The following is a 545,875-nucleotide window of genomic DNA, read 5'->3' as shown; positions in this document are numbered from 1 at the left end:
CTGGTTCTGTTCAATATCTTCATCACTTATTTAGATAATGGCACAGAGAGTACACTTATAAAGTTTGCGGACGATACCAACCTGGGAGGGGTTGCAAGTGCTCTGAAAGATAGGATTAAAATTTAAAATAATCTGGACAAACTGGAGAAATGGTCTGAAGTAAATAGGATGAAATTCAATAAGGACAAGTGCAAAGTACTCCGCTTAGGAAGGAACAATCAGTTGCACACATACAAAATGGAAAATGACTGCCTAGGAAAGAATACTGCAGAAAGGGATCTGGGGGTCATAGTGAACCATAAGCTAAATAAGAGTCAACAGTGTAACACTGTTGCAAAAAACCCAAACATCATTCTGGGATGTATTAGCAGGAGTATTATAAGCAAGACGCGAGAAGTAATTCTTCTACTCTACTCCATGCTGATTAAGCCTCAACTGGAATATTGTAGCCAGTTGTGGGTGCCACATTTCAGGAAAGATGTGGATAAATTGGAGAAAGTCTAAAGAAGAGCAACAAAAGTGATTAAAGGTCTAGAAAACATTACCTATGAGGGAAGATTGAAAAAACTGGGTTTGTTTAGTTTGGAAAAGAGAAGACTGAGAGGGGACATGATAACAGTTTTCAAGTACATGAAAGGTTGTTACAAGGAGGAGGGAGAAAAATGTTCTTTTTAACCTCTGAGGATAGGACGAGAAGCAATGGGCTTAAATTGCAGCAAGGGCGGTTTAGGTTGGACAGTAGGAAAAAATTCCTAACTCTCAGGGTGGCTAAGCACAGGAATAAATTGCCTAGGGAGGTTGTCGAATCTCCTTTATTGGAGATTTTTAAGAGCAGGTTGGACAAACACCTGTCAGGGATGGTCTAGATAATACTTAGTTCTGCCCTGAGTGCAGGGGACTGGACTAGATGACCTCTCAAGGTCCCTTCCAGTCCTATGATTATATGGAATTTCCTATTAAATTCTTTTGTAACTGTACTGTATAAGTAACTATTGTATAACTAATAATTTCAGTAATATGTTAAAATATAGGACTCTTAAACCCTTAGGAGTAGTCCTATTCACTTCAGTTATGAGAAAAGTTCTGTATGTGATTAACTGTTTGCAGGTGTAGGGCCTAAAAGGGAAGTTAAAGGGGAAATATTTTGGGTTTTTGTTTTTAATTGTTAGCACACACCAACTAAGAAACAACCTTCTCCCATTAAATCCTGTATGTCCTACATCTGGCAAGATGTGTGTGTGTGTGTGTGTGTGTGTGCGTGTGCATATGATACACAATTATTAGACAACACCACTTGCTTAAAATATTGGGCTGAGGGAGATTGAAAATATATCACATCAGCTTTCTCGGAAACGACTGAAAGTAAGCAGTATTGAAGCTAACAGATGTGGAAAAGGTTATGTAATATCACTTTGACTAGGACAAGCCTCTTTGAAAGAGAAATTGTTCAAATATCTGGATTTCAGAAAGATAGAATGAGGCAGGTGCTTTTTAAATGAAAAGTATATACTAGAAAGGAAAGAAAAACAACCAAGAAATCTCAGCAAGTGACTGTTCTAGTAAAACAGAAAAATTTAATTCGATCAATGCAAAATTGAAAAACAGGTTGGTAAACTTTTACACAGCAGCAATGACCCAAGGATTATTTTCACCTTGCTGCCTTGAGTTGATGCTTTTATTAAGTTTTCAAACTGTAATTCTGGAGGCAAATCAAATGCAAGTATTTTCAAACATATTTTAAGGCATTATAGACGTTGCAGCAACAATGAAAAAGCCAGATCTTTTGCTTCCTGTAAAAGGGACTAGATTTCTTATGTACTCTGAAGAATTTCATTCCTGATTTGAGCCCAGAAGATCTTGCTGTTACATCAGTGGTAAACTCTATTTTGTTTTGAGATATGTCCAGCCTGCTAGGGTTGCCAGGTGTCCGGTTTTCGACCAGAACACTGGTAGAAAAGAGACCCTGGCGGCTCCAGTCAGCAATCCTGACTGGGCCATTAAAAGTCCAGTTGCGGCATAGGCTTCGACTTCTGCTGGCGCCGGAGGGTGCTCGACCCCCCTCTGTCCCCAGCCTCGCCCCGACTCTGCCCCTGCCCCACCCGAATTCCAACCCCTTCCCCAAAGTCCCCGCCCCAACTCCAGCCCCTCCCTGCCCCTATTCCAACCCCTTCCCCAAATCCCTGCCCCGGCTCTGCCTCTTCCCTGCCTCCTCCCCTGAGTGTGCCCTGGAGCACCCACAGAGTCAGTGCCTATGAGTTGCGGTGCAGTGGGGCTGGCAGGCTCCCCTGCCCAGCTCTGCGCAGCTCCCGGAAATGGCGACATGTCCAGCTCCTAGAGGGAAGGGAGGTCACGGGGGCTCCGCGCACTGCCCTGAGTGCAAGCTCTGCAGCTCCCATTGGCCAGGAACTGCGGCCAATGGGAGCTGCAGGAGCAGCACCTGTGGGTTGGGGCAGCACGCGGAGCCTCCCTGGCTGCGTCTCCGCCTAGAAGCCAGACATGCTGCCACTTCCAGGAGCCACCTGAGGTGCCACCCCTTCCCGCACCCAAATTTCCTCCTGGAGCCCCCACCCCCTCCTGCCCCCCAACCCCTTGCCCCAGCCCAGCCCCTCCCACAACCTGAACCCTTCATTTCTGGCCCCACCCTGGAGCCCACACCTCCAGCCCAGAACCCATACCCCACCTACACCCCAACCCACTGCCCCAGTCCAGAGCCCACTCCCACATTCCAAACCCCTCAGCCCCAGCCTAGAGCCCTCTCCTGCACCCCAACCCCTTCATCCCTGGACCCACCCCAGAGCCTGCACCCCCAGCTGGAGCCCTCACCCCTTCCTGCACCCCAACCCCCCTGCCCCAGCCCAGTGAAAATGAGCTAGTGAGTGAGGATGGGGAAAAGCGAGTGATGGAGGGATGGAGTTAGCAGGGGGCAGGGCCTCAGAGAAGGGCTGGGGCAGGGCCTCAGGGAAGGGGCGTGGCAAGGGTGTTCAGTTTTCTGCAATTAGAAAGTTGGCAACCCTACAGCCTGCATGGACGCACTGGACATGAGGTTCATGTGAAACCCTTGGTGCTCAAATCCACTATGTACATCCAGTTAATCTAGAGACTCCCCAAAATGGGAACGTTTTCTAGAGGAACTGAGTTAGATGCTGTCTGACAAGGTGATGAAGTTCAAGACTTTTACAGCTGCAAGAGATTTTAGCATCTCACCACAGGTACCTGGGTCAAGAATTAGAGAGCTGTCTCTAGCCCACAAGAGACAGAGCACTTTGTACTAAAGTGGTTATTGGCAAGAGTACTTTGTACTAAAAGTGGTTATTGGCAAATTGGATTCTGGGTGACTTTCTGTTTGATTGCTTTGAAATATAAAATCTAAGATGTTGAAATCTAAGAGCTTGAAGATACTGAAAGGGGAAGGGAAATACTGTGCTCTGTTTCTGTGGATCATTTTGAACCAGAAATCTGCAATAGGATAAAGACCTGCTTTTTTCTATAGGAGTAAAAAATGGAGGCACAGAGTGCTCCTGTGGCGTTAAGGGGCAGAAACAACAAGAAAGGCTGCTACACAATCCTTTGCAAGACTCGGGGACTTGTTCCATTGTTCCCAACAGCAACAGGAAGAAAACATTTTCCCTCAACAAATTCTCATAAACATAGGTGGTGGGTATAATAGGCCTGGGGAGGCTAAGCCTTCCCTGTGGTGCAGCCACCTACCCACCGCCTTTCAGAGAGCAGACGCCTGGGCTGTGGTGACCCCACCTGCATTCCCATCCCTGCTCTCCCCCTTCCCCCCCAGGCTCCTACTGCCTGCCTCTGGCTGAATCCCTCCTCTCCTCCACCCTCTCTGCTGTGAGGCCCCCCCACTGCATCCCTTCTCTCCTCCACCCCCCTTCCCCTGCGAGGCCCCCACCACCCACTGCATCCTTTCTCTCCACCTCCTCCCCCACAAGGCCCCACCATTCACCGTGTCCCTCCTCTTGGTAAGCAGCAGGCAGGAATTAGGGGTACCTGGAGGCAGCAAATGCTCCCCCACAAGTTTTTGTACTTGTTCAAATCGGGCGGGGAGAGCGTTCGGCTCGGAGGAGGGGCAGAGAGTGCGAATGGCAAGGGCCGTGGGGGAAGGGGTGTGTGGAGGAAAGGTGCGACTCGACCAGCGGTAAGGGCCTCCCGGAGGAGGGGTGGAGGAGAGGAGGGACTCGACCAGCAGTGGGCGGCGGGCCTAGGGGAGGGAGTGGAGCAGGGTTGGAGCATGGGAGGGTTCTCAAGTGAGGAGGCCGAGAGGGGGTGGGGCCTCATGGCAGAGCCATGACCTGGGTGATGGGGGAGCTTCCAGTGCATGGGCCAGCCTACTCAAATGTGGGAGGCACATGCTGCCCATGCTCACAGAGCTTTACTGGGAAGGAATAGGGCACTGCCACAGGAAGGAAGTGAAGAGCATAGCCTTTTAAAATGATTTCTAGAACTCAGCGGTCCAAAGTAATGACACATTCTGCTGGACAGAAAAATATTCATTGATTTTTAAGACAAGAAGGGATCATTCTGATCATCCAGTCTGACCTCTGTATAACATAAGCCACAGAACCTCACCCAGGAATTTCTGCATCAAGCCCATAACATCTGTTTAAACTGTAGCATACCATTTGGAAAGCTCTCCAATCTTAATTTAAAGATTGCAAATGTTGGCAAACCCACCACATTCCTAGGACGCTTGCACCAATGTTTAATTACCATCACTATTAAATTTCCACTTTTGTGGCTCAGCCTTCCAGCCAGGTCACAGAGTGAATTTTGGTCAATTAGCCTGTAAGCTGCTTAACCCTTTCTGGCCATGCATCACACTTTGTATAAGTTTTGTTGCAATTATTTAACAGTGGTAGCAACAATGATTTGCATGGTCATATTTTAATCAGATAACATCACAGGGGTGCAGGTGCAGCAAAGCTGTGGGGCCTCCAGCAGGGGGTCACGAAGACTTGGTACACCCCATCACACCCATCTTGGCACTTTAGACCATGATCAAGTCACCTAAAACCTTCTCTTGGATAAATTAGATAGATTGTGTTTCTTAAGTTTCTCAATATAAGGCATTTTTCCGACACCTTGAATCATTTTTGTAGCTCTTTGCTAAACTCTTTCCAATTTGTCAACATCCTTTATGAAGTGTGGACACCAGTACTGGACTCAGTATTCCAATAATGGCCTCATAATGCCATATACATAAGCATCTTCCCTGTCCTATTTGATGTTCGTCTACTTATACAGTCTAGGATTGCATCTGCCATCTTACCTACAGCATGACACTATAAGCTCATGTTCAGTCGGGTATCTGCCATGATCCACAAGTCCTTTTTACTGTCACTTCATTCAGGATACAGTCTCCCATCTTATGTGACCTACATATTTTATTCTTAGATAATAGATGTATGTATGTCCTTGCATTTGGCTGTATTAAAATGCAGTTTTCAAGTGTGCCTACCTTTCCCATCCCCATCATCATTTACCAATTCACCAATTTTTTTGTTATCTGAAAATTGTACATATTTTTTTCCAGATCATTGATAAAAATATTGAATAGCATTGGATGAAGAACAAATCTCTATAGGACCCCACTGGAAACACTCCCATTGGATGATGATTCCCATTTATAATTTCTTTTTGCAATGTATCAAAAGATGGTTTCCAAAACAGGATTCTACTGTTTCTGGGACCACAACAGAACTGCTGTTTAACTTCAGAGCTTGATGACAAAGCTAATAGGATTCAAAGATACTAGACACTGACAGCTTTTGTAATAGTGAGCGCTGACTGAATTGCTTTCTGCTGAGAATGAACCCCAGACTGATAGCTAGACTAGGATTGTTGATAAATTGGCTAGGTGTTTATGTGGTTCCCTCTCATCACCAGAGTCTTCGAGGATTATAAATTTGATTCCCCATGATACTTCACTGCTTCTCACCATATTATTATATGAGGGAAGAATTATCACAATTTTACAGATGGAGAATGGAGGCACAAAGTAGTCCTTGGCTGTTAAGAGACAAACAAAGAAGAAGTCTTCCATTAAAACTGGGGATGATAGTGGGCTGCCTCTTGCGCCCTTAACTAAATCAGTTACACTTGCTCCAGCCCTAAGGGGCTCAGCAGAAACCATTTGAATTATGTCTTTCACCACACAAGTCACCAAACATGTCATTTTCTTCTGACATTTTGTTGCTACTTCGGAGTTTAAAGAAATGTGCTTGTTGCTATTTATCAAGAAGGATTCACTCAACTGTAAATAAAAAAAAAAACAGTTTTCAATATAGGGCATTTGTCCAGGGATGGTTTTCTACTTTAAGAATACCATACTTGATTTCTCTGTGAAACTATGAACTCTACCAAAACCTGCGTACATGTCAGTATGCATTTTCCTTATACCTCTGTTTTATTTATTTATTTGTATCAAGGCACACTGCAGGCTTTGAATCACTCTGAAAAGATCAAAGACAAAATTGTGTAACATCCATGTAACTTATTTATGAATCAAGTCATGATATTGAATAAAGCTTGATCAAAATATTATTATCATTCAAAAGGGAACTGCTGACTGGAAAGCTGCTATACACCAGTATAATTCAGATGCCAATATGCAAAAACTGTTCATATTTTTTACGATGTCAGCTTTCACCAAGACTTTTATAACAAACAAACCCACAGCTTCCGTGAGCTGGGATTTTTGAGATTCAAACAAGGAATAAATGTCAAACATTACAGAGTCCATGTGTGTGCGTCCATGTGTGTGCGTGTCCATGTATGTACGTCACACGGTCATGTAGGACTACAAATGACCCATTGTGACAATGGGTCCAGACACTCCAACAGGAGAACTGGGAATTTGAACCCCAAAGAGTAAGCAGTTGAATCAACTGATTGTATATAATGTTGTTGCGGTATAAAAATATGTCAAGTAATATCTTTTATGAAAGCTGGTAATGTTAAACTGAATGGTCATTATGAGATATGTATACAGACTGAGATTATGAATTTATTATTTGTGTATATAGAAAACTGGGCTTATAATCTGTGGGGCAGCTTTGCCTTCACCTCAGAGTGGAGCAGTGGGCATTCAGGGAGGGAGGGGCTCTGTCCCCAACCAGTGGAGACTAGCTTCATGCACCTAGCATTGTATAACCCAGGAAAAGACAAATGATGGGCCATTAGAGTTAATGGGAAGACACTAGGACATCCTGGCTAGAATTTCCACACCGTGAATAACCATGAATCACCATGGCAGGAAGAGGGTAGGGGGAAAAGAAGAAGAAAAAAGCCCTTTTAAAAAGAAAGTTTGAAACTGAGGTCACCATCCAGAATTTGAGGGCATGTCTACACTACAAGCGTAAGTTGACCTCTGTTAGGTCAATTTACAGCCACCACAGTAATTACTTCAGGTTTTTCATGTTCACACTATCCTCCTTCTGTCAGTGGTGTACCCATGTCTATACCCCTCTCACCAGAAGCACTTCCACTGACTTAAGAGGGACAGTGTGGGGAACTGAGAGCCAGGGCTCCCAGCTCTCCGCAGCTCTGCACCAGGAAAATGACTGCCACCTGGGCTCTCGGCTCGCCACTGGGAGTATGGCAGCTGCCCGGCCTCTCAGCTCCATACTCCCTGCCAGGAACATGGCTTCCCCGCAGGCTCTCGGCTCCCCACCAGGAGTATGGCAGCTGCCCAGGCTAGGGTTGCCAGGTGTCTGGTTTTCAACCAGAACATCCAGTCAAAAAGTGACCCTGGCGGCTCTGGTCAGCACTGCTGACTGGGCCGTTAAAAGTCCGGCTGGCAAGCTCCCTCCCTGGCTCTGCGTGGCTCCCCAGAAGCGGCGTCATGTCTCTCGGCTCCTAGGAATGGGGAGGCCAGGGGGACTCCATGTGCTGTCCACATGCCGGGAACCGCAGCCAATGGGAGCTGCAGGGGCAGTGCCTGAAGATGAAGGCAGTGCGCAGAACCCCCTGGCTGCCCCACTGCCTAGGAGCCGAAGACCTTGTTGCTACTTCTGGGGAGCCACCCGAGGTAAGTGCTGCCTGGAGCCCATACCTCTCACCCCCCTCCTGCCCCCCAACCCTCTGCCCCAGCCCTGAGCCCCCCCCACACCTAAACTCCATCCCAGAGTCTTCCCCCAGCACCCCGCACCCCCTTCTGCATCCCAACCCCCTGCCCCAGATCGGAACCCCCCCTGCACTCCAAACCCCTCGAGCCCAGGCCGGATCTCCCTCCCACACCCTGAACCCCTCATTTCTGGCCCCGCCCCAGAGCCCACACCCTGAGCCTGGAGCCTGTACCCTTCTCACTCCCCTCTCAGCCCAGAGTCCCCTCACACACTCCGAACCCCTCAGCCCCACCCCCTAGACTGGAGCCCCCTCCTCCACCCCAAATGTCTCATCCCTAGCCCCACCCCAGAGCCCAGAACATCAGCCAGAGCCCTCACCCCCTCCCCCTCCCATGCCCCAACCCCCTGCATCAACCCAGAGCCCCCTCTCACAACCCGGAGCTCCCTCCCACACCTTGATCCCTTCATTTCTGGCCCCACCCCAGAGCCCACACCCCCAGCCGGAGCCCTCACCTCCTCCTCCACCCTGACTCCCTGCCCCAGCCCAGTGAAAATTAGTGAATGAGTGAGGGTGGGGGAGAGCGAGCAACAGAGGGAGGGGGGATGGAGTGAGAAGGGACAGGGCCTTGGAGAAGGGGTGGGGCGGGGCAGGACCTCTGGGCAGGGGGTGGAGCAAGAATGTTCAGTTTTGTGTCATTAGAAAGTTGGCAACCCTACCCCAGGCTCTCAGCTCTACGCTCCATGCCAGGAACATGGCTGCTGCCAGCGCTCTCCACTCCCTACTCCTCACTGGGTCTCATGTAGCTGGGGAGTCTTTCCTCTCTCTTATGCACACAGTGCATGAGATGGTGCTGCCAAGAGTTCATAGAATCATAGAATATCAAGGTTGGAAGGGACCTCAGGAGGTCATCTAGTCCAACCCTCTCAGCTCCACTCTCCCCATTGGGAACACAGCTGACTCCCCTGGCTCTCAGCTCCACGTTCCCCAGAGGGAAAACTGGAGCTGTGAAATTGACAAGAATGACAGCTAAATGCCAATGTAAGTAATGTTTAGTGTCTACATGGACACTGTGTCACCCTAACTTCACCAACATCAGCCCTACACCTCTCGTGGAGGTGGAGTTATGATGTCGGTGTAGTAGGGAACTTACATGGGCAGGAGCAATGGGCAGCTGGGCTCCTGGTGGGGAGCTGTATGCTGAGCTGATAGCCTGGGCTATCACACTGCCCCTCTTAAGTCGGTGGAAGCGCTTTTGGTGAGGACATGTAAAACCAACAGAAGGACAGTAGTGTGGACACGAACCATTGCAGTAAAGTCAACCTAACATAGGTCAACTTAAGTTTGTAGTGTAGACATTCCCTAAATGGTCAAGGGGAGCTAATGAACAGGGGGCTGCAAACAGAGGTGTTTGAGAGGGAGTTTGCAGGAGGGAGAAAGAATAAAATCAGCATGGTTCAGAAAGGCCATGTTGCCACTGGCAATACCAATATTGCTCCCGTCTCCTCCACCTACACCTGTGTCCAGACAGAAAACTTGACCATGGATGCCCAGGTCCTAGTGTAGATTTGCAGACTGTAGCCTGCACTTTCCTGTCATAAAAAGCAAGGCTGGAGGGACCATCTAGCGTGAGAGGTGCCTACTGGAAGAATATCTCAGGAGGCAAGTGGGAGACCTACAGGAGGAGCTGACTAGACTAGGGATTTGGGGAGCATCCGTATACAGGAGAAATTCACTGAAAACATTCATATGGAGACTTGCAAGGGCTGAGGAAGCAATACAGGTCAGAGGACTGCAGTAGCACTACAAGGGGAACAGGAAACTTCTCCTTTACAGGAAGGAACCTGGCTGCTGGTTACTTCTGGCAGCAGGCAGTGTTCCATCCTTGCTCAGTCTTCAAGTACATAAAAGGTTATTATAAAGAGGAAGGTGATAGATTGTTTTCCTTGGCCACTGAGGACAGGACAAGAAGTAATGGGCTTAAATTGCAACAAGGGAGGTTTAGGTTGGACATTAGAAAAAACTTCCTGTCAGGGTAGTTAAGCACTGGAACAAATTACGGTTGTGGGATCTCCACCATTGGAGGTTTTTAAGAACATTGAGTGAGAGACAGTCCCCTTGGGTGCTCCAATCTATCTTGCCACTTAGTCAAGCTTGCCTTTGTGATAGACAGTCCCTTACACCAAAAATCACAACAATATTCAGGTTACTCCCAGTTCCAAAGGACCGGTCACTAACCCCAGGTCAATTGTACCTTAGATCTCTCACCAAAGACAATGCTTGTAACCAATCCAATAAAAAGCTAACAAAAGATTTATTAATTAGGAAAAAGAAATGAAAGCTATTTACAAGGTTAAAGCAGGTAAACATACACACACAAATGAGACAGTCTTAAGTTTCAAAAAATTATTGAAGCTGATGTAATGTGCAAACTCTATATGTCCTTTAGGCCAAACCAATCTAAGCATTTTTGGGATCCCTTGCTTATGCTTAGAAATATTGCCCTCTACAAATTCCAACCAGCACAGTGATCCAGTTCCTTCTGGTCAGGCATTTTTATTCCCTTCCCCCAGAGTTCAAACTGATGGAACAAGTGTTGGTGCCTGTCTCCTCTTAATGGGTGTGGGGTGGAGGGCATTCAACAAAGTCTTTGTCTTTTGATATTTCACTATGGCTTATTTGGTTTAAGTGTGCCTTCTGGTGTGCAGGACCAGCACTTTACACTAATTACTGCTTCTTTCCTGTTTGATGAGTTACACAATTATAGGGGTTTACAATGCAAACATTCAATAAAACTTTATGCCATGGGCTACAGATGATATGAAATCAAAACATACAGCATCCTACAAGCATTTCATCAAGTCTAAACACTAAACACACATTCTTATTAACTTAACATCTGTTTTAACAAGGCTAACAGATAGGTGAACCAGACTGGTTTCCAGCTATGCATTTGTCAGTGGTCAATGAGGTTAGGGACCTACACAAGACCTGGCACTTGGTCTGCCAGCGTCACAGCGAAGACATTGCAGAAGAGAAGGAAGAGGTATGTGAAAGTGCTGTTTGCAGAGGAACAGGCCAGGGCGAAGTACAATGGATCAGTTATTTGTGATAAGACAGATATCAGAGAAGTACATAGAACATAACCAAACCTGTTACAACAACTGTATAGATTTCAAACAGGCTTTTGATAGCTTGTGGCACAAAAAGTTATGGAAAGTTATCAGAACGTATGGCATCCCTGAAAAATTGATCAAGTTTATAGAAAACATCTACAGCAAGTTGATGAGTATGGCAAGAATGGACAAGAAGCTGATGGAGTGGTTCAGGAGGACCATAGGAGTAAGACAAATATTCATGCTATCACCAGACTTGTTCAGGTTGGTACTGGAAGCAATAATGGTGATAGCATGAGAGATGAAATGGCAGGAGTCATGGTATGCGGTAGGACAGTGCATAGCCTTAGATTTGCAGATGATACTGACCTCACAGCATTGACCAAGGAGGATTTACAGAGAATAACTAACAAGGTAGACTGGAAAAGCAGAAATTCAGGCTGAAGATCAGTATGGAGAACACAAAAATTATGGCACTTAGAAGACAAGAGAAAGACATAAAGATCAAACTTGAAGACAAAGAATAAGACAACTAGAACAAATGGAAAAATGTGTGTACTTTGGAAGCCTACCATTGAAGAATTGGAATTTTGAAGGTGACATAAAAAGAAGAATCAGACCATCCGCTACTGCATTTGGAAAACTCTACAAGCTCTGGAAGGCTAAAGAAATTTCAATGAAACTAAAAATTGTCATATATAAGACAACTGACATGCCAATACTACTACAGATGTTGAAATGTTGGTGTATGAAGAAAGCCTTTGAACAAAAGATGTTGACTGCAGAAATGAACTGGCTAAGAGAAGCAGTGAGAGTTTCAAGACTGCAGAAAATAAAAAATTAAGAAATAAGCAAATGGCTTGGGCAAAAAATAATACTATTACAGAAGATTCAAGAAAGATGATTGTGGTCGTTAGGATATGTGTCACAAATGGACTCAAAAAGGACACCATACATGGCAATACATTCCACAGAGCATAGAACTAGGAATAGAGGATGACTGAGGATGTGTTGGATAGACACAGGTTTCAGAGTGGTAGCCGTGTTACTCTGTATCAGCAAAAACAACGAGGAGTCCTTGTGTTGGATAGACACAGCGAAGAATGCCATAGAACAATAAGGTTTAAAGATGAACAAAGCCATGAAGCTGGTACAAGATAGAAAGTGGTGGAAACATTTCATTTGGTCCCACCACTGCTGTTGAGTTCCTAGTCTTGTAAGCTAGAAGTTCCAACTCTCTCTAGCGAAACATAAGATACAGTCTGAGCTGAAGGGTGGTATGAAATGTAAATATGTGTTCTGTCATGTTTTGGCACTATATAATGTGTTTGCTTGTGTGAGTATAACTTTAGGCTGCTGCTACATCTAAGAAAATGTTTTTCAGCCAGAGAGACTCTTAGGCAGAACAGACTTTACTGGCTATGTGCTCAGTGTGTAAGATAAGTGCATCACAGCTGCCTATAAACATTTACTTCCAGAGCTAACTGCTTCTACTTCCAGAACTTGTATCATTCTTTGTAATAGTACCATCTGGTAACGCCCATTAATGTTGGGACCCTGCATCTGGGCTTGGTAGTGGTGAGTCACCCAGGCAAGAATCAGCCGTCTCATATGAAGTCTGAGTTATGAAGGATAGATTTTAGGGGCAAATTAAGAACATGTTAGGGTAGATTAAATCTTGACAGCATCTCAATGAGTTCTGGATGTATGACCAAAAGGTGTGATATTCAACATGATTCTGTAACTGAAAAATAAAAAAGAGAAAAGATCTCATCTGCAGGACAGCTCAAATGCTAGCACTGCAGCAGCCATCACCTGGAAAAGGTTAATAAAGTCAGAACTGTCAAATAAAAGTACCAAAGCTGTAGCATTTATTCCGGTAGATTTGAGGAGACCAGTCTCTGTCATCCTCACAGAAGCAAACTTTGGTATGCTTCAGTCTGGAAGATGATCTAGGTGATACAGTACTAGACAGTACTGAGAGATGCTGAGTACCTGTAACTCCTGCTGAAGTCCATGAAAGTTGTAAGGGCTCAGCGCATCAAAAGATCAACCCCACAGTGGGAAGTATTAGCATGCAAAAATGAGCTGTGTCTTTGTACATCAGATAGTTATGCAAAGCTAATGTTTATTTCAGTTTGCTAAAACAGACACTTTGCTTTATCATGCCTTGAGGCCAAAAGGGCATGGAACATATTAGGACCATTTTTGCAGAATCTTTAGTTTTTCAGATTCAATCAGAGTAAAAATCCATTTTCTGCTTATGAATAAATCTAGCATATCTATCTAAGCAAAAAGTTAAGAATCTGTAGCTTAATAAACACACAGTCATAATGTTTTACTACCTCACAATTTGTAAAAATCAAAAATCGTCCTCCTATAAAAATGTTACTTTAAATCATATTTTCCTCATGAATTATTTTATATTTGAGGAGGCACATTCTTGAGACACTTGGTAAACTAAGTTGACAGTTTGATATGACTACATATTGCACTGATAAGCTTAATACTAACAAAGTCATAGACAAATATCTTGTCCATAAAGAAACTTGACCACATTGTCAATCGTTGGATTTTTTAACCTTATAAATTTCCTTTTCATGCATCTCATTACATTTTATTTATACAGCACCTTTTATCTCCAGCATTCTCTCATAGTCTCACAACAGCAACCAATGAAAATATGAAAAAATCCCATGCAGTCGAATGTTTATCCACTTCCTTTGGGTGTCAAGATCATTAGTAACAAGTAACAATGAATATATGTTTTCCAATCCAATTTTATGATTATTATTAGCAACATGCCCCAATAACCAGGATAAGAAATGTGTTTGGTATAAAACTGATGTGAAATTTTATTTTCTCCCACTCCATTCCAGGGCCCTCAATGCAAGATCTCAGTCCTTTGATGTTACAGCCATTATGAAACACTACTGGAGATGTGGCCCACCAATACATGGTCAGCTAAGTCTTGGTTTTGTACTATAGGGTGTAATTTTACTAAGTATTTTCGTAACAAATATATGTAACACAATAAAATGAAATGTTGCTCTAGTTTGCTAAGTAGTCTGGCTCCATGCTCCAGCAGGATTACATAGTTTGAGGGGGAAAAGAAACAAGTTAAATTATACTGAATTACTGTTTTATCCTGTGCAGTTTGAGATTGTTTAAGGACAATTACTACAGCCATGACTTTTCCAAAAAATGATTGATTTCTGGTGCCCAATTGGAGATACCTTAAAGGAGCCTGATTTTCAGAAGATAATGAGCATCAAAGATGTTAGGTATCCACAAACTGAATCACCCCAAATCAATCACTTTTTAAAATCTTATCCTACAAAGGCAAAAAATTAAATAATTATTATTTATTATTTTGTGGAATTTCAGACCATAACCCAACAACTCTTTAGTATTGGAAAGGTACCTTTTAAAATATTTTACATATCAACAGAGCCACATCTGTGCTTCTTCATTTTTAAAGATGGCTGCTTTGTGTGTTCTTCGGAGGTGAAAACTGCTATGCTGAGTTGTTCCAGCCTTCTAATAATGCTTGAGATTCTGCTGTTGAGAAGCAAGGAGAGGCAGATGCCTGTTTATTAATATATTGCCAGTCATTGGTTTTTCTATTGATCCTGTTTCATTTGTACTGTATTTGAAGGTTAGATAAAAACAAGCACACACACAAAAAAGACATTACAGTTTGTTAAGAAATCAGTACATTAAATATCATGTTTGCAGATTTAATGTAGCCATGCTGGTCCCAGAATATGAGAGAGAGAGGACGTGGCTGAGGAAATATCTTTTATTGGAGCAACTTCTGTTGATGAAAGAGACAAGCTTTTGAGCTCCACTGAGCTCTTCTTCAGATATTGCCTCACCCACCTTGTCTCTATTAGTAAACACCATGATCATAGAGGTATTTTATTTTAATGTTAGCATATTTGAAACCCCAGCATAAAGAGTTAGACTGATTGTGGCGACACAGCAGTGGACAGGTGAATCCTCTTCTTCCTCCCACCCCTCAGTTATGTGGCACAAGAGTGACACAAAAGAGCAGCCTCTGAGCACAGGGACTGCTCGTTCCTACCCTGTCTGCCTAGGAGCAGCATGACGAAAAGGGGGTGGGCAAGGGCAAGCCAAGGCCCCACTTCTCTCCGCACCACCAGCTCATGGAACTGGGCTGGTAAATCAACGTGGGCTTGTGCAGAGGGCACCACACACATGCCATGCTCAAGGAGCAGTACTGGAGAGAGTGTGCCTCCGAAGGCAGTGCTTTTCACCACCACTGCATGCAAGGCTGGGGCTTGAAAGCCACAATCTAGCCCATGGCACAGACAAGATAACCAGTCTAATCAAAATAAAGCCTGGATGTTTTCCCCTAGTACAGACAGCAGGACTGATCCCACACTCTGTATTCAAACTTACTGATTACAGGTGAACACATGGTGCAACAAAGCCTCATAAGGATTAAAAAATAGCTGCAACATGCTCACAATGCAGAAGAAGGTAGATAAAGCCTATATTCCACATGCTGTGGCCACTCAGGGTAGATTTACATTGCAATTAGACTCTACCTGCGGCTGGCCCAGGCCAGCTGACTTGGGCTCACAGGGTTCGGGCTAAGGGGCTGTTTAATTGTGGTGTAGATGTTCAGTTCAACTGTGGTGAAGCCTGGGCTCTGTGAGGTGGGAGGGTCCCAGAGCTTGGGCTACAACCAGTCTAATTGCAATGTAGACATACCCTCAGAGTACACAGTGGTATAGCTCAAGCACTGGCAGTAAGAAGTATAAGCCAGAGGCAGGCCCAAAAGAAGTCAGTTTCTGAGATACTTTAAATTCAGAAGTGGATACATTTCAAAAACACCTGGACTAAGGAAATAATTGAGACTGGTCAAAAATAACTAGGGATTCTGGCTATTCAACTGGTGTAAGGGACAAATTCGGTACTAGTGACCAATCACCCTCTACATAGAGCTATTACCCATATATTCTGGGGTTTGTGTTAATAATATCATTCCGGGGAATCCTATAACTTCTCATACAATGTTGCCACACATATGTTATCAGGACAATACTGACCAGCACATAGTGAGTTTTCAAATGGTAACCTTACAAGGCATACCTGGTACACAGATGATTGCAATCATGTGTAGGGTGTGAATACAGAGGTGTATTCTGTCACAACCACTGAACGACATTTTCACCATAATTTCCACAGTATGCATCCGATGAAGTGAGCTGTAGCTCACGAAAGCTTATGCTCAAATAAATTGGTTAGTCTCTAAGGTGCCACAAATACTCCTCTTCTTTTTGCGAATACAGACTAACACGGCTGTTACTCTGAAAGAAAATCATATTGTACTAGTAAATATATTTGCAAATCAATTTTTAATAAAATAATATTATCCTTGAGTTATATTCATGTAGGGAGAACATCAAATAATTTCTCCATTTATGTGTGGTATTTTCTCATTATGCCATTTTCACTCAGATTGTTGGCAGCCCAGACTGCAACCCTTGGAGTACAAAAAATTGTATGTAGTTCCTGTTAACATGTCTAGGTGTGACAGCAGATAACATGACGTAGCATTTAGTGGTGGCCAAAGCATTAACCATACTCAGCTCTAGATCAACTGTCTTGTTGAAAGATAGTTCACAACTAAGCTAAATACAATACAAGGAACATATGATTCAGCCAGAATTCCTCCAGAGATTCTGAGGCAGTTTATAGGAGTTCTCCTTCCCTTCTACAGGATGAAACATGAGTTCCCCCTTGCGCGGGGCCAGCTCTACTGGTTGGTTTCACAAGGCAGTATCCTCACCACCCCCTATGGGAAGTCTAGTGCTTGCAGTGGTACTAGACTGATATGGATACCCACCCCAAATGGGGCTACTACTCATTTCTGCCCAAGGGAAGAGAAAGCACCTCTTCCCCACTCCCCAAGATCCTACACTCTGGCCCTGATCCAGCAAAGCACTTAAAGCAAAGCCACATTGAAATGAGTGGGAATACTCACATGCTTTATATTAAGCACATGATTAAGTGCTTTACTGAATCAGGAATTGAATGCTCTGCACCTTGAAGGACTGAGCGTCTACAGAGAAACAGCCACAACCTTACTCCTTATCATCATCCTGCATGGAATATTTATCATCCTGTGCTGGATCCACACCATTTTACAGAGCATTGCCAAACAACTGTGCCATTCCAAATGTGTGATGGGGTGGATCAGCCCTACACTGTTACGGAGGGGGTTAATCCTTCCCTCCTAGCAGAAGAAGCCCCACCGCTGAGGCTCTGCTGGGTATGTTCCACCTGGAAGTCAAGTATAAAAGCCTGCAGAGCCCCGCAGTCAGGGTGGACTGCTGAGGAGGAAGGATGTTTGGCTGAGGTGCTAGCCCAGGAGCTGTTACAATGCTTACTAATGAGAGCTGAAGAGCAAGAAACCTGGACCAGGGGCCTGCTGCTATCAGAACCCCAGGGAGTGTCTGGTGCTGAGGAGCCTGGAGACCCTGCTACCATATGAACCACTGCTGCAGGAGACTGGTAGGAAGTGACCCAGGGAGGGTGAAGGAATAGTACCTCTCACCCTTATGAGGTCAGTGTGTTTCAGTAGGATTCCCTGCTGACCCTGTGGCAGACCACTCTGCTGCTGGCAGGGCCCTGGGTCAGGGCCTGGTAGAGATGGGTGGGCCTGGATGCCCCCCCCACTGGGGGCTGTCATGCCCTTGTGACAGCTCCTAGCCACTAGGCCACCTGTTTTGCCTCCAAAGGTGGCTATATTGACTCTGGCCACTAGGCTGCACTGTCCCACTAGAGGAGGATAAGTAGGTGGACTCTGGCCATTGGGCTGCCCTGCCCTAGGGGTACCTTGAATGGACTCTGGCCGCTAGGCTGCATTACTCTACTCAGGAAGAGGCAGTAGACAAACCCTGGCCATTGGGCCACTGTGCTGACTACCAGGGGGAGGGCTTAGAAAACAGATGTAGGTGGGGTTACTTCCCACACCCCTGACTTAAGAGGCTGATGAGGCACAAAGCCTGCCACTCAATGCCATTACATGTGTTTGATCTAATTAAACTAGGTGAGATCCTCAAAACCATCTTTTTTTAATGGAATGTACTCTATTAGCTGCTAAATCCCATGTAAAGAAAACGAGCCCAAAGCACATGTGGCATGAGAAACCATAGCATCTATGCCTTCTGTCACATCAATTTGACTGCAGCTAATGTCAAAGACTCTTAGAGTGTAATGATTCCTTCTGACAGAAATTGATAAGCTTCAATAATCTCTTGCTGATGGAAAAGGAGTACTTGTGGCACCTTAGAGACTAACCAATTTATTTGAGCATAAGCTTTTGTGAGCTACAGCTCACTTCATCGGATGCATACTGTGGAAAGTGTAGAAGATCTTTTTATATACACACAAAGCATGAGAAAAATACCACCTCCCACCCCACTCTCCTGCTGCTAATAGCTTATCTAAAAATGATCACTCCTTACAATGTGTATGATAATGACGGTGGGCCATTTCCAGCACAAATCCAGGGTTTAACAAGAATGTCTGGGGGGGGGGTAGGAAAAAACAAGGGGAAATAGGTTACCTTGCATAATGACTTAGCCACTCCCAGAGTCTATTCAAGCCTAAGTTAACTGTATCAAATTTGCAAATGAATTCCAATTCAACAGTTTCTCGCTGGAGTCTGGATTTGAAGTTATTTTGTTGTAATACCACTGACTTCCTGAGGAAACTACAATCCATTGGTTATCTTCCTGATAACACCATCCTGGCCACTATGGATGTAGAAGCCCTCTACACCAACATTCCACACAAAGATGGACTACAAGCCGTCAAGAACACTATCCCCGATAATGTCACGGCTAACCTGGTGGCTGAACTTTGTGACTTTGTCCTTACCCATAACTATTTTACATTTAGGGACAATGTATACCTTCAGATCAGCGGCACTGCTATGGGTACCCGCATGGCCCCACAGTATGCCAACATTTTTATGGCTGACTTAGAACAACGCTTCCTCAACTCTCATCCCCTAATGCCCCTACTCTACTTGCGCTATATTGATGACATCTTCATCATCTGGACCCATGGAAAAGAAGCCCTTGAGGAATTCCACCATGATTTCAACAATTTCCATCCCACCATCAACCTCAGCCTGGTCCAGTCCACACAAGAGATCCACTTCCTGGACACTACGGTGCTAATAAACGATGGTCACATAAACACCACCCTATACCAGAAACCTACTGACCGCTATTCCTACCTACATGCCTCCAGCTTTCACCCTGACCACACCACATGATCCATCGTCTACAGCCAAGCTCTGCGATACAACCACATTTGCTCCAACCCCTCAGACAGAGACAAACACCTACAAGATCTCTATCAAGCATTCTTACAACTACAATACCCACCTGCAGAAGTGAAGAAACAGATGGATAGAGCCAGAAGTCCCCTACTACAGGACAGGCCTAACAAAGAAAATAACAGAACGCCACTAGCCGTCCCCTTCAGCCCCCAACTAAAACCCCTCCAATGCATTATTAAGGATCTACAACCCATCCTGAAGGATGACCCAACACTCTCTCAAATCCTGGGAGACAGGCCAGTCCTTGCCTACAGACAGCCCCCTAACCTAAAGCGAATACTCGCCAGCTACCACATACCACACAGCAGAACCACTAACCCAGGAACCTATCCTTGCAACAAAGCCCGTTGCCAACTGTGCTCACATATCTATTCAGGGGACACCATCACAGGGTCTAATAACATCAGCCACACTATCAGAGGCTCGTTCATCTGCACATCCACCAATGTGATATATGCCATCATGTGCCAGCAATGCCCCTCTGCCATGTACATTGGTCAAACTAGACAGTCTCTACGTAAAAGAATAAATGGACACAAATAGGAATGTTATCAGGAGGGCCAAATCGCACCTGGAGCTGCAGCTAGCCAGAGATGTCAAGAGTAACAAGAAGGGTTTCTTCAGGTATGTTGGCAACAAGAAGAAAGCCAAGGAATGTGTGGGCCCCTTACTGAATGAGGGAGGCAAACTAGTGACAGAGGATGTGGAAAAAGCTAATGTACTCAATGCTTTTTTTGCCTCTGTTTTCACTAACAAGGTCAGCTCCCAGACTGCTACGCTGGGCATCACAAAATGGGGAAGAGATGGCCAGCCCTCTGTGGAGATAGAGGTGGTTAGGGACTTTTTAGAAAAGCTGGACGTGCACAAGTCCATGGGGCCGGACGAGTTGCATCCGAGAGTGCTGAAGGAACTGGCGGCTGTGATTGCAGAGCCATTGGCCATTATCTTTGAAAACTCGTGGCGAACCGGGGAAGTCCCGGATGACTGGAAAAAGGCTAATGTAGTGCCAATCTTTAAAAAAGGGAAGAAGGAGGATCCTGGGAACTACAGGCCAGTCAGCCTCACTTCAGTCCCTGGAAAAATCATGGAGCAGGTCCTCAAAGAATCAATCCTGAAGCACTTGCATGAGAGGAAAGTGATCAGGAACAGCCAGCATGGATTCACCAAGGGAAGGTCATGCCTGACTAATCTAATCGCCTTCTATGATGAGATTACTGGTTCTGTGGATGAAGGGAAAGCAGTGGATGTATTGTTTCTTGACTTTAGCAAAGCTTTTGACACTGTCTCCCACAGTATTCTTGTCAGCAAGTTAAGGAAGTATGGGCTGGATGAATGCACTACAAGGTGGGTAGAAAGCTGGCTAGATTGTCGGGCTCAACGGGTAGTGATCAATGGCTCCATGTCTAGTTGGCAGCCGGTATCAAGTGGTGTGCCCCAAGGGTCGGTCCTGGGGCCGGTTTTGTTCAATATCTTCATAAATGATCTGGAGGATGGTGTGGATTGCACTCTCAGCAAATTTGCGGATGATACTAAACTGGGAGGAGTGGTAGATACGCTGGAGGGGAGGGATAGGATACAGAAGGACCTAGACAAATTGGAGGATTGGGCCAAAAGAAATCTGATGAGGTTCAATAAGGATAAGTGCAGGGTCCTGCACTTAGGACGGAAGAACCCAATGCACAGCTACAGACTAGGGACCGAATGGCTAGGCAACAGTTCTGCGGAAAAGGACCTAGGGGTGACAGTGGACGAGAAGCTGGATATGAGTCAGCAGTGTGCCCTTGTTGCCAAGAAGGCCAATGGCATTTTGGGATGTATAAGTAGGGGCATAGCGAGCAGATCGAGGGACGTGATCGTTCCCCTCTATTCGACATTGGTGAGGCCTCATCTGGAGTACTGTGTCCAGTTTTGGGCCCCACACTTCAAGAAGGATGTGGATAAATTGGAGAGAGTCCAGCGAAGGGCAACAAAAATGATTAGGGGACTGGAACACATGACTTATGAGGAGAGGCTGAGGGAGCTGGGATTGTTTAGCCTGCAGAAGAGAAGAATGAGGGGGGATTTGATAGCTGTTTTCAACTACCTGAAAGGGGGTTCCAAAGAGGATGGCTCTAGACTGTTCTCAATGGTATCAGATGACAGAACGAGGAGTAATGGTCTCAAGTTACAGTGGGGGAGGTTTAGATTGGATATTAGGAAAAACTTTTTCACTATGAGGGTGGTGAAACACTGGAATGCGTTACCTAGGGAGGTGGTAGAATCTCCTTCCTTAGAGGTTTTTAAGGTCAGGCTTGACAAAGCCCTGGCTGGGATGATTTAACTGGGAATTGGTCCTGCTTTGAGCAGGGGGTTGGACTAGATGACCTTCTGGGGTCCCTTCCAACCCTTATATTCTATGATTCTATGATTCTATGTCAAGAATTATAACATTCATAAACCAGTCAGAGAACACTTCAATCTCTCTGGTCACGTGATTACAGACATGAAAGTTGCGATATTACAACAAAAAAACTTCAAATCCAGACTCCAGCGAGAAACTGTTGAATTGGAGTTCATTTGCAAATTGGATACAATTAACTTAAGCTTGACCAGAGACTGGGAGTGGCTAAGTCATTATGCAAGGTAACCTATTTCCCCTTGTTTATTCCTACCCCCCCCCAGACGTTCTTGTTAAACCCTGGATTTGTGCTGGAAATGGCCCACCTTCATTATCATGCACATTGTAAGGAGAGTGATCACTTTAGATAAGCTATTAGCAGCAGGAGAGTGGGGTGGGAGGAGGTATTTTTTTCATGCTTTGTGTGTATAAAAAGATCTTCTACACTTTCCACAGTATGCATCTGAAGTGAGCTGTAGCTCACGAAAGCTTATGCTCAAATAAATTGGTTAGTCTCTAAGGTGCCACAAGTACTCCTCTTCTTCTTTTTGCAAATACAGACTAACACAGCTGTTACTCTGAAATCGTGCCGATGGGTGAGTTAACACCAAAGGTAGCCTTAAATCTGGGAAGTGGCCAGCTTTCCTTACATATGTGGGTTTGTACTAGAGTGTAAATATTTTATTTTAGGATTTGTACTTTCCTTTTGATACATAGAGGCAATGATTTACTTGGGATACTTAGCTGAATGCTGTTCTACTTCATAAGATTCAATACTTGTATTAGCCTTTAATGCTCAATTAAATAAACAAATATTCTGGTAGTTTACAGGGAAAATACACTATAGCAAATAAATTAAACATCTAAGAATGTCATTAGCATCTCCTCTTGCTCCACTTACTCGGTACCTTGCATTGCATTCCCCATTAGTTTGTTTGTTTAGGCTGTAAGCTCCTCAGGGCAGACACTTAGGGCCTGATTCTGCTTTCATGTATGATGCCATAAAACAGAAATAACTGCCCTGACAAAGGTGGTGTTTCACTAGTGCAAAATCAGAGTAAATAAAATCAGAATCAAAGCCCTTAGGTTTTTTGTCTGTAAAAATACTTGCACATTCTGGGTGTTGAGAAAAGTAATATACCCAAATATGTACCTGTATTTAGATATATCCACATTTAGACTGTGCATGTCCAAGAAACTAGAGTGATTAATAATGCAAAGCATTATTGTTTGTTCACTAGCACTATGTCAGAACTCTTGTAATTTCTCCAGCATCTTTGGAATTTCTCTGTGACATACACAATGAAAATTTTTAAAGTATTTTCACAAATTGTGTGGTCATGGAAACTGTGATGGAATGTGTATTTGCTTTGTTCTACAGTTCATGTTGAATATGCAAAATATACAGTTGCAAACAAAACTAAAATGAACTGAATAGAACCATGCAACTATTAGTCAAAACTGATCATTCCCACTTACAGACTAATGTTTATTACATTCCAAGTCTCTCATACAGCATGTAGGTATGTTTTCCACATGTATAGTGAAACTGATCAGTATCTCCTTTTTATCCTGTCCTTTAAGATGACTCAATTAAAATAAGTAAATTTAAAACCAATAAAAGGATATACTTGTTCAAACAGTACAGTCAGCTGGTCAAAATTCACTGGCACAGAAGATCATAGGATTAAATACATTTTACTGTATCACCTTATGACATTTAGCAGCACTTACAGTTCCACTATACCTGATAAGATTCCTGGTAATCAAATCTCATTTTTCAGGGTGGAAGAGGATTATTTTAGAGATCAGGAATCAACTTGCTGCCCATACAGCATTTGGCTGGGTGCATCATGGGACATAGGGGAGAGTCACTTTCTTCTGGAGTGTCTGGTATAGATTACTGCAAGAGGCAGGATACATGATTTGATGGACCAGATCTAGTATATGAAATTGTGTTCATAGAATATCAGGGTTGGAAGGGACCTCAGGAGGTCATTTTAGTCTAACCCCCTGCTCAAAGCAGGACCAATCCACAACTAAAGCATCCCAGCCAGGGCTTTGTCAAGCCTGACCTTAAACCTCTAAGAAAGGCGATTCCACCACTTCCCTGGGTAATGCGTTCCAGTGCTTCACCACCTTCCTAGTGAAAAAAGTTTTTCCTAATATCCAACCTAAACCTACCCCGCTTCAACTTGAGACCATTACTCCTTGTTCTGTCATCTGATACCACTGAGAACAGTCCAGATCCCCTTTAGGTTATTTCTATGTGATCAGTTTACAGCATTAGGAAGTAAACAGTCATAGCAATTAGTAGCCAAGTCATGGTCTTTCATAAAACTATGCTGAATATTCAAGATAGGTCAGTGTTACTGTCCTATCTGAAGGATTAAAAAAATGGTAATTTACCCGTCTATAGCATCTTCTTTCCAAGGAATTCAAAGTACAGTGAACTGATCCTCCCCACACTCCTGTGGCATAATTAGTGATCTTTATTTTACAGATCTAGATACTGAGGCATAAAGACGTTATGTGACTTGCACAAGTCACAAATCTGGTCTCCAAAAGAGTCTGGAATAGATCCCAGATTTCCTAGCTGTCAGCCTCTGACTTACCCACAAGTACATCTTTTCCTTATCAATAAAGGGGTTAACAGTGAAATATTCAAAATGCACACTGGGCTGAAAGATCAAAACTAAAATAATGGCAAGACACAACCTGCTCTCACCCCACCCCAGCTGTAGAATCCCTATGGCAACCCACTCAAAGTAAAACCATCCGCACCCACACATCCCATTGTAACTCAGCGGGTGCCCCAAAAAAACAATTGAATATGCCAGCAGGTGTTTTTGCCTGTCACCACTCGGATCAGGTACATCTCTGTCATTTTTCACAGATCACATGTTTTTGGATCATCACTATAATAAACACTGTGTGACTACTTTCATGTTCATTCTCACATGAATCTTTGCAAAAAAATAACCATCAGCAGTATCTAATTCACCAGCCTTTGCAACATCCACCAAACAGCAATAAATGGATGTACTTAATAGGTCTTCTGCATTGCATGGGGGAGCAAAAAGCATAAACACAGTGCAGATCAAGAACAAAACAATAATGGAGATATTGCATTGCTTATTTTGCTAGACCTTTAGTTCCCCTAATACTCAGCTCTGTTTTAATTTGGAAATGGCCTCCTGTTGTAGGTTTTCTTCTCTGTAACATCATGTTGAGACCAGTCTCTTCTCTTTACCCCCAGACTCAGCATCAAACATCCCCTGCATCAAACCCATTTGAATAGCTGGAGATCTCTGAATACTTTTTTGTGTTGTTTTTAAAGCCTTCATAAAAAGTGGAAAGAGCTGCAGAAATTTCAAATGCTGCTTAAGCAATTCCAATGCCCCTCTAATAGTAGAGTGTCTTGAAATCTATGGGAGGATTTATTAACCTTAGCTTACCACCCTTAATCATATTTTTGGGTGCTCCACCTTTCTGTTTAGTTGTATAATGTCTGTAAATGAGGTTTGTTTGAACCTAGAGAATTAGTCTGGAATCTGCCTGTATCTTTTTCTAATTCTGATACTATTTCTTCTTCTTTAACAGATTGTGAACAGCATCTCATGTTTGCTCCATTCTGTTGAGAAATAAACATAGCAACTCCAATAAGGAGTTTCTAGATTTAATTTTAGAATCAAGAGAATCTCCAAATTTTCCCATATCGGCATTAACTCCAGCCATACATCTTTCAGCTTTTTTTCTGTACTGCAAGTATTTATCAGAATTGAGGGAGGGTCAACTACTTTTCATGTGCTTCTGCTGAGAGCCCTACAGGTGTCAATACTTTTCTCAGCAGGGATTTGCAGATGGCTGATAATCCTGACTGAGTCCTAAGACTCTAAAAGAAAATGTTCATGTTGCCTTTCTGCATCACAGTGTCAGTCAGGAATGTAGCGTGATCTGGTAGATGGGGTATTGGCTAAGCAGTCAGGAGGAGACCTGGGATCTCCTCTTAGCTCAGCTGTGTTTCTTTGGAAAAGACTGTGCCTTAGTTTCCCTATCTGTATAATGGGGATAATGATACTTACTTCATGAGGTGCTCTGAGGCTTAGTGTTGGGAAAGGGCTATGGAGGTTATATAAGCACTAAATAGTAGTCTTGTTTCATGGTATTTTGTCCATTCCCCAGATGTTTTGGAACATGCATATTAAGTTTTGTTTGTGTCTGTTACATATGATACCATTATTCCAACTACAACACAGATACCACCAACACATCTGCAATTCTCTGTTATGCCTTTTGCCAGAAAGGGAGACAATAGATGAAATGATCAATTTTGCACACTGCAACTCCAAACCATATAGTTGGAAAATCTCTCCAGCTGATTCCTTCCACAGCTATAAAACTCCCTCTTTTGGGCAGGAACAGTCTTTCTTTCTGTTTAGTGTTCGTACAACATATGGCACAATGGGGCCTTGATCCATGACTGGGGTTTCTGGAAACTGCTTCTATGCATAAAATAGATCAATTTTAATATAATTTATATTTAATGATAAATACATAGAAACAGTAGGATTTTTTGTTCAATACAGTTTAAGAACTATAAATACATATGTCCCTCAATTCTCCCAATGGGATATCATCAATAAAAATACAGATATGCAGGCTAATATCCCAGCCTAAGAACAGCTGTACCTCCTTGGGAAGCAGAGCATAGAGATTCTGCCTTAGCCCTGCTGCGCCATTGACCAGGAACTGCCAGAGCCTGCATCCCGCACTCCCTCCTACACACCTACCCCAGCCCAGAGCCCACACCTGCACCAAACTCCCACCCGGAGCTGCATTCCCCTCCCACACCCCAATCCCCTGCTCCAGCCCTGAGCCCACTCCCACACTCCAAACCCCCAGGGGCCCCACAAAATCTAATAGCCTTGGGCCCACAGGAGAGTTAATCCAGGGGCTGAGGTGCACTAACTTCTGCCCCTGGAGGAGGACCCTGGGGAGCTGCCAGGACTAACATCTGACAAGTACCCCAAGGAGCTGCTGGGACTGCTGTCGGATGAGTACCCTGAGGAGATGGAGGACCCCTGCACTATGGAGCCCAATCCCCAGATTGTGGTAGGAAGTAACTCAAGGAAACCAGACTTTAGTCTGGTTTTGCTGCAATAGTGCAAGTCTGTGTTTTGGTAGGATTCCCTCCAACAGTGACAGACACTTTCTCCACTGTTAGGGCCCTGGGCTGGGACCCAGTGGAGTAGGGTGGGCTTGAGTCACCCTACCCCCTGCTGCCAACCCCACCCTTGGGGTGGCAGCCCACCCACCTTAGTATGAACGAACTGTGTTTGTCTGCTGACTGCCCAACCAGGGAAGTGGGCTATCAACTGTTGCTGCTCTGCCCCATCCAGAGAGAGCCTATTGCTCTGGCCCACTCAGAGGGCTGAACCTGACTATGTTGGCTGTCTGCCCTAGCCACGAGGCTGGGTTAAAAACTGCTCCTGGCTCTGCCCTGCCCAGAGCACCAGACTGCATGGGCTGTCTGTCCTAGCCGGGAGGCTAAGCTAAAGACAGATCCGTTGCTAGGCTTTATCCAAGGGGCCATAGAGTGGTGACTGGCTCATTGACTTGAGCCATAGTGGCGGCTCTCTGAGCCTGAGGGCTGACCATTAACCCACTATATTTACATTTGTGAAACCGAGACAGGCTAAATAGCTTGTCCAAGGTCACACAGGAAGTCTATGGCAGAACAGAGAATTGAACCAGGATCTGCCACCTCCTAAGCAAGGACCCTAACCACTGGACCATCATTCCCCTACAACAGATTACTAGAGAAATCTAGAATGTTTCCACGGTAGCTAGAACATGGAGTTGAATGACCTTTTCAGCATAATAAATAAGTCAATAGCCAGTAGTGAATCAGCTTGGGCAACTTCAGAGAATTGGAATTGGTGAATAACTGCACGAGAGCAGGAGATTTTTGCTAAGTTCATAGTAGTTAGGAAGTGCCATGTAACAATTTTGAGGCATATTCAAAAATACAGAACAGTTGTTAAGCTTATACAGGATGATCAGCTATTTATCTCTCTCCCATAAATTATGGAGATATATTTGCCCCAGTTAGCTACAAAGTCTTTTATTCTGTGAAAATTTGTTAGAGCTCCCTGTATAATCAGCCAGAGAAGGAACCAAATTCCCATTGAGTAAAAATATCTAAGGGAAGCGACTTTCTAATAAGTATTTCTAATAGCTGGCTGGGCAGCAAAACAAGGTACCTGTATTTGTAGATACAAGCTCTGTGTGTACTGAAGTTTCCTTAAAATTTCCTTTTGTTGCATCACTGCTTGGGTGACTCCAGGTCATCAGTTCCTGACACTTTGAGTGAAGATTAGCTTCAACTAAAGTTACTTTCTAATATTTTGTTTCCTTAAAAAAAAAAAGGGGGGGGGGGGATTTAATAGAGAAATGGCTCCGTTTCTGCTCAGTCACTAAGCTATCTTATATAGAAGGTGGGAGAACAATTTCTCAAACTAGTATACAATTTTCTATTAGCTTTAGTATATTTAATATTTTCTGGGTTAGGGGAAGGAATTATCTATTTTGTTGCTATGCACAAAAATATCTGTTTGAAATTGGAACAAAACTCTGCCTTGGCACTAAAGTTATTCAGTGACTTTAGTAGCATTTTGGCCTTTCCCTTTTTTATAAGTTCTTTTGAAATATTAAGCAGTTGTTGGTTATTCTCAGTAGCAAATCTTGGACACATGAGAATCTATTCCAGAATTTTCATAATGACAAAGTGACTGAGGAAAAACAAAGGGAAAATGGAGAAAGGTGTGTAGAGCTTGAGGTGTGAGAGGGAAAAACTCATGGTATTTTGAAATGGCAATGGGTGAACCAAATGTAATGATCCTGGGCTCCCCTGACAGAGTGAGCTCACATTAGATTTACAGAAAACAATAAATTAACACTTTACTCAAAATGGCCACCTGGGCATTAAAGGCTGTACTGAGTAACCTAAAACAATAGCCCTTCACTGCTCCAAGTAAAATATTGTCAGTAAAGTCCCTGGCCTGGCTAGGTTTCTTCAAGGGACAGCCTGTCTCCTTTCCCTCTCACAACTTTATCCAGAACTGGCCTTTTGGGTGGGGGGAAGCCAGCTTTTTTTATCTTGCCTGATTGGCCTCTGCATGCTCCTGGCCCTTCTAGCCACTGGAGTGTCCCATCTTTATAACAGGCACAAACTAAATTTCCTGTCCATTGCAACCTTGTTGAGCAACAAGAGAAACTGCAACATGGCAAAATAGTCAAATATACCATTACATGTGTTATGTGAGTAGCAAGACTTTAAAGTTGACATGGAATTTTACAGGAAGAGATTTTAAAATGGGACTATTATATTGAAATAACCAACTGCCTGAAAGAATACGAGCTGCTGCATTCTGCAGATAACACGGTCGGTAAGTGCAAACAAAGAATTGCAATAATCCAGCCTTTAAAAGGCAAAGTATTTGTCATCAATTCTAAATCCCTCTCCACCAGCAAGCATCTCAGCCTGCTCATATTTCAGAGATGGCACAAAGATGGTGTCTCAAGTCTGTGACCAGGTTATCTATTGATCAGTCCCATGACAATAAAACAGCCAAGCTCTTAAGGCTCTAAGATGGATGTCAGAGTGCAATATCAGGTGTGATCACCAGGATGGAAGCCTCACTCTGCAAATGCTTCCCAACCTTTCTCTGCTAGAGCCCTTCTCCCCTACTTGTGATTGATATTTTGGAGGATGGGCTCACTCTGTCTCTTTTCACTATGTCCCAGCACAGCTGCTACAGTCTCCTTCTCCCTGCCTATTTTTTCTTTCCTATTCTTTTCTGCCTCTGTTCTTGTTTCCTTTTCTGTTAGTTTGGGGCGGGGGGCTGCTTGTTATTTGGCTCTCACTCATCAGTAGGGTGCATGCTGCTTTGGGCTGATGGCAGCCATTGATGACTTCATGAATGTTGCTAAGGCAGAGAAGTTAAATAGATATGAGCACCATCAGCACAGAAATGAAAACCAATTACAATTCCTAGCAATGGCCCCTAATTGCAGCTTATAAATGCAAAGAAGGAGTGGTCCAAGCAAAAATTCTTATACATGCCACATTGAAAAAACCCTGTATATAACAGCAATTGTCCCACAGGAACCATCACCAGCCTTGGTGATGAATATAATTTGAAATAGATAATACAGCTACTGCCTGCAATCATACTAAAAAGACAAGCCTAAACAGTAGCATCAAATGCTGCTACCAGGCTCAAAGAACTTAAGAATCTGAGTCACCACTGCCTTACTCCAGTTCTACAACAGTGCACAATGGGAATAAGGCCACAGGGACTCAGGCCTGGGAACTCAAAGAAAGCTTGAATCAGCTGCGATCTTGGAAAAAGGGCAACAAAAATGATATGGGGTATGGAACAGATTAATAAGAGTGGGGCTTTTCAGCTTGGGAAAAGACCCAACTAAGGGGGTGGAATATGATAGAGGTCAGTAAAATCATTATTGGTGTGGAAAAAGTAAATAAGGAAGTGTTATCTACCCTTAGTTTCTGTGTTATGAGGGGTCACCAAATGAAATTAATAGGCAACAGGTTTAAAACCAACAAAAGGTAGTATTCACACAATGAACAGTCAACGTGTGGAACTCTTTCACAAGGATATTGTGAAGGCCAAGACTATAACGGGGTTAAAAGAATTCCTGGAGGATAGGTCCATCAATGGCTATTAGCCAGGGTGGGCAGGGATGGTGTTCCTTGCCTCTGTTTGCCAGAAGTTGGTAATAGGCGATAGGGGATGGATCATTGGGTGATTACCTGTTCTGTTCATTCCCTCCGAAGCACCTAGCTTTGGCCACTGTCAGAAGACAGGATACTGGGCTAGGTGGACCTTTGGTCTGACCCGGTATGGCCATTCTTATGTTCTAACCTGCAAGCCATCATACATCTTAAGAAATAAAGTCTGTGCCACCTTGTGCTCTGATCAACATTTTCAAATACATCACATGACCAAACAGCCCCCACCCCTTCCAAAAAACCCAGGCTGAAAAAACACTGAAGGGAAGCCCTGGGGGAATGAGAGAGGTGGTGGCTGGAGAGTGAGCCTGCCCAGCACTCACCCCACAGCAGTGGCTCCTGTCCTACAGAGCTCTCTTGTCTTTCCACTCTGAGCATTGTGACCCGGCACACAGTATCACAGCAGCAAACCTGAGAGGTGTTATGACCCCCTGCACCAGGTCACAATGCTAATCAATCAAATTTGGCCTGACTGCCCCTCCATCATGTTAGAGGAGTGGCCAGGCCAAACCTGACTGGCGCTACAACCTTGTTGTAGTGGTGCGGGGGAGGGGATGTTAGGAGCCTGACTATGAAATTTATAAAGGGTTGTTGGTAGTTCCTTCCCCTGGGTATAGTATTCTGAAAATAGATTGCCTTAGCACTAACATGAGTATACTAGTGCTCAATCATATGCAATTTCCATGCAGAAAAGACATGCACTCTCATTAAGCCCCATTAACTTTGAGGTATCTTCCTTTCACATTCAATATTCTTAATATCAGAGCGTACCATGGGGGAGAGAGCAAGGAATCTAGTCCAGTACATGCCAGGGGCTGTTTCCTCTAAAATCATACGGCTATATCTGTCAGGAATTCTTGAAACAACTTCAACAGATCCTGAATTTTTAATAAGATTCATGAGTTCAGAGACAGAAATCCGTGTGCTCAAACAGTTGGTATCCCAACATATCTAGGATGTCAGGTTACAGAGACTGCTGTAAAATGAAACAAAAAAGACAACTACATTTTAGAAAGAGAGATCAAAAAATGAGTGACTACATTTTAGACAACTACGTTTTAGAGTGACTGCTGAAAAGTAGAAAAAGGCAGGTCAGCAGAAATGGGCCAGAAAGAGCAAGAAGTAACCAATGCTAGAGCCTGCTTCTTCATTCCACCCCATGCTCTGGCAGCATAAAGGGGACAGAAATGCCCACAGAGAATACCCGAGCTGTGAAGTAGCTTCCCAACTGGAACTAATGAATGTCCCTACAACAACCTCTTGGTCCCAGCATAGAGGGCATACCTGCGGCAGTGGAGAACATAGCTGAGTGCACAGCACTTTGGCTATTCTCAGCTGCCGCCGAACCTGAGTGGGTATTGGAATTGACTAAAAGTTACAGCATACAGCTTCAAAACCACTGTCAGCTGATGAGTTACATGCAGGAAAACATGGACATAACCCACATTAAAGAAAATACATGCTATATAGATTCTGCACTATATGCTTACACACATAGAGACTTGTCAAGAGGAGGCCATCTACACTGTGCAAATACACTGACAGTCCAGGCCTTCCTGCACATCTCACTTGTCTGCACACAAATTAGTCCTCACATTTTTCCTACAAACTGTTCACATTCACCACAGTAATGACACAGTACCTGTGGCATCAGCAACACATAGGAAACAGAGGCATCAGGAGTGTCACAGTCAGCTGGACAAAGTAAAAATTAGGTGATGTGGTATATGGAATCTGTGACACACTCTATATGATTTTATAAAAATATGCTAATGAGTATGAATATAATGTAACTGGAATATGCTTTATGCAAAAGGTCTCTTGTAACGTAGCATTACAAAGCTTATAATCTACTGAGTGTGGTCATCCTGTTTGTATAAATGTATCACTCTTGTATCTGAAACTAGAAATATAAAATATAACTCTGAGGGCCTATTGTAATTATGCAAAGCGTGGGCCATTAATGGTGGTTTGGAATCTTGATGGCTCCCATTAACCAGGACAATTGGCTGTAGATGGTTCTGTTTCACTTGTAAGTCTTCCTGTATAGGTGTGTGCTGGCAAGTGGTTAATGAAGTCTTACAGTGACATGTGATCATATAACCTGAACTGGAATCCATCTTTATCCTGGTGCTTTCCATTGAGGAGGTGGTGGTGGGAACCCAGAGAGGGACAAAGGATTCCTGCCTTATGCAAAAGATATATGTGAGTGGAACAGAACAAAGAGAGGCAGCCCTCATGAGAGATCCCCTAGCTACCACCTGAGCTGAAACAAGGCTGTACCAGGGGAAAGGATTGTGCCCAGACTAGAAAGGTGTCTGGTCTGTGAAAGAAACTTATTGAAACATCTCTAAGGGTGAGATCTTATCTGTATTCAGTTTTTATTACTGTACTAGACTTAGATTTGCACATTTTATTTTATTTTGCTTGGTAATTCACTTTGTTCTGTCTGTTACTACTTGGAACCATTTAAATCCTACTTTCTGTATTTAATAAAATCACTTTTTACTTAGCCCAGAGTATGTATTAATACTAGGGGGAGCAAACAGCTGTGCATTTCTCTTTATCAGTGTTACAGAAGGCGAACAATTTATGAGTTTACCCTGTATAAGCTTTATACAGGGTAAAACGGATTTATTAAGGGTTTGGACCCCATTGGGAGTTGGACATCTGAGTGTTAAAGGCAGGAACACTTCCTAATCTGCTTTCAGTTAAGCCTGCAGCTGTTAGGGGATGTGGTTCAGACCTTGGTTTGGGTTTGCAGCAGGCTAGCAGGTCTGGCTCAAACCAGGCAGGGCACTGAAGTCCTAAGCTGATAGGGCAGGAAAGCAGGAGCAGAAGTAGTCTTGGCACATCAGGTGGCAGCTTCCAGGGGGTTTCTGTGATCCAACCCATCACAGACTCCATTAGCAGTGCTAAGACATATGAGAGTTACTATTTTGTTTTTGGAGGTATCAGAGGTAGCTCTGTTTATGCAAATAGTACTACATGTTTTGTATGTTAATATTCTAAGCAAATGGTACATCGCTCCCACATGCCTACAAAAATCAAGGGAGTCTATTAAAACAACAAATTCTCAATAGGGAGCAGAGAATTCTAAACTTTGGGCTGGCACTCCAGTTTGCGTATAATGACACAGAACTCGTCTTTCTACCACCTCCAACCTCTCTACCAAGGCATGATTCGCTGTTTCAAGGCCACATACATGAGGCTTATGTTCTCACAGGTACGTAGCGCTATGGATGCTGATCCCAATCTTAATGTGATGGAGTGATGAAAGTCCTTCAACACTGCCAATTGCATCACTTATATTAAACAGGCAATAGATGCAATCAAGCCTGAAACGGTCAATGCATGTTGGTGAAACCTATAGAAAGAATGTGTTAATGATTTTAAGGGTTTCCCGACCATTGACAAAGAAATGAAACACATTGTTCAGGTGGCCAGGCAAGTAGGTGGTGATGTCTTCGTCGATATCTTTGAGGAAGAAATTGAAGAATTAATTGAGAGCCATAGAGAAACACTGACTAATGAAGAGTTAGAGGAACAGATAAAATCGTCTTCGGAAGATGAAGATGATGATGATGATGAACAGGAAGAGCCAGCAAGTTGGAATCTTCATAAATTTGCAGAAGTGTTCCAAGCAGCGAAACACTTGAATGATTTAATTTCTGAATATGATCCCTCTATGGAACGAAGCTTCAAAATCACATGTCATATTATGGATGATTTGAGACTGTATCAAAAAATGTTTGAGCAGCTCAAGAGACAACAGCGACAGTGGCCGATCACCAAGTTTTTCAAGGAAAAACAACCAGCAGCAGATGAACCCACGCAATCAACTTCTTGAGCTGAACCAGAGCCAACCACTTTGTCTATGACTCACTCTCTGTCACCCAAGCTCTCCATCTCCTGGATCGACATCAAGCCCTGAGAACCACCTGTAATTACCCCTTGTGATTAAAAATACAGTACTGTAAAATTATATTTTGCATATGTACTCTTTATTATATACTGTACTGTATACATTTATACATATTACTGTAGAGGGTTGTATACACAAAACCATGTACAGCATACTATACTTTATGGGTGATTTAAAGGATTTTCAGGGTAATTTTGATTATACGCGATTTTCGCCTTACGCGCTGACTTTAGAACCTAACCCCTGCATAAGATGTGACTCCACTGTAGAGGGAAACAAAATTTACATATGTACTGGAGAGAGAGAGTATCAAGAGGGGAAAAAAAACAAAGGAAATATAGTTTGTGAAAAGGGAATTGATTGAAAAGCTATTTTAGAAGAAAACAGACCCTGAAACAATAAATGAGAAGCACAACCACAAAGGATCTAAAGTATATGAACAGAGAGAATGACTGTTTGAATATCTATTGAAGGAATATAGTTCAAAGGTGTCTAATGGACAAGTGAGGGCCACTAAGTGAAGAAACCCTTCTTGAAAAAAGAGATACAACCATTAATCATAATTAATTAGCCTCTTACAGTTGGTATGGTTACTTCCACCTTTTCATATTCTCTGTATGTATATATTGTGACAGGGTTGGGCCAGGTAGCTATAGGAGAGTAGTGTGTGTTGTTTTTTTTTGAAGCAAAAGATGTTTTTATTGCATAACACACTTACACATTGCATATGCTGCTGTTTTTACTTTGTAACACAGCAACCACTCACAATTGTTTTCTCATTAGCTTCAGGGGAGGGAAGTGTTCAAGCTTGCCTGGGCCCAGAACTGGGGGCATCCTCGACTCTCGTGGTCTTCCACCACCTCGAGTTACCTGGCCCCACACCCGAGTGTCACCAACAATTCCCTCCTCTGAAAGCATCCAACAAGAGGGGCAGGCTGTGGGGTGGACAATCCGGGGGGGGGGAGGCACGTGCACCCACGTGTGAAAGGACCCCTCTAGGGTGGTGGTGTCCGCAGCAGCAATGGCTGGGGCTGGGGTCCCTTACTCTCTCCCCTAATCAAAAGGGTCAGACAAAGGGAACCAGACGGGGACACCGAGCAGAGAACCTCGGACAGCGCCCACCACTCCTCAAAAGCATCAAGGGAGTTGGTGGACGCCGCCCAGAGGAACTCCGCCTGGATATGTGAACGGACCGAGGATCGGAAAATGGCCCCACAGTCACAGGAAACTCCATCAGCCAACCTCCTCCCTCTGGTTTTATAGATGGTTGTTTTAGCCAGGGCCAGGAGGAGGTTAACTAGGAGATCCCACGACTTTGTGAGACCACGGATGGGGAGTGCATAAATAAAAAGGTGAGGCGAAAAATGCAACCAAAAACGTAATAGGAGATTTGTGAGGAGCTGGAACAGGGGCTGCAGCCTGGCGCACTCCAAATATATGTGCGCCAGGGTTTCCCTCACACCACAAAAGGGACAAGTATCTGGGATGGGGGTGAACCGTGCCAAGTACGTGCCTGTGCTCACAGCTCCATGAAGGAGACACCAACTGATGTCCCCGACAGGCCTTGGAACCAAGGTGGAATATAGGCTGGCCCACCAGGGCTGCTCACCCTCCAAAAGTGGCAGAAGGTCTTGCCACTTTGTGTTGGGACGGGACGCTAGGGTGAGGACATGAAGGGTGTGGAGTGCAAGCGTGTATAGATGTTTCCTTGGCGCAGTTTGGAAGCGTACCAGCTGCAGTTCATGCAGCCAGCTCGCAGTGAAGGGGTGAGGGGGTCGACTGGATATGCGCGGCAAGGGTCCAATTAAAAAATCCGGCGGGCCTGGGGTAGAGGGTGGGCGGGGCATGCTCTCGAGCAGGACCCGGTCGAGGTAAGCTCAAGCAGTGGGCGGCAAAGCGGCCTTCACCTCCTGAAGTACGCGCCGGGGGGTACGAGGTCTGGAGAGCCCCATGCGCCGGGCGAGCGTCAGGGGATACAGCCAGTCTCCCCGGTCGTAGTCCAGGAGATCTCCGACTCTCATGACTTCTGCCAGGATCCAGCTCTGGCGCACCGAGCGGGACTCCGCCACCTGCCCACAGAGCTGGGGGTTGTGTAGCAGGGGCTCCGCGAGATCTACCCCCTCAGTGGCCGCCCCGGACCTGGTCGTTAAAAACAGTTTCCAATTCCGGAGGAGGTCCTGGTAGAAGACCGGCAGCCCGGAGAGGTCTCGCAGAAGACCTCCCGGACGGAGATAAAAGAGCTGCCGGTCATATCGGAGCCCTCGGATGCAGTGCAGGATGGTATGCGCCAGTGTGCTCCACGTCGAACTGCCTGCACCATAGAGGAGCCTCCGTAGGGCCTGGAGGCGGAAAACACGGACTTGAGTGTGTAGACACTTCAGGCCCTGTCCTCCTTCCTTCAGGGGTAGATGAAGAACCCCTACAGGGACCCAGTGCATCCCTGACCAAAAGAACCCCAGAATTGATGTCCGGAGGTTGGTCAGGAAACCCGGGGCCGGGACCAGGGTGTTGAGATGGTACCAGAGCATGGACAGGACTAGTTGATTAAGCACCAGCGCTCTCCCTCGGAGGGAGAGACATCAGAGTTGTTCTGGTCCATTTCCAGAGCCGCTCTATCACCCCGCCCTCTAAATTTTCCCAGTTCTCCGGCGGAGAGGGATGCGTGGCAGAAAGGTAAATGCTGAGGTAGAGCAGTGGACCTGCGCTCCAGGGGATGGTCTGAAGCGCGGGTGGGAGGAAGCTTGCCTGCCGCCAGTCTCCTACCACCAAGCCAGAGCTCTTGACCCAGTTGACCCGGGCGGAGGAGGCTGCCGAATAGATGGCGTGGGTGGAGGCTTGCCAGGCCAAGTCACCAGGGTCCTGGATCATGAGGAGCACGTCATCAGCGTACGCCGACGGGACCAGCCGCAGCTCCGGCTCCCACAGCACCACCCCTGTCAACCTCCTGCGGAGGAGACAGAAGAAGGGCTTGATCGCCAGAGCGTACAGCTGGCCCGAGAGGGGGCACCCCTGCCGTCCTCCTCGTCCAAAGCTGACCGGTTTGGTCAGGGTCCAGTTGAGCTTAACCAGACACTCTGCGGAAGTCTACAGCACCCAGAGAAAACCCACAAACTGGGGTCCGAAGCCAAACACCTGCAGAGTGCTCAGGAGGTACCCGTGGTCCACCCTATCGAATGCCTTCTCCTGATCTAGGGACAGGAGGGTGAACGACAGACTGTCTCTATGCCCGAGTTCCAGAAGGTCCCGAACCAGAAATAGGTTATCAAAGATACTGTGGTCCGGGACGGTGTAGGTCTGGTCTGGGTGGATCACATCCACCAGCACAGACCCTAGCTGCAGCGAGATTGCTTTCGCTACAATTTTGTAGTCCGTGCTGAGGAACGAGACGGGACGCCAATTTCATAAATCACAGAGGTCCCCCTTCTTCGGCAATAAGGCGAGCACAGCTTGCCTGCACGAGAGAGGGAGGACCCCGCTCTGCAGAGACTCGGCCCAGATGGTGACTAAGTCTGGGCCAAGGACGTCCCAAAACACACGGTAGAACTCCACGGTCAGCCCGTCTATGCCTGGAGACTTACTGGTGGGTGTTAAGGTTCCTCCCCCACTCTGAACTCTAGGGTACAGATGTGGGGACCTGCATGAAAAACCTCCTAAGCTTATCTTTACCAGCTTAGGTCAAAACTTCCCCAAGGTACAAAATATTCCACCCTTTGTCCTTGGATTGGCCGCTACCACCACCAAACTAATACTGGTTACTGGGGAAGAGCTGTTTGGACGCATCTTTCCCCCCAAAATACTTCCCAAAACCTTGCACCCCACTTCCTGGACAAGGTTTGGTAAAAAGCCTCACCAATTTGCCTAGGTGACTACAGACCCAGACCCTTGGATCTAATGAACAATCCTCCCAACACTTGCACCCCCCCCTTTCCTGGGAAATGTTGGATAAAAAGCCTCACCAATTTGCATAGGTGACCACAGACCCAAACCCTTGGATCTGAGAACAATGAAAAAGCATTCAGTTTTCTTACAAGAAGACTTTTTTAATAAAAATAGAAGTAAATAGAAATAAAGAAATGCCCCCTGTAAAATCAGGATGGTAGATATCTTACAGGGTAATCAGATTCAAAAACATAGAGAACCCCTCTAGGCAAAACCTTAAGTTACAAAAAAGATACACAGACAGAAATAGTTATTCTATTCAGCACAATGCTTTTCTCAGCCATTTAAAGAAATCATAATCTAACACATACCTAGCTAGATTACTTACTAAAAGTTCTAAGACTCCATTCCTGGTCTATCCCCGACAAAGACCAGCATATAGACAGACACACAGACCCTTTGTTTCTCTCCCTCCTCCCAGCTTTTGAAAGTATCTTGTCTCCTCATTGGTCATTTTGGTCAGGTGCCAGCGAGGTTACCTTTAGCTTCTTAACCCTTTACAGGTGAGAGGAGCTTTCCCCTGGCCAGGAGGGATTTCCAAGGGGTTTACCCTTCCCTTTATATTTATGTCACGCCCCCCAAATCTCAGCTAGGGTGAAACACTGGCTGGGATTTCTTCCTGGAGCTCTAGGAAAAACAGAGTTAATAAGACACATGCATCTCTAAATATACTACCAAGTACATAAAGACTAACAATATTTTCCACATCTCAAGGATGATTTTAACCAGTTGATTCTGGGAAACTTTCACGGGAGAGTGCATCAGCCACTTTGTTAGAAGCTCCTGAGATGTGTTGGATGTCGAAATCAAAATCTTGGCACGCTAAACTCCACCGAAGAAGTTTTTTGTTAGTTTCCTTGATGGTGTGAAGCCACTTCAGTGCAGCATGGTCGGTTTGCAGGTGGAAACGCCGTCCCCAAACATATGGGCGTAGCTTTTCCAGAGCGTAGACAATGGCGTAACATTCTTTTTCAGTGACTGACCAGTTGCTTTCCCTCTCAGACAGTTTTTTGCTGAGGAAACACTACAGGGTGGAATTCTTGATCAGGTCCTTTCTGCATTAAAACTGCTCCCACACCACACTCGGACGCATCTGTGGTTACTAGGAACGGTTTGTCAAAGTCTGGGGCCCTTAGTACAGGGTCAGACATGAGTGTCGCTTTAAGCTTGTTAAAGGCCTTCTGACACTTTTCGGTCCACTGAACAGCATTTGGCTGTTTCTTTTTGGTTAGGTCTGTCAGTGGGGCGGTGATTTGGCTGTAGTGTGGTACAAATCGTCTGTAATAACCTGCCAAGCCTAAGAAGGATTGAACCTGTTTCTTTGACTTTTGGACAGGCCACTTTTGGATAGCATCCACTTTGGCCTGTAGGGGGCTGATAGTTCCTTGACCCACCTGGTGTCCAAGGTAAGTCACTCTGTTTAGGCCTATTTGACACTTCTTAGCCTTAACAATTAGTCCTGCCTCCCTTATGCACTCAAGGACTTTTTGTAGATGTTCCAGGTGGTCTGCCCAGGAATCCGAAAATATGGCCACATCGTCAAGGTAGGCGACTGCATATTCTCCTAATCCCGCTAGGAGACCATCTACAAGTCTTTGGAAAGTGGCGGGTCCATTTCACAGCCCAAAAGGGAGTACATTAAATTCATACAGCCTGAAATGTGTGGTGAAGGCTGACCTTTCCTTGGCAGATTCATCTAGCGGTACCTGCCAGTACCCCTTGGTTAAGTCCAAAGTAGAGATGAACTGGGCCTGTCCCAGTTTCTCTAATAGTTCATCTGTGCGTGGCATTGGATAGTTGTCTGGGCGAGTTACAGCATTTAGCTTACGGTAGTCCACGCAAAAACGTATTTCCCCATCTGGTTTGGGAACTAGAACCACTGGAGATGCCCATGCACTTTCAGAGGGGCGGATTACACCCATCTGTAACAATATCCTGGATCTCCCGATTTATAGCAGTTTTAGTTTGAGGAGACACCCGGTAAGGTTGGACCCTAATTGGGTGAGCATTACCTGTGTCAATGGAGTGATATGCCCGTTCAGTCAGTCCTGGGGTGGCTGAGAACGTTGGGGCGTAGCTAGTGCACAGCTCCTGGATCTGCTGTCGCTGCATACGCCCAAGGGTCATGAAGAGGTTCACCTCTTCCACACCACCACCACATTTCCCTTCGTAGTAGACACCTTCGGGCCACTCAGCGTCGTCTCCTCCCTGGGCTGTAAACTGACAAACCTTTAATTCTCTGGAATAAAAGGGCTTTAGAGAATTAATATGGTACACCTTAGGCTTTCGGTTGGAGGTGGGGAATGCTATGAGATAATTAACAGCTCCCAGGCGCTCCTGGACCGTGAATGGCCCTTCCCACGATGCTTCCATTTTATGGGCCTGGAGCGCCTTTAAGACCATGACCTGGTCCCCTACTTTGAAGGAACGCTCTCTGGCATGTTTATCATACCAGGCTTCTTGCTCTTTTTGAGCATCCTGTAAGTTTTCTCTAGCAAGGGCTAAAGAGGTTCGGAGGGTGTTTTGTAGGTTGGTTACAAAGTCCAGAATGTTAGTTCCTGGAGAAGGTGTAAATCCCTCCCATTGCTGCTTCACCAACTGCAATGGCCCCTTAACCTCACAGCCATATACAAGTTCAAATGGGGAAAACCCTAAACTGGGGTGTGGTACAGCTCTGTAGGCAAAGAGCAACTGCTGCAACACTAGGTCCCAATCATTGGAGTGCTCATTTACAAATTTACGTATCATGGCCCCCAAAGTTCCATTAAACTTCTCCACCATGCCATTTGTTTGGTGGTGGTAAGGAGTGGCAACCAAGTGATTTACCCCATGAGCTTCCCAAAGGTTTTCCATAGTTCCTGCCAGGAAATTAGTCCCTGCATCTGTGAGGATGTCGGAGGGCCAACCTACCCTGGCAAAAATGTCTGCTAGTGCCTGGCACACGCTTTTAGCCCTGGTGTTGCTTAGAGCTACTGCTTCCGGCCATCGGGTGGCAAAATCCATGAAAGTCAGTATGTACTGCTTTCCTCTGGCTGTCTTTTTCGGAAAAGGACCCAGAATATCCACAGCTACTCGCTGAAATGGAACTTCAATGATGGGGAGTGGCTGGAGAGGGGCTTTGACCTGGTCTTGGGGTTTTCCCACTCTTTGGCACACCTCACAAGACTGGACATAGGTAGAAACATCCTTGCCCATTCCCTCCCAGTGGAATGACCCCCCCAAACAGCCTTTGGTCCTGTTCACCCCAGCATGGCCACTAGGGTGATCGTGGGCTAAGCTCAAGAGCTTGGCCCGGTATTTAGTTGGAACTACCAACTGTCTCTGAGGATGCCAGTCTTCCTGGTGTCCACCAGAAAGAGTTTCCTTGTATAAAAGTTCTCTTTCTACAACAAACCTGGATCGATTAGAAGAGCTGAGAGGCGGTGGGTTGCTCCGTGCTGCCGTCCAAGCTCTCTGGAGGCTTTCATCTGCTTCCTGTTCGGTCTGGAACTGTTCCCTTGATGCTGGAGACATCAGTTCCTCATTGGATTGTGGACCTAGGCTTGGTCCCTCTGGAAGCAATATAGGGGATGGAGCTGTTTCTGTTGACTGTGAACCGCTCTCCGCTGGTGCACTATGTTGGGATTCAGGCTCCAGCTGAGCCTCTTGTGTCGGGTTATCGGCTGCTGCCAGTTCAGGTTCGGTGGGGCCCTCTGGTGTTGAGGTTGCAAGTACTGGATTCAGTGCTGACAATGGGTCTGGTGTTGGTTGTTCGGCTGATTCCGGTTCTGGGACTGGATCCACTACTGCTGTTGCAGACATTGGCCTGGGGTCCGGGTCCATCACCTCTGACCGGGTCCTGATAGAAGTTTCCGGAACAGAGCTAGGCCTCACGGCTTGTTTAGCCTGGCTGCGGGTGACCGTTCCCACCCTCTTGGCCTGCTTCACATGCTTGGCCAAGTCTTCCCCCAACAGCATGGGGATGGGATAATCGTCATAGACTGCAAAAGTCCACATTCCTGACCAGCCCTTGTACTGGACAGGCAACTTGGCTGTAGGCAAATCGAAAGAGTTGGACTTGAAGGGTTGAATCGTCACTTGGATCTCTGGGTTGATTAAATTGGGGTCCACTAAGGAAGCATGGATAGCTGACACTTGTGCTCCGGTGTCCCTCCACGCGGTGACCTTCTTCCCGCCCACACTAGGCACTCGTGAGAATCTAAGGTGCCAAGGAAGGCAGATGCCTGCTGATAGAATTGCAGCCGCTCCGGGCCCGATGTCGGGGCATAGACGTTAACGAGGTTAACCACAAGCCCCTCTATACGGACCCGGAGATGCAGCAGGCAACCCTGCACGGCCTCTGCGACCCCTAGCACCTCGGGCCATAGGTCGGGGGAGAATAGGGTCGCCACTCTAGCCTGCCGAATCATGGAATGGCTAAAGTAAACCCTGTCCCCCCCCTCCAGCCGCCAATTATCTTCGGCGGTCATATCCGTATGGTTCTGGGTTTGGGGAGGCGAGCAGCTGGATGGTGGCGCCTCCCGATCAGGCTCGAGGGTTAAGGGGGTGGGGAGGGAGCTCTCAGTGATACCGGGCGCGGGCTCCATGGTGGATTTAGCGGCTACAGCATCAGGAGGTGGATTATCTTCTGTTGGGCCCCCGCCCGGGAAGGAAATCAATTGCTTCGCACCAACGGGGGGTGCCCCTGGCGGCTCGTGTCCCGGTTGCGTGGTGCCGGCTGTCACCTGAGCAGGCTCGGTGGTAGTCAGCGGAGTGTCATCAGCAGCCGGGTCAATGGAGGAGTCTAGGAGCTCCTCAGAGGTGGGAGCAGAAGCAGCAGTTAGGGGGAGGGAGCATGGGGAAAAGGGGTGGAGTGAGGTCGCCCAAATCAAGGTTTGCTGGCAAAAGGTCGTCCTCCCCCTGGGCGACTGGGGTCAGATCTAGGGCCTCGATCTTCTCGGACATGGAAGAGAGGACACTTTCTGTCGCCCCGGGGTTCTCCCTGCTGGCACCCGCCATGACGGTTGCCTCTGGGTTCACGGGGGCTTCGGGCAGTGTCAGGACAGAAAGGGCTTCCTTGAGGGTCTCGGAGGGGAGGGTCTCCCGTGGAGGGGAGACACTACCTTCTGGTGCTACCACATCTTTCCCGGCTGACACCAGTGGATGGGACGCACTCGTGGGCAAAGCGGAAGGTTTGGCATCGGTGCCGCCCTTCCTGGTCTTCCGGGGGGCCTCTGCCTCGGGTAGATGAGGTGGAGCTCGAGCCTTCCGCTTGCCTCGCTTCCCCGGGACTATGGCCTAGCCCTCCATGGCATCATCTGGGGGCTGGTTATCGGGGGTAAAGGCAATGGCTCAGGGGTTTGTGGGGGGATGGTGGATCAGCATAAGGGAGGGAGAATTCTCCCTGGGGCAGGCTCTCTCCCATGCCTGGTGGTATCTCTGCCACACCCTCCTCCATAGGCCCCGCCAGATTGTCAGCAGCGAGGGCGGGGCTCTCCCGCTCGTCTGGGCGTTGTAGGGGAGGTGTCCCTTCGGCATGAGCAGGAGAAGTGGTGGTCCAAATAGGAGGGGGGGCGGGTTCAGGTATCGGGCGGCCAGGGGTGTCGGCAGTGACAGGGCCGCTGTCCTGCCGGGTCTCGGGGATCCCAGGTGCCCCTCCTTGCCGAGCTAAGGGGCAGTCCCTCCGAATATGCCCTGATGCCCGGCAGAGGTAGCACCAGGCTTCCCCCATGAAGAAATACACCCGGTAACGGGCCCCCTGGTGGGGGACTAGGAAGGACCCCTTGAGCGCCTCTCCGTCACGCGCCACCGACGGCAGTAGAAGCTGCACTTGCAGCCCAACGGGAGAGGGCTGATGACAGAAACAGGTTTCCCCAGGGTGGAAAGGATGGGTAACAGGGCAGCATTGGGGAGGAAAGGAGGGACAGAGGTCAGGACCAGGTGGACGCCCAGGTCCTCTAGCAGCTCTAGGGGGACAAACACCCCCCCGCACTGCCAGGCCCCTCTCCACTGCTTCCTGGGCGGCAGCCTCTGATGCTAAGAAGAAGATGACCTTCCTGTACATTTTGGAGGCCGCCACAATGGCCGAGGGCCCCACCACCCTCGCCAACGCCCGCACGTAGGTCTCCACATGGGGTGAGGCAGGCACCAGGAGGCATCGGACTCCATGCTTCCTTGTCATGGTGGGAAAGGGGCCCCGGCCACTATTGATGGTGGCGGAGGCAGTGGCCAGGAGAGATGACGAGGCAGCAGGCGGGGGGGGCTGCCGCCGCCCGGGCATACATCCTGGGGGCTGAGGGAGGGACATCCGCAGAGCTGGTGGAGGGGGCAGCGGTGGAGGATGCCGTGGTCGGTGGCAAGGCCGCAGCAGTGGGAGTGGCCCCTGCCACGAAGGGCCTGGTGGTTTTAGCGGGGCCCTTCCCCTTCTTCTTGCCCTGGCCTTTCCCGCCGGCTGGGGGGGCTTCCCTAGAGTCTGGGGAGGCGATGGGCATGGCAGCGGTGGAGGTCACCCCGGTGCCCTCCATTGCCGATGCCCCAGTGGGGGCAGTGGCAGGTGATTGACAGGAGTTGGGGTCACGTAGAAAGGAACAAGCTGTGGGGTGGACAATTTGGGGTGGGGCACATGAACCACCGTACGCTTGTCCAGAGAGTCCTGTTTGGTTGGCTGGCGTTTCTGGCCCACGCGGTGGAATCAGGGCGAGCAGCTAAGTCCAGAGGCAGATGTTAGACAGCCAGCAAAGATGGTGGAGGAGGCAGTTGTGAAGATGGTTGTATGGGGGTTGGGAGGACACAGATGGATCGGGGGGCAGCTCTGTGCCACATCCCCTGTGTCCTTACAAACACAGTTAAGACACAGGCAAGGCCTCCCCCCACATGAGAGCACAGTTCGAAAGTTACTCCGTCTTAGGCCCCCTCCACGGCGATTTGTAGATTCCCCGGGCGGTGTTCCTCTGGTAGGCGGCTTTTTCTCTGTCTGTTCCGGGTCGCAGCTGCAAACATTCCAGGGATGCTGGAGCGGATGATAAGAAATTCTCTCAGCTGGAGATGGGTCAGCAGACAAACAGCAAGTGGCTGGGTCTGGGTCCTTCCACTCCCCCCCTCCGGGGAGGGGTCAGCAGGCCCCCCCTCTCGGGGGAGGGAGGTTTCAGCTAGAGCGGCAGCAGCGTCCAAGGGTGGGTGGGTGGGCGGGCGGGGCTAGCAGCCGGCCAGCACTCTAGCAACAGCAGAGAAAGAAAAAAAAAACCACAAAAAGAAAAGAAAGGGGGAGAGCGTCTGGCCCAGTCAGGGGGGCGGAAGCCGAAAGCAGGGGCAAAAAGCAAGAAAAGCCCAGGCCAGAGGGTAGCAGTAGGAGAGCAGGCTAAGTAGGTCCCTTTTCCCTGGGTAAGGGAACAGGGAAGGTTTTGTTTGTTTTTTTTTGGAAACAGAAAAGAAGTTTATTTGTAACACTTAAAAGAATTACCAAAGGAAACAAAACAAACTATGCAACAAAACAACGCAAACAGAAGGTATAACACACCAGCTTTCAGGAGGGAGAAGTGTTCAGGCTAGCCTGGGCCCAGAGCGGGGGGGCTTCCTTGACACTCGTGGTCTTCCACCCCCTCGAGTTACCTAGGGCCGCGCCCAGTGTCACCGATTATCCCTCTCCTGAGAGTGCCCGGCAAGATGGGCATGGCTGCGGGGTGGGCGGTTTAGGGGTGGGGCGGGGTAGACACCCATGTATTATAGGACCCCTCCTAGATGACAGTAATGATGGTATCCACAGTGGCAACGGCTGGGGCTGGCGTCTCTCGCTCTTCCCCTCAATTAAAGGGTCAGACGGAGGGAGCCGGACAGGGTCACCAAGCAGAGAACCCCGGACAGCGCCCACCGCTCCTCGAAGGCGTCAAGGGAGTCGGTGGACGCCGCCCAGAGGAACTCCGCCCGGATACGTGAATGTACGGAGGATTGGAAAAAGGCCCTACAATCGCAGGACGCTTCATGGGCCAACCTCCCCTCTCTGGTTTTGTAAATGGCTGTTTTAGCCAAGGCTAGGAGGAGGTTAACCAGGAGGACTCGCGATTTTATGGGGCCACGGAGGGGGAGTGTATAGATAAAAAGGTGAGGGGAGAAATGAAGCCAAAAGCGCAATAGAATATTTGTGAGGAGCCGGAAAAGGGGCTGCAATCTGGCACACTCTAAATATATGTGTGCCAGGGTTTCCCTCACATTACAAAAAGGGCAAGTATCTGGGATGGGGTGAACCATGTCAGAAACACGCCCGTGCTCACAGCTCCGTGAAGGAGCCGCCAACTGATGTCCCCGACGGGCCTCGGGACCAAGGTGGAATACAGGCTGGCCCACCGAGGTTGTTCACCCTCCAAAGGTGGCAGGAGGTACCGCCACTTTGTATCGGGGCGGGACACCAGGGTGTGGGCGTGAAGGGTGTGAAGCGTGAGTGTGTATAAATATTTCCGTGGTGCAATTTGAAAACTGACCGGCTGCAGTTCATGCAGCCGGCTTGCAGTGAAAGGGTGAGGGGTTTGTTGGGATCTACGGGGTAGGGGCCCAATGGAAAGGTCCGGGGGGCCTGGGGGAGAGGATGGGCAGGGTGCGCCCTCGCGCAAGGCTCGGTTGACATAAGCCCGAGCAGCGGGGGTCAAGGCGGCCTTCACCTCCTGAAGTACACGCCGGGAGGTACGGGGGCTGGAGAGCCCCATGCGCCGAGCGAGCATCAGGGGATCCAGCCAGTCTCTCCGGGCATAGTCCAGGAGGTCTCCGACCCTCATGACTTCCGCCAGGACCAACCTCTAGCGCACCGAGCGGGACTCTGCCACCTGCACACGGAGCTGGGGGTTGTGTAGCAGGGGCTCCGTGAGGAGATCTGCTCCCACGGTGGCCGCCACGGACCTGGTCCTTAGAAACAGTTTCCAGGTCCGGAGGAGGTCCTGGTAGAAGACTGGCAGCCCGGAGAGGTCTCGTGGAAAACCCCTCGGACAAAGATAAAAGAGCTGCCGGTCGTATCGGAGCCCTTGGAAGCGGTGCAGGAAGGCGTGCGCCAGTATGCTCCACTCTGAACTATTTGCACTATAAAAGAGCCTGGAGGCGGAAAACGCGGACCTGAGTGTACAGACACTTCAGGCCCTGCCCTCCTTCCTTCAGGGGTAGATGAAGAACTCCAACAGGGGCCCAGTGCATTCCTGACCAGAAGAACTCTAGAATCAATCTCCGGAGGTGGGTCAGGAAACCCGGGGCCGGGGCCAGGGTGTTGAGCCGGTACCAGAGCGTGGACAGGACTAGTTGGTTAAGCACCAGTGCTCTCCCTCGGAGGGAGAGACATCAGAGTAGCCTCGTCCATTTCTGGATCCGCTCTATCACCCCGCCCTCTAAATTTTGCCAGTTCTCCGGCGGGGAAGGGTGAGTGGCGGAAAGGTAAACGCCGAGATAGAGCTGTGGACCCGCACTCCACCGGATGGTCTGAAGCGCGGGTGGGAGGGAGCTTACCTGCCGCCAGTCCCTCACCGCCAAGCCAGAGCTCTTGACCCAGTTGACTCGGGCGGAGGAGGCTGCCAAATAGATGGCCTGGCATGCCTCCACTCGCGCCAAGTCGCCCGGGTCCTGGACCACGAGGAGTACGTCATCGGCGTACGCTGACAGGACCAGCCGCAGCTCCGGCTCCCGCAGCACCAACCCTGTCATCCTCCTGCGGAGGAGACAGAGGAAAGGCTCGATCGCCAGAGCGTACAACTGGCCCGAGAGGGGGCACCCCTACCGCACTCCTCGCCCGAAGCTGACCAGTTCAGTCAGGGTCCAGTTGAGCCTAACCAAACACTCCGCGGAGGCATACAGCACCTGGAGAAAACTCACAAACTGAGGTCCGAATCCAAACGCCTGCAGAGTGCTCAAGAGGTACCCATGGTCTACTCTATCGAACGCCTTCTCCTGATCAAGAGACAGGAGGGCGAACGACAGGCCATCTCTCCACCCGAGTTCCAAAAGGTCTCGGACTAGAAATAGGTTGTCAAAAATGCTGCGGCCCGGGACAGTATAGGTCTGGTCTGGGTGGATCACGTCCGCCATCACGGACCCTAGCCGCAGTGAGATTGATTTCGCTACTATTTTGTAATCCGTGCTAAGGAGTGAGACGGGACGCCAGTTTCGTAAATCGCGGAGGTCCCCCTTCTTCGGCAGCAAGGCGAGCACCGCTCGCCTGCACGAGAGAGGAAGGACCCCGCTCTGCAAGGACTCAGCCCAGACGGTGACTAGGTCTGGGCCGAGGATGTCCCAGAACGCACGGTAAAACTCCACGGTCAGCCCGTCCATGCCCAGAGATTTATTGGTGGGCATGCGACGGAGGGCTTCAGAGAACTCAGCCAGGGTGAGAGGCAGCTCTAGTTGGTCTCGGTCACCCACGCTGACCATGGGGAGTTCCTCCCAGAGCACCCCGCAAGCACCAGGATCGGTCGGATCCGGGGAGAAAAGGCTTGTGTAGAAGTCACGGGCCCTCCCACACATCTCCTCCGGATCCGTGAGGGGGGTGCCGTCTTCCGCAAGAAGGCAGGTGACGTGTTTCTTGGCCCCCCTCGTTTTCTCCAGGGCATAGAAGAAGCAGGAGCTGCGGTCCATCTCCCGAAGGAGGCAGATGCGGGACCAAACAAAGGCACCTCGGGCCCAGTGGTCCTCGAGGGCCCGGAGCTCCTCCCGCTTCTCCCAGCACGCTCCGCAGAGGGACGGGTCCTCGCGGTTGGCGGCCAGGCGCCTCTCCATCTCTAAGACCTCCCCTTCCAACTGCTCTATCGCCGCATTTCGCCGTCGGCTGGTGCCCCAAGTGTAGTCATGGCAGAAGAGCTTGGCGTGCACCTTCCCGAGATTCCACCAGCACCGCACCGAGGGAAAGGCATGCCACTGCTCTCGCCAGGCCAGCCAAAACTCCCGGAAGGACATCACGAAGCTCTCATCCTCCAACAGGCTGTTGTTAAAGTGCCAGTAGGCTGGCCCTGGCCTCTCTGCATGGAGGGAGACCGTTATGGTGACTAAATGATGGTCGGAGAATGGGGTCGGCCGAATGGCGGAGGAGTGGGCCTGTGAAAGATGGAAACAGGATAAGTAAATAAGGTCCAACCGAGAGTGGTGTGACCGATGGGCCTCCACCCGGACAAAGGTGAACGTGGAAGTGTCATCTGGGTGATGGTCACGCCAGACATCCACTAGGGAGTGATGTTCAACTATCCCTCGGAGAATATTCGCGGCGGCCGGGCTCGACTCGGCCCCTGAGTGGTCCTGTTCCTCGAGGGTGGTGTTAAAGTCCCCTCCCAGGACCAGGCACTCGTGAGAATCTAGGGTGCCGAGAAAGTCGGACACCTGCTGATAGAATTATGGCCGCCGTGAGCTCATTTGTGGGGCATATATGTTAACAAGATTGACCACGAGCCCCTCCATACGGACTCGAAGGTGCAGCAGGTGGCCCGGCACGGCCTCAGTGACCCCTAGCACCTCGGGCCGTAGGTTGGGGGAGAACAGGGTCGCCACTCCAGGTTGCCAAGTCGTGAAGTGGCTGAAGTATGCCCCGTCCCCCCACTCCAGCCGCTACCTGTTCTCGGCGGTCGGGTCCGTATGGGTCTCCTGCACGAAAACTACAGAGTACCCCCCTTCCCGAAGGTAAGAGAGCACCTGGGACCTGCGGAGAGCCATCCTACAGCCCCTGGTATTCAGGGTTGCAATGATAAGAGGCGTCATGCGGAGGGCTGGGGGGGGTGGGGGTTTCTTGTTGGCAGGGGTGTTCAGGGCCCCCGGCGGGTTGCGCAGCAACCCGTGACCCATCCCGTGGATGAGTATATCGTGTCGGAAGCTGCGGGCTCGCTCGTAGGCCACAGCACCGTGCCTTCCTTGCCCCCTGCCCTCCTGTATAAGGGCCCTTGTGGCCTGGAGGATTTGGTCGAAGTCCCCCCATAGCTGAAGAGCCAGCTGTACCCTATTGCGGGCGCCACGGGTGTGTTCTAGGAACTTCCGTAGTGCATGCCGCAGCTCATGGGGGGGTGGGGTTACGATTTCCGGGGTATTCCCGGGTGGGGCTCTTAATACAGCCTCGGGGTCCGCTAACGCGGGTAGACAGGGTGCGGACCACCGACGGGGCGTTTGACAGGCTGGGGTTATTAAGTTCATTTCACCTTGGGGTGGAGGGGGATGGCAGGGAAAAAATTGCAACTCCTAATGGGTCGCGACTAGAAAGTGCAAAGATTGCTCCCTGGGGGGAATCTGCGAAAGGCGGAAAGGAAATAACCCCAGGGGCGGCATTAGCATTGCAGGAGGGGAGGACTTGGGCAGGGACAGGGGTGGGGGCAGGGGCAGGGGTAAGGCTCTGGGGTTCAGGGGGCAAACAGCTAAAGGAAAGTGCCTCCTGAGCAGAGTCAAGGGGTAAGGGAGGCGGCTCCCAATAATGCTAGGCACTGGCTCCATGGTGGTCTTAGCAGCCATGGCATCAGGTGGTGGACCACCTTCTGCAGGGTGCTCGCCCGGGAAGGCAATTAGGGGGAGGGAGCATGGAGAAAGGGGGGCTGGGATAAGGTTGCCCAGCTCGAGGCCAGCCGGCAGTAGATCATCCTCTCCCTGGGTGACCGGGATCAAATCTAGGGCCTCAATCTCCGCATACACAGAGGAGAGGCCAGCTCCTGCTACCCCGGGGGCCTCTCCTCTAGGGCCCGCCTCAATGGTCGCCTCGGGGTCCGCAGGGGGTTCGGGTGGTATCCAGGCAGAAGGGGCATCCTCAGGAGTCTCGGAGGGGAGGGTCTCCCGTGGAGGGGGGATTCTGCCCTCCAATGCCAGTCCATCTTCCCCTCCCGACACCAGCAGATGGATCTCACTCGTGGCCGTAGCGGGAGGCTCAATATCAGTGCCTCCTTTCCTGGTCTTCCGGGGGGCTTCCGCGTCGGCTGGATGCAGCGGCGCTCGAGCCTTCCGCTTGCCTCGCTTCCCCTGGACTAGGGTCTAGCCCTCCATAACGTCATCTGGGGGTTGGGTAGCAGGGGTTGTGTCGGGGGAGCGGAGGCAATGGTTCAGGGGTTCGGAGGGGTAGTGGTGAGGCAGCATGGGGGGCGGGGGGTTCTCCTTGGGGCGGGCCCTCTCCTGTACCCGGTAATATCCTTGCCACACCCTCCTCCATAGGCTCTGCTGGATTGGTAATAGCAAGGGTGGAACTCCCTTGCTCGCCCAGGCGTTGTAGGGAAGGTATCTCTTGGGCCTGGAAGAGAGCAGCGATGGGTCGAGTAGGAGGGGGGTTGATTTCAGGTGCCGGGCAGCCAGGGGCGTCGGCAGCGACAGGGCCGATGTCCTGCCGGGTCTCGGGGGTTTCGGGTGCCCCTCCCCCCCAGGCCAAAGGGCAGTCTCTGCGGACATGCCCCGCTGAGTGGCAGAGGTAGCACCGGACCTCTCCGGTGGAGTAAAAGACCCGATAGCAGGCTCCCTGGTAGGGGACTAGGAAAGACCCCTCGAGTGCCTCTCCGTCACGCGCCCCCGCCGGCGGTAGAAGCTGCACTTGCCGGCAGAACGAAAGGACGTGACCGAGGGTGGGGTCCTTGCAGCCCAACGGGAGAGGGCTGATGACAGAGACAAGTTTCCCCAGAGTGGAGAGAGCGGGTAACAGGGAGGAACGGAGGTGGGACGAGGCGAACGCCCAGGTCTTCTAGCGGCTCCAGGGGGACAAACACCCCCCCCCCCCACCGCCAGGCCCCTCTCCACCGCCTCCTGGGCAGCAGCCTCCGAAGCTAAGAAAAAAATGACCTTCCCATACATCTTGGAGGCCGCCACAATAGCTGTGGGTCCTACCACCTTCGCCAACGCCTGCACGTATGTCTCCACGTGGGGTGAGGCGGGCACCAGGAGGCAACGGACACCATGCTTCCTGGTCAAGGCGGGGAAAGGGCCCCGGCCGCTGGTGATGGTAGCTGAGGCGGGGGGGCGAGATGACGAGGCGGCAGGCAGGGGGGAGCCCGTCACCGCCCGGGCATACATCCTCGGGGCCAAGGGAGGGACAATCGCAGAGCTGGTGGAGGGAAACACAGGGAGGGGCGCCACGGTTGATGACGAGGCCACAGCGGTGGGGGCAGCCCCTGCCATGGAGGGCTTAGTGGTTTTAGCGGGGCCCTTTCCTTTCTTCCCGCTCTGGCCCTTCCGGCCAGCTGGGGGGGGTTTCCTAGAATCTGGGGGGGCAGTGGGTGCAGCAGCAGCAATCACCCCGGTGCCTCCTGCTGCCGGTGCCCCAGCGGGGGGGTGGGGGGGTGGCAAGTATCTTAACAATAGTGGTGGGGGGGACCTTGGGGGTCAGGCAGGGGGGGAGGTGGGGGAGGGACAACTGATTTTGTTAAAGGGGCCTCGCCCCTCTCATTCCCCGCTATTGTGAGCGGGGGGAGACGGGGAGACACCAGAAGGAGGAAGAGGGAGGGGGAAGTAGAGTAACCGCTCCTCCCTCCTGGGCTGCAGGCGGGGGAGGGGAAATGCCGAAGGGGTTGGACTGGGGGGGGGGAAATCGGGGTCCGGTAATAGGGGCAAGCTGTGGGATAAGCAATCCGGGGGGGGGGGGGTGCAGACCCACGCACGTTTGTCCAAAGAGTCTCGGTTGGTTGGCTGTTATGCCCGGTCCGAAAGGCAAAGTTCAAAGCGAACAGCTGGATCCGAAGGTAGATGGCAGGTTGCCAGCAGGGATGGATGGCAGGGGGGCCGTGACAGTTGTAGTAATGGTGGGGGGGGCACCAATGGATCGGGGGGCAGCTCCTTGCCACACCCCCTGTGCCGCCACAAACACAAGTAAACCACAGTCAAACTCCCCCCCACGAGAGTATAATTCAGAAAGTTACTCAGTCTTACGGCCCCCTTCACGATGATTTGTAGCTTCCCTGGGTTATTTCTCCTGTCTTCTGAAATCTTCTTCTCCAGCTGTGTTGGCTGTGTTCCAAGGCTTCCGGCATGCTGAGAATGTTGTAGAGATAAGAGGTAAAATCCCAGCTGCCAGCAAAACGGCTGGGTCTGGGGGTTTCCACTCTCCCCTCCGGATAGCAAAATTGGCAGTCTTCCCCCCCCTCCTCTGGGGGGCTCAGCTGAGGCAAATAGCTGTGCCCGAAAGCAGGCGTGGGGGGGGGGGTGGGTGCTGGCAGCAAGCTGGAGGCTGACCAGCACTTAAACGGCAAGAAGAAAAAAATAACAAAAAATCAAACTAAAACAAAAAGCGTCTGGCCCGGTCGGGGGGGAAAACTAAGGGAGGCTCAAAAAGTAAGAAAAATCCAGGCCAGGGGGCTTTAGAAAAGAATAGAAAGCAGATAGCTGAGGAGCAAGCAAGGGACGGTTCCGTTTCCCAACAGGGAAGATTTTTTTTTTTTTTTTTTTATTGAAACAGAAAAGAAATTTATTTGTAACAGTTACAGAGAGTACAAAAGGATAAAGAAGAACTTAGCAACAAAACAACGCAATCAGAAGGTATAACACAACAGCTTTCAGGAGGGAGAGGTGTTCAGGTTAGCCCAGGCCCAGAGCGGGGGGGCTTCCTCGCCACTCGTGGTCTTCCACCCTCCTGAGTTACCTGGTGGCCTAGAGCGGGGGGGCTTCCTCGACACTCGTGGTCTTCCACCCTCTCGAGTTACCTAGTGCCACGCCCAGGGTCACCGACCCTCCCTCTCCTGAGAGTGCCCGACAAGATGGGCACGGCTGCGGGGTGGGTGGTTGGGAGGGAGGGGGGTACACCCATGTATTATAGGACCCCTCCTAGAAGACAGTAATGATGGTATTCACAGCAACTAACGGCTGTGACTGGAGGCTCTCGCTCTTTCCCTCAATCAGAGGGTCAGACGGAGGGAACCGGACGGGGTCACCGAGCAGAGAACCCCGGACAGCGCCCACCGCTCCTCAAAGGTGTCAAGGGAGTCGGTGGACGCTGCCCAGAGGAACTCCGCCCGGATACGTGAATGTACTGAGAGTCGGAAAACGGCCTCACAATCGCAGGACGCCTCATGAGCCAACCTCCGCTCTCTGGTCTTATAAATGGCTGTTTTAGCCAAAGCTAGGAGGAGGTTAACCAGGAGATCCCGCGACTTGGTGGGGCCACGGATGGGGAGTGTATAAATAAAGAGGTGGGGGGAGAAATGAAGCCAAAAGCGCAAAAGAATATTTGTGAGGAGCCGAAAAAGAGGCTGCAATCTGGCACACTCTAAATAGACGTGCGCCAGGGTTTCCCTCACGTTGCAAAAAGGGCAAGTCTCCGGAAGGGAGGTAAAACGTGTCAAAAACACGCCCGTGCTCACAGCCCCGTGAAGGAGCCGCCAACTGATGTCCCCGACGGGCCTCGGGACCAAGGTGGAGTACAGGCTGGCCCACCGAGGTTGCTCACCCTCCAAAGGTGGTAAGAGATCTCGCCACTTTGTATCGGGGCGGGACACCAGGGTGCGGGCATGAAGGGTATGAAGCGTGAGTGTATATAAATATTGCCGTGATGCAACTTGAAAACCGACCGGTTGCAGTTCATGCAGCCGGCTTGCAGTGAAAGGATGAGGGGTGTGTTGGGATCGGCAGGGTAGGGGCCCGATGGAAAGGTCCGGCGGGCCTGGGGTAAGGGATGGGCGGGGCGCGCCCTCGCGCAAGGCTCGGCTAACATAAGCCCGAGCGGCGGGGGTCAGAGCGGCCTCCACCTCCTGAAGCACGCGCCGGGGGGTGCGAAGGCTGGAGAGCCCCATGCGTCGAGCGAGCGTCAGGGGATCCAGCCAGTCCCCCCGGTCGTAGTCCAGGAGGTCCCCGACCCTCGTAACTCCCGCCAGGACCAACCTCTGGCGCACCGTGCGGGACTCCGCCGCCTGCACACAAAGTTGAGGGTTGTGTAGCAGGGGCTCCGTGAGGAGATCTGCCCCCACGATGGCCGCCACGGACCTGGTCGTTGAAAACAGTTTCCAGGCCCGGAGGAGGTCCTGGTAGAAATCCGGCAGCCCGGAGAGGTCTCGCGGAAAACCTCTCGGACAAAGATAAAAGAGCTGTCGGTCATATCGGAGCCCATGGAAGCGGCGTAAAAAGGCATGCGCCAATATGCTCCACGTCGAACTACCTGCACTATAAAGGAGCCTCTGCAGGGCCTGGAGGCGGAAAACGCGGACCTGAGTGTACAGACACTTCAGGCCCTGCCCTCCTTCCTTCAGGGGCAAGTGGAGAACTCCAACAGGGGCCCAGTGCAATCCTGACCAAAAGAACTCCAGAATCAATCTCCGGAGGTGGGACAGGAAACCCGGGGCCGGGGCTAGGGTGTTGAGCCGGTACCAGAGCGTGGACAGGACTAGTTGGTTAAGCACCAGTGCTCTCCCCCGAAGGGAGAGACATCGGAGTAGCCTCGTCCATTTCCTGATCCGCTCAATCACGCCGCCTTCCAAATTTTGCCAGTTCTCCGGCGGAGAAGGGTGCGTGGCAGAAAGGTAAACGCCGAGATAGAGCAGAGGGCCGGCGCTCCACCGGATGGTCTGAAGCGCGGGTGGGAGGGAGCTTACCTGCCGCCAGCCCCCCACCGCCAAGCCAGAGCTCTTGACCCAGTTGACTCGGGCGGAGGAGGCTGCCGAAAAGATGGTTTGGCATGCCTCCACTCGCGCCAAGTCGCCCGGGTCCTGGACCACGAGGAGGACGTCATCGGCGTACGCCGACAGGACCAGCCGCAGCTCCGGCTCCCGCAGCACCAACCCCGTCAACCTCCTGCGGAGGAGACAGAGGAAGGGCTCGATCGCCAGAGCGTACAGCTGGCCTGAGAGGGGGCACCCCTGCCGCACCCCTCGCCCGAAGCTGACCGGTTCGGTCAGGGTCCAGTTGAGCCTAACCAGACACTCCGCGGAGGCGTACAGCACCTGGAGAAAACTCACAAACTGAGGTCCGAATCCAAAAGCTCGCAGGGTGCTCAGGAGGTACCCATGATCCACCCTATCGAACGCCTTCTCCTGATCGAGAGACAGGAGGGCGAACGACAGACCGTCTCTCCGCCCGAGTTCCAAAAGGTCTCGGACTAAAAAGAGGTTGTCAAAAATGCTGCGACCCGGGACAGTATAGGTCTGGTCTGGGTGAATCACGTCCGCCATCACGGACCCTAGCCGCAGCGAGATTGCTTTCGCTACGATTTTGTAATCCGTGCTGAGGAGTGAGAGGGGACGCCAGTTTCGTAAGTCGCGGAGGTCCCCCTTCTTCGGCAGCAAGGCGAGCACCGCTCGTCTGCACGAGAGAGGGAGGACCCCGCCCTGCAAGGACTCAGCCCAGACAGTGACTAGGTCTGGGCCAAGGATGTCCCAGAACGCGCGGTAAAACTCCACGGTCAGCCCGTCCATGCCCGGAGATTTATTGGTGGGCATGCGACGGAGGGCTTCCGAGAACTCGGCCAGGGTGAGAGGCAGCTCTAGCCGGTCTCGGTCGCCCACGCTGACCGTGGGGAGTTCCCCCCAGAGCACCCCGCAAGCGCCAGGATCGGTCGGATCCGGGGAGAAAAGGTTTGCGTAGAAGTCACGGGCCCTCCCACACATCTCCTCCGGATCCGTGAGGGGGGTGCCGTCTTCCGCTAGAAGGCAGGTGACGTGTTTTTTGGCCCCCCTCGTTTTCTCCAGGGCGTAGAAGAAGCGGGAGCCGCGATCCATCTCCCGAAGGAGGCGGATGCGGGACCGGACAAAGGCACCTCGGGCCCGGTGGTCCTCGAGGGCTCGAAGTTCCTCCCGCTTCTCCCGGCACGCTCCGCAGAGGGACGGGTCCCCGGGGCTGGCGGCCAGGCGCCTCTCCAGCTCTAAGACCTCCCGTTCCAACTGCTCTATCGCCGCATTTCTCCGTCGGCTGGTGCCCCGAGTGTAGTTGCGGCAGAAGAGCTTGGCGCGTACCTTCCCTAAATCCCACCAGCGCCGCACCGAAGGAAAGGCACGCCACTGCTCCCGCCAGGCCAGCCAAAACTCCCGGAAGGACATCACAAAGCTCTCGTCCTCCAACAGGCTGTTATTAAAATGCCAGTAAGCCGGCCCCGGTCCCTCTGCACGGAGGGAGACCGTGACGGCAACTAAATGATGGTCGGAAAAAGGGGCCGGCCGAATGGTGGAGGAGTGGGCCTGTGAGAGATGGAGACGGGATAGGTAAATACGGTCTAACCGAGAGCGGTGTGACCGACGGGCCTCCACCCGAACAAAGGTGAAGGTGGAAGTATCATCTGGGTGATGGTCACGCCAGACGTCCACTAGGGAGTGATAGTCGACTATGTCTCGGAGAATGGTCGCGGCGGCCGGGCTCGGCTCGGCCCCCGAGCGGTCCCGTTCCTCGAGGGTGGTGTTAAAGTCCCCTCCCAGGATCAGGCACTCGTGTGAATCTAGGGTGTCGAGAAATTCGGACACCTGCTGGTAGAATTGTGGCCGCTGTGAACTCACTTGCGGGGCATAGATATTAGCAAGATTGACCACGAGCCCCTCCAGACGAACTCGGAGGTGCAACAAGTGGCCCGGCACGGCCTCAGTGACTCCTAGCACCTCGGGCCGCAGGGTGGGGGAGAACAGGGTCGCCACTCCAGCTTGCCAAGCCGTGCAGTGGCTGAAGTATACCCCGTCCCCCCACTCCAGCCGCCACCTGTCCTCGGCGGTTGGGTCCGTGTGGGTCTCCTGCAGGAAAACCACAGAGTACCCCCCCTCCCGAAGGTAGGAGAGCACCTGGGACCTGCGGAGAGCCATCCTACAGCCCCTGGTGTTCAGGGTTACAATAGTGAGAGGTGTCATGCGGAGGGCTGGGGGAATGGGGAGTTCTCATTGGTGGGGGTACTCAAGGCCCCCGGCGGGTCGCGTAGCAACCCGAGTCCCATCCCGTGAGTAAGTAAATCTTTCCGGAAGCTGCGGGCCCGCTCGTAGGCCGCGGCACCGCCCTTCCCTTGCCGTCTACCCTCCCTCATAAGGGCTCTCGCGGCTCGGAGGAGTCGATCAAAGTCCCCCCATTGCTGGAGAGCCAGCTGTGCCCTATCGCGGGCACCACGGCATTGTTTTAAGAACTCCCGTAGTGCGTGCTGCAGCTCATGGGGGGGTAGGGTTACAATTCCCAGAGCAGTCCCTGGTGGGGCTTTTGATACAGCCTCGTGGTCCGCTAAGGCGGGTAGGCAGGGTGCGGACCGCCGACGGGGTGTCTGACAGGCTGGGGTTATTAACTCCATCTCATGCCTTGGGGTGGACGGGGATGGCAGGGGGAAAGGTGCAACTCCTGGGGAGTCGCAACTAGAAAACGTAAAGACTGCTCCCTGGGGGGAATCTGCAAAAGGCGGAAAAGAAATAACCCCAGGGGCGGCGGTAGCCTTGCAGGAGGAGGGAAACGGAACCGGAATAGGGGTGGGGGCAGGGGCAGAGGTAAGGCCCTGGGCTTCAGGAGGCGAGCAACAAAAAGAAGGTGCCTCCCGAGCAGGGTCGGGGGTTAAGGGGCAAGGGAGGGGGCTCCGAGGAATACTAGGTACTGGCTCCGGGGTGGTCGTGGCAGCCATGGCCTCAGGTGGTAAACCACTTTCCGTGGGGTGCTCACCCGGAAAGGCGGTCAGGGGGAAGGAACATGGGGAGAGGGGGCCTGGGGTGAGATTGCCCAAATCGAGGCCGGCCGTCAAAAAATCATCCCCTCCCTGGGTGACCGGGGTCAAATCAAGGGCTTCAATCTCTGCGTACACAGAGGAGAGGCCAACTCCCACCACCCCAGGGGCCTCTCCGCTAGGGCCCGCCTCGACGGTCACGTCGGGGTTCGCTGGGAGTTCAGGTGGTATCCGGTTAGAAGGGGCTTCCTCCGGGGCTTCGGAGGGGAGGGTCCCCCGCGGAGGGGGGATTCCACCCTCCAATGCTGGTCTATCTTCACCTCCCGACACCAGCGAATGGATCTCACTCGTGGCCGAGGCGGGAGGCTCAAGGTCGGTACCTCCCTTCCTGGTCTTCCGGGGGGCTTCCGCGTCAGATGAATGCAGCGGAGCTCGAGCCCTCCGCTTGCCTCGCTTCCCCTGGACTACAGTCCAGCCCTCCATGGCGTCGTCCGGGGGTTGAGTAGCAGGGGATGGAGCGGGGCGCGGAGGCAGAGGTTCAGGGGTTTGGGGGGGTAGCGGTAAGGCAGCATTAGGGGCGGGGGGTTCTCCGTGGGGCGAGCCCTCTCCTGCACCCGGCAAAAGCTTTGCCACACCCCCCTCCATGGACTCTGCCGAGGTGGTTACGGCAAGAGTGGGACTCCCGTGGTCGCCCGGGCGTTGTTGGAGGGGCGCCTCTTGGGCCCGGACGGGGGCAGCGGTGGATCGGGTGGGAGGGGGGGTGGTGTCGGGTGCCGGGTGGCCGGGGGTGTCGGCAACAACAGGGCCGATATCCCGCCGGGTCTCGGGGGTCTCAGGTGCCCCTCTCCCCCGGGCCAAAGGGCAGTCCCTGCGGACATGCCCTGCCGAGCGGCAGAGGTAGCACCGGGCCTCTCCGGTGGAATAAAAGACCCTATAGCGGGCTCCCTGGTAGGGAACTTGGAAGGACCCCTCGAGCGCCTCTCCGTCACGCACCCCCGCCGGCAGTGAAATCTGCACTTGCCGGCGGAACGAAAGGACGTGACGGAGGGCGGGGTCCTTACAGCCTAACGGGAGAGGGCTAATAACAGAGACAAGCTTCCCCAGGGCGGAAAGAGCAGGTAACAGGGCAACATTAGGCAAAAAGGGAGGAACGGAGGTGAGGACGAAGCGAACGCCCAGATCTTCTAGCGGTTCTAGGGGGAGAAACACCCCCCCCACCACTAGGCCCTTCTCCACCGCCTCCTGGGCGGCAGTCTCCGAGGCCAGAAAAAAAAACGGCCTTCCCATACATCTTGGAGGCCGCCACAATGGCCATGGGTCCTACCACTTTCGCCAACGCCTGCACGTATGCCTCCACGTGGGGCGAGGCGGGCACTAGGAGGCAACGGACACCGTGCTTCCTGGTCAGGGCGGGAAAAGGGCCTCGATTGCTAGTGATGGCAGCGGAGGCAGTGGGTGGGCGAGATGAGGAGGCGGCAGGTGAGGGGGGGCCTGTCGCCACCCGGGCATACGTCCTGGGGGCCGGGGGAGGGATGGTCGCAGAGCTGGTGGAGGGAACAGCTGGGAGGGGTGCCGCGATCGATGACGAGGCCACTGTGGTGGGGGCGGCCTCTGCCACGGAGGGTCCAGCGGCATTAGCGGGGCCCTTCCCTTTTGGCCCGCTTCGATTTTTCCGTCTAACCGGGGGGGGGTTCCTAAAATCTAATGGGGCAGAAACCAGAGCAGCAGTAGTAAGCGCCCCGGTGCCTCCTACTGCCGATGCCCCAGCGGGGGCGGTGGCAGGGGTTCTAACAATGGAGGCGGTGGGGAAATCTTGAGGGGTGGGCAGGAGGGTAGATGGGGAGGGGGCAACCAATTTCGGTGGGGGGGCCTTGCGTCCCTCCTTCTCTGCCATTGTAAGCAGGGAGAGACAGGGAGACACTGGGAGGGGGAGGGGGGGCAAAAATCGGGGTCCGGTAGTAGGGGTAGGCTATGGGGTAAACAATCCGGGGGGGGGGGTGGAGGGAGGACAACCCACCACAAGTGTCCAAAGAGTCTCGCTTGGCTGGTTATTATGCCGGTCCAAAAGGCAAAGTCCAAAGCAAACAGCTGGATCCGAAGGCAGATGGCAGATTGCCAGCAGGGACGAAGCAGCGGGGGCCGTGATAGTCGTAGTAGTGGTGGGGGGGTTGGGGGCACCGATGGATCTGGGGGTAGCTCCCTGCTACACCCTGTGCCGCCACAGACGCAGCTGAAATGCAGTCAACTCCCCCCCCCCCGAGGGTAGAATTCAAAAGAAATCCCTCAGTCTTACGGCCTCTCTCCACGGTGATTTATAGCTGCCCGGGCGAAATTCTCCGGCCTCTGGCGTCTGCTACAGCTGTTGGCTCTGTCCCAAGGCTCTCGGAAAAAGTCCAGGCAAAAAACAAAACAGCTGGGTCTGGGGGGGTCCACTCCCCTCTCCGGACAGCAGGTCGGCAGTCCTCCCCCCCTCCTCCGGGGGTTTCAAATTAGCAAAGAGCAAAGTCCAAAAGCAGGCATCGGAGGGGGGGGTGCTGGCAACCGGCCAGCACACTGACGCAGCTCAGAAAAACGGGAAAAAACGAAACCAAAAAAACAAAGCGTCCGGCCCAAACGCGGGGGGGGAAACTAAGCAAAAGGAAAAGTGTGAAAAATCCGGGCCGGGGGGCTTTAGGAAAGAAAGGAAAGCAGATAGCTCAGGAGCGAGTGAAGAACGATTCCGTCTCCTTAACAGGGAAGGTTCCAGAACAATCAGGAACCTTCTGGAGACCATTAAGACAGGCTGATTAGAACACCTGCAGCCAATCAAGAAGCTGCTAGAATCAATTAAGGCAGGCTAATCAGGGCACCTGGGTTTTAAAAAGGAGCTCACTTCAGTTTGTGGTGTGCGTGTGAGGAGCTGGGAGCAAGAGGCACTAGGAGCTGAGAGTGAGAAAGCAGACTGTTGAAGGACATCCGATGAAGTGAGCTGTAGCTCACAAAAGCTCATGCTCAAATAAATTGGTTAGTTTCTAAGGTGCCACAAGTACTCCTTTTCTTTTTGTTGAAGGACTGAGGGGTACAAGCATTACCAGACACCAGGAGGAAGGTCCTATGGTGAGGATAAAGACGGTGTTGGGAGGAGGCCATGGGGAAGTAGCCCAGGGAGTTGTAACTGTCGCACAGCTGTTCCAGGAGGCACTCTAGACAGCTGCATTCCACAGGGCCCTGGGCTGGAACCCGGAGTAGAGGGGGGGCCCGGGTTCCCCCCAGATCTTCCCAACTCCTGGTCAGACACAGGAGGAGTCAACCTGGACTGTGGGTTCAGAAAAACGCCCAAGCTGAGGGCTGCTGTGAAGCTCCAAGGCGAGCAATCTGCCAAGAAGCACAAGACCCACCAAGGTAGAGCAGGAACTTTGTCACTATATACATACATACATAATCTTCTTACTATATGTTCCATTCTATGCATCCAATGAAGTGGGCTGTAGCCCACAAAAGCTTATGCTCAAATAAATTAGGTGCCACAAGTACTCCTGTTCTTTTTGAGGATACAGACTAACACAGCTGCTACTCTGAAACCAAGGAGAGGAAATGTTAATTCTTTTCTGAAGTAGCACAGTATACTCTTGAGGAATTTTGTTGTTGTTGTTAATAGTGATGCATTTTGGTATTAACGGCACAAAGTAAGAAAGAGCAGAGTGTGCAAGCTTGCAAAGGTCAATGTGCTGGTAACTTACAGTATATTATTATAAGGAGTAAATACTTGGTAATAGTCTATTTTTATGCTTCTGCTACAACTTTGGGTTTTCCCTTATTAAGCTGTAAAAATTCAAAATTACACCTTTTGTCTTGGTTTGCTGCTGCCTCTTCTCACAGTTAGCCTAGCTTAACCTAGCCTGGATCTGCACACATGCATATAGTGATAACTTTCAAATCCACTCATTTTCAAGTCATGTAGCAAGCCCATGGGTCATCATGACCCACCACACTCTGTTAATGCCACCAGCTTTTGAACACCATGAAGTATTTGCAATATCCTGCCAACAATTACACAGCACCTGGTTTTTAGACTAAAGCACTAAAAGTGAAAATTATAAAAATCCAGAGTAATAGATGAACATGTTTTGTGCATTGGAAACTGTCTGCACCCTTCCAGCTATGAAAATGCTTTCAGTTCATAAACATCTACTGACATCCACTAGGGGGCTATAATGGTCACTGTTTAGAAATTGTGCTAGTCTGTAAAAATCCTTCTTCACTTTCTGTTCTTGACAGGCAGCGATTGGAAACTTAATCAGTTTCCCCCTGTATAGGAGCAGTTCTTTCATAATATTAGGTAGACCTGGGAAGACAATTAAGGATTGTGCAATGAATCAGCGAAACAGGCAGCTGCTACTCCCAGGAACCACCTCCTCACTGATCTATGACATTTTGAGTTGGCCATGTATGCACATCTTCTTCCCCTGGCCAGTAGCAAGCCAGGAGCAGCAGGGAAGGTGATGCAGAGGAAACTGCCAGTGAACTGTGTGTAGAGCATGCTTCAGCAGGAATTGGGGAAATGCATATGGAACAGGACATGACTGTCAGACATTGCAGCCAAGTTCAGGTCTGTGTGGAAGCTGCAGAGGGACCTCCCATAAGAGACACCACTAGCTGATCCTAGCCTAGAAACCTGCAAGTTCCTATTTGCTTGTAATAGTCTGGAGTTGGCACGCTAGTTGAAGAGGCCTAACCATTGGTTGGACTGCCCCCAGGGGCCCAAACAAGAACTCCTACTGTTTCACTTTGAAGTTGCAGTTCAACCTGACCAGCCTGGAGCCTCAGAGGGTCAAGTCATTTTCTGACTTGACCCCAACCCTTTCCCCCCCGAATCTGAGCCAGTACCACTGCCACCACCTCCTGCACATGGGCTTGGCTCTCCTCCTCCTGACCATGGGGTTGGTGTGGTGGAGGCTGCATGCAGCAGCAGCAGCTGTGTGCCCTGCTCGTGCCCTCTGCCACCCCCTGCTGCCCTGTGTGTGTACTGCAGAGTGAGAGGCACTGTGACTCAGTGGCACACACACTCCACACCACACACAGCGCAGCAAGGTGACAGTGGGCAGCAGGAATGGGGTGCACAGCTGCCACCATGCTGACCCCATGGGCAGGAGGAGCAGAGCAAGCCTGACCCTGCCTGAACCCAAAAGGATCTGGTTGTTTCCCCACTGAGACCCAACACTTGTAGTTGGGTCCCATCAGGTTTGAGTCAGGTCGCAGGATGCTAAGCCACACTTCCTTTCACCCACTAAAACGATGTTGTGGCAATACTTGATAAAGCAGCTACTACTTTCTGATTGCATAATAACCCCAAGGGCCTGATCATCCTGCCAGAACTTCTACGCTTGAAAATAAATGTTCGTTGTTACTGATTTGCTGAGTGCCAACAGCGTGCTCCGCACTGAACAGATGAAAGCTGACATGGTCCCCACTCTTTTAGTCTAATTTAGACTAGAAGTATTTTGGAAAAACAGTTGGAAAAAACTTTTGCAAAAGTGTGTTTCAAGGAAGGAGCAATTCGGAGGAAGTCAGTTTAGTGCACAAGAGTTTTCTATTGCTTATTGTCCTTCATTCATTTGATAAAGAGGGACTAATCTTTTTCCGATGGAACAGAAATTAATTCAGATACCTTTTGTTTGAATTGCTTTGCATTGTCATCAGCAGGAACATGCACATCGCTGGAAACACTGTTAGCATGTTTTTTTGTAGGCCTTATAAAAACGATGCTGTCTCTAAGAATCTCCTGGCAAGGTAGATTTTCCTTTTTAAATAAATAGAGGTTTATAATCTACAACTATTCCTAATTAGAAAACTTTCAGATAAAATATTAGGCCTTTGTAGACCTATCTCAACAGTGACCTGGTAAAGGGTGCCAAAAAACTAGAATTGTCATTACTGACAGCAAACAACCAAATTGGAAAACAGATGTTTTTTCCTTTTAAGATCATTTGTATCAGGTAGCTAACCTGACTTGTTTTTCTCTCAGTAAAAACACTAAGCATTTCTCTGACAGCTATGAAAGGAAGAAAGAAAAGGATTGTTATATTTTTTTCTATTTTTTGATACTTTGCAGGGGGGCTCAGATACCATGGTGATATGGGTCCTATAAATAGACAGACAGATTACTGCATTGGCAGTTGCATGCAGTGCGTGCAACTCCAAAAAATGAAACACTTACATGACTGAAATTAGTTCCCCCCAACTATCAGGCATCTTTTATTTACATACCCTGTGGGTAATGTCATTGGCCTGTGTGGGTCACTATTCGCTCTTCTACCCTACTGCCAGCGTTCTTTTAATACTAAAATGGCTTCCATGGCCACATTTGATTTCAAAAGCTTCCCTATTTACTATATAATTTGCCAGATTTCACACTTAAATTTAAGGTCCTGAGCTATCTGATGTAATGAAGAGGTATGTGGCTTTCAGTTGTTCCTCCGGATAGACAGGTACAGAAATCCGCAGATTCTTGTGCTAGGTTTATGAAATTGTCTTTTCTTCCCAATATCAAGCATAACATCCATTCGTTTACGGATTCCTCTTCCTGACATCTTTCATTTCATTATCTTCTCTTTGCCAGAGTGCATAGGCATAGAACCTCTGTGTGTGAGTGTACACATTAATGGTTCCAGTTTAATCATTTCAGTAACAAAACTCCATAGGAAAACCTTTCCCAAATCCATGTGGTCCTCTTCCTACTCTGCTGGGTAGCTTTGACAAGATGGCAGCATTTCTGTTACACTTGCCTTCTTTATGTCTGATCTAAACATTCCAACTCAACAAGGTCTTCACCCAACTTCCTTATAAGCGGGTTACAATCAGTATATCCTTTGATTGTATGTGAAAATAATCTTGAAATTTCTCTATTATGTCCCACTTAAGTATTAAGAGTTCTAATATTAAAGCATTATAAATGCTGTGGATGCAGTTTTACTATGATATCACTCCTGGTACAATAGTTATTATTGTATGCAGTACTAAGGCATGTCATGGTATATAAGTACTATTTCATACATTTAAAAAGTAAAGCTGTCTTCTTCCCCATACTTTGAAGCCACTATATGAGTAGTTGGAGGATGGTGGAATGGAATGAAGAGGGGAAACTATTAGAGAAATAGATAGGAGAAGGAAAACTATGGAGCAAAAGACCTGAAAGGGCAAGCTGCCAATTTTGGAGAGGAATACATACATGATGAAAGAAGCGATAAGGAAAGAACAGAGGTCCTTGAAGAGAAAAAGACAGGGAATATCCATGGCAGCAGTGGCACTGGAATACTTTTTAGAGTGGGGTGCTGCACCCCCCGCCGTCCCCTAGAGCTGGGGCCAGGAGCAGGGCCATTGGTCCAGGAAGGTGGGGATGTGGCCAGGACAAGGGGTCCGAGGCTGGGGCCACAGCTGGGGGCATATGTTGAGCCCAGCCCCAGGCGCAAGGCAGGCAGCTGGGAGCCCCGCGTAAAACCTGGGGGTGCTGCAGCACCCACCACATTCCTAGTTCCCGCACCTATGCATGGCAGCAGTTGGAGGAAAAGAGTTTGGGGGAGTAAGAGAGAATTTAGGGACCCCTGACACATTTTCCTTTGTGTGGCAGTGACAGAAATGTCCCAAAAAGGAGAGAGGTCAATCAGAGGTTTACAGGAGGTGCTGTAAGAGATGAAATCTGGAGAAAAGCATTCAGGACAAGAAATACAAATTAAAAGAGAAAGGGATACAGATACAAAATTGAAGGGAGATCACTGAGACTCACAGGGATAATCTATGACAGAAATGAGACAAGAATGGTGAAATGATGGAAAAAATCAAGAGCAATATAAAAGTTTTTAGAAACAGTACAGAAAAAAAAGAATAGATAAAAAAGGGAGACAAAAATAGGAGACACAGGCCTGTTTATGTTACTGTAAATCATAAATCATTCAATTAAATAGGGTTTTAAAGAGTGCTGTTCTTGCACCTTGAAAAAAGCAGCATCAGATATTCTGGACATCAGGGTCTTACTAGCATTTCTGCACATTGCTCCTGAACAACGTCATCTATGCTATGGTTTGTGCGCAGTCCCAGTCCGCAGTCCCATCTGGTTCTTGATGCTCCATATCTTCTCTGTGACCCTCTATAGTTCCCACTCACTCACAGTAGTCTGGCAGATTGACATTATCTCACTGCTTCGCTCTGGATGTCTATAGAAAGGTAAGTTGGCAGCCTGGTCTGAAGGTGAGGGAAGCATTTTAGGACATGTATCTGAGTCATGTAATAGCATGTGCTGGTTATTGAAATGACCACATTTGCAGACAGTTTAGCTAATCCAATTGTATTCCTGACGTCAACAATGTAATCCATCTGGAGTCACACTCCAAATATCAACTGTGGCAGTCTGGACTATAGTGAATCCTCAGGGAAGAATAACTGTGCCTTTTAAATTCTGTGTTAGAGCTTGGGTGCCTCCTAGTTCAAAATAAACACATGAATTTTAACTGATTATGTCTCACTAAATTAATAATCCAAACCCCTTAACAAAAATACACTCATTGTGTACAGACAGGAATGTGCACTCAAAATAAAAATCAAGGTCAGCAGCAGTGCAAGTGGTTTCATAAACTGTGCTAAAATGACCAGCCAAACCTCTCCTATTCTATATTGGGTACTAGCACCACAGCATTGCCGCTAGTTAACACAAATATTGGTGACTCAGAGTTGGGAAAAGCGGCTCTCCTCAGCTGCAGCATGTGGTCAGTGAGCCTGACAGGCTCTTCTGTGAGGCCTGTGGATCCAGCACAGAGATGGTTTGTGGTCATTTGCCTGAGAGAGGTGGAGAAGTTTTTCGTTTGTTGGTCACAGCATTCTCCTAAGTACTAAGCTGCACCTCTGCTTCCCTGATGTGAATGATGGGATGAAATCGCCAAAGACACGTGGCAAGACATTTAGGATAAACCAGGGATACAAATGCCAGAGCTCACCTGAACAGCTCAGCCCAATGAGTAAGTGTTTTGGCTCTATGGTGTCCTCTGCCAGAGGAGCAGCTGCTATCTGCTGATGGGAGAATCACAACCAGAGCAAGAACTTCGTTTGCATAAACACATCCACATTTATTCAAGAACGCTCCTTATTTACACACTTGCGCTTTCTCCAGAGCAGCAAGGGAATAATGACTAATGTGCCCATCTCTATGTGGTCGCAGTCAGTTGCATCACGGAAATGGAGAGGAGCAAGTCTTACTACTGACTTGTGAGCAAAACACTCGAGCAAGACAAGCAAATGGGCACAGTAGCTAACTCTTAGCAACTGCTTCATCATACCTAACTCACCCTTACCCAGCAAAGTAATGGTGAAAGTCCTCCTCTTGCATCACTCATGTGATTTACCACAATCCCTAATCCATTCCAGCCTGGGTATTAGCTCCTCCACAGCACTGAGACTGCTTTCCTCAGAATGGTCAGTGATCTCCTCCACTCTACTACCAGGCCTTCCTCACACTGTGTATTTTTCTTGGCCTAAGAGAAGCGTTATACACTGTTTACCATAACACACAGCTATTACTCTGAAAACTACCCTCCTGTCTCTAGTTCCCTCCTCACCTGCTTTTACTTCTGTCTCCCTAACCATATTTTCTTAATCTCTGAGGGTGATTGTTTTCCGTATATTAGCGGCTTGATTCTCTACTCCACTGAGCTCACAAAGTGGCCTTAGCGGACCAGATAATCCAGCCATAAACTTATAGGGTGACCAAATGCTCCGTTTCCAGACCCCCTTTTTTCTCTCTACCTCCTCCCACTTGAGCAAATCATATAACAACTTCATCACTACTTCCATGCTGATACTAACCGGCTCTAGCTTTCTGTATCTAAACACCACGGGCTTGTCTACACTTCCATCTCATCTAATTCCTTAAGGTAACTGTAGGAGGAAGAGGGCCTGAAACGTAAGCCCTTGTATCAAAGCCCCGATATGAGGCCTGAGCTAAAGTAGTGGTCAAAACTTTGCTGATATAAAGCAAAATCAGGCTGTAAGCTAGAGGAAGGCCCTGCTCACAGAATCTGGCAAGAACAGGGCTGATATTGCAAAAACACACATTCCTAAGTAGCATTAGGTACAAGAATATACACGCAAACACATTCTAGAAGGATGGTACCAGAACACCCTGATACCAGCACATTCCCCAGAGATAACTGGAACACAATGATGCATCTTAAAGATAAGATCAGGATGACGGATGATGGATAGGGATGTTTTGATCCAACCAACAGGTACAAGGTGATGGGTGGTGATTAGCTACGTCAGAGGGGGCAGTAACTAACAACATCAGAAGGTGGCACCCAACTACGTCAGAGGGGTGGTATGTAACTTGCTTGTATTCGGGTATAAAGATGTATCTCAGAGGAAGTATCTTTGGCCAGCCTGTGGGGCAGTGGAAAGTTCCGCCACCGACTGAGTTGTGTCCATTGTCACAAATATACACGTGCTAGTGTAACTGTAGACATTGATCCAGGAAGCTAGGACCGTGCTTTGTCGGCAATAAACCTGGCTGGGTGCCTGCATACCTTAAATAATCTTGTGATTATTGGGCAGTTCGCTCAAGGTCTGCTATGCCAGCTGTCTGCGCAAAGGTGGAACAGAACATAGGAAAAACACACACACACACTCAGCCAAACATCAATCAACACTGGTGACCCTGACTACTGATCTGGTAAGTAAGCGAGCTGTCCTTTGTAGGAATTGTGATCTAACAAGACAAAAAAAAACCACAAGCCATCCCGTTATAAATATTTGTGGTCAAAGAATGGGGACACAAATAAAAAAAAGTGGCCTTAGCAAAATTAAAAGATGAAACTGGGTCCACTGCATTGCAACCATCACCATATAATAAAAGCCAGGTTCTGGTAAAACCTAAACTGGGACCTAGACTCGTGCCTGTCAGAATGGGACAAGTAAGTGCACAGAAGGAAAAAGTAGCAAACAATACTTTCACTAAATTGGTACATCAGATGAAGGAAAAAATAGAAGCTGCGACTCAATAGCAGGAAAGTAAATAAAAAAAAACTTCACAGTAAAAAACTAAAATTAAGCATGTTAACACTTAAAATTCACACATTAACATATGGAGTTGCCCCAAAACAGCTAGCTGCAGCATGTAAGGGCACTCCTGCAATCCATTTGCACACAAAAGCAACATACATTTGGGAAACAAATTCAGGTTTTACAAAAGCAGGTAACTACCCCCACTCACCTCTCAGAGCCAGGATAAAATACCGGGGTGTGGACTCCCAACGGCTTTAACCCACAGAACCACACTGCGCACTCATAGCTAAAAATATGACTTTTTTTCTCAAATATTTTTTACAGACTAGTTAAGTTTTCTTTTATATCCTTTCTCAGTTTGCTAAACTTGCTGCTGCTGCCTGTACTTTAAAATACCTTGATAAATACCACTGTATTTTCCACTGAATGCATCCGATGAAGTGAGCTGTAGCTCACGAAAGCTTATGCTCAAATTAATTTGTTAGTCTCTAAGGTGCCACAAGTACTCCTTTCCTTTTTGCGGATACAGACTTACACGGCTGCTACTCTGAAACTTGATAAAGTTAATCTCTCTTGACTCAGGTCTCCCTATCTTCCTAGGTTGTTCTTCCCACACCTACACCCTACCCCGCCCCCACTTCTGCTCTCTCTCTTTGTTTTAAAAGTTAAGTTATAGTTTTTACAAAAACTTCCAAAAGATAACGCAATTAAACAGAACAAAAACAAAAACAGTGTAAAAACTTTAAATAAATTCAGTAAATTAATTATTTTAAACACACACATGCAGCCAAACATCTATCAACAGTAACATCTGACATTATACATTGCTGCAATTGTTGGACCTTGTGAGGTTTTCTATGACTGATGCTTCACAGAAAATTAATTGAACCTGTATTAAATTTACTGCTTTCTAACCACAGGGAAGAATCATAATTCATTTGTTCAAGGAACTGGGTATGGAGAAGAATGCCATCATCAGGCTAGGACAATTCAAGCACAAAACAAATTGTACCTTGCCAGAAGGCAGACAGATCAAAATGAATTAGCTTTTTCAAACACTTTTTAAACCATACAAAGGTTTACGTTAGAAAGAAAATTTTATATATTTTTTCCTTTAACCAGTCATGCTATCAAAAGCAGTCACCTCACAAAAACGTCATTGCCTAATAAATCAAAAATAAAATTTTGGAATGAACCAATGAATCTGCACTTATTTTTCCAGAGATAGTTTTATTTAATAATATGGTATGCATATGCATGAACTTTCTTGATATGATCTTTATTATTGTTTCACCTATCTTGAAATGGGAATTACACATGCTTTGATAAATTGATTGAAATGTCAGCAACTTTCACTACAGCTCCACTAATAAGTGATTTTACAATCTCCACTTAAAAGTTAGTTTTGAAACTTCCCAGAGCAATTACTCCGGAGTGAATCACCAGAGAGAGCTTGGAGTTCTTACGGAAAAAGTGCTTTAAGGGCACTATTTCCCCTCTGTCTCTTGAAGAAGGTCACCTGTAGCACACAAGTCTGTGCTGTGTCAGAACTCTAGTCCTCTGCATTTTGCATATTGATATCAAGAAACACGGAATTTAAAATGCAGACCTCAAAGCCTGATAAAGAAACATTTCTAGGGACATTTCTGTGCAAGTGCATGTAAAGATTTTTAACAATAAAAATGACACAAAATTTTAGTCTGAATTTTAAAGCATTATACTCCTTGAAGAATACATTATTTAAAGTGGATTTTTTCCCACTCCTTTAATCTAATCTAATGCTTCGGGTAGGCATGGCTTTATTATTGATCTCCATTCTTACATTGGGAATAAGAGGAGCATTGCTTGTAGTTTAAATCTAACACAGCAGATGGCAGCAGTAAAAGTAATTATGAAGTATGGATTACCTGCCATTTACTTCCAATATAATCAAGGTCTTGTGTACTCTGTGGGACACTGAAGCTAAATCATGCACCAAGGCCTTCATGTTTCTATGGCAGAGAGATACTAAGGCATATTGAGGTTTCTATGGCAGCTTCAGATGAATTCAAAAAATAGAGGTTTTGACTGAATTAACCATGGAAAGGAAAAAGAAAAGGAGTACTTGTGGCACCTTGGAGACTAACCAATTTATTTGAGCATGAGCTTTCGTGAACTACAGCTCACTTCATCGGATGCAGCTGTAGCTCACGCTCAAATAAATTGGTTAGTCTCTAAGGTGCCACAAGTACTCCTTTTCTTTTTGCGAATACAGACTAACACGGCTGTTACTCTGAAACATGGAAAGGAAGAATCCTGTCATCACAGAATTTCTCATATTATTTATGTGGCTATTAAATTTAATAGAAATTTCAGTTCTAGAATATTTTCAGTTTACTCCAGTCCCAAATTTTCAGCATGCTGCAGAATTTTGTATTTACTATACATCATTCTGGAAGTTGTCAGGGGAAAGTTCATTAGGGGACAACCTGAAAGGGGTGGAGAGCAGTCAAGGTTTCTGGATCCACTTTCATTTGAGGATTTTGGTCCTGGAGAGGTAATACACCTTCTCTTTCCATCACTTTTCTGGGCAGGGGTAGAGAGGACCTGAAATTTGAAAGCAGTCTTGGATGCCTTCTACCTAGCTTCACTGTGCCTCCAATATCTGCCATCATTGCTGGATATGGAGGACAGGCAGTTCAACTGTAAAATGGTTAGGTATCAACTTTGAAATGGTCATCATTATGATTCACAGTAAGCATTCCACATGGGATGAATGGGATTCATCACTAGTTCATGGCCCCTCTTACAGTGATTATTTCAGCTGCTATCTGTCTGCAGACTTAGGAAGAGAACACTATATGCATTTATGTTTAGTTCACACACTGGAGATTTTTTTCATAACTATGAGAACTAGAATTTTTATAAAAATGATTGTTTCTATTTTGGAGCAGAATTCTGCTCCAGGGAGGGAATCCTGCAGCCACATCTGTGAGTGGAAAAAATAAGACTTTGAATACAGTAGATGCTACTGAATAAAATTATTCAGTTTTCCTCTTGTAATTAATAGTTTTCCTAATACTAAATAAATTCAGGTAAATAGTAAGAGAACCTTCATTACAGGAAGAGATTTTGGTTAATATATTCCCTGAATAAAAAGATAACCCAAAAGTTAAGATTTCTAATTACTTTAAAATTTATTTGTGGGCAACTGCATCATAATCTCAAAAAGTCAAGTTGCTATCCATATTTTTATTTCTAACTTTTAAAGCACACAACTCCTGTTAAAATTAATGTGAATTGTGCAAAACTATGGAGAGAATAGAACCATCATAATCAGAGGTTAGAACTTAACTATTTAAATTATCCATTATTAAATGACCAGGTAGTAGAACAAAGAAGAATTTAAATTGTGTGCATTATTTCATCATTATTTTTCTTCTGTAGTGTGGAGATCACATTCTGAGAGAGAAAGGGAAAAATTTAGTCCTATAAAATCCCAGACATAAGTGGGTGCTATTCCCACTAACTTCGAAAGGAACTGGGTTTGCTTTCATTTAGTCTATAATATAAAATGAAATATGATTAGACAAAACAAAATATGAGTCTCAAAGGATTAAATCACACAGTTATGAAATCTACAAAGGAGGGAAAACCTGACCGTGAAATCTGAGAAATTCAGAACTCTGCCATCACAAGATTTCACTGATTATTTTAAGTGTGTTGAAAACGATTTGTTCCTGTATGCAAGTTGTTTCTGTACCTAAGCATTCCTAATCTCCAGAGATAAGACAGCTGAAAATAGCACAAGTGAGGATGTGAAGATAATTTTAAAAGATGCTGCATAAATGGAAAGGATTTGCTTTTCAACAGCCTCCAGGTTTTCCATTTTCTATTTACATTTGGGGGTAATATTCTATTTATTAAATATATCTTCAGTTAAAACCAAAAAGAAAATGAAGAGAGCAAACAACAAATTTAAAAAATAATTAAATGGGAAAACATACTTTGCATTACAGTCTGAATTGGAGAAGGCAAATGATAAAAAGAAGAAACCTTGGAACCTCATTTACATATATGTATTACACATATGCAGATCTTTAGGAAAATTAGTACTTCTGTATCCATTTACCTTTGACTCTATTTAGAAAGTAATCCTATTTAGAAAGTACCAGAGTCCAAAAATGAATGTTATAAGAAACATGTCAGGGGTGGGTACCAGTAGTTTTGCCCAATGGTTAGATCCAGTCAGAAGGGGCCAGGAACCAGAGCTGGGGGCTAGGGGTTGGAGCTGAAGTTGAAAACAAGAGCCAAGGGTTGAAGCCAGAGTCAGGAGCCAGGAAAGGAACACAGGGCTGGAGCAGAACAGAAACAAGGCAGGGGCAGGACAAGAGTAGGACATGAGAAGGCAGAGGCAAGAGCGATTGCAACTGTGGGCAGAAGCACTAAGCAGCTGCTGGTCACCAGCTGCTGCTGCTTCTGAGCTTAAAAGAAGGCCTGCTGGTTCCTTTCAGCCAATCAGGTGTGCCAGCCATTAGGCAATCCTACCACAACCCCACTGAATTCATTCAAACTGGAGGCCAGCCTATCTAGTCCTCAGGTTCCGCCTGAATGTGCTCAATCCTGACAGTACCCCCACTCCACCCGCCCTCAGGGTAGCCTTTTAGGGGTCCTCAGCCCAGGCTTCTCTGGATGAGCTTGGTGGAAGTCCCAGGGTGGATCTGGTGCATGCCCATTCCCTGCTGGATCCCTTGACCTGTCATCAGAACCATGGCCCTCCCAACCCACTAGATAGTAATGCTTACCTCACACTTGCTTGAAGTTCAGAATCTGTTGGACTAGGTATTCCTCTTGTCCCTGGACCTTTATGGATGACAGAGGTGGGTTGGACTGACTGGGGATTGGGTTTTCTACATTAGGAAGGAAACATGGAATACTGGGTCTTCATTGACTCTGATAGCCGCAATTTGAATGTCACAAGGTTGATTTGCTCAAGGATCTTGAACAGACCTATACATTGGTGGTCTGACTTGGCTGACAGCCAGGTTAACCTGAGGTTTCTGGTTGACAGCTAGACCTTGTCCCCCACAGTAAGGTGGGTACCGCCTGGCAGTCCTGACTGAGATAGTGCTTATAGGCCTCTTTAGGGCTTCTACGTGTTCCATGAGCTCCTGCTGAAGGTGGTGCAGGTGAGTTACTAGATACGCTGCTGCAGGGAACGGGGAAACTGTGGATACCGCTGGTTGGAAATGTGGATGGAAACCATAGTTGACATAGAACAGGCTTTGTTGGCTGGAAGCATGGATCAAATTATTATAGGTGAATTCTGTTAAGGTAGTAGAGAGACCCAGTCATCCTACTGATAATTCAGAAAGCAATGGAAGTACTGCTCTAGAATCTGATTTGCCCATTTCATCTGTCTATTAGTCTGTGAATGGTATGCTAATGAGTTAAGGAGCTCTGTACCTAGTAGCTTAAAAACTTGCACCAGAAGCAGGCAACAAATTGTGGGTCTTGATCTCACACAATGCCAGTTGGAAGTCCATGGAGCCTGGACCCATGTTCTAAAAAGAGATGGGCTGTCTCCAAGGTGGTAGAGGCAGTGCGGGAGGGAATAAAATGAATAAAATGTCCAAAAATAGACCACTACCAACACTATGGTGCAATCATTGGAACAAGTCCAGAAACTTGATGGACCAGGGCTGGGACAAGGTGAGCAGACTCTTGGTTCAGGAGCAAAGATCAAAAAAGCTAACATGTTTCTTGATGAAAGAGTGCATACCCATCCACCAACAATTCCATGAAACCAAGCTTCTTGCTGTTTTAGTCTGGACAAAAGTCACAGCATGTCATGGCAAAATTTCAGAACTTTGAGTTGAGATGGGTCATTGGGGATATAAATGCATTCCCCATGGTGGAAGATCCCAGTCTTCAATTGGAAATCTGAACTGGGCTGTGTATCTGCATTGTCCAAGGGATCGCTGATCTGGGTAGTGAATGGGTCATGAGGCAGCAGATACCAAATAATGGAGATTAGGCTCTTGTCCACTGTTCCATTGAGAAAATTGGCTAGTTTAAGGACTGTTGAACAAGGTCCTGTGTGGGATACAATGTAGTCATCCTTGCAGGACAAAGGGCATCTACTTTTCCTTTTCTAGTACCTGAGCAGTAAACCATGACAAACTAAGATTGGGCAAATGGTGACCAGCAGATCTGATGCTGATTTAAGTTTTGGACTGTGCAGATATTTCCCCTTATGGTCAGTAAGGACCTGAACTGGGAACCGGGCTCCTTCCAGGAGGTGGCACCACTCTTCAAAGACTTCTTTGATCACCAGTAACTCTTTATCCAATGTTCTTTTTTCAGGGGTTAACTTTAGAGAATAAGACACACATTGGTGTAGTTGATTATGTGGAGCTGTTTATTGCGACAGTATGGCTCTGATTTCAAAATCTGATGCATTGGCCTCTACAATGTATGGCTTGGTGAGGTCTGGGTGGATGAGAATGGGAGCCACTGTGAACACACTCTTTAATTAGTCAATGGTGGATTGAGCCTCAGGAGACCAGACTAATTGGACTTCCATTTGGAGAAGTGCTGTCATTGGGATTGCCAGGTGGGAAAACCCCTTGATCAAAAACCTGAAATTTCCATATCAGGTATGGAAGGCAGTCTTCCACTCATCCACTTCCCAAATATGGACCAGATTATGAGCTCTGTGGAGGTCCAGTTTGGTAAAGATCTTAACAGAGCAAAATCTCTTTAAGAGCTCACTGATGAGTGATGAATAGTATGACTCCAGATGGTTTCCTTATGCAAGGCTTGATAGTTTACATACAGAGCCATCTTTTTTTTGCCACAAAGGAAATGGGGGTTTCTGCTGGGGACAGGGATGGGCAGATGAACCATTTGTCTGAGATGTTCTCAGAGCACCCGCAGCTCAGGATCTGAGAGGGAAGAGATATGTCCAAAAGAAACCTTGGTTCATGGCTGGAGGTTGATGGGGGAATCATAGTGATGGTCTGGCAGCAGGATATTGGTCTTCTTCTTATCAGACATATGTGCCAAATCCCTGTACTTTGCCGGTACAACCAGGACTACTGCAGGAGTTGCAGGTACTGGGCTAATCCCTCTACCAGGATCCCTGGGTTTCCTCAGGTTTAAACGATGGATAGCCTCTGGCACGGAACGGAGTTTGGGGAGACAAGACTATTGGCAAAACATTGAGCAAAAACTGACCATGCCCATGTCCCAATTGAATATACAGATTGTGTGCTGTGAGCCAGGAGATGACAAGAATAACTGGGAAATGAGGGGAGTGAACCAGATTGAATTTAGCCTGAGCCCCATGAGCCTGAGTCAGCTGGTATAGGTGAGCCACAGATGTCTAATTGCAGTGTAGACATACCCTCTCTCTATATTGTGGACAACCTGGGCATTTTGCTTTGTCTTGCCCATGGAAGACCAAGCCTTGAGGAACCTGCCTCTAGTCTGACAGTTCACCTTTCAGCAAGGCCGATTGTAATCTCCTCTTTAACCAGTTCCCTACCCACCTTTCAATTCTCATATTAATCCCTCATATTAATTCTCCAATTTAACTAATTATTTTCCATATGGAACTGTATCAAATATTTTACTGAAATCGAAGTAGATTAGATTTACTGCCTTTCTTTTGTCTAGAAAATTGGTTATCAGGTTGGTCTGGCAGAATCTACTTTGTATTTTGTCCCAATTACCATTTCCTCTATGTCCTTAACTACTCCGCTCTTTCAAAATCTGTCCTAAAACCTTGCATACAACTGAAGTCAACCTAACAGGCCTGTCATTTCCCAGATTACATTTTTTCCCTTTCTTCAATATAGGTATTATGTTTGCAATTCTGCAGTCCTAGGGTATGACCCCCAAGTTTATGGATTCATTAAAAATTCTTACTATTGGTCTTGTAATTTCATGTGCCAGTTTCTTTAACATTCTTGGGTGGAGATTATCTGGGCCCCCCCAATTTGGTCCCATGAAGCTTGGAGTTTGGCTTCCACTTCACATGTGGGATTTTCTACTTCCATATCCTTGTCCCCATTAGCCACCCTGCCACTTCCCCCAAGCTCCTCATTACCCTTATAAAACTGAGTCAAAGTATTCATTTAAGCATTGGGCCATACCCAGATTATCTTTAATCTCTGCCTATCCTCAGTGCTTAGCCATTCTATTTCTTTTTTTCTTGTTTTCTTTTTATTTATATGACTAAAGAATCTTATACTACAAGTTTTGATTTCTTTTGCAAGATCCAATTTTCCTTGGCTTTTGGCAGTTCTCACTTTTTCCCTGTACTTTCTGACCTCTAAGAGGTGGCTTTCCTTGCTGATCCATCCCTTCTTCCATTCCTTGTAGGCTTTCCGTTTTCTCTTAATAACCTGTTTTGAGATGCTTGTTCATCTAGTTTGGTCTCCAACCCTACTCTATGAATTTTTCCCCTTTTCTTGGGATGCAGACTTCTGCTAGTTTATGGAACTTTGACTTAAAGTAATTCCAAGCCTCCTCCACATTCAGATCCTTGAGTTCTTCAGTCCAATCCACTTCCCTAACTAATTCCCTTAATATTTTTCAAGTTTGCCCTTTTGAAATCAAAGACCCTATTTGCAGACCTATTTTTGTTTATCCTTCCATTTAATTTATACTGAATTAACTCACGATCACTCGAACCAAGGTTGTCCTTTACAACCAGTTCTTCTATACTTACCAATACTAAATCTAAAGTGGCATCACCTCTTGTTGGTTCAATGACTATATGTTGAAGAAATCTGTCAGCTGTCACATCCAGGAATATCATCTAGTTATCTATTTGCAAAAGCAGGTAAATAAATGGAGAAGTTGAGCTGCTGAGTTTAATATCCTAATGTCATTCAATTAGTAAATGGCAAATCAGAAATAGGCCTTCAGGGCTTCTGATTCCCAGTCCTGTGCTCTAAATATATGAGTTAGATCCTTTAGGATTAATGGTGCAACATCAGTTAGTAGTAGGTGTAGTTATTATAGGGACTTTGGGGTGTATGGCCATTCAGTGGTATTTTGGGCAGAAAAAGATCAGTGCTATATTATTAATAAACAACTGAGTATTCATCAAAAAGGTCAAGATGTGTTGGGAACAGAAAAGAGACATACAGTATGATGAACACCATCTCGTTTGGCTTATCAGCTGCTTGGGTGTAGGGAGCCAGGCACGATTATCTATTTAGGATACATTTCTCTAACAGCCCAGACTGCTAATTACATGTTAATTAGATTTGGTGGTGTTATAATTCATGTCCAAAACCTGGATAATGTGGTCACATATTTTGTGTGACTCTTTTGGAGGAGACCATACATAAAATGAACACAGCTGTCCAGTTTATGCTTTTTGCCCAGTTGATTGGTGGATATCAGAGTCACGCCAGAGTAAATGTGATGCTGGATCTGGGCACTGAAAGATGAAGGTCTTTCTGACTTACATATAGACCCATGAAATTTGACTTCACCTGACATGCCAGTTGTTTAAAAATGGATCTTAATTCTATCTACTTACATTTTAACACTATCCCTCAATATTCCTTCCTTTGAAATAAGTTTAAAAATATCCCTTGAACCGATTTGTACTCTTTCTTTCAATCACCGTCTCTAGTAATTTATTCCATATATTATCCTTTGGGAGAATGAGTTTCCTATTTCACTCCTAATTTTTTTCATTTTTAGACTATTTTAACACCTTACTAGTGTAGAAAGATTATCTATATTGACTGTACTGATCTATTTCAGACCTTTGAAAACTTCTATTCTATCTCCTTGAAATCTCCTCTTTCCCAATAAGAATAAACCCAGCTCCCTTGCCTTCACTTTATAACTTGTATCTAGCAGACTTGGTGTAATCATTGTTGCCCTCTACTGTACCCTCTTCAAGGTAATAACATTTCTGTGAATGATGATTGATATTTCACACAGTATTTTAAATAGTGTCTGACACATGTTTTTCACAGGAACAGCATCTTTTTTTTGTAGTCTATCCTTCTGCTAATACAGCCTTGTATCTTGTTTACCTTTTTTGCTGCAGCTGTAGGGTGGGTTGATAGTTTCAATTATTTGTTTCACAAGAGCTCACATATCCTTTACCTGATTACAGTGCTGTCTGATTGTTCCATTTAGCATTTATTTCTTGGGCTGTTTCCTTGATCCTGGACTAATTATTTTACATAATTCTACACTGAATTGCCTTTGCCATCTGCTGATCTAATCAACTTAATGATCCGTATCCTCTGGAATAGGATTGTATTATTCCTCATTATTCACTCTGCCTCCAACTTTAGCATCCTTTGCTAACATGGAGAATCTGGCCCCAGTTCTTGGCTGCAGTCAAGAAGCAGACAGCACAACTTAGGCAGGAGGTGTTAAGAGAGCCACCTTCACCTACTTCCATCTTAGGCATAGTGTGTACCAATCTGATCCCCTGGCATAAGTCAAAGCAGCCTTTAGGCTGCTCTAAAGTACACCAGCTGTCATTGGTCCCAAGGGGCCATTATAGTAGCCAGAATCACTGTGGTTCAGTGAAGTCCTGGGAATCTCCCCTTTCCCTGGCTATGCCCCCTGTGCAAACCGATGGGGGGGGGGGAGATAAGACAGGAGCCTCTATGATGGCTATACACCACTGAAGGATCCCCTACATTGGATGATCTTCCTGTGGCTGGCTAGACTGACTTTAGGGTCACTTTGCACCACCAGCAAAGTGCAAGGCAATTTCAAGGCAGCCAGACTGGAACCATTGTTTTAAAATAACTGGTATAATAATTTTGATATTCTATTCTGTTACATTCTATTAATCAGAGGCCCTAAAACAGACCCCTGGGCTACTTCAGTTGTAATGACTGTAAAGCGCTATAAGTGCTAAGTGATATCTTATCAATATTTTCTCCAGTTTTAAAAATATACATCTCTACAATAAACTGAAACAGTAATAAATGGCAACAATTGTTATTTAAGATTTTTTGTAGGGTCATAACTGTTGATGCTGTTTGAAGAATCTTTATGACTTTTTCTGATGACTTTCAGATCCCTGGTTGAGAGTTTGCAAATCTAGCAAATAGAAAAAGTATCATTATCCTTGCAAACTGAACATTGCTCAGCTATGGGAATCAGAGAGACAATAAATATACAACCCCACAGCAGTATTTTTAAAGGGTAAAGTTTCACATTAATCAAATTGTACTTTTTTGTTGTGTTATCTTGCTACAAGTCTTAAGATATGTTTGTCAGAAATGAAAGTGGGTTCCTGCAGATCTGAAACGATGGATACAGATGCTGGGTTCTGTTGCAGTACTGCATATTAAATATGTATTTGATGCATGGGGAAATGCATATGCTGAAGACTTTTTAATTTCCTGTAGGGTTAGTTTGGTGAGGACACCTCAGCTGGTTAAGTCTGGGGGCAGTCTGCTGGCTCATTTCCCCTTTGTGGGGCTCAGTATTTCCCCACTGCCTCCCCCCACCAAAAATTTTCCTCACTCCAGAAAAAGACTCTAGCAGTGGAGAAAGGCTCTGGCAGGAGGGTGCAGGGGGAAAAGGCTCCAGCAGTTCCCCATAGCTGGAGCCTTTCCCCACTGCAGTGAAAGATTCGAACAGTCGGGAAAGACTCTGGCAGAGGGGAAATGCTCCAACAGCTCCCCTTGCTGGATCTCTTCCCTGCCATAGGGAAAGGCTCCAGCAATTGGGAGACTCTAGCAGGAGGGAGGCAGCAGTGGATAGCAGTGTGGATGGGGAGGCACCACTTGGGCAAGTAGAGAGCATGTATGTGTAAGCAGAGTCAGGATGAGCTCTACCCTGACATCTGGTGGCAAGTTTTGGCGGGTTGTGGAAAAGAACTTCAGGGGCTGATCTCATTTGCCTAGGCACACCCACCCCGCCTAGATGGTCACTTTGGCTGCTGTAGGAGCCCCAGTTTCTCTGTTATTGGGGCAGGAAGAATAAACTGTTATTATCCTGATTATGTGAATCAAGGACAGTGGAACTGTACTTGGCCTTTTGTTATGATGGAGGGACTCACCATCAACCAAGCAGCACTTGCTAGGCAAGGGTCATGGGTTCCAAAACCCAATGAATTGAGAGAGGCTGAGGACAGGTATTAATACATGGTAGTGTGGGCCTGCAGGTGAGGGCCCTAAATGATAATTGCACTCCCTCCACTGTAGAATATCAGAGCTAGTTTTGATTCCATTAGGAGTCTAGTTACGGGCTGCTGAGATGAATTCACTTTGGGTCAATGGTGCACCAGCACTGAGGCTCCCCTACTACAAGCTGAAATCATTGAGTTCTGTGTTAATTAGTAGTGGGGGGGCTGAAGATATATTGCAGAGCAGCTCACAGGATGGCAAGTGGAGTGGCTGGCAGAGCAGAGCAATTTATGGGACAGCTGGTGGAGCAGAGTGGAGTGAAGCCCCATGGAGAGGTGGGGCAGTCAGCTTCAGACCATGTAAGGTGCCCCTTAACCCCCCCCTCATTTTCACCCCAGCTGGGAGGTAAAATTCTGTAGATAAACTTTTGAACTCTGGGGCTGTACTGACCAGGGACAGAGACTTTTGGGTTGTTGGACTTGTCAAGGTTCCTTCCCCACTCTGAACTCTAGGGTACAGATGCGGAGACCTGCATGAAAGCCTCCTAAACTTATTTTTACCAGCTTAGGTTAAAACTTCCCCAAGATACAAACTATTTTACCTTTTGCCCTTGGACTTTATCGCTGCCACCACCATATGTCTAACTGGTATATTACTAGGAAAGAGCCCATTTGGAAATGTCTTTCCCCCCACAAAATCCTCCCTTACCTTTACACCCCCTTTCCTGGGGAAGGCTTGATAAAAATCCTCACCAATGTGCATAGGTGAACACAGACCCAAACCTTTGGATCTTAAGAACAATGAAAAAGCATTCAGATTCTTAAAAGAAGAATTTTAATAGAAGAAAAAGTAAAGAATCACCTCTGTGAAATCAGGATGGTAAATACCTTACAGGGTAATCAGATTCAAAACAGAGAATCCCTCTAGGCAAAACCTTAAGTTACAAAAAGACACAAAAACAGGAATCTACATTCCATTCAGCACAGCTTATTTTCTCAGCCATTTAAAGGAATCAGAATCTAAACACATCTCTAGCTAGATTACTTACTAAGTTCTAAGACTCTATTCCTGTTTTGTCCCTGGCAAAGGCATCACACAGACAGAGGGAGAGAGGCTTTGTTTCTCCCTCCCCTCAGCTTTTGAAAGTATCTTGTCTCCTCATTGGTCATTTTGGTCAGGTGCCAGGGAGGTTATCCTAATTTCTTAACCCTTTACAGGTGAAAGGGTTTTTCCTCTGGCCAGGAAGGATCTTAAAGGTGTTTACCCTTCCCTTTATATTTATAACAGGACTTTTGGGACTTTGGGTGAGTTTTGGGTTGCTGGACTCAAGAACCAAAGGGAAAGGACATGGCCCAATTTGCTTGGGGTGGGGTTTTGCTCATGGGTTGTGTTATGAATCCTGTTGGTGGTGTTTCCCCAACATAATGCCACATTGTTTCTTTCTGTTATTAAAAGGCTTTTGCTACACTCAGATTCTGTGCTTACGAGAGGGGAAGTATTGCCTCTTAGAGGCGCCCTGGGGGTGGGGGGGGAAAAGGGAAAGAGATTAGTCCCAGGTCACTGGGTGGGGACTCGAGCCGGTTTTGCATTGTGTTATTGGAATGGAACCCATAGATACTGAACCCGGCCCTTGTCGCTGACAACTCTGACAGGCAGAAGGGTTACATATGGTTTGTACTCACATACATACCTACATCCTTGAGGTGTGTCTTTCTTCTACTTCCCTAAGCCATGCCGCACTGGCTATATTGCTATTTATACCCATGCTAGAGGGGCTATGTATGCTACACCAGTGGTTCTCAATCAGGGATCTGGGGCCCACCAAAATAAACCAGAGAGCAGGGCCAGCATTACATTTGCTGGGACCCAGGGCAGAAAGCTGAAGCCAAAGCCCCATTGCCCGGGGCTAAAGCTGAAGTCCGAGCAGCTTAGTGTCATGGGGCCCCAGGCAAGTGCCCTGCTTGCTACCACCTAACACCAGCCCTGGCTTTTAATCTACTGGATATGTTGAAAAACAGTTTTGTTGTGGCACAGGGGGGGAGTGGAGTTTTTTTATAGCATGTTGGGGGGGGGAGAAGGTTAGAAAGAAAAAGGTTGAGAACCCCTGTGCTTCATGCTGCTGAAAGGAGAGTGTAGTGTAGACATACCCATAATGGATTTTTTTTTTATTTTGGCCATTCCCCCTTATCCATCCAAAGTCATCCATTGCTGTAGCATTGTTCTGTAAGAGAGCAAAACTGATTTAAACAGTTTCTTATATACCTTAAGAGGCTATTTAGGTCCCTATTCATCCCTGCATTGATGCAGAGTCCAGCGCAAGGAGTAACAGGGGCTTGTATCCCCCTCCCCCATCTTGGATCTACTAGGGGCCATTTCAGGCCTCGGCACAGGTTACGACACTAGTCTAACACACACCCAGCTGCCCATGGCCCCCACAACCCTGTGATAGCCAGTGGAAAGCTGGGGCTGTTATGCTAATTTAGACCTTGCCATGTCCAAGTCTTTGCATTTAAGAGGGTAAAAGGTGACAAAGGCCATCTTAAAACTTAATAAAATAAACAAAATTTGGAAGCAATCAAAATGGTAGAAACTGGATAATGTTTAAACAAAATTATGATTAAGGGTTTCAAAGTTTCTGGGGATGTCACAAAACAATTTTAGCAACAGGTCAACATGTTAGGGTAAAAAGAAGTGCCCATGAATGGAATTACTGTGTGTTTCTTTTAACTGGTCAATTTCAATTCAATCAGTTTGCCCCTCCTTGATGGACACTGATTTTCTGTGGGTCAGTAGGCAACTTCCTTAAGCTTCCAAGAAAGAATAGGGGAAGAAGAAGAAGAAGGATGTCTCTCCATTCTGGGTACTACAACATATTGTTCCCCCAAAATTGCTATCAAATCCTTCGGCTTCCATCTTCCTGAACCTGGATGATAATGTAAGCAGACACTGAGAGGGAACCTGACCTGATGACATCACCTCAATTGGTTCAACTAAATTCTAAGCAACACCTTCAAGGTGAACCTAAGTTTCTTGCTGTCACCCCCATCCCTCTGGTGTTAATTTCCTCCAACTTATGTCTTCTCTCTCTCTCTCTCCTATCTTTAAATCTGGGAGCGTAATGTAGTAAAGTTATTCCATGGGCACGTTAGTGATAGAAAGGAAGAGATGTGTCATTTGATTCATAAAAATCTATTTAATCATAATTTCAATGGTGTCACCCTCTATGGCATGGTGGTAGGGACTCACTACTTGCACCCCCCAGATCCAGGTCCTTCAGTTGGTGGAAATTTTAATACCCATTTTCTATGATGCTATGTTATCATTCAAAAGCTCTTTCTCCCATGAACACATGATACCAAACGTGACAGACCTAGAACAATTATGTAGATATATAGTCAAGAAAGTGTTTAAAAATCAACCTTTTAACATTAAACATGAACATAGGGCTTCATTGCTTACATAAAAAAAAGACACGGCTCTTTGGTAATCCTAAGGAAGTTAGCCTTAACATAGGACTGAAAATATTTTCTCATCATAGTCAGCATCAGTGTCATTTCTATCAAGGGCACCTCTGCTAGACACGCTGATCCTCATCCATGCTGCACTTGCACATCTCTGTACAAGGTAGGCTGCTGGCCAACCATTTGCAGTGTGGTGAACATCTGGTCTTTGCACATAAGCATTTGATTAGCTGAAGGAGTGATTTAGGAGTGCATGGTATTTCACACAACCAATTTAATCAGTCAATTTTCCAAGACCCATCTATGCTCTGACAGGGGAGGGTAGTTTTAGATGCACTCGATCATTCTGGAGCCATTCCATTGCTTGATAATTTGCTCTCTTGACAACAGGCATAAATGCACCCCTTGTCAGTGGAAGTTTTTCTTCCTTTGTGTGCTTCTTGGAAAAAAACATCCACAAATGGAGCTCTGCAAGTGTCATAGTGTTGGTCTTCAAATGGTAAATTCTGCATAAACTGGAATGCTGACCTGGCAACATGGGATGAGGAGCATCATGGGATATTATTAGCTATTGAACAGGGTTGGAAGGACCCACGTCTAGCCTCACGACACGTTTTGATTTAGTTCTGTGTATGTATTTGTACATGCATTTCATCTGCATAAGGAATGTTAACTGAACCAAGTGATCAGTGGGGTTAGCAGGGATACATACGTGGGTCATTTGCTCTGGCACCTTGTGTAATGACAACTTAAAGGACTATACCTTTCTCCTAAAATGGTACGGTATGTAGTGGATGCCTGGATCATTTGAGAGTACATCTTCAGTCTCTTCATCTGAAGTCATACTCAATGATTTTTTGCTTCTGGAGTTCATCCCACTTTTGTGCAATAACCAAGTGAGATCAAGGTTAGTGAACATAGAAAGCTGTACTGTAGTCAATTTAACTGCTGTTTCATTGAAAACTGGGCTTCCTAATTTTTGGACTCTGGTAGAAAAGTAAATGAATCAGGAAGCTCCTTCAAGAATGGTTCTTTGCTGCTCTGGACAGCACTTGAGGCTGGGACTGGTCCCTGATAATATGCTCCTGATAGCAGACCATAACAGTAGAATGAAGGGTACCTTTCCCATCTGCTGTATCTTCAAGGAAATCTAACTTAGCAACAGCACAATATAAACTTACCCTTGACTAGGTCTGGGCAACGTACAATGCTTCATTCAGTTCCATGTGGCAAAGAACCTTATTTGCATCTGCAGTCTCCAGGCAAAGTATTTTGTTATAGTCAGTGGAGGAGCCAATGCTGTGTGTAAGGGACATGAGGAATTTACTATGCGTTTTGGAATGAATTGTTAAACCAAGTGCCATTTGTAGTGATAGATTTTGCATATGCTGCACCAGATTTTTCATGAAACAAAGAGTGCAGTGGCATGGCCCCCCTGCCACAATGACAGGGGGACCCCCAAAATGCAGGACAAATCTCATCTGACAACCTGCCCCTGAGATCTGGCTGGTGGCACAGAAGGGCTCAGGCAGGCAGGCTTCCTGCATTCTGTGGCCCCATGCTGCTCCCGGAAGCAGCTGGCTACTGGCACATCTTTACATGCCCCTGGCAGGCAGGAGGCGGCTCTGTGCGCTGCCCCCAATCCAGGTAGTGCACAGAGACCCACTGCCCCCTCCCCCTAAGGGGCACGCCAAGATGTGCCAGCAGCAGGGCTAAGGCGGCTCCTGCCCATGCTGCCTCCATCCCTCCTCGCCATGCCGCTCCCGAAAGCGGCCAGCATGTCCCTGCGGCCCCTGGGGTGTGTGTGTCTCTCCGTGCATTGCCCCTGCCCCAAGTACCAACTCCGTAGCTCCCAATGGGAGCTGCAGGGGCGGCACCTGCAATCAGCAGCACGCAGACACGCTGGTCCCTCCATGCTTAGGAGCTGCTGCCAGAGGGCCGTGCCGGTAGCTTTGGGAGCCACGCTGCCCAAGGTAAACACCACCTCCTGACTCCTCCCACATCCCAACCCCCTGCCCCAGCCCAGAGCCTGCACCCAAATTCCCTCCCAGAGCCCAACCCCCAAACCCCTACCCCAATCAAGGTACCTCACTTTATTTTCATTTACTTCCTAGATGAGGAAAAGTTCTTTTTCTTGGCTGGGTCCTGAGTGGGAGCCCTGAAAATGAAGCTGCGTACAGCGCCCCACTAACTCTAAATCCACCATTGTGCTGCACAGTTGTGTATGCGCTGGATGCCTGCCTTTCACTTAAGCACTTGCACATGAGGCTCTGGGATAGAGTGGCAGCTTTGTGCGCTACTCGCTTACTGTCATACTCGGTTGTGCTAAAGTCACTGCGGCCACTGGTACACCACTTAAAGTAGTGGTCGTATAGGTCACACGATATTTTCCTCAGACATGGATCCCTGAAACTCACTAACTACAGGACAATGTTTTTCCATTAAAATTTAGCAGATGCAGAGTCTTCGTACTATTTGCCAGACAACAGCCTAATTCTAGTGAAACTTTGCCAGGTGCTAAAGTGGCTAATAAGGTTGCTTGCTATGTGCTGTGCCTATGACTTTTCAGTAGTTAAACTGCAAGTGAGAGACAGAAAATGAAACTGCATCTTATCTTTTCTGTCCTTTCATTTTGTTTTAAAAAGAACAGGACTGGACTCCAACAGCCCCAAAACTACCATCTAAAGCTGACTGTTTCTTTTCACTCCAATGAGGGAATTTAACACTATCTTTAATACCATTGTAGAAGGGTGTCAAGCAAAGAATTTTTTCTTTGCAAGACTGTTACCTGGGGTTCTTTCAATGAAAGCTCTTGGTAACTTTTACTTTGTGTGAGGTAGCGTCAGGAAATAAATCAGGGGAGACAGCTCTGACCGACAGATGGCTGGCACAAATAGGACAACACAAGAGTGCTTTCACTTAAAGCTAAACTTTAGTCTTAAGCACTTACACACATCCGCAACAGGTTAGTAAAACACCCCCAACCCTTGATAATTACCAAAGCTGAGTGTGGCTCTCAAGTGGCACAGCGGCAGGCTTCTAGTGGCCAAATCATCCGTCTGTCGGTGGGGACTGCAAGGTGTATCCAGAGGGAGAGTCCAAAAAGAGTCCAACTACCTCAAGCTTTTCCCCCTTATTTGTACATTAGGCATGTCCCTTAAAACTTGTTACAAGTAGTTTCAGTGGTCCAGCAAAAGATTCCTTCTGATTATTGATTAACCAGGTGTGGGTTTTTCCAGAGTTTTCAGCCTTGAGGCCCCCCAGTAGACATTCCTGGGGTACATCCTGCTCTTCTAAGATGCATGTATCAGCTACTACAACAATTCTTGTCAGGAAGGACGCGGGGCCAAGCTGCCCTCTCTGTAGCACCCAAAGACCGCCTTCCCCTCCTGCCTTGGTTAAGCTAAGCCTGCTGACTTGGCTGCTTTTAGCAATAAGCCATAGTGGTTCCAGGTACTTTACTGGTTTGCCAAAGTCTCCCTGTACATATACAGCTAAACAGAAAATTAATTGTTCAGTGTCTAGCACAATGGCATCCTAGTAGATGAGGGATTGTAAGTGCTACAGTTAAATAATTAATTTCCAGATGTTTTAATCCTGTCTAATAAAGAGTTAAAATGAATTTTAAGGTGGCTGTATGCACTGGGAGTACGCAAACCTCAGACTGCACTTTCATCGCTTGTGAAACCAAAAAGGAACTATTGTGATCTAGTCTGACCTCCTAGACAGCACAGGCCATAGGCCTTCTGTCAAGGTTCCTTCCCCAGTGTGAACTCTAGGGTACAGATGTGGGGAACTGCATGAAAACCTCCTAAGCTTACTTTTACCAGTTTAGGTTAAAACTTCCCCAAGGTACAAATTATTTTACCCTTTGCCCTTGGACTTCCACTGCCACCACCAAACATTTATCCGGGTTTATTTTATTAGGAAAGCATTGTTTGGAAACATCTTTCCCCCCAAAATCCTCCCAACCCTTGCACCCTACTTCCTGGGGAAGATTTGATAAAAATCCTCACCAATTTGCATAGGTGACCACAGACCCAAACCCTTGGATCTTAAGAACAATGAAAAAAAGCATTCAGTTCTTGAAAAGAAGAATTTTAATAGAAGTAACAGTAAAAAAGTAGTAACAATAAAAAGAATCACCTCTGTTAAATCAGGATGGTAAATACCTTACAAGGTAATTAGATTCAAAACATAGAAAATCCCTCTAGGCAAAACCTTAAGTTACAAAAAGACACACAGACAGGAATATCCATTCTATTCAGCACAGCTTAATTTCAGCCATTTAAAGAAATCATAATCTAACACATATCTAGCTAGATTACTTACTAAGTTCTAAGACGCCATTCCTGTTCTGTCCCTGGCAAAAGCATCACACAGACTTTGTTTTTCCCTCCCCCCAGCTTTTGAAAGTATCTTGTCTCCTCATTGGTCATTTTGGTCAGGTGCCAGCGAGGTTATCCTAGCTTCTTAACCCTTTACAGGTGAGAGGATTTTTCCTCTGGCCAGGAGGGATTTTAAAGGGGTTTACCCTTCCCTTTATATTTATGACACCTTCCATGAATGAATTTCTATTGTAACTAGAACATATCTTATCTTACCTTGATTTTAAAATTGCAAATGATAGAGAATCCACCACAACCCTTGTAAGTTGTTCCAATGATTAATTATCCTCACTGTTAAAATTTTGAGGTTTATTTCACACCTGAGTATGTCTAGCTTCCACTTCCAGCCAGTAGCTTATTATACCTTTGCCTGCTAGGCTGAAGAACTCTATCAAATTTCTGTACCCCCTGTAGGTACTTTTAAACTGTGATTAAGTCACCCCTTAGCTTGCTCTTGGTTTAATTAAACAGATTGAGCTCCTTGAGTCAACCACTACAAAGTAGGTTTTCCAGTCCTTTAATTATTCTTATGGCTCTTCTCTGAACCCTCTCCAATTTATCAACATCTTTCTTGAGTTGTTGACACCAGAATTGGACACAGTATTCCAGCAGCGGCTACACCAATAGCAAAGGTAGAGGTAATATAATCTTCCAGCTACTACTTGATAATCCCATTTATACATCCAAGGATTGCATTTGCCCTTTTGGCCACAGCATAGCATTGGAAGCACACGTTCAGCTGATTATCCACCATGTCTCTCGTCTTTTTCAGAGTCTCTGTTTTCCCAAATATAGTTCCCCAGCCTGTAAGTACGACCTGCATTCTCTGTTCCTAGATGTATGACCTTATTTGCCCATACTGAAATGGATATTGTTTGCTTGCTCCCCAGTTACATATCGATCTGGATTGTTCTGGAACAGTGCCCTGTCTTCTTTAGTATTTAACACTCCTCTAATCTTTATGTAACCTGCACAATTTATCAGTAATTGTTTTATGTTTTCTTCTAAGTCATTGATAAAGACATTAAATAGCATAGGGAACCCACACTAGAAACACATCCATTCACACCATTTACAATTACATTTTGACACTTATCAGGTAGTCAGTTATTAATCTATTTGATGTGTGCCATACTGATTTTATATGATAGTTTCTTAATCAAAACATTGTGCAGTACCATGTCAAACACCTTACAGAAGTCTAAGTATATTACATCAACACTATTATGTTTATCAGCCAAACTTGTAATTTCATTAAGAAAAAGATAAATATCAAGTTAGTGTGACAAGATCAATTTTCCATAATCCCATGTTGATTGGGATTAATTATATTACTCTCCTTCAATTCTTTATTAATTGAGTCCTCTTTCAGGAATTCATCATTGTCTGGGATTAGAGTCAGAGTGACAGGCCTAGAATTTACCTAAACCATCCGGTTTACCCTTTTTACATATTGGCATGACATTAGCTTTCTTCCAGTCATCTGGAACTTCACCAGCATTCCAAGATTTATTAAAAATCAACATTAATGATCCAGAGATCTCACACACCCACTCTTTTAAGACTCTTGGATACAAATTATCCAGACCCTCTGATTTAAAATGTCTAAGTTTAGTAGCTGCTGTTTAACATCTCCCTTATTTACTATTGGAATGGAAAAAAAATATCATCATCATCTGAATACATTATGTGGCTCTTTCCCAAACATATAACAGAAATATTTACTAAACATTTCTGCCTTTTCTGTATAATTATTGACACTTAATTGTTTAATGTTATAACAAGGATTTTAGAATGCCTTAACCCTTTGGGGCCTGAGGCCTATCCTACCTCCATTTATCAGTAGAACAGGTGGTTGAAGAGAGTACAGATGTGGTGGTCCTAACTGTAGCAAAGTTACCGTTCAGCTCCCCAGCTCAGCCTGCCCCTTCCCCAGCACTGCTGTCCACGGTACCCCTTATTCCTTCAGGCAGCTAGGTCCAACTCTTTCCAAACCTAGAGAGAGACTAACCCAGTCCCTGGCTCACAGCCCTTTTATAGGGCCCAGCCTGGCCCTGATTGGCTGCCTCCCAGCCTTTTCTTATTGGCTTGCAGCCCCAGTGCTCTCCAAGGGCTGGCTTTTAACCCTTTCTGAGCCCTCTGTTCCCAGCTTCCCTCCTGTGACAGCTTATTCTCTGGCAGAATGGATGCAGGGCAACTGTATACACTGGGCCCATAACGACAGGTTTCAGAGTAGCAGCCGTGTTAGTCTGTATCCGCAAAAAGAAAAGGAGACTGGGAGTGGATGTGTCATTACACAAAGTAAAACTATTTCCCCATGTTTATTCCCCCATCCCCCCCGCCACTGTTCCTCACATGTTCTTGTCAACTGCTGGAAATAGCCCACCTTGATTGTCACTACAAAAGGGTTTTTTTTTCCTCTCCTGCTGGTAATAGCTCACCTTACCTGATCACTCTCGTTATAGTGTGTATGGTAACACCCATTGTTTCATGTTCTCTGTGTATATAAAATCTCCCCACTATATTTTCCACTGCATACATCTGATGAAGTGAGCTGTAGCTCATGAATGCTTATGTTCAAATAAATTTGATAGTCTCTAAGGTGCCACAAGTACTCCTTTTCTTTTTACTGGGCCCATAGTGTCCAGTGAGAGTGTTACACAGAATTTTATTGTTGTTTCTCCTTACTTCTGAGTTTTACTGTTAAAGGGTCATTACTGTAATCCCATTTGAGAATAAGACTCTTGTATTCTTTACAGACGGGAATTATACTTACTGCTTTCCAGACGGGAATTATACTTACTGCTTTCCAGACCTCTTCAGTCTCACAAATCTAGTGAGCTTTTTCAAATGGCCATTAAAGGCTAACTCATTTCCCCAAACCAAGTGTTACCTGGACCTAGTTCTTTGTCTACTTTAAGTGCATCTAACCATTTTCTAACCATTCCTGTTGTTAGATGTATAATACCTAGAGCAGCTCCTTGTCTGTTGTCCCTGAAAAATTGATCCCTGGAAGCGATTTCTGGAACACTGATTTATAGTACTATTTCGTTTATTGCAGAAATGTAACTGGTATTATTAGCCCTACAAATCATCACATACTTACAAATGTAGTGGTGTTTCATTCCATCATTTTCCACCTCTACCAATGAATGCTGCTCATTTTTTTAAATGAAGGGCTTTTATTTAATTTTATCCCAATACACAGGATTACACTTTGTGTTAGTAATAAATTGGACTCCAGTAGGTGGTACTATTTTCCACCTTCCAAGAAATTCTTGGTATTTTTGTTGGCTTTGTGGGAGGGAGACATCTGCTAGTATTTAATCTGTTTGTCTTTTATATTACTGTGTTGTGACTACAATAGATACAGCTCCAGATCCTCAGAGGGTATGGAACCATGTTGACACCAGCTGAGAATCTGGCCAATACTGTCTGATTTTCACATTTCTTTGTCACATTCACAATGGGAAATCTAAAAAATACTTCGGTGTTTGTCGGGATAGAGAGACCACCTGTTGAGAGCAAAGGTGAGACACTGCATCCCATATTCCTCATAATGATATTATGAGATATTATGACATAGTTATGACGTATTCTATGCAAGATAAGTCATATGGGATGTCATTGGAAATATGCTTATGTCATTTGCTTAATATGATTATCCTACTTGTATGCATGTATCACTTTTGTATCTGAAGTTATGAATATTGACTATGTAGCTGTATTTCACATGTAGTTACACCTGGGTAACACCCACTAGACAAGATGTTTTCATTCTATATAGCTGTGTGAGGATGGGCCTATTCAGGACAATGAGCCATTAGGAAAACAATAGGCCTTAGGAGAAACTTATCTCCCACCTGGGGAGCCTTCCTGTGAACGCTCCAAACAGCCAATGAGTGATGGCTCTACAAGGACATGTGATGAGACACATGTCTCTAGATTCCATATTGGGATGTCAGTAATTTTCCACAGCGGTCTGGGAACTAAGCTTTGAAACAAAGGGTTCCCGCCATATGCAAAAGCTATATAAGGCAGGGAGTGACATCATTTGGGGTTCTTCACTGACTCCCCACCCAAGAAGGCTCCTGGAAACACCTGAGGAACAAAGACTGAACTGGGGGAAGTGCTGGACCCAGGCTAAAGGGATTTTTAGCCTGTGAATGCAGTACCTGGGGATTCCAAGTGCAGCTTGCCCCTTAAGAATCTGCAGCCTGCTTGTATCATCACTTAGGGTGAGAATCTGCTATTCATATCCAATCTATTTCATATATTAAGCTTAGTTTGCATTTTTTGTTTATTTGCTAGGTAATCTGCTTTGATATGTTTGCTATCCCTTATAATCACTTAAAATCTATCTTTTGTAGTTAATAAATTTGCTTATTCTTTATCTAAACCAGTGTGTGGGAATCATAACTCAGGGACAAAAGACTATTGTATATTCCTCTCCACGTAGAGGGAGGGGGCGAATTTTATGAGCTTGCGCAGTTCAGTTCCCTGTGCAGCGCAAGATGGTATAATTTTGGGTTTACACTCCAGAGGGGGTGCATGCCTGAGGAGCTGGGAGGTGCCCTAGCTGGAGGCTTCCCAGGCAGGGACTGGTCAGAGAGTCTGCCTGCATGTAACTGCAGCTGGGTGTGTCCCTACCTGTATGGTAGTGAAAGTGCAGGCTAGAGAGAGGGCTTTGCAGCTTAGCTCAGAGCAGTATAGTGTAAAAGGGAGCCCAGGCTGGTGAGTCAGGGAGTCTCAGTGGTACCCCAGTTCCAGGTAGCACCCCGGAGGGAACCCATCACAAAAGGATAGCTTAATCTCTATGCCAATTTGATCCTTGTCCTCTCTGCTGAGGCTGGCCAGATGATACCAATAAGTGACTCCTTTCAAGTTTTTTTTTTCTTTTTCCCTGTAAACATTTGGAACAGAGCTCTGACCAGTGAAAAGATATCAAATAAATTTTGGAATCTAGAGACAGGGGGTTGATATTAAACAGAAACCTAGGAGTTAAAAATAACTATATCCCATTACTAATCATCAGAACCACCCATTCCCTGCTAATCTTTAGACATTTTAAAACCACACTAAAGCACTCCAGAGCAAACATTACCCTTATGATCCTGAAAATACCCAACTTTAAATCTGATCTGGCAAATGAATTAAATGTATATTATTACACTACAACTCTTCCTTACATGTCTTAGTAATTAAGATCTTTCAAGTTCTTTTGCTAGAATAGTTACATGAAGTAAATATTTATACAGTACATAAAATACTATTAGGTTAGGTTACACAGACAGCCAGCAAAAAAAAGTCTTCAAAAGATGCTGAAAGTTGGAGAAAGAAAGAACCATATCTAGATTGCGATGACATTTCTCAGGACATGCTCAGCATTACTCAAGGCCATTGATAAAATGTATGGTTCATTTGACTGGCAGGAGTCCAAATAGCAAAATCAGAATTTGCAGACATCTTGGTTCTCAACATAATGTGGAACCTGCACGACATTTTAAAGTTCATTTTATCAGAGAACTAACGACTGGCGTAATTCCTCTGAGTTTAGAGGAAATGATTCAACAATGAATTTGGTACACTTATTAGAAAAATATAAATCAGATTATAATTACCAACTTAGAAAAAATCTCTTTCCTTTTGTTTTAGGAAGTGGGAACTTATGAAATAAATGAATGCATGTGCATTCCTTTTAGTCCCAAATACACAGACACAACAAGCCTTCTATTTATACACAAAAAGAGCAATTCCATATTTCTGATAAAAATAGTAAATATCTCGGTTTCTAAAATTTGTGTTTTCTCTAATGTTGAAAGGTGTAGGCAAGCACAAGCCTGAACTCTACACCCTTCTCTGCATTAGCTGCAGGAATTGTATCCTGATCTCTTTCCCAATGCAAAATATTAACCTTTGCCAAGCACATTATACAGTAATTAAAAAGAGGTCTAGATCCTTTATCAATCAAGATTTCAAAGACATTATAACAGACAGATGCTACTTCAAGCTCAGATGAAAGCTTCACATTATCATGATCTCAATTTATGCACTATATGGTTCTATAACCACATCTAAACTCAGGGAAGATTTAAAAATTGTGGCTTTGTTTGAAAAAGGAGAACTAGTTCCCTGCTTGCAATTAGTAGGTGAAAATCCAGCAGAAGAATTTCACTGATACATGCCTCTTTGAAAAGGAATCTTACATGTGTACTTGACAGGCTGAAAGTGAACCAAGCAGTCTCCAGAGAAAATGAATGAATAGTGGTTGTAGATGAAAAATGATCTTTATATCTCTAGGGAATGAATAATTCCAAAATACAATTTAGGAATAGGATGACCAATAGGTTACAGCAGCCAGGACTACAGATTTTTTTAAACTTGGGCTGTCTGACCTTTTAATTTAAACCACAAATAAGGAAAAGATGGAGAGTGCCCTTCAACTCCGGAAAGCAACATAAACAAACTATAGTGAATGCAGCTCAGTAGGTTTGTATTAAGTCCTTGTAAGTGAATACATTTCTGATGATTGTGATTATAAATGATGCCTCTAAATGCTAGCATTACAGCCAAAGCTAATTCACTCATGATACATTCATTTAATTATCAGATCTTCTTATGATTTGACTTACTGGTGAGAACCCTCAGCTTCCTGCCCCTCAGAGTCTCAACGCTGATTGGCTGAGCTAGGAACTAAAGCTGGCCCCTTTCTACTCCATCATTTTACCTGACAACTTAGAGAGTTTAACAGGCTGCAGCTCTCCTTTTCCTATAGCAACAGAGAGCTCCTGTCCCCAAGAGCACCTCCTTGCAACTGAGTTTTGATGACCTTTGATCAGGGCCAGATGTTTGATAGATAATCAACTGCCCATATGGTCTCTTTCCTTTTAAATTAGCTTCCCATATGTAACCTTTCTGCCATTTGGAGTGGGCAGCAAGAAGGGCCAGGTTCATTATCTAGGGATTCCTTTTTAACAATATAACACAGAACCAGCTCAAGCCTCCACCCAGTAACCTAACCTAAAATTGCACATAACTCTCTGGGCACCTTTAAGAGGTGATACTTTCCCTCTCACAAGCACAGAGTCTGAGTGTAGTAAGTTACTTTTATTTAAAAAGTAATTTAGCAATAATTTCAGAAAACAGCATAAGAAGGATTCATAAACACAAAAGCATGAGCAAAAACCCACCCCAGAGTACACTGGGCAATGTCTTTTGCTTCAGATTCTTGAATCCAACACCAAAGTTCTTGTAGTATGCCTCCCACCTTAACACCCCATTCACAGTTGTTGTACCTGGTCAGTCTGGCTGCTTGCTTCTCCCCCTGGCTGCTCCTACCAGTCAGCTTCTGCTGCTACCTGCCTTTTTGCTGTGACCTCTGCAGGTCAGTCTCCTGAGGTTCCACCCAACTCTTAGTGCTTGTCAGCTCTTAGCAGGCTGGGCAGAAATGCTGTCCCACCACAAGTGATTTCAGCTCTTAGTGAGCACTTAACAAAGCAAAAGACTCCTAATGGGGCCTATTTAGCTCTATCTTTGAACAGAGAAGAGGAACAGGTTAAACCAAACTAGGGACCCTTAGTCAGAATCCACACTTCCTGGCAGAGACAACTGTCTCTACCCCTTCTTACTTTCACAGAGGTCTGGCATTCAAGCCACTGGCTTAGCAAGTTCCTTTCACCTCAGGGTGACCCCCTCAATTGGGACAGGTTAAGCACAGTTCTGCTCCCTTTTACTCATACAATAAAGATAACAATATTGATAACATTTCACTACCCTTGCATTCAGTACTAAAGTGATTTGTAACCCAACACCAGCCAAAGTTGATCACTTTGAGCAACACAGCTTCTGTCAGCTGGATACCTACACAGAGTAGGTGTGTTCATGTAAATACAGTTTGCTCCTGAAGTCTCTCCCCCTCCCAAACTAGCTGCCAGGGGAGCGCTCATTCAGAACTTGCTTACACATATGTAGCCTGGGCCCAGACCCCCTTAAAGGGACCAGCAACTACATGACACCTCTGCACTGACATTCATTAGTCTACATGGAATATGGGAGCTATTTATCTAGATTCTTCAGTTATTATCACCATAGTTTCTGAAGGCAAAGTATCAGAGTGTCATTTTTCCTATGGGGAGGCAATCTCTCTTCCCTCTTAACAAGAGCCCGACTTTATTGTTTTAATTCAGTATAAAGGAGCATGAGTATGGGGGAGCGTAGGGCTTGTTTACACTAGAAGGTTGTACTGCTTGAGCTCTACTAGTATAGTTAAACCGGTATAATCCCCCTAATATGGACACAGTCATAACAGTATAAAGGTGCTCTTTACCAGTATAACTAGTCCATTACAGGGAGGGGAATAAGCCATCTCAGTGTAGAGCCCTTTTATAAAGATATAACTGTGTCCACACTAGAAGATATTATGGGACAACTATTTTGGTGAAAAGAAAGAAATGCATCCCTAACCAAAATAGTTATATCAGTACAAAAAGTTGTGTGCAGACCAGGCCTTTAAACACTAGCAGACACCAGAATGAAGGTTGCTTGCACAACCATTCCATTGTGCATATGTGTTATGATACAGATTCCCAAGTGTGGCCTTGGGGTTAATTCCCCTCCCCTCCCTGCAAACTACCAAGGAAAGTGGTGGTTTCTCCATCTCTTGATGTCTTCTAATGAAGACTAGATGCCTTTCTGGAGTGTGCTTTGGTCCAAAACTATCTACTGTGCTATACAGGAGGCTTGTGATATGCAGGGGGGTCAGATTAGATGATCTAATGGTCTCTTCTGGCCCTAGAGTCTAGAAATCTCTGAAAAACTGAGTGTGACACACTAAGCAGCCTCTGATGTTTTCATATATAGCCTGCTTGATGCCCAAAACTAACAATGAGTGAGTGGCATGATACAGGGGGAGCAGCTCAAACATCAAAAGGGGCTGGCCAGGGGCAGGACATTAGCCCTGCAGGGCAGGGTGGGTGTGGCAGTGACATCACAAGAGCCTGTTGCAGGATTTCAGTTTATTGGTCAAAGGAGGTCGGGAAGCGGTGACTTCACAGCGGGACCCTGACAACGGCCAGGCAGGAAAAGGCTGCAGGGCAGGAGCACTCTGAGACCCCCAGGGCATGCTGCGGCAAGTCTCTTCTCAAGGTCTCTTCTTGAGGACTGAAAGAGAATTCAGGTTCCCATACATGAGGGTGAGGTGGAACCTTTTTGGATTTTTCCCATTTCCCAGAACTAATTTTGCTGGAAAACTGACATCCCTGTTGGGAAGGTAAGAGCCTCAGCGAGGTTTGGTACCTATTCAGCCTGATCCATCTGGTACCAGCCAAATTCTAGGCACGGAAATCACTAGGTTAATGTGGCAGAATTTTTTCCTGACCTAGGCCTTTGTCCCTTAAAATCACTGGGGACATTGGCCTTTATCTTTTATGGTTTCTCTTTTCCCTGCTTCCCTTCCCTCCCTCTCCAGCCCTCACTGTGGGAGACCCTCAGACAGAGGTGGGAATGGAAAAGTGCTCTGACAGTGATCCTCACTGGTGACCTGAACCATCCTTTGGCTCATCTGGAGGGGACCCTCAGTTTCCTGCCCCTCAGGGTCTCAATGCTGATTGGCTGAGCTGGGGATCTAGTGACAGGAAGGAGACTCAGGACTTTATTGTTCTCTTTTAAGACCAAGCAAATAAGCCATAACCAATCATATGCTTGACGAATTTTCTGCTTCTCTCCATTAATTTTCTCTGAGCAGTTCATGATTCTCTCTAATGTTCTAGTACTTCTCAAATACTTGCTGAATAATTACTGTGAACAGTTGTTGGTTTGTAGCTCTTTTGAAATCACTTTATTCTGATCATACAGTGTATGAAATTCAAGATTGATGGTTAGTTTGAAAGTCAGGACTCCTGGGTCCTATTCACAACCGTGCCACTGACTGGCTGTGTGATGTAAGACAAGTCCCTTCACCTTTCTCAGCCTTAGTTTCTCCTTCTGTCAATTAGGGATAACAATCCTCTCATACCTACCTCATGGTGGATGGAGATTGGGGAGCCATGAAGATCCATTTGAGAGTGTCACTAGTCGCAGTGTATAATATGAGGTGTCCTATCATGTTGCATCATGGCAGATTATGATGTAATGCAGTAGAACCACATTTATCCAACCCTTATTGTCCGGCTCTCCACGTTAACCAAACAATCAGCACACAGAGGTCCAGAGGCAGTCAATTTTTCCTGTGACCACAAGGTGGCGCTGCAGCCTCGCACCTTCCTATTCGGATTATCCAAATTATTGATTATCTGATTTGGCCCAAGTCCCAATTAAATTTGATAAATGGGGTTCAGTGGTATAATAGTTGAAGTAGTCTATTTTATTTGTATTTTATTAATTTTAAATAATTAAGAGGAGCAACTACTTAGCCCAGACTGAAGCAACTTGTCTAGTTTTCCAGATCGAAGTATCTCCTCTGTGTGTATAATGAGATAATTTAATGGTATATGTAGGGCCCCACCAACTTCACGGTCAATTTTGGTCAATTTCACAGTCCTAGGATTTTAAAAATCGTCAATTTTATGATTTCAGCAATTTAAATCTGAAATTTCATGGGGTTGTAATTGTAGGGGTCCTGACCCAAAAAGGAGTTGTGGGAGGGGCGCAAGGTTATTGTGGGGGGCGGGTTGTGATACTGCTACACTTACTTCTGTGCTGCTGCTCGCGGGTGCTGCCTTCAGAGCTGGGCGCCTAGCCAACAGCAGCTGCTCTCTGGTTGCCCAGCTCTGAAGGCAGCGCAGAAATAAGGGTGGCAATACTGTGACCCCCCCATAACCTTGTGACCCCCCTGCAACTGCCTTTTGGGTCAGTGAAAAGGTTCCCCAAATTGAGAAACATTGGTATCCCCTGTGAAATCTGTATAATACAGGGTAAAAGCACACAAAAGACCAGATTTCATGGTCCATGACGCGTTTTTCATGCCCGTGAATTTGGCAGGGCCCTAAGTATATGACAAACAGGAGGAGATGTTTTTGTTCTGCAAAAAAATATTTTTGCTAAGAATTTTCAACCAAATCGACTTATGATTTCAAAAAACAAACTTGTTTAATCTTAATAGGATTTTCCAACAGAAAATTGTTTCAATGAAAATTTCCCACCATCTCAATTCCTGAGGTCTATCCCTGCCTCTGGGGGATTTGTTGTCTGTTGTTTAGCGCAAGAGTGAGAACTGTTAGTTTTTCTCTCTGGCTCTACCATTGCATTGCTGTGTGACCTGGGGTAGGTCTGCTGTGTGACCTGGGTTCCCCTACTGCCCCCTTCTCTGTATCTCAGGATTCTAATCTGTTCAATGGGAAGGGGACACTGCTGTAACTCCTGGCAGTAGTGAGTCTGGGTGAGATAATGGGCATTAAAACACTTTGTGGATGAGAAAGGGTTGTTTGAAGGTGTTGAGCACCAAGGCATTCTAAAAATTGCTAAAATGTCTAGTCTAGGAAACAAGAAATGGCCGGAGACAAATTTTAACCATCGGTTTCTGACTCAGCTTTTTTATACTTAACAAACCAGGTGCTGTACACCAGTTCTCTTCTGAGATCTTAGAAAAATAATATCTTCACATCCATTAACAAGATAGTACCTATGTTTAAAAAAGGGAACAAAGAGGACCTGGGGACTTACATACTAGTCAGTCTCACTTCGATACCTGGAAAGATACTGGAACAAATTATTAAACAATCAGCTTGTAAGCACCTATGGTTATAAGGGCCAGTATGCATGGATTTGTCAAGAACAAATCATTCCAACTCCATTTTCTTCTTTGTCAGGGTTACTGGCCTGGTGGATGCGGGGAAGCAATAGACATGATATATCTTGGTGTTAATAAGGCTTTTGACACAGTCCCACATGACAGTCTCATAAGCAAACTGGGGAAATGTGGCTTGGATAAAATTACTATAATGTGGGTACAGAACTGGTTGAAAGACCATACTCAAAGAATAGTTACCAATGTTTGGCTGTCAAAGTGAGAGAGCTTATCTAGTGGGTTTCTGCAGGGATTAATCTGGGTCCAGCACTATTTGATATTTTCATTAATAATTTGGATAATGGAGTGGAGAGTATGCTTACAAAATTTGCAGATGACACCAAGCACTTTGGAGCATAGGATTAGAATTCAAAACGCCCTTGCCAAATTGCAGAATTGCTCTGAAGTCAACAAAATGAAATTCAATAAAGACAAGTGCAAAGTACTTCACTTAGGAAGGAAAAGGCAAATACATGACTACAAAATGAAGAGCCTGATGTCATCCTGCCATGAATCCTTGCCAATTGCTTGTATTGGAATGTGAATGAGAGAGGCAAGGATACTGTTTGCAGTTTGACAGGTTCTTGTTCTCTTGCAGCAGGAGGACATCATGGCCAAAGTAATGCACCAGTTCCACACCATCAGTTTCTTTTGCCAGCTGCCTGAGGTAGTGCAGGGGCTGTGCCTCTTGGGATGCCTGTGATGGGATGTATGAGGGGTTAGATAGAAGCCCTGGGCCACTGAGATCCCACCCCACTGAAACTGTAGAACCTGCTCCAGATGGAGGAGGAATGTGGTGAAGCAGAGAAACCACCCACCAGCACAGAAGGGGATAAGGAGAGCCTTTGGGCCCAGTCAGCCCTGCATCATTATACTGCAGCTAATGCCAGGTGTGTATGGGAGAGAAAAGGAGAGAACCTGACTCAGTTTGGGGCTGACTGGTGAAGAGACAGGAGCTAGCTGCCTCCCCACCTGAGGGAAGGATCAGTAGCCTGCCAGGCAAGGCAGCCACCAGGAACCCAGCACTGTCTTCTGGATCAAAGGAGATGGAGAAAGAGTCCTAGGAGCACCTGGCCTTAGAAGAACCTGGGTGACAGACGTGCACCAAATGTAGACTTCCCCTTGGGAGATCTCCTACTCTGGGGCTAACTTACACAGGACCCTGGGCTGGAACCTGGTGGAGCAGGAGGTCCTGGGTTCTCCTACTGCCCCCTGCCTTAAACACTGAGGCACCTTGACCACAGAAGCAGGAGGCAGGAAACCAGATACCGGAAGCCAGGCCCATCGAGGCCCAGGCAGATACCCAGCTACCTGAAGACGCCCAAGGGAGGACAGAGATGCTGAAAGCTGCACAGGCCGAGAAACCGGAGACCCCAGAAACACCCAGACCGCCACATCGGGAGACAGGGTAGGAGGTAGCACAGGAGTACTATACATAGCTTTTGGTTCTATAACAGTAGTGAAGTCAGCATGTTTCAGTAGGATCCCCGCTGACACAGTAACGAGAGTACGTATCACTGACAGGGGCCTGGGCTGGGACCTAGTGGATTAGGGAGGGCCTGGGTCCCCCAGTCCCAGCCGTCACCCTTCTGGGTGGTGGCCCATCTTCCTACAGCCGTTAAACTGTACTATACTGACTCTGGCGATTAGGCCACACAACTCCAACCGAGAGGGCAGCTATAATGACTCTGGCCATTGGACTACGTGGTCCTAAGGGAGAGGCTCCCTATATTGACTCTGGCCATTAGCACACAGTCCTGAGGCAGAGGGCAGCCATATTGACTCTGGCAATTAGGTAACATAGCCCTGAGGGAAAGGGCCCCTATATTGACTCTGGCCATTGTGCCAGGTGGCCCTGAGGTTAAGGGCAATCAGCTGGACTTAGCCGTGGGGCTGCAATGCCCTTGCCCTGCCCAAGAGGGGAAAGGAGTGTATTCGCATAGCAACTTCCTCTTAAAACTTCAGGGGTTAAACGTAAATCCTGCAGCAAGACTCTGACTCCAACCTGAAAGGTGATCTGGGTAGATAAACCCCTTTTCCTTCCCTTGGAGAGGATAGAAATGTTTTAAACCCTGAATCAATGGTGTGCCACTCACAGGCAACATGTGGGTTGAGGACCCTTTCTTTTGTGGGGATGTTGGACTGTATGCATTGTATTGGACTCTGTTAATTCAGAAGGGGGCTAACTTCAATTGGTGAAATGGCCCCATGGGTCAAGTCTACCAAAAGGTGGACTACCACAGCCCTGGAGGGATTGCTAGCAAGGAAGGGCAGCGACAGGGGAGAGTTGATACCCCACCAGTGACGTGACTATTAGGTGGCACCACAGCCAGCTGTTTCAACAAATGACCACCCAGGACCAACAACAGGAGACACAACAGCAGCAGCAGCTAATCAGGAGTTGGCAGTGCAGCAATAAGGACAGCAACAACATGTCATCCAACAAATAGTGACCCTTTTACAACTTCAGGTGTCTAATGTAAATCCTTCAGCAAGACCTTCAAACACCACTCCAGCTCGAACATTCTGATAAAACTCACAAAGAAGAGGACTGAAGATGACGCAGAATACATCCTCATCACCTTTGACCAGGTTGCCATGGCAACACAATGGTCACCTGAGCACTAGACTATTCTATCGGACGGGTCCTAACCAGGGTAGGGTGAGTGGGGCAGCAGCTCCTGGCACAGATCTGGGGAGGGGGCAGAAAAATGGAGCAGAAAAATGATGAAAAAATGAGAGAGGCTTGAGCCCTGCAGCGGGATGGAGATCCCGATGGTCCAGCAGGACCCACTGCCATAATAGCAGGAGTGGGATAAAAATTCAACAAATAATGGGGGAGCGGGTGAGAGTGGGAGTGGGTATTGTGGGGCAGGATGGGAGCAGGATTAAAAAAACACTTCTCCTGTGAGGCAAACAACATGAACATCCCAGCCAGCAGCTGCCGGTCTCTGGCCGCCCAGCTCTAAAGGTAGTGTCACCACCAGCAGCAGCACAAAAGTAAGGGTGGCAATACCATACCATACCATGCAACCTTCTGTGCTGGTACTTGAGGTGGCATTGCCTTCAGAGCTGGACACCTGGCCAGTGGCCTACACTCTCTGGCCACCCAGCTCTGAAGCAGGGCCGCCACCAGCAGCAGCTCAGAAGTAAGGGCAGCAATACCATACCATGCCACCTTTACTTCTGTGCTGCTGCTGGCAGCAGCCCTGCCTTCAGTGCTGTGTAGCCAGGCAGTGGCCACCGAAGGCAGCGCCCTGCCAGCAGCAGCATGGAAGTAAGGGCGGCAATATCATACCCTGCCACCTTACTTCCTCACTGCTGCTGCTGGCAGCAGTTCTGCCTTCACAGCTGATCAGCCATCCATTGGTCACAGCTTCCAGCCATCCAGCTGTGGATGGATGAAAACCCAAGAGTGCTTTTGCTGGAAGAAAGACCCACTGAGGGCCTGATCTTGCATGGTGGCCCAGATCCTTTAGCAATGTTGATGGCTCTGACTCCAACCTGAAAGGTGATCTGGGTAGCAGACGCCTGTAAAGGTTGTACTGGTGCAGTTCACACAGATCCTCCTGGTTGTGGGACAGGAGTGGTTGTTGTGACCTAGACCCAAGATATTGGCTAATATGATGAGCCTGGTGGAGAATTATAAGGCAGCTGCTAAATCTTTGAGGCCTGAAGCCGCCTATCTCAGGGGACTGCTTCCTGCAGATCTATGGGCCAGATGAGGAGGGCAGCCTATGAAAAACCATATAACTTGCCCAAATCCACAGACAACCACAGGTGGCAAGTTCCTGGCAATCTGGCCTCGCGTGGACTATAAGGCCATGGAAAAGCCTGATCCCAAATGAGGGCCCTCTGTGGGCATCCATCTTCCCTTAGATGATCAGGGGGCTGAAGGCAGTATCTCAGTGGGAAGCTCCTTTGTTTGTGGATAGCCTAGTTATTTCCACTGTGACTGCCCCTTCACGGACTGCAATTATTGGCAGCTGTGGACGGCAGACACCAGGGCTCGGAAAAGAGGCCTGGCTAAGAGGTTAGTCCCAGTGCAGGTTATTTGGATAGATGTACCAGGACTGCAGCCATACATTAGTTAGGAAACAGTGAGCAGGATTTGTAGACATCCTTGGAGACACCATCTATCTCCAGTGCACACATGGTGATGTATGCCTGTATCCCAGTGTGTGGAGGAGTCCCATTGTATTTGTGCCAAAGCTTGATGGATCAACTCATTTTTCCATCAATTTCCAGAAAATAAATACACTATCAGAATTAAACATATATGCTATGTCTAGACTGGATAAGTTGCTGGAGAGATTAGGGGCCACCACTTTGTCAGGTCAAGAGTGGTATTGGCAGATTCCTTTGACATCCCCACTCACAAGAAAAGACCTTATTCTCCACCTCATTCAGTCAATATCAATACAAGACCATACTATTTTGGCATTCATGTATCCACCACCACCTTACAATACCTGATGGGCTGGATACTCCAGTCTCATGGACAACATGCCACAGTCTACATCAATGGTATTGTCATTTACAGCTATAGTGGAAATGACCATTGAGGTCATCCAATTAATCCCCTTTCAAGGGCAGTAACTAGTCTGCAAGAGACAACTGGTTGTTATGGACATGATATGAAAATATAGGACTGTGGGCCAATCTCATCGGCTTCCTAAAGACCTCTTGGACCAGGAGCGCATGTGGAGAAATAAACAGTAGAAATAAATGTTTAAAACCTATCTTAAGACACTGTTTTTATTAAATATCTGAAACAAAGGGGGAATGGAAATGCATAGTATATTGCTATATTTTTAACCAGAACTAGCTATTAATATAATAGTTTCCAAAGTTTTCAACGTGTTGTCAGCCAGTCTCTTATGAATGATAGCTACTGTTAGAGCATAACATATGATATGTTTTCAATAAACTATTCTAGGGATGGTTTTTGTGCATCTTGGACGCAAGAGGAGAAATAATGTCAAAAGTCAAATGACTACAGACACCCAAATGTATGAAATAATCCCCCCTGGAAATATGGACCTCAATTTTCCAAATGAACTTTGAATATGTCAGGTTTTGGCTTCCCGATATATGACACCAGAAGATGATCTGAGTTTCAGTGTGCATGAACCCGCTTCCCATGCTCAGCTCTTTCTGAAAATCAGGCCCCATTAAAGGTGTCTAAAGAAATGAGATAAGTATGCTTGTTGAAACTGGTACCTCTGACCCTGGGAATTTTTGTAAGGTTCACAAGTAGCTGACATCCTTACTCAACAATTCTAACCAAACAGGTTGGACAATCACAAATATTCCTCAACATACTCCTGTAAAAATGGCATCTTTCTGACAATTCTAATTGAAGGGTTGGTGCTCCTCAATAAATAGGACATTTAATACCTCCTCCCCTCACCCCTGCCCACTGATCCATGTGTTTACATAAAAGATATAATGATAATATCAACTAGACCACAGTGATCCATATGCCTCAGCCCCAACCAGGACTGGTACAGTAGCAACAGTCAGAGACAAGAGATGCCTAGAGGCTGTTTTAAAATGGTTTGGACCTCCTAAAGTGCTTCTGCCAGACATAGTATCAATTGTATTTAAAAGAAGCTTGAAAGATTCATTGATCCTGCTCAGTGATATATTATCATGACAGTATAAGAGTGTAGGAAAATTCTCAGCTCTTTTATGAGCAGCAGAAGATTGTGAAAAATAGTTGGAGGGGTGGTATCAAATTTTTAGGAAGAGTTTTTAGTCTTCCTCACACTTCAGGTATGTCTGTACCTTATTTCTCTGGGATGAGACCATTTTTACTATGGTGCAAATCCAGAGGTTTAGGAGGAAATGGTAAGATCATAACCTTCTACTATCTTTAATAGTGGGCTTTGCAGTAGCCAGTTGATTTTTGCTATTTATAATAATAGATCTGTAGTTAAATTTTGCATTCTTCCCATCTGCGTAGTTGACCACACTAGGCCCACAGCTTGTGCAGATCCTCAAAACCATGCATTTACATAGCATCCCTCTGGAGAGCTGCACCTGAGCTCAGAACCTACTCCTGGCAGCAGCTCCACATAACTGGGCTTGATGAAGGACGATTCAATGAAGGCTGAAAGGAATCTTCTCCCAAAGGCTCTGGAGTGGTAGTGATACAGTACTTACCTCTTCTGCACCAGGGTAAAGCGGCCAGTATATCTGCATAGCGGTGGATCCATCATTCCTACCAATGCACCTCTCACTACTCATCTCTGCCCTGACAACCAAAGTGTGCTGTACAGGTATGCAGAGGGTGCTCTTGCACAGGCTCAAACACCCTGCTCTCTGAGCAGCAGAACCACACTAAGTTCTTCCTTATCTCCCGCTGTGGAGGAGGGGATAAGATCCAGACATTGGTACATGTTAAAGAACAGTAACAAAAGGGAAATATTGTGGTGCTTGGGTACTACATTCTTTTACTATCCCTTTTGCTTTTAATTTTGAAAACAAATTAAATCAAACATGTCTAAAGCCTGTGATGTAGTTGAAGATGAAGGGCCAGAGTGTGGTTCCTTTACACTGGTGTAGGTCTATGGAGGCTCCACTGATTTCAATGAAAGGTTTCTGGGTTTGTATTGCTGTGAAAGAGATCTGAGTGTTTAGTATGATGATTAAAATGTAACCTGTTTTTTTTCCAAATCAGAAATAAAGTCTTAATTTAATACACACACACACACGAGAGAGAACGGGGTACCTGTTTTTTTTCTAATGCCTGTATAATTAAAGAAACAGCTCAAGTAATTTGTTGAAATGTACCCTCCCCAAGAAAAATCACCTTTGGGCAGAGAGATTTAACAAGAGAAATTATAACTCCAAAAGCTAATTTTAAAAGACAACTATGAAGGAGTGAAAACAGGGAGTTGGAATATAACGGTACTTTCAACCTATGTTTATGTTGGCTTTCCCTCTCACGCTGACTCATATAATAGGATATTCCAGTTCTTAGGATCTGAAGGAATTAAGCACAGTCTCACATATTTTTAAAATGCAGTGTTTATTTCCTGTTTACCTAGCTACGGCAGATACTTTTCCCTCTTATGCAATCTTGAAAATAAGCTTTTATTTGGAGTGGATAAGGGTGTGTTATAAAAAGACGTATAGCAATTTAATAGCTGAAGGTTCAATAACCTACAAGATGAAAAATTAAAGTATCATGTCATTCAGGAAACAAAGACATACTTTGAACTCAACAAAGGAGAAGATATATCCCCTTCGTTCCTCTGGGAGGCATTTTAACCTGTGCTAGAGGGCCAAATAATATCACACTCTGCCCATAAAAGAACAAGGAAGAGGCAGTTAACAAAAGATTTAGAGTTAAAGGTAATATCGCTCTCGAGACCTTTTCACATGAACCCAACAAAAAACTTTTGCTCAGCTAAATTCTTCTTGGGATGCACCGAATTGCCTACCACAAACCAACTCAGCAGAACTATGCACTCTTAAAGAACAAATTCGGTGTAGGTGCGAATAAGCCTAGTAAACAACTTATCCTTTGTCTGGCTCTTCCTTTTTTTGTCTTGTCTATTTAAGCCCCAGTCCTGCAACTGACCGCACCAGGGCAGACTGCTGCTCCATAGAAGTCAGTATTATTGGGCTTTGCCTGAGTGCAGCAGTCTGTCTGCATGCTATTAATGGCAGAACAGGGCCTAGAATGTGTTAAGTTCTTCCAGGTAGGGACTCTCTCTTACTATGTGTGACTGTGGTGCCCTGATCTTGGCTGGGGCCTCTTGGTGATACTGCAATACAAACAGTAGATAAATAATAAACAAATGGCTAGGGCTGTCATGCGATTAATTGCACTGTTAAACCATAATAGAATACCATTTATTTAAATAGTTTTGGATATTTTCTACACTTTCAAATATATTGATTTCAATTACAACACAGAATACAAAGTGTACAGTGCTCACTTTATATTTATTTTTATTACAAATATTTGCACTATAAAAAGTAATAGTATTTTTCAATTCACCTAATACAAGTACTGTAGTGCAATCTCTATCATGAAAGTTGATCTTACAAATGTAGAATTATGTACAAAAAATAACTGCATTCAAAAATAAATAAATGTAAAACTTTAGACCCTAGAAGTCCACTCAGTCCTACTTCTTGTTCAACCAATCGCTCAGACAAACAAGTTTGTTTAAATTTGCAGGAGATAATGCTGCCCGCTTCTTGTCTACAATATCACCTGAAAGTGAGAACAGGCATTCACATGGCATTGTTGTAGTTGGCATTGCAAGATATTTATGTGCCAGATGCACTAAAGATTCCCTTCATGCTTCAACCATCATTCCAGAGGACATGCAGCCATGCTGATAACGGGTTCTGCTCAATAACCATACAAAGCAGTGCGGACCGACACATGTTCATTTTCATCATCTGAGTGAGATGCCACCAACAGAAGGTTGATTTTCTTTTTTGGTGGTTCGGGTTCTGTAGTTTCTGCATCAGAGTGTTGCTCTTTTAAAACTTCTGAATGCATGCTCTACCCCTCATCCCTCTCAGATTTTGGAAGGCACTTCAGATTCTTAAACCTTGGGTCAAGTGCTGTCGCTATCTTTAGAAATCTCACATTGGTACCTTCTTTGCATTTTGTCAAATCTGCAGTGACAGTGTTCTTAAAATGAACAACGTGCCTGGTCATCATCCAAGACTACGATAACATGAAATATATGGCAGAATGCAGGTAAAACAGAACAGGAGACATAGAATTCTCCCCCAAGGAGTTCAGCCACAAATTTAATTAATGCATTATTTTTTTTACGCGCATCAGCAGCAGCACCTCTGGAATGGTGGCTGAAGTATCAAGGGACATACTAATGTTTGGCATATCTGGTATGTAAATACCTTGCAATGCCTGCTACAAAAGTGCCATGCAAACACCTGTTCTCACTTTCAGGTGACATTGTAAATAAGAAGTGGGCAGCATTATCTCTCATAAATGTAAACAAACTTGTTTGTCTTAGCGATTGGCTGAACAAGAAGTAGGACTGAGTGGACTTGTAGGCTCTAAAGTTTTACGTTGTTTTGTTTTTGAGTGCAGCTATGTAACAAAAAAATCTATATTTTCAAGTTGCACTTTCACCATAAAGAGATTGTACTACACTACTTGTATGAGGTGAATTGAAAAATACTATTTCTTTTGTTTGCCATTTTTACAGTGCAAATATTTGTAATAAAAAATAACTCTATAAAGTGAGTGCACTCTACTTTCTAAACTAGGTTGTAACTGAAATTAATATATCTGAAAATATAGAAAAACATCCAAAATATTTACTAAATTTCAATTGGTATTCTATTGTTTAACAGTGTGATTAAAACTGCAATTAATCAAGATTAATTTTTTTAACGGTGATTAATTTTTTGAGTTAATTGCATGAGTTAACTGTGATTAATCGACAGCCCTACAAATGACTAATTATTATGAGGCTAGAGGCTACCAACACAAATCCTTGAGGTAAAACAATTTGCAGAGAAATAAATGACAGCAGTGAAACCCTTGAGGAAGTAGAATCTCTAGTTGTCCATGTCATTACAGGAATGGATATACATGGTTAGATAAAGCTAATAGGGTGTGGTGACTTCTGGAAGATAAAAGAGGCCTGGTTCTGATCTCAACACCAGTTTTACATTAGCACTGTTTAACCGGAGTTACCACTATTTCCCACCTATATAAGTGAGATCAGAATCAGACCTAAGAAGCAAGCTATTTCTTTTTTATGGTACCTAGTCCCAACTTAATCTCGACTGCTTTCCTAATCTAGACAATAGGCCTTTGAGGACCTGTGTGTGCTTCCAGTTTTATTAAAGTGCCCCCTCACTCTGCCTTTTCTGCAGAACTAGTGGAATGATCCTCACAAAAGCGCTCCCCACACTAACCGACACATGAGAGAGCGCAGGTAGCAATAAGTAAATGAGTAGGTTCCTATGGAATTGTTCAAGCTGCTGCTTAACACTAGCTCCTACAACAGTCTGGTTTCCCCACCTTTGCTGGATGCTGTTTCACAGGATGGCACCCTCCTTTAGTTATCGGTTACCATAGAGACAGAACAGCATGCACTACAGGGAGTTTTGTGTAGCCAGAGCTAGGGAGATGGGAACAGGGACTTCATCAAGGGTAGAGCTGGGCACCTGGTGAGAGGCAGTCTGGGCAGTGGTGAGGAGACTGTCTATTTGCAGAAATCATTTTGGTGAGCAGGGAGAGGAGTAGGAGGGTGCTTGGAAACAGGAAAAGATTTGGGGCAGAAAGGGGAGAGTATGGAGGTTTCAGAGACAGGAAGGACTGGAAAAGATTTCAAGATACTACTAGGGAAGAGGTAGAGTGCACTGGCTGTAGTTAGAAACGTAATGAAAGCGCACGTTCCCTAGCTTCGCTTTATTACTTTCCTTCTGTACACCAGAACAGACTCGGGCTAAACCTATGATGAGCAATACAGAAATAGGGAAGAGAGAACAGAAGTGCAGGATGAAGTGAAAAGTGTCAGCCAGGTCAACGTTGCCAAAGAGACAGAACCAGTAGTTGCCTAGAGCAACAAGTCATTCAGTAACTGTTTGTGGATGACTGCACATTGATAGGTGCAGACATCTGACAGTTTTCCTAAGGCAATAGTCAATTCAGGTTATCAATTCTGGAGGGCAATCTGCTATTGCCAGTGAAACGCATCAGTCTGATATATAAGGAAAGGCCTAGAACATTGCAAAGACATTGTATGAGAATCAGCATTTCTACCGCTCAAGAAAATCCAGAGGCACCAATAAACATCTTTAAACATCTGGATCACCTGGATCGATCAGTCTTCAGCTGTCGTTAAGACTGCGCCGATCACAACACGTCCGCTATTCTTCTCGCATTCTCACCTTTCTTCTCCATGTTCATCTGAAACGTTTAACAATGCCATCTTCCCATCGTCTTGGAGGCCGGCCGGGTGGTCTTTTCTGTTCTTGTGGGTACCACTCAGCTATGATTGCGGTCCACCTATTGTTCGTGAGCCGTGCTGTGTGTCCCGCCCATCGCATCTTATTATGTCTGCTTTCCACGACAATATCTTTCACACTGCTGCGTTCTCTGATCATTTCATTTGGGATGTTATCCATCTCCATCTCCCTTTCTGAGCCTCACAGCGCTCCCATCCTTCCAGTTGACTTCCAACTCCTTCTTTTGTCGGGTTTCGCAGACACCGAGGATGTCGCATTTTATCCTTTTCTTCTCCTCCATCCGATGGTTTAACATTTCCTCCCTCGCCAGCAACCTACAATTGTAAGTACACACAGTGAGGGTTGTCTTTTTCCATGTCAGCCTAGCACCTGACATTTTTAGCAACCTCTCGTCACTCGATTTCTGTTCCGCCACCGAAGAACGGTTTGATGATACACAGGGAACTGAGGCCCATTTACTCGTGTTGTTTTAGCCGTTGACTTCAAGCCATCCCACTGGCTGGGCAGGCAGGCATGCGCACCTCCTCATGCTTAGCTAGCCTTCAACCTCTAAGGAGAAGGAAAAGCGCCCTTTCCTCTGAGAGAGCAATCCCCCTCCCTGGATTGGGTAGTCCGACACCTTTGTAGCATGGTTAGACCTGCCAGGGCATATGTCCAGCTACCATAGCTGTCAGATGGCCAAGGTCAGCACTGTGCCATGATGAGGGGATAGCTCAGTGTTTTGAGCATTGGCCTGCTATAAACCCAAGGTTATGAGTTCAATCCTTGAGGGGGCCATTTAGGGATCTGGGGCAAAAATTGGGGATTGGCCCTGCTTTGAGCAGGGGGTTGGACTACATGACCTCCTGAGGTCCCTTCCAATCCTGATACTCTATGAGGCGCTGAGGTTGGATTTTGCAGCATCTTTAATACAATCAAACAAAACAATTTCTTTACAACATCTCATAAGGGAAGAAGGTGCATAACCTGTTTATTCATTAGAACATATCTCTGATAGCTACATGCAGTACAATTTGCACAGGATTTGTATGTGTTTGTGATGAGACTCTAAAACAAATAAACAATCTTTCACAGCCACACAGAATAGCAGCAAAATGAGTTAGGTTTTGACCAGTGATACTCAGACTGAGGCTCTCAAGCCGCAAGTGGCTCTTTACGTGTCTCCTGTGGCTCTTTACAGAGCAGGATATTAAAAATCTGTGTGAATGAATATATGGTACTATAGTAAATGAAACAATGAATTCACACTACTGTGGCTCTTTGGGGAATGCTGCTCACTAATTTGGCTCCTGAACCACTGAGGTCTGAGTATCACTTGTCTAGACCCACGGAAAGAAGATAGGGATAGGTATACTGCCATGGCTATTTATTTGCTGTTAACGGTAACATAACATTTATAATTACACAGAATTTATTGCAAAAGGGTCAACAAAATTTCAGTGAAACAGTCTTCCATCAGAAAATGCAATTGCACTGAAATCAAAATTTTCTGTGGGAATGAGTTGATTTCAAAAAAATTTGACAGAAAACTTTCAAAACTGAAATGGAGTATTTAGTTGAGTTTCACATTTTGTTATTTCAACTTTTATATAAATACAATTTATATCTATTTGTATTACATTTAATATTTTATAATATTTCAACTTTATCAAAACTGTTTCATAAGGTCATGTAGAGGTTTCCAAATAAAAATATTTTGGAATTTCCATTCCGCAAATATTTCAAGATCTCAACTTTTCATTCCAGTTCAGGACAAAAACAAATTTAGAAGAGTAAGAATTTCCCGAGGGACAGAAATTCTCTTTTTCACAGCCAGCTCCTAGGTAAAAGCCAAATCCTACATCCCAAAGAATGGTTGCAGAAATGGTGCACAGCACTTCCACTATGCAGGTGATCCAGTCACACAAGGGCCATACAGGATTTCACAACCCTGCTTGTTATGCAGCTATACTTTGCAATGGCTCCATGCCAAAAATCCTTGGAATTTTGGGTGCTATGTTGGTGGGGAGCAAAATGTTATTGCAGCAGCTCTGCAAGTGATCAATGGGCTGGGAGGAAGGGATGAATTCTCTCCCTTAACTCCAGGTTTACACAGGCTATGCGGAAGGACCTGGATTTGATTATAACTTTTTCTCAAACTTGTACAAACAGTATTCAGAATACTGAGACACATTCAAAGTACTGAGTTCTTCAAACCACTAATTTCAATTTTTAATAAATCTTGGAAAATTGGAGATCTTCCAGAAAACTAGAAGAAAACTACGTGAAGAGAGTAAATGGGTAATTATAGCCAGATAGTCTAACATTGATCCCAGATAAAATAACAGAATGGCTAATACAGGACTTAGTCAATAAAAGAATAAAGTATGTAAATATAATTAATGGCAATCAACATAGTTTTATGGACAACAGGTCTCAAACAAATTCAGTGTTGTTCTCGGAGATCACAAGTTTGGTTGATAAAGGGAATTGTGATATAATATACTTAAATTTCTGTGAAGCATTTGACTTATTGCATGATATTCTGATTAAAAAGTTAGCACTATGCAAATCAATATTGAAATAGTATATGAATTAAAATCTTTCTGTATTTCATATGTAGTTCTTAAAGAGACTGATCAATGAGTATGTATGTATGTATAGCTGGGATTATGTTTTCCAATGTACATTACTTTGCATTGATCAACACTGAATTTCATCTGCTATTTTTTAAAAATGTCACCCAGTCCCTCAGTTTTGTGAGATCTGTTTGTAACAGCCTGCCATGGACTTAACTATCTCGAGTAATTTTCTATCATCTGCAAACTTTGTTAGCTCACTGTTTACCCCTTTTTGCAGATCATTTTTTACTGATTTGAGGTCTGCAAAACAAACCATATAATGAGAGACTTAGGGAGTGCAATCTATTTAGCTTATTGAAGAGAATGTGAAGAGGTGACTTGATCACAGTCTATAAATACCTATGTGGGAAGATATCTGATTTTCACAGTTCTTTAACTGAGCAAAAAACAGCATGACAAAATCCAATATCTGGAAGCTGAAACTAGACAAATTCAAACTGGGAATGAGGCAACAAATTAACAGTGAGGGTAATTAATCATTGGAATTGTCTTCATCACCAGAAGTCTTTAAATCATTTAAATTCAAGATGATGTCACAATCTTTGCCCTGACCCCTCTTCTGAACGGGCACCAAGCTGTTGTAAACAGATCCATTTCCTGTGTCCATGTGCTTCTAAGTATCCCTGGGCCTGGCCAGGGACTGGCCACTGTTCCAAACTCTGGGTTTCTCATGCAGTTTCCCAGGTACAGACCCCTAACTGATACCCTTCTTCTGTAGTGGAACACACAGTTTGGCCACCTCGATACCACAACCAGAGCCACAGTCCTGCCCGAGCCCCTAGTGCTCAGAGATATTTCCCTCCAAAGTCCAATTGGCTGTGGGAGCTCTGGTTTCCTTATTGCGTCCTTCATAGAAAACATGGTAGCAAAGCAAGGGACATAGACTTAGCCCTAGTCTACGCTTAAAATTTAGGTTGACATAGTTTGGCACTCAGCGATGTGAAAAAGTCACATCTTTGAGTTCCACAGCTATGCCAACATAACCATAGGCACCAACTTTCCCCGGCACAGGATTTTCTTCACCACAATACTTTTATTCTTTACCAGCACTAGGGTTACAGATCTATGGAAAACAACAAACTCCTGAACAAAATCACCCCCTCAGTCTGATCTCACCCCATCTGGGAATCCTGGTTCTGGTCCAAGTCCTTAAGCCAGGTAGCCCTTCTGGCCTTCTTGGCCTGGCCATCTTGCTTCTGGCAGTGGAATGGCTTCCCTTGATTGGAGAAGCACTCCTTTGAAAACTGACTCCGTCCCCTGTCTTCCCATGTGCTGCAAACTGTGGGGAGGTCCACTCTCCCACCCACTGGCTTTTGTGTAGAGAGGCATTAAAAGTTAATGGCCCTGCTGGCAGACAGTCTGCTCTTACTAGCTCTCTCCCAAGGGTTCATACCTTTCTGACCTCACAGTAAAAGAGAATGAAGGTGAGCTTCCTCCCACCTTCTGTCCAAATCTCCAGCCCTGGGCCCCAAGAAAAGAAAGTGCACGGTCCCATTCTCCAAGACCCCTTTCTACCTCCTTGCCTAAGGCCTCTTCCTCCATGGTAAACTGGTGCAGGTGTGACATCACACACCTTGGGTGGATCATCAGCTATGGGAATTGAACGTGGCACCTCTGGATCTTAAAATACAAGCCTCTATTGTGTAAGCAGAATCAGGATGAGCTCCACCCTGACATCTAGTGGTGAGGTGTGGCATGTTGTGGAAAAGAACTTCAGGGGCCGATCTCATTTGCATAGGCACACCCATCCCACCTAGAATGAGGCCATAGCTGCCCAAATGGTCACTTTGGCTGCTGTGGGATCCCCAGTGTCTCTGTTATTGGGGCAGGAAGAATGAATTGTTATTACCCTGATTATGGGAATCAAAGACAGTGGAACTGTACTTGGCCTTTTGTGATGATGGAGGGACTCGCCATCAACTAAGTAGCACTCGCTAGGCAAGGGACATGGGTTCCAAAACTCTGAATTGAACGAGGCTGGGGATAGGTATTAATACTTGGTGGTATGGGCCCCCCTGGTGAGGGCCTTACGTTCTAATTGCACTTCCTCCTCTTGCAACTGTGGAATATCAGAGCTAATTTTGATTCCATTAGGAGTCTAATTACAGGCTGCTGAGCTGAATTCACTTTGGGCTAATGGTGCACCAGCACTGAGGCTCCCCTACTACAAGCTGAAATCACAAAAGAGCTAAACTTACTAAGAGCTGAAATCACTGAGTGTTGTGTTAAGTAGTGGGGGAGCCTGAAGATATATGGTGGAGCAGTTTGCGGGACGGCTAGCAGAGCAGAGCATTGCAGTTTGCGGGACGGTGAGCAGAGCGGCTGATGGACCAGAGCAGTTTGTCGGATGCCTAGAGCAGCTCATGGGGCGGCTGGCAGAGCCATGGAGAGGTGGGGCTATCAGCTTTGGACCATGTAAGGTGCCCCTTAACCCCCCTACCCCCGTCTCCAACCCTCCAGATTGGGAGGTAAAACTCTGCAGATAAACTTTTGAACTCTGGGGCTGCCCTGACCAGGGACAGAGACTTTGGGGTCATTGGACTTTGGGTGATTTTGGGTTGCTGGACTCAAGAACCAAAGGGAAAGGACATGCCCCAGTTTGCTTGGGGTGGGTTTTTTGCTCATGGGATGTGTTATGAATTCTGTTGGTGGTGTTTCCCCAACATAATGCCACATTGTTTCTCTCTGTTATTAAAAGGCTTTTTGCTACACTCAGACTATGTGCTTGCGAGAGGGGAAGTATTGCCTCTTGGAGGCGCCCAGCAGGGGTGGTATATATTTGTCCCATGTCACTGGGTGGGGGCTTGAGCCGGTTTTGCATTGTGTTATTGGAATGGAACCCCTAGATACTGAACCCGGCCCTTGTTGCTGCCAACTCTGACAGGCAGAAGGATTACAATTGCATAGGCTGAAAGACCATATGCTCTGTTAGCCACGGCTGTGGCAGGCTCATCAACATCTAGATATGGCCCAGACACCATCAGAGGGTAACAGAATGCAACACAGTTGGTGTGGGTTACACAGGGGCTCACAAGCAGTCCTTTCCCAAACAACGTACCCCTCCCCCAGGATCCTTACTAGGCTCTTTCTACAGTACCCTCGCAGCTGGATGCCCCAGTGCAGGTGTCAGGGTTTCCTCCCCACTCTGAACTCTAGGGTACAGATGTGGGGACCCGCATGAAAGACCCCCTAAGCTTATTTCTACCAGCTTAGGTTAAAACTTCCCCAAGGCACAAATTCTTTGCCCTTGTACGCTGCCACCACCAAGTGATTTAACAAAGAATCAGGAAAAGGACCACTTGAAGTTCCTATTCCCACAAAATATCCCCCCAAGCCCTTATACCCCCTTTCCTGGGGAGGCTTGAGAATAATATCCTAACCAATTGGTTACAAAGTGATCACAGACCCAAACCCCTAGGTCTTAGGATAATAGAGAAATCAGTCAGGTTCTTAAAAGAAGGATTTTATTTTTTAAAAAAGGTAAAAATCACCTCTGTAAAATCAGGATGGAAAATAACTTTACAGGGTAACAAAAGATTCAAAAACACAGCAGAATTTCCTCTAGGCTTAGTTTCAAAGTTACAAAAAACAGGAATAAACCTCCCTCCAGTAAAGGAAAAATTCACAAGCAGAACAAAAGATAATCTAACACACCTTGCCTGGCTTTTACTTACAATTTTTGTAATATGAGAGACTTTTAGGACGGTTTATAGGAGAAGGAGTTTTCTGACCTAATGCTTCTCTGCTTCCCAAGAGAATACACAAAAACAAAGCCTCCCCCAAGATTTGAAAGTATCTTCTTTCCCCATTGGTCCTTTTGGTCAGGTGCCAACCAGGTTATTTGAACTTCTTAACCCCTTACAGGTAAGGAGGAATTCTAGACTACCCTTAGCTATATGGTTATGACAGCAGATCTTACCCAGACCCAGTTACTGAAGAATTAAAGCTGCTGCTGCTGGAAGAGAGATTATTTATATCTCTAACCTCTTCTCCAGCACGCCTTGCTATAGCCCATAATTCCCAGTGTTCCTCTGAGAAATACAAGACCAGAATGCCTTGTTACTTGAACAGGGTTGTGCCAAGGTGTAAGCAGTCCTTAAAGGATGCAGTACACCCCGTCCTAAGACCAAAACGGCAATGTCTTTTTGCCACCATATTGCATTGCAAACTCATGTCTAATTTACCATTTAGTATCAATGACTAGTGCACTTCTAACATTACTCCTTCCCAAGTTTTTCTCTCTGAGCATTCTGAGCTCTCACCACCCAAAATTAATTAATTTATTTAAAGTGTGGCTAATGTTGCCAATTTCCGACAATGACATTTTTGTTACTTTTTTGCTCAGAGCTATTAGAATGTTGGTTCTACTCAGACCTCAGCAGCAGCACCATTAAATTAAAAATATAGTTTAGATTCACCCTTGAGTTGAGGATTATTTGAGCAGCACACTAAAGGTATACATTTATTCTAGTGGCATCCTAAAGCTAAAAACTGATCTTAGTGGCAGCTTTAAACTATAAGTATAGCAGAGTTCTTAAGATAAAGGCTTAGGACCCAGTTCAGCAAGCTACTTAAGGACATCCCTAACTTTAAGCACATGAGAAGCTTCATTGACTTCAATAAGATTATTGGCCTGCTTAAAGTTAGGCATATGCCTATGCTGAGTCAGGGAATGACTTGGGCAGCACCATTAAAATTGAAGCTATTTTAGTAGTTCAGGAACAATCTTAACTTTTAAAATGTTCTGACTTCAGACTAATTCCTTTTATCATCCTTAATCTTTCATTAACACTAGTTTTTAAATTTTGTATATTATATATATTACACACAAATAATTCCATTAAAAGAACATTAAGATTGCAAAATCAAGCTCTCAGGAGTCAGGAAATTCTTGTGTGTATATTTTTATGATAAAGTTTTCAATTATGTAATCACTTACAATTTTTTTTCCACATGGTCACTACCTCATTCAGTGCATAGGATGGAAGGTGCTGAGTTAGTGAGCAACTATTCAATATTATGTTTTCATGTCAATGATAAAGTGGTCCTATACTTACATACTACATACCATTCAAAATCTGTTCTGCATGCAGAGTTATTAATTTTCTCATGAGCTTTTCTATGGGCTCATCATTATAGTTAGGCTTGGAAAGATTAGATTTTTATTGGCAAATGTTGATAAACGTCAATTTCACCATACATACACAAAACGATGAAAAAATACTTCCATCGATAATAATCAAAATGTACAGATAGGCAGAGTAAGAAAAGTGCTATTTGAGAACTTATTAAAGTTCGATTTAAGGATATTTACTTTGTATATTTTGACATATGACATTGACAATTTGTGTTTTAATGGTTATAAAGCTTTAACTTTTTGAATCACAAATCTACTGTCATTAAATAATTAATGTTTAACCCCCTGATTGTCTAAGTCCTCCTGATAATTTCCCATAACTGTAAAAATTTAAATGGATAAAATTTAAAAAATGCTTAAAATTGATTGATATTATCTGTCAAATTATAAAAAAATAAAAATTGAATTCTTCCAAGCTCAATTATAGTACCTGAGTGCTTCACAAACATTAATCAATTTATTCACACAATGCTCCCCTAAGGTGTGTGGGTGGTGGTATTATCACCATTTTACAGATGGAGAACTAAAGCCTGGAAAGATTAGGGTCAAAAGTGCCCACTAATCTTGGGTGCCTGATATGAGACACCTAGCACTTGATTATTCAGAGTACTTAGCATTATAGCACTGTATATATTCAAGCACAGCTCCTGTTGGCTTTCAGTTGCACCGGTGAGAGCTCAGCACTTCTGCAAATCAGACCCTGGGGTCTCAAGGTGGGCAGTGAGAAAATGAGAAAATGCTTTATGTGACAGCCACCAATTTGGCTGACACCAAGGATTGAACCAGGGACCTCCAGAGTTAAACGTAGGGGTCTTACTACAGTTTGAGCCAAGCTCTCAGGATGAAAGCTGTAATAGACTCACTTTCTCTATTGCTCAAGCACAGAGAGGGGGACACAACCTACACTGACCAACAGATTACAGTAGCACAGAGAGAAACTGAGTCCTTGTATTTAACCACTGCAAGAGAAGTTTCTCCTCAACTCAAGAACTATAGGTCTGTGTTTTGGGGGTTAATGGAGCAGGGTTTTAAGCTGTACCTTTGCAGGTCTGTGTGACTTATATAGTAATTGTAGTATTTGTTTGTAGCAACAGGGTCCTTAAAGAATTCCAGCCAACTCGTTTATTTCTGCAAAGCACGAAGAAAACTTGTCAAGCTGTTTTTGAGTCACAGGTCATTAAATATAGTCCTGAATACAGAACCAGTCAATTTCATCTACAGTTAAAGTTAATGGCCACACATCAGGCCATATCTGAACACCAAGGGAACCCTCCACATTTGGTTTCTCCTCCTTTTGCATGGAAAGAGCAATCAGTCACAACTGAGACACAGTTCTCCTCCCCCTCCTAGGATCCTGAAGAGGACTCTCTATAAGGTTGGAGGGAGGGGGCAGGGAATGGATGAGCTGGGAACAGAGAATGAGTGGCTCTGTGAGGGTTAACCACCTGTCCAGGTTCTCCCAAGATTGTCCCTTTTCGAGGTAGCTGTCCTGGGAAATCTGTAAGAATGCTTAGCACACACTACCAGCTGTCCAGTTTTATGGCCTCAGGATCATCCACTATGTCCCTTTTTTTGTGTACCTCAGAGGTGGCAACCCTAGTTCTGTGTTGGGTAGAATCAGAGCTGGAGGACACACACAGTTCCCAAGAGATTTCCCAAGAAAGATGGGTACAACCTGATGGGGTACTATCTTTCCCCCGGTGCCCACTACATGGTGAAGAACTCCCCTCTAATTGGGGCTATACTGCCAGGTAGCAAGGGGAAGCCACCAAAGTAGAGTGACTTAAATCAACTGAATTTTTAAAAATATATATAAATGAGGTTTTGTAATATTATATGAAAATAATCAACATCAACAGAAAATCATAGAAATGTAGGACTGGAAGAAAGCATGTGAGGTTCTCTAGTCCATCCCCACATACTGAAGCAGGACCAAGTACACAGACCATCCCTGACAGGTGTTTGTCTAACCCAGGGATTGGCAGCATTTGGCACGCAGTCCGCCAGCGTAAGCTCCCTGGTGGGCCGGGCCGGTTTGTTTACCTGCCACGACTGCAAGTTCGGCCGATCGCAGCTCCCACTGGCTGTGGTTCGCTTCTGCGGGCCAATGGGGGCTGTGGAAAGCCGCGGCCAGCACATCCCTTGTCCCGTGCTGCTTCCCGCAGCCCCCACTGGCCTGGAGCAGTGAACTGCGGCCAGTGGGAGCTGCAATTGGCTGAACCTGCAAACGCGGCAGGTAAACAAACCAGCCCGGCCTGCCAGGGGACTTACTCTGGCGGGCCATGTGCCGAACGTTGCTGATCCCTGGTCTAACCTTTTCTTAAAAATCTCCAAAGACAGGGATTCCACAACTTCCCTGGAAACCTATTCCAGCACTTAACTATCCTTATAGTTGAAAAGGTTTTCCTAACATCTGACCTAAATCTCCCTTGCTGAAGATTCAACCATTACTTCTTATCCTATTTTCACCTGTTATAGCAGCCCTTAACATATTTAAGAGTGTTATCGGGTCCCCTTGCAGTCTTTGTTTCTCAAGACTAAACATGCCCAGGTTTTTTAATCTTTCCTTGTAGGTCAGGCTTGTAAACCTTTTGTCATTTTGTTGCGCTCCTGTGGACTCCCTCCAATTTGTCCACATCTTTCTTAAAGTGTGGCTCACAGAACTAGACACAATACCCCAGTTGAGGCCTCACCAGTGCTGAGTAGACCTGGACCATTACCTCACATGTCTTAAATACAAAACACCTATTAATACACCTCAGAATGATATTAGCCTTTCTTGCAACCGCATCACATTTTTAACTCGTACTCAGTTTGTAATCCACTATGACCCCCTAGATCCTTTCCTGTAGTACTACTGCCTAGCCAGTTATTTCCCATTTTATAGTTGTGCATTTGATTTTTCCTTCCTAAGTGTAATACTTTGCACTTGCTTTTACTGAATTTCATCTTGTTGATTTCAGACCAATTCTCCAGTTTGTCAAGGGTGTTTTAAATTCTGATCGGTCCTCCAAAGTGCTAGCAACTCCTCCCAGCTTGCTGTCATCTGCAAATTTTATAAGCATACTCTCCACTCCATTATCCAACTCATTAATGAAACTATTGAATAGTACCAGGCCCAGGACATACCCCTGTGGGACCACACAAGATACACCCCCTTACTCTGATGGCAAATCATTGATGAGTATCACTTTGAGTATGATCTTCCAACCAGTTTTGCAGCCACCCTATAGTAGTTTCATCTAGACCACATTTCCCTACTTTGCTTATGAGAATGTTCACATTGGACTTTGTCAAAAGCCCTACTAAATCAAGATATATCACGTTTACTGCTTCCCCGCCCCCCCCCACCCCCTCCACTAGGCTAGTAACCATATAAAAGAATGAAATTAGGTTCATCGGACATGATTTGTTCTAGACAAATCCATGCTGGCTATTCTTTATAACCCTATTATTTTCTAGGTACTTAGCCCAAACACCTAGCCCACCCAAGCCTCCAGGCTTAAGAGTCCAAGCCACAACATCCACACTGCTATTTTAGCATGCCAGCCTGAGCCCGACTAGCGTGAGTCTCTCTACCCTTGCTGGGAGGCTCATTCTCAGCTGCAGTGTACATATACATTAAGTGTCAAAGTTCTTGATAGAAAAAAAATCTCTATAAAATCTGAAATTCAACAATTAGGAAACTAATTAGAGAAACAAATACCAACATCCACTTTAGCAATTTAAGGCTATAAAATGGGAAGAACTAACAACATGCAAATAAAAAAAATCTGATATAAATTTTAAAAATCAATTTACATTAAAAAGTCATGAGTTAAATAAAACAATTTTTAAAAACTAAAAACAAAACACAAAAACCAGTTGTGATTTGTATCCATGCTAGCAGCAACTATGGGAGGGCACAGGGCTTTTTCATGGATTGTTTAGTCTGCGGAAGAGAAGAATGAGGGGGGATTTGATAGCTGCTTTCAACTACCTGAAGGGGATTCCAAAGAGGATGGATCTAGACTGTTCTTAGTGGTAGCAGATGACAGAACAAGGTGTAATGGTCTCAAGTTGCAGTGGGGGAGATTTAGGTTGGATATTAGGAAAAACTTTTTCACTAGGGGGGTGGTCAAACACTGGAATGGGTTACCTAGGGAGGTGGTGGAATCTCCTTCCTTAAATATTTTTAAGGTCAGGCTTGACAAAGCCCTGGCTGGGATGATTTAGTTGGGGATTGGTCCTGCTTTGAGCAGGGGGTTGGACTAGATGACCTCCTGAGGTCCCTTCCAACCCTGATATTCTATGATTCTATGAGGAAAGCTTGGCCCTGGGCAGAGAGGCCTGTGCAAGAACCTGTCCAAGCTGGGGAGAGACTGCAAAGGCCCTGTGATCGGGTGCCTGCCTCACATTGGGCTCCAAGGGGTTAATAGAGCCCTAAAGGCTGTGCAGGAGGCAGCCCACCAGAGAAGGGCTGAAGGGAGCAGCCAATCAGGGCCAGGCAGGCCTACATAAAAAGGGAGCTGCAGGACAGAGGAGTGCAGCTCTCTTTTGGGAGCCCAGGGAGGAAGAAGTGTGTCTCTGGAGGGCTGAGAGAACTACCAGCATCCTAGACAGAGCAGTGCTGCTAGCAGGGACTGCGGGAGTGAGAGACAGCTTCTGGCTGGCTGCTGGGATTTGCAGGCTGAGGCCCTGAGACAAGGGCAAATAGGTTGCTGGGGCCACAAGGAAGTGGCCAGACAATTTGCTGTAGTAGCTGAACAGCAGACTTCAGGTCCCCTGGAAGGGGGGAGCACAGTGTGGCATGGCTGGAGGGATGTGTTGCTGAAGAGGATGCTGCAGTTCTTGGAGAGATGTGGGTCCTAGAGCAGGAGTGATGGTGGTGAGGCACCACCTGGAAAGAGTACAATAACATGCAGAGCTAATTCCCAGGACAGCCAGCAGGAGGTGCCGGGGTGAGTGAACCCTGTTACAGGCCCCAGGCAGGAAAGCCTGGGAGGAGGAAGAGAAACCTTGGGTTGTGTAGACTTTGAGGGGATTCTGAGTTCTAATTACTGTTTGTTTTGTATTAATAAACCCACTCTACAAGGAGGGGTACTTTTTCCATCAAGAAAAAGCTTGGTGATGTTTATTTGAGCTGTCCAAGGAGAGAAACTGAGGGAAGCTGCCTGCAGTGTGGCCCTAGGCCATAAGGGGGCAAACCAGAGGCAGCTGGCCTGGTTACAGATCCATATTGGGATATTACTGACACGAAACAGTAATGTCAACAGCACTTTACACAGGCATTGAAGATAGTGATTCTAGTCATCTCTCAGGTGTTCTTCACACTCATGTCACAGAAACAGAGCAAGATGCTGTTTCCCATCTCCCAGAATGGAAATCTCACCAATACAGCCCTGCCATGGGGGCAAGTTGGCTAAAAATTCTGCAGAAATTATAATAAAAAAGCAGAATGTAAAAGTTAATGCTTTTTGATCGACAGCAATAACTCATCAGTGAAGAGCCCCTGGTTGCCATGGCAACAGGAATACTGCACACAGGGACTGCTGTCTTTCTCACTCTTATTATTCTCTGCAATAGTTTGTTGGCTCTGGGGTTTAAAGGGAAACACTCTGCTCACTTTGTGTAAACAGCCTATTCTAATATTTACATCTTGGCTCTAATAAGACAAATTAAAATTTGGGGTTAGAAAAAAATTCTGATTTGGACTGGTAAGTGTTTTAAAATTCCAGCAATGCTGGTGCCCCACTGAGCTGTTGCGAAGCCCAAAATGTGCTCAGAGAAATAGATTGAGCTCCTTGAATCTAACTCCATAATGTGTTTTCAAATCCCTTAATTATTCTTGTGGCTCTTTTCTGAACCCTCCCCAGTTTATCAACATTTTTCTTGAATTGTTGGCACGGGAAATTGAATTGTTGGCACGGGGAATTGTTGGCACAGCATTCCAGCAGTGGTCACACCAGTACCAAATATAAAGGTAAAATAACATCTCTACTCCTACTTGAGATTCCCCTGTTTATTCTTCCCAGGACTGCATTAGCCCTTACGCCATAGAGGCTATGTCTACACAGGGATAACAAACCCTGGCACAAGTCAGCTGACTCAGGATCATAGAGCTCAGGTTCCAGGGCTGAAAAATCACTATCTTGAGCTCTGGGACTCTCAGAGAGTGAAGCCAGCTGACCTGGGCCAGCCGCGGCTGTTCCGCAGGTCTTTTATCCCTGTGTAGACATGACCAGAGTCACTTGGGGACCTCATGTTCAGCTGATTAACGACCAGGACCCCCCAATCTTTTTCAGAGTCACTGCTTCCCAGTTCCCCATCCTGTAAATAGGAGCTACATTCTTTGTTCCTAGATATAAACATTTACATTTATCCATGTTAAAACACTATTTGCTCGGTCCAGCTAACCAAGTGATCCAAATTGCTCTGTATCAGTGACCTATCCCCTTAATTATTTACTACCCCTAATTTGTGTCACCTGCAAACTTTATCAGTGATTTTATTTTCTACTAGGTCACAAATAAAAATTAACTAAATACCATAAAGCCAAGAACCAATCCCTGCAGGATTCCATTAGAATCACACCCATTTGATTCCCCGTTTACAATTACGTTTCGAGACCTACCAGTTAGCCATCTTTTAATCCATTTAATGTGTGCCAGTTAATTTTATCTTTCTAGTTTATTTAATCAAAATGTCATGCAGTGCCTAGACAAATGCCTCACTGAAGTGAAAGTATATTGCACCAACACTATTACCTTTATCAACCAAACTTCAGAGGGGTAGCCGCGTTAGTCTGTATCCACAAAAACAGCGAGGAGTCTGGTGGCACCTTAAAGACTAACAGATTTATTTGGGCATAAGCTTTTGTGGAGTGTCCATGCATCTGAAGAAGTGGGTTTTTTTTACCCACAAAAGCTTATGCTCAAATAAATGTTAGCCTTTAAGGTGTCACTGGACTCCTTGTTGTTTCAACCAAATTTGTAATCTCATCCAAAAAAAGATATCAAGCTAGTCTGACAGGTTCTATTTTCCATAAACCCATGTTGATTGGCTTTAATTAAATTACCCTCCTTTAAAACTTTATTAATCAAGTACTGTATCAGCCACTCCATTATTTAGCCCAAGACTGGTGTCAAACAGGCATCTAATTACCTGAGTCATCCCATTAACACTTTTAAAATATTGGCACAATATTAGCTTTCTTCCAGTCTTCTGGAACTTCCCCAGTGTTCCAAGATTTATTGAAAATCAACATGAACAGTCCAGCGAGCTTTTCAGCCAGCTGTTTTAAAACTTTTGGATGCACATTATCTGGACTTGCTGACTTAAAAATTTCTGACTTTAGTAGCTTTTGTTTAACATCCTCTCGAGATTCTAGTAGAATGGAAAGAGTGTTATCATATGATATGACTATATCTGGTGTCTTTTTCACAAATTTGGAACAAAATATTTATTGAACACTTCTTTCTTTTCTGTATTATTGATAATTCCACCATTTCCATTCCTTATTGATTTTTCTATAGTTCCTAGTTTCTGATTTATATTCATTACTATCACCTTCCCCTTTCTTCCATTTGTTTAATATATTTATATATTTTTATAGCTGCCTTCACTTCCCCTCTAAACCAGGTTGCCTTCCTCCTCAATTATTGGATGACCCAAAAACCATAAAGTATTCTTAAACAATTCCCAATTTACATTTTTCTGATTAAATTCTTCCTCCCAACCCCTCAATCAACCACAAAGGATTTTAAAGTATAATTAAAACACAACTTCAATAAAATCCATTTTTTTAACAAGAGAACTTTTCTCTCTTCCCTCTTCTCTCCCCCCGCAACCTCTCCCCCCCAAATGCTTTAAAAAAACCCAAGAGCACCAAATTAATGGTTAGCAAGCACAGGGACCTTTCCTCTCTCACACCATGTACTCACTTCCCTGAGGATTGCCACAGATGTCTACCTCCAATACTCCTGATTCCTGAAAGTAACCAACAGAATTAGTTAATGGATATAGATACACACACACCCTGCTTATATCTCCATGGTGCTCCAGCTCCCATTCATCACCCTCACGGCAAGGTTAGGTAACATGGTGGTAAAAGTACTTGTGTGTGGCCTGCACACCATTGTTAGCACTGGCAGAGCTGCACCATTGCTGAAAACCGTGTAGGATGTACCTCAGGTGACACTCTCGTGACCTTCATGATGATTCCCTGAATGGAGTTCCTTCATGAGTTCAGGGACCTCACATCATCGGCAGAGCAACCTTTCAACCAGGAGGTGGGAATCTGACCTTTAAATTAATCTCTTCAGAGTTCAGAAACAACTACTAACTAACTATAGGACCTACTAAGATGTTGAGAGCTTGAGTGAAACAGATATGCTACACTTTGAAAACTAAACTTACTGATAATGGAGATGTGACATTAAAAGCTTTCAGCTAAGTAGTGCCAGATCTTAAGCATATTTCCAAACTGTTGGTTTTGAGGTACAGTGTTTCTCCAGTTACAATGGACAGAATGTACTGAATATTAAGGCTACAGGCTACTGTTTAATAACTGAGTCCCTAACTCTATTTCTGAGTTCTTTCTGACATCAGGATGCGGGCACGACTGCTGGAACTTTGCCAGTGAAGCTTTTTATTTACTTTGTCTTGCCCTATCACTAGTAGACCCTAGAACAATAAGTCATCTTTTCCTAAAATCCTCTGGTTGCTCAGCTGTACCTCAGGTTTCCTGCACAACTGCCTGTTATGTTGCTGGAGGAGGGAAAGTTCCCGCTTCATATATAACTGTCAGAATGTAACTTTAAGCATCTAGGCCATTGTGAACTATATTTATCTTTCACAAGATAACCTCTTTAATACATCTCAGTAAGAGCTGACTAACATCCAGTATTTGGCGGGAAAATTTAGAGAACCTAGAAAATAAACAAGAGGAATTAGAAGTAAAAGATGTAATTTTAGGATTACAATCTGGAGAAATTCAGGAGAAATATTTGTTCTTTTATTGTCCATTATATTCTCTTGTTATCCATTCCCATTAAGGTGAAAAGCACCATTAAGAAATCTCAGTACCACAAAGTCACTCCTGCTTGTCAGCCTCAAATATGCCTACAGGAGGCAGGAAACATTATTGTCCTTATATTTGTATTGCAGTAGTGGCTGAGGAGCCCCAGCCATATTTAACTCTCATCTGGTACAAAGTGAAGTTTGTATTCCTCAAAAGAACCAGAAGCTCAGCTCTATTGGTATGAAGTGTAATAGATCTCCAAACTGACCCCTTATATTGTCCTGCCTGCTGGCACTAGAGTTACATTTGGACATTTTCCAATTTATGATGATTTAGTACTTTGAAAAATAAAAACAAAACAGAAGTTAAACAAAAATAACATTTTGTACAACCCATTTCATACATCTGACTCTTAGTGAAAGCCATGAGATGTCTGAAGCTAGCAAGTACGACTAAGTAGCCTAGCCTTGAGGTTGTGGTTTTTTTTAGTACCTAAGACTCTCTGGCTCACAAATTCAAATTCTCATGTGTCAATGCTTCTATGATAAATAAAATGTGTAATTCACTGTGTATGTGGGTCTTTCATTGAAACCTTGAAAACCAGGGTCTTATTTGCTTCTTTTCTCTTGTGCCTTCTCTTCTCTTGTATGCCTTCTTTTCTCTTGTCCCCCACCCCCATGATCCCTATTTTCAAAAGGCTCCTGGATTAAGAGAGCTGAAAATTAGACCTGACAAGAGTATGTTCTGGGAGTTTGGGGGATCTTGAAAAAGAACTGAGTGCCAAGCAGCTTTGCTACTGCTGCCTCTGCACATGTAGGCACCCTCTCTGCCGTCCCCTTATCTGGTCCAAGCAGCCGAAGGCATCACTCATCTATTCGCTATCAAATTCCTGCTGGACCTTTCTGTCTTCCCCAGTCCCTGCAGACATGACATGTCACTGACCTGGTATCAGCTCTGCCCAGTTCCTCCACCACCCTACTTCATTCCCCTAGCCTCTGAGGCTAATAGCAATTGAGCCATCATGCTGCTGGTCTTGCCTCAGTCCAGTTCCCTCTCAGCCTCTCCTCTGCTGAGGATCATTTAGCTCAGTGGTGGGCAACCTGCAGCCCGCAGGCTGCATGGGGTCAGGGTAATTCGCCGGTGGGTTCTGAGACAGTTTGTTTACAATGACTGTCCGCAGGCACCGCAGCTCCTAGGGGCCACGGTTCACCATTCCCAGCCAATGGGAGCTGCAGGAAGCATCGCGGGCCGCAAGGATGTGCTGGCCACTGCTTTCCGTGGCTCCCAGTGGCCAGGAACAGTGAACTGCGGCCACTGGGAGCTGCAGGTGGATGTGCCTGCAGACGGTCAATGTAAACAAACTGTCTCGCAGCCTGGCAGCAGACAACCCTGACAGGCCACAGGTTGCCCACCACTGGTACTTAGCTGGTACTGGCTCTGCTGGAATACACTCTAAGGCTGAACATGTCATATTTCATTAAATATAACTTTTAGTAACATTGAAGCTTTTAAACAATTACAATATCCAGAGATCTGGCTGGCCATCCCTTAGTCCCATTCCCCCGCCTCCCCCCCAAAACACCGCCCCCAAATAGGATAAACTCACTAGAAGATATGATGTTTTTATAGGTCAATGCTTCTGCTAGCTTCTACTGAGCCTCTGAACTACTGGACTTAGTCTCAAACTGGTCAGAAAATTTCAACAAAAAAACAGAAACCATTTTTCACAGAGATTTCCCCCCATTTTCTGAGTATTTCTAATTTTATTTTAGTGTGGTTCTCTGGCTGCATAAGCCATTGCTATCAGTGAGAACATAATCTCCCAATAATTGGAAGAAATCACTTGGACTGCAGTGGTATAGCATAGCCCCTTTCCTATCAGAGCACCTGCCCCCCTACTGATTCCTTTGCACTGCGGCTCTGTGCAGTCTCAGGGAAGGGCAGTCTTCAAAGAGCTTTATACATGTACTTTCAAATAACTCAGGCTGAAAAGCGCAGGTCTCAGGCCGTGCCTTTAACTGTAATAGTGAACAAATCATCATTACCATATGCTAATTGTCTAATATATGCTAATTGCTCCAAAATGTTCAGTGCAACAAACTACACCAGGCCAAAGTCATGTGAACAGAGCTGCCTGTCTCCAGTGATCCTGTTTCCTGCCTCCACTCTCTCATCCATCACAGCACAAGCAGATAGAGCATTGCTGCTGTCTTGGGACACCTCCTTATAACCATGTCTAGCTGCTTTTCCCACAATATTCCCAGAGCCCCCAGCTACTGCCTCTTTTGCACAGGAATAGCAGGCTCAGCAGCCAATGTAGGGCTAATGGGGACCACCTCTGCCTTTACTTTTTGGCATGCATCTGCATGAACCATAACTAACTTACTCAGCTATGTGGGCCTGTCCAATTCTGAATATAGACTGTGCTCTGTGACAGACTGACAACAATATTTTGTATGAACTTTATTGAATTAAGTTAAACCTTAATGAATTGGTTTTAATATCTTTAGGATCCATTCTATTAAAAATGCAACTGTGTATGTGGTATTGTCAGCATGTCCCTTCTCTAAGAAACTGGCTAATGCACTCTCTTGCAAAGTATTAGGAACTTCAAAGGGGCTTTTGGAACAATACCTGTGAAATGGATTTCCTAGGAAGTACCAGAAGTAAAAGGAATGCAAATGGTCCATTTGAAATTCACCCTTTTGAAGCTACACCCTGGACAGGAAAACACATTGTTTACTAATTATCTGCTCCTCGAAAGTCCAGGACTAAGGTCCCAGCACTGTATAAAGCATGGACTAAACATGGTATGAATGTGCTTGTTCTGAACTGAAGGTGTGATGAACTTGTGATCACAAAGGAAATCTCTGGGTGGGCTGATGAAGGACTGCTCCTGCCAGAGCCCACATTAGGCTTATCAGATATCTCCCAAACTCTATGAGCATGCATGTATGTTCTTCTATTGTTTTAAATGTTTTCTCTGCAGTGCTTTTACTGTCTGGTAACTTATAACTGTTGACAATCACTCTGTTATCAGTCTCTGAAGAAAAAGCAAGCAGTTTTGCTATCTCCGCTGGGAATAATACAATATAGGTAGGGAACTGCGCAGCCTGGAAATATGCCAGTCAGAAGGGACTGAGATGCAGGCTTCCATCCCTAGACAGGCAATGGCTAGGGAACTGGACCACTGAGGGAAGATATAGATGCAGCTGCCTTAAACCGTTACACACATCTATTCTTTAGATCACTTCCATAACCAAGCCCTTTTGGGTGCACCCATCCTCAAGCATTCACTTGCTGTATGTGTGCAAAACCACCCTACAATGAAAACCCTATTTGTGCCTCCCTCATGCCTGCCTCCAGAATTTGTGTGTTCAGGTGGCTTGATACACATGGAAGCTGTTACCATTTTTACCCTAAATATTCCATAGCAGTGGAGAATCCCACTTAAAGTCAGATCTTGGAGTCTGGCCACCACTGCTGCAAGTGGCAGGTAGCTCAACCTTATGCCAACAGCTACTGCCCCTGCCTAGGGACTGGTGTCCAATCTTCTGCTCACCTCCCTTGTGCTGTAGACAGCTACTGGATTGTGGGGGACAAAGGACAGTCAGTGCTGTTCGCAGTGTTGTAGCCCTGTTGGTCCCAGGATTTGGGAGTGATAAGGTGGGTGAGGTGATATCTTTCATTGGCCCAACTCCTGTTGGTGAGAGACTCCATGTGCCAGCATGAGTGAGGGAAGTTAGGCAGGTGCCTGAGGCTCTCCCAGCGGTGGCTATGCCAGCCCCCAGAGATGCCTGCGAGAGGCCAGTGGTCTTTACAACACCAGTGACAAGCTTCTAAGCCTGGCGCTCTGTGGGGGAGCCCTTGTGTTTGCAAGGCCAGGTGCACAAGGAGAAGGGGTAGAAACCTCAGCTGAAAACCCAGGAAGCCCACACTGCGGCTGAGTTAGGGGAGCCTGGAGGCTTTGCCCCCATGGACGCCGCGCGTGCCGGGTGGCCCTGCCTGCAGATACTCCCGCTCCCAACTTCTGCGAGCCCCCGGGCCGCAGCCGTTCTGTCCGCGGCCTCACGGCGGCCGGGTCCCAGGCCCCACCCCTTTGCGCGGGGGCAGAGCGCGGCTGCCCCCTGCCCCCCACGCCCAGGGCAGTTGCCCACCTGAGCGCGCGCCTCCCCCTCAGGCCTGGCAGCGGCGGGACGCGGTTGCGCAGCAGCAGCCGCCGCCGCCGGCGAAGCAGCAGCAGCAGCGCGCCTCGCCGCGCCGGGGGCTTTGCACTCGCCGCCGCAGCGCCGGCGACGGCAGCAGGGCGGCCTCTCGCCCGGGCTAGCGCCTGCCGGCTGGGGATGCTCGCCCCCTAGGCGGCGGCGGGGGATGCCGCGAAGCGTGTGACGCTGGGCGGAGGGTCTGGCTGTCGCAGCGCCGGGGCGGGCAGTGCACCGCGCGGGGCTCTCTCGGGGAGGATGCCCGGAGCGGCGGCGGCGGCAGCCTCGGCAGCGGCGGGGATGCTGCCGGCTCAGGAGGCGGCCAAGCTCTACCACACCAACTACGTGCGGAACTCGCGGGCCATCGGGGTGCTCTGGGCCATCTTCACCATCTGCTTTGCCATCGTCAACGTGGTGTGCTTCATCCAGCCCTACTGGATCGGCGACGGCGTGGACACCCCGCAGGCGGGCTACTTCGGGCTCTTCCACTACTGCATCGGCAACGGCTTCTCCCGGGAGCTCACCTGCCGGGGCAGCTTCACGGACTTCTCCAGCCTGCCCGCGCGAGCCTTCAAAGCCGCCTCCTTCTTCATCGGGCTCTCCATGACGCTCATCATCGCCTGCATCGTCTGCTTCACCCTCTTCTTCTTCTGCAACACGGCCACCGTCTACAAGATCTGCGCCTGGATGCAGCTCACCTCGGGTGAGTCAGGGGCTCAGCCAGCACTGCGGGCGCGGGGAAGAAACTTATGCCTGCTGCGGGCACCCGGCTCTCACGGGTTAATGGTGCGGGGGGGGGGGGTTGTCATGCAGCTCCCATTCACCAGCATCTGCCGCCAAGGGTTAATCAACAGTCTCCTAGCGGGGGGAGGGGGGGGTTGGAGAAACATACATGCACTGGCAATCGTTTAGACTGGGTTACTATCCTGCATGCAGTGAAGGGGCAGGGAAAACGCAAATCCCTGACGAAGATGAACACTGATTGTCCAGGGGTAATATCCTCCCCGCAGAGAGGGGACTGGGGTGGGTGAGTGGGTATGTGTAGGGGTGTCAAGTCAAAACTTCCGTGCAGTAACTGTGCCCGGAGTTAAAGTCACCCCGTGGAAGGAGAGAAGTAGGGAGATCATGCTAATACATGAAAAAGCTTAACTGCATTAACAATTTAGATTACCTATCTGTATCCGACCTTGTCTACACTGTGATTGCCTGTAATGTACTGAAGCGTATGCTAGAGTAACATATGACCGCTGTCTCGTCCCCTCGCATCCTCATAAAAACAGATGTGTGCCTTAGAAAGCCGCCCCAGTGAGCAGAAATTGTTAAATAAAACAGAGAGGAAACTAGAAACTAAACCATGTACCTCCAAGCCAGAACATCCATTTGGACAGGGCTGGCATATTAAGAAGTGTAGTGAAACCACCAGCAAAAATCTGTCCTCTAGTAGACCAAAGGTCATAACAAAATGGTAGGGGAAACCTGGGGATGCTATAAAGAGGCCACATAGAACACAAAAGATTGACTGCTGGAGGTTATTTGCAGTAGTATTGTAACCTGTTGAAGGTTAGACCTTAGTGCGAATTTCCATGTAGTTACCAGGAAACCTTCCTCCTTTCAGTGACATCACAGGATGAAGTCTTGTTATTCTTGCCAGGCTGGAGGGCAGCTGAGGTCGTTGGATTCTGTGTGTGTGTGTGTTTAACAAGATTTATTTCCTTCCCCGCCCCCCCCCCCCCCCATCCCCATCCCCATCCCCATGGCAGAAAGATAGAAATCCCATTGTAGTTATTATTTTCAATGTAAAGGTATGCAAACTTCATCTGAAATTCCTCATCACAGGCATGTAGTGCCTTCCTCAGGAAAGTGCACGGGGAAGAAGGAGAAACACGGAGAGAGAAACCCTGAGCATCCCTAGTATTCCCTCCCTCGGTTTCTAAGCAAGCTATAGTTTGGGTTAGGAGAGAGGAGCAGGATGGGGAAGGGTATAACAAAGCTTTGAAGAGCCTGTGGAAAATCTTAGGTTTTGGCAGCAGGAAGTAGAGGAGAGAGGAATGAGATCCAGAGTTAAGAAGGAAATAAAAGCAATTTTCACAAGAAAAAAAATTCTGTAACAATTTTGCAAATTGGATACAATTAATTTAGGCTTGAATAGAGACTGGGAGTGGCTAAGTTATTATGCAAGGTAACCTATTTCCCCTTGTTTTTTCTAACCCTCCCCCCCCCAAGACGTTCTTGTTAAACCCTGGATTTGTGCTGGAAATGGCCCACCTTGATTATCATACACATTGTAAGGAGAGTGGTCACTTTAGATAAGCTATTACCAGCAGGAGAGTGGGTTTGTGTGTGTGTTGGGGGTGGGGGGTGAGAAAACCTGGATTTGTGCTGCAAATGGCCCAACTTGATTATCATACACATTGTAAGGAGAGTGATCACTTTAGATAAGCTATTGCCAGCAGGAGAGTGGGGTGGGGGAGGTATTTTTTCATGCTTTGTGTGTATAAAAGATCTTCTACACTTTCCACAGTATGCATCCAATGAAGTGAGCTGTAGCTCACGAAAGCTTATGCTCAAATAAATTGGTTAGTCTCTAAGGTGCCACAAGTCCTCCTTTTCTTTTTGGGGAGGACCTGAGCATGATGTCTAAGCACAAATCTCACCTGCCCTCCTGCGGAAACCACTGAAGTTGAGATTTTTGCTTTGCAGAAATAAGCTGTTTGGAAGCACAGGGAAATGTCTCCAAAATTGGTATTACAGTTACTTCTCCAGTCTCCTTAGTACAGCTAAATTCATTTAATTTTCACAGCTCTGATTCTTCCAAGTTGTTTGTTCACTATTATTTAATTTGTCATTTACAGTTACTGCGTGGTAGGAATTTCTTGTCTGTTCAGAATGGGTTTTCAAGTTCTTCATGTTTCTTATGTACTGTTTGTTTATATATTCTAGGTATACTTGCTGGTTGTTTTGTTTATAGTGTTTAAGTTTCTGCACAGAACAATGGCTTCCTTTATCACTTTGGGACTGATCCTGAAGTCAGTTAAAGTCAATGATGATAGCTTTGCCACTGACTTCAATGAGAATAGGAATTGGCCTATTATATTTGCACTGGGAATCTTGTGTGATATTAGCCACTTCTTTTTCTCTCCCATAAAATACCTTCAAATATGCTGTTAGTTTTATGGATCCTCCTTGACGCAGGGGGTTGCAAGCTGCATTTCTTTGCACCACTAAGGTCCCCGGTGCTCTACTGGGGATTTGCTGTCTACCAAGACAGGTGGAGCTTTGACCTGTGGCCAGGGCTCCACAGAAATCTACCTGGTAGATGGTGCTGTGAATATGCACTGAACTGGTGAATCCCCAACCTGCTTTGGTCATGCACCTTACACGGCAAGTGCAGTTAACTTTCCAGATCACTGGTATAATTTCCAACACCAGAGACCAGAGGGCCCGATTTACACAAACAGAAGCCACTGTAAGCCAGGAATGATTTTTGGCTCTGTGACTTTATTCCTGTGCAGTTGAGAAAAAATGCTTAGAAATCACAGCACAAATTTGGCTGTTTGAAAAAAGAGTTGGTTGGATTCGAACCATGCTGCACACACACAAGGATTGCACTGATGACTTGTGTTTCATTTTTCAAGCAAATCTGAAGTGCAAGATTTTCAAAGCTCCAAAGTTGGCCTAACCACTCCCATGGAAGTCAACAATGGGAGTTTAACCATCATCTTCAATGGGAGCATAATTTAGCCAGTGCTGAGTTCAATTGAAAATCATATCTGATCTTTTTCATTCCAAAATGAAAATCCCATGGAAATGAACTTATAATTATAACGCTGGTTGGTTGTCTTTCATTGTCAGCTCTTTGTGAAAGCCTTTGGGGGAGAAGGACTAGAAAGATACAGGATACTGAAAGGGTCGGACACTGCTGCTTTGCTTAAATATTATATCTTAATTTCGCTATTATCTGATCATTCAATTTAAAATCAGGCTTCAAAAATCTGCCTCAAGGATAAAGAAATGTGACTGAAAATCCACAATTGTAGATCCTTGCAGGTTGCATGCTTTTAAGATTTTATAGCAGAAGGCGGCATGTAATTGCTGTGGAATAGTGAAAAGAAAAGGAGCACTTGTGGCACCTTAGAGACTAACCAATTTATTTGAGCATAAGCTTTCGTGAGCTACAGCTCACTTCTTCGGATGCATACTGCGGAAACTGCAGAAGACATTATATACACAGAGACCATGAAACAATACCTCCTCCCACCTCACTCTCCTGCTGGTAATAGCTTTTACCAGCAGGTGAGTGGGGTGGGAGGAGGTATTGTTTCATGGTCTCTGTGTATATAATGTCTTCTGCAGTTTCCACAGTATGCATCCGATGAAGTGAGCTGTAGCTCACGAAAGCTTATGCTCAAATAAATTGGTTAGTCTCTAAGGTGCCACAAGTACTCCTTTTCTTTTTGCAAATACAGACTAACACGGCTGTTACTCTGAAACCTGTGGAATAGTGGTATAAGTAGAAAAGAAAATCAGCATTACTCCGTTTCAGTTCTGCACTTCCACAAGTTCTGTCACTTTCTGTTTTTGTTGTTGTTTCATTATTTTAAGAGTGTAGGTCATTCAGCATAATAAGTATACAATGTGGTTCTCATAAATAAATGTTATAATAATAAATAAAATGTTAGCTAAATAGACATATGTCTATTTAGTTCAAGAACCAAGCACCTTTGAAGTAGTAAAATATGCATATTTCTACTGAAGTGTGTTGCATATTTTATTTTGATACATCCTAAAATAGAAGAACACAATGTAGTGCTTTTATTAAATTTGGCAATAGTAGAGGTGCTGCATTTACATATGAAGGATCAAACACGAAGGTTGATGTCTTTTGATGATACCACATTCAGTTCTCATTCAGCCTAGGGGATTTCACTTGAGTTAGGGTGGCAGGAATGGGCTAGGATTTTGGTTTTAAAAAACCTTCAGGACATAGTTTATAATAACTCATGTAGGAGAGACTTACAGATGATATGGCCCTTATTTGGAAACAGAATTTTTATTTGAATAAAAGATAAGTGATATCTGAAACACATACACTTTAATCTCTCTTTCTGGGTATGTAATGCTTGATTAGCCAGAAGAATGTGAGAAAAATTACACTTCAGGCTCTCAATTGTGTAGCTGTAGAAGGCATATATTAAATTCCGTAATGATTTTTGTCATGTTCACACTCTTTTTGTCATTACACGTGTACGGATATCAATAGGCAATTTCATATACTGAGAGCCAACTATAAGGGCCCAATTTTCAGTCCATGACGTCCACTCTTGCACCTGCAAAACTGTATATTCAAATATTTATACATGCACTTTGAACAATTTGAACACCTGCATGCACACAAATGTTGGACTCTACACCGATTTTCTGTGTTAGAATCTGTATAGACCTAGACCAGAAGCAGGCACAGGTATGTGCATGTACAACTTTTCCCCTTCACATGTGGAAACTGGTTATTTTGCTCCTTATTATTTATCAAGCATCCAAAGCGTTCTAGGTACCTCACAGATCAAGTCATGTCTCAGTCTTCTTTTTCACAAACTAAAGAAACTGAGCTCATTAAGTCTCTCACTGTAAGGCATTTGTGGTTGCTTTTTATGTTTGTTTTGGTTTTCTTGGGTCACTGTAAGATTGTAAGTTCCAGGTAAGGAAAAAGTAGACAAACACAAGGAAAGTGCAGAAACATCTATTAAACCACGCTGGTATGGAATGCATAGCAATATACAGGCTTTTAAATAGAATCATAGTTCTGTGCACTGATTAAGATGGCAAGAGGGGTGGCGTCAAAATTAAAGGGCCTGATTCTCCACTGTCTTGCACCTTGTGTTGTCATTTACACTTGGGTTAAGTCTGCAGGACCAGATAAAATTCTTGCATGAAAACTAAAAGAGCTGGCTATGGAGGTCTCCAAGTTATTGACAGGGATAGTTAACAAATCTTATAATACTGGGTAAATGCCAGAAGATTGGAAAAAAGCCAGTGTTCTGCCAATATTTTAAAAGGATAGACTGGAAGACCCAGGTAATTGTAGGCGAGTTCTCCTGACGCTGATTCTTGGCAAGATTACAGAAAGGTTGATCTAGGATGCAATCAGTAAAGATTTAATGATGGAAATATAACTAATGCCAATCAACATGGTTTTATGAAAATAGGTCTTGTCAAACAAAAGTGATATAGTTGATGAGATCACAGATTTGGTTGATAAATATGGCTGTATTGACATACTATAAAATGCATGGACTTTTCTAAGGAATTTGACCAAGTCTTCCATGATATTCTGATTTAAAATAATAGCGCTATACAAAATAAATACAACCCATATTAAATGGATTAAAAACTGCCTAGCTGATAGATCTCAAAAAATAATTGTAAATGGGGAATAATCATTCAGCGGAGATGTTTTTAGTGGTATTCCACAGGGATCTGTTCTCATCCCACTGCTATTCAATATCTTTATCAGTGACCTGGGGAAAAAATATAAAATCATTGCTGGTAACGTTTGCAGATGACACAAAAAATTGGTGAATGATAAATATAGTAAGTGTAAGCGGAGTCAGGATGAGCACCACCCTGACATCTGGTGGTGAGGTGTGGCAAGTTGTGGAAAAGAACTTCAGGGGCTGATCTCATTTGCATAGGCACACCCATCCCACCTAGAATGAGGCCATAGCTGCCCAAGTGGTCACTTTGGCTGCTGTGGGATCCCCAGTGTCTCTGTTATTGGGGCAGGAAGAATAAATTGTTATTACCCTGATTATGGGAATCAAGGACAGTGGAACTGTACTTGGCCTTTTGTGATGATGGAGGGACTCGCCATCAACTAAGTAGCACTCGCTAGGCAAGGGACATGGGTTCCAAAACTCTGTGAATTGAGATAGGCTGGGGACAGGTATTAATACTTGGTGGTATGGGCCCCCTGGTGAGGGCCTTACATGCTAATTGCACGTCCTCCTCTCTCCGCTGTGGAATATCAGAGCTAATTTTGATTCTATTAGGAGTCTGGTTTCAGGCTGCTGAGCTGAATTCACTTTGGGCTAATGGTGCACCGGCGCTGAGGCTCCCCTACTACAAGCTGAAATCACAAAAGAGCTAAACTTACTAAGAGCTGAAATCACTGAGTGTTGTGGGGGAGCCTGAAGATATATGGTGGAGCAGTTTGCGGGACGGCGAGCGGCTGGTGGAGCAGAGCAGTTCGCGGGACGGCGAGCAGAGCAGTTTGCGGGACGGCGAGTGGAGTGGCTGGTGGAGCAGAGCAGTTTGTTGGATGCCTAGAGCAGCTCATGGGGTGGCTGGCAGAGTAGAGCCCCATGAAGAGGTGGGGCCATCAGCTCTGGACCACGTAAGGTGCCCCTTAAACACGCCCCCCCAAATCTCCACCCAGGTTGGGAGGTAAAACTCTGCAGATAAACTTTTGAACTCTGGGGCTGCCCTGACCAGGGACAGAGACTTTTGGGTTGTTGGACTTTTGGGACTTTGGGTGATTTTGGGTTGCTGGACTCAAGAACCAAAGGGAAAGGACATGCCCCAATTTGCTTGGGGTGGGTTTTTTGCTCATGGGTTGTGTTATGAATCCTGTTGGTGGTGTTTCCCCAACATAATGCCACATTGTTTCTCTCTGTTATTAAAAGACGTTTTTGCTACACTCAGACTATGTGTTTGCAAGAGGGGAAGTATTGCCTCTTGGAGGCGCCCAGTGGGGATGGTATATATTTGTCCCAGGTCACTGGGTGGGCGCTCGAGCCGGTTTTGCATTGTGTTATTGGAATGGAATCCCTAGATACTGAAGCCGGCCCTTGTTGCTGCCAACTCTGACAGGCAGAAGGGTTACATAAGGAAAGGTCAGTTTTACAGAGTGATATAAATCATATGGTAAACTGGGCATGCTTGAACAACATGTGTTTTAATACAGTCAAATGCAAGTTCCTACCTCTAGGAATAAAGAATGAAGGATGGGATTTATAGATGGGAGATTGTATTATGGAAAGCAGTGATTCAGAAGGGGAATTAGGATCATGGTGGATAACAAACTGAACATGCCCTCAGTGTGATGCTGTAGGTAAGAGAGTTGATGTGATCCTTTTGATGTATGAACCAGCAAGTATCAAGTAAAAGTAAGGAGGTGATATTACCACTCTGTACAGCATAAGTGAGACCACTGCTGACATAATGTGTCCAGTTCTAGTATCTGTGCTTTGAAAAGGATATTGACAAATTAGAAATGATTCATAAAAGGGCTACAAGAATGATCTGAGGTCTGGAATAGACTTCCAATGAGAGCCTAAGAAGCTGAATCTGTTTAGTGTTTCCAAGAGACGGTTAAGAGGTGACTTGATTGCAGTCTACAAGTATTGACATGGGGAAGAGATTTCTGGTAGTAGAGGGCTTTTTAATCTCGCAAAGACATAACAAGAACCAGTGGATGGAAGCTGAAGGTAGAAAAATGTGGACTAGAAATAAAGTGCACATTTTTAACAGTGAGGGTAATAAACCATTAGAGCACCTTACCTAGGGGGTTGGTGGATTCTCTGTTGTCTGAAGTCTTTTTAAAACAAGATTGGATGTTTCTTTCTAAAACATATGCTGTAGCTTATCCAGAGGTTATGGGGTTGATGCAGGAAACGCTTGGTGAAATTCTATGGCCTTTGCTATGCAGGAGGCCAGACTAGATGATGATAATGATTCCTTTTGGACTTAAAATCTATAACTAAATAGCTGTATAATGGTACAAAGGAGAATTCTTCACTCACACCTTTTTTAGCATTTTGCACTCACTTTTCACCCCCTCTGTATAAATGCAGTGAGTACACAAGACCTGAGACGGTAGAAAGTCAGACCCAGAACATCCATAAGGATTTACATAGTTTCAACAGCGATACCAACTCTAGTTAAATTAAATACTTCCTCACCAGATTGAGCTGACTGAGCTTTTCAGTTCCTGTTGGGAAAAGTGGGCTGTGGATCTGTTAAGAAACAATTCTGATAAAAGGCAGAGAGGGCTCTGACTGCAGCCAAACCAATGCAGACTCAGTGTATTGGGGGGCAGGATACCAAATCCCTGCACAAAGAAGAGTGAGGTTGTGCATTGCGTGGGGTCCTTGCATATAGGGAAAATTAGGAGCTCGCCCATAAGAGAAGTGAGGGCGGGGCTGCTACAGCCACCGATTATCTTCAGTTGAGGGGACAGTGCAAGAACTGAAGGGGCTACTGGAAATTTGAGGCTGCTTTAGTGGCCAATTTCTCTACGTAAAAGAATAAATGGGCACAAATCAGATGTCAAGAATTATAACATTCATAAACCAGTCGGAGAACACTTCAATCTCTCTGGTCACTCGATTTCTGATCTAAAAGTGACTATTCTTCAACAAAAAAACTTCGAAAACGGACTCCAACGAGAGACTGCTGAATTGGAATTAATTTGCAAATTGGATACAATTAACTTAGGCTTGAATAGAGACTGGAAGTGGTTGAGTCATTATACAAAGTAAAACTATTTCCCCTTGTTTATTCCTCCCCCCCCCACCCCACTGTTCCTCAGTTAACTCCTAGAAATGTGCTGGAAATGGCCCACCTTGATTATCACTTCAAAAGGTTTTCTCTCCCCCCACCCCACTCTCCTGCTGGTAATAGCTCATCTTAAGTGATCACTCTCCTACAATGTATATGGTAAACATCCATTTTTGCATGGTCTATGTGTATATAAATCTCCTCACTGTATTTTCCACTTTATGCATCCGATGAAGTGAGCTGTAGCTCACGAAAGCTTATGCTCAAATAAATTGGTTAGTCTTTAAGGTGCCACAAGTACTCCTTTCCAGGGGGGTTGTGATCCATCAGCTGGGAATCATTGAGAGAGTGGATCAGTGGGGCAAAATACGATAGTGCATGAAGTTGTCCAATCAACATGAGGAAGAATTCCATTTACTTGGAAAAAAAATCCGTATATGAGAGGCAAAAAGAAACCCGAGAGAAGGCATGAAGAAAGGAGAGCATCAAGCATGGAACATTGGCAAACCAGGTACTTGTGCATGAGTGGTAGGGTTTCAAAAGCACTCAGCATTGGCCTATCTCCCAAATCTGTGGGAGGTGTACTATTGACTTTGTTGGGAGCAGAGTTAGGCCATTGCCAAGTATTTTTGAAAATCCCACACAGAAGATTTAATGAAGAAAGTTTCTATATAAGAAAATGAAACAAGGATGAGGAGCAGCATGGTACAACTAGATACAGTAGAGTATATTTTATGAAATAAGGTCAGGTGAGTTTCAAGCATGGAGACATCTATACCTTTTTAGAAGTGTAATGTACTGTGGTATAAACAGCCTAACTTTGATCCTACAAAGATAAAAACACCAGACATATCAGGACCAAAAATTTGTAGCATGATCAGACAGTCTGGACTCAGTATTTGAAAACCAACAGGATCCAGCTTTGAAGAATGACAAGGTCACAGTAGTGAAACATCACAAAGAAATAAAACTAAAAACATGTGTTCGCTCAGAAATGGTGAACTGGAAAAAGAAAGACATGAAGAAATCTAAAGGTGGAAAAGTCTGCAGAATTTGATAACATCAGTTACAAGTGGCATTGTTAAAAAAATGCAGTGGCAGCATGACAGAGCGGATAGCTAGAATATGCATCATTGTGTGGAACAGTGTGCAAATCCCAATTACTAGGAAAGAAAATTATAGCTGGAATCCTTAAGAAGGAGACTATAATGTACTCCAAGATCTGTCTATTCTAAGAAAGATATTATCCATCTTCATGGCTGGCAGATTGAGAGACGCAGAAGACTTGAAGCAAGTTGCCCTTAGAATGAGAAGGTCATATAAAACATAGGAAAGGGATGCTTGATTTTCTCTATGAGAAGCCAGATGTAAATTTCTGAATTTCATTTAGTATAAAAAGTAGCCAATAGCCTCTGTCGAGAGTCTCTTTGACACTAGCATATCATGTGCTATTTCAGAAAAGATAATTCAATCCAATAACTGAGACTATATCAGAAAGAAAGGGCTGAAGGATATATGGTTTATGATAAATTATGATAAATAATTGATGAGATGTCATATTTCATCCTCCTCCTTTTTCTGGTTATGTTTTAGATGCTATAAATATGTGTGAGTAAGATAGACATAGACCTTACAAGGTCAAATTAAAATGTGCTGAGTTATGATATTTAGAAAATACCACTAGTGAAACCTTGTTTTTGTTGGCATAGGGCCAAAATCTATTTGCCTTATTTGCAGGAATAGCCTATTGAATGAGACAAGTAGTCTCATGTAAGTAACGTGAGCAGAATTTGGCTCATAAGAGTGTGCCCTCAGTCTGCATTTGGAAGTGATCTTAATTTCAGTTCAATAATACTTTCTTGACATGAGGAGTTATTAATGTTTCAAAAAATATAACCAAAATATGAACAGATCCCTCAGGGTCAGGGATATGGGGTGGGGAGGAGATGTGCCAGCAGATGCATATTATTATTATTCCTCCCAACAACAACATCCATATGGGAAATATGCAAAAAGTTATTGCATCCTAATATCCCTCTGCATCATGGAACATCCTCCTGGTTCTTTACCTCCTGAAAGTGAGTAGGCAAGAGAAGCCCTGGCAACAGTTATATTGGAAGGGCTCAGATAATAGTATGATGGCACAAGGTCTCTGCATGCATGACCATGTGCATCTGGTAGATTCCTGGAGACCAGTAGGTTCCCAGGCAGTATTCCCTGCTCATTCTGTGGCTATGCATATACTGAGAAAGAGTACTTCTCAGCCTGCCAAGGACCAGAGCTGGGACGCAGTGTGGCAAAGACCCAAAATGAGGGGCACAAAAAATTAACTGTGCAGGAAACTTAAAATCATATGGTATTCATTCCTTTAGTTTAAATGACTCTCTAATCTCAATATAATGAGTCACTTTGTGATTTGATTTTCAATTATATAAGTAAGGGGAGGCCAAACTTTTGTGGACTATAGGTAGCTTTGGGACTAAAATGAGCAATGTCCCTAAAAATAAGGTGCACTTGAGACCTGTGTTAGGAGGTTTGGGTCTGTGTGCAGAACGTATCCACCAATTTTGTAGAAAGTTGTTACGCTTTTTGGCATACAGAGATAAGAAAATATGGGCCATGGTTGTCAAAAACAGAAATGAATCTTACTAACTGATTAGGACAATGTGTTTCAGGATAAGATTTCCCCCAGGAATTCATCTACTTAAACTCAGCTACTAAATCTTAGAGTATTATGTTCCCCAACATGGCAGTGGATCTTCACTAGGAAAGCTTAAAGTGTAGCTTCCCAAAGAGTTAATTTAAGATTCTTAGATTAATTCCCTGAGAGAGAAATTATGGTCTCTGTCTTTCAGCAAAAGAAGAATTTATCATTCTTACTGCTTTTTCTCCTCGAAAGAAAGTTAATTACTACTTGGCTCCTTTTTCTTAATATTTCTCTTTCAGATTACTCGGTAAAATTATATCACCAATTAGTAAAAGAATGACACTTAACTGCAAGTATAAGCATGATACCACAATAATATCATTTCTCAAATTAGATATCTAAGGTTTGCTGCAGATATTTCTTTCCCTGTACGGGGTGGAGGGTTCAGATTGCAAGAGAAAACTAAACAAGTCTTTTCATTGACAATCTGTTGATTCATGTTGGATGGGCTTGCTTGGCAATTCCTTGTTAGTTTTGAATAAACTGTGGCCAGGGAACCTGTAACTTGGGCAACTTTAAAGAAGGATTGGATGCCTGTAGTCTTGTGAACAACCAGATTTATCAGCAGATTGCATCTTTAGCAAACAGACTTCTTTCTGGTTAAAGCCATCTTTTATTACTTTTCTAGGAAGTGGCATCCATCAGCATAGCAGTGCTACAGTAGAGAGCATCCTTCACATAGGACCAGATTTTCACAAGCGCTCAGCTCCCAATTTAGGTGTCTAAATGGGAACTGAACTCTTTACAAAATAGCCATTAGTGACTATCTTTGCTTTAAAATGTCATGCCTTGCCTTCTTGAATTCCTCTTCCTTGTATCAAATTCAAAGCCCTATTGGCTTGCCAGCCATGCATGTTTGAATTTAAGATGTGTGAGATGGTTTGCATCTTTTTGAAGAAAATGGTGCTCCTTTTTGACCTGAGCAGCTAGTCAGAATTTGGGACTCAGGGATGTTCCAGTTGGAAGTAGAAATTGATGGAGTCTTTGTTTATTTATCTATTTTCTTTAATGCAGTTTTGTTTGTTTACAAGGAACACAGGAGGAACCAGGAACAAAAGGAGCATTTTTTAGCTTACAGCCCCAAGCCTCTTTAGCCAACAGACCCCAAAGCTCTTTCTCTATAGCTTTTTCCAGGATCACACTGTGCTTACAGGTTGCTGCTTGGTGCATATACATACGCTTCCCCATTTCCCCCCACCCACTACTCAGCAAACCCTCTTGGTTGTAAACCTGCCCGGGAGATTGCACTATCTTTTGTCTTGGGGGGTGGGAGGGCTTTTTGTTAACTCAACCTGACAGCAAAGTTAATTGAAGGGTGCGTTCAGACCCAATCTCAAAGAAGTTTGTGGTCCAAGCAGTCGCCAGTACCTCTCAGCAGAACAGAAATATACATCAGCTCGCACACCACCTCGCACATCACCAGTTGTCAGGCAGATGGCCTGGTGGTTGCATCAGCTTTAATTTCAGAATCCATTTGTGAGGAATTGCAAGTCTAGATGAATGCTCTTCTCTATTCTATTTCATTTACTGTGCTCATCACCACACTATGCTTACTTTCTCCACTTAAAAATAAACAAAGTGACCAACATCTGTCAGTCAGGCAAGTGGGCTTTCTTTCTGCCCCCTTCCTCCCCACCTTAATTTCCATTTCTGTCTTGCACTCTGACCAAAAAAGAGCCATTATTCTCCTTCGCCCCCAGGGAGACAATCTAATGGGATCACAGGACACAACTGCTGCATTAAGATCCATTATAGCAGCTTTTTGTACCCACAATATGCATGTAAACTGGGATGTTTATAAGAGAGATTAATCTTTATAAGAGAGAAATCTACTGTTTGATTGTATAGGACTAAAGGGAATAATAACATTAATCTCTAAACCTGTTTTAAAAAATCAGGGCTTTAAAAAAAGATTGTTTACAAACTTCAAATTCTACAAAATATTTGGTGTAGTATTGCTAAGCATGTTACTTTGGGAAGGTACCCCTTGTCATCGACATAGCATAATTATTTTGTGATGTCAAGCTGCTATGGAAACTATTTTACAAAGATCAGGGTAAAGATGCAACTAAAATCCTTCTAACTTGTTGACATTCAATTTACCACTGGCCTCTATTTTGTGTGTAAGTAGGTTTGTATTGCACATATCTAATGCAGAAGGTGTGAGCCTGACCCTGCGCTCCTCACTCAGGCAAAATAGAAGGCTTGCATGAGGAAGGACTGCAGCAGCAAGTTCTATGTCTATATTTTTTATTATTTCTTTCCCCCTCCTTATCTCTGAAATATCTTATTCCCTGGGTGTTTGTGTGAGAGAAGAGGGATCTTTTGTCAGCAAGGGAATTTAATGGATCAAAGAACCATGTGTAATATGTGTTAGCATGAAAAAAAGTACTTACTGAATTACAAATTAAGTATATTCTAGACTCCTAAAAAGTCTTTACAATCTAGTGCATACAACGAACATATGTGAACCTGGACAATGAATATTTAAAACCCTCAGAGGTAGCTCTGGTGATCTAGGTATCTGGGGGAATTCCTGGCCGCATTGAAGTAAATGCCAATATTCCCATTGATTTCAGTGGTTCTAGGATGTCACCCCTGGTATATAAAATAGTCAAATTCAACCGTATAACAAGGAATTGGCTGTTGTGATTGCAGAGTCATTGGCCATTATCTTTGAAAACTCGTGGTGATCAGGGGAGGTCCCGGATGATTGGAAAAAGGCAAATATAGTGCCCATCTTTTAAAAAGGGAAGAAGGAGAACCCGGGGAACTACAGACCGGTCAGCCTCACCTCAGTCCCTGGAAAAATCCTGGAGCAGGTCCTCAAGTAAATCATTTTGAAGCACTTGGAGGAGAGGAAGGTGATCAGGAACAGTCAACATGGATTCACCAAGGGCAAGTCATGCCTGACCAACCTGGTTGACTTCTATGATGAGATAACTGGCTCTGTGGATATGGGAAAAGCAGTGGACGTGATATAGCTTGACTTTAGCAAAGCTTTTGATACGGTCTCCCACGGTATTCTTGCCAGCAAGTTAAAAAAGTATGGATCGGATGAATGGACAATAAGGTGGATAGAAAGCTGGCTAGATTGTTGGGTTCAACAAGTAGTGATCAATGGCTCGGTGTCTAGTTGGCCGCCAATATCAAGTGGAGTGCCAAAGGGGTCGGTCCTGGGGCCGGTTTTGTTCGACATCTTTATTAATGATCTGGATGATGGGATGGATTGCACCCTCAGCAAGTTCGCAGATGACACTAAGCTGGGGGAGAGGTAGATGTGCTGTAGGGTAGGGATAGGGTCCAGAGTGACCTAGACATATTGGAGGATTGGGCCAAAATAAATCTGATGAGGTTCAACAAGGACAAGTGCAGAGTCCTGCACTTAGGAAGGAAGAATCCCATGCACCTCTACAGGCTGGGGACTGATTGGCTAAGCAGCAGTTCTGCAGAAAAGGACCTGGGCATTACAGTGGATGAGAAGCTGGATATGAATCAGCAGTGTGCCCTTGTTGCCAAGAAAGCTAACAGCATGTTGGGCTGCATTAGTAGGAGCATTGTCAGCAGATCGAGGGAAGTGATTATTCCCCTCTATTTGGCACTAGTGAGGCCACATCTGGAGTATTGCGTCCAGTTTTGGGCCCCCCACTACAGAAAGGATGTGGACAAATTAAAGAGAGCCCAGCAGAGGGCAACGAAAATGATCAGGGGGCTGGGGCACATGACTTACGACGAGAGGCTGAGGGAAGGAATTGGGCTTGTTCAGTCTGCAGAAGAGAAGAGTGAGGGGGGATTTGATAGCAGCCTTCAACTACCTGAATGGAGCATTCCAAAGAGGATGGAGCTAGGCTGTTCTCAGTGGTGGCAGATGACAGAACAAGGAGCAATGGTCTCAAGTTGCAGTGGGGGAGGTCTAGATTGGATATTAGGAAACACTGTTTCACTAGGAGGGTGGTGAAGCACTGGAATGGGTTACCTAGGGAGGTGGTAGAATCTCCTTCCTTAGAGGTTTTTAAGGTCAGGCTTGACAAAGTCCTGGCTGGGATGATTTAGTTGGTGTTGGTCCTCCTGAGGTCACTTCCAACCCTAATCTATGATTCTATGATTTCAGTGAGTTTTAACTACCGTAACTCCTCACTTAAAGACATCCTGGTTAACGTTGTTTCATTATTACATTGCTGATCAGTTAGGAAACATGCTCATTTAAAGTTGTGCAATGCTCCCTTATAACGTCGTTTGACAGCCTCCTGCTTTGTCCACTGCTTGCAGGAAGAGCAGCCCATTGCAGCTAGCTGGTGGGGGCTTGGAACTAGGGTGAACCGGCAGCCCCCCATCAGCTCCCCGTTCCCCTAAGTTCCCTGTGCAGCAGCCACCTAGCAGGCTATCAATTGCTGGCAGTTCAGCTGTCCCCACTGTGCTGCTCCTGCCCCCTGCCTTGGGGCTGCTCTCCAGAACCTCCTGGGGGGAAAGAAGGGGGTGTCACAGGGTTCCCTGGAGGCTTTCTCCCTCTTGAGCCTGTGCCCTCTGTTTAGGCTGGTATAATAAAGAATCTTCCACGCCTTCTTTTGCTGGATCACCCAAGTGTCTTTATTTACAGTGTTCATGCAGTTCCCAGATCCCCCAACAGCTAGTGCCCCACAGACCGTGCCCAGGGTCTCCTTGCTTTGGAGGCTTCCTTCTTTGGTAAGGAGATAGCAATACCACCCTCCTGTCTCCTCCCAGGCTAGCCTCCTAATTGAGGTTTGCCCAGGGCTTTTATAGCTCTCTTATGCCTCAGCCCAGCTGTCAGTACTTAGCTCAGCATGTTCTCTGAGCCAGCCCTCATTAGGGCTTGCAGCTGGGCTCCCTGCTGAATACCTCAGTCTCTACTCCTGGCCAGAGAGCAGGCTGTAGCCAGCATTTTGGCAGGGCCTTAAAGGGGTTTACTTCTGCCCTGCCACAGGGGGCTAATGTCAGGGTGTCCCCCTCCCCCCTGCTCCTGCACCCCGCTTACTCCATCTTCCACAGAGCAGGGTGGACACACGACAGGGCTCAGGACAGCGGGAGCTTCCTGGCAGCAGCTGCCATCACAGCTTGCTGATTAACTTAAAAAGGCAGTGTACTTAAATGGGGTCAGGTACTTAAAGGAGCAATGTGTATCTCTCTCTCACACACAGGTGTGTCTCTGTCTCTGTTTGCCATGCTGTTTCCCCTCCCTCCATTCGTGCTGCCTTGTAGAGCGTGAGGCTACATTAACAACGAGTTAACCCTTGAGGGCTCAGCTGAATTCTACTTCATCATTTAGCAGTAAGACATTCCCTGGGAAATATCCCATCCTCTGACTTCACCCCTCAACCAAGCTTCACAATCATCATTGCTGTGTACCGGTATTAAATTGTTTGTTTAAAACTTATACTCTGTGTGTGTGTGTGTATGTATATATAAAATAAAAAATAGTCTTTTGTCTGGTGAAAAAAATTTCCCTGAAACTTAACTGTCCCTATTTACATTAATTCTTATGGGGAAATTTGGATTCGCTTAACATCGTTTTGCTTAAAGTTGCATTTTTCAGGAACATAACTACAATGTTAAGCGAGGAGTTACTGTATATGGGAAGTTTGAAGAGTCGATGACAGGGCAGAGTTAAGAGTTGTGCCCTAATTTAAATTTATCAGTTTCCTGGATTTATAATGTTTAATTTGGGGGTAATTACACCATCCCTGTAATGTATTTTATTCTTAATTACTAATATGTACTTCCAAATTTAGCTCCCTCTTAACATAGTTTTTGTCTGGGATTAAAATAAAGACATAGCCTTATAAAGTCATGTCTCTGAAAAGTTATAAAAAAGCACTGATGTTTGTACTATACAATATCGTAGCCACTATTAATTCCCATATTGTATTTCATTCTATCCACAACTCACTACACAATTCAAATGTACTAACCTACTGTATAACCAGAGGAATTAAAGCATCACTCTATGGTTAATACAGTATGATGAGAGAAAATTCATCTTTATGATACAAATGTAAGGCTATCATTGCACAGTCAATTTTATACACAGTGCACTCTCTTTAAAGAAGGATGCAAGTTAATTTGGTAAATAAGACATTGCCAGTGTATAGCCAAATTAGGATATAATGACATAGAATATGGTGGGAGTTAATAGATACCGTAGCACTGTAGATTACAATAAAAGTATAGTGTCAGTAAAATGATTTGATTAGTCTGCAGCCAGTACGCCAGATCGTTACATGCTGTAAAATGCATAGCCAGGTATTGTATAACAAGATCTACGGCAGGAACTGCACTCTGCAGCAAATTACAGAGGGAGCCCAGACTGTAAAATTGAGTACAATATCACTCTTTAGATGGTACAATGTATTATGAGTCTGTAGCTAGAATAGTATGGTGTGAGTCAGTTCCCAGAAAAATGGAAATCAGGAGCCAGTTGTCCTTTGTGGCTCTGTCTACATTAAAAGTAGTGTGTGATTCCCCTGCTCATGTACACGTACTCTCATTGAGCTAGTGTGAGTGTAAATAGCAATGTTGCTGTGGTAGCATGGATAGCAGCAGCAAAGGCATGGCTGACCCCTGCCTTGTACACACCTACACGGTTTTCAGCCAGGTTTGTACTTGGCGTGGCTCAGCCATGCCTCCGCTGGTACTACAGGTGCTACACTTCTAGTTACACTCGCGCTAGCTCGATGACCGGTAATGTGAGCCTGAGTATGTGAGCAGGAGACTCACATCCTTGCTTGTAGCGTAGACATAGTCTGAGTGATTAAAGTCCAGAGAAAGGGAAGTGTGGTATGTGCACATCTACTGTGGTACTCTGATAAACTGCCTAATTATAGTGACTAAGCAAATGGCCTATTGATACTTTACTAATCTCTTGTCCACTTATCTTATTAAAAAGCCCCAACCCGCTGGAGACTCCAAACTGTGCACTTGTGTGGGACTACATGAATCCTAACATTTCCACACCCTCATCTTCTGCCTTTCCATCCCCTTCCATTCTGTTCTGCTCACCCCCGGTTGAATGCTCTCCCTGTCTAGACTCTAAGCTCTTTGGGGCAGGAATTATCATTTATTGTATGTATGGACTGAGCCCAACACAGTGGGTCCTTGATCCTGATTGTGACCTCCAGTCTCTACTGCAGTACAAATTATAGTAGTAATAGTAAGCTATTTTTATGTTAGTGGTGTCTGAATGGTCCGTTGTGCACACAGTAGCTGATCAACAATGGCAGTAAATGTGTGTGCAATAGTAGGCCTACTGTATGACTTGTGGGCACGTGTGATTGGATGTATAAACCCCACACCAGTGCTGAAAGGGTTAAAGAGCTGCTGTGGGCAAGGCTGGCTTTGCCCCTCCAGCCCTGTCAGTCATGTCAGAGGTGGAATAAAAGCTTAAAAGCAGGACGTTCCAGACAGTTGAGCAACTCTGGGAGAGAGCAGATGGTGGCTCTACAGCCCCCAGGAGAGACTCCTGGAAGCATTCAGGGGAATTGCTTTCAGGAAGGCCATTCACCAATCCCCCTGTGGCTACAAGGAGACAACTGATTCTGGTGTACCAGCCAGGTAGGATAGGTTTGTCAAGTCCCAAGGCGAGCCGTTAGGCTGTTGGTACCATTACCCTCTACCCTGTAATGGAGACCGTGGTGGATCAGGTGGTCTACTGGTTAGCATCTTTAGCACCAGCTTCCTGTGGGTAGGGTTTGCAGTCCAGTTTCTCTCTCAATTAGGGGTGCAGTGAGGTGGGCAGGAGACTTATGGCCTTCCTGTAGTAGGAGCACTTGGTAGGGGAGCCTGGGCGCCCCCACTCCACCAGGTTCTGACCTAGGGCCCCCGAAGGGTCAACAGTATCTGGTTCCCAAAGGTGCCTTCTGAGTTCCACTCCATGGGTCACTTCCTACCATCTGCCTTTCTCCAGCAGCCTCCAGTCCAATATGAAGGCAAAAAGAAAAAGCAACCAAACTGTCAACCCCACTGGGCTCAACATGCAATCTTCCTCCCTTGGGAAGGCTTCTCCAGTACCCTTGTCCAGAGCCTTCAGGGAAGGTTTGTCCTCCTCCCTGGCCTTCCCCATTCTGAGCTGGGTTGCTCCCTTTTCAACCCTTTTGCCAGTTGGCGCATGCTCTGAGGGTTGGGGCTGTCTGAGCCCAGTACTGTCCTTTAACCCCTTCAGGCCCAGCGTGGGGTCTGTACACCCCATCACATACCCTTTCGGAGCTAGGGTATCTGGGACCATAGTAAAGGGACAAGGAGAGTGGGAGCCAGGCCCAGGAGCCCTATCCCTTCAAACACAGTCAGGCTATTTGACTCAATTTTGTGTTTTACAGACTCCTGCTTAGATAGTTGGGCACTCTAAGGATTTTTAAATGTCCAGACAGTAGTAGGTACCCGTCAGCAGCCCAATCACTGACAACAAGTCACGTTGCCTTTCTCTGCCTCAGTTTTCTTGTCTGTAAAGTGAGAATAATGATACTTACCTCCTATGAAAAGTGTCATAGGAGAGTCATGATATTTTTAAATTATAATTATTTTTATTATTAATTACTTACTTTTATTAATTGAATGCAAAGTTTTGTGTGCAAACTTCTGGCCTACTTTGTAGAATGTGGCCACTTAAGCTTATAAAAACTCAGAGATCACCAGGCAACATTTGACAAGTTAACACACCGCATATGAATAGAAAATGCATGAAATATGTCAAATACCATTGTGTGGTATGTGTGGGGAAATACTGAATTTTCCATGGCAGGCAGTTTTGCTTAAAAATAAGGAGCCGCTGAATGTTTTGTGCATTCTTCAAGAATACAGTTGATTGTTTATCAGAAGTTATGTTGACTTCCAACTAGAACAATGCAGAAATATTGATTCAGTATATTTTTGTTACATATTAAATGCTCTAAAATTGTTTGCTATGCTGCAAGATACACAATGGCGTAGAAAAAGAAGAGAAATTGGCCCATTCTGTTAAAAGGCTGCTCCTGTTGCTCTATCCATAGTAATCAATGTAACAAATGAAAAAACTCTAATTTCCGTGAATGGGAAGTATAAGCGGGGTCTGAATGAGCTCTCCCCTGACATCTAGTGATGGGCCAGGGGAAGACACTTCAGGAGCAGACTGTGTTTGCATAGACACCCCTACTCTGCCTAGGAGCGAAGCAGATGGAGCTGCTTTGCCAAAATGATCAATTTTGGCTGGTTTTGGGTTGCAAATCACCCTAGAATTTGAATGAAGGGGGTAAAAAGGGCAGCAGAACAGGGCTTAGCATGCCCTGATTGAGAGTGGCACCCTAAACTGAACCTCTCTTGCTAAGCAAGGGTAGAGATGCCAAATCCCAGCAAAAATGAGTGGGTGGGAATAGGTGTGTCAGAGTTCCCTCCCCACTCTGAGGTACAGATGTGGGGACCCGCATGAAAGACCCCCCGTAAGCTTATTTCTACCAGCTTAGGTTAAAAACTTCTCCAAGACACACATCCTTCCTTATCCTTGGATGGTACTGCTGCCACCACCAAGTGAACTACACAGAGATTCAGGAAAAGGATCACTTGGAGTTCCTGTTTCCTCAAAATATCCCCCAAACCCCTTCACCCCCTTTCCTGGGGAGGGTTGAGAATCATATACCAACCAAATAGGTAAACATGGTGAGCACAGACCAGACCCTTAGGTTTTTAGGACACTAAACACCAATCAGGTTCTTAAAAGCAGAACTTTATTATAAAGAAAAAAGTAAAAGAAGCACCTCTGTAAATCAGGATGGAAGGTAATTTTACAGGGTAATAAGATTTAAAACACAGAGGATTTCCCTCTAGGCAAAACTTTAAAGTTACAAAAAACAAGAATAAACCTCACTCTTAGCATAAGGAAAATTCACAAGCTAAAACAAAAGATAATTTAATGCATTTCCTTGCTATTACTTACAATTTTTGTAATTTTAGATCTATTATTTCAGTAGAAGCTGGATGACTTGCTTGGTCTCTCTCTTTGTCTCGAGAGGGAACACACAGAGAGGACAAACCAAACCTCCCCCCACCCCCCAATTTGAAAGTATCTTCTTTCCCCATTGGTCCTTTTGGTCAGGTGCCAACTAGGTTATTTGAGCTTCTTAACCTCTTACAGGTAAAGGAGGGCTTTTATGCTACCCTTATCTGTATGGTTATGACAAGGTGTTATTAATTGGTGGTGTGGACTGTGCTTAAAACAGTCCTGGGAACCATGTAATCTGCTTCTCTGCAGTGTTTAATGATAGAGCTGATTAGACTCAATTGAGAGTCGTTGTGTGTAGTTTGGGTTGCTTAGAGAGCTGATATTGCTGCTGAGCAGATCTAGGGGCTAAGCCTTAGACCTTGTGTGGGATAGTTAAAGACAATGCCAAGACTTCACTGGCTGTGAGGTTCTGCACTAGCTGCTGAAATCTATAAGAGCTGGGTTAGGTGGCAGAATGTGGTGATGCAGGAGCAGCAAGCATTGGTGGCCAATGGTAGCAGAAAGCAGCAGCAATCAGCAGTGGCATTGCTCAGTGCCTGCTGGGTTCCCCCTTGTGGGGGAGGTGAACCTCTGTGAATGCACCTCTGAACTCCAGGTCTTAGCTAATCAAGGACAGCCAACTGTGAATGGAGTGCAGCAGAGGGAGAAGGGAGTGGTGTGTTAAGAGATGTTCGTTGGTCAGACTTTCATACTGCAAGGTGAGAAACTGAGGCAAAGCACACTGCCCAAGGCACTATGGGTGGGTGTTTGCCTGTGGTCACATGGTTTAGAATTGTGGTTGTGGTGTTTTTCCAAATTAATGTTGGGTCCCTTTTTTATCTTAAATTTTATTTTGTTGTACACACAGAGAAGTATTGCCTCTTTGAGGTGCCCAGGGGTGGTGTTTAGTTTTTCCAGATTACTGAGTGGGGGCTCAAGCTGGTTCTATTTTGTGGTGGTAAGAGAAACCCCTAGACATTGAATCTGACCCGTGTTGCTGCCAGCTCTATCTGGCAGAAGGGTTACAGAAGGACAAACAAAATCAAACATATTTATGATGGTACGGCATTATGTGCAACCAGCTGTAGGATGACAAGCAATGGCATACATATACCGACATATTGGATTGTTATTCAAGACAATATATTCTGTATGTTTATCTTTGCATTAATGAGGGACTCGGTTCTGTTTTGACATCTGTCACATTGCAGTCATGACGTTGCAGTTACAAATTTGAGAACAAAATTCATGGGCATTATTTCAACCTCGTACTCTGTGTACAGAGTACAATGTGTGTGATACTACAAATTCAGTCCAGCCAGCCTTTTCCCACTGATAATAGGACTTGAATGACCTGGTAACATTCTAATGTTTCACGTTCACAAAACAGATCACATAACTTGAAACACATCAATTCAGAGGCCCTGATCGTCAGTGGGGCTGGCTCCAGGGGAGAGTGAAGAGTGATTGACAGACACCTGTGGTTTAGTCTCCCATGTTCTTGGTCACTAGGGCACTATGAGGAGTGTTGTACTTCCTTTTTTGACTGTCTTTCTTATAAAAAAAGCTACCAGAATGGTAGCTTATCCAGGTATATAACACATGACACATTTACTCACGGTAGCCGTGAACATCAGCACAGTAATCCTCCTCTGCGTCTACACTGCTGAGGGATTATTCAAACACTGTTTTTCATCATCCCCTTCGTATCATTGCATTGTAGATTTTCTGTCAGTGAGAATTGCTGCAGAGAGCAGAGGTTCAGTTGAAACCTGGGGAGTAAATGAGGCTATTCAAGCACATTTTGGAGCTGTTCAGTTGCAGACACCAGCTTAAAGGCCCAAGAAGATTCAGCTTGTGACTTTCTTCTGCTTTCCCCTACTGCCCAAATGGCTCTGTGTGCCAGCTGAGGGGGTGGGTGGGGACAGTGGTCAGCCCCCAGGGAAAGTGATGATGATGATGATAATGTGTCATAACTGGGCCAGGGCAGTAAGAATGTTTGCAGACTGAGTTAGAGGAATAGCAAAGGGTGGTTTTCTGCAAATAGGTGGAGAGAGGGAACCTGCTGTGTGCCCTCTATGATCAGTTGTGGACCTTCTCCCTTAGCTGGGCAGGCCAGATCTTTGAGATTTTCAGTACACTCAGGTATGCTATGAGCTAAGCCAGAGTGAAGAGCTTTTCTCTTTGTTGACGACTGGCCCTAGTTAATCAAATATCTTCCTCACTTTTTGATGTGTATTTGCTCTTTCTGAGAACAGTCTGGTACACATGAGCTAATTCTCCTCTTCAGGGGTAACATAGATGCCCATGAGGAAGTATAGGTAGTTTAGCACTAAGGGAATTTGAAAGTAAACATCATTTTAAAGTCTACTACAGTTGTGGCTGTTGGCTGCCAGAGGGGACCTCAAGGGATTCCACCTTAAACCTTTGACAGCAACTGTGCACTCACTTGAGATGCAGTGCTATATGTCAGATCCTGGGTATTCTGGGATCAGGGAGCAGCCTGGAATGAGTTCCTGTGAATTGTCATGGATTTTGTATTTACAGATAGCACCTTATCCTAACCAGGGCTATGCTCAGGGTTTGGTTTTGTTTGTATTTTTGCTAGAAAGGTTGATATGAGACTGTGACTAAAGGGGTCAGAAAGAAACTCCTGTGAAATAGCCCTCCTTTACAGTACTGAAAGTACCTAAATATCTTGCTCTTACAGTGACACGCATCTGATGGAAATTTCCTAACCTTCCCTCTAAGAAAACGAGAGACAGGAAGTGATGGAGTTTTTGCCCTTAACTGACTTGTTGAAATTATGGCCTGAGGGTGCTGATCTGGGGAAGGACTGGCCACTATTCTTGAGCTGTGATTGCCATGCTTCATAGGGGGATTGTGGATGGAAACTTCAACCACAAGTATCTTGAAGAATCCACTCTGGTGCTCTTTTGCCAGCAGGCTGAGCCAGGAAGGACAGTTTTATAGTCTGACGAATTGCTGAGAGGAGCCATCCAGACTGCTCTTTATGAGCTGAGAGTCTTTGAAGGGGACTTCCTTGACCTTTATTTTGTCAATACAGCTTCTACTCCATGGCCAGAGCTAGAGAGCCCTTCTGGCAAGAAGCAAAGTATCCAGAGTGTTGGCAGCCAATTTTATGGCATATTGAGTGATGTCATTAAGGGAACTGATAGCAATCCATCATGTAAAGAACAGCTTCAGCTGTTCCAACATATGGGAAGAGATTTAATTCCTTACCTTCTCAGATGTCAGCTATCTGTTCAGTGGCGGTCTGGGAGAGTTCGGAGGCACGGAGTGATCCTTCCTGATTATTTTGCTGCCAGCTCAGTTTTTCTCCTGGGAGCGTCCTTCCAATTTATGGCCCAGAATGTCTGATAGAGAAGCATTTATATTCAGGGGAATAGTTGAGAACTTGGTGCAGGGTGCATTACTACATTTAATTTAGACCTGGAGATCCAGGCTTACAAGCAGAGGGTGTACCCTTTAGTGTGAGTCACTGGAGTAACTTTGGTGTCTGGGATGGATCAGGCAATGTATTCTAATGTACTGACAAATGAGAGGAAAGGAAGGGAGCTTTCTTTCTGGAATTCCACAAATAACCAGCATAAGTACAAGTACTCTTCCTGATTAAACTTAGTCCGGATTTCCAGCCTTTTAGCAACATGCTAATCAGGTAATTTCAGTCTTCGGAAGATATTTGGTCTGATGACTTGCACTCTCTTGTCAGCCTTTGTTTCATCTGAAGATGAATTAATTTCACCCTCTGTAGTCTCCCTGTGAGTGTGCGAGAAAGGGGATAGATCTATGGCAAGGGGCCTCAAAGAGAACAGATCACTAGAAGCAGAGAGAGGAGAGGCAGCTCTTTTGCCTGCTGGAAAACAGCTCAGCTTTTTTTGTGAAGTTCAAGGCTGGTTGTTCTCTGCACTCCAGGTCACAGAAAAGAATTACTGAGTAGGAAATTCTTTAAAATTGTGGCCTGGAACTGCTGTGTCTTTTTGCAGTACTGGCTTCTCTTTTACTGTAAGAAGCAAGAAATCTGTCTCAAAGGTGCTGCAAGCAAGGCCCAGAGTCCGCTGGCTAGGGAAGAGCTCTGCCCTTCCTCTCTCCCTGCAGATGGGAGAGAGACGTGAGGTGGTCGTAGGCCGATGATGTGAGCTGATAGCTCCAGTTATTCCCAGAATGGGAGACTGACATAGGCTCTTCCTTCCTCCTGTGGGAACAGTGGTCAGGCCCTGCAATATTCTAGTGTGATATGCTGGCCAGTGTCAGAATAGCCTAGAGTGACTCAGTTTGAGCCCTGCCAATGTTCAGAGAAGTTCCCCCCACTATCAATTAATTCATAGAGTTTAAGGCCAGGAAGGACTATTAGATCATCTAGTCTGACCTCCTGTATAACAGAGGTCATAGAACTTCATCCAGTTACTCCTGTATTGAGTCCAAATATGGTAGTAATTGTTCAATTATTTTGCAAGGCACTGCAGTTAGATGTAGTGGCTGCTGTTTGTCAGAATCAGTCTTTCCCTTTCCCTTGGAATTTTACTAAGTTTGGTTCCCTCCAGACTTTCCCTGGTTCCCTCTTCTTTGAAAAATAATTGTGTGTGGTTCCATAAGTGCTGTGGGTATAATTTTTATAGGTGAGAGGATGCTTTACCCTGTAAATAATGGTTTAATAATGCTTAGCATTCAGACAAAGTTTTTCACTCATAGATCTCAAAATGCATTACAAAGGAAGATAGGTATTGTTATAATTATTTCAGTGGTTTTACACTCTGGAAACTGAGAAACAAAATGGTTTGGTAACTGTCCACTGTCACATTGTGTGCTGATACCAGAGCCAGCAATAGAATCAAGGTACCCTGTCTCTCACTCTGTTGTCCTATGCAGTGGGCCTAACCAACCTGGTGTAGCCTCAAAGATCAGTCCTGCAAAGTGATGAGCATCTCCACAAGGTGCTGAGCAAAGGAAGTTGAGGAATAACTGTTCAGTTTGTAATGACTCATGCTGCCATATGGCAATGCCCATTTCTGAATAGCTCTTTGAGCTTCCTGTGATGGACTCCTAGGAAAATGATTGGGATGTTACTCTCAATATAAGTAGCCAGAGGAAAGAGTAGAGCCTGCTGAATGCAAGTACACTAAACAGATATAATATAAAATGAGGAGGAATTGATAGCTATATGAACTAAAATGCGACAGTTGATGAAAATTTGAATTCTAAAACCAACCCAGTATTGATAACCCCAAGCATTCAAACATAATGAGTAAGGATCCCCCAAAACATAAGGTTGGCTTAAAAATAATAAGATTTTAAAAATACTAATACATTTCTTAGAATATTAGGGTTGGAAGAAACCTCAGGAGGTCATCTAGTCCAATCCCCTGCTCAAAGCAGGACCAACACCAACTAAATCATCCCAGCCAGAGCTTTGTAAAGCTGGGCCTTAAAACCCTCTCAGGATGGAGATTCCACTACCTCCCTAGGTAACCCATTCATTTGTTTTTTAATTTTCCTTTTTGGTGTTTGAGCCTTTAAGATTCACACTGTGAAACTTTCCTCCACAACCATAAAAGTTAGAAATGTACTTTAAGAAAGAAAAAAAAAAAGCTGAAATTATCACATAGCCATGGGACTCCAGGAGCTGGAACTTAAAAAAAAAATCTATCAAATATCATTAGACTCTTGATAAAAATTTCAAGAGTGAGCGTCAGTGTGGGCAACCTGAAAGCCATTTCCCAGTCCACAAAGGAGGACGGTGTCCTTTTGGTTAGGGCCAGTAAGCAAAATTTAACCTATACTTTGATGCTGAAGACCCTCAGCCAAAATCTGTGATATTTTTGTTACTCAAACAAGAGCACTCTTACACTTTATCCAAGCTGTTGACAATTTACAAACAGCTCCAGAAACTCTAGGTAGCCAGGCTGAGCTCTAACAGTGATATATTTCCATTTTTTTTTAAAGTAGGAAACAAATAGCTTGATTTGGGAGAAGTATTGGAAACCTAGGGAAAATGACATGGCTTACCAAGAAAAAACAGGCTCTTATTAAGAAAAATTGGAGTCTTGTAAAGGACAGATGTGTGGAAGGAAGGATAAATATAGCTTCAAGAAAATGATGTTAAAACTCAGCAATAGCACAAAGGGGGGTTGTGGCAAAGTGGAAAAAACCTGCTTGGAGAGGGAAATCTGGCTACATAATGGTTGTCTATATTACCTGAGGTTAGAAGCTAAAGCCAACTCTCGTCAGTTTTTAAAATAAATCATAACTGTATAAGTTCAAATAAGCTACAAGACTTAATTCTTTATCATAAGTGTTCTCTAAAATGGAATATAAAGTTAAATAAGATCTTTTATATCCAAATATCATTTTCCAGGGGTATGTTTGTATATTTTTTAACTTTCCCTGATTGAGAGAAATCTCGTCAGTATTTTATTAAAGAACAAGTAGTGTCTTGAAGAAGAATAACTGATAAGTAGGGCCCTACTAAATTCAAGGTCCATTTTGGTCAATTTCATGGTCATAGGATTTTAAAAATTGTAAATTTCATGACTTCAGATATTTAAATCTGAAATTTCATGATGGTGTAATTGTAGGGGTCCTTACCCAAAAGAGGGGCGGGGGGGCAAGGTTATTGTAGGGGGGTCACGGTATCGCCACCCTTACTTCTGCACTGCTGCTGATTGTGGTGCAGCCTTCAAAGTTGGGTGGCTGGAGAGCGGCAGCTGCTGGCCTGGAGTCCAGCTCTGAAGGCAGCACTGCTGCCCCAGCAGCTCAGAAGTAAGGATGGCATGGTATGATATTGCCACCCTGACTTCTGCCCTGCTGCCTGTGGGGCACTGCCCTCAGAGCTGGTTGATGTACCTCTTGGAAGACCCCTGCGTTCTCCCAGGGGTAGGTGTACTACTGATTGAGAACCACTGGTATAGGGTAAAAGTACCCCAAAGACCAGATTTCATAGTCTGTGATATGTTTTTCATGGCCGAGAATTTGGTAGGGCCCTACTGATAAGTGACTTTTTCCTCTCTGTACTCGGCAAAGTTGGACTTTGTTATGCTGTCTGGATGAAATATTCACCATAGTACTGACCCTTTGCTTGTACAATTTGTCCAGTATTTGCTTGGAGATGTTTAGAAGTAGTGCAGCAGAAGATCCCTTGCAACAGCCAGCGTTTGCTGTGGATTACTCTTCGTTCTGGTATATCTTGGAGGTGATTCATTGGATGAAGTGATGAAATGGCTATATATCTTTAAGTCTAGCAATCATTTATGAGTGTGGTGGAACTGAGTTTCCTGCACTAAGTAGGAAAGGCTCCTGCCATTTATATTTAAGGAGAAATAAACTGGAAGGCATGAACCAGCTCTAAGCGGGGCACATTTTGAAGTTTAGAGTTAAGGCGTCAGGGCGTTAAGGTGTTGCTAATTTTTTGCTTCTGTTCAGTTACTGAGAACAGAGTTCCTGGGGTGAGAGAGGAGCTCCTCCATCCTTTTCTCGGGTAACATTGAGGGCTTGCTGGTAGGGGAAGAATCGTATTGTGGCAACAGTACATAGAATCAAGAGCTCTCACTTCTAGCCCTAGCTCTGCCATGCATTTCTTGTGTGACTTGGGACAAATAATGTTAAACTTTGGATACTTATATTTTTCCATCAGCAAAACAGAGGTGGTGATGATGATTTGTACTATGGTAGCACATAGAGGTCCCAACTGAGACCAGGGCCACACTGTACTGGACACCATACAAACATGCAGTGAGACACAGTTCCTGCCCTGAAGAGCTTACAGTCTAAATAGACAAGACAGACAAGAGTGGGAAGGAAACAGTGACACAGTTAATGGAAGTGACTTGACCAAGGTCACACAGCAGAATTGAAAATAGAACCTAGCTCTCTTGTCTTGCATTCCAGCCATTGGACCATGACGCCTCATGAGGGCACTGGGAGCATTAATTCATTCATTCCTGTAAGGTGTTTTGAGATGCTTGAATGCTGGTCCAAGAGGTGGGTATAGCTAAACCACTTGGTAATAGCAAGTATAATATAATTAAATTTAATATCCTGGTTTGTGGGGGACACCAAAGAAGCCCACCACAGTGGCATTTTATTTCAGAAAGGTACAGTCTCAAAAGTGAAATGCCTGCAAGCTGCATGGAAACTTTTAAAAAAACACCATAATGAAGGCTCAAATTATCCCCCAAATTAAAATCATGGTAAGAGGACCAAAAAAGTGCCTCCATGGCTAAACAACAAAGTAAAAGAAATGGTTAGAGGCAAAAAGGCACCCTTTGAAAATTGGAAGCTAACTCCTATTGAGGAAAATCAAAAGGAACATAAACTCTGGCAAGTCAAGTATAAAAGTATTAGGCAAACCAAGAAAGAATTTGAAGAGCAATGAGTCAAAGACTCAAAAATCAACAGCAAAAAAATGTTAAGTACATCAGAAGCAGGAAGCCTGCCACACAATCAGTGGGGCCACTGGACGCTTGAGGTACTAAAGGAATACTCAAGGAAGACAAGGCCATTGTGGAGAAACTAAATGAATTCTTTGCATCAGTCTGCACTGCAAAGAATGTGAGGGAGATTCCCACACCTGAGCCATTCTTTTCAGGTGACAAATCTGAGGAACTGTCTCATATTGAGGTGTCATTAGAGGTGGTTTGGGAAGAAATTGATAAATTAAACAGTAATAAATCACCAAGACCAGATGGCATTCATCCAAGAGTTCTGAAGGAATTCAAATATGAAATTGTAGAACTACTCACTGTGGTATGTAGCCTATCATTTAAATCAACTTCTGTACCAGATGACTGGAGGATAGCTAATGTAATGCCAATTTTTTAAAAAGGCTTCAGAGGCGATCCTGGCAATTACGGGCCGGTAAGCCTAACTTCAGTAGCAGGCAAATTGGTTGAAACTACAGTGAAAACAGAATCATTAGACATATAGATGAACACCATTTGTTGGGGGAAGAGTCAACATGGCTTCTGTAAAGGGAAATCATGCTTCACCAATCTATTAGACTTCTTTGAGTGGGTCAGCAAACAAGGACAAGGGTGATCAAGTGGATATAGTGTACTTAGACTTTCAAAAAGCCATTGACAAGGTCCCTCATCAAAGGCTCGTGAGCTAAGTAATACTCCTGAGGGAATTCTGCGCCAAAAAACTTAAAATTATGTGCACAATATTTTAAAATTCTGCAAATTTTATTTGTCAATAAATGTGGTTCCAGCATGGCAGTGGGGAGCACAGGCCACTGGCTGCATTAAGGTGGGAGATCACCCTGAAGCCCCCACATCCTCTGGTACAGAGACTTGGCAGTGAGGCTGCACCTGACCTTGACACAGTGCAAGGGCTGGGCCTGCCCTAGCAATGCCCTGGGACCCTTTCTCCCTGCGCCAGGTGCACCAGGTGTGGGCAGGCTGGCTCAGCCCAGCAGGATCCAAGTGTGGAGGGGCTTAGTGTGGGGGGATCCAGGTGTGAGGTGAGAGGTTTCTGTGTGGGACAATCTGGGTGAGGGTGGCTCAGTGGGAGATCTGGATGTACAGAGGCTTGTTGGGATGTTCCGGGTGCAGGCGCAATGGGATTCTGCAGGGGATCCAGTTGAAGGTGGTTGGGTCTTGGGGGGGCTGGGTGTGGGGAGATGGGACTCGGCGGGGGAAACACAGGAAATATGCAGGGGGCGGGGGAAGCTTTTCTGGGGGTGTGTAGTCCCACAGAATTCCCCAGAAATAAAAGTAAGCCATCATAGAATAAGAGGGAAGGGCCTTTCATGGATTAGTAACAGGTTAAAAGACAGGAAACAAAGGGTAGAAATAAATGGTCAGTTTTCCCAGTGGAGGGAGGCAAATAGCAGAGTCCCCCAAGGATCTGTACTGAGACCAGTGCTGTTCAACATATTCATAAATGATCTGGAAAAAGGGATAAACAGTGAGGTTGCAAAATTTGCAGATGATACAAAATTACTCAAAATAGTTAAGTCCTAAGTAGACTTTAAAGAGTTACAAAGGATCTCACAAAACTGGGTGACTGGGCGACGTTTAAAAAAATGGCAGAGGAAATTCAGTGTTGATAAAGGCAGAGTAATGTACATTGGAAAACATAATCCCAACTATACATATAAAATGATGGGATCTAACTTAGCTATTACTACTCAAGAAAGAGATCTTGGAGTCATTGTGGATAGTTCTCTGAAAACATCCTCTCCGTGTGCAGCAGCAGTCAAAAAAGCTAACAGCATGTTAGGAATCATTAGGAAAGGGACAGATAATAAGACAGAAAATATCATAATGCCTCTATATAAATCCATGGTACACCCACATCTTGAATGGTGCATGCAGATCTGGTCACCCCATCTCAAAAAATATATATTGGAATTGGAAAAGGTAGAGAGGGGAGCAACAAAAATGATTGGGGTATGGAACAGCATCTGTATGAGGAGAGATTAATAAGGCTGGGACTTTTCAGCTTGGAAAAGAGACGACTAATGGGGGATATGATAGAGGTCTATAAAATCGAGACTGGTATGGAGAAAGTGAGTAAGGAAATGCTGTTTACTCCTTCTCGTAATACAAGAACTAGGGGTTACCCAATGAAATTAATAGACAACAGGTTTGTTTTAAACAAAAGGAAGTACTTTTTCACACAACGCACAGTCAGTCTGTGGAACTCTTTGCCGGGGGGTGTTGTGAAGACCCAAACTATAACAGGTTTCAGAAAAGAATTAGATAAATTCCTGAAGGATAGGTCCATCAATGGATATTAGCCAGGATGGGCAGGGATGCAACACCATGCTCTGAAGTGTCCCTAGCCTCTGTTTGCCAGAAGCTGGGAGTGGACAACAGGGGATGGATCACTTGATGATTGCCTGTTGTGTTCATTCCCTCTGAAGCACCTGGCATTGGCCACTGTTGGAAGACAGGATGGATGGACTATTAGTCTGACCCAGTATGGCCATTCTTATGTTCTTATAAAAATGCAAAGTGTCATTGTTATTACTATTATAACTATTTTTAAAATTTGTCATGCTTGCTTTAAATCTGTATTTCTGCTACTCCCACTGAAAATCAATCTACAGTCTATACTGGTCAAGTTGAGTTCAGAAATCCTGTGCAATAGCATTCATGTCTCCAGCATGTAGGATTTCCAATGCACAAAGGATTTCTTGAGATTTAAAAGAAAAGCAAACCCAATGTAAAAATGACACGAAGACTGTGGCACAAAGCAAAAACCTAAGGAAATTCTGATTTTAGTTTTTTTTTCACTGCACCCTTGATTTGTCATTGTACCCTTGACAGGTATAGGTATTATGATTATGCCTCTCAGACATCTCAGACCTACTGTCCAAATCTTAGGCATATGTTAGGGATGGAGTGAAAGCCTGATTTAGAACTGTGTTAGTATGTGTCTCTGGTGCACCTTGGTACAGCTCAGCTCTTGGACCAGTTAATCCATGGATCATGAGCATGACACCATGTGCATACTAAATAACGCTGAAGCTCACTAAAAACTCTTGTGATGAATACTGTGCATGTATAACAACAGCTTTTCTAATGTTAACTCAATTTTTCATTTTTTTTACTATAAAAATAACAAAGGTCCTAGTGCCCTTATGGACTAATGGCTATGAAATGCCTTTTGTGAAAAGGAGCATTTTAAGAATTTGGTTTAGAATCATGTCCTTAACCACATTTATTCTATTCATCTGACATAAATATAGCTAAAATAATTTAAGTGGGAAGAAAAAAATTCTTGCTTGTGGGGTTTTGGCTCTAGCTGGAAGGCAGTGTGATCTTAGTGTAGGAGACAGGATTTCCTAGATTCTAATCACAGTTTTGACACTGACTTTGTGTGGCCTTGGGCAAGTCACCCAACATCTCTGCCTTGGTTTCCCCATCTGTAAAACATGGCTGTGAATTACCTCTTCCCAGGAATGTGGAGCTCCATTAGTTAATATTTTCAGAGTGCTTTGTAAATCAAGACATAATACTGTGCATGTCTGTAGAGCCTTTGATCTGAGAATCTCAAAATGTTTTGCAAACGTTCACGAGCTAAGCCTCCAAACACGCCCAGGAAGAAGGGCAGTAGTGTTCCTATTTAATGGATGAGGAGACTGAGGCTCAGAGAAATTAAGACCAACATTTTAAATTTCCAGGACTAAATTAGGAATTTTAATAAGTAACCTGATTTACAGAGGTGTTGAGTACCTGAAGTCCACATTGAAATCTGTAGGTTCCCAGAAAATCAGGCCAGTTATTTAGGGTGGCTAAATATGTATCTAGATGGGTGACTAAAATTATACAAGTTTAAAAATGTTGATCAGGGTTCCACAGGGAAGATGTGGGACACCCAGGAATAGAACCCAAGTCCTCTGACTCTCACTTCCGTGTCTTAACAACAAGATCACTCTTCTAGGAATGTCAGTTGTTATTAACTATCTTTCACAACAGAGTTATAAATCTCTCAGAAGAAAGGCTTTTGCTGGAAATCTAGACATCAGCCTAACTAGAGCAGTACAAATGGCTCCAATATAAAAACATAGCACAGCTTAACCTAGTATCCAGTGAACTGCTTTTGGTGAGGTGTTATTTAGCACTGAATGACCTTTTCCATCACTTTCTTTCTATGAATTATAAATAGAAATGAATCCAAGATTATCTAAAGTCACAATATTCTGGTGCTGCTGACGTAAAAATATATAATGCAATGTGTGTCATTCAGAAATCTTTAAGTTACAAATCCTGCCCCCTTCCCTATGCAGAGGACAGGGGGCCTAAAAGTAGTAGAGCCAGAGAGGTTCTGCTTCATGAGGGTGGAGGCAGGGTTTTGGGAGCTGTGTAAATCCCCTGCATGCTGTGAAGGACAGCTCTGCAGATGCTCCTCACCCTCAAGCATTATAGGTATGAGGTAAGGCAGAAGAGGATTAGGAGCTGTGCCAGTGGATTTGTGACTACCTAAATCCATGGCTGTACTCCTCCCATGGAGGAAGAGTGCAGTACCCATGGGGCCATTGCCGCTGCAAAGCTGTAGTAGTAGCCAGGAAGTGGCTCTTCTACTGCACCACAGCCTGGGTGAGCAGCTTCCCGTCCCCAGCCCATTTAGTTGCATTGTGTGCTTTCAGTAGAATTTGGCCTTATTAAAGGGCAGCTTTTCTTTCCCCCTCAGACGCCTTATTCTTAGATTTTTAATCTGTATCCCACTGTCATAGCAGCCATTTCTCATGCACTGGAATTTTAAAACTTCTCGTACCATACCTATGGTATCTTAGGTTTTATTTCAATCGCTAAGTCGGATGTTAGATTGGGGGTGGGGGGGTGAGATTCATATAAAAGACCTTCCGTAGGTCAGCGGGGAGGACTGTGGGGACACTGGAAAATAAAAGGGGGAGGAAGGAGTAGAGCTGATGCCCCAGTGCCACCAAGCAGTAATGATGCCTCAATGGCATCAAGCAGCAATAAAAAGCCGATAGGGCAAAGAGGGACAGAGTTTCAGAGCCATCCTGTAAGGAAGGAGCTGAGAGACAGGAACAATGTGGTGATTTGAAATTTCTATAAGTTAGCTGGAACTGGAAGAGAGAGAAGCTGTTTAAGCAGTAGTGTTACAAGTGTAAGCTGCCTCTGTAGCTTGCCAGCCTATATTTATTAAGTTTAACTGCCGTAAACATTAGACATGAAGCCAAACTCTGCCCTCCCTCTCGAGTAACACCACTGAATGCACCAGTGGGTGGTAGGATTGTGAAGACAGAATGAGGCTGCTAGGTGTGAGATGCCAGTCTATTAAGTCTGTGACATCACAACTACTTGAGTTCCTTCTTCCACACTAGAGTAGAAAACGTGATGCTTTTTGGGGTTCCCTAAGGTGTCTGGGGAGAATCACTGTCACCTGCACGAGCTCCACTCTTTCCTGCTGTAGGCTAGCAATTTACATACCCCACTTCATTGCATTTGAGTGCCTAGTCTAGGGGTGGGCAAACTTTTTGGCCTGAGGGCCGCATTGGGTTTCTGAAATTGTATGGAAGGCCGGTCAGGGGAGGTTCTGCCTCCCCAAACAGCCAAGCATGGCCCGGCCCCCGACCCTTATCTGACACCCCCCTGCTTCTCGTCCCCTGATCGCCCCCAGATCCCCCTCCCCAATTACCCTCCGCCACCCCATCCAACCCCCCCTCCTTCCTGACTGCCCCCCCGGGACCCCTGCCCCCATTCAACCCCCCTCTTCCCTGCCCTCTGACCACCCCGACCCCATCCACAGCCTGGCCCCTGACCACCCCCCTGCATTGTGTTTAAGGAGCACGTGCACCGCGATCCTTTCTGCCAATCCTCAGATGAGCAATAAGTAGACAGAAGGACTTCCTTCACATTCTCTACTCCTTGTGCAATCTGACAGAGATAGAATCTGGACTTTATGATACTGCCCTACTTTATAACTCACATATATTGACAAAATGTGAGGCCACAGATTTCCTGCCAGTTGTTATCCTTGATAATAAATATCCCCTCCAACCACACCTATAGTTGTTGCCAACCACCTCACACTGGAACCCCTATGGGATATCATCAAACAATTACAACCACATCCTGAAAGAAGTTTTTCCTGAGCCCCCCCTTCTGGCCTTCAAACAACCCCCCAGCCTCTCCAAACTCATCATCAGAAGCAAGCTCCCCACAGACCAGGACACACCAACTCAAAGTGGCCCCAGACCCTGCTAGAACAATAAATGTAAAACCTGCAGACATATCTCTACTGCTACAATGATCAATGCTCCCCACAACACACCTTTCAAGATCCATGGGTCCTACACATGCCTATCACATGTGGTGTACCTCATCCCCAATAACAATGTGAAACCAGACCATCACTGTGCTTTTGAGTGAACTCTCACAGAAAAATAATAAAAGACAGAAACACCACATCACCTGTGGGTGAACATTTTTCACAAAACGATCACTCCATAGCTTCCTCTCAGCCCTCATCCACCTGCACAACACCTTCAAGAACTGAGTCTGGGAGCTAAAATTCATAATTTAGCTAGATAATAAAAAACAGGGACTGAATAGAGACACTGGATTTATGGTTTATTACAACAATCAATAACTCACTTAACCACCCCCATCTAGCTTTCTCCCCTCTTCCCCCCCATGACTGGTGAGATGTTAACGGGCTACTTCATCTTGAATGACCCCTTGAAATATGTGTTAACTGCTTATGCTACATAGTCTGTTCCACCTTGTATTTAGCTGTGACACTCTGAGTACCTTTCCCAGATCTGAAGAAGAGCTCTGTGTAAGCTAGAATACCTTCCCTTCCTTCCTTTCCCCACCCTGTGCCTATGTTCATATAGATGCTTAGCTGAACTATAAATAACAATGTGTACATGTTTAATCTATTCCTGGGCCCATTCAAAAGGTAAGTATGAGACTTAATCATCTGTTTTATGAATGGAGGTGGTAGCTCTGATTCAGTGCAAGTCATAGATATACCTTATCATTGACCAAACAGTTGGGTTGCACTCAGTTAGCCTGGCACGGTTTGACCTGAGTTTGTGATGTAAAACAATGCTGTGATTGATTATTATTTGTATTTTGGCTGTGCCTACAATGTGGTAGGTGTTGTATAAACGTAGGAAGATGCACTCCCTGCCCTGAAGAGTTTACAAGGTAAGATGACAAGTAAAAGAATGAAAGATGAGGAAGTGTGATAAAATGTAGAATCAAAGGTGGTTTTCTTTTTTCTTTTTAATATTATACCTACTATTCCCAACTGCCCCTTTACTCGGTCATTATTAGGGGACTAATTTCTTGTTGGTATCACAGTAGAAGTGAGTCTTTAGAGGGATTTGAACAAGGAAACAGTAACCTTACAGACTAGTTCAGGGAGGGTGCCCCATGTGCCAGGATGGTAGCATCAAGTGTCTGAACTATTTTAACCTGTTTTAATAACTTATGACATTGGATCTCTCAAGAATTTTTACTTGCCTTGGAAAAGGCTAAAAGTAGCATTCATAATTCTATTGTGAAAATGAATCATGGGTTAGCATTTTCCTTTTGACCACTGCTTTACCCTTTATTGTCTAGATCTAATAATTCACCATCTAGTTGAATCAAAGTGCTGCACTAATTGTATGATATGAATTTTGCAAAGCTCCTTCTCTTCCCCAACGGTCTTCACCTGTGGAAGCCTATAGAGACCAATTCTCTTGCTTCTCTTATTCAGTATCTGTTGGTGGCTAATGGTAAAGACCATGAGATACTGTGGGATCTGATACCATTGGTATGCAGGTGGTATCCAACTCCATGTATCCTGCACAAATGCAAGAAATAGGATTCTTGAATGAAGCAAGGACCTGGATGAAGAGAGGGACTGACTGACTGTGAACTCATCATCCCGGCGCTCTGAATGCTAGTCATATTCTGGGTCCATTTCAAGGTCCTTGTCCTTATGCTTAAGTCTCTGACTGGGTTTGGGCTTCGCTGTCACAGTGACTGCCTCTCCTTCCAATACCCACTACATCTGCTATGATCATCAAGCACACGCAGGCTCATGGAGCCCAGGCTTACATTTGTGACAGCTGGAGCCAGGCATGGTATCAATGGAAGGCCCATGATTATGATACTCTCTTTCGCAGCTCAGTCGCTGGGAAATGTCACCACCACCTTTAGGGTGTGTTGCACAATGCACCTGTTTAAGCTGGCATTCCACAAATGCCTGTGTAGACCGACACTCAAGGTAGCTGAAAACAAACACCAATAGGTGATCACTACTGTAAGGCACCGTGATCCAGAGGAGAGGACACTGGTGTGGGACCCTATTCTTGGCTCTGCCATTGACCTACTGTTGACCAGGGGCAAGTAACATAACCTCTGCGTGCTCTGTTTTCCCTCTAAATCTTTGTCTGTCTTGTCTGTTTAGACTGCAGGCTCTCTTGGGCAGGGATTGCCTCATTCTGTGTGTTTGTACATCTAACACAGTGGGACCCTGATCTGAGTTGGGGCCTCTAAGCACTTGTGTAAAACAAAGAAGAAGAGTAAAGAGAGTAAGTAATCATTTTAAGGGGACGGGGAAAGAGTGTCTCTTTGCAGAGATAACTGATACATATTGTGTAGAAGTGCTAATAATATGGTGATGAGAGATTGTAACCGTGCCTCAGTGGGTCACAGGTGGAGGATGCCAAATTCAGAATGAACTGCTGAGAAATAGGGCAAACACAACCCAAAACTGGTGGTTATTCTTTCATAAGATATACCAAACCAGCAACAAAAGTAAACTCCTGTTTCACCACACTAGCTAACAAGAAGTCATAAAAGCAGTTTCCCTGGGCATTCCACTTCTTATATCACCACCAAAAACACTGGATTCAGAAATGAGTGGTTCTTTACAACCAGTCTCATCAAATAAACAGTTATTCTGATCCCAAAGGACCAGCCACACACCCAGATCAATATATAACTTAAATCTTACCCAAAAATCACGCTGATGCCAATCCTTTAGTATCTTAAAAACTAAATCTTTATTCATAAAAAGAAAGAAAGGTAAGAGTTAAAATTGGGTAACAGAATCAAATACATACAGTAATTGCAAAGTTCTTGGTTAAGGCTTGTAGCAGTGATGGAATAAACTGCTGTCTTAATAAGTCTCTGCTTGCTTCCAAATCATTGGAAGGACCTCAGTCCCTTGGTTAGAATGCTCCCATTAGTATAAGTCCACAGTCCAGAGATTTGAGAAGCACAGAGGCAAAATTGAGAGGTTTCCAGGGCCATTTATATCCTCTGCCGTGTGGAGGGAAACCCATTGTTTTAAACAAAAACCTCAGCACAGGTAGTGGAGAATCACAGGTGACCAGATAGTGTTTGGAGTCATATGGGCAAGTCACATGTTCATGCCCAATTTCGCTGAGTCATTGCAGGAAGCCATTATCTATATTCCAGACAGCACATTTATAGGACAGTCCACTCAGTGTAGATGGGCATCTCCCATGGTCTATTGTGAGTTAAGTGTCCTTTTGATGGGTCACTCAATTTGAATAGCCCCTCCAAGATGTGCTGGCTAACTACTTCGTGGGCGTTACCCAAGGAGCAAACATTTGAAATCCAGGTATAGAGCCAATATTCATAACTTCAAATACAAAAATGATACATGCATACAGATAGCATAATCATAACCAGCAAATCATAACCTTTTCATAGATACCTTACATGCCACATTTTGTACAAGATTTGTTGCAAATATATAATAGTGGTTGCAACAATGATCTATATAGTCACATTTTAATCAGATAACATCACAGGGATATAGAAAAGCAAATAATAGAAATGCATAATAATGTTATTATAAATGCTAAAGCTCTGCACTGTACTGTGTCCATTATTGTCCTTCTCCTTCCTTCTACTTATTTTTCTTCTGTTTATTTGTATAAATGATTTTAAGGAGCAAAATTTAACAAGCTACAAAGAATGAAGTTCAGCAAAGAACCAGTATGTGCCTTACAGCTGACATGAGCTGCAGAAGGCATGTATCAACAGCCTAGTAACTTCGTTCTTCTCTGAAAAGATCATGCTACTTACAGACTTGCATCAGCATCAAGGTTAAATAATAATTGACTTCCAAATGGGACAATGAAGCTTCCAGTACTCACTGTCAGTCCTTGGAGCTTATTTTTCTCCTACACTGTGCCTAGAGACTATATCTGAAGTAGGTAAGATTACTAGAATCAGGGTGAGATATGAGAGAGGCTACAATCTATGGCTGAAATAACATAGATTGCTTTTACCTGGATTTCTCTCTGTTGTTTACAGGGGGAAGGGAGCAAAGGACTGTAGTGCCAAAGGATTGCTGACTGCATGAGTACTTATCCTGTGCCGGGATTTAGGGAGAAGTGTGTAGTTGTGGTAGGCAGGTCAGGCTATGCTTAGTTAGGGAGCTAGAAGCCAGAGAGAACTACAGGATTTATTTACAGTAAGATGAATATAATCTCCAACACTCCTTCATGTTCATTACAGCAGATTTCTGTCTCTTCTCTACCATAAGAGAAATTTTATGTATTTTACAATTTAACATTGACTAAGAAGGTTCCTCTTGTATTCGAGTTTCTTTGTGTGCAGGACCTGCATGTAATCAGTTTATTTTATTAGCAATTCAGGTGTGACCAGTGGATTTTTTCTATATTATACTGGTCGATATGCTGCCAGTTTTGTGGCAAATAAACATTTTTACAAACAGTAGGGAGTTTGGAAAGTGCATGTGGTGGATGTTTATTACTCATCTAGATTCATCTTTCCCACCTGTAAATGGTTGTGAGTGGGAGACCTGGAAATGAAAGCAGAACTGTTCAGCAAGATAAATAAGTGAGAGGTGACAGTGAAACTCATGGTTTTAAAAGTAAAGTGCAGCATCAGAAAATCCAGCAAACAGTACTTGGAACAGAATGTCTGGGAATGAGGCAGATGAAAGCGAAGCAGCTATGGTGACAAATACATTGAAATAAGTAAAGAAGCAGCAACAGAAGTTGAGACATACAGGTGAGGGGAAAAAAACATTTAGGATTCGGGAAGGTATGGGGAGAGAGATGGGGAAAAACCCTATTGCCTAGAAACCCGGGGCACGAAGTAGTGCTGTTGGGCAAGTAAGTATGACAGAGTTCATGCTTGTAGTGCAAGAACAGCAAGGGGTTCTGGGAAACACACTTGTTTACATTTTTAAAAACATGAAAAATATCTGTAACACTACGAACTAGATTCTTCAGTATTTTAGGTAATAAAGTTTCCCATATTAGTTTGAACCAACCGAGGATAATGCTAAAGGCCCTGGACCAAGTAAGCATTAAAAACATGTGGCACAGAAGAATGTGCTAGGCATATGAGAAACTTAGACATAAGTGGCATTTCCAGAGTTCATGGAAAGCTAAATATCCTTGGGTTTCATGTCTGTATTAGAATTGATGCCCTACGTGTACATGATCACTCTGCTGCTCATGTAAAATGCATGGAAGCAGAAATGGTGTCTCTATCCCAAGAAGTTCATATTGTTGTTTTACTCCATAAAATACACCATGAAGGCATCATAAATTTGTCACCTTGTTTAACTCCATTTACAGTCAAATATAATTTCAGTTTTAGAGTGTTTGAAATACTCTACAATTTGCAGGCCAAAAGACCATTTAATCTTGAATTAAACTGTATTAATAATCCTGGAATGAAACACTTTTATAGAGGAAATTGCAGCATCTCTTACAACAGTGTCCCCAAAATACCGACAGAAGGCTAGGTCTATTGCTGGCCTTACGGGTTGATACTGACAACAAAGAGACTGCTTTCCCATGCTCCACAATTATCTCTGCTGACATAGTAGACTTAGAGTCTGGAACAGCTGGCCATGTTAAACAAAAAGTTAAAATACTTTTAGGAGTTGTGGGTATCAAGGCAGGAGAGCTCAAATCAAAATTGTTTGAGCAGTGGACACAGGCAGCTCAAATAGTATGCAGGCCAAGTTTAGATGAGATACTCTCCATGTTGTGAACTGTGTCAAACACTACCTTCAGTGTGCTACTCTGGATCCCCAAATAATTACCTATGTCATAAAAAGTTGAAATTGATATTTTCAAATTATATTTATGTTCCAAAAGACTATTGCAACTTCAAGTTTTTGCTGATGTCTTTGGAGGCAGCTGTAGCTGTTTCAGACGTGGCCACCCTGTACACTGGGTTGCTAGTGAAGCCAAATCACTGATCAAAAATGATCATTTGGTTGTCACCCATTTGGAACATATGGTTGAAACTGACTAGGTGCTGATATAGCTTAAGTTAGGGAACATTCTTTAGGAGATCAAGACAGTCAAATTTGTGAACGTGTATTTCCTGGTGGACTTAATCACCAGTGTGAATGAAGTTTCTTTTCAAGAAGAGCATCTCTTGTTGTTCAAGGCTTTACAAAACCTGGACAAGTGCTATGCGTGAACTCACAGCATTGAAAGACAATCCTGGCCCTTATATCTGAAAACTTATCCTTAGGGATGGCAAATTCAGAAGAGTAAAGATTTCTGGGCAGAAATGGGAGTAGTACTGTCCTCATTGTCCTATAGCATTGCAATGTCAGAACGTGGGTTTTCCAACAACAACAAAAAAAAAAAAAGCCCACACAGATACATGCAGCAAAGCACATCCCAAGTTTTAATAAAGGTCCATGTGAATTGCAAGGTATAGATGTTTTCCACAGCTAGAGGGCTATTCTCTACTTTCTTGAAGGGAAGCCAGAAACAACACCCATTCGTGGATATAGTGAAGATGTGGCAGCAACACCAGACAGCACTAGTGGAGGACTAGATTGGAGCAGTTCTGTAAAATTGAACATAGGTTTCCAACCAGATGGATGTAAACCTTACTGTTTAGGAATTTGAATTTTTCCTTAAATTTGAACTAAATTATTGCGTAGTATCAGTTCTGACACTCACACTCACATTGGTGATGGGAATTTGATTTTACATTAAAATAAGGACAAAGCTAAACACTTAAGACTATGTGAGAGACAGACATACTAAAAGAAAGAGAATAAATATTATATTCCGTGGCTTAGTCGTCCAAATCAGAACAAGCAAGATGCAGAGAAATTCCTTTACAATCAAATCAGCAACAATATCTTCTTTGAATTTAAGTAAGAGAATCCTAGCGCAGCCTGAAAATTTAGTACAATCACATTTGCTTGTTTGACAACCAGATGTGAAGCTTTAGCTGCCTTTTGACAGGTGATCAAAACATTCTTTCCCAGAGCCTGATGGGGGGAGTGTTCTACATTAAAACATATAGTGAATAGAAAAGAGTACCTAAAGGGTGGATGAAGAAGAGAGGTAAAGGTGTCTAGAGACAGTGTGATAGGCTTTATAGATAGATGTTTTTTTCTGGAAGCAAAAACAAGGTAGTGACTTGTCTGGTATTTCAAAGATGATGAACGTAAACAAATGGGTGCATAGATTTGTTCTAAATGCAAAGGAAAAGTCAGTTGTACATCAGGAAATAAATGAAAAGGTTCATAGGAGATTGCACAGTAAATGACGAAGTGAGAAGAGGAAGCTTTTTGCAGATGAGTTTAATGTGTTGTGTTCTTTCCATCTGGAAACTTCAGAGGCTGAAAGAACAAAACTATAAATGAGTGCTTTGGGGTTAGTCACTGGTACAAGCTATGGACTTGATTCTCTTCTCACTGATGCTGGTGTAATACTGGAGTAACTCCTCAGAAGTGAAAAGAGCTATACTAATGTAAAATGTCTGGTAAAAGTCTGTCTACACTAGCAACTGCACATGTGTTCATGCGTGTGGTGTGCCATAACTCTCTTGTCCACACCTAAACCCCAGAAGCACGTATCTGAAGGTGAGTACAGGGCGAGTAAGCTAGCATGCCTGAGGGGTGTAAGTACATGCCTCATCTGTGGCATGGCCCTGTTCCTTGCAGTGTGGACAGGGGTAAAGTGTGTGTACAGGCCTCGAGTTTCAGTAGTACTCTGTCCCCCTTCCCACAATACACTGAACCCTTTTTTACCTGACTCTTTAAGGTCTATGTCTCCCTGTTTTCACTGTAGTAGCATGCTGCACTGACCACATCAGAACAGCTTTCCACTGCACTCTTTACAGATCAGTATAGGTGGCAATGGATCCAACTCCGCGAGCAGCCACCTGGCCTGCTGACCATACCTGGGTGCTGATCAATGTATAGTTGGAGGACATCATCCTCCACGCCTTCACCTGGAGTGGCAGGAACATTCACCTGTACTGGAACATTTCATAGAGGCTGGGTCAGGCGGGCATCCAGTGGACTCTGGCCCAGTTCCAGAAATGCATCAAGCACTTGAAGCTCCTGTACTGGAAAGTCAAAAACTCAAAGTGTTGCTCAAAGAGGACTTGTCCCTTCCACACAGCGCTCAACTCGGTGCTGTCAAGGGCTCCCAGTACAGCGCCTGAAGAGGCTCACAATCCCTTCCTCAACCCCACTGACCTCATTGTCTGATGAGATGCTGATGAGGGCCAGGGTGAGGAGGCAGAGGGGACCATGGACTATGCCCGTGAAGACCCAGGGAACAAGGATCATGTGATTCTGCACCTCTTCCCGACAGAGCCAGCCCATCCCCTAACGAACCCCAGGAAGATTCTGAGCCATGGCAGAAACCAGAACCTGAGGCCAGTAAGGCCATGTCTACGCTACCCGCAGGATGGGCGGGTAGCGATCGATTCCCGATCTCTCTGCCGTCGAGTCCGGAACTCCACCACGGCGAGAGGCAGAAGCGGAGTCGACGGGGGAGCGGCGGCCATCGATCCCGTGCCGCGAGGACGTGAAGTAAGTGATTCTAAGTCGATCTAAGATACGTCCACTTCAGTTACGCTATTCTCATAGCTGAAGTTGCATATCTTAGATCGATCCCCTCCCAGTGTAGACCAGGCCTAAGTTACAATTAACCCCCCACCCTCCCCACTAATATCCTCTCTTGCTTTCTTGTTAAATTCTTGGTTTTAATATCCAGGGCATTTGAAGTACTGTGCACTGATTTTTACTCCCGAGATAATATGCTGTGCATTATGTCAAGTCTCCGTGCGTTTGAACTGCAGTGCGGAAGCCCCAGCATTGTCACACCTCATCCCCTTATCGCACTCATCCAACTCTTCCCCTTCTATCCAGCCCCCACTCCACTCCATCCCAAAATGATCCCCAATCAAGACAGTTATAAATCAATGATTTAATTGATTTCTGATAAACCGCTATTGTGCATTTGGCTAAAGCTATTTCTTAAAAACAGATTATTAAGGAAAAATCATTGTGCCCCTGTGTCTGTGCATTTATTGGCCAGTTGTCTGGCAGCGGTGGTCCTGGGGCCACGCAGACCGGGGGAAGGGAGAGGACAGATTGGAAAAATCTTTTGGGTCTGGGAAAGTTGTAGGAAACTTATAGTTGGTTGTCTAAAGTTAGTAACAGCTGTCTTTGTTCCTTGGAGGGTTACACAGTTTCAGTGCTTTTTCCACCCACTGGATCTTACCATCCCTTTACAACTGAGTTGCACGGAACAGGGGTAGGTGTATGGTGGTAAGGTCTGGGAAGAGGAAGGGAACAGAGCACCGTTATAGAAACCATTAGTTGTCTGAGGAAATATTAGTCACAGCAGTCCTTTCCTCTTCAAAGACAAAAAATTTAACATTCCTTTGGATGGTGTTCATGGTTGCATTCACTTAACTTTTTGAAATTTGTTGTTGAACTTTTTTAAAAAAATTTTAATTTAGAATCATAGGGTATTTGTTGTATCTAAATGTTCCAAGTCTGGGGGGAGCAGCCACAAACAAATTCCCAGAGACAAAAGGCTAGTTAATGCATCTGCAAGATGTCAGCAAAATCAAATGACTGGTTAAGTGGCCATTCTTTGGCAGGAAAGAGGATGTGAGCAAAAACCTACATCTTGACAAAGAAACAGCTAGGGGTCTCCATCCACATAGACTTTGTCTCTGGAATCTCAGCTGGCGATGATTCTCAAAGAAAAGAAAGGACTGTAAAAGGAGAGAGGAGATTCGCTAAATTTTTGCTCCTTTCTCTCAACCCACGGCTTCCATAACACCTGAATAACAAAGAAAACAGCTTTGGACTGGGGAGGGATCCTGACTGAAAGATTCAGCCAATAAGACTGCTAAAACATGTGGTGAGAGAGACCTTTGCTTTGAATTCCTTCTAGCTTGTTAAGTTAAGCATTAGTTGTAATTTACTTTTATTGTAAGCAGTTGTGACTTTTATGCTTCATTACTTGTAATCACTTAAAATCTCTGTCTCTGTAGTTAATAGACATGTTTTATTGTTTTATCTAGTCCAGTGTGTTTGGATTGAAATGTTTGGGAACTTCATTTGGGATAACAGGGTTTGTGCATATGGTTTTCTATTGAATAAATGAAGGACTTTATATGAGCTTGTATTGGTCAGGAGAGAGCTGGGCAGTACAAGGGGCACGTTCCTGGAGGAAAGTCTGGGACTGGGAATTTGTTGCTGTTTCTCTGCAAAGTAATTCAAGGATGGCTGGTGCTAGCACTCTTACAGTGTAACTGTGAGTAGTTTTCATGCCGGCAGCTGTGCGTGAGCAGACCAGGAGTGGTTGCTGTCACAGCAAAGCAGTGTAAAAGGCACCCCAGGTTGGCAAACTGAGGAGACACAGCTGTTCATTGGTCCAGATTTTACTCTGGATAATATCACAGTGTCCTCTCCCTACAATAGTATATAGCTAGCAATGGTCATTTTTGCATTCTCCCAAGGATGCCTATGAGAGCATGTGGATCTTGCTGCTTTCTTAAAAGTTTCCACTCCAGAGCTGAGAGCAAAATGATCCTTATAAAATCTCCCCTACCCTGTTTCAATTCTTTCTCCTTCTGTCACTCCAAGAGTTGCCCCTTGAGTACTAAGGGGAGGAAGAATAATCTTGCATTTAAGACACAGGATTTGGAATCAGGAGATCATATCCATTTTCAGCTTGATCACAAATGGGGACAAGTCTGTGACCTTGGGCAAGTCATTCTGTGCCTCAATGGCCCCATCTTTAAATAGGGATATTAATACTTCCCCACCTTGCAAGGCTGCTCTGAGGCTTGGCTCATTGTTTGTGAAGTATTTAGAGATTCTCAGATAGAAAGTACAAAGTATTTATAACTGATTATGACCCACCCACATTGTTACCCTAACCAGTACTGTAATAGGGCCAAGTAGAAGGAGAAAGGAGCACTAGCAGTAAGAGCACAAAGGGTGATGTGAACCCCCTTCATTTCCTCCCCCTATTCACCATGATTATCCTGCATTAGCCTGCCCTGCCAGAACCTCACTGGTCTGTGATCGTGTAACCTGCAAGCCGGGAAACGTGCTTGTAGTCCAGGTTTTTGAGTCTACTGGAGTGTGGATTGGTGAGGTTTTATTGTATGCACAGTGTGTTGACTTCATATTTCAGTGAACATCAAGATTTATTGCACCTCAAGTTAAATATTGACCTTAAGTACGCCTCAGTAAATATTTACCTCTGGGTCAATATATCTTGATATTCATCTCAGCAGAAGTAAATATCTTTATTTTTTTGTAAATGGAGGATCATTGAAAGGAATACAAAAAAGCCAAGTAAGAGTCAGCTGATAACAGCATGAAGTTGCTAACTCTGAAAGAAACGATTGTGAGTGTGGAGAGGCAAAGTATGAAAACCAAAGGATAATTTTAGTCCTTTAAAAATATAAATAAAAATATGTGATAGGCTCATTCTTTGTAGAGAAAGCACACAGAACACAACTGCAGACCCTGGAGCATGTGTGTTTGAAAACACAGGGGATAACTCAGATACAATATGTAATCAAATTAGAAAATGGATATAGATTCTATTTGGAAATAGAGTTGAAAAAATAATACATTGAGTAGCTCAGGAGGGAAGTGTGGCTGGGGGAAAGCCTTCATGATACATATATAGAATGATTTGCAGGGGGCACAAAAATTAATTCGACAATGGAATCTGTGGACCAGTTCCATCCTATAAAGCATCAGAAATGTACATTCACATGTTCTGTGGTACTCCTTCTCGTATATGCGGACAGTGCTTTACTTCTAATAATGGAACAGCCACTTCTACATTGGAAAGAGTCATGAGGAGCCACAAAAGCATTAAACATGTTTAGATTGCAGTACAACACCTATTTTATGAACTAATCGGGGACTGAGAAGTTAATAAAATAAAAAAGTTAATAAAATTGCACATCTCATAATAAGTTAACTAATAAATGTATACAGTGTACCTGATTTTTCTTTGAGAACTGCATCTCTTCTTTGCCACCAAATCTGTCTTGTTTTCAAACCTGCACACATCCTTGAATGTTAGCTGAAGGATTAAAGTCACGTTCAACTGCGGAAAGATGGTTCATATAACCAATCATTCATAAGATTGACGTTCATAAAGTTGGGGTCCTACTGTATAAATACATGCTGTTTTCCTCCCTCGTGTGGCAGCTGCTGCATCATCAGGATATTGCACAATGTCTGTCTTAGATCCAAAAGCGAGAGCCACTTACCAGACTGTAAAAGATATGCAACTCAAGAATTACTGAGTAATGAAAAGTGATGTATGCAGTTTGACTACCACCACAGATGTCAAATTGCAGTTGATTTTAAGTAGTTCCAGTTCTCTTACATAGGCTTTGTGTAGATATGTGAGGTTAATTAATAGCTCTCTGAAGGGGGAATATAGCAAATTAAAACAAGCAAACAAAAACAAAAAGAGAGGGTAGTCGTATACCCAGACGGTCTATATCCCTGAAAAGAAAGAAATGAGGCAGATTTTGCCCACTTTACTGATGTTGTCTAAGACATATCCATAGGGTGCTTTTCATATTTGCTGCACTTTACTCTCATTTTTGACTTTTTTTCCCTCTCTCCATTGATAAACACTTAGTTTGATGAAGTTACACACTCCATCTCCCTCTCTCATATCTGAGTTCTTATCAGAAAATTGCAGGAAATAAGGCAATTTTTTATTTGAAGAACTCTATCTTCTTCCTAATTCTAGGACAGAATGGAGACTAACACTACTTACAAAAGTTGTATGCCTTGGTGGTGTAGCCCTGTTGGTCCCAGGATATTAGAGAGACAAGGTGGGTGAGCTCTTTTGTATAAGCTCAAAAGCTTGTGTCTCAAGAACTCCGTGTAAGGTTGAAAGCTTGTCTCCCTCACCAACCGAATTTGGTCCAATAAAAGATATTAACTCACCGACCTAGTCTCTGTTGTATTTACAAAAGTCAGCTACATCCTAAAAGAAAGGTTAATATTTTGTTTGAATAGCTGATGTTCATACTCCAGTATATCTGTTACAGTTGTAGATTTGCGTAAGGGTAGAAAGTTGACATTGACAATATTATCTGATCAGGTCGTATCCCTGTGTGGGCTATTGTGCAAGCCATAGAGGAGGAAAAATAAGGGAAACGTTGGATTTTAAGCAGTATTATGCTATTCCAGAACCTCAAGGTGATTATATAAAACTGAATGATACAGTGGATATTGGTGATATTACCTTATGGGAAGGAACCAGAGATGTAATTGAAGAAAACTGCTTGATATAATTAGTAATTTTTTAAAAAAATGGAAATAATTACTTTAAGAAAAGACATGAAAAGATTGAAAATACTTCATAAAAGTACAGGAAATCAAAAGCAATAGAGTACTTAAAAACATAAGATGAGAACTTAATATGCTACTAAGCAAAAAGGCAAGGTCACACATAAAATTAGCTAAAAGAACCTTTTATGAAAAGGGCAACAAAGCTGGCAAAATTCTGGCATATCTCCTTAGAAGGAAAGCCCTCAAGAAAGCAATTTGCCAAATAAAAACTGAGAGGGAATGATCAGAGATCCTAGATCTATTAAAATCTGCCTTTCAGGAGCCTCCAGCTTTCACCCTGACCACAACACGATCCATTGTCTACCAGCCAAGCTCTGCTATACAACCGCATTTGCTCCAACCCCTCAGATAGACAAAGACAAACACCTACAAGATCTCTATCAAGCATTCTTACAACTACAATACCCACCTGCGGAAGTGAAGAAACAGATTGATAGAGGCAGAAGAGTTCCCAGAAGTCACCTACTACAGGACAGGCCTAACAAAGAAAATAACAGAACGCCACTAGCCGTCACCTTCAGTCCCCAACTAAAACCCCTCCAGCGCATTATTAAGGATCTACAACCTATCCTGAAGGATGACCCAACACTCTCACAAATCTTGGGAGACAGGCCAGTCCTTGCCTACAGACAGCCCCCCAACCTGAAGCAAATACTCACCAGCAACCACATACCACACAACAGAACCACTAACCCAGGAACCTATCCTTGCAACAAAGCCCGTTGCCAACTGTGCCCACATATCTATTCAGGGGACACCATCACAGGGCCTAATCACATCAGCCACACTATCAGAGGCTCGTTCACCTGCACATCCACCAATGTGATATATGCCATCATGTGCCAGCAATGCCCCCCTGCCATGTACATTGGTCAAACTGGACAGTCTCTACGTAAAAGAATAAATGGACACAAATCAGATGTCAAGAATTCTAACATTCATAAACCAGTCGGAGAACACTTCAATCTCTCTGGTCAAGCGATTACAGACATGAAAGTTGCGATATTACAACAAAAAAACTTCAAAACCAGACTAGCGAGAGACTGTTGAATTGGAATTCATTTGCAAATTGGATACAATTAACGTAGGCTTGAATAGAGACTGGGAGTGGCTAAGTCATTATGCAAGGTAACCTATTTCCCCTTGTTTTTTCCTACCCTCCCCCCCTCCCACCAAGACGTTCTTGTTAAACCCTGGATTTGTGCTGGAAATGGCCCACCTTGATTATCATACACAATGTAAGGAGAGTGATCACTTTAGATAAGCCATTACCAGCAGGAGAGTGGGGTGGGGGGAGAGAAAACCTTTTGTAGTGGTAAACACCCATTTTTTCATGCTTTGTGTGTATAAAAGATCTTCTATACGTTCCACAGTATGCATCCGATGAAGTGAGCAGTAGCTCATGAAAGCTTATGCTCAAATAAATTGGTTTAGTCTCTAAAGTGCCACAAGTACTCCTTTTCTTTTTGCGAATACAGACTAACATGGCTGTTACTCTGAAACCTGTACCAATTTTTGTACATCACAATATGAATATTCTATAGCTCAGATATAACAATATTATTTTAAAAATAAAAATGGCAGTTCTGTCAGAAAACAATGTAATTAGATTAGAGGAGCCAGTATCTTAAATGGAGATTGAAAAGGCTATAGACAGGTTAAAATTTGCGAAAAGCCAGGACCAGATTTCTATCCAGCCAAAATCTGTGAAAGTTTTAGGCAAGAACTTTTATATAAAATGTCTTTGCTGAAATTCTAAAAAAGAAATTCACGCAGAAAAGATGCAGCAAGCTACTATTGCATTGATTCACAGGGAAGGTAAACTCAGAAATGACTGGTTTCAGAGTAACAGCCGTGTTAGTCTGTCTTTGCAAAAAGAAAAGGAGTACTTGTGGCACCTTAGAGATTAACCAATTTATTTGAGCATGAGCTTTCGTGAGCTACAGCTCACTTCATCGGATGCATACCGTGGAAACTGCAGTAGACATTATATACACACAGAGACCATGAAACAATACCCCCTCCCACCCCACTGTCCTGCTGGTAATAGCTTATCTAAAGTGATCATGAAGTTGGGCCATTTCCAGCACAAATCCAGGTTTTCTCACCCTCTGCCCCCCCCCCCCCCCCCCCCAAACTCACTCTCATGCTGGTAATAGCCCATCCAAAGTGACCACTCTCTTCACAATGTGTATGATAATCAAGGTGGGTCATTTCCAGCACAAATCCAGGTTCTAGGACAGTGGGGTGGGAGGGGGTATTGTTTCATGGTCTCTGTGTGTATATAATGTCTACTGCAGTTTCCACGGTATGCATCCGATGAAGTGAGCTGTAGCTCATGAAAGCTCATGCTCAAATAAATTGGTTAATCTCTAAGGTGCCACAAGTACTCCTTTTTTTTTTTTCAGAAATGACTCTGGTTCTTAACAATCAAGCTGTTTTAAATGTATGCTAATAAGAATGACAGTAATATGAGACTATAATCAAAACATTGATATTTTAAAGACCAAACAGGCTTTATTATAGGGAGGCACTTGTCAGATCATCTATAACATACATTGAATTGTATTCATTCAGCCTGGTTGAAGAAACAAGAACTTGCTTTGTTATCTCTTGATGCAGAGAAGGCTTTTGATTGAGTTGAGTGGCCAATGTTAACAGACTGTCTTTCAACTCCTATTGATTTGGTGTCAATTTTAGAAAACACTGAGTGTCTTGTGTTTAACCCAAGAGTTAGTATTCTGGTAATTGGCTCTTTTATTAAAGATTTATACCACTGAAGAGATATGAACTAGGGATGATCTTTGTCAATACTTATTTGTTCTAGCAGTAAAGCTGCTAGCTGGAAAAATTAGAGCTCGTGACAACGAAAGGACCCAAAACTGAAACATAACACACAGCCTTTTATTCAGATGATATATTAATGTATGTTATGTAAGTCATACCTTCAGTATTTTCAGTTCTTCAGGAGAATGTTAGTGTTAGCCAGCCGACAGGCTGTACAGTAAAATATTTTTTAAATATTTTAAATATTTTTTTTTAAAACTGCCTATACTGACATCATATCACTTTACATGGGCCTTTACAAAAATAAATTATTTAGATATATATGAAACTGATAAAACACACTATTTGTAAAGCAAGCTGCCCTTCTCTTCTGCAGTAATTCCAGGAGGAGATGCTAGGGTCTAATTTTATATATATTAAAATTCTATAATAATTAAATAATTAAAATATAAATAATATTTATTTATTTTAGGTAAGATGAGGTCCTCTACAGAAAATCCGGCTGCCTCATATTTTTTACCTTTTCTGTATCCTCCCAATAAAAATATCCAAGATTTTCTTTGGAGAATTAGAAAACAGTTACTAGATCTTTATGAAACACCCTGGAGTTAAAAACTAAAATTCTAGTTACCCTCATAACTAGGAGCATTGTGCTCCTAACTTTAAGTAACATTATTGGGCAGCTAACTTGAGAATGCCTGCAGCTGTGAATAATGGAAAATAGAATTCTTACTGGATTCAGGTAGAAAAAGAAATAGTCTAATTTAAGGCCCTGATTCAGCAAGTAAATACTTAAGCACATGCCTAACTTTAAGCACAGTGAACTTGTTAAATCATGGTCTAAACCCTACTGTCACTTGGAACGCTTCCATGAAAAATTGAGCGGCTTGAATGTTCAAAGGTTCCCTCTGCTTTTCCCCAGACCACCTTCAATTGATATGATTCTCAGAGTTTTCCTAGCATGCCTAGAAATGCTAAGAAGCTAACTGCTGGCTCCGAGTTCTTCACTGCTGTACTCTCTGTTCAGTCTCCATCAGGGTTTTTCACTGCATTTTATTTTACCCCCCTGCTCAGTCTGTCATGTCTCTTAAAGAGGTAATAGCAGTTTTGTTCCCAGTGCCTCCTTTGCCCTTTATAGCCACGAGAGCTGGTTGAAGACTGCATAAAAATTTGTCAAATAGTTTATCTGATGAAAAATGGCAAACTTTGGGGAGTAATGTGTGCCATATTATTTGGCTAGCGCTATCTCCATTCCAGATCAGCCGCAGCCTAAAACTGAAAGATCTTCTTAAATCTGATTCTTTCTGCAATTTTGTACTTTATTCTAGTATGGTAATTATCATCCCATGTAGAGACATTTTGTCTGTATAATGTAGTAATACTTGCTAAATACATCCACGGTTGACACCATCATGATTATATCCAATTCTGGAAGAGTATGTGTACTCTTTTTCCATTCTGTCTCTAAAGGCCCAATCCTGTAAGATACTGAATAATGTCAGCTCCTATTGACTTCAATGGAAGTTGAGGGGTGCTGAGCACTTTGCAGGTTTAAATCGTATTGGAACACTATTTTATAACAACCACTCACATCATGGTGTGCAGACACATGAATGTAAGTGAATATATCATGCTATTGCTTGATGTTTATTATTGCTTTACTGTTGTTCGTTATTTGTATAAAAGTTGTACATTGAGACTCCAAACAAAGGTTGGCTGGGCAACCTTCATTCTGGCATTTCCTAAATTTTGAGTTCTTGACTTTGCCACCTTAATAAATGTCTTTTAATGTAGTTTTTATATGTAATATCTATAGTAAAGGGTAAATAACATTAAAATATCTGAAAAGACAGCACCAGAAACAAGGATTTAACAAAAATAAAAATCTTTATTTAAAATAAATAAGAATTTGAGGCCTAAAACAACTTGACAACAACCCTTTAACTAACCCAGACTCTTCCCACAGCAGTGTTGGCATTGATGGTGCTGGTGCGCAAAGACATTTCGGCATCATAGTCTTATACATGTTAAAGTTGTTATTAAACAAAAATAGCCAAGTCAATTTCAGCTCTTTACAAACTGCACTATAATAATTAGTGTTTGATAAAGGGAAAAGGACAAAAATCAATAGAGAAGAAAAATATTTATACTCTTTTAGGAGGAATGGAAATGTAAAAAAAAATTATCCTAGAAAAGTGTAGTTAAAAGGTTCCTTTCAAGAAAATGAAGTAGAAACAAAGTAAACAGGCATCAATTGTTCAGAAACTCAATGTGGTAAAAGTGAAAATCTTTAGGAATAAATAAGGTGGATAAAATCTACATTCATTCTAAGGGGTAAAACAAATCTTTACTCAGAGCAGCAGTCAAGTTTGATAAGCAAATACATCAGTAATATCACAAATAAAACTACCATAGGCATGTGACCTTGCTGTTATGGCACAGGCATAACTCCCATTGTTTTCACTGGGAATTTTGTCTGCATAGGGACTGCTGGATTTAAGGATCTCCAGGATAGGTAATATAGGGCCATATTTTACAAGCACAAAAATAAAAATTAGTGATAAGGTATTCTTTATAATTTTGTTCATTTTCCAGGGAATTGTTTTTTCCTCTGCACTGGTCAGTTTTGCACAAATCCTGGTTCTGTTAAAATCAATGGGAGTTTTTTACTAAACTTTATGAATAGCTAAAAATTAGAAAAAAATGAGAGCATATTGGGCAACATTTGTTCCATACCAAATGTAATGCATATGGTACAGGGAGTAAATTCCAAAGAAAATCCATTCAAGCAAGGAGCATCAAAGAATTCAAGTGAAACCTTGAATGAGTTATTAAACAACAAATGGTCTGGGGATGAAAGTAGAAAAACAGATATGAAAGGGAAAAGATCAGATGTGATGAGCTTTATTCTGTAGCTGTTTTGCCTTGCCTGTAATTTGGGTTGGAATTCATTTTGCATAGCGCATACTATTCATAGGTTTTCTCACCACCATTTCCTCTGAGTCAGGCTCCTATTGATTTAAATAGGAGCAAGAAACAAGGGTATTATAAAATAAGGGCCCGATCCTGGGAGGCATAGCTGCTACTAAAGTGAACCGTAGTTCTGGGGGCTGAGCACTTCTTAGGATCAGGCTGTGAGAGACTAAAATCCCTAAAAGTTACTATGCACCTTTTGGACTTTCCATCATTTGTATGCTGTTAAAATATCAATACTCTAAATGCCTCCAGCTTTCACCCTGATCACACCACACGATCCATCGTCTACAGCCAAGCTCTGCGATACAACCGCATTTGCTCCAACCCCTCAGACAGAGACAAACACCTACAAGATCTCTGTCAGGCTTTCTTACAACTACAATACCCACCTGCAGAAGTAAAGAAACAGATTGATAGAGCCAGAAGAGTTCCCAGAAGTTACCTACTACAGGACAGGCCTAACAAAGAAAATAACAGAACGCCACTAGCGGTCACCTTCAGCCCCCAACTAAAACCCCTCCAACGCATTATTAAGGATCTACAACCTATCCTAAAGGATGACCCAACACTCTCACAAGTCTTGGGAGACAGGCCAGTCCTTACCTACAGACAGCCCCGCAACCTGAAGCAAATACTCACCAACAACCACATACCACACAACAGAACCACTAACCCAGGAACTTATCCTTGCAACAAAGCCCGTTGCCAATTGTGCCCACATATCTATTCAGGGGACACCATCACAGGGCCTAATAACATCAGCCACACTATCAGAGGCTCGTTCACCTGCACATCCACCAATGTGATATATGCCATCATGTGCCAGCAATGCCCCTCTGCCATGTACATTGGTCAAACTGGACAGTCTCTACGTAAAAGAATAAATGGACACAAATCAGATGTCAAGAATTCTAACATTCATAAACCAGTCGGAGAACACTTCAATCTCTCTGGTCACGCAATCACAGACATGAAGGTCGCTATCTTAAAACAAAAAAACTTCAAATCCAGACTCCAGCGAGAAACTGCTGAATTGGAATTCATTTGCAAATTGGATACTATTAATTTAGGCTTAAATAGAGACTGGGAGTGGCTAAGTCATTATGCAAGGTAGCCTGTTTCCTCTTGTTTTTTCCTACTCCCCCCCCCCCCCCCCAGATGTTCTGGTTTAACTTGGATTTAAACTTGGAGAGTGGTCAGTTTAGATGAGCTATTACCAGCAGGAGAGTGAGTTTGTGTGTGTATGGGGGTGGGGGGGATGTGAGAAAACCTGGATCTATGTAGGAAATAGCCCGACTTGATTATGTAAAGAGTTGTCACTTTGGATGGACTAGCACCAGCAGGAGAGTGAATTTGTGTGGGGGGGTGGAGGGTGAGAAAACCTGGATTTGTGCTGGAAATGGCCCACCTGTTGATCACTTTAGATAAGCTATTACCAGCAGGACAGTGGGGTGGGAGGAGGTATTGTTTCATATTCTCTGTGTGTATATAAAGTCTGCTGCAGTTTCCATGGTATGCATCTGATGAAGTGAGCTGTAGCTCACGAAAGCTCATGCTCAAATAAATTGGTTAGTCTCTAAGGTGCCACAAGTACTCCTTTTCTTTTTGCGAATACAGACTAACACGGCTGTTCCTCTGAAACCTAAATGAAGATAGTGACATTTTTCTCCAGTTAAGCATTTTGTTTTTAACCATTAATTGAGGAGGCAGAACTGTAACTCATCTGTTTTGCTGATCAGTTTCTCCAGATTATGTAGTAGAGTGATTTTTCCCCCCCAGTTCACTGATTTCTTTAGTGATTTAATATTTGGAAGGAATTATTCAGCTTCTTAGAGGTAATTTAAAGTATGGCTTCATTGTAAATATAAACACTCACAAATAAGGTTTGCTCAGTTTGAGTGCACAGCCAGGGTGCTGGTTATTATAAATTGTTGTAGCCTGAAGTTGTAAACATAAGACGGAAGACATTGCAACATTATTTTGGATTATATGAGAAAAGGTCCTGTTCCTAATGAATAAGTGTCCCTATTGCAAAACCTAGCACCATATTTGGGATTAATCCACCTCATTGACAAAAGAAGACATGAGATAATGGTCATGGGTATTGAACTACCCTCTTACCCCAGAAAGTGGTCCCTGTAAATATATTTATATATAATTATATCCTAGAATCATAGAATATCAGGGTTGGAAGGGACCTCAGGAGGTCATCTAGTCCAACCACCTGCTCAAAGCAGGACCAATCCCCAATTTTTGCCCCAGATCCCTAAATGGCCTCCTCAAGGATTGAACTCACAACCCTGGGTTTAGCAGGCTCAAACCACTGAGCTATCCCTCCCCCCAAATATAATCTTTCTTTATTATATATTAATCAAGCCCCTTATCAGCCATACCATTATTTTGCCTTGGCTGGTAGGCCTGTAATTACTCAGATCATCCAGTTGACCCTTTTAAAATATTGGCATAACATTTGCTTTCTTCCATTTCTTGGAACTTCCCAGTGTTCCAAGACTTATTGAAAGTCAACATGAATAGTCCAGAGAGCTCCTCAATCTGCTCTTTTAAACTCTTGGATACAAATTTATCTAGGCCTAATGATTTAAAAATGTATAACTTTAGTAGCTACTGTTCAGCATCCTCCCTGAATTTCCCAGGTGTCTGGAATGAATTAGGGGCTCTGAATCTGGGAATCCGAATCACCAGATAAGAATTTTCATTCAGGCAGGTAGTGTCCTCGTGCTTTGGTAACTGTTTCAGCTAGGAATGATGACAGGAACTGCAAGAATAAAAATTGTATCAGAAACAACATGCAGTATAAAAAAAATCACTGTCTTTGCTAAATTTCTTTTTACTAGTTTTTACTACCACAGTGTTGGTTATACCAGTGTATATCAACATAATATAAACAGTAACAATAAGCAAGATTAGAAAGATGTCCTATTATTAAAGCCTACATAGTGCAAATATTAGGTAATTTTTTTTTAGATTAGTCATGTATGTGTGGAAGAAAATTATTACATAGTTTACTCTGGGAAATAATCCAGACAAAGGGACAAGAAAACTTTGTGAATGACAAAAGATAAAGAAGTAGAAGATATAGTATTGTCATTTAGAGGGAGAAACTTAAAGGAACACATGAAGAAATATGGTAGAGTTCTCTTTTGATGTACAAGTAAGAATAATTAGGAGACATAAGCTAGCATTAGGAGCACGTTACAGATGTGCAGAAGGATACAATATGTAGTAAAACAATTTTCTGATTGTGGATGATTTCAACAGCAGTTTATTTTTGGAAATATATGAGCTTTGGTAGATGAGGAAATAAATAGCATTTATAAATTATTACTTTCTGAAGGTTTCTCTATTTATCTGTGGTCAATATTTTTTCTTATTCAGTGATTAAAAGTATAAGCAAATTAGAAATATTACCGAAGATTTCTGTCGGAGAAATGCTCCCAAAATAGACATGACTATTTATTAGATGTCACCACTGTATCAAAGTCTTACTCCAAATTAGAAGCTTTTTTTGCTTCAGAATCTCAGACTGAAATCAAAACATGCAGTTTTAGTTGTGTTTTCTCATAATTAATATATATAGTTTCACAAACAATATCATCAAAGACATACATAATCTCTCTTCCTTTCCCATGCCACTAAATACTGTATGTCCTAATTAGCAATTCAATGTTAGCTGGAAATGCAAAATATCTTGCAAGTGTATCAGACAGAAAATGTCAAAGCTGTGTAAAATTCTACATAATGTTCCTAGGATTAAAATCATCATTCTCAAGACTGACCTATTTTGATAGTGGTTTCCTCTGAAAGTTACACTGTTTATTAGTCAGTCTTCAATCCAGCAAAGCATTTACATGTGTGCATAACTTTGATTAGTCTCAATGGGACTAGTTTGCTTAAAGCTAAGCTTTTGCCCAAATGTGTTGCTGGATCGGGGCCTTAGACCCCACTATTCAGGAGGCTGCTCTCCCCCCCCCCCCCCCCCCCCACGCACAGATCTGCATGCAGAGGCAATCCTCTGTGAGGATTTCCCCTTTTTACTGCAGAAGTCACCTCTATGGGACCATTCCGCTCCATACACTTTGTAGCCTGCTGGGGACAGTGGTGCTAGAGGGAAACTAGATAAGCAGGGAGCAGAGCCAGAGGGATGGACATTATTCCCACTCCCACCTCACAGAAATTAGGTGGAAAACATAATACAATGCCAGGCCCCATCTGGCCCTGTTTGTCATTTCTGGGTATTGGTGGCAGCCATGGGGCAGCCCCGGTAGTGTGAGTTCAGTGTCTGAGGGTGGTGCACTGTGGGGCTAGAGCCAGTATGGGGTCACTGGACTTACATAGAGGTTGGCCAGGGTCTCCTGTGAATTGTGTGGGGTCTGTCAGCTTCATTGAAGCCACACTATGGAGCTAGCCAGGTGGGTGGGGCTCCATGAAAAGGTAACACAGACCCAGTGTCCTTTTCTGCCTAAGGTCCATGAGGCAAGAGACTCAAAGATGTGCCTCTCCCTGGGCTTGTGTTGGCTTGCACACACCACCGCAGCCTGCACAGACTCTTCCAACCTCCCTCTGCACAGGCTCCCAGTGCAGATCACTCTCTGCTGGGTCTAGAGTAGGGGAAGGTGGTGTTATAGAGCAATACTGGGAGTGGGTCAGTCGTGTGGAAGGGTGCCCCTCTGTGTACAGATCAAGAGGAGTGGTCCGGCCCAGAAGAGTATAGCGTTGTTGAGGAGATGGTAGCCCCATTTTAAAATCCTACTTTCAGCGGCTTGCAGTTTACACATTTGAGGATTAAGCTATTTCTCAGCCTAAGTCCGGGTGGGCAGATTCTGGCCATTAATTAAGGGATGTATTTTGATTTGTATGAGAAAGGACCTATGCAGTGCTCGGGGCACTTCTACAAAAAATTGTGCGAGCATTAAAACCAATGTTTCACATTTTTTTAAAAGTGCCCATTTTTATGTTCTGTCTTTGTTTTAAAATATCAGACTTGCACCCTGATCCTGCACTTGATTTCATGCAAGCAGACTGTTGTGCTTACCCTGAAAAAAACCGTGCCATGTCTCGTGATTGGTGTTGTGTGAATAAAAAAAATCATCTGAAACCAGAGAAGAAAACTCTTGATGACATATTTTAAAAAAACCCTGTAATCTTTGCTCTAAGGCAGTCGGTAACTCTTGTGGTAGATGATCTTTTTGCCATCTCCTGGCTTTATCTGTCTGAGTCATTTAAATTTCTAAAGCAACTATTACTTACCCGTGCCATCTGAGGAATTCCCTTTCCTCTGGAGAAGGATTTCCCTTGGTGATGCTAATTTACAATGCAAGATTGTCATGCTTTCCTTATACTGAACACTGAAGAGCATATGTCTTTAAACATAGTTCAATTGGAATTTTTTCACTCCTATAAAGTAAATAAGCTTTAATTGTTGATGATTTGTTGGGCTTTCTTATACTTTTTACATAATATTAATTATTTTATTTGATAAATAAAATACGATTCATGGACAGACTTGTACACAGATGGTATATCATAGCAGCTTTCATGCCAGCATTATATTCTGTTCCCCACACTGGCTAAATAGTCATACTGAAAACCATAAGAGGAAGTAAAATTTTACAACTACCTGTCTGATAATGGAATATTATAATATTTGCTGCCCATTTTTAATGAGACATATTGATCTAGTTATAATTATTTTTTGTTATTTGTGTTTCAACTATTTGCATATAACATCGGATTCATTTATTATTAATCTATTTATATTACAGTGGAGCCCAATATGTGCTAAACTGGTTATAGATAGATGTGAAGACACAGCTTTTTTTCTTCAGTGAATTTAGTATTCAGGCAATTTACTAAACTGAGGATGGGACTTAATATCTGTTGAAGTCATTGTGTAACCCTGTTCTATCGCTCCCTCTTTCTTTCCCCTTGTTATTTTTCTCCATTCATCCTCTGAATAAATATTTCCCTTTCCTATATTCATTGTACTCTTCCGATGTGTTTGTGTGTTTTTTCCCTCTAAGGGGGTCGGAACAGGTGCCCCTAGAGTGGAAGAGATTTTCCCTGATACGTTCCTGTGCGCGCCTTTTCTTGGTCAGAGCCGTCTGTAGAGCAGACTATCTTGGCCGGGAGGGCACTAAAATTACAGATAAATAGTGAGTGTAGGGCCTGGAGTTAAATAAGTATTTGCAGGATTGATCCCTTAGGGCCAGATTCTGACATCCTTGCATTGTGTGATACCTTACTCAGTGAGTTGTTCCACTGAAAGCAATTACTCAGCAACTTAGTAATTACGTATCACTGTGTTGCACTGTTGCTTATACTGTAGAAACAGTCAGGATTGCAGCCCCATTGTGTTAAGTACTGTATACGCATACAAACTGATGAACCGTTACCCACATTGATTTCAGTGGGATTACTCATGTGAGTAACCGCTTACCAATGTGAATAAGGGCTTCACAGTGTGGCTGATTGAAGACGCCGTCCCTGCCTTGAGGAGTTTCTGATCTAAGGGCCAGACTGCACCACCCTTACTCCTGTTAAGCAGCACATTACTCAGTGAGTGGTTTCATTGCACTGTAAAAAAGATAAACAAAAGAAATAGTATTTTTCAATTCACCTCGTACAAGTACTGTAGAGCAATCTCTTTATTGTGAAAGTGCAACTTACAAATGTAGAATTATTTTTTTTACATAACTGCACTCAAAAACAAAACAATGTATAACTTTAGAGCCTACAAGTCCACTCAGTCCTACTTCTTGTTCAGCCAATTGCTAAGACAAACAAGTTTGTTTACATTTATGGGAGATAATGCTGCCCGCTTCTTATTTACAATGTCATCTGAAAGTGAGAACAGATGTTCGCATGGCACTGTTGTTGCAAGGTATTTACGTGCCAGATATGCTAAACACTTGTATACCCCTTCATGCTTTGACTTGTAGATTGCACTTGTCTTTTGTTTATCTTTTACAGAGCAAATATTTGTAGTGAAAAATAATAATATAAAGTGCGCTCTCTACACTTCATATTCTGTGTTGTAATTGAAAGCACTATGTTTGAAAATGTAGAAAAACATCCAAAATATTTATAATAAATTTAAATTGAGCTGTTATTGTTTAACAGTGTGATTAAATGGCGATTAATTAGTTATTTTTTTAATCGTTTGACAGCCCTAATATAAAGTGACACACCATCGATTTCTCCTATTAAAAAGAATTCTTCTCAAAACCCCAAAATAAAAGTTACAATTCAGCAGCTCTTCAATCCCATTCAAAGATCACTGTTAGCAAGTAACCCACTCGAGAGTCATTAACCACTGTGTCCTATTTCCTTTAACCCCTGTTCCAGGGCCCCACTTTCCAGGCCTCCTATCTGAGAGTTTCTCTCTCATGAGTTTTCTTCTATAATCCCAAGTCAGGTCTCCTGCAAGAGGGCTCCCCGCATTGTATCAATCCACCAGGCCTCCTTGCCTGTCAGTCCTATCCATGTTCAGTGGAACTTCCCTTCAGGACCAACCCCATGTCCCTGGGAACTTCCCACAGCAGCCCTCTGCTCTGGTGTTTTGCCAGAAGGCTCCCTGCAGTGTTACATGCCCCAGATCTCCTTGCCTGCAAGTCCTACTCCTGTTCCTCCGGACCTCCTTCCAGAGTCAACCCCTTGCTTATGAACCCAGCTTACACTAACCATGCTGGTTCTTCTCCTTTTCCTAGGGGCCACTGCACAAGCCACCCTGCAACTTGGCAAGGTTCCCCAGCTCTAGCCAGTCCTCCAACAGTTTTCCTCACAACTTATCACTTGCAGCTCACGGTTACTATTCTTCTTGTGGTTTCCTGCAGCTCCTTCTCTTAGGTAGGGTCTACACTTAAAAGTTAGGTTGACATAGCTATGGTGCTTAGGGGTGTGGAAAATCCTGCAGTCTGGCACTGTCCCTTCTGAAGATGTGGATAGGTCAATGGAAGAATGTTTCTGTTGACCTAGCTATTGTCGCTTGGGGAGGTGGAGTTTCTACGGCGACGGGGAAAAACCCCTCCCATCACTGTAGGAAATGTCTACACTACGGTGCTGCAGCGCCACAGCGGTGCCACTGTAGTACCTGTAGTGTGGATATGGACTTAGGCAATTCTCTGCTGTCCCTTCTGTGTCTTCTTTGGTCTCAGGTGGCTCTCATCTGCCCTTCCGACTCTTTCAGGCAGCTCTCGCTTCCCTTTTCCTGTCTTCCTTCACAGACCTCCTCCTCATGCCCTCCTTGAAACCTAATGGGGGTCAGATGGCCAGTCACAGCTGCACTGGCCTCTTCCCTCTTAAAGGGCCAGTGTCTCACTGTGACAGCGTCATTGTTGATCTGGCTGGATTGAAACGGCCAACCTTTCACTGAAAGGGTATGACATTGTGTTTGAACATGAGGCTTGGAATGAGTTAGACCACTTACAATCCTGTCCAACAAACTTGATCTCCGTTGTATCTCTTTATTGAAATTAATTTTGTAGTCCTAGAATACTGTGTAAAGGAAGCTGCTTCGGAGCAGAGACCTGGTTGTAATTAAGGTGTGACACGCAGGAATTTCAGTAAGAGACCAATTTCTTTTTATGGTGGTTGGGGAGGGGGTCTTCACCCTGTACGTGATGTGACTCAGGTTTACAAAAAGATTGTACCAATTTTAGGGATCGATATCCACTGCCTCTAGTAGTCTCTATTGACTGATGCTTAGTTTCATGACATAAGAAGTATAGTTGCATAGACAGGTTCTGCATTGGGCTGCTTGATCCTGTGTCTGATCAGGCTTGCAATGTCATGAAGAAAGGGTTCCACATCTTCTCCATAGTCGGGTGATGCTGTGCGGCTGGGATGGAAACAGAAAACTCATGTGGGGACAATGTTTTATTTCAAGTCCTAAGCCCTGGTTGGATGGATCTTGGCAAAGAGTGGATTTTCATGTGTTGTATCCCATTCACATTAAAAAGCAGGAGGATATGGCTCCTTATCTTTGAAATTATTTGTCTAGTTATCAAAATTTATGTATTTTATGGAGTCCTCTTTTATCAGAAATTTCCTCTGCTTAATTCTCTATCTAGTTTCTATCATCAAATCTTCTCACCAGCCACATCATAATGGCCATGAAATCCTATATGGGGTCTGCTATAACCATAGTTTTAATCTGTTGTAGAGAATTGCAGGGCATATGTTATGTTTGATATTGGGATTCACTTTATTTCAATGAAATAAAATCAAACAATTTTATGTTATTTCTTTTAATTGCCTGTGAAGTTGGTTTGTCTAATTCTATAATATACTCTATAGAGCCAAATCCTGCTCCTCTTACCCAAGTGAGTGTTGCCAGTGAGATTACTCATTGATTAAGGTGGCACAATTTGGCCCTAAATATTGCTAAGAACTGCTGTTTTTGGCATTCTGGAATAACTTGTACCTGTGGGCTCACTTTTATTTATCTTATTTCAGTCTTAACACCTCCAAACATCATCTGTGTTGATCAGCATAAAAGATATCAGTCTCTCCCTTCCAACCTATGTGTTACAGCATTAGTTTTCCTTGGGTAGTAAATGATTTAATACTTGGGAATTTCCAATTGATGTCAGACTGGAAACAGAATCTGTCCAACAAGGCATATCCTCCAGACTGTGATGCCTGTCCCTCCCCCACAGCAGCTGCTTGCACAAATAGCCTCATTGAAGTCACTGGGACTACTCATGTGAGTCACTGCTCGCTAGAGTGAGTATGGGGTTGACAATCTAGCCTAACTATCTGTTTTAAGAAAAACCACAATTCTATTGATGAGATATATAAAAATAAAACATTAGTACAAATGTAGCAGGTGTTTACTTGCTCCCACAGAACTCCCATTGACTTCACTGGGGACAGGATTGGGCCCCTTGCTCCCAGAGCTGGATGTATTTCTGTTGACATTCTGCATCATGATTGTGCACAGGAAAGGAAAACAGGAAGCTGTGCTGGCATTGGCTTTATTAGAAGTATGGATCAATATTTCTCAGATGGAGAGGAACAACAGTGGTAGGGAAAATACATTTGATTTTCAAGCTTCTTCGAAGAACAGAAAAATCGAATTAGAAACTAGAAAAGAAATTGGCAGCAGCCCGTTACCAAAGTCCCGTGTAGAACGACAGTGAATATTGACGTGTTAATTCTTCTGGGAAAGCAGGATTGCATGGATATGGAGCATTATGGCTGGCCCTCTGGAGGCACACAAGCTCCTTCTCCAGAGCCCTGCCTTGTGCAATGGAATCTCACTGGCCCTACTGTCAGGGAGACTTCCACACTCAAGGATGAGAGGGTTGGATTTAGCTTCGAGGCATAATCTAGCCCATAACAATTGTGTGTCATGGTTTTTCACTTGCATTTGACATTTGAAGCTGTACCTGTCATCAGGTTTCAGTTTGTTCTAATTAGATTTTCTTCTCTCTTTTCCCTTTATTTTCTCTCTCATTGGCCATAAATTACGGGATGTCAACTAAAATACTTCCCAGATTTGTCTGCTCCATTAAGTGTTCATTTACTCAGTGATCCCCTTGGCTTGAAGAAGGATTTTTTTTTTGTCCTGCTGATGGTTCTGCCAAGAGGTTTCGTTCAGTTTCTCAATGAATTTCTGTCTGATCTTGTATTTCCACCTGATTTTGAGTTAAAGTTGTTTGTTTGTTTGTATATTTAAACTTTGTTCTTTGGCTGATCCTGAGTTTCTGCATGGGGGTGAAATCCTGTTAGCCTTACTCAGATGTGTAATTCACTGAAGTTCATTTTGGATTGATTGCATGAGTAAAGTGAGCAAGATTTAGCTCTCAGCTTGTCCCATCAATATATGTTGTAACTTCTAAAAATAACATGGAGTTAACAGAGAAATGGGTCTTAACTTCAAAGCTGAATGTTAAAATGCTATGTTTGGTTCAGAAAAATAATTGTTATTTAAATGACTTTACTGTGGAGCCATTAAGTAAATTGACAGAGTTTCTTTCAAGTTTATGGAAATTTGAAAAAAGGTCAGACTCACTCTTCCTAGTGTAAAATACCAGAGAGGCCAAAATCTGCTTCCTCCCAGGCAGAGAAGTGAATTTTAGTTACACCCATGAGTCCATTCTTCCCTTGTGTAACTCCATTGACTTTAGAGCCTTCATGGTAGATTGAAAAGACTGAAATTTTCACAGGGATTAGAACATTTTTTCCAGGTTCTTGTAACGTTGCAGTCTCAAAAGCCAGGGAAGGAAACATATAACTCATTTATTTTTCACCCCAGAGGCCAATGGAGCACTGAATCTTTGCAGAGAACTGCCTTACTGTCTGCTGCTCTGCCCAGCTCTCAAACAGCACCCAGGTCACCTAAGTCCCATCCCATAAACTGTTCTGGTCTGGTCTGCACAACCTTCCTGCTAGCTATTCTGAGAAGCAGATCGGGTTTGGGAAGCAGCAGGGACGGAAGTATAGAATCCAGCTTTTGGCAGATCGGCCACATGGGGCAGCGTTCATGATAATGCCCTGAGCCCCATCATGGTTGCTGCTAACTTCCTCTCCAGCCCCCATTACTTTGTCTCATATGAGCCATTGATTCCTTAGGAGGCACAAACCCAGAACAGTGTCAGGAAAGTGATGGGGCCTCTGCTGGCTCTAGACCTGGAGAGACTGGAGCTGCTGAGTCACTTGGGCCATGGGCTCTGCCTGTTACTCAACGAGTGCATTTGTGGTTTTGCTATTGAAAGCAGGCAGCTTGAAGGTAGGGGAGGAGGTGTTTATAAGGTCTTTTATGTTGTATAAAGAAGGCTTGTGAGGGGGGCTTTGTTATTGGTATTACGGTAGCACCTAGAGGCCCCACCTGAGATCAGGATGACATTGTGCTGGGTGCAGCACAAAAAAACAAATATATTGATCTAAATGAATAACAAATTTCAAACAATTACTTCTATAAAGCAACTCAAATATTCTTATTTTAAAATTACATGACTAATGCAATAGAAACCAGAGCCAGCTGATCACTACAGCCTGTAGCAAACATGGACCCTGCGATCCAGGTTTCCAATATGTAGGGTGACCCCTTTAACCTCCGCAGCCACATCCCAAATCTTTACACCACAATGATATCAACTGCACAAAAGTGGGGAATTCTAAATATTCAGAATGTTTTGGTTCAACATTTTCTAAACAAAGTATTTTGACTTTTTGTTTGAAATATACTTTGTTGTGAAATTTAGAAAAATTTAACTAAAACGAAGAAAGATTAACAATACCCCCAAATTAAACATTTTGTCCTAGGTCAAACAATTTTTTTCATTCAATCCAAAATTATTTGGAGGGTGGGGGAGGAAGAGAGGGTTCGTTTTGTCAAGAAAAAAAAAAGTCCAAAAATTGTCATTTCTGGTTGACCCAAAACAATTTTTAAAAAAATTTTTTGGTTTGGTGGCCAAACCAAAAGATCAATTATTTGCGCTCTTGTAGTCACTTTTATTCCAGACTGGAAAGCAGTCATACTTGCATCCCTTTTGTATTAAGTTGCACCCAAACTAGTGCAGCTGCATTAAAGGTCTTTCAATGTTTTTATTATATACATCTCCTTTCAAATCCTTTACAACTCAGTCATAGAAATGTGTCCAGGTTTAAAATTGCCGTACAACACTCTCAGTGCAGGTCTAATTTTTTACTAATTTTCAAATAATTTGGATATTTTTCAGTACTATGACGACAAGACAGTAGACGCTAATGGGTTCAGACATTTTTTGCACTACTACTCAAAATCAGTGTTTGCTCAAATGAAATCCTGAAGGGTGCTATAATCCCTAATAAGAAACAAGTCCTCTCAGAGCTGTGAAAAATAAAACAGCTGCTGTAACTCATCACTATTTCAAGCACGTCTGTCTCTCTTTCTCTATCTCTCTTACACACACACACACCCCTTAGTTAGACCCATGCAACTCCCTCTGAGGTCAATGCAGCTGCACAGATGTAAGAAAAGGCAGAATCAAGTGCAGGGATGGTTTTCCTAATGGTTTAATATACACATCATGGGCTAGACTCTGCTTAGTTTTGTGGGTCACATAGGGCCAGGGAAAGGAAGCACCCAAGAAGACTTCCTCCCTTCACGCCTGAAGAGAAGGTTACTCACCTTGTGCAGTAACTGAAGTTCTTCGAGATGTATGTCCCTGTGGGTGCGCCACTTCAGGTACTGGTGCATCCCTGCACCGCTGATCGGAGATTTTCGGTAGCAGTGCCTGGTAGGGACGCACGTGCGCAGTAGCTGTCTCGTGGTACCATTGGCACTTCATCTAACACCCACGTGGCCAAACCCCCTCAGTTCCTTCTCTACCGTAGAGTCCTTTTTAAACAGGGAAAGTCCTTTCTGCGAACTCCTCCCCTCTACTTCGATGGTTTGGTGCCTGAGGGGGATGAGTGTACAGAGCAGAAGACTCCTTCCTCCAGGTTATGTTCCTCATTGGGGAAAATTGAGGAGAAGACAGTGAGTCCTGCCTTCTCAATGCTGTTGGCACTGGGGAACTGTCGGTGCCAACTACAGGAGACTCTGCAGTGGAATATACAGCCATGTCTGATGGTTGAATTAAGGAACGTGATACCATGCTTTTATGTGCACTTGCCTGGGCGGTCAGTCCGGTCAGTGCAGCTCTTTTTGAGTTGCCTTGGTCGGTGCCGGTGTTGCTGTTTTAGCTTGTTCAGGCAACTGCTCCATAGAAACCAGCACTGGTGGAGGTGGCATCGTGGTCGGTGATGCTGTCAGCACCGTGTCCTTCCTGGGAGTATTTGGTGTCATGGAGAAGGAGGCTGACTTGTGCCTGCTACTCAAGTCTTTGTCCCTGCCAGTGATGGTCCCAGTACGGACAGTGCTGGAGGTACCCAGAGCATCAAATGTGCTTATCCTGCTGGCCATCGGCACCAAGGGTAGCGATCTCGCCAGAGACCGTTTTCTCTTTAGTGGTTCTCCATGTGTGGGAGATGTTTCCCTCTTCCTCGATTTTCTGGAAGAAAGGGTACTTGCTCTGTTCAGGGAGGAGGCACCCAGAGAGTTTCTCATTGGGGTTTTCCCAGAGTCAGACAGTGGAGTTAGGGATTTTTCCATAAGGATCATTTTAAGTCTGAGATCCCTATTCCTCCTTGCTTTGGTTTTGAGGTTGCTGCAATGGGCGCATTTTTGAAGAATGTGTGCCTCCCCTGAGCAACGGAAGCACTGCAAGTGCCATCAGAGACAGGCAAGCATCCTTGCACAAAGTGCATCTTTTAAACCCAGGCAAGCTGGCATTTTTGTTGTCAACTTTTGTACAACTAAATAGAGAAATGGAGGGGAATCTCCGAGTTTTGTTTTTTTTAAACAGGGAAAGTCCAGTTGCTTAAACGGAAACTTAAGACTAGTGATGAACTATCTAACTAGCAGAACTAAAACTAACTATTTTAAAATCTATTCTACGTTTTTTCTGATACTGCCATTGGAGTTCCTTCTGCAGCTGTGGACGGATGAAAAGGAACTGAGGGCCACGCAAGCGCTAGATGAAGCACCAATGGTACCGCAAGACAGCTACTGTGCATGCGCGTCCCAACCAGGCACTGATACCGAAAATCTGCGATCGGCAGCACAGGGACGCACCAACACCTGAAGTGGAGCACCCACAGAGACAGTACTCGAAGAACCACCAGGTTCTCTGCACACAAGAACCAGGGGAATTCTAGTGCCAACTGTGGCACTAGAAATACCACAGGTTCAGGGATGAGTAGGACCATGGCCCTCTCCACCAGAAAGTGGAAGAGGCCTGGTGTAAAGACCATATGCTGTACCCTGTTATAGCAGATGTTGCTATTGCGTATGCTCTCTCCAAAGGTCCAATTGGCATGATGCATCTGATTTCTCCAATCAATTCAGGCTCTGGCTTGAAGCCACAATCTAGCCCCATAATAACAATGAATTAGCTCCATACTGAGGATTGACATGAGATCTCGGTCTATTAGGTAAATAATACACATTTTTGTGCCCAAATAAGTATTTACTTGATGAACTGTAACAGCTCTGAAGGAGCATTTTGTGCTATCGGCTAAATAGTGCATGTTTACAAAATGAGGTAATTATAGAGTCATCATATCAACTATTTTGTGAACTTGCCAGAGATCTAGATGGAAGTGCTGCAAGATTAAATACTGGAGTTTGGCCACATGATACTGCTTATCACTGACTCTGGCTCTGTGACTATGTGTGCATAACCATTTACTGGAATACTGGAAGAAGGGTAGATTGATAATTATTTCTTCTTAATTATGATTTGATTGTTTTCTACTTTAGGATGATGAAAACAAAACACACACTCCTACCAGTTGATTTGGTACTTCTAAATGATATGGAATTAAAAGCAAAAGGATGAATTCTTTCACTCAATATGCACGCATAGCTCCCATTAAGGATAACGGTTCTTTTGTAGTGGCAAGCATGTGTTTTGAATGTTTAATTTCTAACACAAATTTCCATTCAATTAGCTCTATTGGCAGCAAGACTTATGGGCTATGATGGAGGAAGTGAAACAGAGGTTAAAAATAATACTAGTTGTGAATGCAGTGTTTTCCATCACTGCAGTATCTATACCTGGACCTTATAAATAGAAGTGTTTGGTTAGTAGTAGAGCTAGCACTTCCCTCTCACAGACTTTTGTCCTTCATTAATTTAAGTCAAGATGGCTCAAGTGTAATTCCTATCAACACAGTTAACAAAAATAAAAGTAATCACCAGCTAAGGCAATATTAACATCCTTGCCAATCCCAAATCACTTGCCTAACAGCTATCTGTAAACAACATAACACCCAAACTTATTCCCTTAGGTCTGGTTCCCTACTGTCTTGCTTCTCTGTTGTTATTTCCGCTTGTGCCAAGCAGGTGACAAACACCACCATTCTGACTTGCAAGGTGGCAAGGAATCAGGACACAAACCTCTACAACTAACTCCTGTCCATTTCTATGTACAACTGCACTCATCCAATTCCTGGAAAACTGATTCAGTCTGACAGCTGTAATGCCAGACTGAGTAAAATGAAGGTATCTTACACAGTTACTGTAAAATTGTATAGAGTGTTATTTCTACCTAAAAAAAGTGGAGGACAGAATTACTTTGCCTGCAAACCTCTCCCCCTCCCCACCATTTCCATGACCACTATGGTAGCAGGGGGCACTGGAGGGAGAAGTTTATAGGTAAACTTGGCTAAGAAGTGAAGCTTGGTTCTCTGCTATGGAGGGTTAGTCTCCATTCAGTAAACTTCAGAAGGGAGACCCAGTCACATTAACCTCACTAGGTCTGTTTGGATTTGGACTCCTGCTGCCATAGCTTAAATAAACCTTAAAACATCTGAGGGGTGGGGCATGGATGAGAGGTATAGCGGAAGTTAGGAAGATAGGCCGCAAGTGTTGCAGATGGGCAAAGTAGGATGCAGACAGTACAGGAGAACTAGTAAACCAAGGAGATATACACTTGTTCCTCCATTAAGCCCAACCTGGTCACACCCTCCACACAATGTCCAACCATCAAGTCAGTGGTTGGCTTCTACATTGGACTGACCTTAGTCATGTCTGCATTATTTTCTTTGGCATCCTATCATCTGTTTGCCTTCTACAGCATCCCACGCTGTAATCTTCTCAATTGTAGCCAATCCCACACCCTGGAAATCACATCCTACTGTCCTCCTAACTTCTTCATTTGTCTTAAAATCATTCTTACACATGCCATCTTTCGAAGAACTCACCTCTACTGCCTCCAGCCTTCTCTTTCATTTATTGCAGCTGCTTCCAGACCACACATCTCTGAATCACACGTGAACTCTGTTCTCTGGACGACATAATCTCCGTTGAGTTCTCCTAACATTATCAACAGCTTGGCCACTTTGCATTTGCACATGGTTACTCATCTCAGACATGTGGGTCAATTCATCTTCTCCATTCACATTCATCATGCACATCCTACCTTAGGCATTATCTGCACTGGGGCTGTTAGCCACAACGGTAGCTACACCTAATTAGTTGCACTGTTGCAAACAACACAAAGCCTTAGCGATATGGTTGCCTTAATAGAGCAGAGCTACAGGCCAGTACAAAAGGGCTACCGCACACTGTCTGGAAATCGGCACTGAGGTTCCATGGCCATCAGAATGAGCTGATATTAAAAAAAGATCTCCTTCAATCCAAACTTCCTGCGAGAAAAAATTGTACATGTCCCTGCCACTTTGGATAAACATTTAGATATCCATGTCCTCCCCTAAGTTTTAGTCATTAAATTGGTTTCCTATTTACTGAATGGATTTAGTTTACTTGGAGTTATTTTCTGTGTAATTAAACCAGACTGATCATATTCTCCATGCAAAAAATGTAGCGGTCAGCAGCACTTTAATCTAGAAAAGAATCGCAGGCACCGACTGACTCCTGACTTCCCACTTGTACATCATTCCAACCAGCATTCACAGATCTGAAGTGGAGAATCCAACCCCTTCTCTTGGGAGACTATTCCACAGATCAATAGGTCTTACCATCAGGAAGGTCATCTTCATATTCAACCTAGCTTCCCCCATGCTGTGCCCTCCTGATGCATCTCTGACCCCTGCCCCAGTGGAAACACCTCCAGAGGGGAGAGGATAATCCAGCCTCCATGGCCCAAAGCAGTCCGTGACTCTTTTGACAAGGCTGCCAACTAGTGTCATGCTTCATCTGAGGAACTGGACTGATGAGCAACTCATTTTACATAGGCCTCTGTCATACAGAATGACTTTCTGCCACTACCGACACCAGGGCTGGATTCAAACGGGCAACCAAGAGATTTAAAAAATTAGTTACAACTTTTGCTTATACTGATATAGGAAGTTAGGCAGCCAGAGCAGCCTCAGCAGGAAAAACATCAAGGCTGATGGGAATTATGTACTATTTATTTTCTGAGGCTTTGTCTGTGCTCAGCAATAGCTCCCATTGTGCTGTTTTTTTGTGATAACTTTTAATCCACTGGAAATATCAAGATTGACTTAAAGGCAGCACATAAATCAAATGTATTTTGAAACAAGCATGCAATTTAATTTTTTTTCTAGTTTGCTATTGGGCTAGTTGCTCAATTTACTTTAGTCCAATATGCATTATTATTTAGGATGGTACCCAGTAAATTAGTGATGTGACAATTAATTGAAAATGTTAAAATTGACAAAATTTTGGCAATGTACAGCTATCTTCCCAGGGATGGGATTGAGTTGTACTGCTTTCAATTTAAAAAGGTGTATATTTAGGACAGCTTTTTGTGTAACCATAGTGTATAATCTAGATTTGTTCTCATTCTCAATAGTAAGAATCTATGGGCATATTACTTATAAGTCTGTAAAAATTTTACAGAACTGGGCCAAGTTCAATACTGGTTTTACGCTAGTGATATCAGTGGAGTTATCTCCTGGCTGAATTTGACCCTCTGGTTGTGTGTTTAAAATATTTAAGCATGATGTAGTAAGCCCCCTCTTTTTGTGTAATAATGAATTCAAAAAATGAACTAAATGGGTGTATGAATAACAATTTCATTCTTTAAAAGTAATTTGACCTGAACTGGAATAGATACCATTAAATATTCTGTCAGAAACTAGTTGGTCTCCACTGTTTGTTAGTTTGCTGTTATGTTTAGAATGCTGTGCACCAAATTCTGCTCTCAGTTACACTCAGGCAATCCCCTAGAAGTCAGGGGTATACGTTCGCATAAATTCGATGAGCATTTGACTCAGTGAATTGAATACATTAAGCAGTGGAACTGAAAGCAGGAATAAGACATCTGTCTTCCTCTGTGTGTCTAGTTATCTCTGTTCTCATAATGGTGCTCATCCTTGTAGTATTGGGGGTGATCCTGCTCTCATTGAAATCATTGGCGAAACTCCCATTTATCTTCAATAGGCGTATGGTTGAATTCTATAGCCTATCTTACAGCTCCAGGCCCCACTCCATGTGTGCATGTGGAGGTGAAATGGGACCCTCTGCAGGCATAGACCATACATAATTCTTGATAGTGGGGAAGGAGCACAATTTAAAGGTTCAGGGGGACACACAACCACCTCACATTGGTTTTCAAACTGTGGGGCACACCCCCCGCCAGAGGGTGCGGAGGAATTTTTATATGGGTTGAGCAGTGACGTTAAGCAGCTCAGGCTAGCCCCGTGCGGCAAGGGTCAGTCGGGCCAGCTCCGCGTGGTGGGGCTCAGAGTGGGAGCGCCACCTCCACCCCTGGACTCACCTCAGTGGGGCACCCAGCCTGTCTGGGTTGGGCACAGTGCAACCAAAAAATCTGGAGGAGGCACCCTGCATGCTTCCCCGACTCATCACCTCTGTCTGCAGGGGCCCATGGGGTTCCAGGTCTAAGGACTTGGAGGGGCTGGGGAAGAGCCTGGATGTGGGCAAAGGAAGAGAGAAAAGCATCTGAGATGACACCAGCACTCTAGTCAGTTAACTAGCAATATCCTGTTTTAAATGAAACATAATCTCGATCCCCTAACCAGTCTGAGACTTCATCTATGCTGCTGTGTGCACCCACAGTCTTGCTCACTTGTTTGTGGGTGTGAGCTAGGCCAGCCTGCCCCGAGCGTCCATATTGCAGGGCCAGACACATGTCAAACCCTGTTTACCCACATCCACACTGGTGCTCCTCATACACGTGCTTGGTACTGTGATTTGGGGATGGGGGGAGTATCCCAGGGGTTTTTTCACTACACCACTACTGGAGCTGCTTTAGGAACTGTTTTTTGTTGAACAGTGGGAGAACTTACCTATCTTTTCTTGACCCCTGTGCAGAAGTCAACGTAGCCCACCATCACATTTAGCTGAGGTTCTTCCACCTTGGCAGTTCTGTCCATTCAAAATGAGGCGCAAACCATGGATCCACTGGATGAGCTGCTCTCAGACATGGATACATTAGATGACCTGCTCCTACTTGTGGGTGAATTGCTTATGCAGTGGAGTAGGTGTTCAGCAAGAGGCTGGATGGCATTTCAGAAGTATGGGCAGCAACCCTACTCTGAGAACAAGGATAGTTCATTCATGGCAGACTGGACAGACATGAATGCTGCTATGGCCTTGAAAGCGTCCATGCTCGTGCACTGTTCCAACTTTAAGAAGGACACAGTGCAATGAACTATCCCTCTCACCTTCCCAGTGATGCATTTAGTGAAAGGTCACAAGCTTTAGTTCATGAGCTTTCTTCCCCATGCAGTCTGGTTTGCTCACAATGGCTTGAATGTGCCCTCTAAACTCTGTGAATGAAGGAGGAACCTGAAGCAAAAGGTTAAATTTGATGAATGTCTAAGCCAGCAGGAAATGTAAAGTTTTGTGACAGCATGATCCAGCTGTGGTGCAGCATGAGTTCATTCCGAATGTGATTCTTTTTGGGAGAAAAAGAGCCATAGTAAGCCGTAAGTTCTCTTGAGAGTTAGGCCAGAGAGAGGAGGAGAAAGGAGAGCGGAGGTGTGGGAATGAATTTTGAGAGGTTTGCAGGGAGGTCAGAAAGTATCTGAAAGAGCAGGGGAAAGAAAAAGGAGAACCCAGAAACAAAGAATAAAGGTTGAGATGCTTTTCCTTCCTGTCCACACAAAATGATTCTGAGATGGGAGAGCGCGGACACTAATTTATTATGACAAATGATGCGTTGCTGTTTTGTTTTCCCAGAGAACTAATCAGATACAGCTTAAGGCCCAGAATTCTGCAGACTTCCTTTCTAGGTGGGTTTATCATCCCATCACATGTTGTTCAGATAGGGTCATATGACCTTGTGGAAGAACAGCCTCACTCTGTGGCTGTAGTCACAGACCATGTTCTCTTTCACACAAGAGGATTGTCAGCACCTGTATAAAGTACCCACTGGGCCAAGTGAAATAGGCAAACTTTCCAACATTCAGTGTTGCGCTTGGATCTTTCTGTGAGGAAAGGATTTTAATGTTCAAAATTCTCCCACATGCTTTGTAACAGCCACTGCCCTTCAGATTTCACCTTCGTCTCTGAGCATATAAAAAAAAAGAAGTGATGATAATTAAATGCATGTGAGCTTGAGTTATAAATATTGCTGGGGGAGAAAGGATGATATGTATTTTGAGCTCTGAGCTTGCTGATTTGGAGGGGAGTATCCAAGTGTAACTTTATCGCCCTCATGGCCAAGATGGAGTCTGCTTTGCAGGCAGCTTTGGCCAAGACAAGGTGCAAGAATGCAGCAGGGAAAGTCCCTTCCGCCCTGTTCCAACCCCCTTAAAGTGAACCCACACACGCTCCAGAAAAGTACAATGAATATAGGAAAGGGAAATGTTTATTTACAGAGGGGTGAAAGGAGAAAAACAATAGGGGGAAATAAAGGGGGAAAACAGGGTAAAACATTAAAAACAGGGTTGCATTCAACTTAAGGCCATGCTCTCTAAACCCCAAAGGGGTTACACAAGGAATGTTATACATGGGCACATTCCCCCTATTTTCCTTCATTCTCCACCTCCCCTGCATGGGTGCTGTCATACAGCTGGCTACCAGACATATTTCCTCCTCTTTCTGCCTGCAGATCATAATCTCCTGGCCTCCAGCAGCCTCTGGAGTTTGAGGGCCTCCAGCAGGTTTAGGATTCTGACGTCTGTGCTGCCCCCTTAGATGCAGAAAGAGAAATGTTCCCTTACTCCATATAGGAAGTCAGATATTACCTGTCTGTTCTCTGGGCATGCTTTGATGTCTTGGCCTGGATGACGTAACCAGAGAAGAGCTCACCCAAGCCCTTACCCTGATGACAAACTGGAGGAAGGGGTTGGCAATTACAAATATGTTACTTGTAAATGTCCTTAAAATACCAAACACATTTAATTGACATTTTACTGTAAGTGCTAATTAAATCTGAGCAATGTAGTTGTGGGAATGGGTCAATCTGAGACCTGTGGTATATTGCACCATGTGGTGTGTATGTGGATTAGAAATCCTTTGAAAACAGTAGGCCAAACCCTGCTCTTGCTTATACTGATGTACCTCAATGCAGACTTCAATGTTGATTGTATGGGAGGTGCTGGTTTATTGGCAGTTGAGTTTTTCTTTTTTCTTTGCATGGTAGCTTACTGCAGGGTTAATTCTGATGAAGAGTATTTTAGGTTCTGTCAAAGGCACTATCATATTAGTTAGGCACCCTTTTGTACATTTTAGTCTAAATCTAAATAATTCCACCAAGGAATTGAGAACAGAATGTGGATGGATATTGCACATGCACTGTAGCTGCATTTCAGAATTCTATACTTCAGGGTGTTGCACTATTTTATAAATCTATTACCAGTTACATTCTTTTAAATCACAGCTGACTTTAAAGTAGAAAATGATGTCCCAAAGGGCCAGACTCTTATCTCAAAAAGAAAAGGAGTACTTGTGGCACCTTAGAGACTAACCAATTTATTTGAGCATAAGCTTTCGTGAGCTACAGCTCACTTCATCGGATGAAAGCATAAGCTCACGAAAGCTTATGCTCAAATAAATTGGTTAGTCTAAGGTGCCCCAAGTACTCCTTTTCTTTTTGCAAATACAGACTAACACGGCTGTTACTCTGAACTCTTATCTCAGTTACTCCCGTGTAAATTTAGAGTAACTTTGCAAAAGTCCACAGTTAGCACTAATTTCATGCAGTCTCTATGCTCTGTAGGCCTGACTCCACTGACACCAGTTTTTCTGTGGAGTAAATCCACTGACTTCACTAAAGTTACTCCTGATGTGTATTGGTGCAAGTAAAAACAGAATCCAAATTTCTGAGCACAGTGCTGAGAATTGTGAGTGGGCCCTATGCGGAGAGTGTACCATCACACAGCCAGGCCTAATGTGGCCCAGTGGTAGAGGAATCTTATTGTTAAGGCACTGGACTGGGACTCAGGAGCTCTGCCTTCAATTCCTAGCTTTGCTACAAGCTTCTTGTGTCACCATGGTCCAGTCACTTAATCTCTCAGTTTCTCACTTGTTTAATGGGGATACTAACACTTATCTTATTTGGAGCCTATATACTATAATAACAAAACAAAAAGCCCACCACATCCACAATAGTTTTCTCTATTTCATCTAACTCCCTTCTTTGTAGAGCTTGATTTTATGGTAATAGGTTCAGTATGGGTTGATATTATATTGTACATTTGGATTACCTCAATGAATACGTAGTAGTCTTTATGAAATAAAGAAGTTAGTACTTTAATGTTTAACAAATGTTTTTAGCCTGATGTACTGCCATAGTCCCTTTTAAATTAGCTAACATATTATACATTAAATATTGAAGTGATCTAGTCTGAGCAAGAGAATATGTGAATGTTACACAACAGCTGAATGCTAGATACATTTTAGAGGCCCAATGAAGGAGGAGAGATGCTACATCTTTGGGAGCTCAGCCTGACTTCCAATCAAATAGCTGATCTGAAATGCCGAACACAAGCTGCATTTCATTTAACAATGCTGCTAGCTAGTCCTTGATTGAACGCTTTGAACCTGATCAGAATATAATTTGTTTTGGTATTACAAGAATCACTTATATTAGCATTTCCAGGAGATCAATAACAGATTTTAATGCATACTAATAAAAGAGCTCTTAAGTCCAAATACGCCTTAATTTTCACAAGAGAAGCACCGTTCTTGCTAATAAAATATCTTTGTTGAATGGGAAGCAGTGAAATGGAGTAGTGTTTTCACACAAATGGCTCAGAATTATGCTAACAAATTCTGCAAAATAAAACCACACTAATCATTTTCACAGCTGTGGGAACATTTAAATGGCGCATCCTAGGGAAAATGCTTGTTTGTGGGAAAATCTTCACATCTTGCTGAATTTTCTTGTTGCTGCTGTTTGGTGTTTACTGCAACGTGCTTTTCTCTTAATGACAATAAAAATCTCCTAATGAATTTGATATCACAGAAGTTTGTTGCCTGCCCACATACATTATCTTTTTCTGTGAATTTATAACAGATACTAATCCTACATAAGAGATCATCGTAAATTGGGTATCATATTGATTGATTATGTGTACCAAACACAGCATCTGTCTCTATAGAAATTTTGATCAGCAGACATATCATTGCTACATAAATGCTATTCACGGCAGTTTAAGAATGGGAAGAACCTTTTATCCAGATATTCCCACCCCTCTTCAAACACATACCGTGGGCATGGTGCTTAGCATACTGGGGCCCTGATCCTGGTGGGGGCCCATGGATGCTATTGTAATATAATACTTTTTAAATTGATATGCTCATATTAAAAGGTCCATATTTATTACTGGGTTACAGTTTGGTTTTTCACAGTTTATTCTTAATTTCCTCCACCATTTTGTTTATCATAGGAGTAGGTTCAATCGACTGAAATTCTGTGCATCTTATCATAGAATCATAGAATATCAGGGTTGGAAGGGACCTCAGGAGCTCATCTAGTCCAACCCCCTGCTCAAAGCAAGACCGATCCCCGACTAAATCATCCCAGCCAGGGCTGTGTCAAGCCTAACCTTAAAAACTTCTAGGGAAGGAGATTCCACCACCTCCCTAGGTAACGCATTCCAGTGTTTCACCACCCTCCTCGTGAAAAAGTTTTTCCTAATATCCAACCTAAATCTCCCTCACTGCAACTTGAGACCATTACTCCTTGTTCTGTCATCTGCTACCACTGAGAACAGTCTAGAGCCATCCTCTTTGGAACCCCCTTTCAGGTAGTTGAAAGCAGCTATCAAATCCCCCCTCATTCTTCTCTTCTGAAGACTAAACATCCCCAGTTCCCTCAGCCTCTCCTCATAAGTCATGTGTTCCAGTACCCTAATCATTTTTGTTGCCCTCCACTGGACTCTTTCCAATTTTTCCACATCCATCTTCCACACCTCAGGAGCCAAAACATACCCTGAAAACTTGATATTGGTGGGATTGTGCAGCATTGCAATGCCTCCACAATGTGGAAGCTGGAAGGAGATCTTACTGATCCCATCCTGTCATTCCCCACACTTCTATCCTTGCACAATAATGGCTGCTTCCTCTCCATAACAACCAGCCACACATTTGAGGGCCCATGACTTGTGATTAATTCTCCTCAAGTCACATAAAGTAGCACAAGAATTTTAAAACAAGGATTCATGTGACCTCTCTAAACTTTACTGATTATCATGTGTTCCAGAGAATCGTTGTTCTGACTAGCCTCTGTGCGAGGTTCCTTTTTGTGACAGTAATTGCAATACTCATTCAAAGTGTCTGGGATGGTTTTGCTATCAAAACCCTAAGTCTGACCAGACTAACTATGAAAAAAGATTTGTGCCTTTCCCATTTATCACACAAAATATAGGTTTTTAATGTCTTTCTCTTTTTCAAATCACTCAGAACAGTCTGAGTGCTCTGGGTTCCATTTAGAATGTGACAAGTAATAGGCTTGCTGTGTGAATGTAAATATTGAACTTTCATAATGGGGCTCTGACTTCTATAGCTTAGACTTTCTTATGTACAGGAAACATTAAAACTTTTTACTTATATAGTGCCTTGCAGCTATGTAAGCCAAATCCATATATTACAAATATATATACAATATTGCCAACCTCAAGTGATAAAAAATTATGAGTCAGAGCCTTCAAAATCATGAGATTGGCCCAAAAATTATGAGATTTTTTTTCTATATTGTGGTGTTGTGCGTTGGCCCTGTCTTTTGATTTTTGAGCTCCCCCTGCCCATCACCCGTGTGTGCATATGACAATTAGTGTTGCTCACTCTCCTAAATTTATTGGGTAAAGTGATTTTGGCCCTTGCTGCAGGAGCTCTCACCTGCACACCTCTCCATCCCCCGCCCAACAATTAATCCTCTCCCTCATTCCCCACATCAGTTTTGTCCCCGTCAGTTCAACCCCCACCATCATCAGTTCAGCCCTCCCCCAGCCTCACCTCTTCTCCTGGGGTTCTTCACCCCCCCTCATCTCACTGGCCAGGGGGCCTGCAGTAAGGTCCTCTCCCCCCTTCTCAGGTTGGGGTTGGGCAGCTCCAGAAGCTCTTTATACTCTTCTGTCCCTTCCCAGGCTGGTGTTGCAGGGGGGAGGAGTAGCAGTGCTGTCCTGTCCCCACTATTCACAGGAGCGGGAAGAGGAGGTGGGATGGAGGTGCACTGAACTGCTGGGCTCTTTACACCTTCCGCCCCTACCCTTCCTGTGAGAATAGCCAGCGGAGGGGAGAGACTGGGCCAGCTGCTTGAAGGGCTGAACTTCACAAGGGGGCTGGAGCTTCTCAAGTCATCATGAGATGAGCTCCAGCCCCACCTGGAATCCCACCACTGTTGGAAAAACCACAAGAGTGGGCAATACCGTGTATAAGTAAGATTCACAACATAGGCACTCATTAGCCATGTAATTCATGCAGCCTGAAGCCGTAGAGGTAGGGAGCTCGCTCTTCAGACCTGTTGGTGGACAGGGAGAAGAGCTACCCAGAGCTGATTCAGAACTCTGGATGCACAGAGGCTTCATGGGGATAGGTGCTCTCTGCTGCCATCTGTTGGTGAGCAAGGGGAAGCTACTAAATGGGCCAGGCCTCATTTGCATTTCAGTTATGTGGCAGCTGGTGACATTTTGGTCAAAGGACTGTTACATTTTAAATTTGGGGTGAATAAAACACTGTTATCCCTGTCAGGAAATGAAAGGACAAGAGAATAGCACCAAATATATCCTTGTGAGTGGTCACTTTGATCAAAATGTAGTCTGGCACAGTGGGTAGCAGAGAGTGGTGAAAGTCCCAGATCTAGAGAGAAAGAGACTCCTGTTTTTTGGTGAGGGTGCCTCAGTGGTATGGACTCTGTTCAGAGGCCTAGAAGCCACAGATCTCTCTGAAGAGGCAGCACTGGAGGGCATGGAGGATACAGCAGTGGCTTTGAGGAAGCTTTTATTGACGCTGCAGAGGGCAGCAACGTAGTTGAGGAGCTCTGGTGAGGGCCCTCTACCCAGCAGTTGAAGTTGTAATCACTTCAGCTGGGCCAGGTGGTAGAGCCCCTGGAGCAGACCAGGCAGCACTTCCCTTAGGGGCTGCAGATGGACCTGCCCAAACTGTGGACTCTGCCAACTCCAGACTGCAAGCAGTGAGTGGGGATGCAGTGGAGGAGAGGCATGAGGAAAATGGCTATTGCAGGAACACATTCCCTTGTTGGACATTCACGCTGTGTGAGGAGGACTGAGTATGAGCCTATTCCAGGACATCCAGAGGCAGCGCGAGGGAGAAGGGACATGTCACTTTATAGAACTATAAAGCTATTGTTTATTTATTATTGCTGTCTCTCCCAGGTTTATTCTGTCTCCTTTTTTTCCCCCCTAAGAACGTTCTCATTATTTTATACTGGTTGTTACTCAGAGATTGCAAGGGGCCAAATATTGCCTTTGAGGTTTCCCTGGGGAGGGTTTCCTAGATTTCTGAGTGGGGGCTCTCAAGCCAGTAAAGCTCAAGCTTTCAGAAGAAACCCCAGAATATTTGAACCTCGTCCTTTTTCCTGCCAGTAACACTGGCAGAAGGGTTACAATGCCCACTTATTATAGGGAAGATGAGGCACAAAGTGATCGTGATTTTTTTCCAAGATCCCACAGCAAGTCAAGGGTAGGGAAAGAACTGGATCTGGATCTAAGTTCTGTGCCCTCACAACTGGACAATCCCGCCTTCCCTATTTGCATAACACTAATAGAAACAGTGTTAGTATTGTTTTCAGATGGATTCAGTCTGTTTTTCAGTCATTTGTTCAGTTTACATGCAAGGCTTGACTGGGATCTGAAATTCTCTTTGCAGATGAAGGCCCCAAAACAAACAAAGGAGCGCTGTGCAGTCATTCTGCACAGAGGGCAATATTAGTGTAAGCTCCTTATCACTAAAAAAAGAAAAGGTGGCTGGAAATAGTTCCTGCAGAGTTAGTTCCTCAGTGCTGTCTGCCATTTGCAGCCTCTCTCACCTGCACCTGTCCTGAGTCGACACACTGGGTGTAATCCACTCAGCTATGGGGAGGGATTTTCCTCTCTAATTCTAATGTTCCCATTAGAATTTCACAACACTGCAATTGAAAAATACACACACACACATTTTATCTTCATAGGGATAAGGACAGCATCACTGACATGCTGTTGCCATTACTGAGACTGACAGTGCAATTCACAATACATATTCCAACTAGTCCCTGTGAGCGCAGGACCAGCGCAGAGCTGGTGCTGTGTCAGCTCTTCTCCTGAGCAGCCTCTGCTGTCAAAGCTCCTTGGAAGAATCCTGCACCTCTGCCTTCCATGGGGGTTAATCTGTGTTCCAAGTACAGCTGCCCCCATGAATGCAGGGACTTTCAAGTTGTAACTGTTATGTTATATGGAAGTTGAATGCATGACTTTAACTCTTCTCCGTCACACACAGCAACAGGAAATACCAATAAGTATTTGTGACCTGGCTGACTCATAGACATATGCACATTTCACTACTGTAAATCAGTGGTTCTCAAGCAGAGGTGTGTGTACCCCTGGGGGTATGCAGAAGTCTTCCAGAGAGTACATCCACTCATCTAGATATTTGCGTTGTTTTACAACAGGCTACATAAAAAGCACTAGCGAAGTCAGTACAAACTACAATTTCATACAGACAATGACTTGTTGATACCACTCTATCTACTATACACTGAAATGTATGTAGAATATTTATATTCCAGTTGATTTATTTTATAATTATATGGTAAAATTGAGAAAGTAACCAATTTTTCAGTAATAGTGTGCTTTGACCCTTTTCTATTTTTATGTCTGATTTTTTAAGCAAGTAGTTTTTAAGTGAGGTGAAACTTGGGGGTACACAAGGCAAATCAGACTCCCGAAAGGGTACAGTAGTCTGGAAAAAGAAAAGGAGTACTTGTGGCACCTTAGAGACTAACCAATTTATTTGAGCATAAGCTTTCGTGAGCTACAGCTCACTTCTGGTTAGTCTCTAAGGTGCCACAAGTACTCCTTTTCTTTTTGCGAACACAGACTAACACGGCTGTTACTCTGAAAGTAGTCTGGAAAGGTTGAGAGCCACTGTTGTAGAGCATTGTTTATCTCTGGTCTGGAGTAGCTGAAATGTGGTCTGCTTTTTGTAACTAACTACATAAGATAAGCAGATGTAGGGAGAGGTTTCCCTTGAACTCTGGCATTTGTTAGTGTTTGATCCAACTGCCACTGAAATCCATGGGAGTCTTTACCCCAGTGGTTCTCAATCTGTGGCCCATTGGTCGCTTGTGGCCCAATGAGCACACATTTGCGGCCCATGTGATATCCTCTGGGCCGTACAGGTAATGTATATATTGTGTGGATTCGGCCCACATAAAGAGCTGCAAATGTGGCCAGTGGTAAATAGGTTGAAAACCACTGTTTTACCCTGAAGAAGAGCTCTATGTAGTTTGAAAGTTTGTCTCTTTCACCAACATAAGTTGGTCCAATAAAAGATATTACATCACCCACCTCAATGTCAGTTTACTGATGAGTCTTAAACAGCAGAGCCCTGTGTGGGACTGTTTTTTTAATCCTGCTTCCGTCCTGCCCTCCAATACCCAGTCCCAGTCCCACATTGTTTCTTGCATTTTTATCCCGCTATCATTCGCAAAAACCTTAGATCCTGTAAATCCTGCATGAGAGACAGATTCCCCCATGCTGCTACAGAACAAAAAACAAACCAAAAATAGTTGGTTAATATATATTATATGTAAACAGAATTCAGACACAATTTTTACCACTAAAAGAATAAAACAAATCTTACTTAAACCATGTGAAAAAAATACTTTAACTCCTGTTACAATATACATCAAATCTCTTTCTATCCCTCACTTAAATTTAAGTATTAAAACCTTCATTTAAAAAAAAGAAAAACGTGCATTACGTTGCTGAAATTCTATTTCTGACCAACTGATGAGAGATTTAGTGTTTTCCCGCAAATTACCACAGTCTGATATATTTTTTTTTGCCTACCTAATCCCACCCACAACAAAGTACATTTTACCTGCTCCCAGTATTATGGCTGTGGGTCCTCTGGGATCCCAGTCCTGCATCAGGGCTATAGTAGGCAGTATATCATAGGTTCTTTACACAGCCTCCTTCAACTCTTTGTCCATATACCTCTATAATTTCGTTTAAAACCAGTGAAATTCAATTAAACAAACTACATTAATGCAACATAATAGCTAAAATTTTGCACACACGGAAAGCTGTAAAATAAAAGTTGACAGATGTCACAGCTAGTCATCACCAGGTATTGAAGGGTGTGTGCGGTTCAGAAAAGACAAATATAGGTAAAGGTGGTGGGTTAACATTGTATGTTAATGAGGAGGTAGACTGTAAAGAAATTTGAAGTGATGCAATGGATAAAATGGAGTCTATTTGCATCAGCATCACTTTGGGGAAGAAAGTTACCAGAGACTCCCTTTGGATAGTTCTTAGGGTGTGTTACAGACCCCCAGAATCTGACTTGGATATGGATAGAGACCTCTTTTAATATTTTTAATGAAATAAATACTACTGGGAATTGTGTGATTATGAGAGACTTTAACTTCCCAGATATAGATTGGAGGACAAGTGCTACTAATAATGCTAGGGCCCAGAAAACAAGGAAAGAAGAAGTGGGACCACTAAGGACTGTGGGATTGAGGATGGGGTGGAGATTAAAGGTAATCTAGGCATGGCCCAACACCTAAATCAATACTTTGGCTCAGTTTTTAATAAGGGTATTGAGGATATTTGCAGGTGTGGCAGGGTGGCTAATGGAAATGAGGATATGGAAATAGAAATTACCATGTCCGAGGTGGAAATCAAACTCAAACAGTTTAAGGGGACTAAATCAGGGGGCCTGGATAATCTCCATCCAAGACTATTAAAAGAACTGGCACATGAAATTGCAAGACCAGTAGCAAGGATTTTTAATGAATCTCTAAACTCAGGGGTTGTACCCTATGACTGGAGAATTGCTAATATAGTACCTATTTTTAAGAAAGGGGAGAAAAGTGATCCAGAAAACTACAGGCCTGTTAGTTTGACTTCAATTGTATGCAAGATTTTAGAAGAAATTTTGAAAAGAGAAAGTCGTTAAGGACATAAATGTAGTTGTAAATGGTAGTTGGGATAAAATACAACATGGTTTTACAAAAGGGAAATCATGCTAGAGACTAACCTGATCTCTTTCTTTGAGCAGATAACTGATTTTTTCAGACAAAGGAAATGCAGTAGATCTAATCTATGTGGATTTCAGTAAGGCATTTGATACAGTTCCAAATGGGAAGTTATTAGTTAAATTGGAGAAGATGGGGATTAATGAGAGAATTGAAAGTTGGATAAGGAACTGGTTAAAGAGGAGACTACAATGGGTCATGCTGAAAGATGAACTCTTAGGCTGGAAGGAAGTTATTAGTGGAGTTACTCAGGGATCAGTCTTAGGACCAATCTTATTTAACATTTTTATTAATGACCTTACCACAAAAAGTGATCACAGAATGATTATGAGCTGTAAATGTAATGTGGCCATGAAAAAGGCTAATGCAGTCCTGCAATGCATCAGGTGAGGTATTTCCACTAGAGATAGGAAGTGTTATTGCCATTATACAAGGCATCTGGAGTACTATGTGCAGTTCTAGTCTCCCACATTTAAGAAAGATTAATTCAAACTGGAACAGGTGCAGAGGAGGGCTACTAGGATGATCAGAGGAATGGAAAACCTACCTTATGAGATAAGATTCAAAGAGCTTGGCTTGTTTAGCCTAACCAAAGGAAGGCTGAGAGGAGGCATGATTGCTCTCTATAGAGCATGAGGGAGAGCTGTTGTTTAAGCACCAATGTTGACACAAGAACAAATGGATGTACATTGGCCATTAATTGTTTAATTTCAAGCCTAAATTTATCAGAAGAGTGAAGTTCTGGAACAGTCTTACAAGGGGAGCAGTGGGGGCAAAAAACCTAACAGGCTTCAAGACTGTGCTTGATAAGTTTATGGAGGGGATGGTAGGAGGAAACTGCCTACATTGGCATGTAGCCTATCTGTGACTGCTATTAGCAAATATCCCCAATGGACTGTGATGGGACACTATACAGGGAGGGCTCTAAATTACTATAGAGAATTCTTTCCCAGGTGTCTGGCTGGTGGGTCTTGCCGAAATGCTCAGGGTCCAACTGACCACCATGTTTAGGATTGGGGCTGGGGTCAGCCCCGTATGCAGGTGGCACTAGGTGTGGGGGAGTCAGCCCCAGACCTGGAAGGCATGGGGAGGGTGAATCCTGCAAGGTGAGCGCAGCTCGGGCGAGCCCCAGGCCATCCTGTTTTTACTTTAAGAAATATGGATACCCGGGTGGGGTGGGGGCGGTGTCAAGATCTCTTCTCTGCTGGAGCCGGGATGAGAACCATGTCTTTCTCTAGCCTGTTCTCTTCCCACCCTCCGGTGGTGGCTTGCGTTACTGCGCCTGACCAGACAGGTTCTTCACAGCAGCTAATGCTACCTTCCCGCCCAGAGGGTCTGCGATTAATGCATGTTAAAAAATTTAATGCGTTAATTGTGCTGTGCATTAATCACACGCATTAACGGCAATTAATTGACAGCCCTAAATATTACCAATGTTCAGGAGGACCAAATTACAATTGCTATGTAAACCATAACTTTGAATTTCTTGACTTTCATACATGTAAAATCTTTCCCATGTCTAATGTGAAGTTTTTCCTTATGTTCTGGTCAACAGTTCAGTTTCTTTCTTTGCTTATGTATTTCTTATTAATTGGAGCTTCTCCTTGCCTTATGGTTTCCCTCACTGTCATTTGGCCATGTTGGAATCTAGAATTATAAAGTTTTTCCGTCTTGTTCTTTATCTGCAAGAACAAACTTACTAATGCAAAAAGCAATTTAGATGCCATCCAAAAGTTTGTATTAACATTCTATTTGCTGATGACTTCAAATCTAGAAAGGTTATATAAAGCTGAAACTACATTAGCATTTGTATGGAGTACTAACCATTTGCTAATGATTTAAGAGTTACAGTTTACTGTCCCTGAATGCTTCATCTTGTTTAATAGCTTTTAAATTAGTAGAATAAATGCTGCTAATAAAAAAAATCATTAAAATTGCATACAGTATTGGCTTATTACATGGTGGAGATTTTGCAAAAATATACTTTATGATTTAACCTAACAGTGGTATTTGGAGTTGATTTAGGATTCAAAGGATACACTTGGTTTGCACATAGTACTATCTCGGGAATATAAATAATTCTAAATAAAATGTAGCTAAATACAAACCATATTAGCTCAGAAGGATTAAGTTATATCTCATTGTTTTTCCGACCTACCAGACATGTAAAATAGGTTTCAAATTCAGCATTATTATTAATAACAATACTGGCATACCAGGGAAGATGGGGATCCAATACCCTAGTGGAAGGAATGGCTCTTTGTGGATCCTGCTGAGTTTTACTAGATTCTCCCTTTTATCTCAGATCAGGTTTGCCAAAAGAGGAAGAGATGCCTGTCGCTAGGAGAGAATAAGTCATGGACTTTGGGGTACATTTTCCACTCTCCTGCAGGTTTGTCCTCAGAAAAGCAGCATGTAGCAACATTTTAGTTTATCTGTAATTCATGCATTTATGTTAAATTTTAAAAGTTGTTTACTTCTTTGTTTGCCTTCATAGGGGCTTCTGAAGTGCTTTTCATTATAACGAACCAGAGTCTTAGGGTATGTCTACACTACGAAATTAGGTCGAATTTATAGAAGTCGGTTTTTTAGAAATCGGTTTTATATATTCGAGTGTGTGTGTCCCCACAGAAAATGCTCTAAGTGCATTAAGTGCATTAACTCGGCAGAGCGCTTCCACAGTACCGAGGCAAGCGTCGACTTCCGGAGCGTTGCACTGTGGGTAGCTATCCCACAGTTCCCGCAGTCTCCGCTGCCCATTGGAATTCTGGGTTGAGATCCCAATGCCTGATGGGGCTAAAACATTGTCGCGGGTGGTTCTGGGTACGTGTCGTCAGGCCCCCGTTCCCTCCCTCCCTCCGTGAAAGCAAGGGCAGACAATCATTTCGCGCCTTTTTTCCTGAGTTACCTGTGCAGACGCCATACCACAGCAAGCATGGAGCCAGCTCAGGTAACCGTCACCCTATGTCTCCTGGGTGCTGGCAGACGCGGTACGGCTTTGCTGCATAGTAGCAGCAACCCATTGCCTTCTGGCAGCAGACGGTGCAATACGACTGGTAGTCGTCCTCGTCGTGTCCGAGGTGCTCCTGGCCACGTCGGCTGGGAGCGCCTGGGCAGACATGGGCGCAGGGACTAAATTTGGAGTGACTTGACCAGGTCATTCTCTTTAGTCCTGCAGTCAGTCCTATTGAACCGTCTTATGGTGAGCGGGCAGGCGATACGGACTGCTAGCAGTCGTACTGTACCATCTTCTGCCAGGCAGGCAAGAGATGAGGATTGCTAGCAGTCGTATTGTACCATCTTATGCCAGGCAGGCAAGAGATGAAGATGGCTAGCAGTCGTACTGTACCATCTTCTGCCGAGCAGCCATGAGATGTGGATGGCATGCAGTCCTTCTGCACCGTCTGCTGCCAGCCAAAGATGTAAAAGATAGATGGAGTGGGTCAGAACAAGAAATAGACCAGATTTGTTTTGTACTCATTTGCCTCCTCCCCTGTCTAGATCACACTGCAGTCACTCACAGAGAAGGTGCAGCGAGGTAAATCTAGCCATGTATCAATCAGAGGCCAGGCTAACCTCCTTGTTCCAATAACAACGATAACTTAGGTGCACCATTTCTTATTGGAACCCTCCATGCAGTCCTGCCTGAAATACTCCTTGATGTACAGGCACACCCTTTGTTGATTTTAGCTCCCTGAAGCCAACCCTGTAAGCCGTGTCGTCAGTCGCCCCTCCCTCCGTCAGAGCAACGGCAGACAATCGTTCCGCGCCTTTTTTCTGTGCGGACGCCATACCAAGGCAAGCATGGAGGCCGCTCAGCTCACTTTGGCAATTAGGAGCACATTAACCACCACACGCATTATCCAGCAGTATATGCAGCACCAGAACATGGCAACGCGATACCGGGCGAGGAGGCGACGTCAGCGCGGTCACGTGAGTGATCAGGACATGGACACAGATTTCTCTGAAAGCATGGCCCCTGACAATGCATGCATCATGGTGCTAATGGGGCAGGTTCATGCTGTGGAACGCCGATTCTGGGCTCGGGAAACAAGCACAGACTGGTGGGACCGCATAGTGTTGCAGGTCTGGGACGATTCCCAGTGGCTGCGAAACTTTCGCATGCGTAAGGGCACTTTCATGGAACTTTGTGACTTGCTTTCCCCTGCCCTGAAGCGCATGAATACCAAGATGAGAGCAGCCCTCACAGTTGAGAAGCGAGTGGCGATAGCCCTGTGGAAGCTTGCAACGCCAGACAGCTACCGGTCCGTTGGGAATCAATTTGGAGTGGGCAAATCTACTGTGGGGGCTGCTGTGATGCAAGTAGCCCACGCAATCAAAGATCTGCTGATATCAAGGGTAGTGACCCTGGGAAATGTGCAGGTCATAGTGGATGGCTTTGCTGCAATGGGATTCCCTAACTGTGGTGGGGCTATAGACGGAACCCATATCCCTATCTTGGCACCGGAGCACCAAGCCGCCGAGTACATAAACCGCAAGGGGTACTTTTCGATAGTGCTGCAAGCTCTGGTGGATCACAAGGGACGTTTCACCAACATCAACGTGGGATGGCCGGGAAAGGTGCATGATGCTCGCATCTTCAGGAACTCTGGTCTGTTTCAAAAGCTGCAGGAAGGGACTTTATTCCCAGACCAGAAAATAACTGTTGGGGATGTTGAAATGCCTATATGTATCCTTGGGGACCCAGCCTACCCCTTAATGCCATGGCTCATGAAGCCGTACACAGGCAGCCTGGACAGTAGTCAGGAGCTGTTCAACTACAGGCTGAGCAAGTGCAGAATGGTGGTAGAATGTGCATTTGGACGTTTAAAGGCGCGCTGGCGCAGTTTACTGACTCACTTAGACCTCAGCGAAACCAATATTTCCACTGTTATTACTGCTTGCTGTGTGCTCCACAATATCTGTGAGAGTAAGGGGGAGACGTTTATGGCGGGGTGGGAGGTTGAGGCAAATCGCCTAGCTGCTGGTTACGCGCAGCCAGACACCAGGGCGGTTAGAAGAGCACAGGAGGGCGCGGTACGCATCAGAGAAGCTTTGAAAACCAGTTTCATGACTGGCCAGGCTACGGTGTGAAAGTTCTGTTTGTTTCTCCTTGATGAACCCCCCCGCCCCTTGGTTCACTCTACCTCCCTGTAAGCTAACCACCCTCCCCTCCTCCCTTTAATCATTGCTTGCAGAGGCAATAAAGTCATTGCTGCTTCACAGTCATGCATTCGTTATTCATTCATCACACAAATAGGGGGATGACTACCAAGGTATCCCAGGAGGGGTGGTGGAGGAGGGAAGGAAAATGCCACACAGCACTTTAAGCACAGCACTTTAAAAGTTTACAACTTTAAAATTTATTGAATGACAGCCTTCTTTTTTTTGGGCAATCCTCTGTGGTGGAGTGGCTGGTTGGCCGGAGGCCCCCCCACCGCGTTCTTGGGCGTCTGGGTGTGGAGACTATGGAACTTGGGGAGGAGGGCGGTTGGTTACAGAGGGGCAGCAGTGGCAGTCTGTGCTCCAGCTGCCTTTGCTGCAGCTCAACCATACACTGGAGCATACTGGTTTGGTCCTGCAGCAGCCTCAGCATTGAATCCTGCCTCCTCTCATCACGCTGCCGCCACATTTGAGCTTCAGCCCTGTCTTCAGCCCGCCACTTACTCTCTTCAGCCCTCCACCTCTCCTCCCGGTCATTTTGTGCTTTCCTGCACTCTGACATTATTTGCCTCCACGCATTCGTCTGTGCTCTGTCAGTGTGGGAGGACAGCATGAGCTCGGAGAACATTTCATCGCGAGTGCGTTTTTTTTTCTTTCTAAGCTTCACTAGCCTCTGGGAAGGAGAAGATCCTGTGATCATTGAAACACATGCAGCTGGTGGAGAAAAAAAAAGGGACAGCGGTATTTAAAAAGACACATTTTATAAAACAGTCGCTACACTCTTTCAGGGTAAACCTTGCTGTTAACATTACATACATAGCACATGTGCTTTCGTTACAAGGTCGCATTTTGCCTCCTCCCACCGCGTGACTACCCCCTCAACCTTCTCCCCTCCCTGTGGCTAACAGCGGGGAACATTTCTGTTGAGCCACAGGCAAACAGCCCAGCAGGAATGGGCTCCTCTGAATGTCCCCTGAAGAAAAGCACTCTATTTCAACCAGGTAACCATGAATTATATCTCACTCTCCTGAGGATAACACAGAGAGATAAAGAACAGATTTTGGTTGAATGCCAGCAAACATACACTGCAATGCTTTGTTCTACAGTGATTCCCGAGTACGTGTTACTGGCCTGGAGTGGTAAAGTGTCCTACCATGAAGGACGAAATAAGGCTGCCCTCCCCAGAAACCTTTTGCAAAGGCTTTAGGACTACATCTAGGAGAACCGCAAATGCCAGGGCAAAGTAATCCTTTCACATGCTTGCTTTTAAACCATGTATAGCATTTTAAAAGGTACACTCACCAGAGGTCCCTTCTCCGCCTGCTGGGTCCAGGAGGCAGCCTTGGGTGGGTTCGGGGGGTACTGGCTCCAGGTCCAGGGTGAGAAACAGTTCCTGGCTGTCGGGAAAACCGGTTTCTCCACTTGCTTGCTGTGAGCTATCTACAACCTCCTCATCATCATCTTCTTCTTCATCCCCAAAACCTACTTCCGTATTGCCTCCATCTCCATTGAAGGAGTCAAACAACACAGCTGGGGTAGTGGTGGCTGAACCCCCTAAAATGGCATGCAGTTCATCATAGAAGCGGCATGTTTGGGGCTCTGACCCAGAGCGGCTGTTCGCCTCTCTGGTTTTCTGGTAGGCTTGCCTCAGCTCCTTCAGTTTCATGCGGCACTGCTTCGGGTCCCTGTTATGGCCTCTGTCCTTCATGCCCTGGGAGATTTTCAGAAAGGTTTTGGCATTTCGAAAACTGGAACGGAGTTCTGATAGCACGGATTCCTCTCCCCAAACAGCGATCAGATCCCGTACCTCCCGTTCAGTCCATGCTGGAGCTCTTTTGCGATTCTGGGACTCCATCATGGTCACCTGTGCTGATGAGCTCTGCATGGTCACCTGCAGCTTGCCACGCTGGCCAAACAGGAAATGAGATTCAAAAGTTCGCGGTTCTTTTCCTGTCTACCTGGCCAGTGCATCTGAGTTGAGAGCGCTGTCCAGAGCGGTCAGAATGGAGCACTCTGGGATAGCTCCCGGAGGCCAATACCATCGAATTGTGTCCACAGTACCCCAAATTCGAGCCGGCAACGTCGATTTAAGCACTAATCCACTTGTCAGGGGTGGAGTAAGGAAATCGATTTTAAGAGCCCTTTAAGTCGAAATAAAGGGCTTCATTGTGTGGACGGGTGCAGGTTTAAATCGATTTAACGCTGCTAAATTCGACCTAAAGTCCTAGTGTAGACCAGGGCTGAGGATCTCTTGAGCTTAGGATCTCAGAAATTGAACAATTTAAAAACTTTTATTTTATTACCAACCCCTTCACCAAAAAACCCTACTTGCAATGTTTGTCAGCTGATTAGCAATTATACACATTATATAATGTTAAACACCTATCTAATTATATCACTATTTATTACGCAAAATCTTTTCTAAGATAGGACTTGTAATCCTCTGAGGATATAGCAAGGAAAGTGTGAGGAATCAAACTGCTGTTTCACACAATTATTATGTGTTATTCTATTCCCCTACATCTTTCCCCACCCCTTCCTCCATCATTTGCTAACCAAGCAGCTGGACAAGTGATCTGAAGCTTCTAGAACTTTCCTTATCACAATTTACTCTTGACGTTCCACTTTACATCTCAGATGAGTACCGTAGGGTCAAATCACCCCTCAGATATTATTTAAACTTTCCAGCTACCTTTGAAAAGTCACATACAAAGAAGGTGTTGCTGAAATGTTATCTCTTGGCATTGTGATTTTAAACTGCCAAATGTAAAAAGAAAAATAATTTTGTGCATTTTTCATATTACTAGACAATAGTCTATTGTATTGTATTTGATTTGCATTCTTGCTGTGGAAACATTGAAAATTAATTATACAGCAATACTGGTGCACAAAGAAGAAAGCATAAGGTTAATGATAACCTTTCATTATATTGTTCAAGAGATGCTTTTTAGGTTTGGAATGAACTTGGCTGTTCATGGGAAGTTCCTGGATTGATAGTTATTTAGATTGGATTTTTGGTACTGCAGAAATGCAGTCTTTCTCACGCTACCTTGACAATATTCTTTAACAACAGTGTGGCGCAGGGTCTGAAACCCACATTGAAATCCACTAGTTCAGTGATAACTAACTTGGACTGTGACATTCTGACACCATGCACTACACAGTATTGGTGTACTTCCTATTGTCCTGACACTTCTGACCTCCAGGGGATGAATCAGTGCTACGTGCATTTTAGCTTGTTCTGAAATTTGTGAAGTTCAGGCACCATTTATTAATTTCCCCCCAAACTCAAGGATCTGTGCCAAATGCTTCTATGAATTTATATGATCATGGGTTATTTTATTCCTCTGTCCTTCTGTAATCTTGCTGGCATTGCAATGGAGGCTGTTTTCTGCCTAGTTATTTTTCAGGGCTAGTGGTTAAATTCCATCTGGTCTCAGTATTATCATTTATAGAAGATGCACAGAGTGAGGTGTTAGGGGGACAGAGTTAAAGTGGTTCCAGACATGTGACTTTCCATGATTTTGAATATTGGGCTTTTATTTTAAATTTAATGTTAGCTTAGATTTTCCTGGCAGTCTAATAATTGAATATTTAAAGCTATGGTGTTCCATTACATGTTCTCCCTTTAACTTCCTGATGCTTTCTCTGTCTTAATTTTAAATTACTGGTGTCTTTTTCGAGGAATGTTCTATAAATTTTGCTGCTACATGTTACAATCCCCCCCACCCATGTATGACTGTTTCTGATAGACATTTTTATGGCATTGTAAATGTCCATTCATGCTCTTGCAGACTACGGTAGAGGCTATTTTTAAAATTTTTATTTCTGTGTAACCAGAGAACTCTTTAACTCTCAGCATCTGCTAAGATTTAAAGTCTAACATTTTCAGTGTATGTTGGTTTATCAGTTTGCCAGTTACAAATATTCCAGCTAAAACATTCTAACCAGCTATGTCAGAATATCGCACCCAAACCATGCTTCTATCTCCAGCCCTTCTCTAATATACTCCAACCTCCCTAAATGCTTGTAAGGAAAAAATGGCCTTTGAAGCATCCCCAGAAGAATAATGAATCTGAACTCTAGCAGAACTAGGGGGAGAGCCTATTCCAGAGAATGCTTCTGCCAGCAGTTCCCTCTTTTTTATATCAAGAAAGCTCCCACACCACAGCTACTTGTATCTGGGGAAAAATGGTGATTAGGGTGCTAACTTGGGAAACCTGGGCTCAATTCCCTGCTCTGCCACACATTTCCTATATAACCCTGGACAAGTCACTCAGGCTCTTGCTACCTCTGAGTTCCCCATCTGTAAATGGGTATAATAGTACTTCCCTACTCACAGAGATATTGTGAGGCTAAATACATTAAACATTGTGAGGTGCTACAGTAATGGGGTAGATAGGCAGGTAGGTACATAGGTAGATAGATCTGCAAACTTTTTTGTGAACAAAAATCCCGTTGTACAGCTGTGGAAAGCAAACAAAAGGGGTAACAAAGACCATCAACAGAATTCATCATTTGACTTGAAACACTTCGGGAATACTTTTTTGCAGTATTCTCCTAGCTTTGGTAGGGACATATATATGGTCCAAGGTATAAAGCAGCAATCAACAGGTTAATAAAAAATACCATGGCCAAGTTCTTTACTCATTTGCCATGGTAGAGTAAGACATAACTCTGAGACATTCCCCCATTTGCACTTCATATTCGTAGTAGGTCAGTATTCTTATTTTGGTTTAACATGCACATTTATTTTTGTGCTGTTTCTTTTAGTGGCGCATACAAAGATTCTGTAGGATGGTAACCATAGTAACAGCAGAACAAGGGAGATCAGCTTTCACCCCCAAAATGCATATCATAGGGTTTATGTTTGCTTGTTCTTGGATCTGATGGTTCTTGAATATTAGGAAGGGGTAAGGTGAGCTTGTTTATTTCACAATGATTAAAAGAGAAATGCATAGATTGGAATCACAGTACAAGAGAAATGTTTGTAATAGGGAATATTCTAACATGTCTAGGAGAAGCCAGGTATAGACAGGTATAAAGCAAATAGAAAATTATATTATGATTTCCTATTTAAAAAGAGTAACAATGAGAGAATTTTCTAGCCTGAGGTTTTCTCATTGGCATTAGACATTTTGTCAGGTTAATGAATGCCATCAAATGATTTCAAGGGTCTATTGAAAGAGATACAGGCAATGGAACCCTAAACCAAATAAGCACATAACAAATAAGACTGCACACTTGTACCATAATAAATGCCATAGTGACAAGCACTAATGTACTGTGCAGGGAACATGGCATTTTCAAATAGGGCATCTAATCTTGGGTGCCCAACTTTAGACATCTAAATAGCAAGCAGCCACAGTTCTTTTTGGCTTCACTGGGAAGTTTGTGTGCTCAGCACCTCAGAAAATCAGGACTAAAATTGTGTCCCAAAATAGAGGCAGCCTGCTTTTTTCACATTTAAAATGGAATTGTTGTTTGTTGTTGTTTATTTACTATTTACCAGATATAAAGTAATCTGGCTAGCTAAAAATGATTCCAGTTTTTTCTTGGACCTGCATGAGATAATATTTATAGCAAAAAAGACTTTTGGACCATTGGAAAAGTCTGGATGGTGATTTGGCTTTAACGATTCTTCCAGCAAATTGACCTATTCTGTGGTTGTAATGATACCAACATTCCTCTTGTGAGCCTCATCAGTGCAGTTACACTTGCTACAGGTCATAATTTGACATGAAATATATTGTATTCCTGCAGAAATTGTAACAACTAGGCTTGGTGCTTTTTTTCCTCTTTCCCCCTACATAAGGAGATCTGTTCCTTTCTGTGGGCTAGTTGTAATGATGCTGCCTCTGGCGGGACACAACTGAGAGTATCAATTCAGGACAAATTGCTTAGAGCAGGGCAGTCACAGCCCAAAGCTGGGTATCCTTTATTACTAAGGCACACCAAACCGGCCAAACAGAGAAGACTTCGGTTTTACCCCACTGGCTAACGACAAGTCATACAAGCAATTCCCTCAGATAATCCAGTTCCCTTGTGTCGTCATCAGCACCGCTCCTTATGGGGGTGACTGGTTATGAAAACCAATACCCCAGTAAAAGAAAAAAGGTTCTCCCGATCCCAAAGGACCAAGCCCCAGACCCAGGTCAATATACCAGCCAGATCTTACCCACAAATCACGCTGTTGCCAATCCTTTAGAATCTAAAATCTAAAGGTTTATTTATAAAAAGAAAGAAATATAGATGAGAGTTAAAATTGGTTAAATGAAATCAATTACGTATAGTAATGGCAAAGTTCTTGGTTCAGGCTTGTAGCAGTGATGGAATAAACTGCAGGTTCAAATCAAGTCTCTGGAGTACATCCACAGCTGAGGATGGGTCATTCAGTCCTTTGTTTAGAGCTTCAGTGTAGCAAAGTTCCTCCAGACATAAGAAGCAGGATAGAAGACAAAATGGAGGGGTTTTCAGAGTCTTCTATATTTTTTCTCTTGTGAGAAAGGGCGAAAGGGTGAAAACCCTTTTGTTCTCCTGTGCAAAATCATGGCAACAAGATATCAGTGTTTTTGGATAGGGCACTTAATCTGCAAATTCCTTTCTCAAGAAGCTGACCAAATGCTTCACTAATGCTGCTTAGAATTAAACACATTAAGATACAAATACATAACCAATATTCATAACTTCAGCTACAAAAATAATACACACATACACATAGCATAATCATAACCAGCAAATCATAATCTTTTTATAGACACCTCACACAACAACCTTTGTACAATATTTGCTGCAGATATATAACAGTGGTTGCAATAATGATCTATACAGTCACAGTTTATGTCAATAACGTCACACTAGTCTACCAAAGAAAACAGTGGAAGCTTCAGTGCTAGATTCATTTAAAATTAGACTGTGGGAAATAGCTGAGCAGGGACTGATCCTGAATTAGCCAGAGGGATGGAAGGAATGACAACAGCCTTTTCCATTGCTAATTTCCATGCCTGTGCCATCTTGATGACATTCAGATGAATCACTACATTTACAGTTGAATAAAAACTGAAGCCTTCGATGTACAGTATGTGGAACTTGCTATAGTACACTAGGGGCATATATAAGAAAATAAAATATTCTCATGTTGTTTGAATGAGGTAACATTGGAAAACATAATCCCAATTATACATATAAAATGGTGCGGTCTAAATTAGCTGTTACCACTCAAGAAAGTGATCCTTGAGTCATTGTGGATAGTTCTCTGAAAACATCCACTCAGTGTGCAGCGGCAGTCAAAAAAGCGAACAATGTTGGGAATCATTAGGAAAGGGATAGATAATAAGACAGAAAATACAATATTTCCTCTATATAAATACATGGTACGTCCACATCTTGAATATTGAAGGCAGATGTGGTCGCCTCATCTCACATGGGTCTGCGGGGGGCTTTAATGGGGGGAGAGGGAGGGCGCTGGACATACGGGTCTGTGTGTAGGAGTGTCTTTGGGCAGGGGACCACTGGGTATAGGGAGTTGCGGGGGGGAGATGCTGGGCAGGGGGTTGGTGTGGTGTGGGTCTGCTCCGGAGGGGAAGGGGCAGGCTGGCAGCTTAGGGCTGGGTGGGCCAGTGTGTGTTTGGCTCAATGGTTCTCAACCTGTGGCCCACAGTGGTAAATAGGTTGAGAGCCACTGCTCTGTATAAATTCAAGGTGCCCCCACACCTTGAATACTGCATGCAGATCTGGTCACCCCATCTCAAAAATATATATATTGGAATTGGAAAAGGTACAGAAAAGGGCAACAAAAATTATTAGTGGTATGGAACAGCTTCAGTATGAGGAGAGATTAATAAGTCTGGGACTTTTCAGCTTGGAAAACAGACGACTAAAAGGGGTTATGATAGAGGTCTATAAAATCATGACTAGTGTGGAGAAAGTAAATAATGAATTGTTATTTACTCCTTCTCATAACACAAGAACTAGGGGTCACCAAATGAAATTAATAGGCAGCAAGTTTAAAACAAACAAAAGTGTTTCTTCACACAACACACAGTCAACCTGTGGAACTGTTTGTCAGCAGATATTGTAAGGCCAAGACTATAATAGGGTTAAAAAAAAGAACTAGATAAGTTCATGGAGGATAGGTCCATCAATGGCTGTTAGCCAGGATGGGCAAGGATGGTGTCCCTAGCCTGTTTGCCAGAAGCTGGGAATGGGCAACAGGGGATGGATGGATCATTTGATGATTATCTGTTCTGTTTATTCCCTCTGAAGCACCTGGCATTGACCACTGTTGGAAGACAGGATACTGGGCTGGATGGACCTTTGGTCTGCCTCAGTATGGCCGTTCTTATATAACAACAACATGGTGGTATGTAAAATACAAAAGCAGGCCCTTTCTCTGAGATTTTGTAATATAGGATTGCCAGCCCCAAGGATTCAAAAATTATGAGTCGGGCCCAAACAGTCATGAGACTTGCTTTAGAATAATGAGACTGGCTTTAAAATAGTAAATTTTAAATAGTTAAATTAAAAATAATAAAATTACCTTCTGGTTTTTGAGCCTTAATATTCAAGTTTTTGAGCTTTTTGCCATAACTATAAAGGCCAGAAACTTAATTTAAAAAAATGATATTTAAGTTTCTCATTTAATCATATGACTCCAGGAGATAGGGCTTTAAGAAAAACACCAATTACGGTGAGACTTGCGGTAAAATAAAAAATGGGTAACATTGCTTTTATAATAACTTAATCTTTAATAGCCTTCTTGACTATACATTTGCATTTTTATAGGAACCTTCTTCCAGCATAGCTTTCAGGAGACTGGCTTTTTAGATCTAGCACCATCACGCAACTGGAGGCCTGAAGTGGCTATATTCTAACTGGCTGCTGTTTGGTGCCTCTCTTTCTATTTCTTCCCACTGGCGAGTTTTTGTTCTTAACTCCTGTTATGCTTTTGCTTATTTGTCGTCAAGCCCTCTCCCAGGCTCCAGCATACATACAGGTAGGGATGCACCCACCTCCAGTACATACAGAGTTGTGATCAGATCTATATGGGGAGGCTACATCTAAGGCATACCTCCCTCTGGAGTGTAAACCCCAAATTATACGATCTTGTGCTGCACAGAGATCTGTACAGCTTAAGATCATGAAATTCACCCCCTCCCTCAATGTGGAGGAGTATATGCAACAGCCTTTGCCCTGAGTTATGATTCCCACACATTGGTTTTAGACAAAGCACAAATAAGTTTATTAACTACAAAAGATAGATTTTAAGTGATTATCAGGGATAGCAACCAGATCAAAGCAGATTACGTAGCAAATAAACAAAACACGCAAACTAATCTTAATATACTAAAGAGATTGGATATGAGTAGCAAATTCTCACCCTGAATGATGATTCAAAAAGGCTGTAGAGATTCTTAGAGGGCCAGCTGTGCTTTCAGCTTAAAAACTCCAGGTGTTCCTATCACAGTCTAAAAATCCCTTTAGCCTGGTCCAGCACTTCCCCCCAGTTCAGTCTTTGTTCCTCAAGTGTTTCCAGGAGTCTCTTTGGGTGGGGAGTCAGTGAAGAACCACAATGATGTCACTTTCCTGCTTTAAATAGCTTTTGCATAGGGCGGGAACCCTTTGTCTCAAAGCACTGGTATTCCAAGATGGAGTCCAGTACCAGGTGACCTGGTTACATGTCCCTGTAGTGCCACAGCAGACATGTGGAGGCTGTTTCTAGCATCCTCAGGAAGACCCCCTGGTGGGAGATAAACTTCTTCTAAGGCCTATTGTTTTCTCCTAATGGCTCATCAACCTGAATGGGCCCTTGCCAGCCAGCCATCAAGACTGACGGTCTTTTGCCTAGTGGGCGTTCCTGAGGTGTAAACACATTTGTAATACAAATATATTCCTAACTTCAGATACAAAATATTCCTAACTTCACATACAAAAATGATACATGCATACAAATAGGATACTCATATTCAGTAAACCATAACCTTTCCAATGATATGTCACATGACCTATCTTTCATAGAATACATCAGAATTATGCCATAATCATATCATATATCATCATAATATTATTGTGAAGAATATGGGGTGCAGTGTCACAAGTACATTCTTATGACGACACTTACATGCGTATTGTATCTTGTAGACGGAAATATTTGTTTCCACTAGTTCAAAATAGTTTTTTAAAGCAGTCACAGATGGGTATGTGTTTACAACGGTGGTGTTAAGGAGCACATTTGGAGCAAATAATGTATAAAGACGGTCAAAGGTCAAGCTGTATCTTTCTCTGCCACCCCCCTCCCTGCCATCGCCTTCCATATGGACAAGACAGGCCTATACAAACAGTGACTCAGTGTTTGGTTCTTTGGGGTGAAAGGGGTGACATTATGAGGAATTCACAAACTCCCATAGGCAACAGAGCACCACTTTGGGCTGGCACTTCCTGCATCAGCTGGAAAGAATGTTGGGAAGGGACAGAAGAAAGGTAAGTGGAAAGGCACCACTGGCCAAAACTCCCAGATAGAGGACATTCAGCAAGCAGCATCCCAGTGGCTGTGTGACAGCTCTATATGATGGATCCTATCTTTGTCTTGAGCTCCTGCATAGCTTCCCCATGCAAAGCCATGTGTTTGCTCAGGCTTTGCTCACTGCCTCAAGAATTTGACCTAAAGGCATTGAGAGAGTGCTCTTTTATCCAGAGTTAGGACCACAGGAGAGGGAGACTGTCATAGCTTACACCAAAATAGTAAAACAATAATAATTAATAATGGAATGGTTGTTTATTATTTAATGAAAAGATTTCAGTGACAGCAGAAGTCTGAGCTATTTGGTTTGGGAGAAAAATTAAATCTCTTTAGGGAACATGCAACATACAGTGCAAGGTAGAATTGCTAAATGTATATTTAAGGGAGAAAAGCAAGAGGGGATGAATGAATGATTTAATAGAAGAAAGAAATCATGCTTTAAAAGATTCATGAATAAATGCAGTCACTGTCACAATTAGTAAACTATGTCAATGTGAAAAAAGTTCTTCTTGCCAATTAAATGTATTGAAAGTGAAATCTGTAAAAGGACCTGTCTCTTGTACAAAATGCAAAGATGATTAATTGGTATTTTTAACAGAATTAAAGGATTTACTTTTTTCACTGGAAGAGTTTGCTTCCCAGCCTCCTCCTTTTACTTTTATAATGCTCTTAAAGAGCGTGAAAATATTCTTTCATCAAGAAAGGGTATATTTCCCGCCCTTTGCATAGCTCAGAAATATCAGAAATGTTTTAAGTTCAGACTTTCCAAAAATATTCACCTTAAGGCTGAGACCAAACATAGAAAGTTTAGCTTGAAAAAGATGTTTTCCCCATGAATGTTAAAAACAATGAAAAGGGTTGTATGAAGATTAATGGGTAAATGCCATACACTGTTATGCTGACTGCCAGCTAGTTTCCAAGGAAACTCATAGAATGCAGATTCTATGAGTTACTTTTTGAGGGGAAGAGGAATGTCAGTTAAACTAGTCTGGGAAGTGAATCCTGTAAATATTGGAGAGGAAGTAAAGCCCAAGGCTCTTTTGGTGAGAGGACTTCATTTATAGGTTCAGGTGCCCCTCCTAATAGGAGATTAATAGGTTGGGCTACAGATTTGACTGGTGGGTCACCAACGGGTAGATTCTCCAATTTTAAAAGCCAGATTTGGGGATTGAGGACCCTAGTTAAAGAATGTAGGTTATTGTTTATGATACCACAGAAAAGGAGGACTTGTGGCAACTTAGAGACTAACCAATTTATTTGAGCATAAGCTTTCATGAGCTACAGCTCACTTCATCGGATGCAACAGAACTTTGGCTAACTGCTCCTATACGTATCCCTGTAAGTACCCATGGGATTCTGGTGGGTTTGCACTTAGGGTGGCTAGCCCATGCTGCCACTGCTACTCCCCATGCTACTGCAGCTGTATTACTATTTTTAGCATGCTCGCTCAGATAGGAGCTAGTGCATACACAAGCTGGGAATCAGACCTATAGGTCCTAGTGTATACATAGCCTGCATGGTGGGTCTCTCAATAATTTATTTTTTGTTCTGGCTGTGTTCAGTTCCCTCTTACTATCCATCTATATTTGGACATAGTCCATTATCAGAATTAGCCTTTGTAAAAAATAATGTTATCTCTTCTGTTTTCTTCTCCTGTGTACAAACTTTTATTTAAAGCAGAAATAATAAGAAACCACAGAGGGTTGGAAAGTCTGTGTCCACATTCAGAGCACTCTCCTAAATACTCTTCTCCAGATCCCCAACTGGTGTAAATCAGCATAGCTCCACTGAAGTCAATGGAGCTCAGCCAATTTATATCAGCTGAGGTTCTGGCCCCTTATCTGAAGTTGAGTCTGCATAGATTATCTATATCCCCTGATAAACTGCAACACATAAAATGACCAGGGTTAAATTCCTGGCAGTAAAACCTAAATTTACACCCTGCATGACCCCATTCATTTTGGTACTGCGTGAAAGTCAGGGAAGAAGTTGGACCAGCACTTGCAGCACAGTGAAGACACCAGGATAAGTCAACCTAAACGATGTTGACTCCAGCTACGTTATTCACATATATGAATAACATAGCTGGAATAGCGTAATTTAGGTTGACTTACCACAGTAAGATTTTTGAGGGGACAACAGAACAATGGGGTGAACAGTCAGTTGGTTCATTGAGACCATGTGCTCCAAATCAATTGTGTTTACCTCTTAGTATTGGGGTCGCTATTGCCAGGTGCAGCTGGAAGCCTGCAGCCAGTTTGCACTTGTATTGGTTACATTTAGTTCTTACTGTAGGTACACATTAAGGATGAGACAAAACACATAATGAGTCACTGTATCGTTCTCTAGCTACATATACTTTATTATAGTAACATTAACATGAAAACTCCTTGCTTTTGTAGGCTTTTAAATCTCACACTTCATGTTACTTTTATAGACTTGGTGTTTGTGTTTTGGTTTGTTTGGGTTTTTGGGATTTTCTAGTAGTGGTGTAATTTGTACTGACATTGTTTTACTTGGTTTTGACATTGTATTATTGTCTCCACAGATTTGCAACAACAGCTGCATGAGATTGTAAGATCACACTAAGTGGCATTCAAGTAAATAGGGAGTTATAGTTGTTAGAGACACATGAAATGTAACCAACGTGCACAGTATGTAGCTAATTTCCATGCCTAAATATATCAGCTATTTTCCAAACCTCCATTTTTAAACCTAAATCTATTTTGTTTCTTCAAAATACCTAACAGGGTTAGTCCACATAACTCCCTGGAAAATTTTACTTTAATGTCTTGTTTTGTGTCCAGTGCTTGGCGCACACAAATCAGTAGAGCCCTGCAAATCCGCGGATACCCGCTTTATATCCATGGACCATTTTCGCAGATGGTGGATTAGATGCAGATATAAAGTCTGTATCTGCGCAGGGCTCTAAATATAGGTTCTGGAAGGCAGGGAGGCAGCTGGCTGCAGCTCATAACCTATGAGGCTGCTTCCTCACCTTCCAGAGCCTGTTTCTTCCTCCCCCCATATACAGAGAAAGGGGAGGTGATAGATCAAGACAGGCAGCAAAATCCGCCATGCTTCTATTGCTGCAGTTTAAGCAGCCAAGCAATTCAGGAAACCTCTCCTGACTTCCTTGCTGTATCAGATCAGTTGAAGAGGGAGGCACCTACTTCTGCAAAGTCAGGAAGCCAAACTGACTGACTTTGCAGAAGCAGCTGCCTCCCTCTCCAACTGACTTGATACAGCACAAATGAATCACTGGCTGGGCAACTGGAGAGCACCTTCACCCCTCTCCTGTGCTCCTAACCCCTGCACCCCCATCCTGCGCCCATGTGGGGAAACCGACCTGGAGTCATGGAGCTCCTGTCTGCTCCTCGCTCCCCACCAGAGTCCCCCTAGGAAGATGACCTGCCAAGCTGAGAGGTGCCCCGGTAAAAGTTAAGCACTGTGGCCCTGCAATAGTATTCCCCTTGCATGCTGCCACAAGGAGAACAGTGGCTGGTGCAAAGAAACTGGAATTGCTGAGCTCTAAGTGTGATGACTTATAAATCACAAGCTAAATAGGCAGCAGACTTTCTTATTTTATAGATCAATTTGTGATTTTGAGCTTTAATGACTTGAGACATTTATTTTATTATTTTAATGTAAAAGGCTATTTGTTCTGATGCCTGTTGTATAATAAGATTGTTTAAAATAACAATAACAATAATAATAATAGTGTGCACATTTATTAAGCCATATAGCTTTGTTATACAATACACAGCACGCACACAGACACTCCTCTTGAGAGGCACTGTGAGTTAGCATGCTGCTGCGGGTGTGGTGCGGATGTGGATACAGATAAAAGGCAGTGTGTGGATTGGGGGTCAGATACAAGCTGATTCTTGTGGATGCAGATCGGATGTGGATCCACATTTTTGTATCCACTCAGGGCTCTAAAGATAAGGAGCAGCATTCACTTTAGCTGGCTTTTTGTCTGGTATTTGCATCAGGTTGCCAGAGGACCATGCTGTGTTGAGTGGCTGCTCCCTAGCACCCCCTCTCCAGCCACCACCTAACTTGCCGATTCCCAGCTGCAGGGTAAGGGAGAACACATTGTGGTGCTGCTGTTTTCCTTCCTTTCATTGGATTCATGGTCTTTCCACCCAATTTTCCTCTCTTCTGCCCCTTTCCATACCAAGCAGTGGAGAGGAGAATTTGGCTGTTATCCTGGAGAGTGCAGATTGTTCAGACTACTCCGCCACTAATGTGTATAGTTTGTTGGCAAGTAGACCAATTGATAGGCAATTTTCATGGGGTCTCCCAGATACTAACGAGAATTATATATTGCAGTATGTCTTCTTCACACACTAGCTTTATTCTTGGAATTGATGGAGTTCGGCCAAATATACTAATAAAACATAACAGATCAAATTGTGTTTCTTACATTAAAAAGATGCGCCTGTTAAGAGAACCAGAGACAGATTTAGAACAGAGCAACCTCAACTGTTAAATCAACTGTCAACTTTCAGAAGGCTAAAGCGTCTTTTTTTTTTGTAATGTGCAAAACCACCACTAAAAATCCCCATAAAGCTGTCCCTCTGACCTGTGTGCCATGCTGTACTCACCTCATCCCTCTTCTTCCTCCTCTTTCCTATTAAAACTGGGATTTTGGCCTACGGAGCTCACATCACGGGCCATTTTCCTTCCTACCGTCCATCCGAAACTGTCTGTCTGAAATATTGCAGGCTGTGCAAAAACTGACTGAGACATCGATTTGAGGCAAACAAGACAGCTGATTGAGACAATTAACGTTGATTAATTGTCAATTGATTATCACTCAGTGAGCCATTTTAGATGGAGAATATATGGTGAAGGGATAAGTCGACTCAACATAAAGGACAATTTCACATTGATAAAAGGCAGACTGGAGAATGTTGAGAGAGAAAACAGACGGATCAGAGATCAGTCAGATGGGAAACAAAAGGTGAAAAGACAACAGAACAAGGGAATAAGACCAGAAATGAAGAAATAATTAAAGAAAATGAAAAGAAAAAAGACAAAATGATTACAAAGCTAGCCTGAAAAACACAAAGAAAAAGACAAGTTCTAACAGAATACTGAGGGGAAGAGAGAAACTACAAGTAGTACCATGAACCCAGATGAAACAGTGGTAAACCAAGGCTTTAGTCAAAGATCCACCCTTTGGACACCCTTTAGCTGATCTAACCCAGATCAATTGCCTCCATGCAGAGATTTGCATTAGTTTAACTAAATCATTTAAAAAACACACCATTAGTTAAACTGTTTAAATATAGGCAAGGCCCAAGAGACAGTAAAGCAACGGTAGTTGTCTTTAAACCAACACTTGTGTTTTACGACATGATACTGAACCAGTTCATGCTATTCAGAAGTGCAATGGGCCTGGGAGTTCATAGCATTAAGGCAGCTCCCCCAACACATGTGAATTTTAATATTTTAATTTGAAATATCTTTAAATCTTCACTTTGTTTATATGTGGTTAAATTCCCACTTGGTGTAATAAATAATATAGAATAAGAGAGCTTCTTAGGAAAACTCTAGAAGAGCTGAGTTCAGAGACAGAATTTTTTTTCTTAAATTCTCCAGTCCCTAATGGGAAATTATAGTAGTAATAACTTTGGCTATGTTAAGCATTATCTACATCAAAGAAATTTAGTTTAATACTAAAATAAACATTTGGTAAAATGGTTACCTTGAATAATAAAATCTAAACCACAATGGAGGAAATAATGCTAATCTTTGTTTTGCAAATATTCCCCAGGGTCCTTTTCAGAAATGAAGCTGAATGCTCTTCAGCAAATACCAGGCCTCCTTTTATTTTTTCCTTCTCTTGGCTTTTGTAATGGCAATCTACTTTTCCTTTCTAGCGAGGTGCTTATACCAGCAGTATTAGTTTATATTCTATTCTATCCTCATAGACTCAGGCTCATAGACTTTAAGGCCAGAAGGGACCATCATGATTATCTCGTCTGATCTCCTGGATTTACTGGGCTAAATTCAGCCCAGCCCACTGAAGTCTGTTAAGTTGTAGGGGTGTAAGTTGAAAACAGTTTTTTGCCAATTTTGTTTGAAAAATTCAGTAGAATTTTCTAGGAAGGAAAAGCATTGCCTGTCTACCCAGCAACTCACTGATTAATTGAAAAATACCAAGGGTCACAGTCTGTCTAGCTCTTATATGGGTGCAACCTAGCATCATCCCTACTCTCCAGGGGCATATAACGAGCTCCACAGAGGTCAGGGAAGAGACTTTTCAGCAGGCCAGTAACCAGAAGCAATACTGTAGAACATTGTGTGAGAATACATGTGCTGTTAAAAAATGAGTATTGAATATTGTAATCCGGAAAAGGAGGCATCATATTTTTGGTATTGCAATTAGTATTAGAATCATAGAATCACAGAATATCAGCATTGGAAGGGACCTCAGGAGGTCATCTAGTCCAACCCCCTGCTCAAAGCAGGACCAATCCCCAACTAAATCATCCCAGCCACGGCTTTGTCAAGCCGGCCCTTAAAAACTTCTAAGGAAGGAGATTCCACCACCTCCGTAGGTAACACATTCCAGTGTTTCACCACCCTCCTCGTGAAAAAGTTTCTCTTAATATCCAACCTAAACCTCCCCCACTGCAACTTGAGACCATTACTTCTCGTTCTGTCATCTGCTACCACTGAGAACAGTCGAGATCCATCCTCTTTGGAACCCCCTTTCTGGTAGTTAAAAGCAGCTATCAAATCCCCCCTCATTCTTCTCTTCCGCAGACTAAACAATCCCAGTTCTCTCAGCCTCCCCTCATAAGTCATGTGTTCCAGTCCCCTAATCATTTTTGTTGCCCTCCGCTGGACGTTTTCCAATTTTTCCACATCCTTCTTGTAGTGTGGGGCCCAAAACTGGACACAGTACTCCAGATGAGGCCTCACCAATGTCGAATAGAGGGGAACAATCATGTTCCTCGATCTGCTGGCAAATGCCCCTACTTATATATCCCAAAATGCCATTGGCCTTCTTGGCAACAAGGGCACACTGTTGACTCATATCCAGCTTGTCATCCGCTGTAATCCCCAGGTCCTTTTCTGCAGAACTGCTGCCGAGCCATTCGGTCCCTAGTCTGTAGCGGTGCATGGGATTCTTCCGTCCTAAGTGCAGGACTCTGCACTTGTCCTTGTTGAACATCATCAGATTTCTTTTGGCCCAATCCTCCAATTTGTCTAGGTCCCTCTGTATCCTATCCCTACCCTCCAGCATATCTACCTCTCCTCCCAGTTTAGTGTCATCTACAAACTTGCTGAGGGTGCAATCCACACCATCCTCCAGATCATTAATGAAGATATTGAACAAAACCGGCCCGAGGACCGACCCTTGGGGCACTCCACTTGATACCAGCTGCCAACTAGACATGGAGCCATTGATCACTACCCGTTGAACCCGACAATCTAGCCAGCTTTCTATGCACCTTATAGTCCATTCATCCAGCCCACACTTCTTTAACTTGCTGGCAAGAACACTGTGGGAGACCGTGTCAAAAGCTTTGCTAAAGTCAAGGAACAACACGTCCACTGCCTCATCCACAGAGCCAATTATCTCGTCATAGAAGGCAATTAGATTAGCCAGGCATGACTTGCCCTTGGTGAATCCATGCTGACTGTTCCTGATCACTTTCCGCTCCTCTAAGTGCTTCAGAATTGATTCCTTAAGGACCTGATCCATGATTTTTCCAGGGACTGAGGTAAGGCTGACTGGCCTGTAGTTCGCAGGATCCTCCTTCTTCCCTTTTTTAAAGATGGGCACTACATTAGCCTTTTTCCAGTCATCCGGGACCTCCCCCGATCGCCATGAGTTTTCAAAGATAATGGCCAATGGCTCTGCAATCACATCCGCCAACTCCTTTAGCACTCTCGGGTGCAGCACATCTGGCCCCATGGACTTGTGTTCGTCTAGCTTTTCTAAATAGTCCCGAACCACTTCTTTCTCTACAGAGGGCTGGTCACCTCCTCTCCATGCTGTACTGCCCAGTGCAGTAGTCTGGGAGCTGACCTTGTTAGTGAAGACAGAGGCAAAAAAAGCACTGAGTACATTAGCTTTTTCCACATCCTCTGTCACTAGGTTGCCTCCCTCATTCACTAAGGGGCCCACACTTTCCTTGACTTTCTTCTTGTTGCTAACATACCTGAAGAAACCCTTCTTGTTACTCTTAACATCTCTTGCTACTGCAACTCCAGGTGTGATATGGCCTTCCTGATTTCACTCCTGCATGCCCGAGCAATATTTTTATACTCATCCCTGGTCATTTGTCCAATCTTCCACTTCTTGTAAGCTTCTTTTTTGTGTTTAAGATCAGCAAGGATTTCACTGTTAAGCCAAGCTGGTCGCCTGCCATATTTACTATTCTTTCTACACATCAGGATGGTTTGTCCCTGTAACCTCAATAAGGATTCTTTAAAATACAGCCAGCGCTCCTGGACTCCTTTCCCCTTCATGTTGTTCTCCCAGGGGATCTTGCCTATCAGTTCCCTGAGGTTGTCAAAGTCTGCTTTTCTGAAGTCTAGGGTCCGTATTCTGCTGCTCTCCTTTATTCCTTGTGTCAGGATCCTGAACTCAACCATCTCATGGTCACTGCCTTCCAGGTTCCCATCCACTTTTGCTATTCTGATGGGCTAGACTTTCTTTCTTGATCATAAAGTCATAAATCAAAGTTTATGCATGATTCCCTTTTGGGATATTGATCTGCATCCATACAGACAGCCTAGCAAAGCCTTTTTAAAATTAATACAGCTCTCAAGAGTGACTGAGCAAAGGATTAGTGTAGAAGACTGTTAATCAAATTAAGTGTTTCCTAAAATTCTGTAATACATTTTCTCCACAGAGGAAACATTGGTAAGAAATGGTTATTACAATACAAATTATTTATTATGTTATATTTCATAATTCCAAATTGAAATATGTTCTCTTCAGTGAAATGTGATATTTGAATATTATAGCATGAAACTTTAAGGCAGACTCTCAGGGGAGAAAAGAGGATTAATGGTAGGACAGGAAGGTCTGATAAAAGCTCAGATCCCTCTCATTTCAGTCAATCAAAAGTCCCATGGAGAAACTCATGGTCATCTCTCTATTTTAGTATCTTATAAAGATGCCCATCACCATAATATCTCAGTGGATTAACTTCAGTGGGAGTTTTGTGTGAGTTAGGCAAGGAGGATTTGGTCCAAATCACAGAATCAGGAATGTTAACATGAAGGGATATAGGTCCTGATCTTGCAGCCTTTATTCACTTGAATAAGGACTTCTTCTGTGAGTGAGGATTGCAAGCCTAAGCCCTTAGTCTTTTCTGTGATTGCAAATTCCCTGCCCTTTGCCTGGCCTCAGTAGCTTGGGTGAGCAGCTGCGCAGAGATACATAATGTGGGATCCTCCTGCCAGGCTGCAGAGCAGCTGCAAAACCGCTCCACAAAGGCTACGTCAGCTGTACCTGCCTCAGGGGTGAGTGGGAAATGGTAGGGTCCTTGCAGTGGCAAATCGTCTAGCCCTAGCCAACTCATGCCTCACCCTATCCCCCATGCTACTCTGGGGGAAATTGTGCAGAATGGACTTAAATACAGTAAGGGAGCGTGCACATCTAGTACGTTCCCTATCCCCATTTGTGGAGGGTAACCCTATCAAAAGGGTTTTTCCGTAGCCACAGAGGCCAGGACCCTTGATGCATGCGATCAGGAGAGGAAATTTATGCACCTAGAACACTATTGTTGCTTTCTTATTAATAATTATTGTATTTATTATCCGTAGTAATGGGTGAGGTGTGGCTTAGCTGTATAAGTCCTTACACGTTGCAGGCAAAGACTAGGCCCCTTCCCTGCATGCACAAGATAAATAATCTCTTAAATCACGAAGTACATGTATTTACAAATATTTTTAAACCAGGATTGAGAATTAAAAAGGGCAAATGGCTATTTCCCAAGTAGATTGTATAATATAAGCACATATTATTGTGCATTTAGAAATCCTTTCTTTACTACGGACAATTACAGATCATCCTAATAGTGCTTTGTAATGCACAGAGGTGATTCATATGGAGAACATAACAGTTCTTAAAAAAAGAAGAAAAGAAACAGTTCAACATCTTCAGTGTCTATACACAAATGAAAGGAGTATGGAGAATAAACAGGAAGAACTGGAAGCAGTACACAAGCTAAATTATGACTTAATTGGCTTCACAGAGACTTGTTTGGCTAAATATCATGAATGGAAAATTGGTATAGAGGAGTATAGCTTTTTCAGGGAGTACAGGCAGGAAAAAAGGGAGGAGGGTTGCATTACACATCAAGAATATATACATTTGTTTTGAGGTCCAGAGGGAGGTGAGAGGCAGGAGGTTGAAAGTCCCTATGTAAAGATAGGTTTCAGAGGAACAGCCGTGTTAGTCTGTATTCGCAAAAAGAAAAGGAGTACTTGTGGCACCTTAGAGACTAACCAATTTATTTGAGCATGAGATTTTGTGAGCTACAGCTCACTTGCTCACGAAAGCTCATGCTCAAATAAATTGGTTAGTCTCTAAGGTGCCACAAGTACTCCTTTTCTTTTTATGTAAAGATAGGTTTCAGAGTAACAGCCGTGTTAGTCTGTATTCGCAAAAAGAAAAGGAGTACTTGTGGCACCTTAGAGACTAACCAATTTATTTATTACCAGCAGGAGAGCGAGTTTGTGTGTGTGTGTGGGGGGGGCAGAGGGTGAGAAAACCTGGATTTGTGCTGGAAATGGCCCAACTTGATGATCACTTTAGATAAGCTATTACCAGCAGGACAGTGGCGTGGGAGGAGGTATTGTTTCATGGTCTCTGTGTGTATATAATGTCTTCTGCAGTTTCCACGGTATGCATCCGATGAAGTGAGCTGTAGCTCACGAAAGCTCATGCTCAAATAAATTGGTTAGTCTCTAAGGTGCCACAAGTACTCCTTTTCTTTTTATGTAAAGATAAAAGGGCAAAGAATAGGGGTGAGGAAGGAAGAGAAGGTGGATAAGATATCTCTAGAACACATAACAGAAATATCCAAAACACAAGACCCGGTAGTAATGGGAGACTTTAACTACCCCGACATCTGTTAGAAAAGTAATATGGCAAAACACAAAATTTCCAATAAATTCTTGGAACTTATTGAGGATAACTTTTTGTTTCAGAAAGTGGAGGAAGTAAGCAAGGGCACAGCCATTTTAGACTTGTATCTGACCAACAGAGAGGAATTGGTTGCTAATCTGAAGGTAAAAGGCAATTTAGGTGAAAGTTGTCATAAAATAATAAATTTAATGATTCTAAGGAAAGAAAGAGTGAAATCAGCAGAAAAAAAGGATAATGGCCTTCAAAAAAGCAGACTTTAAGAGACTCAGAAAATTGGTAGATGAGGTCCCATAGGAAGAAAATCTAAGCTGGCAGTTTCTCATAAAGACAATATTAAAGGTACAACTTTGAACTATCCCAATGAGAAGGAAAGATAAAACAAATAGTAAGAGGCTAATATTGCTCCAACAGGAGCTCCTTAATGACCTAAAAATAAAAAATGACTCCTACAAAAAGTGGAAGCGTGGAGAAATTGCTAAGGAAGAGTACAAAAGAATAGCACAAATATGTAAGAACAAAATCAGAAAGGCTAAGACACAAAATGAGTTACACCTGGCAAGGGCCATAAAGGCGATAAGAACATGTTATTTAAATACATTAGGAGCAAGAGAAAGATGAAAAGTGTAGATCCACTACTTAGTGGGTTAGTAGACTTAATAACTGATGACATCAAGAAGACTGCTTAATGCCTCTTTTGCTTCAGTCTTCATTAAAAAGTTTAATGCTGGCCAGATACGCAACACAATTAATGTTAACAACAATGGGGAAGCAATGTAATCCAAAATAGGGGGGAAAACAAATTAAAGAATATTTAGATAAGTTAGATGTATTCTAGTCAGCAGGACCTGATGAAATTCACCATAGGGTACTTAAGGAACTTGCTGAAGCAATCTCAGAACCATTAGCAGTTATCTTTCAGAATTTCTGATGGGCAGGTGAGGTCCAAGAAGACTGGAGAAGGGAAACTTATTACCTGTCTTTTAAAAGGGAAACAAAGAGGACCTGGGGAATTATAAGCCAGTCAAACCTGGAAAGATACCTGGGGCAAATTATTGAACAATCGGTTTGTAAGCACCTGGAGGATAACTTGTTTATAAGGAATAGCTAGCATGGGTCTGTCAAGAACAAATTATGCCAAATCAGTTTAATTTCCTTCTTTGGCAGGATTAGTGGTTTAGTGGACAGGAGGAAAGCAGTAGATGTGAAATATCTTGATTTCAGTAAGCCTTTTGTTACTGTCCTACATTACATTCTCATAAACAAACTAAGGAAATGTGGTCTAGATAAAATTACTATAATGTGGATGCAAAATTGTATGACAGACCATACTCAAAGAATAGTTATGAATGGTTCACTGTCAAACTGGGAGGCCATATCTAGTGGGATCCTGCAGGGATCGGTTCTGGTTCAGCACTATTCAATTTTTGATTAATTAGTTGGATAAGGGAGTGAGAGTATGCTTATAAAATTTGCTGATGACATCAAGCTGGGATGGATTCTAACCACTTTGGAGGATTGGACTATAGTTCAAAATGACCTGGACAAATTATATAATTGGTCTCAAATCAACACAATGAAATTCAGTAAAGGCAAATGCAAAGTACTTCTCTTTGGAGGGAAAAAAATCAAATGCACAACTATGAAATGGGGAATAACTGGCTAGGTGTAGTACAGATTAAAAGGATCTGGGGGTTAGAATTAATCAAAAATTGAATATGAGTCAACAACATTGATTCTGATAACTGAAAGAGTCTTCAAATATTTTAAGGGCTGTTATAAAGAGGACTGTGATCAATTGTTCTCCATGTCCACTGAAGGTCGGATAAGAATTAATGGGCTTAATCTGCAGCAAGGAAAATTTAGGTTAGAAATTAGGAGAAACTTTCTAACTATAAGAATAGTTAAGCTCTGGAATATTCTTCCAATGGAGGTTGTGGAATCCCCATCATTGGAGGTTTTTAAGACCAGGGTGGACAAACACCTGTCAGAGAAGGTCCAGGTTTACTTGGTCCCGCCTCAGCACAGGGGGCTGGACGTGATGGCCTCTCTAAATCCCTTCAAGCCCAACATTTCTATAATTCTAGGAACAAGGAACTAATTCAGATTAGAGAAACTATTAGAAAACTGTGCAGAACTTTTATATTAGGCTTTTTAATGGACTTTTATATATTTCAAAGACGGTTAATGCATATGTTGATACCTATATCTATATATAAAAGATTGTGTATATGTAAAATATAATAGACATGTACGTGGAGCTATGTGATAGATTTGCAGTGCCAGGCTGTACATTCCTTTTATCATGTGCCTTTCCCCACCTCATCTGCATTTTGCCCACTTATCTACATCCCCCAAGACTTAAATTAACATTCATAATCTTCATCTTCAAACTGCTGCCATTTTTATAAAATCAACCACCAGAAAAGTGTTCCTTATTTTCTTCCAAATCTATGCTGACCTGAGATCTCAGATGAACAATATAGCTTCTCGGAACAACGACAAGTGTAAGATCAATATAATGAGTTCCTGCAAATCCTAGGAGCTTTCTATAAATTGAAAGGTGAGATTTGTTTCTAATCCTGAGATACAAGACTTTAAAACCATGACATTTTCAAAGTACAGAAAAGTTGTTTTAGAGAATTTGTAGAGATGCTTCAAATTAGTTAAATAAGAATTTAAGAATGGCCATATTGGATCAGACCAATGGTCCATGTAGTCCAATATCCTGTCTTCTTACAGTTGCCAGTATCAGATGCTTCAGAGGAAATGAACAGAACAGGGCAATTATTGAGTTATCCGTCCGCTGTCATTCAGTCCCATCGTCTGGCAGTCAGAGATTTTAGGACACCTTGAAGCACAGGGTTGCGTCCCTGACCAACTTGGCTAATAGCCATTGGATGGACCTATCCTCCATGAACTTATCCAATTCTTTTTTTAACCCAGTTATATGTATGGCCTTCAAAATATCTATGGGCAATGAGCACCATAGGTTGTGCGTTGTGTGAAGAAGTACTTCCTTATGTTTGTTTTAAACCTGCCTTCTGTTAATGTTGTTGGGTGACCCCTGTTTCCTGTGTTATGTGAAGGGGAAAATAACACTTTCCTATTCACTTTCTCCACACAGTTCATGTTCTTACAGACAGCAATTGTTGTCTCTATTCTAAGCTGAACAATCCCAGTCTTTTTAATCTCTCCGCATAGGGAAGCTGTTTCATACCCATAATCATTTTTGTTGCCCTTCTCTGTACCTTTTCCAATTCTATCTTTTTTGAGATGGGATGACCAAAACTGTACGGAGTATTCAAGATGTGGGCATACCATGGATTTATATAGTGGCATTATGATTTTTTCTGTTTTATTATCTATATTTTCCCTAATGGTTCCTGACATTCTGTTAAGTTTTTTTGACTGTTGCTGCACATTGAGCAGATGTTTTCAGATGTATTTATTTCCCGTAACTCTTGTATATTTGAATTCATGGTAACTAAGGCACCTTGTCTTACAAACAGAAGGATAAAAAACCTGTCCCTATATATACATATCTGTCAAAATATCTTTGCACTTAGGTGAAATATGCAAAATAAGACCCTGATCCTGCAAGTTATTTGACATGGGCAGATATGTGAAGCTCCATTGACTTCGTATTGCTAAAATGTTTCAAGCTATACATTGACAGCTCATATGGTGCACAGGATGATTTTAATTTATGAAGCTGACACTGTCAACCTCATGGATCTTCAGGGCAGCTTTCTGTGGTTTCAAGGATCTGCCCAGACAAGGACAACTTGCAGGGTCAAGACGTAAATGATGGTGTGTTATAAAGTACTGATTGACACATTGGGATAACACATTCATAGCTTCACTGCTCATGAATAACCCAGTCATTCCTATCTGTGTACCATCCCATCATGTATCCTATGTGTAAACTTTTAAATGATACTGTTGCATTATATTGTAATATTCTTTTTCCTAAAGTCCTCACCATTGGTTTATGTGTTATAAGCATTCTGAATCATTCATATAATCATATTTTTTCACAGCATATATTGAAAGCTAGTGTGGTTCCCATGCATTGTTCCAAAGTTCTCAGATCTGGAAGAATCATCTTTTTTCCATGTTTTTGAGAAAGTTTTGCTTTTTCGTATAAAGTACATGTTGATGGGGGACAGGTGTGCTCTAGTGGGTCAAGCAAATTACTAGAGGCCAGTGTCTGATAATCTTAGTCACAGAGTAGTCTCTTTCTTCTCATGCAGTCCCATTGATTTCAGTGGGGCCAGCCAAGGGATATAGTACTATTCAACATGGGGTGTTAGAACAGTGCCTGGGTGGTTATAAAGTCCCATTTGTTATTCCAGGTACCTATTTCCATAATCTCCTAGTACTTTGTTATCTTGACCTTTGCCTACATTTTTTCAAATGTTTTTGGAAGGCAGTGTTAAGTCTGAATGGGTGGTATCAGATGAGCTGGATGACAGTGAGTGATGAAGGATTATATGGCAGCATGGAACTTGCTGGACCCTATAACGGTTTGTAACCAAGACTAATGAAGCATGTTTTTATTTCTCCCTCAGTGGCTAGACCACATATAGAGATTTATGAGTCTGTTATTGCATCTGAGATAAGGAACCATTGGCTTTAATGGTCACTTAGCTCAAGCTATAGTGGCTCATGCATTCAGATCCAGAGGTCCCAAGTTCAATTTTCATATGGGGCCCAATAATAATACCTAGTGCTTTACAAAGGAAAGTCTCATTATCCCAAGGTCATCCACCATACCAGTGACAGAGCCAGGAGTAGAACCCAGGTCTCCTGAGTCCAATGCACCAATGCAATATTCCCTAGGCAATGGTGCCCCCCTACCCCTTGCTTAAAATGATACCCCTGGTTGAGTGATCTATGAGGACTGGCCACAGGCCCGTTGGATCTAAAAGCATTTGTTTTGAAGCTGGACTCCATTGAAACACACTTTCAGCCTTGTCTCTTGTTTAACAACCGGGGCTGGGGGGTGGGGTGGGGTTGGTTGGTTTATAATTTATAATTAATGCATATAATTATTCCCTATGGTTGATGGAGCTAATAAGGTTCATCAAGTCTGGTGTGTTGGTTAATTAGATAAAGTCTATAAACTTTGAACATGAAAAGCTTTGAACATGAAAGTACTGTTTCAGTACTAAACAGTATTATTAATAGTATCTTGTTTTTTAGATTCTTATAGGAGTATTGGATTGCACTTGACTTGTGTGCATGCAAGGAGATCGTGTGCATTGGCCAAATGTGTGATTCAACCCAATGATTTCAATGGAAGTTGTGGATGTGCAATGAATGTGTGAATAGGCTCTTAATAAGTGTGGCTGGACATGTCACAAAAAGTTACATCCATTCTCTTACTCTTTTCTCTCCTAATTTACAAACGCCAGGCCCAATTTGATCACCCCTACTTCCAGATATTGAAAGAATACTTAATACCGCACATTACATTACAAGAGAAAATTCAGAAACACAAAATAAATCCATGCATTAAGGAAAACGCTCATTTTCAAGTAATCTCTTCAGTTTACATAGAGTTCATAATACACAGGCAGTTTACATAATTTAACAATTACATACCTCTGAATCTATAACTGACAAGCCTTACTTAGTCAGACTGATAAATTACAGGCTACATTAAGTAATGGGAATGATTTCAGAGTATTCAGTGGGAATGCAGCTGAACCACTACAATGTGTCTCTTTATTTTTAAAGGGTTTATTTTAAGACCTTGGTTGCTATCATAAACACTCTGTTCAAGTTTAACCATGCAAGTAGGTCCATTTTAAAACAGTCATTTATTTGTCCATCAATAAACAATAATTTATGATACCCAATATTGGTTTACCCTTACTCTCCAACTTTTTGGCAGTGACATAATGGTGTTTAGTTGCTTTTGCTGAAAGACTATGTAATTATCATCTGTATTATTATGTGAGACAAAAATACTCCCTGTGTTTAAGAAAATAATGGTTTGAAAGTTGGAGTGGGACCTGGAATTTATTTTGGTTTGAAAGTCTCTATCAGTGTTAGATCAGAGACATCTGTTCTCCCTTCCCATGAAAAAAAAACTGCAGGAAGAAAACTTATCAGACTTTTTTCCTGGGGAGAGTCTCGTGCAGGGGTAGCTCCCGGAAACGGCGGCATGGCCCCCCCTCTGGCTCCTATGCGCTCCAATGTCCCCACTCAATCAAAAATTATTGCAAGGACAAGAGACACCTTCTGATATGAGTAAGAATCCTGGCTTCAAGTTTCAGTACAAATTGCATTGTCTGCCGGGATCTGCCAAGAATACCACTAAATATATGATTACATCAAGCAAGTCCTAAAGTGTCCAAACCATTAATTATCATTAAGGCTGCAAGTTTGTCACAGAGGTGACAAAAGGCACAGATTCCATGACTTTCTGTGACCTCCATGACTTCTGCAGCATCTGGTGCACCTGGCTTACAGGCAGCTCAGACAGCCCCTGTGCCAGGTGCACTGGCCACTGCTGGAGCAGTCTCAGGCCCCCACGCCCTCCACACAGCAGCAGAGTTTGGGTGTGGGAGGGAGCAGGGGGTTGGGGCACTGGACGGGGTGAGGTGGGCTCTGGGCGGCACTTATCTGGGGGACTCCCCGGAAGCGGCTACATCCCCCTCACTCAGCTGCTAGGTGGAGGTGTGGCCAGGCAGCTCCCATTGGCCGGGAACCTGCCAACCCCCACCTCCACCAGCACCATGCGCCACCTCCCGCACCTCCCCTGCACCAGCAGGGATCCTGGGCCACACACCGCTGCCCGTGCTGTCCCTGCACCAGCGGGGGTCCCAGGTCATTCATCACCGCTCACGTTGCCAAGCACCTGAGCCACCCTCCCTCAGCACCCATGGGGCCCCTTAGCAGCCCCCTCCACCCCCAGTTTTATTCACTGGTATTTTTAGTAAAAGTCATGGACAGGTAGGTCACAGGCCGTGAATTTTTGTTTACTGCCTGTGACCTGTCTGTGACTTGCATGTTAAATCCGTCCTCCAGAGATCAATGCATAATCTGTTGTTTGCTAAAACTACTTTTTCAGGCGCTTGAGTGGATTTTCAAAGGAGCTTTGATGGGGGGAGGGTTGGGTTACTACAAGACTCCTGGTAATTCTGGAAGAAAAACCTCATTCAACATTTGGAAAAGGTTCCTCCCATATTTTTGTGTGACAATGTTAGGCCTCACAAATTAAAGCTGACCAGTTTTCTTAACTTGTGAAGAAAGTTAACACAGTGAAGTCATGCAGGGAATAACTCTGTAAATCCTATAAACATTGAGGATAAAAAAAGATGCAAAGTTAATTATGCATTAGTGCATACATATTATTCTGAATGGTGTGTATATAACTTTGGAAAGTAGGTGGGAAATATTGAATTAATCCATTATTTTGTTTATAAAGCATTCAGAGGTGTATTAGGAAGGGACGTGTCGGAACACAGGTCACTGCCTAAATAACTTGCATTCTCAGTGTTGCAAACTCTCATGATTTGAATGTAAGTCTTGTCATATTAGTGTTTATTTTGAAGCCCCAGCTCCTGGAGTCATGTTATTATGCGGAGAATCTCAGCTTTCACTTTTAAGAAAATAAGGTTTTGTCACTTATAATTGCAGAGTAAAGCTTGAAAATGTAAAGCTTAAAGGCATGATATCTAAGAGGCAAATAAGAAGATCCCAAAAGTATTTTTAAATCACATGATGTTTAAGCTAACCTCATGTTTTGGGGGTAGGGGTGAGGGGGAAGGGCAGTCTGATTAATTTTGAACTTTTGGATTTGGAAATACTGCAATCTAGATAGGAGCTTGATGCTACATATTCACATGAATAGCCCTTATTCAGTTGACTAATCCCACTGAAGTTAATAGGCTCAATCCAGTACTAGCAAAATCAGTGGCAGCTGCCCCTGACTTCAGGGGGAATCAAGCCACACTGATTGAAGACCACTTGTGTTACTAAAACTTTGCATGATCAAGCCCATGCTTTGCAAATACATAATAACTTTTTTCCAAGGATCCCAAAGTACTTTACAAACAATGTTAAGTGAAAATCCACTTGACATTGACTTTTGCTGAGTTTAAATTGCTTTGGTGATGCGACGTTTCACATAGAATTTTCCACAGGGGTGAATACCATTGATGTTGGGAAGGAAAGTGTTTGCAGTATCTGGATTGCCATGGAAATTTCAAGGCAGATTTTCATGACGAATTTAGAATTAGTTTCAAACTGGGATTGGTGATCATATGCTGGGAATTGCATAGACAAAGCCATGCATTTCCTTTTGTTTCCCAACTGACTGAAAGTGCACAGGAATGTCAGCAATGCCATTTTGCATGCTCTTCCAGAAAAAAAAAACCAATGTAGTGGCTTCCTTGGGTGCGAACCCTGGAGTTTCCCTAGTAACTGCTCACAGGGATTTATACATCATGTCTCTCCTCAATCTATCTGGCAGCTAGTGGCACAATTTAGAGTAATTCTGTGCATTTCCCTTCTGCACTATTGGTGGGGGATGGATTCTTACCTCCCCAAGACCCTCCTGGATTGGCTCGTCCTGACCTGCAACCTTTCCCCATCCCTGCCACAGAACACCAGAGGAGGGAACAGGCCTGTCATCCCCTGGAGCTGGTGAAATAATTCAATGAAGTTTGTGTAACCCACTCATGGTGATTCTCTGTCCCTCTCTAGTGGTAGCTGAGCCACAGATAGAGGTTGCTGAACATGCTATATCAGCCTGGGCTAATTGACTTTAATGTTTTAGCTCAGGTAGTAGAGGCTCATGCGTTTAGATCCACAGGTTTCAAGTTTGATCCCCATTGCCAACAACACCCAAGGGATAGTGTTACAGGTTGGTAACAGAGGATAGTTTCAATCCATCGGCCTCTGGAGCTGTGGACCCAGCACAATTCCATGTGGTTTATGTTCATAATCCAACTTATTGAATGAATTATTTGCCCAGCTCTGGCATCCACCACAGATGCTGACTGCCTCTGGTCCTCCATACCAATTAGACAGCACCAGATAGAGGTAATGGGAAGGTGTCAGGAAAGGGTCAGTCACAGGCACGGAAACTGGAACAGGACAGAAGGTCACAGGCACTTCCAGTTCCCCCAAAAGTTCAGATACTTTGGATTCAAACTTTGAGGTGCTTTTTCTGAATTGAACTCCAAATCTTTTAAGGTTTCTCCATCACTAGCTTTGTGTAATTTAAATGTTAAGTGGGTTTGTTGCATGCCGTCACAGTTCAGAACAACTGCACCTGTATTCCCCCTCTGTCATCCACCAGGCGTGCCCTCTTCTAGGCTTCTGGCTCCCAGACATCAACTCTCTTGGGCAGAGAAACACATCTCTCTCTCTCCTGAGTGAGGTTTTTCCAGGCTGCACTGTTCCCTGCCTACACTGTGATATTCCCAGCAAGACAAATTGCCTAAAAGGCCAACATCTGCACTTTGCTTTCTCTCCAGAGGCTATGTCCAGTGTAATGGCCCCAGTTACAAGTTACCATATAGCTCTTTCTAAGCAAGCACATTTATTCTTAAGGTGAGAGCATTACAGAGAAAACATTTAAAACAATAGAAGAACCTACATTCATGCTAAAATGCTTACCAGAGAAATCGCAGTTCCAGCCTCGGGCTCTGATAGGTGTCAGTCCTTCAAAACTCACTACTGGGTTTTCCCTGTGGTTATGAGTTCATAATTGTCTGAGATTTAGAAACAGAACAACCATGAATAGTTCAGTCTCTCCTTTATACAGCTTGGGCCCTTGGACCCATGTAACAGGTGATCAGCAGACAGCCCACTCCTCAGGGCATAGCTTGGGTTTTTGCATAACTGGAGGTGGGCAATTTGCATTCACCTCCTCCTAGATATTCCCCAGGAAAACCACTTAACACTTTTTGTTCCAAAATCCATTCTTAATGTCTGGCACATTGTTCACTAGAGGTCTTTGAACCCCTAGGTCTCACATCTCCTCTCTCAAGAGGTTATACACAGTCCTGGCCCGCTATAATAAATAAACCATTCACAATCCTTATGGTATTATCCTTAATGGTATTATCAGATTCCTTAACAAGTTACTGCCAGTTTTTAGTGGTGGCTTACTTTGGAAATGGTATAGAATGCATACAGAAAGTCCAATTTATGCATAAATACTATTTTGTTCAAGGCAAGGGTGTTGCTGTGGCTAAAGTGGAGAAGTGGGAGGGTGCAAATCTGGATTCTCTTCCTGGTTCTGACACAATATTCTTGGGCAACCTTGACCAAGTCGCGTCAAGTTTTTCAGAAGTGGGGGAGTGCCTCCATTTTTGGGTATCCAACTTGGGACACCCTTGGACCTGAATTTTTTCAGAAGTGCCAAGTATCAGTTTCTCCCATTAACTTCAACAGTGGTTATGGAAGGGCAACGCCTAGGGCCAAAAGCAAGGCACAGGTCATCCAAATCAGTGGCCACTTTTGAAAGTGTGGGCCATAAGTAATATTTTGAAAGATGTGGAAGATTTGAGTAATGGAATGCTGTGGCCAAGTAGATTCTCCATCCAGCTCAGGAGAGGGTTGTGGATAATGGGCTGGGACCATCTGATAAAAGTCCAACTCCAAAACTCTGCCTTATATGGATTCAAGGACCAGGCTGGAAAAAAGTTACAGGTCTGGAGATCAAGGCATGTGGGGTAACTCCTGCAACTGATCCCAGCTGCTCTATTTTCCTATTTAGTCGGACGTGTCTGTGGTCTTTTAAGAGTCCCAGCCCTGGTATTGGGCCGTACCCCCAGGGCTTCCTCCCTGGAGCCAATGGTTTTGCCCTCTCTGGTCTGTTTTGGCCCCAGCAGGGAGCCTCTGGGCCTAGTCCACCCCGTCACACTTCACCTTAAATTTTATTTGTTCTTTCATCTTGTTAACAACTATGTTATTTAGTGAGCTGGTTGAAACCTGGGGTTTCTGTTTCAGAGGAAATTTTCAGGTTTCAGAGTAGCAGCCCTGTTAGTCTGTATCTGCAATAAGAAAAGGAGTACTTGTGGCACCTTAGAGACTAACAATGCTCAAATAAATTTGTTAGTCTCTAAGGTGCCACAAGTACTCCTTTTCTTTTTACAGGAAATTTTGACATTTTGAAAGTTACTTTCATTCCAGCTAGGAAGGAAATCACATTTTTAAAATTTCCCACAAACTGGAAATTCTGAAAAAAAAATCCGTTTTGAAAACTTATTTTCAGAAAAAAAAATTGTTCCAAAATGAAATGTTTTAATTTTTTCCATTTTTAAATTTTTACACTATTTCATCACATACATTATAATAATATAATAGCCAAAATATTCTGCTTTAATTTTTATATTTTTTAAAAAGTCATTAAGGGCAGTTGCTCCTTAGTACTAATTGAAACATTTTATTTTCTAGCTCAAACTGTATTTTCTGTTTGTGTTGTAAAGAGACAGTTTGGTACTTTGATGTAGAAAATAAGCACTCAGTGTACTAAGCGTAAGAGCAGCTGTTTTCAATACCCTAGAAAAAATTATTCCAGAATAACACAAGTATAATGAAAACAACTCTACTACTCTACTTATTTTTACACCGTGCTTATCTAGATTTTTTTAGCTCAAAATGTCAGACTGTTTTATTACAATACAAAAGGAGACACTTTGATTTAGCAAATATGTTTCAATCAGTTCTAAGTAGCAGCTGCCCTTAATGATTTTTAAATAAAATCAATTAATAGAACATTTAACTATTATATTACATCATAATGACCTGTCATCATGTACTACTACTACTGGCATGACATGAAATGTAAAATTAAAATTACAAAAAATTTCAAAACAAAAATTGTTTCAAAACAAAACTTCTAAACTTTACAGAAGTGAAATTGTGGTGGCAAATTTAATCAAAATTGATATGATGCAATGAAAAATTTGTTTAATCAAAAACAGACTTTTCCCACGGAAAACTGTTTTGATTAAAAAGAAAAGGAGTACTTGTGGCACCTTAGAGACTAACCAATTTATTTGAGCATGAGCTTTCGTGAGCCACAGACTAACACGGCTGTTCCTCTGAAACCTGTTTTGATTAAAATGTTCTGAGCAATTGTAATTGTTTACATGTGCTATGGTAGTGCCTCCAGGCCCAATCATAGATCAGGGCCCCACTGTGCTACATGCTGTACAAACACAGAACAAAAAGACAGTCCCAGGCCCGCGGAGCTTACAATCTAAAGTATAAGACAAGACACAACAGATGGATACAGGAAGCAGATGGCTAGCACAAGACAATGAGACAAAATTGATGCAAATAATGCAGTGCTGCTATAATATCGCAAACTGAGTTAGTGCTTGAAATTAGTGCTTCATTAATTACCAGAATATTCATTTTATAGCAGGTTACGCTAGGGTCAGAGTGGGTTGAAGGTGAGGGGGTGGTATATCTGTTGGAATTTACAATAGGGATGAGGGTTAAGAAAAGGTTTTCTTGTGAACAGGGCCAGCCCTTTGGGTGAGCAACATGGGCAACTGTCCAGGTCACTGTGGTCAGGGGGTGCCATGGTCAACCCGGGCACACACACAGCCAGTCCAACGTCTCTTTTCCCCCCAAGTGCTGTACCTGGAGCTGGGACTCCTACCATGTGCCTGGCTCCAGCTGCTAGTCCCTGCCAGGCTATGGAGGGATGGGACTTTTCCTCTTCACCAGCATGGGCCATTTCTGGGGCTGGGTCAGACCCACCTCTGGGAACTTTCCCTAGCTGCAGGAAGTTCTGCACTCCTCTGTCCCCCCCCCCGCCCAAACACACACTTCCTGCCCCCATCGCTCCCCAGCTGCAGGGGAGAAGTCCCTGTACAGGGAAGTGCCCCCACCGCCCCATTCACCCAGGGCACCATTTGCCCTGTACTGCATTCAATCTCCTCATTCTCAACTCTTATTTTTTGCAAGGATAACATGATGTTTATGTAGTTGTTATGAAAAATTCTGTTTTAAGAAATGAATTGTATAGATTTTTATATGTGTGTGTTCATTCTTCACTGAAAGTACATGATAAAAATATATTGACAAGAAAATTGGGTTGGAGAGGTCTTGGGCCAAATCTTTAACACCCCATGCAACTCAACTGCAATCAGCTAAATTTCATAAAGTAGAAGCAAGAATGGAATTTGGTCCTTTAGGGTTTTTGTATATATATTTATTACTCATTCCAAGTGATATGTGTTCATACCCTATTGTGTGAAAGTTTTGAGGCACCTATCCCTTCCCTGAATCCCATCTTGCTCTTCTTTAAGTTGGGTTTTGGTGGGTAGGTTTTGGGTGATTCCTAAATCTATGACTAATTATACACCAGAAGTTGACTTTTCAGAAAAACTTATCTGTTATTGTTTTTAATTTCTCAGGTGTAATTTATAATATGCATTTTTTAAAGTAAAACCAGGCAATGAATTACAGATGTCAGCCATGTCTAAGCAACTGTCCAAGAATCAGGATCCTTTAGAGCTGTTCTTAGTCCGCTTACAAATAACATACAGCAATGTGCTAAATACTACTGAGCTTTACGGTCAGAAGGAACCATTGTGATCATCTAGTCTGACCTCCTGCAAATTGCAGGCCACAGAACCTCGCCCACCCACAACTGTAATAGACCCAGTGGTGAGCTGGAGCCAGTTCGCATGAACCAGTTGTTAAATTTCGAAGCCGTTTTAGAACCGGTTGTTAACCTGCTTCCCTGCAGGGGGCGCTGAGGCTTTGATGGGCTCTGGCCGGGAAAGGGTGTAATTCCTCCTCCGGCCGCCGGGGGAGCTGTGCTGCGGGAGCCATGTGGGCTGCCGCCTGGCCCTGGGCACGAGCCCTGTTCCTGCTGCTGCTGCTCCCCTGGCCCTGGGGCTCCCGCTGCTGCCTGGTGGGTCCCCGGCTGCTCTGCTGGGCCTGGGCTGCGTCCTGCTGCTCTCCCCGTGAGCACCCACCACCCTGCCCACAGCCAGCCCCTGTCTCCAGCCACTCCCGCACCCCCTGCCTGCACCAGCTCCTGACCGCAGCCAGTCCCTGTCTCCAGCCACCCCTGCACCCCCTGCCTGCACCAGCCCCTGCCACACCCCCTGCCCACAGCCAGCCCCTGTCTCCAGCCACCCCCACACCCCCTGCCCACACCAGCCCCTGCCACACCCCCTGCCCACAGCCAGCCCCTGTCTCCAGCCACCCTTGCCCACACCAGCCCCTGCCCGCAGCCTGCCCCTGTCTCCAGCCACCCCCGCACCCTCTGCCCACAGCCAGCCCCTGTCTCCAGCCACCCCTGCACCCCCTGCCTGCACCAGCCCCTGCCACACCCCCTGCCCACAGCCAGCCCCTGTCTCCAGCCACCCTTGCCCACACCAGCCCCTGCCCGCAGCCTGCCCCTGTCTCCAGCCACCCCCGCACCCTCTGCCCACAGCCAGCCCCTGTCTCCAGCCACCCCCGCACCCCCTGCCTGCACCAGCCCCTGACCGCAGCCAGTCCCTGTCTCCAGCCACCCCTGCACCCCCTGCCTGCACCAGCCCCTGCCACACCCCCTGCCCGCAGCCAGCCCCTGTCTCCAGCCACCCGTGCACCCCCTGCCTGCACCAGCCCCTGCCACACCCCCTGCCCACAGCCAGCTCCTGTCTCCAGCCACCCCTGCCCGCACCAACCCCTGCCCGCAGCCTGCCCCTGTCTCCAGCCACCCCCGCACCCCCTACCTGCACCAGCCCCTGTCTCCAGCCACCCCCACATCCCCTGCTCGCACCAGCCCCTGCCTGCAGCCAGCCCCTGTCTCCAGCCACCCCTGCAGCCCCTGCCTGCACCAGCCCCTGTCTCCAGCCACCCCCGCACCCCCTGTCTGCACCAGCCCCTGCCCGCAGCCTGCCCCTATCTCCAGCCACCCCCGCACCCCCTGCTTGCAGCCAGCCCCCGCTGCACCCCCTGCCCTGCCCACACCAGCCCCTGCCGCACGCACCCCCTGTCCTGTCTCCAGCCAGCCCCACAACCCCTGCCTTGCCTGCAGCCAGCCCCTACCTCCAGTCAGCCCCTGACCTGCCTCCAGCCAGCCCCACACCTTCCTGTCTCCAGCCAGCTCCGCACCCCCTGCCCTGCCCGCAGCCAGTCCTGCACCCCCTGCCTCCAGCTAGCTCTGCCCTACGCCCCTGTCTGCAGCTGGCCCAAGTCCACTGGTGCCCTGCAGTTCCCAGGGCAGTAACCCTGCACACCTGCTTCAATGAGGGGGGCAGGGAGCAGCTGGGACCACACATGTGCACACCCTAGGGTGACCAGACAGCAAATGTGAAAAATCAGGGCAGGGGGTGGGGGATAATAGGAGCCTATATAAGAAAAAGACCCCAAAATTGGGACTGTCCCTATAAAATCAGGACATCCGGTCACCCTAGCACACCCCCAGGGAGCAGCGGGGACCCACACATGTGCACACCCTAGGGTGACCAGACAGCAAGTGTGAAAAATCAGGGCAGGGGGTGGGGGATAATAGGAGCCTATATAAGAAAAAGACCCCAAAATTGGGACTGTCCCTATAAAATCAGGACATCCGGTCACCCTAGCACACCCCCAGGGAGCAGCGGGGACCCACACATGTGCACACCCTAGGGTGACCAGACAGCAAGTGTGAAAAATCAGGGCAGGGGGTGGGGGATAATAGGAGCCTATATAAGAAAAAGACCCCAAAATTGGGACTGTCCCTATAAAATCAGGACATCTGGTCACCCTAGCACACCCCCAGGGAGCAGCGGGGACCCACACATGTGAAACGGAGCTCATTTCTAGTTCAGGCCCACCTTTTTGAAAAAGAACTTAACACACACTCGTATTTTCCCAGACAGGTCAGGCTTTTTGGTTCTTAAATCGCCGTCCGGGAGGAATTTTTAAATTGTAAAAATTCCTCCTGTGAAAATATGGATGTATGGTAATCCTGTTGGTACAAAAAATACATACTGGGGCACATCCCTTACATCAGAACTTTTTATAGGGAACCGGTTGTTAAGATTTTGGCAGCTCATCACTGAATTAGACCCCTAACCTCTGGCTGAGTTACTGAAATCCTCAAATCATGGTTTAAAGACTTCAAGTTACAGAACATTCACCATGACTGAAAAAGTTAAATATTTGTGAAGGGAGTCAAAAATTGAAATTGTCTAGAAAACGGAATAACATAGCTAAGATCTAAAGATATATGCTGGTCTAGTGAAAAGCAGACTTGAAAGCAACAATTTCTTATTAATGGAAAACAGTTTGCTATAATCCAATAATAAGTTTTTAGCTTCCAGTATATTTTAGAAATGTACAGATAAGTTTCATAGCTTCAGAGAAGTTGCATAAGCCAGGATGGTGATGAGTATATTAAAATGTCTTAAATAATGTGAAAAGCTTTAGGCTGTCCAGAGACTCATAAATGTGTAGAAAGAAATTAAATCTCTAAGGAGAATTATTAAAATATCTCTCCTTCCTTGGAGGATTTGTTTGGCTCTTGAGCCGTGTTCCACTGCAGTATGTACATTCAGAAAGGCTGAAAGCAAAACAGCTTGGCTGGAGAACAGTTCTTTTTGGGTAGCCCCCAATTCTGAGAGGTACTGAACTCTCCACTGTTGAAGTCAGTAGGAGTTAAGGGAGCAAAACACTTTGAAGGAGGTGTCTAACTTCCAGAATAAGATTTTTAGGCTGTTGTGAGAGATATGGCAATTTCATGCAATATCTTGGACAAACCTTATTGAATTCAGTTGAACCTCATTGAATTAAGGTTCTATATTTTAGGAGTTCATTGTATTAAAAATGCAAATGTGTATGTATTGTTGTGGGAGTGTATGGAATGTCTCTAGGGAGGAGACATGGCTAATGTAAAGACTGGGAAGTGTTGCGAGCTTCAGAGGTAGGGTTACCATATTTCACGATCCTAAAAAGAGGACACTGTAGGGGGAAGTGGGAGCCGGAGGGAGGATACAGTTGGGGGAGTTGGAGGGGGGTACCTGTAGCAGGGGTACTTACTGGAGGGTGGGGAGTGTTGCTTCCTGTCATGGTGGCACGTTGGCTCCAGGGTTGCGAGCTAGGGCCTGGCAGAGTGGAATCTGGGAACTGTGACTGCAGGGGAATGGAGCAATGAGCTGCCAATGCAGGGGAGGGACCAATCGCGGCTCTTTCTGTGTTGCAGCGTCTGCTCTGAAAAAATCCCTGACGTTTCCTGTTGTTTGAAAAATCTGCCCGGACAGAGGACAGAGCCTCAAAAAAGAGGCAATGTCTGGGAAAATCCAGGCATTTGGTAACCCTATTCAGAGGACATTTTGAAACAATATGCTAAACAAAGTTATGATTGAAAGGTAACTTTTCACCTCTGGAATCCAGCCTTTTGAAGTTGTGTCCTGAGGAGAAACGCATTGTCTACTGATCACCTGTTAAATGAGAACAAGATAAGAAGTCCCAAACTGGATTAAAGAGTGACTCACAGATTCATAGGGATGCTTTGTTCAGAGGTAACAGCTGTTATGAACTTGTGACTACAGAAAAACCTAATTATGCTGTTTATAACCTCTGAGGAGAAGGCAAAACAGGCCAGGCTGATGCAGTCTGTCTTGCTGGGGAATTCACGGTGTAGGCAACTGTGCAGCGTAGAAGTACCCTGGTCAAGAGAGAGAGATGCAAGTCTTTGCCCAAGAGAGGTGACAGCTGGGGAGCCAGAAGCCTGAAACCACAGAGGAGGAGTACAGGTGCAGTCACCCTGAACTGTGACAGGTGTGTCTAAATTAGTGAACTGAACTGTTTGGTAATTGAGCTGATGGGATAGTGGTGATATAAGAACAGTGTGTCCACACTAGACATACTGTTTGGGTCGAAGTTTTTTCCCCGCTTCCACTCGTGTTTTATTAAGCCATTGCAGTTTCACTGTCCTCTGGGTTACCTATCCTGCAGTTCTTGGCACAGCTTCCTTAAGCAGTGGCTTCTTCTGTGAGATTTCAAAGAGCTGTCAGGGAGCACAGGGAGTTGTGGGGAAAGTAGTTAGACTCCCATAATCCCCTTGGAAACTCCCATAAACTCTGAGAGCCAACACTTTTTCCTAAGCCTACTCTCAAGATGGTGACCAAAATGAACATTCAGCTCTTCTTACTCAGCAAGAAAGTTCTTTCATGGAACTTTTGAAAAGCAGTTTTGAGGCATCTGTGATGGCTGCAGTGAATGGCTAGGCAGTGCCCGTGAAGAGCCGGAGCCAGGAGTGGGTAGAGTTTATGCTACAGTGGTGGTGCACCCCCCACTCCTGGACAAGCCAGCTCCATGGGGTACTTGAGGATGTTTTCTGGGAGAATTTGCTCCAAACATGACAGGCAGTGTTTCTACCATAGCCCTCCCTCCCAGGTTATGTTAGGGGAGGACAGCTCTCAGTTTTTGCAAGGGCCACTCCATAGGAGCATTGCCAGTTGTGGGAACAATGGGAATGCACAAATTCAGTGTATCCTTGGACACAGGGGGATATTATCACTTAAGAAGTGGGTAGGGTGCCCTGCTCATGTCTTCTGCCTGGCTAGCACCATCCACTTTTTGGTCCATGCTGTCTTTCTATGAGCCCCCAAGAGAGCAGAGGTTGCAATCATTGTTTCTCACTGCACCCTTTCCTTGGCCCTCGTTTATGCTAACAGAACCTAGTCCATTAAAAAAGTGATTTTAGACAAACATTTGGAGTCTAATTTTTTAAAAGTTAGATGTGCAATTAAACTACTAATAAACTACTAATTTATGGATGCATCTACCATGATTATCAGGTGTTTGTACACACAGATGAACTGTTACAAAACAAGTTGGCCATAAGTGTGTTCATTTTCTTTTTTGTAATCACAAGTGTAGCTTAGACATGCAATTGCACATGCAAAGAAGGGCAAAAAGTTTTTGAAAGTCAGTCTCTTATATGGTTCCTTTCTGATGCAATCTGCCCGCTTTGACTTCTCACTCTCCCTCTCACAATGGTCACCTTCTGCATCCACCACACCATACTGTGCATCACCTTCATTCACTCTTGATACATTACCTGACCAAACTAAGTAAGTTTACTTGATAGTGCTACTCACAGACTTCCGCCCGGTCACTTTCTGTATCCACTGGGCAATGCTGTACATCATTCAGTGACAAATTTGGTAGCTGACTCAAATGCAGAGCTCTCAGAACAATTTAGATTTCTTTTACTGCTTGACTATATGGCAAGTGTGCAACAAGCCAGGCTGTGAATCTTCAGCACACCAGCCTGCTACCTACTAATTTGCCTTGTGGACATGGCTGCTGTGCAGTAAAAGTCCCAGTGTGCAGTTTGACATTAAGCTGCACTCAGAGACTTTTATTGCACTGTAACAGTGTTCACAGAGCAAGTCAGTAAGTGTAAGCTAGTGCTCTGTAGATTCACACTCTTGCTAGCTGTTCACTAATTCACTATGTAGACAAGTATTTTAGGCTCTTTTTCAACATAAATATATCATATTTACCGTGGCCTAAATGGCAAATATCCATCTTGAAAAATGATTGTGTAAGCACCAAAGCAGTTCAGTTATTAGGTGTCGTGCATTACTATGTGGCTGTGTTACTCTGTGTTTGTTGTAATATTATGGCAATAACCTCACATACTACATAGTAACTATTCCAGAATGTGCTGTAAGAATTAGGATATTATAGCAGAGTCCTGATATAATAGGCATTGGTACCATTGTGAAAAGGAAAAAAAATCTATATTTAACCTCTAGTAGCATGCAATTCAAAAATTGCAATTTTGTCCTGTCTAGCCTGCATTTTATACATTTACCTTGCTTTTATCCTTCAATGACCATTCAAGAGAAACACAAAGATCCCATGTTATCATTGTTGCTGCTTTATCTTGGCAAATGGTGCACAATATTTCCTGCAGACTTGCTAATGTTGCCATTTCCAATTACTCCCACTCTTACCACATTTACAGTACTAACTTGCTGTCTATTGATACTCATTATGCAGTTTTCCTTTAATAGAAAGCTATTCTTGGGAGCCAAAGAAGCCTTGTGTATAGTACATAAGGTGGGAGTCTAGAATAGCCCGTTTCAGGAATGAAACAGCAGGAAAGCCCAGCCATTATTCCACAATAAATCTAGAGCTGTGCGAATAACTGAGTGGTTTGATGGCTGAATTGAAAAAAGGGGGAGGGCCAGATTGTTTTGGGTCAATCCAAAATGTAATAAAAAAAAACTTTGATAAAATAAAAAAGTCCAAAATTGTTTCAGTTGAATGAAATATTTTGTTTGTGGGGGGTTGTTTGCTTGTTTTTGTTTTGTTCTTTATATAAAATTGAAGCAATTTCAGATTTACTAAGGTGCCATCTCAGGAATGTTTTATTTTTCACTCTGTGTGTGTGTGTGTGTGTGTGTGTGTGTGTGTGTGTGTGTGAGTGAGTGTGTGTGTGTGAGAGGGAGGTCACTATCTTGCTGGTATGGGCTGAGTGGAATAAGGATGGAATGGTTGGTCAGGAATGAGTCTAAAAACAAAGGATGGATAAAGGAATTAAGTTCTTTGGGGGCATGGATTGTATTTCGCCATGTGCTTGTACAGCATTTAGTGCCACAGGGCTCCAGGCTTAATTGAAGGCCTTCAGAGGTCTCCACTCTACAAACGAAAATGGTAGACAGAGGTGTCCTTTGCTCTGACTCTTTGGGGTAAGTTTTCAAAGCTGTGCTAAGTGACTTAGCAGGGTGGCTCCCACTGAGATGAAAGTGTGTGCTTCATGCTATAACTGGGATTCAAACAATGGCCTGCATGACTGAGCAGGATGCTTGTGTCAATAAAGCAGTGTCACAGCATATTAGAGCATTGTGTAGCAGTTTCATGCCAAGGTCCAATCACACAGTCTTTTTGCATTCAAGACAAATCACAGTAGTTTTCTGAAAATATTGTCATTTGGGCTTGAGAGCCAGCCGTTCTCTCGCCAGCCCAGCAAGGTTCAGCAAATGATTGGCCAAGTTCATCACAGCTGCCTGGCTCTGGGCACTCTATTGTTTAAACGACAGCCTTTTCCCTGCAGTGCTCTCAGCCTTCCTAGAGGATAATCTCTAGGTCAGTTCACTGGCTCTGGCTAAGCCCCAAGAATCCACCTCTTCTTGGGTAGTTAAAGTCCAATAGACAGTCTTCTGTCCCAGACCCATGTCAGGTGCACAACAGTCCCTTCTTCTTCACCTTCATATGAGGGGTCACCTCACCAGGGGGAAATATAGGGAGAACGCACCCTCTTCTATGGGTTCCTAGTTTGGGATCCCTAAAGAATTGGACAGTCTGCCCCATAACCAAACCAAAAAACCTCACTCTTTTCCAGATAATCTTTTTATACTTCCAGCCTACGTGGCTCACCTCCTGCACTTTGAAGAGCACTGACTCATAGGACTCTTCTACCCTTTCTGATTGACTATTCCTCTTTAAGGACTCGCCCAGCATCCACCAGGATCTCCAGCAGCAGCAAACCATTCCTGGTGTTGTCTTTTGTCCCTGCTACAGAACACCCTTCTTTGGCCTCACCTCTTTTTAAGAACAGGAACAGTGTTTGCCTTCTTCAGTCTTTTTTGACCTCATCTGTCCTCCAGGAATTCTCAAAGATAATTGTGAATGGTTCTAATATTGCTGCAGCTAGTGCCTTAAGTACTCTACAATGAATTTCATGAGGCCCTGACAACTCAAATACAACTAACTTATCTAAATATCCTTTAACCTGTTCTTTCCTTATTTTTTTGTTATTGTTAAGAATATTTGTGTTGAGTATCTGGTCACCACTAACCTTTTTAGTGAAGAGTGAAGCAAAATAGGCATTGAACACCTCAGATTTCTTTATGCCATCGGTTATTAGCTCTCTTTCCCCGCAAAGTCAAGGACCTATACTTCCCTTCATCTTTCTCTTGCTCCTAATGTATTTTAAGACCTCTTCTTATTTCCTTTTATGTCCCTTGCCAGGTGTATCTCATTTTGTGCCTTAGCCTTTCTGATTTTGTTCCTACATGCTTGTGCTATTTTTTGTACTCCTCCTTAGTAATTTGTCCAGGCTTCCACTTTTTGTTGGATTCCTTTTTTTATTCTCAGGTCATTAAAGAGCTCCTGATGCAATCATATTCCCTCTTACTATTCTTCTTATCTTTGCTTTGCATCTGGATGGTTTGCAGTTATGTCTTTAATATTGTGGCCTTGAGAAACTGCCAGCTTTCCTGAACTTCTTTTTCCCGTAGATTTTCTTCCCATGGGACCTTATCTGCCAATTCTCTGAGTTTGTTAAAGTCTGCTTTTTTGAAGTTCGTTGTCCTTATTCTGCTGTTTTCACTCCTTCCTTTCCTTAGAATCATGAAATTAATCATTGCCCTCAGATTTGTTACTAATTTTTGCCTGTTGGTCAGAATCAACTCTGTGTGTGTGTGTTAGAAAACATGTCTGGTCGTCTTTGGAGTTTTCAACATTTTATTGGGCATAGAACCCATAATTAAGAAAATTATCAGATTTTTTTGTTTTGTATTGTTTTTCTATTGGATAATTCTGAAATGACTTGGATATCAAGCTTGACATACACGTAAACCTCCTATGGATCTATAAACAGGGGTGCTGGAACAATTTTTATAGTTAGGGTGCTGAAAGCCATTAAACCAAACTATAAACCCTGTCTATAATGGAAACCACTTCAAGCCAGGTGGTGCTGCAGCACTCCCTGCACCCCTACTTCCAGCACCTATGTCTATAAGGTTACTTAACATATCCATTGCTGTGGTACCTGAGTGCCAATCAGGAATAAATGCTTCGTCTTGCGCAAAGAAACAAAAATAAAAAAATTCTGGATGTTTGAAAATGATGCATGAAGAAAATGATGCGTGTGCATTGTATTGTTTTCAATAACTTCAGAAAGGGTGAGCAAGGTGCAATCCATCAAATGTTCCGAGGAGTGTGTTTGATGGGTAATACCTATATATGTCTGAGTGTTATAGACATGGGATAAGGAAACCTTTCCAAAGGATCATATATACACGGCCATCCATTTGCTCACAGACAACAGTGGTTTGTGTGTTCTCAGACTGAGGGCAGTACATGGCACTAAGTAGCTTGTAGCAAGTTTATATACTCTCTAAATTGTTTGGATCTTTTACTCAGCAAGTGTTATTTGACAAGCCCCTTTTGTTGCAAAGATAACCCCGCTTAACTTTCCAATTTGTGAAATTCTTTTTTAAAAGGATGGTTGTATCAGCATTAATGAATCTAATTTAATTTGATTTTAAAAGTTAAACAGGTTTGTCCCTGTTACATCAGTGCCTGGCTATCTAGATTACCCAATGCGTTGAGTCGTTACTGTTCTCTGTCCTTCAACACCTCTTTTCTTCTGATTTTAATATTTCCTCTTTGTCTTATGAAGTGAGCTGTAGCTCACGAAAGCTTATGCTCAAATAAATTTGTTAGTCTCTAAAGTGCCACAAGTACTCCTTTTCTTTTTGTGGCTACAGACTAACATGGCTGCTACTCTGAAACCTTTGTTTTATTTGTCACTATTGTTCTACTCAGCTGGAACTTAAACTCTTAGCTTTTTTCCCCCTCTCAAGTTAGGGGCTAATGTTGTTTTTGAAAGTTTCAGCCTCTAGCCAAAACCTTGGCTTCAAGGCTTCAATGGGACTGCTCCTAACAGAAAGTGGAAATTGTCCTTCCACTTGCTAAGTAACCCTGCTAGTTCTGGATGGAAAAGTCCCTTCATCAGTTTCTTGCTGGGAATAATTCCTCACAAGTAAGGATAAACCTTCATTTGATGTTTACCTTTCTGCATTCTCCATTGTGCCCAGGAGCTTAGTGCTGTGTATATATTCTTGCCAGACCACATTTATGATGTAACTGAAGGGTTCATGTAGCGTTCATGCACCTGGAAACAGTCAGGGCACACCCTGACTGTTGTGTAGGAGCAATGCACACATTGCTCTGTTCTGTCCAAGGACATGGACCATGAAAACATGGACCATCTGGGAAGTCAAAATAAGGACATCAGCCGTGGGAAGCTTCCTCGGCCGAAGCTCAAGGCCTGAGAGTAAAGATTGTAGTAGATAGAGGCTAGTAAATAGGAATATTAATCAAAGTCATATTATTTCCTTTGTTGATGCCTTTTGCGGTCGGTTGGGGTATGTGATGCGCAGGGGGGAGAGAAATAAAAGAGGTGGAAAAGCTGACAGGGGCGATCCCATCAGCAGTCCAGCCTGCTTGCTTGCCTAAAGCCGTGTCCTGTCTTGTATTGAACCGCCACATGTAACAGAAAATATATTTATTTGTATTTAGAGCTTACATATTGAACTGTAATACAGTTGGTAAGCTGAGCACTTGCAGCTCTTTCCTGGTGATCAAGGATGGTGAAAAATGTACCCCAGCAAAAATTACTGGTATTAATCATTTAGGTAGTGTTGTCAATTGAAAGGGTGATTTCAGCAATATCCTAAACTCCATCACTTGTACGAATTTATGTGGCAGGGTTGAAAGGGGATGATCCTTTATAGCTCTTTCCCTCCATTCCTTTCTCCATTTTAAAAAGATTGGTTACACTTGTATTTTTGTTCATTTTAAAAAGAACACAAATAATTTTAGACCAAAAGCTACAGTTTGTAATTCTGAGGTTAAGATTTTAACCCACTGTGACAGGTTCAGTTGCAGAGACCCCCTTGGGACTGTTACCTGATGTGCTGAGACTACCTCTGAGCCCATTTTCTCTGCTAGTTTGGATCTCCAGAACCCTGCTTTGTTGAGCCAGACACACAAGCCTGCTGCAACACAGACCCAGGGTCTGAACCACTCCCCCAAAGCTGCAGACTTAACTGAAAACAGCTTAGCAAGTGCTCCAGTCTCCAGCACCCAGACACCCAGCTCCCAATGGGATCCAAACCTCAAATAAATCCGTTTTCCTCTGTATAAAGCTTATCTGGGGTAAACTCATAAATTGTTCACCCTCTATAACACTGATAGAGAGAGATGCACAGCTGTTTGCTCCCCCCAGCTATTAATCACTTACTCTGGGTTTATCAATAAACAAAAGTGATTTTATTAAGTATAAAAAGTAGGATTTAAGTGGTTCCAAGTAATAACAGACAGAACAAAGTACGTTACCAAGTAAAATAAAGCAAAAACACACAAATCTAAGCCTAATACTTTAAGAAACTGAACATAGATAAATCTCAGCCTCAGAGATGTTCCAATAAGCTCCTTTCACAGACTAGACTCTTTCTTAGTCTGGGCCCAATCTTTTCCCCTGGTACAGTTCTTGTTAGTTTCAGCTTAGGTGATAACTAGGGGATTTCTCATGACTGCAGCCCCCTTTTTTCTGTTCCACCCCCTTTTATAGCTTTGGCCCAAGACGGGAATCCTTTGTCTTTCTGGGTTCCCACCCGTCCTTCTAAATGGTAAAGCACCAGGTTTAAGATGGATTCCAGTATCAGGTGACATGGTCACATGTCACTGTAAGACCTCATTCTTCATTACCCACAGGCTGGCCCCCAGGTACACAAGAAGGCTTGCAGATAAATAAACCATCTACAGCCAATTGTTTTAGTCAATGGGTGCCATCGAGATTCTAAACCACCATTAATGGCCCATACTTTGCATAATTACAATAGGACCTCAGAGTTAACTTCATATTTCTAGTTTTAGATACAAGAATGATACATACATACAAATAGGATGAACATACTCAGTAGATTATATGCTTTGTAATGATACCTTACAAGAGACCTTTTGCATAAAGCATATTCTGGTTAGATTATATTCACATTCCAAGCATATTGTCATAAAGCACATGGAGTGCAACGTCACACCCACATGTCATGAAATCCAGCCACTTTGAGCTGCTCATGTGTATGCATTGCAATAGTGCTACCAGTGATGGGTGATGGGACAACGTGCTATGCTGACCCTGAGGAATAAAAATCTTGCGATGTCAGATCAGAATTTCATGCCCAACATGCTGTACAGTGGATTGAAGTTCACCTCTATCTTTATGTACTGAGATTTTTAAAATGCACCTCAAAATGCCCTGTAGGAACTTATACAATTAGTGAAGAGTTTTATTTGCATATAACATTTTACTCGACCTCAGTTAAAGAAGTCAGCTGGCTCTGGATAATATCCTTTCCTCACCTCCCAAAAAAGAACCAAGAATCAGCCTAAATCATCACTTAAGCAGGATCAAGATCTCTGAAGCCATTGAGGGAGGAGGGGATGTGCTGAAATAAGTGTATTGAAGTGTAATTAAATCTGTAAAGTGCTTTTAAAAATGGCCTTATGGGATTCTATGTTTGTTTGTGTCTTGATGACTCTGTATTAAATTTGATCGTTGTGCAATTAAAAACATTTCTTTCTTGAGTGCCATTGCCACAGACTCATCCTGGGTTATGAATCATGCTCACTTTCTGACTCAGTCATCATCAATTCTGAGTTGATTGATGTGCAAGCCACAATAGATCCAGCTCATTCTCCAATACAATAAGAACTGGGTTAGACCAATGGTCAGTTTAGCCCAGGGTCCTGACTTCTGACACTGTCCAGGATGAATGAGGGAATAAACAGAACAGGGCAATCTTATGTGATCCAACCCCTGTCATCCAGTCCCAGCTTTTGGCATTTAGAGATTTGAGGAAAACCAGAGCATGGGGTTGCATCCCTGACCGTCTTTCCTAATAGCTATTGAGGATCTCTCCTTTATGAACTTATTTCATTCTTTTTTGAACTCAGTTATACTTTTGGCCTTCACAGCATCTCATGGCAACAAGTTCCACAGGTTGAATGCATTTTGTGAAGAAGTACTTCCTTATGTTTGTCTCAGACCAGCTGCCTATGAATGTCATTGGGTGACCCTTGATTTGTGTGTTATGTGAAGGGGTAAATAACACTTTCCTATTCACTTTCTCCTTACTATTCATGACCTCTATCATACGCCCTCCCTTAGCTGTCTCTTTTCTAAGCTGTACAGCCTGTGACGGAATGCACCACTGTATTCATACCCTACACACTATTGTAATAACTGTTGTACAAAATATGCCTTGTCATTTGAAAACTAATAATTTGCTGGTCAATAATATCAACATTATATGTAAAGTTATGAACATAAGCTGAAATCATGACTGAAGTGTGTTTGCCAGACAAGTCTGGGGAATGGGTACCTGTTTCTCCAAGACAAAGGACAAGCTGATGCCCCAGCCAGATTTCATCAAAGCTGATGGGCCCTCACCTATCAAGTGGTCATTCTTTGGCAAGGAAGAGGGGCATGAACAACCAGATCTGGTCTTAGCAAAGAGCAGCATGAAACTTTTCCTGTACCAGGTGCCAAGTGTCCTTGCTCTCAGCTGGGAAGAACTTTATTTAGGAGTCACTCTCAGGAAAATGTATTTCAAAAGGTGACTGAATTATAAAAGGTTTCAGAGTAACAGCCGTGTTAGTCTGTATTCGCAAAAAGAAAAGGAGTACTTGTGGCACCTTAGAGACTAACCAATTTATTTGAGCATAAGCTTTTGTGAGCTACAGCTCACTTCATCGGATGCATACTGTGGAAAATACAGCAGATGTTTTTATACACACAAACCATGAAAAAATGGATATTTATCACTACAAAAGGTTTTCTCTCCCCCCACCTCACTGTCCTGCTGATAGCTCATCTAAAGCGATCACTCTCCTTACAATGTGTATGATAATCAAGGTGGGCCATTTCCAGCACAAATCCAGGGTTTAACAAGAACGTCTGAGGAACGGGGGGCGGGGTAGGAAAAAACAAGGGGAAATAGGTTACCTTGCATAATGACTTAGCCACTCCCAGTCTCTATTCAAGCCTAAGTTTATTGTATCCAATTTGCAAATGAATTCCAATTCCGCAGTCTCTCGCTGGAGTCTGGTTTTGAAGTTTTTCTGTTGTAATATTGCAACTTTCATGTCTGTAATCGCGTGACCAGAGAGATTGAAGTGTTCTCCGGCTGGTTTATGAATGTTATAATTCTTGACATCTGATTTGTGTCAATTTATTCTTTTACGTAGAGACTGTCCAGTTTGACCAATGTACACGGCAGAGGGGCATTGCTGGCACATGATGGCATATATCACATTGGTAGATGTGCAGGTGAACGAGCCTCTGAAAGCCTCCAGCTTTCACCCTGACCACACCACACGATCCATTGTCTACAGCCAAGCTCTGCGATACAACCGCATTTGCTCCAACCCCTCAGACAGAGACAAACACCTACAAGATCTCTGTCAAGCATTCTTACAACTACAATACCCACCTGCGGAAGTGAAGAAACAGATTGATAGAGGCAGAAGAGTTCCCAGAAGTCACCTACTACAGGACAGGCCTAACAAAGAAAATAACAGAACGCCACTAGCCGTCACCTTCAGCCCCCAACTAAAATCCCTCCAACGCATTATCAAGGATCTACAACCTATCCTGAAGGATGACCCAACACTCTCACAAATCTTGGGAGACAGGCCAGTCCTTGCCTACAGACAGCCCCCCAACCTGAAGCGAATACTCACCAGCAACCACATACCACACAACAGAATCACTAGCCCAGGAACCTATCCTTGCAACAAAGCCCGTTGCCAACTGTGCACACATATCTATTCAGGGGACACCATCACAGGGCCTAATAACATCAGCCACACTATCAGAGGCCCGTTCACCTGCACATCCACCAATGTGATATATGCCATCATGTGCCAGCAATGCCCCTCTGCCATGTACATTGGTCAAACTGGACAGTCTCTACTTCAAAGAATAAATGGACACAAATCAGATGTCAAGAATTATAACATTCATAAACCAGCCGGAGAACACTTCAATCTCTCTGGTCAAGCGATTACAGACATGAAAGTTGCGATATTACAACAGAAAAACTTCAAAACCAGACTCCAGCGAGAGACTGCTGAATTGGAATTCATTTGCAAATCGGATACAATTAACTTAGGCTTGAATAGAGACTGGGAGTAGCTAAGTCATTATGCAAGGTAGCCTATTTCCCCTTGTTTTTTCCTACCCCGCCCCCCGTTCCTCAGACGTTCTTGTTAAACCCTGGATTTGTGCTGGAAATGGCCCACCTTGATTATCACACATATTGTAAGGAGAGTGATCACTTTAGATAAGCTATTACCAACAGGAGAGTGGGTTTGTGTGGAGGTGCGGGGGGTGAGAAAACCTGGATTTGTGCTGAAAATGGCCCACCTTGATTATCATACATATTGTAAGGAGAGTGATCACTTTAGATAAGCTTTTACCAACAGGAGAGTGGGTTTGTTTTGGGGAGGGGGGAGAAAACCTGGATTTGTGCTGGAAATGGCCCACCTTGATTATCATACACATTGTAAGGAGAGTGATCACTTTAGATAAGCTATTACCAGCAGGAGAGTGAGGTGGGGGGAGAGAAAACATTTTGTAGTGATAAACACCCATTTTTTCATGATTTGTGTGTATAAAAACATCTTCTATATTTTCCACAGTATGCATCCGATGAAGTGAACTGTAGCTCACGAAAGCTTATGCTCAAATAAATTGGTCAGTCTCTAAGTTGCCACAAGTACTCCTTGAATTATAAAAGTAAGGGGGCAAAACACCCCAAGTTATGTCTCCCTATCCATCTCTTTTCACCTAAGAAGACAAAAGAAAGAGCCATTGGACTTTGGAAGCAGATCCTGGCCTGAGAGTTCAGTCAGCAATGTACTGAAAATGTATAGTAAAGGAATTCATTTTGAACCAAGTCTAGTTTGTTAAGTTTTGAAAGCATTTTATCTTTATTTTTCTTGTAACTGTTTCTGACTTTAACGCTTCATTACTTGTACTCACTTAACATGTATCTCCTTGTAAGTAAATAAGCTTGTTTTATTCTTTAATTAAAACTAATCCAGTGTTGTGAATTGTTGGAGTAACTCCATTTAAGGCAGCAGACTGTTGTATGTTGATCCCCTTAGAGGGGCAATGGACCTAATATGTCTGGACTGTTGAGGAGGGGGCTGGACAGTGCAGAACACATTTTGGGGGAAAATCTGGGATTGGAAGTGTGTTGAGGTCATCCTGCAAGTAGTAACCAAGATTGCCGGAAGCCAGAGTGTGGCTGACATTTGCTGACAGGCTGCTGGGGTCAGAGCTGCTGGACCAGGGTTGTGGCTATGCACCCGAGACTCTGGGTGGGACCTATATGCTGTTTGTCAGGAGCCCAGGTTGGGAGCTACAGTAGCAAAGCATTGTGAGGTCAGGGCAAGTTGTGACAGAGCCCCTCACTGGACTGGATTGCACCCTGGTCTGTCATACAGAGTAGTTTTTTTAATCTCTCTTCACATGGAAGCTGTTCCATATCCCAGTCATTTTCGCTGCCCTTCTCTGCACCTTTTCTAATTCTAATATATCTTTTGTAAGTTAGGGCAAGCAGAACTGCATGAAGTATTCAAGGTATGGGCATACCATGGATTCATAGAGTGGCATTATGATACTATCTGTTTCATTATCTATCCCTTTCTTATGGTTGCTAACATTCTGTTAATTTTTCTGAGTGCTGCTGCACACTGAGCAGAGGTTTTCAGAGAACTATCCACACTGACTCCAAGATCTTTCTTGAGTGGTAACAGCTAATGTAGATCCCATCATTTTGCATGTGCGGGTGGGATTATATTTTCCAATGACCATTACTTTGTATTTATCAACCTTGAATTTCATCTGCCATTTTGTTGCCCAGTCATCTAGTTTCAGGAGATCCCTCTGTATTTCTTCTCAATCAGGTTTGGACATAACTATCTGGAGTAATTTTGCATCATCTGCAGATTTTGCCACCTCACTGTTTACTCCCTTTTCCAGCTCATTTATAAATATGTTGAACAGCACAGGTCCCAGTACAAATCCGTGGGGGACCTGTTGTGACAGTTGGGCCTACAAATTTATGCAAACTGTGAGCTCAACTGTATAAACCATGTAAAAGTTCATAAGATATTACAATGACCTGTAATAACAAATTTTGATGGGAAAAGGTAGGAAAGGGAGATCGAATAACTGAATTATTCTAAACGAGATGGCTAAAAGTTGATATGATTCAAGGACTGTGTTGAAATTATGCTCGTTAAAAACAGGAGACTTCGAATCGGAATTTAATGAGCCAAAATTTATATGTTTGGTATTAGGCCTACTTGGTGGACAAAATAATAAAGGGATCCCTTTTAGTGGCCTTAAAAGAAAGCGATTTTGTGGGGCAAGTACGGACAAGAATAAAAAGAAAAACAGAGAAGAACAGACAGAGGTTACTGGAGCAAGCTTCACCATCAGGGCTTCCACTCCACAGTCTCATGGCAACCCAGACCTTTTTTGTCCTAATCTTGAAGGATGCCCTAACCAAACTGGGCCAGAGAGCGGGATCCAGATGACATCACCATCTGTACCACCTCCAGCTGAATCCTGAACAACACCTGGGAAGACAGTTATTACCACCATTGGTACTATCCAAGAGACTATCAAACAAGGGAGCTTTTTCTTGTAAGACTGGACTTTAACAACAATAACAGCAGTGACACTTCAGCCCATCTCAACTAACTTCTTTTCTTTTCCCCAAAAGGACAGTTATTACCATTTTTGATATCATCTAATACAGTGCTTCTCAAGCTATCTGATGTGGGGGACTGGCAATTTTTTTTCCAATGTGCAGACCGGCAGCCGATGAGTAGCACTGATCTAATAGACTGTCAAATAACAGGGGCTGTTTTCCTTTCCTCTCTCCAGCTAAAAGGAAGGGGAGGGAACGGATGTTAAAATGAAATCCTTATTTAATAATTTACATTTAAAATACTTTAACTGTTTTTCCTTCCTTTCTGTACCTAATAAAAGATTAAAAGGATTTTAAATGGTGTGTTTGCCAGGGTGCTAAGCAAGCAGATGTCCCTGTGTACCAAGCCCTGGACCTTGTTTAATGTTAGATGGTGACTGAGTTACGTTAACATGTTAGCCCATTTATTTAATCTAAATTAATACAACAGACCCTGCTATTTATCTCTCTCCATTGTGAAAACTGACCATTTATTCCTACATTTTGTTTCCTATCTTTTAACCAGTTACTGATCAATGAGAAGACATTCCCTCTTATCCCTTGACTGCGTACTTTCTTTAAAAGCCTTTGTTCAGGGAACTTGTCAAAGGCTTTCTGAAAGTCCAAGTGCACTATATGAACTGGATCACTCTTGTCCACATGTTTGTTGACACCCTCAAAGAATTCTAGTAGGTTGGTGAGTCATGATTACCCTTTTCAAAAGCCATGTTGATTCTTCCCCAACATATTGTGTCCACCTTTGTGTCTGATGATTCTGTTCTTTACTGTAGTTTCAACTAATTTGCCTGGTACTGAATTTAGGCTTACCAACCAGTAATTGCCAGGATTGCTTCTGGAGTCTTTTTTTAAAAAATTGGTGTTACATTAGCTATCCTCCAGTCATCTGGTACAGAGCCTTATTTAAGCAATAGGTTATTTACTACAGTTAATAGTTCCGCAGTTTCATATTTGAGTTTCTTCAGAACTCTTGGGTGAATACCCTCTGGTCCTGGGGACCTACTACAGTTTAATTTATCAATTTGTTCCTAACTCTTCTCTACTGAACTTCAGTCTGGGACAGTTCTTCAGATTTCTCACCTACAAAAGAATGGCTCAGGTGTGGGGATTTCCCCCACATCTTCTACGGTGAAGACTCATGCAGAGAATTCATTTTACGTCTCTGCAATGGCCTTGTCTTCCTTGAGTGCTTCTTTAGCACCTTGATCGTTCAGTTGCCCCACGGAGTGTTTAGCCAACTTCCTGTTTCTGATGTACTTAAAAAAAAATTGCTGTTAGCTTTTGTGTCAGCATCCCTCTTGGATAGCTGTAGTCACACCGCCGATGGTGCTGAGTACCATGAGGAGAAGCTTTTCAAAATGCAAAGAGATGAGCCAAATTCTGAAGCTTTAGTCATGTTTTTACTCACTAATTACCCAGGCAAAGTCCCTTTAACTTGAGTGAGAGTTTATCTAAGTAAGAGCCTCAGGATTTGGCTCAAGGGAGTTGAAAGCAATTTGTGGGATCAATTCCACATTCAGGAGTGCTATTATAGAGTTCTTACTAAACTTAGCCCTTACGGGCCAGATTTTTATAGGCATTTAAGTGCGTAAGTCTCTTTGAAATCAACGGGAGATAGGTCCCTAATACTTCCTAAGATACCTGGAGCTGTCGTCTGCTGAATGTAGTATTCCCTCCTCTACAGAGGCTTGATCTTTCTCCTCTGAAGTCCATGGGAATTAGGGTTACTACAAGCAACACCTCCAGATATCTTTTAGGTATTCAGAGCTAGGTTTAATAAGAACACTGTTTCCATGATTTCAAAGACCATGTATTGTGCTGAAAGTCTTTGGTGGAGCTTACCATTTGCTGGTGCAGAAGACAGACAACATCTCTTCATACTGATCTTAAAACTAGGTATGTTTAAACTTGTACTTGCCTTTTGCAAGAAACAGGATAACTAAGACTAAATTATTTTAAACCCATTATTCTCAGTGTCTCTAGCTCTATTACACTTTGCCAGTGAAGAAAGCATTTTTGAGTAACATAAATCATCACTGGCCTGAGGAAATGGCTGCTCCCTGCATTGTTTTCCTATACACAAGTTCATTCATTGAACAAGTCCCATGTGCAAGATGGGTTGAAAACAGAAATGGCAGAGGTAAATACGAAGGTCTATACATTAATCAGAAAGCTTTTAAAAATTATTAAAACTTTCTGTGCTCTCAGTTAACTTACAAAAATTGTTTTAGAAGTACAGAACATATAAATTATATATATATTTAAATTAGAGCATAATTTTGGTTATTTATTGTATTCATTTACAAGCTCCTTGATATTGAAATGTAATTTTTATTCTAAAATCTTGAATGGCTTTTTCTTTGCTGTAAATATTTTATTATGTTCGTAATTATGTACATTCAGGGCTCTCAAATATACATATAAATGCTGTAATAAAGATGTAACCAATAAAAATATGAGTTTGTGGTTTTCATTTATTGTCTGGAGACCATATAAAATGCAACAATCTCCTGTGTTTTTCCTAATGCTGAATGCTAATTTCTGTTGCTGCAAAAACTTCATTAGTGAAAATAGATCAGTGTTGTTCTACTGGGAAATCTGGCAAAACACTGACATGGTGAAATACACTTCTCTTTGCTCAGGCCTTTAACCCAACAACGAAGTTACAGAATAGCCGTTTGCAGGCCTCTTGAAATCAATCCTTAATAGGATCACAAACAGGCCATTGCTTAATTAAAGGAGTAGAAGAGAGTCTAGGTCCTGTTTTAGTATACAATGTCTAAGTCCTAACATTGAACTGAATGCAATTAATTAGATTTATGCATATGGCACCTAAATACCACCAGGATTGGTGCATTAGAAATACATGGATAGGATGTATAAGGAATTTAAATAATATTACCATCCTCTGAGGCCCATGGATTAGGAATCAGAGAAATGTATCTTTGCAGGAAGTTGTCAAAACAAGTGTCACATCATTAGGAATGGGCGACTGTTAGTGAAAACAGATTAGCATCATGTCCCAGTGCGTCTCTCTATACAGCAGCAAAGATACAGCTATAGAGTGATTTGTTTGGTGCTGTACCTAGAAAGGGTAATGCCCTCATTGGTAACAACAGAAAAAGAAGATGGCAAGGCAGAGAACAAAAATAAAGGTGACTCCTCACCTCACATGAAACTGCCTCAGCAGGTTCCCACTGTGGTGGTCAGTTTCCCTGTTCTGTGAACCATAGACTCATTCACAGTAGCAAAAACCTTAGGGGATGCATGTGAACAATGGGTTCAAATGTTCTCAACTTGCTTATAAAAGACCCCATCCATCATCTTCACCTTGAAGTCTTTAAACCATGATTTGAGGACTTCAATAGCTCAGACATAGGCGAGAGGAACAGTCAGCATGGATTCACCAAGGGCAAGTCATGCCTGACTAATCTAATTGCCTTCTATGACGAGATAACTGGCTCTCTGGATAAAGGGAAAGCAGTGGACATGTTGTTCCTTGACTTTAGCAAAGCCTTTGACACTGTCTCCCACAGGATTCTTGCCAGCAAGTTAAAGAAGGTATGGGCTGGATGAATGGACTATAAGGTGGATAGAAAGCTGGCTAGATTGTCGGGCTCAACGGGTAGTGATCAATGGCTCCATGTCTAGTTGGCAGCCGGTATCAAGTGGAGTGTCCCAAGGGTCGGTCCTGGGGCCGGTTTTGATCAATATCTTCATAAATGATCTGGAGGATGGTGTGGATTGCACCCTCAGCAAGTTTGCAGATGACACTAAACTGGGAGGAGAGGTAGATACGCTGGAGGGTAGGGATAGGATACAGAGGGACCTAGACAAATTGGAGGATTGGGCCAAAAGAAATCTGATGAGGTTCAACAAGGACAAGTGCAGAGTCCTGCACTTAGGACGGAAGAATCCAATGCACCGCTACAGACTAGGGACCGAATGGCTCGGCAGCAGTTCTGCAGAAAAGGACCTAGGGGTTACAGTGGACGAGAAGCTGGATATGAGTCAACAGTGTGCCCTTGTTGCCAAGAAGGCCAATGGCATTTTGGGATGTATAAGTAGGGGCATTGCCAGCAGATCGAGGGACGTGATCATTCCCCTCTATTCGACACTGGTGAGGCCTCATCTGGAGTAGTGTGTCCAGTTTTGGGCCCCACACTACAAGAAGGATGTGGAAAAATTGGAAAGAGTCCAGAGGAGGGCAACAAAAATGATTAGGGGACTGAAACACATGAGTTATGAGGAGAGGCTGAGGGAACTGGGGATGTGTAGTCTACGGAAGAGAAGAATGAGGGTGGGTTTGATAGCTGCTTTCAACTACCTGAAAGGGGGTTCCAAAGAGGTTCTAGGCTGTTCTCAGTGGTAGCAGATGGCAGAACAAGGAGTAATGGTCTCAAGTTGCAGTGGGGGAGATTTAGGTTGGATATTAGGAAAAACTTTTTCACAAGGAGGGTGGTGAAACACTGGAATGGGTTACCTAGGGAGGTGGTGAAATCTCCTTCCTTAGAAGTTTTTAAGGTCAGGCTTGACAAAGCCCTGGCTGGGATGATTTTGTTGGGGATTGGTCCTGCTTTGAGCAGGGGGTTGGACTAGATGACTTCCTGAGGTCTCTTCCAACCCTGATATTCTATGATTCTATGAGAGGTTTATCACAGGAGTGGGTGGGTGAGATTCTGTGGCCTGCGTTGTGCAGGAGGTCAGACTAGATGATCATAATGGTCCCTTCTGACCTTAATATCTATGAATCTATGAATCTCCACTCTTTCCACCAGCTGAATCTCTCTGGGAACCAACTCTCCCCTTGGTCATCCTCTTTTTCAGATTTTTACTTGATTTTTTTATCTGTGTGTGCGTGTGGGTGTGTGTGAAGTGAAGATAGTTTTAGTGTAATTTTAATAGTATTGTTTAAGGGTTTCCTGTAGACTGACTGTTAGTTATTAAAGGTGATCATTGGAAGACCTTCAAAGTATCAGACACCAGAGTCCTCTGGGTTCAAGAAGTGTTCCTCATGTCACAGCGATATGTTGTCAATAGGCCAATGTGTGCTGCACCTGAAGTGCACTTTCCTTGGGATTGGTTGGCTTGTGCAGTTTTTTACCTCCCATTTTCGGCTGAATGTGTGCACAGGTTGAAAGTAATCCTGCCGAAGTAGGTCTTGTTCGCTAGTATTCTTTCTTTCCCAACACCCAGCTCTCCTTTACCAAAATTGAATAGGGATTCAAAACCCAAAGAACTGAAGTCCTTGAACCCAGCTTCACAATGGCAGAATCTCTTTGTCATGGATCTGAATGCCAGGTGTCCTTGGTACCTCTGTGCTTACTGTGAAAAAGCTCACCAAATCTACTCAAGTGCTCAGGTGCTGAGGTGAAGAAGTACTCATCCAGGCCAAGACAAATGGAATCAGTGTTGGTTTTGCATAGTATGATGTCTAAATCCAGACATGTTCCACTGCTGTCCAGTTCTTCATATATGAGGGAAAAGTCAGTAAAAATTTTCAAGAGATTTCAAGTATGAAGTTAAGTCAAGGTTCAGCAAAGTCATTGGGTCTAATCAGTCCCAGCTATTACCTTGATAAGATCTCTGTCCCCAGAGCTGCTTTGAGCATCTTTCTTTGTGTATGTCTAATGCTTAATTTATTTGCATCCATACATTGTCTCTGCTTGCATTTGCAATAGAGTCTGACAAATGAAATCCCTGCTGCTCACAGTACAAGGACTTGGAGAATCAAAGTCCTACATTGCCAATGTGTAGAGGCAATGAAAATATATATTCTGAAAATTCCAGTTACTGGTAAGTAATCTTCCTAATTTTAAAAAGTGGGTCATGGATGAAGATAATTTGTCAACTAATACTCGCTCTTCTCTGGCAAAATAGTGCATTACAAATGCTGCTCTCATTTTCCTGCTTTCTGCTCTTTCAGAAGCTACATGTATCTCCTTTACATTCGACCCCACTTATATTGAATCTATTTTCCTATGTTAAGTATCCTCAGACCTTCTTGTCAACTGTCTAAATGGGCCATCTTGATTATCACTACAAAAGTTTTTTTCTCCTGCTGATAATAGCTCATCTTAATTAATTAGCCTCTTATAGTTTGTATGGCAACTTCCACCTTCTGTGTGTGTGTGTGTGTGTGTATATATATATATCTATATATCTTCTTACTATATGTTCCATTCTATGCGTCCGATGAAGTGGGCTGTAGCCCACGAAAGCTTATGCTCTAATAAATTTGTTAGTCGCTAAGGTGCCACAAGTACTCCTGTTCTTTTTGTGGAATCAGACTAACACGGCTGCTACTCTGAAACCCCACTTAAAACTCCTTAGATACTTGAGATGAGATTGCTTCCACTTTATGGGAGATTAGGGAGATTATTTTGTTTTGGAAACCTGGTTTGTTTTCCTTTCCCAGCTGGTCATGAATTTCTAAATAGACTTTTATCGTTGGTTTTGCATCTCTTAAGTATGTGTTAGTTTTGGTTTCGTTGTTGCTGTAAAGTAATCACAAAACACAATAAGAACCTTATGACTCTGTTGTATTACAGTTGCCCAAGCCTTACCATATATGTAATTGACAAAAGTTATTAAAATCAGGGCATGCTATCTTCTTTTACAAAGAGCCATCTGTTGTGCATTTCTCTAAGTCCAAATTTTTTAAGTACCATGAATGCAGCATGATAACACCAATAACTCATAAGACAATAATATAGTAACTAATCTCCAAAGAGATTTTTAAGGGAGGGATTTACTTATGGCAGGTGCCAATGAACGTGGATGGAATTCCAAGCTGTGCTTTGTAACTAACGTTGTGTGGTGACTGCCAGGAATCTGATAAATCTAATTTGTTAAATGCACACTTAGATACTCCAATGATGAGTGCTTTAGAAATACGTATAATAATAACAGCTCAATGGAAATGCCTCAGATTCATAGCGTTTAAAGCCAGAAGGGACCATTAGATCATCTAGTCTGATTTCCTGTGTATCACAGGCCAACATTAATTTTCACCAAGATACCAATGTATTAAACCCAAAGACTTTAGTTAGACAAAAGCATTTCAGTCCTCAAAAGACTAAACTGTTCACCACAGGGAGAGAACTGAGGTACACCAATGCCTGAGGCCCCTGTAATGGCAGAGAATTGATCAGGTGAGATATGTGCAGATGATCCTAGCAGACTAACCATGCCCCCTGCTGCAGAGGAAGGCAAAAAACCCTAAAAGTCCCAGACAAACTAGGGGAAAATTCCTTCCCAACCTCAAATCTGGTGATCAGTTTGACCCTGAGAATGAGAGCAAGAAACACCAGCCGGTTTTGACGTAATACAAAGATGAAGGGTGATTATGCATATATGGCAATTTCCTCTTAGGAGACAATAGCGTTAGACTTGGGCAATGAAATCCCTTGATACACTTGAGGGTCTTACTGCATTCATCATAGTTGAATCTTCATCTCCACTTTCTCGTTAGTGAGTTACTTTCTTTTCTTTTCTACAGATCTCACAATCTTGACTGCCCATAAAGTAAACTGTAACGTAATGTATGTTGCACCCTACATTTTGCAGTTTCATTTTGAACTTCTTATATTTGGTTTCACTCTTATTTTCAAAGGAAATCGTTGTTTCAGTGTAATGTTGATGTCATTGTAGTTGAAACCCATTGAAAAAGGGATACATGTGCATTTGAACTGGCAGAACATGGAGTGATTGGCACTGGAAATAAGAGCTTGTTATGTTATATATTGAATATATTTACTGATAAATCTGACCTCACAAATTCCATCCAAAACTATACAAGAGAACTCAAGAGCATCATATCTCTGCTATTTATCAACAGGGAGTTCCACTAAATCCCTTAGTGTAAACACTTTTTAAGAATTAAATATGCCAAACAATATGGATGCTTAATCCTGGGTAGAGTTGTTTGGGGCTTCTCTGCACTTAAAACACTGCACAGGCACAGCTGGAGTGCTTCAGTGAACATACCACCTATGCCAATGGAAAGGGGTTCTCCCATCGGCATAAGAAGCCACTTCCCCAAAAGGCAGTAGCTAGGTCAATGGGATAATTCTCCCATTGACCTAGCGCTGTCTACACCAGATGTTAAGGGGGTTTAATTGCGTAGCTCAAGGATGTGGATTTTTCACACCCCTGAGCAATGTAGTTATACTGACCTAATTTCCTAGTGTAGACCAGGCCTGAGTTAGTGAAAACCTGATTTACATATTTTTGTGGATCCAAGCCTCAGTTGGAGGGAAATGCATACAGGTGTTTACATAGGTTTTGTGATTTTCCTATGGGTAAAGTGTGTTTTTTTTAGAAATTCGTCTGCAAAGTCCATGTGTTTCTTGCTTCAACAATCATGTGTCCCTCATGGTTAAACTATAAACTGGAGTGCCCTTGAAGGTGGAGCTCGGGGCAGGGTGTGTTTAAGACAGTGGGGAGATTTGGGGGTTCAGCACTCATCCTGGGGCCCAGGGCAACTGGCCCATGGGAGACCCATTCCCTAGCAGTGGTACAAGACAGACGGTCTGTGCCTGGGAAGGGTGCCTAAGAGGCCAGACCTAGAGACTGTGACTGGAGCCTGCATGAACCCAGGGGAGCTAAGAAGCATATGGATTCAGTGTGTGGATGCAAACACAGCTGCCTGGTGAGGATCCTTAAGGGGGAGCTTAGCTGGGACCATGACAATTCACAAATAATAATTAAGGCTATGTTTTAGTCACGGGTATTTTTAGCAAAAGTCATGGACCGGTCATGGGCAGTAAACAAAAATTCATGGCCTGTGACCTGTCCATGAGTATTAATATATACCCCTGACTAAAACTTTTTTGGGGTGGCAGCTCATGGGGATGACCCTGGGGGTGTTGCGGGTACTTGGGGGGGGCATGGCCTGGGGGGACACCACAGGGGCTTGGGGTGGATGGTGGTGTGGCCTGGGGGGGCACCGTGGGTACTTGGAGGGTGGGAGGGTTGGTGGGCTGGGGCAGGTTCCCTACCCAGCTCCTGGGAAGCGCAACCTCCAGCTCCTAGCTCCACATGCTGCCTCCACTCCACCCCAAACCCCTGTTCTGCAGCTCCCATTGGCTGGGAACCGTGGCCAATGGGAGCTGCAGGCTAAGGTAGCATGTGGAGCTAGGAGCTGAGCGAAGGGAATTCCTGTCGCCTTTTTGGGGAGCCCCCGCCAGGTAAGAACCACCCCTCACCTCAATCCCCAACCCTAAGTTCTCTACACCCAAATGCCTGCTGCTGGTGGGTGGTGGGGCCCAAGACTGCCCCAGCAGCAGCCAGTGTGACTGTCTCAGGGGCTGCTTGAGCTGCTCAGGCAACTCCCAGGCTAGCCGCACGGGCCATTGCAGAAGTCACAGAGGTCACAAACATGGAGCCTGAATAATAATGGATTAGAAGGAATCTGCTTTGGTTCGTAAACTGTTTGCACGAAGAGGAAGGGACCACAGGCGCTGACTCCGTGGGTGCTGCAGCGCTGGAGCACCCCTGGGGAAAAATTAGTGAGTGCTCCACAGCCACTGACAGCCTAGCTCCCCCCACTCCCACCTCCTCCTTGCCTACTCCTCCCCCAAGAACGCCGTGTCCCCTCTCCTCCCCCTCCCAGCGCTTCCCACCTGCCACCTAACAGCTGTTTGGTGGTGCTTAGGACTTTCTGGGAAGGAGGAAGAGGAGTGCAGATGCGGCGCGCTTGGGGAGGAGGTGGTAAAGAGGCAGGGCAGGGGCACGCGCTTTCGGGAAGGGGGTGGAATTGGGGCAGGGCCAGGATGGTGCAGGGGTGGGGCCACGAGGGGGTGGGGGTTGAGCATCCACAGGACAGAGGGCAAGTCGGCGCCTATGGAAGGGACTACATTCCAGTATTATACCCAGTTACAGGCACAAGAGAGAATTTTGTGACAACATAGAATAGAATAGAATATCAGGGTTGGAAGAAACCTCAGGAGGGCATCTAGTCCAACCCCCTGCTCAAAGCAGGACCAATCCCCAATTAAATCATCCCAGCCAGGGCTTTGTCAAGCCTGACCTTAAAAACTTCTAAGGAAGGAGATTCCACCACCTCCCTAGGTAAACCATTCCAGTGTTCCACCACCCTCCTAGGGAAAAGTTTTTCCTAATATCCAACCTAAATCTCCCCCACTGCAACTTGAGACCATTACTCCTCGTTCTGTCATCTGCTACCACTGAGAACAGTCTAGATCCATCCTCTTTGGAACCGCTTTCAGGTAGTTGAAAGCAGCTATCAAACCCCCCCCCCATTCTTCTCTTCCGTAGACTAAACATCCCCAGTTCCCTCAGCCTCTCCTCATAACTCATGTGTTTCAGTCCCCTAATCATTTTTGTTGCCCTCCTCTGGACTCTTTCCAATTTTTCCACATCCTTCTTGTAGTGTGGGGCCCAAAACTGGACACACTACTCCAGATGAGGCCTCACCAGTGTCGAATAGAGGGGAACGATCACGTCCCTCGGTCTGCTAGCAATGCCCCTACTTATACATCCCAAAATGCCATTGGCCTTGGCAACAAGGGCACACTGTTGACTCATATCCAGCTTCTCGTTCACTGTAACCCCTAGGTCCTTTTCTGCAGAACTGCTGCCGAGCCATTCGGTCCCTAGTCTGTAGCGGTGCATTGGATTCTTCCGTCCTAAGTGCAGGACTCTGCACTTGTCCTTGTTGAACCTCATCAGATTTCTTTTGGCCCAATCCTCCAATTTGTCTAGGTCCCTCTGTATCCTATCCCTACCCTCCAGCGTATCTACCTCTCCTCCCAGTTTAGTGTCATCTGCAAACTTGCTGAGGGTGCAATCCACACCATCCTCCAGATCATTTATGAAGATATTGAACAAAATCGGCCCCAGGACCGACCCTTAGGGCACTCCACTTGACACCGGCTGCCAACTAGACATGGAGCCATTGATCACTACCCGTTGAGCCCGACAATCTAGCCAGCTTTCTATCCACCTTATAGTCCATTCATCCAGCCCATACCTTCTTTAACTTGCTGGCAAAAATCCTGTGGGAGACAGTGTCAAAAGCTTTGCTAAAGTCAAGGAACAACATGTCCACTGCTTTCCCTTCATCCAGAGAGCCAGTTATCTCATCATAGAAGGCAATTAGATTAGTCAAGCATGACTTGCCCTTGTCATGGAAGTTAAAAAACTAGGATCTTATCACAAAATAGTCTGTGCCCTGACTGTTGCATATTTGGAAGCTCTTGCGTAGCCATTCACAGAATCACAGGGTTGGAAGGGACCTCAGGAGGTCATCTAGTCCAACCCCCTGCTCAAAGCAGGAGCAATCTCCAATTTTTGCCCCAGATCCCTAACTGGCCCCTTCAAGGATTGAGCTCTGTATATGGAAAAGTTCATGGGGGGGTCAAAACTAAAAGAAGCAGCACATGGGCAGAGGGAGAGATGTGCAGAGAAATAAGGTCAGGTTAGAGAAGAAAAGGTGGCAGGTTAAACTGCTGTATCCCTGTCCCCGTTCCATATTGTAAAGCCACTCTTTCATCAGAGATTGGCATACCCTAATCACTTTTAATTCACTTTCTGTTATAAAAATATAGTTATTAGTTTTTACAACAGGTGAGAGTAAGTTGAAAGTGGGTTTTGGACCATAAACTATTGCTAAAAAGACAGTTGGGCTTTCGGGAGAAAGTAGAAGGGGTTCAAATATAATTTCCATTAATCATTTTGAGTTGAAATTAGTAAGAATGTGTTCATTTTACTCTATTAGAGTAAGGATTTCTCTTCCCTGGCCGATGACATGCAGCTTTGGCATATCTAGCCCAAGTTTGCATAGCTTTTTTTCCCCATCATATGGAGCTATATTTCTAATTAGCTCCTCATTGCTGCACCGGTTCTGTTTTGGGATTATTGTTCCCTGAGTATTTTTCACCCACTAAATATTTGTGGTTTGGATTATTTTTCCTCTGGATGGATTAGTTGCTTCTTCCCCAGAGACTCTTGCTGTGCGCTCTTCTTTAATTTTTATTTTTATTTTGGCATGGGGATGCATTTGTCTTCAAATGACTTGTTATTGTTTGCTTGTTTTGGTATGTTTTAAATGCTTTTTAAACAATTACAGTATGCTAACGCTGTTAAAATGTAAAGTAAATTTTTTCTTATAGATTAGAGATGGCACAGTTGTCACCCAACCATTTGAGACATGAGGGGAGGGCTAGGAAGAACGGTCTGTCCTTGTCCGGGAAGGAACTATCTGGGTAATTTTTGGCAAATCACTTACTTTCCAGTTCCTCAATTTCTTCATCTATAAATTGAATTTAATTTGTACTACCAAATTGGGATGTTGAGGCTAAATTGATTAATGTTTGTAAAGTACTCTGAACATCTCAAATAGGAGGTTTCTTAGAATGCACCACTTTATTATGTTAGGCCCATAGCCTGCTTCTGCTAAATAACTCCATTGGGAACATCTTGGAGAATGTAGATTCTTCTTTGGAATACAGAAGAACAAATAATATTCTATCGCCTCTTGATTTAAAACCAAAGGCAAACTGACCCACTTAAAAAAATTATGGCATACTTCAGTAGATTAGTTTCTCTAGATAAAACTAAAAATAGGGCTTATTAATGGACAGTTAATTGGTTCTATGAGTTGAAGAGATAGCAACTTAAAAGGCAGCTTGAGCATACACAGAAGAGTAACTAATAGAATTGAAACTGTTCGTAGTGGCAGGAAAGGGAGTTCACTGAAAGCTCTCTGAACATTATTAAAATTTCATCTTCAAAGCAGTTTGTGCAGGTCCCATTTTTACTTGAGTGGAAATTACACAGCTCAGCCCCCACATACCACTTAGAAAAGGGCAAACATCCAAGCCAGTAATGGGACCTTTTGTGTAGCAACTACAGTTGGTGCTCAGTAGTAACTTCTACAAGCACTTAAGCCTGGACAAAATCACTGCAATAGGCCATGCAATTTCTGAGAGAGCATAATTTAGGGAGACAAATTATTGTCTGAATCAAAAGGCTCAGAGCCAATTACTGCCCTGTGATAATCATGCCTGACTCCTGTTGACTTCAACAACAGACTTGCACGCATGCGAGAACCAGATTTTGTCCTAAATTTTGTTTCCTACTCAGTAGTTGAGGGGAAAGTGGTAAGAATGCCTGTATTTGAGCAGATTCCTTTTTCTGAGCATTACATAAGTAATTTATCCCGACTGCTATAGTGTGCACCCTTGATGGCAGTCTCAGTAAAGAGGGCAAGAACTGACTAATAGGCACGGAGAATGAACTGCCTTCTCAGAACTACAGGTGGTCTGTCCATGGTCCTCAAGCCTAGCAGTGGAGAATTGTTTCCATTGCTTTATCTAGTCCAGTGTAAATGACTCAAGCCCTGGGGCTTTGTCCCTACACTTGCTTCTTGTGGAAAATCCTTGCACAGTCTCAAAAGAGATTGAAGAGCCATGAGGTCTGGAAGATAAGGCTCCATGCTGGTTCCTCCCACATAATTGCTACAATGCAAATTATATCTTCCAGCTGCAACCTTTGATACTAAATGAATAGACCATTGAATTTGGGCAACACCTGGTTTGAAGTGTCTGCCTCTTTTCTTTGTCTGGAGAAAACCTGTTATTAATCCCCTGACATGCCTGGTTTAAACACCCTTTAGGACATGTCTACACTACTGAGTTAAGTTGACTTAAGTTACATTGATGATCAGAAACTGCTGTATTTACAGTGGAGCACACAGTTGGTGCTTTAGCACCTACAGAGAGAGCAGTGCACCATGGGTAGTGATCACACTGTGCAAATCACCGCCTTCTCCTGCTTGGAGTTCTGGGAATGGATTTCAGTGCATCATGGGGTGGGGTCACGTCCCATAATTTCAAGGGCTTCCGACTGCGTTTTGTGCTGTTTTTCAGCTGGCCCTGTAAACTTTGCGCCCACCATCTCTCCCTGAAAGCTTGGATCCTGCACTGCTCTCCAGTCTTGTGATGAGCGTTATGAACACAATGCGGCTGATCCTGCAGTATTTCATGAGCTGCAAATCTGAACAGGAATCCATGGCGCCTACTCTGCTGTGTGTCATGGAAAGAAACAATTCAGGATTGATGTTGGCATTCACGGAGCAGCTGCACGTGGTGGACTGTAACTGTTGGGCTCGGGAAACAAGCACCATTGGTGGAATCAGATTGTGATGCAGGTATAGGATGACGAGCAGTGGCTGCAGAACTTTTGTATGTGCAAAGACACCTTCCTTGAACCATGTGCAGTGCTCACTCCTGCCCTGTAGCACAAGGACACCAAAATGAGAGCTGCTCTAACGGTGGAAAAGCGAGTGGCGATTGCTATGTGGAAGCTGGCAACTCCAAACTGTTACCGGTCAGTCATGAATCAGTTTGTAGTTGGGAAGTCCATCTTGGGGGTTGCAGTGATGCAGGTGTGTAGGACCATTAATCGCCTTCTGCTATGAAGGACTGTGACCCTGGGCAATGTGTGGAAAATAGTGGATGGCTTGTGGCAATGGGATTCCCTAACTGTGGTGGGGCTATAGCAAGTGCACACATCCCAATTTTGGTCCCAGACCATCTTGTAACAGAGTACATCAATAGAAAGGGTTACTTCCCTATGGTATTGCAGGTGCTGGTTGATTACCAGGGTCATTTCACTGACATCAATGCAGGGTGGTCAGGGAAGGCGCATGACACATACATCTTCAGGAACACTGACCTGTATAGAAAGCTGCATGCACGGGCTTTCTTTCCACACCAGAAGATTCCAGTAGGAAATGTGGAAATGCCCATAGTGACCCTGGGAGACACAGCCTATCCCTTACTCCCATGAAGGAGTCCTATGAAGCCATATACTGGAAACTTTTACAGCAGTAAGGAGCACTGCAACAACAGGCTCAGCAGGCACAGAATGACCATCAAATGTGTGTTTGGCAGATTACATGGTTGCTGGTGCTGCCTTTTTCACAGGTTAGACATCAGTGAGGAAGGTATTCCCATGGTCATAGCAGCCTGCTGTGCATTGCATAACATTTGTGAAGCCAAGGGGGAAAGCCTCCCCAGGGATGGAGTATTGAGGTGGATTGCCTGGCAGTTGATTATGAGCAGCCAGACACCAGGGCTATTAGAGGAGCTCAACAAGGGGCTATTTGAATCAGGGAGGCTTTGAAGCAGCATTTTGATAATGAGCCGCAGTAATGTGTCTTTCTATAATGAATTGAGCCAGGCATTATTTACTTGCCACCTTGAATGACCCCTGTAATGATTCCAGCCTGAGCACTAACTGTAGTCTGCAAATGTGGCAGTTGCCACTGTATTTGAATTTCTGTTACAACCACGCTGTGTAGGTCACAAATAAAGAATCGCTGTTTTTGTAAGACTCAATTTTTGTTGAACAACAGTACACAGATTAACATTTCTTACAAGGGACATGACAGTGAGCCGCACTTGCTGATGGGAGGCTCTCACAGCCGCATGTAAGTCCAGTCTAAGCTGTCATTATGGAAAATGTTCCTACAGGTGGAGTGCAAGGGTACTGCGACAGGCCGGGAGAGTGAGAGGATTGTGTGTGGGGAGTTTGGGGAGGGCAAGGAATGCAGTTCTGTATGTGCTGTAGCGGGAGGGAGCATGCATGTGTTCTGCCTGCAGTGCAATCCGGGACCTCAGCATCTTTGTTTCATCCAGGGTCTCATGCAGAGGTCTAACCCTTTCCAGGGATGAGTCTGTTACTACACCCAGGCCAACTGACGTGTGGAAATGGGGCCCTTGGTGATGAAGTCAGCAGTGGCACTGACCATGTTTCTTGCCTCCCATTTCTACCATCTAATTGATACTCAGATCAGAGAAACCATAAAAATGGCCTGTGAGGCCCAAAATTGAGATCTGAGCTGACAGCCAGGAAGAAGAGGCAAGGGCGCATTTGTCTCCAAATCAGACCCCAGGAAACATGCTGCCTCTCCCCTGGAACTGTTTTAAAGGTTAAGAATCTTGGTCTCCCTCTCTCCTCTGCCCCCAGTGGAGACACACAGAACTTACTGCAGCCCCAGGATGGCATCAGAAGAGGTGAGAGAGAAGGTTGGGGTAGATGTCAGGCTGTTCGGGAGTAGGTAGTTCATTTACAAGTTTCTCACTCTCAGTTCAGCTTTGCAGCTCTCAGCTGTGGTACAGATACCCTTCTCCCTATGCTTTGTGCACTGGGCATCCTTCCCCAGGTTAGATCATCTTGGTGCACAGCCAGTTTGTCAGCTGCTGCTGAGGTGTAAACTGGGCTCAGATTATGGCCTTTAGGAACAGATCCTATTCTAAGTGAGTTACTTACAGGCAGTATTCCTACTGCATCTCTTTGTTATATTCCATTGGGTGCCAGTGTAAATTCTGTTCCTTTATTTTTACACTCTCTTGAAATAAGTCCATTCTTTTATTAATATTATTATTTAATGTGGCATGGTCCTGACCTCAGGATGTTTATAGTCTTTTTCAAACACAGAATTTGCAGCTCAGATACGTGTAATACACATGGTGATTGTGCAAACTTAAAGCACAAGGGATGTCTAGGTGAGAGCTCTGAAAGGTTTCCCAGAAAAAGTGTGTTTCGAGGAGGGATTTAAATTAAGTGAGGGCGTTTTAACATTGAGAGAGGTAGTGTGGTCCAGTGACTAGGACATTGGCCTGGGACTCATGAGACCTGCATTCCGGTTCTGCCATTAACTGGCTATATGACTTTGGACAAGTTATTTAGTCTGTCTTTGTCTTCCCCCCCCCCACCCCAACTTTTCTGTCTTATCTATTTAGATTGTAAATGCTTCAGGCCACAGATTGTCTCTCACTAAGTGTTTGTACAGTGCCTAGCACTTGGTTGCGGTCTCTAGCTGTGACAGTAATACATATAATGTTTTTTCTAGTAATAATAGCACTTTCATAGCACTTTTCATCTTCAAAGCCCTTTATAGTGTAACTGCAGTACAGCCAATTCACTTAGGCAACCATAAGATTTAGACACTTACCTTTTCTTAATGAAATCTTAAATTCTGAAGAATAAGATGGCACACTCACACACACACACACACATTTGGCCCCTATCCTCCACTACACAACTGAAAAGATCCACAGCCTTTTCCCATTTTATGCTCAGTTGTGTCCTTGGCAACTGGAGACAAGGATGATGATAAAGTGGAATGCTCAGGGTGGAGGCTGACTGCCAGTTCTTGCAAAAATCCTCCTACTTCCAAGATCATAGGGCTATTTCTGATGACTTAGAGGACATTTGCACTTTTCCCAGGCCCTCTGCAGCACCAACAGCCATTGGCCGACATCTGCCAACCATGTTCATATGACCCTTTCCGGTGTGCAAATGTCAGCGGAGACTGCTGCTCTCTATTTTGCAGTGTAAGTTGCGGTAGGTTCATGTGTACGATGTAGAGCAGCTGTTCCCCCAACTTCTCCATGCTCCAACAACCATGCCCCCTCGCTGCATAGTAGATCTTCAGTGGAAGTGGTGCAGAGTGGCTTGGGGCAGGAGGAAGGTACCATGTCCAATGCAACCTTTCCCTTTCACACCCTCTTCCTGCACCATTTTCAGTTTTATTCTTCTCTGCCATGTGCAGTGGAAGGAAGCATATTGCATTAATTCCTCACTCCATTTAATTTGAGTCTTTATTACCTGTTATGAAATTTTAATAGATATTGTTCTCTGCTATAATTCTGCCAGTGAATTAACACATGCAGAAAAGAGCCTGATGTTGGCATAGTAAGAAAACATGCTTAGTGAGGGCAGAGGAATGTAGGGATTTTCCATGAGAGAATATCATTTGAAATTGCCTGTACTGAGCTTTCAGTATTAAGCAGTCATACTCAATAACACTATTCACTGTCTTCTACACCAGTTCCATCCCCAAGCACTCTTTATTTAAACATGATAGCTTATGATACAAGTGTCACCAGTCATTGAAAACTGCATTAACATGCCTCGTTGGTCTCCAATAAGTTTTGAAGTCAGGTGAAGTCTTTACATGTTGACTATTTTGGCAGGCTACATTGTTCTACAGTTTATCAGTTGATAACTTTTGCTGCCTCAGAGTCATTGTGTTTTCCCAAGTGAAGAACCTCTGGCTATGCTCTGGAAATATATGCGTTCCACAGAAATGAGAAGTTATTAAATCAGTACTGCAGGGGAATGCAGAGGAATGATCTGTTTGTAATTCTGGGGGAAACAATTTAGAACACAGTTTCAAAAGCTTAACAAAATTACTTAAAATCTTTCAGAGAAAGAACCAACCTTTTTCAGCTGGTCTCCAAGGATTTTGTTTATCTTTCAGATCGAGTTGCTGCAAAATACTGATAATGCACAAATTCCATGAAGCGTTAAATCTCTGTCTACCAGTGGCTTGCAGAAATTAATCAAATTACCTTCTAAAGTTAATGCAGTCGGTGAGAAGAGTTTAATGATATTCAAAACCTTCATGGTAATAATTACAGTTGAAGAGGGTCAGTCAGTTGAGAATTAATGCAAAAAGTGCACAGAATGATAATTTGAATTAAGGTATCAGACCTTGCATAAAGCATTGGGAAAGGGAGCCATGAAAATAAAATTCATTCACTTCCATTTGATGGGATGAAATAAACTAAAATTTGTTAGGATTTGAACTAAAGGATGAATTTGAGGTTTGAGCTGTAGTAGATAGAAGGAAGGGACTAGAATGCAGAGAAAAGAAGATGGAGAAAAGAAGAGATGAAAGATGGAGAGGGTGGTTATTAATGAATGTCCCTCACTGTTTAAACCCATCTATATCTCAAAAGTGACATGAAAGTGAACAGCTTTATTCTAGCCTCTGCCACCCACAAGTTTCGTCTTGCCCAAATGTTCTTTCTCTTTATTTGCTTTTCACCAATATAGCAGCTTGTGTACATTTTCCAGGATTTTAAAGAAGGGGGAAAGATGAATCCCTGTATTTTAATACATATTTCTCAGTTCCCTTGCTTACTGAACAATGGAGCAACTGTAAAATATTTCAGGTTGCAGAAGTTCAGGGAACCCTCACATCTCGCCCTTCCTTTTTCTTTTTCACAAAAACAGTTAAAGGAAAGTTCTGTACATCAGATAAGCTTGTACTGAGTTGACAGTTGTTGTAAATATGTTCTAAGGCCTTCTGAGCCTGTACTTGTTCCAGTGATTAGAAACTGAAAAGACTGTTGGCCAAGATCTTTAAAAGTGAAACACCATTACGTGGCCTCACTTTCAGAGGGTGGGTGCTCAGCACTTTCTGATAAGCAGGCCCCTATAGCTGTTTCAGCTTAAACACCCCAAACTGAGGTACTACTCGCTTTTGAAAATCTTAGCCTACAGCAATATCCTCATCTGCCTAAAGAAATCATAATCAACGGCACACATTTATTTCTCAGTTTTCATTTTGTCTCATGTATGTGACTAAAATATTCCTATTTTTGTTCCATTTTTCTGAGAATAACTTTTGTGAGTTGCTGTCTTTTACACACAATTAAATCAGTTCAGACATCATATTGTAAATGTTCATAAAAATTGAGCCAATGTTTCTTTTATGGTTAATTGCACATTGAACTTTGTATGTGCCATTTTCACATTTCAAGTTTCTGTGCAGATTAGCAGTTCAAATTCTTATTCTGCATGTGTGAAGGGATTATCAAATATACCAAATGAACCCCCTATAGAAAGTCTGTTTACATAGCACCGTGATTATGCAATTGGACCATGAGGATATGAATTATAAATATATCCTCTGCTGTTTTATATCAGTGGTACTCTGGGTGTTACAGACTGAGTAACAACAAATTTAACCTCAAATGGACTTCCAGAGGCACAATATAATCATGTTCAGTTCGTTCATTGCAATCTTTGTTATTGTGTCAACGTGTGATGGTACTACACCATTGAGATGCAATGTCATGACCTGAGGATGCATTATCATCATCCTACCTCCACCAGGGGGCCTCCCTGAACTGTTTCCCCCCTGCTCCTGCAGCTGCATTCCAATTTTACTTGGCGGGGGGAACTTGCTTCATCTCTTCATTGGTTCTCATGGTGCAGGCATGTGTGCTTTGTGTTGTTCATACTGCCTTATAAAACAAATGGAGTACAAATTGGATGTATACCCTCCAATATCCTCGTGTATTGGCACAAAGAGATTTGTATCTGCAGAATCACAGGTTGAATATGACTGATTTAGAAGAGCTGATGTGACATGCTGCACTTTTGAAACAAACATCACTCTTCCCCGGATTTGTAAATACAAGACCTTGTAATAACACACGAAGGACACCTAGCATCCCACGTAGTTAAAGGCTTATATCCAGATAAGTTAGAAACCCATTTATTGCAACCCTCGCTTTCAGTTACACTAGAATAAAACTTGGCACTCATTTAGCTTTGATGCAAATATTTTTGTTTGCAAGTTTGTTGTTACAGAATTTTAGACTAATTGGTTTGGCTGTGCTTGATTTATAAGTCTGGCAAAAATGTTGAATTCCTGTGGCGTGAAGGGTTTTTCTGAATAGCTGAAAAATAAAAATGGTATCAATATAAAATGTTAAAGTTCATCTCTCTGTGATTTTGGCATTTTCAAAAGAAGAAATATGTGAACACCCTAGGAAATACTGTGACTACTAAGCATATTCATTCTGTCTATGTGTGTGGATACTTTTTTTAAAAACTAAGATTCAATTTTCATGTGACATATAAGAGTAGAGTTTTACTCTCGGTTCTGTATTTATTTCAATTGCAGGCTGTGGTGATATTGTGCATGTAACACTTTTCATGATGGATCAAGTATATAGAATCCAATGATTCACCCATTTGGCTGGTGAAACATTTTCTTTCAAAACTTTTGTTTTATGTATATATAGAAAATTGGGGTTTTCTATGGAAAATTTTGACTTTCTGGTCAAATGAATTTTTTGTGAAAAGTGTCTGCATAAAATTTACAAATTTTGTTGAAAACCCAAACATCCAAAAAAACTAAATGCTTTAGCTAACAGGAAAAATTTTGATTGAGAAATGCCACCATAGTGCTGCATGGACATAATAGTTCAGAACACTCATGCCCTAGTTCTCCTCTGTAGTCTAGGCTTCCCATCCACACTAATTTCCCAGGGTGCATCATGACCATGTAGCTCCAACTGCAGCAGTTCAGCAAGGGGACAGGCAGTATGCATCATGGGAGATGCAGTCTGGCCAGGGAACCTGGCCCATAAAAGGTAGTGGGAGTAGAGACATTCAAACTTCCACGAGGCACCACGTGGCATTTCCTAATCAATATTTTTCAGTTTTTGACCCACAAAAAATCAGTTTTTGATCTTTCACCAAAAAGTCAACATTTTTAATGGAAAAACTTTTTTTTATGACTAACTCCACCCAACGACGTCAGTAGAAGTAACTCATGTGAAGGAATACTGGTACCTGGGTTTAGTTGATAGACTTCAACAAGGTTCTTAGAAAACATTCGTCCTTACCACAAAATGAAAGAGCTTTAAATTAAGTGTTAACATTATTTGGTGAATGTTTTCAACAAACTCCATTTCATTCTTCACAATTTCTGATATTAATGTGTTTCATAGAATCATAGAATATCAGGGTTGGAAGGGACCTCAGGAGGTCATCTAGTCCAATCCCCTGCTCAAAGCAGGACCAATCCCCAACTAAATCATCCCACCAGGGCTTTGTCAAGCCTGACCTTAAAAACTTCTAAGGAAGGAGATTCCACCACCTCCCTAGGTAACGCATTCCAGTGTTTGACCACCCTCCCAGTGAAAAAGTTTTTCCTAATATCCAACCTAAACCTCCCCCACTGCAACTTGAGACCATTACTCCTTGTTCTGTCATCTGCTACCACTGAGAACAGTCGAGATCCATCCTCTTTGGAACCCCCTTTGAGGTAGTTGAAAGCAGCTATCAAATCCCCCCTCATTCTTCTCTTCCGCAGACTAAACAATCCCGGTTCCCTCAGCCTCTCCTCATAAGTCATGTGTTCCAGTCCCCTAATAATTTCTGTTGCCCTCCGCTGGACGTTTTCCACATCCTTCTTGCAGTGTGGGGCCCAAAGCTACAAGAAGGTTTTAAAGTTAGCCTTGCAAATATGTTAGGGAAACTTATCATCCCAGGCTCAAATTCTATTTGGCAGCACCTTACACTGCTGATTGGGGAAAAAACCTAATGATACTTTACTTGAGTATCAAAAGAGTTACTTGCTTGAGCAAATAGCGAAAAAAGTTTTGAAGAACCGCATTAAGGTATTAACTAATGACATAGGGTGGTATTTTAAAAAGCATCTAAGTGTCTTACGAGCACAAATTCCATTAACTGCCAATGGGACTTATGCTCCCAAATAAAGTAGATGCTTTTGAAAATCCCATCTATTCAGCCTTAGGACACTGGTTAATTCTGAAGTATTACACACCATAAGGACTGGCCACTTCCCAAGGTCTGTAAGGCCATTTTGGGAGTCTTGCCCAGAGTGAAGTGCAGCTGGCTGCCTCTCTCTCATATTTTATTCCAATCCCATCTCTCAGGTAAGGATACATGTACATGAAGAGGGCAAGTATGGGGTGGAGAGAATCCAGAGTCCAGAGCAGTTGCATACCAACAGGTCAGCTGTAAGCTCAAAAGAAGTGGTCAAGAAGTGCTAGGATCATTGCCCACTCCAAGTGGGCAAAGAGTCTTCTTCTGATTGTTGAGGTGGGAATGTCGGGGTGGGAGGAGGAATATACTTGTCCTGGGGAACCTTAGGAATAACACCATTTTTCTGTGGGACTTCAGTGAATTTGGATATAAAATGAGTGATCTGTTGTGCCTTAGAGAGTAATTGGTATAGTTTGTAAACTAAGCTCCATAGTTCAGTTGCACTGGAAAACTCTGCTCAAAGGGAAATCTAAGACTAAAATAGCAAGGTTATAAAGTTCTGAATTCAGATACTTTGGGAGAGCCCCAAAGGGAAATTTGAACAGTGCCTGCAGACACTATGCAGGTGTAGTCAAGCCTATTAGTCTCTTGCTTTCATGTTCAAATTTTATATAGCCATGACAGCAGACTTTCTTTGTACATTCTGCTACAGGTTCTTTTAACAGTTACCAGTGCAAGTAAACATTGTTCAGAGCTGGGTGTATGATAAAGGCAAAGCACAAGAGTCGCCCTATTTTTCCATTTTGAGCTTGTATTTGTTCCCTTCCCTACTCTCCCCAGTGCTGTTTGCAGCCCACATGCTGACACAGTCTCTCTCTTTCTGTGTTTTGTTTTCTGAATCCTGGAAAGCCTTCTGTTATTTCTATACATTCAACTTAGAGTAGAGTTTTGATGACATAGGAGATATAGGATACTTTTGCCTGCTGGCATCAATTAGCCTTAAAAAAGAAATACAAAACACAAAAGATAATACAACAGGGCACAGATTATCCAGTAAGTTCTTGGAATGCATTGGAGACAACTTTTTATTTCAGAAGGTGGAGAAGGTGACTGGGGGAGAGGCTATTCTTGATTAGATTCTGACAAACAGGGAGCAACTGGTTGAGAATTTGAAGGTGGAAAGCAGCTTGGGTGAAAGAGATAATGAAATGATCAAGTTCATGATTCTAAGGAATGCTAAGAGGGAAAATGTAAGAATAAAGGCAATGGACTTCAAGAAGGCAGACTTTAGCAAACTCAGAAAAATGGTAGGTAAGATTCCATGGAAAGCAAGTCTAAGGGGAAAAAAGAATTCAAGAAAGTTGGCAGTGTTTTAGAGAGACATTATTAAGGGCCCAAAAGTAAACTATACCTAAGTATTATAAGAGGCCACCCTGACTTATCCAGGAGATCTTCAACAACCTGAAACTCAAAGAAGAGTCCTACAAAAAGTTGAAACTAGGTCAAATTACAAAAAATTAATATGAAAAAAACTAACACAAGCATACAACACAATATTAGAATGGCCAAGGCAAAAAATGAGATTAAACTATGGACATAAAGGGTAACAAGAAAATATTTTACAAATATATGAGAAGCAAGAGGAAGACCAAGGCCAAGATAGGCCCGGTAATCAGTGAGAAGACAAAGACAATAACAGAAAATGCAGCAATGGCCAAAGTATCAATAAACGCCCTTTTTTGTTTCAGTTTTCACCAAAGTCAGCAGTGATTGGATGACTATCATATCTGATTTGCACTGCTGTGAGAGTAGAATCGGGTCCCCATCTATAAAACAGGGATAATGCCATCATGCTTATCTGTGCACTCCTTTGGACCTCTTCACTGTTGTTTCATAGATATTAAGGTCAGAAGGACCATTATGATCATCTAGTCTGACCTCCTGCACAATGCAGGCCACAGAATCTCACCCACCCAAATTGTACCTGTCTCCCAAGTATTTAACATTCCTTTACCTCTCTTTCACCCTTCCAAGCCTGGTGGTAGGAATCTGTTGATTAGATTATAGGCTTTTGTTTATTTGTACATGTTATTAGGTTGGAACACAATGACCCTGTCTGCCCTAGGAAAAAAGGTGTGCTTTGACCATAGGTGCTGACTCCGTGGGTGCTCCGGGGCCGGAGCACCCACGGGGAAAAATTGGTGGGTGCTCTGCATCCACTGACAGCTCCCCGCCCCAGCTCACCTCCGCCTCCTCCCCTGAGCGCGCCATCCCCACTTCTCCTCCCAGCACTTGCTGCCGCGACACAAGCTGTGGGAGGGAGGGGGAGGAGCGGGAATATGGCGTGCTCAGGGGAGGAGATGGGGAAGAGGCGGGGCTGGGGGGGATTTGGGGAAGGAGTCCAATAGGGGCAGGGAGGGGGCGGAGTTGGGGCAGGGACTTTGTGGAAGGGGTTGGAATGGGGGTGGGGCAGAGGTGGAATCGGGGTAGGGGGGCGCGAGCACCCACTGAGGCCGGAAGAAGTTGGCGCCTGTGGCTTTGACAATGTGATAGTTAACATGTTGTAAAATCCTAGTACACCTCAATCCAAGTATAGTTGTAATCTACTTCAGTTTAGCTGATCGAGGTGAGCCAAGGCTCCGTCCTGGTTCAGGACCTGAAATGTTGCTATTCCCCCCTGTAGCTTCTTGGAAATGGGGCAGGAGTGGTTAACTATCCCATGCTGTGGAGAAGTCTAGTAGTAAAAGTATGGATGTAATTTTCTTGTCTATAGACAAAGATTATCCATTAGAACAGCAACTGCTGCATCTATACCATGCTCTGTCCTGAAGCCTGCTAGAGGACCCAGAATACTGACAACTGACAGGTAGCACTGGAGACCCCTTTTTTAACAAAATCTTCTTGATTAGCTTGCTTCAAAAAAGCAAGTTAGACACTGGATAGTAGTTTAGAAGGTCTCAGGTGTGAAACAAGGTTTTCTTTGTAACTAGAGAGCTTATTACATGGTTGGACAATTGCATTTCACCAGGGTGTGATGAGGATTAATTAGTTTTACAAAACATTGAAGATATAAAGTACTCTACAAACTATGAGGATTAATATAGAACAAAGTTATCATGATAAAATACCAGACAATTTGAGCACATAACACATTAGTAAACAGCTCGCTCGTGGCACTGACAGTTGTAGAAAATGGTGACATATTTTGGAAAGCATTAAAATTAAATCAAGAATATGGGCTCAAATGTGCACATATTATTGAGTAAATCAAAAGCAATTTAGCTTTTTAGCAATTCTGTTTTGGGTATTCTACAAAAATCAGCTTCATAAATAGTGGACACTTGCATAATATTGAGCATTTATCCTCATATATTCTTATTGAAAATCATGGAATAGCTAATTCACAGCAGTCAATTTTTAATTTACGTGTTGTCATAAATATAAAGGGAAGGGTAAACCCCTTTGAAATCCCTCCTGGCCAGGGGAAAACTCCTCTCACCTATAAAGGGTTAAGAAGCTAAAGGTAACCTCGCTGGCACCTGACCAAAATGACCAATGAGGAGACAAGATACTTTCAAAAGCTGGGAGGAGGGAGAGAAACAAAGGGTCTCTGTCTGTCTATATGCTGTTTCTGCCGGGGATAGACCAGGAATAGAGTCTTAGAACTTTTAGTAAGTAATCTAGCTAGGTATGTGTTAGATTATGCTTTCTTTAAACGGCTGAGAAAAGAATTGTGCTGAATATTTCTGTCTGTGTATCTTTTTTGTAACTTAAGGTTTTGCCTAGAGGGGTTCTCTATGTTTTGAATCTAATTACCCTGTAAGGTATCTACCATCCTGATTTTACAGAGGTGATTTCTTTACTTCTATTTACTTCTATTTCTATTAAAAGTCTTCTTGTAAGAAAACTGAATGCTTTTTCATTGTTCTCAGATCCAAGGGTTTGGGTCTGTAGTCACCTATGCAAATTGGTGAGGCTTTTTATCCAACATTTCCCAGGAAAGGGGGGTGCAAGTGTTGGGAGGATTGTTCATTGTTCTTAAGATCCATGGGTCTGGGTCTGTAGTCACCTAGGCAAATTGGTGAGGCTTTTTACCAAACCTTGTCCAGGAAGTGGGGTGCAAGGTTTTGGGAAGTATTTTGGGGGGAAAGACATTTCCAAACAGCTCTTCCCCAGTAACCAGTATTAGTTTGGTGGTGGTAGTGGCCAATCCAAGGACAACGGGTGGAATATTTTGTACCTTGGGGGAAGTTTTGACCTAAGCTGGTAAAGATAAGCTTAGGAGGTTTTTCATGCATGTCCGCACATCTGTACCCTAGAGTTCAGAGTGGGGGAGGAACCTTGACACGTGTAGTGTGCAATTTATTGCTCTGGAGACTAAAGCATGTTTTAAAACCACATAATGGGCACTGTACTGGCAGCAGCCTTGCAGGCTTCCCCACCGTCACCTGCCAGTGTGACTGATCCTACAGCAGAAAGCACCAGTCCTTTTGGCGAGCAGATAATTTAGTTTCTATGCAGTCCTTGGCTTCTCTGCTGAGACTGCCAACAGAGGTGCCAGTTAACTTCAATTAGAGATGAACAGTGTGTTATTAGATGTAGACTAGATATATAATGAAGCTTATATGACCATAAATTCTCAAATTAAGTGGGTACCTATAATGCTTGCTAACACAAATATTGCAAATAATGAAAAAAATACCAATTTCTGTTCTTGACAAATACAGAATTTCAGCCATGTTCAGAAGTGGACTCTGAATTCTATGCTTGTTTCTGGTGGAGTAGAGGTGAATGTCATAGTATCTGAAAGGAGAAACACTGCTTCTGTACATCACTGAGCCACTTCCCACAATTTACAGTGCTAATACCCTGAAAGGGGGGGCGGGGCTGCGCACTCTGGTGGATCAAAGCAAGTTCGATATAACACAGTTTCACCTATAACCCAGTAAGATTTTTTTAGCTCCCGAGGACAGCGTTATATCAGGGTAGAGGTGTATTTATTATTTGCAGTGTCATAGCACCTAGGAGTTTCAATCATGGACCAGAACCCCCTTGTGCTGTACAAATACAGAACAAAAGACAATCCCAGCCCCAAAGATATTACAATCTAAGAATAAGACAAGTGACAGCAGAAGGATACAGACAGACTTGACTGGGGAGTACAAGGAAACAATGAGACAGTATTGGTCAGAATGATAGGTAGTGGTCTCAGCACACCAGCAGCCTAACCGTTATAAAGTGTTTTGTAGGCATCACAGCAAAGGAGAGTTAAGAAGAAATTCGAAAGAGGAGGATGAATTAGTTTTGTGAATGTTTATGGGGAACGCCTCCCAAGAGTTAGAGGCAGCTTGGGAGAAAGTAGCAAGGCGCTTATTGGAAAATTTAACAAGTGAATGATGGAGGCTGACATCAAGGGCAGATTGGAGGCACAAGCTGAGGTTTCAATCCTGAATGAGAGATGGTAGGTAGGGTGGGCATAGGCCTTGAAAGTAGAGACAGGTAGTTTAAGTTTGATACGCTAGAGAAGAGGGAACGAGTGAAGGAATAAAAAGAGAGGAGTGACATGGTCAAAGCAACTATCTATGGAAATGATCTTTGCAGCAGCATTCTGAATGGTTATCAGTGTGGGAGGGTTGCATTTGTCAAGGCCAGAAAACAGGATGTTGCAGTAATCAAGATGTGAGATGATGAGAACCTGGTCAAGAATTTTAGCTGTGGCTGGCTAGGAAACACCATATCTTAGAGATGTTATGCAGAAAGAATCTGCAAAACTTATGGTACATCCACACTGCAACACTGGGGGCCAGAGGGGAACTAATCAGTACTTTTCATGAAAAATCTCCTATAAATCATATATTTTGTCTCTAAAATGACAAACAAACATACGATCTTATAATTATTGTGTTTTTGTGTGCGTCTCTGTTGCTCTGTTCCTCCCTGTCTTGTCTTCTCTCCTGTCCACTCTCTCTCTCTCTCTCGCTCTCTCTCTGAGTTTTATATAGCTTCTTTTACCATAGTGTCTAAGGCCCTGATTCAGGAAAACATCATTATTCAAGACATCACTTAAGTATTATTCTAAGTGCTGTTCCGAGTAGGGATGGACTTAAACACGTGTGTATAAGCGCACTCCTTAAGGATATGTCTACACAGGGATAAAACAACCGTGGCAGGCCCGGGTCAGCTGACATAGGTTCACAGGGCTTGGGCTCTGGAATTGAAAAGTCATTGTGTAGATGTTCAGGCTCTGGGTGGAGCCTGAGCTCTGGGACCCTACAATTTTTAGCCCTGCAGCCCAAGCCCTGTGAGCCCAAATTAGCTGACCGAGGCCAGCCACAGCCATGCCCTGGATCTTTTATCCCTGTATAGATGCACCCCCAGTGACAAATCAAATATGGTATCCATACTACTTCTGCATGGAATTTCAAATGCCCAATAGCATTTATCTATGTTCTATTTGAATGTGCAGTTTATCTATGTTCATTTGAATGTGCAATCATTGAAATAAATTGTTTATTTAACTGCATGGCACCCCAAATATATGCACACAAATGCACAAGTATGGGCATTGCCTGGGTATCATAACTAATTGCTCATAAGCCACCTGGCAAATCCATTTCCCACTTGAATGCAGGAAGCCACATTCTTCAATATAACTTTCCCATCTCTTTCACACAAATAGATTAAATAATTTCTTACTGTCTCGGTTCAAATTCAGGCATCTCTTCTGCCAGGAGAATGTTGATACAATATATAGTGTTGAATGATGTATTGATTTCTTATTTTTTGTAGCTGAGATCTTGTCATATGATTCATGTCAATAAATCATGTGTTAAATGTCATGTTATATTTTTACATTTCATTGACTGTTTCAGAGCATTAGCTATACCTATTCCCCGTCCTCAGCACTGATTTAAAAGTAGTAGTTCTCACAAAATAAACACGGCAAGAAAATAAAATAGCCTCTGTTTATACCAAAAGAAGACAGTGTAAGGAAGGAATCAGTAGAAAACTGTCTTTTTCAAATACCACATACCGCATTTATGTATTTTTATAAAAAACTCATGATTAGCCAAGTTGTGTGAAATAGACTATTTCCCTGGTAAGAAACCCCAAAACCAGGCAACACAACCTCTGACCCAAATTAAAATAACAGCACAAAAGTTAATCCAACTTTCCAGGGAAATATGCTGTAGTCATATCAAACAATTTAATGTTGCCATGCCAAACTCTACATATAGGCTGGTTAACCTGGAATCTGCTTGTTACTTGGTTTATTGCACAAAACTGATTTATTGCACAAAATACTGGCTAATTTCCTATTAGCAGGGTTACGATGGACTGCAAATATTATTATGTTACTTCTGGTTTATATATTTTGTTTGTATAACATCATGTATGTTCTGTCTACGAGGTCAAATAATTTACATGGGATCATAGGAATTGCCATGCTAGATAAGACCAGTGGTCCATCTACTCCAGTGGCCTGTCTCAACAGTGGTTATTCCACATGCTTCAGAGGAAGGTGCAATAATTTCCGTAATGGATCGTTATGGTGTTATCTTCCCCTTAGGGAAGTTTTTTAACTAATCACATATGCTTAGTGGTTGGACTGATAATTGAAGCATAAGGGTTTTTACAGCTTATTAAAATTCTATATAATATAGAAGTGGATTTTCCTGGATATCATTAGGTATGTTCTCTGTGCCTTCTTTTACTTTTAAATGGTTAAGGAAAAAGCAATCTAAATAATTTACCAACAGGCAAGTTGGTCATCAATTGACCAGTCTGAAAAATCAAAAGTATTCTTGACATTTACAGATCATGACGGTTTGGGTTTTTGTGTGGAATGTCAATTTCTGTGAACAACCACATAGGGAAGAAAGACAGTTTTGTGTTTCAAGACATTAGAATGGAACTCAGAACACTGGAGGTCAATTCCTGGATCTGCCACACATTTTCTGTGTGATCTTGAGCAAATCACTTAATTTTTCTGTACCTCAGTTTCTCGTCCATAAAGGCAGAATAATACTTCCCTACCTCATAAGGATGTTGTGAGGCACTTGGATACTACAGTGACAGGAGCTATATTAGTCCCTAGAATGATGGATGTGAATTTTATAACTATTTTAACCTTTTATTTGGAAGACTAAGAGCCTGATTCTCCATTTTTTTATGCTGGTGTAACTGCACTGAAGTCAATGACGTTTCATCTTGTAGTGGAGTGTAGAATCAGGGCCTATGATTTTAGGGCTCTTATTATCTTACATGCCTTGTCTAAGATCAAATGCTGTAATTATCAGTGAAGACCCTCTGGGGCTGATTCTGATCTCACTCAATACCAGTTTTTACACATAAGAACAGCCATACAAGGTCAGACCAAAGGTCCATCTAGCCCAATATCTTGTTTTCCAACAGTGTCCAGAGACAGATGCATGAGAAGGAAGGAACAGAACAGGGCAATTATCACATCCATCCCCTGTCATCCAAACCCAGCTTCTGGCAGTTAGAGGTTCAGGAACACCCAGAGCATGAGGTTGTGTTCCTGACCATTTTGGCTAACAGCCGTTGATGGCCTTATCTAATTCATTTTTTTGGACTCAGTTGTTCTTTCAACAGCTGTAACTCCATTGGCTTCAGTGGAGAGACTCCTATTTACATGAATGCAACTGAGGAACATCAGGCCATCCGTGTCCAGAGAGTAACATTCCACTTCCTCTTTTGCCAGTATACCTACCTCATTCTTCATAGGTCTATGCGCAGGGCATCAAGAGAGTTCAGAACCAGTCCATGTTGTTCATCATAGTTCCCTTTTCCAAGCTTTGATATAATTGTGTTTTTCTGTTGTGTGTAATATACATCTGTCAGCTCTCACATTTATGACTGAAAGGCACAATTGGAGTCTTTAACCCAGCAGTAAGTGCACAAAGAATTCTGTTTTAAGGTTACCTCTACATTTAGTCATAGTGCCCAATTACACAATTGTCATTCATAATTAACTGCTAGCATATCTATTGGAAAAAAGTTGGTGACAGGTATCTTCTGAAGAGTTGTTAATTTTCATTGACTGCCGATATATCTATTATCCTCCCTGTTTAGGATTGTCAGGTTTTTTTTAAGAGTGTCAAGTTAATTTTAGGTTTCAGAGTAGCAGCCGTGTTAGTCTATATTCGCAAAAAGAAAAGGAGTACTTGTGGCACCTTAGAGAATAATAAGTTAATTTTAGTTAGTTAGTTAGTTTAGAGGGCCCGTGGATAAAGCTTTGTTTTGAGTAAATCTGAAAAGCTCACAGGACACAGCAGCTTGTTTACATATAGACCTAGATGAAAAGTGGAATACCTTTTTATGTAGTTAACCTTTTTAATAACTTAGATGCGCATTGAATAGATTTTCAGAGTATTTGGTGTGTACGTTTATGCTCTTTTTTCATAATGTTTTAGCAATGTTGGCTTCTAATGGATAGGATTCCTACTTTCTTTTTGTACTTTTTTCATAGATTCAGGAATTTATAGATTCAAAACTCAGGGGGGACCATTGTGATCATCTAGTCTGACTCCCTATATAACACAGGTCATAAAACGTCCCCAAAATAATTCCCAGAGCATATCTTTTAGAAAAACATTGAATCTTGATTTTAAAATGGCCAGTGATGGAGAATCCAGCAGGAGCCTTGATAAATTGTTCCAATGGCTAATTATCATCACTTTTAAAAATGTACCCTCTATTTCCAGTCTGAATTTGTCTAGCTTCAGCTTCCAGCCAGTGGATTGTGTTAGATCTTTGCTGGATAGAAGAGCCCATTATCAAATATTTGTTTCCAAGTAGGTACTTATCAACTGTAATCAAGTCACCCCTCAGTCTTCTCTTTTTTAGCTAAATAGATTTGCTCGTGGAGGCTATCACTAGAAGGTACATTTTCTAATCCTTTATTCATTCTCATGTCTCTTTTCTGAACCTTCCCCAATTTATTAACATCTATTTTGAATTTTGGACTCCAGAACTAGACACCGTATCCCAGGAGCAGTTGCATCAATGCCAAATACAGAAGTAAAATAACTATCTACTCTTACTTGAGATTCCCTTGTTTATGCATCCAAGGATCACATTAGCCCTGTTGGCCACAGCAATATACTGGGAGTTTATATTCACCTGATTATTTACCATGACACCCAGATTTTTCAGAGTTGTTGCTTCCCAAGATAGAGTCCCCCATCCTGCAAGTATGGCCTGCATTCTTTGTTCCTCGATATATACATTTACATTTAGTCAATTTAAAACAAATATTGTTTACTTGCGACCAGCTCACAAAGTGATCTAGATTGTTCTGTATCAATGACCTGACTCTTTATTTATTATTCACCACTACCCCAATTTTTGTGCCATCTGCAAACTTTATCAGTGATAATTTTATGTTTTCTTCCAGGTCATTAATAAATATAATTAAATAGTGTTGGGCCAAGAGCCGATGCATATGGGACCCCACTAAAAACATACTCACTCAATGATGATTCACCATTTATTAATACATTTTGAGATCTATCAGTTAGTCATCTTTTAATCCAACTTAATGTGTGCCCTATTAATTTTGTATCATTCTGTTTTCTTAATCAAAATGTTGTGCAGTAACAAGTCAAACACCTTACAAAATTCTAAGTATATTAGATTAATACTATTACCTTTATCAACCATAAATCTCATAAAAATATATATATCAAGTTCATTTGACAGGTTCTCCTTTCCATAAAACAATGTTGATTGGCATTAATTATATTACCCTCCTTTAGATCTTTATTAATCGAGTCCTGAATCAGCCCCTCCATTGTCTTGTCTGGGATTGATGTCAGACTGACAGGCCTGTAATTACCTGGTCATCCCATTGACCTTATAAATATTGGCACAGCATTAGCTTTTGTCCAGTCTTCTGGAACTTTCCCAGTGTTCCAAGACTTACTGAAAATCAGCATTAATGTCCAGCAAGCTCCTGATCCACCTCTTTAAAAACTCTTGGATGGAAGTTATCTGGCCCTGCTGATTTTAAAATATCTGACTTAAATAGGTGATGCTTAACATCCTCCTGAGATACTAGTGGAATGAAAAGAGTGTTATCATTGTTATATGATATGACTACATCATCTTTTTTTACCCACATACAAAACAGAAATGTTTATTGAACACTTCTTTTTCTGTATTATTATTGATAATTCTATCATTTGTGTCTAGAATGGACCAATTATTAGAATTCTTATGTTCACCTAATATACTTTAAAAATTCCTTATTGTCCTTAAGTCTGCTGGCCATAGATTTCTCTTTGTGTCCCTTTGCTTCCCTTATAAATTTTCTATAATTCCTAGCTTCTGATTTATATCCTTTACTATCAACTTCCCCTTTCTTTAAGTTTTGTGTGTGTGTGTGTGTGTGTGTGTGTGTGTGTGTGTGTGTGCTGCCTTCAGTTCCCCTCTAAGCCAGATCATTTGTTTAGCCAATATGACCTTGTTCCTCAGTTGTGTGATCGTGGCTTTTTGAACATTTGGTAAAGTGTTTTTAAACAATTCCCAGTTATCAGTCACATTTTTCTGATTAAATTCTTCCTCCCAGCTGATTTGGCTCATAATTGTTTTCAACTTTGTGGAAACTGGCCCTTTTTGAGCACTGAGTGTGTGTGTGTGTGTGTGTGTGTGTATATATATATACACCTGGTCTGGACTTTATTTTGTTCGCACATTATAATTGTGATCAAGTCATGATCTCTTATATCTAAGCCACATTCATTTTTAGTTCTATGATCAGTTTCTCATTATCGTCAAGATGAGATCTAGTATAGAATTCCCGCATGTTGAATGCAAGTCTTTTAGAGTTAGGAAATTGTCATATATAAAGTTTAGAAATTCCAAGGATTCTTTAGTGATGGCCGCATGACATCTCCAGCATATGTCACTCAGATTGAAGTTCCCTGTGATCATATTATAGACAGATGTGTAAGGAGCCAGTCATCCTGTTCCCTACTGTGATTTGGTGGTCTGTAGCAGACACCAACTAATACCCCATCTTGTGCACTATCTGTTTGCAAAAACATTCAAGATCACTTTCTTTCAAATTATCAGTGACTCAGAAACAGGTAATGCCATTTTTGCCTTTTAAAAAGATAGAGCATAGTTTTCTGAAATGCAATGAAATACTGTGAATCTCTGACCATCAGGTAGAGCAACCTGTAATTTTGAGAATTACAATTATCCAAAATATAAAATTTTGTGCTGGAACCTAGAGGAATTCTTACTATGCCAAGGAAAATTATTTCATGCTACTTTCAGCAGGTCATATTCTGATAATGTAATGTTTCAGTGGCAGATTGTTCCAAATTCCTAACAAAATGATAGGGAATCTAAGAATTGTAAAGTCTTTTAACTGGCGGGGAGGGGAGTAATGGCAAGAATCTAAACGATATTGTCTTTAAGAACATAAGAATGGCCATACTGGGTCAGACCAAAGGTCCATCCAGCCCAGTATCCTGTCTAGCGACAGTGGTCAATGCCAGGTGCCCCAGAGGGAATGAACCTAACAGGTAATGATCAAGTGATCTCTCTCCTGCCTTCCATCTCCACCCTCTGACAAACAGAGGCTAGGGACCATTCCTTACCCATCTTGGCTAATAACCATCAATGGACTTAACCTCCATGAATTTATCCAGTTCTCTTCTAAACCCTGTTACAGTCCTAGCCTTCACAACCTCCTCAGGCAAGGAGTTCCACAGGTTGACTGTGCGCTGAGTGAAGAAGAACTTCCTTTTATTTGTTTTAAACCTACTGCCCATTAATTTCATTTGGTGGCCCCTAGTTCTTATATTATGGAAACAAGTAAATGCATTTTCCTTGTTCAATTTCTCCACAACACTCATGATTTTATATAACTCCGTCATATCCCCCCTTAGTCTCCTCTTTTCCAAGCTGAAAAGTCCTAGCCTCTTTAATCTCTCCTCATATGGGACCCATTCCAAACCCCTAATCATTTTAGTTGCCCTTCTCTGAACCTTTTCTAATGCCAGTATATCTTTTTTTGAGATGAGGGGACCACATCTGTACGCAGTATTCAAGATGTGGGCATATCATGGATTTATTTTGGGGAATAAGATATTCTTCGTCTTATTCTCTATCCCTTTTTTAATGATGCTACCATCCCATTTGCTTTTTTGACTGCCACTGCACACTGCATGGACGTCTAGAGAACTATCCACAATGACTCAAAGATCTTTCTCCTGATTAGTTGTCGCTAAATTAGCTCCCATTGCACTGAATGTATAGTTGGGGTTATTTTTTCCAATATGCATTGCTTTACATTTATCCACATTAAATTTCATTTGCTATTTTGTTGCCCAATCACTTAGTTTTGTGAAAAGAAAAGGAGGACTTGTGGCACCTTAGAGACTAACAAATTTATTTGAGCATAAGCTTTCGTGAGCTACAGCTCACTTCATCGGATGCATGCAGTGGAAAATACAGTGGGGAGATTTATATACATAGAGAACATGAAACAATGGATGTTACCATACACACTGTAACGAGAGTGATTACTTAAGATGAGCTATTACAAGCAGGAGAGTGGGGTGGGGGAACCTTTTGTAGTGATAATCAAGGTGGACCATTTCCAGCAGTTGACAAGAACCTCTGAGGAACAGTTGGGGGTGGGGGTGGGGAATAAATATGGGGAAATAGTTTTACTTTGTGTGATGACCCATCCACTCCCAGTCTCTATTCAAGCCTAAGTTAATTGTATCCAGTTTGCAAATTAATTCCAATTCAGCAGTCTCTCGTTGGAATCTGTTTTTGAAGTTTTTTTGTTGAAGAATTGTCACTTTTAGGTCTGTAATCGAGTGACCAGAAAGATTGAAGTGTTCTCCGACTGATTTTTGAAAGTTATAATTCTTGACGTCTGATTTGTGTCCATTTATTCTTTTATGTAGAGACTGTCCAGTTTGACCAATGTACATGGCAGAGGGGCGTTGCTGGCACATGATGGCATATATCACCTTGGTAGATGGGCAGGTGAACGAGCCTCTGATAGTGTGGCTGATGTGATCAGGCCCTCTGATGGTGTCCCCTGAATACATATGTGGACACAGTTCGCAACGGGCTTTGTTGCAAGGATAGGTTCCTGGGTTAGTGGTTCTGTTGTGTGGTGTGTGGCTGCTGGTGAGTATTTGCTTCAGGTTGGGGGGCTATCTGTAGGCAAGGACTGGCCTGTCTCCCAAGATCTGTGAGAGTGATGGGTCGTCCTTCAGGATAGGTTGTAGATCCTTGATGATGCGTTGGAGAGGTTTTAGTTGGGGGCTGAAGGTGATGGCTAGTGGCGTTCTGTTATTTTCTTTGTTGGGCCTGTCCTGTAGTAGGTGACTTCTGGGTACTCTTCTGGCTCTGTCAATCTGTTTCTTCACTTCAGCAGGTGGGTATTGTAGTTGTAAGAATGCTTTATAGAGATCTTGTAGGTGTTTGTCTCTGTCTGAGGGGTTGGAGCAAATGCGGTTGTATCGCAGAGCTTGGCTGTAGACGATGGATCGTGTGGTGTGGTCAGGGTGAAAGCTGGAGGCATGTAGGTAGGAATAGCGGTCAGTAGGTTTCCGGTATAGGGTGGTGTTTATGTGACCATCGTTTATTAGCACTGTAGTGTCCAGGAAGTGGATCTCTTGTGTGGACTGGTCCAGGCTGAGGTTGATGGTGGGATGGAAATTGTTGAAATCATGGTGGAATTCCTCAAGGGCTTCTTTTCCAGGGGTCCAGATGATGAAGATGTCATCCATGTATCGCAAGTAGACTAGGGGCATTAGGGGATGAGAGCTGAGGAAGCGTTGTTCTAAGTCAGCCATAAAAATGTTGGCATATTGTGGGGCCATGCGGGTACCCATAGCAGTGCCGCTGATTTGAAGGTATACATTGTCCCCAAACGTGAAATAGTTATGGGTGAGGACAAAGTCACAAAGTTCAGCCACCAGGTTTGCCGTGACACTATCGGGGATGCTGTTCCTGACGGCTTGTAGTCCAATTTTATGTGGAATGTTGGTGTAGAGGGCTTCTACATCCATAGTGGCCAGGATGGTGTTTTCAGGAAGATCACCGATGGATTGTAACTTCCTCAGGAAGTCAGTGGTGTCTCGAAGATAGCTGGGAGTGCTGGTAGCATAGGGCCTGAGGAGGGAGTCTACATAGCCAGACAATCCTGCTGTCAGGGTGCCAATGCCTGAGATGATGGGGCGCCCAGGATTTCCAGGTTTAGGGATCTTGGGAAGCAGATAAAATACCCCAGGTCAGGGTTCCATGGGGTGTGTCTGTGTGGATTTGTTCTTGTGCTTTTTCAGGGAGTTTCTTGAGCAAATCGTGTAATTTCTTTTGGTAACCCTCAGTGGGATCAGAGGGTAATGGCTTGTAGAAAGTGGTGTTGGAGAGCTGCCTAGCAGCCTCTTGTTCATATTCCGACCTATTCGTGATGACGACAGCACCTCCTTTGTCAGCCTTTTTGATTATGATGTCAGAGTTGTTTCTGAGGCTGTGGATGGCATTGTGTTCTGCATGGCTCAGGTTATGAGGCAAATGATGCTGCTTTTCCACAATTTCAGCCCGTGCACGTCAGCGGAAGCACTCTATGTAGAAGTCCAGTCCGTTGTTTCAACCTTCAGGAGGAGTCCACCCAGAATCCTTCTTTTTGGATTTCCACACAAGGAAGTTTGTGTGGAAGGTTGTTTTTTTATGAGAGTATCCAGTTTTGAGAGCTCATTCTTAATCTTTCCCTGTTTGCCGTAGAGGATGTTGATCAGATGGTTCCGCAGTTTCTTTGAGAGCATGTGGCACAAGCTGTCAGCATAGTCTGTGTGGTATGTAGATTGTAATGGATTTATTACCTTCAGTCCTTTTGGTATGATGTCCATCTGTTTGCATTTGGAAAGGAAGATGTTGTCTGTCTGTATCTGTATGAGTTTTTTCATGAAGTTGATAGATTTCCACTCCATACGGCTAAATTCAGTTCCTTGCATAATGACAGGTTTCAGAGTAGCAGCCGTGTTGGTCTGTATTCACAAAAAGAAAAGGAGTACTTGTGGCACCTTAGAGACTAACAAATGTATTTGAGCATAAGCTTTCGTGAGCTACAGCTCACTTCATCGGATGCATTCAGTGGAAAATACAGTGGGGAGATTTATATACAGTTCTGTTGTGACCTAGAATCCTATTTTCGACATCTCTCACTCAAGGAATATTTCTAACATGGCTGCTACTCTGAAACCTGTCATTTTGTGAGATCTTTTTGAAGTTCTTCACAGTCTGCTTTGGTCTTAACTATCTTGAGCAGTTTAGTATCATCTGCAAACTTTGCCACCTCACTGTTTATCCCTTTCTCCAGATCGTTTATGAATAGGTTGAATAGGATTGGTCCTAGGACTGACCCTTTGGGAACACCACTAGTTACCCCTCTCCATTCTGAAAATTTACCATTTATTCCTACCCTTTGTTCCCTGTCTTTTAACCAGTTCTCAATCCATGAAAGGATCTTCCCTCTTATCCCATGACAACTTAATTTACATAAAAGCCTTAGGTGGGGGACCTTGTCAAAGGCTTTCTGGAAATCTAAGTACACTATGTCCACTGGATCCCCCTTGTCCACATGTTTGTTGGACCCCTCAAAGAACTCTAATAGATTAGTAAGACACAATCTCCTGTTACAGAAACTATGTGGACTCTTGCCCAACAATTTATGTTCTTCTGTGTGTCTGACAATTTTAATCTTTACTATTGTTTTAACTAATTTGCCCAGTACTGACACTAGACTTACCGGTCTGTAATTGCCGGGATCACCTCTAGAGCCCTTCTTAAATATTGGCGTTACATTAGCTATCTTCCAGTCATTGGGTACAGTAGCTGATTTAAAGGACAGGTTACAAACCATAGTTAATAGTTCCGCAATTTCGCATTTGAGTTCTTTCAGAACTCTTGGGTGAATGCCATCTGGTCCCGGTGACTTGTTACTGTTAAGTTTCTCAATTAATTCCAAAACCTCTTTTAGTGACACTTCAATCTGTGACAATTCCTCAGATTTGTCACCTACAAAAGACGGCTCAGGTTTGGGAATCTCCCTAACATCTTCAGCCGTGAAAGCTGAAGCAAAGAATTCATTTAGTTTCTCTGTGATGACTTTATCGTCTTTAAAGTGCTCATTTTATATCTCGATTGTCTGGGGCCCCACTGGTTGTTTAGCAGGTTTCCTGCTTCTAAGGTACTTAAAAAACATTTTGTTATTACCTTTTGAGTTTTTGGCTAGCTGTTCTTCAAACTCCTTTTTGGCTTTTCTTATTACATTTTTACACTTAATTTGGCAGTGTTTATGCTCCTTTTTATTTACCTCATTAGGATTTGACTTCCACTTCTTAAAAGATGCCTTTTTATCTCTCACTGCTTCTTTTACATAGTTGTTAAGCCACGGTGCCTCTTTTTTAGTTCTTTTACTTTGTTTTTTAATTTGGGGTATACATTTAAGTTGAGCCTCTGTTATGGTGTCTTCGAAAAGTGTCCATGCAGCTTGCAGGGATTTCACTCTAGTACCTTTTAATTTCTGTTTAACTAACCTCCTTATTTTTGTATAGTTCCTCTTTCTGAAATTAAATGCCACAGTGTTGGGCTGTTGAGGTGTTCTTCCCACCACAGGAATGTTAAATGCTATTGTATTATGGTCACTATTTCCAAACAGTCCTGTTATAGTTACCTCTTGGACCAGATCCTGTGCTCCACTCATGATTAGGTCAAGAGTTGCCTCTCCCTGTGTGGGTTCCTGTACCAGCTGCTCCAAGAAGCAGTCATTTAAAGTATCGAGAAATTTTGTCTCTGCATTTTGTCCTAAGGTGACATGTACCCAGTCAATATGGGGATAATTGAAATCCCCCATTCTTATTGAGTTCTTTATTTTGATAGCCTCTCTAATCTCCCTTAGCATTTAATCGTTACTATCACTGTCCTGGTCAGGTGGTCGATAACAGATCCCTACTGTTATATTCTTATTAGAGCATGGAATTACTATCCACAGAGATTCTATGGAACATGTGGATTCATTTAAGATTGATTTCATTTGATTCTACATTTTCTTCTACATGTAGTGCCACTCCCTCCCCGCCCCTGCCCGACCTGTTCTGTCCTTCTGATATATTTTGTACCGCGGAATGATTGTGTCCCTTTGGTTGTCCTCACTCCACCAGGTTTCTGTGATGCCTATTATATCAATATCCTCCTTTAACACACAGCACTCTAGTTCACCCATCTTATTATTCAGACTTCTAGCATTTGTGTACAAGCCCTTTAAAAACTTGTCACTGTTTATTTGTCTGCCCTTTTCTGATGTGTCAGATTCTTTATGTGAATGTTTCTAGCCTGATCTGTCCCATACTTTATCCTCTTCCATCCTCTCCTCCTGACTAAAACCTAGAGAATCTCTATCCATAGATTTCAGAGTAGCAGCCGTGTTAGTCTGTATCCGCGAAAAGAAAAGGAGGACTTGTGGCACCTTAGAGACTAACAAATTTATTTGAGCATAAGCTTTCGTGAGCTACAGCTCACTTCATCAGATTCTCCTCTAAGAGAAGTCTCTGTCTGATCCACGTGCACCTCTGCAGCAATTGGCTTTCCCCCATCTCTTAGTTTAAAAACTGCTCTGCAACCTTTTTAATGTTAAGTGCCAGCAGTCTGGATCCACTTTGGTTTAGGTGGAGGCTCCCCCTATCCCAAAAGTTTCCCCAGTTCCTAATAAATCTAAACCCCTCCTCTCTACACCATTGTTTCATCCATGTATTGAGACTCTGAAGCTCTGCCTGCCTACCTGGCCCTGCGCGTAGAACTGGAAGCATTTCTGAGAATGCCACCATAGAGGTCCTGGATTTCAGTCACTTTCCTAGCAGCCTAAATTTGGCCTCTAGGACGTCTCTCCTACCCTTCCCTATGTCATTGGTACCTACGTGTACCATGACCACGGCTCCTCCCCAGCACTACACATAAGTCTATCTAGATGCCTTGAGAGATCCGCAACCTTTGCACCAGGCAGATAAGTCACCGTACGGTTCTCCTGGTTATCACAAACCCGGCTATCTATGTTTCGAATGATCGAATCTCCCATTATTAACACCTGCCTTTTCCTAATGACTGAAGTTCCCTCCCCCGGAGAGGTAACCTCAGTGTGAGAGGATACCCCAACATCCTCTGGAAGGAGGGTCCCAACTATGGGAAGGTTTCCCTCTGCTCCCATTGACTGCTCTCCTTCTCTGGGCCTTTCATCCTCCTTAACAGCGCAGGGGCTGTCTGACCGGAGGTGGGACAAATCTACAGTGTCCCTGAAAGCCTCATCAACATACCTCTTTGCCTCCCTTAGCTCCTCCAGTTCCACCACCCTAGCCTCCAAAGCCCGTACACGGTCTCTGAGAGCCAGGAGCTCCTTGCACCGAATACACACATGCCACCCGCCCACAGGGCAGGTAATCATACATGCTACACTGAGTGCAATAAACAGGATAGCCCCCACTCTGCTACTGGGCTTCTGCCTGCATTCTCTCCTAGAGCTACCTAGGTTAATGATAGGGTTTTTATTTAAATCAAGAAGTTTTGATTATAGTTTAGTTTAAAGGTTTTAAAGAATGGCAAGTGTACCTCACCCCCTTTCTACTCCCCTTCCAAATTCCCTCTCAGAGCTCCCTGTTTGCAAAGCTCTTAGTGGTCCCTGTTTAATGGAAGTAAAGTCATCCCCCAAACACATATATTTTAAAGGGCAAGTAACTGCCTGTTCTGTCAAATATTTCATGTGTTTGGCCCTCAACAAACAGTTCTGGGAGAGGAGGGAAGATTTCTAAGCAGGCTGAGAGATCTTCAGTGGGCAAGGGGGATGGGAAAATTGAGGGATATGATTTTCAGGGCAGATTGAAAGAGGGGAAGATTTGTGTAAAAATAAACAAAACTGAGTGGAATTGCTTTATGTTTCTTTAAAAACACTCAGTAATGTTACAAATAATGAAGTAAACAGCTTAAAGCCACATTGTGGTATCCTTACTCACTGTGGGTGGAAGCTTATTCCATGAGCGATCCCGTTGACCTCAATGGGAGTAATCATGGAGTAGGATCTATTCAATGGTTTCAGAGTAACAGCCGTGTTAGTCTGTATTCGCAAAAAGAAAAGGAGTACTTGTGGCACCTTAGAGACTAACCAATTTATTTGAGCATAAGCTTTCGTGAGCTACAGCTCACTTCATCGGATGCATACTGTGGAAAATGCAGAGGATGTTTGTTTTTATACACACAAATCATGAAAAAATGGGTGTTTATCACTACAAAGGTTTTCTCTCCCCCCACCCCACTCTCCTGCTGGTAATAGCGTATGTAAAGTGATCACTCTCCTTACAATGTGTATGATAATCAAGGTAGGCCATTTCCAGCACAAATCCAGGTTTTCTTACCCCCCCATCCCGCTCCCAAACAAACCCACTCTCCTGTTGCTAATAGCTTATCTAAAGTGATCACTCTCCTTACATGTGTATGATAATCAAGGTGGGCCATTTCCAGCACAAATCCAGGGTTTAACAAGAACGTCTGAGGAAGCGGGTGGAGGGGGGGGGGGGTTGATTAGGAAAACAAGGGGAAATAGGTTACCTTGCATAATGACTTAGCCACTCCCGGTCTCTATTCAAGCCTAAGTTAATTGTATCCGATTTGCAAATGAATTCCAATTCATAGAATCATAGAATCATAGAATATAAGGGTTGGAAGGGACCCCAGAAGGTCATCTAGTCCAACCCCCTGCTCGAAGCAGGACCAATTCCCAGTTAAATCATCCCAGCCAGGGCTTTGTCAAGCCTGACCTTAAAAACCTCTAAGGAAGGAGATTCTACCACCTCCCTAGGTAACGCATTCCAGTGTTTCACCACCCTCTTAGTGAAAAAGTTTTTCCTAATATCCAATCTAAACCTCCCCCACTGCAGCTTGAGACCATTACTCCTCGTTCTGTCATCTGATACCATTGAGAACAGTCTAGAGCCATCCTCTTTGGAACCCCCTTTCAGGTAGTTGAAAGCAGCTATCAAATCCCCCCTCATTCTTCTCTTCTGCAGGCTAAACAATCCCAGCTCCCTCAGCCTCTCCTCATAAGTCATGTGTTCCAGACCCCTAATCATTTTTGTTGCCCTTCGCTGGACTCTCTCCAATTTATCCACATCCTTCTTGAAGTGTGGGGCCCAAAACTGGACACAGTACTCCAGATGAGGCCTCACTAATGTCGAATAGAGGGGAACGATCACGTCCCTCGATCTGCTCGCTATGCCCCTACTTATACATCCCAAAATGCCATTGGCCTTCTTGGCAACAAGGGCACACTGCTGACTCATATCCAGCTTCTCGTCCACTGTCACCCCTAGGTCCTTTTCCGCAGAACTGCTGCCTAGCCATTCGGTCCCTAGTCTGTAGCTGTGCATTGGGTTCTTCCGTCCTAAGTGCAGGACCCTGCACTTATCCTTATTGAACCTCATCAGATTTCTTTTGGCCCAATCCTCCAATTTGTCTAGGTCCTTCTGTATCCTATCCCTCCCCTCCAGCGTATCTACCACTCCTCCCAGTTTAGTATCATCCGCAAATTTGCTGAGAGTGCAATCCACACCATCCTCCAGATCATTTATGAAGATATTGAACAAAACCGGCCCCAGGACCGACCCTTGGGGCACTCCACTTGATACCGGCTGCCAACTAGACATGGAGCCATTGATAACTACCCGTTGAGCCCGACAATCTAGCCAGCTTTCTACCCACCTTGTAGTGCATTCATCCAGCCCATACTTCCTTAACTTGCTGACAAGAATACTGTGGGAGACCGTGTCAAAAGCTTTGCTAAAGTCAAGAAACAATACATCCACTGCTTTCCCTTCATCCACAGAACTAGTAATCTCATCATAGAAGGCGATTAGATTAGTCAGGCATGACCTTCCCTTGGTGAATCCATGCTGGCTGTTCCTGATCACTTTCCTCTCATGCAAGTGCTTCAGGATTGATTCTTTGAGGACCTGCTCCATGATTTTTCCAGGGACTGAAGTGAGGCTGACTGGCCTGTACTTCCCAGGATCTCAGTAGTCTCTCGCTGGAGTCTGGATTTGAAGTTTTTCTGTTGTAATATCGCAACTTTCATGTCTGTAATCGCGTGACCAGAGAGATTGAAGTGTTCTCCAACTGGTTTATGAATGTTATAATTCTTGACATCTGATTTGTGTCAATTTATTCTTTTACGTAGAGACTGTCCAGTTTGACCAATGTACACGGCAGAGGGGCATTGCTGGCACATGATGGCATATGTCACATTGGTGGATGTGCAGGTGAACGAGCCTCTGATAGTGTGGCTGATGTTATTAGGCCCTGTGATGGTGTCCCCTGAATAGGTATGTGTGCACAGTTGGCAACGGGCTTTGTTGCAAGGATAGGTTTCTGGGTTAGTGGTTCTGTTGTGTGGTATGTGGTTGCTGGTGAGTATTCGCTTCAGGTTGGGGGGCTGTCTGTAGGCAAGGACTGGCCTGTCTCCCAAGATTTGTGAGAGTGTTGGGTCATCCTTCAGGATAGGTTGTAGATCCTTGATAATGCGTTGGAGGGGTTTTAGTTGGGGGCTGAAGTTGATGGCTAGTGGCGTTCTGTTATTTTCTTTGTTAGGCCTGTCCTGTAGTAGGTGACTTCTGGGAACTCTTCTGGCTCTATCAATCTGTTTCTTCACTTCTGCAGGTGGGTATTGTAGTTGTAAGAATGCTTGATAGAGATCTTGTAGGTGTTTGTCTCTGTCTGAGGGGTTGGAGCAAATGCGGTTGTATCGCAGAGCTTGGCTGTAGACGATGGATCGTGTGGTGTGGTCAGGGTGAAAGCTGGAGGCATGTAGGTAGGAATAGCGGTCAGTAGGTTTCCGGTATAGGGTGGTGTTTATGTGACCATCGTTTATTAGCACTGTAGTGTCCAGGAAGTGGATCTCTTGTGTGGACTGGACCAGGCTGAGGTTGATGGTGGGATGGAAATTGTTGAAATCATGGTGGAATTCCTCAAGGGCTTCTTTTCTATGGGTCCAGATGATGAAGATGTCATCAATATAGCTCAAGTAGAGTAGGGGCGTTAGGGAACAAGAGCTGAGGAAGCGTTGTTCTAAGTCAGCCATAAAAATGTTGGCATATTGGGGAGGGGGGTGTAAGAAAACCTGGATTTGTGCTGGAAATGGCCCACCTTGATTATCATACACATTGTAAGGAGAGTGATCACTTTACATAAGCCATTACCAGCAGGAGAGTGGGGTGGGGGGAGAGAAAACCTTTTGTAGTGATAAACACCCATTTTTCCATTATTTGTGTGTATAAAAACAAACATCTTCTTTATTTTTCCACAGTATGCATCCAATGAAGTGAGCTGTAGCTCACGAAAGCTTATGCTCAAATAAATTGGTTAGTCTCTAAGGTGCCACAAGTACTCCTTTTCTTTTTGCGATCTATTCAATGTGAGTAACAGTATCTCAATCATAAAATCATAGAATCATAGAATATTAGGGTTGGAAGAGACCTCAGGAGGTCATTTAGTCCAATCCCCTGCTCAAAGCAGGACCAACACTAACTAAATCATCCCAGCCAGGGCTTTGTAAAGCCGGGCCTTAAAAACCTCTAAGGATGGAGATTCAACCACCTCCCTAGATCACCGATTCCAGTGCTTCACCACCGTCCTAATGAAATAGTGTTTCCTAATATCCAACCTAGACCTCCCCCACTGCAACTTGAGACCATTGCTTCTTGTTCTATCATCTGCCACCACTGAGAACAGCCTAGCTCCATCCTCTTTGGAACCCCCTTTCAGGTAGTTGAAGGCTGCTATCAAATCCCCCCTCACTCTTCTCTTCTGCAAACTAAATAACCCCAGTTCCCTCAGCCTCTTCTTGTAAGTCATATGGCCCAGCCCCCTAATAATTTTCATTGCCCTCTGCTGAACTCTCTCCAATTTTTCCACATCCCTTCCTTAGTGGGGGTACCAAAACTGGACACAATTCTCCAGGTGTGGCCTCACCAGTGCCGAATAAAAGGGAATAATTACTTCCCTCAATCTGCTGGCAATGCTCCTACAAATACAGCCCAATATGCCGTTTGCCTTCTTGGCAACAAGGGCACACTGCTGACTCATATCCAGTTTCTCACCCACTGTAATCCCCAGGTCCTTTTCTGCAGAACTGCTGCTTAGCCACTCAGTCCCCATCCTATAGCGGTGCATGGGATTCTTCCTTCCTAAGTGCAGGACTCTGCACTTGTCCTTGTTGAACCTCATCAGATTTATTTTGGCCCAATCCTCCAATATGTCTAGGTCACTCTGGACCCTATCCCTACCCTACAGCATATCTACCTCTCCCCACAGTGTAGTGTCATCTGCGAACTTGCTGAGGGTGCAATTCATCCCATCATCCAGACCATTAATAAAGATGTTGAACAAAATTGGCCCCAGGACCGACTCCGGGGCACTCTGCTTGATACCAGCTGCCAACTAGACATCAAGCCGTTAATCACTACCCATTGAGCCCGACAATCTAGCCAGCTTTCTGTCCACCTTATAGTCCATTCATCCAATCCATACTTCTTTAACTTGCTGGCAAGAATACTGTGGGAGACTGTGTCAAAAGCTTTGCTAAAGTCAAGATATATCATATCCACCCGTTAGTGTTGAGTGAGTTTATGTAAAAAATCCTAGAGACATGCCTCAATGGCCAGATCTGTAGAATCTGAGTTGGAATCCCAACAAAATTTACTGTAGATTTCCAGTGGCCCTAATCACGGTCCAGCCAAATGTAATTGAATGTGTAGATTTGTTTTTTCACCATGGTTACAACAAAATCAGATCAAGTATTAAAACGTTAATCTGAAAACACATTACAAAAAGGTAGTTAATGTGCATATCATGTATCTTTTAAAAATAATTTACATTTTGAAATAACCACAGAAGTACACAAACTAAGTTTCTTACAATGGGAATTTTCCAGTGACTTCAATGGGAGCAGTGCTGGGCCTTTAGTATCGTGACATGACTTTCAAATAACAGCATCAATGTTTGGCCAAAGATCAGTAGCAAAATCATTAAAAGTACTGACATTAAAGTAGTTTAAAATGTTGACTGACTTAAGTCAGTGGGAATTTTGTCTGAATGAGGATTTAAGGATTTGGCCTCATTTTAGTAGAAACATCCAGCTAATGTGCTTTATCCAGTGTAGAATGTTCTTTCAAATGAGTCCAAACTCCCTGGATAAAACATATTAGCTGGATGTTTCTTCTAAAAACAAGCCAAATCCTTAAGTCCTAATTCAGGCAGAACTCCCACTAATTTCAATAAATCAGCATTCTTTTTTAACTATTTAAATGCCAACTTTTCGAGGTGCCGTGATTGAGTAGTGCAGCCCTATTTAGCAAAACTCAGCACATGCATAACTTTAAATACATGCTAAATAGGATGGACTTAAGCACATGCTTAAATGTTTTTCTGAATTGTAGCCCTAATGATTTTGCTGCTGATCATGCATCAAGTCACAGTGTCCTTACAGACGTTAAACTCCCATACAAGTGAATGAGGGAGGAGATGAAGTCAGTGGGAAATCTGAGTAAAGCCTTCATGATCAGCAGTGCAAAAGTTTAAAATGCTGACATTGTCACCTTATTGTGATAATTTAGGTGGTGACATCACTGTTGTGTTATTGTTTTAGTTTGCAGACTCAGCACAAAATACAGCATCGGTCCACATACAGAATATTAATAGGTTTCAGTGTAGTAGTGCAACTGGAAGGACTAGCTATGTAATTTGTTAAAAATTAAAGTTTAAATTCTGCAGAGTGCATTGGAATCATCAAGTATCTGCATGAAGATCCTAAATCTGAACTGGAGAATAGTACTTCCAGGGATCAGAGCCACAGTCAACATTTCAGAGTAACAGCCGTGTTAGTCTGTATTCGCAAAAAGAAAAGGAGGACTTGTGGCACCTTAGAGACTAACCAATTTATTTGAGCATGAGCTTTCGTGAGCTACAGCTCACTTCATCGGATGCATAGTGTGGAAAATACAGATATTTGTTTTTATACACACAAATCATGGAAAAATGGGTGTTTATCACTACAAAAGGTTTTCTCTCCCCCCACCCCACTCTCCTGCTGGTAATAGCTTATGTAAAGTGATCACTCTCCTTACAATGTGTATGATAATCACGGTGGGCCATTTCCAGCACAAATCCAGGTTTTCTCCCCGCCCCCTCCTGTTGGTAATAGCTTATCTAAAGTGATCACTCTCCTTACAATATGTATGATAATCAAGGTGGGCCATTTCCAGCACAAATCCAGGGTTTAACAAGAACGTCTGAGGAACAGTGGGTTCATACAGACTCTACCTTGATATTAATCTACTTTGCATCACAGTGGAGTGTTATTTTTGACTGGCCCATGTCACACCTCACTGGGCTGCTGATGGAGGTGATATGGCTTTGTGCACCTGAATGTTTTCTCTGGCACAGTGCAGTCATGGTCTCTTTCTATCAGAATCATTTTCTCCTCTTTGGGAAGATGACCGAGTTGTCCCATGGTATGAAAACTTTTGAATCAAGACTATAACAGGGTTCAAAAAAGAACTAGATAAATTCATGGAAGATAGGTTCATCACACAGGGATGGTGTCCCTAGTCTCTGTTTGTCTGAAGCTGGGATTGGGCGACAAGGGATGGATCACTTGGTGGTTACCTGTTCTGTTCATTGCCACTGTCAGAAGACAGAATACTGAGCTAGATGGTCTGACTCAGTATGGCTGTTCTTATGTAAACATTACAAAACAATATTTAAGTGTATTTTCAGTGTGAGCTTTATATTTTCTTCAAGAGCCTTGCTGCAGTTAACCAAGCATTTTATTATCAATATGGATTTAAATTTACTTCACTGCATCCATCAGTCACGTCACAGGTTTCACTGTTAGGAGGGTTTCAGATTTATCTCTGCCATTACTTTAGGGTTGTCTCTGGCACTAAATCATACAATGCACACATAATTATGAAGCTGATCTCTATGTTGCGTCTGTAAGGATCTCTTTACAACTGTGTATCATTTGTTATGTTGCCATGTTGCCTCACTGAGGACTGGTGCCTGTAATAATTTTAGAGCGAGTTTGGTGGGTTACTTTTAGAGTTAGATACTCCAGTGGAAAGTACTTTATAAATGCCAATCAAGGATATGGAATTTTGGAACCTGTAAGAATTCCTGGTGTTTCAGAGATTTTGCATCAAGAGAGGGTATGTGTATTGTGACAGGGTCAGGCCAGATGGCTACAGGAGAGTGTTAAAAGGCAGATATATTAGTCCCAGATTAAGCAGGTCCATTTTCCCTGGGTAAGGTAACAGGGGCAGTTCTAGAACAAGAAGGAACTTGCTGGAACAAATTCAGGCAGGCAGGCTAATTAGGACACTTGGAGCCAATTAAGAAGCTGCTAGAATCAGTTAGGGCAGGCTGGGTAATCAGAGCACCTGAGTTTAAAAAGGAGCTCACTTCAGTTTGTGGTGTGCTTGCGAGGAGCTGGGAGCAAGAAGCACTAGGAGTTGAGAGTGAGAAGGGGTACTGCTGGAGGACTGAGGAGTACGAGCATTATCAGACACCAGGAGGAAGGTCCTGTGGTGAGGATAAAGAAGGTGTTGGGAGGAGGCCAGGGGGAAGTAGCCCAGGGAGTTGTAGCTGTCGTGCAGCTGTTCCAGGAGGCACTCTAGACAGCTGCATTCCACAGGGCCCTGGGCTGGAACCTGGAATAGAGGGTGGGGTCCAGATTCCCCCCAAACCTCCCAACTCCTGATCAGACACAGGAGGAATTGACCTGGACTGTGGGTTCCACCAGAGGGGAAGGTCTCTGGGCTTTTTCCTGACCCACATGGTGGATCAGCAGAGACTGCTGGGATTGTTCTCTTTCCTTTTTCCCATGCTGGCCAGTGATGAGGTTAGCTGAGTGAATGGCAGGTTTGAGCCACTAGCAAAAGTGGCCAAACTGAGGGCTGCCATGAATCTCTGAGGCAAGCAAATCTGCCAAGAAGCGCAGGACCCACCGAGGCAGAGGAGGAACTTTGTCACAGTATGTAGTTTTCCAACATAAATGTAGAAAACCAGTTGGTTAACTAGTGTTTTAATAATGAATGGGAGTCCCCTGGAATCCAAATTGCACAGATGTCAGAAGTTGTTCCCATAAAATTGTCAGCACTGTGGAATCTATTTCATTCCTAATAATTCAGGCTTTTCAACAGTGTTCCACCATTTTAGTTTGCTGAGGTGAAGGTCGTGTTGACCCAGGCTGGTGCTTCAAGTATAGGCAAACCAGACTATCAGGAGTCCCTGGCAGGTGCAAGAATTGAGGCATTTACTTGCATCTTAATTTTAGATAACAAAACATTCTGTTGACTGAAGGAATATCCATCATCTAACAACCACATCAAATAAGTGTGACACAGCCTTGATTAGTTTCAGGAGAGCTCTAAAGTGGGTGTATGAGAGTATTCAAGAAAAAAGGATTAATTCTCTGTACTATAACATTCACAGAATTTTCATAAAAAGGAAGCTTTGTCCAAACCACAACATTTAATTCTTCCTTAGGGCAACTACCCTGATTCCAACCTCTCGCGGGGCAATACATGCTTAAGCACCTTTGTCACATGTGGTTGTAGATGGGCTGGTGATCACACAGGTCATAATTATTTTTAAACTGTACTTAAGCACAGGAGTTAAACTCAATTGTTTGTTCTGTGTAGACTGAACCATATTCTGGAAGGACAGGGTTCTCACCCCTCTCACATATTATATGTGCAGTCAGAAATAGAGAAAGACTAATGCTTTCCAGCTAAGACTTAAAAGGAAAACCATGATCTCTACAGAGCTGGACAAGAGGAGGCAGCAGCAGCAATTGATGAAGCCTAAAATAATCCATTTTAGTTAAGAGGAAGAAGGGACCTGGGATTACCAGTGATTCAGTGAAGAGTTGTTACATCCTTGGTCTCCTAAGGCTAAATCCTTAAAGTTACTTTTATGCACCTCCTGAAATTTGCAAACCTAGCCCTCTCCTTTTCTGTATTCAAGAGAAACTCAGTAACTTGGTAACAATTGAATTTTATAACAGTATATTTGCAACATGTTATAAAAACAGATTTCTTCTTCAGAAATAGGAACCTTTCCAACTCCCAGCCTGACTTTTTACCCTTCATCAAAGACTCTGCAATACCAGGGAGTCTCAAAATTCCCCATCAGACAGTGAATCAGTGGCAGCAGAATCCTTTGGGAAGTGAATTTTTTTTTTTTTTGAAGTTATGAGCATCCTAAGAAGACCCCTTTTAAGAGCCATGGGGAAAACATTCATCCAGCTGAGGGAACCCCCAAAAACCTAAGTTTGGTTTTTAATTCAGAGGTGTTCATCTGAATTCATGTCCATTGAAAATAAAGCTATCTTTCTAGCTTAATATATTTTTTGTGGTGAGCTCAACTATCGATCTAAAAAGCTTGAATACTCTAATTCACAGCATTCAAGGTTTACTAACGTAACTCAAATTGTACGGCAGATAACAATGCCACTCTGGGAAGACTTTCAATTTAGAGATAAAATAGAAGAAGACTATATTCTGTATTTCAGTATTAATATAGTTCACATCAGTGATAGTGCAACTCTTCCTTTGGTGCCAATGGCCAACTGCAAACACCAGAAAAGGGGGGGAAATTACAGCATAAAAAGTAAAAACTTTCTATTGAAGTGTAGATTTAAGAAAAATATTAATATGTATTGCACATATATATCATATATAGTTTCATAACTTATTACATTATTTTTTTCTTTCCATTCCTTCCCCTCCCCCGAATGATATAAATGCAAATTAATTTAACTGGCAACATTTGTGTGGATCTGATTGATATACTTGAGAAAAGTGAGATGTGTTAGTATACAGCTATTCAAATAAAATATACAGTTAATTAAGCGCATTCACTTCCATGCGCTCTATTTAGGAGTAAATCCAGATTGGGGTTTGTTTTGTTGTGGTTAAGTTAACAATAAAGGCAAACCCTAAGGAGGGGATAAGTTTGGACACTAAACCTCTGTCGAACTCAAAATATTTGGTTTCCAAGTAATTTTATTTTAAAAATTACTAAAAATATTTAGTTAGAGAAACAAGGAATGATAGACTAGCTCTTGCTAATTGTTTCTTACTGCCAAATCAGGGAAAACCAAATCAAAAGATGGAACTATTGATACAAACTATTCATGAGACTCGCAGGAATTGTTTCAGAGGGGTAGCCGTGTTAGTCTGTATCAGCAAAAACAACAAGGAGTCCTTGTGGCACCTTAGAGACTAACAAATTTATTTGGGCATAAGCTTTTGTGGGCTATAACCCACTTCATCAGATGCATGGAGTGAAAAAAAGTAGGCAGGTATAAATATACAGCACATGAAAAAATGGGAGTAGCCTTACCAACTGGGGGGTCAGTGCTAATGAAGCCCATTCACTTAAGGTGGATGTGGCCCATTCCCAACAGTTGACAAGAAGGGGTGAATCTCAACAAAGGGAAAATTACTTTTTGTAGTGCTAACAAGGCCAATTCAATCATGGTGGTTGTGGCCCATTCCTGTGACTCCCCCTATTTATTCAGGGAATCGTTTACATACCTTAGGGGATGGCATGATCAAGGCCAAGCAAAATAATAATTATTACCCAGGGCTTTTTATTATTAAAGAAAGAAAAAAATATTGAACACAAATGATATAGTTGGTACTTCTGTTACAATCTCTTCTACATGTCCCTCTGTGGAGGGCTTCTAATATAAGTTGCATCTTTAAAAGTGGACTGAATCCATGGCAATCTTTGTTTGGGAAGTTAAGAAGAAAGTATATTGTTTCCAAAAATTATTGTGTATTCAGTTTCAGTGTGTTATTAGATACTTGAAAACTGTTTATGATTGGGCAAAATAATTTTGTTTAATGTCAGGTGAATCCTATTGATTATTAATAAATAACCATACAGTTTATAATTGGACAAAGTAAGACAATCTTAACTAAATCTATGAAACTGAAGAAAATATTCAAATCGGTTACTTAGAAGAAGTCATTTAGGGAGCTGTCTTGAGACAGGCTAATTACAAATATTAAGAATCTTTATTCCAATTAAATCCCACTAATTTCTTGGTTTACCAATGTTTAGCCCCTTCCTCTTCTCCAGGAAATCATGGTCTAACCACCCTGTGATTAACAGGAGAAATTGTTTGTATTTCAAGTTACAACAAAATTTCGAAATCTTAATAAAATCATCATAAGAGTTTTAAATCTGATTCCTTGGCAGCGTCTTAGTTAACTTAGTTAATGTCTCAGCAATCCATGTTGAAGTCTTAGGGACGGAATCCTTGGGTTGGTTTCTTCTTGAGTCTTCTCTTTTTCCTTAGCTGTCTGTGGCAGCTTGCTTGTAGAGATGGACAAAGAATGGGTTGTGGTATGCTTGTTGTTTGAGAAGGCTAGCAAAAATTGTGTGTAAGATGAGAACTCACTTAAGAGATTTTTATACCCTTTTCATTCCCATTTCCATGAAATTAGGGAAGTGCACTTCTTTCAGGCTTGTTCAGATTCAGAGTTGGTTGCTGTCATCCTTTCATTTGCTTCATGCCTTCAGGGTTGGTTTAGGTGATACCTTCAGCTCATGAATATGCAATCTGCCTAATGAATATGCAACACTTCTTTAATTGTCTTTGTTCTTCTTATGGCAGAAAACCATCAGATAACTTTGAAATTTAGTTTGAACGCTTTCTTTTTTATTTAGTCCATTTTCTGAGATATTCTGTTTTATTAGAATTTGATAGGCAATGAAATTCTCTTTTTGAAAAATCCAGACACTCCTATTTTTCATATTAAAGTTTTAGTTCTCAGTGCAGGCTTTTAAAATTAAACAACGATTATAAAGTCTTTAGCTTAAATAATTAAAAAGTTGATGATTCTTATAACAATTTTTTGGAGAGCTGATCCTTGTCTTCCAGAGTTGGATGAGGGTTTGCTTGTGCACCCTAGCAATTAATTCCCCATTAGTATAAATATTCTATACTTAAATGGCTTCTTACTTTGCTAAGTAGTTTAGTAAGGTCATTAGACCATGCTGGAATCATTTTACCATTTACATAGCAATGATATCAGGAGCTATCTTAGGAGCTTTGCAGTTAGCTAACATATTTGCAAGACTGCGTTTCACAAAGGTGTTTATTTCTTAAATGTTGAAATGGCAAACAAAAGTTTTAAACACCTCCAGCTACACATGTTTTTCTCTAAAGATTTTAAGAACACAAGCAGATTTTCTTGCAAGAAGGTGGTAATTGGTAGAGCCCACTTTACCCAGATTTATTGCTCTGAGAACACATCCTACATTCTTTTCACAGTCAAGCCTCTTCATAAACCTGGTTTCAGAGTGGTAGCCGTGTTAGTCTGTATCAGCAAAAAGAACAAGGAGTACTTGTGGCACCTGAGAGACTAACAAATTTATTTGAGCATAAGCTTTTGTGAGCTAAAGACCACTTCATCAAATGCATGCAGGGGAAGATACAGTAGGAAGATTATATATACGGAGAACATGAAAAAATGGGAGTTGCCATACCAACTCTAATAAGAGTAATTGATTAAGGTGGGCTATTATCAGCAGGAGAAAAAAAACTTTTGTAGTGATAATCAGGATGGCCCATTTCAAACAGTTGACAAGAAGGTGTCAGTAACAGTAGGGGGAAAATGAGCATGGAGAAATAGTTTTTAGTTTGTGTAATGACTCATCCACTTCCAGTCTTTATTCAAACCTAATTTAATGGTTTGCAAATTAATTCCAGTTCTTCAGTTTCTTGTTGGAGTCTGATAGTGTGGCTGATGTGATTAGGTCCTATGATGGTGTCCCTTGAATAGATATGTGGACAGAGTTGGCAACAGGCTTTGTTGAAAGGATAAGTTCCTGGGTTAGTGTTTTTGTTGTGTGGTGTGTGGTTGCTGGTGAGTATTTGCTTCAGGTTGGGGGGCTGTTTATGTGCATTGGGATGTCCTGGGAATCCTCCTTAGAGATTTCAGTAAAACTTTCCTGGAGGCACTCTGCAATCCTCTGCTGAAGGTTTCTGGGTAGGCTGCCTTGTTTCTTCCACCATGGTAGGATACTTTCCTATGCCTCTCAGTGATTACTGCAGCAGGCACCATTGCAGTACACAGGCTAGCAGCTTATGGGCCCTGGTGGCAGCTGTGTTCTCTCTGCCTCTTATCCTCAGGAGTGAGATATCAGCTAAAATCACCACCGCCCGTGGAAAATGGTGTTAGTATTCAGTTCCATTGCCCTATACCAGCAGTTCTCAAACTGTGGGTCGGGACCCCAAAGTGGGTCGCAAGCCCATTTTAATAGAGTCACCAGGGCTGGCTTAGATTTGCTGCGGCCTGGGGCTGAAGCCCAAGCCCCATGACCCAGGGCTGAAGTTGAAGCCCAATGGCTTCAGCCCTGGGCATTGGGGCTCAGATTATAGGCCCCCTGCCTCGGCTTCGACTTCCCCCCCCCCAGGGGGCAGGGCTTGAGCAGGCTCAGGCTTCGGTCCCCTCTCCTGGGGTCATGTAGTAGTTTTTGTTGTCAGAAGGAGAATCATAGACTATCAGGGTTGGAAGGGACCTCTGGAGATCATCTAGTCCAACCCCCTTGCTCAAAGCAGGACCAATCCCCAATTTTTTCCCCAGATCCCTGAATGGCCCCCTCAAGGATTGAACTCGCAACCCTGGGTTTAGCAGGCCAATACTCAAACCACTGAGCTATCCCTCCCACCATTGCAGTGCAATGAAGTTTGAGAACCCCTGCCCTATACAAATATACTCATGTCCGTCAGCTATTGCCTCCTCATTTCCCCAACCTCCCCCCAACCCCCAAGGGCCATACTCAGCATGGCTGATACTCTGACTAGCGTCGTGCACAAACAATCCCAAGCAAAAGTGAGAATGCAGTGCTTACAATTTTGGGGGCTCAAGGGGAGTGAGTTCAGTATCCAAAGTTTTGATTTCTATTGTGAATAGAATTTACGTAGAATTGTGTGTTATATATGCAGCTGCTGCCATTTACCCCTTCAGGGTCTCCCCATCCACACCTATAGAATGCCTCAGCCAGATATGGAGGAGAAAGCCCTGGAGAGTGTGTGTGTGTGTACCTGAAATGGAAATGTGTGTTCCCTTAATTTATTAACTTTAAATGTTTTTTTAAATGCCTGGTTCATGTTACAGAATAAAATTCTATTTTTGGAAGAAAATTCATCTTTATTAGTTCACAACTAGTGCCGAGCAGATTTCCTATTACTTCATTTTCTCACAGAACCCATAACATTATTCAGAGACAATATTAGTAGGTGCATTGACAACATTATATTCCTACAGACACGGCAATCACTACAAGATTCATACTGGACCGCAAAAGAGCAAGTCTGGGTAGAACACATTATAGCAACACATACTGCTCTGGCTCACCGTTAAAACAGTCATTCGAAGTCTCCCTGAGCTATAAAGCTCCACGTTGAGCTCTTCTTATAGCCCTGGTATCTGGCTATTCAGATTCAGCAGATAGCTGCTCCACTTTCAACCCAGCAGAAACTTTCCCCCTTTGCTTCACAGATATTATGAAGGACACAGCAGGCAGCTATAACCATTGGGATATTTTTTTCACTGAGGTCCAATCTTCTGAATAAACACCACCAGCATCCATTCAAACAACCAAAGACACATTCACTGTCATTCTGCACCTGCTGAGCCTGTAACTGAAGCAATCATTGGTGCTGTCAAGGTGTCCAGTGTCCAGCTTCATGAGTCAGGGGTAGGCTGGCTCGCTCAGGACCACTATTGGCATTTCAACATTCCCAATGGTAAACTAATGGTTAGGAAAGAAAGTCCCCCCTTGCAGCTTTCTGAACAGTCCTGTGTTCTTAAAGATGTGTGTGTCGTGCACCTTCTCTGACAAGCCCACTTTGATGTTGGTGAAGCATCCCCAGTGATCCACCAGCACTTGCATTACCATAGAAAAGTATTCCTTTCTGCTGATGTATTCTGTGGCAAGGTGATCTGGTGTTAAAATAGGGATATGCGTGCCATCTATTGCCCTACCGCAGTTCGGAAACTATTGCTGAAAAACCATCCACTATATCCTGCACATTGCCCAGAGTCACAGTCCTGCGTAGCAGGAGCTGATTAATGGCTCTGCACACTTGCATGGCAACAGCTCTTGCGGTGGATTTCCTGACTCCAATTTGATTCCTGACTGACCAGTAGCAATCAGGCATTGCGAGTTTTAGCAGTGCGATCAAACTCGCTTCTCCACTGTCAGTGTAGCTCTCATTTTGGTGTGTCTGCACTGGAGGTGTGTTCAGCACATGGATCCAGGAATGTGGCCTTGTGCATCTGAAAGTTCTGCAACAGCTGTTCGTCATCCCAAACCTGCATGATGATGTGATACCACCAGTCAGTGCGTGGTTTCTCAGGCCCAGAAGGATGCTCCACCATCTCAAGCTGCTGCGTGAACGCCACTAACCTTGAATTGTTTTTCTATGTGCCACAGCAATCTAGCCTCCAAGGAATCATGAAGGCTCCTCTTGTAGCTCTGCAATTACTAAAGGATCAGACGCCCCATGCTTGCAATACTCATGACAATAATGCAGAGCCATGCAGGTTCAATGGTTCTACCAGAAGTGGCAGACAGAAAGGGTCCAACTGCTTAGTTACATTTCCCCTATTTTGTATCTTTGCTGTCTTTAATGTCTCCTGGGGTGGAGTGGTAACAGTAGTGCATGGACATCTTATGCCACATGGAATGTTGAGTGGGGTAGAGGGAGGCCCTGATTTTGAGTTTTCCTGGGCTGTAGAGGGAGGCAAGTATGGGATTGTTGAAACTGCAGGTCTACCAGAGTCTGCAGCATCTCTGTTTGCTCTCTGGGAAGTGCAATTATCTCTTGCTGTATGTCCCTCTCCTTTTCCTGTGCCTTTCTCCTGTCCACTCTATCCTTCTCCATGCTGTTTGCAAGGATGATCCTCCAGACCCTGGTATTGTTCTCTGATGCAGCTTTGGCTTGCAGAAGGGATGTGTGGATCTACAGGGATTTTAGAAAGGTGTGAAATATTATGGAATTCAGATGAAATGATGGAATGGAGAATACTGCATTATGGGAAGTCGACCCCATGCTCCCAGTCACCCCGGCACAACTCATTTCAGCCCCATCAGGCATTGCAAAAACTTCCCAAAAAATGCACTGGATATCTACCCACTGCACTGCACTCTGGATCGATACCAGAGATTTACTTGGATAAATAGCGTTAGTGTTTTGAATTAGGAACAGTGCAGGCTTTCACATATGCACATTGCAGAGACTAACTAGTATGGATGGATGAACTGTCTGAATAGAAGAACCTGGGATATCTTGCACTAAGATTTCCCATGTTAGATTCTTTTTGAATGTTGTTCATTTTACTTTTTAATGTGAATGAGCTAGCTTTTTAGAATTCGTTCTGCATAATATGACTCATGTACCTGGAAAACAGAAACAGATGCATACTTATACTTTAGCAGACCCAAAATGGATTCCCTTTAATATTAGAATTGTATTATTGATGTAAAGTATGTTTTAATAAATCTAGTCTTCTCCATTTCAGGTAACCACTTTTTTTAATGTATTTAAAATAAATTTGATTGAAAATCGTGCTTTAGACTAAAAGATGGGTTACAGTACTCAGTTATGGAAGCATATCTATTTTTACTGTAACCCAGTGGTTCTCAAATCAATAGTCTGTTGCTCATTGGTGGTCCAGACAGCATTTCCGGGCAGTCCACAAAGCTGTATCTGTCAAAATGAAAAAAACCTCTGTCAGTCTTCAACATCTGTGCACCTTCAAGCAGTGATTCTTCTTGCTAGTTGTAGCCCAATCTTATTAGTCTTTTAGGCTTTCCAGATACATTACTAGATTTCGCCATCTGCAGCTGCTTTGTGTGCTTCATTGGTGTAAATTTAATTGTGATTTGCCAAGGGCATCAAATTTGAAGGCTAGCATATAGGAAGACAGAAAAAAAATTGCAAAATGATCTGGATGCATTAGAGTGGGGACTACAGGCAAGGAGGAAAGATTCAATGCTAATAAACATAAAACTTTTCAATTACGGAGGGAAAATAAACAGCAAAGATACAAAATAGGGAAAATGTAACTAAGCAGTTGGACCCTTTTTTTAATTTCCTTTGTTTTCATTTATTTTTTTTCCTGTGTACTGTCTTATATTACTTTTCAGATGCTATAGTTACTACATTAATGGTGTTGAATCATTATTGAGAGGATAGGAAACACCATATTAGATCGAACTAGTGGTCCATCTAGTCCAGTATTTTGTCAAGCTTATGACATAAAGATCCACACCTCTTCTGAAAATGGTTTGTCCTGTGTAATGTACCTGTAAATATTCTTATCTGTGTAAATGGCTAATCCTTTTATTAATCCTATTATGCTCTTGGTGCCAGTGTCTAGTAGCAATGAGTTCCAGAGATTACTTATACATTTTAAAGTATTTCCTTGTACCAGTTTTAAATTTGCTGCCATTCAAATTAATGAAATGTTTACTTGTTCTAGTATTATAGATGGGTGTAAATAGGAGCACCTGATTTAAGTGCGCTATACAATCCATTATTTATCTCTCTGTACATATACCATTTTATGAATTTACTTTCTAAACAGTTCCAATCTTTTCAATCTCTTCTGATACGGATTTCTGTCAATACCTCTTAACATTTTCATTACCCATTCTGAACCCCTTCTATTGGTGCAAAATCTTTTTTGGGATAGCTTGACAAGAACTGAGCATACTGTTCCAGATGAGGGTGAACTATTCATTTATATAAGGATATTGTCATTTCAGTTTTTTTTATCCCATTCCTTATATTGCCTACCATTTTGTTTACTTTTTCGACCACTGCTTTGCACTGACTAGAGGTTTTCATTAAGAGTCCACAGTGACATTCAGCTGTTTTCCCTTTGTGGTTACAAGCAATTTAGAACCTAGTAATGTGAGGTAATTGTTCAAATGATTCTTTCGTATGTACATTACCTTGCATTTGTCAACGCTGCCCATCTACTTAACTTTGTTAGGGGCCTTTGAAGTTCCTCACAGTCTTCTCAAGTCTTGAATATCCTAAATGATTGTGTCATCTACAATTTTTGCCATCTCATTGTTCGTTCTTTTCCAAATAATGAATAAATATGTTCAACACCACTAGTCTTAGTTTGGAACCTTGGGGATCTATGTGATAACCTTCTGCCTTGCTGAAAATTGACCATTTATTTTACCTCTCACCCAGTGACTATTAAATTATTTAGCCTCTTGTGTAGAACTTTGTCAAAGTCTTTTTGAAAGTCGACCTAAATTGTGTCAGCTTATTCTCTTTGCATCCACTATCTTGTTCAGATGATTAAGAAGGGAGTTGTCCATCTGGTGCCCCATATCTTAATAAGTGTTCCACATTAAAAAAAGTTAAAGAATCACTGCTGCAAACAGTCGTTTGCATTCTGTCCCTGTCATCTGTTGAAGGGCAGGAGAGGAAACCTTCCCAGCTGTAAGATTTGACAGTTTGCAACTTTTGCCTTTTTTTTTTCTTGTCTGTCAATTTTGCAAGCCTGGCTTTCCATCACTTCACCTAATATTCATCTACATTATATACCATAGAGGCAGGACAGCTTTTAAACTTAATTGATAATGTAGGAGGGCAGGAGGCATTAGAACAGCAGCTATCAAAACACAAGGGACGGCCTTGAGAGAGAACCTCTGAGAAAGGAGGATCCCAAGTTTACATGTTCTGTTTTTTTTTATATTCTTCATGAAAGGAAAAATATATTGTAGCACATTCTGAGCACTGAAGACTATAACAAATTAGAGAGGGAAAAATACAGTGGTTTTTGTCCTTATAATAGTAAAATATTTTATTCACTCCCATCAGGTAGTATCTGGGTGACCTTCAAAATAATATTTATCAGTTTATCCTTTAAAAGGAAGAACCTTTCTTCTCTCCTCCCGCCTCCCCCCATCCTGATAGTTGACTACTCTCAATAGAGCATTGTCAGGGAGACATTTGACTAGACAGCTATTTAGAAAACATCCGCCTAGATCAATGAATCTTGCAACTCTCTTAAAATTGACAAGACTCTGGCCTAGCCTGAGTTCTAGTGTGAACTCCATAAGAAATATGGAACTCCACGGAGAACTCCTTGCCTGCTAACCCCAATGAGTCTGAACCTGAGTTTTGTCAGTCAGTGTCCTCTCAGAGCATAGATAACTCTGTGGTGAAAGGGGCTGAAGAAAGAGGTTCTGAGACAGCAGAGCTTTGACTTATTTAGGGCTTTCACAGTTCTGTGCCCAATGCATCCCTGGTATATCAAAAATAATATCAATGGAATTATAGCAGGGGTTCATTTAGCACACACTGTTTTATTACCCGAGGCTCATAGGAAAGTTGTTAAAAATAATAATCCTCAGTAAATAGGAAAAGTAATTACGAATGTTCAAAAACATATCTAACTCTCATAATATACATTCTGGAGGAAAAAGCTAAGTTAGCATCAACTTTTATTCCATCAAAAACATGATTATAGGAAAATATGCTGGACAGCATTTGTATAAACACATTCATTAATGTCACTAACCATAATATAAATATTATAATAATCCCCCTTTGATGTTAGTGCCTGTGTATTACCATCCTGGAACAAAATTGTGTGGAGGAGGACATGGTAATACAAAAAATTTCACAGCTGAGTGAAAGATGAGGATGGGCACATTGTCTCCCAATCCAGCTGCCCGTGAGGTATGTGGAGCAGGCAGGTATGTGGGCAGCAAAAGTAGTGGGGCAGTTACTTGATGCCCCAGTCCTGCAGTTCCCCAACCAGTTTTATGGACAGACTCTTCCTCTGCATGCTCCTTCTCTTCCCCCATTCCCAGAGTGGCCAATCTAATGGTAATGCTGGTAACCAGTGTCTGGCCCTGGTCTACACAATGAGTTTAGGTTGAATTTAACAGCATTAGATCGATTTAACCCTGCACCCGTCCACACAACGAAGCCATTTTTGTCAACTTAATGGGCTCTTAAAATCGATTTCTGTACTCCTCCCTGACGAGGGGATTAGCACTGAAATCGACATCGCTGGGTCAAATTTGGGGTAGTGTGGACGCAATTCGACGGTATTGGCCTCCGGGAGCTATCCCAGAGTGCTCCATTGTGCCCACTCTGGACAGTACTCTCAACTTGGTTGCACTGGCCAGGTAGACAGGAAAAGCCCCGCAAACTTTTGAATTTCATTTCCTGTTTGGCCACCGTGGCAAGCTCATCAGCACAGGTGACCCTGCAGATCTCATCAGCAGAGGTGACCATGGAGTCCCAGAATCGTAAAAGAGCTCCAGTATGGACCGAACGGGAGGTACGGGATCTGACTGCTGTGTGGGGAGATGAATCCGTGCTGTCAGAACTCCGTTCCAAAAGACAAATCCCAAAATATTTGCAAAAATCTCCAAGGGCATGAAGGACAGAGGCTATAACAGGGACCAGCAGCAGTGCCGTGTGAAGCTTAAGTAGCTCAGGCAAGCCTACCAAAGAGGCAAACGCCCGCTCGGGGTCAGAGCCCCAGACATGCCACTTCCATGATGAGCTGCATTCAATTGTAGGGGGTGCCCCTACAACTACCCCACACCTGTACGTGGACTCCTGCAAGGGAGTCTCGCTCAACAGGGATGAGGATTTTGGGGATGAGGAAGATGATAGTGCACTCCAGGCAAGCAGAGAAACTGTTCTCCCCGGCTGCCAGGAACTGTTTATCACCCTGGAGCCAATACCCTCCCAACCCGGGCTCCCAGACCTTGAAGGCGGAGAAGGCACCTCTGGTGAGTGTACCTTTGTATATATAATACACGGTTTAAAAGCAAGCGTGTTTAATGATTAATTTGCCCTGAAGACTTGGGATGCATGCGTAGCCAGTACAGCTGCTGGAAAAGTCTGTTAACGTGTCTGGGGATAGAGCGGAAATCCTCCAGGAACATCTCAATGAAGCTCTCCTGGAGGTACTCCCAAAGCCTTTGCAAAAGGTTTCTGGGGAGGGCAGCCTTATTGCATCCTCCATGGTAGGACACTTTACCATGCCAGGCCAATAGCATGTAGTCTGGAATCATTGCATAAGAAAGTATGGCAGTGTGTGGTCCCAGTGTTTGCCTGCATTCAAGCAACATCCATTCTTTATCTCTCTGTGTTATCCTCAGGAGAGTGATATCATTCATGGTCACCTGATTAAAATAGGGGAATTTTATTAAGGGGACATTCAGAGATGGCCGTTCCTGCTGGGCTCTTTGTCTCTGTCTGAAAAGAAATCATCCCCGCTGTTAGCCACGTGGTGTGGGGAGGGGTGAAGCGATCATCCCAGAGAATTGGGAGGGGGGGGAGTTAGTTGGATTTGTGCTGCACATTAACCCAAAAACATCAGCCCCTCCTTTTAAATGGCCAATGTGTCTTTTTCAATTTTACTCTCCCTTTTTTCCCTCCCACAGCTGCAAATGTTTCAACGCTGCCACTAGCATCTCCGTCCCAGAGGCTAGCGCAGATAAGAAGATGAAAAAAAACGCACTTGCGATGAAATGTTCTCTGAGCTCATGCAGTCCTCCCGCACTGAAAGAGCCCAGCAGAATGCATGGAGGCAGACAATGTCAGAGTTCAGGAAAGCATAAAATGAACACAAGGACAGATGGCTGGAGCAACAGGAGAGGTGGTGGCAGCATGATGAGAGGAGACGGGATGCAATGCTGAGGCTACTGGAGGATCAAACTGGTATGTTCCGGTGTATGGTTGAGGTGCAGGAAAGGCACAGACCGCTCTGCAGCCCCTGTGTGATCAACCGCCCTCCTCCCCAAGTTCCATAGCCTCCTCACCCAGATGCCCAAGAACGCAGGGGAAAAGGGGGCGGGGCAGCTCCGGGCACCCAACCACTCCACACCAGATGACTGTTCAAGCAACAGAGGGCTGGCATTCAATGAGTTTTGAAGTGCAGTGTGGCCTTGTCCTTCCCTCCTCCTGCACCCCACCTGGGCTACCTTGGTAGTTATCCCCCTATTTGTGTGATGAATTAATAAAGAATGCATGAATTTGAAACAACAATGACTATATTGCCTTTGCAAGCGGTGATCAAAGGTGGGAGGGGAGGGTGGTTGGCTTACAGGGAAGTAGAGTAAACCAAGGAGGCGGGTTTTCATCAAGGAGAAACAAACAGAAGTGTCACACCATAGCCTGGTCAGCCATGAAACTGGTTTTCAAAGCTTCTCTGATGCGCACCACACCCTGCTGTGTTCTTCTAATCACCCTGGTGTCTGGCTGCACATAATCAGCAGCCAGGCAATTTGCCTCAACTTCCCATCCCGCCATAAACGTCTTCCCCCTTATTCTCACAGATGTTGTGGAGCACACAGCAAGCAGTAATAACAATGAGAATATTGGTTTCGCTGAGGTCTAACCGAGTCAGTAAACTGGGCCAGTGCGCTTTTAAACGTCCAAATGCACATTCTACCACCATTCTGCACTTGCTCAGCCTATAGTTGAACAGGTCCTGACTACTGTCGAGGGTGCCTGTGTATGGCTTCATGAGTCATGGCACTAAGGGGTAGGCTGGGTCCCCAAGGATAGCTACAGGCATTTCAACACCCCCAACAGTTATTTTGTGGTCTGGAAAGTAAGTCCCTTGCTGCAGCAGTTCATACAGACCAGAGTTCCTGAACACTCGAGCGTCATGTTCCTTTCCCGGCCATCCCATGTTGATATTGGTAAAACATCCCTTGTGATCCACCAGTGCTTGCAGCACCATTGAAAAGTACCCCTTTCGGTTTATGTACTCGCTGCCTTGGTGCTCCGGTCCCAAGATAGGGATATGCATTCCATCTATAGCCCCACCACAGTTAGGGAATCCCATTGCAGCAAAGCCATCCACTATGACCTGCACATTTCCTAGAGTCACTACCTTTGATAGCAGCAGCTCAGTGATTGCGCTGGCTGCTTGGATCACAGCAGCCCCCACAGTAGATTTGCCCACTCCAAATTGATTCCCGACTGACCAGTAGCTGTCTGGCATTGCAAGCTTCCAGGGGGCTATCATCACCCACTTGTGAACTGTGAGGGCTGCTCTCATCTTGGTATTCTTGCGCGTCAGGGCAGGGGAAAGCAAGTCGCAAAGTTCCATGAAAGTGCCCTTATGCATGCGAAAGTTTCGCAGCTTCTGGAAGTCATCCCAGATCCGCAACACTATGCGGTCCCACCAGTCTGTGCTTGTTTCCTGGGCCCAGAATCGGCGTTCCACAGCATGAACCTGCCCCATTGCCACCAAGGTGGCCAAATTGCCGGGGCCCATGCTTTGAGAGAAGTCTGTGTCCATGTTCTCATCACTCTTGTCACCGCGCTGCCGTCACCTCCTTGCCTGCTTTTGCAGGTTCTGGTTCTGCATATACTGCATGATAATGTGCGAGGTGTTTACAATGCTCATAACTGCCACAGTGATCTGAGCGGGCTCCATGCTTGCCGTGGTATGGCGTCTGCAGGAGAGCAGAGTTGCAGGGGAAGCAGTGGTTGGATGACCAGTTTTGCAGACCTACTGCACCATCTGCTGCCAGGACACAACAGCTGAGCGGGCTGCACACTTGCCGTGGTATGGCGAGACAAGAGCAGCCGAGCTGAGTTGCGGCAGATGACAACAGTCATATAGAGGACCGGTGAGACCACCAAGAGAGCAGAGTGGCAGTGGAAGCAGTCGTTCGATGACGACGGTTTGCAGCCCTACTGCACTGTGTGCTGAAAGCAGTATGGCACCCGCATGGAAAAAAGGCGCGAAACGATTGTCTGCCATTGCTTTTGCGGAGGGAGGGGCAACTGATGACACGTACCCAAAACCACCTGCGAGAATGTTTTTGCCCAGCAGGCATTGGGAGCTCAACCCAGAATTCCAATGGGAGGCAGAGACTGCAGGAACTGTGAGATAGCTACCCACAGTGCAACGCTTTGAAAGTCAACGCTAGCTGCGGTACTGTGGATGCACTCCACCGACTTAATGCGCTTAGTGGGGCCACACACAATCGACTGTATAAAATCGCTTTCTAAAAAATCGACTTCAACAAATTTAACCTAATTTCATAGTGTAGACAAGATGCAAGATCACAGAGCACATAACAGGAATAAGGCTGGTCCAATCATTGTATTTCTACTGCTTTTACTGCAGTTTTCCCAATATTCTGGAAGAGGTGTCTGTTACTTAGTATGGCTCTTTCCTCTTTGCGTACATGTCCGTGGCTCCACTTCCTTTTTTATAGATGGAAGAAAGGCAGCCACAAACTGGGTCTGGGAGGGATTTGTATAGCTTTTTAACCCTTTGCACAGCCCTGCCACCACAATTTGTCCCTTAGGTATATTCGCCGATGCACAGCACAGAGAGCAGAGACCAAAGTTAGTAGGCAGTCATTTCGTCTTTGATTCTTGATCAGGCTCCCTAAAAGTGCAGCCATTGGATGATATGAATGTGGTTGATACTGTTTTGTGAGGTTCTTTACTATAGAATATGTAAGCAGTCTACAGTTTCTTTGAACAGTGCCATCCTTAATAATCTATTATGGCTAAAATGGGTTGCAGTAAAAAACAGACCTTTTTTTGCCTCCTGCCAATTAAAATGGATTGTTTAGAAGGATGTGTGATACTCTGATGCTGAATGCTCTTAATGAGCTACTTTAATTGATGTGTGTGTATTCCCTTTTAGACTCTTGCAACTAAGCATTCTCAGCATTTTTACTTGCTAATGCAAATCCATCCTTTCTTATAGATTATTTATAAGGCTAACCCATTGCATACTTACAGATGTTAGAAATCCATGGTTACTTATATACAAGATTTAATTAACTATGACCTAAAGTATATGACCTTCTTCAGTAACCAGAAAGGGAAGGGTCAGAATGAGATGGAGGTAATTGAAGGGTCATTAATGTCAAATGATAGCTTCTTAAGCAAGGGTTTAACCACTGATTAGTTAAGGCGGATCAGTATCTTGCCTTCTCAGAGGGGAGGGTATTAACGATCTCCATCAATAATTGACCTAAAATCTCCCTAATGGGTCTCAGAAGCCATAAAGGAGCATGCATCTCCCTTAATGTTTACTTGGCCTCTTTCTAAGAAACTAGGTGAAACTTCCTTGATGAAGATGGCACATGGGTCTCCTGTTTTGATACTATTTCTATGGAAGTAGAAAAGTACAAATCCAATGTATCTTATCCAAGGCATCTGGATCTCTGTGCAGATCCCACATTCTGCCGTTTTGCACACACAGCTGCAGCCCAGCTGGAGTGGAGCAGTGACTCACTTTCTGTACTCTCAGGCATTCTCCTTAATGGAAGTAGCCAGAGAAATATATTTCTTAACCTTTAAATTTATCAACTCTGTATTAAAAGAACTGGAGCTTAAAATTTTACACCGATTTAACACCTGGTTAAACACCACTTAACAACTTGGCAGTAGCTAAATTCATCTTTATTAAGTGGAATTTATGCCAAGTTAAGCAGCAGTCATTGCCATTCATTATCATCAAACTTAATAGCTCTTGAGAAGGCCCCATTAAAGAGGCTGTCCTGATTCAGTGTCTTCCAGTGAAGTACAGAATATGGTAATATTTATCTTTTATAACTCACCTTTCATCCTGAAGCACTTTAGAAATGTTATCATTCTTTAGTACTATGGTGATAAGCCTCTTAGCAATACTTAGATTAGATAGAGACAGCATCACTGAACTGCAGCAGCCATTGGGCTGGAAGGCAATGATCAGCTGGTGCATGGAATGATGTGCCATGTTCAGGAGAAGGGGAAATTTTGTACAAAACACCAAGGCAAACTCTTGTTCTTACAGATGCCGCATGAGCTCTTTCATAGCCACAGAGAACTGACAGGGAGTTCAGCTTATTAGGTCTTATCTGAAAAATCTACACATTAAACTGCACTGAACTCCACTTACCTACCTTGAGGATTAAAGGCTCAGCCAACCTGCCTAGATTTGAATGAGTTCTTCCTGGTGGGGGAAATACAGTAGTTCTAACCTCATGTTTAGACATCATCTCTTCCAGCACAAGCTGAAAGCTTCATTGCCTCTGTATACCATCTCCATCATTTGCTGTGTAAATGTATTTGTCGCATAATCTTGAATCCTTGTCAGAAAATATATATCCTGAAACTTTCCTGATTTAACAAGCTCTTTGGGAGATTGTACAGTCTTGGGTATAGGGAAGAATGTTTATTCTCCCCTGTGCAGTGCTATCTCCTGCTTCTCAAGTCACCAGAGCACCTAATGTCTACTACTTAGACCGGTGACACCATTTTGAAAAGTGGTTAAGTTTTTGGGTGCCCAACGTGTGACACCCTGGGACATGTTTTCAGAGATGCTGAGCACTGCAGCTCCTAATGACTTCATTTGGAATTGTGGATGAGCAGCCCTCCTGAAAGCCCTGAGCATGAAGCACAGTATACTGTATATCGACACTTTTGCTATGGAGTAAGCTTCTTCTGTCTGTCTGGTGAGTGTACATACCAGGGGGTTGTTGTATCCCCATGACATGGGTTTGTGCTGTGAGCAGAACTCCAGGAGTTTAAGAAATTCTGCATGGTGAACTAACAGTCCCCCCACCCTTTTTTAACATGTTTTCCATGTTCTTCAGGCTTGTGAGCCTAGGGCAAGATTAATTAAAATCAGTGGAGCAAAGCAAATTAAGCACTTAAAAGTGCTCTTTGGGGGCTATCAAAACTTGAATAAATCAAAATAAATATTCAAATATGTGGACGTGGGGCTTCTTATGTGATTTTTATCACTGAGCCCATTCATTCCCCCCCACACATCTGCTCTTCTCAAGGCCCAGTAGATGCTCATCCCTCAAAGTGTTTCTCACTAAGGCACCTCTGAGCATTCCAGGACTCTAGTCACATACGCCAAAAATAGAATCACATTCAGAACACAGGACCCAGTCTTGCAACCCTTAGTCACGATAGTAGTTCTGTTCAAGGCACTGAAACTATTCATCTGGATAAACTTTGCAGCACTGGGCTCATAATTCCGATACAGTGATCATGGTCTGAACATTTGTATTTTGTTGCACAGGTTTCACTACTTTGCATTTTCCACCAGAACAAACATGATGATCTCTTGTGTGGAGAAAGTCTGAAACTCATGAGTTCTGAGAGATGTGACAGGGTGTACAAACGCTGCACCAGGCAAGAAGGGGTTAAAATGCAGCTTTGGGTTCAGGCAGACCCTGCCTCTATCCCCACCCCACTGCAACTACAACACATGCCAGTATTGAGGAGGAGCCTTAAACTAGGAGCAGCTCACTTCAGAAGGTCCCTGCCTGGGGAGGTGGACAGGCTTCTGACTCTGAGATCCCAGAAAGGAGCACAGCAGATAGCCAAGCTACCTTTGGCTTGCAAAGCAGCAGTAGAAATGGCTGGAGATCCTGGTAGGACAGAGAAGTTGGCACTGCTCTTTATTGATGTTAATTTAGTTTCCTTTCCTTTGTTGCCTTTAGAAATGAAACTGGGGACTTGACCCCAGGGAAAACCCCATGCCATCCCCCCCTGTCATAAATATAAAGGGAAGGGTAACCACCTGTCTGTATACAGTGCTATAAAATCCCTCCTGGCCAGATGCAAAATCCTTTCACCTGTAAAGGGTTAAGAAGCTACGGTAACCCCGCTGGCACCTGACCCAAAATGCCCAATGAGGGGACAAGATTCTTACAAATCTGGATGGGGAGGAACAAAGGGTTTGGTCTGTCTGTGTGATGCTTTTGCCGGGAACAGATCAGGAATGCAAGCCTTCCAACTCCTGTAAAGTTAGTAAGTAATCTAGCTAGAAATGCATTAGATTTCCTTTTGCTTAATGGCTGGTAAAATAAGCTGTGCTGGATGAAATGTATGTTCCTGTTTTTGTGTCTTTTTGTAACTTAAGGTTTTGCCTAGAGGGATTCTCTATGTTTTGAATCTGATTACCTTGTAAGGTATTTACCATCCTGATTTTACAGAGGTGATTCTTTTACCTTTTCTTAAATTAAAATTCTTCTTTTAAGAACCTGATTGATTTTTCATTGTTCTTAAGATCCAACGGTTTGGGTCTGTGTTCACCTGTACAAATTGGTGAGGATTCTTATCAAGCCCTCCCCAGGAAAGGGGGTGTAGGGCTTGGGGGGATATTTTGGGGGAAGACATCTCCAAGTGGGCTCTTTCCCTGGTCCTTGTTTAAACGCTTGGTGGTGGCAGCATACTGTTCAAGGACAAGGCAACGTTTGTACATTGGGGAAGTTTTTAACCTAAGCTGCTAAGAATAAGCTTAGGGGGTCTTTCATGCAGGTCCCCGGATCTGTACCCTAGAGTTTGGAGCGGGGAAGGAACCTTGGCACTCGCCTCCTGCTGAGAATATGAACCCCTTGGGGAGAAGGTGGGCTGACATAGGAAGTAGCCCAGGGGAAGAAACAAGAGATCTGACCAGACAGACCTTAACCATTTGCTACAAGGTTCCCTGGCCTGGAACCCAGGGCACAGGGAGGGACTGGGTTCTCCTGCAGCCTCACTGGGGGCATTAGCAAGAAGAACCCCAAAACAAAGGGTCAGATGGACTCTAAGGCCTTGGCCAGAGTTGTCAAGCTGATGCCAGGTCCTGGGACTAGTGGGTGAAAACCTTGGCTTACCCTGAAAGGGTTGCGGGCTTAGTCACAAGGCAAAAAGAAACCATCAACAGACCTGGTCAGTAGGACTACAGACAAAAAACCTGGAATGCCACTCCTACCCACAAGGCAGTGCACCAACTGGTGAGTCACTTTGCCACAAGAGACGGGGTAGACATCCACTGATATTACTAGACTGTGTTGGGGATTAGGAAGCAGGCTGTAGCAACCACGAGCAAAAATAGTTGCTGTCTACTTAGGCTGTGCTCAGGGTGCATACTGGGTGCTGCTGGAGACATAGTTGCAGACATATGAAACCTTTTTAGCACAGATTGTTGAACATCTCACTTTTTAAAAAAAGGAATCTGGAAAACCTCCAAATTATACATCTGCCCCTATCTAAATTGCCCGTGACAGGAAGAACAATCTGATTCTCCAGAGTTCTGGCTGTTCTGTTAGCAAGTAAATCTGCACTATCTGGCACACAGGTGTTTTGCACACAGCTGAAAGTGAGTCACTGTGCTTTTCTCACCATCCTATAGCATTGGTGCTGAGAAGTGCTGATGCACTGTTTCCTCCAGCACCAATCATTCTTATTATTTCTGTGCATACTATACAACCATTCAACATACTTTTTCAGCTACCAAAATAGATGGGGTATTTCAAACCTAAAATTTACTCTAGAAATTGGACATATAAATTACTACTTTATTTATGTGATGAGAACAATGGTGATGTACATTGCATTAATGAGAGCCAGAATGCCCAGAAATAAGACCAAAGATTTTTTTCAGACCTAGTCAGTGAATGTATATAGTGACTCTTCCCAGGGAGTCGTGGGTTCTTCATGGGATCTGTTAAGATTGTTAATTGTTGGCTGTGGGAGATTAATACATACTAGACTAGTTTCAGGAGTCCATAATAATCATTGGTTTCAGAGTAGCAGCCGTGTTAGTCTGTATTCGCAAAAAGAAAAGGAGTACTTGTGGCACCTTAGAGACTAACCAATTGTTCTTCAATGGACTGGGATCAGGCCCGTGAAGTCAATGGAAAGACTCCCATAGGATTCAGTGGGCTTTAAATCTGCCTTCAGTTGACTGACTTAGAAAATGCCTATTCAGAGGTAGAAGGCATGGCTACTGCTTTAAACATTTCTTGCTAGGCAAATGACTGACTTGGAGAGCAAGGTAGGAATTTGCAGTCTTAGAGTGGCTGGAATACCAAGAATTCTGAATATGGGTCTTAAGAGGCCTTTTTCCTCTAATTACCTTAAAAAATTATTTCCTGGGGAGTTGCTATCAGAGAATATCCTCCAGTTAACTGCCCAGAGACCCCTACCTTAGAGAAAAAACTTTCTACCTCTCCCAGGATTCCCCTTATTTCTTGTGAAACATTAAATTAGGAACAAGATCAGGAATTCAGCCAGTTCCCTTGGTACCTTATTACTTTCAGAGAAAGCCAATTAGGATTTATCCAGATTCTCTCTCTACATTGGTGTCTAACAGATGACCATTTCTTATTCCTAAACAGCAGCTTCATGCTTTGGGATTGAGGTTTGCCTTTTTATACTTTGCTAAGATTCAGTTGGACTGGAAAGGAAGTTGTCACAACTCTGGCTGAAGTCCCCCTGTCAGACACCCACCAGGCTGCTGAGTCGATGTGCTTTAAGATGCCCTGGGGCTGAGTACACTTCAGGCACAATCTCTTTAGCCTTTATACTCCCCCTAGGCATAGACACCTTGTCAGGCACCCCTTCTCAGAAGTGCGATCCCATGGTCCAGCTGCCTTAGGCTTTAAGATCAGTGCTGAACTCCCACCCACTGCAAGACCCCACACTCTAACAGATACTCTGGTTTACAGTTTAACCCTTCAGGGACACATGATAGTTGAAGCCAATAAACCACAGACTTTGCAGATGGATTTCTAAACCAATCACTCTTTACTCAACAGATATATAAATCCATGCAAAATAAGAAACACCTGCACATGATTCCCTATCTCAGTTTCCTCACCATTCTTGAGTGTTCTTTGGGATTTAGTTTGTTTCCTTGCAGGGTTCCTGGACTTCACTTCTCCATTGCAGTCTTCTCTTCCTGCTCATGGGGGTGAGAGACAACTAGTCTTAACAGACCTGATTCTCTATAACTTCTAGCCCCTCTACTATGTAACCCGCCAGGTCAGCCTCAAATTCCTGATCAGGTGATCAAGATCACCCATCAGGTGGTCTGTTGCTTGGTTATCACCCACCTGACAACCAAACTTGAAATAACTAGCTTTACCTAGGCTGCAGCCGCCTCATTGTTCTGCTAGGATAGGGTTCATTCAGTTGTTGATGGCCTTTAATGTTTCATTCAAATGTAAACTGCCAGGCACCATTTCCTGTCTATTTAACATAAGACCTGTGATACAAGACTACAGCAAAAGACAGCCATAAGTTATAAATGTACATAGTTCCTAAAAGGAAACTGAAATTCAGATTCCCCAAACCATCACATCTGAAGAAGTGGGTATTCACCCATGAAAGCTTATGCTCCAGTACGTCTGTTAGTCTATAAGGTGCCACAGGACTCTTCGCCGCTTTTACAAATCATCACAGACATTGATATTTTTCTTTCCATGAAGGAAGCTTCAGTTTTCCTAGTTAACAGAAGCTAGTCAAACATTACCAAAAAGAAAAGTCCACTAGCATTTGCTTAAATGCAACAAATTCACTTCAGCCCTGTTTGCATCCATCTTGTGTTTTCTTTCCACAAACGTTTGACTGATGGAGTTTGATTGGCATGAAGCACACAGAAAGAGAATTTATTATTAATTATTTGCACTACAGTAGTGCTCAGAGACCCCAACTATGACTGGACCCCCAGTGTGTTGGGCTTTATATAAACATATGGTAAGAGACAGTCCCTGCCCTGAAGAGTTTAAAATTAAGACCGAATGGGCAACATGTGGAAGAAAGGAAGCATTATTATTCCCATTTTAGATATGGCCAACTGAGGCACAGAGATATTAAGGCACCCAGCAAAGTACTTCAGTAAATGCTTAATTTTAAGCCTGTCAGCATGACCACTGAAGTACTTTGCTGGATTAGCACCTGTGTGACTTTGCCCAATGTCACACAAGAAGTTTATGGAAAGGCCGGGAATTGTATCCAGGTATTCAAGTCTCAGACCAGTGCCTTAATCACAGTCAGTTCTTCCCCTTTATTATCTTCTCAAAGTGGAATGTACTTGCAGAAGTACATATTTAAAATGTGTCATTTGAGTGTTTGTGCCAGAAGTGTTTTCACACTCATCCAGTCAAGGATAAACATAATCCTATATGATTTATCTGACCAATCACAGTTAACTGGCAAAGCTCAGATAATTATGTTTGGAGTAGGGAATAGTCAAAAAGGACTGACTGTAATCAATCCAGGGCTTTTTAAAAAAAGTCAAAATATAGATGAATACAGCTGAGCAAATCATGTGGATATTGTGAGAGAAGAAAAATTGGTGAAATGCTTCACATAAAAATAGTTGAAATTCTTCAGATAAATTATTCATTGCAAATTATTTGCTCATCTCAAATAGACCCCAATCCAGCAAAGCACATAAGCACATATTTAACTTTGAGCACTTGAGTAGTCCCATTGAAGTCAACAGAGTTGTGAGATAACTGTTACAAAAGGTAAGTGTACTAGACCAGTTTAAGCAAAATGTGGTTTAAGAAAACCTCTGGCATCCTTTAAGTTGGTTATAGTAGATTAAAAATGCATATAGATGCATACATAATGAAACTGGAAGATTGTTTAATGTTGTATATAAAAGTAGTGCCATCAATAATTTTTATCCACATAGGTATCCATACCAGTAAGAGTGCACCCAGCTCTGGGCATTGATTTGGTAGAGGCCACTGCACAATGCTGAAATCCTTGTGCTCACAGACTCTCACAGGGGATGTAGGTTGTAGCCAGCAGTTCATGTGCAGGGCTGATGTAGGACACGCTTATAGAACTGATATCCATATTCATAAATTGGGATGGAGTTGTAATTCAGAAATACCCAAATAAAATAACTGCTGGTGGAAAGTTATGACAAAAAAGTTTTTTTTGTTGGGATCCATCTCTGGGTTACTCTCTTTCCTACTGTTTTTTTTTTTTCTGTTGGCAAATGGTTCTGTGACAGAACACCACCATCCCTGCACAATTGTTAAACTGAGAATTTGTTATCTATTATATGCTCTGAGGAGCAGGATTTTCACTGCTAGCAAGTCTGATCTATTTAGAAAGTCTGTATTGGATATGTCCAGTATACCTGATTATTAAACACTTGGCCTGTACAAAGAATTGACTTGTTACTAAAAATAAATAAAAATCAGTTTTAAAAGTATTTTCAAAAAGCTGTGTGACATACTGTGTCACAAAGAACATCAGTGTATCTCCCCTGATCTCAGCGTAAATGAAACTCTAGCTACAGCACTGTTTGGTTTCCTTGGTTACCAGTGACTTCTGGTGTTAAAGTGTCTTCTTGCTTTTGGGCTGCACTGACAAAGGTTACAGGTTATGGTTGTGCTTCTGCATGAATAAAAGCAGTGTATTTTTGTTTATTTACATAAAATACTAGCTCACTATGTATGTCATTGTATTAGTTAAAACAATTTACAGATATAATCTTTTTTAAAACAACATTGTTTGAATTTTAGGTACTGAGGATACATTATTTCTTATATTTTTCACATTTGAAATTTGATGGAATACCTTCCTTTATAATCTTTGTAATTCTGAAAAAAGGCCACTGGATACACAGAATACATAACAAAAGTTGTACTTTATAGGTGGTCAAAAGATACCTACTATGTTCATTCAGCTTATCTTCCCGTATCATCGAATGCCAGAGAGCTGATCTTTCTCACATAGAAATCAGCAGCAAAACTACCACTGAGTCCAGTTAGAGCCAGCTTTGTCTCTATGAATCCAAGTTAAAGAAAAGTGACAAGAATATGAAAGGTTACAGCACCCCAGCAATTAAGTGATATTCTCTGATAGGTGTTCCTACCACACTATCTAATTCAGCCATTTGCATCTGCAGCTACAACATAATTACTATAAAATATCATTGAATGTGTTGATATCATAACTTAAATCAACAATTCATTAAATCCTTTCACAAGAAAATGCCAGCATGATAAACCATCTTAGTTAGGAAAAGGACACAATTGGGATAAAAATAATTAAATCCAACAAGTTTAGTTAATTTTATTATTAATAACATTTTAGATCATTGCAGCTGTAATTTTTTAAAATCTTTCTTACTTCTCACCATTTACAGAGTGTTTTTAACATTGCCTTTCACACCATTTGGACAATGAAAATAGATTAGACCCAACATTTCGCTTTGATAAGTTTTCTAAAGTATAGGAAACACTGTACTCTTGTCAAGATCTGGCTATGGGATAATGATCATTTAATGAATGATTGTTAATGTTTTTAGCCTTAAATGAAGAGCCCTTGTCCCAAAGTCAGTAAGCTTTTCCACATCATACAGGGGCTTTATCAATGCATTATTCTTGATTGCTCCTTTTTGCTTTAAAAATAATGGGCCAGATTCACTGCAGTTGCTACAGTGAAGTGTAAATTGCACTTGCTTGTTCCCACTAATTCTCCTGCATGCCATAGAAATCTTGCTTTGAGGGAGGTCAGATCATGCTACTGCAGTTCAGAGTTTCCTACCTACCAGTGGAGTGCAGCTTTGTTTCCTGCCCTGTCCTCCATCATGTAAGTTGCTAAGAGGATATACAACATACCTGGCCACAACTTCTTCAGAGCACACACCACCTGCATTCTGTAGCCAGCTTCCACAGTTGCCATCTCCTCTGCCAGTGTGCTTTACACAGTAGGACTTGGCAGCTGGGTTTATGCCACGTCCATAGGAGCTGAACCTGCCTCAAGGTTCAGTGTTCGGTTTAGCTGGATTCCGTGGGGGTGAGTATACTTGTCTGCATTTCTTATTCTACTATTTCCACATCATGGATTTTAAGAATGTTAATCTTTGACTGCAGAATCTCTCCAGGAATATTATAAAAAGACAGAGATAATAACGCTATCACAATGCATTTTCTCCTTTCAGTTATGCGTATTCTTATCAGCCTCACATTTTAATTCAATAGAAATGCATTTAGTTAGTATAAATACAGTTTTACCAGTTTTCTCACCTATCTATGTAGCTAAGCTTATTTCCTGTTTCAATATGGGGGAAAAAAGACTTAAGAGGTAAAAAAAAAAATCATAATCGGAGAAATAAGAGATGAAAAAATATTTCGGGTCATCTAGTCCCTCTCCCTACCAGTGCATGATTGTTGAGGTATCAAGATTACTTTATTCCTCCAGATAAATTTTTGTGGCTCTGCAGATCTTTAAAAGAAGTGCTGTTTAGAAGTTGGAAAATGTATACAATGGGCCAAGTTCTGCACTTCCTCAAGTCAATGGGACTGAATGTTTAGACCGTACAGAATTTGGCCCATTGTTGAATGTCCCAAACTTGCAATCTTTTGTGCAAGTGTGTACTATTGTGTCCTTGTGGGGTGCAGCAGAAATCAGTGGGGTCTGCTATGCTCACAAGTAGGGCCATGGGATTCACTGGGGCTATGCATGGTTGCAACAGTCCACCCACAATGCAGGACTGGAGCCTAATCATGTACAAAGAAAAGGAGTACTTGTGGCACCTTAGAAACTAACAAATTTATTTGAGCATAAGCTTTCGTGAGCAACAGCTCACTTCATTGGAGTATTTCCAACACAGCTCTGAACAACATACTAACCCACAGAGACCTTACTACCAAGACTACAAAAAGAAGGATTCTGGGTGAATTCCTCCTGAAGGTTGAAACAACAGACTGGACTTCTACATAGAATGCTTCCGCCGACGTGCACGGGCTGAAATTGTGGAAAAGCAGCATCACTTGCCCCATAACCTCAGCTGTGCAGAACACAATGCCATCCACAGCCTCAGAAACAACTCTGACATCATAATCAAAAAGGCTGACAAAGGAGGTGCTGTCGTCATCACAAATAGGTCGGAATATGAACAAGAGGCTGCTAGGCAGCTCTCCAACACCACATTCTACAAGCCATTACTCTCTGATCCCACTAGGGTTACCAAAAGAAACTATACCATTTGCTCAAGAAACTCCCTGAAAAAGCACAAGAACAAATCCGCACAGACACACCCCTGGAACCCCGACCTGGGGTATTCTATCTGCTACCCAATATCCATAAACCTGGAAATCCTGGGCGCCCCATCATCTTAGGCATTGGCACCCTGACAGCAGGATTGTTTCTGCACTCCCAGCTATCTTCGAGACACCACTGACATCCTGAGGAAACTACAATCCATCGGTGATCTTCCTGAAAACACCATCCTGGCCACTATGGATGTAGAAGCCCTCTACACCAACATTCCACACAAAGATGGACTACAAGCGGTCAGGAACCGTATCCCCGATAATGTCACGGCAAACCTGGTGGCTGAACTTTTGTGACTTTGTTCTCACCCATAACTATTTCACATTTGGGGACAATGTATACCTTCAAATCAGCGGCACTGCTATGGGTACCCGCATGGCCCCACAATATGCCAACATTTTTATGGCTGACTTAGAACAACACTTCCTCAGCTCTCGTCCCCTAATGCCCCTACTCTACTTGCGCTACATGGATGACATCTTCATCATCTGAAGATGGATGAATGGATGACATTCAGCTCAAAAATTGTCTTGAGCTCCTGGAAAAGAAGCCCTTAAGGAATTCCACCATGATTTCAACAATTTCCATCCCACCATCAACCTCAGCCTGGACCAGTCCACACAAGAGATCCACTTCCTGGACACTACAGTGCTAATAAGCGATGGTCACATAAACACCACCCTATACCGGAAACCAACTGACCTCTATTCCTACCTACTTGCCTCCAGCTTTCACCCAGATCACACCACACGATCCATTGTCTACAGCCAAGCTCTACGATACAACCGCATTTGCTCCAACCCCTCAGACAGAGACAAACACCTACAAGATCTCTATCAAGCATTCTTACAACTACAATACCCACCTGCTGAAGTGAAGAAACAGATTGACAGAGCCAGAAGAGTACCCAGAAGTCACCTACTATAGGACAGGCCCAACAAAGAAAATAACAGAACGCCACTAGCCATCACCTTCAGCCCCCAACTAAAACCTCTCCAGCGCATCATCAAGGATCTACAACCTATCCTGAAGGACAACCCATCACTCTCACAGATCTTGGGAGACAGGCCAGTCCTTGCGTACAGAGAGCCCCCCAACCTGAAGCAAATTTTCACCAGCAACCACACACCACACAACAGAACCACTAATCCTTGCAACAAAGCCTGTTGCCAATTGTGTCCACATATCTATTCAGGGGACACCATCATAGGGGCTAATCACATCAGCCACACTATCAGGCTCCTTCACCTGCACATCTACCAATGTGATATATGCCATCATGTGCCAGCAACTCCCCTCTGCCATTACATTGGTCAAACTGGACAGTCTCTACGTAAAAGAATAAATGGACACAAATCAGACGTCAAGAATTAGAACATTCAAAAACCAGTTGGAGAACACTTCAGTCTCTCTGGTCACTCGATTACAGACCTAAAAGTGGCAATACTTCAACAAAAAGACTTCAAAAACAGACTCTAATGAGAGACTGCTGAATTGGAATTAATTTGCAAACTTGATACAATTAACGTAGGCTTGAATAGAGACTGGGAGTGGATGGGTCATTACACAAAGTAAAACTATTTCCCCATGTTTATTCCCCACCCCCACCCCCAACTGTTCCTCAGACGTTCTTGTCAACTGCTGGAAATGGCCCAACTTGATTATCACTACAAAAGGTTTTTCCCCCCTGCTTTCCTGCTGGTAATAGCTCACCTTAAGTGATCACTCTCGTTACACTGTGTATGGTAACACCCATTGTTTCATGTTCTCTATGTATATAAATCTCCCCACTGTATTTTCCATTGCATGCATCCGATGAAGTGAGCTGTAGCTCACAAAAGCTTATGCTCAAATAAATTTGTTAGTCTCTACGGTGCCACAAGTCCTCCTTTTCTTTTTGCGAATACAGACTAACAAGGCTGCTACTCTGAAACCTGTAATCATGTACAGTAACACACACCCCTGATATTGAACTCTACATTTCTATTCACAGTCTAGATAGATGCAGAGCTGAGTGTCAAATATTATCTAACTGGGAATGAGACTTCCACTGTTTCCTGGACTCATGCTTTTATATGTATATTGAGCTGATGTGTATAGTTTCCTCAGAGCCACCTCACATACGCTGCACCATGTCCTTGAGTTTGAACTGGTTGAAAACTCTTCCTTCCCCAAATCTGGCTAGTCTATGATATTCAGAGATTAAATTTAAAAGTGTTTCAGTGGGGTGTGTGATGGTTTGGGGAATTTGTACTGTTTATGAATTCTGTGAGAAATTATGAATTCTCTGTTTGTATTTTTACCAAGATGCAAACTCCATATTAAATGTGAGCCCCTGTAATGTGTGAATTATTCGTTTGCCTCCAAGGAGTAGTGATCCAGAGATGACAAGGGAGAGCTATTAAATCAGGAAAGTCCTCTACTCAAATACAAAGATCCTAGACAACAGGCTGGATTCCACACAGGAGAACTGGTCTGTCAAAGGAGAGGTCACCTGGCAATGTAGTCACCCAGTAGAGTTGTGTGATCACCGGGGGAGGCCGATACAGAAGTTACCTAACAGCGCTGTGGAATGTTAGGCAGGGACTGCTCTATTCAGAGTCTTAGGCCATTTTCACCAGCTCAAAAAGAGGGAAAATGCTACAGGAGCCTGAAGAAGCAGGAGGAACCCTGCCTACATTAACTCAATCCCCCAAGAACCCCCCAGAGAAAGATGAACTAGTATGAGGGGCATTTCATTCAGGATACTTGTTGTTTTCTACAATATCTGTACTTTCTTGTGCTACTAGGTAGAGGGCAATGTTTTTTTAGAATCCTGTGCAAAACCTGTCTCTGTGTGTTACACCTATCTTGTGCCCTTGAAGAGTTAACCTATGGACCCAGAATGCCCTCACTGCTGGAGTTCTGGAAGACTATGTGTTTAAGCTATGAAGGAGACTGGGAAAGCAGCACTGGTCCAAGTAGCTGGGCAATTAGACTCTAAGATCTCAGCTCTTAGGAGGGGGTGCTAAAGACATTCTCTGCACCCTCAATGTGTGCCAAGAGACCCCAGCTGTCAATGACAGGGCATGGGCAGTCATGCTCAATGGTTAGAGCAATTGTCAGCAACCAGATGCCATCTCCAAAGCCCAGAGCGAAAGTCAGGAATCAGAGCCAAGGGTCAGAACCAGGTTAGCAGGAGTGGGGCAACACAGGAGCAAAGCAGGGGCAGGACTGTGACCAAGGCAGGAGCTATTGCAGCCATGGGCCAACGGTTTGAGTAGTTGCTGAGCTGCTGCTGGGTTTAAGAGATGGTCTGCTGACTCTTTGAACCAATCAGGTAGGGTAGCCAATCAGACAGCCTGCTACAGGCCAGTTATGCTCATTTGCTTGCCTGGATACTGGCTCTGCTGCGGGCCCTGATTCCTGACACCAGCCAAAGTAGTGCCTGGGCTCTCATCAGATTCTGGAGGCTTAAAGCACGTGGGATCCCTCACAGCAGACTGGTAATTGTCCAGGAGGGGAAGCCCAACCAGAGCTATGACAATCAGTCAAAATAACAAATTACAATAGAGTATTGAAAATGGCTTCCTTAAATAGCAAATTGGATTTTATAATTAGTATTTTCTTATTTTAACCTGTGCACTTATTGGTCTGCCTTCCCACAATGCCCACATTCTAATTATGAATTATGACATGATTGGAATAACAGAGACTTGGTGGGATAACTCACATGACTGGAGTACTGTCATGGATGGTTATAAACTGTTCAGGAAGGACAGGCAGGGCAGAAAAGGTGGGGGAGTAGCACTTTATGTAAGGGAGCAGTATGACTGCTCAGAGCTCCCGTACGAAACTGCAGAAAAACCTGAGTGTCTCTGGATTAAGTTTAGAAGTGTGAGCAACAAGAGTGATGTAGTGGTGGGAGTCTGCTATAGACCACCGGACCAGGGGGATGAGGTGGATGAGGCTTTCTTCCGGCAACTCTCAGAAGCTACTAGATCGCACGCCCTGGTTCTCATGGGTGACTTTAATTTTCCTGATATCTGCTGGGAGAGCAATACAGCGGTGCATAGACAATCCAGGAAGTTTTTGGAAAACATAGGGGACGATTTCCTGGTGCAAGTGCTAGAGGAGCCAACTGGGGGGGAGCTTTTCTTGACCTGCTGCTCACAAACCGGGAAGAATTAGTGGGGGAAGCAAAAGTGGATGGGAATTTGGGAGGCAGTGACCATGAGTTGGTTGAGTTCAGGATCCTGACACAGGGAAGAAAGGTAAGCAGCAGGATACGGACCCTGGACTTCAGGAAAGCAGACTTCAACTCCCTCAGGGAACGGATGGGTAGGATCCCCTGGGGGACTAACATGAAGGGGAAAGGAGTCCAGGAGAGCTGGCTGTATTTCAAGGAATCCCTGTTGAGGTTACAGGGACAAACCATCCTGATGAGTCGAAAGAATAATAAATATGGCAGGTGACCAGCTTGGCTTAACGGTGAAATCCTAGCGGATCTTAGACATAAAAAAGAAGCTTACAAGAAGTGGAAGGTTGGACATATGACCAGGGAAGAGTATAAAAATATTGGTCGGGCATGTAGGAATGAAATCAGGAGGGCCAAATCGCACCTGGAGCTGCAGCTAGCAAGAGATGTCAAGAGTAACAAGAAGGGTTTCTTCAGGTATGTTGGCAACAAGAAGAAAGCCAAGGAAAGTGGGGCCCCTTACTGAATGAGGGAGGCAACCTAGTGACAGAGGATGTGGAAAAAGCTAATGTACTCAATGCTTTTTTTCCCTCTGTCTTCACTAACAAGGTCAGCTCCCAGACTGCTGCGCTGGGCATCACAGCATGGGGAGTAGATGGCCAGCCCTCTGTGGAGAAAGAGGTGGTTAGGGACTATTTAGAAAAGCTGGATGTGCACAAGTCCATGGGGCCGGATGAGTTGCATCCGAGAGTGCTAAAGGAATTGGCGGCTGTGATTGCAGAGCCATTGGCCATTATCTTTGAAAACTCGTGGCGAACGGGGGAAGTTCCAGATGACTGGAAAAAGGCTAATGTAGTGCCAATCTTTAAAAAAGGGAAGAAGGAGGATCCTGGGAACTACAGGCCAGTCAGCCTCACCTCAGTCCCCGGAAAAATCATGGATCAGGTCCTCAAAGAATCAATCCTGAAGCACTTACATGAGAGGAAAGTGATCAGGAACAGTCAGCATGGATTCACCAAGGGAAGGTCATGACTGACTAATCTAATCGCCTTCTATGATGAGATTACTGGTTCTGTGGATGAAGGGAAAGCAGTGGATGTATTTTTCTTGACTTTAGCAAAGCTTTTGACACATATTCTTGTCAGCAAGTTAAAGAAGTATGGGCTGGATGAATGCACTATAAGGAGGGTAGAAAGTTGGCTAGATTTTCGGGCTCAACGGGTAGTGATCAATGGCTCCATGTCTAGTTGGCAGCCGGTGTCAAGTGAAGTGGCCCAGGGGTCGGTCCTGGGGCCGGTTTTGTTCAATATCTTCATAAATGATCTGGAGGATGGTGTGGATTGCACTCTCAGCAAATTTGCGGATGATACTAAACTAGGAGGAGTGGTAGATACGCTGGAGGGCAGGGATAGGATACAGAGGGACCTAGACAAATTGGAGGATTGGGCCAAAAGAAATCTGGTGAGGTTCAATAAGGATAAGTGCAGAGTCCTGCACTTAGGACAGAAGAACCCAATGCACCGCTACAGACTAGGGACCGAATGGCTAGGCAACAGTTCTGCGGAAAAGGACCTAGGGGTGACAGTGGACGAGAAGCTGGATATGAGTCAGCAGTGTGCCCTTGTTGCCAAGAAGGCCAATGGCATTTTGGGATGTATAAGTAGGGGCATAGCGAGCAGATCGAGGGACGTGATCGTTCCCCTCTATTCGACATTGGTGAGGCCTCATCTGGAGTACTGTGTCCAGTTTTGGGCCCCACACTACAAGAAGGATGTGGATAAATTGGAGAGAGTCCAGCGAAGGGCAACAAAAATGATTAGGGGTCTGGAACACATGACTTATGAGGAGAGGCTGAGGGAACTGGGATTGTTTAGTCTGCAGAAGAGAAGAATGAGGGGGGATTTGATAGCTGCTTTCAACTACCTGAGAGGTGGTTCCAGAGAGGATGGTTCTAGACTATTCTCAGTGGTAGAAGAGGACAGGACAAGGAGTAATGGTCTCAAGTTGCAGTGGGGGAGGTTTAGGTTGGATATTAGGAAAAACTTTTTCACTAGGAGGGTGGTGAAACACTGGAATGCGTTACCTAGGGAGGTGGTAGAATCTCCTTCCTTCGAAGTTTTTAAGGTCAGGCTTGACAAAGCCCTGCCTGGGATGATTTAATTGGAGATTGGTCCTGCTTTGAGCAGGGGGTTGGACTAGATGACCTCCTGAGGTCCCTTCCAACCCTGATATTCTATGATTCTAATGTTTCCAGGGGAAATGTTTTTGAATGTTTAAAAAATAAAACTGAAGGAAGTTTTGAAACATTCATTTGGAACTAAAACATTTCTAATCAAAATATTCCGATTTTTGTTCGTTTGTTTTTTAGCACAAACAATTCAGCAAAAGGTGACATGAATTCACAAAATGTTTTGGTTTTGCTGAATGTGCATTTTTTGTTGAAAAACGTTTTGGCTGGAAATTCTCACCCAGATCAACTACTGATTCCCTCACAATCCACTCTTCCAGGTTCCTGACCTGAAAGCATTTATCTTTCCTCTCCTACCAGGGTCCTTGCCAGGCATCAGAACCAAGCCAGTATATATTTATAGACATTTAAACATAATGTTAACTCTTGCTCAGTATACCCATGAAAACAGCTTTGTAGTTTACCAGAATAGCCGCAGGCAAGAAAAAGAAGAAAAAAATACAGCATTCTTCCATTTTAAGCATTTGCTTAAGTGTTTATCAGTTAGGCCCTGATCCTGCAAAGAAAACAGCTGGAAAATAAACACAGCTAATAATTGACTCAGAATCATGCTGTACATATTTGATACCAATCATTCCTAACACTTATCCAGCTTTTAATCTTAAAAGCTTTTTCCAAATATTAAACTAATAAAATTAAATCATAGGAGTCTTCTGATCATAATTACATGTTATAACTTTGAAGTACATCAAATTTTAGAAATTAGGGCAGGGAACGTGTTTTGTACAGAGTTAAATACACTGTCAGCTTTAAAAAATACTGGTAACAGGAGATTCTAGGAATTGATAATGGTTCTGTATATGGAGCCTTTTGCCTCCATGTCAGTAGTTCAAATCCACTTCGGGTTGGTAGTGATTGAAAGCCATTACAATCTAGGTAGTGGCTTATAGGAAATGAGACAATGGTTTTGGTCCAGTTCCTAGTAGACAGTTTCTGCCATTACCAAAACTGGCACCCATGTTGGCATTCTCAACAGAAAGACCTAGGCCTAAACAAATATGGAGAATGAAACACTGTATTGCCCCAATAGATGATCCTTCCAGGCTGTCAAGGTTCCTCCCCCACTCTGAACTCTAGGGTACAGATGTGGGGACCTGCATGAAAAACCTCCTAAGCTTATCTTTACCAGCTTAGGTCAAAACTTCCCCAAGGTACAAAATATTACACCCGTTATCCTTGGAATGGCCGCTACCACCACCAAACAATTACTGGTTACTGGGGAAGAGCTGTTTGGACGCGTCTGTCCCCCCAAAATACTTCCCAAAACCTTGCACCCCACTTCCTGGACAAGGTTTAGTAAAAAGCCTCACCAATTTGCCTAGGTGACTACAGACCCAGACCCTTGGATCTTAAGAACAATGAACAATCCTCCCAACACTTGCACCCCCCCTTTCCTGGGAAATGTTGGATAAAAAGCCTCACCAATTTGCATAGGTGACCACAGACCCAAACCCTTGGATCTGAGAACAATGAAAAAGCATTCAGTTTTTACAAGAAGACTTTTAATAAAAAATAGAAGTAAATAGAAATAAAGAAATCCCCCCTGTAAAATCAGGATGGTAGATATCTTACAGGGTAATTAGATTCAAAAACATAGAGAACCCCTCTAGGCAAAACCTTAAGTTACAAAAAAGATATACAGACAGAAATAGTTATTCTATTCAGCACAATTCTTTTCTCAGCCATTTAAAGAAATCATAATCTAACACATACCTAGCTAGATTACTTACTAAAAGTTCTAAGACTCCATTCCTGTTCTGTCTCTGGCAAGAGCAGCACACAGACAGACCCTTTGTTCCTCTCCCTCCTCCCAGCTTTTGAAAGTATCTTGTCTCCTCATTGGTCATTTTGGTCAGGTGCCAGCGAGGTTACCTTTAGCTTCTTAACCCTTTACAGGTGAGAGGAGCTTTCCCCTGGCCAGGAGGGATTTCAAAGGGGTTTACCCTTCCCTTTATATTTATGACACGCCCCCCAAATCTCAGCTAGGGTGAAACACTGGCTGGGATTTCTTCCTGGAGCTCTAGGAAAACAGAGTTAATAAGACACATGCATCTCTAAATATACTACCAAGTACATAAAGACTAACAATATTTTCCACATCTCAAGGACGATTTTAACCAGTTGATTCTGGGAAACTTTCACGGGAGAGTGCATCAGCCACTTTGTTAGAAGCTCCTGAGATGTGTTGGATGTCGAAATCAAAATCTTGGAGAGCTAAACTCCACCGAAGAAGTTTTTTGTTAGTTTCTTTGACGGTGTGAAGCCACTTCAGTGCAGCATGGTCGGTTTGCAGGTGGAAACGCCGTCCCCAAACATATGGGCGTAGCTTTTCCAGAGCGTAGACAATGGCGTAACATTCTTTTTCAGTGACTGACCAGTTGCTTTCCCTCTCAGACAGTTTTTTGCTGAGAAACACTACAGGGTGGAATTCTTGATCAGGTCCTTTCTGCATTAAAACTGCTCCCACACCATGCTCGGACGCATCTGTGGTTACTAGGAACGGTTTGTCAAAGTCTGGGGCCCTTAGTACAGGGTCAGACATGAGTGTCGCTTTAAGCTTGTTAAAGGCCTTCTGACACTTTCCGGTCCACTGAACAGCATTTGGCTGTTTCTTTTTGGTTAGGTCTGTCAGTGGGGCAGCGATTTGGCTGTAGTGCGGTACAAATCGTCTGTAATAACCGGCCAAGCCTAAGAAGGATTGAACCTGTTTCTTTGACTTTGGGACAGGCCACTTTTGGATAGCATCCACTTTGGCCTGTAGGGGGCTGATAGTTCCTTGACCCACCTGGTGTCCAAGGTAAGTCACTCTGTTTAGGCCTATTTGACACTTCTTAGCCTTAACAGTTAGTCCTGCCTCCCTTATGCGCTCAAGGACTTTTTGTAGATGTTCCAGGTGGTCTGCCCAGGAATCCGAAAATATGGCCACATCGTCAAGGTAGGCGACTGCATATTCTCCTAATCCCGCTAGGAGACCATCTACAAGTCTTTGGAAAGTGGCGGGTGCATTTCGCAGCCCGAAAGGGAGTACATTAAATTCATACAGCCCGAGATGTGTGATGAAGGCTGACCTTTCCTTGGCAGATTCATCTAGCGGTACCTGCCAGTACCCCTTGGTTAAGTCCAAGGTAGAGATGAACTGGGCCCGTCCCAGTTTCTCTAATAGTTCATCTGTGCGTGGCATTGGATAGTTGTCTGGGCGAGTTACAGCATTTAGCTTACGGTAGTCCACGCAAAAACGTATTTCCCCATCTGGTTTGGGAACTAGAACCACTGGAGATGCCCATGCACTTTCAGAGGGGTGGATTACCCCCATCTGTAACATATCCTGGATCTCCCGTTCTATAGCAGTTTTAGCTTGAGGAGACACCCGGTAAGGTTGGACCCTAATTGGGTGAGCATTACCTGTGTCAATGGAGTGGTATGCCCGTTCAGTCAGTCCTGGGGTGGCTGAGAACGTTGGCGCGTAGCTAGTGCACAGCTCCTGGATCTGCTGTCGCTGCATACGCCCAAGGGTCATGGAGAGGTTCACCTCTTCCACACCACCAGCACATTTCCCTTCGTAGTAAACACCTTCAGGCCACTCAGCGTCGTCTTCTCCCTGGGCTGTAAACTGACAAACCTTTAATTCTCTGGAATAAAAGGGCTTTAGAGAATTAATATGGTACACCTTAGGCTTCCGGTTGGAGGTGGGGAATGCTATGAGATAATTAACAGCTCCCAGGCGCTCCTGGACCATGAATGGCCCTTCCCACGATGCTTCCATTTTATGGGCCTGGAGCGCCTTTAAGACCATGACCTGGTCTCCTACTTTGAAGGAACGCTCTCTGGCATGTTTATCATACCAGGCTTTTTGCTCTTTTTGAGCATCCTGTAAGTTTTCTCTAGCAAGGGCTAAAGAGGTTCGGAGGGTGTTTTGTAGGTTGGTTACGAAGTCCAGAATGTTAGTTCCTGGGGAAGGTGTAAATCCCTCCCATTGCTGCTTCACCAACTGCAATGGCCCCTTAACCTCACGGCCATATACAAGTTCAAATGGGGAAAACCCTAAACTGGGATGTGGTACAGCTCTGTAGGCAAAGAGCAACTGCTGCAACACTAGGTCCCAATCATTGGAGTGCTCATTTACAAATTTACGTATCATGGCCCCCAAAGTTCCATTAAACTTCTCCACCATGCCATTTGTTTGATGGTGGTAAGGAGTGGCAACCAAGTGATTTACCCCATGAGCTTCCCAAAGGTTTTTCATAGTTCCTGCCAGGAAATTAGTCCCTGCATCTGTGAGGATGTCGGAGGGCCAACCTACCCTGGCAAAAATGTCTGCTAGTGCCTGGCACACACTTATAGCCCTGGTGTTGCTCAGAGCTACTGCTTCCGGCCATCGGGTGGCAAAATCCATGAAAGTCAGTATGTACTGCTTTCCTCTGGGTGTCTTTTTCGGAAAAGGACCCAGAATATCCACAGCTACTCGCTGAAATGGAACTTCAATGATGGGGAGTGGCTGGAGAGGGGCTTTGACCTGGTCTTGGGGTTTTCCCACTCTTTGGCACACCTCACAAGACTGGACATAGGTAGAAACATCCTTGCCCATTCCCTCCCAGTGGAATGACCCCCCCAAACGGTCTTTGGTCCTGTTCACCCCAGCATGGCCACTAGGGTGATCGTGGGCTAAGCTCAAGAGCTTGGCCCGGTATTTAGTTGGAACTACCAACTGTCTCTGAGGATGCCAGTCTTCCTGGTGTCCACCAGAAAGAGTTTCCTTGTATAAAAGTCCTCTTTCTACAACAAACCTGGATCGATTAGAAGAGCTGAGAGGCGGTGGGTTGCTCCGTGCCGCCGTCCAAGCTCTCTGGAGGCTTTCATCTGCTTCCTGTTCGGTCTGGAACTGTTCCCTTGATGCTGGGGACATCAGTTCCTCATGGGATTGTGGACCTAGGCTTGGTCCCTCTGGAAGCGATATAGGGGATGGAGCTGTTTCTGTTGACTGTGAACCGCTCTCCGCTGGTGCACTATGTTGGGATTCAGGCTCCGGCTGAGCCTCTTGGGTCGGGTTATCGGCTGCTGCCAGTTCAGGTTCGGTGGGGCCCTCTGTTGTTGAGGTTGCAAGTACTGGATTCAGTGCTGACACGGGGTCTGGTGTTGGTTGTTCGGCTGGTTCCGGTTCTGGGACTGGTTCCGTCTGGGTCTCTGGGACTGGATCCACTACTGCTGTTGCAGACATTGGCCTGGGGTCCAGGTCCATCACCTCTGACTGGGTCCTGATAGAAGTTTCCGGAACAGAGCTAGGCCTCACGGCTTGTTTAGCCTGGCTGCGGGTGACCATTCCCACCCTCTTGGCCTGCTTCACATGATTGGCCAAGTCTTCCCCCAACAGCATGGGGATGGGATAATCATCATAGACTGCAAAAGTCCACATTCCTGACCAGCCCTTGTACTGGACAGGCAACTTGGCTGTAGGCAAATTGAAAGAGTTGGACTTGAAGGGTTGAATCGTCACTTGGATCTCTGGGTTGATTAAATTGGGGTCCACTAAGGAAGCATGGATAGCTGACACTTGTGCTCCGGTGTCCCTCCACGCGGTGACCTTCTTCCCGCCCACACTCACAGTTTCCCTCCGCTCCAAGGGTATCTGGGAGGTATCTGGGCCTGTGGACCTCTGGTGTGATTCCGGTGCAATGAACTGTAATCTGTTGGGGTTCTTGGGGCAGTTGGCCTTTACATGCCCCAGCTCGTTACATTTAAAACATCGTCCAGCTGACGGGTCACTGGGGCGAGGAGGGTTGCTGGAGAACGGGGTGGTGGGACGATAAGGGGTCTGGAGGGTTCTTTGGGAGGTAGGTGGGGCTTTGGGCGGCCCCCGGTAATAAGGTGTGGTCTGGGGTGGTCCCTTCTGGTCTCCACTCCAACTGCGACCAGTTTTCTTCTTCTCTGCCACCTCCACCCATCTGGCTCCAATCTCTCCTGCCTCGATTACAGTTTTGGGCTTCCCGTCTAGGATGTATCTTTCTATTTCCTCAGGAACACCCTCTAAGAATTGTTCCATTTGCATTAGGAAGGGCAAATTTACTGGAGATTCAACACTTGCTCCTGATATCCAGGCATCCCAATGTTTCACAATGTGGTAGGCATGTCGGGTAAATGACATGTCTGGTTTCCACCTTAGGGCTCTGAACCTCCGACGAGACTGCTCGGGTGTTATCCCCATTCTGACTCTTGCCTTGGATTTAAACAGTTCATACTTGTTCATGTGTTCTTTAGGCATTTCAGCTGCCACCTCAGCTAAGGGTCCACTGAGCTGCGGCCTCAGCTCTACCATGTATTGGTCAGTAGAGATGTTGTACCCAAGGCAGGCCCTTTCGAAGTTTTCTAAGAAGGCCTCAGTATCATCACCTGCCTTGTAGGTGGGGAACTTTCTGGGATGGGAAGTGGTACCTGGAGAAGGATTGCTAGGGTTTGTTGGTATATTCTGCTGGGCCTTTATCTTCTCCATCTCCTCCACATACTTCCTCTCTTTTTCCTTCTCCTCCAGTTCTTTGTCCCTTGCTTCCATAGCTCTCCTGTGAGCAGCCGCTTGGTGTTGTTCTGCTTCTCTCGCTGCCTCCCTTTCTTGTTCCTTCTTCAGCCGCATGAGTTCTATCTGTCTTTCATGTTCCCTTTGTCTTTCCTCAGCCTGAAATTTGGCTAATTCCAGCTGTAGTCGAGCTGAGGATTTGGTCATTCTAACCTCTCTGTTTTTAACTAACTTTACACCCGAGGTTTAGAAATAAACAAACAAAACTTGGCTGTAAAATTTTGCTGTGCTGCAATAGAATACCTATTCTCTGATAGTGATTGTCAGCCTACAGAAAAAGACAATTCCCTTGTCTCTGCTCTGGGCCCAAATTAAAGCAAAAAACCTCCAACTGCTTGGAAACCTGCTTACCCAGCCCAAAGAAAAAGCAAATGGGTAGAACACACACCCCCTATTTACTTTTAGGAAGAAAAGAAAAAAAAAAAAACAATGGGTTGGAAGACTGTGAATTTCCCTGCAGGAGTTAAGTACCCTGCCTCCAGGCAAAAAAACCTGCAATTCACAAGATAATCCCCTTTTTTCTCTGCTTGGCCAAAGTTTCAAAGCTGCTTTCTGGACTTTCTTTCCAAAGAAAAAAAAAATTTCCTTTTTAAACTCTGTATTTCTAGTTCAAAAAATCTCAACTGAATCTCAAATGATTTCAGGTTAATCCCACCGCTGCCACCATGTCAAGGTTCCTCCCCCACTCTGAACTCTAGGGTACAGATGTGGGGACCTGCATGAAAAACCTCCTAAGCTTATCTTTACCAGCTTAGGTCAAAACTTCCCCAAGGTACAAAATATTACACCCGTTATCCTTGGAATGGCCGCTACCACCACCAAACAATTACTGGTTACTGGGGAAGAGCTGTTTGGACGCGTCTGTCCCCCCAAAATACTTCCCAAAACCTTGCACCCCACTTCCTGGACAAGGTTTAGTAAAAAGCCTCACCAATTTGCCTAGGTGACTACAGACCCAGACCCTTGGATCTTAAGAACAATGAACAATCCTCCCAACACTTGCACCCCCCCTTTCCTGGGAAATGTTGGATAAAAAGCCTCACCAATTTGCATAGGTGACCACAGACCCAAACCCTTGGATCTGAGAACAATGAAAAAGCATTCAGTTTTTACAAGAAGACTTTTAATAAAAAATAGAAGTAAATAGAAATAAAGAAATCCCCCCTGTAAAATCAGGATGGTAGATATCTTACAGGGTAATTAGATTCAAAAACATAGAGAACCCCTCTAGGCAAAACCTTAAGTTACAAAAAAGATATACAGACAGAAATAGTTATTCTATTCAGCACAATTCTTTTCTCAGCCATTTAAAGAAATCATAATCTAACACATACCTAGCTAGATTACTTACTAAAAGTTCTAAGACTCCATTCCTGTTCTGTCTCTGGCAAGAGCAGCACACAGACAGACCCTTTGTTCCTCTCCCTCCTCCCAGCTTTTGAAAGTATCTTGTCTCCTCATTGGTCATTTTGGTCAGGTGCCAGCGAGGTTACCTTTAGCTTCTTAACCCTTTACAGGTGAGAGGAGCTTTCCCCTGGCCAGGAGGGATTTCAAAGGGGTTTACCCTTCCCTTTATATTTATGACACAGGCCAAGGTTAAGACCCTTAGAGTGGGGCTGGGGGCAGCTTGCACTGCTACTGCCCAATGTTATATGTTTTGTAGATACAAAACTTTGATCTTCATGACTGTCAGATGCATGCTTCAGCATTGTGATCCTGATTATGTACCCTTTCTGATGTTGGTGAGCTGTTGCTCACCTCCTACTGAAGTTGCTTGAAAACAGTTGTAACTTTGACTTGGATGTCACTAGAACAGAGCATCTAAACTGTCTCATTCTGCTTTCCAGCATCAATAATGCATCATCTGATACTTTTCACACCCCATCATATCCAATTAAGCATGCAGTATAAAGCTAGAGGTGAAAAGAGCTTTGGTTTAGAAACATGATGATATTTAACAAGAATACCATACGGAATTTGCTGTATAAATAGCTTTGTTCTCCTTTGCCGTAATGTCAGCTACTTGTCACCTGATTAAATATAAACTTAATTTTTTACCTTGTAACACTTCACATAAAACTGTCAAAAATAAATACATATCTACACAATTATTTTTTTAAATGACTAATTCATCTAATCTGAAATCTTTCTACATACTACTTCACATTCAATTTAATTTGCCTATAAAATAGCATGTCAGTAAAACCTTATTTTTAATTGTGATAACATTTTTAAAAGTTTGAAATGACTGAAGGTGAAAATGTTGTACAAAATTTGTTGTTTTTTTAATAATTTGGGCAAAATAGTTATTGTTTTAGGACTGCAATGGTGGTTGTGAAAAGAGCAAAACACTGAGGAAAAGTAAATCACAAAAAGTATTCATTGGAAAAGAATGGTAATATGTGGCTTAGACATAGATCAGGGAGGCAGACTCTAGAAGATTTTCAAGTCATTTGATGATTATCATGGAGAATAATTTTTATGGGCCATATTGTGCCTTTTAGTATTAAGCAGAACTTCTCCCATTGGCTTAAAAATGAACCCCTGATTTGGCCTTATGTAGTTTTTCTTCCTGGCTGAAGTCTCAAAGTCTGTACTGCCTCCCCATCATCCGTGGCCCTTGCTACTGTTTGATATCATGGGTTCTCTTGGGCTCTGTGACTCTGTCCTCTCATGATTCTCGTACCCCTCTTGCTCTTCTTTCAGTGTCTCTTTTAGCAGCTTTTCCTCTTTTCCATTCTCCCTCCCTGATGGAGTCTCTAAGGGCTCCATTGTTGGCTCCCTCCTCTTCTCCCAGTTCATTAAATCCTGTCACTACTACTTCCACAAAACTTCGTCACTTCCTTTCTGTCCTGAAGGTTATATGGCTTGTCCACACTCTAATCATCTCCAGCCTTGACCTCCTTACAATCTCCTCTTCCCTATGGTTCTAGATATTAACCTTGTCCTTCTCCAGTCTATTCAGAATACTGCCACCTAACTCATCTTCCTAACCTGTTGCTCTGACTGGTATAGCTCACTCTTTGGATCTCTCCACTGCTTTCCTCACTGCACTGCATAACAAAGTCATGCACTTTGCCAGTATCTTCAAGGCTCTACACTTACTCATCCTTAATCTATACCTTTGACCTTGTGCTCTTTTGCATTCCTTCCCAGACTTCTTCATTCTACCAGTCATGCCAGCCTCGATGTCCCCTTTGTTTTTCTTTTTTTATTCCCACTCCAACCTGGATGCCTTCTTCCATACTGTCTCTAGGTATGCCTCTCCAAACCAATTGACCATATCACCTTCCTTGCCTCACTCAGATCCCTCCTAAATACTTACTTCTATCATCTTGCCTATGAAAAGTGATAGAGAAAAGGATAAAATGAGAGAGAGAAAAGAATCTTAAGTTAACGTTTATCAAGATGTATATATGCCTCCCTCAATTGCTATATGATATTATTGTCATCCTTACCTTCTTCAGCTTCCCCTCTCCCACCCCTTTGTTGTCTGTTCATGACCCTCACTAATTGTCTAGCAGTCTGTATGTCAGATTTAGACTGTAAATTCTTTGGAGGAGGAAATATGCCTTTACTTTGTGAATGGTCCAAAATAAAGACTAGTGATGTTATATTTCTTACTGCCTGTTACTGAGAATTAGGCTTTGAGGCTAATGAATCACCACTGAGGAAAGACAGTTTTCAGGTGACTAGCACAGTATTTAGATTTTGGAAAATGTATAGTTTAATCAAGTGATTCTTAGCTCATTTGAAACTGATTTGTGTAATTTTTTCATCTCTCAACTTGTGTATTCTAATTAACAAGCTTATCCGTATACAGTGAGTAGTCATCTCAACACCTCCTATCTGCAGAGGCCGCCTGAGGTAAAACTTCAGTGTGCTACCCCCCTCCTCATAGGCCTAAGACAGCAGATTCAGCCCAGACTCCTTTTCATCACTACAGCCGGGTAGCTGGGCCAAATGAAATTCTGCTGTCCTTGGCAGTGCCTAGTTTGCCTATAGCTAGAGCAGACCATGCTAACCAGCATACTAAACCTAACTTAGACATTTTAAATTCAAGGACAAAACTTCTTCCTAATCCGTTCTTGTTGGGTGGGAGATTGATTTGTCTTCCAAGGCTATATCGGCAGGTGAAAAGGGTTACTCATTCAGTTAAGTAATGTGCAAATTTCTTTCTAATTCTTCAGTCTAAAAGCAAATTTGGCACCAGTGCATAATTTCTGTGACGAAAACAATACCTGTAGGTAATTAAACTGAAGTCTGTGAGAGGATCTGTAATTCAGTAAACATTATGTGCTATGAAATGTTTGTGCTGAGGGGAGTTATGAAAGTAGTAATGTGAATAACTTTAACCCAACATCAGAAGTTGTTCTTATTTAGTACCAGAGTTAAATCCCATAATTAGGAAAAATGTGCCATTCCCCTGAAAACATGTTAGTTGATTGTTCCTTTTAATTACGACAGGTACTTAAATGTCCACAAGAAACTATTTTTTTAAATGACTGAAAGGTGCACACTGCTCACTTAAATGGATTCAGAATCCTCTTAGCTCTTATTATCTGCCTCTGATGTCATTAAGAATAAATTAATCAAATTAGTAATATAATACATTTACCAGGATATGCATTTATAAGTTAAATTCTGATGTCCTTGATTCTGCAATTAAACTCCCAGAGACATTTTTAAAAAAATAAAATTTCATTTTAAACTTAAAGGACTAAATTCACCACTGTTATAAATGGGCAATACACATGCACAAACACACACACATTATATATGTATAAATACACACACATACATATATTATGTGTAAAATCACAAATTCAGTAATAGAAATGCCTATATACATACATAAGGTGCCTGAGATATAGTTGCTGTGGAAATCTTTTTTTTTTAATGTCTTAACTTTGAGTTTCAAATGGCAACCATAAAGTTGCAGTTAATAACTTACAAAAAGTTATCATGCCAGTTGACAAATTAGAAGTTGCAAAGGGTTGCTCAGGTGAATAATTTCTTCTATGCTGGAAAAAAGAACATCTGTTTATAATCTAAAAAATTGTTGCATTTTCAAAATGTACCCCTTAGTAGAGGGTGGCATTTATGTAATGACTGTATAATTACATTTTTAAGTGATTTCCCTCACTCTGCTCTGTAGGAGATGACATCTGTGCAGCTTATCATTTTAATTGTATTCTCTGTTTAGATTTTGTTCTTGAAGCTTACCAATGCATCGTTCACAGACAAAAATCCCTTCCTACTTATAATACTTCATTCAATGAAAACAAAACCTGTATTGGCGGAATGTTTTAGACTTTTGAGAATTTAAATGCAAAAGTGCTAGGAAATTCAGCTGTGGTTCCTACATAAACTCTGACTCCCTTGCCAATGCATTGTATTTTGCTTTTGAATATACTGTTTAACTTTATATCATAACATTTGCATGTGATGTGGGTGAATTGATGTTTATATTGTAGTGCTAATTGCAGATAAATCTCAATTACGTGAATGACTTTCAGGATGCGGTATAGAGAAATGAAAGAATTGGAAGTTTGCAAAATTGGAATTCCAATTTTGAAAGACATTTCCAAATTTCCACCTAATCAGAATGTATATAGTCAGAATTTGTCTATATATTATATGTTCTGTAATAAGTTCTTTTAGGAAATTTTGTAATTGGTGGACTTCATTCAGCTTTCTAACAGGACAAAAAGATCTGAGGACAGATTTTGCACTGACATACACCCTGTATAATTCCAGCGGAACCAAAGAGGTTGCAGAGAGTGTGAGGCAGAACAGAAGCTGGCCCAGTTTTTCATTGTCAGACACTATAAAATAAAACAGTTTTCAAAACATAACATAGAATGTCAAGTTTCAGAGTAGCAGCTGTGTTAGTCTGAATCTGCAAAAAGAAAAGGAATACTTGTGGCACCTTAGAGACTAACAGTAAATAAATAAATAAATTTGTTAGTCTCTAAGGTGCCACAAGTCCTCTTTTTCTTTTAACATAGAATGTGTAACAGAACACTAAATTGTATTGTACTGTTCAGCAACAAGGTGGCATTGTGTGTAAAGTACCTTATTTAAGCTAACCTCAGCAATCTCTGGTAATACAATGAATGATCTTATAGAGAATATATCTGGTGTGTATCTCTCTGGGAAGGAAGGTCTGTGGCCAGTCCATATCTGGTACAGAAGCCTGACCTGCAACCTACTGTGTACAAGATGTTCATGACATGGTGTCAGAAGTAAACTAGTGCCAGAGGAGAATAGCAACAAAAGGAGCAAAGCAAGAAACATTGCAAACAGAAGAAAAAAAGCAACAAAGATTGCAGGATCACATCAAAATTCCACTCTTCAATGCTTTTAAAATTGACTGAGGATGATGTGACCATCATCTGAGAAGGGACTTACAATTATCATCTCCCCCTCCCAGAGCTGAAATCACCTGACATAGCCCTGCTGGTTTTCTGAAGTGCATAGGCCAGTTCACGACATTAACAACTTAAAAGGACAAAATGTAAGGCAAGTCTTGAATCTGGGCCTGCAGAGTTGCCAAGTAGCAAACACCTCCATGCCATGACCCAGTGGCAATAGTAGCCGGCGCATACTCCACTACCCATGACCTGCTGTAGACACAGACCACAGGAAGTCCCACCTCAAGGGGTCTAACAGTTAGTAGCCTCATGGCTCCTGATAGAATCCCTGCCCTATATAAACTCAAGGAGCATTTCAGGAATTGGCCAGGCAACAGTATGAATCCTCTGTAGCGGCCACTACCATTCCGGCTTTCTGTTCTTGAACTCCTGGCTGTGACCTCTACTTGTTTTGGACATCACTTCTTGACCTGGACCCTGAAACCTGACTCAGACTCTGATCCTTGGTATTGACCCTGGCCAGGACCTTGACTACGAACTCCTCCACTACTCTCAGCCTCAGGTTTGACCCTAGTCAACCATGGATCCTGACTGCCCATGTCAGGATGTTGACACAAAAGCTATACATTCAACACACATGTGATTGAAGGATCAAAGACCAACAATCTTCTCAGCCACAGCATGGCAGCCATAGGTGAACCTAGTGAGAAGGGTGGAAGAACTTGACAGAGTATTTGATGATACTGGACTTTTGAGAGGAGATCCAATACAAATAAACTTAAGAGACAATGCTGATCCATACCATGTGCAAACATTTCTACCAGACAGACCTTTGAAGAGACTAGATGCAGATTTATGCGAATTCTGAGGCCATCATTGCCTGGTTTTAGTGGACTATTTTTTCAGGTGTTTAGAAATAATATACTTGAAAGACATAACATGGCACAGTGATATCAAGAAACTGAAGTGCACTTTTGCTCACTTTGGTATTTAAGAACAATTAGTGAAGACAACAGACCACAATTCACTTTAGCAGAACTTACGTCATCCTGAACAAAATATGATTTTGATCATTGCCCACAAGTGAATGGAGAGGCTGAGAGAGCTGTCCAGACAACCAAGGAAGTCCTTCAGCAGGAAGATTCATTCCTCGCTTATCTGAGCTACAGATTAACACCAATAATTAACACCAATAATTAACACCAATAAGCTACTCAATAATTCCAGCTCAGCACCTGATGGGAAGACAACTCGGAACTACTGTTCCAACTTTGCAAAAGAGTCCATCTCCAAAGTGACCAGACATGAAGAGTAGCCAAATTGGATAAAAAGGCAAAAAAAAGCTTATGAACACTTTTATAATAGATGTCAATCAGTTAGAGAAGTGCTGGGTCTAGAACCTGGTTACTGTGTTTGTGCAAACTGGATGGAGAAAAAAGATGGACAATTCCAGTTGTGATAAAGAAAAATAATTCAGCACCCAGATCATATGTGATCAAGACCGACAGTGGAAAGTTCTACTGGAACTGTTGATATCTATAGTTTGTTCCTCAGACAGAACAATCAGCAGAGCAAACTCTACACATGGTGAATGCAGAACAAAAAGAAGACTCAAAGATTCCAAACAACCACAGCCAGTCATTGCAACTAATGGACAGACAGATAACCAAGCTGGTATGCATTTGGGTCGTGTAATTAGAAAACCGATATGAATCAGAAACCTTAACAAACTGATCCATACTGAACTTCAAAGATAGTGTAAATTTTGTAAAGGGTAGAAATCGTAAAGGGAGAGATGGAATGGAATGCTAAACTGTACTATACTGTTCAGCCACTAGATGGCATTGTGTATAACATACCTTATTTAAGCTGACCTCAGCAGGATCTGGCAGTGTATTAAAATATCTTACAGTGAATACATGTGGTGTGTAAAAACAACGAGGAGTCCTTGTGGCACCTTAGAGACGAACAAATTTATTTGGACATAAGCTTTCGTGGGCTAAAACCCACTTCATCAGATGCAGGGAGTGGAAAATACAGTAGGAAGATATATATATATACAGAGAACATGAAAAGATGGGGGTTGCCATACCAACTCTAATGAGACAAATCAATTAAGGTGGGCTATTATCAGGAGAAAAAATAACTTTTGTAGTGATAATCAGACAAACAGTTGACAAGAAGGTGTGAGTAACAGTAGGGGGGAAATTAGCATGGGGAAATAGTTTTTAGTTTGTGTAATGACCCATTCACTACCAGTCTTTAATCAAGCCTAATTTGATGGTGTCCAGTTTCCAAATTTCAGAAAGCAAGAAAGTGTGAGTAACAGTAGGGGGAAATTAGGTTCAGGTTTTGTAATGACTCTGGGTAGAAAGCTGTGTGGCTGGTCCATGTCTCATACAGAATCCTGACCTGCTAGTAGCACCCCTGCAACCTACCGTGTGCAGAAGGTATACATGACAGACTGAGGCCTCTCTTCTAGAAAAGTGCAAATCAAATTTGAAAATCAATCTAGTTTAAACGGGTGCAACTCCCCAGTATAAACACGCTTAGTGTATGTCTACACTGCAATCAGGGGCTGTGACTGCAGCTGATGTAGGCATATCTGAGGTAGTTTTAATCTAATCTAGCTTGAATAACAACAATAGCAGTTTAGCCTGGCAGTATGGGCAGCGGCACAGGCTAGCCACTTGAGTACATCCCTACAGTCCTGGGCAGGTTGTACATAGGAGGCTAGCCCTGTGCCATTGCCCTGTTGCCATGGCTGCACTGCTACAGTATTTGGGTATGTCCACATGTGCGTCAACCCAGGGCTCCAGGAAGAGGTTCTGGAACACACTTCCAGTAAGTGATAATATTGAAGTACCAGAACATTCTTACAGTTCCCCAAAAACGTGTTGGAATGGAATTCCAGAGTGATCAATCATTACTTGAGTCCTGCTGCAGTCACACCTCCCAACTGCAGGATAGACATACCTTACACTGGTTTAACACCTCTTGTCAGCTGTCTGAAAGGGGCCATCTTGATTATCACTACAAACATTTTTTTTTCCTGCTGATAATAGCTCATCTTAATTAATTAGCCTCTTAGAGTTGGTCTGGCAACTTCCTCCTTTTCATATTCTCTGTATGTATATATATATATCCTCTTACTATATGTTCCATTCTATGCATCTGATGAAATGGGCTGTAGCCCACGAAAGCTTATGCTCAAATAAATTTGTTAGTCTCTAAGGTGCCACAAGTACTCCTGTTCTTTTTGCAGATACAGACTAACATGGCTGCTATTCTGAAAACTGGTTTAACTCTTACTTCTAGCTGTTTAGGTTGGTAAGCAACTGGCTTAAGATAAATTGATATAAACAAGGCTCAAACTGGTTTAAGTGCATCTACATTAAAGAATTGCATTAATTTAACTACCTCTATTTTGAAATTTTTTCAGCCTTGTCAGCATTCAATCTTACACTGGTTTAATTAATGGTGTATTTTTAAAACAAATTTAGCTAAACCGGTGTAAATTTAGTCTGTAGACAAGGTCTTAGCTAAACCATACACTTTTAGTATAACAAGGCCTAAGCCTAATTATGTTTACAGCAACAATAGTTCTTCTGTGTATTGCCCTGGTTTCCCCACACTCAAACAGTAAACACATAGATTTTCATTGTTGCTCTGCAAACAGGCTGGCCAGCCCTTCCTCAGCAAATCATTAGTAGGCTCTCATGGAATCCTGAACAAGGTTCCAACAGCTTGAAACAACACCTCTTTCCCCTCCAAGGCATCTGTAATTGTCGAACACTTTGAACAGAAAGAGAAACCCATCTTTTGAGTAAAAGTGACCGGAAACATCCTTTGGATGAATAAGATATGAAGAGTTGCCATCTTCTATCTATATCCTTATGACTCATCTCTGCCAAATAGCCTCTCCATGGCCCTGATTCTCATCCCATATACACTATACAGACAAGGTGGATGAGATAATATCTTGAACTGGACTAACTTCTGATAGTGAAAGAGACAAGCTTTCAAGTTTACACAGAGCTCTTCTTCAGTTCTGGGAAAGGTACTCAGAGTATCACAGCTAAATACAAGGTGGAACAGAGTGTGTAGCACAAGGAGTTAACATGTTGTAAGAGACCATTCAAGGTGAAGTGGGCAGCTAACACCTCTGCAGGACACAGGAGGATTAGTGGATTATAGATTGTTGTAACGAGCCATAAAACCAGCGCCTTTATTAAGCCTATGAGTCTCAATGTCTAACAAAGTTATGAATTTAAGCTCTCAGTCTCATCCTTTTGACAGTATTGTACAGGTTTCCTTTGAGGACAAGAACTGAGAGGTCAGGTACAGAGCGATCATTTTGTGAAAAGTGCTCATCCACAAGTGATATGGTGGTTTTGTCTTTTATCATTTTTCTGTATGTGCTCATTCAAGAGCGTAGTGATTGTCTTCTTTCACCCACATAAAGAAAAGGAGTACTTGTGGCACCTTAGAGACTAACCAATTTATTTGAGCATAAGCTTTCGTGAGCTACAGCTCACTTCATCAGATGCATACCGTGGAAACTGCAGCAGACATTATATACACACAGAGATCATGAAACAATACCTCCTCCCACCCCACTGTCCTGCTGGTAATAGCTTATCTAAAGTGATCATCAAGTTGGACCATTTCCAGCACAAATCCAGGTTTTCTCACCCTCCACCCCCCCACACACAAACTCACTCTCCTGCTGGTAATAGCTCATCCAAAGTGATCACTCTCCCTACAATATGCATGGTAATCAAGGTGGGCCATGTCCAGCACAAATCCAGGCTTTCTCACCCCCCCCTTTTTTTTTCGGGGGACACACACACACAAACTCACTCTCCTGCTGGCAATAGCTCATCCAAACTGACCACTCTCCAAGTTTAAATCCAAGTTTAACCAGAACGTCTGGGGGGGGAGGTAGGAAAAAACAAGGGGAAATAGGCTACCTTGCATAATGACTTAGCCACTCCCAGTCTCTATTTAAGCCTAAATTAATAGTATCCAATTTGCAAATGAATTCCAATTCAGCAGTTTCTCGCTGGAGTCTGGATTTGAAGTTTTTTTGTTTTAAGATAGCGACCTTCATGTCTGTGATTGCGTGACCAGAGAGATTGAAGTGTTTGATTGATAAAGCCAGAAGAGTTCCCAGAAGTCACCTACTACAGGACAGGCCTAACAAAGAAAATAACAGAACGCCACTAGCCGTCACCTTCAGCCCATAACTAAAACGCATTATTAAGGATCTACAAGCTATCCTAAAGGATGACCCAACACTCTCACAAATCTTGGGAGACAGGCCAGTCCTTGCCTACAGACAGCCCCGCAACCTGAAGCAAATACTCACCAACAACCACATACCACACAACAGAACCACTAATCCAGGAACTTATCCTTGCAACAAAGCCCGTTGCCAACTGTGCCCACATATCTATTCAGGGGACACCATCACAGGGCCTAATAACATCAGCCACACTATCAGAGGCTCGTTCACCTGCACATCCACCAATGTGATATATGCCATCATGTGCCATCAATGCCCCTCTGCCATTTACATTGGTCAAACTGGACAGTCTCTACGTAAAAGAATAAATGGACACAAATCAGATGTCAAGAATTATAACATTCATAAACCAGTCGGAGAACACTTCAATCTCTCTGGTCACGCAATCACAGACATGAAGGTCGCTATCTTAAAACAAAAAAACTTCAAATCCAGACTCCAGCGAGAAACTGCTGAATTGGAATTCATTTGCAAATTGGATACTATTAATTTAGGCTTAAATAGAGACTGGGAGTGGCTAAGTCATTATGCAAGGTAGCCTATTTCCCCTTGTTTTTTCCTACCCCCCCCCCCCAGACGTTCTGGTTAAACTTGGATTTAAACTTGGAGAGTGGTCAGTTTGGATGAGCTATTGCCAGCAGGCGAGTGAGTTTGTGTGTGTGTGTGTGTGTGTCCCGGAAAAAAGGGGGGGCGGGTTGAGAAAGCCTGGATTTGTGCTGGACATGGCCCACCTTGATTACCATGCACATTGTAGGGAGAGTGGTCACTTTGGATGAGCTATTACGAGCAGGAGAGTGAGTTTGTGTGTGTATTGGGGTGAGGGGGTGAGAAAACCTGGATTTGTGCTGGAAATGGCCCACCTTGATTATCATGCACATTGTAGGGAGAGTGGTCACTTTGGATGGGCTATTACCAGCAGGAGAGTGAGTTTGTGTGTGGGGGGGCGGAGGGTGAGAAAACCTGGATTTGTGCTGGAAATGGCCCAACTTGATGATCACTTTAGATAAGCTATTACCAGCAGGACAGTGGGGTGGGAGGAGGTATTGTTTCTTGATCTCTGTGTGTATATAATGTCTGCTGCAGTTTCCACGGTATGCATCCGATGAAGTGAGCTGTAGCTCACGAAAGCTCATGCTCAAATAAATTGGTTAGTCTCTAAGGTGCCACAAGTACTCATTTTCTTTTTGCGAATACAGACTAACACGGCTGTTACTCTGAAACCTTTCACCCACATAGCAGTTGTTAGAGAATTTATTGCTCTGGATAAGGTACATCATATCTTGTGATTGGCATGTGCAGGACCCAGGGATCTTGAAAGATGAGTTGCAGGTGGGGTATTAATCCTCATGGCAGTGGAGATATGTCTACAGGTTTTGTATCTCTTGTGATGAGGGGATCTGGTGTGGCTTTGAGTTAATGGGTCCTAGTCTGTGGGGAGCTTTCTTCTGATTGTGAAGTTGGGGGGTTGTCTGAAGGCCAGAAGAAGGGGTTCAGGAAAGATTTCTTTCAGGATGTAGTCCCCATTGAGTATGGGTTGTAATTGTTTAATAATAGTCCATATGGATTACAGTGTGGGATGGTAGGAGACAACTAGGGGTGTGTGGTCAGAGGGTTTTTTTCATTTAAACTATGTTAATCAGGCATCACTCCACTGAAAACAAAGGAACTAACTCAGGTGTAAAACCTGTATGAGACCAGAATCTGACCCAGGGTATGTAAATGCAAATTCACCTACATATGAAACATATATACCCAGAGAACTGCAGATTTTGTACATATAAAGAGTTGTATTTAGGAAGGTTTAATATTAATCTTAAAAAAATAAGTGCACTGGACAGTTATGCACTAAGAAAAGGGAACTGTCAAAATGACAATACTCTATGGTAAAAGCTACAAATGGAATAAAGCCAAAAGCCTTTCTAACATGATTATAATTACACCTTAGAATATTCAAGATCTATCATGAGCATAACAGCATCCAAATGCCTCGATCATCTATATATATTCTCTTTGATAGAGCGATGGGAGTATTATATTTAGCACAGTTGGAACTAAAGTGTCTGCTTTCTTTTAAATGTCAGCATTTGCTGCTGGTTTGTTGTTGTAGCAGGGGAAGGGAAATCCCTAGATGCAGAAGGGGAGAGAGAAAAGAAGAAATGACAGGATCCCTTTGGATGATAAGCCAGTAGGTTACCATGCACTTAATAGTGAGCATTCTACATGGGGAAAAAAGCTTCAAGCCCTCCTTTATAAAGGGCTGGGGGGTTCCCAGAAGCCTCAGAATGTCCGGCAGGCTCCCAGGGAGGGTTGCAGGAAACCACCCCAGGATCACAGCAAAGGGAGGCAAGGCAGCAGTGGAGAACAGCCCAGGTAGCAGCTACACACCAGGGCCTGGAGGTTTTTCCAGATAGAAATGGGAGAATGCTTGGGTTACATGTGGCTGTGTCTACTCCCCACCCAAGTGGGGCTGAGGTTTTCCCAGCAGCATCAGGGAGACAGTGAGGTCTGACAGCATGTGCAGCATTGGGGTGGGAAGCCCTGGGGCAGTGGTGGCATCAGCAGGAAACAAAAAAGGATGATACTCTCCCTCTCTCCCCTCCCACATTTCTTCCCCACACCCCATTGTGGGGTGGATGAGTTGAGGTCTTTAAATCTCGTAGTTGTGGTGGGGCCAGAAACTCCCTTCTCAAGAAACTTGGGGGAGAGGGTAGGTTGGCCCCAAAGCGGTGGTGCCCAGAAGATTTCCTTTGGGCAGGGGGTTGAAAGCACAAGGAATGAGCATGTACTGTAGTCTTGGCTGCTAGATTCTAGTGTCCAGAAAGTAAATGGTAGGCAAGCAACTCCTCTAAGTGTGCAGGCAGCTGGCGGGTAGTGGCAGCAGCCAACAGAACATGGGTCTTCCTAACAGGCAGAATGTTACAGATCCAACACCTTTAATCCAACATAGGGCAGGAATGTAGTGACAGGGGCCAAAGCTTCTTTGCAGGTTGGCTGGTAGGTTAGGAATGTTAGGCTGGTAGGTTAGGAATACAGCCAGCAAAAGAAGCACAAAGTGACACCTCCAACCCCACTAGGCTGGCTTGTATGGAGACTGAGATAGAGATGGCTAGAAGGGCTGGGGCATCCAGTAAAATTACTTTGTATGAACTACAGTCTTGGCAATCATCACTTTCACAGCCCAGGTAGGGCCTTTGAGATGGGTAATTTGCATTTGGCAATCAGCTGCCTCCTTAGTCATGGCCAGAGCCAATTTATTATTAGGAGCAAATCAAGAGATGGAGAATTTATTGAGTGCTGGACAATCTCTGAATCAGTGCCCTAGGGTTTCCTTGAAGGAAGGATTGGATGCCAGAGTTAGACCTGATTTGGAGGAATGGGGGTGGGAGGATGAGCTCTGGGGTTTTCACCAGGGCAAGTGGTGGTTCTTGGAGGGGAAAAGACACCCCTATAGGAGCTCTTTTCTGTCTTAGAGGCAGTGATTACCTGCAGGGGAGACGTTAGGAGTAAGAGAGGCCATTTTGAAGTAAAAAACAGGCAGTGGTCCATGCTGGTAGCTGTCAGTTCTTCAGGTCACTCATAGGTGGGCTGAACATGAGATCTGGTGCTGGGAGCCACTAGGGAATCCATTCTGGTGCAGCTAAGCCTCTGGATCCAATCTGTGGTGTCATGGATACACCATGGGCTGGCATCATAGGCTAATTGAGTTTCTTATTCAGAAGCACACTTTGCTGGAGAATACTGGGTTACCAGGATGCTGGTAGTGGGTTTTAGTTAGGCTACTGGAGGGCTGGTCTGAGATGCCACAGGAGAGGGTCTGGTGGGGAAGCCACCTGACCTTCACAGGTGGACAAGGCCAGGAGAGGAGTAAATTTGGTGGTGGCTAAAGTACGTGAGTGGAAAAGATTTGTAATTGTCCATTATGAAATTGCATATTTGAGACCTGAGTTATTCATGGAAGTGGTGGCACAGTTATCTGACGGGAGTGGATTTGATTCTGGCCACTAGTAGGGAAGAAACTATTACCAATCTGGGAATGTGGCAGGATGGGTGGGGTTGTGGCATAGCTAGGAGTGGAAATTTAGGTGGGCCCCCAATTTATCATGGCTGGGCTGTGACAGGGTCTATCAGGCCTTCTCTGTGCCCTGCTGGAGGCATCAGTGCCCTGACGGTCCCTGCCCTAGGAAAATCCACTCCGATCGGGCAACCAAGAAGACAGTCCTACAGAGGCCTAGCCGGGCCAGTAGGAAATATTGATCAATCAAGAACCAGCAGCCCAGTTAAGGTTTGCCTGGAGTGCTCGGGGGTAGACTTAGGTGAGACTGCGACAGAGGAAGAGCGCCTCAGGGCCGACCTAGGCCCAGGTCAAGGCCTTAAGTGCTTGCATTTGAAGGGTTTTTCCCGCTCTATGTTTAAAGGCACAGAGAGCCGAATCCTGAATTGTTATTTTGTTACTTGTCTTGATTGTTTAAAGAGTGATGCCAAGCTTCAGGTTATGCTGCCCCAAGCAGATGGTCAAACTTTTAGGTTAAGGTGGGGAGCATCTGCAGTACTGTGTGTGGCCCTGAAGGGGGCACTACAGAGCAGCACCACGTGCCTCGTGGGCAGTGACCAAAGTGCTGAGCCCATTGTAATAAAGATTCCCTGTCACACTGCTCCGTCTGTAGTACAGGCAAGTCGCCTGCGCCTTACTGCTCTCAGCAGCAGAGCTGAGCCTGCCAGCACATTTGCAGTCACATTCCAGCAGGGAAGGGCATCCCAGGCCATGGACTCTGTGCTCACTCAGGCTACTTGGGAGCTAGATCCACCCCATATGGTGCTGACTTTGTGGGTGGCTCAACCCTGGCTTGCAGCAATATTGGGTGGGTTTGTCTACAATATAACAATGATGCTCCAGGGGGAGCAGAGCCTGCCTCTGCAGGCTGGCAGGGGTAATGCGGATGGTCCTCAAGGGAGTGCGGCGCAAGGTGCCAGGGTATCCCTTGGCCAGCTCCTGCACTGGCATCCTCTGTGCTGCCAAGCCAAGCCTAGCTGCAGAACGACTGTCTTCTCCCCTTTGCCTTTATGTCTGCCCTGCCTCTTCCCCACCCGTAATGGTCCCCTCCTCCCCGACCTGTTACCACCCTGCCTCCTCTCCTACCTCTAACTCTCCCTGCCTGCCCTTACTGCTTAGCCCCCTGACTTTTGCTGCTGCTAACCCCCCTCTTCCCCACCCTTTAACCCTTAGGTGAGGAAGGGTGTTTGGGTCTCAGCAATGGTGCTGGAACAAGGTTAAGGGAGTGAGGGGACTGACTGCAGCCCTTCATCCAGGGAGAATGGATTACAAAGGAGGGATGACCTTCATTGCATGAATTATTGCTGGATAGTTCCTAGATGTATTACAAAATAAAGCTGCAGCCTAGTTAAGCCACATTCTGGGGGCTTATCCATCTATTTATGGTGACTCAGGCAATGCATTTTAATCCTCTTCTGCAACTTTACTGTAATTTCAGCCTTGGACCTGAAAGGTGCAGAGGCTGCCAGTCATGCCAGATCTTGTGATATGCACAGATGAGGTCCAGTATTGTCAACCCCAAACAGAGATTAGCTTACAAATCATGAGATTTTATTAAAAGTAATACATTTGGGAAACTCTTTATTTACCTCCTTTTTTTTAACCCTTACAGTACACTTGCGTCACATTTTCGAGCTTTTCTCTGCAACTGCAGGGGCTAGAAGTTTACTTTCTTTTTTTTTTAATTAAAAACTGAGATTCTTGTGTATTCACATGAATCCAGGAGCTGAAACTTTTAAAAAAACTGAAAATCAAAATAAACTCATAATAGTTGGCAACACTGTAGATCTATAAAAATACCAAAATTCATTTTAAATGCAGATTGGGCCCAAATCCTAAATTCCTAACCACAACATTCCCAAACTTCAGAGGTGGCTAGATCTGGGGGAAACAGATTTTCTCTAGGAGGAACAAAACACAAATGGCTGTTCTTGTTTTGTAAGATAAAACATTTCATTTAACTAGTGCAGATCACAAAATTGATGACTGTGAGATTGGCAGAGATTAAGTACAGTAGTCATTGTTTAAATATTACATCATCTGTAACAAAGTGTGGAAATAGCAAATATGTTTGTATTGTTTTCTTTTAGTAGGTCTTCAAATGCCTAACTACATTTTATCTTGCTAATCTTTATGGTCACTTCAATGGGACTATTTGCATGAATAAGGATGACTCACAGGAGTACAGGATTGAAGGATAGAACCTTTAGCTGGTTGACACTGATTCCTTATAACTATAACCAACGAACACTGTAGCTAGACATACAGAATGAAATCCTGGCCCGACTGAAGTCCATAGGGGTTTTGCCATTGACTTCAATGGGAGCAGGATTTCACCCACTGGGTCTTAGTCTCCACTGTGAGGCAACTTTTGTAGTCATTTCCACCTATCCAAAGCGGGCGTAGAACACTATAAAATCAGACTGGTAGCATTGCATACCCACTGTACACTCATTTTGCACAGGCGCTGGGTAACAGCGAATCAGGCTCTTAGTAGTCCAATAAAGGAAGGTAACTTGTGCTGGTATGGCGTGGCTTGACGACAGCTGTGATGAAATCCCAGCCCCACTAAAGCCAATGGCAGAACTCCCATTGACTTCAACAGGGCCAAGATTTCACCCATGGAGAGGTAAGGAAAGATGTACAGCAGATGATATAGGGGCCCCTTTCCCTCCTGTCTCCAGTGAATCTACACAGGAGGCAGCCAGACTGTGGCCCCTTAAATTCTATGGTCTGTGTTATATAGGAGGATGGACTAGTTGGTTACTGTGGTCCCTTCTGGTTTTGTAATCTATTAAACTTTCTCTTTTCACTTTCATTGGATTTACACTGATGTAACTCCATTGACTTCAGTGAAACTACTCCTGTCATGCCAGGAGTAGAGGAGAATGAAGTCCCTTGAGTGGACAGGGAGATACTAGCATGGTCCACAGCAATAAACACCCCAAGATAGATTGGATGGGTACATTGTACTCATGGCCTGTGACTGCCTCCTGTTTCCTTCATACACGTGCTAGTGCTCAGAGGCCAGCACTGGTGAGAAGTAAGAGGAGTAGGTGTTGCTTCCACTGAATGTGCTCTCCCCAGCATCTCAAGAGGCATTCTTCCTGCCTCTGCAAGTACTGTACAATGCTTCTGTCATCTTTTTTTGAGTGCTGTGTCTAAACACAGATACTTGTGCATGCCCAGAGAATTTAATCCTTCGTGGACTGTTACACTGTTCTTCCCCCTTAATAGATTTGTCCCCAAAGTCTATGCACACAAAATCCTTTAGGAGATACTGTATTCTACTTACACAAAATTCCCACTTGTTTATTTTTGCCTGAGAAAGGGGAGTTGGACCGCTAGACCCCTGGATTACTAGTATGATCTGCAACCTCTTACTAACCAAGCAAATTCTTCTCTTGTTTAAAAAAGCAGTATAGACACTGTCATTTCATCAAATTGAAATGTACAGACCATATCTCCAAATGATACATTCTTGTAGAGTTTATCACTAAGCAGTTATAGATCATCAGAGGGCTGTTGCTCTGCAGAAGTTACATGCTTTATTGTAAGTGACCAGGCAGTGATAATGCATCACTGTTAGCAAATAACATTGGAAGAAAGCTGTCATGGAGGGCCATGTTCTATCCATTGAGTTAAAATTAAAGTTAGATATTATTCATATTGGTAAACAAAATATGTCTTAAAAGTGTAAAGAAAAAAATTAAAAGCAATACTAAAGCTCCAACAAAGTTCTCCAGCATTTATATTTGTTAGTGGTTTGTAATGACTTCAGTGTATTAGTTTTGTAAAGTCCAGCATTGAACTTTGGGCCCAATAGACAGAGGCACCTTAGAAACTCAAATAAGCATCTGAAAACTTAGTACAGATGGGAAATTCTGGGTTTTGCAAAACATGTAGACAGATGCAATTGACAACATCTCAATAACAGGGAAACTGCCGAGGGAGATAGTCAGGACTGTGTGAGGAAAGGAAGGTAGAAGTCCTAGGTGGAGAGACTGGTACAAGAAGAGATTATGACAGAAATCAGGAAAGAATAGAGAAGCAGCTGCAATAAGCACATGAGAAAGTTGAGTGAAATTTTGACTGAGTAGTGAAACAATTCCTAGCAGGAAGACTAGAAAGGAAAACATTTAAATAGAAAATCTGAAGAACAGAGTGGAAAATTTGAAAACAAATAGAAGGAAACTCAGTAGAACTTTCTAAGGCTTTGTCTACACTACGCAGCTTTTAGCGAGATGGCTGTCTCGCCCCTGCCATGCCGCTAAAAGTCGTGCAACGAAAAAACTTCCACACCCAACAAGCGACATTAGCATTGTCGGCAGAAGAGCGCTGCTGCCGACAACACACTGTTCACACTGGCACTTGTCGCCACAAAACTTTTGTCTTTCAGGTGTTAGAGGGAGAAAGGACTGAAAGGCAAAGGAGGGGTGGGTGTGTGTGTGTGTGTGTGTGTGTGTGTGTGTTAAAACAAGAGACCCTTATGCTTCCTGTCTCCCTAGGTTCAGCCTCCCTGTCCAGGATCTATCATCTGGTAGAGCCCCTTTCTCCTGCAAAGAGGACCCTCCCTAAATAATGAGGAGTCCAGCAATAAAGATAAAATCAAATAAAGTGTATTGAAGGGTTTATGACAAAGGGTGGGACAAATAAGAAGGGGAATAAACAGCAAAATGACACAATACAGTGATTATCCCCAAACTCAACCCTATAAACAGATATATATAAAAACCTTCTCCACAGATTGAAGCGACGGCGGTTGCTTGGGACCTCAATCCTCCGGCTAATGGTAAGCCTTTGGAGAGGTTTCTGTAGTCACAAAACATATGAAAGCGAACCCAACCTAACACAGGGAGGGTTTTTTTTTAACACCTCTGAAAGACAAAAGTTTTGTCATTCGATTGCCAGTGTAGACAATACATAAGATACCCATGTGCTCAGGAAAGGGAAGGACATGTTGTGTCCCTTGTCTAGCCCCCGATGCTAAAGGCTGTGCCTGATGGGCTCTTCCCAGGCGTTTTAGTTCAGTATGTTGGATCCTTCTTAGTTCCATGATATTCAAGTAGAAGCAGCAGCCAAGAGTGTTTGTTTCCATCTCTGCCATACAAGGAGGTGCAGCCCTTATTTTTGTGGGTGCAGATCTTGCTTCAGTTATCCATGCCTGTATCACCTCCAGAATGGAGTATTGCAAAGTGCTGTTCCTGGGGTTACACCTCCAAATAGCTAGGCATCTTCAACTAGTGAATGCAGCTACCTATTTAATTAAGCACAAGGAGCACATTGTTTCTGTGTTCCATGTCCTTCACTACATTCTAATTAGTTTCTGGGTGAAAATTAAAGTACTGGTTTTAACCTGTAAAGCCCTAAGTGTCTTAAGAAGTTGCTACCTTAGGCTCTGCAACTGCCTTGGCATCACATAAAGAGAGAGGCAATCAGGTGGGGGGCTCGAATAGCAGGTCTGGGGTTCAAGAGGAGGGTGCAGGTAATCAGTACATTTTCAGTTGAAGAAATCTCTACTCTGAACCCTTTGGGATAAGAAGATCCAGAATTGCTGATTCTGTTTCTCGGGTTTTCCCAGTTGGGTGGCATGACTGAGGTATGAACAGGCTAGGAGTTTAGTGAACATTGATCCATACTGGAAAGCTATATGGATAATTTTTCTTTATAAATAATATATAGGCTGCTAGAGCTTAGGCTAGGAACTTTTAACATAGCTAAAAATCTCAGAGACAGTTCTCCCCCCTTTCTCAGGCCAGAGAAGTAAAAATAAATGGGAAGGTGTTTAATGTCAGAGGTAAATCAGTCTGTGGTTTTGTGGACATAGTATAAAATCCCTCCTTTGTGCAGTGTGTGAAAGAATAAATGGCAGATGGAAAAAGTTCTGACTTGTATCTGAGCAACATATAGTAGGTGGCATGACTGGAGAGATGGAAACTGCTTGAGAAATAGTAACCCTAATCTAATTAGTTTCTTAATCAAGATTAAGAACACACCAAAAGGGAAGAACAGAGAAGGGTTGGAATCAAGAAGGCTGCCTTTCCACAACATAAACTTTGGAAGACTAAGGACATGCTGAGTGGAATCCAATGTGATAAGGCAATGAGACACAGAAGGAAAACGTTGCAAGAAAAATTACTGTGTGTTCCAGAGTTATATACAGCATGTAGTAAAAGTTCAGTGCAGACAACCAAAGGGCAAGAAAGCAATCAAAAATAAGAAAAAGGCAGAAGAGCAGTTTCTTTTAAAAATGATGTCAGGTATACAATGAATGGGAAATTTAAAGAATGAAGGGAAAGTAAAGGAAATAACAAAAGTGAGAGAAGAAAATTAAGATTTCATAAGAAGTAAAGGGGGATGATGTATTTTTAAAGTTTAAAAAGGAGTCTGAGGTCACATATGGTGTCAGCTATGCCTCTGAGAGATGGTAGAGTTAACCTAGCAAAAGAAATAGGCATTGAAGAAAATGTAAATGAATTATTTACCTCAGTGTTCACAAGGGAGGCTAGAAAACTAATGCCAGAGATAGAGATTTCTATGGGAATAAAAAGAAATTCAGAAAGGAATGCTGATGCATCAGAACAAATAAATGAAAGTGAAGTGCCTGAGGATTGATAAGGCACTGCGATTAGATGAGCCATTACAGAGTTCTAAACGAAGCAAGACAGATGGGACAGGAACTTTGAACAGAGGCATCCAATTTGCGGCATCCAATAGCAAATTGAAAATGAAGTGCCTAAGAACGCTAGACTCTGGGACTCTCCATACAGCCTTTACTCAGGGTAACATTTTTAAAAACACCTCAGTGATTTAGGAGATGAAGTACCATTTTCAAAAGCCATTTGGATTCTTAACACCCTAAATCCCATAGAGGCTGCATGGACAGCCCAACAGTGAATCCAGCCTGGTGTATGTAGTGTTCTTTTGTTCTCTAGATCCCTTCTTAAATATGGTTTCTGTCTGTACCAGAGCTGGATTAAGGTAGGCACTCTAGGTCTGTATGTAGGACCCTAGCTCCTGAAGCCACAGGATGAGATCAGAATTTCAGGTTTGGGGTTTTTTTAAATTTCTAGTTCTAGTTTCAAAGTAAACCTTAAAAACATGAGCCCAAGTGAAACTAATGCAACAATATCTGCCTGAATGTGCAGAGAGCCTAAAACAACAGCTTTGAGAGGTGTCAACTGCCATGTTCATCTTGACTATGAAATCTGCTGCTCTGTGCAGGCCCCCAGCATAGGGCTCCCTCTGTGTGAGAGAGCCTATGCTGCTGCCATCTCATCGTAGGTGGGGTGATGGCACTGGGATGGGGCCATGAAGCTGCACCGTGTGGCATGTACCTAGTTCCCATGTTGCCTTAATCAGCCCTGGTCCACACAACACCCAATTTAAGAACTGATGAATCTTAACCAGGTACCACTTCTGTTAGTGGCCTTACCTGCCAGACACTTTGGGCACATGGCTATTTTTTTGTGTAGATTGATACTCCTACATCCACTCCTACATCCCACAACCAGTAAATCAAATCCTCCCATAACTTTCTGTATTCCACAACGTGGTTTCACATTCAAATGACTAATTCAGGGCAGAAGTGAAGGAATCAGTGGGCAGTTCTGAGAAAACACGAATAACTTTGGCATGAGCAGCTGCTGCCAGGGATTGTGAGATAGGGACCAGAATACACTTCTAAAAGAGCAGTTGGGTAGAAGTGCTAGATGTGGACACCGACCACTGGATTGCCAAGGCAGAAAAGCTACTGAGATGACAAAAATTGAAATTGTGCAACTCATAACCAGTTAAATTAACCCAGCCTATAGCTGGTTACAAAATCATAGTGCAGTGTGGGCACTTCACAATTAAGGGTAGAAAACATTTTCAAAACTATTCCCCTCTTCCCCCCGCCCCCAACTTTGCACTGGATAGCATTCAGCACTTGCAGTGCAGAGTGCTTTCCCTCTTTACGTTATAAACCTTAAGTAATCAACAAGGATTAAACCACAAAATAATACAGATGATGTCCACGGTTAGAGGTCACCCTATTGTTCATTCATTTGCTTTCTTTATGTTAAGGTTAATAGGTCAGTCTTAACTATGCCTGTCACAGGATGACTGGCTCCTTTAAGGGGAAATGGAACCAAACACACTTGTGCCATAATTAATTAACTGTTTTGCAGCCTGAGAGGTGTCCCTAAGGAGGGTCAGGTGATAGCTTAATGGACACTTGGACTTTATAAGAGGCCTGAGAGCAATCACTTTTGCAGTTAGAACTACAGGGAGCAGATAGGTGTCTATGGAAGGCCCTGAGCCAGGGTTTGCAGGGGAAAGAGTACTCCAGAGGAACAAGCCTGGGGCCAGCACTCTAACCCATAATGGAAAAAGAGACTCTCAAACGTAGCCCAGATATGGGTTGGGAATAGGGCCCAAAGGGTTAAAGAACAATTTTTAGTTTGGACTTCTTGTTTTGGGACTTGGCTGGAAAGTTAAGACACATCTCCAGAGCTGACTAGCATATTGAGAGCTGAGGAGACACACCTTGTGGAGGGAAATTGGAGCAGGGAGTGCCTGCAGTGCAACACTTTACCAGAATGGGATGCTATGGAACAGCCATGCCCATGTGCAATGCCCTCTCTTGTTCATGCCTTAAAATATGAGGTGTCTCTTCATATCATTAATGTCTTTATTTGACCATTATATAACTGTATACTATAAATTAATTTCTTCACCTTAAATAACTGCTTCTAGCTTCCATTTTGGGGCCCAATCCTGTGAAGTTATGAGAGCCTCTTGTTAAATGCTGTTAATGTTTGCAAGGGTGAGGTGTACCTTTGACCCCTCACTTAACCTCTCTGTGGGCATCATTTCAAAGTGACAGGCCTGCATTTCTCTCAGGACTGAATCCTGAGATTCACCCTGCTCTCGCACTGGATTCCCAGCTCACAGCACCCTTGTTCACCAACCATGTCCTCAGAAGGTCCAGCTGCGTTTGATCCCTGCTGTCGACTTCTCTCTGGGAGCCTGTGACCCCTACTATGAAAGTGCAGTGACTCAGAGAATAGCTTCTTCAAAAGAAAGCTATTATCCACAAAAAGAAAAGGAGTACTTGTGGCACCTTAGAGACTAACCAATTTATTTGAGCATAAGCTTTCGTAAGCTACAGCTCACTTCATCGGATGTGGGGTGAAGGTTCCTGGGTTAGTGGTTCTGTTGTGTGGTGTGTGGTTTCTGGTGAGTATTTGCTTCAGGTTGGGGGCTCTCTGTAAACAAGGACTGGCCTGTCTCCCAAGATCTGTGAGAGTGATGGGTCATCCTTCAGGATAGGTTGTAGATCCCTGATGATGCGTTGGAGAGGTTTTAGTTGGGGGCTGAAGGTGATGGCTAGTGGCGTTCTGTTATTTTCTTTGTTGGGCCTGTCCTGTAGTAGGTGACTTCTGGGTACTCTTCTGGCTCTGTCAATCTGTTTCTTCACTTCAGCAGGTGGGTATTGCAGTTGTAAGAATGTAAGAGATCTTGTAGGTGTTTGTCTCTGTCTGAGGGTTTGGAGCAAATGCAGTTGTATCGTAGAGCTTGGCTGTAGACAATGGATCGTGTGGTGTGATCTGGGTGAAAGCTGGAGGCAAGTAGGTAGGAATAGCGGTCAGTAGGTTTCCGGTATAGGGTGGTGTTTATGTGACCATCGCTTATTAGCACCGTAGTGTCCAGGAAGTGGATCTCTTGCATGGACTGGTCCAGGCTGAGGTTGATGGTGGGATGGAAATTGTTGAAATCATGGTGGGCTTCTTAAGGGCTTCTTAAGGGCTTCTTTTCCATGGATCCAGATGATGAAGATGTGATCCATGTAGCGCAAGTAGAGTAGGGGCATTAGGGGACGAGAGCTGAGGAAGTGTTGTTCTAAGTCAGCCATAAAAATGTTGGCATATTGTGGGGCCATGCAGGTACCCATAGCAGTGCCGCTGATTTGAAGGTATACATTGTCCCCAAATGTGAAATAGTTATGGGTGAGGACAAAGTCACAAAGTTCAGCCACCGGGTTTGCCGTAACATTATCGGGGATACGGTTCCTGACCGCTTGTAGTCCATCTTTGTGTGGAATGTTGGTGTAGAGGGCTTCTACATCCATAGTGGCCAGGATGGTGTTTTCAGGAAGATAACACAACAGAACCACTAACCCAGGAACCTATCCTTGCAACAAAGCCCGTTGCCAACTCTGTCCACATATCTGTTCAGGGGACACCATCATAGGGCCTAATCACATCAGCCACACTATCAGAGGCTCATTCACCGGCACATCTACCAATGTGATATACGCCATCATGTGTCAGCAATGCCCCTCTGCCATGTACATTGGCCAAACCGGACAGTCTTTATGTAAAAGAATAAATGGACACAAATCAGACATCAAGAATTATAACATTCAAAAACTAGTCGGAAAACACTTCAATCTCTCTGGTCACTCGATTACAGACCTAAAAGTGGCAATTCTTCAACAAAAAAACTTCAAGAACAGACTCCAATGAGAGACTACTGAATTGGAATTAATTTGCAAACATGATACAATTAACTTAGGCTTGAATAGAGACTGGGAGTGGATGGGTCATTACACAAAGTAAAACTATTTCCACATGTTTATTCCCCCTACCACCCCACCCCCCATTCCTCAGACGTTCTTGTCAACTGCTGGAAATGGCCCACCTTGATTATCACTACAAAAGGTTTTCTCCCCGCCCCGGCATGGGCTCTCCTGCTGGTATTAGCTCATCTTAAGTGATCACTCTCTGTACAGCTTATGCTCAAATAAATTTGTTAGTCTCTAAGATGCCACAAGTACTCCTTTTCTTTTTGCGAATACAGACTAACACAGCTGCTACTCTGAAACCTTTCCTTACAGTGTGTATGGTAACACCCATTGTTTCATGTACTCTGTGTATATAAATCTCCCCACAGTATTTTCCACTGAATGCATCCGATGAAGTGAGCTGTAGCTCACGAAAGCTCATGCTCAAATAAATTGGTTAGTCTCTAAGGTGCCACAAGTACTCCTTTTCTTTTTGTGAATACAGATTAACATGGCTGCTACTCTGAAACCTGTCTTTATGGAAGATGTAGTCCTCCAGGGAGCCCAGAGGGGAGAGAGGGGCTGGAACTACAATTCCCATAATTCTCAATGTGCCATGCTATAGAAATGCCATTTAATGTTTGTTTAACTGATTTGAAACAAACATTTCAGGTCATTTAAAAAAATGAAATATTCCAGTTTGGACTAGTTGCACTGATTCCCCAAAAAATTCATTTGATTTGCCTGACAGAAAATTGAAATTTTTGTGGCAAAATCAAAGTTTTCCCAGGGAAATTCAGGAATTACATTTTTCATCAAAAATCATTCTGACATAAAATTACTGACCAGCTTGACTAATGGTGGAGAGAGTAGTAGTTACCATGGCCCCATCTCTAAGTCTATTGTGGAAGAAGATTTCCAGTAGCTCTCTATTTTCCCCATGTTTCCACCCTCCACCAAACTACCTCTTGAATCCCACCATCCATTTCCATAAGACAGATTTCTGCTGCTAGCCAGCTACCAAAAGCAAAACCGAACACCTATCTGCCAGATATCTAGCTGTATGTGTGTCACTGCTCCTCCATTTGCAATGCAATATGGCAAGTCCATCAGTCTGCATCACAATAGATTGTGAGTCTATTAAACAAGGAGGAATGTCACAGCACCAGTAAGAAACTTTCTTTTCCTCTTTCTACTTACCCTTCTATCTCTTTTCCTCTTGCGACTGGTTTTTATTATTTATATTTGCTTCTTGGCATGGCAATGCTGAATAACACTTGGTTGAACTGTTGGTGATATTCTGAGATAATTAGCTTAGGTATTGAACACATTGACCGTTTCCATTTCATGTCTCAGATGATCAGTTACCCCTTTTTCCATAAGGCAGTTATTATTTTGATTGTCATATACCTTTAAGTCATGCTGTCAGGGAAATTGTGAATGCAGTTAATGTCTCTCTCTCTTACCAGGTGTTTCACTGTATTGACAATCTGCATGGGACGTTTCTTTAGTGGGCTGGTACTGGTCTTTTGGTGCAGCCTAGTGCCACTGCATGCCTTCCCTGTGTTGTCCCCAAGGGTAGGGAAGCCCCTGGGGTTTCAGAGTTTAATTCCCAGCCACAGTTCAATGGCAGCCCGGGAAAGCACTACCAGCTGGGAGCTGCGACTGTGCTCCCAGCTGGGGTTGACAGACAAGTGCTAGCTCAAGCAAAGCGAGTGCACTAAAAAGAGCAGAGTAGCTGAGGATAGCACAGGTGGGAAGTTCAAGCTATCTGCCTGAGTAAAAACCCGCCCAGAGCTCCTACGTATTTACTCATCTATAGCCTGAGCTACTGCCCGTGCTACATCGCTCTGTTTTAGCATGCTAGCTTGAACCGCACTCTCCCAGCTGCAATGTAGACATATCTGGAGGGGGAGGGGGCCTGGTTGCTGACCACAAGACAAGGCAAGGAGCTGCCTTGTGTGGCCTGTAGGGTTTTTTTGTGTATGTATTTATTTTAGTTTACTGCTTGTAAAACAGTGTAGCAAGAATGCAGCTTAAGGCTTTTGCCAAATTGGAATCAATTTGGATTAAATATGTGCCCCTGTGATAAAATGGTTTTGGCACTCAAACCTGACCTTTCCTCTCTTCCCTGTCCTGCCCCAGGACTGCAACAGCTTCCCTTTCACTGGTTTGTCAGTGCTGCTGGCATCCATTTCTTCAATGACTGTAAGCTTGTATAATTGATAGAGGTAACTAAATGCAGGTTTCTATTCTTAATAAAGTTCATCTTGAGCACATCAACACCAGAAGGCACCATATCCTGCTTTCTGTGCAACAGTGTGTGGGTTTTCTAAAGACTGAATTTAGACTCTCTTTATTTTCAGTATGTAAGCAGCTGCTGGATGTAAAGCTGTCAGACTCCTGAAGGTCTGAATGACTGAAATAGTGACACGTACTATAGAATCTGTTAGAGACTTGATTATATCAGTTCCTTTTGTGTGTATGGTTCCCCCCCCCCATCTTGTTTTTGAATTAAAATATCTATAAAACTTATACTTGTTTACATTGAAAATGATGGTCATTGCCTTCCTTGCTTGTCCTACTCACCAATGTGTTTAACTTTGCTTGTGGTGTTGGTTATGTGGAGGCAGACTGATTTTCAAAGTGTAAAGCCAGGCTACAGTACCTGCTGGGGGTTCGAGGATGTGGGATTTGGGCTAAACTAGGGTTGGCTCAAGGGGGGCTGGGAGTGGAAAGAATAGGTATCTGCCCTTCACTCTGTGCTCCGCCATGCCCCATCTGTCAGAATGAAGAAGTAGGACACCTTTCTGTAAAGGGCAAAGTAGAAAAACGCAGTATTTATCCCTGTTTACTGATGTCCCCCCGTCTCCACCCCTTTGGCCATATTTTCTAATCTCTTTTGGCATGGCCATTTCCTTTACTATTTTTAACTTCATCAGCTCAAAGCCCTACCTTATTTTTTCTCTTTGTCCCTCTCCCTAGTCTATCTAATTACTCTTCCTGGGTCTTCTATGCATTGGTCTCCTCTCCATTCCCTTTCCTTGCTCTGTCTTCTACGTCCTCCTCCTGTTCTTCCACACTACCCGCCTCTTTCATTCCATAGCCACTTTCTTCCTCAGATCACACTCTTCTCCTTCCCCTCCTTTTTTCTTTTTCCCCATTCTCTTTCTCTCCCCCCTTTATTTGTTATCACTGTTGTAGGCACCCTTTACTAGCTGGGTCTCTGAACTTAATTGAGAGTGTTCCGGCTGGGGAGATCCTGTGTCCTGCAATCCAGCCTTAGAGACCACAATTCTCATGATGCCTTGGGGAAAGAGTGAGAGACTTCCTCTTCCAGAGAGAGCAGGCGGTGGACTTCATTTTTGGGAGAGGAGCAAGATTGCTGGTGAGGAGCTCTCTCCATACCAGGAACTGCTGCTAACTGCTGCTAGGAAACCAGAAGCTGCTGCTGAAAGGTGGGGCTTTGATCAAGCAGGGAGCCTCAGAGGCAGTTAATGGCTGTTGGAGCCGTGGGAGAGACAGACTATAGCTGTGCCTAGAGCTGACTGAGGTGGGCCTGCAGTGAAGGATCTGTGAGTGATCCGATGAAGTGAGCTGTAGCTCACGAAAGCTCATGCTCAAATAAATTGGTTAGTCTCTAAGGTGCCACAAGTACTCCTTTTCTTTTTGCGAATACAGACTAACACGGCTGTTACTCTGAAACCTGTGAGTAACAGTAACTCCCACTGTTGTTTGGGAAAGTACTTGCAAGGGAAGAGGCCAGGGTGAATTTGATCATGATTTAAATCACTAGTCAGGAAGACCCAATTTAATCATTGTTTTCTACATAAAAGTGCATTCTTGTTGGTTGTTATAACCTTAATACATATTCTTCACAACTCAGAGATAGATGTAGGTTTCATTTTTAGAAGGTACACCCTATACATTTTTAAACAGTGATTTATTTTGAAAACTTTTCAGATTAGTTTTACAGCTATATCAGAAAATGAATGATTGTTTGGTTATTTCATTTACCAAAGGTAATTGAAGCAGATATTTATGAAGTCCATTGGGAGGTGAGCTATCTCCAATTCAACAGGTTAATCATTAATATTTGGAGGATTGCTGTATTAGGAGGAGAACATCACCAGACAGGCATTTAAATTGTTTTATTTAACTGAAACAACATTATTAAGTATTCTGAATTTTTTTCTTCAACAGCAAACATATAATATTTTAACAAAACAAGCATATGTCCCTCACTTCTCACATTATCTCCAGACTTCTTCTCCTTGTCCAGTTCTATTCCATCCCCAGCAATCTTCTATTCATAGAATATCAGGGTTGAAAGGGACCTCAGGAGGTCACCTAGTCCAACCCCCTGCTCAAAGCAGGACCAATCCCCAACTAAATCATTCATTGAACTTTTTGCAACTTTGCACTTTTAGAGAGAGGTAAGGGATTGACTTTGTGTACACAAATTTGCAGAGGGACAATAGAGTTGAGGTCTGTTATTTCTCACCTCTTTATATTATTTATGTATTTAAAAACATTTTTGCGGTTAACAAGCATGTTATCTCTGGAGACACAAATCCGCAATTTGAGAACTGCAAAACTAAGCATCTCTGATGGTGTCTTCTAGACCAGATGTGGGCAAACTGTGGCCCACAGGACTGTTCTGCCCAGCCCCTGAGCTCCCAGCCAGGGAGGCTACCCTGACCCCTTCCCTGCTGTCCCCCCTCCCCTGCAGCCACGCCGCCGCCCGGACAGCGCTCTGAGCGGCGGGGCTGTGCATTCCAGCCGGGCGGCACGGCAGCCAGACATGCTGCTTTGAGTGGCATGGTAAAGGAGGTGGGGGAGTTGCATAAGGGGTGAGGGGATCCGGGGGGCAGTCAGGGGACAGGGAGCAAGGGGTGGTTGGAGGGGGCTGAGGTTCTGGGGGGGTGGTCAGGGGATGGGGAACAGGGGGGGATTGGATAGGCATGGGAGTCCCGGGGGGCAGTCAGGGGACAGGGAGCAGGGGGCAGTTGGATCGGTGTGGGAGTCCCAGGGGGCCTGTCAGGGGGTGGGGGTGTGGATAGGGGTTGGGGCAGTCAGGGGACAGGGAGCAAGGGGGTTTGGATAGGGGGTGGGGTCCTGGGGGAGTGGTTAAGGTCAGGGGGTCTTGGGAGGGGGCTGTCAGGGGACAAGGAGCGGGGGAGGGTTGGATGGGTTGGTGGTTCTGAGGGGGGCAGTCAGGGGGCGGGAAGTGGGAGGGGTCAAATAGGGGCAGGGGCCAGACTGTTTGGGGAGGCACAGCCTTCCCTACCCCACCCTCCATACAGTTTTGCAACCCCAATGTGGCCCTCGGGCCAAAAAGTTTGCCCACCCCTGTTCTAGACTGAGCATTGAGTCCCATTGGGTAGATAGAAAGATTAACTTAAATAATCTATACAGAAGCCCCTGGAGCCCCATAAAATTGGGTCACTAATCCATGAACTATTGGAACTCATTTAACAAAACTTTTCTCAAACATTACATGAATATATTGTCTCATACTATAGAATTAGAATTTATAATCCCTATTCCATAATGAGATCTCTTTGAGCTATAATGTGTCTTAATTAAAACTATCTTTAGATAGGTTTGTTCCTCAAAAAGCATTTTATCAAAAAAATCCGATTTAAATCAAAAACATCCAATTTTTTTTTTAAATCATTGATTTGTATCCACCCTGAAAGGGGCACAGCAGAGAGTCTGAGGAGAGAAAGAGTGATCTGCCCATCGAACCAGGACCCACACCTGCTGACCTTTGGTGGGGGCCAACTCCAATTTTCAGAGGGGTTGTGCAGCTTGTGGCCTTGGCTGGACTGATAGAACCAACAGAGCGCTGTCTCCAGCTTCAGATCTTCAAGCGCGCCCACACAAGTGTCTAGGACTCTGAAATCCAGAGTGTACGCTCCAGGGTGGGCTAAATGGTGGCAGTGTAAATGCCAGTTAAATACATTTCATTTATTACTGTATACTATATTTGTTAATTGATTGTATTCAACTGCCCCTTGTGGGTTTAAATTAGTGGTGACATTTAATCTTAGTCTGTTATACCCTGTTTAAATTGTTAAGTAAAGGCGTGTTAACTCTAATTTAAGTATATTGGATGTATATTATTTATAATTGGCATTTCTGAGTTAGACCCATGCCACAGTTTATTATTATTTATTATTAGAATAGGCTTTTTCCTGGAGGTTCCCAAGGCACACCATTGAGTGTGTACTGGGGCCAGCCAGGTGACGGCACCGCCAATTTAAAATTCCTTTAGGAGTAAAGGGACTGCAGCAGAGGGGTGGATAGAGGATTCCCACGTATCCAACATCACCACTGGGATACTCAGGATCTCCTTTAATGTCAACAACATCAGGCACCCAGGCGAGTGTTGCCGGCTCCTGAGTAACCCAGGGAGGAAAGGGAGGGGTTACACTGTTGTTATTTATATTGTGGTAGGAGCTTCTGTGACATCCGCTCCTGCACTTCACACACGCACACCCCTGCCTCTCCACTTGCCAGTGCCTGCTCCCTATTCTCATTACAATGTCTGTTTTCCTCATGTTTATTCCCCCTCCTCAGTCGGGTGTCAGCTCATTGGACTCATCCCCATTGTCTCCCTGCAAAGGCTCTAATGCAGTAGTTCTCAACCTATTTACCATTGTGGGTAGCTCTCTCTGTATAACGTGGGCTGCATCCACACAATATGTATACTACCTGTATGGCAATGAGGATGTCACATGAGCCACAGCTGTGTGCTGATTGGGCTGCAAGCGGCCCCCAGGCCACAGGTTGAGAACTACTGCTCTAATGAGCCTCTCCACCACTAACCCTGTGAATCTACATATTTCCTTCCAGTCCGCTCAGCACGGTGGGACTGGCAAGGGGAAGAGAAGCACAGCAGCTGTTCATGGCTGAGTAAGTTGCGGCCTGCGTGCTGATATGCAGAGGCACCATAGAAGACTCATCCGGAGTGGACACCCCCACATGACAGGCACCAGACCTTGTGCTGTGATTGGGTTTATAATCCTGCAAATGCTGAACTTCCAGACTCTGCCACCAACTAGCTTGCACAGTTGCTGGCTCTCTCAACCTGTACATTACCTCCTGCCCCCTCCATTCTGTCTGTCTAACGAGCTATTTATAACACGCTCATCACTGTGCTGTCTGAGAGCCCTGCAGAAAATGCAAACCAAGTGGTCCAAATCTGACCACAATTTGACGTGTCTTTTGTTTTCACCCTCCTCTCTTGTGCATATATATGAAGATCATCTCTCTCCTTTCCTTTCCTCTAGCATCATCTAATACCCTAACAATTTGGGTTTTTTTAAAAAGAACATTTTCTCTTTCTCTCTTCTTCCTCCTTTCCTTTCTTCCCCAGGACCCTCCTCCCACCAAGAGGTTGGTGATTATTGTACAAGGGCCACAGATTTTGATGTTACTATCTTCTTGAACCCGGGCATTGGGCTGTCTTCCATCCATGTTTCCCATTGAGCTGATGGCTCCTTCAACCCAGACCTCACCTGAATGCTTAGTGTAGCAATACACTGGATGAAATCCTGGCCCCATTGAAGTCAATGGGAAAACTCTCTTTTACTTCAATAGAGCGAGGAGTTTACCCACTATCTTTGTAAACCACCTGTAAAGGACAGGTCCTAAAACCCAAGAATCTCTCTGGATTTTAGGGACATGAAGTCTTCTGTGTGTGTATAGTAGTGGACGACGCTGTGTCACCTTTTCCCCTTACTCCATTCTTTCTCTCTCCTACCAAGCAGCATGCCTCCATTGCGTCTCATGTGCAAGTAAATTGTTCATGCGGCCAGGAAAAGATGGAAGAGCCCAGCTTGTTGAATGTGTTGAGAAAATGAGAATTGGTCAATAGCAGTTATTTCTATAGCAATTACCTTTTTTATAAATAGAAACAAACTCATAGGTGCACAGTTTTAATGGTGAGAGTAGTTAACCATTGGAACAAATACCAAGGGTTGTGGTGGATTCACCATCACTGGAAATTTTAAAATCAAGATTGGGTGTTTATAAAAACGACCAATCAGGAACTACTTTGGGGAATTCCTATGACCCCAGGAGGTCAGAGAAGATGATAACAATGGTCCCTCTAGCATTATAATCTATGGTATTTTCCATGAAAATATGTCATCTGTATTTGAGGAAAGTATCTGACCATAAACTTTAGTTACTCACTATTTCAACCTGAGCATGTACAGTACTACAGGGGAGTCAGATAATATTTGATTGATCTGAGTGGCAAGTCAGTCAATGCCATAAATAACTCAATCTGTTTTTCCAGTCTCTGAAAGTGTCATTTCTGTACCATTCCTAGTGTCTTCCATTTCCAGGAGCTGAAATTTTAGACTGCCACCAATTTCAGTGATTTGTCTTGTCACTCACAGCCCTGAAGAAACTGACAACTCATAGCAGACATTTGAGAAAAAGCTATTAAGAAAATGTTTATCTGGCATGTTTGAGTTATATTTATTAATTAATTATTACAGATCTTGAAAGATTTACCAAATGCCTACTAGTGTTAGCCAGAGGGATAAACCTATTAGCCTAAGTCTGATGTGAAAGATGTGGGAAGATCTACATGTGAAGTTCAGGGGCAACAACTCCATTGCCTTGACTGTTGCTCCTAAGCTAAAACAGAGTAAAACAGACATGATTCTTATCAGTTTCACTGCTCCCTGCAAAGAGTTCTAAGTAGTAGCAGTGAGATTATTCAGCACCTTGTCAATTTCACTCTGCTGAGGATTGGGGAAGCTATAATGAGCAGCAGAGACACTGGAATAAACTATCTGCAGACTCGGGAAGACTGCTAATAGGCTACCTTCATTTTGCATTTGGAATTAGGCTAACATAAATCTAACTTCTTTTTGGTGTTGTGGTTGTTAATGGAGCCTAAGTTTTGTAGAAATTGATGGTTCATTCAATAGAGACAGCTTCAGTCACTGAAAGCTTCTGGGATTTTAAAAATATCCGCTGTTTCTACTCAATCAAGTGGAGTTATTGTTTACATATTTTAGTTGCAAACAACGGACCATATCCTTCAGGCTTTACTACATACGTTTTTCAGGCTATGCTCCTATTGAAATCAATGGAAGTTGATACTCAATAAGATCTGCAGGATCAGGCTCTGCATCTGTATTACCAAGAAATTTCTCTGCAGTTCAACTGTAATTGCAAGATAATTTATCTTTTTTTAAAATGGTTTCTATTTTTAAAAGATATCTATGAATCCAAAAGCTGCTTCCTTACAGAGAATATTTCCTAATCCTCTTTAGAAGGATTAAAATGTAAAACATTCTAGCAATACAAAAGAGAATCTGTAGGTGGATTTTATACCTGTCTTTTCTCTCTTTAAAGATTTTATATTCTTGCAGCTGATAAATGAAAAGTTACCGGAGTTATAGTATCAAACATAATCAAAAAGATAATGCCTATATCTTTTTAGGAATTAATTGCAAAAAGCTTTCCTAAGTTATTTTGTTTATGTTAACCTCTAAAGTTGTGACATGATTCCTGCATCTGAAGATGCAGTCAAAGGCAGTCAAAAGGCATTTTAATTTGCTCAACCAGCATACACTCAGCAAATCACTGTAGGTTTAATTGTCCTAGAAAGTATTACTGGAAGATATATTTTCATACAAATGAGCTCTTTAGTAAGAATTTGTAAAATGCATTAGCTACAAACAGGTTTTATTAATTAAAACAAACATATCTTGAAAACATTCTTTTTCCAGCTTCCTTCAATAACTTACTTTTGTGATGATCCTAAGAAAAATACCATTCCTAGTTGATGTTTGCACTATCTCTTTCATACTATCTCATCATAGCAATTGAGGGAATCTTAATACCCATTTCTAGTTATATTCCAAGACCAGAGTGCCACTGAGCAAGTACTATTTTGTGCTTTTGGGTGGGGGTAATTTTGTTTTTTTGCAAAAGAAGTTGGTTTTGTTTGGGGGTGGGGAAAGGGGAGGTGTGTAAACTGATAGGCTTAACTTTGTCTTGAAATAGAAAGAACTTGTACCACCTCCTAAAAGTTCACTGTAGCACCAGCAGCTGTAGAGTAGATAGAGGTCAGCAGCCGTAGAGTAGTTACATTCTGCTCCTAATTGCACAAGTTATAACATATGTACGTCACTGTAACTAGATCAGAATTTGTCCAGCAACCTTTTAGAGGGCCTGAAGTTACTGATACATACATTTTTCATGAATCCAGCTAGTTCCTTTGAATTATCCATTGATGCAGGTGGCTTCTCGCAGAATATTATATACTGTGCATTAAGACTCACAAAAGAATTCAGTGTCCATATTTGAAACATGCATTCAACTTCAGTGACATTACAGAGGCCACTGAAAGTTTGGATATACTTTTAGAAGAATAGTGTGCCCCCAGTGTACCAAACAGCCAGATTGAAGAGGCAGAGGTTTGCGCTGGAGATAAGACATGTCTTCAAGCTAGAAAAGCCAGAACAGAGACACTAAAATGGATAATTTAAAGCACAAGGATTTGCTGATTTTCATTTAGACAGTATATACTAATAAATTAACTAATTTAACACAATTTTTATCTTTAGATTTTTCTTCCTTTTGTATTGCTTTTTTAAAAAATGTAAATGATATTAATTACATTCACTTAGTCATGATGGGCCTGACTCCACAACCTTTACACCGAGTACTACTGACACAGACCGACCTGTTAGCTGCAGTGAAGTTATCTGTGTGAGCAAGAGTTCCAGCATTGGACCTTATAGGCATAAAATTCAAGCATGTTGCCTTCATATGAAATGTGTCTTCAGTACCTAATTGTGCAGTTCCCTAAGCCAAATATCCCCTCCCCCTTCCAAGGTGAATGTAAATGCAGAACGATTAAAAATTGCTTGTCCTTTCTGCATAGATGGTGGGTCTGATTTTTCACTGCATTACATCAATGTAATGCCTTTGTGACTACCGGTGTAACATAGTGGAAACTCAGGTTTGGTGCAGTTATTTCTGTTTAGCACTCCAGTCAAATAGTTTATCTTTTAATTTCCCATGAAATGTCAAGTACATATTTTCCCAATCAATAATTCAGATTTAGTGAAGTAATAACTCAGTGGAGGGACTCCACTTATGCTTATATTAGTAAGGTTTGGGAATTTGTCTTTATGCTGTTTTCTCATCCTAGTAAGTGAGGGAAGCCGGACAACCACTACACTTGTGAATGCACTCACACAGGAACAGTATAAAAGACAAAAACACCACTTCACCTATGGGTGGACACTCTTCAAAAAGTGATCACTCTATAGCTCACTGATCAATCCTCATCCTCAAAGGAAACCTGCACAACGCTTTCAAAAGACAAGCCTGGGAGCTTAAATTTATAACTCTGCTCGACACTAAAATTATGGACTGTACAGAGACGCTGGATTTATGGCTTATTACAACAATCAGTACCTCCCTAGCCCTCTCTTTTTGTCATAATGGGCCACTCTATCTTGAATGATCCCTTATGATATGTGCTAACTACTTATGCTGAACAGTCAGTTCCCCCTTGCATTTTGCTGTGATGGGGAGAGTACCTTTTCCAGACCTGAAGAAGAGCTCTGCATGGCTCAAAAGCTTGTCTCTTGCACCAACAGAAGCTGGTCCAATAAAAGATATCACCTCACTCACCTTGTCTCTCTAATATCCTGGGACCAACAGGGCTACAACTACACTGCATATGGCTGAGATTCATATAATTTATGGATTTTTTTCCTCTGTTTTTTCCATTTATTTACTTTGGAGCATTTGGCAGCACTTTATGCGTATTCAGTTTCACCGTTTTCCCTGTGTAATCAGCTAGTTAATCAGTTTTGTCCTTTTTTGTGTGTGAGTCTTTCATGCAACAACAAAGAAGAGAAAAACATTCTGAGTAATAGGAAAATGAAACCACAAAAATTGGCTGGGGGTTTCAGGGACAGGACTTTAATTTGTTTCTTTCGTTTAGCAGGTTTCAAGTTGGTGGTGTGTCAAACTTTCTTACATTTAATATTTAACTAGATTTCATAATTGTGTGACATATTTGTTTTTTATGTAACCTATTTTTGAAGTTCTGGATAAAAAGGTTATGTTTTAATAATAAAGTATGTAGATATGCAAAAAATGAAAGTTTGGACACATGATCCCATTATTCTCCCTTTGTTTTTGTTTTTTTCCAAGCTGCCTGTCTCGTCCTGGGCTGTATGATTTTTCCTGATGGCTGGGATTCAGATGAGGTAAAACGGATGTGTGGTGAAAAGACAGACAAGTACACACTTGGGGCTTGTTCAGTTCGCTGGGCATATATCCTGGCTATTATTGGAATCTTGGATGCCCTGATCCTCTCGTTTCTGGCATTTGTGCTTGGCAACAGACAAGACAGCTTGCTAGCAGAGGAACTCAAGTTGGAAAACAAAGGTAGGATTGCCTATACTCTGTGCTGCCTCAAGGGCAAATACTTAAAAAAACAATTCTCTCTCTTTTTAGCAAAAAAAATCACACTTTCTTATGTTGTAATTTGCTGGGGGATTTTAATAATTTTTTTAGTTCCCAAATCAAAGAACTCCTTAAGTTACAATAATTTCTGCTCTGTTATAGAACTTACTGATTTGTGCTTAACATTCTGGAAGGAGTAGATAAAATATTTTTTTTTACATTTCGCCTTAGTTTCCTGACTTGTTTTGTAATTCATTATCATTGAAACTTTACCATCTTTAACCTTGTCCACACGCCTCTCTGCATTTGTTCTTATTTTGTTTCCTTTAGGATTTTGCATTGTAATATGAATACCTGCGGGCTGCGGTATACTCATGCACAGTATGTTACTGTGCAATAGAAAGTAACAAAGGAATGGATGGCTTGGGAGACTGGTAATGACTTATGTAATGGGGTAGCCCAGGGGTAGTCAATAGACAGACCGCAGGCCAAATCCAAACTATCAGATGCTTTTGAACGGACTTCGAAATCTTTTTATTTACTTATTATCATTATTGTTGTTTTGTTTTATTATTTTTTATTATCATCATTGTTATTATTTTCTCTGAAGTCTGGACCTTGACTATACATTGATCAAGAAATTTGGACCTTGACAAAAAATAATTGACTACCCCTGAGATAGTCTTTGTAATGCGGTGCCATGGTCTAGTGGATTGACAACAGAGCTCCAAAGTCACAACACAAAAGTTCTAACCCCCGTTCTGATTTAACTCACTGTGTTGCCTTGAGTTGGTTTCTTAGCCACCTCACATGGATATGGGGTAGGTTAATAATTGAATGTTTATACAGTGATTTGAGAATGTGGCATTCACCACCCATCAGAAGCCAGTAGAAGCTTAAAGCTGTTTGTTTGGCAGCGTACATTGTGTATAGCAGTTCATGTCAGTCCAGTTCCTAGTGCACAGCTGTCCACATCTCTGAAAGCACCTATCTAATTGGTGCTAACTGGCACAGTTGGGATCAGTCAGCACATGAAAGCCAAAGGCTGATTTGACTTGAAGACTGAACTAACCCACACAACTCTAGGACTCACTAGTGCCCTATTAATGTTAAGGTGTCTAGGAAGGCTTGTATTATCATTGCCTTTAATCTGCATGTTCTGTGGATAAACTGAGGGCTTCATTTTCCAGGTCTGTCAGTGTGGCATCTTTCTACAAGAATGACATTCACTTAACATTTTAAAAGGAAATTGTAAAAGGAAAATTCATCTCTGTGTCTTCTAAGTATGGCAAAAGCACATTTAGAATTTTTCTCAGGAGACCCAGTATACAATTGAAACTAGAAGTGTTTCACACAGGGTCAGAATTTTGGCTTGCTTATCTGAATTCCACCTACCAGAATTTCAGATATACATTTTTTTAACTGAACGTCTTTAATAAACATACTAATTCAAGGTATACAGCTAGATGATAAAACACTTTCACCCTTAAATTTGTGAATGTTTGTGTGTATCTTAATTTGTTTCCCAAAATTTGCCTTTGCTCCAATAGAATTATATGATTATACCACTTTTATACCAACTGATCCTGGGGGCATACATTACAAAAGACTTGGGTCTGCTCTAAACAATGCCAGCTGCAATGGCCCTTTAAGAGCTCTTCAAAAATTACTGGAGTGGAAGGCATCCTGGCCACTCTCTTAGCATGACCTGTACACGAGGGAGGCCAGATAGCATGGCATGCAGCTGATTGTGCTGGCTCTGCATCAGCCAGAGATTCCCCTGTGAAAAGGGAATGCCCAGCTGTCCACTTATGTCATCCTCTACCACAACAGGGCCAGGCTATGGACCAAAAATCTGTCTCCACATTTTCTGATATTGTTATGGAGTAACTAGGCATGAAAGAATGCAATAACGTATAAGCATAGAAACATTATTACCTGATACAGAAAAATCACAGTTCACAGGGTCATTATTAGAGATTATTAATGGTTATAATTGTAAAATTAATCTTGGGCCCAATCCTGCAGTCCTAATTCAAGCAAAACTCCCACTGACTTTAATGACAGTTTGTTTGAGTAAGCCCTTTGTACCAGAATTATTTCTGGAAATTGGAACAAGGAAGTGTATACAAAACAAGGTGATAAAGTAAAGTAACAAAATCACAGAAAAGAACAGTCTGTACTCCTCTGTTGTTTTTGACATTCAGAATAGCTAAATGTTAATAGGTTAATGAATGCCCAAAAATAAGAAACGTCTTAAAATTCTGAACTGGAGAGGACTGAGACAAGTGTTCCATATGCAAGACAGCTGTATTTTTTTCACCATTTCTTACTCCTCTCTAGTTTACTCAGGTTTGAGAATAAATGTAACACACTGGTCAACATGTGTTCTAGGTTTGATTACTATAACACAGTCTGAAATGTAGTTTTCAATGTATAGTCTATATGCAGTTTTTCTGATACATAAATTCTGTGTTACAATCTGTATATTTTTCCACACAAAATCAACTATAACCTGAAGGAGGGAGGCATCTCTAAAAAAGACTTTCACATGATACTTATGCACAGCTATTCTGTTCTCTCTTTTCATTAATGGCATATTTTGCTTTTTGTTACAGGAACCAACAATAGTGGCTTAAAGCACTGTATGTTATCAAAATTAATGGCAATGAGAGTGATAGCACACGGGATAGGAATTAATCTTGGTTTTAGGCTTCATCAACACCATTTAAAATGAGCCAGCAATATCAGGCATTTACCTTGATGTGTTATAGAATAGCATAATTTAACATGTTGAACTGTATTAATTTTAATTATGTAAAATTCAGGCTCTAGCCAAAGCATGAAGTGATCACAAGAGATGTATTTTCAATTTCTTTTGGAAAAAGACTGTTATGGCAGAATGTTCTAGTTTCATGCATGTTATGAGGCATCAATGTATAAGCGTTCAGGTTGAAACTCTCCTCTCCACAGGAAGAGTTAAAGTTACCCCATGCAGTAAACTCCACACAGAGAGACGTCAGTGGGATTGTGTGGGTTAAAGCACTCTCCTTTGACTGGTTGGGCTGTCAGACCAACTTTTCTAAGGTTCCTTGGAAGGGCAGAACAGCTACAAGAAAGGAGGGTTAACACTCAGGCTCACCTTTTGAGACCAGATGGTCCCAGGTGAGCAGTTTGAACTAGGGGTTTCCCAGCCTAAAAAGCCCCAGGGCTGACACAGGGAAAGGGAATAGTGTGCTAGGCAGGAGAGCCAAAGACAGAGACAAGAGCGAGTTGCTCCCTGGTGATGGAGCAATGGTGTCTTTGCTGAAGTTTCTGTAAGAATGAATTAATTTCCCGTGTGTAGTTTTCACCGTCTCTGTTGCAGGTGAATGGGACTTGTGTACATTTGGTAAATAAATAAAACAGAGTTTAAAATCCCAAAATCTGCTATTGCTTAGAAAGGGGCAACAGAGCACTTGCTAGAGATCCTGTATGACTAAGTGCTCTTCAGCTGTCATGTCATGCCTAAGAAAGATAGCTTGCTCACGTACACATATGGCTTATAATAAATGTGCATCAAATACTACAAAATCCCTCACATGTTTCCATCAGGCAGATACAGAAACACACAAGTCTGTGTTTTCAAACTTAGGTGCCTAAATATGGATTTGGATGCCCAATTTTAGGCATCCAAGTTCGAAAATTATGGCCACAATGTATACAAAAATTCAAATAGTCATCATCCAACTGAAGCAGGCATGCTGGGCTCTCTTATCCTCCAGCTATTCACAATAAGCTCCGCTGTTCCCCCTTCATTTTACAGAATCAAATCCCCTGAGGTCTCCTGAGATATAAAAATCTAATATATGAAAAATCTTGTTTTAAAAGTTGGCACTTAATTTTCTGTAAAATAGCTCCTAAAATTTAACTATTTTTATTCTAGTCTCTTTCTTTGATTGACATTTTCCTTTCCTTGCCATGAATGCCCACCTCTCTTCCATCCTTCATTTGTACAAGCTTAGGAGTGATCCACATGTTTCCTCTAGCTCAGGGGTGAGCAAACTTTTTGGCCCGAGGGCCCACATCAGGCTTGCAAAACGGTATGGAGGGCCGGGTAGGGAAGGCTGTGCCTCTGCAAACAGCCTGGCCCCCACCCCTATCCGCCCCCTCCCACTTCCCGCCCCCTGACTGCCCCCCTCAGAAGCCCTGACCCATCCAACCCCCCCCCACTCCTTGTCCCCTGACCGCCCCCTCCCGGGACCCCCCGCCCCGACCGCCCCACTGGGATTCCACCCCCTATCCAACCCTCCCTGTCCCCTGGCTGTCCCAACCCCTATCCATACCCCCGCTCTCTGACAGGCCCCCCGCCCCACTCTTTGTCCCCTGACCGCCCCCTCCCGGGACCTCTGCCCCTAAATGACCCCGGGACCCTACCCCTTATCCAACCCCCTCCCCCCCCGCTCCCTATCCCACCCCTCCCGGGACCCCCCAGGCCTCACCCCCATCCACTCTTATTGGAAAGCCTGGGAGGTAAGCGGGCGCAAGCCACGCTGCCTGCGTGGCTGTGAGGGAGTGGGGACAGCGGGGGAGGGGTCAGGGGCTAGTCTCCCTGGCCGGGAGCTCAGGGGCCGGGCAGGATGGTTCCGTGGGCCGTAGTTTACCCACCTCTGCTCTAGCTCCATGCTCAGGGTGTTTTTTACTGCTTGTAACACAAAACCAGCTTGACCAGTTGTATTCCTACTTTACAAGGAAGAGGAAAACTACCTGGGTGCTATTCTTCAGTGAATCCATTGCTGCAGTCAGACACCACATTTACCAGATAAACCATGCAGACCTGCAGAGCTGGGACTAAGAGCCTAAGACAAATGTTTATTCTTAAGTGCCTAAAAGGAAGAGTCAAATAACTACTCCACTTTCCATAGCTGCTGAATAAAAATTGAATCACTCATTTCAGTGCAAAAAGAATGCATCCGATGAAGTGAGCTGTAGCTCACGAAAGCTTATGCTCAAATAAATTGGTTAGTCTCTAAGGTGCCACAAGTACTCCTTTTCTTTTTGCGAATACAGACTAACACGGCTGTTACTCTGAAACCTGTCATTTCAGTGCCTAATTTTAGATGTGGAAACTTGAAAATCCTTGCCCTAGTTGATAGTTCCCAACACAATTCTCTGCCATTTGAACTAAGGCAAAAAACTCTGTTAAAGTGGTAAAGGACTCAGATGTTCTCTTTCAGCTGCAACCAGCTACAAAAAAGTCACGCTGCTCATACATATAATATAATCATTACAATTAGATGCAATTGCCAATTACTTTGTTTAATTACAATCCGCTTTCTTCAAATACAGCCTACAACATAGGGCCTACACAATGAATTTACAAGGCTTTTTAAACATAAAGGAAGTTTGAAGGGTTAGTACCAAGACATTTTTGATCCAGAGGTTCACAAGGAAATGTTAAATGCAAATCCAAAAAAATGTAATGATCTATAATTAAAAGGCAGTTTAACTGACTCTCTTAAAACTATATCTGAAAAAATCTCCACCTCCAGCACCTGGCTATTTTCAGGTTACACCAACTTTGCCAGCCAGAAGTATATGGGAGATAAAAATTATGATTGCAACCTTAGCTGTGGTGAGAACATCACCTCTCCATAATGAGGAATCTGCCTACACCCAGCACTGCATGTGGGGTCTAACCACAGCTTCATAAAGACAAATTATAACCTCTCTGTTCCTACATGTGATACTTGCAATAGAGCATTCACATTTTTCCCCCCAACAGTCTGCTGTGGTATTAAATATATGGTCTGTGTCTAAACTGCAGTGGTCATCTGTTTCAAGTAATATAACTCAACAAATCCATAGTACTTATGGACTACATTTTGACCTCATATACATGCAGGCAAATCCTATTGATTTCAATGGAAGAGGTGTGTATGTATTAGAAGAATGAATAGGATTCCATACTTTCTGTAAAAAGAACAGGCATACTTGTGGCACCTTAGAGACTAACACATTTATTTGAGCATAAGCTTTCGTGAGCTACAGCTCACTTCATCGGATACATTCAGTGGAAAATACAGCGGGGAGATTTATATACACAGAGAACATGAAACAATGGGTGTTACCATACACACTGTAAGGAGAGTGATCACTTAAGGTGAGCTATTACCAGCGAGGGGAAGGGGGGAACCTTTTGTAGTGATAATCAAGGTGGGCCATTTCCAGCAGTTGACAAGAACGTCTGAGGAACAGCGGGGAGAGGGGAATAAACATGGGGAAATAGTTTTACTTTGTGTAATGACACATCCACTCCCAGTCTTTATTCAAGCCTAAATTAATTGTATCCAGTTTGCAAATTAATTCCAATTCAGCAGTCTCTCATTGGAGTCTGGTTTTGAAGTTTTTTGTTGAAGAATTGCAACTTTTAGGTCTGTAATCAAGTAACCAAAGAGATTGAAGTGTTCTCCGACTGGTTTTTGAATGTTATAATTCTTGACATCTGATCTGTGCATTTCCTATGTCTCAACTTGCATTAGGATCTGCTAACATGATCCCAACATCTCTGCAAAGTCACATGGTTAATACAACTCCACACAAGCATAGGAGTCTTTGTGATAGTTCTTGGGGTACCCAGGATTGTAAATCACCGTGTTACCCCTGCTGCCAATGTGAGCATGTCTTGCCTATGCTTAACTGGGTGTCAGCTTCCTGACACTACCAGGCTGTTAGCCCAGAGGAACGTGTGTGAACAGCTACACCAGGCCTTACTTTGCCTTGCTAATTAACCGTAGATACACCTAAGCCCCTTTGAAGTGTTTCGCTGTAGTATCCAGCCCCTTCTCCATGGAACACTCATAGAAATACCAGATCAGCTGTCCCCAAGTGCACACCAGTTTGAATGATTCAGCTCAGGATCAGCATCTAGCTTAATATCACAGCACTTAGATATAAACATAGTGAAAACAAGGATAAGTGTATTATCAAAGATTCAAGTAATAGTGACAGGTTTCAGAGGGGTAGCTGTGTTAGTCTGTATTAGCAAAAACAACGAGGAGTCCCTGTGGCACCTTAGAGACTAACAAATTTATGCCAGAATAAATGTGTTAGTCTCTAAGGTGCCACAAGGACTCCACATTTGTTAAGTAATAGTGAGTAATGATATTAGAAACAAAACGTTACATATACAACAAAATTATTACATGCTTTCTAGAGTCTAAACTTGACTTAACAGGTTAACTTCTTATATAAAGTTTTATCTTAACTAGTATCTTCAGAGGCAAATTAGGGGTTTGTGGGGCCCTGGGCCACAGCAGGTGTTGCCGCTCCCCACCCCTTGCACCTCAGTCCCTCCTCTTCCCCTCCCAGCGCTTCTGTGGGAAAGTGGGGTCAGGTTGCGAGGACTTCCCTGGAAGAAGCACTGGGTAGGGGGAGTGGGGCAAGCCCACGCGCCCTGACCCTGCTCCCCAGCAGGAGCACCGGGAGGGTGGTTGGGGTGCAGGGGTGCCTATTTGTCCAGGACCCTGGGCACAGGCCCTGTTGGCCCAGTGGCCAGTCCACCACTGAGTGTGTTTTGCAGTGTTTCAACCAAAGTTGGCTGAGATCCTGTTTTCATAAATGTAAATAACTACACATTTACTTCCTTGGTGCACAATAAGGGGGTGTTTTCTTTGCCTTCTACTTACAGTCCCCAAAGTTAATTGTCTGTACTCTGAGATAGTATAAATTGCTGTGGCTTCTTTTTCCTGTGTGCTGCTTCTCTATTGACTTTGCATCTTTCCATTGACTTTGTATGTAAATGGGTATCCACTATGTTAACTTACAATGCTTAATTAACATCCCGATGGAGAGAGAGGTGAATAAACATCTTTTGGCTGACAGGAAATCTTTCTCCATCTCTGTTGGTACCTTTATACAGACTCTAAGAACATATTTTCAGTGTATATATACATAAATCTTTATATAGTGCCTTTACATAAATTTCACAACAATACTGACCAGTGTGACCCCAGCTGTCATTTGAGACCCACATGACATTCTTTAATGAACCAGCATGTACATACCAGAATCAGGATATTCCTATAACTCCCTTGCCAGTTGGCATTAAGGGGTTTTTGGGTCACTGTCCTCACTGGTCGGTTCTAATGGAGAAATGGGTCCAGGATAGTAAACCAAATATAACTTAAAATTGTCAGGAAGAGGCTGCTGTGGTGCTAAAGACAGCTCTTAACTTTTGCTATTGAAGCTACATGGTTTACCCCCCCACTACCCCCCTATGCAGATCCTATAGCAGAATCAAGACCTTTGTTTAGAAATTATACAGAGAGACTGTAGAGAAGAGGCATTAAGATTACAGAGGAGTTAGAAGAAATAATCTATGGTGAAAGATTACATACATTAAATATGTACTGCCTTGCAAAATAGTCTGCTTATACAGTAGTATGCAAATTCATAAAGAAATTTGCCAACAAAAGGAGGAGAAATTGTTCTAATTTGAAATAAATAAAATATTTGGGGTTTAGAAAATATGTATATAATTTACCAGCGAGATTAAAATAGAGGCCTTCAACAGTAAATTAAAGTAACTAATAAAGGAAAGGACTATCCTGCACGAGTGCAGGGTGATGTATTGGATAATCCAAGAGTTCCTTTCCAGCCTAACTTTCTGTGATAAGATAAAATCCCCTCTCCCCCAAACATATGCATGCATTAGTCTACTGAAAAAAATGAAAAAGCATGAATTAAGGGTGTCTGCTCCCCACTGATTAATGAAGGAAGAATATGGAGAATGGCATTCTGCTTCATGGAAAGAGGGATCCCGTGCTGCTAAACTCTATGGGGAGCCTCATTCAATAGCAATATTAAAGAAAAAACTGTCCTCCTAATGAATCAGTCGAATGAGGCACACAATGCTGCCACTTCAAATCTTTGAATCACTTCAAATCACTTCATCAGATGCATTCGATGAAGTGAGCTGTAGCTCACGAAAGCTTATGCTCAAATAAATTTGTTAGTCTCTAAGGTGCCACAAGTACTCCTTTTCTTTTTACAGATTGATTGTTGAAGGTGTGTGTTTTAAATCCACAGCTATTCATCTAGTTTCTATAAGCAGGAGAAATAGTGAGTGGCATAAATGTAAGGTGTGAGCACCAGGGTGAGGAATGAGTCCCAATAAACTGCAGGATAAAGAACATGTAGTAAAATTTCATATCAACACTAGAAGTTGCATTAGAAGTGATGTTATGTTATGTCCAAAACTGAATAAAAGTCAGGAAGTGTTTGCTTGCAATGCATAAGCATAGACTTATGGTCCCCTCTAAAATTTTAGGGATTGCATTAATAAAGAAAACAGAGTTTGAAACAGAAACTCATTTATCTCACTTTATTTTGTCATAATCTCTTTTCGTGTCTCGTCCACAATCATAGTTTTTTCCAGTGTTGGGCAAATGATATGGTCAGTCTGTAGCCCAGGCGAGATCTTCCATGGTGCACAGTTCCTCCAGCAGCTAGCAGACCAATAGATGTTTCATGGTTTGTGTTTCACCACAGTCACATGTGTCTGGATCACTGGAATAGTCCTGCTTTCGTATATTGACTTTTGATCTACAGACTCTTGTTCAGAGGTGATTTAAATATCTCCAGGTCAACCAATCCTTCTCCACACCTGCAGGAAGGCATTTGGCAATGTCAAATGTGCATTTGGTTTGCGTCATATTTCCAGTCATGTAGCAGTCAGTGATTTTTGAAGTGGTTTCATTGCAGCTAGGAACCTTTTCTGTGGTGGAGCCACGAGGTGGATGTCTGGTATCTTCAGCCTGTCATAATCATTCCATTTTGCTTGTGACTGCTCTCCTGATATCCGGTGGAGCAATTCCAGCAAGCACATAAAGGCTGTTCACGTCTGTTGGTTTTAGACATCCTATGATATAGTGGCCGCAGTCATTCAGCACAGGGTCCAACTTCTTTGAATGAGCTCTTTCCCGCACCAGACATATGTATTCAGCTGTTGAACAGCAAAATGCAAATGCAGTGGCTCTTAGTGTTGGTTGGTTCCCCATTTTCAATTGCAAGCTTCCAGAGTATATTGTTCTGGGCACTAACTTTGCATCTTCTTCTAGGTTTAGGTGCTTTTCAACAAGTTGTGATAGGCAATTATCCAACAAGTTAGGATAAGACACTCATACAGTCAGGGGTGAAAATAACGTAAAAGTATTACCAGTAGGGTGGCCTGGCTCTGGGCCCCTGGAAGGGGCAGGGCCTTGGGTGGAAGGGGCGGGGCTGGTGGTCAGCCTCTCCCAGCCAGTCCTTCTGCGCTGCCTGGCCCATGCTGCTGGCAGTGATTTAAAGGGCCCGGGGCTCCAGCCACTGCTGTGGTAGCAGCTGTGGCAGCCAGGAGCCCCAGGCCCCTGGGGAGGCAAAAGGGGCAGCAACGTTAAAGCGCTGCTGCAGCAGTGCTTTAATGTCGGCTGCGTAGGGGCCCATACCAGCAGCTGCTTTTTACCAGTACGCTGTACCAGCCCGTACCAGCCCAGTTTCACCTCTGCAGACAGTTTAAAGAGCTGACATAGTAGTGATATAGGCCAGGAGTTCTTCGGCTCCATTGTGTCCTTTCCCAGCCCCAGGAGTGCCACAACACATGCACGTCGCCAGAATTTGAGTACTTTGTATATGGCTGAGCATGTGGCTCCAGTGGTGTTTAGTCGTGCTACAAAACTACACATTAAAGCAATACTTTTTAAAACATGAGTCAAAAGAATGACTTACAAATCCGAGAAGGTTCCAACCAATGATGTTCACCCAGGGTTTCTTGAAATGAATTCTTCTGCAACACCTCTAAGCTGTCAATCGTCAGATTTGTCCGTCCGTACCAGTAAAGACATGGTTGTTTCTGAACTGACTTTAATAGTCTTTCTGAAAGCTGACAGTTGGCTTCTCGCAGATGAAGCTGAGCTATCAGTCAATCCTGATTGAAATCGTTATTATACATTTGAAGCATGCCTTGAACTTGTGTTTCTGTTACATTTTGGAGTTATGAGAGTTTCAAGATTTTGAATCATATTGTTGTTCAAATTGTTGTTCTTGACTGAATACTGGACACTGTAAAATCAATTACTGCAAAATAGCTGTAGTTCTAAAATTCTGTTGCTGAATTTGGGTCGTTGGATTCACCTGCGTCTATCTGCATTTTCTTGAGAATTTTTCTCTTTCTGAAGCTCAGGCATTTCAATTATCTCCAGCTTTAAACTGTTCTGGTAAATTTGTTACTAGAATAAATTATAGCTTGTATTTGATCAGATAGCCTGAAGTAAATTAAGGGTCATTTTCATTTTGAAAAAATTGACCACCTGTTGCTGAGATGCCAGCCCCTCTTTTGCTCCCAAGTTTTAGTGAGAGCAAATGAATATGGTCACTGGCTCCCATTGTGTATAGGAGATCTGGATGTTATCCAGCTCTCTCTCCTTCTGCTCCTCGCTGGAAGGAGAAGAGGAAGGATGGAGAAAGGACCCATACAGTTCTCCCCACAGAACAGAGAGCCAGCAACCACCTTTGTTCTCTTCTATATTTGTATTAAGTTGAGCCACAGAAGCACCTCAACATAAGCACTGCTGTTGGACCTAAACGTGCTGCAAGTACTCTCTGCCTCCTCATATCCTTGCAAATTTTCCTCCCCTACCCCCTGAACGTACTGTGCAAGCCTTTAACTGTTTTGCACAGTCTGGTCTCGGGTGTTAAGCACATCTCAAACTCTGGATTAATGCAAATAGAGAGTTACAATCCAAAGAACATTTTCTACCTCTTTGCAATTTTAAGGCTCTCTAGGTTAAAAGCAGGGCCTGATGGGTAGACAGCATTCTTCAACTACTTAATAAATCCAGCAGTGTTGCTAACTGCAATAAAGAGTAAAGGTAAATAATTTGTTGCTTCCTGAACACAGCAGCAATAGTCCAGATGCATTATATTACATTTCTACCTTAGAGAGCTATAAGATGAGAGTGCTGAGTGCACATTAGATATGAACTGTGAAAAACAGCAGCATTATGCAAATACCTGATAATTTGGATGCATCTTTAATCTATAATATATGTAGTACAATAGTTTCCTATTTAATGATGACTTTTAAAAATATATGCATAGAATAGAAAGCTAGTTTAGCATAATTGAAAATGATTAATTTTATACTAAATATTTAGTAATGGTACTCTTTATTTTAAGTAACTCATTGATCCAAAACATGAATCTTTGGGGCAGATTAGACCTGATCCTGCAGTTCTCTCTCAGGGAGCAAAACGTGTAGGAGTTTTGCCCAAGTAAATTGAGTCCATTATTGCAAGTCACAGAAGTTTTAAATAGCCCTGAGAGTCTTATTTAAATTATTGACAGAATTCTTTGAGTGCAGTATTTCAGGTACCATTTCACAAGTGTTTTAGGAGCTAGTATTTGATATGGTATCAAATAGTGGCATGCTTCCTTTGAAGAGCTAATATAACACTGTGCAATAATGCCTGCTAATACACCTGCAAATAAAACTGTGATAAAGCACAAAAGATCAGTCAGTTGTTATACCAAAGAGCATACATGTCCCTCAGAGTAACTGAAGTATATCAGGTATGATTCAATATACTTAGATATAAATGTCAAAGACTTAACTGGAATTTGGCCATAGGCGTCACACTGTAAAAGTGTGAAAGCATCATCTTTGGGATGAGAACAGCCATGAAGCACAAGACTAGCATCCTTAACAAAAACACGGTATTTGGCAGCATGGCAAGAAATGATGCCAAATGGTTAAGGAAAAAATAAAAATCTGTAGCAACCTTTTAACTGCTGGCTTTATGTGCCCTTTCAGAATTCACCTTCAGAATCTAATTGCTGAATTTAGAATGATAATTGAGAACCCACTGAGAATTAATTGGCATGTGGCCTTTACACTTTCAGCAGCAACACTAGCTATCTAAAGAGCAAAGCTAACCTCTTTTATTCCATCTCATTTTTGTAGGTATTCTCTCTGCTGTTCTGCAGTTGTTAACTTTTATTCTGTATGGGCAAAACTGACACGTTAAGAGCAATAAATCTGCCAGTCAAACACCATAGCTGCCTTGTTTTCCTGAAGAGGGATGAGAAGCTTTTCTTAATATATCCTTCCAGGTCTTTGTGACATGACTAGCAGTTGTAAATTTACAATAGCACTCAAAATCCATCTAGCTTTGAGGCACCAAAATCCATATAGCTTTAAATCCCATGGCCACCAATTAATCTATAAATTAGTGAGGTTTCAAAAAAACTGGGCCCAGTCCTTAAGAAATATTTCTGACCGGAGTACATCTTATTGCCCTCATGAAGAGAGGGACTTAATCGAGGGAGGGATTCAATCCTGTATACACTCAAACCAATAGACAAGCAGTTAGCATCTGTGGAAATTTTCTGTGAGAATATTTTCTCTTGCCCATCAACTAGATGTTTTAGGCACAATAAAACTCATTCAAAATCTGGATTGACAAGGGGACTAAAATAAGGTAAAAAAAATGCTAAGGATTGTGGATTAACACACTAACAAATTAGTTTTAGTGTTTAAGGGCCATATTGTTTCTTTTGATGCCACAAGCAGAGGGCATGGAGATGAACAAGATCTGGTCCCAGGGGCATGGAAGAGGAGAATGCCTCCTTTGAGACATCAGCAGATGTGAACCTCTGATGTGTAGATAGGGATTTAGAGAAGACAGAGTGGGGTTGAGAATAAAGATGAAACAAAAGGCCTCTCTGCAGATCCCCTGACAGCTGCTGGTTTGGGGGACCAATCTTTCGTCCTTCTGAGTGCAGGCTCGACCACCATCCAGAGAAGAATGTGTAGGAAGCTCTGTGAGGGCAGTCTTGCTGGGTCCTCTGTGCCTGTCAGGGAAATGTGATAATAAAACTTTTCATGTGGTACAGCTGCTGAAAATATGGTGATCTCTTCATGTGTTCCCCCTCTCCACCCAGTTCTTTATTTTACAAGGCTGGATGTGCGAGCACATACTTACCTGTAGGCACAAGATGCCACCTTCTCAGCTGCTACCTGCTCAGAGCACACATTTCACAGTAACCTTACAGTTCTGTAAATATCCATTTTACTAATACTGGGCACATAGGACCAAAAGAAACATGAATCACACCATATTTCCCAGCACTCTGACGGCTGCTGTTCTAAGAGTCTACACCACATAGATACGCTAAACTAGAAGAAAGGTCAGGCTTTGTTTTGCTTCCACTAAATGGTATCAGTGGCATGTAGGAATCCTTGGGAGCATTTAAAATACAACAAAAGTTATCACTTTAATCATGGGTGTATGGGGACAAGTGGAGTTTATTAAGGGCAGTTTAAATATTATGCAGAATTAACATTTAAAAACATCTTAAAAAATAATATCCCTACAGTCTCTTGAAGGACAAAACATGCAAGCTTTTAAGAGTATTGGTACATACAATGATGATTATACTTTCCCAATACAGCATCTTTCATCTGATTCTCTCAAAGCACCTCACAGAAATTAAATTCATTAATCCTCACAACACCCCCGTGAGGTAGGTAGGTATTATATCCTTTTGTTCAAATGGATGAAAGGTTAGGCATCCAGCCCTCTCATTTAACCACTAAGGCCCCTAAGTTTCTGTAACCCCACTGAGCCAAGCTCATAGCTGAGACCGAAAGAAAGAAAGCATAGACACCTTTGCAGGCTGAATGCAAATCTCAATGTTTTTAAAAGGTGAACTGAAAAGCGAAAATTAAAGCTGAGTTAAACAGATTTCTCTTATGAAAACTTCTACTTAGCAGGCTTTGTGGGAGGAATTCATCACAAAAATAAATTTTACGTCCTTTTAAATTTAATTCTTTTTTCCTGCTGTGATATACTAATTGTGCTTCCTGGTCCATGGAACACATTACAAAATGCAACATCATAAGTACTAGAAATCTGATTGCTTGATGCATGGTGCAGTCTGAGATATTTTCAGTGAACCAGGCAGCACCACAGAAGGTATTTTTTAAAAGCAAGATGCAGATTTAAAAGGGCTATAACCCCTCATGCTTCAGGACATAAGACAGATAATCACTACACCTGCCTGCTGTTAGGAAGACACATTGCTGTGTGGCTTTTCATCCCTTTCTGTAGAATCAGGTTAGAGATCGGTTCTAGTATGGAAATTGCTTTGTTGTTCTGTTCCTGTGTTTTAGTTAAGTTCCCCACCCTCCACCACCCATTCAGTCTTGTTAGTGGTGTGCGGGGTTTAGCACAGATCTGTCTTTCATTCTATTATTTTTTCCTTTTCAACTGACTTTTAATAGCACTAAGATTCCAGTTGTCTCCAGTTCCTATAGGCTTAATTCTTCACTGTCTGGGACTGAGGTTTTAGTGGTTCCTAATACTTGAAAAAAGAAAGAAAGAAAGAAAGAAAGAAAGAAAGAAAGAAAGAAAGAAAGAAAGAAAGAAAGAAAGAAAGAAAGAAAGGTTAAAAATAAAAATGAAACTGATGTGAAGAGAAGAGTAACAGGTCAGTACTGAATAGTGGAACTAATGTGTAATCAGAAAATCAGTAGAAATATTAAACTGATAACAGTAAATTAATAGTCTCAACTGTTGATAAAAACTGATTTGAAATCCTCAGTGAAATGTGCTATAGGAAACATGAAGTATATCTTTCAAATTATGTATTTACAATTAATTTTAAGTATTCGATTCATCCCTCCTGTCTAACCTGATCTTCCTGTGTCAGACTCCTCAGTTACACTCCATAGCCATGAAACCTATGTCCCTCCCTTCCTTTTTCTTCCTTTCCTCTCTGCCCCTCTCTCTCGCTCTCTCTCTTTCTTTTACAAACCAAGCCACCCTATTTGTATCTCTTCTGCTGGCAGAACCTATCTGTAGGAATTTTTTTCTCTCACTGTTTCAGACTTTTTTGTTTCCTTATCTTTAGGGTCAGGTCTTTCCTCTTCTTAACTTTCCCAGTTATAGAGAAAAGATTATATCTGTGTTCAGTCATGTCCTGGAATAAAAATAAGAGGGATTCTCCCAGTGATTTTTTTTCCAATACATTTCTGGTGTTGCTTTTTGAGTTCTAAAAATAAATGCATTATAAATAGTCCTGTCATTCTTAACCTGCCTAGAAAGAAGTAGTTTAATGTACATTGAGGCCCAGTAGTGTTATCACTCAAATCAAAGCCCTCTGCTTTCAGCAATTCTGCTTTTTAATAGCAAAGAGAGTAGTACAACAATGTAATCATTCAATATTGTTAATATTCTAAACTTTGTTTCTTAGAATGGAGCATTGTGACCTGACTAGCTCTGATGCCTTGTAATGACACACTGTGCTTTTCATTTCTAGGTCACTGGTTCAAACCTAGCCCATGTTTGATGAAAAGTGACTGAATTGCAACGTTAGGATGGCTGATGGCTAAAATATGTAAAACAAATTGCTTAATCTCAGTCTAGTTGCTGGTGGACAGATGTCCATATGACAAAAAGCCCATCGCAACCAGCAGTCTAACTAGCAATCTCATCAGGAACAAATGGACATAGAGACTAAAATCCAAAATGTCATGTAATTTTGAGTACTTCAGATTTTGGGTGACCAACTTTAGACATCAGTGACCTGATTTTCAGAAGCGCTGAGCATCTGCACTGCCTATTCTCTTCAGTTGCAGTTGTCACACAGCACCTCTGAAAACTAGGTCCCAACTGTCTCAAATTGGGCACGAATTACCTGAGGCTTTTATGAAGAATTTAACCTTAACTGCTCTCTCTCCCTTTGAGGTTGTCCCTACAGATCAGGTTCACAACAGTGATGAGCAGTGTAAATATAGTGATAGCCCTGACAATATGCATTAACTATGTGCAGAGCCAGAAGGTAACTTAAAATGACTTGGTGTATCTGCCTTCTAAAGTACAACTATCTCTTTGCAATCCCCCTTCTCCTCAGCAGTAGAATCCTATTGAATTAGCAGAGTGATTTAATCTAATAGCTGGCTGTTCTTTTTGTGGGTTTCCAAGAAATCCAGTCTTCTGGGATAATGGTAGTGCTTTGTCTGCCACTTCACAGTGACAGATTTCACCCCAACTCTCAGTGAACATATTGATTTACTTAAGACTAAAATGGGCCTGGATGCAGCAGTAAGTCAGAGGAAGAGAGAGATGGGGCCTCTTCCATCTGGCCCATGGGGAGATAAAGGAACAAGAAGAAATCTGTCAGGATTAGCGGAGATGGACTAGGCTGCCTTAGTGAGGAAAATCAAGAAGTACATTTGGAGGTGCCTATGGGAAGAATCTAGTGAGACCCAGATTGGTGTGAAAAGAAAGACCAGGGGAGTACATAGGCCTGGAAGAGAAGAAAGAGAGAGAGCCTGTCATAGGGTCATAAAAGTTTTTGGAGGTGTGGGCAAACTTTTGGTGGATCTGGGTTCTATTCAACTTTTGTCTATAGCTCTCCTGAACATAGCTGATACTCAGGGGTGAAAGTAAGTCTAGGGACTTACCAGTATGGGGCTGGGCTGGCGCTGGCTCTGGCCCCTGGAAGGCGCGGGGCCTCAGGCGGAAGGGGCGGGGCTGGGGGGTCAGAGCCAGCCCCGGCCCACCCTGTACCGGTAAGTGCCTCCTTCCCCATCCCCTCCCCCCGCCCGGGTAACAGCAGCAGCCGGGGGCTCTGGCAGCGGTTTAAAGGGCCCAGGGCGGTAGTGGTGGCCAGAACCCTGGGCCGTTTAAATCGTCCCCGGAGCCTGCCGGAGCCCTGGGGAAGCAGCGGCAGGGCTCCGGGAACGATTTAAAGGGCCCAGGCCTTGGCCACCGCTACCACCCAGGGCCCTTTAAATCGCCGCCCCAGCCCCGCTGGCGCCACCCCAGGGCTTTGGCAGCAATTTAAAGGGCCGGGGGCTCCAGCCACTGCAGGGAGCCACAGGCCCTTTAAATTGTGCCTGGGGAAGCCGATCCACCCCGGTGCGGCGCACCGGCTCTTGCAGGTATGCCTTACCGGGGCATGTACCAGCTTACTTACACCTCTGCTGATACTGTACATTTGTAGGGTATAGACATCTTACATTCTTCTATCTAGAGTCCAATAGTCAGTGTCAAGATGGGAAACCAGATGGGGAGACGGGCAAAGAGATTCTAAATTTTAATTTATCTTCATGCAGAACTTTCTAGTTGTGACCACTAGACCAACCAAGAGGAGGACTATGACTTTTCAACACTGTACTCAAGTATCCCTGGAAGGTCTCTGTAAAGGCACCCAGCACTTCCCTGTAGCCAGAATAGTGCAGGAGAGATCCACCCACACGCATGTACAGTCAGGGGCACTAGGACTCAGAAGGTCCCTTCCTTCTCTCCTCCCCCCTCCCTACCAAGTGGCTTCAGTGGAAATCTGTGGAGAGGAGCTAGCCAGAGACTTCAAACAATAGGAGCAGAAGCAGCCAAAGCAAGGACCTTTGGATCACTGGACATTCAGAGAACTTTCTGTAGTTTGGCTGGACTTTGGCTGCTTGCTTCAAACCCTGGATGGTGTTCTTCTGGGTATTGTCAGACTAAACCCCCACTCTGGAGAGAGCATGTTCCCTTAGCACTGTTGGGGCTGTATGCATACTTTCTCACTTTACCAAACATTCAAAGTGAGGTGATGCAAAGGATCCAGGGCCCCAAGATCCATTGGCTAGGGCTACACCAGTGTCCATATTATTGTGCTATCTCAGCATTCTTCAAAAGCAGTGTAAGGGAGTTTCTATGCCCAAGATTTCCTTATTGTCAAGAAAACAGGCAAACTTTGTCCTTAAAAGATGCAAGAAATTCTTTAGAAGATTCAAGTAAAAAATTGTGACCTTAGCTTCTGTAATGTCCAGTTAAGTCCTCAGAACTGATTTTTAGCTCTTGACCTCAAGCATACATATATCTAGCTATACCTCAGATCAGTACTAAGAAATAGTTACCAGAGTAGTGTTCCCCACATGCTTAGCTGCATGTGGAGGAGGGGGAGCTCATTTAAGATGCCAAGAGATCCATATTTATCCTTACTTAGACTGGCTGATTGATCATATTCACCTCAGAAAGTGCACTCTGCCCCTGGACAATTTGTTCCCTGTTTCAGGTGAAGATTAACAAAGTAAAATTAACCTTCATACTATCTCAGGTGATAATCTTCATAGGAGCTACTATCAGTTCAGCTGGCATGACACATCTGCTACAGGGATAGACTTCTGCAGATTGGTGCATACTATTAAAATAATCAAATCTCAGCTGCAAATTACAGTTGGGATTTACCTGAGATTACTGAGGTTCATGGTTTTCTACATTTCTTCACCCTGTTTTCTAGGTTCAGTAGAAGAATTTTACAATAAGTAGAGCCTTGCAAATCTGCAGATGTCCGCGGACCATCTTTGTGGGATCGTGGATGGATGAGGATCCAAATTTTAAATCTAGAGCCCTGAAAATCTGTGAATATTCACAGACCATGCTTGTGAATCGGATGCAGATACAAATTTTGTATCCGCGCAGGGCTCTAACAATAAGTTTACCTTGCTTGGTCAATCCTGATTAGCCACTATCCATCCCTCTAGAGGTCACGGATTCTTCTATGTGGTTTGATCATTCAGAGAAAGAATGCATGTTAAATAATCATAGTAGACATTAGGTCAAGGATTATGTAACTTTAGGGACAAATTTACCTTCTTATTCTAAAGATATCTGTATCAGAACAGACCTGAGGCACATTGATAGCAGCAGTGGGGGGAATCTTACACTGCAAATGGTCGTGCTAAAACTCTTCTATGGATAAATAGAGGACTTCGGTCTCTACTGCTGTCAACCCAACACCTTTCAAAAGCACATAAAGTAATTTCCTTTTAAAAGAGAAATAAAAATTCTTTTAGTTTCTTGAGTGGAAATCTCTTTCTCAGAGCTATCAGTATCTCAGAGAAATGGTTTAAAAATATCAGTTCCAGGAAGTTCAGCATTCTGGCATTGCAACATTCCTTTTGTTACAATTGCAGAAAAATTGGTATAAAAGCAAGGGCTGTTAGTGTTAGCTCAAGCAGGCTTATGCTGTGAAGCTGTGGACAAGTTCTATCATACAGCTCTGCAAATGCACCTTAGTACAGTCTGCAAAGCTTTTTTACATTCTAATCTTTCCCCAACCCACTCTGACAGACAGCCTCTGATGCTGAATTCTTTGGTAGTTTTTTTAACTGAATGAGTGTCTGGGTTGGTATAAGTAAAGCCCTCTAGACTCATTTTACTTGTGACTGAGACAAAATGCAAAACATCTGCCTTTTTAGTAGAAACCCACTGCTCCACCTCTCCTTTAGAATATTTCTTTCCTTTAGGAATTGTGTTCTACTCACAAAATATAAACTGTGTGTACTTGACTCTAATCTATCACTGCTTTTATACCAATGTAACTTTTTTAATTTCGGTGATGTTAATGCCTATATTGGTGAAGTGAGATCAGAATCAAGCCCAATAACCTTTGCTTTAATTAACACTTGAACAGATTCCTTTTTCTGCTAATGTAAAAAGCTATTTCTGCTCAGATTGTGCAACTGAATAAACTTACAATTCTTACACCAGATAGTTGTCTAACTAAGTAAGTCAAAAGCTACTAAAAGTAGAGTAGAGGAGTGTCACTGTTCTAATCCTTCTGTGAAAGACACAACTTCAATTCTTGCAGCTGATCCCCCTCTTCTTGGGCTTGCAGGGACTTGGCCCTTATCAGAAAGGAACATATTGTTTCTCTGTGCATGTGCCTCTTTGACTTTCTGCAGCGCCCTTCTGTCTGATCTGCTCCCTGGAGAGTTTCATCCAGCCCTCTGCCACCAAAAGAAAGATATTGCAAGGTGGGGAATCAATGGAAGAGAGTAAGAGAGAAGGGATAAGCAGGATCCTCCATAGAAGGACACTGAAAGACATACTGAGAATGGAAGCATATGTTTGTATTTAATCTTAAAATGCATCCCTTTTGTTCAGTGCTGAAATAGTAGTAAACATCAGCAGAGCGAAGGTGATACTATGTACTGTTGCTGTTTTGCTCACCAGCCAAGAAGCAGCACAATCACAGTTTGGAATCTTACTTGTACTTTTGCTAGTTTTCATACAGTGGCAGCATGGCCTTGTGGTCACACCAGAGGACTGGGAGTCAAGAGACCTGGATTCTATTCCCAGTTCTGCCCCCTTGCTGTATGACCTTGGAGAGGGCACTTAACTGCTTGGGGTCTCAGTTTTCTCATCCATAAAATGGAGATACTAATGGGAGTGGACGACAGGGTTTGGAAAAAGAAAAGGAGTACTTGTGGCACCTTAGCTCAATGATTACCTGTTCTGTACATTCCCTCTGAAGCACCTGGCATTGGCCACTGTTGGAAGATTGGATACTGGGCTTGGTGGACCATTACTCAGACCCATTTTGGCTGTTTTTATGATACATGCCTGTCTTAGGCACGTGTGAGGATTGTTTCATTAATGTTTTTAATCCTCTGAAATCCTTGGCTGGAAGGTATAATAAAAGCACTTATTATTATAATTAGGAACTTCTAAAAACAACCATCATAATGCAGTCCTGTGGACAGACTTGAAAGAAATTGCTGTCTGCATAATGCAAGGAAGAATGGGTAACTGTGTGACTCTGATCCTATAGCACATGTAGTCCAAAGCAGGGATCAAAAGGCTGTTGTATCTGCACCAGTACAAGTGGATATTGCTAGACATCCACTTCTGCACTGAGGAGTAGTGAGTCTCAATACCTCATGTACCCCCCTTCTGTCTTGTAAATATGCATAGTGAAAAGGGGGCAGAATGTGTGGGGAGAATGACAGAGTCTGGGGAGACATCCTCACTCTGATGCACTGCTTCACTACATAATCCGGTCTAGCCTGCTGCTAGGCAGGAGTCACTTGGCAGTGCATAGCAGGTCTCTCATTAATGCTGGATTGGATTCCTCTGCACACAGTTCTGCTTGTCACTTTTTACTTACACAAGCAACATTCCCCACATGGACACTGTGTAGGACCAAACCCTGTCTCTTTCCCATTGAAGAGAAAAGTACAGCCTATAGTATTAAATTGTTGCCATGAGAAACTTTAGCCTGTGTGGCATTGTTGTTGACAGGGCTGGGTGAATACTGCAAAATGCGGGTTCACCAGCATTTGTCCAAATAAAACCCATGAATTCACACTGGTATTGAAAATCATCTTTGTTTTCTGTGAACGTTCATGGGAGTGATGTTCTCACACACAGTCATGTCAAGAAAGTGAAAATCTCACAAAAACGTGTGCAAACATCTGTTTGCAAGGAGGTCTGCATATGTTCAGATGGCCATTCTGAGATCTTTGAAACGTTTATAAACAGACAACAAAGAGAGGAATCAGACGTTCAAGTCAAGAAGCAGAAACACCACCATGTGAATGAAGGAACCGTTTGCACATCACAAATAGAAGCTAACAGAAGATAGAGTCAATGTGAATAGCATGTGCCAGAACCAATGGGGTGAGTTGCTAATAACAAACAAATGTGTCAAACTCAAGTTCTGTTAGCAGATAATTCACAAGAGAAGAAAGGGCAAAATTTCCACTGAGTTCATTCAGATGTGATTTCTGCTGTCAATCAAAGAGCGAGAGAGGTCAATTAGTAAGGCAGATAAGTAGTTTTCTCTCAAAGTGGCAGCCATTTCTGCCTCTAGATTGATCAGAATTGGAGCCTGCAATGAACAGTTGTGCCTTAATTTCCAAGGTGCTGTGCATACCATTTTATCCTGAGCCAGGAAAATCTTCATCATCTTCAGTATATAGGTCTCAGTTATTAGCACAGGGTCACAATCGAGGAGATGTATCACCAGCTTTACAGTACTGTGATGGGACGTACAAACCCCTTACTGGAGACAAGCAGGTTGAGGATCAGCTCTGGGTGCAGATGGCTGTGCCTTGCCACACCTGCAAAGCCTGCACAAGCCTGAGCCAGATCTCGGAAAGGGAAGCTGAGCAGCTCAGAGGGAGGCAGACAGTGGAAGGGAGCAGATCTGTACTCTGAGCTCTAAGGAAGAAGTCCTGCAGGAGCCCTTGTTGCCAGAGGCCTGGCAATAGTGACCTGACAAAGGAGGGACTGGTATTTCTTTATGAAGGTCAGAAACTCTATTTTGTGTTCAGTTCTTCAGTTAATTAAAGGGGACTCTGATAGGAAGTGACCTGGGGAGGCAGCTGCTTAGCACCCTAAGGTGCAGGACTTAACTGCCCACCACTGAGCCCTGGATTGGAGCCTGGTTGAGAGGATGGGCCAGGTCTCCACTAACAACTCACTAAAGAGGGAACAGCATTAGGAGCCTATCTGTTGGTGGGAAACCCACATCTAGACCCCAAGTCCCTGACCTAAGGAGAAAGCCCTTGCAGGCATCTGAAGACTACCCTATTATTGGAGTTTTGATTGTGTGCCTCTTAAGGGGAGGGCTGGAACATAGGACGCAGCTAGAAGCTGAGTTGCAAAAAAGGTCAGGCCACTCCAGGTGGAATATAGTGAGAAAGGAGGATGTCCAAGAGGAAGACAACCTGCCCCACCCCTGCCTGGCCACAATGTGGCACTGGCGGTGAGCATTCCCCATCACAGGTACATTCTAAATAAAACACAGAGTGATCCATTTAAACCTTTAAATCCAGTGAAACCTTTGATAATTATGGTGCTTCAATGGCAAATGGATCAGCATTGTGCACGAATAGAATTCCATCAGACTTTATTTACCTGGTAGCATGATTTAAGAGATGGGGAAAGCACTTCAAGACATATTTTCAGCCTCTAACGTTTTCTTATGTAACAAAAAAAAAATAGTGTACATTGGTTTGCAGTCAAGCATTGCTCTTGCCTGGAAGTACTTGTCTTCATCTGACCCATTATCATTTCAACCTAGTGTAAGAGGTTGCAGGGGGATTTCTTAAGTCTGGTAAATAACAAATGTAGGGATTCAGTTTGCTGAGTGAATTAAAATAAGCATATTGGATTATAACTATATTTATAGTTTTTACACACATCACTGTAGTGTCTGGGCAAGAGGGAATTCTCAGTCACAGCAAACTCCATCACATCCTAGCTGATGGCCAGTAGCAGAGCTCCTAATTGTAACAAAGCTTTCAGCCATGCAGTTAAAATGGTAGCTGGTGAGAAAGGGCAGGGTCTGAGTAGACACATGAACCGGATTGCTGCATTCACTGATCAAGAGCTTGATCTGGCTATACAGAAATTGCAGCCTAGCAAGGTTCCTGGACCAGATAATATCCACAATGAGTTCATCTCTCAGTTTGGACCAATCACCAAAGGTTGGCAGCTTTGATTTCTGAATCCTTGTACCCGGGGCTGCAGCATCCCAAAAGCATGGCACAAGAGCTAAGTTCATAGCTGTTCCCAAGCCAAGGAAAACATTGACAGACCCAAACAGCTACTAACCCATTTCTGTGCTCTGTGTTACCTATAGATTGATCGAAAAACTAATCCTGATGCAGATTAATGAGGTAATTCATCCTTAACTGCCTCACATTCTGGCTGGATTCAGGAATGGATGATGCACCCAAAACCAGATGCTTTATCTCACTCATGTTATAGAAGACGCATTAGCATCAGGAAAGAAAGCTGGTACAGTCCTTATTGATCAGTCTACAACACTGTGTGGCACAAAGGTCTGACTGCTATGCTGCTGCAAGTTATTCCTTCTCGGCCGATGATGCAGTTCATCCAAGATATAATTAGCACCAAAGCTTCATTCTGTAAGTCTGGAAGAAAATCAGTTTCCTTAAACATCTCCACAATCACCTTCCACAAGGGTCAGTTTTAGCCCCCTTTTTGTTCATTACATACATATACAACTTCCTGAAATGCAGGCCAAGAGGTGTGCATATGCTGTTAACATCAGTATTGCTGACACTGGAAATGACTTCCAAAGGATTGAAGGGAATCTCAGCCAAGATATGAATGCTTTGACCACTTACTTCCAGAAATGGAGCTAGTGGCAACAACTTTCCATCTAAACAATCAGCTTGCCAGTTGACACATCTGATCTGTGTCCAAGGCTGGCCACTGACATCCAGTTGTCACATACTTGAAAGTAAAACTTAAGTATAGCCTGACATACCAGCCTCACCAAGATCTCTTGCTGTACCATCTTGCACAAAAAACACCTGGAACCTTCTGGGGAGCCGACCCTTCGGTCCGTCATACATTTGCATTGGCCCTGGTGTTTGCTCCAGCTGAATACTACTCTGCAGGGGCATGGGCATGGGCATGACTGCCACACTCATCTTGTTGACACAGAGTTGAATTCAGTCACTTCTTTGTGAAGAACTCCCAAAACCTGATATTGAAGCAATTTCAGAATGATCACTTGCATTCCCCATAACATTCAACCATGATTCACAGATAAGTCACATTGACGTGACACAAATTGTGTAAAATAGGGATTCTTTTGATCTAATACTGTACCCTGTAGTACCATCCCCATCACAAGAGAAAGCACATTATCCTTAGTGGTTTCTTTGTTGATGTCTGTGCTAGTTATGGGTAACCTACCCATCAAATTGAGGTAAAACTCTTCATCTGAAGTTTCTTTGGGTTGACGAGAACATGGGCATGGCAGGCGTAACAACCCATCAGCATTGCCATGCTCAGTATCTTTACGGAATTGAATAGTATAGGAATGAACTGAAAGTATCAATGTCCATTGTTGCATACATGTAACAACTAATGATCGAATTCCATGTTCCGGTCCAAAAATTGAAAGTAATGATTGATGATCCATCAGCAAGGTAAAAAGTCTACCATACAGAGAGGTATGGAACTTCCAAATTCTGGAGATAATGCTGAGAGCTTCTCGTTCTATTGGTGCATAGTTCTTTGCAGGAGTAGTGAGTGTTCGGGATGCAAAGGCAGTTGGCTTTTCCATGCTATTAGGAAAAACATGGGAAAGAACTGCTCCCAATCCATATTGTGAAGCATCACAAGCCAATTTCAATTGTAGCAAAGCATCGTAACAAAGCCCTGGCTGGGATGATTTAATTGGGGATCGGTCCTGCTTTGAGCAGGGGGTTGGACTAGATGACCTCCTGAGGTCCCTTCCAACCCTGATATTCTATGATCAAAATGCATTAGAACTTCAGCTGATGCCAACAGTTTCTTTGCTTCTTTAAATACACACTCACACTCTTTAGGCCATTTCCATTTTTTCTTCACTTGTAATAGTTCATGTAAAGTGCCATTACTATCGCCAGATTAGGCAAAAATTCACCATAATAGCTAAGCAGTCCTAAGAATGAAGATAACTGTGACATGTTCTCTAGCGATGGCGCTTGAAGAACTGCCTTTTCTTTATCTGGAAGTTTCCTTAAGCCTGTGGCATCAATTACAGATCCAAGATATTCAGCTGAAGATTTGAAAAACTCACATTTGTCCCAATGTACTGCCAGTCTATGATCTTCCAAATGTTGCAATACAGCATCCAGATTTTGAAGGTTTCAGAGTAACAGCCGTGTTAGTCGATGAAGTGAGCTGTAGCTCACGAAAGCTCATGCTCAAATAAATTGGTTAGTCTCTAAGGTGCCACAAGTACTCCTTTTCTTTTTGCAGATTTTGAAGGTGAGCCTCTTGATCCTTTCTTGTAACAAGGATGTCATCCAAATAGCCTTGAACTCTGTTCGGTCCCTTCAGAATCTCATTCATGGCTTTCTGGAAACAGAGCAGGTGCCAATGTGATTATTGAAAGACAACCTGTTCTAACAAAAGAAGCATTTTTGTGTGTTGATTGTGAGATAGTTGCAAAAGGCCACACCAATCTCCATTTGTAGATATGCATTGAGCAAATCCAATTTACTGAAACACTGTCCACCACCAATAGTAGCAAACAAATCTTCAATGCAAGATAGTGGATAGTGATCTGCACGTAAAACTGGATTTAGTATAACTTTGAAATCTCCACAAATTCACACTGAGCCATCTTTCTTGATCACTGGTATGATGGGTGTAGCCTTCTCGCTGTATGAAACCATTGACAAGACTCTGATGTTCATGAAAGGGTCCAAATCAGCTTACAGCAGAGGCTTCAGAACATAAGGCACGATTCTGGGGTTGCAATATTTTGGCTGACTCTCAGACTTAACAGTAAGCTTTACTGATACGTTGGTCATCTGTCTAAGCTCTTTTTTGGAAGTGTCTGTCCTGTATTTCTTGAACATTTTGAGGTGCTTTCAGAATCCACTTGATGTTGGTCCAGTTCATATTCAGCTTCTGAAGATCTGCCAGATAATGGTGGATACTTTCCTTCAATCACATCCAAGAATAAAACAATTTATGGTCAATCTAATTGAACTTTCAGCTGGCATATCCCTTTGGGACTAACTTTTCTCTGGTATAAGTCTTCAAAACCATGGAAGTTTCTTCCAGGGGAACTTTAACAAAGTCTGGTTATAGGTAGATGCAGAAATCAGTGAAACAGCAGCTCCCAGTATCAAGCTCCGTTCTTGCAGGAACTCCTTCATCTCTGACTCCAGCTTCCGATAACATGTTGTCTTAGGTCTTGGTCAATGTCACTAGAGCTCTTGTCTTAATTCTTGACTTCAATCCTTTCTTAGGTTCAATCTTCATAGGTGTCTTCTTGAATGTACAGTTACTTTATGTTGCTGGTCATTGAACTGTGCAACAGGTCACAGCAATGTGTCCTTTCTCCTTGCACTTTCTGCAAATAACCTGATAAGCCCAGCAGTCCTTTAAGAGTGTGTAGTTTGTGCACAATGACCACATGGATATTCCTTGTGTTCCCATGGTCGTCTCTCTCACTGATTCAGGAGATGAACTTCTCTGTTCACACTAAATACCAGAAAATCCTTCTCTTTCGTCTCCATTGCAACAGCCATTTCAACAACCTTCTTGAATATAAGTGTTGATACAGTCAATTACTTCTTCCAGACCTGGTCGTTATGTAACCCTGAGACTAACTGGCCACACAGGGAATGACTTAATGTTTGTCCAAACTGAAAATGCTCTGTCAACTTCATTAAAGCAGCAACCAACTGTGCTACTGACATTGATGTCACTGATATTGTTCTGCTATCATTGATGGGATAGGAGAAAAATGTCCCTGCATTGCTGCAATAGTTGCGGCGTACGTGGCAGTTCCAGGCACAGTGGGAGACAGTATGCATATGCATTCGGACCCATCACTGTCAGCAAAGTTGAATTTTGTTGTTCATCTGGAATAGTGTTCCAGGTTACAAATTGCTCCAAATGTTCAAAGTACACCACCCATGATTTGCGGTTTTCATCAAAATCCCCAACATTGCCTACAAAAGGTGCCATTTTTCTGCCTTCCTGTTGGACTTCATGCCTCCTAGATGCCTTTTCCACAGGTAAATTCTTTTTTTCCCCACTGTGCAGCAGCTGCATCTTATTGCCCTCTGCTGGCTGCACACTTACACACTCCTTTGGTTGCACTTGAGGTCCCTCTGTTGGCTACAGATCCTCAGTGCAGGCTAAGGCTGTTTCCCTCTCTGCCTGCTTGCTCATGATCTGCAAAGATAGCTGCTTACTTCCCCATCACTTCTTTATTTGAACTGTTCCATCAGTAAATGCAGAACTCTTATCCTTCGTTCTGTCTTTGACTACTTCCACCTTTTTAGCTGGCTGGTCCATACTGTCCCAGGAGCAAAACTGCAGTCTGTTACCCAGAGCTTCTAGCTGAACTTAACCTCTTTTTATAGTATTATCTTAACCCTTATAGTATTAACCAGTTACTTGTTTTTCTTCTTGTTCAGACAATGGGAACACTGGATACTCATGGGATAGCCCATCCTTATCACCAAATGTTATATTTCTAGAGCCAGCAGAGAAGGAGATAGACACACAGACACAGAGAGCTGATGGAAACTCAGCTGTCTGCTGTGGTGGCTTTATTGCTCTGGATGAAAAACTTAAACTAACATAAAAGTGATACTTTGCACTGGGGGGGCAGAGTTCAGAGCCCCCTGAACATTTAAAGGGCAGCGCATCACAATAGTGCTACTGAAAAGGATCTGGCGGTTACGGTGGATCACAGATTGAATGAGTCAACAATGTGATGCAGTTGCAAAGAAGGTTAATATCTTTCTGGGATCTGTTAACAGAATGGTCACATGCAGGACACGACGGATGATTGTCCCACTCTACTCGGCACAGGCGAGGCCTCAGCTGGAGAACTGTGTCCAGTTCTGGGCACCACACTTTAAGAAAAATGTGGACAAATTGGAGAGTCCTGAGGAGAGCAACAAACTGAAAAAAGGTTTAGAAAACCTGACCTCTGAGGAAAGATTAAAAAAACTGGGCATGTTTAGTCTTGAGAAAAGAAAACTATGGGGGGACCTGATAAAAGTCTTCAATATGTTAAAGTCTGTTAGAAAGAGGATGGTGATCAGTTGTTCTCCATGTCCACTGAAGGTAAGACAAGAAGCGTTGGGTTTAGTCTGCAGCTAGGAAATAGGAAAAGCTTTCTAACTATAAGGGTAGTTAAGGTCTGGAATAGGCTTCCAAGGGAGGTTGTGGAATCCCCAGTATTGGAGGTTTTTTAGAACAGGTTAGACAAACAGGTGCCAGGGATGATCTAGGTATACTTGGTCCTGCTTCAGTTCAGGCAACTGGACTAGATGACCTCTTGAGGTCCCTTCCAGTCCTACATTTCTATTATTCTGTGATATTATTCCTTATAAAGAGAGGGCACAATGGGCTAGATCATAGATGGGCAAACCACGACCTGCTGGGCACATCCGGCCCGCGGGAGCGTCCTGCCCGGCGCTTGAACTTCCGGCCAGGGAGGCTAGCCCCCCCAGCCCCTCCCCTGCTATCTCCCCTCCCCTGAAGCCTCAGCTTACCGTACCACCAGGTTGGGGGGGGCTGCACTGCAGGGGCAGGGGAGAGTAGGAAGGGAGGCTCACCTGCAGCCACAGAGGAGCGGGGTTGGATGTGTTCTGAGGGGGGAAGTAAGGGGGCAGGAAGTGGGAGGGGGCGGATAGGGTTAGGGTTTGGGGAGGCACAGCCTTCCCTCTCCGGCCCTCCATACAGTTTTGGAATCCCAATGTGGCCCTCAGGCCAAAAAGTTTGCCCACTCCTGGGCTAGATTCAGTCTTGCCCTGCACCTTGTGTGGGCATTTACACCTGTGCAAAGTGAGTATAAAGCACTGTCAGATCAGAACAATACCATTTTACATCTATTTGGTGTTGGTGAAAATGGCTACACAAGGGGTAAATCAACAGTGCTTAAAAAGCTAATCAGACTTTTTTTCAAGTTACTACACTGAGAATCCTTTCAATATTTAGTCTTTGTATTAAAAGGCATGTTCACTGTGGTTAATATGCCATTGAATCTATGGAAGATTTGAAGTGGAAATGAAACTGGGTCATGCCTCTGCAAAATCTAAATAAGGTATAATTAACATGCCCATCAACTATCAAAGATGTGATAATAGTTTGCAAACTGTTCATTAATTATGTACAATAACAGTAACAGGTACAATGCCGTCTCCACAGCTGAAAGCAAGGAATGCTTCTCATGCAAACCTGCAATCTCTCTGTGTTCTCAGAATTAACCATTTCTTTTTTAAATGAGTAAAATGTAAATGAGGGTTAGAAACAAAGGGCTGGATTCTTTAAGGAGTCAGTAATTACTGACTCCCAATCCCTTTTTTGTTTAATTTTGTGAATTATGAAACAGTGTTTTAAATTATGAAAAGTGTTTCATCAGTCATTTGGGAGCTGGCAAAACAGAATAGCAATGAGCTCCTTTCAACAGAAACACCAGACTGGCTGCTGAAAATGCATGAGACTAAGTGCGCAATCTGGTATTCACCACACACCCCAAACTGCTGTTCTCTGTGGTAGGGGCTTTGGGTGTGTAAAGAATGCAGAATAAGGCCCTGACTTTGAACTGGCAGAAGGGATCATGCAGCCATTGTTCTTCCTCACGGAGAACTTGATCCTGCGTTACTAGAGTCAATGGGAGTTTTGCCATTGATTTTAATGAGAGTGGGATCACAATCAGAGTATGGTTCTACCCTAACTGCATGTCTACATGGGGACTCTCAGGAAAGTTAAGCCAAATTAACTAAAGGTGTCTTTGAAAGTGCATTAAACCCCTATGTGGATACTTTCATTCAGAAGTAAAGTGGCCTTAGTTCACTTTCGGCCATTTTAGTTAGTGTCCACACAGGGGTTTAAGTGTGCTTGAAATTCATACCTTCAGTTAATTTGGATTAACTTTCCTAAATGTCCCCACATAGATATACCTTTGTGAGTACAGGCATTTAAGGTTGGCACCATCTAGCTCGTGGATCTGCTCCTTGAGCGTTTTCAGAATCACAGCTGGTGACTTCAGCAGCATATACAAATTATTTCCAAGGTTTGTTTGGCAGTAAAAACTAGGTATGTACTACAAATATATGTAGATATATTTACACACTTTCTGGCTCACACAAATTTATAATGTTAAAGCCACATGCCTGTTTTTCTCCATGTTTAGAAAGGATTTGTATAACAGTGTAATATTATTACACATTGTAATTACACAGCCTAATTACATGATTATGTGTCTTTACACTAATTACACAATTAAATGCCATTACAGAAATTGTGAATACATTTGAATCAATTAAAAGTTATTTTAAAAAAACACCCTGGGAATTGACACAACACAAGTACATAATAGGTACGTAGCAAAGCTACAAAATACATAGTACAGTGTCCAACTGTATCTTTTTTGTAGTGGTTCCCTCCTTAAGTTCCATTACCTTTGTCAAGGTTCCTCCCCCACTCTGAACTCTAGGGTACAGATGTGGGGACCTGCATGAAAAACTTCCTAAGCTTATCTTTACCAGCTTAGGTCAAAACTTCCCCAAGGTACAAAATATCCCACCCTTTGTCCTTGGATTGGCCGCTACCACCACCAAACTAATACTGGTTACTGGGGAAGAGCTGTTTGGACGCATCTTTCCCCCCAAAATACTTCCCAAAACCTTGCACCCCACTTCCTGGACAAGGTTTGGTAAAAAGCCTCACCAATTTGCCTAGGTGACTACAGACCCAGACCCTTGGATCTTAAGAACAATCCTCCCAACACTTGCACCCCCCCTTTTCTGGGAAATGTTGGATAAAAAGCCTCACCAATTTGCATAGGTGACCACAGACCCAAACCCTTGGATCTGAGAACAATGAAAAAAACATTCAGTTTTCTTACAAGAAGACTTTTAATAAAAATAGAAGTAAATAGAAATAAAGAAATCCCCCCTGTAAAATCAGGATGGTAGATACCTTACAGGGTAATTAGATTCAAAAACATAGAGAACCCCTCTAGGCAAAACCTTAAGTTACAAAAAAGATACACAGACAGAAATAGTTATTCTATTCAGCACAGTTCTTTTCTCAGCCATTTAAAGAAATCATAATCTAACACATACCTAGCTAGATTACTTACTAAAAGTTCTAAGACTCCATTCCTGGTCTATCCCCGACAAAGACAGACTATAGACAGACACACAGACCCTTTGTTTCTCTCCCTCCTCCCAGCTTTTGAAAGTATCTTGTCTCCTCATTGGTCATTTTGGTCAGGTGCCAGCGAGGTTACCTTTAGCTTCTTAACCCTTTACAGGTGAGAGGAGCTTTCCCCTGGCCAGAAGGAATTTCAAAGGGGTTTACCCTTCCCTTTATATTTATGACAACCTTATTCTTTATATTGGCTTTACCTTAGTTTTGTTGTATACACATACACTACAACAGTAAGAACAGAGCTAAATATAGAAATCATGAGTAAATCTAAGGAGTCAACTTGTGCTGTATGTACTAGAATTACAGGACACAATTTCATAATTGATTTCAATGCGACTCTTGTGGGGTGAAACATAAATAGATCAGGATGACTTTATGGTGTAAGAGGATTGGTAATTAAATATAGTAACAGGTTTCAGAGTAACAGCCGTGTTAGTCTGTATTCGCAAAAAGAAAAGGAGTACTTGTGGCACCTTAGAGACTAACCAATTTATTTGAGCATAAGCTTTCGTAAGCTACAGCTCACTTCATCGGATGCATCTGATGAAGTGAGCTGTAGCTCACGAAAGCTTATGCTCAAATAAATTGGTTAGTCTCTAAGGTGCCACAAGTACTCCTTTTCTTTTCGTAAATATAGTAAGAGCATTTTACTTACTGGCTACTGGTTGAAATACAGCCCAGGCCATTAATGACTGAAAGTTACCATGTGGTAGCTATTCTGTGGCTGAGTGACATGAGTTTGATTGTCCAAATCCAGTTTCCAGTGGACATAGGTCCACATCACTGATAGAACAATTAGAACGAATTACCAATCTTGTTGGCAGTCTCTGTAAAGAAACCAATGACTGAATGGACATGAAAACCACACTCTCGCTTCTAGAAGATGATTGTGCCATTCTTACTCACAATGAATGGTACCTTTCTCCAGGATTAGCCCCACTGATTTCAGTGGAGCTCCTTACTGCTTAAGATATTATTCAGTGTGAGTAAGGATAGCAGAATCAGGCCCTTTGAGCTGGTCTCTCCAGGTGAGCAATGAAGCCCATTGATGGGACCCTGCCAAGAAGCTTGCACTGCTAATGTGTGCACTTTGCCTGTTCTCTGGAGACCAGGTGGTGGTGTTCCGGACTGTCAACCCAACAGTTTCTGTAAGCCCAGCAGGAACATGGAAAAGTTCTAAAACCCAGAAAGTGTTCAGTGTGAAAGGGAACTTGATTGACCCATTCATTCCCCCTCCTCTCTAAGGGAATAGCCTCACTAACGTCAGTATAGAGAATGAGTGGAAACAACACCTTTATGTTTTTAATCTTCCTTTTCAATCCCTCTTACTTCATTAATTTTTAAACAGTAATATTAACACATCCCCGGCAATTTTTGTATCCATTGATTGCAGTGCTGCAGCACAAAGGGTACACAAACAGCTCCTCTCCATTCACACTGCTAGCCCATATTGATGGAGCAGGGATTTCGCTAAAGGGGAGTTTCCTCTGGGGATTCTCTCCAGAATTTTATGATTTCTCTTTGCACATGGAATTGGGAACGCTATTCGGCCTTGGTAAGCAGACTTCCATCTGGAGTATAACCATTAGAAACTCAGCAAACATGTCTCAGGAGACATTATATCCTTTGCAAGAAGCTCCTTTTTTCCTGCAGGCATCAATAAAAGTTTCACTCAGGATAAAGATACTGAATACAGCTTCCCTGTTTTTGTTAAGTTCCATGTAATTTGTTCTGTTTACAGTTCATTTTGCAGTTACAGCCTCCATTTTATATGGCAGGGGTGGCCAAACTTACCGACCCTCCACACTGCATATGACGTCTTCAGAAGTTCAAGAGCTGGGGTGCACCTGCTGAGGTCAGGGCTTCAGCTCCGCTCCTGTTGAAGCCTCGAGCCCTGGCAGGCACACCCCATGGGGATGAAGCCCCAAGATCCCCCTCTCTGCTGGGCAGAAGCCCTGAGCCCCCTCTCCCCACTGGGCAGAAGCCCCTCTCCCACCACCCCACTGAAAGGCAGAGGTCCAAATTTCCCCCACCCCCAGTCTGTTTGGTGGAGAAAAAGTGGGTCGTGGTGGGGACACTGGGAGCCACACTTTAACGGTAAAAAAACTGCATGTGGCTCGCAAGCCACAGTTTGGTCACCCTTGTAATATGGTTATTGTAATGCGGGGGAAACAGCTCCATTTACACTTCCCCCACATACTCAAAGGCAGAGTTGTCACTTACCCAGTAGGGCAGGATTACTCTGATATAGATGAAAACAACAAGGAGTCTGGTGGCACCTTAAAAACTAACAGATTTATTTGGTCCTAAGCTTTTATGGGTAAAAAACCACTTCGTCAGATGCATGGAGTGAAAATTACAGATGCAGGCATTATATACTGACATATGAAGAGCTATAGATGCTGCCTCTCCTACACTCCTCTACCTTCTCCAAGGTATTTGTTTCTTATGCTGGATAAGATGTTCCTAGATTTTGCTTGCACTGACAGACCCCATAAATCCAGGCATACATTGCAGCTCTTTCACTCACAAGGTGCATTCCCTTTCCCTGGCATTAGGCAATACTATTGCACAATGATGATGATGATGGGGTTCAAACACTGGTTTCAGGCAGATCTTACTGATGATTGGACTGCTAATTAATAATGCTGCTTTCCTAGACTTCACCTCCCAAATGCATTTGGCCTGTACAGGTCGTGGATTTAATTCTGATCTCTCACCAGTTTGACTTCAGTGGAGTTATTCCTGATTTACACAGTAGTGAAATCAGAATCGGACTCTGCGTCCCCTACTCAAACCTATTTAGTGATTTATTTATTTTCCTATACAGTTGAGTCTTTCTTTTTTGAAATGTCATGGGCCACTCCCAGTAAAATCACTGGCTGGGCAGGCCTGAATCACCCCTGCACTACTCTGGTTTTACGTTCTTATAACTCTGTTGATTTCATTGGAGTTACACCAGACCAAAAGTGGAATAATGCATTGGTGAAACCGTTCCACATATTACAAAACTGTTAGCTCTTTCAAGTCTTCTGTGGCCAGTTTACTTTTCTTTTATTGGAATTAAACTTTCCTGCAGAAAAATAAGGTCAAATTCTGCACTGGCCTCTATGTGAGCCCAATGATTTCAAACCTTAATGCACAGCTTATGCCTCACCCATCAGAAGAGGGCCAAGCAGATGCCAAGTTCCTTTTCCACTGAGGTATTTTCCAGCTCCCAAGCACCAGTGATTGCTCTAGGGCATCTTCTGCTCCCAGCTGAGATAGGGAAGGGCTTGGACTCTCTGGGTACTGCGAGTGGCTTAAAGAACCACTGTAGCAGTTGCTGGAGTGGTTGCTGGTGGTTGTGCTGCTCCTTCATGAACTGCAGCAAAGTCTGCTGCTGTCTTTAGGTTGCAGCTGGGGCTCTCTGCTGCTCCATCATTCATTCCAAGAGCATTTTGGTTAACCCCCATCCCATCCCCTTGTGCAAATGATATTAAATCCCTCCTGGCAACACACATAAAAAGGCTATCATCCAAGTCTGTTCCTAACACAGTAAACACACACTGGATATGGTCCAAACTTACCCCTTTTCTTGAGATTTGCCTTTACTGTTAACTCACACAGTAATGCAATGTAACCTGAGCTTCAGCTTTCTCTTGAACTTGGCTGTTTTCAAGGTTTTTTTGCTTTGTTTTGTTTTATTTCTCCCCATGCAGGATCCCGCCGAATTCAAAAATATTGTCTGTTGGACAAAGGCAAGGGGCATCGACCATTGTAAATTATTAAGCATGTTTAGAAGGTTGAGAGTTTAGAGAAAGAGAAATACAGAGTAGTCCTAAAACAAGCCAAGGACCAAGGTTTGCTGGCTGCATCTGATCCGTTGACAAATAGACACAAATGTAGTGTTTTCTGAGATATAGTTCAAGTATGCATCAGATGCTTCCGAAATATTACAGTTACAAGGAAAATTGGAAAATTATAAATCTATAACAATGTAGCACCGTCATATTTCCAAACCTACTTGCAGGCCCTTTTTAATTATTTGACAACATGATCCTGCATTTCTTCCACAAGCAAAGATCCCATTGATTGTAGTGAGATTTTCTTGATTAAAGAGACCAGAATCACTCCCTCAGTGTTTGTTTCTTCAAAGGGTAATCTGTTGGGTCATCAGTGCTAGAGGATGTGTTCCTCTATCCACTCACATGTGACAAGCCGTGCAGACTTCTCTCTTGCTGCCCTGTTAATGTCTGTTGCAGTCTATTCATTCTGTCTACTAAATATTAATTCTGGCTTTTTTCCAACTTTATATTAACCTTACATTAACTTAATGAACTCCCAGGCTGATTTGATAAAGTTGTACTACAAAGGAAAAGTCTTCAGGGCCCATTTCTCCACGGTCTGACACCTTAGAGTCATTTTCCCCTGTGCAAAGTGGATCTATGATCATACCAACCAGAGGCATGTTATTTTACACTCTCACTTTTAGAGATGTAAACAACTACACAAGGGACAAGGAGCAAGCAGAATTTAGGCCAAATCATTCTGTGGTTTCTTAGAACTACTCTCATATACACTGTTGTTATTAAGAGACGAATTTAGCCTTTTATTTCTTGAGCACCATAAAACAGAAGTTACTAAGGCACAACTTTCATGAACAGGTGAAACAAACAACTAAATACTGGACTCTGTTTTGTAATGTAGTGTGCCAAATTAATCCCTGGAATAACTCCAGTGATGTTGATGGATTTATACCAAGGATCTATTTGGCCTATTGGCCCAGGTTGACAAATCCCTGACTGACGATTAATATATCAGGTGATCTCCAAATGAATTTTAATTTTCCCACTATTTGAATAATCTGTAAGTAGGTGAGGGATATTTCTACCATACATCGACATCTTGAAAACAATTTTCTAAAACCAAGCTAGGTGTTGTTTTGACAGGTTATCTGAAAACAAGATACAGTGTCACTCTACTGCATGTGATTTAATTTTTCAGTGTGTAACTTGCATAGAAATCTCAAAATGGCTGAATGCTTCAGAGCAAAGGTGGTACTTGAACAAATAAATCATTAAAACACAAAGCACATGTTCTAGATCAAGTGGTCCAGCTGACACAGAAGAGGGACTGCTCCACTGACCTTTTTGCTTTTCACAGCATTTCACTATTCATGCTATATGACAGGTTTCAGAGTAACAGCCGTGTTAGTCTGTATTCGCAAAAAGAAAAGGAGTACTTGTGGCACCTTAGAGACTAACCAATTTATTTGAGCATGAGCTTTCGTGAGCTACAGCTCACTTCATCATCGACGAAAGCTCATGCTCAAATAAATTGGTTAGTCTCTAAGGTGCCACAAGTACTCCTTTTCTTCATGCTATCTGAGTTTCAGCAAGCATGTCAGGAGCATACTGTGTACAGTAGCATCGCTTTTTACAAGACTAAAAATGCGGAAGAAATGTAAAATGATAGGAGGAAACATTTTATTCCCCACTGGGGTTCGTGCCAACCTTGATCTAACTATTCCTTACTATTCCTTTTTTTCAAATATTGTTTTAATTTTTCCAGGGGAAATTAAAAAACAACTCTTTTTTTTTCTCTTTTTCAATAGCCTTAGTCCCAAGGCCAAGACATTTCACTGGGTACATATACAATAAAATTAAACTTTACTTTCTATAAGATTTAAGAAAACAAATTATTTATTTAAGATTCAGGAGAGATGGGGAACGACTTGCAACATTAGAACCAATCTGACTCTTATCAAATATTTGATGTCAGAAATGTATTCCTTCCAGGTAGAAAGATGATCTTAGATAGTGAAAACCAAAGACCGGTTTGAAATCAGTTATCTTTCATTTTTTTTAGACAAAGGATTTACATTTAAATTTGACTTACAATATTTTGTTTTTCTTGTTTTTAATCCCTTCACAGTCAAAGTTAACCACTTTCTACAAAAATATGAATAAAACTATAGACCCTCAAGGTTATCTTTATGTGTATGTTCTATTACTATTGTACATAATCCTTTTTGTTTTTGTTTTCTAATCTAAAAGCATTTGGAAAATGCACAAAGAGGTACAAGTTCTGAACAATTTGCTAGAACCAACAAAGAAATACAAAGATTTTGTTGACTTCTGTTTTGTGGGGTGGAAGGTCTGACAAAGCCTTCCTAGATACTTTTCTTGTAACCAAAGGACCAGTGCTTATTTTGATTCACTATAATCCCCAAGACTGAAGAAGCCCCAATTATCAAATGCGTGATGTAATAGCTTGCATCCTAGCAGAAGTAAAATGCGGCTGTTTGTTTTTTGGTTTCTAAATAAAACTCTTTAAGAAGCAGAGAAATGATACAACTTTATTTCTGATCCAGCTTAAATTTAACTAACTCCCATCAAAGGCATGAACATGTGAGAGATTGTAGGTAGGGACTTGGGAGCACTCTCTCATCCCATGCTTCTACCTACCAGCCAACATAAATTCAATATTTCACTCTTTGCCTCGGAAAGGGAAGTGTGCCAAGAAGCCAGCCCTTGAATATTGTCAGCATGGAAGATTTGCCGCGGGAAAAAGGGATACATATGTATATTTTACAAATTCAAATTAGGGACCAAATCTACTGCAGGAAGAGGTGCAAAATTACTTGCTATTAAATCTGATTAGCTAATAGAAAAATGTCAGTTGATCTGATCCATATGCAAAGCTGGCATCTGCACAGAAAACTGGACTCCAGGTGTGGTCTAATGTTACACTTTCAAGCTGCAGGTTGGAGTTTGAATCCTGTAATTGGTATTTTAGTATACACAACTTGGGTAACTTTGTGAAATCTCTAGGTCCTTGCTGTCTGCAGAACCCTGAAGAGCACCTGTGTGTGTGTATATATATATATATATATATATATATATACATATATAGGCCTTGCATATTGTATATAGTTAGTAAATATGGTTCTTCTTTGAGCAGTGTCCCTGTGGGTGCTCCACTTTAGGTGTCTTGGCACCCTGCACTTGTAATCAGAGATTTGTAGTAGCAGTGCCCAGCTGGGCTGTGCACACGCCATAGCCGTCTCACGCCAGTCCAAATGGTTACATAGCGGTGCACAGCCAACCGTCTCCCAGCTCCTTCTCTACCGCCTTTGGCTTCAGTCGTAGTGACCAGCAGTGCCCTCTCTCAGATAACCTTAATAGTTCATAGTTGTTCCCGATAGTGTTAGCTTAGTTGTAGTTAGCGACCGTATCCCCTTGCCCTTTGTATTTTATATTTTACTTAATTTTTCTTCTAAAAAAAATAGAGAGAGAGAGAGGGAGAAACCTTGTGACAAACTTGAGTACTCTCTCCTCTGCAAGTTAATAAGAAGAAGACTAAAGGAGGACTTCGAGAAGTACCGAAATGAAAGGCTCTTAAAGACAGCTGAAGATTGCAGAAGCCTCAAGAAATGGAAAAGGGAATTGACACTGTACAGGTCAACAATAATAATGCTGAAGAACAGGGATGGAAAATCAGTAATTGATAGAACAGGAATGTAAGCAGTCTGCAAAGATTTCTACGCCGAACTGTTCAAGTCTCAGATAAATGTCCCAGTACCAACACTTCAACAGACCAACGATCATGTACCCCCAGTCCTTGTCAGCAAAGTTCGACATGCAGTTCACCAAATGAAGGAAGGAAAAGCCCCAGGTAAAGATGGACTGACAATCTAAATGATAAGAGCTGGAGGCCAAGACCTCTGGAAAACCCTTGCTCAGAGGTTTAGCCGTTATTTGGAAATGCAGAAGATACCATCTAGCTGGAAGGAGTCCAACACCATTCTGCTGAAGGGGGATCATGAAGACCTAAAGAACTATTGTCCAATATGCCTGCTCTCATATGTCTACAAGCTGTTCACCAAAATAATAATAGACTGTCACAGAATCTGAACGAGCAGCAGCCAAGAGAGAAGGCAGGCTTTCAAAGGAATTTCAGCACACTGGACCATATTTTCACTATAAACCAGCTATTGGAAGACTCAAGGGAATACAAATTCCCTTTATGCATCGCCTTCGTCAACTATGAAAAAGCGTTCGATAGCGTAGAGATCAGTGCAGTGTTGAAAGCTCTTGCAGAGCAGGGCATTGACACAAACTGTATCAAACTATTAAAGGAAGCAAATTTTGATTGCACTACAGATATAACTTTATTTGATACCCCCTTCACATCTCAGTTAAGAAAGATGTGAAACAAAGAGACATGGTTTCACCAAAACTCTTCACAGCCTGCCTCAAAATGGTAATGAGGTGGATAAATTGGAAAGGTGGAATCAACATCAACAGAGAACAGTTAAACCATCTCAGATTTGCGGATGATATTGTGGTGTTCGCCGAAAATACTATCAAACTACGGAAAATGCTGTGAGAACTCAACACAAAAAGCAAGCAAGTCGGACTGAAAATTAACCGCTCCAAAACAAAATTTATGCGGTCTGATACTTTGCCAAAAGCCCAAATAACCATCAAGGGAGAACAAATAGAAGAAGTTGAGCAATATGTCTATTTGAGACAAGAAATTAACATGCACCATGATCAGGAAGATGAACTCTTGCGAAGAAAGAAAGCAGGTTGATGTGTATTCAGTTCTATCAAGGATGTCCTCCAAGGAAAAATCAACAAGGCAACATGCACCAGCCTCTTCAACTCAACAGTACTGCCAGCAATGTTGTACGGCAGCGAAACATGGACGTTGACAAAGACAGAGGAGCAGCAACTGTCTGTCTCGGAGCGGGCGATGGAAAGAAGAATTCTGGGAATTTCAATCCACAACTGAGTCCCCAATGAAGTGATCAGACAGCAGAGTGGAGTGCAGGATGTCGTCGTTGAGAGCAAGCATAGTAAAATGTGATGGGCTGGATATATAGTGAGGCTCACTGACAATCAATGGGCTGCAGTTGTCGCCAAGCGGTAACCACAGGAACTTAAACGACCACTTGGCCAACCTCCAAAGAGATGGGAAGATTTTATGGTGAAAAGAAATGGCCGCACATGGAGAAGGAAGGCCAGGATACAAGAAGAATGGGAGACGCGTTGTGATCGGCGCAATCTATACAAGGGCTGAAGGACCGATCAATCACGGTGATAGAGAGAGAGAGATTTTCCTTTCCTCTTTTACCCCTGCCTCCCCACTAGGTACTCAACTATTGTCGAAAGGAGGGAAGAAAGAAAGAAAGAAAGAAAGAAAGAAAGAAAGAAAGAAAGAAAGAAAGAAAGAAAGAAAGAAAGAAAACAAACCAGAGTTTATCCCTGTTCTTTCTCCAAAGGACGTACTATCTCAGGCATGCCTGTCTCACCTGGTTGTAAACACTGCCTGACGTGCAGACTCTCTTTGCTGGCCACACACAGTGTGTCCACTACCTTGGTGAGATACACATTACCCAAAAGTGCAGAAAACTGACAGCCAGGACAAGGAAGGCCAGGGATCTTCAATTGAAGCTCCTTATGATGGAGAAATCCCTCAGACCAGTCCCCAAGTCCAAGATGCTTCCTAGCCAACGGTCGCCAGCAGCAGTGTACTATTGCTAAGGAGCCTGATCCTAGAAAGGCTACCAAAAAGCAGCCATTCATCCCCACACTGAGAATTGCCTAAAAGAAAGTGATCTCCAAATGAAAAATCTGCCCCGCTACCGACAGTACTGAGAGTGCCGGACTGCAGGGCACCTGGAACATCCGGTACCGAGACTTCCTGAGGAACTAAAGACCCTATGCGGGCAAGCTCTAATGGAGATGCACACATTAAAGTCCCAACTTAGCACTTACGGAGCTGAAGAAAACCTCAGCACTGAGCAGTACCATGGCACCACCTGCTGTACCTATGTAGCACAGCTCCAAATGATCGGCACCGACAGCTTCAACTCTTAATTCCTGGTCAGTGCACGATGCCGTCCCTGGCACCAAGCTTCACAGTCCCGCAGCAATTCATGAGACATGCGGACCTGATAGTGGCCTCAACGCCTGAATCTCCTCTACTCAGTATTGACAGTACCCCATCTAGACTGGGACCAGCCTGGTAACCACTCCCTGTGGATCAGCCCCTCCTATTTCCAGTGATGAGGAAGAAGAGGATGAGGCAGTAATATACACTCCTCGCCACTCCTCACCTAAACCTGGACCTTCTCATCACCAGATAGCTACAGACATGCGGGGCTGGTATGATTAACCCTGGGCACTGCCCCCTATACCATTCCCACCCAACTGGCCATACTGGGATATGTGGGCAATGTATAGGCCCAAAACCTCAGGCCCTCTAACCTGCCTAGGTCCAGAGCCACACAGTCCCCTTCACCAACTGTCCCAGCACCCTCAAAGACGCAAGAGGAAGAGACCAAGGAGCCTGAGGATACAGCTGAAGGTGACACTTTGCCACCCACTCACATCTCATCTTCATCACCAGACGAAACGATAATGCCACCCTGACACACACACTACAGGGGATGATTTCAAATATTTTCAAGACCTCTTCAAAAGGGTAGCTGAATCCCTGGGCATTTAGCTCGTACAACTACCAGAGACCCAACACAAACTCACAGACATACTCCAGGTATCCCCAGCGGTAAAGATAACCCTGCCTATTAATGATGCTATCATGGAGCCTGCAAAAAAAATCTGGCAGACACCTGCTACAGCCCCTCCCTCATGTAAGAGGTCTGACAAAAAGTATTACATGCTAGCAAAAGGAGATGAGTTTTATTCATCCACCCCACAGCAAACTCTCTGGTGGTGGATGTGGTCAACCAAAGGGGAAAATAACACCAGTCCAGAGCGACCCCATATGATAAGGACTGGAAAAGCCAAGACCTCTTCGGACGTAAAGCCTATTCCTCCACCACACTCCAGTTCCTCCTAGCCAATTATGTGGCCCTACTGGTAAAATACACAATCTGCTTGCAAAAATATCAGAATTTATTGAAAGTTTACCTAATGATAAAAAAGAGCAATACAAGGCAAACATTTCTGAAGGGTCGCTCATTGCCAGGACGGCCCTACAGGCCTCTCTTGATTCTGCAGACATGGCAACACGGTCCATCAGTACATCCGTGGTCATGCGCCATTCATCCTGTCTCCAGGTTTCTGATTTCCCAAGGGAGATCCAAGCAACTATTGAGGACTTACCCTTTGAAGGTCAAAGATTATTCGCAGACAAAACCAAAGTCTCTCACACACCTTAAAGGACTCAAGGGTGACCTTAAAAACCCTGGGCATATACATACCTGCAAATAAAAAGAAACAGAGCAGGTTTTACAACCAGAGATTCCGGTCTACACCATACTCCCAGCCACAAAGACAGTGCGACCGACAGCATAAACAAAAACAGAACAGATGTTGGCAGAACCAAAATCTATCTTAGATGTCTCAACCATCCACCTCCAGACAATCATTTTGAAGGTATGGTTGAGGGCATGAAACCTCATCACTCTCTGGTTCCAGAACCAGATACGGTCCCCTGCCCATTCAGAGACCATCTGTCATCATACTACCCAGTCTGGAACACCATCATGACAACAAATGGGTTCTAGAGATTATCCAGAAGGGCTACTCCATCCCCTTTATTTCTGTCCCATCTACCCACCCCCCTTCCCCATCCCTCTTCAGGGACCCCTCTCATGAGCATCTGTTACAACAGGAAATAAACCACCTTGTACAGTTAGGTGCCATGGAACCTGTATCATCACAACACAGGGGGAGGGGGTTTTATTCTCCTTACTTTCTAATGCAGAAAAAGAATGGCAGGTGGAAACCCATCCTGGATTTACAAAAACTCAACATATTTGTGAGAACACAAAGTTTCAAAATGGTGACTCCAACCACAATAATTCTGGTATTACAGAAAGGAGATTGGCTCTCAGCCCTCAACCTCCAGGACACTTATTTTCATATTACCATTCATCCTTCACACAGAAGGTTCCTGAGATTCACCCTAGGGAAACAGCATTTCCATTAGAGAGTACCACCCTTTGGCCGGTTTACTGACCCAACGGTATTTTCCAAGGTTCTCACTGTCGTTGCAGCTTACCTCCACAGACAAGGAGTGATGATATTTCCATACTTAAGACCACTGCCTGAAAAGGGCACCAACACAGCAATAAATGCCATGCAGAGCACAATAACCCTGTTCATGGGCTTAGGGTTGCAAATGAATGTACAAAAGTCCACACTGGTTCCTTTCCAAAAGTTGGAATTCATAGGAGCCTACATCAGTTGTCTCACAGCAACAGCAATGTTACCCCAACAATGCTTCCTCGCTCTAGTCAACCTAATTTCAGCAATGATGGACAGCCCACACACATCTGCCAGAACATGCTTACAACTCTTGGGGCACATGTCGGCGACAACATTTGTTGTAAAACATGCCAGACTCCACATGAGATGCTTACAGGCCTGGCTTCGAACGGTGTATATACCGCACAGACACTCTCTCAACAGACGCCTCACGGTGCCATGCAGGGTAAAAGACTCACTAACATGGTGGACACAACCACAGAACATCTGCTCAGGAGTCCCTTTCCAACAAAAAGCTCCAACCATGACAATCATGAGAGACGCTTCCCTAATTGGTTGGGGGGCACATCTAGTGACAATATGATCCAAGACGGCTGGTCCCCAGCGGAGTCCAACCTGCACATAAACTTACTGGAGCTAAGGGCAGTCCGAAATGCATGTGAGCTCTTTCTCCCTTTAATCAAGTACAGTGCCATCAAGATCCTTATGGACAATATAGCATGTATATTTTATATAAACAGCCGAGGGGAAGCACAATCGTACTTCCTACATACAGAGGCAATATGCCTTTGGAATTGGTGCATCACCAACAACATAGAATAAAATAGCAAATCAACTAAGCAGGGATTTTTCACAGACCCACGAGTAGGAGATGGATCCCGGAATTCTCAAAGCCATATTCAAACTATGGGGACTCCCCACCATAGATCTGTTTGCAACAGCTCAGAACGCCAAATGCCCACAATATTGCTCCCGGGCTGGATTGGGACACCACTCCCTAGGTGATGCTCTCCTCCTAAAATGAGAGGTGCCACTGATGTATGCATTTTCCCCGACTCCTCTCCGAAGCTAAGATCAGGCAGGACACATCCAGGATCATTCTCATTGTACCCACATGGCCCAGACAAACATGGTTCCCATACCTGCGCCAGATGATGAAACCACCTCGAGCCCTTCCCTTAGTGCCTCACCTTCTATCACAAAATGTGGGATGTGTCCATCACCCCAACCTTGCAGTACTCCACCTCAAGGCCTGGTTATTCCATAGCTGACGGGGATCGAGAAGGACTGTTCTGAGGAAGTGAAAGATATACTACTGAACAGTCGGAGACTAAGCACAAGAAAGACGTCTGTCCATAAGTGGAAACGATTCTGCACTTGGTGCCAGGACAAACAGATCTTTCCACAATCAGCCCCACCATTGAGAATCCTCAACTATATACTGGGGCTTAAAAAATCAGGGCTAATCACAAGCTCCATCAGAGTACACTTGGCTGCCATCACCTCCTTCCATGAAAAGATGGACGGAGTCACTATATTCACTCGACAGTTAAACGCTTCTTTAAAGGCATAGGAAACACTTATCCCACACAAAGAAACCCTACACCCATGTGGTACCTCAAACTTGTTCTACACGATCTCGTGGGAAAACTGTCTGAATCCCTTGCAACTTGCTCTTTGTTGCACTTATCAATGAAGGTGGCTTTCCTCATTGCCATCGCATCCCCAAGACGGGTGGGAGAATTAGGTGCCCTCATGGCACACACACCTTATACAATATTCTTTAAATAAAGTAATCCTATGACAGCACCCTAAATTCGTACCCAAGGTCGCCTCCCCTTTTCATTTAAATCAGCCCATTTACTTACCTGTATTTTTCCTGAAGCCACGTGCTGATGGCAGGGAGGCCTCACTCCTCACATGAGACGTTTGCAGAGCATTAGCTTTCTACATAGAAAGAACAAAAACATTCAGAAAATCACCTAGACTATTCATTTGCATAACAGAACATTTGAGGCATTAAACCATCTCAAAACAGAGACTATCCAAATGGATATCCGGATGTACCTATTTGTGCTACCAAAACAACAATCTGGAACCCCCACCAGAGCGTTAGCAACATCTGAATCCTTTCTCAATAATGTACCTATCACTGACATTTGGAAAGCAGCTACCTGGGCATCAGCCCATATTTCCACTAAACACTATGCTTTAGAACAACAATAAGCAGCAGATGCTCAGTTTGGACTTACGGTGTTATCCACTGTCAATAGACCAACTCCAAAGCCCCTCCCATGCACTACTCAATAGTCAGCTAAAGTGGAGCAACCACAGAGACACTCCTCAGAGAAGAAGAGGTTACTCACCTTGTGCAGTAACTGAGGTTCTTTGAGGTGGTTGTCCGTGTGGGTGCTCCACTACCCTCCCTCCTCCCCTCTACTTTGGAGTTTCACACCGATTCTCTGGGATAGAGAAAGAACAGGGGAAAGTTGGCTGCGCACCACTACGTAATCACTTGGACCGGCGCGAGACAGCTACGGCGCATGCACGCCCAACCAGGCACTGCCGCTACAAACCCCCAATTTCAAGCGCAGGGTGCCAAGACACCTAAAGTGGAGCACCCATAGGGAGAACCGTCTTGAAGAACCTCAGTTACTGCACAAGGTGAGTAATCTTCTTTTATTTGGACCCCAATGTGGGTCCTTCATATTAACTATGTTGTGTAAAGAACAAAATACACAACCATTATTTTGTTGATTCTCAATCTGGGAGGGACTGAGAGGATCAGATCTGCCATGCTCAATAACAGAACCTGTTCATCAATCAGGAAGGAAACAACTGAACTCTCAAGGAAACCTACAGTAGTTTTGCCCTCTCACAGATACCTTAGTGCTGGTACGGTATAGAGACAAGGTGAAGGGAGATTATGTATTGTGAGAAGCAAAGCTTCCACTGGTGCCTAACCATCATATTCCATATGTTGGCCTATTCCGCTTTGCTTGGGTGAGACCAAACTAGTCATGGCTGAATCTTTAAAAGTTAAGTCCAGAGAAACCCACAAGAGTTTTGGCGGTTTGTCTGAATTCCTTTTGTACACTTATATTTCAAGGAGAAATAGCTTAAACCTAATTTCACAATAAGACAGTATGAGAAGAGACTGGGATATTCTGTTGACACAGATCAGAAGAATATTAGTTTCTTTCAATTTCAGATCACCAGCACTGTAGAACTCCCAACCTCTGAGGTCCAGGGAGCAAAAGACTGTGCTTAAATAAGGTGCCACAAGCTAACTTCTTGTGCCTTGCATCAGTCTTTCTGCTTTTAATTTTCTCAAGAATTAAACACTATTCTGAGGTGGAGTTCTTGCTCTTTAGGAGGCTATTTCTTAATTATTTCTCGTACTTGTTTTATTAAAAGAAAATCAGGCACTCATGCTAATAGAATCTATCCTCAGGCACCAAAAAAGATCAAATTATAATATTCATTTGTATGCTGGTACAACTGAGATTGAGGCTCCATTGTGCTAACCTCTGTACAGAGTAAGAGAGAGTTCCTGCCCAGAATAGCCTATAATCTATTCCAAAAAAAAAAGATAGAAAAAGAGGTGTTGGAAGAGAAGTCATTTTATCCTCATTTTATAGGTTGATACCTGAGGCTGTGAGAAATTAAGTGACTTATGCTAAGTCACACAGGAAGTCTGGTGCAGAGCCAGGAATTAAACGAATATTTTTTGAATCCCAACCCACTGCCTTAACTGCAAGACCAGCTTTCCTCTCCCTCTGTTCCTTTCATGCAGAAGGTTGTGGTGATTGCAAGGAAGATACCCTCCAGTGAGCTCTGGGGAAAGGATGTCCTCTATTTCCATATTGCAGAAGTGTTGGCAACAGTATAAGAGACAGCCAATATCATAGACCCCTAGGAGTGTAGGATTAGAAGGGACCTCAATAGGTCATCTAGTCCAGTGCCCTGCACTCAAGGCAGGACTAAGTAATAATTAGACCATTCCTGACAGGTGTTTGTCTAATCTGTTCTTAAAAACCTCTAATGACAGAGATTTGACAACCTCCCTAGCAATTTGTTCCAGTGCTTACCCATCCTGACAGCTAGGAAGTTTTTCCTAATGTCCAGTTAAACCTCCCTTTCTGCAACTTAAAGCCCATTACATCTTGTTCTATCCTCAGAGGTTAAGGAGAACAATTTTTCACCACCTTCTGTGTAATAACCTTTGATGTACTGGAAAACTATTATCATGTCCCCCCTCAGTCTTCTCTTCCTCAGACTAAACAAACTAAATTATTCCAATATTTCCTCATAGATCATGTTTTCTAGCCCTTTAATCATTTTTGTTGCTGTCCTGTGGACATTCTCCTATTTGTCCACATCTTTCCTGAAATGTGGCATCCAGACCTGAACACAATACTCCAGTTGAGGCCTTATCAGCACAGAGTAGAGTGAAAGAATTACTGCTCATGTCTTGCTTACAACCCTCCTGCTGATACATACCAGAATGATGTTGGCTTTTTTTGCAACAGTGTTACACTGTTGACTCATATTTAGCTTGTGATCCATTATAACTAAGGCTAAGATTATGTCACAGAGGTCACAGAAGTTACAGATTTTCTGCTTCAGCCCCAGAGCAGTGGGGCTGGATCTGTCATCCAGCAGGGACCCCAAGGCTCTCAGTCTCCATGGATGGTGGGGGACCTGGAGCTCCAAGCTTCTGGAGGTGGCGGGGGGCTTCCGCAGCTCCCAGCTGCCGCCAGTGGTGGGTGCTGGACACCCCCCTCTACCCCTTCCTCTCCCACAGCAGGATTTGGGCTTTCATCCCCTCATCAACCCCATTTTGTCACAGTTATTTTTAGTAAAAGTCAGGGACAGGTCACAGGCTTCCATGAATTTTGGTTTATTGCCCATGACCTGTCCATTACTTTTACTAAAAATAACAGTGAAAAAATCTTAACCTTAACTATAACCTCCAGATTCCTTTCCTCGGTACTCCTTCCTAGACAGTCATTTCCCACTGTGTATGTGCTCAATTGATTGTTCCTTCCTATGAGGAGTACTTTGCATTTGTCCTTATTGAATTTCATCCTATTTACATCCATTTCTCCAGTTTGTCCCGATCATTTTGAATTTTAATCCTATCCTCCAAAGCACTTGCAATCCCTCCCAGCTTGGTATCGTCCGCAAACTTTATAAGTGCACTCTCTATGCTATTATCTAAATCATTGATGAAGATATGGAACAGAACCAGACCCCAGGCTGATCCCTGCAGGACCCCCCACTTGATATGCCCTTTCAGCTTGATTGTGAACCACTGATAACGACTCTCTGGGAATGGTTTTCCAACCAGTTATGCACCCACATTATAGTAGCTGCATCTAGGCTATATTTCCCTAGTTTTTTATGAGACAGTCATGCGGGACAGTATCAGAAGCCTTATTAAAGTCAAGATATACCACGTCTACCACTTCCTCCCTATCCACAAGGCTTGTTACCCTATCAAAGGAAGCTATCAGGTTGGTTTGACACAATTTGTTCTTGAGAAATCCATGCTGACTGTTATCACCTTATTATCTTCTAGGTGTTTGCAAATTGATTGCTTGATTATTTGCTCCATTATCTTTCAGAGTACTGAAGTTAAGATGACTGGTCTGTAATTCCCCAGTTTGTCCTTATTCCCCTTTTTCTTTAATATTAGCCTTCTTCCAGTCCTTGGGAATCTGTCCCATCTTCCTTGACTTTTTGCAGATAATCGCTAATGGCTGAGATATCTCCTGTCAGCTTCTTGAGTAGTCTAGGATGTATTTCAACAGGCTTTAGTGTCCAAAGCTGACCCACCTTAATATTGTACTCTGAAAGCTAAATATTTGGGGTTCGTTCAATATCCAACATTCTGGGGATTGGATGTCCCAGGATAAACTAATGGGATACCAAGATTTCATCTCTAGGCTTCTGGTTCAGATGGGCCTAAGGCAATAGTGATCATAAAATTGTTGTTGCACTGGGTTGGAGGAGGGGGTAAAATGGGGCCCAGCCAGGCCAATCCTCCTCCCCTACCCCCAAGCACCACTGCTACTCAGAACTTTGCTGGGGTGTGGGCATTAGGAACCATCCACCGCTCCCTCCCTCAGCCATATGGGCTTTGAAAAAGAAACTTCAGGGAGGGCCCAGCCAGAGATTGAAGACAGCAGAGTATTTGCAAAGAGTGTCAAGCAAGGGCACAAATGTCATCAGCATGCTTTCTGCAATTTTTATTCAGAATGTTCTTTCCGGTGCTGATTGGCTGTTTGCTCCAACCCCTTCCAACTTCCTCCCTTCCATTGCCTTTCCATGTAGCTAATTCCCTCCAAACATAAACCACTGAAAATATTTTAAATAAACCAAAATTGCAGCACTAACATGACATTTGCCCTCACCACATTGCTCACTGGTCTTGTGTGTGCTATTCATTTCCCCTACCCTGTTTGTCTGACTTCACTATTTAGATTGTAAACTCTTTGTATCTAGGGACTGTCTATGACTCTGTGTCTATACTGTGACAGAACAATGTGGCCCCTATACTCTTATTAGAACTGTGTGGGAGTCAGATTTCTCATTTTGGGAGAATTATTTTTATTCTGATATTTCTTCCATTCTGGAACAGAATGAAAACAACAAATTCTCACAAACCAAAATTCCTATCAAAAATTTGCATTTTGGGGTCATCAAAACATTTCATTTTCACAAAACTCAAACACTTTTGTTCCAATTTCAACTTTTTCATTTTGGGGACATTTCAACTTTATCAAAATCCTTTTGAAAATCATTTTGGAACAAATTTTCATCAAAGGTGGCACTTTTTTTCAGAACATTTCACTTTTAACAAATCAGCATTTTCCAATGGAAAAATGCCCTGGCAGAAAATTTCCAACCAGTTCTGGTTATTTTTAATTATTATTTGTATTACCATAGCACTTAGGGACCCTAGTCATATACCATGACCCCATTGTGCTTTACAAACACAGAACATAAAGATGGTCTCTGTCCCAAATTGCTTACAAACTAAGTATATGACAAGAGACAAAAATTGGATACAGTCAGACAGGGAAGTACAAGGAAACAGGGAGGTAGTATTGGTCAGCATGATAGGCAGTATCTCAGCACACCAACAGCCTAGCCTTTGTCAAGTTTATTGTAGGCATGGCACATATGGTATTCCATGGAATATGGTATTCCATGGCACAGAAGAGTTTGTAAGAAGAGGATGAGTTAGTTTTGTGGATGTTGATGGGGAGCTTCTCCCAAGTGTGAGGCGCACCATGAGAGAAAAGCGAAAGTGCTTGTTTGAAAATTTAACAAGTAGGCAATAGAGGCTGGCAACATGCACCAATCAGAGAAAGGAATTGACATTTCAATAGTGAATGAAAGTTGATATGGGCGGGGGACGGGATAGGCCATGAAGGGCCTTGAAAATGAAGGCAAGTCGCTTATGTTTGATGCACTCGAGAAGAGGGAGCCAATGAAAGGATTCGAAGAGAGAAGTGACATGGTCAAAGCAATGGGCTATGGAAATGATCTTTGCATCTGCATTCTGAATGGATATGAGTGGGACAAGATTGAATCGATCAAGGCCAGAGAAAAGGATGTTTCACTAATCAAGACACAAGCTGATGAGACCCTAGACAAGTGTTTTAGCTGTGTGAGTAGATAGGAAAGGCCATAGCTGAGAGATGTTATCCTGAAAGAATCTGTAATATATAGGCATAGAATGGATGTGAGGACCTATAGGAAGGTCCGAGTCAAAGATGACAGGGAGGTTCGGGGCCTATGTCACAGACAGGAGGGTGGAGATTAAGAAAAGAAGTAGTAGGGATGGCTTGTGAGGAAAAAATTAAGAGCTCTGTTTTAGCCTTGTTGAGCTTGAGCTCATAAATTGGTTTCAGAGTAGCAGCCATGTTAGTCTGTATTCGCAAAAAGAAAAGGAGTACTTGTGGCACCTTAGAGACTAACAAATTTATTTGAGCATAAGCTTTCATGAGCTACAGCTCACTTCATCGGATGCATCCGATGAAGTGAGCTGTAGCTCACGAAAGCTTATGCTCAAGTAAATTTGTTAGCTCATAAATTGACATCCACAAGGAGATGTCAGAGAGACAAGCTGAGATTTTAATTTGGACCTGTCATAAATATAAAGGGAAGGGTAAACCCCTTTAAAATCCCTCCTGGCCAGAGGAAAAATCCTGTCACCTGTAAAGGGTTAAGAAGCTAAAGGTAACCTCGCTGGCACCTGACCAAAATGACCAATGAGGAGACAAGATACTTTCAAAAGCTGGGAGGAGGGAGAGAAACAAAGGGTCTGTGTCTGTTGGTATGCTGCTTTTGCCGGGGATAGACCAGGAATGGAGTCTCAGAACTTTTAGTAAGTAATCTAGCTAGGTATGTGTTAGATTATGATTTCTTTAAATGGCTGAGAAAAGAATTGTGCTGAATAGAATGACTATCTCTGTCTGTGTGTCTTTTTTGTAACTTAAGGTTTTGCCTAGAGGGATTCTCTATGTTTTGAATCTAATTACCCTGTAAGGTATCTACCATCCTGATTTTACAGGGGTGATTCCTTTACTTCTATTTACTTCTATTTCTATTACAAGTATTCTTGTAAGAAAACTGAATGCTTTTTCATTGTTCTCAGATCCAAGGGTTTGGGTCTGTGGTCACTTATGCAAATTGGTGAGGATTGTTACCAAACCTTTCCCAGGAAGTGGGGTGCAAGGGTTGGGAGGATTTTGGGGGGAAAGACGTGTCCAAACTAAGTTTCCCAGTAAACCCAGTTAGAGTTTGGTGGTGGCAGTGGTTATTCCAAGGACAAAGGATAAAATTAATTTGTACCTTAGGGAAGTTTTAACCTAAGCTGGTAAAAGTAAGCTTAGGAGGTTTTCATGCAGGTCCCCACATCTGTACCCTAAAGTTTAGAGTGGGGGAGGAACCTTGACAGGACCAATGGAAACAAGTCTGGAGTAGAGAGGTCTATCTGTGAATCATCAGCATAAAGATGATTGTTGAATTTGTGATTTCAGATGAGATTACCCAGAGATAAAGAAGAGATAGAGGCCAAAGACAGGGCCCTATGGAAACCCCACAGAAAGATGAAGGGCAGATGAGAAGGACACACTGAAGAGCAATTAGGAGGGAAGAAGAGAACCAGGGGAGGACAGAGTCATGGAAAACAAGGGAAGAAAAAATTTCAGGAAGAGGACAGTCAATTGTGTCCAATGTGATTGACAAGTTAAGGAGGATGAGGAGGGAGTACTGCTTCTGAGATTTGGCTAGGAAGAGGTTCTTAGAAATTTTGGTGAGTGCAGTTTAATGAAGTGTAGGAGACAGAAGCTGGATTGGAGGGGATCTAGGATGGCACTGGAAGAGAACTAAGATGGCAATTGTAGACAGCACGTTCAATTAGTTTAGAGATAAAAAGGGTTTTTTTAAGATTGGAGAGACTAAAGCATGCTTGTATTGTGCGGGGAAAGAGCCAGAGGAGAGCAAGAAATTAAAGAGAAGAGTCAGGGAGGAGATGAGAGTGAGCACAAGGGAGATCAGAAGACGGGATGGAGCAAGAGAATGGGTTAGAGATGAAGAGCAGACAAGAATTTCTGCATCTGTGATCATGGAGAGGAGAGAGTTGTAGGGGGGAAGAGGAAAAGGAAGGGAAGGCAAGCGAAGGGGCAGGGAAGGTCATGTCGTGTTTTCTATTGAAAGAAATTGGCAAAATCCTGTACAGGCAGAAGGAGGGGAGAGTTTGAGGAATGAGTCCAAAGTGGCAAAGAAGCAGCTGGTATTGCAGATGTGTGATTCAGTTAAATTGGAGAAGTAGAGCTGTTTACCTAGGTCGGTGGAAGAACTGAAGAAGGAGCAGATGAATTTGTAATAAAGGAAGTCAGCCAGGTTACAAGATTTCCACTAGGGGCACTGCAGCATGGGAACAGGAGTGAAAGAAGAAGATATAGGATATGAGCCAGGGCTAGGGGTTGGCAGGATGGACCTTGTGATGGGCCAAAGAGTCGAGGCTGGAGGAGAGGGGAGCATAGAGAGAATCAACAACCATATCAGTGGAGGGAAGGGAAGGCAGAGAGGAGAGGGCTGAGAGGAGACAAGAGATCATCAGTGCTGATGGACTGGAAGTCACAGAGAGAAAGGGTGAGTGACAGGGCATGCAGAGGAGGCTGATAGGTATTGCTGAAAGAGATCAGGTGACAGTTAGAAAGCTGAGAGAGAAAGCAGAGGTGAAAAATGTGTCAAGTGAACAGCCCTTTTGGTGAGTGGGAGAGTTGACCCAGGGTTGCAAGTCAAATGAGGTGAGGGCAAGGAAATGTACAGCTAAGGGGTTGGATGAACATAGAACATAGAAATTGAAGATGGACAATATTGGTCCCTGCGCACTATCATAATAAACATAAAGATGATTGTCAACTAAGTACTGTTCAGAGGCCTGTCTGAATTAAAATGTCTAAAACTTTACACCTCAGAATAGAATTATTGAGAGCTTGATTTTTATGTAAAACCCAGTGAAATCAATGGAAATAATTCCATTGATATCAGTGGCCCTGGGATCAGGCTATAAATTACTACTTGTTCATGTGAAATGCTGGGCATAGTCTGTAATAGTGTTTTGTGGGTTTTGTTTGATTTTTTTATTTAACAGTCATACTTTTTGGGTTGAGGAGTTTCTACATTATGAAGTTCAAACACATTTCGTTTCCCTGATAAGGGATTCTGTTAAAAATGTTAACTTCTTAGTACAGCTATTTTGTCTACCTGAGACAGCTTTCATAGATAAAGAAGAAGGTATTATTTCTTACAACAATGAAGTCTTTAGTAGAACTGGAGTTATCCAAAAGGAAAACTTCAGTTGCAAATGTAATTAACATGTATAGGTTAAACATTATAACTTGCCCAATTGCTACAGTGACCAGATTCTTTCTGATCCAATTTTTAACATTGTGGGATTTAGTTATGATAATCCTTCCCACTTCTTACTTGGGGAAGTCTCTTTTACCTTCCCATACATATATTTCCTATGTGACAGCTGGTTCCGTTTTAATAAAACCCAAAGCAGTAGCTTCAATGGTCTTCCATTTCCTCTTTTGTTTGCAAATCTAAGTTATAAGATACCTGATCACTTCAGTGAACAACCTCTTAACCCTAGTCTCTATTTTTTATACTGTATCACCATGATGAATTCACAGACAGGAATTTCCAGGTGGACAGTCAATCATTTAATAAGCCTGTCTTCTTGCATATGGTTCATTGATTTCCCTTTTAGCAATACAAATGGCTACATTGTCAGAATAGGTGTTCTGCAGTTCTTGTGTTCATTTCCTCAAGTAGCCTTAGTTTTATTTGCTGCCTTATGATTTCCATCAACCGTTGCTGCTGTAGATGCACTTCCTGCAGCCTTTGTGTCCTGAAGCATCTCATTTTCTTTTTACTTATACCTTGATTAACGTCCTTCAGAAGTCTTTCTTTGTGTCACTTGATTGCCAAGCAACTGCTCTACAAAACACTTCGCTGTGGTGACCTCATTTAAGGAACCTTCTTCTTTTGATATTTATCAATAACTTTCCATTCAATATTCCTGTTTTGTAATAGCAGCCATTTTATCCTGATCTTTCAATTGAATTTATCATTCAAATTCTCATGGTTTTATTTAATGTTAAATCACCTAGAAGAGGATGAGGGTTTCAGTCTACAAAGGTGTGAATTTGGGGTATGATTTTCTCCTCACATATATTTGTGTAAATCAAGAGTGATTCCACTAAAGTCAGCGGAATAAAAGGTGTGTCTAACTGGTGATGGTCAGTTAGTGAAAGTAGAATTGGGCCTCAATCGTTTGTTTTCCTCTCTGATCTGTTTCCTTACACTTGTCTCTACTTTCAAGAAAAAAGTCAGGAAAAGTTTGTGTCCGGGCTGTCTCATGGACACCTCTTCTCTTCACAATTGTATAGGCCACCTCCCCTTTCATTTGCAATGGCACAGTGTTCCTAGGGCCTCTACAGCAGTTGCTTTCAAAGTAAAGTAATATGAGGAAAGTATGTGATATATTTTTAGCTTCTTTTCATGTGATTTAGGACCAGGAAACAAGGTGGAGAGCCAGCATCATGAGACAGACAAAGTGGACCTCCAGCAAGTGCTCTGCACACCGCTGATGGACTACAAACCACAGTTTGAAAGCCTCTGATGTGCTAGAACAGTATTTCTCAAACAGTCCATTGCAATCCCCAGAGGGGTCACAAAAGGCATTGGAAATTTTATTACCATCTAAAGCAAAGAAAATGTTGCTCCCCTGCTCCCCACATACCCTTACCCTTCAAAGACAGGTGTTCTCCAGCAACCTCGTGAAGCACGCACATGAATTATGAGGTTTATCATTGTTAGTGTTGATACATTTTATAGCAAGTTGTTTCAATCTAATTTTCTTTTTATTATTTGTCTCTTACAAAAGGGTAAATGTATTAAAATATGAAATGCAGTTCCATGATGCAATCACTTTTCCATTGGACAGACCGAGTGTAGGAGTCAATCTCTGCAAGCATTTTACAATGAGATTGACAATTTAAAGGAATTAGAAATAGACACAGTCAGTTTCAAAGAAGGTGGAGATTATTGTCTTGCTGCAGTTGACATCATAGGCACTTTCTTTTAAGCCTTTGCACTCCTTAAAGTAAGTTGCTGTAGGTTGAAAAATTAAAAATATACTAGAGAGCATGTGTCAGATGCTACAGCACCACCACAATAAATATAGCAATTAAGAGGCTGGAGGGATTGACTCATGAAGAAAGATTACAAGAAGTTGCATAGCTTTGCTAAACAATGACTAAGTGAGGATATAACTCTTGTATGCACTTGAAGGTCATTCACATCAAGAGGAAAAATAATTGTTTGTGGGTGGCCACAGGAAGACAAATAGGAACAACAGAGTGCAATTAAGAAAAAAGAAAAGAAAAGGCTAGGCTTACTGGCAATGGTGAGACAGGTTAGTTTGCAAAATAGCTTCTCAGGGGAAACTGTTTAAGCTCCATTGTTGGAATCATTTAAAACTAGCTTAATCAAAGCTTTAGAAATTCACTGTAGGAAACACTGCTACATTGGTTGGGGTAGAGGGTGTCCTGGATAGCTCCTCCATCTCTAATTTCTGGGGTTACGTGATTTAGTTTAGTATTTTATCCATAAAATGCAATGGCCCTAATTCTCCTCTCACATAAAAGTAGTTTGGAGTAGCTACACTGAAGTCAGTCAAGGAATACTTGTAAAGACCAGAGAGTATGTATCAGATACTATGGCACAACCAAAACATAATGTAGCAATGAAGGGGCTGAACTGATTGCCTCATGGAGAAAGATTACAAGAAGGTGCCTAAGCGAGGGTATAACTCGTATACGCACTTGAAGGGCATTAACACCTAGAGGAATACATTCAAAAATGTTTCACAGTGAAGAAATAGGAACCAACAGATTGTGCTTTTTGGAACCAAATCCTGGTGCTGGTTCCACAGCTAGATAGGCTCCCCCCTGTGTCTTGGCCGCACAAGGGTCCAGCCAAGGACAGGATTACAGGGGGCTGTGCTTAGGGTACACACCCCTGCATGGTTCATTCTAGAGACAGCTCCTGAATGGCAACATAGATTCACAGAGCTTAAGCCGGAAGGAACCATCAGATCATCTTGTCTGACCTTTTGTATATCACAGGCCACTGAATTTCACCCAGTTACCCCTGTATTGAGCTCAGTGACTTCTATTTAGCTAAAACATATCTTCCAGAAAGGCATCCAGTCCTGCTGTGAAGACATAAAGAGATGGAGAATCCACCACTTCCTTTGGTGGATGTACTTAGAAACTGTAATCTTTTTTCTTTTGATAAGCTAAACAGATTGAGTTCTTTAAGTCTCTCAGTATAAGGCATTTTCTCCAGCCCTTGAATCATTTTTTGGCTCTTTTCTGCACCCTCTCCAACATCATTTTTGAAAAGTGGAAATCAGGCCTGGGTGCAGTATTCCAGTACTGGTCTCACCAGAGGTAAAGTCACCTCTCCTATCCACTGCATGCATCTGATGAAGTGGGTTTTAGCCCACAAAAGTTTATGCCCAAATACATTTGTTAGTCTCTAAGGTGCCACAAGTACCTCTCCTATGTATTCATCCAAAGATCACATTAGCCAAGTGGTGCCCAAACTTTTCCTGTCGCGTCCCCCTTACCAGTACTAGAATCTGTTCGCACCCCCCTCCCCCCATGATTCACAGCCAAGGCTTCCTCAGAAGAGGAACTTGGGCTGAAGACAGAGCTGGAGGCAGAACTGGGGCTGGGGGAGTAACTGGGGCTAGAGGTGAAGCTGGCCTGTGTGGCAGAGAGGGAATGAGGGCTGAGCTGGCTGCAGCGGAGAGGGACTGAGGGCAGAGCTGGGTTGGGGGTGGAAGAGGGGCCTGAGTGGAGATGTGGCAGGGGGCGGAGCGAGGCTGGGGACAGAGCAGGGGGCAGAGCCAACTCTTTTAGGAAAGGGGTGGACCAATGCCTTGAGAGAATACAAAGAATGCTGTTCCTTAGATGCCTGGCTGCTGTGTCTTGTTCACATGCTCATTGTCAAACTGGTCACTAGATTTAGGGTTCTAAAGATATTATCCCCTAGGTCTGCTTGGCAGAAACCTTGAGGGATGCTCACTTTCCTCTGTTGCATGGGACAGGGTTCGCCTGCTGGTATCATCTAAGCATATTCCATCTAATCCAGAGGTTCTCAAACTGTGGTCCGTGGACCACAAGCTCCATTCAGGTGGTCCGTGGATAGTTTCCTCTAAGGTGCATGCCTGGGAGGTCGCACACAACGGAATGAAGGGCCACCCACCTAATTAGTGGAGCCATGCAAGCGTGGCTCCACTAAGTAGGTGCCTGGACCCTGGAGAAGACACACATGTAAGGTGAGGTGGTGGCCTTGGAGGGAATGGGGGTAGGTGGGAGGGGGCAGTGGGGTGAGAAGAGCGGGTAGGGGGAATTTGGGACATGCAGGGCTGTGGTGACCAGAGAAAGAGGCGACTTTCCACAGCTTCCAGGCTGTGGCTGCTGGGGAGAGACAGCCCTCCTGCCCAGCCTCAGCTCTGTGGCTGCGGTGGGGGAGAGACCCTCCTCCTTCCCAGCCCCAGCATGGGAGAAATGGAGAGACCCCCCTCCTTCCCAGCCCCAGCTTGGGAGAAATGGAGAGACCCTCCTCCTTCCCAGCCCCAGCTCAGAGGCTGCCGCGACAGGGGATAGAGGGCACATCCATCGCATTAGAAAGGTAAAACTACTGATATTAAAATATGAGTTGTGTGCTTTTATTTGTAGAACAAAAAAACTTTAATTATTATTAAGGGTTTTTTTATATAGCGCTTTTATCCAAAGTGCTTTACAATAGTTAGCTAACAGTATAAACAACATTTTGAAAGATCATTAAGTAGTCCTCTGAGACCTGCAGCAATTTTCAAGTGATCCATGAAAAAAAAGTTTGAGAACCACTGATCTAATCAATTCCCTGCCATTGCAGGGGCCTTGGACATTGGTAACACCTCAGTCTTTCCTGTTCTCTACCTATGGCATGCAACAGTTTGGTCTCCTGTGGTCTAACTAAAGTCATTTGGGGTTAATACAGGGCTATCTGGGTGAAATTGAATGGCCTGTGATACGCAGGAGGTGAGACTGGATGAACTAATGGTCTCTTCTGGCGTTAAATTCTATGAAACTATGAAACTCGTAGGTGCAAGTTAGCCTAGTCTACTGATTTAAAATGTTTCTCTCTAGTAGATGTTGTCCAACATCCTCCTCATTTACTAATGGACTGGAAAGAACTTTATCATCATCATGTAATAGAAGTACATCATCCTGCTTCTTTCTAAACGCAGAACAGAAATATTTATTGAACACTTCTGCCTCATTAACGTTACCGTTTATTGCTATGTTTCTTTTGTTCCTAATATACTTTAAAAACTAGTTATTGTCCTTAGCCCTTCCAGCTATGGATTTTTCCTTTATATCTTTAGCTTCCCTTATGAGTTTTCTACATTTACATAACTTCTAATTTATATTGATTGTTATTTAATTTTCCCTTTTTCCATTTGTTACTATAGTGCTATTTTACTTCTGACTGCTGCCTTCACTTTACCACTGAATGAGGATGAACCAAAGTTATCCTCTCTCTTGAGTGTGGAGCTCTGTCACTTTGAACAAAGAGCTGGAGCACGGCAGAACCTCTGCCAGCTTTTTGGTTGCAAAGGGTTTCCAGTTACCAATTGCCAGGCAGGCTGCCCGCATAGAGCTGGATGTTCATTCTCAGTTCATTTTCACTTTCACTATCCACCTATAGGAAAGCTGCCACTATGAAATGTAATTAGGTGTTGATGACCACCAAACTGATATAGTTAAACAAAAACCATTGAGTAGCTATGTTAAGATTGCCAGATAGGCAATAAGGCTTGCTTCTTAACAGTCTGTTCCACCCTTGTATTGAGCTGTGACACTCTGAGTTTGTTTCCCAGACCTGAAGAAGTGCTCTGTGTAAGCTTGAAAGCTTGTCTCTCTTACTACCAGAAGTTGCTCCAATAAAAGATATGACCTCACCCACCTTGTCTCTTAATACTGAATGACTGTAAGTTACATTATTTGGTCTACAAGTGTTGCAGTTTTGTCTTTGAAATCTGCACCTTTTAGAGGTTGACCACATTTAATTAAGTCTATATTTCTCCTGAGGAGATGAGGGAATGCATTATCTGCATCTGAATTACAGTACCAGCTATACAGATATAATACACAAACCAAGCTGGGTGAATGAGGGACTTGTAGCTACTTCACCCTGAACTGTGCATTTATACCTTCTACAGGAAGCATGTTAAATTCCTGCTTGTACAGATGGCATAAGTGCCCCTAAACAGATTCAGGCAGCAGAATGCCTGGGGGAATATGAGTAACTACTTTAGTTTGCTATCAACATGCTAAACTCGGCTCTCACTTACACCCACACAGCCACGGTGAATTCATTGGGAGTTGTGGCCCTATGCCAGGGCTGAATTTGGTTCAGTTATTTACCTTTAAGTTTTTTAAAATAATTTCTTACTGTGTTTGCTAATTATAAATGCTCAGCATATGGAGAATTTTGTGGAAGCACTAGTGTGGCATGTGGGAGTTAAGGCTTGTCTGGGAAAGGGAGTAGGTCTGACACTCAAGCTACTCTTTTTTAAAAGTTGTAGCAAGGTTTGCTGGTGAGCACACACACTACAGCATCCCTGCAGGCATTATGCCTGCTCTTGCCTTATGCAGCCGCAGAGCCTGATCCTGTGAGGTGCTGCCATCAGCTCCCATTGGATGAAGTGGGAGTTGCTGGCATTCATCAGCTCAAAGTAGGCTCCTAGCATCTCCCATGATCAGTCCTCTCTGCCTCCAGCAGTCAGGTGGCACAAGGAATATACTGGCTTTATGTGGTGAGTCAGCGAGTGATGGTGCCTGCCAGTAGCTAGTCCACACAGAGGATAAGGGGCCTACCAGTAGTGCTAGCTAAGGGCATGCTTCTTTAGCTTAAGTGGTAGAGAAATGTGTTTTTTAAGCTAATGTCATCCCTGGCTCTCCAGCTGTGTGGGGGATTTATCTAGTATTGGTGGGCCAGCGTCTAAATCACTTACACTGGTTTTAAACCAGTGTAACTCCTGATTTATACCAGTGTGAGATCCTAATCCATCCCCAAGTCCAGTCTATAGCACACTGATTTACTGTGGTTTGTCCCTGGTTCTAGGAACCTTAAGCTGGCTTTAAATGATCTTTTTTTCCCCTAGGTGAGCCCTCTTTTATACAGTAATTTTGTTTTAAAACTGATTAGTCACGATTCCCTTCAGGTCTGAATTACAGATAATATAGAGAAGCGTAATGCTAAAATCCTTTTAGATTAAAAATGCCATATTATCTGTTCCACAGCAGCTCTTTTCTAATTATGCTATATTATGATATAAATTACTCTGTAGATTTGTAAAGCATGACTTGGAAGCATTTTATATCCTGTAAGTGTTTTAAAATTAATTTGTTCTTGAATGTGTCCATGTATGAATGAGTTTGGCATAAGCCTTTCAATTTTATGCTCCAGTACAGAAAGTGTACAAAGTACAAACTGTAAATCACCCTCTACATTCACTGAGATGGCTGCTCAGCTATGAAAAGAGTCTATCCAACTATTTTAAAGAAGATTTAGATGCAAAAATAATAATGTGTGCAGTGGAGTTTACATGCAGCTCTGGGACATTCCAATCTAAAACACTGCGACTCGTGAAGTCCCAGCAGGGTGAAGCTTCTCACGTATTTTGACTGGGTTGCAAAATGACAGGTAGAAATGATGTGGAGGCAGAATTAGACCCCAGTCCTGCCATAAGCTCTGTGTTAGTGTAGCCCAGCATTCACATGGAGCCCAACTAAAGTCAGTGGGCGCATGTGAAACACATTGTAGGGCTGGGACTTAGTTTGGAGAAAGGTGATGTGTGCTGGCTGAGTCTAAGAGCCTGTTGCTGAGAGGTGGTGAGCAGTGAGCACCTTCCACTCCCACTGAGGTCAGTGACCGCAATGTGTCGTTGAACTAGATGGGAGTTAAGGGAGCGCAGCACCTCTCCAGGGGGGACCCTGAGAGACATCTAGGGGAACAGCATTAAAAGGAAATAAACTACTCCCTGCCTGATCCAGCTCCTACGGAAGGAAATGGCAGAGCTCCTACTGACGTCAGTGGTGCAGTGAAGGGCCCTTTGCTTCTTATGTTGTTGGTCAGATTAATAGTTAAAATCTGAGTCTGAAATGTATGTCCTGTAAACAAAAAATGAGTCTTCTGGTGTGGGGGGCAGAACTGTTGGGGAACAGATTAAAAAATATTGTATGTTGGCTATAATGACCTGAATGGCTTTTAAAAATTAAAGGAAATGGAAGGATTAAGTAAAAGAAACCTCTTCTGATTGATTCTGCTAGAAGATCTTGAAGAGACAGGAATAAGAGTAGCTGGGAGAGGAAATAAGAAACACATTTTTTTTTAAATTGAGTCCTTATGTTAGCAGTCATAATATACTTGTACTAGTCCATATATTAAGAAATTGTGATGGATGTTTCCACATCCTTTAATCAAATGAGTTATATAAGGCTCATAACTTGTTTGGAAATGAAAAGGGATATGTAAACTACATATTATTAAAGCTATTTTTTCAAAATAAGTAGAAGCTCTGTTTTCCAAACTCTTTATAATAAAAGTATAACAAGAATATGTATATATTGTTTTTTTTCAAAAGTAAGTAAATATTATTCAAAACATTACAGCATCATTTTGTACCATTCTTAATTTTAAAAGGGATCTAATTACAAATTCATTCATACCTATTATATATGTACGCATTTCCAAACACAGCAAACCTAGTAAATGATATAATCTAAAACTTGACACTTAGGGAACGTCTACACTGCCCCGCAGTTCGGACTAAGGGGGGTTAAATAGTGCTGCGTACCAAAGTGCTGTGCTGTAATTCCTCTGTATGTACATTAATGCAAACTAGGAACCTTTTAGATCAATGCCTGCCGTGTCCAGTACTCTAGGAGAGTTAAAGTACAACACTTCGGTGCACATTGCTATTCACACCCCTGTAGTGTTGACCTGCAGGGCAGTGTACACGTGCCCTTAGATTTGGTATGTTTCTCTGTCAGGACTTCATGTGAGTGCTCAGTGCTAGGATCCCTAATTGAATACTATGGACTGGACTGGACTCTTACAGTCCAGCCTGAGGAAGGGGTACTGCATAGCTGCTCTGCCCCAGGAGTAGGGCAGGAACGCTAAGCATCGCAGTCTGGTTCCTGCTTCCCCTATGCTCTAGACAGGCAGTTGTGGTGTGGATTATTACCCCTTGGTGCTGCCTCCAGTGTGTTGGCTGGTATATTGGGGGCAGTTAGTCAGTATCCTGATCATTCCCCACCTACAAACTGAGTAGGGGAGTAACAGCCCAGAGGTAGATGTTCTCATCCTCACGCAAGCTTTAGCAATGCAAGTAGCCCAGGCTTTAGAATGTAAGCCCTCAATCTTGCAAAGCATTTAAATACATGTTTCAATCCATCCCTAGTCAGCAAAGTGTTTGAGCTCACGTTTTTAAATTCCATTAACTTAAGAATGTGTTTAAAGTGAAGCCTGTGCTGAAAGTATTTTGCTGCACATGGATGGATGGTTGAATTGGGAGCCTCAGAAGTATAATGGGAAATGCTGTGTGCTCCCAGCCACATTAAATCAATTAATACATTTTTTGGTGAAATTACCTGGCCTATCTGGTAATTTTCATGGGATCTTTAGAAGTCCACAACCATATGTGGCACCAAATTCTGCCTTTGGGGGATGCACATGGGGCTTCCATTGATTCCATTCAACTCTGTGCACATTCAGGGTCAGAATTTGGCCCATAACATCAGGAGGATGGCAGTAGCTATGGGTTAGGTCTGAGATGCCCGGCTTTCTAGACTGCAATATGCATGAATAGCTCCACAGTGCCCAAAAATCCACATATGCAGGAGGTACTCAGGGATGCCATTCATTACTATTTATTTTTGTAATGCTGTATCCACAGTGAAGTGATTCCCAGAGTTCTGCCTGTCAAAGTAGTACTGGGGGGACTGACTTTACCATGTCTTCCCATTGGCAATCCACATGGCAGCGTCCCTCTTGGAAGCACCAGTTTCAAGGGAGACAAATCTGCAAATGACATTACAGAAATGGGCGGCCTACTGCTTCTGTTTAGGGATAGCTCCAGTAACAGGACTATAGTGATAGGTGAGTGCCTTTATATTTGGGGATTTCTCAAAATGTCTTGAATCAAATCGACCCAATTGTATGTCTCTTCATAATTTACTTTAAAACCAAAGCAAAGCTAAATTCAGTGATTAGGCTGTATGAATCTTAATGCTGAACTGAGCACAGAAGCCTACATGTACAAATAGAATTTGGTCCTGTGCTTCTCATTCAGCCAGAACTTTCATCGATTGCAATAGACGTTTTGACTGAGTGCTGGACTGAGCCCACATAATTTATAGGGGTTTTTTTTTGGAATATGATTTACAGTCAACCATAGAGAAGAGCAAATAAGATGGCCTTCAGGCAGAATTTCAAGAAAGGAAATCACTGAGTCGTTTGGAGGGAGGATGAGATTTCCGTGTAGGCAAGGAATCCTTAGAATCACAAATGAGAGAGCGATTTCCAACTGTGGAAAGTCTATAAGATGGGGAAAAGGAGGAGAAGAGAGGAAGTCAGTACCAGAGCAGTGAAATTAACAGAGAGGGAAGTAGGTAGATCTAAGGGTAGAAAGGTGGGGTGGTCTGTTTCATGGGGAGTTTGGAAAACCAGGTGCTAGTTTTGAATTGGATTTGAGATGGATAGGAGGCCAGTGAAGGTGAGAGAAGGGTGACATGGTTCTGTTTTGTGGAATTGAAGAGTATTCTGGACACTGTGAATTTAAGGGACAGGGATTTAGGGAGACTAAAGAGTTACCTTAACTGAGCAGTCAAGATGGGAAGTGAATAAGTATACAAATAAGGCTTTCAACAGACCATCAAGGTAAGAACAAATAATATTATTTTATTAATCTAATAGGCAGATCCTAATGCTGGGTGCCCTCAATTCCATTGGAATTGGAAGTTGAAAATGCCTAGCACCTTGCTGGAGGCATCCAGCACCTCACAGGATCAAGCCCTAACACAGCAGAATAACATTTATATATTGCTGAAGTACATGCATATTGTACTCACTGGTGTCAAGGTAGCCTTTCACCATAACTGCTACTCATTTGAGGATCTGTGGGTCATTCATTCACTGGTACTTTGAGGACCTGATGAAAGTGTCTCTGATGACCTGCTGTTGAAAATCTTCAAAAACAGTTCAAAGGCAGTCTTCATTTTAGGAGACGTTCATGTCTGAAAAATACTAAAGAGGGTATTGTTCAAGAGAAATGTGCTAACAGCTCTACTCTAAAATAGATACATTGTATAGTCTGATGTATTGTTGAAACTCTCTGGATATTACAAAAATAGTCCCTTAAAATTTTGTTCTACAAATGTTCATCTGACAGATCTAGCCTCTATAGAAGTTTCCAAAGATTCAGATGATGTACTGCTGAGTTATCATCATCATCTACTGACGCAGAACTCTCAGCCTCTTCATCTAAATATATACTTCTATTAATTGGTACAATATTTAAGAGAGGATGCAAGGACTAGATTAATTTACAGGGGCTGTGCTGTGATGTATAATTTTAAGTAATTGCATCTCATTCTCAACATAGCAAAGATTTTTTTCAGTTAGTGATCTGGCACCGTTTCATATGTCTTGTCGGAGTATTTTCACTTTGCAGAAGTGTCAATTGCCATATTTCCATTAACTCTCCACTGTCCTCTCACAAATGGAACTATTTCTTAAGATTAATAGTGCTTATAATAAAAATGCTTATCCAAAAACCCTCTTCCTTTAATTTTGTAAATCACAGATAAATTAGAGTGATCCAATGGGTTAAGTGTAAATGAATCACACATGATCCTGGGAATTTAGCAACTGAATCAATTATTTTCCTTTTGGTTATGCTGTGGTTATTATAAATAACCTCCATGCTTAATCAGTGGAGACTTAGTCTATTAATTAAGAAGACACAACAGGGAATGTTTTATTGTAGTATTAAATCCTGTCAGTTCCCATTGGCAGGATGCTATCAATACTTCTAGAAGGGTATTATTACTCTTATATACATAATGGAGCATTTTATTGGCGTCACTAACAGATGTTTTGTTGTTGCTTAAAAACAAAAATAAATAGATTTACACCAATGTAACAGAGAACTGAGTTAGACCCTCTATATCTTATTTTAGAGACAAGAGCTTCTAATAAATGTAATTAATTTCCCCTGTGGCCCTAAGCTGAGGGGGTGCTCAAAATTATGACCACTCCAAAACTAGACTACATTTTTGTTTGCTTATGTTGCCTCTTTTTTACGTGAGCGGCTAGTCAAATTTCAGAGCCTGGGGAATGTTCCATTTAGGAGCAGAAATTGGGAGACTGGTATTTTCTTTGCTGCAACTTTATTTACAAGGAATGTACAAAGTCCTGCTTCTCCAAATGCAGGAGGAACCGAGAACAAAAGGAGCAGTTTCTTAGCTTCCAGCCCCCGAGCCTCTTTAGTTAACACCAGATCCAAAAGCTCCCTTTCTAGCTTTTTTCAGGGTCACACTGTTCTCACAGGTTTCAGAGTAACAGCCGTGTTAGTCTGTATTCGCAAAAAGAAAAGGAGTACTTTTGGCACCTTAGAGACTAACCAATTTATTTGAGCATGAGCTTTCGTGAGCTACAGCTCACTTCATCGGATGCATACCGTGGAAACTGCAGCAGACTTTATATATACACAGAGAATATGAAACAATTCCTCCTCCCACCCCACTGTCCTGCTGGTAATAGCTTATCTAAAGTGATCATCAGGTGGGCCATTTCCAGCACAAATCCAGGTTTTCTCACCCTCCACCCCCCCACACAAATTCACTCTCCTGCTGGTGATAGCCCATCCAAAGTGACAACTCTTTACACAATGTGCATGATAATCAAGTCGGGCTATTTCCTGCACAAATCCAGGTTTTCTCACATCCCCCCCACCCCCATACACACACAAACTTACTCTCCTGCTGGTAATAGCTCATCCAAACTGACCACTCTCCAAGTTTAAATCCAAGTTAAACCAGAACATCTGGGGGGGGGGGGGTAGGAAAAAACAAGAGGAAACAGGCTACCTTGCATAATGACTTAGCCACTCCCAGTCTCTATTTAAGCCTAAATTAATAGTATCCAATTTGCAAATGAATTCCAATTCAGCAGTTTCTCGCTGGAGTCTGGATTTGAAGTTTTTTTGTTTTAAGATAGCGACCTTCATGTCTGTGATTGCGTGACCAGAGAGATTGAAGTGTTCTCCGACTGGTTTATGAATGTTATAATTCTTGACATCTGATTTGTGTCCATTTATTCTTGACTCTCTTGGTTTCTCTGCCTCTGTGTGTATTCTTGTCTGTTCTTTGTTTCTGTGTGTTCTCCCTTCCCTCACACGCACACACGCACGTGTTCACAATACTTAGTGGAACCACACCACCACCCTCATGATGCTAGTTCCTGGGCCGACTTATTAGGCTTTGTTTTAGGTGTGGCCCTTAAGTGTTTCTTACAACTATCTCAAATGAAGGGCTTGTTTACATATCAGTTTGAAGGAGATTTTAATTCAACCAGAACAAGATTTCATCCAGCTCATATATATAAACATAAAATGCCAAGTGCTGATCTCAGTTACTCCAGTATCAATATGCACTAATTCCACTGACTTCAGCAGAATTATTCCAGATCTATCCTGGTGACACTGCGGCTATGTACATGGCAGCTGGGAGGGTGCTGTCCACACAGGTACACAGACACACGCTAGCTCTGCTCAAGCTAGTGAGCTAAAAATAGCAATGTGGCTGCAGGAGCAGCCCAGGCTAGCCACCTCAGCACAAACCCAGGGACTTGGGCAGCATCGGGCTTGGGTGGCTAATCCTAGTCACCACCACCACCATGCCACTTGGCCACACTGCTAATTTTAGCATATTAGCTTGAGCAAAGCTAGCATGGGTCTGTCTACCTGTACTGGGAAACACCCTCCCCCCTATACCCTGAGAGCAACATTTGGCCCAAAGCATTTGCTTTAGTGTTCAACATATGACACAGGAGATGTCACTTAGGGCCAGATCCTGCTCACTTTACCCACATGAGTAGTTGACTTGATTTAAATGGGGTCAGTCAAGTGAACAAGGTTCAGCCCTAGGCCCCAATCCTGCAAACACTTTATGCATGAGAATAACTTTTACACTTATGAGGCGCACCACTCCACTCAGTGTGGGAATACCCATATGCATGAGTTCATTTAAAGGACTGGAGCCTTAGTCAGAGCATACCTGAATAGGATAGGAATTTTATTGGGTTGTCTCTCAAGTATACCACTTTAGTGCCATGAGAGTGAGTTGTAATGACTGCTGCTTAATCAGAACAGAATCAGCATCAATTCCATTTAACAGGAATGAATTCAGAGAGAGTCGAGGGACTAAGTAGTATTACATAGGTGTAAAATTCTAAACTCCAGTCTTACAATACAGAAGCAGAGAAATAAATATTGAAGAAGAAACATGAAATGCTGGTTAATTTCATTTATTCAGTACAGTATTATATTTCCAGGTTTTTTCAGCCTCTTAATCAAGACAGCTGCTTTGCCTTGTATCTCACTACACAACCAATGTATGCATTAATCAACAACATCACAGAGTCTTTTATGTTTCATTGCCTAAATAATGTGCACATAGGAGGCAAGCCAATACATCGTTTTATGGAGGTTACACCAGTAGCAATATAAGCAAAGTCAAAGCTTCCACGAAAATAGAAATCCAGCTATGTCCTAAAAAAAAACCCAAATTCATGCATTTCTTACCATCTGCAATAAATCTTTAGGAAGGTTAATATATTATTTTTACTAGAAGCATATCTATCATTCACTCAATGGATTTAGATGTTTTCTGGTGTATCTTTGACTTGTTTGAAACGGTAACTGATACATCAAACCAACTCTTCAGTCCTTTTGGAGACAGAGCATAGTTTGTCAAAGTGATACTGGTACTTGATCTATGTTCTTGGTTAAGAAATGATTGTCTTGGTCTATTCCGTCAAAAGTATCTATTCCAACTTTTCCTTCTAGGTTTTTTCTTGAATACTACAAATTAAGGCCACTTGTCTACTCAGTTTGAAATTCCTGTGTGAAAACTTCTCTCTCTTCCATAGTTATTACAGATGTTAATTTTTTAATAATGTTGAATAAACATCTGCATTCACATTTTTCCTTGTGAAAATTCTGTGCTTGTGGGTAACTTTTAGTGTCTCCATCATATGCACAGGTCACATGTATTCATACAAATACCTGCATACTTAAAAACATAAATAAAATAGGGAAACTGAGGACCTGATCCTTTGAGATGTTGCATATCCTCAAGTCCCATTGACCTTCATGAGAGTCGAGGGAGCTTAAAACCTCACAATCACAGGCGCTCCATGTGTGCATAATTAATAGCACAAAAGATTTATACAATTAAAACCGAATGCACTGTGACTGCTTGCATAAGTAAGGATTTGGCAGGCTTGGGTTCTTTAAAATGGTACATGTTGTTTTGAAAACACAGCTAACAGCAATGAGCAGTGTACCTGCAAGACCAAAATATGTCTTTTTAATTTAATGCTGTAGCATGTCATCCAAAAGCATGAAAGATTTACATAGATCAGGGCATACTTAGGGACATATCTCAGGTGTGGTTTTATCATTGATCCAACTAATTACTCTGGCTTGTGGTAATTTTTTTTTCCTGTTACATCTTTCTTCAAATATTTTTTAAAGCACTCATGCAGACACAACATTTAAAATTGCTCACTGCTGGAAAGATGTTCCGAGGAGTCTTACTTCTGTCACAACGGAAGAAGTTGCAGTATTGATCAAGGCTGTTTATTTTGGTTTTTTTCGGTTTTCATCATGTTTTCCTCTGTAAATTTTAGTTTTTCATCTGGTTCCTTGGTACATCACTGAATCATCCTCACAACTTGATTTTCACAAAGCTCCATTTCTATGGTTAGCAAAATAGACATGTAAGCACATCACTAGATAATTTCCTTCATCCCCTCCACACTGTTAGCACTAAATAAAATAATGAGATCATTTACCAACTAAACAATGTATAAGATTTCATTTTATTTTACCTTAACCATTCTATTTTTCCCTCCCTCCCTCACAGACGATGGAAATGCTTAAAACAAACTAAGGTAGTATGAAACTGACTAATGTAAGTGTAAGCATGGCACCAGTGGGACGAGCTGTAAAACGTTTGTGTGCTTCTGCCAAAATATGTTGCATGGCTTTCTGCTGTTGTCTTGTGTTTCTGATGTTAGGCAGCATGTTTCAGTAACTTGTAAGCATTTCATTTTATATTTATATTCCTATTTTGGATTTGTAGTTTTAAATACCCCCTTTTTAAAATAGTCCTTGGCAAATTATCATAACATACCTGCAAGCACTGTAAAAATTATTTGTTACAATAATGTCCAGAAGCTCCAATCAGGACCTCAGCCCATTGGGCTAGGTTTTATAGAAACACAAAATAAGAGAGCGTACATTTGGTATTCACATGAGTTAGGAGCAATGGGTTAGATTTTTAAAGGTATCTAGGTGCTAAGTGGGATTTTCAAAAGCACCAAGGCACTTCAACCTCATTGATTTCAATAGATGTTAGGCACCTATATGTTTGTGAAAATCCTACTAGGCATCCTAATAACTTTAAAAATCTGGCCAAGTGTCAATAATCCTGTGAACTCTTCTGTGGTTGTCCCTTGAAAATAACCCTCCAGATTGGCCATTATAGAATTCAAGTCACGTTAGTGTGGCTGATTGCTACATACATCTAAGCCTTTCCCATGTGAATGCTTTGTCACTAGTCTTCTACCCTAAAATGAGTAACTTTTGTGTTCTTTATATAATGGTTGTTGTGTAGAAATCAAACATATTGTACTTTCACAGTAATATGTCCAAAAGATCATTCTCGGCCAAAGAGATTATATTTTCCTTTTTTTAAAAAATACCTTTTATAAAATGTCTGAGTGAATATAACGCTCATGATGCTGAGACTAATAGCACTACCCTGAAACAGGCAAGCTTTCCTACACAGCTCCTCCAGTGCTTCCATTAGTGATCTTCAACACCCTTGCTGTTCCCATCCTGGGTTTCTCTTGAGCAGAGACAGCCACTTACATTAAACTGTGTCATGGTTTTGTGATGTGCACAAGCTGGGAGTTGAATGAAACCACCAAACTCATTTTCTTTGTGCCCTAAGCTATCATTTGAAAGCAGATCACCAGAGGTGACAGGTCAGTGCACTAGCCCAGTGTGCCACTTAGCTCCGTGTTTCTTTTCTTTTTGGACACTAGAATAGAAGCAGTGAAAAGCAGTTAGTTATGTTGTGTATGCTCAGTTCAACTCCTCACAGTTGAACTACTCACTCAGGGTTTCATAGTTATATTTTATCATTAAATGAAAGTACAACTTCACCACAACATACACATTGCTCAAGTGCATGGAATTAACAATACACATTGTGTGATAACAGAATAACTTACCAGAACTATGTCTACCTTCTAAATTATTGTGGTTATACAACTAGAAATTTGACAGCCATCTACATGACGTTTTTACAGCTCTTCTCAGTTATCCAGCTTGAGAACTACCGCTCTCTTCCTTAAGGCACTAATGATTAGAACTAAAAGAGCTTTAAAAAGCCCATCTAGTGAGCAAGGTCATCTTTTTATTCCCTAACAAAACAGATCACTGAGCTAACAAGGCTAGGGAAGCCTTAATTAATGTCAGCAGAGCATTTAAAAAGCAAAGGGAAAATAGGTCAGTAAAAATAGTACTCTAGAGAAGTAAGGAAGATTATTTTGTGAAATCATCCCAAGAGAAGCCAGGGAGCCTTATTGTCAGATATTGCTAATGCTAGGGGTGGATTACAGAAAAGTGTGGGAATAACTAACACTGTTTTGTGACCTCACAATTTTCTACATTGTGCGTTAGCCAAACCAGGTAGAGTCCCTGCAATGAAGACACAGGCATGAGCTCAGAAATCAGAACATATATTTATTTCTGCAAGAGGGTAGTGAGGCAGCTCCCCTCCTCTTGCTCATGCTGCTGACTCCTAAAAACACTTTTGCTTTTCCTCCAGGCAGGAACTGCATGCCCACTCTCCACTTCCTCAGAGTCACAATGTCCTTCCCCTCTGCACTGCAGAGACAGAGCCAGCACAGTAATCCTGTTACAATTTTATTCATCTCTGTAGCACCAAGGATCTCAAAGCGCGTTACATACCTAAATTAAGTGTCACATCACATCCCTGTGGTAGAGATAGATTATCCCTTATTTATAAAGTGGAAAAAGAAGGAGAGACTGGTCACAATCCAACAGAGCATGCTCTTAACTTTAAGCATGTAACTAATCCTACTGATTTCATAAAGATAAGCACAAACTTAAGTGGTTTACTGAATCAGAGCTATAGAGAGGGCTAACTGACTTGCCCCAAGTCACCCAGAGAGTATAATTCATGCTTCAGCCTCTGGTCATTCATTATGATGTTTAGTTTCCTCTTAGCATTGGCATGGTGGAGGTGGAATGTGCTAGAGACTGTCATGCTGGTGCTAGGCTGAAGGCACCATGTCTTGCAGTAGTTGGCTTGCTCTGCAGCATCGTCACTCAGGGTCGTCTCCAGATCAGAAAAAGTCAGAGCCTGTCGCCCGCAGCAGATGTCGTCTGCATAGATGACTGGGCTGGTGGCAGGTCATTTCTGTACAGGTTGAACAAGGTTGGGCCTAGAACAGACCCCTGTGGTAATCTGTTCCTCTGTTTTTTCCAAGCACTTGTTTTCTCACCCACATGCACCTTCAACCATCTGTCTCGGAGTAGCAGTTTGATGGCATCAGCAAGCCATGGTGGGAGGACTCTTGGTATTTTAACAAGTAGACCCATGTGCCACACCATATCATACGCTGCAGAGAGGTCAAGGAAAATACCACCTGTTTCCAGGTTTCTCTGAAAATCATTTTTGATAAATATGTGATTAGCACAAGTACTTGGTCACATGTGCTTCGACCTTGTCAAAAGCCTACTTGCTCAACATTCAAGATGTTCTCCACCTCTAGTGTTATTCACTGTAAAATTAGGCATTCTAAAACCTTGAGACACACACAAAGCAGCGATATCAGGTGGTACTTTGATGCCTGGTTTGGGTCTTTACCAGGTTTTGGGAGACTGATGACTTTTGACATGCACCAGTTTTGCAGCCAGAGGCTGAAGCATACCCAGTTTATTTAGGTCTGACCCTCAATCGAACATTGACATACAAAAAGCCACTTGAGCAAGACAGCAGCGAAGGTCAAGACACGCAACAAGCTTCTCAGCAAACTGGCAGGTTCTTCATGAGAAGCAGATGCTCCAACCTTAAAGGACTTCAGCCCTTGCCATATCATATTCAATAGCAGAGTACTGTGTGCTAGTATGTAATCAGTTGGCACATACCAAACTTGTAGACGTGCAACTCAATTCAACAATGCTCATCATCACATGAATTCTCTGACTGACTCATCTTTCCTGTCTTCCAGTTCTGAGCCACATTTCTCCCCCTTACATCAGGAGGGAGATTGCGGCTGGCAACTGCTTGAAAAGGGATGTGCCAACCCACATTGGCCCTTGTTCAATGACTTTTTAGTCCACTGGCTATACGTCTTTCATCACGACACCCACAGTGGTCGAGGTTGCCACGCCAGGATGTGATACCAGAGTCCTTGTGGTGTAAAGACTGGTATTTAACATCAATCACCAATCAATTCCTTGTCATAGACCCTACTGCTCACCTGCCCAGCTTCGACCTGCCACGCTGTCAGTGGGCTCTTCTTAACCAATTCCGGATTGAGCAAGGCCTCTGTGCAGTCAACCAGCACTGTTGGGGTGTTCAAGACAATCCAAGCTGCAGCTGCAGCATAGATCAAACTATGATACACATTGTCGAGGGGTGCCCACTAACAAAAATTCAGGGGTGGGCTCCGAGAGCTCCACGTGGCCACTAAGAATGCTATTTCTTGCAGGGGTGCCTGAATAATGTTGATAGTGAGGGTGCTGAGAGCGATAGAACCAAACTGTAAGGCTTGTATATAATGGAATCCACTTCAAGCAAGGGGGTGCAGCAGTACCCCCAGCACTCTTAGTTCCAGCACCTATGATTGTTTGGCTCAGCGAATATGCAAATGCTAAATAAATTGTATCAGAGGGGTATCCGTGTTAGTCTGGATCTGTAAAAGCAGCAAAGAGTCCTGTGGCACCTTATAGACTAACAGACATATTGGAGCATAAGCTTTCGTGGGTGAATACCCACTTCGTCAGATGCTGCATCTGACGAAGTGGGTATTCACCCACGAAACCTTATGTTCCAATACGTCTGTTAGTCTATAAGGTGCCGCAGGACTCTTTGCCACTAAATAAATAAATACCCAGAGAGTCAATGGAAGAGAACCCTGGTCTCTAAATTCCCAGTGTTGGTCCCCCACCACAAGACCATACTTCCTTTGTGTGAGAGCTGTAATGACATCCCTAATGACAATGAAAAGTGGGATGATCTACCTACCCTCTGTGAGCACAGCATGATAATAGCAGGTGTTGCATTTGCTACATGTGGCTGCTGCCAGGAAGGGTAGGCTGAAAATATAGCCCTTTCTTTGTTATGGTACCACATGGTGTCCCTCTCTACTCTGTTAATTAGCATTCAGTCTGTCAACATAACTCAATGGGAGGAGGGAAAAGAAACCTAGGAAAACCAATAGCATTTTATCACCCTGTCAATAAATTAAGCTAGCAATTTATTGCTATACCTGGATAAGCACACAGCACTGGTGTACATACAGCTGTACACAAATGGTTGATTTAGGATTTTCTAGCTAGCCAGCAGTCTGATTTTTAGGGGCACGTTCTGTTGGGACGTATCTTTAAATATACTTCCTTTTTGTATTCCTATTAACAATAATTGCTGTCATGGTTTCACCTTTAGTGATCAACTTCTTAACCGCAGAGCTTTCAGGGGGAAATGGTGCTCTGAGAAATATTGAAGACAAAAAGACCATTTACCTGTTCCTGTGGAACATCGATGTACCTGTACTGCACCAGGTTTATGTTTCAAATCAAAATTCTTAACAGAAACCTAAATAGGCTGTACTGTAGGGAATGATCCTTGACTTTCTGGGATAGAAAAGGGTGCTATAATAGTACTATTCCGTCTCTAACTTATATGATGCTATCATATTCAAAAATGCAAGAATGTTCACCCTCTGGTACTGGAATGAAAAAGCTGGCAGATATGATTTTAGATTTCACAAGAGGAAAAAAAGGATGGATGATGCGGGAAGGAGAGCATACCACCTTAGCATCTAGCTTTCTTTCTCAGGGCTAGCCAGGAAGAAAAAGCAGCAGGTTTTGTCACCTTAGTCTTGACCCTGGAATGCAGAGGGAACCATCCTCAGGAAGTCCACAAAATGTGAGAAAACAGTTGTGTTGAAATAAAGACATAAAGCTATCTTCAGTCTGCAACGCATTAGGGGCTGTTGTAGTAGGCTTCCTGGACACCTAAACCCAGCTCTGAAAGCAGTGCTCATATATTCTCTGAGGTGCTCAAAGTCAGCTTATCTATAAAGGGAAGAAAATATTGCTTCCATCTAGTTTGTACTTGAGGATATCTCAAGAAGTAAATCAAAGAATGCTAGGGATAAATCTTTGGAAAAGAGCATATCAAAACTTTGTTTAATTTGTTTCCACAGCTGTTGTAAAACTAACTCACTGGAGGCAATGTAATCTGAAAGTGGAATCTATTATTAAAGTGGGAAATGACTCACCAGAAGAGCAAAGTCTTTATGTCTCTCCCTTAGCATGGCTTTGTGGGTGGCATGCTTGCCTGTGGGCCAGAAGCTCCCAAACTTCACACTGCTACCTACTGCATCACTTGGGGGAGTGGAATTTCAGCTTGGAGATCACATCCTTTGGCTGAAATGTTACACTGAGTTCCCCGCTTCCTGTTTCTAGTGACTGTACGGGTTGAAGAGAGAGAGAGAGAAAATCCTGGTGTGTTGGCCAAGATTTCCTCTCAATAACACTATTTCTGAAGTTCAATGCTGTGTATTAGCTGCGCTGAGCACACAGTGGCTGCTACAATTGGCTACAGACACTCTCACTACACTACTAGCATCTAATTGGTTTATAAACCTATCTGCGCTAACTTAAATATCAGAGGCATTTTACAACACAAAGCTCCATTCTGGAAACAAACAATCTGGTGACCTCCGTATCTGAATCTGGAAGCTTGTGGTGGAATCAAATGTCTGATAAACTAAGCCATTTGGAAACAAACAGCCCAAATGTTGCCCTGACTGCACAAGTGTGGATACCTGTAGAAAGAACAGTATAGCTCAGAATTCCACTTGAAGAGTTTTCTCTGAATGGCTTTATCAAAGCATGGGACTTGCTCCCACACAGAACTGTCAGAGGGTTCTGTATCCTAAACAGCAGATGCGGGGCAGAAACAGCTGTGGAAAGTTTTGATATACTCTTTTCCAAAGATTTATCCCTAATATCCTTTGATTTACTTCTTGAGATATCCTCAAGTACAAACTTGAGCACGTCAGAGAATATATGAACACTGCTTTCAGAGCTAGGTTTAGGTATCCAGGAAGTCTATTGCAAAACCCTCTTCACTCCACCCACTTCACCAGGGGCCATCCCCTTCACCGTGGCACCAAAACTCCATGGGTTGCTGTGAACCCCACCAGCAGCAAGAACAAATCCCACACACACACAAAGGAGGAGAGGTTGCAGACGTGCAGAGGAGTTAATACTGGCTAAACAAGCAGTAATTTGTTGGAGGGTTGGTACCCCAGATACAGGGCCGGTGCAACCACTAGGCACACTAGGCGGTTGCCTAGGGCGCCAAGTGGTTGGGGGCGGCGGTGGAGCGGAGGTAAGCTGGGGCAGGGGGGCGCGGGGAGGGCCTCCTGCAGCAAGTAACGGGGGCGGGGGGTCGTCACACAGGGGAACTGCTTCCCTCCCCAGTTCACCTCTGCTCTGCCTCCTCCCCTGAGCACCGCCCCGCTCTGCTTCTCTCACTCCCAGGCTTGCGCACCAAACAGCTGATTGGCGCAGCAAGCCTGGGAGACGGGAGAAGCGGCAGCGTGCTCGGGGAGGAGGCGGAGCAGAGGTGAGCTGGGACGGGGAGCTGCTGCATGGACGGTGGGGGGGGCAGCGCAAGGTGGAAGTTTCGCCTAGGGCACGAAACCTCCTTGCATCGGCCCTTCCCAGATACATCAACCCTTTTCTCACTGCTTCTAAACAACATCCCCGCAGGTTGGTCAAATACTGAGAGGCTGTCATTGGATGGTTTCAACAGCCTTCCATCTGCATTGCATTTTAAAATTGTAGGAGGGTGCCTGAACATCGGTCCCTGCATGCCTTTTTTAGCGGCCTAAGAGCTAATTCAGGGGCTCATCAGTTGGCACCCGAGTTTGAAAATTAGGCCCTGGATCAGGGACAACTCTTTAGACATGTGAATTACAACGATTCCATTGTTGGCAGCAACAGCCTGTTATTATTGGTTCTAATTAATAAGTGAGTCCTCTGACTTCTTCAAGGCAACATTCATAATGGATTAGATGGATGGGAGATGTCATAAAAATCTAATGAAGGTTAATTGTGATAAAATAGATTTTTGTATATTGGAAAGCAAGCTCTGATTGTGTGTCAAAATTCATAAACAAAAATAAGCACATCTATTTTATACTGATGGGGGTAGTAGGTGCATCCAAGAACTATGTGTTTAAAATTGCGAGCCATAATTTTCATAAGTGACTAGTGATTTTGGGTGCCCAACTTAAGACATCTTAAAGAGGATTGATTTTTTTTTAGAAGAATGGTTGCTGAGACTTTTCTGAAAACTAAGTGCCTCTAAGATGCCCCAAGTTAGGCACTCAAAAATAAGGGCACCCAATATATCTAGTCACTTTTGAAAATCTTGGCCACAATGCATATCTATAGTCTCACCACAAGGAAAGAGTTTATGTGAGTTGTGAAAATGTTATTTAGTATAGTTTTTGTATAACTTTGTAGAATATAGGTAAGTCTGATGCATAAAATAACTGCATTGTTTGCACATTTTAAATCTAATTAATATCAGTTTGTGTAAAATATTATGAAGCCTTGTCCACATGCTTAGAATTCCTTAGTGATTGCATTTGTATTGTTTTTCAAAAATGTTCCAGAAAAAGGGATTTTACCGATTCCTACTTTTGTTGTTTGCTATGTACCTAGTATGAAATTTCATCCCACAATCCTGACCTAGAGATTTCTAAAAGTTTGCAGTTTTCAATCAGCAGGCCTGCTACTTATGGTGGCAAAGTTTACCAAGTGCCACAAAGCAGTCTCCTTCACGTACTATTTGATGAGTCTATAGGAATGGTGCCCAAACTTTTCCTATCATGCCCCGCTCTCTACCAGTAATGGAATGTGTCAAGGGCCAGTGCAACCACTAGGCGAACTAGGGCAGTCGCCTAGGGCGCCAAGTGGTTGGGGGCAGCGGTGGAGCAGAGGTGAGCTGGGGCGGGGAGCTACTGCACGCGGCTCCCCGGGCCGAGGGAAGGGAGGGGACGGCGGAGAGCTGCCGCAGGGGTGGCTCCCTGGGCCGAGGGGAGGGGACGGCGGGGAGCTGCTGAGGGGGGGGCCCCGGGCCGAGGGGAGGGGGCGGCAGCGGTGGGGCTCAAGGTGGAAGTTTCGTCTAGGGCACGAAACCCCCTTGCACCGGCCCTGAATGTGTCTGAGCCCCACCCCCTCGGCTCCATTACTGCACAATCGGCTCAGCAGAGGAGCTGGGGCTAGAGGCTGAGCTGGCCTGGGAGCAGAGGGGGAATGAGGGCAGAGCTGGACTGGGAGGGAGCAGGGGGTGGGGTGGGGTGGGGTGGAGCTGTGGCTGGAACTGGGCAGAGGGCGGAGCAAAGCTGCAGCTGGGGCCAAAGCTGGGCTGGGGGCAAAGCAGGGCTAGGTGGCACTCCCTCCCCGCCCCCCTATGGGGGCTCACCTGGGCCCTACCGTGCACCCCCCGAACGTTCCTCTGTGCCACACAGTTTCATAGAATCATAGAATATCAGGGTTGGAAGGGACCTCAGGAGGTCATCTAGTCCAACCCCCTGCTCAAAGCAGGACCAATCCCCAACTAAATCATCCCAGCCAGGGCTTTATCAAGCCTGACCTTAAAAATATCTAAGGAAGGAGATTCCACCACCTCCCTAGGTAACGCATTCCAGTGTTTCACCACCCTCCTAGTGAAAAAGTTTTTCCTAATATCCAACCTAAACCTCCCCCACTGCAACTTGAGACCATTACTCCTTGTTCTTTTGTCAGCTACCACTGAGAACAGTCTAGATCCATCCTCTTTGGAACCCCCTTTCAGATAGTTGAAAGCAGCTATCAAATCCCCCCTCATTCTTCTCTTCCGCAGACTAAACAATCCCAGTTCCCTCAGCCTCTCCTCATAACTCATGTGTTCCAATCCCCTAATCATTTTTGTTGCCCTCCGCTGGACTCTTTCAATTTTTCCACATCCTTCTTGTAGTGTGGGGCCCAAAACTGGACACACTACTCCAGATGAGGCCTCACCAATGTCGAATAGAGGGGAACGATCACGTCTCTCGATCTGCTGGCAATGCCCCTACTTATACATCCCAAAATGCTATTGTCCTTCTTGGCAACAAGGGCACACTGTTGACTCATATCCAGCTTCTCGTCCACTGTAACCCCTAGGTCCTTTTCTGCAGAACTGCTGCCTAGCCACTCGGTGCCTAGTCTTTAGCAGTGCATGGGATTCTTCCGTCCTAAGTGCAGGACTCTGCACTTGTCCTTGTTGAACCTCATCAGATTTCTTTTGGCCCAAACCTCTAATTTGTCTAGGTCCCTCTGTATCCTATCTCTACCCTCCAGCGTATCTACTTCTCCTCCCAGTTTAGTGTCATCTGCAAACTTGCTGAGGGTGCAATCCACACCATCCTCCAGATCATTTATGAAGATATTGAACAAAACTGGCCCGAGGACCGACCCTTGGGGCACTCCACTTGATACCGGCTGCCAACTAGACATGGAGCCATTGATCACTATCTGTTGAGCCCGACAATCAAGCCAACTTTCTATCCACCTTATAGTCCATTCATCCAGCCCATACTTCTTTAACTTGCTGGCAAGAATACTGTGGAAGACCGTGTCAAAAGCTTTGCTAAAGTCAAGGAACAACACGTCCACCGCTTTCCCCTCATCCACAGAGCCAGTTATCTCGTCATAGAAGGCAATTAGATTAGTCAGGCATGACTTGCCCTTCGTGAATCCATGCTGACTGTTCCTGATCACTTTCCTCTCCTCTAAGTGCTTCAGAATTGATGCCTTGAGGACCTGCTCCATGATTTTTCCAGGGACTGAGGTGAGGCTGACTGGACTGTAGTTCCCAGGATCCTCCTTCTTCCCTTTTTTAAAGATGGGCACTACATTAGCCTTTTTCCAGTCGTCCGGGACTTCCCCGGATCGCCATGAGTTTTCAAAGATAATGGCCAATGGCTCTGCAATCACATCCGCCAATTCCTTTAGCACTCTCAGATGCAGCGCATCTGGCCCATGGACTTGTGCACGTCCAGCTTTTCTAAATAGTCCCGAACCACTTCTTTCTCCACAGAGGGCTGGTCACCTCCTCCCCATGCTGTGCTGCCCAGTGCAGTAGTCTGGGAGCTGACCTTGTTTGTGAAGACAGAGGCAAAAAAAGCATTGAGTACATTAGCTTTTTCCACATCCTCTGTCACAGTTTGGGGACCACTGGTCTATAGTGAGCATGGCAATAGAAGGTATTTATAGAATTTACCAGAAAATTAAGGCAAAAGTGAGAATTATACGACTCCCTTGAAAAGCATGGCAACTATGCAATAGTACATGGCAATGCAAATGTGTTAGTTCATAATAATGTTGGAAATAACCTGTATAATTTCTGATATTGAAAGTACAAGTTTCTAGTACTTGTTGTCACTGAGACACCTGCACTCTCTTATCCACCAATAAGGAGATGCGAACATAATTAATGTAAAAATTTCTTTAGAGGAACTAGATTTAGTCTCTCTGGTGTTGGAACAGGGCATATTTCTCTGACCTTTCACTAACACTGACTCAGGAGAACAACAATAGAGCAGTTTCCACAGCTTAACAGATTCATCCAGAAAAGGAGTACTTGTGGCACCTTAGAGACTAACCAATTTATTTGAGCATAAGCTTTCGTGAGCTACAGCTCACTTCATCGGATGCATCCTGTGGAAACTGCAGAAGACATTGTATACACAGAGACCATGAAACAATACCTCCTCCCACCCCACTCTCCTGCTGGTAAGTGGAGTGGAAGGAGGTATTGTTTCATGGTCTCTGTGTATATAATGTCTTCTGCAGTTTCCACAGTATGCATCGGCACTGGCTGTGAGCTACGGTGGCTGGTGAGTGCTGGCCGGTGCCAGGTGGCAGCCGGTTACATGTCGCCTCTTTTGCACCATGCATCGGCCCTTTACATGCTCCCCCTCTCGCTGTCCTCTCCCTGCTTTGCCCCTTCAGCCCCCCAACCCCGCTGCTCCTCCATATCGCCCCCGGTCGGGCGCATCCCACTCCCAGCGCTGTGGGGAGAACCAGCCCCTGGTCGGAGTGCTCAGCTCATCAACAGCCTGGCCGGCAGGTTTCTTCCTTCCCCCACTGCCTCTGGCTGGGCTAGTGTCCTGGGAAAGCCCAAGACCCTCCAGCCCAGGGCGCTGGCCAGGAGGAGCCAAGCCCTGCATATGCCAAAGCTCCGCACAGCACTGTCACAGGGAAGCCTCCCTGCCCCTCAACTAAGCTCTGGAGTGGCAGGAGGGAAGTGATTTCCAGCCTGCTCATGCCCCGGCCCTGCAGGCTCCACAGCAGCCCCCTGGGCAGGGGCTTAGCACCCTCTTCACCAACCCCCAAACCTCTGCACCCCACTCTGGATCCTGCCAGGAGTGTGGGGCTGCTCCATCCCCTAGGCACCTTTCCCTGCTGAGCCACCTCTCTGGCCCGGTTCACTGAAGCCCCTGCAGTCAGGTTCCCTGGGCCCTGGTGCACAATTCAGCCTTAGGGCTTAACCCCTTCCTGCCCAGGCTGTAGCCAGGGGACAGGAGGTGGCTGGGTTATGTCTATGGCCAGCAGCAGCCTGGAGGTGTTAGCTGCCTTTCAACACTGTGCGGGCAGGAAGGGACAAGCTGCTTCCAGTGGGACGAGTGGGGAAGAGATGAGCTCTGCAATGACATGCTCTAAGTCATCCCTTCTCCCCTCCTCCTCCTCTCCTGAGACTGGAAGCAGCTCCCATCCCTTCCCTCCCACAGAGTGGCAAAAGGCTGCTGCTGGCCATGTTCTGGTGTGAACCCTGGCAGAAATCTGGGAAGGGGTGCATGTGACCCCCCCACACACACACAAGTGTTGCCTTGGGAAGATGCAGTGCCAGTTACCAGGAGAGGTGGGTCCATCTGAGGGGCCCAGCCAGGCATGGAGGTCAGAGAGCGCCAGGTAGGGAGGGTTGGGTTGGTCAGTCACCCTCCATAGGTGAGAGAGGTGTATGGGAGTGTGTGTGTGTGTGCGTCATTCCTCCCTCCCCCCCCCATATGTGCCACCCCTCCCTGTGTGAACCCTGAAGCTTTAAAGATAAAAAGGTAAATAAAAAGAATCCAACTACGCAGTTGTTTTTTTTAACAGGGGCTCAGTCAACTTGATGTTAATTTGAACATTTGTACTGTGTAGTTCTGATTGATTGCCATTGAACTCGCTCGAATACGAGTAATTTTACCAGGTGTCCCATATTCAGCACAGGGAAATATGGTCATCCTATCCCATGAATCTGTCACATCCCTTGGTTGGTTGTTGCAATGGTTAATTATGAATTAATTATCCTCACTGTTAAAAAATGTGCTTTATTTTGAATTTGAATTTTTCTAGGTTCAAATTCCAGCCACTGGATCTTGTCACAGTTCTGGCCTTCTTCATTTGTTATGTTGTCATCTGCCCGATGGTGCAACAAGGGTCAAAGTCTCATTCTGGAGCATAGTGCTTGGCTAGTTTCCCTGTTGGTACTAGCTGCTAGTGGGCAGAGCCATGGCCCCTCGCTTGCCCTCTCAGTGCATCTCTGATAGAGCTGTCCAGGCACAGAGAGGGCAGCATGTTACACTCTCTGACAAAATGGCAAAGAATACCACCCTGGTGTGTGCTCCCTGGGAGCCTTCAAGAGGAATTGCGGCAGAACCAGCCCAAGTTCCTCCAGGGAGCTCCCGCTGTAACGCCGCTCCTACATACAAGTTCCCCAGAGGTTGCCAAGGGCAGAGTCTAACCCCAAATTAGGCCTCTTAAAGGATGAGTGTACAACTGTAGATTATAATTTGGATGTAAGGTCCAAATTAGATAGCAGGTTTTGTCGGAGCAACAGCTGGAGCTACAAATCTGGCAGCTCCATCAGATGCATCTAAAGCAGCTCTAAGGGAGTGCTTAGAAAGAGCTTCTTGAATAATGCCTTTGAATAACTGTCTATAAGACTCATGCAAAAGGTTTAATGAAGGCAGCATCCTGATTTACAAATCGTATCTGGAAAACAAAGCTTGGTAATTAGCTCTCCTCATGAAAAGTGCTGCTGAGGAATAAGCTTTCCTTCCCCAACAGTCATGCTTGGTCGACTCTTTATCGGGAGAAGCAGAGTGAAACCTCCTCTGAGACTTAGAACTGTCATTAGCCACAGCTAGAAGTCTGGAGAAGGATGGGTGAAAAATCAACTAAAGTCTTGTTTACATAATTGATAGAATCATTCTGGTTTCTTAGCAACAGGAAGAAAAGAAGCTGCTTGAGATCTGAGCTGTTTGGTCAAATGCAACAGACCATCACTTTTCATAAAGGGTCACTTTATTTTTAATCTGTAGCAGTTTAAGGTTTATGTTCCTTCTTAGATACAGAGGACCGAAGCAACTCTGCTTCTATTGCCAAATAATTTATGAGCTACTGAAAAGCTCTCATACTACCAGGAAAGCAAGCATCATCATCAGACACATAGTCTACTGAGGACCATTGCACCAGCTAGAGTGAACACGGTTGATGGTATTGCACCAGGTATTGTGTAATTAAGTTCCTGGATTTCACTCAATCCTGTGAATCCACAAATCTCTGGGGTGGCCCCACAGGTGGTGCCAGGTGGGGTGAGAGCATGCACCCCTTCAGACGTCAACAGAGAATTTGAGAGCACGGTGTGCTGGAGTGTTTTTTGCCCATCTTGGTGACATGGCTGAAGAGTATGCAATGCCACTTTGGAATATAATGAGCTACTGAAGGAAGGCCAGATCTCTATGAGAGTATGACATTTCACAAATAAAGTGAAACCACTTTATGCTCAGGGTTTGGTGCTAACAGCACATATGGAACACCTTGAACTTCTCCAAATCTGCTGGTAAGAAAGTCCAGGGTACTGACCCATATAGCAATGCAGGTAGTACACAGGTTTGGTAACTGTTGAACTCAAGACAAAGACATTTTTGTGTCCATAAGTGACACGTGGACTTTAGGCAAGAGGTGATGAGATCTATTTGTCGAAGAACATCTGGTCTATTGTGACCATTTAAACTGTGCTTGCATCCCAGGCAGATGATCTCATCAGTGCTTTCTATGGTACTCGAACCCATCTGCACCAGGGGTTGTGTTAGCCCAGCTCCAAGATTCTGGACCTTGGTCTTCACCACGAGACACTGAAACCTATAGAGCAGCAATGTCTTGGAGACCTTGAAGGGCAGAGCTGAAATTCTCTGACTTCTCCACAAGCAAGGCAGCATTGTCAGCGTAGGCTTGGTCAGTGAATACTTCTTGACTATCCTTTGATTCCAGTGTGTGGAGCAGCAAGTCCTAATAGTCAGTCAATAGTTTGACAGAATAGTGCCAGGGCAAGAATGCATCCCTGCTGCACCCCAGCGATTGTATAGAAACGCAGCTACAGCCATGACCCAGTGAGCACTCTCATACCAGTATTGGTGTGAAGATCATGCATCAGATTTAGCAGAACATCTGGAATGCCAATTCCTTTCAGTGCGAGCCAAAGCACTGACCTGTCAACTGACTCAAAAGCCACTTTGATGTCAAAATATGTCATGTGAAGTGGGCAGTTAAATTCTTGGTACAGCTCAGCTAGAAGCTGGAGGGTAAAGCCATAGTCCATTGTCAACCACTCAACTCTGAAACTTGATTGATGTGGACAACAGTATTTATTAAGCATTGGCTACATCCTGCCAAGCAGAATATGAGCTAAGACCTTTCCAGGGACCAATAACAATGAGATTGGCCTGTAGTTGCCACACTTGGTGTGAGATCCTTTGCCCTTGTACAGGGACACTATGATGACATCTTTCCATTCTGCTGGTACTTTGCCTGACGCCCACTGTTTTCAGCACTGTTTTCAGAACAGTTGCTGCAGGCTGATGCTCACTGGTTCCAAGGTGTCTTTGAGCAATTCAGGAGGAATTCCATCAGGTCCAGCAGCATGTTCATTCCATAATTTTTGGATGGCCTTTCATACTTCCTTGAGTGACAGAGGGACAGTATTCATCCCTCAGTCTGCAGCCATGCCATTTTCCAGGTCATGTAGCTCTGGCCAATTGTCAGCAGATGCGTGGTTCATTAAACTTTCATAGTGTGTTTTCTGTCTGTCCAGAACCTCATCCATTGATGAGCAGAGAAAGCCATCTGATTTCATTATGGGAATGTTAGAAAGCTGTTTATAGCTACCAGTCAGGCACTAGATGGCTCTGGATGCAGGGTGGAGATTGCTATATTTTAAGCCATCCTCTACTTCATCAGCCAGGGAGTTAATGTAGATCTCCTGGTCATGTTTTGCCATGGCCCAGAAAATGCCTTTCAGCCATTTATGTTCGTGGACAATTCCCTGCTTGCATTCATCTGCCTTTTTCATTAATATATCACAGGCCTCTTAGGAAAGCCAAAGTTTTTTGCATGACTATCTGAAGGCAGTTGTTTCAGCAGTGGCATATGATATAGTGTTATGTATACCACTCCAGGCAATCTTCATGTTGTCTAAGGGAGCGCCCAGGTTATGTGTGTGATCCTCAACAGCCTGTGTATATTTCACAGCTTCAACAGGATCCTCAGATAGACACTGGACATTGTGCTGTTGATGGACGTCTGGTTTGTGAGGAGATGGAAAATGCAGTGAGAGCTGAGTAACACCTAGTCTATGGTCTGAGTTTGCTGGTACGTCTGCACCACTGAAGACCCAGTGAGATTTCACTAGGGAGCAATTTCTGACAAGGTTATGGTCAGTTTCTTTCATGGCACATCCATTGTCTTAAATCTAGGTCCAGTGATGGTTGTTAAGGTTCCTAAACCAGAAGCCCATAATAAACAAGCCCTAAGTGGCACATAATGTCAAAAGCTGGGGGTGGTGTTATTTGGGGACCCAACCCAAAGTGGTCTATCATGATTTCATACTCAGCTCAGTCTCAGCCAGTCATGGCATCGAAATCTCTGAGCACTAACCCATGTGTCATGTGGTAGAATTAACTGGATTTTTGCTGTTAGCTGGTGGCAGAATCCATCCTTTTCTACAGGGGATGCGTCTTCTGTTGGTGCATAGGTCACAGTGACAGATAAGTGTCCACAATGATGCTGGAGCTGAGCATAGAGTAAATGTGGAGTGAGGTGCTTCTATGTGGTTAAAATCTGTGCTGGGGTTGTCTAATAAGTGCCACACCCGGAGTTCAGTGTGACCCCCCCAGAGTGGAGGAAGGTTGTTCCTTCACAGTGGCTTGATTGCTTGGTTTGGTAGACAGGCTTCTGTGATGCCAGTAATTATGATCATGTAGCAGGTGAGTTCTTTGACAAGAGTTGTCTTGCACCCAGTACTGTTCAGAGTTACACAATCCATGTGGTGATGCAGAACATGCTTCTAAGGTCCAATTTGGATTTCCAGGAAGTTGTGGTCATCGGGTCTATGCCTTCCCTAAGAGGATTTGGCCCATGCATGCAGAACTCTCCCCTCCTCTTGGAATTGGTAACATCACGTCTTTATCCCTGGTGCTGTTGTCACGGCCTGTTTCCCCTTTGTTTCACTCTGCTTTCTTGGGACTGGGGACACAGAGAAAGGTTTTATTTTGGGGGACACCACCACCCTTCCCAGGAACTCATCCACCAAATGCCATTGATTCCTGATTCTGAAGGCAATTGTTTCAGCAGTGGCATGTGATATAGTGTTATGTGTACCACTCCAAGCAATCTTCATGTTGTCTGAGGTGGTACCCGGTTATATATGTGATCCTCAACAGCCTGTATATATTTCACAGCTTCAACAGGATCCTCAGATAGACACTGGACATTGTTCTGTGGATGAACATTCTGAAGAGCTGGCTCTTACTTCCATCTTATGTGGTCCACACATCTACAGTCATCATTCATCCACCTTCACCACCACTGGGGAAATTGGCCATCATCCACTGAGTCCATCATTGGTCCTCTCTCATTACCTAGAGCAGGGGCCCTTATCAGGTACTACCAGCGGGAGACAGGTGGACCCAGTACTTGAGTGTGCCCGGACAACGGCACCCTGAAGTACAGCAGTTTGTGACACACAACTAACTACCCACAAGCCTTGAAGGGGATACCCAGGAGGGGATGGCAAATAGGCAAATATTACTTTGCCAAAGGAGATGGAAATAACCTACCTGATCAGATTCTTATTTAGTAGGTCTTAGAAGTGTGATTACTTCACATGTGGGAAGGTTCTTTAGTATTAAATGCCAATATGGAGGGTTTATTCTATAATCTTTCATTTGCACACTTTTAACAAGAATGAAAAAGAATGAGCATGAGAAATTCCTGCATCAACATTCATGGTACTCTAAGCCACAAGACGCTGAATTCAGGGGAGATTTTAACCATCCTCGTATCAGTTGGGTAACAGCTACAACCAAATATGCATTATCGAAGAGGTTCCTAAATTATATAGATTACAATAGGTAAGAAACCACAACCAGAGAAGAAGTCAACTTGCATCTACTTCTTAATGAAAGGGAGTAATTAAGTGAGAGTGACAGAATGGTGGGGAAGTTCAGAACCAGTGATGATGAGCCTCTTTGAATTCTGCATGCTAAGGAACAGATTCATTTTCTTGATGCAAATGTAACTGGCTGCTCTTCCTGCATAAGGCATGCTCCTAGTCTGTTGGGAGATGCATCTGCTGACAATACAACAGGGATAACGAAATCATAACATTTTCAGTATAGCTGCTTTGTGATCAGCGCTTTTAACTCCTCAAATACTGGTTTAGGTCTGTCTTCCTAGTGACCAGCAATTTCATTCTGCAGCTATTCCCTTAAACAAAACCACAGAGAGATTTGGGGGGAATCTTCCCAAATGGTTTCATATCCTCATCTCTGTAGACCTACTTTATGTCTTGGAGAAGACGTTTCAAGTATATTTTTATCTGGATTAGTTTTTAAATCATATTTGCTCTATTTATGTCCTATTCAGACACACTGGTCGTGCTCTCACCCATATTATCAATCTCATTAGCATATAGATAGTCACTCTGATACTAGTACCATGATATGTATCCATACTCAGTTCTTATGAGTCCCTGTCTTAAAAAAAATACCATCATCTACAAAATACTACCAGAAATATGTCTCGAGGCTAGAAAACATTCTGCAGGTTTCATTCATCAGGCTCAGACTGAATTAGGAGAATGTCATCTCTCAGACCCAACCTGGCCCACTTCAAATACATCATGCTCTGGTGAGATACAATAATGGGTCTCTGGCCAAGTATTTCTGCATTTCAGGATAAAGCCCTTGTGCCACACCCCCTTTCCCTATGAGCCCTCTTGTTTCTCACTGCTTGGTCACTAATGATGTCTGCACCTTTTCATAGGAGTCTTTCCTAATCTGATCCTGTGGCAGCTGTTCCTTTCAATCTGCAAGAGACAATCAGATCAGCCCTAAGGTAGTCATGTTGCATCTCATTGTTGCGGGCTGCATCTTCTTCCATCCAGCTAGTAAGAATTTAGCTCCTTCTCATGGTGTTTTCTCCTGGCTTTCTCGTTCTCTCTCCTCTGTCAGGTTGTGACACATCTTCATAAGTATATCAGCCACAGATAACTGCTGCAGATATTTATCTATGCTTAATTGTATGTATTCTTCAAATATTGACCATATTCTGGTTATAAAATTAATGTGGGTAAATCAGAAATTGATGCAAAGTAATTGTGACTGAAGTGTGTTAACACTTAATACTACAGTTTGCAATCATAATTACAATATATTTGCTTTTTAATTACTATCTGGCTTATTTATCTCCATGAGAGAGACTTCCCAAGAGTGTCTTTCTCACTAAAATGTTTTATTTTTACAGAAAAATGCAGCCATTGAGTGAGACGGAAATTACTTCATTATTATTTAAAATGAATTCGGCCTGTCAAAATGAGCTCATTGCCATGCACAGTGCTTCCTTCTTAATTCAATCTCAGCCTTTCTAGCAATTGAAATTCTGTACTGAGATGATGTACACAGTAGGCTTTTCTAATACATACTAAACCTTGTTTTAGGAAGAGTAAGGATGCATATATATTTTTGAATAGGGCGCATAGTTATAGACCAAGTTTTGAGGCAGAGTAAAAAGAATGTCACTCTTCCATGGGACATGTAAACTGCTTTGCCAGCTCAGAATCAAGCTGTGAAGATGTCTAAGGGGAACAGAAGGACTCTGCTGCCTGACCCTGCAGGTCTTCAGATTTTGCTAGCTCAGGACAAAACTAGGAAGAAATATTTACATATAAATAATTGGAATGCTAGCTATTGCTGCTCTTTTTTTCTTAGAATAAGAAAGAAAAAAGTGAACAGCAGAGGAGGAAAGAGATGCTTGAAGAAGATATTGAAGGTATAGGAAGATGAAAGCTTAATGATGAGGTGGAAGTGCATTGACACCTGAGGAAAGAATAAAGAAAATAGGGGAGGTTCAGGGAGGAGAGAGATCCATCTGAACAGGAGTCTGAAAGCACTGTGGTGTGTCCATCTGGAGGGAAAAGAAAGGAAGGAAAAACCAATACAATGGACTTTCAAACTTGCCAGATCTGTGATTCCAGCAGAGTTAAACAGTAAGGGCCAACTCCTAGGGCCCTTACTTGGAGCTCAGTGGTATCTTTAGAGCACTTTGGAGCAGTATGGAAACTGAATACATCCTTTAAGATGGTTCAGCACACCCTTCCCTCTGGGGGGCCAGGAGGAGGGGCAGAACCTCTTTAGGAGCATCCTTTCACTCAGGTGAATACAAGTTCTGCTGCTGAGGGTATAAGGTTCCTTGTTCAGTCTATCCCTTGCACAAGCATGCAGGAATCTGGCTCTCAGTTTTTGTTTTGGCCAATGTTAATTCTGTCTGTAAGGACTTTTTGGTTTGGACATGAACAGTTTCTTCAGGATCTAGAATCAATGGAGTGGGGGGAGGGAGGAGAGAAAGAAAGTTAAAAAGTTCTTCCAGTTTCAAATTGAATTTCTCAGAACCTCATTTAGGTCTGTCTGTAGTTGGTCATTAATTTGCATGTGCAGAACCTTAGCAAGTGAGTGTTAGTGTGATGGGAGCATTGTTGTGGAATCAACTGAATGTTTTAGAAACTAATTGGTGGTTTGCCCTCCCTTCTGGTCACTCTACTTAAAGAGTGCAGCAGAAGAAGAAGGGGTTGAGTGACAAATCATTGAAAAAACTTTCATTGAGGGAGACCGAAAAGATTCATCTCCTTTTTAAAGTGAACAGTAATGAGAGATGATAGGATAAAGTATACAAAATAATGAATAATATGGAAAAGGTAAATCAGACTCTCTCTCTCTCATGTTATGCAAGAACAACTGCAAAGTCAAAACTAAGAATAGGAAATACTTTTTCACACACAAAATTAGCCTGTGGACTCACTGACACAGGGTATCATTGTGGCCAAGAGCTTAGCAGGTTTGTAAAGAGTGGATATATATATATGGATAATATTTGAGAAGGGATATAGACCCTCACGTCCTGAGCATAAACCAACTTCTAACTAACTGAATTAGATAGACACCCTGAGCCAGGTTATCCCATAACTGCCTTACTGCAGGGTTTCCTTGCGCTTTCTTCTAAAGCAGCTGGCCACTGCTGGAGATGGACCGTAAGAACATAAGAACGACCATACAGGGTCAGACCAATGATCCATCTAGTCCAGTGTCCTGTCTTCCTCCAGTGGCCAATGCCAGATGCTTCAAAGGGAATGAAAAGGACGGGGCAATTATCAAGTGATTCATCCCCTGTCATCCAGTCCCAGCATCTGGGACTCAGACAGGATACTGGACTAGATGGCCCAGTGCTCTGATCCAGTCCAGCAGTTCCTATGTTCCTGGGAAAGTTTTTCTGTTTACCAATAGTTTTGTTGGGAAAGAGCACCCCCACTGCTGTGTTTCTGCCTCCTCCTACGAATGCCATCTGACACTGGCTTCCCCTAGCAAGGAATATTTCCTTCCCTGTGTCACTCATGTTTATTCCCCAAGTTCTCTAGTTTGTAAGCAACAGTAGGTTACAAAGTGTAAGCTAAATAATGTCCCGAAAGGTTACTCAAGAGAGCCAGAGGCTCTACAGTCCCAAAACAGTGAGTTGATATTTGGCCTGAACCCACAAAGGGAGCGAGGTTTGTAATCTTATAAGTTTTATCCCAAGGTTTAGGGTACTCCCCTAGAATGGGGGAGATGCTGGTTCAATTCCTTCCTCTGCCTAAGGAGAAAGGAGCGGAAGATGGATTCCCTACATCTTAGGTGAGTGCCCCACCGCTGGACTATAGAGTGAATCTCACTTTTTCTCTGGCCCAGATAATAATTAATTAAAGTGAAATGGCTTCAACAAGAGACACCATATCAGAATATCGCATAGTCCAGTGGTTAGGGCACCCATCTGAGCGGTAAGGAACCTCTGTTCAAATCCCTTCACCTCATCAGGTAGAGGGAAGATTGAACTGGGATCTCCCACATCCTGGCTGAGTACCCTAACCATTGGGCTAAAAGTTACAAGGGACACTGCCTCCTGTGCCCCCGGGCTGTTTTTGTGTGGCGTCAGGAATGCTTTGAGTACACCTCCTGGATCACACCCTGCAGGGAACAGAAACATTCCTCAACCTATCTTCCCCTAACTTGCAGATTGCACTGGGAGTTAGGCATGAAATAGGGATTCGGATGCCTGCCTGAGGCAGCAGTCTGTATGCCCAGAGCCAGAACTTCGGGCACGTAGGGAACTTGTACAGCAAAAATGTAGGTGTCGCATGAGTTTAGACACCTACAGGATTAGGCAGCAGTTATGTGGATCGCAGTGCTGCCTAAATCTGGGCTTTAGGCACCTAAGTCCCTTTCCGGATCTGGCTTTTTCTGACTTGCCTGCTGCCCAGCCTGAGCCACCCTTAAACCAAGGGGTGGGAGCCTTTAAATTCCAGTTCCCAAGCCCTCTCCAGTGCTGCTGACTCTCTTGTGTTGCCTACAGAGTACAGCAACCCCAGTGATGCTACAGATTTAGAAAACTTCCATCCATTCAGTGGAAGTACTGTATTTCATGGGTTTGTTTCTTAATACAGGGCACATCTACACTGCAATTAAAAACTGCAGCTGACTCAGGCTTGCGGGACTCGGGCTAAGGGACTGTTTAATTGCGGTAGACATTCACGCTTGGGCTGGAGCCTAGGCTATGGGACCCAGCAAGGGGGGAAGGCCCCAGAACTCAGGCTTCAGCCCAAGCCCAAATATCTACACTGCAAATAAACAGCCCCTTAACCCAACCCTGTGGGCCTAAGTCAGCTGACAAAGGCCAGCCACTGTTGTTTAGGAGCAGTGGAGACATATCCATAAAGCCCATATTGCTGACCTGACTCAAGCAAATAGTTTCATATAAGTCAGTGGTATGGCGGATTTTGTTGTTATTTACTGTGCAAGTGTAACTGAGGACAGAGGTTGTTCTTATATTTTAATTTTTTATAATATATGAGTGCTACCCTCCACTTAAAACATCTTCTGTGGGGGAATTGGACAATACAGTAGAACGTCAGAGTTACGAACACATCGGGAATGGAGGTTGTTCGTAACTCTGAACAAAAGTTTACACCTGAACTTTCAAAAGTTTACAACTGAACATTGATTTAATACAGCTTTGAAAATGTACTATGCAGAAGAAAAATGCTGCTTTTTAACCATCTGAATTTAAATGAAACAAGCAGTGAAACAGTTTCCTTACCTTGTTAAATCTTTTTTTTAAACTTTACCTTTATTTTGTTGGTAGTTTACATTTAACACAGTACTGTACTGTATTTGCTTTTTTATTTTGTCTCTGGTGCTGCCTGACTGCATACTTCCAGGTCCAAATGAGGTGTACAGTTGGCCAGTCAGTTCATAATTCTGATGTTCATAACTCTGAGGTTCTACTGTATTTCATATTTCCTATTTAAAAACATTCTATATTTCCCAGTAAAAGTTGATGAATGATACATTTTGGATTTTTTTTCATAAAGTCAAGGAGCAGTGAGAGGAAAAATTCTGTGTAATTCAAGTGCCGCTGGTACTTCAGGACAGGTGTAGATGGATAACGTTGTGCAAGCTGTCAATCCCCCTGCCAAGGAGATATCTCAGGCTTGTGGCATCATCTGTCCAGTTCTGCGATGAAGATATGGCTTTAAATACAAAGTCAAAAGAACCACTGGAGCTAATGCACAATGTGGGGAAAGAACACAGGAAACTTTCTTTCTCTCCCTTGAATGTCTGGGCAGAGAACAGTCACAAACCCTGGTTTTGCTGGTATTCCCTCAGAAGCACAAGGTGGTGCAAAGTGCTCACAGCACTAAACATGCTGAAGGGGGGCGTGCAGACCAAAGTCAGCTTTGAGTTGAGCATGTGTTACATTCGGTTCCAGGGGATAGTACTTCCCATACCTCTGGGGACACTGGGGTCACCATCTGCTTTTTCCCTGCAAGTGCAATACTTCCTAGAACTACTATTGCTGTAGTGTATCTCATTGCCCCCCTTCAAGCAACCGTGACTTTAAATGCCACAGTCCAAATCAATGTATGACAATCTATTCCTGTTATATTAGAATCTTTCCATCTCTTTGCTGATGCAAATTAATCTGAAAATAGATTCTACATTGATCACTGTAGGGTTTTTGGACAGAAGCATACAAGATCTGGAGAAGAAATATTACTTCTCTATAAGAAAAATATACTGATAGTTCTAATAAATTGATCTTGCAGAAGCTTATCACTTACTTGAAAAAAAATGGACCAGATCCTTGGCCCTGTTCTGGTTACTTTCACCTCTCAAATAATGCATAGAAACCACAAGCCAGTTCATCCTGCACCCCATGTTGGAAGAAGGTGTGGCTGAGGCAAAGGGATGTGGCCAGAAAGCCATTTTGCTAAAGTATTCCCTGTCTACCAGAATGTCCCCCCGTAAGGAACTATAAGAAGTCGGATATCATTCAGAGAAATCCTGAGGTTGTTCAATGTTATGTCAAGAACCAATCCAAGCCCTAGCCAGCACTAGGATCTGAGAACCACGAAGGTGACCCAGCCCATCTCCTCCACTATCAGCATCATCATCGCCTCTATCAGGCATCTCTCAGCCCCAGCTGTGGATCAGGACTAATACATTTTGGGGGCATACAGCCTAAAACTTTGGGAATCAAAAAAATGTTCAATTTGTGTGCTCTTTGGTGGCTGTTGCTGGTGAGATGAAAAGCAAGGACTATCTACACTTGTTTAAACTGTATTTAGAAGAGGATTTGGATATTCGTGAAAATTCTTTGCCTCCTGTGGTCAGAGCAACCTTCAGCACATGGCCCATCAGGGTAATCTGCTGGTGGGCCGCAAGACATTTTGTTTACATTGACCGTTCACACCCTTGCAGCATCCAGTGGCCAGGAACAGTGAACCACAGCCACTGGGAGCGGCGGGGGCGGGGGATATCCGTGCCTGCGGATGGCTGCATGCCAAAGGTTGCCAACCCCTGGGTTAGAGCCTTCTTCATCCCTACCTAGCAACCTCTTTTTGTTACTCAGTCATCTTTGACTTCTGTTTCAGGAGCAATGAGTCATTTCAGACTTTTGAAACTCACCTGGATTGTTACTTTCATACTTACATCTGTCAGGGTGTGGATTTTAAGGTTTGCTTAGCAACTTGCTGATAAATTATTTTGGGAGAACAAAGTGTTGGCTTTTCCAAATTTAACACAAGTAACTATGAATCATCAAGAACATTTTATATATGATATCTGAGGTTAAACAAATTAGGGCTGGATTTAAAATGTTTTATCTGCATCAGCGTCAAATTATATATAAAAAGCGATATTTTTCAGATCAACTGGTGGATTTGTTTTTGCACAATAAACTTCATAAGCTCTCTAAAGACTCTTCTTCTAGCAGTACCAAACTATTGTTTAATGAAGAATCCAAAATTTGAGAAATTATTATTGTTGGATTTTGAAAGTATACAAAATATTTCTTGAATTATCTAATTTTATACTTGTTTGGAATTAAATTACATGTAAAGTTAGCTCTTTATGCCACTTATTTTGAAATTAGATGGTATTTGTATCGGAATGAAATGATTAGTGTGTGAGTACCATTGCCCTCCAGTGGCTGGAACCAGAACTTCCCAATTGTCTAGGTCCAGGATACACTAACAGCTGCTAATGGATCTTCATCTTGAGCTCAAGCGTTGGAGGGCCTGTGCTTTGGGATCAGGATGATCTATGTTTTATCCCCACTGACGCAGTGAAATATGGAGTTTCCATGAAGCCCAGGTTGGCCACAAATTCATAATTCTGTCGTTAATAGTATTTCTCAATTGTGTCATGAATGCACGTTTTCTCTTTTTTTAAATAATATTTTAGGTAACTGTCATAATTTTAATTATGTTAAAATAATGTATTGCCATGAGATCTCAGTAACTTCCTGAATTCAGCAATCTGCTGAAACCAGAGCACCAGCTCCATTACTACCATGAGCACTTAATACAAAGAATGGGTATTTGCTTCATACAATTTCTTTTAAAAATATTTCTTCCTGACTGAAGCATGAATTGACTGTAATGCAGTATGTGAATAATTGCATTAGAAATATACTTACGTTTAGCAAACAAATGCTAATAGCAGCCTGCTGTTAAAAAATAGAAGATAATGTTGCTACAGAAACAGAAGCTTTGGGCATCTTTCTCTTGCCAATTAATGGAAATAAAACCCTCATGCCCCTAGCCTATACCTTGTGAGAGAAAGTGCGAGTACCCATATGCAAGTTCAAGGCTAAGACCTGCAGTTTGGAAAACTGTGTGCATCAGTGACTCATAGCTCGTCTTCTAAGGCTTTTATACCAATATAACTATTGCAATTAGGGAGTGTGAGATAGAGGTAGAGATATAGTACCAAAACTAAAGGAGGACTTGTGGCACCTTAGAGACTAACCAATTTATCTGAGCATAAGCTTTCATGAGCTACAGCTCACTGCATCGGATGCATGCAGTGGAAAATACAGTAGGGGGATTTTATATAGAGAGAGAACATGAAACAATGGGTGTTGCCATACCCACTGTAACGAGAGTGATCAGGTAAGGTGAAAAGAAAAGGAGGACTTGTGGCACCTTAGAAACTAACCAATTTATTTGAGCGTAAGCTTTCGTGAGCTACAGCTCACAGCAGGAGAGAAAAAAAACCCTTTTGTAATGATAATCAAGGTGGGCTATTTCCAGTAGTTGACAAGAAGTGTGAGGAACAGTAGGGGGGAAAAATAAACATGGGGAAATAGTTTTACTTTGTGTAATGACACATCCACTCCCAGTCTTTATTCAAGCCTAATTTAACAGTACCAAAACTGTTATACCAGTACAACTATTCCCCTCTCTTCCCTCCACAAATTCCCTATGTGCCATTCTCCTATTCTCTTCTCTTTCAGGGACTTGCAATCTCTTCACCCTCTGCCTCATGCAAGGGCTCTGTGTCTCCTCCCATTGTCCCCTCTCCTTATAGCAGGCTCCCAAATTCTCCCCCCATGTCAGGAGTTCTGTGTACCACTCCATTTGCCTCCTCCCCTCCATGCCATGCTCTCCAGTTTTTGGGAGACCTGGGGCAAAATCTGAAATTCAGGCTCCCCCACCCTTGCAAAAAAAATTACTACTGAGGGGAAGCCTGGTGGCTGGGGAGTGGGGTTTGGAGTTGGCAGGTCACTCATCCAGTATTAAACCAGACTGTCCTGCTTTTCTACGGTTTGTCCCTCGTCCAGAACTCAGACAACACCAGATATTGTTTTTTCCAGTATAGGACAGGGGATGGCATTTTCAAGAGCACACCACTTTGCCCCCGCCCACACTATCTCACATGCAAAGTCACACCAACGAGGGGGGGGGAGCAGCATGCTCTCGAAAATGGCACCTATCCATGTGGTGTGAGTTCACACACACATCACACTGGTGGGGGTGGGGTGGAGTGGGGTCAAGCCCACAGAGGTGCGGCCCCACACCATTCCTGGAAGTACCAGAATATTTTGTGTTTCATGAACATGTGAGTGGCCACCTTAATTGGGAGAGTGAGCCCACCCTGCTCTTCACCCCACAGCAGCAGCTCCTGCCTCATGGGGCTGAGCCTACCTCTCCGCTCCAAGAGTTGTGACCTCAAATTTGCCATTCACCCACATTTGGCCTGGCTGCCCTCCCTCCTTTCCCCACACCCTCATCATGATGGAGGGCCAGCCGGGCCAAACCTGAATGGCACTGTGACCCAACATACCAGGTCACAATGCAATCTGGTTGCGGGGGGGCTCTCAGACAGAAGGCCCAGGACAAACTTCCCCTTTTTCCCCCTCTCTGGGCAGCCCTGAATTTATACCAGGGGCTCTGGCTGCCCCCCTCCCCCCCGCCTTCCTCCTCTGCCACATGCCAGGGCTCTGAGTCCCCTCATTCCCCCCATTTTCCCCTTTCACCCAGGCCCCCTTACCAGGATCTTCCATTCTTCCCCCACCAGGGCTCTGTATGTGCCCCTTATTTCCCCAAATTTAGGGGCTCTGTATAAGCCCCTTTCCTTCCCATCCCCCTTCCCCCATGTCTCCAAACCAGTCCCCATTATCCCCCAACAGCCAGGGGTTCTATATGTCCTCTAGTCTCCCCTGCATAGGGGCTCTGTGTGGCTCCCTTACCCACCACTTCTATTTTTGTCTTTTCTTTCTCTTTCAGGGTGTCCCCCATTTTCCCCTTTCATTTTTTCTGATTTTCACCAAAATCAATAGGGTTCTGGCCATTAACGCCTAGCACATGCCCTGACATTTTGGAATGGATCAATTACAGAGTTCAAAGGTTATAATGCTACAGACAAACAAACAAAGAAATGCCATTGAGATGATTTGTTAGGCCATGTCTACATTACAAACTTGTGTTGACTCAAGTTACATCAGCATACAGCTGCTGCAGTTAGTACATCGTTTATATGCATACACACTTGGCTCCTTGTGTCAGCAGTGTGCGTACTCTCCAGGAGTGAATGTATCAACTGTGGTGCACCATGGGTAAGTATCCAACTGTGCAACTTGCCACCATCCAGCTCACTGCCTTTTGGAAAGTTTTGGCAATGCATGATAGGGCCAAAACAAGTCAAGCAGAGGTGACAGGGAGCATGGGATCAACTTCCCAGTTTGCAACTGTCTCCATCCCATAATGTCATCTATAGCCCATAATTTTTGCACCTTTTTTTCAAAATCCAATAAACCCATGTAGCCCTCCTTGCTGTCCCCACCATTTCTGACAGAAACATGGAGCCTACACGGCTCTCCATTATTGTCATGAGTATTACAAACACAGGGCACATGAACCTGCGGCATTTGCAGAACCGCAAGAAGAGCTGTGGGGAGCTCTTCTAATTGATTCCTTGGAGGACAGATTGCTGTAGGACACAGCAAGATCCAATTCAAGGATGTTGGTGGCATTCATAGAGCAGCTGCAGATGGTGGAGTGCCACTTCGGGCCCAAGAAACAAGCACTGACCAGTGGGGTCACAATCCAGGTTTGGGAAGATGAGTCATGGCTGCAGAACTTTCCAATGTGCAAGGCCACATTCCTGGATCTGTGTGCCAAGCTTGTCCTAGCCCTCCAGTGCAGGGACACCAAAATGAGAGCTGCACAGACAGTGGAGAAATGAGTGGCAATCGCACTGTGGAAAAGTGCAACACCAGATTGCTACTGGACAGTTGGGAATCAATTTGGAGTCAGGAAATCCACTGCAGGGGCCATTGCCATGCAAGTGTGCAGAGCCATTGATTGCCTCCTGCTACGCAGGACTGTGACTCTCGGCAATGTGCAGGACATAGGGGATGGTTTTGTAGCTGTGAAGTTCCCTAACTGTAGTGGAGCAATAGATGGCATGCATATCCCTATTTTAGCACCAGACCATCTTGCCACAGAGTACATCAACAGAAAGGGCTACTTTTCTATGGTAATGCAAACGCTGGTGGATCACTGAGGATGCTTCACCAACATCAGTGTGGGCGGACCAGGGAAAGTGCATGACGCTCACATCTTTAAGAACCCAAAGCTGTTCAGAAAGTTGCAAACAGAGACTTTCTTTCCCGACCAGCAAATTACCTTTGGCAATGTTGAAATGCCAGTAGTGATCCTGGGCAACCCAGCCTATCCTTTGATCCCCCGGCTCAGGAAGCCAGGCACCAGCCACATCAACAGCACCACAGAATAATTCAACTACCAGCTTGGGAGGTTCAGCATGACAGTTGAATATGCCTTTGGACATTTGAAGGGAAGCTGTCATTGTTTACTCACAAGATTGGACCTCTGTGTGAAAAATATCCAATCGTTATAGCTGCCTGCTGTGTGCTGCATAATATCTGTGAAGCAAAAGGGGAAAGTTTCTGCTGGGGCAGCGGGTGGAGGTGGAACAGCTCTCTGCTGAATTTGAGCAGCCAGATACAAGGGCTATTAGAAGAGCTCAATGTGGAGCTATAAGTCTCAGGGAGGCTTTGAAAGACCATTTTAATAGTGAGCCAGAGTAGTGTGTGTTGTAGCAGTGTGCTCTACTTGGCCCTGCTCTTTTGAGGCCTGGTATGAGTCACACGATGGTTGCTGTATATGTAGGACTACAATTATGGCATTGTTAATGCACCTATTAATTTTGTTTGTGAATGATCTTATGAGTTGTATGATATTCTGGACTAACAGGTAACTGGTCGCTTTCAGAACTGCTGAGCACCCGCCAGCTTATATTGTGAACTAACAGATGAATTATGTTCCAAATAATAGAATTTTATTCTGTAACAAAATCTATGCAAAAAAACCCCCAGGCAATTAAAAAACAAAAACATTTAAAACTTAATAAAATTTTATAAATTAAGAGAACAGAATTTATGAAGAGGAAAGAACATTCTTGTCCATTTCAGCTACACATACACCAACTGTGGCTTTCACAGGTCAGTGTATGTCAAGCTGTGATTGTCTTTAATGTCCCCCAGGGTGGAGTAGTAGAAATAGTGGACTGACCCCTGATGCCATGTGAAATGGTGGGGGGCTATAGGGAGGTCCCAATATTGTGTTCTCAGTGGTCTGCAGAGGAGGTGAGTCCTTCAGCATCTCTGTTTGTTGCCCGAGAAACCACATTATGTGCATCTCCCTCTCCTTTTCCTGCCTGGACTCCTGAACCTTTCTCCTCTCCATTCTTTCCTTCTCCAGCCTATCTGCAGTGTTCATCCTGCAGGCCCCATGCTCGCTACCCGATGCAGCAGTGGCTTGCAGGATCTCCTTGAACATGTGCACAAGTCCATGGGGCCGGATGAGTTGCATCCGAGAGTGCTGAAGGAATTGGCGGCTGTGATTGCAGAGCCATTGGCCATTATCTTTGAAAACTCGTGGCGAACGGGGGAAGTCCCGGATGACTGGAAAAAGGCTAATGTGGTGCCAATCTTTAAAAAAGGGAAGAAGAAGGATCCTGGGAACTACAGGCCAGTCAGCCTCACCTCAGTCCCTGGAAAAATCATGGAGCAGGTCCTCAAAGAATCAATCCTGAAGCACTTGCATGAGAGGAAAGTGATCAGGAACAGCCAGAATGGATTCACCAAGGGAAGGTCATGCCTGACTAATCTAATCACCTTTTATGATGAGATTACTGGTTCTGTGGATGAAGGGGAAAGCAGTGGATGTATTGTTTCTTGACTTTAGCAAAGCTTTTGACACGGTCTCCCACAGTATTCTTGTCAGCAAGTTAAGGAAGTATGGGCTGGATGAATGCACTATAAGGTGGGTAGAAAGCTGGCTAGACTGTCGGGCTCAACGGGTAGTGATCAATGGCTCCATGTCTAGTTGGCAGCCGGTATCAAGTGGAGTGCCCCAAGGGTCGGTCCTGGGGCCGGTTTTGTTCAATATCTTCATAAATGATCTGGAGGATGGTGTGGATTGCACTCTCAGCAAATTTGCGGATGATACTAAACTAGGAGGAGTGGTAGATACGCTGGAGGGGAGGGATAGGATACAGAAGGACCTAGACAAATTGGAGGATTGGGCCAAAAGAAATCTGATGAGGTTCAATAAGGATAAGTGCAGGGTCCTGCACTTAGGACGGAAGAACCCAATGCACAGCTACAGACTAGGGACCGAATGGCTAGGCAGCAGTTCTGCGGAAAAGGACCTAGGGGTGACAGTGGACGAGAAGCTGGATATGAGTCAGCAGTGTGCCCTTGTTGCCAAGAAGGCCAATGGCATTTTGGGATGTATAAGTAGGGGCATAGCGAGCAGATCGAGGGACGTGATCGTTCCCCTCTATTCGACATTGGTGAGGCCTCATCTGGAATACTGTGTCCAGTTTTGGGCCCCACACTTCAAGAAGGATGTGGATAAATTGGAGAGAGTCCAGCGAAGGGCAACAAAAATGATTAGGGGTCTGGAACACATGAGTTATGAGGAGAGGCTGAGGGAGCTGGGATTGTTTAGCCTGCAGAAGAGAAGAATGAGGGGGGATTTGATAGCTGCTTTCAACTACCTGAAAGGGGGTTCCAAAGAGGATGGCTCTAGACTGTTCTCAATGGTAGCAGATGACAGAACGAGGAGTAATGGTCTCAAGTTGCAGTGGGGGAGGTTTAGGTTGGATATTAGGAAAAACTTTTTCACTAGGAGGGTGGTGAAACACTGGAATGCGTTACCTAGGGAGGTGGTAGAATCTCCTTCCTTAGAGGTTTTTAAGGTCAGGCTTGACAAAGCCCTGGCTGGGATGATTTAACTGGGAATTGGTCCTGCTTCGAGCAGGGGGTTGGACTAGATGACCTTCTGGGGTCCCTTCCAACCCTGATATTCTATGATTCTATGATTCGATGTCATCCTGCATCCTCGTCTTTCTCCTCCTTATCTGGCTCAGGCATTCCATGAGCATGCAGGGGAGACCCTGGCGGCCATAATGGCAGCAACTGTAGATAAAACAGGCAGAGGTACCATTGTCAGTGTATTTACTATGGAAAGCGAAATTTAAGATGCTGAGCTCACTCCACTTTCTCCCCAGAAATGTTTAGGATTACATTCTCACTTCTTCTTAGGATTGTTTGTACACAGCCCCAGTCACAGCACCAACCGTGGTGAGTACGGCCCACCAGGGGCTGGGGAAATTAGAAGGGAATTGCTCGGTTGCATGATTCTAGTAGTATTGGGCAATGGAACTGAATACTGGCACCGTTTTCCATAGGCTGTGGTGATTTAGCTGCTATTTATTCCTAAGGGTAACAAAGGCAGAGAGACCACAGTTGCTTCTGGCGTCCCGTACCCACTCAGCTCCATATGCTGCTAGCCTGTATACTGCAATGGCGCCTCCTGGAGTTATCACTGAGTGGTGTGGGAAAGTGTCCTACCGTGGTGGAAGAAACAAGGCAGCCTTCCCAGAAATCTCCAGCAGAGGATTGCAGAGTACCTCCAGGAAAGTTTCATCAAGATCTCTCTGGAGGATTCATGGAACATCTTTGTGTACATAAACAAACTGTTCTGCATGCCCCACCTCACCTCACCCTCCAGCCCACCTCACTCTAGAGTGGAATGAAAAGCAGATAGCAACTCTACCTCTCTTGGTTGTACCACTCCCTCTTCTAGCACAAATAAATTAATGATTAGGCAAAAGATGTGTCCTGCAAACAGGGGGCATCCCTGTTATTTAAAATTTAACTACGTGCTTATATGAGGTGCCTTTCCCTGCATTGGGCTCACCCATGCTTGACTGGCAGGACTGGTTGGACTGTGATGAAGTTGAGAACAGGTCCTGGCTTGCTGCACAGCTGGATCCCCCTGTCGCCAACCCCTATACCATAATCCTCCTCCTCTTCCTCATCCACAAGCTCCTCCTCCTCGCTGTTCATGGCAGGGGCCTGTGACTTGGACTCAGGGCATGCACAAGGTGGGGAAAGCAGGGGCACAGACTTTCCCAGTAATTAGTGGGAGCACAGAGCTCCACCAGCCCCAGGCCATGGCAGGGGCATGGAACATGCCCTCCAAAATCAATCAAATTTAAATTCCTGTGCATGCCCCTGCTTGGACTCCTCAGAAGTATCCACAGTGCTCTTGGGGGTGGTGATGGAGGCTCTGGCGAAGATGGCATGCAGCTCTTTGTAGAAGTGGCAGGTCTGTGGCTAAGCACCAGATCAATTATTGGCTTCCCTGGCCTTCTGGTACACCTGCTGCAGCTCCTTGGCTGTCACGTGGCGCTGCTGCTGGTCCCTGTTGTAGCCCATCTCCTGCATCCGCCGAGCCATCTACTCATAAATGTCCACGTTTCTGTGGCTGGATGGGAGCAGTGCCTGCAGAGCCTCTTCTCCCCACAGGCCCAGGAGATCCACCACCTCCTGTGTACTCCAGGCAGGCGCATGTCTGGAGCGTGTAGCCAGCATGGTCAGCTGGGCAGTTGCACTGAACAATGGAGAGCTGCTAGGTGTGCTCGCCAAGCCAGGAAAAGTTATTTCAAAAATCTGCAGGACTTTAAAGGGGGAATGGGGTCTTCTAGTCTCCTTAACCCTTAGGCAGCAGAGTTCACAATGGTGACCAGAGCAGTCAGTGTGGGGCATTGTGGGACAGCTGCTGGAGGACAGTAACAGTCAACATAAGTAACACAGTGTCTACACTTGCACTCGTCAACCTAAGTTCATGGACCGTGGCTCCACGCCGCTTGGGGCGGTGGTATTATTATCAGCATAATAGGGCACTTACGTTGGTGGGAGCCAAATTTAAGTGAAGACACGTGCACAACTAGGTCAATGGAAGCTGCCTTGTGTCGACCTAATGTTATAATGTAGACCAGGCCTTAGACGCATGTCTATTGTGCCCCAAACCCATAATCTCTGGGCCCTGGGTCTCAGACTGTTCTCCTTAACAACCTCTGCCCCTGTCTTTTTATATTGAGCCAGGGTTCTTTGTTCTCTCAGCTCACAGGTTTGGACTGGCTGCCCAAAGCCAGTCTGGGAAGCTTCACAGAGGGTCAGAGCCAGAGCATCAAAGTGAATGTTTCCTGCATTGGCTTCTCAAGTGTTTGGTGAAAAGTGTATATCAGGAGCCCTTCCCCTTCAGGAGTACATTTCCTGACAATCCTGCTTGTGAATTAACTCACACAATTACTGTCAATCATTTTAATTATAAACATATTTTTAAAAGTCACCTGGTGCTTTTAAGAAGCCTGAAGAAGCCAGACAAGCCACGACAAGTTCTTCCTGCGTAACCCTGCACCTCTGGTCCATTCCCTACTTCCCTTCCATGCATTGTCCCCACTGTGATGGTCTGTGTTGAGCAGTAGGTTGTAAACTCTTCAGAACAAGGGCTGCATTGTTTTTAACAAAAAGAAAAGGAGTACTTGTGGCATCTTAGAGACTAACAAATTTATTTGAGCATAAGCTTTCGTGAGCTACAGCTCACTTCATCGGATGCATTCAGTGGAAAATACAGTGAGGAGATTTATATACACACAGAACATGAAAAAATGGGTGTTACCATACACACTGTAACAAGAGTGATCACTTAAGGTGAGCTATTACCAGCAGGAGAGCCGGGGGCGGGGGGGGGGGAGGGGGAACCTTTTGTAGTGATAATCAAGGTGGGCCATTTCCAGCAGTTGACAAGAACGTCTGAGGAACAGTGGGAGGTGGGGGTGGGGGGGAATAAACAAGGGGAAATTGTTTTACTTTGTGTAATGACCCATCCACTCCCAGTCTCTATTCAAGCCTAAGTTAATGTATCCAGTTTGCAAATTAATTCCAATTCAGCAGTCTCTCGTTGGAGTCTGTTTCTGAAGTTTTTTTGTTGAAGAATTGCAACTTTTAGGTCTGTAATCGAGTGACTAAAGAGATTGAAGTGTTCTCCAACTGGTTTTTGAATGTTATAATTCTTGACATCTGATTTGTGTCCATTTATTCTTTTACGTAGAGACTGTCCAGTTTGACCAATGTACATGGCAGAGGGGCATTGCTGGCACATGATGGCATATATCACATTGGTAGATGTGCAGGTGAACAAGCCTCTGATAGTGTGGCTGATGTGATTAGGCCCTATGACGGTGTCCCCTGAATAGATATATGGACAGGTATAAATAAATAATAATGAGTCTTTCAAATATTTATTAATTATTTTCAATGGGTTTTTTTTCAGTTCCACAGGGGATCCACTTATGGGGTGAAATAATGCAAGAGCTGCTTTCTCAATCTGCTTTAATTCCTGGGTGACAGAAATACTATGAAAAGACCAGATCCTACTTTACTTTGGCCCCATAAATGATTACGTGAGGCTAAAAACACCAACACACTCACAGATACTGAGCCATTCAGGGTATTTGGATTCTCAGAGCCCTAGAGAGTTCTTCCTTTCCTTTCCTTTCCTTTCCTTTCCTTTCCTTTATAAATGCCCACACACCATGGTGATAGGTGCTTTAGAAATGCAGCTAGTGCTATAGAAGTGCTGATAAGAATTCATCTCGGGTGCAATTTGTCTGAAGTTGATGGCTTTACACCTAGGATAATTTGGCCTAGTAAAATATTATTTTTAGCACCCAAAATTATGCTAGGCACTCCACAGGAGACAGATACAGCCAATCCCTGCCAAAAAGAATTTACAATCTCAATTTTACGTATTATTCTCCAACCTTTTATAAGAAAGGTAGGACATTGTTCTTTCTTCCTGCCAAAAGATTTTACAAGCTGTGCTCTAGCCCACAAAATGGAGCCATAAAAGTTCAGCCAGTCTTTATTCTGCATAAACTTGCTTTGTGTTCAGTGAGGACTAGAAACGATAACCCAGGGTGAGTCTGTGCTTATAGAGAGTGACCTCATAAGACTAGAACTTATGATTGATCACAGAAATTTCAAAAACACTAAAAAAAAATCTAATGGGTTCAAAGTGATGTTTTCCTTATATAAGCATGAGCTTGTTCTCATCTGTGCAAAAAAAAAAAAAAAAAAAAAAACTCACTGAAAATGCCTGGTTAGATTCATAGCAGTTCTTGGTTTTATGAGTGGTGCTGACTCTGCTGATTTTCATAACAACCCCAAACAGTTTCTCAAGTGAAACAGATCATACAGGAAAACATGGCTGGGAGCAGGTTTTGCTTGGAAGTATTCAAAATATCAGGCTAAGAAAACTAAAATTAACTCTTTATTTACTGGGGTTAGCATTTCCTGGTGCCAGACATCAACGGTTCCAGACTTCAGCACTGACAAGGGTTAGGATGCTCAGGAGCTAGAAATCACAACTGAAAAAGATCTTCCCATGCTGCTTGTTTTGTTAAAATAACAATAACAATCAATAGTTTATGCTCTGTCATGTATTTGAGACATCTGTCATGTTTTAGCTTTAGATGAATGTGTGAGAGAATTCAGAAATAGCACAAGAAGGAAGCTCTCTGTGGTTAAATTTTTCAGTTCACTTTAATTGCTAATCATCTGCAGCAAATAATTAAAATACATTATTATATTAGTACCAAGCCAGAGGGAAATCCATCCATTGTAATGTTTGAGTAAATAAATCGACACAATTTACGGTCCACCTACATGGAAACTTCAGAGCTGGTATTACGTGATGCCATAGATGTGCATTGTGCTTCGTGCTTTACAAAATGGATTAAGAGTAAGGTCAAGCCCCAAATCCATGGTCCCAATCCTCCACGGGATCCATGCAGTCAAACCCTTGCACCCATACAGAGTCCCACTGGGGTCATGGGTATGTCTACACAGGCCATTAAAGGAAGTCTCCCAGTCTGAGTTCACGGACTTGGGCTTGCAGGGCTTGCGCTAGCATTCCAGACATAGCTATACAGACAGCTCTTTGACGTTGCAGCGTGGGCTGGAGCTCAGACTTCCAAGCCAGTGCCCCACACACACTTCCCTAAGCTTCAGAGCCTGAGCTCCAGCTCAAGCCACAACTTCAAAGTGCTGTCTACACAGCTATTTTAGAGCACTAGTGAGTCTGTCACCCCGGGCTGGGAGGTTTGCCTCCACAGGCTGTATACACATACCCAATGGGACTGTGTACATGTGAAGGGATGTGCCCATATGGATCCAATTATAGGTTTGCAACCTAAGCTAAGAGAAGAACTATGGAAGGAGATGAAAACACATGGAGGAAAGGGAGGGAAGGATGGGGCTGAAGACAAAATGATTGTCTGGTTATTAAAAGGATTAGGAGTGTAGTCAACTCTCATGATATTTTTTCAAAGCACTCGCTTCTGGAGTCATGTGATTGTGTGAGACCCTTAGCTCTTTTTTTTAAAGTAAATTTCTAGCCCTCATGGCTGCAGAAAAAAAACTTGAAAAACATGAGCCTTAAAGGCTCAAACACCATGAGGCAAATACAAACATCCCAACATTTAGTTTTAGAATCTCATAATTTGTAAGTCACTCATGGTTTTGGGTGCCTGACTCATGAGTTTTGAATGGTTGGGGTAGGCATATTTGAGTTAGTGGCATACATCTAGATGGTTGCACTTTTCTCCATCACTAGATACATATAATTATAATTTATCATTTGAGACTTCCTTAAGAAATGGGTTTTGAGAAGACTGAGGAGGTGAAGTCAGTCAAGAAAGGTTTTCAAGGCACAGGGGGCTGCATGAAATAACACATTATGTTAGTCTCTAGAATTCACTTGGAAATGCTGATAGACAGCTATATAATTGCAACATGTTTTAAGTTTTCTGTTTTGCTTGACCACTTTTTGTAAGTTCATGCATAATAGGCCTGATTGAGGGTCCAAGATATCCAATAGCCATGCCCCAGTGAGAGTCCAGCTGCTTATGTTGCTGCCACCACCCTCATATCCAGTTGCATTTCTGGGACAGCATGCTGAATCCCAAAGCCCCCTTAATGCACATAGAGAGATAAGTATGTTTGTCATGGTGCTCACAGAAATCACTGATTCTGCAATGGTTTTCCATGAGCACCAAGATTAATTTTTTTTAATATCATTGGGTTTGAAGTAACATGCCTATCTGTCCTTCCTGAAAGAGGGTGTGAATACGCTAGCCCAGTTGGCCTAGCCAACAACCCAAATATTCACAGTGTAAGTTCCATATATACACTCATTCTTCTCAAAGACTGTACTGATCTTTGAAAGTGTCACCATTCACTTTTCTAAGTAAAGATACTCAAACACAATAAATTTCAGTGTCTGAGGTAATGATTTAATCCCCTCCTTTCTCTAGGATATTTGTCATCAAAGATTTACTCACATGCCATTCACTAACAGAAGCAATTGACAAGGATTGTGACAACTGGCGTATATTAACCCAGCTAAAGAACACAAGCCCTCAGTCTAGAGAAGAAGTGTATTATATTATTCAATTATTTCAACACCAACAATATGTCCAGCCCTGTACAAGATACAAAATGAAGTCACCTGCTCTGAAGAGTTTGCATTCTAGAAGATAGATACAGAGAAGACCAGATGCACTGGGCAGCACACAGAAAAGAATGAGCTGGAGGGAAGGTGGGAGGGAGTTCAGGCACCATGCATCGCTACTCTACTCAGCACTGGTGAGGAGGCCTCAGTTGGAAGGCTGTGTCCAATTTTTGGCACCACACTTTAGGAAAGATGTGGACAAATTGGAGAGCAACAAAAGTGACAGAAGGTTTAGAAAACCTGACCTATGAACAGAGGTTAAAAAATCTGGGCATGTTTAGTTTTGAGAAAAGAAAACTGAGGGGGTGACCTGATAAACAGTCTTCAAATATCTTAAGGGCTGTTATAAAGAGGACTGAGATCAGTTGGTCTGCATGTCCACTGATGGTAGGACAAGAAGTAAGCATCTTTATCTGCAGCAAAGGCAATTTAGGTTAGATATTAAGAAAAAATTTCTAACTATAAGGTTAGTTAAGCTCTGGAAAAGGCTTCCAAGGGAGGTTGTGGAAACCAAAGCATTGGAGATTTTCAAGAACAGGTTGGAAAAACATCTGTCAAGGGTGATCTAGGTTTATTTGGTCCTACGTTAGCGCAGGAGGCTTTATGACTTCAAGAGGTCCCTTCTAGCTCCACATTTCTATGAATCTGTGATCATAACAGAAGGAGAGAGAGCTCTCTCTCAAACAGGTGTGTGACTGGACATGCAAAAGAACAGATCATACTTGTACAATACTCCAAAATCATCCGGTATTGAAGTTGGTTGAAAAAAATGGGAAAATGATGTCACACAAAAATTTAAAGTTGTTTCTATTTTGCAGAGTTTGACATGGAGCCATTCTTCCATTCACTACCTTTTCTGACATTTTTACTGAATTTTTTATTGACATTATTTTTAAAAATCTTCAGTAAGAAGAAAATGCTGTTTTCAGTAAACTAAACATTTTTTATAAAAAATTGAGAACATTTCACAAACACCAGACATTTTGATAATGCCAACAATTTTTCACAATTTTTTAAAAGGCCATTTTAAATTAAATGTCTTCTCATGCAAAAAATTGACCAGTTCTATCCATAATTTAACAACCTGAACTACACAAGATCACTATGGGAAGTCTGTGTCTGATAGTATTGCCATTAAATCTGATCAATGTCATCAAAGAAGGGGAAAAGCAAGAACTATTTCTTTACAACACACATTCCTGTACTATTATCAGAGACTATGGGGTCTTTAACTCTGGTCCACATGGTTCTTAGGAGCCAGAAAGTGCCAACCCACCAACAGTCACTAGCAATAGAAGCTGAACTGCTTGTTGGGTTGTTTCCATTAGGAGGAGAAATTGATGATAAGATTCAGGTATTCTTGAACGCAATCCTGTTTATTTACAAAGAATGTACTCAATATCCTGTTTCCCTGAACACAGTCAGAACAAAGAGAGGCAGTTCACTTCTTCAGATTCCAAGCCTCTTTTTCAGCTAACACTGTGCCCAGAATAATATCTCTCTCTCAGCTTTCTCCCAGGGTCACACTCACTGTGCTTCTCTGGCTGTCTCCTACCTTTCTCATGCTAACAAACGTGCAAATCAATTTAATGCCCCACCCTGTGGATTTGCAATCAGTTGTAGGGAAACTCCTTATTCTTCCTGAGTTAGTTCTTGCTCAAGCCTTCCCATGTGGCCTAGCATGTTGGGCAGTGGGTTTTATTATTTCAGCTATCTGACTCCATAATGGACCTTAATCACATCTTCCATTTAGCCTGAATGAAAAGGGGCTAGCATGTCTATCAGCACAATATAGAAAAAAAAAGTGAAAACTTATCTTTAAAACTCACTGAATCTTACTAGATGTGAAGATACAGTCTTGCTGTAATCAAGAATGAAGCAAACAGAGAACAGGTGACAAAGATTGCTGTTTTCAAACCTGATGCCTAATGTTCGGCACCTAAGTCTATATTTAGGCACCTAAGGCTATATATATCTACACTACAGACCTGTACCACTGCAGCTGTGCCACCGTAAGGTCTCCCATGTAATAGCTCTATGCCAACGCGCGAGAGAAAACAGTTAAGGGACACTTAGGGATCACAACAACCGTCATTTCTTTGGATGTCCAGGACAGATAGGGAAAGACTGCAGCAAACCAGAACGAAGAAATAAAAATCGGTGAATAAAAAAACCTGATTTTTGCCTGACTTGTGTCCTACAACTCACTAGAAAAAGCTGCTTAATAACATAAAAGTCCTTATTGGTGAAGGCATTTCTGTCTCCCTCCAGTTCTCAGCAAAACTCCATATCATCCATGCCAGCAAAACCTCTTTTGAGACATGATTCCCTTCTCAAAGCTCCCAAAAAAGATCACAGAGTACTATTTAAGGGACAAAGGCAAATTGATGAGGATTCCGAAAAGGCATTGTCAGAAGAAGATGAGCTTGTGCGATGCCACCTGACTTGCTTCTCTGTGTTAAAGACAAATTCTTTGAGAGGGAAAGAATGAGGGGGCTGTGTGTTATATTTGTTTATGATGCTAAACATGTCTCTCTCTCAATCCCTCCCTGCGCCCACTATAACTTATAGCCTTGGGCCTGATCCTGCAAATCATTACTTATCCTATAATCCAGGGATCGGCAACCTTTGGCCCACGGCCCACCAGGGTAAATCCCCTGACGGGACGGGACGGTTTGTTTACCTGCCGCGTCCGCAGGTTCGGTTGATTGCAGCTCCCACTGGCCGCAGATCACCACTCCAAGCCAATGGGTGCTGCGGGAAGTGGTGCAGGCTGAGGGATGTGCAGGCCTCTGCTTCCCCCGTTGGTCTGGAGCGGCGAACTGCAACCAGTGAGAGCCGCGATCGGCCGAACCTGCGGACGCGGCAGGTAAACAAACTGGCCCGGCCCCCCAGGGGGCTTACCTGGAGGGCTGCGTGCCAAAGGTTGCCAATCCCTGCTGTAATCCTTTCTCCTGTGAGTGAGCCAAAAAAAGTCAGTGGATCTGCTCATATCAGTGCAGACTGTCATAAATAGTAACCGATTGTAGGTTTTGGCTTCTTATTGGTGGTCTCTGTCAGCAGTGAGGACTGAATAGGTACAGACACTGGACTGTTGGTCTCACCAGGTCAGAGATGAGACAAGCCGGCAGGGTAGTGAGGGGAAGCTGGACTTCTGTTGCTGCCTGCCTTGTAGGCAGCAGACACACAAGATTTCAGAACCTGTGGCTGCCATCTCCCTGCATTTAGGTAAGTTTAAACAGTGGTTCTGTTGAAAGAAGAACTAGCTGGCTGTGAGCAGTTGCCTTTCTCAATCTGCTCTAAAAGACAGTCCACACACTGTGCAGAATCAAAACTCACCCTCTTCCCATGGGATGTAGCCTTGTTAACAGAGAAAGGAACTGAAAGATAATATGAAGTCCCTTCCATGCCTTCTCACTAGGTTTGGTTGCTTCTAGGGTTCCTACCTCAAAGTCGTTCAGCCAAGACCCTAGTTCATCCATCAGATTCACAGACTCTCTTTGGGTAGAAGGCTATTCCCATCTTCTTTATATCCATAAACCTCACCTGGTAAGGGAGTCTTGCTGACTCACTGTTACAGGCCCCACTAGGATCCAAAACACTAGCTACTAGAGCAGATGTGGGCAAACTACGGCCTGCGGGCCACATCCGGCCTGCGGGACCATCCTGCCTGGCCCCTGAGCTCCTGGCCCGGGAGGCTAGCCCCCAGCGCCTCCCGTGCAGTTCCTCTTCCATGCAGCCATTCCACTGCGCGGGCAGCGTTCTGGGCAGTGGGACTGCACGCTCATGCAGGGCAGCGCAGCAGCATGTCTGGTTCCGGCCAGGCGGCGCAGTGACCAGCCACGCTGCTCTGAGCAGCATGGTAAGGGGACCGGGGCCGGGGGGTTGGATAAGGGGCAGGGGGTCGTGGGGGGGGGCAGTCAGGAGACAGGGAGCAGGGGCGGTTGGATGGGGTGGAGGTTCTGGGGATGGGGAACTGTGGGGGGGGGTTGGATAGGTCAAGGGATGGGGAACTGGGGGGGTTGGATAGGGGGTGGAGTCCTGGGGGGCGGTTAGGGGCAGGGGTCCTGGGGGGGGCAGGGGACAAGGAGTGGGGGGGTTGGATGGGTGGGGGGTACTGAAGGGGGCAGTCAGGGGGCAGGAAGTGGGAGGGGTAGATAGGGGGTGGGGGCCAGGCTGTTTGGGGAGGCACATCCTTCCCTATCCGGCCCTCCATACAGTTTCGCACTCTAATGTGGCCCTCAGGCCAAAAAGTTTGCCCACCCTTGTACTAGAAAGTGTTCACAGGAGAATGCTTCCAGACTGTTACACATGCCATAGCGCATACTAATCTAAACATCGCTACCATTTTGAAAATAGTTTAAAATATAACAATTTTAGGTTAAAAATAATCTGTTATGCTTGAGGAGTAGATTCTCTCCTGGCATTACCATGTGGATTGTTATATCACACTATTCTGTGTTTCTGTCCATAGTAATTGTATATCACATTATTACAAAGACCAAATAACACATAGAATGACATTTACTAATGCAAACCCCCACCTCAAAAAGCCCCTTCAAATCTGCCACACATCAAAAGAATATGAAGCTAATAACAAACGTGAAAGGAAACAAGCAAGATTGACCTCTGCACATTAAGGGGCCTTCTAATCTCATTCCCTAATGTGCCTGATCTGTTGCACTTTGACATGTGGAGGTCCTACTTAATTATGTATCCCTTTGTTTTAATTGATTGGACTATTTAAGGGACACCAAATTAAAACTTACACTTCTCTCTGGAGCTGCTTTGCCTACTAGTGTTACAAATAGCACCTAAAATTGTGCCAATTAAAAGAGATTAGAAAATAATGTTTCTCTGTTTTGTCACTTTGTTCACCCTGTGCACTTGACAGCATTTTGTGTACAATTACTTTTAAATGTTCTCCCTGCAGTCAATCACTTCCTCCTGTGCAGTGTGGGTCTTTCACCCACAAAAACAGGAGAGAAAAAAATAAAAATAAGAAAATGGGATTGAAAAGCCACAAAAATTAGCCAGGGGCTCAAGGGCACTGGACCCAGTGGGAGCTTCACGTATGCTAGGAGTGCAGGTTTGGGTCCTTGATGTTCCTTAGGTGTATTTTGCTGTTGCTCATGAATAATTATCAGAATGACATGGATTATTCATGTCTGTGGTAAAGTAATTTATTTGAGCATAAGCTTTCGTGAGCTACAGCTCACTTCATCGGATATAGCTGTAGCTCACGAAAGCTTATACTCAAATAAATTGGTTAGTCTCTAAGGTGCCACAAGTACTCCTTTTCTTTTTGCGAATACAGACTAACACGGCTGTTACTCTGAAACCTGTGGTAAAGTGTTACTAGACAAAGCACTATACCCAATCACAAGATGAATTGTCAACAGAAAATAGTGCTATCAGTAATATGACAAAAACAATTTTTTTCGATCCTCCAGCCATTTTTCTGTTCCTCCTTTGTATAAGAAAAAGTGGCATGCCATTCAGTGGTTAATTACTACCATTATCTGCCTCATCTGCCTTGAAATCAGCCTGTCAGATTTTAAGAGTTTTATTATGTAGCCAGGAACTGAGCTTTCTGCAAATAGAAATGGCAAGATTTCTCTTTTCATGTGAGCATTTGGAAAATTCTTGAATGCTTCTGAAAACATTCATAAAGCCTGTTAGGCTGGAAGTTAAACTACTGCCCCTAACAGAACAACAAGTAATATAATTGTAGCAGATCTAATGAGCAGTAAGTGGCCTTCCATTCAGAGTTGTGGTCCCCTATTCCATGGAGTCTGAATATAGAATCTGTTAACATCCTTTTTTTTTTTCCTATTGCTTTGCAAGAAAATGCTGCAAACAAAGAAGCCAGGTCACTTATCAATCTATCAGTGTAAACTCCTGTAATTCTTCACCGGAAAAGGCAACATAGAATCTTACTCCTTGGGTTTTTTAAAACTTTTATAAACATCTTGATATTTCTTGTATACGCTACACAGTCTCTGACCCTCAGCATTCTCTGCTGGCAGAGTCGGGCTTTGACACCCATGGATGACTGTGTAAAAGATAACTGCCAGATCCTGCTTGCTAGTCTACAACTAAAGGGAAGAAGTGCTGTGTTTACCTTAGGCGTTGGCTAAACAAGAGGCCATTCCTGATGTTCTATCAAAAAGGTGCTGGAACAGCATGAGCATTCACCTACAAGCCAGCCCCAAACCAAAGAGGTTTGGCTAGGAAGTTTACGACATCTTGAGTCTCCCATTCAATAGGACAGCCTCGCTACTGCTGTGCATAGCTGTGGGCAGCTTTACATCTATTGTGTGCCCCAGAATCCTGTACAACTGCTGCCACAGCCCCCCCCTTTGCAGCGCTGCTGCAACCAAGGCAAAGGATGCTTGCTGGACACATTTGGAAAAGAAAAGGCACTTTCTGCAGATGAGTGAGTGGAAGTAGATACTACATGTAGCCCTCCAAAAGTCTTGTCTCCTCCTCATCGCCGGGAAAAGCAATGACATTGTCTTAGGCCAGCCTATTATTCAGGAATATTTTTCATTGTAAGAACTTAGGGGAAGATTTTCAAAGACATGAAGAGCAGTTAGGCACCCAATGTCCACTTGGATTTGGGTACCTACCTGCCCTTCATCCCTTTCCCCTTAATCACAGGTACATATGTAACCTTTGGGTGGGATAGAGTTCACTTCATTACACTTCTCCAGTGCCTACAAAAACCCCAACTCCCATAGAAGAGTAGTTGGAGACCCAGAGTTCAGTCTCTAAGGATTTTCAGCAAGGATTGCTCAGGGTCAACCTCCCGACATTCAAGTCCCAAAAGGAACTAAAGAAATGAATTTAATTAAATAACTTTATATTTTTGTAATCTAATTTTTACAACATGACATGGCTATGTTATAATACACAGACATTACCTTCACAGTTATACATAAACATATATAAAGAAAACTAAAATTAAAATCTGAACCGTTCAGTCCCCACAGAAATACAGTGAGAAGAAACTGAAACTTCCTAAAAGCTTAGGGCTTGTTCACCTAAGTCTCAGTTTGAGGCTTTGATCACCAAATCTATACAGTCTGCTGAGTCTAAAACAACATCTTCCCTCCACTTGCTTGTAGGAATCTTCAGTTGGAATCCATGCAGACTCTTCCTCTGCTGAAACCACTGCTAGTCAGTCAGCTAACAGATTAACCAACCACTCAGTTAAGTGTACAGATTTAAAGAAAATACAAAACTGAGAATAGCAAAATAGAAAAGACTCTTTCCCCATTACTACATTTAAAGAAAAGTTGGCGACTCAGACTAGTTGAGACAATTTAGCCAGAACTGTTTGGCTAAAATTAGGATGACCAGATTTCCCGATTTTATAGGGACAGTCTCTTAAGGAGATATCTCCCTATTAGGCTCATGGGTTACACATACACATGTATGGATGCTGCCTGTATACTGATGCACGTTAGTTTCTGATTTCTGTGTTGCAGCAACTAAGCGTGGATTTTTCAGAAATGCTCAACATTAAACTTACTCTGTTCCCATTGAAGTTACTGGTAAAATTCCCATGGACTTCAATGGAAAGAGATTTAGGCCAAGGCTAAGTACTTCTGAAAATCCCACCCTATGTATCTATAGTTACAAGGTGCAGTTCCAGATGATAAACAGAAACTGAAAGTATTTGAAGAACATAATTAAAATTACAGTGAACCCTATGTTCTTCTAGGACTGGCCTAGCTCATTGGCAGCAGTTTTGCCCAGGACCAGGAACAATTCAATGAAGAAATAAAAACAAAAACATTAACAAATTCTGCATGCCTCATATTGGGATTAGACAGTCATCTCCTCACCCAGTGTTTTATGTATCCAAACTGCATTGCGTGTCTATTTTAGATTGTAAGCCCCTGGGAGAGGCACCATAGCTTCCTTTCTCTCCTGTAGTGCACCAAATATACTGCCAGCATTCAATAAATAATAATAAATAACTGGTCAGTGGAGCACTTTGGGTCTATGGTGAGACGAGGAGGAAATTTTACCAGTCGCTTATTTCTCAAGCGACTCCTAGCAGCTGATCTGATTTTAGAATAGCATTGGTCTTGGCCTCATTAAGAAAGTCATTTTCTTTCCCTCTCTAACTTAGTAAGACACTTGTAATCACAAGTGTTTGGCGAGAACAGCAAAGTAATAACCCCTAGAAGGCTGGCATTTTTCAGACTACCAATCAAATGCATGGCGAAGAGGTTGTATAAATATGTCTGCAGAGAATTAATCAGGTAAAGTGCTGAGACTGTTGCAAAGGCAATGTATTCAGCCTTTGAAGGATGAAGACCCTTGCATTATTCTCTATAAGTGCTGTTTATCTGAATGTCCTTGCCATAAAAGCATGTTGTGGACTATCTGAAACTTCAATCTGTGTATTTACTTTGGGAAGGAGCAGCCTGCAATGCTCTCTACTATTCATCTTCACACCAAAGAAATATTGATGAGCTCCCTCAGAAAACATGCATAAACATTGGAATGCTGTAAATCCCACAAGCAGAGACTGCATACCAACTCTATCATCAACAATCGGCACGTACCCTAATTGAATGGATCAAGTAGGAACAATAATCATATCACCAGGATGTGAAGCCTTTCAAAATCTCCAAATAGATTGAGAATCTAACAGCATTGCAATTAGGTAGTTGGACAATATAGCTTTCACAGAGACTGCTTTCATTAATTTTGGTTCACATGACAGCTCTAAAAAGGATTTGTAGGTAACTCCGATGCAAAGAAACGTCAAAAAGTCAAAAGCATGTGACATGTTACAAGGTCAAGCCAGACTGAACAAAATGAATGACTTATTTATGCAGCTTCTTCTTTGCACAGCACTAACTAGGAGTCTGTGACATTTATTAAATGTCCTCTTTCCTCTGTATAACACCTGTGTATAAAATTTTGCAGAAGAATTAATAAAGAAGTTAATATGTTGCAACCCTAATGCTGAATTTCAAATGTTGCTGGAAATCCAATAATTATCATGCCAAATATTGTCATGCCTTTGAATAGCAAATACAATAACCTGTGATAAAAACTCTTTTTTGAAATGCTCCATTTAATCCTACAAACCTGACATTTTTCATGGAGGTGCCACAGTATATTATTAAGGCCTGTACATTTGGTGTTCCTTGTTAAAATTGTCCCATATCAAATAATTTCTCTGTGATGCCATCTATCTGTATTTGTCCACATATATTTTTGTCATAGCCTTCCCATAGCTATTAGCTATAGTAGAGGCAGGATGATGAGTGGGCCGACCAGGGGACTTGGAGTAAAAAAAACCTGGTTTTATTCCTGATTCTGACACTGACTCACTCTTTGGCTGTGGGAAAGTGATTTAGCTCTCTCAGCATCATTATTTCTATTTGTGAAAGGAGGATAATTTTAACAGTAAATTAGACCGCATGCTTGCCTAGGTACTGTGGGGAACAATACTTCACTGAGAAGGAAATAGATGGGATGATGAAACAGATCTTTACCTTCTTTATCATCTGTGACTCCATAATGATACTTACTCAACTTTATAAAATGTCTTAGGATCCTTTTAATCAGACACGTGCGCATTTCTTGTCTACTACTTGTCCTTCACTATTGGCACATTCTTTTCATGGGGACAAGAGCAAGCTCTGCTTAGAAAAGTGTAACTGATCATTTCCATTTGTAAAAGACAAATTATTAAACCCACTGTATACTAACTTCATTAAAGTATTGTTCCCTCAGAGATCACTCTAAATTGTGTATTAGTTTTCTGACAAAAGCAGAATAGTCCCAGTCATCATCACCAGTGCTCTCCTTGTGCACAGATATAGATAATCTTCCTGTGCCATTTGTTTTCTATTGTCTAGTTCCAGCAACAGCCATTGTAAGAGTCCTCTTTATAAAACACATCTAAACATAGCATGTGAGCTGAGCATTATTCCTGGTGGAGACCACACTCCACTTGGTGCAGGACTGGGGGAAGTGGCAAAGGTAGCTTTCCTCAATCCTATTCTCAGTCCCTGAAACAGGTTTGAGCAGCCTCAGGGCTGCTCTGACTTGTGCCTTGTTGCCTAATGGCCCCAAGAGGCCATTCCAGCAGCTCAGAATAGTTAGAGGGCAGTGATGCCACAGCCATACCCCATTTCTTCCATCCCATCATACCCCCTGTGGTGGAAGCTGTGATGGGGATAGCATAGGGGCATTATGCTGGCTGCGACACCAAGAGAATTCTCATCTCCAGTGCTATATCCATTGGCTTTACAGACCTTTGTGCCAGCAGAGCTGGCATAAAGGGGCCAGAGAGTAATGATGAATCAGTCCCATTGACTCTGTTCTCCAGCCCCATGCATGTGAGCACAGAGCCCCTTCAGTCAGGCTGTGTGTTTATGTCCAGAATTTCACCCTAAATACTTTCTCAGGCAAAACTCCTGCCAGTGAAGATGTTGCCAGAGTAAAGACTTCAAGGTTCAGCCTAAATAGTCCAGTTATCAGGGAAATTTTAGCTAGTGATCCATCTGCAGATCTCCACTTGTACAATAACTTTTTATTCAAATTTAGGGACAAATACTGACCTACTTTCCACATACACACATATCAGGAGAACAACACACAAGCCAGTATGGTTGGAGGAGGATCTTGGAGAAGATGGCTGTCCTACATTTGGATGCCCTGAAAGGAAGCAGAATGTGCCCTCCACAGGGCCTTCACAACAGCAGCAGTGGAGAGACATACCAGTCCATGGCTTAAGGTCATGTGAATATGGACACATCAGTTATGCCATGGTTTCTGTGCACAGTACCCTGGGTTTTATTCCTAATTTAGATGCAATAGATTGCATAAAGGGAGGGGAGGAGGCTTTCTGCAGCAGCAGCCTATTCACAGTATGACTGCAGTCATTCCTTTTTTGCCCTGAACATGAATTTATGTTTATGTGGTACTGAAAATCATGGAGGGGGAGGGAGGGGCATACCAGTGCATGATGGATGATGGTATGTGTTGAAAACACCTCTATTATTTTGGGGGACTGTCCCTTTGAAATCTACCAGACTAACGTTATTTATTTATTATTTTAATGAGGTTTGTGTATGCAGGCATTTGAAGTAAATCATAAATACTGAATAGAAATCTCAGGACCTTGATTTGATTCCTGATGTTATTCAAACAAATGTGACTCTCACCAAGTACATGCTGCATCTTTATGTTCCCACTGTTCAGACTTCAGATGAAACAATCCCTTTATTTTGACTTTTCTTGTCGAATAATAGATCAAAACTGATTTCAAAGATTCCACCCTACAACTCACAGTGATAGTTGGAGATTAAAGTTGATGACCAATGTTATCTTTTAAAATGAATGGAAATAAAAATAGTGAAATGTATTTAGAGTATTGATCAGAAGATAGCACTGTGCCAAACACAATAGCAATGACTGTCTGCTTGCAATAAACTGACTTCTCTCTTCTCTCTGTTTTGCACAGTCCTGCTACGCCAATCCTCACTAGAATGAGCACAAAACAAAATGAGTAACTGCTTTTGTACATCAACATTAAATGGAAAGAAGCTTGGGAAGGAGCCTTCAATGGAGAAGAATGTTGACAAGTGCAAAAATGCCTGATTGGTAAGAGCTGCCTTCTAAACATAGATCAGCCAGGCATGGAAGTGATTTTCTGAAGAGAAATGCAATCATGGATTACACACCAGCTCATTAGAAACTGTCACTGAATACAGCATTCAGAAGACATGCATGAAAAGTCACATTTAGGGAATAAATTAAAAGGGATGTAGTTGTTGCTAGACAAAACTTATGTAATATATGCATTGAAAAGGTTTGTAAACTCATTTTTTTATTCAACTGAAAAGCAAAAAGCTTTAAAACCTTTCACAGTAGAGACACAGTTAACTCAAGACTGTTTCTGTTCCAGTAGCCAGGAAACTGATAGGACATCACTCTTAAATAAGCATTTAGAAATAGACTCTCTGAATGTTTCCATCTTCTAGAGGAAAAAGTATTACTGCAGCATTTCTGCACTTTGTTTATTTCACTGTATAATAAATTGGTTAAAAATGTAAAGCTTCTCGATTTTTACTGCATATGTCTTCTGTTTCATTTATGTCTGTAACAAACTTATAACTGAAGAATTATTTCGGACATATATCGTAGTTCTGTGAAGGCCTATATACAATAAGTTACATCTTTCTGAATGTCATAATACTGTTGATTCCCATGCAACATAGACTTGCTCCTATTTAAGGTGGCAAAATAAAGCCACTTATTTACAAAACGAAAAGGGAGGGGGAGAAATTACTTGACACCTGAAATGTAACACACAGCTGCAGTTAAGCACTTTTGTATTTTTTCCTGTTCTATGTCATATAACCACTTAATGAAATCCAATGGCCTATGTTATACAGGAGGTCAGAGAAGATGATCTAATGGTCCCATCTGGCCTTACAGTCTATGAATCTGTCTAGTAAACAGGTACATTTTACGGAAAACTGTGTAAAAGCTCTGAGCCTGATTCACTGCTATGCTCTGGCTGCTTTGTGTGGTGTGAAGCAGCTGGAGCACAGCACTGGCCGTGGCCCTTCGCGTTTTATTTTGCTTATGTGGTGCGAGAGGCATGTTACCACCGAGTTGTTCTGACTTCAGTGCAACATTTTGTTGCTGTTCATAAGGTTCCTTGCCAGGCAAACTCATTCTGGAAAGGAATTGAATAGTAAGAGCAGTCTGAGGCCTGGGATGTGATCAGATAATTATTCTAGAGAGGAGTATTTTAGAAGTGAGCAGCCTTTGTGTTCCCTGATGCAATTCTAAGTTTGGGAGATTTGGAACGCCACTATTATACTTGCTGGCATTCAGAAAAAGTAGCTAGAATAACAATTGATTATTATTACAGGCCCCAAATAACAAATAGCTCTCGAAGAGGGACAGAGATAAAACATGCTTTTAACTTCTGGTTGTAGATGAGCCACTGCAAAACAAAACTCTTCTGCATCTAAGTGCATGAATCTCAGTTATGCTTCTTTGGCTGAAGACAGTCTGTGACCAAACTGTCAATAAATAATGACTAGTTATTAAATAGCAATTTTAGCTGTTTGTCAAGGTACCTATATGGCCCTGATCACTATAGTAACTGAACACCTAACATATATGCTTGCCAAATAAGTTTACAGATAAATTTGGGTGGGATTTTCAAACACTCTGTCCCTTAGCCCAAGTCTGCATCCATTGTAGCCAATGGGAGTTTCCACTGACTTCAGTGGATGCTGAGCACCAATGCTGAGCACTTTTGAAAGTCGCACCCAAAAGTTGTCCGCCAACATAAATCTATTCCTAGTCTCTGTCACCAAAATAAAGAGGAAGGGTATAACAAAAGTGACTTACGTGAGTGGGGTCGGAAGCTCATTAAGGCCCCAATTCAGCAAGGTATTTAAGCATGTGAGTAATCCCCCTGAAATCAATGGGACAACTCACATGCTCAAAATTAGGCACATTTAGGCCCACCTTGCTAAATAGGGTCTTAATAAAGTTTGTCATCATTTACCAGTGTTGGTATATCATAGGCACACTTTATTCTCAAAAGTTTGTAAAGAGGTTTACCTGAATGTGCTACAGTATCGTTGTAATCATTTATGCCAGGGGTTACATTGTATTCTCGGATTATTGCAGTCATGATATTTTTTTCCTGCAATAGAAACTACATTAATTGGGTTTCTCTGTGCCATGCAATTTTGTTACTGCCTACTGAGTTTTGCATCATAGTGATTGTATCACGAAAAAGCCCACTTTAGACATATACAAATGTTGAAAAAAATGTGTCATCACAAGACCTTGTGGCTCTACTATTTCAATTAAAATGTACCATATGTACATAAATAAAGCAAAGTTACAAGGATGTACATCACTAAATGTTAATTAAGTCTACGTAGTATGTTTTTATCTTTTTAAAAGTGAACGCTTTCCCATTCCATTCCATTGTAATGTCAAAAATGTGTGCAATTTTTTTTAAAGTCAACAAACTGTAAAGAAAATTGTTGGAATACCTGACTTTCTGTAAAAAACTAAAATAAAATAAAATGACTACAATAATTTTTCTTACTTTAATATATGCTTAGCATTAAAGTACCTAATAAATGTCCATGATTAATTTTTGTAGCATACTAAAATAGAGTATGCTCATGCTTTTCTCCAGTTCACCTGTGGTAATGACTGCTGGTACTGCAATCAGTGTCCCCCTTTCTAGACCCTATCCAGGCCCCACCCCTGCAATGTGACGCATAGGGATACACCCCTGTGCTCATGTGGAGCCCCAGTAAAGTAAGTGGTCTCTGGATGGGCACATGGACTGTCCAGACCCATCATATTTGCAGGCTTGGGCCTTATTTGTTAAATGCTCTTCATTCTCTTATTGTAAACTTGGTTTCATAAAATGCAAAATAATCAGGAGTTGAATACAGTAAAGCCATCTACATATAGCAAGGTTTTCAAAGCCACCCAGGAGATTTGGATGCCAAGTGCCCATTAATTTTAATAGATTGATTACTCCTCGGCAGGTTTGTAAAGTTCAACTTAAATATTTTTGTGGAACTGAATAAAGCTCAGCGATTTTTTTTTCAATTCCAGTTTATAGTTCTGTCACAAATGGCCATTCTGTAAACAGAAACCAAGTAATAGCTTGATTTCAGAAAGCATATTATATCATCTCCTTTACATTGGCCTTAAATGTTTTTAAATTATTGAGGCCCCCCCATTGTGATAGGCACTGTACAAATACATCAGTAGTCATGGTCAAAGAGCTTACCATCTGATTGTTAGTGTTGTGCAAAATCCTTATCATGAAATGTGAAATATCTTTTCTGAATGAGATTAAACCTAGCTAGCTCCCTTCTCTCATCTCTGATTGGCTGCCCAGGTCAAATTTACTCCTGCAACCCCATTAACGTCAGTGTATTTTTGCCTGGCTATATCAGGTCAGGATTTGGATCTTCAGGTCTGTTTGGAAAAACAAGAAGATAATGTCTGTCTTCGGCAAGATCTCCCCATGGTAAAACTGGTTCTAAAGTCTAAGGGTGCAAATCTTCACTTACAACCGCTGCATACCTCCTAAAGTCAACTGGGGTTGCAGCAGATGCAAACCATTGCAGAATTTAGCCCCAAGAAGCTTTGTGAGTTTTATTGGTAAGTGTACAATAGCTGTTGCATCCGCTACCATACTCCAGTCCCCACATGACGTCATGTATGACTGTAAATTCATTTGGGATATAAAGACAAGCTCTTTGGCTTTGGTCTTGAATTTTTTATCACAGAGGGCTTGTCTTCACTACCGGGGTAAGTTGACTTAGGTTACGCTACTCCAGCTACGTGAATAACATAGCTGGAGTCGACATAGCTTAGGTCGATTTATCCCAGTGTCCTCACTGCACTGCGTCAACAGGAGACGCTCTCCGGTCGACATACTTTGCTCTTCTCAGAGAGCTGGAGTACCAGGGTTGACCAGCGAGCGTTCTGCTGTCGACTTAGCAGGTCTTCACTAGACCTGCTAAATCGACCCCTGCTGCGGCAATTGCAGCAGCATCGATCTCCCCGTAGTGAAGACAAGCCTAGTGGCTTAAGTCTGTACTTTCAAACTCTGAACACCTGCCAAATTTTGCAAACTCTGAGCACCTGCTACTGTTCCGTAATATATATCTTCTGAGGATAGTCCCAAAAAGATTATTAAAGTACCTTTAAGGCTGATCAACGTTTGTGCCTAAACAATAGGACAACGTCTTTCATATGTTATGAAAGTGTCATTAGTTTCAGCTGGGAAACCGACTGTCAGTGATTTGAAGTGAAACAAACTGTCCAGTTAAAAAAGTAAAGCAGGATTCAATTTGTACAGTTGATATATGTATATGTCTATGGTGAATAATTTCTGAGCTAATCCTCAGAGTGGAACATGGAGCAATTTTCCCCTCCACTAAAGTGTATGGGGTTTTAAATATGTTTTTCCTTTCCAGGTATTTTTGTACAGAAGGGGATGGTCTGGCCCAGGGTTGTTATATTAGCTGACAAAACCTGCACAGGTTAATGGTTAAAATGCACATGCAGCCATTCCCTCTGGTGCTGTGCACTTCTGTATTCTCACAAGCTCGGCCTCATTGGGTCTAGTTAGTACTTGGATGTGAGAGCTCAATGGAAACCCAAGTGCTGCAGAAAGTGGCATTTGTGGTTTGGTAAGTGATACTTGTTCCTTAAAATCAGTATTGAACAAATGCCACAGCCCTGATTACTGACTTCCGGTGGAAATTAGGTCCCTTCCTGCCTATGTGGCTGGATCCTGCACCCACTGAAGTGAATGGCAAAGGCCCCATTGACTCCAATGGAGCAGGAGCAGCCCCCTAGTTTGTATATCATTTTGTTACATTTGTAAAACACTTTGGGATGAAAGATGTTAAACACATGTATGGACTCATTCTGCTCTTATACAAACCAGTTTTACACCAGCATAACTGAACTGATAGTTATTCCTGGTTTACACAGGTAAAAATTAGTGCAGAACCAGGCCCTTAATATTTATGATTAATCAAACCATGAAACAAAAATTGTCAACACCCCATCTCCTGGGTTATATTCCTATTCCATCTGCTTGAAAAATATTTCCACCATGAACATTTTCAGTTTCAACAACTCAAGATGATCTAGAAGTGTATAAATGCCATTAACAGGTATAATCAGTTTTCTATTATAAGGCTTCCCAAATTCAGGCTTTAGGACAGATATACAGGAACTTTTCTGTTGTTCCAACCCAGATTCAGAAGTGAAGCCTGACAAAGGAGGAACTCAAAACTAGATTTCTGGTGGCCTGAATCATATTCTCAGCTCCAAACCAGAGATTTCCTTAGTGACCGCAGATAAACCACTAGCTCAAAATTTTCAAACTCAGAAGCCTAAAGTAAGGCCCTGAATCTATTTAATATGGATCCAATTACTCTATAATAATCCAATCCAATTAATACTGAGTTAAGTGCCTGTGGTGAGATGTACAAACCCCAAACTGGAGACAAAGGGGTTAAGGAGCTGCTCTGGGCCTAAACAGCCCTGCCCCATCACACCTGCACAAGCTGGAGGCACAGCTTAAAAAAGGGAAGCAGAGTAGCTCAGAGGTAGGCAGACAGGGATCAAGTCACACCACATCACTGCTTTTCCATTCCTGCTGCCCAGTGATATTGACCTGAATCAGAGGGTCTGTAAAGGAGGGGCTGGTGACTTTTGAAGGTCAGAAACTTTATTTTTATATTCAGTTCTTTCCCTGTGAGAAAAGGGGACACTGATAGGCAGTGATCCAGGGAGGCAGCTGTACAGCACCCCAGGGTACAGGACTTAGCTGCCTACCACTGGGCCAGAGATTGGAACCTGGTGGAAAGGATGGGCCTGGGCTTCCATAACAGTCCCTAAAGAGGGGACAATGACAGAAGTCTATCTGTCAGCAGTTGAGGAAGACCCTGACCCAAGGGGGAAGCCCTGATGCCCTTGCTGATTTATGATGAATTCTGTATTATTGGACTCTATGTATTGGACCCTGAAAGGGGTGGATTTGCATGTGTGACTCAGACAGAGAGCTGAGCTGCTAAAAGGACAGACCACCACAGGGTGGAGGTATAGCGAGAAAGGGGAATGCCAGGGAGAAATACAGCCTGCTACGCCCCAGCCTGACCAGTAGGCAGCATCTGTGGTTAGTATTCCCCTTCACAGGGCCTGAGTGAAGTCATCCAGATTGGAGAAGTTTTGGTTCTGATTGCCCTCTGCCTAAGCTCCCTCATTTGTTAAGAAATGGGAAAACAAATATGTACATCACAGGCTGTGCTAGGAAGCTAAATAAATGACTGCAACGATAGTGCAATGTTCATTAAGATTCTCAAATGGCCGGTGCTACAGAAAGCAAAGGATTATTATAATGTGGCAGAGTAAATAGGTTTCAGAGGAACAGGGTTAGCTGGCTGGGTTGCTGTGAAAACTGAGGGCAGATGCTTGAAGAGTTTTCAGGCTTTATTCTAGGTTAAATGCCATCAGAAAAAGAGCCATTTTATTCAGTATAAATGAATACCCTCCCATGTTTCAGAGTGAGTGCACATGGAGGATAAGCAATCAAAAATACATAAAGTTGTTAATGGTTTTAAAGGGCTTGTTCTGGTTTTTAATTTTATCAGCTAGACATAGTGTGAAAATTCCTCATTTTTAAGTATATCAATCCATTTTGAATTAAATATAGTTACAATGGAATCTAGGGCACTAGAAAATTCTTCAGAGGCAAGATAATTTAGGCATACAGAAACCATTTATGGTATGTGACATTTACTGTTTTGTGTACATTTATGTTGCCATCTAGTGGCAGATGTTTTAATAGGTTTTGTTAATTCAAAATGGTTTCCAGTCCCTATTTTTCTATTTGTATTTATAAAAAGATCAGATCAGTAAAAATAATACTTATGTAAGCTTACATGCCTCCCATAATATGGACAAATCCTTTGACTAAACTGGCAGTGTAATAATTTGTACTGCAAGTTTACTATAAAAACCGTTTGAGATGGGAAGAAATTAAACTTAATTTTTATTTGCATTCCTGGAGTGAGTAGAGGCTAAACCTTGAACTGGTGTGGATGAAAGCTTTGTCTGCTCAACCATTGGCCAGCACAGTTTAGGTCCATTCACTCAACAAGGGCTCTTCAGAGACCGTGTTTTGCATTTCTCAGACAGCAGTGATACTGATTCAGCTTTTCCCCCATCTGACTCTGCACTCTTTCCTGGACCTTACATTCCTTGTTGAACACCACCCAGCTTCAGATTCAAATTCACAAACTTAGGGTTCATCTCCAGGTTCACACTGCTGTCTGGTAACCGTAACAAACACTTCACAGAAATGCCTGTTATTTCTTCAACACCTTTCTCTCTCCTCCACCCATGCAGCTTCTCCCCTCTCTGCAGCCAGGTGTTCAGTCCAGTGTACTGAATCTGCAGGCTCACTGCTGAGGCCCTTTCCCCTACCTGAATGATCTGAGGAGCCACAGGTCAGTAACTGGGTTCAAGGGAAAATTAAAGTCTGTATCAATCACCTCAGCTAATAAAGAGTAACAGGTGGAAGGACACTGGACCTTCTTAAAAAGCCGGTATCAGGGACCCTCTGCCCTCTTGAAGCTCAGCCAGGAAGCAAGAAAGATCTTCTGTCCATATGCACCCAACATACCGAAAGGCCTAACACCTCTGCAAAGGAGAAGAAAATGGCTGTGATTGGCTGGAGAGAACCAGTACACAGTGAGCATAAAGCCAAGGCAGGGATAGAACTCTAGACCAGTGCGTGAAGCTAGGGAGGAAGAGCTGGGAAACAGCCCAGGCCATGTTGCACTGTGAACTTACAAAAAGACCTTCCAGGCCTTCAGAAGATTCATGGCTGGGAGCACCAACTCAGTGCTCAGAAGAGGAGTAAGGACTGATGAGAGCTGCCATTTAAAGAACTGCAGAGGAACTGCATGAGACAATGATGCTAAAATGTAGAGTCTGCTCACCTCCGATGCCTTTAGAAGCAGCCCATCTGCTACATTCAGGCTGATGGAGTCCAAAAGAAACTGGAGAGCAGACCAGTTATTGAGGCTCCGAGTGAATGGGGGCCATGGGAGACAGCAGGGATGGGGGAGGAGGAGCCTCAGACACTGGAAAGAATACTGAAGAGGGCTGAAAGGAGCAGCAGCTAAAACCAAACTACTATACTAGGAATAGACAATACTACTGGTCAGCACATCTCCAGACCTTCCTTGAGGGAGCAGCAGCAGTTAATGGGGTTGCTGCATTAAGAGGGCCCAGATACTAAGATAGTATAGATAAGTTGATGAAGTAGGGTCAGATGGTAGGCCAAAGGATATAGGCTTTCAAGCAGCTTTGCAAGGATCAAAATGTGCCAATTAGGTGGTCCTGAGAGGAGCGGGACATTGGGTTTAGGCACTACTTCAAAAGAGAATAGCTCTGAAATGAGCTAAAGGTAATTGTGTACATCTAGGAACAAAGAAGGTAGACCATGCTTACTGCGTGGGGGACACTGTCCTGGGGAGCAGTGACTCTGAAAAAGATTGGGGTTTGTGGTGGATAATCAGCTGAACATGAGCTCCCTGTATAATGCTGTGGCCAAAAGGGCTAATGTGATCCTTGGATGCATAATCAGGAATATCAAGTAAGAGTAGAAAGGTTATTTTACCTTTGTATTTGCTGCTGGTGTGACCACTTCTGGAATGCTGTGTACAGTTCTGGTGTCCACAATTCAAGGATGTTCAAAAACTGGAGAGGGTTCAGAGAAGAACCACAAGAATGATTTAAAGGATTGGAAAACATGCCTTATAGTGATATATTCAAGGAGCTTAATCTAGTTATCTTAACGAGAGAAGGTTGAGGATTTGACTGTACAATAGAAGAACCTACATGGGGAACAAATATTTGATAATAGGTTCTTCAATCTAGCGGAGAAAGATATAACATGATCCAATGCCTGGAAGTTGAAGCTAGACAAATTCAGAATGGAAGTAAGGTGTAATTTTAACAGTGAGGGTAATTAATTGAAACAATTTATCAAGAGCTGTGATGGAGTCTTCATCCACTAGCAATTTTAAAATTAAGATTGGATAGTTTGCTAAAACATGTTCTCTAATTATTACTTTGGGGAGCTTCTATGGCCTGTGTTATATAGGATTTCAGACTAGATGATCACAATGGTCCCTTCTGGACTTGGAACCAATGAGCTTAGGGAGCAGCATACACCCACAATGCAAGGCATGAGGGATTGTGATTAGGGATGGTTAATCACATTAGGGACTGGCAGAGGCCTGAGCCCTGTCATCCTACAGGAAGACCACTCCAAGCAGCGATCCTGGGGATCACTGACATAACTAATGACAAAGAAGGTTATGCAGCAAGTCTCCAATGGGACCATCTGATTCTGTCAGGAATGACAGGTGCAGTCAACCTTATCCTGTATGGTCAAAGACAAAAAGCTTCATGACTCTCTTCAAGGAGGGATGAACTGGAAGGGATGCTCCCAGGTACAAGGCCATAGGTACTCACAGGGTAGTGGCAATGTATTACTACTGCAAATCAAACTCAATCAGTTGCTTACAAATTTTGGTCCATGAGCTCCTTCCCGCTGGTCTGCAGAATGAACTGTTCTGAGAACCAAGCAGTGATAAGGTGAGGTATTGGGTCAGGAGGCTATCAGTTCATGGCAGCTGCACCTGTATTCCATCTCCATGGTTCCATCAAGGGAATCTCCTCTTAGGTTTCTGGTTCCTTAGCCATCAGCTCTCTTGGGTGGAGACACACATCTTGCTCCTTCCTGACTGGGATATTTCCAGGCTGCAGAGTCCTCTGCCTACACTGTGAATTTCCCAACAAGTCAGACTGCCTCAGCAGGCCTGCTTTGCCTTCCTTTCTCAAAGCCTATAAACAGTGTACTTGTTCACAGTTAAGTTACCACACAGCTCTTTCTAAGCTAGCACATGTATCCTTAAGGTGAAAGCATTTCAGAGAAAACATATTAGAAACAATAATAGAATCTGCATGCATGCTAATAAGCTTACCAGAGATCACCCCGGTTCCAGCAAGGGCTTGGCCAGGTGAATAGTCCTTCAAACCCCATCTTGAGATTTTCTGTGGTCACAAATGCACTAGAGCTGTTAGCTCAGAACAAGCACATCCCTAAATCTGTGGTTTTTCTCTTTTATACAGTTTGGGTCTTTGATCGCTACAGGCATGAATAGGTAATCAGTCAGACAATGGCTTTCTCCTCAAGCCATAGCTTCAGAAGATTGGGGCTGGAAATGGGGAATTTGCATTCCCTTCCCACCCTGCTCGATGTTTCCTAGGAAACCCATTTAACTCTAAAAGTTCACATTGTTTCCAATAGTCCTTTGGGAAGTGTTATGAACTTCAAGAGACTTAACACAGTTCCCTAGAGACATTACATACAATCCCACCATAATACATAACATTTCCATTTTTAATACAATGAACTCCTAAAATATTTAAACTTAATGCAATGAGGTTTAATTTAATTCAATCAAGTTTCTCCAGGAAATTGCCATATCTGTCACAGAGGCATTTCCATAACAGGAGCTCTCTCAAAGTGCGCCACAGAATGAAAGGGTGAGAATCACCACTCATAAATCTTAACACATATAGCACTTGAGTAATATTTTGTACAGGGTTTGCATACTATCTAGCTGTGACCACAACAAAGCAATAAGAACCATAGAATTACTTCTGAATTAGCAGATGCCGCTGTAATGTGTGTAGAGTATATTGTAAAATATGCTGTTCCCTTTTACACTGAGCCCGAACACTTTCACACAGGTGCTCATAGAGGTCCAGAGTGGTTAATGCGCAGGACAAAGTGACCGGCTCTAGGAGTTCACAGAAGCTGTTGTAATGTATGTGGTCACACATTCCAAGACATACTGTTCCTTTCACATCAGTCTTGTGAATTTTTCATAGAAGCATGCTCAGAGGTCCAGTGTTAATACATTTACTGGTGATAATTTGAGTTCTCTTCCTTCACTTCGTATGAGGGTGTGTTTAGTCTGTGCTGGCAAAATCTTCCTGTGGTTCCTCTGTAAACTTTATTACAGAGTTTTTTTCGGGGGTGGGGAAGAGAGAAATATAGACTGTGGTAGATCTAGATTTATTTTATTTGAGAATTCAGCACTGCTTTTTTCTCATTACTGGCCTGTGGCTGTACATTCATCAGTGCTGAAGCTGATGATGAACCAAGCGGAGTCAGGCCAGGCTAGAATTTGAATTGGAGACCTCTCAGAATAGTCCAAATGGTACATTAAGTGGAGCTGGCAGTTCAAAATGTGGACTTTTTCCATGCAATTGCTTTAAAATGCATGGTTTTTTTTTTAAATCTTAGTTTTGCTGAGTTAAATTGGATGAATAAGAACATAAGAACAGCCACACTGGGTCAGACCAAAGGTCCATCTAGCCTAATATCCTGTCTTCTGACAGTGACCAATGCCAGGTGCCCCAGAGGGAATGAACAGAACAGGTAATCATCAAGTGATCCATCCCATCGCCCATTCCCAGCTTCTGGCAAACAGAGTCTAGGGACACCTGTGAATGGACACGGGACATCAGTTTGAACTGTAATATGTTATCTAAAATTGTTGAAAGGACAAATGAAGTCAAAGAAGTTGTGTTAATGTAGAATCATAGAAGATTAGGGTTGGAAGAAGCGTCAGGAAGTCACCTAGTCCTACACCCTGCTCAGAGCAGGACCAACCCCATCTAAATCATCCCATTGTCAAGCTGGGCCTTAAAAACCTCTAAGGATGGAGATTCCACCACCTCCCTAGGTAACCAATTCCAGTGCTTCACCACTCTCCTAGTGAAATAGTGTTTCCTTATATCCAACCTAGACCTCCCCCAGTGCAACTCGAAACCATTGCTTCTTGTTCTGTCATCTGCCACCACGGACAACAGCCTAGCTCCATCCTCTTTGGAACCCCCCTTCAGGTAGTAGAAGGCTGCTATCAAATCCCCCACACACGCATACGCTCTTCTCTTCTGCAGACTAAATAAGCCCAGTTACCTCAGCCATTCCTCATAAATCATGTGCCCCAATCCCCTAATCATTTTTGTTGCCCTCCACTGGAATCTCTCAATTTGTCCACCTCCTTTCTGGACGGGGGGCAAAACTGGATGTAATACTCCAGATGTGGCCGAATAGAGGGGAATAATCACTTCCCCCAATCTGCCGACAATGCTCCTACAAATGCAGCCCAATATGCGATTAGCCTTCGTGGTAACAAGGGCACACTGACTGATATCCAGCTTCTCGTCCACTGTAATTACCCAGGTACTTTTCTGAAGAACTGCCACTTAGCCAGTTGGTCCCCAGCCTGTAGCAGTGCATGGGATTCTTCCGTCCTAAGTGCAGGACTCTGCACTTGTCCTTGTTGAACCTCATCAGATTTCTTTTGGCACAATCCTCCAATTTGTCTAGGTCACTCTGGACCCTATCCCCACCCTCCAGTGTATTTACTTCTCCCCCCAGGCTTAGTGTCCTCTGCAAACTTGCTGAGGGTGCAATCCATCCCATCATCCAGATAATTAATGAAGATGTTGAACAAAATCGGCCCCGGGACCAATCCGTGTGGCACTCCACTTGATACTGGCTGCCAACTAGACGGCGAGCTGTTGATCACTACCTGTTGAATTTAGTATGTCATCACTCAAATGTGATGGTTACATGACCTTCAAGCACTTGTATGAACTCACATTTTGGCATAATGGACCAGGATACCTGAAATCATTTTGGTGAGATACTTGAGGCAGTGATGATTGATCATCCCTTGTAGAGAATTTTGGGGCATTCCTCATCCAGTACCCTTTGAGGAATTTTCAGGCCTCAGATGGACCCACTCAGAAGCCAGACAGAGATTATTGTGGATGTCGAGTTACTAGAGGTAGGCAAAAAAATTCCAGGCAAAACTTGTTTTCACTGAGTAATGCAGATTTGGGTTAACTGAAACATTTTGTGAATTTGTGTCAATTTTGACAAACTGTTTCAGCCAAAAAACTTTTGGAAATGTCAAGACAGTCAATTTCAGCATTACCAAAACGAAACTTCTCTTTTTTTTTTTTTTTTTTTAGGCTAGCATCCCAAGGGGATTTAGGTGCTATTCTCAATACTAGGGTGGGGGTGGTATTCCCCCAGCAGCCCAATGGTTGGGGCACACATCTGAGATGCAGGAGACTCAGGTTCAAATTCCCACTCTAGAGTAGGGACTTGACCCCAGGTTTCCATATCCCAGGTGAGAGCCCTAATCATCAGGCTTTGGGATATTCTGAGGAGGGACTCTTTCAGTCTCTCCTACTGAAGCTCTTCTGGTTTGTATAAATAATTAAATATTCATTGAGACAGCATCAGAGAGAATGCCTCTATAGCCCTGTGGTTCGGGCCCTCACCTGGGAGTGGAGAAATTAAAGAGCCATGAATATGTAATTAGCTATAGAAGGTAGAACAGTTTCAGCAGCAAGGCTCGAGCATTATACTCTAGCCCTGTGGTTCGGGCATTCAACAGGGATACAGGAGATCTGGGTTCAGGTTCCTGCTCTGCAGTGGGGATTTGAACCGGAGTCTCCCCCCTTCATCTCTCTTCTGCGAATGGTGCCTGTGCCCCTTGTGGCTCTAGCCTTTTGTTTCCAAATTCCCTTCACTTTTTTTTTTTTTTTAAAGGTTAAAGAAGCCCAAAATCAAAATATTTCATTGAGGGCCAAAGCATGACATTTGACCCAAAAATCCATTATTTGCTCAGCTCTATTCACCACTACCAGGTCTGTTGGTGCTTAAGCAACCTCTTGACGGTACAATTTAAGATTCCTGCTACCTCTTCCATAGTATATTACTTCATTCAGTCTAATTTTGCTACTTTTCTGTTCCGTTTTCTCCTGTCTACTTGACTCAAAGCTGGACAAGCTTAGGAGCTGACAACTCCTTTTTGCTATCACCAGTGTTGCCAGTTCTCAAGGTTTTCAGTTTGAGTCTCATAACTGGTGGTTTTCTTAGAGCCCCAGGTCCTGGAATCATGGAAATATAGGGGGGTTCTCAGATTTCCTTTTTTTTTCTTTTTTTAAATAAAACTTCTTGCCCTTAGTCACGGAGAAAAGAATGAAAGTGTGACACCAGCACACCCAAAAGGTTCAAAACCAAGAAGGCAGATAAAGAGACTGCAAAATGGATTGTTTAAATCTCATGGGTTTTTCAACCCCTCACATGCTACTTTGGGGTCTGACTCAAGATGTTTAAAGGTTTGGGGGCAACAAACACAGTAATTAGTGTGAAAGGCTACAAAAGCAATTAGTGACCTTGCCGTGGTGTGAGACCATGCCAGCCAGGTCCTATCCCAGACCATAAAGGAACATAGGGTGCAGAAGTGAAAGCAATTTTTGTGTATGTCCCTGACTCACATTGTACAATTGTCGATTGGCAGTGTGCCAGGGAAAAAGGAGAGCCTCAAACAGAAGATTCACTATTTCTTCCTTATCTTTTTTTCTCTTACGTACTTTTATTATGTTTGT

The 545,875-nt window shown here is 43.4% G+C and overlaps 1 protein-coding gene across 4 annotated transcripts; it reads left to right on the top strand.

Moving 5' to 3' along the window:
* The first annotated feature begins 133,888 nt into the window (after positions 1-133,888).
* On the top strand, positions 133,889-533,866 carry LHFPL3 (LHFPL tetraspan subfamily member 3). Of its 4 annotated transcripts, XM_048836397.2 has the most exons (5): positions 133,889-134,529; positions 409,301-409,537; positions 480,947-480,974; positions 482,039-482,072; positions 531,255-533,866. In XM_048836397.2, the coding sequence occupies exons 1-3, from the start codon at positions 134,085-134,087 to the stop codon at positions 480,961-480,963; spliced, it is 699 nt and encodes a 232-aa protein (XP_048692354.2). In that variant the 5' UTR covers positions 133,889-134,084; the 3' UTR covers positions 480,964-480,974; positions 482,039-482,072; positions 531,255-533,866. The 4 variants fall into 4 exon arrangements, with proteins under 4 accessions (XP_048692354.2, XP_048692353.2, XP_048692351.2 ...); XM_048836396.2 differs by lacking the exon at positions 482,039-482,072 and having other exon boundaries at positions 133,890-134,529; XM_048836395.2 differs by lacking the exon at positions 482,039-482,072 and having other exon boundaries at positions 133,891-134,529; positions 480,947-480,994.
* The last annotated feature ends 12,009 nt before the right edge of the window (positions 533,867-545,875 follow it).

This window comes from Caretta caretta, chromosome 1, assembly GCF_965140235.1.
Source record: "Caretta caretta isolate rCarCar2 chromosome 1, rCarCar1.hap1, whole genome shotgun sequence".
Lineage (NCBI taxonomy): Eukaryota > Metazoa > Chordata > Testudines > Cheloniidae > Caretta > Caretta caretta.
This window is presented reverse-complemented; position numbering and strand designations above follow the sequence as displayed.

Coding starts and splice junctions, on each gene's coding strand:
- LHFPL3 (XM_048836394.2), top strand. CDS start 134,085: ATGCCCGGAGCGGCGGCGGCGGCAGCCTCGGCAGCGGCGGGGATGCTG. Junction 134,530..409,300: donor CTGGATGCAGCTCACCTCGG/GTGAGTCAGGGG, acceptor TTTTTTTCCAAG/CTGCCTGTCTCGTCCTGGGC. Junction 409,538..531,254: donor ACTCAAGTTGGAAAACAAAG/GTAGGATTGCCT, acceptor TGTTTTGCACAG/TCCTGCTACGCCAATCCTCA.